The sequence below is a fragment of the Tyto alba genome, unplaced genomic scaffold (assembly GCF_018691265.1).
Source record: "Tyto alba isolate M040663 unplaced genomic scaffold, T.alba_DEE_v4.0 Super-Scaffold_27, whole genome shotgun sequence".
In the NCBI taxonomy this organism is placed as follows: domain Eukaryota; kingdom Metazoa; phylum Chordata; class Aves; order Strigiformes; family Tytonidae; genus Tyto; species Tyto alba.
Window position 1 is genome coordinate 21,596,645 of NW_024881301.1, and position 550,682 is coordinate 22,147,326.

The window sequence follows — 550,682 nt, forward strand, 5'->3', positions numbered from 1 at the left end:
AGGTGCAAGTTATATGTGGTAGAATCTGCTGAGCAATCATTAAGTAGAGTGATAGCTTTCAGATTTTGGAGAAGGTCATTAACATATTTTTCCACTTTAGGAAGCTTTTCACTGAATTCTATCTTGCTCATGTTGACAGATTCTTATCAAGACATATATTGAGTAAGAATGAAGTTACTTCAAATTACTTTTTCTGAAACTTTGCTTTCCTCTTTCCTGTAAAAATTATTAAACCACTTAGAAAAAAATATTAATCAGACATTTTACATATAAGATAAATTTATAAGAGTTAACTTTCCGATATTAATTACTTGCATAAACAGATAATTAGAAAATACACTCTTTGCTGACCAGTGTGCTCTTTCAAACAATATTAATCTTTGGGCAGTATAGATGAACAAAACACAGCGAAATTTATAACAGTAGAAATAATACATACTTAGGAATCCAATGAATTCTTGGTATTACGCAAACTAATCAACTAAAATATATCCATAAATCTTCTTAGTGCTCTAAGCCATTATATTTTTCAACAGGAAATCCAGAAGTGGCCCTAGAAGGCAAAAAAATCTCACAGCGCCCATTTTATATAATTGGGAACTACAATATTTGACCACCTGGGTTTACAGAAGGAAATACAGGTATTTTTGGACATAATCCAGATGACTCATTATCACTACATGCCCAATTCTGAATGACTGTTTCCCTACATACATATATACATATATATATACAAGGATGCTACTAATACACTATATACTACATTGACAGTACTTGTATATGGTCAAGGATAGGTAAAATCCCACAGCCAATATGGTCTGACTCATATATTTTTTCTGGTGAAGAACAAATTGGATAAAACTATGTCCTTGACACATATAATGGATTTATTTTTCATTCTGGAAGGTACTGTAGAGAGGCAGGAACCATACCAGTTTACATTGGTTTTTGTTTGCTGGTGTCTATAACGGTTGTTTCCAGTCCAGGTCTTAAATGCTGCCTGGATTCCATAGTCAAAGAAAGGTATATTGTGTATTATAGTTTATGATACAGCATTACCTTGCGTGCTAAGATCTTTTTCTTTATTTTTGTATGGAGCTTCTCTACATACTAATAGGAGTTAAGGGTATGGGACTGATCTGTAAGACTTCATAAATCTCAGAAGGAATTCCAGGATTTATAGACTTCATACATCATGCTATTAGATTCAACGCTAACTTTAACAAATATTAAGCTAGTAAACCTAATGTTAGTAGAGAAGGAAAAGGACTGTTGATAACACATCAGTCTGGTTTAGGACTGACAGTTTTGTCATTAAGCTAAAATAAGCAGACGCTTATCATGGACGTTGCAGTGACCCAGTCCAGGCCTTTTGCCCAGATTCATCTCACTAATTTTAGCTGTCTAAAAATTAGGTGTCTGATCTCAGCTAGCTGTCTAAGCTTCCTTAGTATTCAGCAGAGAAAAAGGCACTTCTTGAGGGTAATTCATCTGGCTTATTTTACAGAAGTGTTTATTACATGCATATGTTGATTTAACTTAATAACCAAGCTTCTAGGGTTTAAGTAAGCAAACTCCTAGTAAACATGGCAGGGGGTCATACAAATTCTCAGTGCTTTTCATGACCAATTCACAATGTTGAAAGCAATTACGATCAAATCAAGTAGGAGAAGTAATTTTTGAACAAACTATGTAGTTTTCAGGCATGACTGGAGGAAATAAGGAAGCTGAGTTTCCCACAGATCTATGTCTGATGATGCACAAATGTTGGCTGCAGTGCTGCACACAGCTGTGGCAAGGGTAATGCCACATAGATCTTCTGGGGCAGGAGATTATGATGGCAGTTACCCCTGCAGTTAGCTTTTCTGCTGTACCTTGGATATTGATTTTTCATTAATTTTTGCCAATTTGAGAGTATTTAACCACTGGAAAACTGAGGAGAAGCCAAACTATAGGTTCAAATATTAATGAAAATATGGAGGAAGGTAAGCTAGATGCACACACATACAAAAATAAAGACTTGTCATGTTAACGTAAACCTCTTTTTCATAAGAGCCCATGCTAAAAGATCAAACAATACTTCCGCAAGAAAAATGAGATGCACCAAAACCACAGTCTAGTATTTAAACTTTTTCCCCCACCATGCTAATTAAAAATGTTTTGGCTGGTCTTTCTGCTTCAAGTAAGGTTGGTGTTAATTAGCAACTATCACAATCTCATCCGGAAGACCACCAACATTATTCAAATAGAAAAATTTGTACACTGATACCAAAAGCTGTGAGTTATGTGCAGAGAATGATAGAAAATTGATAAATGAAGCAAAAAAAAATATAGATCAGAAGCATTGACAGTACAAAGAACCTTTCCATGATTAAGATAAAAAATAATGGACTAGTAGCATTGGCCTGCCATTAGTTAGGTCTTGTGGAGATCTGAATGGTAATTCAGAGAGGCTCAGGCTTTTCAGTGAAGTTTATGTTCAGCATTTGGGAAAAAAACAAACAAACAATTCCTGTTGAAGAAGACTGATGAATAAATATGTGCTAACTAAACTATCACTCAGACCAGGTTGATCAATAAAGATAGAGGTTTCTAAACCAGCAGCTCCAGGGGGTTTCATCCAGCAGCTGGCCAAGAAGCTCCCTGAGCTGGCAGAAGAGTAGCTTGAACTGCAAGTCAACAAAATTGAATAAGGTAATATGAAAGGTGATTAGTCTGTCAGCCATGTCATTGATCCTGATCAAAGTGAAATAATAGCTACTGCAGGAGTCAGGAAAGATGGGTCTGAGAGGACTGAGAAACAGAAATTTCACAAGCTGACTTTGCTGGCAAAGAAAATTATAAAAGAACAGCCTCTATACGCTTTCAAAGACATTTAAAGACATTTTTTTCTCTACTGTTGGTGGAGTCACTTATTGAGATTGCAAGTTTGATTGGTTGATAAAGATAGTATTTTTGATGTAGCAAACTTGTTCCTGTAAGGCATTGGACTTAGAATTGCATGACATCTTGATCAATTATGCAGCGTTGTACAGTATCAACATGGCACTAATGAATTTAGGACAGATTAAATGACAAGTCCCAACAGTAATTATAAATAAGGAATCATTACTAAGTGGTTGTGTTTCTTGTGATACCCTTCAGAGGTCAGTTCTTTGGCCTCTGTCACTTAATAATTTTATCCATGTTCTGAAAGAAAGTTGAGTATCAGTGATGAAGTTTGCAGTTAAGCTGGAAAATTAAGTGTTGGATGAGAGGGGTTTTGATTATGAAGGGAACATGTATTCACAACTCTGTTTTTGCAAGTGCTTTGAAATGCAATCTATCAACAGCCAAAATCACATAGAGTAGGGGGTCGTCCTCTGCGGTTCTATAAAGGAGAGTTTAAAATTAGATTTCTGGTACAGTTGAGACGAAACTGTGGGTGTTATGCTTGAAGTCCTAAAGCTCATTTCAATTCTTTTTCCATCTCTAAGCACTGTAAATCTAGCTACAAAGAATAATGAACTGTTTTCTGCTTGGTTAATGATCTGAAATGGCTCACTGCAGGCTGATGAGTGCTGGAGCCAGCATCAAGAGGGCAGAGTGAAAGCATGGCAGAGGAAAGGGGTACTGGGGGAGGGCAGGACCATGGTGACCAAAAACTACAGTAGCTCCCGTGAAACTGTCTCATCCCAGAAGGTTCTTCAAAACCATAACCACAATATAAACCATGTGATCTCATAATTCTATTTTATTTATTCATGAAAATAAATGCATGCAATCAATGCATGCAGAACTAACCTAGCTCTCACTTGACAGCAAAGTGAAGAGCATGGATTCATTCTGCATTGCAAATGCAAAGATGGCACAGTGCCCTCTGACACAGTCTATTAGAAGATGTTAGCAAAGTTGCAAGAGGTGTCTTCAGTGCCTAGAAATTTCTTCAGCATCACTGCTTTTGCTCCCCCATTTGCAGCTGTGTAGCTCTGTTGGCTGGCGTTGGTGGAGAGCAGAGACCTGTCACGATGAATCACAGGCATGCAAGGTCACAACCTGCTTACATGACAGTCCTCAGTGGGCCTGTTTTTTCCCTTGTACATGGCTACAACTGAGCATATGGCCTGAGATAATTAAGTTAAAGGAGATTGATTATGATCCCATTTAGACGATAAACTCACTTGATTTTTTTAAATTGTTCCATTTTCACACCAATTCAACTCTGTTGGCTTCATTGGAGCTATTCTCTGAGAAAAGAGACTCCATGAAAGGTCATTCTGTTCCTCACTGTTAAGGTAATATGACCTATTAGAGCTACATGCCATGATTTGAAGAGAAGCCACTTTTAGGGATTCCTAATTTTCCTGTTGTACCTTCTCCTATACTGTTTTTTGTTGTCCTCATTTGCACCAATTCAACTGGTTTTTGTACTAAAGAATGGTGGAAAGACCAGGTGAAATAGCAATTTTCCTTTGAGGACTGATTATTTTAATGGAGATCATCGCAAAGATAAAGTGTTCCACAAAAAGTTGCACCAGCCCATCTGATAGGGAAATGGCTTCTGCAGGAGTTGGGAAAGATGGGCCTGAGAGAACTGAAGAGCAGAAACTTCACAAAATGACTTTACTGGAAAACAAAACATGATAAAAGACACTATGTTCTTTCACAGTTTTAAAGATATTTTGTCCATTGCTTTCCTGACATCTCTCCTTAGTAATAGTATAATGGCTTTCATGTGTTAAAATTAATATTTTATCTATTATAAATTACCTGCATCCTTATATCCTTCTGCTTTAAAGTGGAAACCTTACCCACTTCAAAGCAGTAACTTTATCCTACTCTTTCCTACATAAATCACTTGCAAGGTACTTTCCATACAGAATTAATTTCAGACTAGATCAGTACAGAATAAATCCTTCTGTGTGACTTTCAGTCTGAGAATACACAATCAATTTAGCTAACAAAGGCATTTTAAATTAAGCCCATTTACTGTATTATTTTAATTGTATCAATTAGTGAAGTAAAACATTAATGTATCAGGATGCCAACATTTCTAGGTGATAAATAAGATTGCTGTGACCTAACTGGCAAATATTTCTCTGTGTTGAAAAGTGTGTTTGAAAACGTATCTAATGTTACATGGTTTCACAAAGAGGTATGGAAATTTTCATAACTGCTTATAAAATGGTAAAATATTCACACCTTCTGGATGAGAAAGACTGAGGATGTGATATGTATCTTCTTCAAAGATAAATAACTTCTATTAAAAATTTTGAACCTATCTCAGAAACTAATAGAAGATTACAATTTCCTTTTTTTATTCTTGCCACTTGTCCTTTGGCCTTGCCTTAATAACTCTGTAGTGACTGGGGAGATAAGGAAGAATTATTAGAATCAGTATTTAGTATGTACAAAAAGTTTCATATTGAAGCAAAGATTTGCCACAGAGCAATTTTCAATATCACAGTACCTAAGTTTTCTCTGCTTCCTTATATATATTGTTTTTCTTTTATTCGCAAAGAACAGCATGTTTATTCCATCATCTATATTTTAAAACAATATTAGAAAAGGGTATAGGACAGTCATTTTAAAGGTAGGAAATATTAACCAGAAGGCTCATAAGCTAAAGTCCTGCATTCTGCAAGCACATCTTAACCATGAGAGGGGCTGATCCAAGTTTCCAACTTGCTCCTCTCCCCTCCACAGGTGTGTTTATTTTCTGGCTTTCTTGAATTAAGCACAAAACCTCTTGCTTACATTTTATGTTTGAGATGTAGACAGAGCAAGATGGTAAGTGTTCATCTGTACTTTACAATGGTTTTTTATCTTGTGTGAATAATCCTCTGATGCTTAACGAGTTTATTTGAAAGTAATAAGACAATGGAGAAATACTTATTCTCAGAGGAACATTTGCAGAAATTTGTGACTGTAAATCTGTACCAAATAAAGTCTATAATTTCTGATATTAAAAATGAAAGCAAAGAACTGAAAGCAAGAACATGACAGTTATACAAGCAATAAACATGCCCCACTGGGATTACAAACGCCTAGTACAGCCAACTTGCTCTTTTGCAATGACAAAAAGTGAACTAAAGCTTTAGAACTTGGTTTCAAATAACAACACTTTGTGATGACTAATACGTCACTATAATAGAAGTAATGAAACAGTATTTCCAAGCCCAAGCATGCATAAATTACTTCATTATTAATGTAAAAATTGAGTAAGAAATTTTGTTAATTTGTACAGAAAACATTAATCAACATTATATTAGAAAAAATAATGTGTATGAATTTATGTTATTTCTTTTGTCACTGGAACAGTAGAAGTTCTCAGTGATAACCTGCTATTTGTTTATTCTATACTAACTTAACTCCTAGTGTAACTTGTTACATTCATGTCTCCTTCTCCTACCATTATGTTTAAGCAAACAGAGATAAAACTAATAGAAAGCTGGTTTAATTCAAGAACTAGCTACATGTTAGCCCTGAAAGAGAAAGTACTGAGCCTGATCTTGCATTGCTTGCCTCTTTTATCTGTGTTTGTCCTTGCACAGTTTATAGCTAGATGTCCTCAGAACTATTAAAATGGTTACACACAAGGCAGGACTCTCCTGGATCAGTACCCTGTGGCTTGAGAGACATATATTAAGGGGTAATATTCTTTTATGCTATTTACCATCTTTGTTTCTTGTCTGGCACAAAATTGCAAGAATGGTTGATTTCCAAATTTTCCACAAATAGCTACTGGAATGATACTCTAATTCTTCACAGGTAATTGTACAGTTGCCTACTGTTCCTATAAATTATCTATACCAATGCTTATGGATGTTGTTGTCAGAGATGTCTTTTTTTTTCTTCCCCAACATAATTTCTGACATTCATAAATGCTGCAAATAAAAAATATCAGCAGGTATACACTTACCAAAATTGACATAAAATAAACATACTGCTGTTTATCTCACACATCAGTAGTCACATACCTACTGTCCCACTAGTTCCCATTTCTGGCAATAACAGACAATGCTGGAGAAATCAACATGTATAAAACATAACTGAAATATGCCATAGCTCTGTGATAGCTGCATATTTACAATGTGTTTGTATGAATCAAGTGGCCTTTCAGACTTGGCTCCCAAAGCTGCCTGTACCTGAGTGATAACAGGGTATCTGGTTATTTGAACTGCATACAAAGACAAACAGAGTTTCTCTCGAGTTGTCAGCTACAAAAGGACCCTTTGATGCCATTGTCCTCAGCTGAGTGGTGGGTTTGTTTTTTTTTTGGTGGCAGGGAAGAGGGCTATAGGGGTGGCCCCCTGTGAGAAGCTTCTCGAAGCTCCCCCAGCTCCAAGTCAGCTCCACTTCTGCTCAAAAACTGAGCCTATCAGCTGCGCCTCTGCGATAACGTATTTAAGAAGAGACGTGGTGACGTGCAGTGGGACTTGTGAGGAGGAGTTGCTGCATCTGCGTGAACACCAAGGTCAGTGGAGGAATGGAGGAAGAAAGGAGGGGGGAGGTGTGCCGGAGCAGAGACCCCCCTGTATCCTGTGGGGAGACGGCAGGGCGGTCCCCCCTGCCACCCATGGAGATCTACAGTGGAGCAGACACTGATTTATGGCCTGTGGCTTCTGCTTGGTTGATCAAGGTGCTGTGCCTGAAGAAGCCTGGGGTCCTGTGGGAAAAGGTAGCCCCGCTGCTTTAATTCAGCGCTGGGAGAATTTCAGCATGCAGGGGTGTCCCATGTGGGAGCAGCTCGGGAAGGGCTGCAGCTGTGGGAGGGAATCCAGTCAGAAAAAGTTAGTGACCCATGACGGAGCAGTGTGGGGAACGCTGCGGCCCGTGGGAGGAACTCACTTCAGAGAAAGTTTGTGGAGGAATGTCTGCTGTGAGAGAGGGACCACAATGGAGCAGGGGGAAGAAGTTCCAGCAGCTCCCCCCACTGAAGATGGAGAAAGCGGCAGCACTGCCTGCACCCCCCATTCCCTGCCCCTGCGCCACTGGGGAAGGAGGTAGAGATATCAGGAGCAGAACTGAGCCTGGGAAGAAGGGAGGGGTGGGGGGAAGGTGTTCTCAAGATGTGGAAATGTTTCTCACTGTCCTACTCTGTTAAGTGTTGTTGGTGTCTGTAACAAATGTATGTTCTTTTTTCCTTCCCCTAATGAGTCTACCTTTTGCTCGTGCCCATAAAGGGGGATTTTTTCCCCATCCCAGTCCTATTTTGAACCCCAAGCCTGGCTCTCTGTTCCTTCTCACTGCTGGAAGAGACAGGAGAGAGAGTGGCTGCGTGGAGGTTGGCTGCCGACCAGGCTTAAACCACTACAGCCATTGAATCAATAACTGGCCATGGCTCAAAAAAGGTGGTTTCTGTGAAAGGGGTGAATGGCAAATTTGAAACTCAGTCCTGGACTTTGCTGCTAACAACTTACTCAGATTGCATGCAGGATAGTAACACATTGTTCCATTGCAGCTCTCCTGATGCTTTCACATTTCACATTGTGAACGTTGTTATCTTAAGAGTTTGACACCTGAAGAAAAAGCCCATAGCAGGAATCAAAATAAAGAGGTTAGAGAGAAAATTAAATTGTCCTAGTCTCTAAACATCTTAAAACAAAATTATAGAGAACTACAGCATGTGGCCAAGAGAAAAGCAAGGGCTGTTTACCACATCCCAGGGAGTAGCTGGAGGGGAAGCAGAAAGAAAGGGCTGCACTCAGGCTGCTTCATTAATGACAGCTGGGGCAATACAAGAGAACAATACCAGCTGCTGATTTTGTTCACATCTATTGACAGAGATAGGCAAAATGATGTGGATGGAGCCAGCTCGGTCCTTAACATTAATCATACACTCCCCCAGTAATCAGAAGAAATTCTGGTGGAGTCACCCAAGAGTCCTGCTGCAATACCCACAGCTCACACAACTTGTCTTTGTCAGCTGCCTGAACTGAAATCTTCTCTCTTGCCCTCAAATCCTTTCCACAATAACACTGTTCATGTCTTGTAAGTGTTCATCCAGAAACAGCCACCTGCCATGTCCACAAGTGACTTTGTCATGGACAGCCTGTTCCTAATTCGTTATGATCTCCTTTAAGACAGCATCCAGAAGAGCTCCTTTCCCAATTCTTTTTGATCTCTTTGAAGACAACATCCAGAGGGGTTCAATGGGTTAAGGACAGACATTCACAGATTTTTTAGCTGTTGGTCCTCTGGTTCACAGAAAGTACATGGTGACCCTCTCCAGAAGGCTATTTCTTTCTCGGCTGGAGTGGGTGGGAATGAACAACACACTTGTCAGGAGCAGTCTGGGGGAGAATTTACTGGCGTGACAGCAGAAGCTACACAGCTTGCCCTCCAAAGATCTGTCATATTATGTTTTTATGAAAGACATTTGTCCTGATGTGTGGTGCAGGCACTGCAACTGAATGAACGACCCATGGGACCAATTTGTTCTTTATTTGCAGTTTGGCTGTATGTTTTCTCTGTATATTATTGCGATATTCATGAGCACAGATTCCTCTAACAACTGCCTTCTGTTTCCAGTTTCTGCAGTCTTCTGCCACATTTTCCAACATAATTTGCACTGCCAAACCAGAACCACATGAGACCTGAATTTCAATTCACAGTCTGTTAAATACTCCTAAGTTATTTTAGGGTGAACCTAAGGTGATTTCACTAATGAAATCTGGGGTGGAAGGAATTTGAGGGATGAAAGAAATGAAAAGGCAGTTTTGCATGGCAAAAAGAAAAGGAATGAAATTTGAGGCAGCAAACTCCTGGAAGGAAAAGCAACTCTGTAAAAGTGAAGCATCTGAACTGAACACCAAACTTTTAGTCTCATTTTACATAGTTTAAATGCTAGCTGCAGTTGAAAACCATCAAATAGTGACCCATTTACTAAACAAACCAGGACTGGAGGTAGCAGTCTAGTTCTACTATCCTTTCCAGCCAATCTAAGGGCATGGTACCACAAAAAGGAGGGAAGGAGATGCTGGTGTCCCCACCCACACTTCAGTGTTCTCTCATTCACTCTTCTATACATTAAAGAACTCAACACAGCTCTGTAATAACTGGAAGTAAACTTTATATACAAAAAAAAAGGATTTGTGTTGTCAGATTAATAAACTGATCAAACTCATGAGACTATGACATTATATGGCATATATACAGTCATGGTCAGGGGAAGTGTGAGATCATTGGCAACAACGTGGTTTTAAACCAGCGTAGATTAGATGAAAAGCATGTCTCTCATGCTCATACCCAAAATGTGATACACAGAGGACATAGAAAGAAACTTAAATTTCACAGTGAGGGTGATTTTCATCTGAAAAGGAGTATTACAATATTGTTTTCCAAGGCACATATGTAATCTGCAGCAGAGCAATGTCTCCACTGGGTCACTGACCATTGGTGCATTCTTCTTCTGAACTTCAGCCTGGGAGACCTTTCATCACCAAGCCTGGGAAGAAGAGCCTCCCAGTCCAGCACCTCACCGAGTACACCAGAACAAGTGTAACTGGTTGGGAGTGAAAACTGGGGAAAGGAAACTGGGGCAGGCAACCAGCAAATCTTTATTGCCATGGGATAATAGGAATAGATAACAGTGTAAGACCCAAGGCTCCAGCATATACATCCACTAAATCTATTTATTTATTCAAAACGTTGTGCAAATAGCTGTTCCTTGTTTGTCTCTGTGACTGTCTTCAAAGTGAATAAATCTGGGTCCCTGGGATAACAGATGAATGAGGGCAAATTTCTTATCTCCTCTGTATATTTTAAAAACTAGTAGTATGAATATTAAATTCAGCAATTGCAAATATGGAATCTTATTGTCTTTTTTATATTCACCATAAAATTTGAATAGCAAAAGCAACTTTAATACTGTGACAACTTCTGCCTCCATCGCTGTCAGCTTGTTTCTGCTGAAGCACCCAAAGATGTGAAATTATAAACAGAGTTCAAGGAAGTGAGATAGAAATGGCTGAAGACTGTGCAACTGCTTATAAATACCATACCTAACACCTGTGGCATTTACATGAGATCCGAATTTGTTGGCTCAGGCAGATATCTACCAGCCACAGCTTTGTAAAATGGACTCATGTATTTTGATCTAACCCTGGATTATCTGTCATTTTAGGAGAGATACTGGAACTGGAATTTTATGGCTCACCTTCATCATTTGCTGGCTGAGAAAAATCCAAGTTTGATGTCTGTGACATTTCAGAGTCACCCCTTTCCTTCATTTGCTTCAAAAATCATGAACACCAAGCAACTGGGGCTAATGTTGCTTAATCTTGTTGGCATCATCTATAAAAAGAGGTCCAGGAAAGGCAAACAGCTGCTGTTTGTAACCGCTGTGTTTCTTAGCATACTCAGCAAGAAGAGTCTGGGAGAATCAGCAGTGGCAGCCTCCACGAGAACTAGGTCAAGTTTTGCTGGAGTGTCGCAGTGTGTTGAAAACAGCAGTGAACCATGAAGGCATTTTGAGATTTCAGTCCCATGTCAGCTGTATCTAGATAGCAGAAGTGCTCTTACCATAATCATCGTGAGGCACCAGGCAACCAGCTACATGTGAAATTGTTATGTGAAAGAAACCTTATTTGCTCAAGAGTGGCAAGCATCGAAGGCGAGGTTAGCCCGCCGAGGGTATTTCCCTGTGATGCTGCTGCAGCTGACAATGCAAAGACACAAAGGGGGCAGCAGCAGCAGCCCCGTTGCCCTGCCAGCCCTGTACAACACTCTTTCTGGGGAATACTCGACACTAACAGAATCACAAATAATCTGAAGCGTTCAGCTGGATGAACGGTAGGTAACCTGCTGCTGCTCATGTGGAGCCTGCTACTACCACCATGACAAGCAACCCTGTGCTTTTGTATATAGAGCTATAGTTCCTTTTTTTTTTTTTTTTTTTTTTTTCCTCTTACAACAGCACATTCATTTGCACTTAGTAAAACACAAGACTATGTTTGAAAATCACATTCCCACACTGACTGCTGCCACACTGATGGCATGGCCCCAGAGTAATCAGATTAGTGATCTGCACATTACTATTTCCCAGGAATTGCTCAACACGCTGCACGCTGAGTGGAAAAATGATGGTCTTTCTTTTCTTAACAGATTATATTGACTTTAGACTGCTTAGGGGCTGTAAATTCCTGCTGAGGGCAACATCTATTTGGGAGTTCTCAAAGCTCTCAGGCGTTGCCATATGTCACACATGCCTGTCTCTCTTGGGTAGCCAACAGGACTTGCTTCTGCCCTTACAGTGTTTCCTTCTACCCTGATTACCTTTATTGTCATACTTAATCATTAGTCCTAACTAAGGGTGGTCCTTTGTCCCTATATTCACCTGCGGCTTGACTAAAATATTTGTTATCAAGCATGTCTTAATAAAGGGAATTATCTACGCAATGGGGAATATAAAAATTTATGATGTGGTGCTTTGCTTATGTCTGAAGTCTTAATATTATCAGTAATATCCAGAACAAGAATACTAATCTGTAGTATAGTGGTCACACTAAATAGGTTCAGTTCTTTTCATGTTTTACATTTTGGTATTTTTTTCTTTCAGTAATTACAACTAATTAATTGAATCTCACTGCTTGTTTTAGTAATGAAAATTATGAAAAAAAGATTATTTGGCTTATCCTTTGTGTTCCTGGACATTTTTACTCCTGGGTGACAGCAACTAACCACTGACAGTTCCAGTTACATGGGCATTTCGTAGCAGCACCTGCTACAGAAAATGAGCATAAACTTAAATGCGACATTTTGTTGCCGCACAGCTGATCAGGCAAATGTAGGCTGTTTATCAGATAGCTGGAGAACGACAGAGGCAAAGCTAATCAACTACCAGTAAGGATCTTGAATATAGCTTATCATGCTGCACAAGGGCTATAGAATACTTGTAAATTCTCCCCTTTTATCAATTATAGGTGTATCTGCATTATAATTTATAAACTATCTCCTTCAGTGCCTATAAAAGAACCCCAAAGTTAATATCCTGGAACTGAATGAGATCCTGACTTATCTTGGATCTTTGGTGTTTGGCTCTATAAAGCTGAACTGCTTCAAAGTGCTCTCTGATTTTGCAGTCTCGCCCATGGTGCTATCCAGACCCACAAGTCAGCATTTAGACTCCTCAGAAGTTACTTTCTCTGCTAGCAAAGACCCAGTTATGTGTTAACAGGAGAGAGCTACTGCTAAAATATTTTGTTTCCACTCCCCTCATGGCTTACAAACTCAAAGAAAGCAATGAGAAGCACCCAAAATTCAGGATCACTTTGAAGAACACTTTTCATGTGTTGCTGTTACACTGTTTCTGCTGTGGCTTGTTGTATCTGTGATGTTATGTCACGTCCTGACATGCTGCATCATATCTGTGCAACATGGCTGATCTCACAGCACACCAGCAAAACAACAAGAAGACATTAAGGGCTTTCACTAGGGTTGTTTTTACATAGTGGTTGCGTTTATTTGAATTTGTTGTTATCGTGATTGTTTCCCCACCTCCCGAAATGATGCTCAATTTGCCTTCATTTCTGTCAAGGCAGATATTCCATTTCCCTTCCTTATACAACTCCAACATTTAAACCAATGCCCATAGGGATACCTGGCACTCTTAGGTGGCAGCATTCTTGTCTCACCTTTCCAACGTTGAAATCTTTCCATTCCATGTTTCCTTAACAATATTACACCTGCAATGATTTATTCAACTAGCCTTACTTACCAATGACATTTGAACAGCAATAGTACAGGCCTGGTATGCTTGTGATTTGAAATACTAAATACTAACATTCTTTAATACATATATATGAATTTCTCTATTTTCTCCATAGCAGTTCTGCAGTTACACAGAAGATTTAAAGTTATCCGTTTTGTGTTTCAAAATGAACTAATGTCTACATGGAATTGCACATTGTGAAGGTCTGTTTCAGAACGTTGCTGATGGCTCATTACTAAATTGACTTTCTAATATATATTTATTTTTCCAAAATCTTCTACATTTTAATGCCACCCTGATGTTTGCTGGTATCATAAACACTCACTTAAAAAAACTGGAACTCCACTGTCCAGAAAATAGCCTGGTAGCTAAAATACAGATTGAAATGGCCTAGGGCCTCTTTGTTTGGCATCTTTGGATAGATCACTTACACCTCAGAAAAATTTGGCTAAAACATACTGAAAATCATTACTTCATAACAGGTAAGTGAGGCATGTAAGATGCTTAGGAATGATAGATATCTGCACTTTTGGAGTGCTCCCTCTTGTTTAAGGAAAACAACAGGAGGAAGGGGAAAAGGGGAAGACTTCCAGAAGAGTGAAAGGAGATTAACAGAAATAATTGCTTATGCTTTTAATCATTTATTTTTCACTGAAAAGCCATCCACTAACCACTGAACTAAAGCAAGCTGCCCATTTTCCCAACACAGATTTTCTGCTTTAAGCCTGCAATAAGAAGGTTGCAACTATTTGCAGGTTTGTTATAAAACAAGGAGCAGAGGCATGACTGGATACAACTTGGCACTGCTTAGGCTTTTTCCTCTACTTAATGGATGATAATGGCCTGTGAAGTGCTGTAAGAGCACTCTAAAAGGCCTGTCTCATACAGGTGATACTGAAGTGTGCTCTGGGCTCAGAAATCATGCTGTAAAAATAGGAGCTACGTACAGGCTGTTCAGAGGTGTGAGCTATTTGATCAACCCAGATACAGCTAATATTTTTTTCATATGCTTTGCCTATTTCTTATTTACATATTTTATTTATTGATCTGTAATCCTATCTGCAAAAAGAACAGTATTTTTTTAATCTCCAAGGAGTCTGTAGACTTTCGAGCATTCCTGAAAGCCTCCAAGTTTCTCTTGCCGATACAGTTACAGACAGTGAATAGAATCGCAGTAAAATGTTCAATATCTGACTGCACTCCCAATGACAAAAGGTATATCTCATTGCAATGGTAATAGCGAGGCATCCAGCAATGCCACAGGGGAAATGATTTACAGGCTTCGCTCTGTTATCTCGCAGAGTAGGTTTTGGAGCAGAACAATGCACATGGTTGTTGTTTGATATGAACACAGCATCTGTTTTCCTTCTAGCGGTGGAGAAGTTGGACTCCCACCCAGCTCTGTCTCTGACCACAGCGCCCCAACTGCCCTCAGAGGGAAGAGCCCCTCCACCCCTGATCCTGCTTCACTAATGCTTCTTATCAATGTGTTACACATGCCATTAGCTCCATAGCTACAGATTAATTTATTGACAAAATTTCTTTAAAATACTGCCTCCTTTTTGATGCAAACCCTAGTCCGTGCATCAGAGCCTTTTACACCTTCACTTGTAGCTGGATTACTGCAGTGGCAGTGACAATACCTCTCAGAGAATAAGATCCTGAACAGCTTCATATGTTATGCCCTCCAGATAAGTCTTGCCTGAAGAGGTATCACCCTGGTGCTCCCACAGCCCCAGTGGTCTCATCCTGGTCAGGGCAGGTGAGCACCAGAGAGGGATTTCACAGAGAAGGTGCTGGGAAATTTCTGAAGTATGAAATTGTGCTGGGTTTGCATGGCAGGGTTTTGTTACTGGTGGGGGGCCACAGGGGTGGCTTCTGTGAGAAACTGACAGAAGTTTTCCCTATGTCTGACAGAGCCAGTGACAGTCAGCTCCAAAACAGACCCACAGCTGGACAAGGCTGAGCCCATCAGTGACTGTGGCAGTGCCTCCAGGATAATATACTTACGAAGGGGGAAAAAGCCACTATACAACAGCAGCAGCAGAGAGAGGAGTGAGAATATGTGAGAGAAACAACTCTGCAGACACCAAGGTCAGTGGAGAAGAAGGGGAGGAGGTGCTCCAGGCACCGGAGCGGAGATTCCCCTGCAGCCCGTGGTGAAGACCACGGCGAGGCAGGCTGTGCCCCTGCAGGTCCATGGTGGAGCAGATATCCACCCACAGCCCGTGGAGGTCCATGGTGGAGCAGATACCCACCCACAGCCCGTGGAGGTCCATGGTGGAGCAGATACCCACCCACAGCTCGTGGAGGTCCATGGTGGAGCAGATACCCACCCACAGCCCGTGGAGGTCCATGGTGGAGCAGATATCCACCCACAGCCCGTGGAGGTCCATGGTGGAGCAGATATCCACCCACAGCCCGTGGAGGTCCATGGTGGAACAGATATCCACCCACAGCTCATGGAGGTCCATGGTGGAGCAGATATCCACCCACAGCCCGTGGAGGTCCATGGTGGAGCAGATATCCACCCACAGCCCGTGGGGGACCCCACGCCAGAGCAGATGGATGCCCGAAGGAGGCTGTGACCCCATGGGAGGCCTGTGCTGGAGCAGGTTCCTGGCAGGACCTGTGGCCCCATGGAGAGAGGAGCCCACGCTGGAGCAGGTTTGCTGGCAGGACTTGTGACCCCGTGGGGGACCCACCCTGGAGCAGTCTGTTCCTGAGGGACTGCACCCCGTGGAAGGGACCCACGCTGGAGCAGTTTGTGAAGAGCTGCAGCCACTGGGAAGGGCCCCACGAGTGTGAGGAGTCCTCCCCCTGAGGAGGAAAGAGCGGCAGAGACAACAGGTGATGAACAGACCACAACCCCCATTTCCCATCTCCCCGTGCCACTGAGGAGGGAGGTAGAGAAAATTAGGAATGAAGTGGAGGCCAGGGAGAAGGAGGGGGTGGGTGGTAAGGTGTTTTTTAAGATTTGGTTTTATTTTTCATTATCCTACTCTGATTTGATTAGTAATAAATTAAATTAATTTTTCCCCAGTTTGAGTCTGTTTTTTCTGAGTGATCTCTCCCTGTCCTCATCTTGACCCACGAGCTTTTTGTATTTTCTCCCCTCTGTCCAGTTGAGGAGGGGAGTGATAGAGCAGCTTTGGTAGGCACCTGGAATCCAGGCAGGGTCAACCCACCACAGAGCTGATTGCCATGGAAGCTGCAGAGCGATGCTCCTTCTGACCACAAGTTACACCAGCTGTTCAATCAGCCAGTCCTTAATTAGGTTCATCTTTCAAAGTAGTCACATGAAACTGCGCAAAATCATTTCAGGAATTACTGTACAGTAAAAATAGCAAGATACATTTTAACATTGCTTCTTACAACATCTCAGCTATCAGTTGGTTGGAACATTATGGATAACATTATTCCAAGTTTGTTACCATGCTTAGAGTCTATCTGGCTTTGTGGAAGATGGACCTAATAAAAAACAGCTACCTGTTCTTAGCAAATGAGCCATTCCCGCGTCAGAATCAAAAACTCAAAGTTTCAGTTTTCAATCCATAACCCATCCAATTTGCTTATCTACATACTAACTATTGGGGTTTACCTAATGAAACACAAAACATACCTTCTCCTACTGAAAAATGTTGCACTTAAATCTTCCTTACAATGTCATCAGGATCACAGTGTCATCAAATATTAACTTTGAAGGCACCTTAAATGTTTATAAGCACCCTTGGTGTTAAAACAGATTCATTACCTGGCTTGCATGTATTTCAAACCTGATATGAATGCTCAGGAGTGTAATGCTGTTGTTATGATATTAACATGAACCATATAGCCTTTCTTTTTATAGATATAATCTATATACATAATATTGATAAAGGCTTCCCTCGTTCTTATATCTAAGATTCCAAATACTCTTCCATCTCTTATTAGAAACCAACAAGTTAATTCTCTCAAATTGTAAAATATATTTCCATATCCATTGTGACAAAAGGCTTGGAAAATTACAACAAATATCATAATACTGTTATCTGCATTATTTTAACTTTCATGGTGTCTGCACATAACTGATATATGACAACTTTAGAAAGCAGAAAACCCAGAGCTTCTTTACCAGTAATATGTTGATAAAGTTTCTCGCTGCTGTTTAAATCCATTCCCATGCCTATCTTCATGCACCAATGTAATCAGTCTCTACACAGCATGAAGACTGGAGCAGTGTTAGTTGACATGCTGCTGGCTGTTGTTGTTATGGCATGATTAAACATATTATTCAGGATGAAGGACAAATTGTTATACCAGCAGGCAGTTAGCATCCACTTCCATCTGTGGAGACGTTTTAGAAAATAAATTATAAGTAAAACTCCATATTAACCCTCATCTACTTTAAACAGTGAACTTTTCTATTAAAATAAATGCTAGGAGGAATATATATGTGTGTGTGTATATATATGTATATATGTGTATATATATATATATATACACACACACACACCCCCCATGAACTAGAAACAGAAAGATGGGGGAGGGTCATAAATTTTAGGCAAATATTATCACAAACTAAAGACATCCCACTTTGTGCTGCAAGTGAAGCAGAGAAGACTGGAGACTTTCCTCATGATGGGAAGACCCATCTTTCTTGGTGCAGTTTATGTTTTTTAAACAGTGTCTGCTTTCTGTTTTTCGAATAGATGGCGTAAACTAAAATTTAAATTTCTTGGTGAAAAACTTAAAAATGGAGCAGATATGGCAGCTGCAAGTAGTTGTTGTGAAGTGTTCTCAGAAGAAAAGGTGGATTCCCATCAGTTTCTTGTAATCTTCTGAATCCTCAGAATGAGCGTCAGAGCTTCTTCAGATGGACTACAGTGTGTATACACACACCATCCCCTGCAGAAACCTTTAATTTTACTGAAATGGAAGATCAAATTCACATACATATGGCACTGAAAAAATGTACAGCTACATATTCTATCAATATTATCCAGAGAATACCTAGTCTACACACAGGGTCAGGAAGTAACAAAAGGGAGAGGTCAAGATCAAATTAAACTGAATAAACAGTACTAGAAGACCAGAAGGGAAGGTTTGTTGCATGAGCTCATCAAACTACAGCAGGAGTCTGGAAGGACTCCTGGAAAAGTAGTGGTCTACTGAGCAAGACCGAGAAATATAGCAGGTGCCTGTTTGAATAGGGTGTGCATTATTGCTCCTTTTCTGCACTGGAAGTTTGTTGTGGAGCTCCTACAAAATTTTGAGACCCATAAAACCAGACACTTGCGAATAGGTAAATATTATTAATGAATTCTGGGGTGGACATTAGAAAATGACAAAAAATCTGGATCTTATTTTGTATACAAGGGGGAAACATATTTTAGCTCTTTCTCTTGGAGAGTACACTTACAGGTCTACAGATCCATGACCAAGGATTCACATTTGCCCTATTCCCTAAAAAATTGTCTTATAATCACAGGAATTATAAAGAAAACAATAACTTCACTACTACTACAAATAGGATATCCATGTAAATAAACATCTAATTAAAGGGAATTAGTCCCCAGCTGTAGTAAGTATTGTTAACTTGAAATGCACCAGGGAGAAACAAGAATAGTGTCAAATTTGTATTCCTGCCAATATTTCTTCTGTGATTTTGTTCATATTGTAAAATACTATTAGCTGTTGATGAATGACACTGTATAGTGGCATTTCATAATAAAGTATAAACAAAATAGGTACAGAAAACACATCTTATTCCATCTATTTGGAATCTGAAAAATTTAATGCAATATAGATACGTACTTTTTGAACAAATCACGTATCACAAAATCCTTCCATATTTGCTCTTGGCAGTACGTGCTGCACTTGCTTATGAAGGCCCTGTGTTATTTACATATAAAATATAGTTTTGGATTTTCAAGAGACATTGATATTCCCTGGCACTGTTGTGTTTAAATGATGCGTTAATACTGCCCTCTGCAGTTATTTTGGATTCAAAATCTTATTCCATTGCTCTTACAGCATTGGTATCAATGCTGCGGTTACTACAATGGTCTAAGGATATAGGGAAAAGCAATTTTTAGATTAAGTTCTTGTAGCTTGGGAAAAAAACCCCACAGATGAGGTCTGGGCGGGGGGGGGCGGGGAGGCACAGGTTGTTCTTCTAGTCTAAAACAGAAGCAGGAAATCTGTTTTGCAGGCTGGGAGAAAGGCTAATATGCTGAAAGCTCCTCTGTTTCTTCCAACCTGTATCACTAAAATGAATTAAAGAAATCACCACTCCCTGCAAACCTTTCCTACCTGAGTAACTGAAAGCATACACAGATTGGGTAAATGTGCATGGAAGTGCGGCTCTGCTGTGTGGCTTTCTGAGAGAGCTCTGAGACCGTCTGGATAGCTTGCCAAAAATCTCTCAATGTGAAAACTGGAAGTGGTGGAGAATATGCCCTATCCCCATGGCCATTTACCCTCACTGCACAAACATACATCTTCTTACCTACAGTTGGGCACAGGAAAAATGTTTCTAGGTTTTCTCTTACTTCTTGGCCTCCCCTGACTTCAGGGCCACAGACTGCACCCACACCATGAGAAAGCCAGATGTAGGACAGTGGTTGAAACCCTGCTCAGCTCTAGCAGAAAACCTTTGACATACTTATTGTCCAGGCTGCGTTGTATGCTTTAAACGTTTTGTAAAGAGAAGTCCTTATCCCTCGCTTTCTTACCTTTCCTCAGCACTTAATTTTAAGATTTGGCCTAGACTATTACAAGCTCATATTTCCTGCTGAGTTTAAAGATCTGATGAAAGGTTATTACCTTGTAAAATGCATGTGATAACTTGAAGCAGTTGGTTGTTTCCACCTGTTGGGTAGGAGGCATTGCAAGGTTAAGGAATGACTCAGACATGGAAGGCTGAACTCTCTCCTCCAAGGAAAAAAAGAATTAGGGGGAAAAAGTAAGCTTTAAGATCATTTTACAAGGAAGATGTATATTTTACAAAGTGGAGGAAGAAAAAGAAAACGGCAGGCATGTTGATGTTAATGTGACTGCAAAAGGAGCTACTGCTCCTCATCCCTGTCACTTAGATCTGCAGCCTTCTACAAATATAGATTTATACCCATACGTTTATCTATTGAAATTAAATCTTACACAATATTTGAAGCACGAATCATGTTTTCAGCTGGACTACTAAGAGGCATTGCTACAAAGAGATTTCTGGAGACGACGTTGCTTTTGTTTGATGTGACCTCTTTTTGAGACTCTTTTATTTTCCAGGACAGTTTTTCTGCACTTCATAGATGGTGCCAAACTGTATCTCCTCTTTGCTACTTACTGTGGCCATTCTCATTCTGTTTTGTTTTTCCTTAATCATTACCATGACTGGGCACAACAAATCCAAATACACATTTCATAACATTTCTGCTAACATCCTGTTAACAATTTTCATTCTACTACTCCGAAGGCACTGCTGGAGCTGTATAGGAGGATCTAAAAATAAGATATTAAAAGCAGTAAATGCAGTCATTTTCTGACAAAGCATGAAGCTATTAAGCCAAATTATACTCTGATCAACACTGATAAATCCCTAGTAATTCTACTGAAATACCGCTTTCTCTTGTCCTGGTTAATGAAAGTAGAATTAAGTCTGTTGGTTTCAAAACACAATGGAAATATTTCCATTGTCTCAAATAAGGTCAGCATTTTGCCCAGTTTCAGTTTTGTTTCCATCATAATAGGTCAACTATATTTCTGATATCAAATTCACTTGATTTATTCCTTAATGAATCCAGCCATTCATTTTAATATTCATTTCATTCTTTACCTTTCTTTGAAACAAATACAAACAACATTATGATGAAACACCTAATGAAAGATTTCATGAAACCAACAATGAATCACAAAATATTTAAGACAAGAGCAATCTAGACTATATTACATCATTCCAATGCAATGAAGCAATGATACTGTACATCTTTCCATTAAGGTATTTGCATCCTTCATTGTTAAGATGTGGCTTTACTGATACAGCTAGTTGGAGCTCCTTCTATCTGATACGGTATTCATCCTATCATAATGCCTAAAGTCTATTACATTAACGTCAATATTCCTAACTAAGTTAAATAGAAGCATGAAAGTTTCTAAAATCAATATAATAAAAATTTTAAAAGATAACTGTATGATCTAATAACTTTTGAATTATCTGCAATGTACAATACTAAAAAGTACTCTGTAAACTTCATCTAAATTAAATATATTCACTCTTCCAACAAGACTAAAAATGAATGCTTCTCTTGTGCACTATCTTATTAACATGCACAGAACACTAAATCATACTTTGCCTCTTCCAAAAACTGATTATCTGATTTCTGTTCAGTTTATGGCTTCAGGACTGATCTAGAGAGCATTCCTGTGATAATTTTTTTATTACTCTGTTTTTGTTTCTAAACTGTGAGAAGGAGGTCCTGGCATACCCGTAGCACATCCCATTCTTGAAGAAAAGACTAGGGCCACTGTTTGCTTTCCACAACACTGAATGCAGGCCCATGCAGGAACATTTAAGAACATGTCTGTTCTGTGTGAGGCCCCTTGAAATTAAATATTTTTTCTACATAGTAGAGATAGTGCAAAACAGTCATTAAAAGGATTTGTCATTTTTTGAGATCATTAATCATGAAATATTCAATCCAAATTTGCTGTCTTTCAAGCTTATTTTTTCTAGTGTGTTTCGTTCTAGTATCTTAGTGAGTTAGCTAGAACTTCCTTTTATATCTTGTAAACATTTTCTTAAGTAGCCACATTCACATTTATAGTGCTACACTGGCTAATAGGTTTTAATAGTGAATATCTGATATAGAAATATTGTTTTGACCTGGTTTGCAAAGTCGATCATATGGAGAGAACTACCTATTATGAAGCAGATGTATTTTACAGTTATATAACATATTATGTCACTGGTATTTTTTGGAAACAGTGGTAATGTTAATGGTGCAAGTTATAAAAAATGAATTAAAGTGTGTAAACGAAAACCTGTTCTTATTTGGATGTTCAGTGACTCCCAAGTTCTTGTGAGGAAATATCCATCTTAATAAAATGCAGAATGATCAAGAGAAGTGTTATTAGACATAATCTAAGACTATAGATATGGTGATACGGATGTTATCCAATTTTTTCTGAGCAACTGTTACTTAGAAAAATCAAACAAAAAACGGGCCAGACATTAGTGCACACACAAAAATGCTTGAAGTATAAAAATTACACAGATGATTTTCCAACATAATGAAAGCCAGTAGAGCTCTGAATTCAAGTCTAGGCTGAAACCTTACCTTTGAGAAAAAGTAATCCTTGAGAAAATAACTTCCAAATTTAAAGCAAATCATAAAATATTGCCAAGGTATCTCTTGCCTCTCCTTGGTCTCTTAATTATCAGGAAAACTTCTTTCTTTGTCAAGAAAGTTCTTCTCACAAGCAGAAATAACTGTGCAGTGAATATCATCTGACTAGTGTCGTGCCCCTACAAACCCATTGATTCACTTTTAAATGAGGCTTTCAACTTTGTTTTATATCCTGAATCAAAATGAATATAATTTCTCTTCTCTTGCACAAACTGCCCTCTAAGACTGACAATCTTTTCCAGATGCTAAAATCTACAGAGCTACAATGTCAAACTTTAAGTAAGTCTGAAGATGCAAGAGCTTTTTGTAAGTAATAATAAATAATCGCTCACTACAGGCAGAGTTTAAGCCTGGACTCTTGCTTTTGAGGGGACCCCAAGCCTCTGAACTGAGGCTGGGGCTGGGAGGCTTTCCAAGTCCTTCAGGACTGAAGAAACCTTGGATTGAGGCTGGGATCTGCCCAGGGTCCCAGTCATCACCTGGTTTTGCAGGTACATGCCACCAAACTTCAAACTCCCTGAAGACTGTGGCATCAGCCTTTGTGGGCATTGGCCACAGAAAGATTTAAGGGGGGCAGAGGGGATGGTCCCCTGCTTTAACTGGGGTTTGCTACGTTTGGGATGCATTTGATGTGAACCACGTGGAGGAAGGACTGGACCTGAAGCGCACACCTAGCTCAGCCTCGGCTTACTCAGGAGCTGGTGTGCAGACCCTGGCAGTTCCCGGTGCCAGGACACAGCTGAGACAGATGAGGGATCCTTCCAGAGTGAGGCAAGTTAGAAAAATCCAGCCTCATAAACTTTAACTGAGCAGCATTCAGTTTTGTACCCTTACCCTCTCCCCGTTGCCAAATTCTACCATTTAGTGTATTAGATATAAATTGTCAGGTGTGCACAAAATTACTCAAGTTTTGCAACCATGTCATAAACTTTCATCACCACCTCGTAGAGCTGACTTATTTTGCTATAGTTACTCTTTAGAACTAAAAATGCAAGCACCTGTTGGATTATAATGTAATAGAATTGTGCTTTTCATATTTTGTCCTTTTAACATTCCAGAGTAATTATTATAATGGACTATAATATTAACTTAAGTTAAATATCTTTTATTTTTACCATTTCATAATAATCTTCAGGTATCATTTTGCTTTTACCTAGTCTCAAGCCAGGCAACACAGGTATTTGGGCCACTTTCTAGACACCAACCTTTGCTACTTGCAATCTGGTTTCACTGTCTCATTCTATGTCACTCATGGTTATGTCAAAAGTACAGACGTTCCTTAGATCTGACAGTATGTCAGAAATGAGCCAGTAAATGTGTACTGTACACCATGCAAACATCATATTTATGTTTAGTCTACCCATATATGTATCTCTAGGAGATATCTGTTTCTCTGTTTTCTATGAGGAATAATGCAATTTTAAACAAGGAAGTCATTGATGCTGGGGTAAAAATTCACGCTGGAGCCTAGAAAAAACTGCGTGTTTTTAGCCACTTCAAATTACACCTCAGTAGTGACAAAAAACTTACAGTTGCCTTTCTGCCAATCCACCATGCTGTCACGATACCCAGCCAGGTGGGAATCAGGATGATGGTGGAGCAGTCATGGGACTAAAAGTGCCAAGATTTTTAAGGGAGAGACCTCAATCTGTGGGGTGCAGGCTCTCTTCCTTCAGAAAAACATCCCACATCTGTACTCTTCCTTTCAGGTAGAAGGCAGAGGATTATTGAAATTATGCCTGATGATTATTCATTTCTATTTGTTCTGCAAAATTACTATTTCATCAAGTATTTCTCTGTGGTTGCACTCTCCAGTATATTTGCCCTAGTGTTTCAGCGAGTGCTGCATGTGTATTTAGGAATGGCAATCGGTTGTGAATTTCCATTCAGTGAAGGAATTGCAATAACCAAACATAAAAAATTATTTTTTGAAATACAGAACTCATCAGAAATCCTGACAGGAGTAACCTGGTCTGGCATGTGGTTACAGCAATAGTCTTCAATTTCTCTGAAATGAAAAGTGGATGTGACCAGGGGCAGGGGATTCAGGGAGGGTTTAACCAGCACAAGGTTCTGTTGTTCTGAAGTTGGCTATCCTGCTAGAGAGGAATAATATAGCCCCAAATGCTATGGCACATAACAAAGCACACAGGAGACAAACTCTTTATTTGTGATGGTTGTGTCTAAGGTTAGTAAGTAATGAGTGAGCAAGACGTGTAATCTTAGGTACCGCTCTAGAAATTCTTAGTCTTCGAAGTCCATGAGCACTAAAAGTAGAATTTAACAAGTTCTTTTTGAAGTTTAGGAATATTGCTGGAGTTGTACCTAGCATACCAACAGCTGCTTGGTTGTCATGACAATTACACAAACTTGATGACTTTCTCTTTTTAACTTCTTTGAAATAAAGCCCATTCATTTATGAGTAAAAGCTATTTTAAATAAAGTAGTGCAATATATATATATATACATGTACACATCTGCATCTGCCATGCAACTGGATGAGCTTGTAGTCACTGTTTCTAGAATAACCAGCACTGTTAGTACCAAGGAGTCAAGAAGATAGCCCCAGAGGCAGATACCTTAAGGACCTACATCCTAAATGTCTCAGAAGCCACTGATTAGTCTTACTTGCTAGAAGTTAGATTAATTTCAGGATACTTAATAAAGTATTACCACCCTACTGCTGTTGCAACATATAAAAGTATGACATAGAAACATAGAATCATCACTGATTTAGTGTTAATTGCTCATACTTTAGCAATTTAGTAATTTGAGGGTTGTGCAGACAGTGACATCAATAATATTTTTTACATATAACACTAGAGTTTCACGTTTACATTTTGCTTATCTTTAACTATGGGTAGTTCTTCATAACTGTGTTGGTTGTGTTGAATTTTATTTCAGTCCCAGCTAGTCAGGCTTGTTTTCAATTCCAGGTTTTTTTTTCCAGGTTGATATTGCTTGCTAACTGAGTAACAGTGACCTCTTTTTTAGCCAAATTGCCAGTGAAAATACTGAAGAATACCACACCCAAGACAGTAATCTGGTATCCCCTCCTTTACATATCCTTGTGTTCCCTTGGAGTGCACCTGTACCCCTTAATGCATCCATCATATTCCACAGTACTCAGATCTTACTAGGAAGAAGTTATTAAGGAACCTATGTTCTTATTGGTACATGCATTTAAACAACAAAACTGTTCATTTGTTGGGCTCTTTTGGAATCTGTTGTACCAGGAGCTTGCCATATTTTATACAGTTTTAAAGCATTTGCTCTAAAGACTTAACTTGGTTCAGTTCATGGAACAATATTAGCATTGCATTGTTGAAACACACAAATATAGAGACATTTCTGAAAGATTTGTTCCCGTATTTGTAAATGAAGGTGAAATGAGAGACTTTGTTGGTTAATAGAAAACAATTAGGATAAAAGAATGAAAAGAAAAGATAACAAAAATGAATGTGCCTGAGGATTCTGGTTACAAGTCCAGGATCCACATTTGTATAACTTGCAAGCTAGAAGATGATCAGGAGCAGAGCTGATCTTAAGCAGAAAGGGCTGCTGTTAGCCTTGATGGATACCAGGCTCCTACAGCACCCAGCTCCCATAATTTTTCTGTATTTTGATCAACACTGCTCAGTAACTGATTCAACCTGAAACTGAAGTGTCATTCCCACAATTGGCACAAATGCACATTGAAATAGAAGCTTATAAACAGTCTCAAATCAAAGGCATGATGTCAAATATAAAGTGCTTGTGGTCCATTTCAGGTCTCCTCTTTGCTCTGTTCTCACTTCACCCTCTCTGTTGTTTGTCACCATAAAATAGTTAATCCCCACCAGTGCTGACAGCTTCATCAGCTACTTGTCTTTCTATAAAAATTTACAGAAAAAGTACCTCTTCCTTCTAATAAACTCATTCACTTAAAAGAAAATTTACAACCTCTGTAGGTAATGTAGACAAAACGGGAGAAATGGAGGTGAAATGATTTATGAAGAGTCATGCAGTCAGGTCAGGATTAGAAGGAGATGACAATTCAGGTTTGAGGTCCCGTGCCCTGGTGTGTTTGCATTGCTTTCACAACAGCACTGTACTGCTGCAGCCTTGCATGGCCCTTTATGATGTATTCCTCAGGGGATGTTTTGTTTTCTAGTCTGACAAATTCCAAGTATCAGTTGACTATTAATACTTATGGTTTTGCTCTGAGCATATATTATATAATTAATATAACCTCATGAGCTTCTGAAATCATCAGTTTACTTTAATGTCACTTGACAGAAAAAAATATTGCAAGGTTTATTGGGCCAGATCCAATCCTACACTGTGCTTTCCTTGAACCATAGATGCAGTGCTAAGAAAACTGAAAACCACAGGTGGCATTAAGTTAGCAAAAAAGAAAAGGCTGCCTCAAAGTTATTAAATATCCTTTTCCCATGTCCCAGCTGCTACTTGATGACTTGCCTTGTCTGAAGTCCCAGATAATCCCCCCTTTTTCCTCACCTCTAAACCTCATTTTCTGCTATAATTAGGTAGGCAAATGTGAAGAACAAATTCTTTGCTTGGGAGTGTATAGATTATATGAGTCAGCCTTACTTCATTTTCTTGAGCAGAGTAAAAGCAAAGATAAAAATTAAGTGGCTCAAGAGAAATATTTATCTGCAACAATTTAGCATACACTCTAAAAATTATTTTCAGGAAAGGAAAATGGAAATTGTTTTGAAGGATATATGTCAATGAGTTTCAGACCCATTTGACTGTACTTTCCTTAATAAAATCTTCTCCCAGTACAAGTACCCATGCACCAGTGTGCAAATGGCTGGTTTGGAGTAGCTGTTAAGGAGAAACCTTCAATCCCTTTAGCTTTGTGGCTGACCTATCTCTGATTTCTACACCTGACATGGCTTCCCACATAATTTTTGTTTCACTGCTATAAATATGTATTGTATCTGGGAGTGTGAGGGGAAGGATGACAAAGAATTATTCCCTTCATAGGTTCTTGTTTATGAAAAATAAAATACTGCAATTGCTAACCCTAGTATGTATTAAATGTAAAAAAGCTACATGTGTTTATTACCAGAAAATAAATGTAAATTCAAGTCTTATCACCTCATTATCTTAGTTCACTGCTTTATGAAGGCTACTCTATGAGGTCAAAGAAAGCATCTGAGGCAAGATAGGAAAGCATGGGGTTTTAAATTAGGTTTTTTCACCTCTAAATTAACTACAGATTGCTAAAAATGAAAGGGGAAAAAGAGTTTTCTTAACTTTTTCTAGCATTATTGTGAATGTGTTTTAAGAGGAATGTGTTTTGTCACTTATCACTGTTGTCAGATAATTTAAGGGAAAGAATAGCGTGCTAGGAAGGAAATAATACCGACATTTAGTGTTCCTCACATATAGTAAGGATTTCAGAAACCAGGGTCTCAGAAAAGCCCTAGAGAATATTATAGGAAGTTATGAAATTAAGGGAGAAACTGAAAGCATGTGCTAAAACCTGTTAGATTTTGAGCAGTTGTTTCTTATTCACTCCAAGTTCTCTAAATGAAGGTGAATTGAAGAAAAATGAGATAGGGCACCATAAGATTAAAATTCATAGTTCTGGTTTCAGTCACAAACATGAATTCAGACTCCTTCATTCAGTGCTGTCAAGTTCAAGCTTTCAAAATCACTAGTCAAACCCACAATACTACAAGTCGCCTAAAAATGCTGAGATGCCAGAACATAGCAGAGGTTGACTTTTGGCTTTACTTAAACCTTTCTTTGGGACACCTTTTTCAAACCCTTGTCTGCACTTCCTTAGGCCAGAACCTTCCTTAAATAATCAAAAATGTTGCTTTAAAATATTTGGTCTATACAAAGAAAGCATTGTGAGAATCCATTTTTACACACACTACAACCAGTAACCATTGCTATCTGACCTCTTCCTAACTGGCTGTGAGTAAGGACTGAGTTTTCAGGTATGTAAACTGTCTGTTTCCACCTTTCTCTTCACTTCTTTAGTTTCATTCAGTTCTTAGTTCAGATCTTCAGAGCATGCTAGGAGGCTCTTTCAGTCTTGAGTTTGTGTCCAGAGCCTTCCAGGGTTGGTTCAAGGCTCCTTATGACACCAAGGAACATAATTTTAGAAGAGATCCTTGATGTGGCCCTGGAATTCATGTACAAATACGAAATTAGGAGTTGTGACACTAAATCCATATACAGCTCTGGGTTCCATCAGTTTCTGTTGTCAGTCTGGACTCAGCTAGGGATTTAAGGACATCAGACTGTCATGAGACTAGACTGCTCTTTTATAGCATTCATTGTGTCTCATTTAGCACTGACAAAATATAAGTAGTGTTAAAACCACCATAATTACTTACAGGGTATACATGGTACGAACATTTTATTCCCATTGTCATCATATGAAAAGTGTAATTGTTTTAATATATGTTGATTGTTATTCTAAACTATTTCTCCTTAAAGTTAAAAAAAAAATAGTTTTGTTTAAACAAAGTACATGATCATTCACTGCAAATCTGAGAAAATGGTTTCTTTATTAGGAAAATGTTTATTTCTATTTCTTCATAGTTCTCTTAGAATTCTGATAAACCTTGATGAAATAGCTGGGGAAACAGCATGTAAATTGCTTAAGATGAGCAAATAGCACTAAGATACCCGCATGTGCAAGCAAGATTAGTTTGCCCATGAGAGTTTCACAAAGACTGTATCTCCTCTGCCTCAGCTTCATGATCCAAGACAGTACAAGTGGAACCATTTAACTAAACTGCCACATTTACAAAATGCAAAGCTGGATTCTTGTAGGCATGCTTGAGGAGTTTGATTTGATGTGTACTAAAGCATTTAATAACAGCCATCACCATAAATATCTGGGATTTCTTCCCAAGTGTGTACTGTAACCAATAAAAAAAAAAAAAATGCTTTTAGTTATGACTGTGCCATAGCGATTCTCTTCAGGCAGTGACACAATGTTTGACCCTACCTAATAGGCATGGCATCATGGCATGTCCTCTGGCTTGCTTTTGCTGAAAGCATCTTGCTTCCATGATGTGCCTCTCTTTCCCCCAGTCCTTGTGCTGTGCTCATATTACTGTGTCTTTTTGAAGGGTCTTCACCTTCAAAGCCTAACCTCCTGCTCTGGAGAATGAACTAAGAAGAGTCCCCATATTTCCTTACTGACTGAGCTGGTGTATTCTTGTCTGTACTTGAATTTTCAATGAAAATAACAAGACCTAGGTGTTTGACAGAGAATGCTAGAATTTCTACATGTTACAGGATGGTTAAAACCAGCTGAGAATTATTCCCTTATTATAGAACTTGATTCCAAGGTAGGTGTTAGCTGTTAATTCCCACCGGGCTTCAAAGTGACCTCTGCTTTAATTCCACATAATCCATTTATTTCAGATAAAAATGAAATTGCATAAGAGTCATATCAAATACACCTACCTACTGAACTTTCTTCTTGGTCTGGGGACCCTAAACTGAAGACAGTGCTTCAGAGGTGGCCTCAAATGCCTAATAGAGGGCAAGAACCACTTCCCCTCTTGGGAACAGATAGCAAAGGCTAGCAGCAAGCTAGCAAGCAACAAGGGCTATGCTCTTGCTGACACAGCCCAGGATACAGCAGGCTTTCATTGCTGCAAAGGCATACTTGGCTCATGTTCAATCTGCTGTCAGCCAGGACCTCTTCTGTGAAATTGCTTTACAGCCAGCTGTCCCCAGCCAGTTTGCTGCATGGGATTAGCTTATCCCAGATGCAGGATCTTGCATTCGCTTTTGAGATTCTCATGAGATTTGTCTCTTTACACATCAGCCTTTCTCTCCTACCTATCAGCTGCTGCTTGCAGTTTGTGAACCTGTGAATCTGCTGAGGTGGTGTTACATCCTGTTGTCCAGGTTCTTAATAAAGATGTTTAAAGTACTGGTGCCAGTTAACCCCTGAGGGATGCCACTAAGGACTGGGTGCCAGTGAGACTTCATACCTCTGGCTGCAACCCTTGGAGCCTCACAGTCCAACCAATTTTCCATCCACCTATCAAAACCAAATTTTAGCAATTTTGCTGTAAGGTTATTGTGTGAAACTGTAAAAAGCCTTGGTACAGCCAAGGTGACACAACAGCCACTCCTGCCCTCAAGTCAACATAACCAGTCACTTCTTCATCAAAGATCATTGGGTTGGTCAGATCCAACTTGCCATTAGTGAATCAACCTGGATGTTCCCAGTCACTTTCTTTTTCTTCTTGTACTTGTACATGACTTCCATGAGGGTTTCCTCCACAATTTTCCTGGGGATCAAAATTGGTCTGTAGCTCCCTCCACCCTCACAAAAAAATAGTTTCCTTTCTCTGCTCATAAGGAAGTAAACGAAACTTCAGCTATTGCTCACCTATTACACTAGCAGCAAACACACAAAAACCATATTGGTTTAGGACTTGCTCCACCCCCTCTGCACTGAGGCACAGTGCGGTATGTAATGGGTGTGTACGTTCACCCCTGGGAGCAAGAGCTTAACGCTCCGGCTCCATACTTGCCAAGACTTCAGCCTGACCCCATTCGTCCTTTCCCACTGCCAAGTCTGTTGGAGCTGAACTTCGCTCTGCCTGAAAACAGCCTGAAGGGTGTGAATCTGGATTTCAGCGGTCTCTTCTGTTTAGAGCAGCGCTACATGAAAATGATTAGACCAAAAGTCTTGTGCTGCTATAGAGCCTTCATTAGTTCATCTAAATATATGGGTGAATACTTCATTTATTTCCCCTTGCTGCAATTTTGTTGTAGTCATTTCTTTCTTAAGCAGCTTTGTAATAGGAGGCAATATCCTTACTGTTGTCTAAACTGCCACCTTACACACAGAGCAGCTCTCTTCATGCCAGAGCCACGGGGCCACATTCAGTTGCATTGCAGGTAGTTTCAAGTCACAGTTAAGCCATTCATCATCATCTTCTGACCCTGAATCATTTAAATTTGGGCTTACTTTAAAAATGGTGATTAAGGAAGTTAATCATAGATTGTCATAGGCACCGGGTGCAAACTCATCTTCTACCAGACCATCCTCATCCATTGGTAATAGTTTAGGGACTTGAAGATTTTAGACTTTTGGAACTGGGCTCTCAAAGGGCTCCTCATGATTTTGCACAAGTCTCTAATGCCTTGTATCATCCTCATTGTAGTTCAGTACTGTGGTAGACATTCAAGACGATTTGGAGAGGGAAATTGGAACCTTCTGTCATTTTTCCAAAGATAATTAAGATATATTCAGCTCCTGGGAACTGAAGTACAGGGGAAGGATTTGGAATTATTCTGAATACATTTTTCTTTTTCCCTCAGAAACAAGATCAAGAGAGATTATTGTTTCATTAGATTGTTCTTTACTCATCCTTGAAGTAGTCTCAAGTCATCATGATGTAAACTCCACTGAGTTCAGAGAACAAAGAAAGAGGAGGAGAAGCAGTCAAGGAAGAACTTGCTAGGATTTCACCATGGTAATTTCACAAATGTTGCTTCACAATTCATCTATTGTCTTCAAAATAGCTCTAATGTACTCTACAGTTCACACAGCGAGCAGGGAAAAAATATATTAATCACAATGCAATGAATTACTAGCTCCTAGATTTAAAAAAAATAGGAACTAGAGACTCTGAAAGGTTCTAAGGGAGAAACTGTCCTTCAGAAATACTGAAGATGGCATTAAAATATTGGATTACTTTTAATCAAGTAAGATCCAAAAGTCCCAATCAAACTCAAGTGTTTCTTGTGTGAAGTACTGAGAATATGCACACAGAGATGGGGTATAGTCTCAGTGAAACACACAGAGGCAGGTGTCATTGAGATTTTGACACCCCAGCTACAGTATTTTGAACTTAGTAATACAGATGCAACTCAGGAGCTTCTACAGTAAGCAGGAGACCATAAATGCAGCAGGCAGTGTCTGTTGGAAAGAATCCATTCACGTTCTTGTTCTCTCGCATATGGGATTTGTAGTCATGCTGAACCTCAAGCCGCACCAGCGATACGAAAATATAATGCTGTTGCCTACATAGATACATAGATATCATCTCTGCAGTTGCCATCTGGTGTCAAGTTCTGAAGCTTCATATCTTCAGTTTCCTCTGCAACCATGTTATGATTGACTTTTTTCAAAAGGAGAAGCTAATGTTTTTACTGTGTTACAATTCCACTTTATGGGATCTAAGAGAATGCCAAATACAAGATTTCTAATGAAATGGAGAATTAGCAACACAAACATGAAAATAGAAGAGCTTTCTTCTGTACCTCAGTGTGTACAACAGCAGACACAGATAACATTTACTCAAATGGTTAAGTTTCCTCATTGCTCTGGGCTGCAATTAAATTAGCTTTAACTATCCCTGGTTTAAAAATGCCTTAGCTCAAGCTTGAACTGACAGCACAAATTTCTGTTCTCCAATATGAGACAGAACAGATTTTAATATCTCCCTAGAATCAAGTAGTAAATACATGGTATTTTATGTCTTTTTAGATGACCTTTAATATGACATTTTAATACAAATATTTTTCTTTTCATTTCAGTTTTACTTAGAATTAAAAAAAAAAAAAAAAAAACAAACAAACAAAAAAAAAAAAAACAACCAGCCAACCAAGCAAACAAACAAAAAAAAACAAATCAAAACAAAACAAAAACCAAAAAACCCAGCCCTGTGAATAGGTGCTAAAAAACTTCTGTATGTCAGCACCAAAGTAATGCTAATGAATATTTACTCCTTAAGTGGTAAAATAGAGAAAGTTAGCAGTACAAAAACTGCAGCTAGCCTGGAGAGGAAACAGCTGCTCTATATCCATCAAATACTGTGGGACTACTGCCATCTTCTGGGACATGAAACAAAGGCACGTCAATGCTAAACGAAATACTTTCACTTGAAAGAACAGACGAGGTTTAAGGTTTGATCTAAAGAATAAGCAGAAATTCTTGAGGGCTGACTCATTTGCCCATGATTTCTTGGATACATCACATTCCAGTTCTTCACCAGCTACATACATGACTCCTAAAAACTAGGTTAAGATCATTTTATAAGCACAGAAAGATTATACTCCTTTAATTTTAGTTGTGGGGAAGATAGTTGTAAACACTTGTTGGATTCTACTTCTGAATAGTGTCTCAGATTGATTGCATGGGAATAGTGCAATTTTTTTCACTTATATCATACTGAATGGAATAGCTTGTCAAGGTTCATGATTAGGGCTTACTGAAGTACTACTATATATTATACAAACATATCATTCAGAAGATGTATGTCTGTGTGATGCATTCTGTGTAACTTTATTGCATATTTCAGGCTTTTTCTGCTTTGGGAAGGACTCCAAGCAGTGAGAGAATTGGATTCATTTATTCTTTAAAAAAAAAAATAAAAATACAGAGTGTTCCATGGGCTTGTTTATTCCATAGATTGACTGTGAACAGAAATGTTTGGCATAGGAGTTCAACACTCAGTATATAAGTGATGAGTGATTTTGTCAGGGCTGACAACAAAGAACTGTTTGGTGTTTCATCATATGAGCATAGTTCATGATCAGGAGGCAAGTAAAAAGAAATCGCATAGCACCAGCCTTTTCAGGGACAGGTTAGAAATAAACAGTTAATACTTACTAATGATAAATAAATAATAAAAATAAATAAACAAATAAATAAATAGGACCCTCAATTCTCCCTGAGTATTACATCACTCCTTTTCAAAACAAGCATCAGCTCCCACCCAACCTTAAGGTCTTGAACATCCACCCACTAGATTAGGAAGCTGTTTAATGCAAACACCCGATATTGAAGGAATATATCACTTCTCCCTACCCTCTTAAATATTAGCCTGTGGCATAACTGAACTTGGCATGTTTTTATTTGTTTTACCAGTTTCTCCCCTATCTCTCTCCACTTCATGTTGGATGTCTCTCAGCCCAGAATTACAAGTGACTCCTGGGCTGTTTTTTGCAGGACAGCACAAACAAGCAAAGACAAAATGTTACCTGTTCAGAAACTCTGCCCACTGGGGATGTGTGGCAGGAGAAAGACTGCAGCTGCCTGCCCATAGCTCAGCAAGATATATGAGATCTCAGGTGGCCTTGGCACCCTGCCTTGGGTTTATCTTTGCTATTAATACTAGCCATCAATCTTGTTTCTCCTGAGGCTGACTGCACCTATAAGAAACTGCCTTACTTCTGGCCACTCATTGCCTCTCACTCGTAAAAGAGAGTTTTATACTCTCGGCGCAGCTAAGAGTGTCAGGCTGTTGGCTCAGCAGAAATAACCCCATGTCTTGAAGAAATCCTCCATGATGAGATGAGACATCAGAGGAAAGATGCTACAGAGTCTTCAGGTAATCTAGAGTTGGGTCTATGATAACCGGCAAGTGAAATACACCACTCTCTAATAACAATTAAAAAAACCCCCAAATCTGGGACAAGATCTGTGCAACATTTAACTGTTACTAAGATCATATTCTGTTAAAAATCCCAGTACTTTCTTTGCTTTATCATGCCAATTGAAATGAAATACAACCTGGCAGTTCTGAGCAAAGTAGTTTATTATTTACTTGATGCAGTTTCTATAATATGAAACTTATTTTTGTGATATTCCAGGGTTACATCATACTTGATGAGGAGACTTTAAATGTTTCTTGCTATTACAGTCCAGAGAAAACAAAATCTGTTTTCTATGCTTGTCCTTTTGGCACATTATTGTGTAGAAATTTTGATTAATATTTATAGTACTGCATTAATATTATTGGCTCCATTTTTAACTATGTTGAATTAGGATAGTTTAACAGGAGAATCTTGACAAAAAGAGAAGAGAAAAGAAAATTTCCATCGGTTTCCATGCTAAACACTGATTCTGCTGGTAGTGAAGTGTATTTTGCAGAGCACAGGGTCCATAAAACTCTGGAGGCAATCTGTCATCTGTCAGTAAGTGTTATCCAAGTTATATTGTGTCCCTAGGTCCCTAGAAAACATGAAATGCAATTTAAGTAAGGGTGGCAGTGTAAATTATTTATTGGCTTGTTACCTTTGAATCTTATGCAAAACTGTTCTCTACATTCTAGTATCAATATTTTGAACAGCTACTACTATGTTGGCACTATTGCTGTTTACAGGGAGGAGGGAGGGTTTATTGCCTCAGGCTGTCCCAACACCTTCTCTTGTCTTTGCAAAGCAAAGTTATTTCTCACTGTGCTTCTGTTTCCAAGTGGAAAACATACTGTCTATAAGATCATTTAGTTACGATGTTTGAGCTGTTTGTAGGAGTATAGTGCATAGCACAAGTATGCATAAGAATATGCCTGCTCCTAGAAAGTTTTCTGTGTTCTAAAAATGTTGAGATGCACATTTAGTGCGGTAGCAGAGAATGTGTGTTTATTCAGTTTTGTATAACCGGAAAAGGATACTGGAACTGGCAAGCCGATTAATTAAAATTTACTGAAAAGCTAGGAGCAGCCCAGAAGCAGCAAATCCTCAGGGCTGCCACCCTCTGGTTGTCAAAGAAAGAAATCAAGGAAAATGGAGGGGAATGGGAATGGATGTAATGGGGGGTTTTTCAGACTTACATATCTTCTAAGTTTCCAACCAAGGTATTTGTTTTGAATAAGGTATTTTGAAATAAGCAAAATAGTCCATTTAGGAAATGTGGAATACTTTAACTAAAGTTCTTTTTTATTTTTAACAAATTCAAAATAAACTTCTACTTCTTGTAGATTTTTTTTTTTTAAAGTGAGGGAAATTTTGACAACATCTATTTTGATACTTCTGAATAAAAACATTAGTGAGACATCATATTCATAAGCCATTCTAAATATAATCAAAATATAAATGTATTGTCTGTTAGATAAAGCGGTGAAAGCTCCTGTGCACACCCACAAAGGAGCATGGAGAGTCAGTGACAGCTGGAGGAGCCTGAATAGTGCCTTGAGGGGGCTGCTCCCAGGCCCCTCACAGGAGCCATCTCCCACCTCCACAAGCCCGGAGGAGCCCAGGGGCACAAGGCCTGCAGGAATCCAAACCAGGAGCTGGGAGGACTCGTAGGCTGGTCCCAGGACAGCCTCAGCCCCAGGGTCCACCTGTGACACCCGTTCTCTCCATTCTATTTTGCCACATAGCAAACCTGGAGAGCTTTCTGGGCTGAGGGGGGCTGCTGCCCGGGGGTGAGGGACACTTGGTGGGATGCAAGGGAAGAGCATTTTGGAGGAGCATAAGCATTGGACTTATTGCGGGATGTTAGGGGGAGAAAGGAGGGATTTAGGTCATCTGGGGAGGAACAAGTGTGGGGAAAATAGAGGCATGAGGGGATTAAAAGGGCCAGTTGCCTGTCAATATGTGACTGCTCGGAAACTTGTCTGGCCATGCCTGTGCCTGAGCAGCGCAGATTGCCCCACCTTCTCCTTCTTTGCTCTCTTGAACATATTACGTGTGTTCTGGTTAGAGGACAGCTCGATTACCAGATCTGTAAAAAAAATAAAATTTAGTTTCGTGGTTTCTGAAGAAATTTAAGCCCTTCTTTTCTTTCTCCACTAGAGGACTCTGCAGGGAGCACCGAGAAACCTCACTCCAAGAACACATCCTTATCCTTAGCAGATCCTGACTGCACTACTTTTTAATTCTGTTAATTTTAGCGAAGTTACTTGTGACTTGAATAGTGTTTATTGGAGACCTCTCTTTCTCAGACCTGTGCAACTGCATTTGTTTGAAAGAAGTCTCCAATGTGGCTAGCCATGTGTAACTAATACCTGACATACTGGCTCTGACTTCGTGCACATGTATTTAGATAACTAAGCCTTAAGATCTGCTTAAGAGAGTGTCATTATGAGGTCAAATATGGTCATGAACAGCAATGGGCTCCTGCAGACTCCAGGAAGATGGAATTACCTTTCTCCTCAGAACAGAAATTTAGATTTTCTGTTTATTACTGTATGGAAATATTTTGTTTCTGGTTTATCTTCCAGAACTTAAAATTTTAGCAAATTCTCTAGTCTGCCTCTCAAATTCAGGCTTGATAAGTAAGCAGCAAAGACAAGCATGTTCTAAATAAGTGGGACAGAGCAATACTCTAAGCGTAAGCAGAGGAAAAATTACTAGAGCAAATTTTCTGATGGATAAGTCATCTGTAAAATCTCTTTGGCTTCTTAAACAAGACGACTGCTGTGCTGACTTTGCACATGTCTAAAACCTGTGTGTATGTGAACTACCCCCTGCCTGGAGGGACAAGACTTGGTGCTGAAGAGTGTCTGAGAACATACTGTAAATGATCTATGCTGTTCTACCCCAGGGAAGAATGAAGATAAATGCTTCCAGGTGGCCAGAATTCCCTGCTACCTGTTTTAGAGCTTGCAGTTTCAGGTTTCAAGTCAGTAGGATATTTTGAATTATCATGAAGCACTTATTCCACCTTGACAGTAGGTGTGTTCAAGTTGCTTGATGACATCCATCATCCCTTCAGTTTTGTAGAGAAGAAATCCATCATGTTTCACTTGCCAACAAGGACCATAAAAGTGCATGACATATGCTTCATATCTGTAGTCACGGAATTCTTACCTTTACTAAGTGTCTAAATACTATTTATACATTCTGGAAAGTTTAGGTATAATTTGTTCTCACTAGAGTTGGGAAATGTAAATTGGGTCTTCTGCCAGCAAGGCTTTTAGAATGCAGTGAGATCCACCCTGTGCATAAACGTATAACATCTGCTGGGTTAAAAGAGCTCTACTGAATATGCAGGTTTAGGATCCTGGATAATCCCAGTAATCTCTACTGTATCCCCAGATCAGTCTGACTAGCAAAAGCCTGGGCTAAAGGCTGGGGATAAATCAGAAGTTGCCTCGGGTGGATTCCTCCAGTTTTATTAGTCATAACTCCAACTGAAATGGTATTTCTGAGTATTTTACAGTAATTATCAAGAGAAATCTGAGCATTTCCTACTGGCAGTACATTTACTTATATATTGCATAAATCAATAATTGATAGCCATTGCTGTCCTCAAGCTCATACTGAGCCACAAAGAATTTAATACAATTGCAAAGACAATCAAAAGTGTAACTCATGTTACTATTAAATGATGAGGTTATTAATCCTCTGACTCAGCAAGGTATTTAAACCTAATTTTAACTAAAAGTGATTGCCTTGTTCTATTACATACCCAAGATTAAAATAAATGTGTCTTAAATATTACCCTGAAATGAAGACACTGAGCTGGTATGTATTCGTTTGAACATGTTGCCATTTTTTGCCAATAATAGCAAATTGCTCTGAAGATATAAAAGTTGTCTTATATCACTATATCTGACAATTTTGAAATAGCTTACTTAGAAAGAATTACACAATATCTTATACAGAGAAAAAAAATATCCTGTGACAATATGCAGCATTTCTTCATTCTAAGTATGTATGCTCATATTACCCTTTATATGTGCATGCACCACACCTTTCTTCTCATTAATGAAGTCTGATAATTTGTGACAGGACAGAAAGGGAATTCATTATATTTAGTAACAGGAAACACATTTCTCATTTTTCTAGGGCCAAGCAGCTGCAATGAAATTGCCTAAATCACTATATCACAATTCCTTACCACTGTGGTTCTTCAGGTCACTATTCTGAGATAGAGTTTTCTTTATTTGAGAAGAAATAAATCTGTCAGGTTGAAAATACTTAAAATCAGAAGCTTTGCTGTAATAATCACAGCGATGTCAATGCTAATTTTGTTTAGCAAGCTTTGGAATGAAAATTTTCTGCTTGATAAAGAAAATTCCCTTCTCCCTGAAAGAGACTGTCCATGTGCAGGAGGAATTGAATTTTTACTTCAATAATCAGTGGAATTTAGGAATAAGTTATGGAAATAAGGCTGAAAGGTACCTAGTATTATTTTTCTGTAAAAAGTCACTCAGTATTCTTGCTGCTACCAACTTCAGTGGGTTATGCTGGCTAAAATGAAAGAAGATTAAGCAATTTTGTCTCTATATAAAATGGTCATATGCTTTGTATACAAGCATTAATGATTGAGGAAATGTAACAATAGGCAATAGTACAGAATTGAATTGAATTCCTTTAGAATTACTTCAGATACTTGTTCTGGGCTCTGCAATGAAATAAAAGAAGGGTTTCCTTTTTATCTAACTTTATTTCCACTGAACACATATTTCCTAATTCTTTATCAGTGTATAACCTGTAATAAAGTACAATGCATTTTCCCGTTCCAGTTAAAATTTTGCTATTAGTGGAAATAGAAAGTTTCTGAATATGAAGACAGTAATTAAAAGCAGTGAAAACACTAGAAAACTACATGTTAAAAATCAAACTACTTTGTATTTATTCACTTTGCTGCCCAAACCCTCTGAAGTTCACCATTTCCATGTGTTCTCATTGAATAACCGATTATTTTTATCATAGTAAATGTAGACAATGCAAACTGATTCACAGATTTAGTCATTAATACTGCCATGACGCCATAAGAGCATCAGTTTTGTGTTCTTCTGTGTCCCTCCCTGCACAGCCTAACCAGCTCAGCCCTGCTGGGATTTGCCTTCTCCCAAATTCTCTGTCCCTGACTCTGGGTCAGCACCTTCAGAGCCTCAAAGCTCTTGCAGGGGAGGTCAAGAGATGATCTCTGCTGCTCCTTCCACCCTTCAATGACACGTTTCAGCAGAGAAAGCAATGGTTTTACAGGGGAGGTTACACTAGTTAGGATTACTTCAGTAATGGGGAAGACAGTGAGCTGAAAAGGAAAACTGCCTTGAACAGTGCTTTGAGCTATTATCTGCTGTCATCTGCTGTTACCTTCGCAGAAAAATCAGGCCTTCTGAGGAACATCTGTATTTGCAGGGAATGTGAGAGGGTGCCACCTGAAAGGATCACGTGGCAAAACAAGTCTAAAAGTATGTAGGGCATTGCTGATCCCTCTCAAAGTCAAAGCAGATTTACAATTTCCATACTACATTGGATTTACCAATATAAGCTATTCTTTAAAAAGTCCATTCCGAGTTTGGGTCTTGCTCTAGTATGAATGGCGGGGGGGGGGGGGGGGGGGTTCCAGTCCAGAATCAGGGATGTGATTTCTTAATATGGTTTAAAGAGACTTTTTTAACCCCTCTGACTGTCCCCTGTGGCTTTGAGAATCGCTTATAGTGGTGTTTGTAACATATACACAGAGCTTCAACACAGCCAGTTGCCAGCTCAGTGCGAACACAGACTCTAAAAGCTGCATGTTAGTAGCTGTTTTTTCCTAAGTTGAAGTTGTGCGGCAGAAATTTAATCTATCAGAGGCTAACAATACGAACTACAGAGATATTCTCCCATGAACACACATACAAAAGCGTAAATCAGAAGCTACATTCGCTGCAGGTGTTTGTTATATGTCTCATTGAAGGGAGCAACCTCATGGATCAGCTCCTATTTCCTCCACAGTGCAAGTGCATTGTTGACACTATCCTCCTGAGCTAATCCTTCTGGATCGATTGTGGATTGAAATTTTATGGGAAACATTAATCATAATGCTAGTACAGTAGGAAAAAAATATGTTCACACTGTTCACAGTGTACCCACAGATTTATCAGTGCAGTTGGTTTTAGCCCCTGTTTTACAAAATAGACAAGTATATATTAGCAAATGTATGTCTGTTTAGACTTTCTCTATGGCTATGAGAATATACACATCCTTTTTAAACCAACATTTTTTATAATATATTTTTTGTTGTCAGTGTTAACAGGTTGACTGTTTTGCTTAACTATTTTCATATTTTAAGATCTATTTTATATAACTTCATTTTATTTTTAAAAATATGAATGTGATATTTTTATATCTCTGAAAATGGTATAAATGGAGATGTCTGGTTTCATATGTCTTTGTTAGTGATATCTATTTTATATTAGTGAAATCTGGTAATTTGTCTCCAAGTGATATGCAATTTAGCAACAATGACAATTGTATGTTATGGTTTGTTACTGTATTTATCTGAGGCTTTTATAGTCACAAATTTTCAGTGTTTCTCTGATAAAACCTAGTTGAGGGGAGTTACAATGCTGAATAACTACTCCAAGTTTCATCAGTCTTGAGGTATAATAAACCATACTCTCAGGAGAAATTTTTAAAAATAAGTATTTTGAAAATAATTTTAAAAGAACTATCACTTTTCAGAGATGTTGCTACACTGAGCAGTTGTGTAGTTTGATGGGAAGCTTTTGCGATTAAATGTATCGAGATTTGAATGGCTGCTCTGTGAGAATTGTGTAAGTGGTCATTCATGTCAGTAAAACACAGATTGGGAGCTGGCATAGCTGTAGCTGAGGAGTGTAGCAATAATCACTGAATCTTTGCAACATTTAAATTCAAAGAGCCTGATTTGAGAATTAAGTGCTTAAATTGTCACTGTTGTTTTGGATGTTGTTTTAGCAAAACCCCAAGATTACTACTTTATAGCAAAGTAAACTGCATACCTGTCCCCCCTAGTTGTTACTCTTCAAAAAATCCTGTAACTTGCAAGCCGGCTGTTTCATCTGTACAAGGAAACAGCTGATCATGTAAACACCTAGCAGATCACTAGATGTCCTCCTTCCACAAAACTTCCTCTCATTCTCAGTGAGCAAACTGATAATATTCAATTTAAAAAGATCTACAACCCTGTAGAGCACTAAAAGATTGCCAGTGCAAATTTGTGTAGTCATAAATGATCTGTGCCCATACAGCAGCCTCAAGGTAGGTCAGAGCTCTTCACTTATGAAATATTTTTTATTATGCACAGATTAGGCCCTGAAGGGATACAGATGAATTTTCTGTCACAACATGTCTGGCAGAAGCAGCGTTCCTGGGACGCCATTCCCTTGTTGGTGGCATATCAAAATCTTAGATATCTAAGACTGACTGCAAGTAATATTTTATATCAGCTCTATGCACTAGTTATATTCTGGTTTGTGTGCACAGATGTATAAATTCTCAAGATAATTCCTTACTTTTGTGTTATGTGGCCACATCCTCTTCTGTTTTTTCTTGCTGAGGAAATACAGGCTTTTGGTTTATTAAAATTTTCACCAAATGTGCTGTCTGAATAGAGCCTAGAAGATGAATCCTTGCCCCTAGAAATGGATAAATATTCGTAGTCAGCTAATGATAGAGATCTGTAGGGCCTGCTACAGGCACAGTAGCTGGGACAACGATCCTGCTGCAATCCAGCAAGCCCACTTGGCACTGGTGGCTGGAGGCACCTCTGGTAACTGAAAGGGAAAAGGCGTAGGATGGGGAAGGGAGTGATGCCAGAGGAAAGCCAGGGGGAGGAAGGGAGGAGGAATATTCATTTTGGCTTTCCCAGGACCTGCAACAACCTCCTGATTCTCTTGTCGTGAGTCACTGAAATTATACATGCTTCTTGCACACTGTGTTACTCAAAAATGGTTTGAAATGACGATGGTGTTAATGAGCACCAAATTAATAATCTTGGTATGTGCTTGTAGATGAAAAGTATAGCTTGAGAAATTGAAGTGTGCCATAGAGTCAGAGGAAGAATGATGTTTTCATGGGTTTTTGTTATTTTTGCAACACTGTGATTTCTGGTACTAAGGGCTTGGACTCTATGCTGAGACACTGTGTTAACAGGGTGTCCCAAGAGTTTACAGAGTAGGCTGAGGAACAAGTAAAGTCAAGATGGAAGAAGCATAGCTACAGTTCAAAATAGCTACAGTTTAAAATAGGACACAGGCTTTTTGAGTGTTACTTGTAGAAAGACACAGTGGGGAGATTTTTTTAAGGCAATGAAGACCCATATAGTGATCCAGCTGTAGTGACTTTTTACAATTTCAGCGAACTGTTGCTGTCGTTGGGTTCCTACTAAACCCATGAGATTTTACAGGAATTTGCTAGGATGTGATTTTCAGATCACTCTGTATAGTTTCATGAAATGTCCTAAAGTACATCTTCATGTAGATGTAGTAGAAATGAGCCGTGAGAAGGTCTATTCAAAAGCACGTTGTAATAAATTTGTGTACTATCACAGATTTTATTTTTGAATAAAATTTTTAAATTTTATTATATTTTTATTATTTCAATCAATTCAGTAACTTGTATCGTGCCATGTCCTTCTTTGACAGATTTAGGGATTCACATGCTGATACTTTGTCAACACTGAACTTCAGTCATTACTTTGCAACATTAAATACTCTATTATTCCTTATAATTAGAGTGACAAATAAAATCTACCATAAAAGAGTAGTTTAGCTTTTTCATCCGTTGTAGTCTTCATCTGCTTGTGTCTTTTCAGCCTTTATGAGTAATTAATCACACAGCAGCTATGGTCTTAGCATGGTCCCTCATTCCCTTGCTTTTTCTCATAGCTTCCAGTTTCTTAGATATTTCTGGGGTGCTCTTAATTCTCCCTAACAGGTAAATCAAGGCTTGGTTTCCATCTGCCTGCCCTTTACATTTTACAACAAAGTTTGTTATCAGAATGAAATAGTTTCTTGCACAAAAGTCTTTCAACTACGTCATCTCAGCCACCAGTTCTGAACCAGTCAGGTAATTTTCTTGGCTTCTACTTGCTTCTGTTTAGCAGTATTATGGAGCAGTGTCACAAAATGTTGAGTCCGTAGTGCAATGGTTCTCAACAGCCAACTTACTGAAAATAAGCAACACAGCGTCACTGAGAAACACATGACAAAAATCATGTATGTGGTTGTGTGATTTGTTTCACTGTTTTTATCCTGTTGAGATATGACAGCATATTTAGAAAGCTGAGGCACATTCATATGTAGGAACCATAGATATGAACTCATGTAACAAAGGAGAGACCCAGAGGATAGTGACCTACAAGTGGAAAAGATAATAAATCAAAAAGGTATAGATGCAGTAGGAATTCGGAATGTAGTTTACATTTAATGCAAATGTTTAGGTAGAAAGAACAACATTCTGATGGGTAAGTAAAGCCTTGTCTTAAATAATGACAAGATTCTGATTTATAGGATTCATTTCAAAGTTAGATTTTATTGCTGAATTTGAGCCTCGAGGGTACACATGCAGCAGTACCATACTGGATGAGAACAGGCAGATGGTGTTCACCAGCACTTCCAGGCAGACTCATGTTTTATCATGCCAGTTTTGTCATCAATTATTTCAGTGTATTAAAATAGTGATGAATCTCACTCAAATGATAAAGGCCTAAGAAAGGAATCATCTGTATGCTAGCCATGTATGTGATGAGAATTTTTTGATTGGGAAATGATGAGCATATCAAAAACTTCAATGTAGAAAGTAAAGTTACTAGAGTCATGCACCAAAAGTTTAACAAAAGTATCAAGCTGAACCAGCATATCAACAATTAAAGCTTGCATGGTCAAAATAATGTGTAGCAGAGTCTTATGACTTTTCCTACCTGGGAAATTATGTGAGGCATTATGCAGAGTGAAGGGTTTACTTTGACCATAATTGACTACATACTTTGTTATAATTGATTGCTAGAAGAAAAGCGTTTTTACGGACAGGTCAAAGTCTGCCCTTCATTTTTCCTTCTATCATTCTATCTACTTCAGTGGATGATTGTACCTATGGCAAAATTTGACACCTTGCTTTGCATAAAGGGTTTCTTTTAGTAAAATTATGTTGGGAAAAAGAAAAATATTATTTTTTTTTCCTAGAAAGTATGTTTTCCATATTTACACAACTGAGACATTAATGGATATTAGATATGTGGACAAAAATATTGGAATAAATCTTTGCTGTAATTTCACAAAGGCATGCTTTGCAGAATCAAAGAAACTTGGCAAGATCACAGATACTTCTAGTGCAAATTTTTCTTATTATTGCAAGCCAGCAGAAATGCAATATCTCAGATTTTTTCATCCATCACTATCATCACCATTCCGTTCTAACCATTAGCTAACACGTAACGCTGTAGCTCAAGGCCACTGGCAAGATCCTGTTTTGCAGTTTCTGCTACCACAAGTCACATTATCATTAAATGCCAAAGCCTATCTACAGCTCAAGGTCAGACAAGGGAAGTGACTGGGAAAGAAGGTAACTGTCATGGGGCAGTCAAAGTACTCATTTGCATGCCATCATCAGAGAAATCAAGTTGAAGGAACTAAAAAAAAGTATGTCCTTATGTACTAAAATTAAAGTTCTACATCTAATCACGTGGACTTTCTATTAATGCTTAATAATTGGTAAAAATGCAATCCTGTCTTCTCTCCATTCACTGAGAGGTACATTACACAGCAGGACCAGTTTGATCAAATAGCTCCTGTTGCACCTGACCTTGCGTAAGCAGGAGTCATTTCACAAATTGGACTGAATATGGTGTTTTATAGATGGCATAAAACCTGCTCCGTTTTCACTTCAGAAGACAGCAGGTCAAGATTAATTGTCACTTGGCATAGTATTCACCCATAAAAATGGACCATTTGAGGTAACAGAAAAGGGATCAAGGAACAAAATAACACCAAGATGATGCTTGTCTTGTTAATGTATTTTTTCCAGATATTGGTGTCTTAGTGTTAACTCTGACCTTGTTCAATAAGAACAACGATTGGCAGAGGAAGACAAACAGAAATGCTTCCCTGTCACATCTTTTCAAAACAAAGCCCCAACCTATAAATATCTGTGGAACCACAAGAAACTTAAATTGGGGGAGTAACACTCACAGAGGGGCTATCAGTAAATGACTTGTTGAAAATTTAATTCTCTGAATGCATCATGGGGTTTAGGAGGACAACATGTTTTAGAGAAATCTCCCTTCTTTACTCCACTTCTTCTGGAAGACAGCACTTCAAGCTCTGAGGCTGTCTTTATTCTGAATGCCTGGGGTTATACAGATGGCCTTATGAGGACAAGAACCTTTGACAGGACTAAGATGTACAAAAACTGTAGAATGAATTTCAGGTATTGTAAGGTATTAAGGATAAGAAGCAGCAAAACCGCCTTATACCTAAAAGCACAAGTAACATGAAACTTTACTTCACATATATAAAGTAGGTAGGAGTTTCAATATTACTTCAGAAATCATAATTACTGTTTCTACAAAAAAGTCACACAAAGAACAGATGTGGGCCTATGTTAATAAACATGACAAAGAAGAAAAAGAAAAAAAAAAAAAAACAACAACCACAAAAAAACAAACTCTCTTACATAAGTTATGCACTTCTGCATGCAACCAAATTAACACTTGTGAAAAGTAAGGAGTCAGAGCAGAAAAACCAGAAGTATAAACTTTGTAGCATGGAGTAGTAGCTCAGGTTTAACTTGGTCAAAAGACTTGTGGTTTGAGAAGTAGCTGGGATTTATATCCAGTGGGCACTTCTTGTGTTTAAAATCATCAGTACTGTTCACCGGTGGAACTTGAAATTATGAGTTTAGTGATATTTCACTTCCCTGATAGATAAGTGGTTGGTGCAACCAGATGTAAATATTTTTTTAATCATTATCAACAACAAGAGGGTTTCTCTATATATTTTCCTTTTATGTCTTCCTTAATCTTGTTGTGTCTCCTCTTTAACAGAGTTGCTTGTGACAGACACCAGGATTTATGACCAGTGGACACTAATGCAGTTTAAGACTTGTAAGTTGTAGATGGGGTGGGTTTATAAACTCAGTATAATAAACAACTCAGTTTCTTAATGTTAGTAATTATTTCTGAATGAGTAGTGAGAGGTATTTAGAGAGTGATCAGCTGTATACCAAAACTGAGCAGTTTGAAGCAAGAGTTGCAAGGGACAGTTTACAAATTTTACAGATTAGAGAACTGATGCAGTCTACCTAGTATTGTCAGACTGGAAATCTTGTGCTTCTTTTTAAATGTGTTTTCTCTGCAGGTGCAAGTTTTTGTAGGAATTTTTGAAATTAAACTTACCATTTCTGTTTGAAGTCTACAAATTTAAACCTAAATGGATCTGAAGGAGCATCAGTAGTTAATCCATCATAAAATCCGGGAAAAAATAAGATTTGCTGGTCTCGGGCCATCTGGGATTGGGGCAATGATGCGCTGAATCATGACAAACTCACTCCAGTTTGTTGATGGGGGAGCACTGCCAAGAGCAAATGCTGCTATGCTGTACGCAAGTTCCCGATTTATTACCAAGTGCTTACATACTTTAATTTCTGCTTTTACATCCTACTGACCTTCAGATTTTGTCTATTCACTGACCGCTTGCTCATCACACATTTGGCAGCTGGTGTTCTGACCTGCGGCTTCTCACACTCGCAACAAGGCATTTCACAATGTTGCTTCATTTACCCACAATCATCCTTCTAATCTGAAGGTCAGTTTACATTTTTGCTAACCACGGATTCTTCATTCCCACATATCCCCCTTCTTTATTTTGTAACTTTGTTTCCATGGAGATCATTGCAACTGTCCATTTTAGAGCCACGTCAGGGCTGCCTTTCCAGTTTTTCCACTACCATCTGTAAAAAACGTTGGCCCATTTACTGGAGTGGTACTACACTTAGACTTCTGTTCCAAACACTGTTTGTCCATAAAAGTAATTAGTCGATGACTTGGATGATGCACCTTTATCTCTCCACTAAAAGCTGCTAAAGCAACCTGTAAAAACTGGCTATTCTGTAAACACCATTGCAAATATTGCTCTGTCATAGGAATGATAATAGTTTTGGGTTCTTTTCCACTTAATTCCACGATTCGGTTCCTACCCTTCATGATTAACCATGCAAACATTTCTGGTCTGGTCATAATTGGTTTTTGAGGCTGGTGAGATAAAAACTGCCATTCCAAAATTTTTAATTTTTCTATTTCTGGCTCTTTATCTAGCCATTGCATTATCACTCCTATGGGTTGAAAATCATTATTAATGATTAATAATTCTATATAAAATCCATACATGATACGATGTGCTTGTCTTTGGCTTAAAATTTGTTCTGCCTTTTGCAAGGCCTGTTCTGCTTCTTTTGTTAATGATCTGGGCGCTGTTAATTCTATATCTCCTTTTAAGAATTCAAACAACAGTTCTAAGGTCTGATTATCAATACCCAATAAATTCCTTACCCAGTTAATGTTTCCTAACAAGATTTGCACATCATTAAGTGTTTGATTATTCACCCCTATTGACAACTTTTGAGGTACAATGGTGTGGTCTAATGTTTTCCAACCCAAATATTTCCATGGCGCAATGCTTTGCACTTTAACAGGTGCAATTTGCAATTGATAATCTTTCAATGTTACACAATTCCTGTTTAATTTGTTCAGTGTTACCTTTCCCTGCTTTTAGTATATCATCCATATAATGATACACCAATAGCTGCGATATTTTTCTCTAAATGGCCACAATGCTGTATCCACATAAATTTGACACACTGTTGGTGAATTTTTCATTCCTTGAGGCAAGACCACCCATTGATACCGTTGCACTGGTACTTGACTATTTGCTGTAGGCACTGAGAGAACGCAAACTTAACACTATCATCAGGATGGATTGGTATGGTAAAGAAGAAGTCCTTTAGATCAGTGACTAAAATGCTCCACCCCTCAGGTATCACAGTTGGTGATGGTAATCCTGGTTGCAAAGGTCCCATATCTTCCATGACTTCATTGATTCGTCATAAATCATGTAACAATCTCCATTTTCCTGACTTTTTCAGTATCACAAAAACAGTTTTTTTCCAAAGACTAGTCGATGGCTGAATATGTCCTGCTTGAAGTTGTTCTTGTACTAACTATTGTAAAATGGCAACCTTTTCTGCTGTCAAAGGCCATTGATCTACCCAAACCGGTTTGTCAGTCTTCCATTTCAGTTTGCGTATAGGTCGCTGATCAGTAGCCATTACTAAAAAGGCTTTGCTGATTTTGTTGATAACACACATTTCAGCTGACCCAACAAGTCTCTTCCCATAAGGTTCATTGGAATTTGTGCCACATAAGGTTTTGTCCAACATGCTAATCTGTTAGGAATGATAAATTCCACTGTAAATTTACTCATTTTGTTGTTGTGTTACCTCCAACTCCTGCCAAGGTTCCTTGAGGGAGGGTAACAGGCCAATCCTTTGGCCAATCTGCTTCTGATATTACAGTGACATCAGCTTCTGTATCTATCAACATATCAAGTTGAAGTGATGCATTGTTTAAGGTCACCATGACAGTCATTTTTGGTTTTTTATTCTGAATTTCAAGGGCCCACATTATTTGTTTTTCTTGTCCTGTTGATCCAAATCCTCCGCTCCTTCTTTCTTTGTTTTCAACACAAGGCACATTATTATAAAATGGTACAAGTTGTGCCAAATGCATCGCTGCCACAACAGCAACAGGGTGGCTAGGCATCCACACCATTGCGTGTATGGGTCCCGTGCAGTCCGCATTGATGACTACAGGTAAAACAAAAATTCCTTGTACGGTTATGCTAGAGCGTCCCAATAATAAGGCACTAAGGCCATGTCTCAGGGGGCCATGGGCATTAATTGGTATTCTATGTACTCTATTATCCACTAAAGCAACATCCTTAGTGCTTACAACATCCACTCTGGCACTTCCACTAGTTTTGGCTGTGACTTGGACCAGACACACTGGCTGTTTTTTTCCAAAGATTGAGGTTGGTTTAAAATGTTCAGGGGCATTTGTGTCTTGGCGCGGCCCTGTCCCGCACTGCGTTTCCCGTTTCCCTGCTGCTGATTAATGGGGTTGCCATCCTTATCAAACCACAACCGACACTGATTGGCATAATGACGTCCTTTGTGGCAACGTGGACACATTCCTGGCATGTGACCCCCTTGAGGTCTGTTCTGCCCTTTCCCTTGACCGCATTGAAAGCTCAAGTGCCCTTGCTGTCCACAGGTATAACACCTTGATATTAAGGGCTTCATCGCAGCCGCAAAAGCTCCTGCTAACATTGAGGCTTGTTGTTCCATAGTTACTACCCGGTTGGCTGCTTCTACCATTTCTACTAAGGTGGCATTTTGAGTTAGGGCGATCAATACCTTTTTACCTTTTTACAATCAGCATCCACATTTTCTAAGGCCAACTTTATCAATAACAAATCTCTGGTTTCTGGGTGTTCAATTTGTTTTTCTATCACATTGCATAGCCTATCTATAAAAGTCATATAACGTTCTGTTGCCCCTTGTTTGATAGAGGTAAATGAAATTGTTTGCTTGCCGGTTTCAGGTAAAGTTAAAAACACATGTAAAGCCATCTGACCCATTTCTCTCAAAATATCAGTAACATTCTCGATTACACTTGAGGGTCTGTAAAGGGACCTGTACTGGCATAATGATCCATGCCAACTCCTAACAAGGGATCTCCTTGTTGGCGTCCCAAATTCTCCACTGCTTTTACTTCACAAAGTTCCATAAGTTTGTCCCTCCACAATAGCTTCTGTGTTGGCATTAAAATCAGTGATGCTAGTTGCTGACAATCATATGGAGTGACTAATTCTCCGCACAACACATCTTCCAATAACATTTGTGAGAATGGAGACTGTAATCCATTCTGCATGACAACCTTCCTTACTTCCTTTACTAATTGCCAGTCAAAAGCTTGATATTGAGGTGGATGGTTTGGCCATAAAATAATCAGAAATTCCAAATCTATCTTCTCACCATCCTTTAACCCATCTATTCTTATTTTTCTCCACCTTTCCCTAATAGACTCTCCCCTCTGTCTTTTCATCCTTCTAGCCCCTTGAATGGATTCCTCTTCACTGCTGCTGTCACCATTTGTTTTTTGTAAAAAAACCCTGATATCCGTCTTTTTCAATCTTAGTGACTTGCTACTTTGTCCTGAAACCAGTCTCACATTCAGATTCTTTATCAGATTGCGACTCCTTGTGGCCATCATCACTATGATCTGTCTGAGTGCCTGTTGATACAAGGCTTTCTGCAGTCGGCTCTGCAGGCGGATCATCATAGGCAATCCCTGACAAGCATTCTTCAGGTGGCACACTCGCGTCAAAAAGAATTTTCTGAGTGGCGCTGGCTACTTGTTTCTCTGCATGCAAATCTTCTAAAGTCTCTTAAACCAAACGCCAAGTTGTTAATACACAAGTTGCATTCAAATCACCCTTTGAAGCATGCTCAAAAAGTAATTCTCTTGCCTCTTTCCAAGTTAAAATATCAAAAGCACACGGTGTTTCTGCGGGCACTCCATTACTTTTGAGCCAGGCTAACAACAGCTCTAAAGTGTGTTCTTCATATTTAATCCCTCTCTTCCTTAAAATATGCTTTAACATTTTAACAGCCGCTTTCTCATCAGCTGACATATTAGCTCCCATCGCATTTCTTGGTTGCTCACCTGCTCCTGATCACAGCGCTAATGGAAAAGGTGATTGTATTGCGCCGGGGTCTTTGTCTGCTTGGTCCAGCCGGCAAGACAACTGTTCAGCCAAGACGTCTCCCCCAGATGCTGCTACTCTGGAGCATGCTTTGTCGATCCCTAAATCTGTCCTGGGTCCTGGATAGAGTCCTGGACTTGTTCTGGACCACGTCGGGGTCACCATTTGAGGAGATTGACGACATGGACTCTGATATCCAAATCAAAGACCCTTTATTAATCAGAAAGCTGCATTTTCATCCCCCTAAAAATCTGTCCACACGCCCCAACCATAAATGCTTATTGGTTAACATATATTACTTACCCGCCTATTCTAAACATTCGATTGGCTAGCTTAACTACACATGATTTTCCCCTTGTTGTTGCTTTTTTCACTTCTTCTTTTGATCCAGGTGTTCTGACAAGGTCCTCTGTTGTAACTGATAACTTCCTTATTTTTTCTTATTATTTAAAAACCTTCAAGGGCATCATGACCTTCGTTGATTTAAAATGTCTCCACACAGGTCTACTGGCCCTTTCCAGGTTGGGTCTCCTTCAGGTTCCTTATACAAAACCCTCGGTTTAGCTATGGAGTCCATTGTGGTGCAAAAATGACATTCTGCCGCCGTCAGTGCAAAACAATTTCTGTTTAAAAAGTTAAAAGTGTACAAAGCCATTGCTAGCTGATTATGTAGTGTGTCCGGAGAATCCTCCCCTTTGTTTTAAAATCAGGGGGTTTAGTGTAGCATGTGCATGTTCAACTATTGCCTGTCCTGTGGGGTTATATGGAATACCTGTCTTATGCCAAATTCCCCATTGCTGTAAAAATAGTTGTGTATTTCAGGCTGTGGATCCAGGCCCATTATTGGTTTTAATTTCTTCCAGCACCCCCATGTTCACAAAACAGCTCAGCCAATGACTCCATATGTGCATGGCCTTTTCCCCAGAGGCCACAGTGGCATGTATCATCCCAGAAAATGTATCAGTCATTACATGAACCCACTGAAAGCAACCAAACGATGGTATATGCCTTACGTCTGTTTGCCAAATTTCATTGGCTTCCAGGCCTCTGAGATTTGCTGCATTGACAGGGCAGGTACCCAACATGGCAAGATCACAAGCTGAGCTGTTTTTGTTCCTGGGGAAAGTACATGAAACCCTGATGTCTGCAACATTACTTTTATCTCCCCCTGATAGTCTGCATTAATTCCCCCAGGAATTACTTGCAGTCCTTGCATGAACATGCTGGTTGGACACAAAACTAAACCTACCATTCCCGAGGATAATGGCTCATAGACTCCAGCTGAAGCCAGGTATGTTACATCTGGCTCTTTAAGGATCAGTTCTGTGGTAATAACAAGGTCCAAACCTGCGCTGCCAGTTGTTGCTGCGCGGAGCTCACGAATCTTTCGGCCTGGCTGTGGAGTACCTGGGAATTGTTCCAAAAAGTCCAGGCATTTGTTGGGGCGCTGGGCCTCATGCCCCTCCTCCCGTTTCCTGAGAGAGGCATACCATTCTAATCAAATTTTGACTAGCATTGTTTAGCCCAGTGAAATCCTTTCCCACACCTGGTACAAGGTTTAGAAGGTGATGGATTTTGCCCCTTTCCTTGTTTGCAATATTTTTTAAAATGCCCAGGCTTCCCACATGAAAAGCAAGTTCCCCTGAGTGCTGATTTATTTCTTCCTTACACTACTGATAAGGCTGTAGCAAGGAGCTGCGCCTTGTGGTCCTCAGTACCTACATTTTGGAAAGCTTTCAGATATTCACCAAGGTCCTGGGTTTTTCCCTGGATTGGTGCAAGCACTGCTTGACAGTCAGTATTAGCACTGTCATATGCCAGCTGTAACATTAGGGCTTTGGCTGTCTCAGGGTTATCTACCTGTCGAGAGATTGCCACCTGTAAACAATCTATAAATTGCCAGTATGACTCCTGGGGCCCTTGTCGGATGGTTGCAAAGGAACCCATTCTGCGTTCCCCATCAGGTACCTTTTTCCACGCTATTACAGCAGCTCGGGAGGCCTGGGTACACAGGTGCTGGTCTTGCCGGGCTTGAACGTGGGGGTCCATATGCTGCCCTTTGCCAACCAGTATATCATAGCCTACTGGCATACCGTCAGTCAAATTTTCCATGGCTTGCTGAGTACAGAGATCTACATTCTAGGTTTTCCAGATGGAATACTATGCCGGTGTTAATACCGTTTTTACAAGTGCTTGCCAATCCCACGGAACCAGTGGATACCCATTAGCAATTCCCTCCAATATATCTCTTATAAATGGGTTTTGAAGTCCATTCTCATTAATGCTTTTCCTTAGTTCTTTAAAAAACACATATGGCAGGGACTCATGCTGTGGCTGCTGGTTAGGTCTTAAAATTATTGGAAACACCACAGGGTGCCCATTATTTAGTGCCTCCTTAAAACACGTTTCTAGCCTAGACCCTTTTCCCTGGGGGATGCCTGATGTGGGGGGGCTGGGGGTTGGCGGTAGGCTGAGGGGGAGAGGGGCAGGCAGCCAGCTACGTGTGGCTGGGGGGAGGAGAGGAGGAGGAGGGAGGGAAGGAGTAGGAAGGGGGTGAGGAAGAGAAGAGGGGGGGAAGGAGGAGGAAGAGGAGGAGGAGGGGGTCGGCGGAGTGGTGGCTGAACACCCGGGACCCATGGAACCGGGGGTTCAGATTCCAGTTCCTCATCTTTACCCTTTCGATCCCAGCTTGTTTCTCCCGGGGGAGCACTGAGGGTTACCTCTTTCTCTTGTTGGGACAGAGTACCCACAAGGTCTACTATTTCTCCCGCCAATGGTTGTAAAGCCATGTAAATCAATTGCCATGTAAACAGGATAGAGGTAGGAACTGAAAAGCCCCAGTTCTTTTTTAGTTCTAAATTCCTGTCCGACCTTCCACCATAATGCTAAATCAAAACTTCTACCTGCTGGAAACCACGTACAATACCTAAGGATAACTCACACGGTTCATCATATGTTACCGAACACTGGGCAGTCTTCAACAGCTGCTTTAAATCTTGCATACACAGCTTTTGTCCCTTAGAAAGCCCTGATCCCACGACTTAGAAAAGGAGAAAGATTCCTTAGAAAGCCCCAATCCCACAATTTAAAAGAGAAAGAGAAAGATTCCTGCCTTGATCCCACAATTTAAAAGAGAGAGAGAGAAAAAGAGAAAGAAACCCTCTTCTGTTCTTTGGTATGCCGGCAGCTTTCCCAAAGCCAGGCGCTGCTGTCTGGTACTTACCAGATGTATCAATACTGTAGCTTGGACATCACATTTGTCCTTGGCATACAAGCACACCACTGACTTTCGTTCCTCACACGGGGCACCGCTGCCAGTCTCGGGCCAGCTGGGATTGGGGCAATGATGCGCTGAATCATGACAAACTCACTCCAGTTTGTTGATGGGGGAGCACTGCCAAGAGCAAATGCTGCCACACGGTATGCAAGCCGTCAATTTATTACCAAGTGCTTACATACTTTAATTTCTGCTTTTACATCCTACTGACCTTCAGATTTTGTCTGTTTAGTGACCACAAGCTCATCACACACTTGGCAGCTGGTGTTCTGACCTGCGGCTTCTCACGCTTGCAGCAGGGCATTCCGCAATGTTGCCTCATTTATCCACAATCATCCTTCTAATCTGAAAGTCGGTTTACATTTTTGCTAACCATCAATTCTTCATTCCCACAGTTTGGAGCAAGAGTTGCAAGGGACAGTGCCTTTTACAAATTAGAGAAGTGATGCAGTCTACTGAGTATTGCCAGACTAGATATCTTGTGCTCCTTTTAAAACGTGTTTTCTCTGCAGGTGCAAGTTCTTGTAGGAAATTCTGAAATTAAACTTCTCATCTCTGTTTGAAGTGTACAAATTTAAACCAAAATGGATCTGAAAGAGCATCAGTAGTTAACCCATCATAAAACCAGGGCCAACTCAAAATTTAAACTCAAAACTACATCCAATTTTGGAAACTCTTTTACTATACCACATCCAAGGTCCTGATTGTATGGAACAAACTAAAGGATTTAACCTGTGAGAGGCAAACTACTCTTGAGTCCATCATGTACACAAATAGAAATTGATTTTTGTTGTCATATCACATCTTTTGTACTAAACAAATTTAAATGGAAGCATTGTTCTTACTTCTTCCTACTTTGGCACTTTTTTCTTTTTTTTTTTTTCCCCCCCGGTTAGTAGCTTCCCCTTCTTTGCATTCATGTGCAAATCACAATTCAGCAATATAGTGTTTTTAAGTAGCTAACCTGAGGACAGTAGTGCTTCAGATATAAGCAATCGGCTCATGAAACATGTTTTTTTCTTATCCTAGCCACTACAGGGCAAAACATATTAAAATAACTCAGTTGTTGTATTCTTCCATATGGTTTTATGTTACATGTATTGCAGGCTATAGGAATAAGGCAGAGCTGAAGTTGTATCTACAGAGATTTTTTTCCTAAATGGGCTTCAGATGTCTTGTACAGGACACAAGTTTGCTATCTTCTTACAAACTGAAAAGAGAAGGAAGTAATACATTTTGGGGACACTGAACTACATTTCTAGATGAATATGAGTTCAGTGTTGTGGGTGAAAATGAAGTTGTCACTAACACAAGGATAATCCCATTCAGGGACATGAGCAGGTTTTTCAGACTCTTCTTTGCTAATTGCCTTGTGAGGCATGTGGCACCAACCAGCTCCATGCAGCTGCCCTGCTGCCGTGAGAAACCTGAGAAGCAGCTCCAACACCAACTAATTTTAAGCAATTGATTAGCAAACAGGTTTCGAGTTCAGCTTATTTGGTGATAACACATAAAGACTCTGCAGCTCATCAAATACAGCACTGGAGAATATGGCTTTGAACACTCCAAGCACTTTAGAGGAATCTTTCATCTGCTAATATAACCAACTTCATGATGAAAAGTTTTCTTCCTATGCAGGCCATTATTTCTTCTCTTGCAAGCTTGCAAACTTCAGGTGACAGCTTTCCACTCAAGCTTTAAAGGACTCCCCTTTGGTTTTCTCTAATTACAGTGGAGCCTGTGGAAGAGAGAAATTTTAAGATTATGCAGAAAATCTGCATTACAATAATCTGCTCCCTAAAATAAGGCGAGGAGACTCTAGACTTTTTTGTTTGCTTTGAAGAACTGTGCTTTTTTACTAATTGCTACTGTGTCTCAGCATCACCTCTCAAATTTTATTTTGCTCTCTTTTCAACCTGCTAAATGTAGCTGTAAAATCAACGAACCACAACTACTCAAAGAGAGAAGCCCTGTGTACCTTGTATTCAGTTTTAAAAGACCACTGTAAGATACAATTCTTACAATGGTATTTCTAATGAATGAGTCTTATTTCTCTTCTCTGCCCAGAAGAGAAGACCTCACTTTGTGAACAAAATATTTTTTCTATTTACTATCTAATATATTATTTAAAAGATTCAGTAATAAAGCTTCATATTTACATCTCTGATTAGTGGTGAAAGCCTTTGAAAGATTCTGTAAATCTGTGAAAACCAGATTGTAGCTACACAACCCTGAGGCAGTGCTGTGAGACCCAAGAAAACCTCATATATTTTGGGAAATGGAGAAGACCATAGTGCTCATTCACCGTGTATCTCTATTCACTTTGTCCATTAAGTGAATGAGATGTGAAAAATAATTTCCTGCATCTCCAAGGCCCTAAGACCTGGAAAAGAGTAGTAGTGATGTTGCCCAGTGTGGCTTGTCCTGGGCCATTGCACTGTAAACATGCTGAGAAGATAGAGTAGTTGAACATCAGTAAAAGTATGTATATGTCTATCTTACTGGCAGACTTTAACAAGCCCTTGTTGTATATTACATTTTTAAAATCTGTATTCTACTCTTCAAAATTATAATGACTTAGTGGGGGTATGTGAACAGTGTCATTATCTTCTGGTGATATATTCATAGTTACATGGATTTCGTGTTCTGTGACATGGTCCTTATAAAAACAGTACTTGTTGATATGTCCTTAAAGCATATCAGCAATTAATCTTCAAAATGATTAATGAAGACAATGTCTTTTTCCCTCTGTCTCTAGTTTATTTATGTGTTCCCATTAATTATGCCTAATTTTCTGTTGGCAGTTTTCTTCTTAATGCAATTCAGTTTTAGCATTTTTTTCCAAAGACTTATTAGTAGGAAGGATCATTTATATTGTGTGGCACAAATATTTTATAATCCACTAACCTGGACAAAAAGGCAATGTCTTACCAATTAAAAAAGAAATGCATAGGAGTAATGATTCTCTGCTATTAATATTAGATCAGATCACCCAGTTTTAAGTGTCTATCACATTTTAATGTTATCCTTTATTTTTTCCTTTGGAAGCTGCTACTCTTTATCTTTTACTGAGATTATTTTTAGACCAACAACTCCATCCCTTGCCAAAACCTGCTGCGCAATGACAGGACAAACAACAGACAGGAGTTGTAGCAAGGGAAATTCCACCTGGATTAAGCTAGAATTTCTCCATGTTAAGAGTGGTTACACAGTGGATCAATTTGCCCAGGGAGGCTTAGAAGCTCAGTCCTATTCTAAACAGCTGGAGAAGGCTCTGATCCGGCTCTGGAGAGAGCCCTGCTCATGTGCCTGATGGTGACCCAAATTTGCTCAGAAAAAGAGATGAGGCAGAGCAGCTGTGAGGAGACAAGGATATGGTCAGAATATGAAAGTACTTTAACCAAAAAGCTCTAATCCTCCTGCCTTTTACACTGGTGTCATACCAGTTCGCCCCTGCACATTCCAGTGCATTTACACATAACATAGCCAAGAGAAGCTCCAGCTTAGACTGTAGGGTTTCATATAATTTGTATATATGTAATTTTCAAATTTCCAGAGCTTGTGCTAGAAAACTGGTGAAGTGGCTGTACCTTACACAAGCAGTGTTTAATCAAATTTAAGAACAAAACAAGCAGTGATTATAATAGGATGGCAGAAAAAGAAAAGATAGAGTTAAACTTACTTCTACTCACCTTCTTTTCTTGTCTGGTTAATCATTGATCTTGAGATAAGTTTGGGTCAAAATTGTAGCAACAGGTAAATTGGTGATTTCTAGACAGTGTTGTGATAAAAATTCTTAGGTTTTGCTTTCTGGTTGATGCAGGTCAGATAAAAACTGATGTGGGCAGACACTCCTGCTGCACTGCCGGTGAAGTAGAAGTCTTTTTCTGGTGTTTGAAGCATCAGCAGCTTCAGGCTGAGATATTTCTTTTTCTGGAGAAGCTGTGGTATAAAAATAGACACTGGTATTTATTGGAAGCTTAAGCCTATTGAAGTTTTACAAATTTAGAAAGTTTGCTAATCACTATCGATTAAAAAGGCTGCCTCATTCTTGCATAAATTAATCAGAATGATGAAATCCACCACAGGGCCTGCTCAAAATATTTATTTTGAAAAAGCATTACCAGATTTAGTTCAAGAGTAGTACTTATAGTAAGAGCCAAGGCTTTTAAACTGCTACAATTACAAGCATTTTTCTAAATGTCTTATAAACTCGGCAAAACTGTGCTACTAGCAGTCGTAGCATCTGGTAACTATCGAGCAGTTTCTGAAAGGCAAGAACAGAAAAGCAATACTTAAAACTTTCTTTGAATGCCTGGAAGACTGGAAGCATATGATGTTCCCATGAGACTTTCTCACATTAAATATTATGACTGAAAACAAAAGTATTAATTCCACATTACTGTGAGAGAGAGTAACACAGCTCTTGCCCAGTATCCTGTTCCTGCAAATGTTTGGATGTAAGGAAGACCACCTGGGTTGAATTCCTGTCTAGATTTACACCAATGGCAAGGCTTCTGTTAAGTTACGTATTACCAGGTTTTCATATATTGTGCTCCTAACATCCAGATTATTTTCAGGAAGAGAAGCTGCATGCTTTAGTTCTGTACAGGTGACAGTGGTTTCATACAGAGTGCTATAGAGATGTGTATAACTTCCTCTTCAAATCTGTAATGTCTGACCTTGTGGGTTCCCATAAGTCATTATTGCGAAGACTTCTTAAAAATGGTTGAAGGCAAGGGGTCTATGTGCTAGTTGTAGTGCCCCGTGTTAAAGTACAGGCAGTGTAAGCTTAGCTTTTGTAAATGTGGGGAATGGGATCCATTTGATCAAATATTCATTTATGATATCAGAGCTCATTCCTTAGATTTTCTTTAGATCTCTTTTTTCTTGTTTCTGGAGATGTGCTCTACTGCATACTTTCTCTTATCTTAATGTAGTTGCCTGCAGTCTTTTCAATGATTTCAGAGGGATTTGGCGATCTTTGCCTTGAATAGACACACCCTTAGTTTTCCTAAACTGAAAATATTCTCATGAATTCAGGATTAATAACATTTATGAAATTTAATGTTGTTTTACAAAGATTTGTTTAGTTTGATTCAATCTCACCATTATTTGTGTAACAAATAAAGAAAATATGACATGCTACTTAAAGTAAGGCATGGGTGGTGATGCTGAGACAGATTACATTAAGAAAAGGTGATCTGCTAAAGTAGGAATGATGATGTTGGATAAGGTTCATGTTACATATGATCTTATAGGTGCTTGATATTGAGGGGTGGGCCTGTTAGTATGTCTATAACCCTCTGACTCTATTAACCCTACCTTAATGTCAGCATGAAGTTACTGAGTACAAGTTGGATTATACCATGTCATAGATTTATCTTCAAAATAAGACAACGCTGGAAAAAGAAAAAAAAAAAAAAAAAAAAGAAAAAAAAAAAGACTCCAAGACCTTATTTTTTGTATCTGTGTTCTGATTTCTGCAGCTGTGAACTCATGTGAACTCATCTCAGCAATCGTGAGAGACAGAAATTATTCTAAATTTCCATGTTCTGAAATACAAGGTTCCCATGTACCAGGACAAGACCACAAGGAAACATTAAAACTTACTAGATTTATGATAGGCGTCATTAGTACCTAGCTGTTAGGTGTTTATGCCTGTAGTCAGGCTCTGTGCATCTGAGTATTCGTTTGGAGTGCCACTGTGTGGGATCGGGACCCTCCTCTTCCTCACACGCTGCCCCGGCCGCGGTCCGTGCGGTGGCCGCATCGGCCCGGCCGAGGGGAGCAGAGCTTTGCAGCCTGCTGACAGGATTGTCACCGTTTCTCTTAAAAAAACCCAACAAGCAGTCGAGAATGAACTCCTAGCATCTGGAAATACGGCACAAACAGATGTAACACAGAGTTGGTTTATTCAGTGCAAAATAATGCAAAGAAATTCAAATATCTGAGATACCGTGAGTGTGGACTTTCTATTAAGATAAAGTTGATGTTTTGATTTAATGAAAAATATCCTTCCTAATGATTGTGATAATAAAGCACATGTGATATATGTGAATAACTAGCTCAGAATACTAGTGTTAAAACACGCCTTTCACTAACAGGCATTTATTAAGTTATAAGTTGTTTTAACTGTTGAAGTAACCAGTAATCAGTCAGTATTTGGCTAGACTTTCAAGTGGAAGCATCTCAAATCTCTAAGAGCTCTAGCTTTTCTGATATCTCCAAGGTGTTTCAGGGAGAAGACTCGTAACTTCTGGCACATGGTAGTAACCAAACAATAGCCTCTTAAAAAAAAAACAAAATTTCAGTGGTGCTTTCTTGTAAGTAGTAAAATAAAAAAATGTATTGAATAGCTCCAGTTTACATCTTTACGTTATGCTTAACATAAATATTCTGGTAAGTGATGTAAAAATTCCTCTCTTTCTCTCAAACTAGCTTTTCTCTCAATTCTCTGAAGAGATTGTAAAAGTGCTATCAAATCAAGCAGGCAATGTTTACAGCCATGCCGCCCTCCTTTGTAGGGAGGGCAATGGAAAATCAACCCCTGGAGCTTGCTAGACAAAAAGAATTGAAACTCTCATTATGCCTCAATTTTAGCAAAATGCACATGCATGGCAAACCTCCTGCTTGCTTACTGTGTGTCAGGAGCTGAGAACCTGCATTTTTTATCAGGATGAGGATTCCTTGATACCAAGTCCCCAGCCTGGGCAGTCACTTGCTTATGGTTTTAAGCACATGGAAAGTCTTGTAGGGCACACTTAATAGGGCTCCATAAGAAATGATCTAAATGTATATAATACCTAAAGTGAATTCTCCACGTATTTTTAATTATCCCATGGGTGTATGTCCAAATTAAAATCTATTGGAATTACAGAAAAATATACTTACTATGAAATTGTATGGCATTTGTCCATGAAGGAGCAAGAGGCAGGTCCTACTAATCTTGCATTAGAAGCATTTCTTTGTTTTTAAAATTTAAATTAAGGTTTGTCTTGAAGACACACATATCATGTTTACTGTCAAATGCTTTTTATATTCTGGTAGGCTCATGGGTTGCTGATTTATGTATTAAAAATAACTTTTTTTCAGTGAGGCTCAAAGAAAGCATGTTATTCTTCCATATTTTTAAAATGTCTTCCTTGAAATCAGTACACCATAAGCCAAGTGTTAACCTTAGTAGAGAAGAGAAATATTTTATAATTTTTACCCGAACAGTGTAATATTTAAGTACTTGCATGGGACTTGAAAGTATTGTTCCATACACAAATGAAATTGTGGTCTGCCCTACTGCACTGTACATTGTGTTTTATCAAGAGAAACAGAACAAGTCAAGACAGGAGATGATAAGACCATGGCAATTCATTCTTGAGTTACATCAACTTATATCTCTCTGAGACAGAAATACAGGTTACTGATTGCATGGTGTTCCATATCTGCAATTAGATTAATAGTTACTGAGAGCTGTACTCAGCTAGAATTTTGTTCAAAGCTACTGGATTCTTTCACTTGAAATATTCTAGCTGAGGTGTTGTGTCCTCCAGTGGAGTGTAAATTAGAGCATCTCTGTGTGACCGGAGGCTCCTTCTCAATCATCCTACCAAAGAATTGCTTTTCATTTTCAAATGGCTGGTGTGAGCTGAAGAGCAGCAGGTTTGTTAACGTATTGGGTCTGGCTGAGATGGAGTGAGTTGTCCCCCCAGCAGCCCTCACGGTGCTGTGCTTTGCATTGGTGGCCAGAAAGCTGTTGATAGCACATCGGTGCGTGGCTGCTGCTGAGCAGCACCCGCTCAGCACCCGGGCTGTCCCCCTCCAACACTCCTCCCCTCACCCCCCGGCCCGGGGGTGGGTGAGATTTTGGGAAGGGACAGAGCCAGGACAGCTGACCCAAACTGAACAAAGGGATATTCACTACCATATGACATCTGCTCAGCAATAAAAGCTAAGAGGAAAGGGGAAGAGGGGACATTTGTTATCAGAGCGTTTGTGTTCCAAAGCAACCGCTGCACCTACTGCAGGCCTGCTTCCCAGGAGGTGGCTGGGCAGCGCCTGCTGGTGGGAAGCAGAGAATAATCTTTTTTTTCCTTTGCTTTCACATGTGGCCTTTGCTTTTGCTTTATTAAACTGCCTTTATCTTGACCTATGAGGTTTTTTCCCATCTTATTTTCTCCCTCCTTGTCCTACTGGGGAGCGGAGTGACAGAGAGGCTTGGTGGGCACCTGGTGTCCAGACAAGGTCAACCCACCACAGTTAAGAATTATATTCCTTGAATTGTCTCTGGTAACGATCTGAAAAGCCTATCGAGCATGATTTACTCTGTAGAAATCATCCTTCAGTGTACTCCCGTGTCTTAATCTCCCCTTACTCTCACAATTCAATTGCAAAGACTTCATCTTTAAATTGAACTAGCTTGGCACATTGTGGATGCACAGTATCACTAATAACTATCTTTCACCATTATACGCATATGAGAGGTAGTTCTGAAGTTTTCAAAGAAACATTAAAAACACATCATTACTGTAATCTTGTACAGGCAAATAGAATGAATTAAATCCAATGACAACTGTGAGTTGATTAATCAAAACTACATCGATTTATAGGTTTTATGACACTTTAGAAATTCACTAAAAACATTGTATGATCCCTTGTATAACTGATTTACGAAGTCTTTCATTCAATACAACATATTAGGTACAGACTATTGACAGCTCCTAACATAAAACAGTGCATACTGGTGCTTTCATTCAGTATAACAAACTACATACCACTAAGTGCTAAAAGGGATGGTTTCTTCCTAGCAAAAGAAGCCAGAAACTAATTTATAGAGACAATAAAGGGTTATAAATATTTATATTTCAATATTATTACTTAGAATGTTTATTTATAAAATCAGTGATAGAAAAGACACTAATCCTACACTGTATCTGAAGTATCATGGCCTCATACAGATAATGAATGTAATGAATATAATTATCAAAGTGGGTGCTATATTGTTTGTTTACTGCAGAAAAAGTATTTTAGCACAAAGATTTAGCGGAATACTACTAAATTCTCCAACCACCTGGAAAATATTTACAAAAGCTGTACCACTTTAACTGTGCCTTAAAACGATTCTCATCTGTGTCTTAGCTATGCACGGAGTATGTCCATCGTAGTGGTTTAGTATTCTCCAAGCTCACCATCCAGTTCTTCTTTTACCATCCCCTTTTTTCAAAAGTTACTTAAAGTATCAGCCGTTTCTAGAAAAGAAGAAAGACATGCCTTTATTTCTGTAGTCTAATGATAAATTAGTAACTTAGCATTAATTATAAACCATATAGCAAATTATGAATAATAACAATGCACTGAAGTATTTATCACAGAATAACATCCCACAGAGGAATAAAACATTATCTAATTGCATCTAGCGGAGCCTCCACCCTCACCCCAAACATGTTGCAACCTCTCTGTTCCTTGGATCCTCTGTCCTACTTCTTTGCTTTTTTTCAGTGACCCTTTTTCAAGTTCTGACTTTTCAGGTTTTTTAGTACTATTAAAAAAACCTATCTGGTGGCTCTGTTTGGAACTTATACCTAGTGAAAAACAATGAACACAAAAAATTCTGTGTCATCTTTTCTCATGAATGCATTTTGTTTGCCTAAGCAGGTAATTCTCATTCACTAAAAGCAAAATATTTTAAAATTTTAAAAGGCCATTGATGCCTGCTGATTCTCAGCTTTTTTTTTTTTTCTCATTTTACACATAGTTTTTGACTGACATATGTTTTCAGTTTGCAGTAATATAAAACCTTGCTCCTCCTTGCGGCAGAATGAAATTTGGCTTTAACAGTTGTCTTGCTGTGATAGGTGCTGCCCAGATTTTTATTTCCAAAAGCCACACCCTGCTGGTGCTTTTTTATTTGGCCTATGCTTCGACTAATAAAACAAAAATCAACTGAAAGGATCAGACTAAAATTATTCTATATTTTTTTCAAGTTGAATTGCAAATTCTTGAAAGTGACTCATTTGCTGGCAAAGCACAATAGTGCTAAAGAGCCAGGAACAATTTTACTGTATGATCAGGTTGCTTAGAAGTCTTTACAGTACTGTCAACATTAAAGTCAGAGAAATTAAAAACATTCCTTTTTAAAATGTCTGAGTATTTGTGGAAAAATATCCTGATAGCTAGAAAATGTAGACTCTGTGTCTCCTCTTGCTGATGTATTTCTTAACTGATACAATGAGCAAACAGGCCCCAGCAGTAGCCTGAATGAAAAGAGCTGGCTAAGCAAGACAGCCTCATCTGATATTTTCACAACCATCTCATATGGGCTGCCAAGAGTAGTATCTGTCCCGTTGTTGCCATAAAGCTGATTGATCGAATCCTTAGGGATTAATCTTAAAGGACTTTTTCTTTCTTTTTTTTTTTTTTTTTTTCCCCAGAAAACTGTGGTTGTGCGGTAAAGAACATAATATAAAATACAACCTTTTGTTCTATTTTTCCTCCCCTGAGAAGGATGAATAAGAAAAATTCTCCAAATGTCACTTTCAGACTTTTCATGATGTATGCGTGCATTTCAGGGATAGGCACTAAACCAGGTATGCACACATTTTCTTGTTTATTCAGAGAAACCACCATTGTTTTCTGACTTCCATCATTTTTCATTAATACATATTCCCATTTCTGTTCTGGAGTCCACTGCTAAGATTTGGACAGAAAGTAAAATACTATCTTTTAAAAGTTCATTTTGTAGAAGCCTTCATCTACAGTCAAATATGTTAATATATCTATGAACATTTTTCAAGTCTGGAAGTTTTTTCAAAATATTATCTATTTATCAGTCTAAGTGCACACAAAAGCAGTCCTTTTGTTATACATTAGACTACATAATCCTCTGTGGTAGTGTTATCACAGGTAACTTCACCTGGGTAGACATTCTTCAACCAAATCTCCACATTCTGTTACAGAAAACTGAGACTTCACCAGGTTGAAATGTACTGCAATAATAAAAATATATGGGAAGATTTAAATAATTTAAAACTTCTGTGGCTATAATGATATTAAAATATTGATAATATTTTAGTAATATGCAAATATTTATTTTCTGCTATTTTAAAATTGTAAACAGTTCATAGACATCTTTTCCATCTTCCAATGTGTGACTCCTTCAGTATCCATAAAATGTACAAATGTACCTTTGTTTAATCTGAAGGCATCATCATTGTAATTTCTAGATATACATTCTGCAAAAGCAGTTTTGTGGCAGCTCACTGATAGAGTTCCAAATAAATGTAAAAAATAATGTGGTAACTTTTAAGACTAAGATAGAGGATTGGATAATGTAATTTATGTTATCACTGCATGAAGAAGTGATTTTTTTTCTCCTACTTTAGATGTGTAGGTATTAACATTTTTTAAATCTGTGCTGTGCTCTGAAAATCTATTCTTCAAAGAACCACACACCAACAAAGCCAAAATTACTGTCTTGTGTACACAGATGCTCACCTTGCATACGCTAGGGTGAAGCTATATGAATTACAGAACACTGAAAAGAAGTAAAATGTCTCTGCTCTGCAGTTCTAGGGTGGGGCAAAATACAAGATCACTGTGCTGTATGCATCATTTGCCGTACGTATAAGCTGCCGCCTGGAAAGCTAACAGCTTGTATGGAGTGTTTGTTTTCCCTTCACAGCCAGCAGTTGTCTTTGATCAAATAAGCTCAGAAATGTTTGTAATAAAGTAGGAATACCCTCCAATAACTTACTGAAGGATATGCAGTAAATCTTTCCGTCAAGCTTCAACAACAACAGTCAAAAGCTGCTAGCAGATTCTTCTTCAGCAGGAATAAAGATAAGTTTTGATAGGCCCTTTTTTAAGAAATTCTGAGTGAGTAAAGTAGTCTTAAGAGAAAGTTTCTGGTTATGGTTTACCTATAAAAATAATAACAGAGGTTAACACTGAAGGTGTTTCATGGCTATAAACAAATAATTTGTGAGCACATTGTGCTCAGAGCACAAACAGAACCAGAAATTTGAAGCACCCCCAGCTGACCAGTATATACATTTACCATTGGTCTGGTGTAATGAAGATAACCTGGTAACGACAGTTTTTCTTTTTCATTGGCTGCTGAATGGACAGGAGCTGTTTCCTGCAGCCAGCCAACTATTGATCCAACTCCCTTCTACCAATGATGCAGTCAATACGAATTCCACAAGCAAACCAAAGCTACGTTTTGTCTTCATTTTCATCTGAAATATGAGTTGTTTTTTTGTCAGTCATTTACTACTCATTTTCCTTTATTGGTGTTCATGAGCTGAAGCATAAAATGATTCTGAAGTGTAGTTTAACTGAAGGAACAGTTGACATTTTGACCATGACTACTGCTGCACCATCATCTGCATTAAGCCTGTGAATCAAGGTTTGCTTTTCATTCATCTTTGAGGCAGCATACAGTACAGAATATCCTTTAAATGCAACTGTCCTGCAGTTGAAGAAATGTATCAATTTATCTGCATAGGGACTGAGGGGGGAAAAAGTGCCCAAAGTCCTTAGCAAACAGCAATAGAGCAATAAAGTGTTTCTTATTACTTTATATTCAAAGACTTTTCTCCACACCATGTCTTAGAAATAATTTGCAAAATGGTCTTTCTTATATGCTTTTTAATGTTTTTTATCACTGAATTATTAGTGACAAAATGAATAGAAGGAAGAGCTACTATACGCAGTAAGAGGTAAAGCCAAGGCACGTGATTCATTTGCAAAATGGCAAAGGACAATCGATACTGTGGGCAAGTATTTTTTTATATGCAGTTATTAACTCATAATACAGTATATCTCATCTCATTTCAGCAACAGCTGATGTCTCCATTTTCCCCTGGAAGCCCCTGCAGGTCCCATTATAAGAATCATAAATAATATGTGCTAATGAGATATGGATTGATTATGCTGGAAAAACTGACACTTTCATCCATCATTCTAAATTATATTTAAAGGTGGATTACCAGCTAGTAATTCCTCTGATATGAGATTAAATAAAATAGCAGGCTGTTTCAGCAGACTAGTCCAAGGAGCTGGCAATAAATCTGATCAATTATTGTATTACCAATCCAGTTTTCACTGCTAAGGATATTATTATTTCATTCAGACTTGTTCATGCATCATAGATTATTTTATTTCAGTCAGTCAATGGGAGAAACTGCAGTATTTTATTCTTAGAGACATAAAGAACTGAGCATTGATAGAGTATGGTACAGGCAGCTCAGTAGGCCTCAAGCAGACAGAAAAAATCTACCAAGCTCCCATCAGACCAAAAATACATCGCAAAAACAACGTTTTAGAAAGTAGCATTTTGTTTTCAACTGAGTTGAGTTTACTTATCTGGAAAGTCTCAACCGAAGGACACTGCCTGAGAATCTGATCCATTGAAACAGAATTACAGGATCCTCTACAATTTGTACTTCACCTTGGTTCTGTAGAATATTGAGAATTAGGTCATTCAGACTACCTTTTGGCCTGGAAAATTAGATTGCAAAAAGGTCCCTTTTTTGCCTGCCCCATTTTCTGGAGGGGAGAAAACATGCAAAGTTTATTAACAGAAGCCTATCACAGAAAGTTATTTTCTTTGCCAGCCTGACCTTACAGTCCTGATAAACTACCCTTCCTTGCAATGAAATAAAAAACATTTCACTTCACTCAGTGCCCATGTTCTCCCCAGAACGTTCTGTAACAGCAGGTAATACTACAATACGGAGCATGTGTAGTGCCCAGCTAAGCCACCCAGATGTGGGGGGAACTTTTAGATAGATGGGTAACTTTTAACCATCTATCCCAGACAGCAAATCAGTGGAGCAGGTGGTCTATGGAAAACACATTGCACATATAATGTGAATGACCCCTATTACTTTAACAGTTACTTTTCTGTAAAAGCAGGAAAGATGAGAATAATGGTTCCTCTACTCTCCAAACACCAGAAAGGCAACAGTCTTGCAGCGTCAAGTTGTAATCCATTGCTTGTAGAAGGGAATTTCTCCAACCCCAATCCAAAACCTGCTTCAAGTTTTCACTGACCTGGCACTTTCCCTGTGCTTATGGGCATTCCTCAAAGAAAGACATCAATAAAGTAGCATTTTCCTCAAAAGCAAAAGCACACGGCAAAAGCTGCTGAAGTGCAATGGAAAATTTGCTCCAGTAAAGTTTCCTGCCTGACTTGTTACTGTTTTGCAGCCCATCAAATAAGCTTTTATCTGACAGACCAAAACAAGGACATGTTGCAGAATAGTGTCCCTGTGGATATATAGCTGTAAGCATTTATGCAGTGCTGGACTAATTTATCACTAGGGAGTCAGTGTGGCTAGGTCTTTGAAAGAAAAATCAGCTTGATTCTCATCATTAGGCAAAAAAGCAAAGAGAATTGTTAAGAGTTTTTGGGACAGTGGTGGAAGAGGAATGAAGATGTCATTATGTCACTACATTGGGTAACATCACCCAAGCCAGGCCAAAATTATCGCATAAATATTAGAAAAATTTTATGGCCAGCACAAACAGATTCCAGCTATTGATAAGACCTGAAAAACCTCATCCTGTTAACAGATCAGCGGGTAACTGCTAATTTTAAGAAGACAATAAATGCATCATAGATGTTGCACTTCAAGGATGCACAGCACTGCAGATTTTCATTTTGGGCACCTTGGAAGTGGTTATTCTGTACAGATTTCTAAACGTATTAATGTTATTAATCTCATGGGGGTTGACAGCACTCTGAACTCTGAAGACAAACCCAAAAACCAGATACCTCAGTGAAGGGACAATTTCCACACACCATCTCCAAAGCCACGCACAGAACCCCCCCACACACCCGAGCACATTGAGGACGAGGATGCTGCCGGGGCACAGACTCCCGAGGCTGCGCTTGGCCGGTCTCACAGTTTAAAGTCTCTGCGCAGGCCCTGGCACAAGGAGCACAGCACCCGAGGACGATGCATCCTGCTGCCTACCGTGAGGGGAGGGAACAGGGTTTTTGACACCATGCTCTGTCTTGATTGTCAAAACAGCTTTGTCTGGAAGCTGCATAGTGGAGGACATCAGCACAGACCTAGGAGCAGAGCCATGTAACTGCTGTGGCAGAACGAGCAGAGGGTATAAAAGTATTGCAATACATGCACTAAACAGTAGGTATTTCATTAAATTATTAGCAAAAACGGTTCAAGGATGTTCATATTTTCCTAACCTATACAACAAATATATACCTATATATATTCAAGGTGTTATCAGTACAGCACTCACCAAATGAATCCCAGAATCAGGTTCAATTGCAGTCTCTCTCAGCAGGAGGTCCAGAGAGGGGCCAATAAAATAAAAGAGTTCACTTCAACAATGATCCTGTCAGAGTCTGGAGTCAGCCAGGTGTTCTAAGCAAGGGTCCAGTCTGTCTAGAAAATCTCATAGAAGAGGGTTCATGCACGGGAAGTTCTCAGAAAGACAAGCTCCGTTTTGGGTAAAAACTAAGTAGTTTTTATACTGTAGAGACAGAAGGGAGCATAGGACATCTCCACGCAGAGCAAGCAATAAGTGCTGTTAATTACCATTTTTCACCTGGGACAGCCAATAGATAATGATGGTCTCTATTTTTTCAGACCAATTTTTATTTTATCCAGATTGCTTTCCTTTTCTTCTAGGTAGAACAGGCAACAGCAGTTGTCAATTCCTTCCTTCTCAGGATGTTTCTCTCCTTTTCCAGACTATTTTTCACCTTTCCAGATGATAAATTGCTATTACACTTCCTTAGTTCTGTGCTTATCAATGGTATCTCAGGATGTCTCCAGTTTCTTGGTACTTAGCCACACTTCAAAGATTGCCAGATGTGCTTTTCAAGGATGCTCCTGGTTTCCAGGCTGGCATGCATTTTCCCTGTCAGTATTTCAGCAGGCATCTTCTTCTGTTCTGTGGTTTTCCCTTTATAACTAGGTCACCTTTATGGCTGATCCCATCAGTTGCTGAGTTCTGCTTAGTCTTTAATAAATTGACAATGCTTGACTCAGAAAAATGGTATTTTGCAGGTGCTACAGGACGACTGAAAAAAAAAATGTGTTCTAAAGATGTAAAAATGTCATTTCTTCAGCACACAGCTGTTTTTACCTCCTCTTTTTACTTTCCTTCTGATTCCCACCTTACCAATTTTTAACGACAGACTGTATGACATTTCCTGAAGCTACTCAAATCTCCCTTGGTACAAGGAGCCAGTAACTCATGTACTTGAACTGTAATATTGGATTGCTTGTGGATATATATGAAGGAGCCTCAAGGAATTGTCTGATTGCATTTTTTAAAATATTTTTTCACACCATGTTATGTCAGTTTTGATTCCTCATATTCTGTGATTTCCATGTTTAGTCCAGACGTACAGAAGCTCAAGCTTGCTTATTTGAGGTAAAAACAATTATTCTAATAACAACACAAAAGGATCAGTGAGAATGTTATATTTTTTCTGATGTTGACCAAGACTGCTTGTCTTTGAAGAGGAAGTGTGCGTGGACAGAGGAAGTCTGTCTATCTTTCCTTTGTGAGGTAACCCAATTTTTCATGTCTTGCAGCCCCTCCTGTCAGCACCAAGGGTTGATTTACAGACCCACTGGGGGAAGATGATTGTCCTCCAATGATTTGCATGGTTCTGAGTTCCTAATTTTACTAACTGTAAAAGCACCAGATATAGCTGTACAGATTTTTTTAATTTCTTCTGAAGGAAAGAATATTCACTTGTAAACTCAGTGCTAGCGCTTTTTGAACCATCTGTGCAAGTATGCAAAAGGCTCCTTGGTGCAGCACAGGCTACGGGAGATAAGCCCTCTCCTCATCCTGTCAGGAGGTACCTCCCACCATCTTAGTGAAAGCAGGGGGAAAAGATGAAAGCAGAAATTGTCCCTGTTTGCTTTCTTTCCACAGCAGTAGCTGGTCCAGTGCCTTGGACTTCCTCGCACACAGACTTCCTTCTCCGTTGAACTAACAGGATGCAGGTAGTCCCATGCAAACACAAAGGTGTCGGAGCAAACAGTTCCAACTCGAGAAACCTAGCAGCAGCACCTATTGCCTACTCACTGTCTGCGAACTCCAGAAATGCTATGAAATGGAGGAGCCGACCAAGAAAGCAGGATTACCACAGACAGCTGAGACTAAGATGGTATTTCCTTGCTGAGCCAGTTCTTGCCTTTTATAACACTGATGAGCTAATAGGTTTAACACAGGTGAATTAATAGGCTGAGTGTGCTGTAGTGCTACCTAAAGACCACTAAAGCTTCAAAACGTAGCCTACTAGGTAAGTGTTGATCTGGCTAGCTCCAGCTCCTTTCTGCAGTAGGTGCAGTCAGTGGGTCAGACGAAAGCCCTGTGGAGCTGTCATCAGCCAGGATTAGGGTTAGGACTAGGTTTAGGGTTAGCCCTAACCCTAACCATAAACCTAACCCTCACCCTAACCCACACCAGCCCCACTTGGTGCTGGTGGCAGGGAAGCCCTGACTCAAGGCATGACGTTACTGCAGCGTGCAGGGAGGTTCTTCCCGTTGCATGGGGGTGGCACAGCCCTGCGGGCACCCTGCTCTCCCTCCCCTTCTCACCAGCTTGTTCCCAACTCACCCAGCTGCTTTGAATTTTTTCACGTGACATCTATTCCAAATAGGTCTGGGAGATGCACTAGTTTGCTTACCAAACCTTTGTTAGATTGTTGTGCTTTTCCTGAAATACTCTTTTTCCCCACCTCCCCATCTTAAGTGGGTAAAAATCTTGACCCGTTCCAGTTCAAGGAAGTGTCTGCCAACACTAAAAAAGAGGGTTGTATGCACCTCCAGGGCATCTGAGACAGATCTTTTCCTGATTCTTCAATAATTGGGAGAATTTTTGAAAGCCACGAGGTGAGTTCCCTTTCTTGACCATATTTGTCCAGCACTGTCAGTTGTACTTGCATGTAATACCTGCTACCACGTCTAGCTAAAGCTTCTGCCTCAACAAAAGTTTCCTGAGTAGGTTTTCCTTAGCTTCTCTGCCCCACCAGTAACAGCATCAGGAAATCTAATAGAACACAATGTTGGAATGACATGGTGTAATCCTTCCTTTCTCTCTTCCATCATTGTGCTATCCTTCATCAGGGCAGACAAATACTCTTATCCTTTTCCTTGGTCAAAACTGTAGTTCTATATCTCCTTGGTAGGAGGAGTAGGCCAATTTCTTGTCATATGTGCATAAATACACAAATAAAGATAACACTAGTGATTTGATTGAGGGTTGTTGCAGATACAGTATTACTTACATTTCAGTTATTGTAATTTAGCAACACTGCTGCCTACTGCACCTCCCATTTAAGTCTCCTATTTTCTCAGCCAGTACTGAAGTGACAGTATTTCACTGATGGATTCTCAGTTGCTGGGAGTCTGTTTTCTCTGAGCTGATGTTACACAATAAGCCTCGTCTCCAAGAATAAAAATACATTGTTTAATAATCTTCATTAATGAGTCTTTATTATACTCTTAGTGAACAAAAACCTGGGAAATTCACCCTAATGAAGTTAAGTGATGTCACTCTGTAACCCCTGTGTGGGGTTAACACGTGGCGGGTATTTCCAGACAGCACCCACAGGCACTGCGCCTTCAGCGGGATTTTGTACAGGATTGCCTGCCATAGGGTAAAACCACATTTAGATATGCAGAAGTGATAACGCAACCTTTGTGGAGTTTTTCAACCATGCTGAGCTGATACAACTGCAAATCATGCCATTCGCTCATCAAAACATTTCCCATCCTGTTTCTGTGTAATTATTCTTTTATTTTGTATAGCAACCATAACAATAGGCTCTGCAGGTGTTGCCATAATACAGGTTATCATGTTTGTATTTTGATCTAGTAATTCTTGATATGTCTTGTCTGCTCATGTATCAAACTGACTTGAAAACCTGTATATGATGTATGATGTTTATAGCTTTAACCTTTCATTCACCACTTCTTTGTAAAACAAATTTTTGTAAGTTATAGTTTCAGATTACTCCCTACAGTCAAGGGCATACATATTCTTTAGATGTATATTTTCAATCATGATAATGTAGTTTTCTGCTGTTACTGTGGGTTTACCTACTACTATTTTTCCCATTTTTTAAAATCCCTCTATTTATTATTTACCTCCTCAGATATTTAACATTTCTTTACTTTCTTTTATGTATATCTCTTTTCTTTTAGTAAGTTCAGGTTCTTCTGATGTACAAATGTTTAAGAATGGCTTGATTCTCAGAAGAAATTGCTTCTCTTGATAGCCAAGTCAAAGTATTAATAGCATGATGCCTCCAATAGTATATGATTTCCACACAGTCTGTTGTTGCTGTTGATTATTTTTAGGAGAGAATTAGTGTATTTTCTCACATTCACATTGTCATGTAAGTCCTTCAGGATGTATTGATGCACTTATATTATGTTACCGAATCAGGAAAACAAATTACACGTTGTGGGCCAAGAAATCTTTTGCTTAGTTTAACTTTGTTGTTTCTATCCCTTTAAGTTTTAGTTGCTGCACTCAGCAGGTATTTTACCTTTTACATCACTGATTAAATTAAGAGGCAAATTAATTTAAGGGCTCTGACTGCTCTTGATTGTCAGCAATTTGGATGCTTGTTAGTGGTTTCAAGTATATTTAATTAAAGATGCATTGCTTCACATCCAGTAGTCAGTAAAACATTTAGCATTTATGTCTTCTTAAATGTATTTAAGTATTATCACTCTTTCTGTAGTACAAGAAGAGTTTTAAAGGCTGTATGCATAATTTCCTCACTCTGAAAGAATGACTAACTACTAATTGCGCTGAATTCTTCTTGCCTATCTCTTATAATTAGAAAAAATAATTTGCCCTTACAGGGTGTTACGTCTTTGCTTGTTCCTAATAGAAATATTATGTCCCCACTCACGATCTATTTCAGAAGTTAAGAAAGACTGCTGATCAGAGGAGGGAACAGTTAGTCAATGCTTGAGTTGCGACTGGAGTTTAGACATTGAGCTAAGTCAAAGACTGCTCAAAATCCCTTTTTTTCCCTGTTCTTTCTTCCTCAAATTACAAACAGAACACAATCAGTTTTTTACATATCTTCCAAAATAGTTCAGAAGGCGCAGCCACATACACAGAAGCAGCCATAATACAGAAAGCCACATAAACTGGTGTTTCTTATGATGAAGCATGAGTTTGTTACCGGAAAGTGGTAATTAATTCACTCTCTAAGACTCAATTTTGGAGTTTTAGAAAGCAGGCATTGTTTATTACAGTGCCAGACACACAGGGGGATAGCTCCTCCTAATGTATGTGTGTGAGATGAAATCAAAAAGCATTTATACTACCTTAATCATACATATTCATTGCATTTTTATCATATTCATAACTTTTCCGGGAACTCATTTAGCATGTTAATGTCTCTTGCGCATGTCTGTTGGAGTCTTCAGGTGGTTGTTGGGGGTCTTCAGATGAAGGCTCGTAGTCTTCTTCACTGTATCCACCAGTTGACCCTTACTTTTGCGCAAACTCAGTCCTGTGGTCATGTATATCTTGTTCTTTGAGGCTGGCTTGGTCTGGTTTTATTGCTAATTTGCAGCTTCTCTATGGTTCTTTGCACCTGCCACTACAAGGCCAAACCATCTCCAGTAAGATTATTTATGAGTTGCCTATCCTACAGTTATTCCAACTATTCCTCAAAAGATCAGAATTTGTTCTGCAGCACAATTGTTAAATGGTTAAAACATCTTAAATTGATCTTAATAATTCTATTCCACAAATATCTACTTTCTAATAATCTTAGTTCACAGGTATCACATTGCTCTTTCAGCTTCTCCAACACCTTTAGGAAAGTTAAGCCGTTATCCCCTGCCTTCATCTCCGCCACAAATCCTCTGGCTGTAACTGCTGGGGAGGGGGAGGAGGTCTAAGTGGTGAAAACAAACACCCTGACATCTCTTCGAAGGCTCTTGGTGAGGAAGAAGAGAGCATGAGGCAAGCCAGAAAGTGTAATTGCGCCAGCCCCATTTTAAACCTGGAAGGAAAGTCCTGGCAGTTGTAGATATTGTTCACTTTTTTACACAACTATTTGTTTGGGAATAGAAAGAAGAGATCACGGGTCCAACACGAGTTAAAAAAAAAGTATCAGTGACTTCTCCCTCTTGTTTTTGAAGCTGAGTAACTACAAAATAACAGAATATGCTGAGTGTGAACAGGACACAAAGATTTGGACATCCTTCCCAAAACAGGCTGGCCTCTTCTACCTTTAGTAAAAAGGAATTTGAGGCTTGATGTTTAAAGGAGTAACAGCAGAACCGGAGATTTCTGCAGCTGATTTCTGTGGAGATGAATTAACCTCCTGGGGCTTATTAGCTTGTTTGGTAAGGTCACCTAGGCCTCCTGTTGCACCAAGGGAAAACTGCATCTACCTCAGGAGACTTCCCTGCTCCTGGGAGAAGGAGGAGCTGGTTGAGGATTCTGACTGTTCCAGAATAGTGATCCACAAATTTGTCTTTTGCTGCCTGGTATCATGCCAAGCCCCACTCACTGTGTTTTCAGGGTGCAAGACAGAGGCGGGAAGGGCAATGTTTGGGCATACTTCCTTCCCTGCACATTGCTGGTCAGAGCATGCAGGCAGCCATGTTATGCTAAGCAGTAATGGAGCCAGTGGAGTTCACCTTGCTGGGAAGGGCTGCAGGGGGGATGCCATTAGTGTTTGCCAGTGTGAAAAGATACTTTTTTTTTAAAAAGTTGCAGTGGGTGCCGGTGCCCAGGCCCTGGCAGCAGGGGCTGCAGGGCGGCCGCTGTGAGGAGAGGCCGGGGCTGCCCTGTGCCAGACACGGCCGGCGCCAGCCGACCCACCGCAGGGCACGGCTGAGCCCCACAGCCAGGGCGGTGCTGGTGCCTCATGAAAAGTGTGTGTAAGAAAGGGCAGAAAATGCTGGGCAGGCAGAGGAGGAGGGAAAAAAGAGTTGAGGAACAGCAGAAGAAACACCAAGGTCAGAGGAGGAGGAGGAGGAGGTGCTCTATGGCAGAGCACATACTGACTGAGCCCACGGAGAGGACACACAAAAGTGGGAGAGGGCGAGCACGGCCCCGGGGCACGTCTGTGTGCCCACCGACCATATCCCCCTCCTGTGCCGCTCCTTGCCGTGCTGAAGGGACAGAGTGCCACCTGCAGTGACAACAAGGGGGAGGAGAGGAGCCTGGAGTGACACTGAGCCAGGGAAAGGAGCGAGAAAAAGAGTATTTTAATGTTCATCATCTCGCTTCCCAATACCTGCATTGGTAATTAAATATCTGTATTAATTTGCCATAAATTAATTTCTCCAAATCAAGTTGGGTTGGCCCATAAGGGTAATCAGTAAGCAATCTCCCTGGGCATTGAACTTCATGTCAGAAGGAGACTTTCCGTTTTAAATCAGCTTAGTGCTCTGCACATCTATAAAACAAAGCTTCTGTGAGACTGATTACAGACTTCTTTGAGTAAGAAAGTCTGTTTGGTCTTTTACAAAGTCAGTGAGACCCTGAGCAGCTCAGGCTTTGCACAGCAGTCTAAAAGCATTGTTTCTAGAAGCTTGCTGGTAAGATAACATGTTTTAATCTGCAACTCATATAAAGGTTAATAAATACAAAGTAAGGTATACACCATTCCAAGCGAACAACTTCCATGCATCTGCCTCTATCCTTTTCTTGTCAAATAGAAGGTATATCATTCTTAAATCTGTTCAATATTAGTTCAGTTCTTAAGAAACCCTTATTCTCTGAGAATCTCGTCATTCTTTCCTGAGCTCCTCTACTGTCTTGCCTGAAGGCATACATATGTACAACACAAACTTCAGAAGCCAGTAAAAAAACCCCTACAAAAGACAGAGTTGTAAATGACGATGAAAATGTTTACAAAAGAAACAAAGCAGCCATAATAAAAGTATTCTTAAAATAGAAATAGCAGCATTTATTATGATATTATAATACATGCCAAAATAAGTGTCTTTTAAACCACTGAGTATGCTTTTGAATTGTACTTACAGGTTTTTCCTTGCATTTTAAAAACAGAATTTTTGTATTTGCATACATTGTTAAAAAATAAATATTTAAAAACATGATTCAAGAACATGTGCATACAATGAGGAAAAGGGAACCCTGGCCTGAAAAAAAGCCATTCCAGTCTGTCAAGAGCAGAGAATGTGCAAAGGTTGAAAATTTAAATACATCCTACTTAAACTGAGAGAGTAAAATTTTGTAAAAACAAGAACAGATCACCTAAAAACTAACAATGCAAGCTCTTTTTCTTTTTTTTATAATATAATATCAAAGTTACACAGAAGACCCCAGTGATCACTAGGGAATCTGCCACAGTCTAGTTTTTCCAATCCAATTAGGTCCATACTTCGTGGAATAATCTGTCCCCCGTCTGCTGCAGGCCGAAAGTAAATGCGGTCAAACCTCATCTTGCACTTGTACCCTGCATCCAGGTTGGTATTGGAGTGGGTGTCCCAAGTATAGCGGCAGTGTTGAGGTTTACCCAAAAACTCCCAGATATCCGTAATGTTGTTAGGTAAGTTACCTAGTTTAGTAACCTGAAAGTAGAAGTGGAGGGGGAGAAAATCCACAAGACACTGAATTCACAAATTTTACTTTCAAAACCAGAACTGAGTTGTCACAGTATCACTTTTTTTCTGCAAAACATGAGTTATTAAAAACAAAGATACTGGAGACATTTTTAAACTGTGGCATTTCTCGGGATACTCTAAAGCATGACCAACTCCTGTAGCACTTTCTAAATCCAAAACATGTTACAAAAATAAATGTTCAGCTCTCAAATTTTGAGGTATGGGGCTCAAGATCATGTTCTCTGAAACAATCTCGTTCCAGTTCACTGCAATGAAATTTCACAATAGGGAAAGACGAAACACTGACCTTTTAGTAATGATGCACAAATTTCACTTTTAGGATCAGCAGCCAAAAATTACTTCTAATTTTTAATGTCTTGATGATGTGGTTTTAATTTTAAACTCCCAAGATCTATTTCTCCAGAGCATCCTCTTCTTTCATTGATTCTACAAGCATTAACTCTCTGAGAATCAGAGAGCTGAGCAAGTAAAGATCAGGTTCTCAAAATGAGAAGATGTGTTCGAAGTCAAAACTTCATCAACTATCCCCGCATCTTTTCAGACATTAATATTGCCAATAAAGCATTTTGTTATTGTGGGTGGGTGGAGCTCTTCATAAACATCACCTCAGCTATAACAACGCCTCAGCATGGCAATGCTGAAGCTTCTACTTAGTCACGCTTCCACTTTTTAAGAATAAATGTTGCATATCTCTGTTCTGTGTAAGCAAGTCATTTCTCATAAAGACAACAGAAAAGCCTGAGAAGATTTTGTTGGAATACCTTCACAAAATAATGAGGTTGCTTATTTCTGTTTACCTCACTGTCCCTGAGGTTTGTGTCGCCTCCGAATATAACGGTGGTAGACTCAGATTCCTTCTGCATTTTGTTTAACACGATTTGCAGTTGCTTTATACGCTCCTTAGAGTGATTTTTAGTGCTCTCCAGATGAGAGGTCATAAGGCAAAGTTCATTACCAGATATGCTCACCTGTGCGTGAAACAAAGAGGTAATGTTACTAACTACATCATGATCAGAAGTTTGAAGACAAAATCTAATCACAAAGTAAATTATTGAATGACAGAGCTCTGGTTAATATTAGTTTTGCAATGAAGAAAAGTGGCTTACAGGAAGATAACAGGCTTTTAGTTTTGTTTTCAGATATTATGAGACTTGAATACAAAGCATGGCCAGTAACTTAGATAAAAGATTTAAGTTTGTTAGTATCAAATGCGACTGGGTTTGTATGTTTGGAGAAGTTTTTCTGCTGTTTGAGCTGCCTCTGCTGTTTCTGTCGTCCAGCTTTTTCTGGGGTTTTTTGTTTAGTACACACTGACTCACTCACATGCACAACCAAAAGGTTCCTCATCATGGAGGTTGTTGGAAAAGGTATTATCTCGTGTTTCAGTAGCTTCACTCTTGATTTCTTCAACATTATGACAGTGAAATAGCCATCTATGTTACCTAAAGAGGAACAAAGAAAGAAATGGTTGAGGATATCTTCTGCCGTGCCATAAAGAGGTTCTGAAAGAGACCTTTTTACCATGATCTGGGAGAATCACAGTAATTTGTAAGATGTACAAAGTCATTAGTAAAAAATTTCGCAATAGTGGTGTGATTTTTTCAGATTTTTAAAAATGCAAATATTTAAGAAATTACTTATCTTTGGCACTTTTTTGGCTACCCTTCATATCAGTCTTTTAAAAAGTACAAAGGAAACCACCAGGCACGCAAGTTTTTCACATGCATGATTTGCATCCAACTATACCCTTGTATCAAAACACAGAAAGTAATTTAAGTGCTTCCTTCTCGACTTTACTCTTTTCATTCCTACGAACGGTCACAGATTTTGGCAAGGCAGACAGAATAAAAGCAAACTTACTTTTTCCAGTTTCTGTCTTTAGAAACTGAGGGTTATTTCTTACCTGGAATAATAGTGTAACTGCCTGCTCTCATCTGTAGAAGACAGAGATGTGGTGGGACAACCTCTTGTAAAAACACGACATCTGGACTGTATCTGAAATTGGCAAGAGAAGTTTTTGAATTAACAACTGAAAGGCAGTATGGTTACACTCTGAGACCAAACAGAACAGTGTCAGGTATTTCAGGTACACCTTGTGCTCATCTTCATAGATATTGTAGGAATCTGTTTTTTAAAAAAAGAAAAAACTCTTTCCATTACATTTAGGAGCATGTAGACATATCGCCATTGTTAAAAGGGAGGAAACAATAATTATTATGGACATGGAACTGACATGTAGTAAAATGCATGACTTCCTTATACCTTGATCTTGCAAATATTTGCACAAGTTTCATATACTACATGCACAAGGAATTCAACTTAAACAGCTGCAAAGCAGCTTTGGAACATGTTCTGCAACATCCAAGTTCTCCAGGAAATTCCAACCGTCACCTCATTCCCTTACAACAGATCTCTTCAGCTAACCTGTCATTCTTTTTCTCCAGTCTCACTGATGACAAGCTCTTTTATTTCTTAAAGGTGTGCAATCAGTAACAGTTCATGTGGGGCAGCAGTCCTGAAAATGCTGATTTAGGCATGACTTTACAGCTGTCCTTATTCTTCCTACACTGCTGGATAGATCTGCTCTAAACATGTAAGACCTTATCTACAGAAGAAAAATACTGTCATTCCAGATTAACAAAATCAAGTGAAATTTGATTTAGTTAAGGGGTTTCTGCTGCTTTAAGAGCAATTTAAATTATCACTTATATCATTTAATTTACACTGATAAATTACTGTATTAAATCAATTTAGGTAATTATTAAATTGCTTATAAATATATTCATGGGAGGCTTCCACTGGTAGAACCATAAAAGGAATATCACAGATTCTATTGCTTTTATCTTACCCTGCACATTTTCTTTTTTGACAGGCACGTAACAGTAGTGGCAAGAGAGCCACTATTCACATTTCTTTAAAAAATACTTTTTGTCATTTCAAACAACTTGCTCTAGTCATTCATACTACTGGACTGAGTCAAGTTTCTTTCAGTTTCACCCTCCTCTCATGTACAGGATGGAAGTATGAAGTATGCTCTTGATGTATGACTGCAACTTGAACAATATCATTAATTATAAAAAAGCTTTTTAAAGTAGCCATTGCAACATATTTAACCTTCAGGATGCTACATAGGTTCACACCTCTTCCAACCAGTATATCGACTTTTATTCAGCTCTTTAGTATTTGTATTGTTGCATCTGCCATTAAGATAATCTAGGCATGAAGATTTGTAAATATATAAAACACAAAGTTTGCTTTCTCCTTTAAAGCTGGGTACATGATAATACAAAGATGAAGCTACACTTACAATGCCAGGTAAGAACAGATTCCTCTAGCTCGTTCTTTTAGATTTCCTAGATCCAGCCCATCAATATTCCAGGTTATCAGTGAGAAGCTGCTGTCATCTTCTTGTGGCCTCGAGTCTGTACTACTGACACCAGCATTACTAGTAGTTGCATCTGCTGTGAGGTCAATACTAAAGAGAGAGTTTACTTGTTTGTCAACATGCACAATACTATTTTTCCTGCAATTACCTCCCTTATCTAGTAAAGAAAGATGTTTTAGACCCATCACAACTTACAGATGGACATATAAAACTTCCTCAATAAATAAATTAACATTTATTGATCTCAACATAATTTAAAAGCGCAGTAACTAAAACATACAGGCTTCAGTCATACAGAGCCTTGCAGTGAGGTGAAGTAAGTAGTTTTTCCTCCTCCTTATAGACACAAGGTAACACTTACCATTCTGATTCAAGTTAATCAGACAGCAACCAATGTAATCCAAAGCACTTGAGTAATTCAACTCTTTCCCCAGGCTAGAGGCAGGCTGTATGTATTAGTTTTTCAAACACCTCCAAGAATATATAAAGAACTGCAGCCAGGACTTGCTTTTATGTGCCCATCTTTGTAGTACAGGTGAAATTCTTCCAATTGCCAAACCCTCTGGAGAGGTACATGTGCAAACTCACTCTGCGACAAACCAATAGTCCTTTTTTGAGGGGGAATATTCACTTCAAAGCCCACCTCAAAAACACAGGCTTCGTCTACACTGTTGATCTGAGAAAGGCTAAACAGCACTGTCAAAGTTTGAGTGCCCACTCCAGTAACCATTTGAGGACTGTGTTGCTAACGAGAACTACTTTACCTGCTAACACATGGTTGTGCTGGTTAATTTTCTTCATAGCACCTCATATGGCGCTGCGTTTTGGACTTGTGACTAAAACAGCATTGATATCACAGGGGTGTGTCAGCTGTTGTGAGCAGGGCTTACACAGTGTCTGGGCCTTCTCTGCTTCTCCTGGTGCCCTGCCAGCGAGTGGGCTGGGGGTGGGCAGGAGGCTGGGAGGGGACACCGGGGCAGCTGACTCCAACTGACCAAAGGGACATCCCATAGCCTGTGACACTGTGCTCAGCAACAAAAGCCGGGGGAAAGGGGGAGGAAGGGGGGACATTCAGGGTTATGGCGTTTGTCTCCAGTCCCCATTACGTGTGATGGAGCCTGGCTCTCCTGGAAACGGCTGAGCACCCGCCTGCCCACGGAAAGTGGTGCATGAATTCCATGTTTTGCTTTGGTTGCACACACAGCTTTTGCTTTGGCTATTAAAAGGTCTCTATCGCAACCCCTTAGTTTTCACACTTTTACCCTTCCAATTCTTTCCCCCATCCCACTGGGGAGAAGTGAGTAAGTGGCTGTGTGGGGCTGAGCTGCCCACTGGGGTTAAACCACAACACTGACCGAATGTAAATTCCTTGAGTCTGTAACAAAACACATTAAGGAGTATAGCTAAGACTAGACAAACTATTTTTACACAGTTGGGATGCTAGAGATTTGTTTTAAACACAGAATGCGTATGCACCCATGAAAATAAGGCCATGAACTAAACCAAATCTATTCCCTAGAACTTAGTACTGGTTTTATACTTAGCACTGCCCAAACAATGCAAGATTCTGCTACCGTGAACATGAATGTAATCTAAACTGAACAGAAAAGCAGACAAATGAGAGGAAGCTAAAGGACATTTAAGTAGGTAAATAACATGGTATATGCCTCCAATATTTCCATGATTATTTTTTATATTTATACTGTAACCTGAAGGACTATGAGATTAAATATGAAAGTCTGTGTGGTCAGCAGTGATTGTCCCCTGACTGGGAGGTCTTCGAACAGTCCTCCCTCCCAACACATCCTGAATACAGCTGTTCAAGACAGAACCCACACTGCAAAGACAGATAGATGATGCAAAAGAAAACGGTGTTGCCAGTTTGACACAGATAAGAATATGGACTACCTAGAGACCAGTGTTGAGCAGGCTTGCATTTGTTCATACATATCAAGCAAAAACAGGTGTGCTGTTACAAATACAGCTTATTCATAACTGCAAAGATCATAAGGGCTCTTCTATATAACATGCAAGCCTGTAATAAATAAGTCTATAGGAAAAAATGCTTCCCTCAGGACTATGAATGGAAGGGATCTGTAAAAGCTCAATTCTACATGCAGTTCAACACCCTTAGCATGCCCTACAGGTATGCTGTGAAATGGTCTGTGTATGTATAACACAGATCTTAGATCCTAACTGCCACAGGTACATTTAACAAGGTGCGCATGTACATGCCAATTTTATTTATAGAAATATAAACAGACATACATCTAGCATGGGACATACATGCACAGTTTACGCATACACAAACATGTGTGGGTACTGTAAAATCTGCGTGTGTATTGCCGCACAAGACAAGCCAATGAAGAGAAAACGACTTTGCCCCTTCTCGGAAAGGCTCACAAACTGCTCAGCCAGAGGAAGGTGGGGGAAGCATCCGCTGAGGGAAAGCACAGCCGGCAGCCCTGACAGCCTCTCAAGAGGAGCTGCCTATTCCCCTCCACGGGGGCAGCCTCGGGAAACAGCGGGAACCACGGCGGGAACGTGTATGGGAGGACCGGGATCCCCCCGCCTCGCCACCGGGCAGCCGAGGCGCGGAGCCAGGCGGAGGGGAGCGCAGCCACCCGGGAGATGGCTCCCCCCGGGGCCGGAGACCCCCGCCCCTTCCCGCCGAGGGGACCCTGCCCGTGTGCGGGGAGGATCGGAACCCCCCTCCCCTCGCCCCATCGCACCCCGGGGGGGGTCACCTACCAGCCGCCGGGCCCCGCGCAGGACGCCGCCGCCTCCCCCTTCTCCAGCGGCGGCTCGAAATAGGCGTTCAGCGCCCTCTGAAACACAGAGGCGGATGGCAGGGAGTGGGGGGGGGGGGGGGGGAGCGGCACCCCGCAACCCCGCCGCCGCCCCCCAGGCGTACCTGCATGTGCCAGTCGCTGCCGGCCAAGAAGCTGCGCGCCACCGCCTCGTCGCTGCTGGTGATGGCGGCGAACTGGGAGCACAGCACCCTCCTCCGCTTGGCGAGGTGTAACGCCTCTTCGTCTTCTTCTTCCTTCTCCTCCTCCTTCTCCACCGCCGGCGCCGGCGGCAAAAGCTCTCCCGCTTGCGGCCGCCGGGCCGCCTCGCCCCTCTCTTCCCCCTCTTGCCCCCGCCGCCCCTCCGTCCCCTCCATGGCCGCCCCGCGGCGCGGCGGAAGCCCCGGCGGCAGCCCCGCCCGCCGGCCTTGCCGTTCCGGGGCGCGCGGCGCGGGCGGGCGGGCGGGCGGGCAGGATGGGGCTCACGGTGGAGAGCCTGAAGGAGGCCATGAGGTACATGGTGGAGTCGCAGGGCTTCGACCGGGTGCTCCGCAAGGTACGGGCGGGCCGCAGGGAGAGGGGAGGGCGTCCCGGCGGCAGCTGGCCCTCAGGGCGGCCGGGCTGCTCGCTCAACAGCCGCTTTTTTCACCTCCCGGAGTAAAAGGCCGAGCCTGGCAAACGGTGGCGCCGGGGCCGGAGCAGGCCGGGGCCTGCGGTGGGTCAGCCGTGGCGTGGCGTGGCGTGGCGTGGCTGCCGCCGTGTTCCCCGGATCGGGGATCTCCGAGCGGGGTGAGTGGCCATGGCGGTAACGCGCCAGGACGCGCGGTCGTTGTTCGGTCACTCTTCAAATGCCAGAGCTGCTTTCCACCTGCCTCTCTGAAGGCGGGGACTGTGCTGAATAACCTTCCATGAGTTGTTTAGTAACTGGTGTTCTTCCCCTTCATAGTACTAAGCTAACTTTAAGGACTGCAAAAAATGATGAAATAAATTATTACCCTTCTCGGTTTAAAAAATTAAAAAAAAAGTCTCTTATTACAGCATCTCACACCTCACCTTGAAGTCAGACGGAATGCACGAGCACCCCAGTGCTTTCTGAGTTTCTACACAAGGCCTAGTATAAAGAAACGTATTTGGCTGGTGTGGCTATAATGCAGTTCTACATTATGATCAAAAAAAGTTGGAACAATGTCGCTGTGTTGTCTTATATTTCATAGTGTGCAGTGGTGTAGCTGCTGTGTAGGTTGGTCCTATGAAGCAGTTTCAGTGTTCTTATTAAACTTCGCAATGCTACAATTTTCCATTTAGTTTATATTTATTTATGTAATTGTGACATCCAGTGATGCAGTACATATATATCTAAGAAACCAACCATGTTAAAATTTATGTTTTGCATTGCAGCGGAGGAAATGTAATATTGGAAGCAGTGCTTCCATTGGCAGCTCTGTGATCCGATACATTTAATAGAAATGAACAATTTGCAAAGCAACTCTTACTGTCTTGTTTCCCCAAGATATTTTGGTCTTATATATAAAAAGTATAAAGCTTTAATTTTAAAAAGCTCATTTATTTATAAAAAGTCCAAAAGTCCTTAGTCATCCCTTCACTGATAACTTTCCTCTCCTTTACCTTAAAATCAGCTAAGTGGAGAGCAAGTGAAGTATTTAAGCTCATAAAGGTAACTGTCTGGAAGTGAGCCTTGGGAGATAGGCTTCCTACCTTGTTCTGGACTACTTTTAGACTTTTTCTGCAGTCTCCTTCTGGAATTACGATGCTATGAACATAATCATCATAACAATAAAAGTGCAGTTTTGTTTGAATTTAAAGTATTTTCTGTTTTTCTGGGAGATAACGGAAGCCTTTCCTACCGTAACTAAAGATGACTCAAGATTTTTCCTGTTCTGGAGAAGACAGGTTTTAGTCTGAAACTTTTCAGCTCCAGCATCAGACATAGTTTCTGGTTTAATTCCAGCGTGGTATCTACACGGGGCTTAATGACTGTGGGTTTTAAAGCCCTTTCTCCAAAGTAGTGTATCGCAGTGGTGGCTGGAAGCCGAAGCAGCAATACTGTTCCCTGAGACAGACGCGTGGGAGGACAAGCAGAGAAGGGCTCCGAGAAGTACAAACCAGCAGCTCTAGCTGTGTTAAGTCCTGGAAGCGTTCAAGTACCGAGCTATTTTCGTCAAGGAGAGCAAGCAGCTAGTGCCAGATAAGAGCAATGACAAGTGAAACCAGATGCTTTCCTTGCCTTGCTGATGGGTTGGAGCACTCCCTGACGGTAGTGGAAGCCATCTGCTCCCAGCGTCAAGCGTCAGTAAAGTCCTCATTAGAAATTCTGACAGAAACTTAGGCCTCCAGTCAGCACAGCGCTGCATGCCTGGTTTAGGACTTGGCATTTTCATTGATCAAGGTGCTATTTCTGTATTAGGACACTGCCTCGGTATTTTCCCCTCTGCTTAATTCCAGATTTTTCCATTCGTAGATCAACTGTGTACTACATCATCATTCATATCATTTCTCTGTAAAATTTGGATAAGCTTTGGCCTATCAAAAAGGGACATTGGCGGAAACTGAGATCAAACACTGCATTATAAATAAGGAATAGTGAAACTGGGGACATTTCAGTCTTGATTCCTTTTAAAATTAAAAAGATTTAAGTCAACTCGGCTGTTGTGGTATGGAAATACGTAAATTTTTAAAAACCCACATTCGTAGGAATTCTAATAAATATTATTCCCAGATTTCACTTTTACTTCAAAGTCTTAGTTGTATGTGTAAATATATATGCAGAATTTAGCCCAGTTTTGCACCTGCTTTCATATTTTGAATATATTTCAGATTTTTAATATAGTGCTACGAACTGAAGAAACTTGAAAAAAGGTTTTAAAAACACTGAATTGCATTAACTTTTTGGTCTCAAAAATCCAGCTTCTCATGTTACAGGGGGAAGCACGGTGCCATAGGTGTACTGTAATTTTCTATTTAACCCCTATGGGCTGGAATAAAAGTGTATAAGCAAGTCATGATGCTGTACGACAGTGTGATACAGCCTTGGATAGTTCTACTCAGGAATATGAATTTCAGTTCAGGGAGGCCAATCTGATTAGTGTTTCCAGTGCCCATTTCAAAATACTGATTTTTACTGAGGTTGCTCTAGTATAACGATTTGTGAATTACAGTCAGTCTCATTTTCATTTTGTGAGCTGACAAATACACCTTCACAACTATGGTACACACAGGTAGTCAGCGCAGTTTTGTGTTCCCTCCAATCTGTTTTTTTAGCTGCAGATTAAAGCAAAAGTGAAGAAGAATGTTGTCTCCTAAGCAACTTGTGGGAGCATAGCAACTACTGAAGTTTTGTTGTCAGTTTAAACATTTATCTGCACTAGATATACAACTTTTTCTAATGCAACAGTCTTCTGCTCAAAATTTATGGAAATACTGAATGTGACAGTTGAATTACTATATTTTCCATCTTTTGTCTCATGACTCCAGAATTAAACAAGATGAACTTTCAGTTTGATTCAGGGCAGTATCAGCTGTTGGTACTATTGTCAGTAAGCTTTTTATTCCTTTTTTCTTTTTACAGATGAAACTTCTTTCTGCAACTCCTGGAAAAATTGTTTGTGAAATGAAAGTAGAGGAGGAGCACACAAACCGAGGTGGCACATTACATGGGGGTTTGACAGCCACACTTGTGGATGTGGTGTCAACAGCAGCATTGTTGTACACAGAACGAGCAGCACCTGGGGTCAGTGTGGACATGAACATCACGTAGGTATCCTCTCCCATGTTTACCAGAAGACACTAACTTTCCTTCCCCTAACACAGTATTGTACTTCATTTCTGTGCTCTGGTAGTCACTTAAAAAAGGTGTTTTCTTTGGTTTTAGAAGTCTTGTTTTGATAAATTAAGGGAGGGCTTGTATTTAGGGATATTGCCATTTGGTTGCAAAATTCAAGTTGGGCTTTCTTAAGCTTTTATTTATTACATGCGTTTAAGAGACTGTTCGCTTTCATTCATAGACTGTAAAGGGATGTAGGTATGTGTTAAATTTTAGTCTTATGAAATTGGCTCAACTTATGTTAGAGTGTGTCCCCAAACACCAAGATCTAAGGTAAGCAGCTTTCTGTAAACCCTTTTTTACTATTAGCGTATAAAATGTTAAAACAGGAAAAATGCTAAAACAGGAAACAGTTTAGCTCTGTTTTATGCTCACATAGAGGGCTAATTACAGATTAAATCAGAATTTCTCAGTGGAGGAACATTCCTTTGCCCTAGGTTATTTAAAGGTAGTTTTATACTGAGAATAGTTCTTCCTGTAATGCAAACTTAAAGCCCAGTGTCTGTGAAAAAAAAAAAGTTGTTCTGAAACCTTCTTTGATCATGCTATTATAGCTTGTCAGCTTTGATTCATTACTTTTAGTGAAAAGATTATGACTCATTGGAACTAAAGTAATCCTACTTGGAATAACTAACACAGAGCATTAAAATTCTTGGAAAATAAACCCTTCCTCAAAACTGTCTTTAAAAAAACAAACAACAAAAAAATAACCCACCCAACAAACAAACAAAAACTTTAAAAGTGTGTGGGAAGTAAGCTGTGTCTTTCTCAGTTTCCCTCCTTTCCCCCCCACCACATTCTGATCTCTCCACTGGGCAGGTGGGACTGGAGCATCTATTTAAGCTTTATACTACCATTATGATGACTAGGAAATCACTGGTAATGAAAACCTGAAATTGTCCTGTCATTGTTTTTTTTCCCTATGGTAATATTGTAAGAGGTCAAAATCTGAATTATTTACATTATCAAGTATGCCTACCCAATTACATAAGGGCTGAAGTCTTACGAAAGTGCTCTCTCTGGAGTCTGGAGGTGATCCAAAATGATTTGAGTAGCACAACCTTTAGGAAATACTATATGAAGCAGTAATAGCTTTGTTTAACTTGGACTATTACTTTCATTGAATAAATGATACTGGTTGTCAAATATTGCTATAATACAGCTTTTTCCTTTTTGGGGAAGGAGCTTTTTAAAAAGTTGGCACGAGGAAGCTATTTCAGTAATGGAAAGAACAGAAAGAAACAGAGAAACTTTTTTTTTTTTTTTTTTTAAATCACAAGAGAATGAGCAGTAGCTGCTAAGAATGAAGCAAGACTGAAACCCTGCCCCCTGTCACTAATGGGGCTTGTGCTACACCGGCATTAGGCGTGACTGACATACTTTTGATATGGTGTCATGTATAAAAATGGACTGATTGATGTTTATCTCAGTAAGATTTCTATCCAGCATTATACATTCTCCTCTAATTTTAACATTTGAATATTGTTCCCTTACCTCAGATCATGGTTGAATCATGTTCCTCCTAATTCTTTCCAGGCTTTTTGTGGGGGAATTTCTTCCTATTCCCTGCAGAGTGTATTTTAAAAGCACACCCTCCCACTCATGTAAATAAAAACATAGTTATCTAATGAATGGAAACAGCAGTAAACCTGGGAAGTTTGAAGGCCTCCCAGATTTCCACGACTTTTCTCTGATCAGGGTATGGGAAGCAGTTAACATACGCTTGGGTTCCATATAGAAATGACCTTCTAGAGTCTTTGTAACTGAGACATTTTGCAGCTGAACCAGCCAGACTAGTTTAGAAAGGCTGTAGGGAGCCAGCAGTGGCTGGAATACGACTTGGAGCTGAACCTTTAGCTGAAGTCTTTGATACCTAATTGTTTCTGTTCCAAAATGGACTTTTCCTCAGACCCAAGCCAACGGGTTTCTTTCTATTCTCCATTTTCTCAGAGAACTCTTACAGTGAATTACCACTGCAGTACTTCAAGGAACTCAAGGACTTTAAGAGGTGGGCATTTGCAAGCAGACAGAGAGATGTGTCTATTACTCGCTTTTGCTAATTCCCTCCATGATAGTCTAGAACGCAGGAATATTCTTAGATTTGTGTTCTGTACAGCCTCTTATATGTTCATTTTGTTCTTCATTGAAGATACACTTCTGCTGCTAAGATTGGAGAAGAGATACTGATTACAGCTCAGATTTTGAAGCAAGGAAGAAATATTGCATTTGCCAGCGTGGATTTAACAAATAAGGCAACAGGAAAGTTAATTGCACAAGGTAGACATACAAAGTATCTAGGAAATAATAAGAAAGCAATTTAAAAAATAATAATGTTGGGCTTAAAAATCCCATATAGATTGATTTTCTCATTTATGCAAAAAGACATCTGCATGGAGTTGTGGTAGTCTATATAGAGTAAATTTGTCTCACTCCAATAATAAATGAACAGATTTCTTAATTACCACCAGTATTGCTACAAGCCTAAAATTAGTGCCTATTTTGGGATGAACAACAGGATGTAATAGCATGAGGATGCATCTGACTGGTTTTGGTTAAGATAGCAAAAGGGGAGAGCCTTTGTACCAAACATACAGTTTACCAAAATGACAGTGTTTTAAGAGTTCTCTTTTTTCTTTCCCTGTGGTGTCATCATGTTAGAAAGCAACCCTGTCTTCAGGCACCTGACACTCACATTCAAACACCACTATATATGCTTACAAACTGAACTGGTTCTGTAAGATGGTAGTACAGAGTTCCCATAACATAACGTGAAACTGGTTTGAAAGTGTAAAGTAGGCTAATACAAAATGTAATTTACTGATGATGTAAAAAATTCACAAGTATTCAATAAAGCTTTCTGAAACTACCTTTTTAAAGATTATTTAATAGTTTTGTAATCTCTTTGCATTGAGTAAAAGCTTGCCAGCATGGAGTGGTTGAGAGAGGGTGTGGTGGAACCCTTGTACACAAATTCACCTGAGATCTGGTTATATCCCTGTGATTCCTGAATGTAAAAATGCAGTTACATCATAGGGTCTTTTCACCTCTACCTACCTGAAGTTCTGGCTAGGTTTGTTTAAAAATCATCAGCTGAGAGTTAGAGATGTATCAGAATAAATTTGGTGAGCCTTTCACCAGGATAAGACTGTAGATTGTCCGACTTGTGTTGAACATGGTACGAGTTAAGCTGCTGTTCATCTGCTGAAGACTTGTCTCATCATGTACTGTTGTGAACACATTTAACTGCTTGCTTCAAACTGATGACAAACAATCCTTGGCAAAGCTATCACACTAATTAAAACAGTGATGCTACATGTGCAGTGCAAGTTTACATCAAGCATGACCTTAGTTTTTCTTCTCTAGGGGGAGATTTGAAAAAGTTTATCTGCACTAGTAAAGGGCACGCATAATTCTTTTTGTCATGAAAGTTGACTCATTGTCTTCAGTGATTTGAATTTCATGATTAAATGTGCAGCTAGGGTTCTTTTTGTACATTCTTAAACCTAAAGAAATAATTTCCAATGAGTTAAGTCACCTGTTCATGCAGACTGATTTTCAAGTTGAACAAGTTTACTAATATATCAGCAATCCTTCCAGAATTACTTTCAAACAAGCCCTAGAGCTGACACCTTACCCTTCAACGGAAGTTCTCAAAAAAACCCCACCTACACTGGGCTCAGGCTATCAGCATGTATTTTTGCTGCAAGTTTAGAACACTTATTCATGGTATATAAATTCTCAACAAAAGCTTTTCCTCTGAGGCTGTCTCAGAAGTGTATGTGGCTCGAACTTTTAATAGTAGCATCCTCTCTTCAGCAGTACCTTCGTAATTATTTTTCCCTCCATACTTGCACTCATGTTCAGAATCATCCCTGAATCCCATTTATAGAGACACAACGCTTTGCTAAAGCAGTTCTTTGAAGATACTTAGTACAGGAGCAACCTTTTTTGTTTTAAATCTTTGTTCAGCAGACCTGTATGCTTCACTGTATTAAATTTTCTCACTTTACAGCTTCCTCTGCCTGGAGCTCTATTGTTAGTCTTAAATATCTCCAGCTCCTCTACAATTGCTAGGATGAGCCTGCAGAGAGGATCCATCAGCATGTGGACCCACCTAGTGGGTTTAGCAATTGCTGTTCCAGTTGTCTTCCCTAACATGTTCTGGTATCTCCAATAATCTTTTTCTCATTCTTGAATTTACTGTTTTGTTTTTTTTTTTTTCCCCATAGGTTACCCACTTAGTGGAGTACAAGGAAATAAAAGTGAGGATTAAAACTGCTCCCCCCAACTACTATAAATCTACCCCCACTCACTGGAACACAGGAGTAATTTGACTATTATCTGAAAGAAAAAGCAGAGGCAGAGAACAAAGGAGGTGCCGAATTCAATACATGCCAAAAGGCTCAGAACACTCTCAGCTCTGTGTGCTGGGGCAATTCTGTCCTTGTGTAACTGTCTCACTGCAATTTAACGTGACTTCCCTCAATCAAAGCTGGCTGCTGCCTCAGGAGCCTACTCTAGTTAAGTGTTCTCATTCTATCACTTAGTATTCATCATATCTACATAATTACAATTGAAAAGCGTCCAGGCAAATTAAGAGTGGCAAGCCTCAACGTGGAAACAACAGTATCCTCCTGTTTCCCATTCCAACCTGGCAGGACTGTTGCAGGCTGAGTGGGAAACAGGAAAAAAAAAAAACTTCCTGAAATTGAATTCTCTTCTCCCTTGTAAGACTATTCACTCACCACAGTATTTTGGTGCTGCCTAATTAATCGGAAAGAGGGGCATCATTAATATGCAGGCCAATTATTTTAGAAGCAGTTCATTAAACTGATTATTTTAAGACAAAAATATCTTACCCCTCCACCACCAGCAGCATGTTGACCTCACTTTATTTCACAACTTAACTTAGGCTTGGAGATGATCTTAGAATGAATTGTCACCATTGAGCTTGCTTAGCTTTGGGAATAAATAGTCAAACATCAGACTTAATATATGGAAGTGTTCTTTACTGATTTCACCCTGACCTACATATTGAAAAATGTGTATCTTACCATAGCTGAGTCTTAAAGGAAGTAATAGGAAAAAAATTACCATAAGGACAAATGGTACATAGTTCTTACCTGGCATCAAACAGATCTCCTGTAGGGTTGACCTGCTTCCATCAGTGCAGATTTAGGCATAATTCCCTTACAAGCAAGCAAATACAGTGGCTTGATGAAATCGTGTTGCATGTCTTTTTAGCATACCAAATTACATATCCAATAACTGACAGACATCTGTAAATCACATATCTTACAGCTGCAAATGAGACTGTCCCTCCCAGATTGTGCCATTTGGGATTTTTGTTGGCTTTTTTGTTTGTTTGTTTGGGAGTTGGTGGGGGTTTTTTGGTTGTGGTTTTTTTTGTTGTTTGTTTGCGGTTTTTTGTTTTCCTCAGGTTTTTTGGTTTTGCTGTTTGTGGAGTTTTTTTTTTTTTTAAATATACCAAACACATACACCATACTCCTTGATGTCTAGACGTCTGTCCTTATGAAGGGCCACACTTTTCACACAGCAGCGTGTGACACATTGTAGAACAATTTGTCTCTATCAGTGAAAATGACTGCAGCTTCCCTCTTCATGCAATATTTTGGTCAGCCAAGTGTTTGATGCTGTTTTTGCCTCACTACTGCTGCACAAATGTGTTCAGACTCAGGTCGTCACACCGTGGCAGAACAGAACTGTGCATTGCAGATCCTTTGAGAAAATGGTGAATTGGAACAGCATCGTTCCCACTGGCATTTAAAACCAAGAGTCCAGATACTAATCAAGGCAAACACTGATCACAGATTAAGGTGCTCTGAGGAAGAATTTAGTCATTAAGGATTCCAGCTTTGGGAAGAAGCAACTTGTCAGTGATAAACTGGGGAGAGGAGAGGGTAAGGAAGGACGTCACTGCTGAGACAAGCATTAAACTATCAGAAGTCCTTGTTAGTCTTTCAGGTTGAGCCACCTGTCACAGGGGTCTCACAACTGAGCTGCTTCACCTAGGTTACTCCATCAATGTAATTACCAGCTAGTAGTTTTACAGTTCTCAAATTGGCGAGCATTACCACATAAAGGGGATGGGAGGGGCGGAGAGAATTAGGCTGTTAGGTAACTGTTCTGAACAGCAGTTCAATTCTGTTCAGCTTCACTGACTGGCTCTGAGCCACTGCCAGGGCATATGGAAGAATTTCCAACTGCATTTTATCGCTAACCATTTTTGAATTCTGTATCTATGGAAGCCATTTAGCCAGGAGAAGGATACCCCAAAACCTCGCCTTTACCTCACTGTCCTTAGGAACGAAGAAAAAAACATTTGGATTCCTATTTTGCTACCTAAGAGTTCAGGGACAACACACTGACAGCTATTGCCTTTGTGATTCTGTAACGCATTCACTGAACGACTGCTGTTAGCCCATCCCCTGATCCCAAGCTGCCATGGTTGTGGGACACTCCAACACATACAATTCTTGCCTAAACCAGAGTAAATTGCCTGCAAGCTCTAATCAATCAAGACACATTGACTGTCCTCCAGAAAAAAAAAAAAAAAGGCAAAGCAAAACAAACAAAACTACCCAGAAGCATAAAAAAAAAAAAAAAAAAAAAAAAAACAAAACCAAAAAAACCTACTTTTGTTCACCAAAACAGTACCTGGGGCTGTACCACTGCAGTAAGATTCTGGATCTTTGATTTCTTTTGCTTAAAAGCAGTAGCTGCTCAAATAGATTTCAAGAACCTAGAAAATCAGCTTGTAGAGTGGATGCTCCAGTATACAGCAACTGTGCACAGTTAAATGACCTTTCCATATGTAAATCCTTTCCAAGCAGAACTAGGTCATACATATCTTCAGCCCTAAAAAGCATTTCAGTCAGCCACACAGAAGAGAAACGATGCTCATCACTTCGCTTGCTTCAGCTAACCCGTAAAGCTAACCCACCCCTCCGCAGCATCAGCGCTGTACCACCCGCCTCCTGAGCTCCCAGCTGCCGTGCACAGGTCAGAAAGCAGCACCTGCGGGATCCTCCCGAGTATTCCTGACACCAGAGCTCGTCTGTACTCCAAGAACACGGCCACGAGGAAGACTTAAACACCAAACTGATAGAAAGCAGCCAGCCCCCGCGCCCTGCAGCAGGGAAAGAGCGAAGGGAACTTCCAGTTCCAGTGCAGAGGCTCGCTCTGTCTGAACCTTGTAACTCACAGTCACGCTGAACTCCCACCGCAGAGGGAAGTAGCCGAGCAGGTACGGGACACACCTGCAAGCTGAGGTCTTGCTCTCACACCACCAGCGTGGAATCAAGCAGTACAGGTGCAACCGAAGGCCAAACCCATACACAGCAACGTCCTTCTTGTGCACTGACGATACTAAGTGACAAGTAGTGACATTGGCCTTATGGTTTGAGAAGTGGCTTGTATGTAAGGATTACTAAAATGAAAAATTCCACAGACGAAATTCTAGAGTAAACTGCATACCATGCCTCAAACATCCACGCTGAATCTTTTCCCCTTTTGTAAAACACTATTAAAACCTTTTATCTCATTACTTTATTCCAGAAAGCTGTTCCAGAATCTATAGGCTTATATAGCTGCAATAAATGCAAAACTAAAAATGGGAGAAGCTTTTCCCAGCTAATGAAATAGCAAATAAGTAAACTCAGACCATATGTGTCTCTGCTTAGTGGATGTAAATGTAGTCTAGTAATTCTTGACTTGGACAACTATCATGGTAGTGGCAAGAACCTTTATGTAATCTTAATTGAAGCCTGTAACAGTCCATTAAAACAATCTCACACTGAAGAAACAAAAAAAAAAAAACACCCTTAAGTGACCTTTCTCACTCTTCAGCCCCCACAGAACCAGCTTTAACATGAGATGGCACTCATTAACTGCAAGTAACCTAATGACTTGGCACATGACAAGGGCAACTTCTCCCAGCAGCAAAACAGAAATGAGCAGACACCTGTGGAGCTCACAAGCTGTGAGTATGTAACAAGGAGCAGGGGTTTATGGCACTTGATACAAGTTTTAAAGTAATTTTAAAAGTAATACATTATGCCTTAATGTGCCAACAAAAAGATGTGGTCATTTGCAAGGACCAGAGCACCCACCTCTAGTGCAGACTGATCCTCTGCTTGTTTTGTACTTTGTAAACACAGATCACGTAGGTCTTTCAGAGATTTAATTTTTTTTAGAAGAGACCAGAAAATTGTAACTGGAAAAATTACCATCTTTCCACCAGCTTTGTTTCTAATAGGCTTAACATTTTGCTACACTTAAAAAAAAAAAAAAAAAAAAAAAATCAACTTGTAGCAAGAGATCAGTACCTTGATCTAAAGCTTTTCATGATCCAAGTTAAGTCCAAGTAGCTAATTTTTTCATTTTTTAAGAGAAACACAGAATAACCCAAATGGGTTTCTAGTACCTGATGTACCACTTCCAGCAAATTTAGTGTAGCAAAACAGCTTTTTCAATTTATGCTTTGAGACAGATGTGAAAGGGCATCAACTGCAAACTAGCTACAGGCCTATTACATTTTCGGCAATGCTTGTACAAGCAGTTCTGCCCATCTTACCATTATTTCAGGTAACACTTGTGCAGCTGAAAAGCAAAGGGAAACTATACAGGCATGTACAGGCTGTGACATTTAAGAAGTTTCTCCTTTTCATCTGGGAAGCACCTGCCAAGCTTCCCTTCACCAGACACTTCATTTAGATGCAAGAGATTTAATGGGCCTCTGTCTACTCCATTTTGCTGCCTCGCTATTTATCCCTACCCCATTTGCACTCGCCAAGTTCACATGACAAATCCTCAAGCAACAGCCTGGTGAAACTCCTATATTCAGGTAAGATATTGAGCGTATTTCAATTCTTGGTATTAGCATATCCAAAGGAGCCACACAAGCAGCTGACAGCAGATAGTAACCAAAACTGTCATATAAGAGAGCCCTTTTTGTATTTGCAAACAGCTCCACTGAACAATCTGATTAGGTTTGAGTCACAAACTGTGCTTTGCAAACACTAGTTTTGCGAGATAAAACCTACCCTTTGAAGTTAAGAAAGCCTACCAAAAAGCCATTAAGCCGATATAAAGAGGGCCTGAAACCAAAAGCTAGATATTGTGAACTGCCTCCACACACTTCTGAAGGTCATTTTGCTGAAATAACTTAACAGAAAAATACTCCAAGATTGAACTAGAAGCACCACTGACAAAGACTGGGACAATTTCAAGTTTATTCTTTTCCCTCGAAAGTCATCCTGTTTAAGTGGAGAAAGAGACACCTTTCAAAGATACCAAATGATTTACAAACAAACTCTCATGCACTCCCTGAGATTCTTGTGCTCTGAATCCTGTTCCCCTTTGTATTTTTTTCACAACTTACACAATGCAGAAGGCTATCAACTCAATCTGATAGCACAGCAGAAGCATGTTTGTTAGCTGGGTAGAACACACCACATGTAACAAAATTAGTATTACACAACTACGTTCTCCCCAAAAAGAGCACAGTGTTATTTAACTCTGGGATCACTGTCATGAAGAACAAATGTGTACACTGTGCATATTCTGTATCCCATATAAAACTGAAAAAGTGAGTAAACTGAACAGGTTGTTCCCTGTAATACAGAAAATTAAAATTAAGGATTATACCATTGGTGGCACTTAAAAGGCATTGTATACAGCCACTCAGGCCAACATCTTGAGGCTTCTTCTGAGAGAAACCAGAATAAAAAGAGAAGCAAACCACAAAACAAAATTCCTGATTCAAGAACTACCAAGTCATTTGCTTTACTAATCAAGATAACTATAGCCATATTCTCACCACTGTGAGATGAAAGTCCAAAATAACAAATTAAGAAGAAACAAAGGGATTGCACTTAGGAAGCAAACTCCAAACTTGTAGAACTTGGAACATTCAAGACCCTACAAAACTTATCTCAAGCTCCATGTGGACACAGGCCACTTAAAGCTGGGAAAGTTTAACTACTATTAGCAGTTATGGTGGTTACTAAATATTCTAGAAAGTCTTAGCTCTTAGCATTCTGTAGACCAGCATTTTCAAGGTATTTCTTTGTAACTTAATGTGAAGATGCTGCTTTCAGGTGGTGTCTTTCTAGGGTGCTCCAGTTTAACCTGTAGGACCTTATGACCAAAGAACTAAAAATTTCTATATACCAGTATAACAGTATGCTTGTAATTTGATTATTTATGACAGCTACTTTTCAAAACATATTGCCCACATATGTAAGAACACCTCTGCCACTAATTTTTGTTAATATCATTTCAGTCTGTACATTTTCAGTGTTTGTAATGGGTGACATTGTCAAGACAGAAGACACTACTAAAACTCAATTCATAGGATTTCCATAAATAAAACCAGTCATCTTTCACCTAATTTATTTAAGTTCCAATTTTTTCCAATTCCAAACAAAAGCTAAATACAAGTTTTAAACAGGTAAGCACTAGTTTTATCCAAAGGGAGCAGGCTTATGCAGTTTTACTCCAGTAAAGTACTCAACCCTTAAGCAGAGCCATCTTTGTCATCAAAACTATACAGTAGTCTTCCTTTTATCATTGCACAATCTTAAAATGTTCTGTCAGAACCAACTTTTGACACTCCAAACACTATTTTACATTGTTTTATAATGTCTATTCCAAAAGAAAAAAACCTCAATGGGTTTTCCATAAGAAATGTTTTAGAAACCAGTATTTCCTGCACAGTTCACCTGCAAGTTTACAAGTCTCAACTCTCAAGAAAAAATAATCCTCTACCAACATTGTTTCTGCAGCTATTATTTTACTTAATTTTTAGCTGCTTTAGCAACTTCAGACTCCAGGTCTGCCTCATCTGTATAAATGCATCCAACTCAAAAGAATAACTTTCATACAGTTATACAGCAACTTGGGGAAAGAGATCCTAAACATAAGTGCCAGTAAACTTAGACATGGCCTAGCAAAATAAAAGGAGGCAAAAAATGCCTACACATTAAATGAGATGCTTTTTTTTTAAAGAAAGATTTCTTTCCCGCATTTACTTCCTATTGTAATAGCCACTTTTCTGTTCATTAAAATGAATGATAGTGCTCTTTGATACAATCATTAACAGCAAAGCTATAAGGCTTTTATACCCGTTACATTCACTTCTCACCCTCCAAATACTGATGGTTAACATTATAGATGTTAGGGGGCATGACCAGCACAAATGGGAACACCACCACAAATGATCACCTTGTGCTTTCGGGTACATTTGTTTCAGTGTACAGTTCCTTCATTTCACATTTTAGTAAGATGCTGATGCAGTGCAGGAGCGTGCAGAGCATCCTCTCTTTCACAAGGTCCATGCAGAAAACATCTAAAAAAAATTGTAAAGTTCTGAGATACAAATGATAAAAAAAATCCAGGATGATCAAGTTTCACAATGTATAGTGTTCTGAACATGAGTCCATTTTCTTCTAAATTCTGAAAGAATAAAGTGGTGAGGAAAGTGAAAATCCACTGCTGCGTTCTGTGATCTTCCCCATTTTGCTGGCCAGTACCTTACTCTGGCATGTAAGGACGGAGGTGATCCTCTATGGTACCAACCGTCCAGTGAGTGAGCTGCTCCTGTGGCAGGTACAGGCAGATGCTGCATAACTTGAAGATTGTGGCTTTGTTTTTTGGAGTCTAGAGGCAAAGAAAACCCAAAAAAAAAAAAAAAAAAAAATCACTATTAAACATGCAAGTTAACTTAAGACTAATAGGCAGACCCCCAGCAGATCCAGCCCAATTGGTAGCTTGCTGCTGGTTGTGAAAGAACACAGACATTTAAAAGCCGCTATTTCATCCATATAAACAGCCTGAACTCAAAATTAGTCTGTGACCTCTGATGTCTAAAATATCTTCCCTGTTCTGTTCATCCTTCACTTTAATAATTTCTGTAGTACCACCCAAATTAAGCCAATGTTTTCATTTTTCTGAAACACTGTTAACTATTTTAGAACTTATTTAATTTTTAATACAAATAAAAGAATATTAATTTTATGCGAACACATTTGTAGACCGCAGGTAGTTTTTACATGTATGAATACTATTTATAGCATGTTTCCTCTGAAACCGCTGATATGCAAGCATGAATCCATGATCAATTTTTCTACTGGAGTATTTGGCAGTAAAATCACTGATGCTCCAAAGAAGAAAAAGCATTTTATGATTAACACACACTTGTTAAAGAGAGGGGCAAAATAAGCTTACCTGCAAGTGCTGTCTGTCAATGAAGAGAAACACTGACTGGTTAGGGTTGTTGACAACAATTCCAGTCTTGTCCTTTCGGCTCAGAACATGCAGAAACTGTTTTTCATAGTCACCATGATGAAATTCAAACTTGGCCTGGATTGTGCGAGGGAAGGGAGTAAAGTATTTATTAAGATAAATCTCACATTTAACCAATTAATTCCCTTTGCAGCCACTTTTGTTGCTTTCCTTTTCTCATCTATGAAAAGCAGAAACTGGGGACCACAGCCATGAACAACATACTCGAGTCTTGGCACAATTTAAAGAATTCCTTAGTTTCATTCTGCCAACACTTCCAATTACTCATTTCAATGATGTATTAACAATTCAAAAGTACACATTTAACAGTATATATAAAACCAGATTTAGCTGCTTGTGGCAGAACATGACTGTGTATCAACTATACAGCATATTTCTTTCAATAACTTACTATTCTTGCAGAACCAGCACAGAAAATACAGATAACATCATTCAAAAATCTGAACGCAAACAGCTAAAGCTGGCTACTAAAAAATAGTCTAAAATGCTTGAAATTTATTTCAAGGTAAAATTACAATGCGAAAATTCCATCCATCTCAGACCATCTTTCCTCTAACAAAATACAGCAACTTGGGATACTCACAGAACCTTAATGACAATATTTAGACAAAGATTCATTCGTACTAACAGCCACACCTAATCCACTTCTGCAAATACTAACATGGTAATAGTTATTTATACATTCGTGTAATTTGCAAAGGTCCTACAGACACTTAAATTTTGGAAGTGCTAATATAATGGTGCATAAAGACAGGAAGCAGAATTTGGCATTCAAAACACTAACTAATTTATAAATAAAAACTGACAGCATACTCTCTAACATCCACAGAAGCCACATACCAATTACTGGCTAAGAAGAGAGCTTACTTATCCTCTCCTCCAGGTGTAAGTAACTTGAAGTTAAAAAACAGATACCTGAACAGGCCTAAAGGGTTCATCAGATCCCTTCCACCGAGAAAACAGGAGACAGACTATCTTCTCAATATCATTACGAGGCCAAAGAATGAAGTCCATCTCCTGGGTACAGCCAATCACATCCTGTAAACAATAAAGTTCTGTACTTACATTCCCTCCATTAGTCAAAGATACAGATTAGCAATCTGTCTATACAGACACATAATTTAAAGGAGGCACTTACTACCACGTATGTGTGATTTTCCATTTGTATTACAGCACAACTAAAGTCCTCCTTGCCTTCCACTGAGTTTTAATATCAGCATCCAGTTAATATAAACTCCAACTTTAAGAAAACATTAGCAAAAACTGTATTTCGATATTTATAAAGGAAAGCCACTTAGTTGTACAGCCAGAGTTGTTGCAAGAATTAAACACACACCTACTGAAGGAAGGGTGGCAAAAAGATACAATTCCCAAGGCATAATCAAATGAGATCAGTGAAAGGTAAAGCTTGAGCACTACATATTTAAACAGAATTTCAGAATACATATGCTGCTACCCTTCAAACTAGACCCCACAAAATACATGCCCTCAGAGCCCTCAGGCAGCAGAAGAGTTGAGAAAATAAAAACAGCAAGGTTAGCCCTTTAGCCTTGACATTCACAAAGAAAAGCATGAATGCTGAAAAACTAGAATTCATTAAGTGTAAGGAGGAACTTTACCCTGCGCATAGACTGGTAGCGGGGTGCATGAAGCTGTACTACATCCTTCTGCAGAAGCTCTAAGGAACTTTCCAAAGAATAGCTGGAATCCCGCACACCTTTCAGGATATTTTCTTCATAATTATTGGTCATGACTGGTATCACTTCAGACACTTCAAAAAGCGCTGACTTTTTCTTCTAAAAAAAGCACAGGTTACATTAAGATTACAATCCTTTCTAGGCAATTTTAGAGAAGTTTATTTCAGAATTTGTGATTTGCTGTTCACATTCATGTATAAAGCACACATCATGTAAATTAGGACTCTGACACAAACCATGCTAAAATTACATGCAAAATTTTAAAAATTAAACAGAATCAGCCCAACAACTTATTTTATAAAATACGTTGAACATGTTTTTGTAGACTCCAAAGATGCAGATTTACATGCCAATCTTGCAAAAATTGAAGCTGTATCTAAACATTAACAGAACTGTCCTTTTATCATGTAGAATACATGACTTTGGGCTAAAAGCCCCCCACAAGATTCTCTTTGCAAATCAAGTAACACCTTTTTTCCCTTTGCAATACCTTAAAGTTGGCCTTTTAAGAAAAGTGAAATCTTTCAACACCACATTTGGTAACAGTGGGTGACCAAGAGCCAATCTGAAGTTAGCTACAAGCCATAACCTCCTCAAAGAAGGACTACCCAAGAAGTCTTGACCTATTTAAGAACTACATGACAGAAAAAGTATATTTTATCAAATAACCCTCCACACCCCAGCCAGAACATACATAACAGGCAACTATTTGCTGACCAAGCTAGGCAGAGCTAAATGCCTACTTTATGCAAACTGGTACTGGATGAACATCTTCAGTTCACTGTGCTACGCAAATTTTATTGGATTTAAAATAGGCATTTGCAACAAATTTCTACAAAGCAACCAGAAAGCAGTATGACTGCTCTAACTAAAAGCACTAGAAATTATATCACCTAAGAAGTTTTAATTGTTACTACTGCTTAAACATTCATATTTCTCTTTATTACTATGAGGCAGTACTAAGAAATTACATCCCTCTATATCCATCTCTGCACTGGAACTGATGAACAAAAGTAAATTGAACTTAGGAATTTTAAGGAAATTTTCAATTAAAAAAAAAAATCAAAGAATAGGAGCCTTCATCAGAAAACACGTAACTGTTACAGCAAAAACAAGAACTATACATTTTAGGGGATTAAGCAGTTTCAGTGTTCATCTACATGTATTTCCTGCATTATGTACTACGTTGCCATTTGCCTTTATCTTCACTTCCTCATAATTTGTTCAGCACATTCACTTACTATAAGCACCTACTCTTCTTCACCTTCTGCAGACAGAAGCTCTCCTACAATTCTGGGTTTACAGTTAGCTTTAGAAATATCACCAGGCTCCCCACCCTGGCCCAGACATGCAGCATCCAGCATTAGATGAGGCAGACAAGCTAATGAAGACTTTCTCTTTTCCCTCCCCACTCCATTTCAAAATGGTAGCGGCAGTTTCACATATGCCTGCGCACTTGGGCAATTTCTGCGTTGCATTTCGCAACTCTTCAACTACCAGGTCTTCCCTCCTGCTTTAACCAGATAAACATTTTGACTTCAGCAATCTCTCCAGCCAGGTCTCTTTTTTCAACTCAACTGTTCGCAGCGAATGGTTATGTAATTCAGACCTCAATCAGGCTTAACGAATTACAGTATTAACTTCGAAAAACATTTACCCAATACAGAAGTTACCAAGTAATCATTTAATGAGGCACTGGTACCCTCTGCATTACAAAACTACAAACACACAAAAAAAAAAAAAAAAAAACAAAAAACAAAATGACAAACATGAACTAAGTAAATATTATAACAATTTAAAAAAATGTTAAAAAGTCAAAGGAATCTATCAAGGATAAACCACAGGATGCAATCAGGTAGCAACATGCACTGCAACAGACAAAACAGTAAGAGAGAAACATTAAAACCAAGTTACCTTGTCTTTGAACACAAAGGCAATGTACATCTTGAAGTCGAACTGGTCAGCTAAAGATTCTTTTTTCTTTCTAAGCTGAGCACGAAGTCTGTTCAGAGCTTGTTTCTTCCGGGAGTTTGGGTCCCCCATTTTGTAATACAGGTGGTACTAAAGCCTTTGGAAACTGTCGCTAAACTATGGGCACCTTTTCGTAAGACTCAAGTACAACAGAAACAAGTCGTTTTATTCCTGCTAATACGACTGAATAGATAAAACGCTAATGTAACCCAAAACCGCACCTCAGGCAATATTTTACGAGAATGTCGTATCAGAGGGGTCAAGAAACAAAGCAAGTAGTTGTCCAGCCATGGCTGGACAAGAAATTTTACAATAAACCAAGAAAAAAACCCTAAGAATTTTGAAGACAAAAATTTGAACAGTTTAGCTGCAGGAATAAGTGGGTAAGAATGAAAAAAAAAAAAAAAAAAAAAAAATCAAAAACCCAAAACAAAACCAAAAACAAATCTTATCACAATTTATGTGTACAATAAAAAGCAACTGGCACAAGCCCAATCCATGGGGGGGTACTTTTGCTCTGCTTACAAAAAAAAAAAAAAACGAAGCTGAAATTACAAATTGCGTTTTACCCCAGCCAGATTCATGACTCTACTGATTATTATTCTCAGTTTTCCACTATTGCTATGTTGCCCGTCTTTTTTTTTTTTTCTTTAGAATTATTACACTTGGTGGAGAGCAGAGAAAAGGGTGCAAAGGAGGAGTGCACATCCTGGGAGGTATGACATTTCTCTGCCAACAACAACAAAATCAACTACAGACAACACAGTGCTGGTTTGCAGGGGAGCAAAGAGAAAAAACAGCGGAGTCATTTCTAACTTCATCCTGCTCATCATCAGGCACATCATTGCCCTGAGGCTACAGCTGCCAAAGAGAAGAGGGATCATGATGGCCATAGACGAAGGGCTGGCAGGGGTTTAAGGGACAGTATTATCTCACCTAGAGACTAAAACCTGAATCAGTGCCCCAAACCCGGGCTCCTTTCCAGTGGGAGAGCCCTACATCCCCCAACACCTCACACACTCCCTGGGCTGCTGATCCCCCGGGGATCCTTCTCTCTCTGCTGCTGCTGCGCTCCACAGTGAGCGCGGTTAGCCGAGGCTGTGCATGGCCAACGCTTTTCGCTTCTCCTTAGGCCTCTCTCTACACAAGACGGCAGAGGCTGCGGCGGGCGGCCTGTGCCCAGGGCAGCGGGACACCCACAGTAGCACAGCGTCTCCCCTCTCACTTCATGGTCACGACTTGGAAAACATGGAGAGTTTCGCTCCTGCTTTTCTCGCAAGACAGCTTTCCGGTGTCAAAATTTTGAGAGGTTTGTTTAAATTGCAAGTCTGGGTTGCAATTTTAAACCTCTAAAACACCCTCCCCCGCCCCCCAAAAGCAAATCCCCAATTATCAGGTTATTTTCTTCCACTCTCCAGACATTTTCCCCCCCTAAGGTGTTTGATTAGTCGGGGTTAAAAGTTTTTAGGTTAGCAAATTCGTCGGACCAGGTTAAGAAGAGGGGAAAGAGTATTACCCCCCCCTCCTCTCTTGACAAAAAGAAAAAAAGAAAGGAAAACAAAAAAGGAACCCCTCCCAAAACTTCCCCCCCCCACTTAAGCAAGAGACTGAGAGACTCAGACAAGAGACCGAGACCGTGGCCCGCTCGCTACCCGCAGCCGGCGGGCGCAGGAGGAGCAGTGGAGGCGGCGGCGCTGCTAGCAGCACGGAGAGGAGCCATGTCAAGATAAAGCCACGAAGCCGCGGAGCCCCCCCATCCCTGCTGCAGTGGACACGGTGACCGGGCCGCCCGCTCTGCCGCTGCTCAGCCCCAACCTGGTCCCCATAGTCTAGCTCAGCGCCCCGGTGCCGGGGAGTGGGGAAATGGTGGCGGAGAGAGGAAGAGGAGAAGGAGGAAGAGGCGACGGCGGTGGCAGCAGCGGAAGGAGGAGGAGCAGGCGGCGGCGGGTCCCTGCGCTAGTGGCTCCTACGGAAGGCGGCGGGCATAGAGATCCCGGAGCAGCGGCGGCGAGCGGGGACGGCCGGGAGAGGGATGAAAGGACTGAAGAGAGCCTCTCTTCGCCCAGGCGGCCCCGGGACGTCCTCGAAGGCGATGGCAGGAGCGAGCGGGAGCGCCTGGGTGTGCGCCTGTGCCTCGGCACGGGAGCGAGCGCGGAGCCGAGCGGAGCTGCGCGGCCAGCACCGACCCCTCAAAATGGCAGCGCCTGAGTCACACAGGCACCGCCCTGCCCGCACTGCGCAAGCGCGCTCTGCCGGCGCGGACCAAGCGCTCGGGGCCCGGGGGGTGGGGTGGGAGCACAGCGAATCCCGTGCGCCAGGCAGCAAGGCTCAGCGCTAGCCGCAGACACTCCTTTTCGAGCGGCGACAGAGAAGAAATACAAGAGGGGCGGGGCGTCTCCGAGCCGTTACCACACCAAGAATCCGGGTCGCACTTCCCTGTCCCTTCTTCTTCCCCCCCCCCCCCCCCCCCGCCGCCGTCACGCCTCGTGTCACCGTCCTCATGACCCACGTGATGCGGAGCGGGGCACAGCCCGCGGGACAAGGACCCGGATGGGGTTGCTCAACGCCCTTTTGAGAAGGGGGGCTGGGGGGGTGCAGGGAGGCAAAGGGGGAGCGCCACCCACCCCCACCCCCCCGCGCCTGGAGTGGTATGTGCCCAGGGCAGCCACCGCCGCGCGAAATGCCGCTTCCCCAAATGCAGCCCTTCTCTCCCCGGCCGGGGTCCGGCGGGCGCGGAGGGAACGCTTAAAACTTGTTTCAACTTCAAGCGTCGTGATGTCATTGATAAATACAGCTTTCAAGTCTGGTAGTGGCGCATTTTGTTTAGTTTCTTTCGTTGGGGGTTGGATTTAGCCCGCGCTACGTATGTGAAGTAAACTGTAAATAAATAAATAAAAATCCAGCGTTTACTAAAAGATGACTGGGTGATGGTCTGCCGCCAGCACTGATCTCGCAACAGAAACCAGTGCACAGCCCGTGTATAACAACCTGTGTTCCTCCGCAGCGGTCATCGTGCTACCTGCGGGGAGGCTGGCTAATTTTTATAAATACGTGATTGCTATTCCAGGGATGCAAACCTAATCATTGGAGAAAAGTAAGCATTTTATTTCTATACTATGAGGAAAGGCTTACGCCTCCCTCCTTTCACCTTCCTTGCGATGGAAGGGGAGCGAGGACGCAGCTTACTTCTTCGTGGGTTCTCTGTACCAGCAGGCCTGAGGCGAGCAGGAAGAATCTCCATCTTCAGGGCCAGGCCCAGGCGTTTGACTGCCCGTCCCTCCTGCCTCTCCTCTGGCGGGCGGGGGAAAGCCTCGCCTGCCAAGATTGCCCAGGCTGGAGGCACTTAGGTTCGTGCTGTGCTGCGCCAGAGCTGAGGGGATGGCGGCTCCCCGGCGAGGCGCAGGCTGCCGGGGTGGGTGAAGGCAGCTTCTCCCGCTTTCCCTCTGGAAGCTGGCGCCTGTGACTCACCACAACAGCAACGATATTAAAAAGATTACGAGTGGAAGACAAGCGCAGGCACCGTCTATCTCATTTGACTGTGTTTCACAGCCCACGCAGCGTGGCCGTGGCACTCTCTGATAAACTCCAGTAGATTTCAGTCTTTTTTTTTCCCCCTGGTCTCTGCTCTTACTTGTCTCTGCTGGTTTCCTTTGTTCTCTCCTGACCTTCATATTAGTTATGTCCCTTTAGCTCACCTCTCCTGTAGACACTTTCCCCTGGATATCTTGTCAACTTTTCTCCTGCCTGACTTGTAGAGAGCTGCTGTGCCGCAGCCCTTAGACCTTATTGTCTTCACCCAGTGTTAGTCAGGGCCTCTGATGAAAAAAGCTCCATCTTGCCTTCCCTCTCACATGCATTACACAGAATGCTCCCCTGTTGTTTGAACAGGAACAGAGCAGAAACAGATAATTTTGACCTGCTTACTGCTGTTCCCTCCTAATGTCAATGCCTATTGAAAATAACCCTTTATTTGGAGGTAAAAAACAAAGCATCTAAACAGGAGTATTACATTAGCTCAGCACTGCTGGGGCTATTTCAAAATGCCAGCATTTTTTAACTGTAATATCAATCTGGCCTTACTAAGAGCTGTGTTTAGATACCCACTTTTTTAGTCAAAGTGGTTATGTTTGCCGTGCTGCCCTGTATGGCATTTTGTGCTGCAGCCTGAAATTCTGTCTTGTGCCCACTGCTATTTTAAGCTGTGACTCACACTTGGCCTGTGACCCTCTTTGTGCTGGCACAGCCGATGCGAGGAAGGCTGAGCACAGCAGCACCGCTTGATGCGGGGGATTGCCCCGGCGCAGAAGGCCCTCCGAGGGAACTGGTGCCTTGCCTGCCTGCGGAGGAGAAAGGAGTTTTTTTCCAGCCCAGTAACTCCAGCTGCCCTCTCGAGTGCAGGGACGCGGCCACAGCTACCGTGCTTTGTCACAAGGGATCGGCCAGCTGCCCTGCCCCAGGTTGAGGAAAGCATCCGGAAAATTTTGTCAGATGTAGTGCTGGCACAGGAACGGTTTTTATTCTGGAGGACTTTCTAGAAGAGCTATGAGAAGAGGAATATATATACTTAGAGGAAAAAAAAATGTATAATGTAGTTAGAGGAAACAAGAGATTGAGTACAGAGTATTATGTGTTAAGCAGCCACCAGCTGTCCTCTGAAAACTCAGGCTGCTCAGATCATTTCACAGCATTTCAGAAGGGGATGGCAAACTGAAATCACTCCAGGTTCCTTGTGTTTAGATTGCTGTTCCTCCTTACACAGGCCACTACCTGCCTTACCAAACTCAGAGAAGACTTTTTTTCTTTTCACTCATCGGCTAGTAAAGATACCCTGACAATGTTTACACAAATTAGTACATCAACCAATCAAAGTATGTTTACTGTACATATATGTGGAGAAATATCTGCACTATTAAAGCCATGAGTCATAGCTGACTCTTGTCCTACTTTTATAGAGTTGTGCTTCTTTGCCTCTATCGTGCACAACGATGAAGCTCATATAGTAGAAAACTATCAGCACCTTAGGTAAAATATATATTATTAAGTAACACCTCTTACTGAATTAAAGGAGAGTTAAGATTTAGCAAAATAGATATTTGTATGCTATTGATCCATAATTCTTTTGACCAGATAATTGTATATTATTGTTATGCTTGTTACTGGTTATGCAATGTTGTATCATTTATAAGAGAGGTTTGTGTGCCTGAAAGCTAGTGTGTGTTTTGCGATTATAGTGCTTGCTCTAATGACAGACTGCCTCTCTTCAAGTCTAGTTTAAAAGGATACAAGCATTATCACTAAGAAGAGAGAAATGTGCGTGGTATAGAAAACAAACTTGACAAGTAGCTTGTGGCAGTTCATGCAACATACATAATGGTTCTTTTTTTAGGCTTCAATCCCATTAGCACAGCAAAAATAGTGTTTCTTGTGCATGTTAAATCCAGGCTGAGCAAAACAGTCAGTGGAGCGGGTCAGCTTCTGCTTGGTTAACGTAGCACAGACAAATAAGCTGTTGTCCTTGAGTCTTTCTCCCACTCGAAGTGAGGAGGACTTTGTACATTACCATGTAGCTGCAGTTGTGTGGTCTTTGAGGAATCAAATGCACACACATCCCTAGGGGCTTTGGCCTCTGCCGTGGGGGGTAACACTGTCCAGCTGTCGTCCTGGAGAAATACAGCATCAGGCAGCATGGGCAACAGCCCATGTGAAGGTAGGAAAGACCTTGTCACAAAAATATATTCCTTGGGAGAGAAAGCGTTTTGAGTAATGTAGTTTTGAGAAGCACAGCAAGTTTGGAATGTCTGGTTGCTTGTATATTTTTTTCCTTTTCTGCTCTGAAAAATTTGTATTTTCTGTTCACCATTTTATGGTTTACTTGCTGTTTTCAGTGAAACTAAGCACAGTAGTTTTTTCACATTTCAGTTGCATAATAAGTTGTGGGGTTTTTCTGTAAATTAAAAAGGATTGAGAGCTTTATAGAAACACCTCATTGGTGGTTCCCCCCCCCCCCCCCAAATTTATGTGATTTCAGTCTCTAACTCCTGTTGTCAGAGTTAAATGTTTACTTATAAGCATGCAGGCAAGACTGAAATGCCTCTGCTCTTAATTTCCAGCTTAATGATTAGTTACTTAAAACTTAATAATTTTTAGTTAATAATTAGTTTTTAACAGATTATAGCAAATTGATCTGGGAAAGGTTCAGCAATGGATCTGGGAAAACTTGAACACCTTGGAAAGGATCTGGTGGTGTTTTGTAAAATGGCTTAATTTACCAGCCCTCAGTCCTTAAGCACACAGTTAAGAAGAGACAGACTTTGTTATCTGCTGATGCATTCTAAATTCAAAAAAGACAAATTAGGTGGCAATTAAAACTCTTCCATATACTTCAGAATATACTGTGATTCACTCTTTTGTGCCTTTAGAGAAAACATTCGTTTCTAAGACATAACAGCAATGCTTCTGTGTAGAGAAATGGCAATGTTTATTGTGTAAAACATTCTTTACATCATGCTGTGGACAACTATATATCCACTGCACAGCTATTGCTACAATATTAAGCTTCATCCATCACTTCCCCATGTCCTGCCTTCTAGTTGTAGGGCTGTGGTCATAAAATGGGCCATACATCCTTGGGCACAGGAGGTACTAATCCTGAACTTCAGCTGAACTATACCTACTGTCTTGCTGGGTTTGTTCCATCTTAATAAGTGTCTGTGTGTGTGTGTGCCTGTGTGTGTATATATATACTTAAAAACACTTGATTATGTGTGTTCTCATTTTCTGCTTGTCCAGTTTGTGCTTTCCTGACTCTTCTTGGGGTGCTGAGTATGTGCAGTTATGCAACTCAAATTCCATTGGACAAAGTGTTTTGATATCTGGAAGACTGACTCTGTCATCATGCTGTGTCACTTTTAACTTATGTTCTCAGTGATGTGCAAATTCATTTGTCTTTATCAGACTGATTTGATCTATCAAAATCAAAGATAGTTATGTTCCAGTGTAGGTTTTGTGTTTGTTCAGAAGGTGCTTGCGAGAATAAAATTTGAAAAAAATTATTTGTTCAGTCTGTAAATAATACTCTAAATAATTGTAGTCAACAGGATTGGAAGTAGATTTAGATTAATAATCCCTAGGCTTTAGAGAACGTTTCATTTTTTTCAATCTTAAAACACTACATAAATCATGGGTTTTTTTCAAGGTAAAACAATAGCTGAGAAGGTTAGGATTTAACAGTGTTTTAAGGGATGTCTTAGTGACTCAGACAGTACTTAAGAAAAATTCAGAAGGTGAGATATAGATTTTTCTTTTAATCTTTCACCTCTGAAGCACAAAGAATCGCTATCCACAGGGCAGTCTTTTATTCCAATACATGAAAACTGCAGACTCTCTGGAGAGATGTAATTAATAGCAACGGCCATTACTGAAAACCAGCTTGCATTATGACTGTGCTGAGTATATGATCCTTTCTTTGGACGGAGACTCATTAGCACGCAGCCTTCCGTGCTGATTAACCTGGGGAAAAGTAGACAAATCATTAACTTCTTGTCGCTAATACACGAAACCCTCTCCTACGTGACGTGCCACCCCGAAACACGACGCTGCGGGCGGGGAAGCGTTAGGCAACGTGATGCCACGCTGCCACCTAGTGTCATGCGGCGGGTCGCGGGGAGCCGCTTTACCCCTTAAATAAATGGGTTTTTCGTTGGGCAGGAGGGTCGGGAGAACAGCAGCAAGGGGGCCCGGGAGCCGAAGGTCCTGTTTTGGGATTCCGAGATACCAAAAGCAGGGCTGCCTTCTCTGGAGCCCTCTGCAGGGCAGGCACCCAGATGATGCAGAGGCTCAGCACTGCGCTCACTCCCTTCCCCGCCTCCACAGTATCTCTCTGCATCTAAAACAGTTACAGTAGTTGCTTATATTGAATGCCAATAAATAGGAAAGCATTTACGATATTTACATAGCAATGTAATTCACAAAATACAAAATGACAATGTAATTTACCCGCACCTAATGTAGCAGGTTGAAATAGAGTCCCTAAGCACCCCAGAGCTAGACAGTTATCTGTGGATTACAGTAAACGCCTTGACAAAAGGCACAATGTGACTGTCAAATAGAAATACTGTTTCTCCAGTACTTGATTCAGATAGCCAAGTCCAAACTCTCTCCGTATGATGCTTTGGAAGCTGCCGCACACAGGTGGCTAAGCAAGACAGGACCCCAGAGTGACCGGTGGTGCCTTCCCGCCTAGTCCCGTGTTCCCAGGCGCATGAAGCCCTCCAAGAAACTTTTTTTTTTTTCCTTCCAGTTTTCATCTGCTATAAAACCTGATAACATTTATCAATAGCAAGGGAGAATAAAAGCTCTAAAAAGTACACATTCTCTCCTGCCATGAGTAATCTAGCAAATTGGCTGAGCTCTGTGGGAAACCTCGGCGTGTTTGCTTAGGCTCACTTGAAGTGCAAATAATCATAAGTGTTCATGACAGAGAGGTTTTTTTTTTTATGAAACAAACAAGTTGAAATGCATTATATTCCACTCAATCTGAAGAAATATATATTCTGCTAGCATTGGGCTGACAGATTTTTCATGTAAAAATGCCAAAACCCCTATTTAAATTTAACCTTCAGCCACAAAAATGGGAATTACTACAATAAAGTAACCTGAAACTTTTTAATTATACCGGTTTCCCACAGTTAAGACTATGAATAAGCTTCTAATCATCAGCTCTCAGTGTTCCTTCTGATATGGTGAAGGGATTCTTTACAAACCTTTCAAACTGAAGCAGCAGAACTGAAGGAAAGCTCTGAGACATGGTGGTTCATAATAGGAAATGTTCTTCAGCTGGATTAATTGAAGGAGTGGCAGCTTTGTAATAAACCTCCAGATCGTATGCCTCCAGCAAGGAACAAATTAAAAGGAAAAACAAACAGAACTGTCACATCAGAACCATCTCCCATTACCTCGGTTCCTTCCAATTATAAACATTTCCAAAAGCAGTTATTCCACTTTTGAGCTGTGAACCGACCTGAAAACTTTTTATGAATTAAAACTGAATTTTGTAAAGGTAATCTTTGAAAAAGTTTCACATGAAAACATTAGTATTATGAAAATTGTATCACAGCCATGAAATACATACATATGCATGCATATAATTTAAATGTTTTGTACAGTGTCCTTTATATTGCATATTTATATTGATATATAACAATACATACAACATAAAAATAGGAAAGTTTTTATATTGTGTTTATGTACACATTAGCTGTAACCAGATCTTTCTGAAAGGAGATTTAAAGCTGTTAAGATTTATGTGTATATTTGACCAGAGTTTAGCATATCTGCTAGGATTTTGGAATATGGAAATTTCAAAATTGCTTCTAGAATCAACAAGAATTAAATTAACTTAAAGGTATGAATTATATTTTTTTTTTAGTGCTGTAAGAGAACAATGGTAATTTAGATAGACAATTCTGCACGTGTTATTTAAATTTTCTTGATGGAAGACAGAGCTTACTGAGGCAATAGCTTGCTGATGACACTATATTATTCAGGATAATAGTAAGAGCTGACTGAAAAGCTGCAGGAGGGCATTATGAAATTGAGTAACTGGCGAATACAGGAGTCAATGAAATTCAATGTAGATAAACGTAAAAGAACATACATAGGAAAAAAAAATCTTAATTTCACATATCAAATGACATAATTTGAACTGACCATCATTCAAGAATCAGATCTCAGAGTTGTGACAGACATTTCCATGAGAATGTCAGCCTGACGTTCAGCAGTGGTTAAAAAGGCAAATCAAACAGCATACAGTTTGCAAAGGAGCAGCAAGATGGAACAGCTTTCATGTAAGGGATGACTAAGTAGACCTGGGAGAGAGAACTGGAGGGGAATCTGTGTAACAGGGGCCTAGATGAGGACCAACTGTTTGTTGTCTCTTCCAGTACAAGGACTGGGGACATCAAATGAAGCTATAGGAATTGGGTTCAAAAGAAAAGAAAAAATAAGGAGGGGGTTCATCAGACAGTAGCTATTTGAGCTCTAGAAGTACTTGCCAAAGGATATTGTGGACAATGAAAGTTTAAATGGGTCAATGGGAGACTGAAGACGTTTATGCAAGAGATATCAGCTTTATTTCCTTATCCTTGTTTAAAGATTTCCTAATTCATCATTTTTTATGTTCTACCTTTCCTTCATTGGGCCATGATATTCCCCTTAAGATATTCTCATGAGTGCCACACAGTTTATTTCCAAACAAAAGACTGACAGAGTGGCATGCTAAATAAATACTTTGATCTTGATAAATGGTTTGAAATCATAAAATCATAGATCATAGAATGGTTTAGGTTGAAAGGGACCTTAAAGATCATCTAGTTCCAACCCCCCTGACACAGGCAGGGACACCTTCCACTAGACTAGGTTTCTCAAAGCCCCGTCCAACCTGGCCTTGAATCCTTCCAGGGAGGGGGCAGCCACAGCTTCTCTGGGCAACCTGTGCCAGTGCTTCACCACCCACACAGTGAAGAATTTATTTATTATATCTAATCTAAATCTACCTTGTTTCGGTTTAAAACTCTTACCCCTCATCTTCTCACAATACCCCTGATAAAGAGTCCCTCCCCATCCTTTCCTGTAGCCCCCTTTAAGTACTGGAAGGCTGCTAAAAGGTCTCCCTGGAGCCTTCTCTTCTCCAGGCTGAACAACCCCCATTCTCTCAGCTTGTCTTCATCCCTCTGATCATCTTTGTGGCTTCCTCTGGACTCACTCCAACAGGTTCATGTCCTTCTTATGTTGGGACCCCAGAGCTGAACACAGTACTCCAGGTGGGGTCTCACAAAAGCGGAGCAGAGGGACAGAGTCACCTTCCTCAACCTGCTGGCCACACTGCTCTGGATGCAGCTCAGGACACAGTTGGCTTTCTGGGCTGTGGGCGCACACTGCTGGCTCACAGTCAGTTTTCCATCCACTAATACCCCCAAGTCCTTCTCCGCAGGGCTGCTCTCAGTCTGCTCCTTGCTCAGTCTGTATCTGTGCTTGGGATTGCCCTGACCCATGTGCAGGACCTTGCACTTGGCCTTGGTGAACTCCATGATGTGTGCCTGGGCCCACCTCTCCAGCCTGTCCAGGTCCCTCTGGATGCCATCCCTGCCCTCCAGCGTGTCGACCACACCACACAGCTTGGTGTCATCGGCAAACTTGCTGAGGGTGCACTCAGTCCCACAGTCCATGTCACCAACAAAGATGTTAAACAGCTCCAGTCTCAGCACCAACCCCTGAGGAACATCACTTGTCACTGCCCTCCACTTGGACATCGAGCTGTTGACTGCAACTCTTTGAGTGTGACCATCCAGCCAATTCCTTATCCACCAAGTGGTCCATCCATCAAATCCATGTCTCTCCAATTTAGAGACAAGGATGTTGTGCAAGAGTGTCAAATGCTTTGCACAAGTCCAGATAAATGACATCAGTTGCTCTTCCTTAGGCATAATTGAGAGTTGTAGTCTATATAGCATATGTAAAATTACTGTTGTATATCAGTTGCTGTGGCTTAACCAAATTGCTTCGCTTCCCTGGTTTTGAAGATTGTATTGTATTTAGATAGGAGTGATGACAATAAAGTGGACAGGTAGACTGTATTTGGTCTGGTACAGTGTCTTGTATGAAATACAACAAATAATAGGAGTGAGAAAGCAGAGAGACTTTGTATCTAATTCCAAGCCAGGGGGAGATTTCGAATATGGAGCCAGTGGGCTACCTACGCAATGTTGTAATAGCCAAGATGAGTGCCTGGCAATGCTGGTGTTTCATTTCCTACAGCTTCAGTTCAGGCGACTCCAGCCGAGGGGCAGGTTGCACCACGCAGGTCTGTGCCTCCCCCCCGCCAGAGGCACTGGCAGGGCCAGGGTGCGCAGTTCATAGCTGAGGCGCCTCATTTCCCACTGCTGTGCTCCGAGCTTTCCTCCCACCTTCCTCAAGACGAAAAGCTGTCCCCGGGCCACCTGCAGAAGCAGTTGCTCTGCCCTACCTCCTGCGGCTCCAGGCCCCCCCGGCCCGAACCCCCCCCTGGCCCCCTCAGGCCGCTCCCCCCCTCCCCTTCCCGCCAGCGGCCCGCGGGGCGTGGCTCCGCCTGCGGGAGCGCAGCTAGCGGTTGGCTGGGAGAGCGGCCGGCGGGTCACGTGGCCCCCGCCCCGCCCCCCTGCGCTTCTTAGAGCCGCGCGGTGGGCGGGAGAAGGCGGCTGCTGGGGTGCGCGAGCTGGCGGGGAGCGCGCGAGGTGCCTGGCGGTGAGCGGGTGGTGAGGTGGGGGGGGGAGGTGCCCGCTGCATCCCATTTGAGCCGTTGGGGGCGGGGGGGGGCTCAGGCTTTCATGGCCGCGTTCGGGTCTCGGCGGGCTCCCGCCTCGCCTCCCCATTGGCCGCGCCGGCGAGCGAGGAGGGGCGCTGCGGCCGGGGCTGGCGGGAGCGGAAGGGTGCCGCCGCCCCCCCCCGCCATGTTGGGTGTGGGCCTGTGGCGCTTCCCGCTGTCCCTGTGGGGAGGGTTGACCGCGTGGGCTAGCACGGCGTGTCTCCTCGGGGCTTGGCGTTCCTGGCCGCCGGCTGCGCCTGCCTCTGGGGGGGCTCCCAGGGCTCTGGGGGAGCCTGCTGGCCGCGCGGTTCGTGACTGAGTCTTTAGTGCTGCCATCAAAGTCAATAAACTGAAATTGCAATACTCTTAACTAGCGTCCTTGAACGTCGCTTGCAGCCGGATGTTACTAATTATTTTTTTTTTCCCCCTACAGTGGTCCTATGAATTCCAAAATGAAACAGAAACTGAACGTGGAAAAATCATCAAGTTCCTTGCAGGTAGAGGTTTTAAAGTCTTGAAGCTAGACTATGGGAGCAGATAAGGAATAGAAAATAAAAACCCCAATTTCATCAGGAATATCTCACGCACAGAATTTGCTTTGTTCTGAAGTTTGCACTCAGTTCTCTGGGAAATGGTCCCTCTGTGTAACACAAGCTTTATATCCACCGAAAGAGTATAAAGGAATCTGTTGCAATATGCATCCACCTGGCTTATGTCCTGTTGGCTTGAGTAACCTTCTGGCAGGCCGTGTGGCTTGGGAACATGCTGGCCTGTTTGGGACTATTTTTTTCTTACTGCTCAGTGACTCTTTTTTTACTTTGACACTGAGCTTATTGTCTTTCCATGGGATATTTTTGGTCTTTTAGGTGCTGGCTACCTGCCTTAGTTCAGTTACTGAGTCAGTCTGGCTGCTGAGGAGCTGTAGAGTAGGCTCGGTAGTCTGCCCTTTATAGGGATGAACTTAAAATCTGTTTTGACTTGAGCATGGTTTAACTGAAGCATTCATGCAGGCAGTTCTGTTTCTAAAGTCACTCTCATGAACTGTAGTTGCCTTGGAATTGGTGAAAATGGGTAAAGGATTTAGGCTTTTTAAGAGGTGACTTGTAAGTTACTGAAGTTTATACCTATTCCAGTCTTGTTACAGGACTCTTATTAAACCTTTTAATGTAGTCTCTAATCTGAATTGTACAGATGCCATATAAAATAGAGGCTAGTAGCCCTCTATCATGAGGGATAGAATGATTGTAATAAACTTACGGTATTAATGACAATTGCCGATTGATAAGTCTGACCTATACACATGGTCATCTTGCATTACAGTGACTGTAGGGTATAAATTCCTCAGTGTGGCTTTTGCATTTTCAATGGGTTAACTCAAGTATTAGTCAATAATTTCTTGGCAGGGCATACTTAACTCTAACCTTCAATAGCAGCGAGCGGTGTCTGATACACTGTATGATTCTTGTTCCCACAGCAGTTAGCATTTGTCCAGTAGTTCAACAGTAGGATAATTGGTGGCAGAAACTACCGTGGGAAAGGCGAACTCTTGTTGAACGAAGTACAGTGTGAATTGGTAACTTTCTCACGCTGGTGTGGCATTGTATTCTGACTATTCTTGCTTGGTTGTCTGCCACTGTTTGCTATCCCATGGTGGCAGTGTAACCAGCCCAGTCAGAAAGCTTTAATGCAGGAAATGGCTATTTATGCATGACAAGAAAGATGATAAACCTACTGTTTATATAAAACAATAGCCTGTCTAGGTTGAAGCAAGGAAGCTTTAGATCCATTTTAATGGATAATAGAAGCAACACATCTGTTTGAATGAACACCACTTGAGGGTTTGGCCACAGGTACTAAAACATACTGCCTGAAGTGACCTGTGTGACTTTACCACATAAACTTGTGATTGCAAGTCTTTTGTCTCTGTCCCCCCCGCCCCCCAAAGTGAAATAAAACTGATAGCTTCATCTGAAGTTTGTGTGTCACTGCACTGTAACTGGCTTTCAAATCTAGCCATATTTCTGCTATAAAACCTGTTCAAGTTCCTTTATGAGGCAGGGACTGAGCATAGCTTCGTATGACTAAGATCCATCTCTGCTACAAATGACTAGATCCCCCTTCTTTACAGAAGCCTTAACATAGACTAAAGTATCATCTTTCTGTCCTTAAAAGATGAACGATGGGTTACACTAATGGAAGCATGACATATTCCTAAGTTTCAGATCATGTAGAGAAGTGGCAACTGTCTGAAGCTGTATTTGTCTTTTTAGGAGTACCTGACAGACACCACATGCAGTGCTGCCCCAAGACAGACTCTTAAAATGATTCAGCCTTCAGCATCAGGTTGCCTGGTTGGCAGACGTAATGAGGTATGAGTTAAAAGATAACCTGTAGATGTGTAATTATTTCTTAGTGAAATACTTTTGAGCTTTTAACTCAAAACTAGTATAGTTGAAAAAATACATAATCTGCTAACTAGTATGATACAGCTTAACCTTACTATTATTTTAGTAATAAACTATATTAATAGCTAGCAATTTCTGAGTACTTCTGGAAAATGTTTTGAGGATTTCTTTTGTTAAACCTTTGGGTATCAAGGAAGATGTCTGTAAACTATAATGTGAAGAAAGTGGGGCTTATAAAGACTTATTGGCAGCCATGAGTAAGCAGGCTTACAAGTTTGTATTTTTAAAAAAGCTGAAATGTTGCTCTGCCTGCTTGTTTCTTGCAGAAGAAATCTTTAGTCAAAAGGAAACTCTGGAATAATAAGTCTGCCTTAAAGGCTTGTAAAGCTGAGGTGTCTGTGGACAAGGAGCAAGAAAATGAGAATATGAATGATGTCATTCAAGCAGTAGATCTCATGATAAAAGGTATGTGGTGATTCCTGAAATGTGTTCTTGCACTTATATTCCAATGGGAGCATGGCATTTTAACATGAAATGTGGTTCCTTTGTCAGCTAGATAATGGATTTATGTTTTTTAGTAATTCCTGGCAGGAATTAATGATACTTAGCCTCTATATTATAGTAAATACAGTGTAGATGTCTAATGTTTAAGAATTAGTTTATGGTAAGCAGTAGCTGAGAAGCATTGTGTGCAGCAGCATTAGGAAGTGTTGTAGTTTGTTACTTTGGCTTGGCTACAAGCTTTCAAGTGACTAAAAACTGAAACAAAGGTCAGTTTTGGCATAGTGTGCTGTGTGCAGTTTCTCAGAACCATTAAGCCCAACATGGACAGTGATTTGGAAATAAGACTTACGCCTTCCACAAAGTATACCTTAAGACTGACATTTGCAAATGTGACCATCTTGCAAAGCCTGCTGTTATGCTTGAGGCAGCTTCTTGAAGACCAAACACTACACAGAGTGAGTTCTTATTATCACAGTTTATAGAACACTTGCATACAAGTTAAATATCTTAAAGTGATCTCAAGAATTCAGTCTTAGCACAGACTTACTGTAGCTTCTTACTTCAGGAAGTCCTTCGTCTCAGTATTGGAAAGAAGTGGCTGAAGAAAGGAGGAAGGCTCTGTATGAAGTGCTTCAAGAAAATGAAAAGGTAGCTGGTGAAGGATAAGTAACTTCTTCACCACTGGCTATTGTCTTCCTGTTTTAACATTTGTTATTTCAACTTAGTTGCACAAAGAAATCGAACAGAAAGATGGTGAAATCGCCCGCCTAAAAGAAGAAAACGAAGAGCTAATGTCCCTCGCTGAACATGTACATTATATGACCAGCATGATTGAGGTACTTAAAGGAATTTTCAGTTAATGTTGTAGAATGAAAATGCGAGAAACCAGCAGAGATATTCTTAATGATTCATGACTTTTATGTGCTCACACAACTCTTCATTTTAAATTAATGACTTGTTTCCTGTGGGGTTGCTCTAATCCAGAGGCTTAAAGCCACTTTTAGGGGACGAGTTTTTCTACCTTAGAACCCACAGGAGTAATGAGAAGGTATTAAGTGATGTTTTCTGAAGGGGAGATTCAACCTGTTGTCTTAACAGAACAGGCTTTGCATGTTAGAGATTGTGACAAGGGAAGGAAGGGTTCATTTTTTACTTTCCTGTGATGACTTAAATTCAAATGTTTAATAGGTTGTGTGAGGCTACTGGCTAAACTAAGTGTTTGTACTGTCTGTGTCCTTTGAGGAACTGAACTTGAAGCAGGGGCACACAAAGTAGAACAGTGAGGGAGAAAGAAGCAACTATGATCTTGAAACTCAAGGTTTCTCTGAGGAATTGCCAGTTTTGTGACTCAAAAATGGCTAATGCACAAAGTCTGTAGGGTTCATGAACTTGTAAATTTCAGAACAGTTTCCTCTGAGAATTGTTGGGGGACAGGTAGTTGTCACTGATTCCATGACTCCTCTACCAGGAGTATGTTGTCTGTAACAGCCTCTCAAGCTGTGATAAATACATAGCCGTGGAACCTTGATACTGAAATCATCAGCTAGGTGGTTGTTGTAGGGATTGAGCTCTTAACTGGGATAAGAATCTGGGTGCCTGGCAAATACTTTGGTACTCTGTATAGACTGGGGAGGTGGAAACAAAATGGAAGATTATTGTAAGCAACTTGATCAACTTAATTTTCAGTTTGTTCAATTATTTAGATCAGACTTGAAAGATTTCACTAGTTGGCTACACTTGAAATTGTTTTGATATTCAGGGAATGCTGCTCGTTAGTGATAACAAATCCACAGACAAATTAAATGACTTAAGGACTTAACTAATGTAGTTGGAAACTTCTCTGTAGTTCCTCAAGAGTTAAGTTCGCTCATTAGTTGTAAGCTGCTCACTTCTGAGGCTTCAATGAGCCTTAAGACATCTAACAAGCAGAAGCTTCAAAAGCAGCCTTTTACAGTCCTGTGTTTCTTCCTTGGATCAGAATAGATGAACTTTTAGTTTGGTCATCAAGTGCTAGAAACTGCTCCGTCTTAGTTCATCTTGACTTAATGTAGCTTCATTATCTCTGATAAAAAAATTAACTTAATTTGTATAGTAATTTTTCTAAAATGAAACCTACATAGTACTGTAGTAATATTTAACTTGGGAAGCAGTTTCCCATATGTTAGACTGCCTAAGGTAAAACCTGTCCTGTGGAAGAACCTAAGGAAGACTTGACAGTCAACAAAGCAGATGTGGTCTGAGTTAGAGGTAGCAATTTGAGTTTTGTGACTGAGGAATGTTATAATTATATCAACAGTCTCCAAATAAAAGTAATTACTTTGCTTAATTTGATATGCACAGTCTTATTTCACTGACCATTAAGTAGAAAAAGTATTAAGTTCACTGTCTTCTGTTTCTTTCTAGAGGCTAACTGGGCAAGCACCTGACAATTTTGAGACACCAAAAAGTCTGTGTCTAGAGGAATCCAAACAAGAAAATGAAGAGCTTAACTGTGGAGATGATGCAGACAGCACTTCTGAAGAAAGACCATCAGGAGTATCATGTGGCTTAAGGGAGAGTATATCAGATCTTGCTTCAAAGGAAGCAAATCACTTGCAACTGGAATGACAACCTTTAAACAGGCTTGTGTGTGGCTTTTAATTGCAGACTTCCTTTTGAAAGGATATACTAAAGCTTCTCAGGTATAGAAACTCTTGCAGAAGCATAACAGATGTTGGTTTTTAGCAGTGGGACTATCTGGGTACTGCATAGAAAGCTTAATGCAGGCTGCACTTAATTGCTTGTATAAAATGCAAATACCGTGTATTTCAAACCGTGTAAATATCAGTTGGTCTGACATGATACATGGAAATTGATAAATAAATCTTTGCCTTATCAAAACAACCTCTTATTTAAGTGGGGAGTGGCTAGTTCTAGGCTTGTAACTCAATTGTCTACTGTAGATGGAAGCTTTCAAGTTTTTTAGGGAATGCCGGGGCAGTTTTTAACTCCTTAGATTCACAGAATTGTGGAGAACAGTGGTCTTGGTGGATAAGGAAAGCAAAATAAAACTTGTGTGTTGTTGGTGAGGCTTCAGAAAGTCAAGAATAGGTAATAATAGTAAAGATTTAAAGTTTAGATTTGTGCTTTTCAGGGTTTTAAAATAATTGCCTCAGTCTTTTAAGGGAGACTTGTCCAGGGTGTGTAGATGAGAGCTTAAGTAAGTACAAAGTACTAGTCTCTTAAATACATTTATTGGCTTAGAGGTGGGGTGTTAGTGCTCCTGATAGCAGCTGTACTAAAAATCAGATGGAGACAAAGCAGCCAACACTTCAGAGCTATTATGAAAGGAAACTCAGTGTTTGTTTTCAGAGTACTGCTCTGGTATGTGTCCAGAGATGAGGCACATTTTTACCAAGATAGTAGCATTCTGAAGGATTTACAGGAATAAAAACCACTAAAACTTTAAGGACTTTATCTGGCTTCCATATGGGGAGCTGGGGGAAATGCTTGCAGTTGAAAACACTGAGGTAGGAGGAGAGTAAGTTGAATACAGGTTTTCCAGTCCTGAGTAAACTCGGCGGTTGTTCTGTAAGTAACACCGTCTTCCAAGGTTAGGCTTTAGAAGATGGTGGCCACTGCAATATCTTGTGGAGATCTTCAAGTTGAGTGGCTTTCAGAAGGCAGAGGTATTCAGAGGGGTTCTGGTTTATGGATCTGTCAGGCTTTCCCAAAATGGGTGCTTCAGGTTATGCATGAACACACCTGTGGAGGCATCAGATTGGCACCTTTAGATTTCTTCCATGTCTCATTCTCTCCCTGTGGGTGTCAGTAAGTTAATAGATGTTTTGCAACTGATATCAGTTGTGACATTCAGGGAATGTTAGAACCATTGTAGAAGTAATATTCCTTCTGGCTTCTATTTCACCTTGAATCTGGTAACCACAGTGAGGCATATTTTCCTGGGAACAGTAAATGAAAGATTAAATCTTCCCATTTGTGCTCTAGAGGGTGCAAAATCTCTTTCATTAGTGCGGAAATGGTGACAAAGGTGTGTGCTTTTAACTTGCACTGATGCCGTGTTTAAGAAAAAATGAACAACTGGATGCTGTATAACTGCTTTATACAGTAACCTTGTTGTTCTGTTCAAAAGAAAGGATACTGTCAAGTGACTTAAACCTCTCCTATCTCATTGTAAGCAATTTTCATGTCAAAGTAGTTATTCAAGAATAATGAATAAGGAAACACATACATTTTAACTTGTTGTAATAAACTAAATTCCACTGCATAAAGACTAAGTTATTCATAGTTAACTGTCGTTTTTCAGAGGTGGTTTTATTTTTAAACATCAGAAGTGGTTTGCATTTGTAGAGACTGTAGAAGGGAAGAGAGCACTGTTGCATAATTAGTTGGCCAGGCAGACTAATCAAACTGAGACAGCAAGTGCCACTCTCACAGAGCAGGAGGTGAGTGGGAATTGTTGCAGTACAGGTGCTGTTAGAACAAAGAACTACCAGAAAGTAACAAATACAGAATGAGCATACATCATCTGCCTCTGGCTCTTCCTTATTTTCATGAAGATGGTCAAGAATGCCTGCTAGGTTTAAATATTGTACTTTTCCTGAAGTGATTTTTATTTAAATGACAAGACACAGTCCTTTGAGTAGCTGGATCCTTACTTGTGTTGAAATAGATTATGTAAAAAATAATGTGAGTTCTTCATGTAGGCTGATGGTTGTATTGCAGCATTTGGCCCACCTGTAATTGTAGAACTTTTTACAACAAAAAGCATGTGCCACTTAACGATATATATACTTGTACCTAAAGTCTTCAGGGCTACTGTGGTTTTATTAACTTTAATGCATTAGCAGAGAGACTAGTTTGCTGCTATAAATTCTTGAAAAAACATGCTGTGGGAGAAGACCTGATGTGACAGCTGAATTGTGGCATAGGAATTAAACCCATATCTGTGCTCTCTCTGTTATGGATGTATTTGAGCTCAATCAAACAATCTCCCTATGCCTACTGTATTAGAAGTACTAATGTAAGAAAGTGTTGTCAGTTTTGTGCTGCTGCATTAATTGCTGTTCAAAAGTGTTCTAAAAGGGCCAAGTTTCATTTATTGTCCAGAAAATTCCTGAGTTTTTTAAAACATGCATGCAGTAGAACTATGTTATATAGTAAGTCTGAGAACTTCGTGTTGTGGTTTGAGCCAGAGGGCAACTGAGCACCAGGCAGCTGTTCACCCTCCCTTTGCCTCTCGGGGGAAGGAGAGAATGAAGCAAAAAGGCTCAGGAATCAAGATAAGGGCAGGGAGGGGTGGCTCACCCATTATGGTCAGGGGCAAAAGATAGACTTGTTAGGGGAAGGAAAAAAAAAAAAAATCACTTTAATTCAAACACTAACAAAGATAACACTTAACAGACAATGTGGGACAGTGAGAAGTGCCACCACATCCAAATTTCCCCCCACCCCTCCCTTCCTCCCTGGCTCAGCTCTGCTCCTGATCTCTCTACCTCTTCCCCTATGGCACAGGGGGCGGGGGATGGGGGTTACAGTCAGCTCACTGCTCCTTCCTTCTCAGGAGGTGAGGTGAATGCCACACACTCCTTGTTTGTTCTACGTGGCTCCCTCCTCACTGGAATCAGTCTTGTATGAACCTGTGGTGTGAGTCCTCCTCACAGGCTGCAGCCATTCCCCTGCTCATCTGGTGAGGGTCACCCCCAGGTGTTGCAGTCTTCCCAGCGCTGAACCACAACAACAGGAGCCTCTTCTCCCCCCTGAGCCTTGGCTTCCTTTAAGCACAGGTGCCTGTCCTGGTGTGGGCTCCTCCACAGGCTTCAGGTTGGTCTCTGCTTCACCATGGACCCCCATGGGTGGCGGGGGGGGCAGCCCTGCCATCTCACACAAGACATAGGGGTCTCTGATCCCTTCTTCCTTCCACCTGGGTGTCTGTCCTTCTCATAATTCCTCCTTACAAGTCCCCCAACCCCCTCTCCGGTTCCCCTTAAATAAATTGTGAGAGGCACAACTGCTGTTGCTAATTGACTTGGCCCTGGCCAGAGGTGGGTCTGACTTGGACTGGGGAAGGTTTCTCACAGGGACCCCTGCTGTTAGCCTCCTTCCCCCACTACTCAAAATGCCATCACAGAAACCCAGCACAGTATGCATGTGTGAAAGGATTGTCAAATGTATAGAAATTATACAGAGATGTGTGTAGTTAGTTCTCTTAAAACCATCTGACCTTTTATTTTTAAATATATAGGGAAACTCTCATTTACAACTGAAATGTAACAGCTGAAAATCGACATCACTAAAGACAAAGGTATTTCATATCCAGCTAAATCACAAAGAATGTTCTGTCTAGCAGAATAAAATTATCAGGTCTGGAACATAACTGCAGAGTGGGATTTTTTCCAAGAAGTCATAAATACTTTTGTACACCAACTTGACCAGCATGCTGACTCCTTTTTCATTGTTTCACTGAAGTATCCTAAGGCTGTTCAGGAGTGGGATGCATCTACTGCACCCTAACACTTCTCGCATAAAATGTACATGTCCTAACAGGACAGAATTTCAGATACGTAAGTCTAAAGTGGGGGGAGATAGGCCATTTGCAGGTGTCAGATGTTTCAAGAAGGAACAGCTGTGCAGGGACTAGCAGAGGCAAGCAAACTGTGGGGCAGGCAGATGGTTTGTGAGAGGAAGAGCTTTTAATTAGTTTAGCAAAAATAACAATTTCAGTGTAAACACCCATTGTATTTCAGACAATGCATGGAGAAGTGAATTAGACCATAATAACTACTTGGCTGGGCAACTAAAACTCACTTGGTGTTTGGCATTGTGCTGTTTACTTGAGAGCCTACAGCATTGTCCATGTGTTGCAGCTTATGTGGCAGTCTGTGCATAAGGAACAAAGTTGGTCATGGATTTTTGCAAGGAAGCATGATGCATATTCATTTACTTTTCCGTAAGGGCCATCTGAGGTTGTTTTCAGAACTGGATTTGAGATTTTGAGCAGGTTTGCAAATCTGCCAAGGCTGTGTGTTTCCAGTGCTCTGTTGTTCTTAAGACTGAATTGCATTGTTATGGTCAACATTTTCTTCAGCAGAAAATGCTTATTGTGTATTGTTAATGTCTCTTTCCATGCTTGTAATAACACAAAGTAGTTCAGCAGATGATAATGGTGTTCTGAGAAACTCTAATTTGCTGCTGCCTTGTCAATCTGCCAACAACTGCCTGTAATGAAATGTGATCGGCAGTGTTCAAGGTCAAACCCTTGGGTATGACATTACCTGTGTTGTACCCCTGGGGGCACCACAGGCATTTAAAGGGGGGTACTGTGGATCCTATCATCAAGATAATTCCATTGCAAATCATCGAAGCAGGGACCTATACTTAAGATACACCGTCTGGCAGTCATATTGACTCCTAATTTTGAACGCTTAAACTTGGCAATAATCTGTATATAACAGACTGCAGTGTAGGGTAAAGCTATAACAGATACCTTTGCTGAAGGGATAGCAGGTGGAGAGGTCTTACCAATAGGCTGCCCAGAGCTTCAGGCTGCTGACATGCTGCTGCTGTAGCTAGAGTAGTATAGAGACACTAAAGGTTTATATCTACTGGGCAGAGCACAGAGACACAACAACAGCATGGCAGGGGTAGTAAAAAAACCACCATATTTCCTGGAAAGCATGAGGTAAGAATAAGCCACCAACAAAACCACCAGACAAACCCCTTCCCCGAGTGCAGTTTTCCTGGCGAGCTCCCTGTCTCTTCAGTCTGCACTGCTGCCAAGTTGCTTTGGCACAGGAACTTTTTCTAACACAGTTTTCTGGGGTGGCCCAGAACTTTAAATTTGCTCAAGTCAACTTGCTGCAGCCCTAAGAAAGAGGTTTTACAATTACGGCCTGCTGGTTCCTCTTTTGCTAAATGGTAAGCATCTCCCTCGTTACATTCACCTCCATGTGTCTGGTTTCGCCTACTCCACAAAGGAGAGCTCTTGCATTAGCGTGATAGGAAATGGCAGCATTGTCAGCTCTGCGAGCATAAAACTGTGTTAAGTTACAAGTATAGGATTTGTTCCTTTTTATTTGCCTTCTGGTTTTGGAAGCTTTAGAGTTTGTTCACTTTTTCAAGGCTTTGTTACCCAGAATGCAGAAACTTACAGGATTTTGTTTGGTTTTGCTCTTAAGAGTATGGTTCTTTCTTATGTGTTGTCCTGAATCATGTTAGAATGTGATTCTTTATTTAATTTTCTAAGCCAGTAATAATGCTCAAAGTGAAATTTAGCCACTGTACATCCATATCCCAGGTTCAAGCTTGCCAGTCTGGGTTACCACAACAGAAGCTAAATTTGGTCTACCTGTTCCCACTAAAATTCCCATGAATTTCCTCAGTCACTTTATTGAGGGCAGGATTTGCTCCTATCATCTGGTGTGTATGAGCTGTATGTATGGTTTTTAATGGTTCTAATGGTGTAGCAGATCACCTAAGCTTTAGGTTAATAAACTTCTCAAAGGGTGGATTTAAACTACAGTGAGTATGATTAGATGTTAGCTCCATCTGACGCGGTACCTCCGTATGTGAGCAGCCCTATGTGCCCTGCAGCTTCGGCTCTCGGCTTGGCCAGCGGCCCTGTGTTTGCCAGGTCTGTGCCGTAAGCCTGAGTGTAAGAGGAAAAGGAGTGTCTTCTGTCTGAGGTCAGTCTGTCTTCACACAAGGGAAGAAGTAATCAGCGAAAGTTTGGTCACAGTCCTGGAGCCTCTTCAGCATATATTCTGCTAGTCCTTGTGGAACCTTTCTTGCTAAGTATCTTGAATGATACACAAAGATGGTTTGCTCTGAACTTAAACTAGAAGTCGCTAGAAGTGTAAGGTACGAGTGCTTGTGCAAAAGTAAACTCATCTCACTCGTTCCTAAGAGACAGTTCAGAATGTAGCACCTACAACCCGATGACATCATGGCTTTTACTTTAACAAAATCGTGGTGTGTGTTGTGATACGCAAACAACAATCAAGCTTATGACAGATGGTATGTATTACAGGTAGGAGCTTTTGACAGATACGGGTCTCACCTTCTTTTTAAACAGTGTATGCCTCTTGCTAATGCTCCAGGATGGGAGCAAGGGCTTGCACACACACACACTCTGAAGCAACCAGAGAAGGAACACTGTGGGGCCACAGTCTTCCCCTTGCTTCCAAAATAGCATTTTAGCGTAAAACTGGCTTTTTTAAAATGTGCTTTGGTTCACGTCACAGACGTGCAGCTAAGAACAGTCATTTTCACTATAGTTTCATTCTTCTCTAACTTTCTGACTTTTGTGGTTTGCGTGTTTATTTCAATTACTAAAATAGTCTGCCACTTACCCCCCCTCAGAGCAGGAGAAAGGTGAAAATGCAAGAGTCGTGCATATTAAAGTTGCAGTTCTCTGTCCTCCCTCAGGCGGTAGTACTTGCTACATGTATTGTTCACTTGCTCTAAATTAGATGTTTTTGTAAGATCTTAAAGTAGTGATCTTCTAAGTCTTAACAAAGTTGATACGGTATGAAACACAAACTATTTCTACGCTGTAAGAAATCTAGCAGATATTACTTCATATAATTTAGCTAAACTGTTTGAAATGGTCGTAAAGTCAAGTCCTGGTGACCAGGCCTGAAAACATAAATATTCCCTACAAGTCTTTTCCCTTAATATGATTGAACAACTCCCTAATGGTTTGCCCCAAATCCAGCTGCAAGTAATGGATGTAAGAGCCACCTATGATACTGGGAGCTGACTTGCATGATGTTTGAAGGTTGTATAAGCCTCACAGTGGAGAGGCTGCTGATAGAAATAGTGACTATACATATGGACTGATGTGCTTAGTAATTAAAAATAATCTTTATTATAACTTAAATGTGATAGGAAATATGGTGAGTACAAATGCCATGAAACTAAAAGCAAAAAAAAAAAAACTAAAAAAAAAAAAAGTCAGTACAAAAGGACGCCTTGGAAGAATTCAGCTGATGGGATAGGTGTGGTATAAAAACCATAACATGGTTATTTCACCTGCTGCAAAAAGAGTCTATATCCCTCAGTAAACAAGTAAGCATTTTGAACTGTACAAAATGTACTTTTTTAATTAAAGGAAGAATATATATATTTATAAATATACAAATATGTACATTGTTGTAACATTCACAGTAAAAAACCCAAAACAAAACGACCCCTGCCTGCCAGTGTGTTTGGCGCACAAGGCCTCCTTTTGATGTGAATTGTTTGCAATCTTTTCTATGTAGTCAATGCAAATTTGGATACTTTAATTGACATCTAAATAGCATTTCATGCATAATGAACACAGTACAGGAACACTCTTCTGTTAAATTCTATTCACCTCCTCTGTTAACTTAAGGCTGGTAATCAACAGTTTGAAGCACTTGCTGTCTTTCATCCTTGCAGTGAGCGGGTGGAGGGGAATGCATTCACTTCACCCTCTGTTTATTACTGCCTCCGAGGTCCACTTTAGTTTGTTCTAGTTCTTTATACTGAAATCATTCTATAGAAACTATGATCCACTAATTAGAGTGTATGAAATCCAGTCCTGCCTGCACCTTACAGGACCAAATGGCTTTGGGGACCTGTGCCATTAGCTGTATTCAGTCCTTCACCTTGGAATAAATAAATGCACTTTACCTTTTCATTTAGTTTTCAGAAATCAAGGTGATTGTTTGATCCCCCCCTCACAAATCTCTGGATTAGTGCTGGCTCGTTGCTGGAGGGCAAGAGAAAGGAAATAAAAGACCAGCAGAGGCATTGAGAATGAGTCACCAATGTGACACCTCCCAGGGTTTACATCATGCTGTTTCTGGAGGCAAAACTTGAAGAAACTTGCTCTCTTATTTCATTACTGAGACAACACTGAGAAAGCTGAGTGGTGTCCCTGCTGCCGGAGCGTTGCTGGGGACACTGCATGGTGGCAGCCGCTTCGCTCGGGGTTGAAGAGAAAGCTTCTTTGCTGTCCTGCTCGGGTGGCCTCCTACTCGTCCTTGTTAGATACAGTATCGCACGTCTCAAGCTTTCAACACAACTTCAAGGAAGTAAGTATAATGGTAAAATATATGAAGGTGCCAAATTCTAAAAACTCACAGAAGTTTGTTGAGGCTGAATAACTGCAATTACATTATTTGTTACGCATCAGTCAAAGCATTGTTCCTCAGCGTCCAACTGTTCCATCATGAGCTGCAAAGAGGAGCCAATAGGGACTCATCAACTGGATATTGGATTTTGCTTTTCCTTATGAACTCCGTAAATTGCTACATTTTGCGACATTCTCACAGAAATCTTCTAAGTCTTCCTTCTGCTCCCCACGCTGATGTGCAGCTCCATCCTACTTTAATTTTTGTTAAATGTAGGCAGGTTCTTTTCCACCTAAAAAGCCGTGGCAGCTTCAGTTCCACGGCGGCCTCCAACTTTAATAAATTCCCTGGGAAATTTGTCCAGCTGTTCGTATGCCAGTCTTCCATCTTCACCTGAATGCAAAATGTTAAAGCATAATAATATATTATATCATTGCCCTACAACATTGAAAATACTGGATTCTCTGCTGTTAAAAAGTACTGATCTGCCAATAACTCCTTCCCTCCCTTAACATTTATCTTGTTGAAGGCAATGTCAGAAATTACTTGGAAAAATTAAGCACCTTCTGAATGTTCACTTTTTTTTTTTTTTTTAATTTTCTCATGTAATTTGCTGGGTTTCTCTAGAGCAAAACAGAAGCAGACTTGGCTTGTATGATTAGATGACAGTATCTGTTCACTTGTCTTACTAAAGGACCTGTGGTGCTTGTCAAGGTCTCAGCTGCAGTTGTGATGTACTTGAGGCAGATGATGTTTATCCACTTCTACTTTGGACAATATAAAGTTTACCCACATCTCACTTCCTGGCACTTCAAAGAAGTGAGTCTAGCCACATCCTTACTTATATACTGCTGAAAAAGAGGAAGCAGTATATTTGCTAAATTTAACTCTTTGCATGTCTCAAACCCTTTTCTCTTAGGTACTGTCATCTATATGCACCTGAAGATAGCACTAAGCTTAGTGTGTTGAATTGGCCATTAGGAACCAAAATGGTCTCTGTATGTTGTCTAGCAGAATGGCAGTACAATCTCTCAGTGTTTTCAGAAGTGTCCCCAGGGTAGTTTTACAACCTGAGCAATAACATGTCCAACAACAGAGTGAATTACTACTGAACTGGTGAATGAGAGTATATTTTAAGAGTTTGCATAACTAAAATCATAGATGGACACACACCCATGGAGTAGAAATTCATGCCTTGCCTAAAGGACAGAAAAATACAATTTTTCTGTGCCACCGAAGTACTGGTGTCTTGAAACTGTGCGGCCACACTTGCAGTCACTGCTTTGCTGCTAGATTACAGGTTAATGAACAGGGTATCTGTTGTCTCGAGGACAAATGAGGGTCAACGCAAGGTGCCTGACGTGTGTGAAAGAGCATTTACAGGCTAGGGTCCGTCCAAATAAGCATATAAAGATAATTTAGATTAAATGAACACTTGGCAGTGCTAATGGCACTCGAGAGTGTGACTGTGGCACTACAGGGGTGACAGGAGGGGATCCCTGAGAGGAGGGTGTATGAGACACAGCAGGCAATGTGCCTGTCCTGCCTCCTCAAGGCTGCTTGGTTTTCAAACTTACTATGAATTATTTATGTCTGTCAATTTTTCCTTTTCTATTTTTCCTTTTCTACTTCCCCCTCCAGACTCTCACAATCTTCTTTTACACAATTTCTCTCCTTTTGGCTCATTTTCATGATTTTCAAAATGAATTATTTTTGAGAATACACGGTCTCTAACCTGTTCAAGTCTCTATGTAAAGTTTTGTTTCAATGTAAAGTCGCATGTATAACTCATGCTGCTCTGTTAAAAAAGAAGATTAAATATTGCTCTAAAACAACCAACTCACCAAGGGAGAGCAGGGTTTCGGATGCCACTTTTCTAATCTCTTCGTTGTCAGACTGGCAGAGTGTGACCAGCATTTTAATACTCTCAGTAGCCTGGGAAGTGCAAAAAGAACCGCATTAGCACCAAGTAGCACAGTGTGGTTTTATTCCACAGCCTTGCATGGAAATAGTGACCATCCTTTGCATTGCCTTCCTACTCCAACAGAAGGGCCTTGGTGGAGACACAAGGAATGGGGTTTCCCTGAGGGGGAGCATCTAGAAGAAGGCATATTTTCTGCTGTCATTCCTACCCTATGTGCTACATCCATACATCTGGCTGACCAGCTATGTCTGCCACTTCTGACTGTAGCCTGGGTGATGGGACCATGGGACAAGGCCATAAAAGTGCCAGGGGAAGGGTACGACAGGGAGATGAATGGGAGACAGGCATCAAGGGAATGAGTTTCACACTGAGCAGATCAAACCTGGTGGGTCTGAGGTCATTCTCGCCAGCCTAACTGTGTCCACAGGGGCACACTGGCTGGCAGCCCAGTCCCTTCACCGCAGGCTCCTCACCAACACCTGCATTCACCAATGTTTCTGCATTTTTGCCTCGCTTCTGCTATTTTTGGAAGAAAGCAAGGAATAATCTTATTCTCTGCTACAAAAACGTCAGGCCATTGGGGAGAACAGCTGTCATAGTGTATCCAGCAGGCTATTTAATATGACAAGAAGAAAGACGAGTGAAAGGAAGGGCAGGTACTACCCTGGCGAGATGCACGGAAGAGGTACTGAGCCACAGTTAGTATTTGTACAAGCCCTGTTGAGCCAAGGGGCACAGGTCTGGTCTATGATCTTAGCTACCAGAGCCATTAGATTTCACCACCCCACTGTCCACGTGGTCGCTTGTGCCTGACTCAGGGCAAGTTTGCGCTGGGTGCATACTGGTGACTACAGCTCGAATGCTTATCAGTGATGGGGCCACAGCAACACAGGGCTTGCTGTGATCTGCAAAACCTCTCAGAGATTCACAGTGGGACCTTGTGCTGCCGAGATGGTTTGATGTGGATGAGACTGCCATTGGGTTAGTTCATGCACAGTCACCTATCCACTGTAGCATTCCTATCTCTGAAATAGTATATTCCAGAAAGCCTTCAGCCTTTTCTTTGAAGATCCCAAATGACAATACCTCTCCTCAGTAGTTTTTTTTTTTTTTTCCCCAGGAATTGCCATTCTCACTATTCAAGTTGCATCAGAACCACACTGCTCAAGTTAAACGCGTCTAGCTTCAGTTCCCACCACTGGTTCCTAGCCTGACTTTTCCTGAGAGATCAAAAACCCCACTGCACCCTGCAGGCAGCAGAGATGTAATGCCCCTCACAGTTGCCTCTCAGGGATACCCGCTAGCATCTTGTTTAAGGGAAAATGGTTTTTTTTTTTTTTATATTTAAACAATATTGGATTATATATTGGATGGTATAATTTTGGCTGTGATGAAGTTATATTTTACAGCTGTCTTCTCCAGGGGACAGTTCTGAGGGATAAATAGTCAGTCTGCAGTGGGTCTGTCTCACGGAACATGTTTTTTGCCCCAGTGTCCTCTATGAGACGGGCTTGAGCAACTGCTGTTCCCCATGGCTCTATACAGCCAAAACAAAACTGTATTTTTCCTTCCCTTCATGGGAGGGAGTGCAGAAATGGTATCAGATGCTAGCTGAAGCTGTAGTACCCAGATGTACTAGTTATTTGTACCAAAACAAGCTGTAACCTGTCTCTTCCTTTCTCTTCTACTGCTGCAACCCACATGCATTACAGCTAATTTTATCCTGGGAAAGGACTTTTACAGTCAGTGCTCTATGGATGGATATTTGTTTTTATCCATGATGTGGAAGTAAGTCTCCCAAAGTCAATATGAGAGGGAGGAAAAGATGATATGCAAAAGATAAACTTTGCCCAGCTGTTTTTGCAATGAAGCTTCTAAACCATTCCCAAACAGCCATGGTATATGTAAAAGAATGCAGTGCAGCAATGCAAAAAAACCCACTCCTGCTGCTGCTATTGCAATTTCTGTTTTGTTGGTTTAACCTATCAGATGTCCTTTCTTTAAAGTAAAGCCAAGTGCCACAGCGAATTCCTTGTCTCTTACCTTGAGGTATCTTAGAGCCAAGCAAGCTGCTTTCTGCAGCTGGAGGTTGGGCTGCGTTAGTGCTTCACAGTAATAAATCAAGGCCTGAAAACAGATAAAGAAGAGTAGCAATGAAAATGTCTGTGCCTTTGTGAGGCAGAAGGGTGATGCATGGAGGCACTGCTAACCTTCTAAAGGGAGGGAGATTGCAGCCCGCCTCCCTGACAGAGAGCGCGTGGGATGAAGAGGCACAGCCCCTGCTACAGGTAATGTGGTGGGATAATTCCCTACAGCAGACCCAGGCCAGGCCACTGGTTACAGCTTAGTAGTCGTAGGCCATCTTTAGCTGGGGAAAAATTCACGTTAAAATGAGCAGCACAATCTGTCACCCTTGAGGGCCTTTCCGCATAAATCGCCAAAGAGTTTTAAATGGGCCTTGGCACCTAAACAGCTCAAGAGCTGAACCTTGAGACGTTCTCACTAATGTAGGGATAGTAATGAAGAGGCTAAAACGGACCCCAGGGGGACTGCAAATAACCGTTACAAGGTTAGCATGAGCTGATAGACCAGTCTAGTGCCTGGCCCCAGAAATTAGTAGCTACTGCTGAGCAAACACAAGCAGTGCGAGCAGCAAATCTCAGTGGCAGTCGGCTGTGTGATGAACTCATCTGCCGCGCAAGGCTACATAATGTACTCATACGAGGTGCCTTGCACCTTCCTGCAGGCAGTGAACCAGGTACCAGCTACGCATGCCTGTTCTAGAAAGCTGTATTTTTCCTGAGATGCTGCCTCCATGAAGCTGGGGATGGAGAAGGATGCTATGAAATACCAAGGGGCTGCAGAAATGGAAGATGAAGTGGGAAGGCAAGCAAATAGGGGACTGGATCGACAAAGAGCAGCAAAGAGTGAGCTCCTTTTTCTCCTCCTTCTGCCTTCCTTCCACCACTCTTCCTCTTCCAACTGCCTTTTCTTTCGTTCTCTCCTGACAGGTAATGAGAAGGATAGTAGGAAAGAGTCTGCCATGCAAGGGTAGAAGCCAATCCCTAATTTCTTCTTATTCCTCTTCTGCCTTCTCTTTAATTTCTGTGTTTAATCTGGCCCTGCTTGTTGCCTTTGGTATTTGTGATAGACTTGAATCTTAGATCTCACAGCTAAGCTGTGTTTGCCCAAGGCAGTCCATCCCGTCCAGAAAGGTAAGGAAGTCCCATAGATGCCAGTCTCCCTTGGGAAAAAAATAAAAATTTTAGATCTACGTATTTGAGTGTTGGTGATGCTGGGACTGTTGCCCTGAAGACTTGGACTTGAAGCCAAGTCTGACAGGTGATCGGAAATGCTGAAGTGTGGAAGATAGCTGGAGAGCACAGCACTCAGTATTTGCAGGGTTTTGGTTAGTACCTGCTTAGTGTAATAACAGGTAGAAGCAGACTGGCATAATGACAGAAACAGACCTGTGTATTTGCAGAAAAATTAGATAGAAAATCCCTCTGGATCCATTTAAATCAAGCTTGGAGAAATTATTTTATACGCGTAGACATTCAAGACACACAGGCAGAAAAAATGTCATGATGATACAGGTCTCATGCAATAGGTGATTTTCTGCCACTTACCTTCTCCCTGAAGTGCCTGTTTTCTGTGGTAGCTGTCAGAAGTGATGCCACAGTCTCACTGACTTCATTTTTATTTTCATTGAGAAGTAAAGCCAAAGCTCTCAAAACTTCTTGCTGTGGTGGAAGGTTATTGGAGTTTATTTTGGCCACGTTTTGCTGCAGTTTTCCGTCTTTCACTGACTGCAGCACCTGAACCACAGAGGCTAGAAGTGCAAGAGAAAGGCCCTTGTTACTTATTTTATCCTCTCAGTATTTCAGATTGCTCATTTCCTCAGTAGCAATCCTCAATTTATACTGTACACGCAAAGGACATGAAAAATCCCCATCTGAGCAATTGCAGCATTGCAGTGTGTCTGCATGGGGAAATGTCTGGGCTTTAAGCTGGGGCAATTTCTCAGACATTCTCCCAAAGGAGGAGATGAGTAGATGGGCTGTGTGGGACACTGCAGCATTTACGCCCACCCAGAGCTAAGGGCCTGCCTGTTAAATCTTCACTTTCTGTTGGGAGATGTAAATCCTCCTCATAACAAGTGAAACCAAATAAATATCCTTGTCAATGTATTGACTTTCAGAGCACCTTTGTGAGAGCTTTTCCTAGGCAGACTGATCTCTGCCATCAAGAGCCAGGGCTGAAATACTTTTTTCCTTCCAAGTTTTTGAGCAAAAGCTCCTCAATATATGATAATATATAATATTATATATAATATATAATATGATAGTAAATAAAAATTAAAACTAGGGAAGGTTCCTCAAATTGCCTCTCAAATAGAGAAGAAAACTTGGCTTGCCAGGGACGGTAGTCCAGGATGCTCTGTGGAGCACCTGCTTCTCTCTTTAGCTCTCAGTGGCAGAGCCTGCCAAACACTGAGGTGCTGTGATCCCTTCCTCCTGAGAATTGCTCAGCACTTCAGAAGGTCTCTCCATAAAGGATAGTGAAAGAGCAGAACATCATCCAAGCTGCGGGCACAGAAGACTTCCCAGACCTTGGACGCAGCCCACCACCATCAGCCATTTCCTAAAAATTAACTCTTTCATCAGGTTTTTCCCATTCAAATATGGAAATAGAAATGACTGAGGGTGTATCCGCATCAGCTCCTTTCCCTTGATATATACAACTGTTCAGGTGCATTCAGACTTATAGTATCCAAGGCACTTCTTTGTCTTCTTTCACCCCTTCTTTTGTAAAATCAGCCTCAGGGATGAACTGTTTTGTGCTGAGATTAGAAGGACACTGACGTACTCCCCCATTATCCACCAGAATTTATATACCCTACCTTCTTTTGCAAGCTGCAGCAAATAGCTTCCAAGGTCATTAACACTGTGGCTGGCAAAGTAGTTGTAATACTGAAAGACAGTAATGATCTCGGAGGACATGCTGGAGTAGAGGACAGGCTCTGTCCGGTCCAGGATTTGAGACACCAGGATCCTGAAGACTGCAGGCAGCCACGGACAAAGGGACAAGTTAGTGAGAGTAAAAGCAGCTGGTAAAATGCCGCCATCCACTTCAAAGCCAGAAAGAAAGAGCTGTATTTGCAAAGCCAGGTATTTCCCAACATTTCTACTCTCAGCTGTAGTTATGTCAGAAGCTAGACAGACCTTCTACCTGCCTCGCTCTCATCACCAGAGGGTATCTTTGTAAGGCTGAATCTCTGCCAGTTTAGGAATGGCTAGTGCAGCTTACTATGCAATCACCACAGCATCCTTTCTACCCAAACGATGTCCCGAATCACTACCCACATGCACTGCCAGTTACATCTCCGCGATGCCACTGAAGCAGGGGAGATGTACACAGAAGCAAGATTTGGCTTTGCTTGTTTTTATGTTCCCGCATGAGCGTGCGGCATGCAGAAAGCTAGTCTGAGGCACTGCCGGTGAGAGCTGTGGCATGGAGCAGGAAGGGAAACACTGCCCTGGGTAGGCGTCTGCAGTGCAGGTACCCACACCTGAGCAAGTCACCCTACATCCCCCTTCTAGCCTAGGCAGAGCTAGTCAACGTGGTACATCTCACTCCAAATAGGAACCTATATATTTAGATAGACTCACTTGGATGCATATTAATTCCATACCAGTGAACTGTAACAGGGCACAGACATTATACAGACACAAGTACGAGGATTCCTACTTCACTGAATCACTTACAAACCTGTATTTGGGAATAGACTTACTTTCTGATTAACTCATAAACCTTAAAAGAGTATTTTCTTGTCTGCTGACCTCACCTTTTTCTCCTATTCTGATCTGATTATTTTGGGCCAAAACTATTTCAAGAATTGTCGCATTAGTTTCAACATGAGATCTTGGAGCCATGGCCAAACAGACCTCCAAGGGGTTGGAAAACAAAGCAATAAAGGTTGAATAAAGCCCAGTACATAACTGTTCTCCATTCTGATGACCGACACAATTTTTTTGCAGTGGTTGGTACCTGTTTCTGCAAATCCTGGACACTCCTCATTCACAGTGCTAGCAAAATTGATATCCAGCTGCTTCATCATCTTGTCTGCAGATGTGTGATACACTCCTGAAGGGCCAGTACATTTCATCCAGAAAGCCAGCAGTGACAGCTTCTTGTGGAACTCTGGAATTGCTGGAGGAGAAGACAAAAATAACGATGATACAAAGCTGTGCTGGAAGCATTGACTTCCAGAAGAGAAAGATGATAAGAGTGGAGGAAATCTCACCCCAGACCACTGCCAGACAATTACTGTTTGGTGGGTCGCCTTGTGCCGTTACCTTCCCAGAGCATGCTCATATGCTTACCCCAAGTTTGTAACATGTTTTTTCCATTTCCCATGGCAGGATGTGAGAAAATTTCTCCTGATACAGTTTTGGGCACTGATGTCTCATCCTTTGAAGTACCATGAAATACAACGGGAATATTACAAATGGTCTGCACAAGACTGGTCCCTGTCCTGTCACTGCTCCATGGCCTTGGGTAAGTCAGTCACTCAATTTTGCCTCAATTTTCTGATAAACAAAGTAAATACACCATGTTGTATTTACCTATCCTGCTGGAGTGCTCACAAGGGTGTGTAACTACGTGTTTGTCAAACTCTTGCAAGGTATTAAAATAGATGCAACAACAAGAAAAATAACTAAATAATTCTCCATAAAGATGACTAAAAATAAAACAGACAAAATGTTCGAGGAGTTGTCTTATGCCTCTGATAGTATAAGGCAGATTCCTACCTTTCCTCAGGAAAGACAGGTGGAGGAAGAATTTGGCTCTTCAGAGGTGGCAGCATCCCCACCCCACAGCAGCAGCAACCTCTGTGCATCTTCTGCACATCAAGGATAAGTCCTTTCTCTTCTCACTTGCTTATTTCTGGATACCAGCACTGAAGATAGATTTAAGGCCCCTGACTAATTCTGGTGACTGCTACGTCTGCTGGGAACTGCAAGTTGACCTTACTACATCAGCATCTCCTGCAGTGACGGTGAGCTCTGCACAGTGATTATTACAGCAGGCATGTGTGCCCAAACAAACCCTTCGCAGAGGGAAACCCCCTAACTTGTCTCTTACCATCAGTAAGGGAGGTGATGTTTCCCAAGTTCTCACTGGTGATCTCTGCAATATTCTCCATCACGAGGATCTGCCTGGACAGCTTATCCAGGAGGTCTCTTGCTACAAATGGTGTTTTACTGGAGAACACAATTTGCTGTTGAAGACAATATGGGAAGGGAAGAAAAGGAGTCATTGAACCCCCCCCAAAAAATACAACCTCAGATGAAGACAAAAACTTCCAAAACATCTGGCACTTGAAGAAGTGCAATGGCAAATTCATTGCTTGGTACCGTGGGATCTTCCTTAACTTCAAAAGCCTTTTGTCCCTGGGATATTTTATGGTCCTGGTTGATAGGCATTGTTGCTTATATCTTTAACATTTACATCCAGATATAAGCACATAAGTGTCCAAGCAGCTATTTGCGTAACTAATTGATACACTCTGCAAAGCTAAAGGAATCCATCATCATAAACCTTAAAGCCAGAAAAGGATATTAGTCTGACTTTCACACAAATAGGCTGTGGACTTTCAGGACATACCTGCCTGGAGGCAGACCACAGGTCACTCTTTCTCCACTCTGTTTCAGCTCTGATCAACTACCCAGGTGCCTTTATTAATTTGGTGCTTTTGCCTTGCTAATACTCCCTGATGCTGACATCTGTATTTTCTTCAGCAGTCCACGTAAATATTGTTCAAATCAAAAGTCCTCACTGTGTGGAAGTAGTAGTTCAATCTTGCCTCCCCCAATTGCATATTTACTGTGTACTTTTGTATTTAAACCAAACCCCTCCCTTTTTCTCATACTTGTGAGTCAACAGAGTGTTCAGCTCAGCACTAAGGGTGCTGGAATCAGGATTGTTCTGCATTGCTTCAGTGGGCCTTTGGGAAAATAAAGCTAATTATATGTAAGATGGAAGAGTCAAATAATTGCAAAGGGGAAGCTGCAGTATGTTTTGATTTGTGAGGAAAATCCTGATGCCCTCACTTGCTAGAGGTTTAAAATCACATTTGCTGTGCTTGGGGTCTGAAAAAAAAACCCTCTAAAAGGTTGTGCCAGTTAGTTGTGAGCACAAACAGACAATTTTGATGTCCCAGGGGGGCTGTGACACGCTGCCTCCACTGTGTGTGGCAAACAATCTCTCCACCTCACATGCAGAAATTTGTTTCTGCCCTTGAACATGGCAGCCTTGCCCGGGGCTCGGTTAAACAGTGAGGCCGCAGGCTCCTGTTTTACCTCGGAAGACATGGGCTGCCTCAACTGGGGCTGGATCTCGCTGAGGACGTCCCGGCAAAGCCGGTGGGTGTTTGTAACCCAGAGCAGGGGCTGCCCGTCAGTCCTACCGGGCGGCACCTGCAAAGTGCCCCGTGGTTCGCACCACAGGCCCTGCTCCGAGATACAGGCCGGGAAGAAACGATGGAGGGGAGGCTTTTCCAGCGTCACCTTCACTCCAGCACGGCGGCCGTCCCAGCCCTGCGTTCCCACTGCCTCCCATGAGCAGCGCTGCCTTTGCCAGCCCACTCGTGCCCCACGTTGCCGGCAGGGAAAAATTCACAATATATGCCCTAAATGAGCTGGGCCCGGTACCTGAATGAGCTGCGTGCAATACTGCAAGTGCTTAACTATGGTTATATCAAGGCTGTCGTTCCCTGTGGTCAGGGGCAGAGGGCTGCCGGCTACGCTGGTGCCCACGCCCGTGTCCTCGGTGAGAGCTTCGCTCAGGTGGCCTCTGGCTTCTGGGTGCTCCGTCCTGTAACTGGGGAGGGAGGAGGAAGGTCAGGGCAGGGCTGACCGCTGCCGCGGCACGCACACGCACACGCACGCTCACTCAGGGCGACGAGCAACGAGCATGGCAGAAGAGCTGAAAGCAGCCAGAAGGCCTCGTGATGAACACATCATATCACAAAGGAGCAGTGCTGCCCTGGCCGGGCGCGGAAGGGCTGTGCCCACCGAGGGGACAGGCCTCTGTCCCCGGACTGGTTTTGCCTTGAGCGATGCAATGGCCGCAACAGCAAGCCTTTTTAACCCGCTGTTACTGGTGCTCGGCGGTGACAGTTTTCTCCCATCTGTTGGTGAATCATCTCCCCAGTCGCTCTGGATTAAGGACCATTACAATTTCTGCCATCCCAAGCACCGAGCTGCTAAGAACAGCTCTGTGCTTTCCATGTCCTCCTGCTGCCAAATTTAATGCTCATTGCAGAAGGAAAAGAAAACCACTGCTTGAGTAAGAGACATGATGTTTTCATATGCTGTTTTAGGCACAACGGGTACAGTTTACTTTGCCAATCATTCTCTACAGGAGCATAAAGCTAGTCTTACTGTGTTTTAAATCATTATTTCCAACATTGTCTTCTTGTCCAAATGATCCTCCCTATCTTTAAATGCAAAGCCTGAGGTCAGTCCCCAGACTGCAAGCGTATTTGGCTGCAAGTTCAGAAGTTTCAACACTTGCAATCTTTACACTGAGTCACACACTTACACATCTAAAAATGGAAGCTGGAATCTACACTGTCCGGGGATGAGCCAGAGGGGAAAAAATGAAATTTTAACTTCTACTGTCACTTAAAATATATTGGTCGACTTCGAAGTTAGCTTATTACTAACTTAAATTTTTGCTGTTTAAATTAAGTTTATGCTAAAGTGCCCGGTTAAAGCCACACTTTTAAATCAGTGCAGACTGAACTGAACTCAGAATGCCAATTTAGCAAGCAACACATTTTCCCAAGTTTTTCTTCCCACCAAGTCTTACTCTGGAAAGAGGATATGCGGTGAGATTGTAAGAACTGCATGGTGGTTGCTTGTTTGTACTGAAAATTGTTTTAAACAGACCACGATAAGCTGCGAGAGCATAGCTCCCTGGTTGGAAAGCGTGGGGTGGTGAGGGAGCCATGTTCTTTCCTTTTTTCCCCAGCTCTCGTGCCACTTATGTGCCTGCTGGGCATCGTGTCAACCCCAGGACACAAACATGCTTTTAGGATCAAATGATTGAAACACAGCATTTTAAGATCACAAGACAATGGCAGACCACAGCACGAACACCACAGCATTTTTTTTTTTTTTTTCCTCAGAAAGACCAAAAGTGATGAAAGAAGGGCAGAAAACACGCAGGGCCATGAACAGAGTACCAGTCATCACTCTTACATTCCAAAGGAAACCTACACCATGCTGCTTAAATCTGGCCCTGTGTTACTGTTACTGACAAGCTTAATCCACTGCAAAGACTCATTCGGCTAGAGAGAAAAGACAAAGGGAGGGGGGAAAAACCACAGAGGAATTAGTAATTACATCCAAGGAAAGCCAGGTCCAAACCTATGTCAAGGAAGAGGCTCTGCCAGTATTGATGTCAGCTTAATTTAATTTACCCTTCTCCTTTGGAGGACAGATTGCGTATATTTGAACAGGAAAAAAATGATCCTGGAAGCTAAAGATTTTGCATGTAGCATCCACAGGGAACCCTCTGACCCTATAAACTCATCAAGGATTAGTCAGTCTTCCTTGAATAATGTGTGCACCGGGATCCCCTGTTAGCGACAAAGAGCTAGGGTATCAGTTTGGCGTAAGCACAGCTGGCAGTTACTACAAACTTACCTATTCTTCTCAACCTCAGTATCTGAAAATACTGAGTCTGCACCTCCTCCACCATTACAAACCTCCACACCACCACCATCCTCATCATCAAAGTCAGAGGTGTTCAGGAAATCAAAGCTTTCTAAAGCACTTTCAACTGTTAGACTTAAACTGGAGGACCTGCTTCGGCTTACTGCTGGCTTGCACTGCAAAGGCAGAACGAACCAATGAAAACCCCAGATATTAGCTACTACCGAAAGAAAAGAAAAAAAAGGATATATCTTAAAACTTTTAAATTATTCATTTTATTTTTAAAACTTCATTTTATTGGGTGTTTCATTTCAAACCTTCATATTCATAGCATGTACAATCAAAACCTGAGAACTGAAAAAACCCTTCCATTCCCTCCTCCCCATCCTAACCCCTCTCTCCCCCAGGGGAAAACTCTCAAAGGCAAAATTTGATGTGTTTTATAGAAAAAAGAAGTACATCTTGAATCCAAATGACGCAGATTTCAGCATCGTCCAAAAAGAGAGATGGCAATTAATGCACTGGAAGTTGAAAAGGGGAAGGCATGTTCTGCAATTGCTGTTTCAGCTATGGAAGCTGGTTTATACATATCCAATGGCACTGCCGAATTTATTCCAGATGTAACTCCAATTGACTTTAGCCAGGAATGAACTTGGTCCCATATCTGCAGATTTGTTCATGGGATGAGAGGACTTTATGGCATTTGAAGCTATACGGCTTATCAAGGAAAAGCCAATCAGGCGTCAGATTTCTAGGTGACAGAGAAAGGCAGTATTGTAACTCAGAAATCAACAGTGCTAGAGCGGGGGGAAGCCATCCCATCTCACTGCTGGGAAGAAATGTGAAGGAAACATTGCTGTTGCTGTAGGAAGTATCAAAGTCCCTGGTCCCGTGCGGTGATTCATCCAGACATGCCCACAGAGTTGCTTCCAGGGTCACCTTGCAGATTCAGATGTAGCCTGAGGGATCACCTCTGTTGGTTTGTGCAATGACTCCAACACCTTTAGCAAGATGTGATTATTTGGTCAGAGACAGCTGGGAGCCACCGGTGCCGTTACACAACCTGCACCTTCCAGTCCCAGGCAGGAGCTAGAACTTTGTCTCAGCTTGTGGACAGAAATGCATTGGCCTCTGAGTTCAGGTTCAGCACCAGCTCCAATAGAGCTGAGGGGGCTTGGAGTTCTGCTTCCAACTCATTTGCACACAATATTAATGCTATAATGGTCATATGCTAGCACTTACGATGCTTGACTCCTTAAACTGACCGTCATTAGCAGATCAAACACGCTTCCCAACACATCTGTGACACAGGTGGGTGCTGTATCCTCCTTCCTCTGCAGCACTGATGGTTTTAGCTACCATTTCTTTCAGGGCTGGTAGCGCAGCCTCTTCAGGCGAAAGCAAATAGCTAGCAACATGTGAGCTTCTTTTCTCTGCCCATCTAATATGGCCAGGAGAGATTTCTTCAGCCAGCGCTGGCTTCCAGCTCAAACTTTTTGCATGGAGAGCCCAGCAGGGCTGCTGGCGATGCTGAGTGTCTGTCTGCAAGCTGATCAAGAGGCAACATGCGAACACAAGCAGATCTGGAAGAGGTGTCCATCTCAAGTTTGCAGGAATCCTTTCTGCACACATCCGTCCTCTTTCCCCCACCAGTCCCATGTTTGTCCCTTTGTGCCTTCTGATAAAATGAGTGTAAATAAGCAGTCTCCGTTGTTCCTCTGCTATTCGGAGAGCTGACCTCTTTGTACAAGCTGCAGCGCAGCCACAAAGTTAAAAAATAATAGTAATGGTCAATTTGCCTGCTTGAAACTTCTTAGGAAATAGTGCAAGAAACAGGGGCTGCAGGCTGTCAAAAAAAAACATTTAACTTGGGAAAGTACCATGCAGCTGCGAACACCAATGGAAACAAAGATGTTAACAAAGTTTCTCCATAAAAACATAATGCTGAAGCATAAATGCTTCCCTCTTTCCTCCTCAGTCATATTTTTGAATGATGAGGCTTAAATGACTAGCAGACCAACTTGCATATGAATATGAAGCATTTGAAATGATTATTTCCCACATAATACTCTTTGCACAGTAATGTGTCACGAGTTATTATTCATGGGGGAGATACAAGTCACAGTGATCAGCAGTAAACATATTAAAAACACACATGCAAACCCCTTTTCTTCTTTCTAATTTTCAACATTTTCTGTCCACCCTGGTGTAATGACAGGATGCCTCTCATTTTAAAAATGGATGGGGGAAAAAGGAAAAGGCTCAGAAGAAGCCTAGGCGATGTGGGGATGGCAACCTTCAGTGACAATTGTGCTTCTAAATCCCTTTGGCAATTCAGAAAATTCAGCTTCTATGGCTACAAGGTCTGATCCTCAGCTGGTGTAGTTTTGCACAGCTCCACAGAGTTCAGGGGTAGTATACTAAAGTACACCCACTGAGAATGTGACCCATGGATTTCAAAGGCAGAAGGTTGGCTATAATCTGATCTCTGGGGCGGCACAAGCAACGGGTTCACAAGTGGTTTCTTCAGAGAAGGGTATAATTTAATTACCCCCCTGCCACTGTGCCTTTTTATCTTTCCCCCAGGTTTCGAGCGGATTAAAAGATTCATTGCTTGAGGATACAAGGCTATGGTAAGCACATGACCAACAAAAGTCTAAAAATGCAACACTGAAAGGATGCTCCAAGTAGGAGCAAATCTGCTGCCACTGAAGAATTTTACTGATCTCCAAAAACCCTACTTTGATGTTTGCGAGAAGGGGAGGAGATTCTACCCACTCACTTTTTCTCTAGGGTAGTATTTTCCGAAAATGTACTCACTTTTAGGATGTCATCTAGATGCATCAATTCTTGGTCCAGGTCCTGAAACTCTTTATACTGCTCTTTATGTGGCTCAAGAGCTAAAAGAAGCCCTTGCAAGGCTTCTTCAATGCTTCCATCGAGGTAAGACTTATATCCTTCTGATTCCCCACTAATCGATCCCTCACACGGCAGCCTCTCTGGGGTCAGGGGTGCCTCTGCTGACGTAAGCCTTTTCACCAGCTGCTTCGTGATATTGCCCTCATAGGTATCCAGCTCCACAGGCTTGAGCTCCGAACTGTCATCTGTCTCCTGCAGGAGAGACACTGGGACGCTTGTTTCTATAAAGACATGGTTGCTCCCAGCATCAGAGGTTTTTTGGCAAACTTCAAGAGCTGCCCTTGGGGTGGTCTTGTTCTCAGCCAGTGCTGCTCCCTCCCCCTGGGACAGCATCGGCTCAGTGACAGAGTCTCTGCGGGAGTCACTGCTGCTACCGTCCAGGCTTGAGCTCTTGGAGGACTTGAGAGCTTGGTGCTGGGTGGGGGTCGCAGTGATGTCAGGGCTGGAGCTGATGAGAGCAGAAGAGGACTCTGCTGAGTTGGCAGGGGGCACGCGGTCTTCGTAAGGCAGGTCGCCAAAAGTGAAAGAAAGAGGCCGCTTCTCGGTCGTCGCCGTTCCATTTTCAAAGACGTCATCTGGCAAATTCGACTAAAAAGATAATAGAGAAAGAGAAAATATTTTTCATGCAGCACTGGAAAGAGAAGAAAATGCCGTATGTGCCGAGGAAAGAAAAATTCAAGGAAAAATATTAAAGACGCATTCAAGATTTGAGAGATTGGAAAAATATTTCAGATCCAACTTCTGCTTTCATCTGGCATAGCTCCTGATTTTAGCAGGAAACTGCTGGAAGACGTGGGCTCAGCATCTCTCTGGAAGCAGAGAGCTCTGGGAAGTGAGTCCCAGAACACAGACCCAAATTCTGCTCATCCTACCAGATTCCCTCAGACAGCATTTCCAGTGCACTGCCTTAGTTCCTGCGGCATGCCTCTTTAATGGGGTTGTAATTGAGCCACCCTGTCTGCAGTTTCCTACCCGCTATAGATTTCTCTTGTATTTATTTTCTGACTTCTAATGTAGCAATCCCTAAAGCTTAACACAGTTTGCTCCAAAAGTTTCTCTAGTCATGGCATTTTAATGGTGATATTACTGTGCTCTTTCTTCTCTGTTGAAAGTAAGTTCTGCATGTGGCATGGATATTTCTAATAGTTGTTGAACATGAGCTACATAGCAGTCCTGTTCAGCATTTTCTGCCAAAACGAAACAGAAGAATTGTGTGGTGGTGTTGACCAGGACATTGACCATTTAGGAAGCAAAAACAGCATATAGAAACCCAAAAATGATCACAGCATATACATATGTTCATCTCTCTGACTGACCTATGGGAAAAAATCACTATGGGAGCCACCACCCGCCTCTCTGACCTATAAATCTCGCTTTGTTATGTGGCCAACTCAAGGAAATGCACAGCACAGATGAAAGGCAACTACTGTTCTGCTGACAATTTGGTGGAAAGAACTGTAGGCATTCACATGTTGGTAAGGTACACAGGGTTAAAGTGTCCAAAACTTGCATCTTTTTTTCTCAGCACTATTAGCAACTTTTTTCCCTAAACATAATTAAACATGAAGGTTCATTTCTCAACATGAGTATGCTTTTAGCATCTGAAAGTCATGTTACTACATAAGTATATAACATCAATCAGTGTAGCAGGTGATTTTTAAGAATAACATCTTGGCTTGTATTCCTGCCCTGCTCTCTGCCTATAGGTAACTGGCTTCTGATCATTATCCCTGTAGAAACCAAGAGGAATTTTGATTTAATGTGAGCAGCATGGGCTCATAGTCATGTTCTTCCCACCAATCAGTCAGCAAAATGAGTGAGTTGCAACAGAGAGCAACACATGAAGCATGCGTGGGAACGGAGATGCCACATGGGGACTGAAAAAATCCTTCACCAAGTGAAAATTGGGACTCACATATAGCTCTAGCCCCACTTTTGGGCTTAGCCTGAGCGATGGCAGGTCACTAAAAGAGCGACTGCGACGAAGCTTGTCAAAGAAAGTGTCTTGCAGAGCATCTAAGATTGTCAACTTTGGCCTGTCTTGCAGGGGATGCAGCCATTTCTTCAACAGTTAAAGCAAAGAGGGTGTGAGGAAGGGCAAGTTAAATGACTGCTTTATAGCAAAGTACTAATTACAGGCATGGGATGCAGCACTTGTAAAATTCATAACTGTACAGATGGCATATTCAGTTTATACACAATCCTGATTAAGCATTCAGAATTTGATTCATGCAAATTGTACGAGCGCCCTGTGAGTATCTTCAGTACAGGGACAAATTTTATCATGGGATACATTAAAAATACTAGTGCTACAATGGTTGTTTAACTACCGTTACAAAATGAAGACACATTTTATAAAGATTATTCAAATATTATAGCAGTCAGGCAAGAAGAATAGGTATGCAATAATTGGCCACACAGTTTCAAGGATGCCAGGATCAGTCACCTTCTTTTAGGATTAGCAGCTAGGGACGCACTTGCTTTGTAAGTATTTGTAAGGGTAACCTGCTGCAACCAGGAAAAAAAAGCTTGGACATGTAAAGCAATGAAGCGTTTGCAGTGTATGAACCACTCTAGGGCTTCTCATTACACAAACATGAAGCTGAACAGAGCTTACAAAGAATGAGTGGTCCTTGAAAGTTGGTGTTTCGGGAGTGCCTTGGCTGTACATGGACATTCTCCTCTGGAGAGCAGATGCCTTGCTCACATTTCCTGTGGACGGGGTCAAGTCTTCCACATCAAAGGGGCTGTGGACACACAAGCAGAGAGAGAAAAAAAAACAGGTTGTTAGGCTGAGTGAGATGGAATTTCAGGTCCGTGGAAAGGATTTTTGAAAAGGTGGTTTATCAGCACACCAAAACTCAGAGGTAGCAAGTTTTTTTAACAGAATTCTTTAAAATACAATATTGTTAATTAGACAGCAGGCTCAAAAGTGTTGCTCTCAGTCCTGATAAAAGTGTTCTACTCTCAGAAATCATTTATGTAGCGTAATCTGATGTTATTCTTCTCACATGAAAAGTATTCTTGGATTTGAGCTGCCAAGTGTCACACATACTAATGAGAAAGGTGCTCAACTATTAATAGAGCTGTTGCATTATAAAGGAAACCAGTAGCTGTTATTGCTGGCTTCATGCTTATTGCATTGCAAGGAACAGCATACGTAACTGTAAAAGTTAAATGCATCAATGCTTCTTTAGAAATTAAATTTACCTATTTCACTGAAATGCAGTGAGAACTGGGTTTGAATCCTAACACCAGCAGCTTACCTATGCTGACCAATGCAGCCAGACTGTGCTAGGAGATTTCCCACTACCCCCATGGTGTACGAAGCCCTTAAAAGCCAGCCTTTAAAGATGAACTAACTTCTGAACTTGGCTATGCTAGTGTAAATCCAGGGCAACTCCACTGAACTTTATACTAACATTAAAATTTTTTAATGAGTATATGAGCACTCAGTTATGTCCCTTTCGTGAACTTGGGGAAGAAGTATCTGCTTTAGGCAATTCTATGATCTCTCATCCCGATCTGTTTCACGTGTCTTGTAATGTCAGTACTTACCAAACTTAATTTAACAGGTGAAACTAGGCACAACCCCATTTGCCACAGGCAACTCGGGGAACCTGTGGCTGACGATGAACTATTCCTTAATGCCCAAATTTGGGCCACAATTTCTTCCCCATGTGCCTCAGCAGGGAGTAAAACGGAAAGAAGAGACCCCATAGATAGACCTTTCCTCTTTGGTTGAATTTTTACAGCTGTTTGACCAGCTCTACTTACTACCAGGTGATTTCAAGGTTCAGCTTTATTGTGCCAAGGTCGTTAATGTCTACTGCAACCACCTGAGGCCGAGCTGCAAACAGGTCTTTTGTTTCACAGGTAACACTTCCCACGAGGATGTGAGTAGCAAGTCCTTTCACTTCTGTGACCTGTAAGAAACAAGAACAGAATCTCTAGGACCACACAAGGCATTGCAAACCTTAATAACAAGACAATGGTTTTGATTTTCTGGCCTGGACACCTTCCTGAAAGGCTTCTAAAATATGACTATGTTTGTTGCATCTTCATAACGTAGGGAAAATTCAGTTGGTTTTTTTTTTTTTTAAATAAATACGTAGTTGCATAAGATCACTCTTCATGCTTTCTTTATGTTTTTATGGGTGTCAGAAGAGAACAACCATACTGGCTCAGACCAAGGGGCTATCTGACTTTGCATGTGGTCTTTTGCAGTGACCATAAGCAGAGCCCAAGGCAAGAGTATGAACAGGGAGAGCATATTGCATGTTTTCCCATCTAATATTCTCTCAGCAATTGACCATTTTCACATCATGCAATCTCCTGATGTAGCTGGCCTACTTAGTAATTCCCAAGGGAGCCCTATTCTACGTATTTGTCTCCTGTAACTCTGGGGCAATGAACGGATGCAGCAGTGGTGGAAAGACTCTGGTTTAGGAGGAAACGTCGCTGCTGATTGCTAGGAGTTGCAAAAGTTCTTCTTTCCCTGGGGGGACTCCCACAGCATGGAGCCAGAAGGAGTTTCATTAAGAAATTTTGGGAACTGCTGTGCTATAGGAAGCTGCCAAAAAGTTGGAGTGTTTTTTCTATGCACGCCCATCTCACTGTGAGCAGAAACCTCACAACGCCGCTACCTCACAGTGTAGCACTGCTGTTCTGCACAGGGTGATGGGACTGCACCTCAGGGCTGTTCCAGTTTATGCCCAGCTGGCCCTGTGTGTGTGTGTGTGTGTGTGTTCAGAGAAGAGCCCTCTCTACTCCTCCAGATTGGCAGATGCCACTCTCTTATCTAAGCAGTATTAAAAAACTCATCAGTAGTGGAATTTTTTGGTTTGGGGTTTTTCACTGCTGTTGTTTTCCTGAACACCATTAGCAAACAGGTGTCTAGTGTTCCCTTGCTTTGGTGCAAATAATTTTGAGTTGCTGGAGGGTGATGCGAGGCAAGGGTTGTGTTAGTACGGCTATGACACCAGTCTGGGGAGAGTTAGGACAACCTCTCCCACAGGACTCCCAAACTGATTACTGTCTTGTAGCATTTGGATTGGACAATACTATAGCACTTCATTTTAGTAGGTGTGTTGGAAATACTAATGATAGCTTGCTTCCAAAGAGTTTAATGGGCTGCTACTGCATTTTTCTGATGGTGTGTGAGAAGGCTTCTTGACACCTGTCTTGCTTGTTGCCAAAGGCGTTAGCTTGCGTACCTTAATGGAGATCAGTCCAACAATGAGAGGGAGGAAAACCATTTCTTCTCCATCCCAGCTTTGCTTGCCATTCACTTCTATTTTGCCTTTCAATTTCCACCGCTGGCGACCGTAACGCATGAAAATCTGGGAAAGAAAAATCCTCTTAATTTCTTGAGAAATCTGCCCTCATGATGTACAAATATCAGAAACAGAACTGGGGAAAAGGTCTGAAGTAGGAAGAGTGAGTGGTGTAGGTGCTGCCCTTCTGCTTCCCATCAAGCCACAAGGAAAATGTCTATCCCCCAGGATCTCTACCTCTCAGCTCTCCTAATTGCTCCTTTCGGTAATGTACCCGTCACCCCAGCTTTAACCTTCATGTAACTAGATGACTCATAACAAAGAAGCTGCAGGAGTTTTAACTCTATTCACAGGGAGAGCAGCAGTGGCAGGGAGGAGATTTGGGAGGACAGGATAAAAGCCCCCGCAGCCTTTCCTAAAATCTACAGCCTGCTGGATCTCCAGTTTTCCCAGGCAGGGGGGAGGGTAGGTGAGCTTTTGGCCACCCCTATGAGAGGCCTCCCCAGCTGTGAGACTTTGGCTGGTGATGGAAATGAATGAGACCCACAGGGCAGTAACACAACTTGAAGGGTTAAAAGCAGCAAGCCCATTTTGGGCTTCAGAGCTGGCTGGGAGAGATCTGCACCAACTAATCAGCCCTGCAAAGAAAGCCCACGCTGCCTGCAGGCTTGAGAGCAGCAGGAGAGATTTGTCACCGGGAGCGAAAGTGGGAACAAATAAATTGATGATCAAGACAGCTGGAAAGGGATCCGTTCTCAAGCTGCTGTGAATTTCTTGCAGGGCTAGCTCTGTTCTGAATAGAGCTGGAGGCTTTTATTTTAATCCATCTCTAATTAACCTGCTCTTGATGTTCTCCACTGGAACGCTGCAGTGACTGGAGGTCCTGACACGGCCTCACAGCAGGTAACATCTGGGTCTCAATAAATGGTTATTCTGTGTCTTTTTGCTGCTCTGTTTTATGATGAAGTAAAGCCTAGGATGTGCAAGGATGTGTTCAATTTGCTCTGTGTGCATGGGATGGGACATATGCTTTTTTCCAGGGGAATTAGAAATCTTTATCACAAGATTTTTAAAAGGTTTTGTTTTTTTTTAAAAAAAAAGCTTGTAGTTCTTAGAATAGCCATCATCCAGTGCCCTGAAGATAATTTTCAGGTCTTCTGACAGAGGCCCTGACAAAGGCAGACATAAAGAGAACTGCAAGGTTTTTCAGAGCATATACAGGAAAAATAATAGCCGTTTCTTGGGGTGCTGATGTGGAAAGGCTTTACTCATCATGATGCAACAAGCAACAGAAATCTGTCTTCCTTCCGATTCTTTTGCTATTAAATAAACCGTAAACCGACGCAGGCATACCTCATACTGATCTCCCGGGCAGAGCCGAGCGAAGCCAGCCAGACCTGGGAAGGAAAGACACGGAGGGGCTGTGGGAGGGCCTGCGCTGCTGGGCGCAGGGGTGCAGTGGGGTGCCCCAGGGCCGACCCCGCCGCGCTCGGGCCGGAGTGGGCGGCAGCCCCCCCGCAGCCAGCACGGCCGCCCCACCCGTGCCCGTTCTTAACCCCCCCTCTGACTGCTGCCTCCGCGCCCTCCAAACCAAGACTAACCCCAGCCCCTCAATCTTGATTTTCTTTCTTTTTCTTGTATAGATTTCATTGGGTTGTGCTTTCTTGCATATGAAAGGTTTGCACTTTCCAGCTTTTTTTTCCTACAAGAGCTCAAAGTTTCCTTTTAGATAATAATTATAGAAAAAGAAGAAACAGCTTCCTGATGTCATCTGGCTTCAGAAACTCAGCTTAACGCCCTTACTATCACGAGGTGTAGGCGAGCTGCTGATTACCATGTAGTGCTTGCTGCTTAACACTAATCAGACCGAGCTATACATTTTAACACAGATTCCTTTTTAGTACATCTTAATAGAGACACAGGGAGTGAGAGGGGCTCCTTCTGCTTGCCGTTTCCATAGCATTATCATTCCCATACCATCTGAGTATCTTTCAATAGTAAGTACATCACAAAACATGGCTGACATCTGTAATATAAGATTTATCCTATCTTTCCCCAGAGGGGGAGTAGTAGTTCAGCAAAGCTCTTGTGATATATGTTTGCCCGACTTTTTTTTTTTTTTTTTTTTTTTTAAATATAAGACATGATAATGCTATTTCTACATTGGCACTGTGCATATGAAATGAAAGTTTCCTGAGGGACCATGCTGAAATCCTAGGAGAATTACCATCCCTCTCCTGGCCTTGCAACCTGCTCTTCTAAAGTATTCTACTGGTTGTTTTTCATTAACATAACTGTTTCTCTCCACAGAGCAAACCTCTTCTCCTTTCTCACAGATCTCCTCAGTAGGTAGCTATTGCACTTATTTTTGTATATAAATGTACCCAGCTTTGCCTGGGTAAGCCTAAAACTATGTCTCTAGTGTTGTAACACCCAAAGAAACCACCTTGAGGACACACACAAAGCCTGTGGCAGAGAAAGGAATGAAAAACTTGCCAGGGTCTTTGGGCTGCATTTGTCCTAAAATGCCATGACTGAACATATATGAGTGTGTTAAAATCAAGGCACATATGACGAACCCTAGTGCTGGCTTCCTTTACCAGGCTGAATTAGTCCTGCTAGCTGGACTGTAGGATCAACTAGATCCCTGCATGCTGTCATGGCCAGTCTCTGTGATCTGCCAATCCTCCTCTTCCATTTCTTTGACCAAAAAAGAGTTTTCTTTGTTCATCTTACTGTTTAGCAGAAAAGAGAGGCCCTTGCAACAGAGCTCATGTTACCAATTCCTTTCTAATTTATTTACTGTTTATAAATAATTTAAGCTTCCTAGCACTCCACTGCTGCTTCTCTCTCCCCAGGCATGCTTTTATAAGTGAATTTGATCTCTGCTGGGACACACCATTGAAAGTATATGAGGAAAATACAAGGTCCTTTCTTTGCTCAGTGTATTGGGTGGGAGGGTGGGGAAACACAGCTTAAAACTCCCCATGGACATTGCCCAGAGTCGAGGTCTGTGCGCAGCGACTGGCCCAACCAGGCTGGTCAAGTCTAGCAGCTATTATAGATCTCCTAGCTCCATCCCACAGCACCAAACCTCGGGTTTTAAAGCCTCCACTGTTAGGTACTGGAAAGAAAGTCAGAGACATAGCTGTAAAGTTACAGCATGGGCAGACAGAGCCTGAGCCAGATATTTCTATACAGAAACCCACAGCAGAACCACAGCATGGACATGCTGGAGGAAACACGAGGTTATGCAGCGTAGAAAGGGGATTGAATCAGGCCAGGTCCAACGGAGCGCTTCCTTACTTGCTGTAAGTGCAGTGCCATGCACAGCTCTGACAGCTGGACACGTTGCAGAAGGTGTCATGGTGTCACAAATGGCTGGGCTGAGAAGGTCTGGCCCCTTCTCTTTTGTATGCCCAAATCCTCCAGCAAAGCTCAAGGGCTCTCAAGTAGGCAGATGCTGCGCTCACATGCAGGAGCAGAAAACAAGCAACAAACAACAGCTACTTCTGAACAGAGTTCTCGTAACATGAAGAAGCCCAAAATAGAAAACAGCAAAGATAAATGCTGTATCATTAAGTATTCTCTAATTAGGACATCTAAATTTTCTATCTAGATACTTTTCCCTAGGAATAGGAATCCAATGGGACGATCCAGCCATTGCTATTGCTGAAACTCACAACAGCTCTAGCACAAAAGCCTACAGGTCACACAGCAAGCTTCCCCCTTACGTTATACTGTAGCATATCCAGCTAACTTTAGGATCTAATTTAAAATCAAAGCATTCCTCTCCCCAAAGCCTATCTGTTCTAGCCATTCCAGTGAAAGTTATTTTTATTTTGTGCCCTCTGTCACTTACACGGAAAGCAAGCCAACCTACACAGTGCTGTCAGGAAGCAGGGGACTCACACTGTGTTTTTGTGACTGGTATGTTAAAAAAGCGCCTAATCGTTTTTCGAAATAAAGATAATAAACTTGCCAGCAGGCTTAGGTTACTGCTCAGGATTAATCAGCTGTTGAAACTGGACAGAGAAACCCAGCATGGAAATTTAAAAGTTCCTGTATGGAATCTGCATGTCCTGTTATGATGCATAGGGAAGTGCCCCTGTCCCTTCTGGAAGTGCCAGGACAGCCGGAGGAGGAATGCCCAGCCGTTTCACACAGGGAGAGCAATGCTCTGGCCTGACGCACCACGGGTGCTGCGGCGTGGAGCCCAGCACCAGCAACCACAGTCCACACGTCCAGCATCCTGCACACGAGTGGAGCTGTACGTGCTGCGTGAACTTCAGGTGGCCCTGCCACCTTACCGCAGCCACCTGATGACCCTGTCCCCTCATTAATTATGCCGACACCCCAGGAGCGAGCGCCCATCCCGACTGCATTACAAGCCCAGTGCTTTTACAAGGGTGTGACATCTGAAATGGTATGATAGAGCCATTGGCTCCTGCCATGCGTTCAGTCCCCAGAAGCCATTCAGTTACCAAAAAGCTGTTTCCTATGAAAGTGCTTAACCCCTGTAATTAAGTCAGAGCACTTAGGCCCCTCTTCGTCAGGCTGAAGAGATTTGACCAGCCTGGTTGGGCCAGTCGCTGCACACAGACCTCGACTCTGGACAATGGGCATGAACAATACCTGGTGATTCACTGAGGCTTCAGGTAAAACTGATTACATTGTATTCAAACCCATAAAGTCCCCTGTCGTAAAGACAAGGAATAAAACGGAAGGATGAATGATGAATGCCATCACTGAATTATCTAGGTATTTAAATGGTAAACTACCCCCAGATCTTTCCTTTTTTACATTTGTTCAAATATAGTAGTAGTCAGAATCAGCAAAAGTAAGGGACTTAGAAACAGCTGATGTTAAATTTAATAAAGTATTTAGAACTTCAGCTCCACAGACATTCACATAATCTCCAAGTCATCTTCTTAAAGGATTATGGAAATAAAGGCAAAAGGTACAGCAGCCTTCAAAACTGATTTGCTTTGGCTGTTGGGAGGAGTGTTTGTGGGAGGTAATTAGCCTTGAAATCAAGAAGCATCATCTCAGAAAATCTCTCTGTGAGCTTTGAAGTTCCTGGGTCTGTGATCCTTTCCACTGGGCAGAGGTCTAAGTTGGGTGTTTGAAGGCTCAGCAACGGGTGTGGTGGGGGAAAACCACACCTATGATAAATACACATCACAGTAGCATGTCTCAATGCCCTCACTGATGTGCACAGAAACCGCTACTGTTCAGAGGGAAAGAAGGGAAAGGTGAAAAGGCAATTACCTTTCATCCTGATGCAAAACTCCCCCAATAGGTTTTCCAGCTCTGCTTCTATGGTACACATGTTCTGTGTTGGAAAGAGAATAGTGAAGTCAGACAAACCCTCTTTCTGCCTTATTTTTAAAGGTTTATTTGGAAAGAGAAGCTTCTGCTAGACAGCTGAAAGATATTTTGCAATAAAGTCAATCTGCCAGAGCCATCCTTGCTGTTTAGCTAAGTCTGGCCCTAAAAATGGCAGCTATGCCTGCTCATGCCAAAGCTGAATGTAACCCTGTGCTCTTCTTCTGTCGCGCTCTAATCCTCCCGTTGGCAGAGGGCAGTGGTGGCCCTTGGAGCGTAACCTGGTCCCTGTCTCAGTCCTCTCCAGCCAGGACATGTGCCAGCAGCAGCAGCTCTGTGCCAGAGTGGCTCCCAGAATGTTTTTAATCTCTCAAGAAACTGGGACTACATTAAGGAAAAAAACAGACTGTGGGAGATGGGTACCAGACCCTCTCCAGTTCTTCCTTCAGATTTTGGAAGGATGTCACAGTTTGTGTGCTGGGATGTTTGCGACACTATTAGACCCTTCTTCATCTACAGCCTGTTTAATAAAATAGATGCTGATCACAGCAAGTAAAACAGGATAGGATGCAGCAGGTATCTGTATACGCATGGCTTCCAGCCAACCTGCCATCCCAAAATCTGCGGGGTGGGAAGGACAAAGGTAGCATATATGTAGTTTTAGGGCATATTTATGCATTTTTTCTTGTGCAGCAGTTCCTGGGTATAACCCTGCTCTCACAGGGCATAAACATTATTATTCAAGGAACTCTTCTGGCCCATGTCACCCATCTCTATAAGTCATCAGGTCTTCATCTGAAGATGAACACAGAAATAATCATTCCTCTTTGCTGATTTTGCTTTTAAGTCTTTTATGTGGATGAAATTCTCTCTGAAATCAGCGGTGAAGTTCCCAGGGCCCTCAGAAAGTGTAAGAGTGAAAAGAGTAAACTGATGAGGAGGTACCTCTGTGTACTCCTTGTAACTCCTGTTGATTTCGGTTAAACTCTCTCGAGCTGCTTTGCTGGCAGGAGACATTGCAAAGGCTTGCTTCATTTTGCTGGCACCATCACAGAGACGTCTTTGGATACAATAGGCTTCATACAGCTCATCCACCTAGTGGGAACAATGAGGGTGTATAGAAAAAAAAATGAGAAAACCCAGCAAAATAAAACCAACAAACAATGAAGTCATTTGCATTACAAGGAAACTCAGCCAAACTGTTAGATCCAGTGGAGGGGCTGAGCAAACAAACCTGTGATACTGTTACAGTCCATGAAAAAGAAACACAAGATAAAAATAACTTCCACTGTTAAAATCTCATTACAGCAACACTAGATGCTGCCAGCAATTCACCTGCTTGCCTTCCATGCCTTTAACCATTGCTACTCCCTTTCCCCCATCTGGGTTATATACAGTCGTAACGGTAGGGCAGGCATGCAGCAAGCCTCTCAAGTGTCCCGGTGTGGAAGGGCTCTTTCAAAAGCAACTGCAATGTCCATGCTGCCAAATGGGACTGGACGTGTTAAATGGCACATTTAACGGGGCCAGCCATGTCTTCTGTATTGCTAACATCAGCCATAAATCAAGGCTGTTGCAATATTTGACTAACAGGTAGTATTGGAAGCAGAAAGTGCTTTTTTTTTGAATTCTCACTGCCCATCCTCTCATCTAGAACAGGGAACTCACCCAGAAACTGGGAGTCATAGTCAGAATCAGCACAAGTAAAGGGCTTAGAAACAGCTGATGTCAAATCAAGAAAGTATTTTGAACTTCAGCCCCCCAGGCGTTCACATAATTTCCTAGTCATCATCTTAAACTCTTTTGGCATGACTTAGGCACCCAACATTTCATAAGCTCTGGCATAAACTCTGGAAGTTTTGCAAAACCTAGTCACACAGTGTTTAAAATCTCACTTGGATCTAGCTTCAGAGTACAATGGATTTACACGTGTCTCATGCTTTGGTTTCCCTTTTCCCTCTAATCCCTGCACTGAATGTATACATTTACTCCATCTGAGCTGTTCAGTAGGAGTCTACAGTGGTATAGCTGGTGTGTATATATATATACACACACCAACTATATGTAGTGTGTGTATATATATACACACACACACCAGCTATACGTAGTGATATATATTTATATAAACTTAATCTGCCAGACACAGGAGATGTAGGTTTTCTAGCCGGACTTTATCAGGGTGAGGAGAAGGAAAGGAATAGAAGAAGCTGTCTCTTCTTTCTGCTTCTAATGTCCCTGCTAAGATAGGATGAGACATGGTTTTTACCTACAATAACTTTTTTCCTTTGCTATCGCTGACATCAAGTGATTGCCCTGTGCCTCATGGTGCTTGTTGCTCAGTAGTGGATCTTCACAGCAGAATTTCTCTCTATGACTTTGCGTTGCTGCATTAGAGATGAGCCTGATGTGACAATCCAGGTGTGTTCCAAATCCCATTTTCCAATCCTGCTTAACCTCTAACAAAAAGTGCCGTTGCTTATTTGTTTGGAGCAGGACTGATCTTCCTGACAGCTTCAAAGCCTTAGGTTGACTTTCACAAGGCCAACTTGGATTCCCAATGGCCAAAGCCCCTGACTTGAGAGACCTCAAACCAAAACAGGAACTGATTGGTGAAGTGAAAGAGTTCAGCAAAGAGAAACGGCGGCACAGGTAGCATTTTGCCATTTCAAAGTTACAAAAATGGCTTCTTAGAGTCATACCCACTCCTATTTCTCTTGCGAGTCAGCAAGCTAAAGGCAGCTACTATAAATAGCTGTCACTTGGTATTTACTCCTGCCACCAGGGTGGGTGCTAACCCGGGGCTGATGCTCTGCCCCTGCTCATGAGAGTGCAGCTAGGGCACGCTCAGCTGCCCCTCTAAATACGCGGGGTCTGCGGCTGCGCATCCCGTTTTCCTCGCTCTGCTTCCTGTACGGTGGCGGTGGGTAGATGGCAGAAGACATCGCTGCTGCCCTGATTTGGCACAGCTGGAAAAGACATTCTTTATCATTTGAAGCAAAGATGTTTCTTTACCTGCCCAAGCCCGTAAGCTTTAACGCAGCACAACTCTGTTCCTTTTGTTTCTGTTGCTGTGGGTTACGGAAAGTGAACTAATGTACTCGGCAAGCTTGAGTAATACTGACCAGCGTTACCTCTTGTGTTTGGTGCTTTTCAGTCCTATTATAATCCCAGAAACCATTAGTTCTGAGCAGGCTGGAGTGGGAAGGACTTGAATGGAAATGTTCTTTAAGCACTAATTTTGCCATTCAAGTTGCCAGCAAGAGAGAAGGTGGTTTGGGGAACAAAATTTCAGTCTATCACCTTATGATTAATATTTTTTTTTTCAGCTTCAAGAATAAGAGAAGACTGAAATTAAAAGGTTTGGATGGGTTGTCATAATTGGAGCACTTCAAGCTGTGTGAACACTTTTCAAATGACTCTCAAAAGACATTTCATCCATCAAAAATAATTAATTCTTTTGTCAGGCTCAGAAAAGCAACTAATCGCTAGCAGATATGTTTATAACTAAGAAAACACATGCCATGGATTTTGTCCAGCTCTAAAATGCATTAGTATAAATCACAAGTACCTCTACTGAATATTCTCACCAATGTAGTGAAGTGGATGTGGGCCCCAAACCACGCAGCAAAAGCATTAGCAGTGAAATCCAGGAAATAAATCCAATCTAGCTGCTGCATACGGTAGAGACAACTGCTGAATTAAATTACTTTCAGATGCAACTCTCTTTCTACCTATAGTTTAACAATAAGCATGCAATGAGAGATTTTTCCCAGCAAGTGCCTGACCCTATGTTCTCTGTATCTAAAAGCAGGCGGGAGTGTCTTGGGGCATGGCTGGTCCTTGGGGGCTACAAACCACGTGGAAACCCTTTATTTGGCTCCAGTCACTAGTCCGTCGCAATAAAAATACTGAATCTGGGAGAGGCTTTGTCAAGGCGGCCTCCCTGAAGTGGAGGGGTAGCAGGAGGCCAAGGGTTTGTTTTCCCAATAACATAGGAGCAGATGCAGAAGAAAGACGATAGGAGTGCTCATTACCTTGCTAATGTGGAACTCCAGCCTTCTCATGTATCTTTCGACCGCCTTGATTTGCTGAAGGAAAGGAAGAGGCAAAGGGTGAGGCACATTTAAATAAATCAGTAAGACACGGCCACGCTAGCTCTGCTTGAGTCTTCAGGTCCCTGTGAGGCTGAGAAACGCCTCCTCAGAACATGCAGGGTTTCACTGCCCGTGAATCTGGAATTAGCTGTCTCACCTAACCACAATTAATCTGCTGCTGAAAATGAAGCTCACTGACTCCTGTACCTAATATATTTTTAAATAAAAAAAGAGTTTTGCTTTGATGGGATTTCCCTAATTTTTTGAGTTAATCAAAAAAAAAAAAGAATCAGAGCTTTTTCAGCCCAAAATACAGTATTTTCAGTACTTTGAAAGCCTGTATTAAAATTGATCAGGTTTTGCATTTAAAAGTCTATTCTCTTCCTCAGCAAATTGTTTTTGACAGCAAAACTAAGCTTGGCATTTTGAATGAAAAAAAGCTACTTGTTCAGGGAACGTTTTCAGAAAGTTTCCTTTTGTTTCACCCAAATTTTCCCACAGGAAAAATATTTTCAATTTTTCAAAAACTGGCAGGAGCAGGGATGAGCTGGGGCTTGACCTGGCTCCAACAGCCACCCCTGGCATGCCCCTGCTAACCTCCCAGCCGCCTGGAGCTGACGGGACAAAGTTGCACAAGACAATGGATTTAACGGTTGGCAGCTGACAGAAATAGGAGGTTTCACTCCTCTGCCTCCCTCCCACCCTGGCAGGGGTCTGCCTCCTTCCCTGTGCCCGTCCTGGAGCCAGTTTCTCTCGACAGACCCCGGGAAAGGGCTGATGGGGTAAGTTTGATGCCGGGTTAGTGAGCGCAGCTGGCTGGTGGGGGTGCCTGGCAAGTACCAGAGCCCCTGGGAAGAGGAGGGGAGCGGGATTTCTTCCTTCACAAATTAAAATTGTCAGGTAACTTCTCCCTCAACGGTGTTGTCCTGGGTAGTAGGTCTGGCTGAGAGAGGCCTTCCCTGCCAGCTACGTACACTGTACGGACACCAACACTTCCTTGCAAAGCCAGCATCAAAGGGAGTAACATACCTTATCTAAATCATACAGGACTCCCTGCAACAGAAAACATGAAACGGTGATTAATTTTGCAACATAACAGCACCATGAGAAAGTTATGTTTGTCAGTCAATAGAAATCACAAACAAGAGCAGGGCTGGAAGGGAAGAAGAGCATCGGTGCAAATTCCCTGTATCCTGCTCCCACCCCCCGGCTGCTCCAGCACCTCGAGGAGGTTACTGTGCATCCGCATGATGGAAAACTGTGACACCTACCAGGCGTGAGTTTCTTTTCATGTCTTTTAACTGAGTAGTCAACTTATCCAGCTCTGTCTGGTGAACTTCCAGATACTCGCTGTAAACACAAACCAGAGGAGGGATGCATGAGCTCAGCAGCACATACCAAGCCAGCTGCTGACCATCCTAACAGAAAAATCTGTGCCAAAAATGGCTTTCCTCATTGGATGTATTTTCAGACAAAAATTAATTTACATTGATCTGTCCTAAAAGCAGCTCCCTACTGCCTTTTGGGGAATAAATAGGAGCCACTTATTCCACTGTGTATAAGAGAGAGCTCAGTGTTCTCCTTATGCTGAACAACCAGTTTCAAGTAAACTAATCTGCTGCTTAATTTATTGGCTGGTGCCTTCCAGTCTCTGCCCTTGTATCTGGCTGGTAAAAGCCCTATTATCATTTGGGATGTTATCTTAAAGGTGATACAAGTCTCTGATATGCCTCTAGGAAATTCGGAGGGGAAAAAAAATCTGATGTTGAATTCCCTGCTTTTCGGAGCTTTCCTAGCAAGTGGAAATGGGATTCTAGCCCCTGTATTCCTGTTTCCTGTACAAATACTTCAGATCCTAAGTTACAATCCAGGCTCCAAGAAGTTTATGTTCCTCTCCTATGATAAAGGATTCCCGTTCCTGTGATGCTTCTCTAGGCTCTAAAATGTCACAGAAAGCTTCAGTCAACAAGCAGGATAAATGCTCTTACTCCAGGCCACTCTTCAGGGCTCGGTAGACCTCTTCCATCCTTTTAGGCTGGGGTTCTTTGGGCGTGGTGCTGTTCTTATGGCCCAGATTATGCATTTTCTTCACCTTTGCTTGGGGCTTCTTGAGTGCAGAGGAATTTTCAATAAAGGAGTTACACCTGCAAAATGAGCAGTAAAGAGGAGGAAACCACTATAAATCATAACGATCTCAAAGGAGCGTAGCTTGAAGAAATCTGATGTTATCTTTGCTAGCAGAAATGAATCTGCTTCTGCGCCTGCCAGTTAAAGGACTGCATTTGTTTACAGGTTAAGAGGTCTGAGCAGCCTGGGACATGTGCTGTCAGCTTTTGATGTGCCAGCTGCCTTGCCGAGGTACGAATGCTGGTCTGGAAACTCCAGGCTGAGTCCGAGGCTCATCAGGCGATTCTCTGTCTTATACCATGCCTATCCTGTCACACGTTGCCCAGCCACAGCCATGAAAGGGCTGAGCTACATCCACGTGCTAAAAACAAAGGGGAGCCCAGATAATCTCGGGTGTTAAGGCTGGGGCTCACTTAAGAGCATGTCTGGAGGACAGCATCACACTGCTGGCCTTGAGCATGGACCACAGGTAGCTCTATATGGCAAAGGGAGGATAGTTGTGCCGCATATAGGAGCTTCTTTGGTGACTCAGCTGGGGGTAGGTCAGCATCTAACAACCATCACTGACTTGAGCTGACAATGGGAGGTGACTCTGCCTGTCGTCCCTCCTCAATTGCTAACTGGTGGTCTGGCACTGGGAGACTTTACACAAGTTAAAATTAATTGTAAAGTAGCCTCTGGGGGCATCAGGGACTGGATGACTTGGTAAGTGCCTGACTCAAAGCCCCAAGGTAAGTGCCCTAACTCAAAGGTCCTGCCTAGCTAAAGGGAGGTGCAAGGAAAGGCTCTGCAGGCAAGCTCTGCCCTGGTTCCAGCAGGACATGAAGGCAGCCCTGCAAGGGAAGCAGCTGGTTTGAATTCATAGCAGCATGGCAATGAGAAGACTGGTTTTTAGGTAGCAACAGTCTTAAACTGGAGAGGGTGGGAAGTGTATCATGTTCCTGCACATTTCACATGTTGAAAAGATCACTGCGTAAGTTAGTAAATTAAAATGATCCTCCAAAATTCTCTCACAGCTCTGAGACATGTGAGGAAGCCCTGCATTAATGGGGAGAGGCAAACAGGCACTTGGTAGCTAAGACAGAGGGTAACAGCTTAATTATACAAACAATAGAGAGAGAGATTTTAGCCTAGAAGACTTTCTTCTGCAATCAGAGAGAAGGCAGTCTGCTCTCCCCTCGTTTCCACCTTCACCCTCCCCTAGGGCCTGATTAGGAAATTCCCCTTAGAGAGCATGGTACTTGCCTGGAGCGTCTCTCCTGAAGCCCGCTGAAGCCAGCGAAGGACTGGCTTCTAATAATCCCATTAGGACCTCCTGGAGAGAATGAATGTGATCCTATTGACATGATTTCAGGGATCCTGGAAGATATTCCTGAAAAACAACAGAAAGCAAGTCAGTGACGATGGAGGGTAAGAGACAGGCAGTGAGGCTGGGACTGCCTGGTACCCATCAGACATGGTAAGGGGTAACTAAACCCCACAAGGTGGCCAAGAGCCAGGGCATGAATCTGTTTGCATTGCTAAATCATTCCACCTCAAAAATAAAATGATCCTGTTTTCACTTCCGACTTACGGCCCAGGGTCTGCTGAGAATTTGCTGAAGACACAAAGAGGGTCTGGATGTGCGACTAGAAATCAGGTACTTCAGCGTGCTAATCCCAGTGCCATCCCTGATTTCCACCATGCCCACATGCTTCTCCCCCAGCCCTTAGTGGGCATCCCCATCTGCTACATCTGGGCATCCCGGAGATTATTTCAGCAACGTGCAGAGCTCTTCGGGGGCTCCCACCATCACTGTGAAGTGTTATTACACGTATTAAAATTTTTAAAAAGAGGGTTCATTCAGCATGAATCAAGTCCTGCAGCTCCCCTTTGATCCCTGCTCATTTTCCCCGTGGCTGTTCCTGCCTGGCCGCTGAGAAGGAGGATGCGGTGGGTGTACGCGCAGCCACGGCATGCTGTGATGAGAGAGGGATGCTCTCTGCCACGATGAGACATGAGTAAACAAGCTCCAGGCACTGTATGCTCTGCATTTCATGTGTTCAGCGGGGCTCAGCACCCCAGGAGGAAGCACTTGCTCTGTCTGTGCTCATTTCCAATGCCCAGCGCAGCATCTGCACCAGGCTAAAGTGGTTTCAATCCACTCATAAAGAAATAGCAAACAAGTGCTGTCGTTCACAACAGCTCCGTCGGCTTGCTGCTGCCACGAGGGGAGAGGGGGATGTCTCCCTCTTCCCTTCCTCCTTGCTCCGCTGTTTTCTGTGTCCTGACCCTGGTGCCTGCTGCCCTCAGCGAACAACGAAGCAGACTTTTATGCTGCCTTGGTTTTGTGCTGCTCTGGTGAGATGAATGGCCTCATCAAGCTGTCTGAGGAGTGCCACGGCCAGCTGAGGCCAGGCAGCAGATCAGGGAGCGGGAGGGGGATGCTGGAAAAGAGGGCACCAGTCCTCAGGTGCTGCCAGGGACTGGCTCCCCTGTCCCACAGGACCCATCCTCTCACCGCCTCCTCCCTTCCCGGTGTGCCAGCACGGCTGCTAATGCTGTTGCACTGTGAAATGGATTGAGGAACTAGGCCAGCTTAAAAATAACCTGACAAAAAATGAAAAAGAGATTTTTAATTTTTTTTTTTTTCATGTATTTTAAAAGCCAGACCCAGCCTGCCCCATGACCCCAGCTCATTTCACTCCAAGAGCTGGGCTGAGCAGTGAGTTTGGTGCTGAGGCAGGATGGCAAGGCAGAGCTTGCCGGCAGGGAACGGAGCTGGTGCTCTGTGAAACCATGACCTATGGGGCCATGGGGGTGACAGCAAGCTTAAACCACCCTCTCATCCCCACAGATGAGGAGTAATCATGAGTGCCCGAAAAGGCAGCCACTTGTGAAGACCAGAGATTTGCAACATAAGCCTTTGCAACCAAACATACTTATTAAAGATAAGTAACAGAGCTATGAGGTTCCTGCACAGCAAACACTTACTGGAGAAAGCAAATACATGGGGAAACATTGTGTGCTGTCCAGTTATGTTTAATTTGTAGTGCTAAGCTGGGCAAATACTCTTTGAGGTGGCAGTAGGTGCCATGGCAAGTTACTGCTTCTCTGTGGAGAGGATTGCACTGCCCCAGGAGCTGCTTTGTCAGGAATATTTCTGCAAGAGCTCTGCCAGAAATACTTCTTCCAGTCCCAGCACTGCCAGCACTACTGGTAGTGTATAGTTTTCTCAGTTGGACAACCAAAACAGCATAAACCTGTATGTTTTGGAAGCAAGAGCTGTCCCCTGTGACTGGACAGCCCTCAGAGATACCACCTGGGCTGAAATTAAGGCAAGTTTTCTCCTCCACTGTGGCCAGCAGATAACGGTGCTTCCACATTCGTGTCCCCGGCTGAGCCTGGATGCAGTGCTCGGCCAGCTTAACCACAGAAAGGATAAACCCTTGGGATAGAGAACTTGCTCTCAGGCAGACCAGGGCTGTGAGCACCAGTCCTGGGCAGAAACCCACAGCCGGGAGAGACAGAGGAAAGGGAGAGGGTGGGAGCAGGAGGGGCTCAGGAGGAACCGCAGCGAGCACCAGCGTGGGCTAACTGGCACAGGGATAAACATGCTCCAGCCACGCTGGAGATACTTGAGTCTTTGGTCAGTGAGAGCCCAAATTTGGCCTGACGCTCACCCCTGGCTCCTTAAGGCTCTCAGCACACGGATACCCAGCACTCGGCAGAAACCACTCTGCAGCTTCCAGGGTCAAACCTCACACCCCTGCGGACCATCCAGCACCTACCCACGCCAGCTGACGTCTAACACTACAAACCCCACCAGCAGACAAAGCAGAAACCACTCGATCACAGTGCTCTGGGGGTCTACGCAGCAAGTTCCCTCTGGTTTTGGAAATAACCTTAAGACGGTTAGGTTGTGTGCTGTATGCCCCTATTTGCATACAAGGATTTGCATTAAAAGTTGGGTCCCGAGTGACAAGGAGCAGAAAATCCCTTGCAAGTGTTCGGCATTTGCATCATTTGACAGGATGATTAACACACGTCCCGACAGCGTCTGCAGACCTATGGGGATAGAAGCTAAACAACACTGACAGTCAGAAGAGATTTAACTGCATAAATATCAGCCCTTCATCAAAAAATAAGAGAATAAAACCAAACTTGAAGTTGGGTGCTAATCATGACCACATTGGCTACAAAAATCTAACTACTTTAAGATTCAAAACTCTTGTCAAAATGCTGACATCTTCCACATGATGAATATCTTCTGTATCAATGTGAATGAAAGATGAATGGGTTTCACTCTGAACAAAACCTTTGTGTTCATGTGTGTCTGTGTGCAGACACACTGGAAGTGTTTCGGTTTTCTTCTCCTTTGGGGAAAATTTAAAAATTAGTAATTTTAGAAAAGAAATTTACTGATTTGTTTAAATTTTTTTGCTCAAGTACTCAGATGGCTTTGCAATGCTTTAGTACCCAAGACTTTCCTCGAGATACCAGAGGAAGCGTGGAAGAAATTCAATTGAAATGCAAATTGAAGACCTGCCTGGAGCTGCTTTTGCTTTGATTTTGCATTAAATGGTCAGAACTCAGAACCCAGAGAGGCTTCTGTTCTCTCTCTATATATTATATATAATCTTGGCGATTAATATATGTTTAATTCCTGTAGAGAAGAAAACTGTGATAAAAGGAGGTAACAGAGTCAGATCTGAAGAAATCTCCCAGTTCTGTTCAGTTACTTTTCAGTTTCTCAGGTTAGAGGTTGACTCTATTGTACAAACACAATCTGTTCTTAAGATTTAAACTTATATTGCTGACATCTCAGATGCTTCCAACTGACCTCACAACATCACACTGACTCTGCCTAGCAGCAGGGGTCCTTAGCCCAGATTCACATAGACAGTGGCTGGATACTGGCACCATGTCGATGCATCATTTATGATACTTACATCTAGCAAATACACTTGGAGTGATAAGTATCTGTCACGTTGTAATATACTTTGTGGAGGGGGATTTATTTTCCTGCTTCTTAAAACACTCATAGAACCTACTTCTGAATTTAATAATACAGTTGTATTCTGGTTATATGCATAGATGTAGTAGCTAGTATAATTTCAATGAGGCTCAGTCCACAAGGACTTACCCAGATCTCTTGCTGACTTGACTGATATCCCAACAGATGAACACTACTAAGGGGATTTTGGTGCTACTCCAATGTAGTGATCAAGTTTCTAATTTTGCCTTCAGTAGTTATGTGGTATAACATTACTGCCTTCTAGATACAGTATACATTTTGCTCTCAATATAAAGCATATTGCACATCTAAAATGGTATTAAATGCTTCTGAGATTCAAGAGATCCACCTCAGCAGTGGATGCAATGAGTACACTCACATTTTAAAATCTAAATAGCTAATGAACCACTGATGTTTCATTTTTAAAAAGTCAACAGTCTACTTACTGCTCACATAAGCATGCGCTGTGTAGAAGCGTAATTAATATAATTAGTACTGTCCCTGCTAAGTGCACGACAGTTGAATGATGAGCCCATCAGTGAGTCAAGGGATAAGGTGAAATCCTATCAGTACTCTTTCTCTGCCCTGTTCACTGACAGCTTGCAGCAGGGAATGGCAGATAATTGACGATGTCTCTGTCCCCAGGGAAATAAAAGTCCCCTCTCCCAGCTCTCCTTTCAGTCTGGAAACGGGGAAACAGCTGAGCCTGAGCTAATGAGAGGGGAAGGGACCACTGAGTCCATCACTTCTACATGGCTGACCTCTCTTCAGCACGGACCTCCACCTCCCATAATGCCAAAATACTTGATAAACAGTGTGGACTTCAATCCAGGCTAAGAGAAGGGAAATTCAGTCACAAATGAATTTCCTAAATCTATACTGACTTTCACACTGTTGCTTTTTGTTTGCTTTTTCCCCATGAACGATCTGGAGAACAAAAAATTGTTTGCGACATGACGAGGGGAAGCTGGTTTTGCTACACATGTGCTAGCAACCCTGTAAAGCTGCAATAAATACACTGGGGTGATGGTGCCCTTGATTCCTCCTGTTCTCTCCTTGTAGCAACTATAGTTATGGCTCTGGGTCTAGGGTTTACTGTAGGGTGTCAGGGAGCTGTCTGCAGCTGAGGATTCGTGGAATAGAGGCTTTGAGGACACCTCAAGATTACGTATAGTCCTTAATTAAATGGGAATGTGGGGTAGGACTCAATGACTGAAAGGGTCCTTTGGACATAATAATTTCTTTCTATATTATTTTTCTGTGTGACACATGTTTCAAGGTGAGATGGTTTGTATATTGTTCATTCTGCTGATCCGTGGTCTGCAGGCTGTCCATTAAAAATCCGTGATAATTATTTAGGTTAAGGTAAACTGAGAGGGTGCACTAAAGTGATGTGAATGGATGGCCACAGAAATGAACTGATTCTGTTTTGCATGCTAGGAACATTTCTCACCTGCAAACCTGGTCTATGTCTAACTGGTGTCTTCTTGAATAATGAAAGAAAAGAATATGTTCTCTCTCAACTATGTCAAGGTCTAATGTTCTGCTTATCTGACTAGCTGGACAGCTTACAAAGCTAAAAAAATTTAATTGCATCAAGATCACATTTAGGAGCATGCCTGTCCAAAAGAATAAATCCAATAAGGGAAGAAATTGATTATACCCTAGAAGTCATGTCCTTCTCTCAGACAGTCAATTCTTTCTGCTTTGGAATCATAAACCCAGAAAGCACAATTAAATTCTAAACATACTCAGGCTCAGTTCAATGTTAAGCTCATTCAGTATACCTTCAGCTGGCGTCACTTGCTTTTGTAGCCTAAAGTCTAGTCATATTTAGTATTTATTTTCCAACTTCTTCCTTCTGACTTAATTGAATCACCCTGGCAATATGAGGCCAGCATGGCCAGTAGCCCAAATAACCACCTGGAATTTATGGTTTCCATGTTCCCTAGACTCCTAGAAGGTACCGAGGTATGCATCTTGGATAAGAACATAGACATTCTTGTGGATATTTTTTTAACATAAAAATTTGACAATAATATATGGGTGAGAGCGCTCAGGAGCATTATAAAAACTCTCACAAGAAATTTAATTCTTGCACAAGAGTTTTTACACTTTTAGGACAAAAACTCGTAGGCCTTAGTGCACAGGCTCATAATTTCTGGATGTGTCAGGAACACTGGTGTGGGATGGGAGCTCCTGGAAGCAACTGTAGAAGGGTGTTTTCTGTTGGTCATTGTATTACATGAATTACAACTTTCATGGCACATTTTATGCTCCCGGCGATTGGGCTGCTCCTTCCTTGTGCAGGGTAGCGTTTGCCAGAGTTGTACAGTCATGTGAGCTCCATCTGAAGAACTATTCTTGGTTGCCAGAACAAAATCATGTGCATTTATTCCATCAAAGTCCAAGACTATGAGATGTTCCTAAATAGCAGCATATGGCTATACTGACAAGCACACTTCCCAAGCCTACATCAGCCGGTGAAAGGCCAGCAGATCTGTGAGCTTCAAATGTTAATTTTAGCGTGCAGAAAAGCCACGTGGGCTTGCCAGCATGGCTGCAGAGAGCAGTATCGCACAGAGAAGGAGCTGTAGCCAAGACAGCTCACTCTCCTTCAAATGGGAGATGTGGGATCACCCAGGTCACGCTCGGGTGGGCATCAAAGCCATTGCTAGTCATGTATTCCTTCCCCAGCACAAGGAGGCAAACTTCTGCCCCATGTCCTGCAGCAACAAAAATCCTAGTTTAACCCACCGCAGCTCGTCCTGCCCTCGCTGGCAACCTGAGGGGGGTCTCTTTCCCCACACGGACACCCAAGCCTCGCCCCCGACTATCCAGTGGGATCTCTGAAGGCTTGTGCTCACTTTCCATTGACGGAGTTATCTGCATCAGTGATGCCTGCAGTGATTCTTTCTCTTATTAGTCGTATTTCAGTATCTTCAGTTTGGGTGGATTCAGTTTTTACAATGCACAGAGAAGTGTTTATGCAACTCATGCATCTTTTATAGCTCTACTTAAGCCCATAGCTGGGAGCTTTACTTTGTCATGCAGAAATGCCTGCGAGTGAGCACAAGGTGCCGTTACCTGATTCTAATAAACGAAAATGTTAGCTTTGGTATTTCAGTACCAAATTTTAGTTTGTTTTTTTTTTCAAATAATATTTTTCCCAAGACTTGATACTAATAGCAAGACTTGTCCTCTATGGTCTCATTTCCATATGAACGTTTTTTTATGTTGTATGTAAGGACATTTTCAACTCAAATGCTACAGTATTTGCTAGTTCATCACTAGACGCCCTGAGCAGAAACACAAATTGTCTACCATCTGGAATAGCTCATGCTGTTTTTTCTGCTCCTCCTACCCAAACTGGATGAAGTACATAAACCCAAAAGCAATAGTAACAGTAAGAAAAAAGCTAACAGTCCAGGTCAATAGCAAAATGGTAAAGAATATGTGGCTGTAAATGTATGGGACATGATACCTGATGCTCCCACTGCTATAGCTCCATAAATTCAGTTAGTATTGGTCGTCTTTCACACCAGCCTAGGTGCCAAAGTCAGCGTGGGGACTTCTAACTTCATATTTTAGTTTCACTGTAAAACATGCCTTTGGCTCTAACTCTCAACACCTCACTAGCACAGAAATAACGACTCGTGGTGGCTAAGGTAAAAGCAGCATCCCTTCTGTCTTGTACCACGATTAGCTTTCCTCCTGCCTTTTTTGTAGCTACTCTTTCACCAGAGCCCTCGGTACACGCCTCGTTTCCCCCGCTGGGGAGCCACAAACTGCCCTTTCCTCTGCTTCACCTCCCCTCAGAGAAACACCTACAGCACTGCTCCTTACCCTTGGTATAGCACACGCTGAAAACATAAGGAGAGGGAAATGCAAATGAGTCATTTCACTGTAATAAACCCAAGGAAAATAAATTTGATCCTAAATGGCTCCCGCACACGACAGATGGGTTCGTGGTAGCTGACCTCCTTTTTTTCAGTTCCAGCAGTTGTTTCGCGCTGGCAGCTGGCGCGAGTGTGCGCACGAGGCCAGGCGGTGCCCTCCCTAATGCCTGTCCCTCACAGCACTACAAACACAGAGCAACCGTATTCAGCTGGCTTTAGTGTGGATAAGCAAAATTTGGTCTGTAACGGTATGTACGAGTGTGGCAGAGGGATCAGAGTCCGACCGTCTAATTAGATTTGACGTTCGTTCGTTTCAAACCCATCCCGGTCTGCAGGATTATCTTTGATTAGAAGTCAACTCCAATATTACTCATCATTGATTACTCTTTATGCCAATTAAAGATTTAATTGAAAACAAACCCCCCTGCCATTTAAGTGCCGGCAAATAATCTAAAGAAAAAGCATTTCTGAAAATCAACCAAGAATGGTCTCCTTGTGCTTTAAACCCACCTTGCACCAAATCTGTACCAGCAGTCCAGTGCAAGCGACCTGCACGCGTAATGACTCACACTCATTTCAGCAGTGCCATGCAGTAGTAAAGGTGGAAGGCTTTGTGCTGCTCTGTTATCTACCACTATATTAGTTGATAAACTACAAGGAGCAACCTTGTGAGAAGTAGTAAGACTAGCAGGATACAAAACAGGTTGTGGGAATTACTCTGTCTAGCAGCAGCCTGGCCACTTCTCTACCTCTTTTGGCATCTGCCACTGAACACTGCCCAGCTGATCACACATGTTGGGTAGAATTTCAATTTCTCAGGCCAGATCACAAAAAATGCTCAATCTATTCTGCATTTTTGCAAGCACGAGCAGTAGGGGAGGCCTATGAAACCATGAGTGGTGCTGGCCATTTCCCTGACCCCTTACTGACCAACAGTAATATTTGGATGAGCCTGTGAGTAAGATCTGAGAACAAATGGGTAAGTCAGACCTGATTTCAATAGATGCAACTTTGGTGGGAATCTTTCGGCAAAATCCATGATGACTCTGAGCAGTGACCTAAATGTGTGTGGCAAGTGTAAGCAGTGGATTGGCTTCACTTTCTCAGACTGTGTAAGCAATGAACATAACAACCTTCTCACTGGCAGGAGAGAAAAGCAATGACCCAGCAGTGTTTAATATAAAATCATCCTTAAGAGTGCTGCTTTCTTTTATTACCTTGCACCAGTATTTCTGCTGTTTACAATCCATATTTAATGTAGACAGCAGCAGCACAGGCAAGGACAGCAAGCCGAGGCTACTACCTCTTTGCATCTGCAAGAAAGTAAATGCATCAAGTGAACACATGTAGGATGGTTTTGGTAACCAGTGGGTTGCTCTAGAGATTAGTTGTTTTGCTTCGGCCAAGACAGACCAGCTGTAGCTGTACTCAGTATCCACTCCAGGTACGCTCTAATATAAGCATGAGTGAGTCAAATTAAACAAATAAGACAGGCATTCCATCCCTGAAAGGAAAGTAGAACTTCACTGTTGTCAAGTCCTTTCAGTCACTAATGAGATACAAACGCTTTGCTGCTCCTCTTTAAATATGTGGGATTAAGGTGACTTAAAATGCCTTGGATGTTTATATGACCGTTCTATTTCAAGGGGTGTCTTAATGGCACAGCACTCACTAAAATACTGTTGAAGATGCATCGCTACATGTTTTAGGACTGAAGATCTTTAAGGCTGGACATTCTTGTCCCAAATGTGAGTATTGCAGCAATGGATTTATTTAATCTTTTTGACACCTGACAAGCGTGGCCGTTTCAAGAGCATTGCCATAAAAGTCCTGTGTTACTTCATTTATATTTGGCTATAGCATGTGTCTGAAGCTTTCTTCTAGTACATCAAGTGGTTGAATACTGCCCAACCAAGAGAGGCTGTGTGCTCTGATGTAACTCTCCTGTCTCTTGGCTTCAGTTCATTTAAATTCAAAACTTGAATCTTGTGCTAAAGGAGATCTTGCATATATGACTTCTAAAAATTTAATTTAAAGTTATGGCGGAGGTTATTGTTCTTCTGGCTAAAATATTTTAAATTTTAAAAATTCTTGAAGGCATAGGAGACAACAATGCACATCTAATACCACCAGCAACCTAAACTTCCCTTAAACCACCATCACCTTCTCTAGCCAGGATCATTAAAGGAGCTGTAAAAAGCAGCTGAAAGAGATTTGATGCAGGATAAAGGGGTAAGGGGGTGTGAGGGTTGTCTGTGCTAGGCAGACTCCCTGTTGGAAAATCTTGTGTTAAAGATGCTGGTACTGGAGAAGAGATCTGATGTCCGACAGGGCGGCTGAGCAAAACCAGGAAGGTTATTGCTACATGTGAAGGGCTCAGTATTCCAGCACCCTGTCCCCACGCTGCAGCTTTACATGGAGCAGTCACAGCCCACCCAGTGCAAAAAGCAGGACAGCTTTATAAACACACAAATTAAAAAAAAAAAAAAGACGCTTGAAAAAATATCTAGAACTTTATTGAGAACTGCTGTTCTTGCTGCCACTTTTTGAAACCACATTTCATTTCAATAGCTATCAGGTTTCTCAGTATAGAAAAGCTGTTCCCTCTTGAATCTGCAAGGGATTTCTGCTCCTTGGGGCAAATGAGGTTACACTGCTTGAGCAATGGCTGGCACAGATTTGGCTTGGGCCAGTTAGTGCTCTCCCACACAATTACCAGGCATAGTTTGGGAAGGACCATTCCCAAAGCAGTTTTCACGCGCTTCCCTCTTTAGGAGGGGCATTTAATGCCACAGATACAGGCTGGTCTGGGCCTGCTGCCATTACTGCCTGAGAACAATCCCAAATGCCTGTAGTTTACCGTCACAGACACAGCCGATGCAACGATGCAAACCTGAGGAAAACCTTAAACATACAGTAGGCAGATCTAGTCAGGTTAAATCAGTAAATTTAATCTGTAGTGAACATTTAAAAAAAAAAAATTGAGTTTAAAACGTCATATGCTCCAGCCATGCTGTAGGATTAGTTACCATTCAAGTCTTTTAGACACAGAGACATTACGGATAAACCAAGCATGGGTTGAACAGATCTGACAGTATTGTCACTGAACTACAAGTTAATTACCTTGCGTAACTTTTCATTGCACAAATTAAGGCAGCACACATCTCAGCACAGCTCTGCTTTTCCACAGTCTGACATTTAAAGGAAGAACCCACCAGGGCCATCATAAGCTAATGACAGGCTTGTCCTCCACTGCCCTCCCACTCTTTTCTCCTTTCCTTCTCTGCTGAGATTTTGGCATTTTCCAGTTCACATCATAGTAATGGCCTGTCATTCTGGGTATAGGAAAAGGAGGGTGTAGTGGTTTTATATGATGATGGAAAGCTATCTTGCGCTTTTGCTAATGGAAGCAATTGTCTTCCTCACCTGGTGGCAGCATGACATGCCCACAAGAAATACAGTGGCTGGAGAAATCATGCATACAGCGTTCAGCTTATGCTCACATAGGAGCTGTTACGCTGGATCCATCAGTGCCACCTTCTCTACCAGGAGGAAGGAGGCTTATTTTCTTTTTAAAGGGTAGATCCAGGAGAGAATGGGGAAAAAGCAACCCCTTGCTGGATAACTGCAGAAGAAGAGCCATCTAACCTTCAGGGAGCTTCTGCTTTCAGTGTAGGGCATGGAAATCAAATATATTGCAAGCACTTCCAGTCCAGCACCTGTGTGCATGGAAACAAGGCTTTACGGTCCAGCTGCCATCTGGAGAGATGACGGCATCTCCCTCTGATTTCAAAGAAAGCAAAACCTTAGTGTATTTTAAGCTGATTATTCTCCAGCCTCAGCTGACGTCTTAGCATTTTTAATATGGCTTCCGTTTGGTTTTGTGTAGCACAGATGATGCAGTGAGCGTTTGCAGCTCTTGGTTTTATTAATCTGAGCATCTAATAAACTAAATATTCACCTCTGTTTACTTCAGCAGACACCTACTCTTATTCACAAGCTTTGGTGTATATCTAAGTAGATGTGGGCTGTGTTACACTGAATTCAGGAAAAAGCCTCATGGTTCAAAGAGCACCTCACAGCCAATTGCTTCCTATCCCACAGTCATCTCTGTGCAAAAACCCTAGTCCTTCTTTGAACTAACCAAACAGTATTTTGGGGGTGTACTGAACAAGACAGGGAAAGGGCAGTCAGTCATGCAGGACTTGACACATTATACACTTAGTTGAGCAATGGCTATTTTTTTCCCAACAGCATCATCACCCACAGATGTGCCTGTGTGGTTGGGAAGATGCACAGGGATAGGTCTCACTACTATGATCAAGTAATGCTTGCAGGGGTGAGCGGAAAAAAAGGTGTCTCCATAGCCAGGGAGACTCCTTGGCCAAAGACTATAAAGCTGTAACATATGCCCCTAGTTCTGTATCACAATTGAAGTTTTAAAACCGATTTTTTTTTTTTTTTAATTAAATACCAACAGAGCATGTCAAGTTGCTTAATTACGGAAAAGGTCATTTCTCTCACACTATATGATTAGAAAACACCCGTTAGACTTTGAATACAGAGCTACATCCACCACCCTGCCCGCAGCAGTACCACAGAGCAGTGCCTCCCTCTCAGCCCCAAGCACAAGCCCTGTTCCCCAAGGCTTCTGAGGCATCAAGGGGTACGTCCACTACAAACCCTATTTTTTTCCACTCTATTTTGCCTCAGTCTTTTAGCAGATGTAAGATAAACTCGACAAAGAATAAAATTGCGTCATTAAGGGACCAATCAAGCTGTTTTGGCTGCTCAGACAGCAAGATGGTAATTTGGGGAAAGAGAAAGGAAGCTGTGGTGCTCAACCTTGCCCCGTCTGTTGAGACATGAACCTCCTGCAGCTATTTGCAGGTGCTTATTTGCCTGTCTCCAACAGATTTCACTGTAAATGAGTTCCTTCCTTTGGTCGGCTGGAATAGAAAAGTTGAAAGAGTAACAGATAGGGTCAGTGGAGCCTGGTCTTTCGTAAAGGTGAAGAAGGCACAAGCTAAAACCAGAACCTCAGTGATGACTAGACAGATCTTCTCTGTTGCAACTGCTTTTTGGAGCTGACGAATGGCTTTACGCTTTCCTGTTGATGATGTTTTCAGGACAAAACCAAGCCTGACAAATCTCTGGGTGTTGCACCTAATGGGTTTTTTGAATAAAAAAAAAAAAAAAAAAAAAAAAAAGGTTTCTTGTAGAAGGGATTATCTGCAGTTGATCTGGTGTCACTGAGGGGTTACCAGCAGGTGCCTGACCTGGGGAGCTCTAGCTGCTGCAGCTAATCGGGCTGTTTGAGGGCCGGGAGGGAGGGCAGGCTGTGAGCAGTGGGACAGCAGTAATGAGGTGGTTGGCTCTGCCAGCCAAGGTCAGCTTACTGGAGGCATCAGAGACCAGAGAGCTTCTGATGCTTTAAAAGGGCCAGAAGATAAAATGTATTATTGTGACAACTTCATTGCGCTGGTTCCACAGAAATGTCAACTTCAATTTGTTCCTCCCATCGAAAGCAAGAAAGATGCCTGCATACTTCTCTGCTAATCCCTCATTTCTTTTGTGCTGGTTGGAGGATAAGAATTACAAGATACCCTCGTAACATAAAAACGCAGCAGAAAAAGACAACTTTAGAAACAAACAAACAAACCAACCAACCCACAGTTAGTTCTTACATCACGCTTCAAAGACTCACTTCTCATTGAGGCCACTGGTTGCAGAGCTTGGATGCAAAGACCAAGGTCTGTGCTTGTGGCTGCCAAAAAGTAATTCAAGAGCACCAGAGAACCTGCTCACCTCTACACCCTCCAGGGAGCTGGGCAGCACGTACCAGGACCTGCTTTTTGATCACAGCTGAGACAAAACCGGTTCCTGGAGCCTCTTTGCAGCTCCCTAATTAGCCTGGACATGGGCAGGGGGATCCTCCTTCTTCCCAACAGCACCAGACCCAGCAGCAAAGCTGGAGAGCCAAAACTCAGGGGACCGAATCCAAATCCTCTGGATGCAGACTTGTAGCGATAAGAGAAGTGGTAACGGTTTTAAACTATAAGAGGGCAGATTCAGACTAGATAGAAGGGAGAAATTTTTTACAGTGATGGTGGTGAAACACTGGAACAGGTTGCCCAGAGAGGCTGCAGGCACCCCATCACTGGAGACATTCAAGGTCAAGTTGAACAGGGCTCTGAGCAACCCGATCCAGTGGAAGATGTCCCTGCTCACTGCAAGGGGTTGGGCTGGATAACCTTTAAAGGTCCCTTCCAACTCAAACCGTTCTGTGACGCCATGAAAGTTGAGGTAAAACTGCTGCACACTTGCAGTAAAAAGAGAGTTCAAGGATGGGACAAGACCCTAGCCCAGCCACACAGCCCACCCGGGTGCAGGTAAGCGAGGGCCAGAGCAGCGTTTGTACCGAGGAGCAGAAATAAAGCTGCTGAGCAGCTGTGGCCAGGAAAATATGCAGTTTCTGCTTTGATTTGGGGTATGCAGGAAAGGCCAGTCTTGGGGCTCAAAGTGAGCTGGCTGCCCAGCTTTAGCTAAACCATTCCTGACATTAAGCAGAGAGATATAATATGATCCAGTTTATTGCATCCAGGGTTGGCTCCTGCTGCAGCTCTCCTTCCAGCCCTCTCACAGGGAGTTGGCAAAACCTCTCCTGCTGTTCCTCCTCCAGCCACCCCGCTCCACTGCGCACAGTCTGCCCTCCTGTCTTGCTCTGGTAAAACTAAATTGCCTGAAAGACAGCCAGGGAAACTAAGATTTTGGCGACTTTGCTACAGGGAGGAAATTAAATTCTCGTTTACACTGTAGCACATCCAAAGTGGAGCCACCATGGTTTGTTAAGTCCCTTGGAGCAAAATTGTTTCTGCTGTCAAAAGACTTTAAATTTGATTTTAAATTCACAATGGGCCCGATTCTTTCTCTCTGCCTTCTAAAAGGACAAGCATATCTTGGAGTTAGGGACACAATCTATGCAAAACTAGTGTGGAAAAAATAAAATAGTCAGTGCCTGCTCTTGCTGATTAATTTTTACAATCTCTTGCTGACAAACTTCTTTAGCAACCTCCCAGCCAGAAGAGCAGTGAGCACTGGAAACTGAGTGAACAAAACAGTGACCTCCAAGCTCCTGCTAAGTAGGAAAATAACAACGTGGGAAGAGAGCTGGTTAACAGCATCATCCAGGAACGACATAGCTTGGAAGTGATGCGACAGGCCCCTACCCGACACTGATCCATGTCTCGGTCCTCTCTAACGGGCCCATGCCAGGAGCGTGGCTCAGGCATCACTCTCCTCGCTTCCTTCCCTGCCTGCTTGCAGCGGATGCTCTGTGCTGGTTGAACAGCCACAGACACAAGCTGCCTATCTCCCCGCTGCTCGCAGCTTAGCTCGGCTGATGAAAACTACCCCAGAGAGGGGGTTGTCTGTGAGCAGCTTGTCACTGCCACATGTACAGCACGAGGGGAAAAAAAAGAAAAAAGAAAGTCAGACCAGCCATCCCTTTTTTGGAAAAAGCCAATGCTGCCTCTAGTTCTCACTCCCACTTCTTCCCAGCGGGGAAGCAAGGCGGCATCCCCCAGAGCTGGACCTTTCTCAGCAGCGTGCTTGGTCTGGAAGTTGCTTTCCTGCTCGCTCAGGTTTAAAAATACCAAAGAGCAAAAGGTAACCCTACATGGTATGCAAATGCACTCCTGTGAGTTTTGAGGCTGTGCTTTGTACCGCTCTTACCCCGAGTGTTTGATCTGTGATACAGGTGAATAAAATGGTCATGTGCCTCGAGACCACAAGGAGGTAAAGCAGCCTTCTCACTTAGGGATGCTCTTTCACAAACCACAGACTTCTCCCCTTACATGTTCCCAAGCATTTAAGAAATACTAATTCTGCTACAGAAATACTTCTAAGATGTAATGGTACTGTCATTCTAGAGGAGAGACACGGGAAAGCTAATTTCTTCATTCCTTAGGCAGGATCCTGGAAAGAAATTCAACCTGTTGCTTCTTAAAAAGAAAAACAAACAAACAAAAACCCAAAGCCCACACCTTGCCAAGGAAATGCTGCCTGGATGTCAAAAGTCAAACCAGCATCAGGTTATGGATGCTGGGATTTGAAAAGTCCATATTGCCCAAGTGCTTATCTGCATTTGCAGTCAGCACAGACACCATCTTAAGCGATTGCCCTAGTGATTTAACTAACAGCTGAGAAACTCCTGAATTTACGGAAGAAAAGATAGATTTTGTTGCCTTTAGACTCCCACTGTGTAATATATACCCACCCACATTTACTGAAGTGTGGAGCAATCTGTCATGTTTGCCTGTTACGGTTATAAAGCAGGGCTCCTAATCCATCCCAGTGGATACTTTCCCTGAGTCTGGCCACAATAAACCAGATCCCATTATATCTCTTCCCAGTGTGTGAAGATCTCGGAGACGGCTGGGCAGCAAGCACAGAAATCTGCTGGGAAAGACACCGTCCTCTTGCCTCCCTCCTCAAGCCCCCTGTTTGGGCATGCTCCCACTTTTTGTTTATTCAGAAGGAGAGGGATGCTTGTGAAACCTAATTAGCCACTGGAGAAGATGAAGATAATGTTTCTGTTTGGAAGTGTGTTCCCTGCCCCGGGCTCCAGCTGCATGACAGCAACTCAAACACGGTAATTAAAATGAGCGTGGCTGAATGCACGGCCAGATTAATGAATGCAGAGATTACGCTGAAAATACATTCAGCTCTTCCCAGGGAGATGTATGAAAGGGTGCAAAGGCAGAATGACCACACACACACAAACGCGCCCACAGCGTTTCCAGAAAGCTTTTTGAAACTTTGAATGAGAGACAGCAAAATGCTCAGTTAACACAGCAATAGAAAGATCGGTCATAGGATTGGGATGACCTTTTGTAACCAGGGCATTCAAAGGTAAACTGAAGTGCAATGCCAGTGTGTAACATGTTTGCATCAGTTCTTGGGAATGAGCCAGAGGCTGAAAGGAGAACGTAAGAGGGTCTAAGCTGTCTTCCAACCAGGAATACCATAAAAGCTCACTGGAAATAGACAAGACCTAAGGAAACGCCGAGACATTTTTTTCTTCTTTTTTTTTTTTTTTTTTTCTGATGGAAACCAAGCAAAGCACTTCCACGCGCTTTAAGAAAACATTAAACCAGTTCCCCCGCACAGCTTTTCATATCCCTCAGCGAACACCCACAACCAAAATTTCCTTCACCTGCCCTGCCTAAAAACCATCCGCAAGAAACCCCACAGAAGCCCCTTTTCCCTCCTCAAAAACCTGTCGCCGCGTAGGGCCCCGCTGCCCCGGGGCTCAGCCCGGCCGCCTCCCGCCCGCGGGACCAGCACGCCCCCCCCCCGCCGCCCCCCCACGCGGGTTTCTGTCCCCGCCCGGGTACCTGTCGCTGCCGGGGGGGCTGCCGGCCCCCGCCGCGGCTCACAGCCCGCCCCGGGACGCCGCCGGCCGCCCGCCGCCCCGCGCTCCTCGGGCACCGCGGCGCCCCATCCCCGGCGGCCGGGAGACTAGCAGCGCCCAGCAAGAGCTGGGGAAATAAAGAAATAATAATAAAAAAAATAAAAAAAAAAAAAAAAAAAAAAAAGACTTAAAAACTGGGAAACTAAAAAAAAAAAAAAAAAGGAAGGGAGGAGGCGGGGCAGCCCGGCTCGCGGCGCGGCGCGGCTCTGGCAGCGAGCGCGGCCGCCGGCGGCTTTTCCTTGCGGGGCTGCGGGCGGGAGGAGGCGGAGGAGGAGGCGGCGCTGCTGCGCGGGGCTGCGCGGCCGCGGCCCGCCCCCACGGGCGGCGCGGAGTGGAGCGGCGCGGCGCGGAGGGGCGCGGGGAGGTGCGCGGCCCCCCCCCCGCGGCTCGCCCCGGCGGGATGCCGGCGCTGGCGGTGGCCCTGCATCTTTTTTTTTTTTTTTTTTTTTTTTTTTTTTTTTTTTTTTTAGGGTGGGGTGGGGGGGAGCGGCTCTCCCATTTTTCCCGTGGAGGCTTGTCGCCCGTGGGACGCCTCTGGTCCTTCCGCCGGGGAAGGGCGCTGGGCAGGGGCCGGCGGGCGAGCGGCTGCAGCCGCCCGTGCCCGCGGTAGCGTGTGCGAAAGCAGGCTCTGAATTTGGGTATTGGGCGGGCTGAAGGCAGCAGTGAAAGGTGAATATCAATGAAGGAACACTGCAATGAATGGACCTTACAGTTCCTCCTTTGAGCATCATTCCTGTGTTGCCCCGAGAAAGAAAAAAATGCTGTATTTTCCCAGGGATTGTGGGGTATTTTCTTCAGATTCAGTCCTTCCGAAATACATAACCCTATTCACTATAAATACATCCCTCTGTAGAGGTAAGGATTCTGCATATGACTACCCTTAGGACTTCTCCATTTCTCTTCTGCACCTTATTTTCACAGTGGACATTATTACATCAGCCATCACCCAACAGAAGTACCAAACACCCATGTCATGTCTTCTACAGGATTTGCTGTTCCAACATTTAAAGCTACTGCAGAGCCCTTCAACAAGCTCTCCCTTGTGCCCTTAAACAACTGGAAGTACTTCTTTTTGGGAGGGCGGGTGGGGGTAGAAAGAGTCCTCAGCAAGTCGGGGGGGTTGGTAAAGCGACACAATTTGGAAGGTGGCTTGTGGAGGCAATACTGATACCCTCCCTATATGCCTGTATCTTTCCCCATTTGGGTCAGGATCGGTAAACTTGCCCTTTTAAATGCAAATGTTTTTTATGGAGCACACAGACCTGTCACAAAGAGGACGATACTGTATGGAGAAGTTTAGGAAATGACGAAACAAAACAAAAACAAACAAACAAACAAACAAAAAGTTGGGGTTTCACAGAGCATTGTACATGGAAAAAAAACCTCACCGAATAAAAAAATCCAAGCTGCCAATTCCAGCTGACCTATCATCTCAAGTAATTTTCAGCAGTAATAAGAACATGTGTTATTTATATTGTACGCTGAAAATAAACAGCACCCTGTAGCCTTAAGAAGTAGAAACGAGATAAAACGACTCTGGATTCAGTAAAAGCGGAAGAGGATGGTCTTCGCACTGGGGTGCAGACCTCTGGGGTCTACGGGCCATCTCCAAGGTTTCTGAGTTCAGACGGGCTCTACAGCCATCATGGAGGTGGCATTTCCAGAGGCACCCAGTTCTCCACTGGAAAAAGTGTGGGGGCCACTGCCAACACAGTGCTACGGCTGTAGCTCCAGGGCAAAATTTTTAGGGTGACCTTCCTGTGTCTCTGACTGAATCAGCTATGCCCCCGTTTCATGTGTTTCATATAGGACGTGAACTCTGAGGCCAAGGCGGAGAAGTTGCTTTCTGGAAAAAAGCAGCTGTGCGCTTCAGGCTGTGGAATGCCAGAGGAAGAGGAGAGGGAATATTTGTGGCAATGCTGAAAGCTATAAATGTCTCATCATGCATACTTAATATGCTTTTGAGTCCATTTCAGCCTTTTAGGGGGTGGCAGCGCTCACTGTGGAAGCCTGGTTAATTTGTTAAAGGTTTTCAGTGCCATATACTAATTGCGTGCAGCATCTTACTTCCAACCTTGAGCCTCTTACAGTAGTTCTTGGCAATTACTCTATGTGTAACCTGTGTTACAAATTCCCTCTGGCCCTTTTGGTCTTGTCTTGCAGGAGATTTTTTGAACTTAAGGTTGCAGATGCAAATACCTCATTCATTTGCAGCCTCCTCTTTCACGGAAATATTCTCTATCCTATGCAAATACATGTGCCAGGGATGCATGAGCTGTTTCTCTTGGTTTCTCAATATAGTTTTGCATAGCAAACGCAGGAAGCTTATTTCCTCCTCTCCTTCCATCACCCCCAACCCTACACATGTTCCCACTCCCCTGCTCCCAGTGCTTGCTGAAACTGCTGGGAGACTGAGTAGGTTTATGGATGCTCTAGATAAAATCTTTGCCCCACTTAGTCCTTCCGGACATGTATTCATCCTGACACACATGATTTTGAAAGGCTGGGGTCAGTCATTCCACGTGTGTCTTGTTTTGCTAATTCAGTGGAAAATGCCAGAGAGCTCTGCCTCCCTCCATAATTAGTCAGGAACCGAAGCTGCCATTGTATTGTGGCTGTGATCATGCTACTACTCCTATAAATTATTCACTGTATTGCAGTGTAATCTGCTATTATGTTAAAAATAGGTCAGCGTGAATGTCCCCAGTGAAATTTCTAAGTGACAACAGCTGATTCTAGCTTTGTCTCCAGAAAAGAGTGACCTTTCCAAATCAGTAATTGCCAATTATGCTTCACTTCCATCTCCCCTCCAGCTCCAGTCCACCTCCACAAACACTAATTCCCAGCAATGGTAACCTCACCTTATACTTGAGACCACTAAGCCAGAGTTCCTAAATTATCTGCTGGGCTTTGCCAGAGCACTTTGCTTTCTATTAGCCTTTGCTTCCAGGCCAAAGAGTAAATCAGGATTATCAGAGAAGAGATAATAGTCTGAGAATACCTAAGTGCTCTGCTCCTCCCAGGCACCCGGAAGGCTTCTCAAAGGGCTGAGCAGGATTTTCTGCCTGATATGCATCAGTTACACATCGCTCTGAGGGGTGGATATAATGAGAAGTACTTCACTTTTCCCACTGCCCCACAGGCTCCATCCCACTGAATCCCCTGAATCAGCAGAGCAGGAGGACCCACTGGCTTTCAGGTCCATTGCAGATGTGTCTAGAGAAACCTGGAAAAGGGATGCAGGACCTGGTAGTCTGAACAGAGGTCTGGGGAAAACCCTCTTTCCCCCAGAAGATACTCTGTGGGAGGGAACTCCATGAGGACCCCCATGGAAATGTGGGATATTGCTGCAATTTCCCTGCTTACTGCGGGGATGCCTGTCTGTTACACAGATGCAAAGACTTACCCCAGTCCTGGCTGGCTTCGTTCACCTGAAAGCAAGGGCTGATGGTGAGTGGCAATGCTCAGCACACCATGCAGACAGCAGTTCGCATGGAGGTCTCTTGGTTGGCATGTTCAGCTCGGCAAGAGGCCAAAAGAGGCTGGGGCACAGGTGGGCAGACTGTGGCTTTGAGCTTCGGATGTCTGAGGTGGATCAGGCCTGCCCAAGCCTTTAAGGAAGACAATTTGTATATGGGCTTTTTCTGTTCTAACTCCCTTGATCAGAAGAGGGTGCCTGGAAGCACAGGATATCTTCATATTGCTGACGGACACCCCACAGGACATCTCCAGCAGGTATCACGCCCAGGCAAGCCTTCTTTGGGAACACAGGTAGCAAACCTGAGTGCTTTTACCTGGAGACCTTGGTTCAGAAAGAGAGGTGAATGATCATATTCAATAGAGGGGAGCACAACAGGTGCCAGAACCTTCGCTTAGAAAGGCTTTTAGGGGAGAGGGGAAAGGCTAGAGCCTGACCCCTGTCATGAGCAATCTGGGAAAGACACAAACTTTAACTTGCTGACTGTATGCAAGTTCACCATTACTCTTTCCAGCTAAACGTATTAAAGTGTTGCCACAACTCTCCTACTCTCTATACTACACCCTGCCCATGCTGCTCTTTGGGTTGACTCCAGTCCCATATTTATACCTGTCAGCTGAGCCTGCCCAGTACATCTGGCTTGAGCTCATTGTCATCCTGTAACACTTCTTGCTCTCCTCCTGAAAGAGCTTGACACCCACTTGTTTTTCACTGCTGACATCCACTAACCACTGTGCAACCATTTCCTCCCCTTTTACTTCCCATCACTGTGTTGCTGCTCCACCCTTGAGTTCCTCATTTCTCTTGATGTTGCTTTTGCAAAGCTTTTCACCTGCAGTTCTCAGGACACTTTCTGGGAAAAAGTTACTTGAGCTGATGTTCTGCAGTGATTCAGGATCTGATTCAATCTACTGGGACTTCTGGCCAGGTGCTCAGCACAGCTGGATCCTTGGGAATGGTTGCAGTATAATGCAGCGGTTGTGTCCTGTGTCATGGTGGTCAGGACACACTAGGTATACCAAGGAACAGCTATGGGTGTGGAGGAAGAGGGCTTGGGACAGAAATGGGAGTTGCCTTTAGCTTTTAGTGTACCACAAGAGGTAACGCTTTCCATAAGTAATCCTTTTACCTCTTCTTCGTCTCACCTTGCTGTATTTGTGGTGGTCTGAGATAGCTGCCTTCAGAACAAGAACACTTCTCACTGACGACCTGTGCCTCTGCCAGCATTTGAAGATAGCAACTTAACTTCAGGAGGTGTATGCACAAGCATACACCTTACCTGCCCTCACGTGTATAACCTAGGGGAGAAGGAAGAAGGAGCCACCGATTGCTTTTTTTCCCCCCAGAACTGTTCCCATTTGAAAATCAGCCCTGATGCCTCTCCTGGGCAGGTTTTGGGTGGCAATGTTCATGGAGGGTTGGAGGGAGCAGCACATTCCAGTTTCTCAGACTGCTTAGCAACCAGGGCCGGCTGAGCAGCTCTTAAGTGCATGCCAAGTGTGTGGATGGCATGTCTAGTACTGCAGCTCTAGCCTTATTTTTTTCACCCACTTGTTTTTGAAAAGCATTCCTTGTTTTCTAATTAAAGCACATGAAAAACTGCTGGAAACTTATTTTTGCTTTCCTGGACAGCTGGAAGTCAGCTACACAATGTGATGATCAAAGCTACGGTAGTGATCAGAGATCTGAAGTGACAGATATGGCACTGTCAACCTGCTTTTTAGGAGCGTAGCTGTCAGACAACCTCTTCCATAATGTTGGCGATGGGCTATCTGGAAGTCCTGCTGTTGGACAGCCTCGAAACCTTCTCTCCCACCTTGCCCGGAGGAGTGTGGGGAGTGGGATGCAGTGCTCCCCACGGATCTGCAGCACATGAGATGCCCGCTCAGGGCTGCCTTTTCCAGCACAACCAACATGTATAAGATCAAGAAGGCCCTGTTAGACCATCTTCAGGAAAGAATTTGGCTTTGTAGACAGAAAGTCAATCTGATCCCAGCTTCCTTGCTGAGATCCTCTTGAGTCTTTAAGTAATCCCTTGGCTCTTTTCTGTTTCTTGGCTCTCAAGTGCCTGGAGCTGGTTCCCTGACACAATCTTCATCTTCCATCATGGCAGTGAGCTGAGCTCTCCACTGTGTTTGGGGGACTCTTTGGGTTTGCTGCCATCTCTACCCCCATTACCAGGCAGTAATGCCTGCAGCTGAAACTTTCTGGCTACATCAGGACTGCAGTTAAAATGTGGACCCACCCCATGTCCATCTCCAGACTCCCCTTGCAGCCTCACCTACACTTGAGAGGCAGATTTGGGGCATGCTCTGAAGCACAGAGGAGGAGAAAGTCTTTCTTTGTACATGGCCAAGCACACTCTGGTTAGCAGTCCCAGGCATGGCTGGGCCAGCCCCATCCTCGTCCATGCCATGCTGTGGAGCAGGCGATTGGCCTGGAAGGACTAGGGATCACACAGGATGGTTACTGTATGGGGTGAGACACTGTGGGATGTGTTAGCAACTGCCAAAGGTACCCTAGTGCCATGATTGGAAGAGTGAGCTGGGAGCACCCAGGGCTTTGCCCTGCCTTGCTGTGGCCTCCAGCAGCAGCGTAGAGACAGCCTCTGCCTTCCTCCTGCTCAGCATCTCCCACAGGTCATGGCAAGAGGGGGAGGAGCTGCAGGGATGAAGAGCACAGTCTGTGGAAAATGATGGTCAGGTAGGAGAAGGATGCAAAGGCTGGAATGTAGAGAAAGGAGCAAATAATGCCAGACAAGTCTGAAAATCAAGTGCCGTGTATCAACCCCCGCAGTGCTGCACTGTTGTCTTCCTGCATGTTCCTAACGTGGCAGTTTCATTATAGAAACCCAGGAAGAGTTCTCTGGAGCAAAGACTCCAAGCAATTTCCATCCTCAGTTATACTAGTATAAAAGCAGAGTTGCCCTGAAGTCATTTCCAGATGGATAGCAGTATGGGTGACCCCGCCGGGTCCTCGGTGTGGCCAGCGACCCGAGCTGACCGTGCTCCTCTTTCCTTCCCCTGGGCCACAGTTCTGCACAGAGGAGTGCAGCTTTGAGAAATGATTTTCATTCCCTTCCTGCCTCCAGGATACCACCACGGCCCTCTTTTCCTCATCACCACATATTTCTGTGACTTAAATATAGCAAATATAAAACAAGTGCAGCGCACACGAAATGCCATTCGGGGGAGCACAATGAATATGCTGCCTCTGTAATGTAATGAGCCCCAAGTGCATCTGCCAAATATTTGGACTGAGATTCCAAAGGAGAGGGGGCCCCACAGCATGGAGAAGCTTGTGACCAAACCCTCAAACCAGTACCCCTATACATCTTCTGGGGGGATACAGGTTGCTTGTTGGTTCAGCCTGCCTTCACCTGGAGGTGTTTAACCACTCACAGCAGTTGTTTCCTCTAGGAAAGGGGAAGAGCAGCTTTTCGTGCCATGTCATTGGGGCTGTGCATGGATTTGAATTTAAAAATCACAAATAATAGGTAAAGTAAAGCAAATAAATTGTGCTTCTTTAGGGGTGTGGCCTGGCTTTTGGATGCAGTTAAATGACACCAGTTAAACCACACCAGTTTTTGAACATCTGACCCTAGGTACTATTTCCAGCACAGTGATTTCTGAAGTGATTAATGACAACAACTTGGCACTAATCAGTGGCTGGTGTTGCTGATTAAGCTAACTCTTCCTTGGCTCACAACAGGCATCAGGAATAGAAAGGGCAGGAAGCTCCCCAGAGCAACAGAAGAGGCAGAGTAGATCAGGACCTCCCGAGCTGCCTGCTTTTACATGGGAAAATTAAAAAAAAAAAAAAAAAGCTATAGCCATCCAACTCCACAGATGAGCTCAGCAGTGCTGGAGGGCTCTGCTCCTCCTGTGGCTTTGGTTTGCTTCGAGAATGTTTTTATATGGACCTTTTTCAACATTCCCACCCCTCACAATAAAAAAAGTTCCTCACTTGTTAAATGTATGCTAGTACTGCTAGCGTGGCACTCCTTGCATGTGTTTGTAGGAGGATCTCAGAGATTCTGTCTAGATTCAAATCTACCTACATCTATAAAATCTCTCTTTTCTCCAAGACACTCAAGAGAAGGAAATCTGTTAGCTCAGTCTGAAGGCTGCACGTTATGACCCAATTCTTCAGTCCAGATGTAACCCAAACTCCCCAGATCATTCCATTTATAAATCAGACAGATTCTCCAGATGCCACCCCAGAACTCAGGAGGGCCCTAGAGGAAGCAGGCTGTGCTCGCCCTGCTCTTTACATCACTGCCATTAAGAAACTGCAGTGACCTCTGGTCTGCTGGCATTGTTTGAGACAGAAAAAGATCTCATTCGCCCAGTGCTACCTCTGTTAGCTCGGGGACTTTACCAGGGCCCTGTCCTATCTTTTTCTTCTTTCTTCCTGAGTGAGAAAACGCAGGGACTGGGACTCCAAAACTTACAGGGAGCTCTCAGTCGGCAAGCTGCACTTCTACACAGTCCCAACCACCCTGCTAAAACGAACACGGTGCCTTGTAGATTGCATCCGTGTTCACAGCAGAGCTCTTCCATTGCCCTAAGCTACAACTAAGTGAGAATGATGTGAACGAAGCTCCATACGTGCCATGGAGCCTAAATGCTGGCCAGCCTCGTTAGCCACCCGCATCTTAATCACAAACTTCGGAGAGCCATAGGGCAAAAATGTAAGATTTTGTAAGCTCATCTCCAAGAGGGTCCTGCAGGAGTCCTTGAAAATTTAATATCTATGGTAATGACAATATATTCACAGAGCTTTTAGCCATCCTGCTGAGCCTTTCAGAGAGGCTGTCACTCTCTCCTGCCACAGACAGCTGTGACACCCTTCCAAGTGAGCTCCTGGATCACCGCTCAGCTGCTGCTGCTCCCAAACCATACCTGCACTCCTCAGGGGAGCCCAAGGGGCTTTCCACTCTGGTATTGCACAGAATGAAGAGAGGGTTACTTGCACAAAAGTTCATCACCGTGGGTGACTTCCCCCCAGCCGGGCACTGGCTGGGCAGGAAGGCAGGGCTGGCCCGGGCAGCAGCCTGACATGACGAAAGGGGAGGTGTTGCAAGCCCTTGTGTGCGATGCTACACGCACCTCAGACAGTTCTGTCTGAGTTTTTAGGGCAGTTTTGGGTTTTGCTTCCCAGAGCAGTCATTCAGTGCTGTGATGTGGGCAGTAAAAGCCAGGCATTGTCCAGGCACAGGCCTGGTGAGTGATGCTGCAGGAGCCACCTGGGCGCTGAGCTCCCCCACTGCGGTGAAACGGGGCAGCACCAAGTGTAGGCAGTTCTCCCAGTGGGACATAACTAAAAGCACCACTGTGCCCTGGGGGAACCCAACTGTGCCTTAGCTACTAAGTCCCATTTAGAGGCAAAGTACAAACAGAGTACCACTTTAATGGTAAGTGGTTTCTGCAGAACTTTCTAGCTGGGACCCACTATCACAAAGGTGAGTCTACCCGGCTCCTGCAGTCGGTCTGCCTCCCGTCATCCTGCCTGGGGACCAGCCACCCCTAAGGCCACACGTGTGCCCACTGCTGCCAGGCTAGCACCCTGGGACTGCCACAGGCAAGGAAAGAGCCAGGGTCTTCCAGCAGTGAAGGACCCCCATTTCCCCATTTCCATGCTCTGAATTGGCACCTGGAAGGGCTTCCATCCCTGCCCTCCCTGCTTCTCACACACACAACACCCACATTCACTATTGACTGTAAGGGGAACTTAAGGTAAACAGCTTGAGGAGTTAGGACCCTAAATATCTGAGAAGGTTTGGATAGAGGTGATTTGAACCTCCCCAATTTAGGTGCAGCCAGATGCATTTATCCTCTGCCATTTGTCAGGCAGGGGCTGGGTTGCAGTGCAACTTTCTCCAAAATCCCACTTCATTTTCTCCCTCTCTCTGTGGCTTCCTTTCTTTCCACCTCACTTACTGTCTTTCCATCTTTTTACCAACTGTTTGAACTCTAGGCATCATTTCCAAGCTTTGCGTCTCTGAACTTTCCAATTCCCAGACTATCTTCAATTAAATCAGAGAAAGCCAATGCCAGCCCCCATAAGTTACGCAGCGTTAAGCCTATTGTACTCAGGATTTCCGTAGCAGTTTTGCTTCACCTGTTATCCAGTTGCCAAAGACACAGAGACTGTGGCTTTTCACAACATAAATGTTTTCCTGCACCCTCCCCACCCGATCTTTTTTGGGGTGTGCAAATGCACACACACACACACCCACACACACACACCCCTTGGCAGAAGGTCTGTAGGTTGAGCTGTGAATTTCAGCAGCGAGGAAGGATTGTTTAGGTGGCAGCCACAGTGGGACCCCTTTTCAAACCATTTCCCTGCTCTCAGATGCCAGTTCAAGGCAATATGGCTTAAAAGTCTGTGGGGCCTGCCAGCACCCCTCACCCCCCAAGCAATGCTGAGGTAGAGGAGAAATCCTACTATCAGGAAATCATCCAGCCATCAAATTTAGTGCCTTTGTGACACTGTCAAGTGCTTGACTGCTCTCCTCTCTCTCTCTAATTCATGTTCACAGACTGTTTTCACCCCTTGCCTTTTAACTCTGCACTTCCTGACCGGGTTGTTTTGTGACTGTCACACCCTTCGTACACCAACCACAAGGCTTTGGTTTTAGCATCCAGGCAGGCGGAAGCTCATTTCAGAGGCTGCTGAGCTGTGCCTCGAATTGTTAAAGGGGTGAAGTTGTTTACGCCACCAGCTCAGGCTAGCCAAGCCACATTTATTTTGTGACTTTAATGATGGGACTGGATGACAAAAAGCTTGCGCTTTACGGAGCTTTGTAAAGACATTGTCTAAAAACAGGAGTGGAATAAAGGGTGCAAAGGAAGGCAGTCTTGCTTCAGCCTTTGGTGAGACACTTGTTTTGAAAGCCTAGAAGGTGGCCTGAGCACACCTAATCAGTGGTTTCTCTCTGGCTTGAACATACCTTCCTCTTTTCTCTGAGGGCTGATTAAATGCCAGTTGTTTATTTGACCTGGTTTTTCCCCTCACTGTTGTTATTATTAGTGATCTAGAAATATTGTCAACAAATATAAACCAAACATGCTGCCTTCAAGACACGGAGAAGGAAAAACCAAAAAGATCAAAGACCTTTAATTAAAAAATACAGAGACAACAAAACAGAAAGTGCCTCTCGTGTCAATCTTTTTTCAAATTCAGGCCTCACGGACTCAATCGTTTCTGCTACAACTACAGAGCATGATGCCCTGTTAAAAATAGCCCTCCAGCTGCCCAAGACAGCTGGAGGTGCCGGGGGGCCGGAGCACTGTGGGTGGGTCGGTGTGGGGGTGCATGGGGTGGGGATGGGTGCCTCGCACTGACTCCTCTGACCACAAAAAGCTCCCTTCACCCATCTGCATAACTCTGTATCTGCCCATGGACCACAACCAAACCCAAGCAGCTGCAAGAAACAGGTGAACAAAGCATTCAGAGTAAAAAGGAATAAGGAAAAATGCTCCATAAGACAGCACCCTCTTTTCCACACCATCCTTGTCCTTCATGTTAAGTAGGTCTGCCCATGTTCTTGAAGAAAGGTGCTTCAATCTGGGTTTATAGGCCAAATGCCTCTTACTACAACCTATCTGGTTGAAGCAGACACTGTTGCCTTGGTGATAAAATGACGGGACTTCTCTTCCTCTGGTCCACAGTAAGTACAGCACACACATTCTCCATCTCTGGGGACGTGAGCCAAAAGGACAGGTAGGGCTGGTAGGACCTGTAAATGTGTTCATGACAGTGATCTAGATTCTCCCAGAAGTCAGGGAGGAGAACCTCCAATGCTTAAAACATTGCAAGGCTGCTCATTTTTACTACAGCCTCCTCTGATACTAGGCACTCATATGCTGGAAAAAGTAGATGTGTCAAACTCTGTTTGTGGTGAGAACATAGGAAAAATGGTATCTCTGTATATCTCTGAGGTATACATCAGCTGGAATATCGTACTGATACGTACGCATGAATACCCTTAGGAGACATAATTTGCTTGAAGTTGCATCAGTTTGACATGCTCTGTGGGGAGGGGACATACCTGTGCCAAAGCGTGGCTGGCGCTGGCAGGTGAACAGCTGGCTAGCTACGGCATGGACAGAAGCCTGGTCCAGTGGGTCACAGACAATCTGTGACACTGATGTCCCCGTGACTCTTAGACAAGTCAATGCAACTGTTTGTCTGAGGAAAGCATAGTGTCTTGTATTGCTTTAGAGGAAGAAAAAGGTTGCTTAACCTGAATTGTTGCTGAATAAAGAGCATGTCTCGACTTTAAGTTAACATCCAAGACCTTATCCTCATTTTTCTCTAACATCAGCAGCAAAGTTACAATACACCAGGTGGTGCACATAACCATGAACAGCAGCTACCTTTCGTTTCAGCTAAGCTTCAAAGCTGATCCCAAACCTCAGAGATAAAACTCTTTTCTCTCTTAAAGATGGCAGGCAGGCTTTACAAGGATGTAAACACATCTGGTATATTTTTGAAGCATACCTTAAAAGTTTGATGCAGCTACTGTTCTGCTGGCAGCCTTGATGGGCAGCAGTGCTGGAGCATGTCTGTGTGCCATAGCAGCACATCAGTCCTGGGCAAGGAGAGGGCCCTGGGACCCTGACATTGTGCAGTGAACCATCTAAAGTGGGGCTCTGGTCTACTGAGCTGAAGCATTCACTTACTGAACATTATGAAAAACACAGCTTTGCTTTTTTCCTCCATACTTTGGAAATACGGCTGAGATTTTGAGATTTTGTGTCGGCTTTGGCCTGAGAGGTAGGTCCTGGTTAATGCAGGCACAACCAGAGGGCACATACAGGTGGTGGGAAGTGGAGACGTGAGGAGAAGTTGGTGTGGAGCAACTGTATGAAATGATCTGCAATAAACCATAACCTAACTTCTATTTGTCCCATACATTCTCAGTTTGGATATGTTGATCCCTGCTAACAAAATGCCTGGACACATGCACTTGCCATGTTTGCTGAGTACTTGCAAACTCTATGCATGGATGTGCCTGGGTTGATCTGGGAACTCCTGCCGTGCCAAGCCCCTGGCCCCGCTCAGAGGCTTTGCTGGGGTGGTGGCATCGTGCCTCGGTGTGAGTGGTCAGCTCTCCTCCCGGGGGAAACCAGGGTCTGCCAAGAGAGCTGACTCGTGCCCAAATCTCCCTCCCTGGGGCTGGGCCTGGGAGCTGCAGGAGCCTTCTCGGGTCCTCAGCTTAGACAGACCCAAGGAAAACCCATGCCTGTTTGACTGCGGTGATGAGGGGAAGTGATTTCTTTTTGATGAAATATAACTTCAGAATCTGAGGCACTTAGAGTCACTAATAATTGAAAAGCATTTTCCCCAAAGTAGGTGTTCTGATGTAACAGAAGTGTGAGACTAAGTCACTTGCCTTGAAAAAACATAGTGAGTAAAGCCATAAAAGAAATGAAACATATCACTGCCTGTACTTTCAAGTGGCTAAAATAGTTCCTTCTCAAAACTTTTGCATACTACAGCTGTGTCCTGGTAAACGATGGCCACGTTGCAGAGGAGAGGGAGTTGTGCTTCGCTGAACCTAAGCAGTCATTCGCAACGTGTCTGCAGGTCCTTTGAAGGAGATAGCACAATGTAAGTGCAAGGTTGTTAGCAGAAAACAAGAAAATTAGTTAACAGATTTTCTTTGGGGATGAATATTTTCAAGCTTTGAATACCTATTGAAAGAGTCAGCCTGATTTTTTGTGAAGATATATGTAGTACGCTTTGTCACACCCAGCTTTGTGACTTGGGATTTCAGTGTACAGTAAGGAAAAATGATGCTATTGGAGCATAAGTAGATGAAAGTGGTGGTATTTTCAATGATGCTGCAGAAAATACAGAAGTTTTCAACAAAAGGGTTTGTCTGCATGTGGGAAAATATCCCTGCCAGCTTATAGTTGATATCAATGGGAAAATATTTCCTCCTTTATCTTTCCCAAAGGAGAATTTTAAACTATAGCTTTGAAAAGAGCTGTCCAAGGATCTCTCTGTTGATTTTTCAAAAAAAATAACTTGAAACACCAGAGGATTTCCAGAGAACTATGAGTTAATGCTGTGTCACTACCAATGAGATAGCCTGACAGTGGTCTTGGCCTGGTTACAGAATAGCTGATGTAGGAGTCATATAAGCAAAATCAAAGGAAATGGGATACACTCAGTGGCACTTATTAGGATTCTGTAGAAAATAATTGTATTGATAGTGTACTGGGACTTTTGTAAGAAATAAGACTTGGTACTGCATAAGACCCTGACCAAGAAGCTTGAAGTGAAGTAGATCAGTTTGGGACATACTGAATGGATCTGATACAAGTCCGAATAGAGATGTAACCCAGCTGAGGAATCATCAAGGATGCCAGTTGCTAGAGAGGACCTGCACAGATTGGTTCTGTCCCTATGGGATTTAACTCTTTTTATGCCAGTGAACTGAAATGGAACTTTAAACAGTGACTGACTGGATATGCAGATGACACAATGTCTGGGGAAGCGGTAAATCACTCTGAGAGCAGGCTACTTGAGAAAGTGAGCTGATTCACCTCATTTTAGTATGGGCATAGCTGGGAGCAAAGGACATGAGCTGTGATAGCGTTGACCCTGTCATGAGAAATTCTGACACTGAAAGACTTGAAAGTTATAGAGGAAAATCTGATGGAGAGGAGACCCTCATGTGATGCTGGGACCCAAAATGACTCAAGCAGTCCTTGTACATATTAACCGATCCTTGAACCGATCCCGATATATATATATATATGTGTGTGTGTGTGTGTTTGTGTATATTTATAAAGTATGAGTGAATAGATCATGTAACTTCTGGATGTGTCCCTAGTGTAACAGTTTTGGAGTGGTGGACTCCATAGTTGTGTCCACATCTCCAAGGGACTGGTCCCAGGAAAAACAATGAAAATGATTAAAAGATGTAGACTTGCACTTTAAAAACAAACAGTCACTGATAACAGTCTTCTTGGGAAAGGGTAAGAGCCATCTGAATACAGTCTGTGGATACTTATACGAGACATTTATATGTACAACCAATAGTGAGTTCTTTGCTCTCCTGGACAAGAGGGCAACAAACTCCAGAAAACTAGACAAATCAACAGTAGAAGAAATAAGATGTAGCTATCTTTAACTGTGACAGTAGCTAAGCATTTGGACAAGTTAAAAAGGTGAACAGGAGATCTGTCATCACTGTTTTCCAAATCAAGCTGGATGTGGAAAGTGAAAAAAAATAATATCCCACGCCCTAAGGGCTGTGGTCTGTGCTGAGCTGGGAGCTCAGCACCTGACACACGCCTCCGTCCGGCCTGAAAATCTGTGACTAAGGTTTGGCGGGCGCCTGGGTCTCTGCGGCGTGCGCAGGGAGGGGGCTGCCCTCAGACCGCAGCAGGCACCGCTCCTCCCCGCTCCCACCCAGCCCGGCCGAGCCCGCTGGGTTGGCCAGGGTCAACAGCGCTCCAGAAATAGCAGCCAAAACGTTAATGTTTCCCCGATAACCCATTCAAGAGAGAGGAGAGGGGGCTGAAGGGGGAGGCTAGCACTGTGCCTGTGTTGTTTGGGCTTTCCAGCTGGCAGGTTTGGGAGCCAACAGACCTTCTGGCCGAGAGCAGCTGCGGTAGATTTGTTCCCAGTTACACACAGATGACTTGAAGAGGCTGTCACCAACTCGTAGGCTCGTAGGATAACTCAGGTGGGAAGGGAGCTCAGGAGGTGATCTAGTCCAACCTCCTGCTCCAGGCAGGGTCATGGAGAGGTTTTTAAAACGTTCCTCCCTTTGAAAAGCCAGCCTCCTCTAGCTGTTGCTGGATCAGCCCTGCCAGAAACAACTTAGCTGAGAGGCTGGAAAGGATTTCTTAAGCACTCTATCTTTCCCTTCAGATAACACAATGTAAATGTCGAATAACCTGCACGCATTCCTCTCCTTCTCTGCTACGTTTCTGATTGAGAACATAGGCTAGAGGTTTTAGAAACAGCAATGAAGCCTAAATCCCACTGGCTCTTCAGAGCACTTGAAAATGTCCACAGCGAGTTGGAGCATGCAGCTAGCTGTCCTGGGAAGCAGCATCCACCTGTGTGGAGGCTGGATGCAGGGAATGCAACAGGGTACTTTCAATGCCAGTTGATTTACTCAGTGGCATCAGGTCTTCCCTGGACTATCAGGATTTTTTCCTGAACGCAAATGCTCTGACCTTTCCTTTCTGAAAATCCATTGCTCTTCTGAGCCTGGACTGGGACACAGGGTGAGTAGTGGGGGATATATATGTGAGAAATGTGTTTGAGTACAGACAGTACATCACTGAAACCTCTTTCTTTTCTGTGTTGATGCCTTTCACTGGGGTTCAGATAACTTGATTTGGCACTATTCACTGCTAAGTTTTCCATACCAACCGCAGCTGAGCTTTGTTTAAATGAGGTTTGCTGAGGCTGTGCTGAAAGTGAGTTTAAAGGTTCACAGTCTTTGGAGCAGATCCAGGCAGCTCTTTGTGCCTTCAACTCCCTTGGAAACTGTGGAGGGCTGGGGCTGGGAGAAAATTTGCATGAGCAAGTTCTCCCCCCGGCCCCCCACTCGAGTGCAAAGGGGACCAGCGAGCAGAAGCAGAAATTAGACACTGTGGGCCAGATTATTCCTCCTCCTCTGAGTTCTCTTATCTGCGTCTCTGCTATTTTGACCTGGTAGCACTCGGTACACATATAAACGGTGGCACAGGATGCAAGCGGTGAGGAATCGAGCTCCAGCAAAAGGATTTTTAGGGATAAGAAACTATGGCACCGGCTTTGTACCCTGGATTGAGGCAGTAGGAGAGGAGGACGCTAATTTTGCGCAGATAATTTAAGTAGCAAGTCGTTTTAAGCCCCTGGAAAGAGCCCCTACTTCTTTAACAACAGCTGCACCCGTGGTGTCAAATGCCCGACGCACTACTTTGCATAGTGCAGCCACTGTAGAAAACACACTTGGTGTCCCCCCAGCTTTCTTGTTCTGCAGTAACCTCCTTGCTGAGGAAGCAAGCTGCTGAACCAGCGTGAAAGTTATTTTTATTGTATCTGGGAGGCTTTTGTTCTCCATTCTCTTAGGAGAAAAAGAAAGTCTGGTCACCCTGTGACCTTGGATCCCATAGACAACTTCAGATTTACCCAAGAAATACCACCCAAGCTAGAAACCGGTCTCTAGTCTGAGTAGGAGAAGGATTAGTTTAATAAAAGATGACTTTACCTTCCCCAAAGGCATCATCTTCTTCTCCGAGTGCAGTCAGATCTTCTTGGGTGTGCTGCATCGTGGCGAGGATGCAGCTCAGGGAGCAGCCAGAGCCGAGTGCTTGAACTGGTTCCTATGCTACAACTCGACTATTTCCTTTCACCCGTTTCCTAAACATTTTGGTGGTAACAGCTTCCGCATCTGCACTTACGAAAATAGTCTCATTCATATGAATAATGCTTCTTGTTTTTACAGACAGCCTTTGAGATGGGTTTTGAGGTGAGGTGTCCTTACTGCTGAGAGAGAAGTTGATTTTGAGAGCAGAGGCAGGCAGGACGGGCTCAAAACTCACCCCTGCCCTGTCTGTGAATGTCGCTGTGCAGCGGCAGCCCTGCCAGCCCGGGGTGTAGGGGTTTTGCATATGAATGTGAATCATTTCTGGTGGCAGAGGTAGAGCCGGGGAACACTCTCCCTGCTCAGTCTGCAGAGCAGCTCTCTTTCACCCCAGAGACAGTGTGACCAGAGTAACCCCACCTTTAGCATGGCAGCAGTGACAGCACATTCTCACCCACCCTGGGGTCACCCACGGCAGTGGACATGTGGACAAGCTGGAAAGCCATAGGTGATGCCAGCTGTCCTGTGGGCAGATGCGCTAGCAGGGACGTGATTCTGGAAGTTAGGCTTTCCTGAGTCACTGTCCTTGGTGCATCACCAAACCTAAGGACCTTCCTGATGGTCAGGTGGACAACAGAAGAACATCAAAGTAAAACTTCCTGTCTGTCAATAATAGGCATATAATTTATCTGTCGCTACTAATTCTGCACCACACTGGTCCATTCCATTGCCGTGTTTTCTGAACTTTATGAAGCAAGTTGATTCCTTCCTGGGAGGTCTCTCAATTGATGAGAGGACCTTGCCTAGAAACCAACTTAGTCTAAACTTGCACAAAAATATATTTGGGCTTCAGGTAGTGTCTGAGCCTTGCATAGTCCTGCTGACTTCATCCAGGCCACTCGGGGATATTCATGTGCGTGTGTGTGCACATGCAGGTGTGGGGTCTAACACCGGCAGTCCCTCACATCTCTGCTATCAGAAGTTTGTGTGTAATGACAGTAAACCTGTGCCGAGTTTTGATTACTCAGTCTAGTAATTGCATGTGTCACCACACCCTTGAAAGCGAGACTCCCAGCACAACAGTGGTGTTTGCTACAGCTTCCGGTAGATGGGTCACAAGCAGAAAGAATGAACTCATCTCTAATTATTACGTTGGGGTTTTTTAAAGATCTAGCAGTGGGCTTCTGCAGGGCTGAAAATGGAGACAGCTGGTCTTCTAGGCAATGCATCATTTGAACTAGTCCAGATGGAGAAGACAAGACAGAAGATGGGACAGGTCCATTTGGAGTGCCTGACCTAACCCCAGCCCAGGCCTTAGAGCCATGTTCAATAGCTCCTGTAGCAAATCCTGTGGCAGCACTTTGGTCATCATAAGAAGGTGAAAACCCCCTTCCCAGCTCAAGCACAGCCTTCCCCTGGACTTCAGGGTAAGGTGCCTCCCAGCCCCCGGGAAGTGGCACTGCATCCCGCGGAGCTCCTGCCTCTCCCTGCTGTCACACTGGGCATCTTGGCTGTACAGCCTGGGAGCTGCTGCCTGGCTGGGTCTGGGAAGCTGTGTTTTCCTAGGTGGATGTGGCCAAAGCCAAGAGCCTCCTAGGACTGTTTTTTGGTGGGGTGGGGTGGCTTGACTGCCTGGTTGTTCCTCTGCCACAGCAGCAAGACTCCTTGAAGAACTCTGTTCCTAGGAGGCCCCTCTCATGCTTTGCTTTGCTTTAAAATTACACTTGTTTAAGTCCTTGCAGAATAAAGATGAGAGTTTGGCCCAATGGGTAAGAGAGAGGACTTGTTTCTGGCCCCACTAGGTGGGCTTGGGGAAGTCACTTCTCCTTTCTGGACTCCCCCCCTCACCCTTTTTCCTGCCCTGCTTATTTGAAGTGATTTCTTCAGGCAAGGACTTTAATTAGGTGGTAGTTGCACCGTAATACACTCAACGGGATCATCCCTTTGCCTCAGTAAGGCCCTCCTGCCACAGTGGTGAGTGGATGAAGACAGTGGTAAATAAAGAGAAACACCATTATGGGGATGAGGGGTAACAGAGCAGAAGAGGGGATCGGTAGGAGAAAGGAGGAAGGTGTGAGAAGAGGAATAACAAGACAGAGACGTGAAAGCTGCAGAGGAAAAACCTTGATCTGGAGGGAGGAGACACGGATTCAGTGGGACAGCACCTCTCTGGGCGCTGCCTCTCAGGGTCAGAGCTGGAAACTGCTGAGCTTGCAGAGCCTGGCAGGGCGAACACTTGCGAAGATTGCCGGCAGTGAGGGAAAGGAGAAGTGCTGAAAGGAAGGCAGTCACAGGGTGTACCTTGCCTTAAAACTTCCCGGCAAGAGCTGCTGTCAGCAATGGGCAGCCACTGCTGTGCTGTTCCCTTGAAACAGCAGGAGGTGGATGGGAGAAATCTTGAACCCCTGCAAAGTCAATGACTAAAACGTCCCAAGGTGCTGTGAAACACATCAGTCTCTGAGGACTGGCATGGGCCAGAAGAGGCTTTGCTCTTCCTGCTGAGGATGGGTTTTGGGCTTGATTCAAATAAGTTGCAAGGTGAGCAATGCTACAGATACATATGTGAATGACTCAAAACAGACAGACATCCTAGCCTGAAGAAATCGGGAGAAAATACCCTGTAACAGCAATGCTAACTTTCCTGTGTTGTCTTTTGATTTGACCTAATTTGTAAATCGAGCATGGGAAGTATTAGCCATTTACTGCTTCCTTCAGAAACATGAAGGAGCAAGCCATGCTGTCCTGGTTATTGTGGCAGCTCCCTTCTGTGCTGCATTTCCCTGGGACTTAAAGTTATTTCCCTACCCACTGTTTTCAGCCAGCCTCTCCGGATGCCTGTTACCTTGACAGCCCTTTTTTCTTTTATTTTCGGGAATTAAAAGGCATCAAAAGCTGTCCTCTCTCCCCAAAACAACTGTCACCAGAATGAACACACCAGCCGGGCTGGTGATGAATGGTAATGACTCAGCCCCCATTGCAGATGCACAAAGAGGAGTCGCTTTGATTCGTTCCCGTTTGCCACATTGTCCCCTGACAGCAGCCTCACCTACATTGCTCTCAGCATGAGAACGTTCCTCCAAAAGTCCGTCACCCAGGGGAGCGTGGTGACAGGATAAGTTGACACGGACAAAACCAGCCCACCTCTCGTGGATGCTCAGGCCCCCCTTCTCCCTGCTCCTTCTTTGCATTTGGGGCAGCATTATTTTGCCCTGCCAGTTTGCATGCCCTTGTCTTTGCTGTTTCCTGATCTCAACCATCCAGCCTAACAAAGTGGCTTCCTCCCTGCTTTATTTTGTAGCATCTCAGTTTTTTTTTTTGCCCTCCATACCCACAAGAAGTACTTTTATCTTGTTCTTGTTGAGCTGTTCCAAAACACGTTAACTTTTCTTTCCACCTGTTGGCTAATGAAACCCCACTCCACACCAAAAAAACCCTTGAATCAATTTTGCAGTCACTGCAAAGCTCTCACATGCATGTTTTTCATGTAACCACATCTGATGCTGCTCTCAGAAAAAGCCACCACCCATCCTCTAAGAACCTGTCAACAAAAAGTGGGGGAGACTGGGGAAATGTCAAAAACAAGGGCAGATCAAGCAAAAGGAGGCAGCTTTTAGAACAGCTTTAAATCACCCTAACCTTACTCTTCTTCCCCTGCAACTTAATTAGACTTTCTGACCCAGGAGAAAAATCAAGTGTTCTGATGTTTTACCTTCAGATATAGGACAAAAAGCCAAGATATTCTTAATGAAAAAGAAGTATATAAAAAATGTGCCATTTAGCAGTGTTGGATGGAGTTGTTTTAATTCATCCCTACCTTAAATTATCAACACTTCCACAAGCAGCAGGAGAGATGAGTTGGCCATTTTCTGCCCTGCTATGCTGGTGCAGAAGGAAGGTGTCTTAAACAGCTTTGCCCTATTCACATCTCCTCCTGATCCAGCGCAAGGAAGATTCCCAAGATACAGACAGTTGTGTGTCAGAGGGTTCATTAGTTCCCTTCTTTGTTCTGGGGCTATTCAGGTGGGTGAAGATTGCATTTATGGGGATAACCTACAAGGAAAAGAAGGAGGGAAAAAAAGAGATAAAGGAAGGGCAGATGACTCTAAGGTGGAGACAGTATGAAGGAGAATGTTGGAAAAAGTGGTTGACACCAGTTACTGGTCAGTTTGGGAAAGGAAGTGTGGACATGGATTTAGAGTATTTGTAAAAGTTTTGCTCTGGATATTGCTGCAGTTTCAGTTCTCCCAGTAAACATCCTCCTCAGAAACCTGAAGGACTGAGTTACAATAACTTGTCTAGTTCTTAACTCATTTGCAAGTTACAGGGTCTCCAGGGACTTAGATTATGTTTAGATAGTCTGTGTCAGTGACTGACTGAGCTTATTATAATTTTTTCTTTGCAAGCTTTTGAAACTTTTTGCACTGTTTTCCCCCAAAATGACTTTTTTTTTTTTTTTTTTTTTCTTAATAGGGATAGCCTGGACCGTAGAAGACATGACTCACTCCACACAACTTCACAGGCCTTAGGACCCCTGTGCACAAACCTTCATGAGGATATAAAATATACATTGTGTATTTCAGAGAGCTGAAAAAAGGGCAGGCTGCAGAAACAATTTGCCCAGCAGAGAGGACTGTGGTTGCCAAGGTCCCCCATGCTGTATTAGACAGTGGAGAGGAGCTGGGTGCGTGAGCTGGCCTCTGGGAAAACTGCACTCTTGTGCCAGGGAGGTTATGGTGCCAGTTTGGGATGTAGCTCAACGCACTTGAGCTATGCAAAAGCCATGGTGGCTGAAGAACCACCGGCTGGCTCCCCTAGCCCAGATGGACACCTCAGTCTGGGGGCATGGGAGGAGGCCTGCCTAAGCCTTGTGCTCAGTGCCCCAGAGGACGTGCACGTTGCAGTGAGCAGGAACCACGACACACGTGTTGTTGGTCTCCCTCCATGTTTCCTGCCAAGCTGTGGGCAATGAACCCATCACATGCCCCAGAGGTGCGTTGTATGTGTGTGCAGCCAGGTGTGTCACTGTAATCCACAGCACCTAGCACATCCCGCCAGGCCCAACAAAGGTGATTTTGGCTTTCTTCCGCTGCCAAGAGAGCCATTTTTCATCCCAGTATCACTTGGCCTATGGAATTAAATCATTACCTTCTCATAGCAAAATACTCTTTCAGTTCAAAGGGAGGAAGTAAACCATCCTGGATGAAACCCCTACAGAATGAATATAATCTTGAAAATTGTACTCAGTAAGTAGTTCCTAGTGATTCATTATCAAAAGAGAAGAAAATGGTCAAGTGTGATTTTGCAGGGTTTAGCACTGGATCTGGTATTATTCAATATATCCTTTAATATCCTAGATGATAGAATGGGTATGATCACACTCATTACAATTGCAGATACCAGGCTGCCCGGAAGAGTACATATGCCGGAGGACAGAATCAAAATTCGAGATACTATTGACAAACTGGAGAAGTGGTCTGGAAAAAATTAAATGCAGGAGAGGGAGCTGTGAAGTATTATGCTCAAGCAAGAATAATCAACCCTATAAATGCAGGCTGAGGGATGGCTGCTTAAGTAGCAGGTTTTCAGAAAAGAGTCTGGAGACAGCCAAACAGGATTCAGCAATAACACCTGAAAACAGCAGGCAACTTGCTATCAGGTATGATCAAAAGCAGAGACACAAAGTTATTCGGTCACTGTGGTTGGGGTTAGCCTCTGCCAGGGAAGGACACGGCTTCCAGGCATCTCAGTTCAAGGAGGATAGAGATGGCTTGGTGACAGTCTTGAGGGAAGCAACCACACTGCTCAGAGGGCTAGAAAACAGGATATTAAGGAAGAGATAGGAGGAACCGGAACCGCTTCTTTTGAGGCAGAGAAGATGAATACAGGAGATAAGAGCAGTCCCCACGCCTTCTTCTCCACCTCTGCAGTGCACAAGGAGTCATGGACTTAGACTGCAGAATGGAGGAAGTAAATTAGGAAGCAAATTAGGTAGCAAACTAGCAGACACTAGGAAGAAGCAAGTTAGCAGGAAAAACTTTCCAACAGTCAGGACAGTGAAGCAGCAAAAGCGAGTGCTTGGATGAGTCAGTGCCGAGTGAATCAGAGTGCTGCTTTAACTTGCAAAGCATCCTTAAAGCTTTTGAAGAACAGAGTAGACAAGTAGCTATTTGGCATAATATAAGAATAGCTGATTCTGCCTTAGGGAAGGGCAGTGGGAGTAGGGGATCTCTTGAGGTTAAGCTCAATGCTATTTTGCTGGAGCAGCTATGAGTAATGCTGGATTTCTACTTGTTAGATTTATTTCTGGGTGACACTTAGCTGAATGCTAAGTTGTCCCACTGCTTGAGGGCTCCAGCACATTCCAGTGGCTTTTGGCTCCGATGGGAACATCTTTGCTCTTTCAACCAGTTTAAGTATCCCTACTACATTTCTCCTTATGTAGGAAATCTTCATCTCTGCTTGCTTTTGCCTTCATTCTTTATTCCTAGTTATTTTCACACCTATCCCTCTGTGGTCCAGTGAGGTCATTGTCATCAGCGAAGAATAAATGATGGATTTTTCATCCTTTGATGATTAAATCCCACAGGTTTCTCTCAGAAGTATTTCAGATTGTTTCCATACATTTTTAAAGAGAAGCAGTCTGCATACCTCATAATAACATGCACATATACTCAATCCCTCTAAGCATCAAAACCTTATGCCTTATTAAGGGTTACATGTCAATTATATAATCTTTTTACCAACTTGAACAAATTCTAAAATTGACCAGAGAGGTCTATACAATATTCTAATGCCAAAGCCACAAGACCTTCCCAATGTTCTCTACCATAACATTTATTAATCAAACATTTTTCCCCCAATAATAGTTTTCTTGGGTGTTAGAAGAAATACAGGGAAGAAACTCATCTCATTGTTCAGCTGTATGTCTTCCATCCCAGGCAAAGTATGTTTCAAAATGATTCACAGCAATATTTCAGTAATATTTCCATAAAGATATGAGTTCCCTTTCTTTCCCCTTAAGTAGGCTGCTAGCAATGGAGTGAAAGCCCTTGGTCATTTATTTTAGACTCCCAGGTCACCCTGTCAAATAAATAGTGCTTGTAGATCAACCTCTGTCCTTCACTTTAAATTAATTCTGTTTGTAGACTATTCAGTTTTAGGGCCTTTACTGCTCTTCATTGTGTACACCATGCTTCCAGTTTCACCGGCTGCTGGAAGGAGTTCAGGAGTTGGCTTTCTCCCCTAGGCTTCTCTGCTTCTTCTAGCTCCAAGCAGCTCAGTGTTCGTTCTGCTGCTGTGAGATGGTTCTCGACAGGACTGACCCCAGGCATTTTGCAATGTCGGGGGCTTTCTCTGCCAAAGGAATTTTTGAAGACATATTCCCACAAACTGTGGGTAAGATGGACAGCTGCATTTGTGAGATGGCTGAGATGCTGCCTGGGGCAGCTGCAAAAGGAGCATGCGTGCATTTCTCTAAGGCAGTCTGACTTAGTCACTTCCATCACCAGAACACTGTCAAGTCTCACCATTTACCCCTTGCCCACAGTGTATTCTTTTAATCAGTCCCTAAAATGCTATAAATTACTGTTTAATGCAATACTGTGGCTCTCTTGCAGAGCACCACTTAGCAGGGGCTGGTGGATGTAAGGAATTGCTGCTGCAAATAACATTCCAGGCAGAAGCATGAAATTCAGTCCATGCCTTTGCTTCCAAACTGTGTTACAGAGAGGGTTCAAACACCACGAGTCCTCTCTGGCAGGGTTTTCTCTGCCAGACTCTATGTTTGCAAGACTGGAACAGCCCTAAACCTTGAACGTGCTCTGTTTTGTAGGAAGGTATCACTTCAGTCTAGCTCGCACAGGTAACTGCAAAGCTGGTGTGACAGAAGCTTCGCCACAGGCTGGAGATGCCAGTGAGGTAGTTTCATTCTAGCCTGGTCTGGTTTCTGTGAAACCTTTGCTGAGACTGCTCCTGACTTAGGTGCTCTCTCCCAGGGCATGTGCCACTCACACCTGGTACCAAGGTCCCAGGGAATCTGATCACTTAAGCCCAAATTTAGTGGCAATGACACTACTCAAGCTTTTGATCCTTTCCCAGTTGCTTGCTCCACCCCATGCACTTCAGGTGACCATGGCACAGTTAGTAATGGGGTTCTATTAAAACTGGAGCATCTTGGTTTTAGAAAAACAGTCAGCTCTAAAGGATGGAGAAACTCTCTTATATTGCCTGTTTTGCATGTGACAGCAGAGGAGAACCTTTTTGTTAAGGACAAAAAGGTTGTTAAGTTGAGATGAGCTTATTCTGTTCTGGCTTTCAGATAGCTTTTTGAGAACTTTTTCTTAAAAATGTCCCCGCTTTGTATTTGCAATCTCTTGGTACACTGGTGTCATTCTGGGATCGAGTTCTCCGAATAATTGCAACAGTAGGATTTACTTCTCCTTTTTCTGAAGCCCTAGAATAAAAACATAGCTGAGAACGGAACCTGTGGTAAAGGAAATTTCACTGCAAGGGATCCCCGCCCTGCTTGCCTTCCTCCTTGAGCAAGCAGTACAGGGCATGCGCGGGGCTGGATGTGCACAGCGCTGGTAATAGCTCTCCTGGAGAGATTGCTTCATTTTTACTCCTACAAAGTAGGGCAGCAAAGAGGATTTTTAAAGTGGTTGGGGTTTTATATATATATATATATATTTTTTTTAGCACAGCGTCTCACTTTTCGCAATATGCTCAAGTGATTAGCAGCTCAGAAACAGTGTAATGACCACAGAAGACTGATTTGGCATTTGTGTTTTTGGTTGCTTTTAGCTGAAGAGTAACACTTCTCCCTCCCCTGCAAAGCACAGAGGGTTGAAAGAAGGAAAGTGTATTTGGGACCCGTCAAAAGAAAGAAGTGAAGAGCCATATCCATATCTTCCAGGAAGAAATTCTGGCAGCTGGGTGGACAAACATTGATAATATTTATGGAGTACCTTAGAATGAGGAAATCCCTGCAAACCTTTACATGCATCTGCAGTTCCCTACCCCACAAAGTTGTTTATAGAAGTTTAAGATGGGAAATAAAAAACAGCTTTTCCATCTTGAAATGGTGGATGTACGTAAACTTGCTCCCATTGACCATGGTATCCGGAACAAATTTCACTCCTAAAATGTACCTAAAGCCTTCTACTGTCTGTATATGATTCCCTCCTGCTGCATGGCTGCACTAGTACTTAGCTGTCTCAGGAAAAGATCACCACCCACTGCATCAGTGTTTCTTCAGCAGCCTTGATTTTGTTAATCAGCCTGTCTTTCTTCCTGGCCTTGTTTGCTGAGAGCTACTGCAGAGAGAGCTGTACAACACAGAAAAGTAAAAATAGCAACAAGAGTTTCAGCAAAATGTGGCACTCCATGCAATTACTTTTTTTTCCTGCTTGCATCTCCTGAATTTTATTCTTCTACAAAGTTTAACTCTTGTGTAGAGGCCACCCCCCCACACACACATATTGAGGCTAGTGAGAGGCTCTCCTAAACAGCAGTGCACCATGGAGTTAGCTTTTCAAAGTAAACAAAAAATGGCTCAGTCTGAAGCACAAGTGTTAATGAGTTTTAGCATTTTACACAACAGGCAGTTCAGAAATAATATTCATGACTGATAGAAAGTAACATAATCTAGCCAAAAGGAAAACCAGAAAAAAAACTACTGTATCCCTGCGGGAAGACTCTTTGTTCTAGTACAGAATGGTGCTGTGGTTGATCCAACGTCCTCAGTACAGGCTTCGCTACTGCAGAAGAGACGAGAAGTTGGTGATAGTGAAGTGGCTCACCTACAGTGAGCAACAAAGCAGCTATTGTGGGAGACACACCGGCATGCCCTACTTCATGCTCTCTGCACAGAGAGTGTTACAGCCTGTGAAAAAGCTTTAAGGGGAGGTGGATAAAAGAGTACATTTTATCTCAATTTGACTTCATGCTGCCCACCCAGTTCTGGAGATAGGCAGAGAGATGCCACCACGGAGGGAGGACAGCTAGGATGGAGGAGCCTGGGGGTGGGCTGGCTTGGTGGGCAGCAGCGGGCACTGCCCAGCATGCAGCAGCCGCCCACCTTTGCCATCGCTGCGGTGCGAGGCAGAGCCCTGGGGAGAGACTCTCCCCACCTGTGCTGGGTCTGTGTGTGTGGCGGGGTTTTTGGTAGCGGGGAAGGGGGGCTACAGCGGTGGACCCCTGTGAGAAGCTTCTTGAAGCTCCCCCGGTTCCAAATCAGACCCAGCTCTTCACTAAGGCCGAGCCAGCTAGCGACAGTGGCTGTGCCTCAGTGGTAACGTATTTAAGGAGGGGAGCCTGGGAGGAGGAGTTGGCGTTGCGAGGAGGACACCTAGGCAAACACCGAGGTCAGTGGAAGGAAGGAGGAGGAAGCGGGGGAGAGGGGTGGGTCAGTACAAAGCCCCCCCTGTATCCTGTGGTGAAACAGCAGGGCTGCCCACCCTGCCACCCATGGAGATCTGTGGTGGAGCAGAGGCCAACCTACAGCCTATGGAGTAGCCCACACCAGAGCCGGTGACTGCACTTAATGGAGGCCAGGACTCTGTGGGAAAAAGCCCCCACTGCTGTAGTTTGGCACTGGGAGGACTAGAACAAGTCGGGGGGACCCACGATGTAGCATCTCAGGAAGAATGCATCCCGTGGGAAGGACTCACATGGGAGAAAGTTCGTGGAGGACTGTCTCCCATGAGAACACCATGCTGGAGCAGGGAAGAATGTGAGGAGTCGTCCCCCCATGAAAGAAGGAGCAGCAGACTGGTCGTAACCCCATTCCCTTCCCCCTGCAACACTGAGGGGGAGGAGGTAGAGAAATTAGGAGCAAAACTGAGCCCAGCAAGAAAGGAGGGGGGAGGGAAGGTGTTTTCAAGATGTGGTTGTCTTTCTCATTGTCCTACTCTGTCTGTTAAGTGCTGTTTTTGTTAATGTCTGAATTAAATTGACGTTCTTTTTCTTCCCCTAACAAGTCTGTCTTTTGCCTATGACTGTAATGGGTGAGGTACTCCTCCCTGTCCTACCTCGATTCCTGAGCCTTTTGTTGTATTTTCTCCTTCCCATTCCTGAGGGGGGAAGGGGTCAGTGAGTGGCTGCATGGTGTTCAGTCACCCTCTGGGATCTAACCATGACACCACCTCTCACTGGGTGGCTGCCCCCCAACACAGCACCTTGACCTCCCAGCAGACCTGCTGGTGAGAAATGGGAATGGTACCCCTTCTCCCTGCTCCTCTTCAGAGGCTGGCCAGGATGGGGATAATATACCGAGTCAAAAGAAAAAAGGTTAATTTTTTTTTCATCATGCATCTTAGCAACAGCACCTACACAAAGATCTAAGTATAAGATCTTTTACCCCGTACCTTTCCAAGCAATTAGCATGCTGAAATACAGTCAAGAAACAGGATGGCGATGTCAAAACTGACACGTAGGAAGACCGTTTCCTTTTCACAAGGGTTTCACCATGTGGACCAAGCTGACTGAGAACAATTTCTAAACCTTTCTCCTCCCTGTGGAGAATTGCCTCCGCAGCAGCTTTGGTAACTGTCCAAAACTGCCTGCTTTTGGTGACTGGCGCTCTCCTGGTAGTTGATACCCAGAAGGTCTTACGTTTTCAAAGTAAGAGAACCCCAACCCCCAATGGAGTGCTCTCCAGTGAAACTAGGTTGCTCAAAAACATCTGAGAAAGGTAGAAAATGAAGGCTGCCTGTTTGAAGTAGATAGACTGTCTTTTGGAGCAGAGCAGAGAAGAAAGGCATCTGGTGACATATTCAGTGCAGCGCTGGCTCCGTCTGAGCCTTCTCTTGTCAGCCAGATTTTAAATTAATCTCAATCTGGTCTCGGAATTTTTCTGGCAAGTTTTCCAGTAAATTTAAGATTTAGAAGAGTCTAATGAAAGATGCTAGGCAGACAAATTTATGTTAGGGTCTCTGGGTGTGGCCAGTGGTGCCTGGGAAGCTGTTTGCAAAAGCGGAGGCTGCTGTGGGAAACATGGGGTGATCTCCTCTAGCACTGCACACCTCCTGTGTGCAGGCTGAGCAGGCAAAGCCCCCCGACTGAAACACAGCCAGGCCTGGGTAGCTGGCCATGAACCAGACTTGGTTACGCTCATGAGCTGATATTCAGGGCTTGTATCTTGAATAAAGAATAGAGTGAATCCAAGCCCTTTGCTTTTGCTGCATTTTTCTTCATAAGAGCAAACCAAACAGTGATTTTTTTTTTTTTTTCTCTCAGCATCCAAGCAATGTTATTCCCACCCAAAAAGTTGGCTGTTCCAACCCACAGCTGATGAACAGAGCAGACAAGGTGAGGCACTGCTGTGCGGGGAGGATGTTATTGGGGGTGGCAGGGAAGCTGGAGGTGGGATGGCAACACCTATGAGCCTTCTCACACAAGGTCTTAGGAAACTTTAATCTCCATAGAGTTTTTCTATTAATTTCTTCACGTTTATTGAGATGTGTCCTCCAAGTGCCTTATCTGACTGACAGCCTGACTCTTTCTTCTCTCCTTGCTCTACAAGGCTGGGACACTGCCTAACACCATCTCTTCCTGGAGTGCCCACTTGTCCCTGTGCCGAGTCTCAGGACTTGTGATCGATTAAAGCAAGGCAGATGGTCTTGCTTTGAAGGTTTTAATTAAATTCCCACTAGTCCCCACTTACTTTAGGAGTTAGGTCAGCAATCCATCATTGTCGTTCTTGCAGGCCTAGCTCTGTAAGTGTCCCTGAATAAGGCTATTTCCATTTTCAAGGCAAAAACTAAACTTCTGAGGCAGGAAATGAGCCTGCAATTAAGCCTTTAGAGTAGAAAGCATTTCAGAAGATGCAGTAACTTGTGGAATTAATCACAAAATTTGAAGTTGCCAGATTTTTTTTTTTTCCTTAGTGGTCAAGGTTAAGTATAAGAAGAAAGTAACTCAGTGTAGGAGGATCACAAAATATGTTAACAGCATAACAGCAACAGAAGGACTGACCCAGCCCTGTGAATTTGTGGGGTTTACTTTCTTAATTGCTTTTCTCTCTCTTGGGAACTACCAAAACATCAATTCACTGTCCATGCTCTCCTGTTCCTTCATCTCAGTCTCACCCTCAGCCACAGACAAGTGATTCTGCCTGGCCCAAGTGAGCTTGAGCAAGCAAGAGTGAGCAACCCTTGCTTGCTCAAACCCTCTGTTCTGAGAACAGAGAAGGCAGAGCAAAGCTGTGCTGCACAGGACAGCCTCCACCTTTCAGACCTGACTGCAGGTGAGCTCTCACCTGTCTGTCGCTTGCTCCACAGCCCAATGAGTGGAGAAAAGCCATCTGAGACAGAGACACATGTTCCTCAGTGGATGGCCCACACTGGTAGAGAGGACTGCTGCAAGAGATGGTGAGCTTCCTTGACCCAGCCACCAGCCCAAACTGCTCTTCTCTAGCTGGCCTTTCCTAACACACACACAGCAGTATAATTACATTCATTAGAAAAACCCTCACAAGCCAGAAGCAAACAGGTCACCAAAACAAAACATTCTACTGCACACACTTGTCCCTTTGGGGACAGAAAAAGAGACTAAGGGAGCTTTGGCAGATGTCAGTCACGCTGCCTGGCACGCCCCTGGAAGGGTGCACTTGCCATGGGCACGAGCCTAGTTGTGAACCTTGGCAGAAAAAGGAGTACAGGTCCTCTCAGGCTTGCACAGTGCTCACTTAATCTGGATTTGAGGAAAGCCCTTTGAGAAAAGCGTTTTGCATGCAAGTAGCAGCCCATCCTGAACATCAGGGTTATCTTTCGTTTCATAGCCAATGCTCAGAAGGTCTGGTAACAGGCATACTAGCACTGTCTGTGGATAGCATTACCTCTTGAACTGCTTGCAGCAAAGACATCACAAAGCAGAGCTGGGCACTTCTATTGCCTGAGCTGTGTTTAAGATGATGCTTCTGTGCTCTAAAAGAAAGAGGTTCCTAAGAGCATATAAATATATTATAAAGCAGCAGAACGCTCAATAATTAATCTTCAGCAAGAAGAAAATTTTATTTCAAGCAAAACAACATAAAAAGCCTTTTGGTTTCTTAGTCTGTAGGTGAAAAGCTGAGACAATTCAATCCAAAGGCTGTTGTGAAAGAGACTCAGCCAACACGATCTAATCCCACGCGGTGACATTGTGACTCCATTTGGGAGCAAATGCAATTTTCTGTGCCATTTCTCAGTAATAGAAGTACAGACTCCACCAAGCAGCAGATCATCTTTCAGTCCTTTCCTCTTCTTTTGCAATTAGAAATGGTCCTCCAAAGTGCCAGAATTGTAGCATCCCAGAGGATCACCCCACTCATTCCTACCAGCAGTCAGATCTTTGCTCATTTGTGGTGTTGCTCCCTTCTCATAGACAGCCAGCTGGTAGTTGGGAAATTCAGTATTTAAAGTGCATTAAGGTAGGAAGGGCTGATATATTATATCATTGCTACTTTGCAAGTATTGTGAAAAGCTAAATCATTCCTTTGATGTATTACCAAAATGCAAACAGAAGCTCATGAAGGACTAAGTCTTGGGACAAATAACTCTAATAACTCTAGCTGGGGACAAATAACTCTTTTCACGAGCACTTTGGGCGGCAGATGGCAGTGAGACAGCTATGCTTGTGTCAGGAAGATGCCTATATGGCATAGCTAGTTTAAAAGAAATGACAAAAGAGGAGAGAATTGCTGAAGACACACAAAGCCTTCATGGACAAGGAAAGTGCTACAAAGCTAGTTACTATAAGTACTTTTCTGCATACAAAGTTGTATAAGATTCTGACTGAAAGACTTACGAACCACTTTACTCTTCATTTATTGTCTTTATTAATTTCACTGCTCAGAACCCAACAGCAGATAAATGAATAACCCTATGCAGTGCACTAATGTAGTTTTCTTTTGCAACTGGGTTTTATAATACTTTCATTCTGTTACTTTGTTATCGCTAGCAAACCAAGGCAGTAGCTCAGCAGTGGGTTGATGGGGGCAGCCCACACGGCAGCCCTTCCTTGCACTGGCAGCATCTCCTTGCACCACCCTTCCTCAGCTCTGCCCCACCAGACCAGCCATCAGCAGTATGTTCAAGGGGCAGACCCACTTTTCATCATCTAAGAGGCTGAGAGAGGCAAAAGAAAGCTGCATAGCCCCCAGTCTACAACTTAAAAATACCAATAAAAGCCACGCGCACTGTCCCCTGGTGCCACTGTTGAGGTTAAAGCCAGAAAGATTTCACGTGAGTTTGGCATCCTCTCATCAGTTTATCCAGAGGGTATGGAAATAGAGATGGGGAGGTTCTCCTTTGCTGAGAATGCTGTAATTAAAATGTTAGTAATAAAGGCCTAACTGTTGCGTGACTGATGGCCAGCAGCCGGGTTGCTGTCTCGCAGCAAGGACTGAAGTGGCAGCAGGAACAGGGTGAACTCGTTCGTACCCATCTCCCAGCAAACCCACCGGCAGCTGGGAGCGAAGCGGCGGCCGAGGTGCTCTCGCAGTACCGGCTGGCTCTTGCTCCTGCTGTTTCTGTCATAGTTATACCAGCTTTCTTCCACGCTGCTGATAGCCCAGTGATGTCTCTGATGGGAAAAAGCCATCTCTATGTCATACCAGCCTTCTGCGAATTTTTATGGCAGCTATTTTAGAACAAATTTCAGTGGGTTTCCTCAGATTTCCCCAGTCTGAAATGCTATGTGTTCCTGTAATAAGAATGCCACTTATAGCTAGGAAGCATTTTTCATACATTATTTATTCATTATTCTATGTGATGAATGTGGGAGGTGTCATGAATCCATGGTAGGAGATATGGAGGTAGACTCATTTGCTTTTAGTACTATGTGATTAAAAAAAACCTCCCTGCTTGCGTAGGCAATGAAGGTATTGAATTTCTCTTATCACTGAGATGGTGAAAAACTTGATTTCTTTCATTTCCTCCATCAAGGAAGCAATGACTGCCAGCACAAGCATATAGTGTGATCTGTTCAGAAGATACACAGTTGCTAGACTAGATCTGTTCTCGTCACTTGGAAAATGAAGAGCCAGGAAGTAGGCATTTAAGGGATAACATCAAATATTTAAGAGATAAAATCTGCACAGAATGTAAAATGAAAGATTTAATCTGAGCCTTACCTTAAAGACCTGGGTTTGTTTTTCTGTCTTCTATCTACTGACCAAATCCAAATGAAATGTTAGAAGATATTACGTCTGGGTGCAGTCAATGTAGAGTTCAAAATCACTTGGTTCAGGAATGTTGTTACTCAGGGTTTTGTCTTTGTGACAGAAATACAGACCTTAATGACCTGGTGAGTTTGTTAGAGGTTTCATGCAGGTTTAAAAGGGGATAAATGAAGACACATCTCTTTGGTTTCTTTATAACCCTACAGTTGCACCTTTCCCTTAGTTCAGAAGACCCTAAACCAAAAACCCACAGACCCCAGCCACTTGAAAAAACAACCAGCCCTTACTGAAGGTGAGTATAGGGGTGGCATTCAAGTACTAAAGGGGGACAGACACAATAAGACTGGTATTCCTCAGCAAGGACGATGTAGGTATCTGCAGCCAGTAATGAGAGTTTTGTCTGGATGTGGAATTGAGAATTAAAAAGATGGCAATGCTCAGAACACCACCAGGGCCTGCACAGTAGCTCAAAGCTGCAGAGAGGGGAAGAACAGTCGGATGGACCAGACCCAAAGAGCCAAGAGATGGTAACTCTTAGGCGGAAGGCAGTCCTTCTCCAGATGGCCAATGCATTCATAGTGATTCAGTAGTCAGTCACAGTGGCCCTCAGAGGCACGGGAGGTGTTACACACCAGTGTCCTGGGGCACAAGATTGTGTGGATGTACTGTTGGAAGCATAGCTAGAAAATGCTCAGAGTGCCTCCACCACTTGCTCACCCCTGGGCGTCTCTGCCCAGATCCCACAGCCCTGCCACCACCTGCCCCATGCAGAAATGCACTCCCAGGGCCAAGGACCCAGCGGTACTTGATTCTGCCTTGAGCTTTCCTCTGCTTCGCTTGCATGGTTTCACTTCTGCTCATGTTCATAATGTTCCCTTTAATGAATTGTAGCACTTTGTTTCTTAAAGTATTGCTTGCACAGCTATTCTGCTGAGGATCATAGTGTTGAGGAAAGGGCCAGTATGGGAAGATCCAGGAGTATATGTCCTTTATGCAGTTGTACACTGGAGACTAAGGAGCCTCCAAGCTGGACAACCCAAGCTGCACAGGAAGACCTGCTCCTTATGGCCTGATGCACCAAAAATCAATGCTGACTGCTGAGGTTAGGGGCTCTCCTCCGCTCCCAAGCCATGGACAGGCCAAGCAACCATCAGACATAAAAACTGAGGCTTGAGCAAACACTAGTCTCGCCAACAGTAATGCACCATACACACAGTTTTCAGCATTTTGGTTTTGAGCTAGCCTTCTGGGTTTTTCTGAGGGTGAGGAAGTCCTCAGTTCTGGTCTCCCACCCTCAGCTTTTGCCCTGAGCCCATCCTGGCACTTGCAGATACTGTGCAGAATGGAGCCAGAAAACAAATCCCTTGGCCAGAGGCTTTCAGTGAGGTCCCAGTAACATTCATTGGGACAGTCCAGCAGTGGCGACAGCTGAGACAGCCACCCCTCACAACCCATGGCAGTGAGGAGCAGGTGATGCTGCTGAAGGTCAAGGAACAACCCATCCCAGCTTCTTCCAGAGTAGCTTGTGGAAAGCCACAGCATCACCCCCTTGACTGTAGCATCCACAGCCCCTGGGTATGAAACAGCCTCATGGTCAACAGCAGGCTGAAGTTGGGCAGAAAAACAGCTTTTCCCTTTATGGCTTTCAATATGGTGGGAAGGGAGGAGGGAGAGCAAAAACAATTGGGATATGTGTATCTTTAATCACCCCAGAGTAATTGGGAAATGAAGCCTGGGGATCAGCCCTACTAAAAGGAGTGACATTTCAGATTATGTGAGAAATAAAAATATATTGCTATAGCTTTCTGAGCACATCTTTATTGGTACAAATTCCCTCCCCTGCTATCAAATAGTAGGAGTTGTTTTTGACTTTGGTGGCAGGAATTGAGCTCAAAAGACAAATTTTCTATTGCTATGTTTTAAAATGATGCCAAAAAAAAAGGCCCAACAAACAACAACAACAGAAAAAAGCCCAGAATGCCCATGGTGGCAGTACAGAGATGTACATCTTTTTGGAATACAGTTAATATTTATATCTAGACACAGAAGACATGATTTTTCTTTAAAATCAGGTAATCTGTACAAATCCACTACACTGGATAGCAAATGCAAATCCTGTGGAATCACCATGCCCTGCTCTCACCGTTGGGAGTGTGGCAGAGCTTTGCTCATGCTGTGGTTATGGTGCCCTGTGAGCAACAGCGCCTTGGAGGGGGGCTGTGAGCACTGCCGGCAGCTCTGGCAGGCTCCTGGGCAAGGGGAGGGTCCCAGCAGAGGAAAATCCTGAGTGCAGCTTCTCATGTTAGTGTATTCTTGTTAGCCAAACACCATCTTGTCCTGGCTATGCAATCACTTAGTCTGGTTATGGGCTGGAAACACGGCTGTCAAGAAGACAATTTATAATTTGTAGATAAGTGATGGGGTTACAGAACAACAGAAGCAGACTGGGAAGGACCCATGGATACCCCAGCTAAATGGTGGGTACATCGGTGCCAGATTTTTCCCTTGAAGGAAAGGAGGAAGAGAAGAGGGACAAGGAAGGAAGGAATTTGGAGAACTAGTCACATATCATCAGCTAAATATAAAGCCCCTGGCCCAGCTGAGACTCAGCAGCTGGATAGGAGACCTCAGAGAGCCACTTCCTGACAGAAAGAGATGCTGAAATCCTAATTTTAACCCTAAATTTAAACCCTTAAAGTTAACCTGAATTTGAAAATCTCTTTCTTGAAGAAGATCCCCAGTAGATTTCTGACAGGACATTTTATATCTTGCAAAATTATCTCAGTGAAGTTAAGAAACATCTGTTAGAAACAGAAATGACCTTCAGTTATAATTTCCACTTGATCTGAAAATTGCAGTCATGTGTGGAGTTGGAAGGGCCCGTTTCACCAGCAAACACTCAACAGCTACATCACTCTCTCATTAACATTTGAGAGTTGAGAAAACTCAGGCACAGACTGGGAAAATGTTTATCAGCAGGCATAACACAAATCCGTGGCAGCAAATGGAAGAGAATGATTTCTTGCTGAAGCTACTTGGCAAAATGTCCTTTCAGGGCAGAACCTGACAGTGATAGCACAATTGCTGGGAGGTCACTGCCTGACAACAAGTCCTCTGCCTCATGGAAAACACTTTACCCCTCCTGGCAGTAAGTCGGTCTTTAAAGAGCAGGAAAAATGTTGAAAGATGACACAATAAAATAATTACAAATTACTGCAGCTTGTGCTCAGTTGCCTTATGCAAATCCCAGGGTGTGTTCTACATCATGTGCCCTCTCGTCACAAAATAAACCCTCAGCTCTTTTCCTTGTCAGCGGATTTTTGGCAGCCAAGGAAAATAAAGTGTCACTAAAAGCTGACTATCTTATTCATGGAATAACTTAAAAGGAGAACAGTTTGGTATTTGTGCTCACTTTTTAGCACAACAAATGCCTGATTATAAAAGCAGCCCAGGCAGGCGGTTGAAGACACCGCTCGGTGCTGGCGGGGAAGGGCTCCCAGCCCGCGATGTGTGGGGCAGAGCAGCCGTGTCTCCCAGGGGGAGGTGATGTTTCTGTGCCCATCGCCACCCCTGCAGCTCAGGAAGGAGGCGAGGGCCTGGGGGCTCCCCTCCTGGCTCCCCCCCTGCCCCGCAGGGCACCCACCTCCCTCCCGGCACCAGGCCTGGGACCTGCTGGTGGCTGCTGCCCAAGGCTGACCAGGGACACTGGTTAAGGACAGAGGTACAGAGGAAAATCCAGAAGTGTAGAAAATTAAGCTAGGGCTGGAGGAGACCTGCAGAAGCTAATTCTCCTGCCCCAAGGCAGGACCGCTCTGGGTGGATATTGGCTAAATTGCTCCCTAAGAACTTGGGTGATGGGGATCTGAGCCTCTCCAGGCAGCCTGTCCCACTCCTCCATGGTCTCTGCCCTTAAAAAAGGATGCCTAAAATCTAACCCGGCTCTGTCTTGCTGCAGTTCAAGGCCAAATATCAATACAATATTTCCCTTTCAGCAAATATGTTGAATTTATGTGCATTTTAAAAGAAACATATTGATTAGGGATTTTTTCCCTTACTTTTCTTGAGCAACATATTTAGGAAGCCTTTATTCACAATAATCTCGAGCTTTTCCCCTGAATTCCTTGTTGACAGTCACTTTTCAAAGGGATGACACAAAAGCAAAGATTGATTCAGGAAACAAAAATACACACATGTCAAAAAGACTTACGGTTTTGAGTCTAACATCCCCTTTCTGAAGTGAAATGAATGCTGCGGTTTCATATCATACCCTCAACTTTACAATAGTAATGGGCTGCGGAGCAGCAAAATCTGGGCTTGTGCCAAGAGGTGGATGCGATGGGTTGGCCGGCCAGGCTCGCTGCGGGCTGGCTGGCTCCGGGACCCCAGCCGGGCGGGCAGCAGGACGACTGCCACGGATGGATGGGCCTCTTGCCGAAACCAAGACACAGCTGCCCTTAGTCCCCCAGCCCAGGGCTACCTGGCACCTCTGCACATCCCCATCGCCCCTCCGTGCCCCGCCAGGGGCTCCTCCTGCACTGTCCTGCCCTGACCCCATAGCTGGGTTTGCATGAGAAACCCAAACCACACCTGATACTTGTTGCCACCAGGTGGGGAGGTTTGGGATGCTTAAGTGTTGCCGCAGCCCTTGTGCTTGGCACCGGTTCAGCTCTGCTTGTTGCCGGCTGCTGGTGCTACGAGCATCTGATATCACACTGTCCATGAGGTGTAACAGGGATACAAGCTGCTGGGAGGTACAGGGCGAGGTGGGGAGCAGCTGTGCCCAGGTGAAGCAGTTTTGAGTTGATCTTGGTGAGAAAACTCCTTTCGTACATGACAAAGAGGAGCAAAACATGTTACTTGGGGTGGGGAATGAATGGGTTGATTCAGCTGAATAGCATCGTGCAGCATCTGTTGCTGGTAGTTTTCTAAATAGCATCACATCATCTGTCACTGGTAGTTTTCATAAGCAAAGCAAATACTTAAGTAAAGGCTTATTAAAACCAGTAATAAAGAAAATGGAAGGCAGAGAGGTTCATATCGAAGTCAGCTCACATTCAGGAATGTGCAGTGCCTAGCTGCAAGTGCTAGAGCACTCCAACTAACAGTGCAAAGCGACGATGCTATGTGGTATTGCTTTCATTAGTTGCTGCTTAGAAATGTCTCACTGAGAAAAACAAGGAAAGTAATAAAATAGCAGCGAGTTGTTTATTTGCATGACTGTCCCAGCAGGAGAATGTTGTTTTGCACGACGTTTGAAATCCCAGGGAGGACAGGATGTAAACAAGGGAACTCTCACCCAAGATTGCAAAGTATGGTCCAGCAACCCCAGCAAGCCCCAGGGGAGGAAAACTCTCCTAAACGAAAGTTTTGCTTGCCTCCTCAGTATCACAGGAGGTTTTGACACAAATAGAGTCTTTCTACGCATTATCAAGATTGTGGCTGATGTAAAACATTTGTTAAAACTTTTTAAAAGCCCTTCCTGTATTGCAGTAAGAGGCAGGATTCAGAATGACTATGTGGTTGTTTCTGCCACTACTTGCTTCACGAGCGTGTGATGCCCAGTTTTTGTGGGAGATGTGAGTAGTTATTCCTCACTAGCATGTGGTATGGTGGAGCTACTGATGTCCGACTGTGTGTAAGTATTTTCTTTAGCCTCTCGTTCAGTGACTGGCTGAACATGGGAGTGCACGCCTTGCCATGGCCAAGTATCATAAGCCCTCTGGAACAGCAAGCTCAAATGCTTCCAAGGTAGATAAATTAAGCCCTCTGATTTTACTGTGTGCTTTTGTCTGGGACCTTAGCACTTCACATGCCTATCTGCTCCATGGGATGGTTAGAGGTGCCAAAGATCTTCTCCTAGAGCCAGTTTTCCATAGATTTCTTGGTTATAGTCTCTGCCTCCATCTACCTCAACACATCTATGTAAGTGTGCTTTCTGCATAATATGTCATTTTGGTGTATGCAGTTTTTCATTGACCCAAGACACGCCATGGATGTTTTTAAACAGCTACACTAGAAGGTATGTTTCCTATTAAGTCCCTGAATTCAACACAGGCTGCGAGAATAAGTCTCCAAGTGCGAGTGCAAATGAACACCACCTGAGGCTCACCAGGAGGAACGAGCCTCCCAGTGACATGCAGCGCTCTGTGCTGCAGCCTGGTGCGGCAAGAGCCCGCATGTCCAAGAAAGAGGCCAGAACAGCAGGTGGTTCAGGAAAGGTGTTTTAAAAAAACCAAATCATCAAATATGAAATAATCCGAAAGTACGCAAAGTTCTTTCCCATTAAGGAAGAACAGCCCCAGGATCAGGATAAAGATTTGTGGGGTGTTACATGCTGTTCTCCGGCTGTGGATTAAGCTGTGTGCGAGGAGCAAGGGCAGGGCAGCCGTGCCAGAGGTGCTGCTGGCGATTCCCAGCCACGCGGCGGGGAGGCACCCACCCGGGCAGCGGCGCGGCTGACAGCTCACCGGCAAGTTCGCGTGAAGGGAGCTCAAACCGTCGGCGCCCTTGCCACGCACGGCACGCATTTCAACAACTGCCAAAAAGCAGCTGCCAGGGGAATTCCCTCAGGACACGCGACCTCTGCAGAAAGATTTAGGAATCGGGAAGAGACATTTATTACCTATTTATGTTATGGAATCATTTAGGGACACCAGTCGCAACTCGAAACCTCTTAATTTTTATACCCATGTCAGCGTGGCTCTATCTTTAGTGAGATTTATACTCTAAACTAGCTGAAGTTAGAGGGGTCACCTAGATGTGCAACATGTGGTCTGTTAAAGTTAGTAAGCCAAATTCCAGCTGTTCAAACTGAAGCTACAAAGTCTGTGCCTCTCCTCAAACCGAGTTACTGGAGCAGCCCAGGTAAATTTTTGTTCTTTCCTCATTAAACGTGGGGGCTCCAGACTGCGTGGCCTGTGTTCACAGAGCCTAATTGTATGTAATTTCTGACTGTGATAAAGATTCTTTAATGCTAAAATACACTAAAGAAACACAATGGAGATAAGATCAAAATAACTTGAAATTGGAACACTTGAAAACTTGGCAGAGAATTTGCTTAGGAAGTTTACATGGCAGGGAGGAGTGTGATACCCCAAATGCTGGGAATTACATTTCCAAAATTACAGCAGTGATATGCAATAACAACTCCATAATATTTTGATTAGGAAGGAAGCAAATAACATGCTGCAGGATGCTGCTGCCATAGCACACCCCTTGGCAACACCTTCTGTAAAGACAAAGAAAAAAAATATTTTAAATAGGGAGGAAAAAATGAAATCTTCCCATTGCTTAAAGTTACATAGGGGTAGAAGACAATGCTTGGAGAAGGCATTTGCAGGCACTCCTTCCCTTACCACCATTTTCCTCCTTGAACCCACCAAGCAACAATCTGTGTTTACAGAAACCCAGTTGTAGTGAAGAAGAAAAATTTCTCTTCAAGACTGTTGTAGCCAGTGACATTTTGGGGGGGTTCTAACTAGTCTAACAGGCTTTCCTCCTTTGCTTTTATGTAAATTCTCAATATCCTTTATTCCTGGTCAATCCCACTAATTTAGCATACACTTTTTACTGACCGCTAGGTCAGGAAAACCTAACCTACAAAATAATCTCTCAGTAACATGCAGAGGCCTCTTCATTGGACAGGACAACTTGATTTTAATGATCCACTTCTGACAGTTTTGGGGTTGAGGACACTTGTGGCTGAGCTTTAAGATGCAGCCATAGCAGGAACTGTTCTTGCTTTGCGGGCTGGCTTGTTCTTGAAACCAGGTTGCTGGGTGTTTAGCACTATCAGTTCCTCTCTTGGCAGTGTCCAACGCAACACCTAAAATAGAGAAGTGGCCCAAAGGCCATGTATCTGCCCAGGGCACAGAAGGAAGGTGGTGTGTTATTCTTTCCAACACTGCAATATGAGCACTCTCCGCATCTGAGTTCTGCTTTCATCCTGCAAGGACTTTCTTGCTGCATGTCATAACACACTCTGAACCTAAAAAACTAAGGGAAGCCCACAAACTATTTCTAAAGACTGGACTTGGAAGTAAAATTCATAAATCTACTAATATTATAAAGTAATAAATGCAACAGAGAAATTTGATTTCATGGCACACAATAATTCTCCCATGTTTTATCCCAGCTAATGCCTTAATGCGATAGCCACATCTCTCTTGTTGTCTGTATGACGGGTCTAATGCCTTCATCATCCCTCTTCTGTCTAGCATTCCCCACCACTCCATAGTTACAAGCCACACTCTTCTCTTGAGATATCTAAATGATTAGCATGGTTAGGATAAACTCTGCAGTTTTCTGAAGCTATTACTTAACTCCCAGTAGACATGACTTGATGTTGACATTTGTTGCTTCCAACGTGAACAAGAGCTTCTGTGCCCAAAAGCGTGTCTTTACATTTTCAGTTATATCTGCAGGTTGAACAAGAGAAAGTCCCCTTCAGTCTTGTCTCACTGCAACTATTAATTTGTTACTTTCTCTCCCTAACATCAGAGGTTTTTAAACTTGTTGACTAGCACTGTTGCTATCTCTGAACAGTTTTGATGTGGAAACCAGTGAGTGTGTATCCTTATTTCCTGTGAGGAGTCTTATTACAAACAGAGCAAATACCTCGCAGTGAGAGAACAACACTTGGAAGATGCTGAAGTTCAGAACTGGGTTATATTCCTGACCCCTCCATTATACAGTTTATATAATTAGACATAATGACAAAGTTAGTACTTTGTATCTGGCATCCAGTCCACCCAGAGACTCCAGTAACGTACTACAGCTTCATGGCTTTTCCAGGTTCTTCTCCCTGATTATTCCTATTGCTAAATATTTAATGTCAGCAGTTAGCAACTAAAACTACTCACATATAAATGATATTCCAGCAGGATGCCTTCCAATTCACAACAAGCCTTTGGTCTTATTCTTGGTACCTTAAAACTGTCTTTTAGCAATAACTAATCTACTTGTCACTAGAAAATACACAGGTTACCAGTTATACTGTCTTTATATCATTCTCCAAAGAGAAAGAGACTCCAAAGTTAATTTTACCAGTCCCGAATCCCTCATGACTATTGCAATGCTAATGAAGTTGCAGAGGGAATGAAGAGGAAGGACAATATTTTCCTGAATTATAAGAGTTGATACAAACATAAGTTTAGACACATAAAAAGACAGTGAGTGAAGCGCAGTGGAAACCTATCACAAAGATCTCAGAAAGTGTTGTGAAACTAGAAATTCACCTGCTTTCTTGTGTGGTCCTGTGTGTTTGTGCATAATGGACAAGCTGAAAAAACCAAACCCCAAACCCAAACAAAAAAGAACAAAGCATGTTTTCACCCACAGCCCAACTTTGGTGGAACCTGGCCTCCTCAGTCCATTGGCAACACTGAGGCTCAGACGAGCCAAAGCCCCTCAGAGGTCATAGGCATCAGAATTTTCACCAGTAAGGACACACACCCAAAGTTTCACTGCTGACTCCCAGAGAAGCTACTAAATGTCTCAGTGCCTCTCAGGCCTGAGACCATTTTCAGAGCAGCAGCCTGGTGCCCCCAGGCAGCAGGAGGAGGATTCTTCACAGGATAAATCCATTTATGTGGGCCTTGTGGTGGTCCCATCCACCTTGCTGTTGACACCATCTACTCCCACCATGAGCCCTTTAATGGAGCTCAGTCAGGAAAACCTAACCTACAAAAAATTCCCCTGAGCAGCTGGGTCTCCTGGGTGTGCTCGTGGTACTCCTAACATACGCACCAGTGTGTGGTTTGGCACAGCACAGGCAGCTGTGTCGCTTTATTATTCAACATTTACAATTGTCAGGGATGCTGGCCACACCTAAATCCTCTTGTAGCTCTGGGCTTTAATTAGCAACATGTTCAAAATACTTTCAGTGCTTCTAGACGATAGCTATAGCTGCCTGCAGACAATGTCGGATGGTGCCAGCAGCCCCATCTGTAAAGGGAAATGTAGCTGGGTGTTAATGAGTGTCACCAGTACTCAGCATCACTCAAGCAAACTACAGAATTAATTTCTATCAACATCTCTATTTATAGCATCTCTGGATATTTAACAAAGGAGCAACAGTGGTAAGTTAATAACAGGAAAAAAAAGACATGAAAAGGAGGTGTTTAGATCATTTAAAACTTGCATGAAACTATTGTGGCTAATTAGCATGAAAGCAGGAACTGAAAGTAATGAGACCAAAGCCAGCTTCCTGCAGATCATGCCAAATCTTGACCACAGTAATAAGGAGGTACAAATCAAACAAAAGCAGAGGAGCACTAGTGTGAATAACCCTCCAGCTGCATACCTCAGTGCACTTACTTTCCACCTTTGCAGAAAGCTCTTCCTGTGCAGGGTCAGGCTAACAGACTAGTACCCAGTGCTCTTCTGGTTTGCTTTCCTCATGCTTTTTCTCCTTTTCTGCCTTCTGAAAATGGGTATTGCTGGGATGTGAGCAGTCCCTGGGTGGTGAGTTGTTGCCTGGCTGCCTGCATGGGTACGAGGCCAGCACAGAGCATCCACAGTGCAGCCACCAGCAGTAGCCATTCTTCTGCTCTGGTGGGGAGCTCGTATAAAAATCATAGCTCTAGGAAAAACATCTCACACTCAATGAGAAATGCCTTCCTTAGGGGCTGTCCCATTATCTGAATAAAAATATATTAATTCATCTTATCTTTCATTTTAATATTATGAGCTGCAGCATCTCAGCATGGCTTTTTCGGCTTCAGTTGGTAATTGTACTAATTTTTCCACCTAAATTAAGTCACATCATGCTTAGGAGCAAAAAACAGTCACTTCATAATGTGTATTAGAGAAGCTATGAGGAAATCCTTTTGTGATGCTGGTCAGCTGCCTGTCTTGTATCAAGAAAATATGAAGGCATTGGGAATATGGCAGGATTTTTTTCACTGCAGAATCAGGAAACTTGGGTGGAGGGACCTGGAGTTGGTTTCCCCGGGCGGAGTAGCTTGGAGGCTCATTGTTGGTTAGGCTGCTGGTGGATTGCCCTCTTGTTTTCCCCAAACCTGTTTCTCTAGACCTAACAGTAGCAGCTTGGAAAGAGCATCACAGAGACAAATCCGTCCCTTTGAATTAGTGGGTGGGAGGACGCACTATCTGTGAGGGGGTGGGCACATGTTTTGAGCAAAACAAGAGGTGAGCTTGTAATGAAAGTGCTCTCCGTAGGAGCCAAACTTTGGTGACCTCTCTTAGAGACCTATGGCTGAAAGGAGAGTCTATGTAAGTTTTGAAAGAAGGGATGTTTCCTTTTAATTTCTTATTTCATGTGGCTGCATAGGAAATACACCCAATGGAGTGCAGAGACCCTGGCAATGACAGACTGCAGACAGGGCTAGCAGGGCCCGACTCTCTCTAAGTGAAGATCTGGTTCTCCTGTCGGTGGGCTCAATACACAGGTTCCCTCAAAGGGTGTGTCTGTGATCACTACTAAGGTCACAGCAAGCTTATCCTTCAGCAGACAGAGCAGGACATTTTAGTCCTTAGTCCTTTTGTGGTCTCACCTAAACCAAGGATGGGAGCATTACACTGCTCTTCCTCAACTTTACAGGGTGGTTTGTTTGTTTTAGGTTGTTTCACTTTCAAGAACATAAATGCCTGACAAATTGTACCTAATTCTGCATAATTTGGGGGCAGCTGAGCATCAGATGTATCACACTGAAAGCCCCAGCCTCCAGAGTACCTTCTTCTCTTCAGGAGATCTAGAGGGAAACTTTCTCTTGGGAGATTTCAGGATTTCATGCTGCACCTTTGACGAGCTAATTGCAAGTCAATCAGCACCTGGGAGAGGAGGGTTGGTCCCTATATGGGGGGGTTGCACTGCTGGGTGGGCAGGACAGGCTGCAGACTTTTGCTCTGCACCCCTTCCTGGGTAAAATAAGCAGTCATAGTCGCTGGTGGGACCCATGGGGTTTGGAAGGAAAAGAAAGCTGGTTTATATCACAGTTCAGAGAGCATGGACCACTCAACTCCCTGATTAAGTGTCTGCTGTATCAAAAAAAGTGCCACCAAAGAGCTGTGACCATTGGACTTGCTCTATATTGTGTTAGTAATGCAAGTGGATTTAGCAGCACATATAGATTTATCAGGCATGCAATTTATTTGCATTTATTGAGCCTTACCCTGCCTCCAATTGGATATTTGCAATATCAACCTGAATATTTCTGTTCAGACATACTTTTTTTCTATGTGACTGAACAATCCTCATGAAGTAATGGAGGAAAAAAAAAATGCCCCTTATTTTTGGCACTTTCTTTCTATTGAGAACTTGCTTAGAGGAGGCTGGCATAATCAACTCAGCATCTCTGCTCCAGACACATTGTAAGTTTGTCATACAAATGAAATAATAAGTTGGACACACATTTTTGCCTTTAAGGTATAAATGCCCCCCAAATGCCATCTGCCACCACAGCAAGAGGGTTTTAAGTTTCTGTTTTTCAACAACAGCGAAAGAAAAACCCACAAAAGAAGGAAAATCAGAGCGAAAGCCTTCCATGGGTTCGTACGCTGCAGGATGGTCTATTTTACAGGGTTGAGAGCAGTTTCAGGAGAGGGGCTCTTTGGGGCTGTGCAGAAGGGCAGATCTTCCATTCCTCTCCTGCGAGGGGTACAGCACCCTCCCAAAAGCACCCCCTCCCCAGGGTGCTCCCGCCGGAGCACCCTGCCAGCCTCCCAGCACACGCTGTGCCTGCAGCCAGCACGTCCACCTCCTTCCCTTACTGCTGTACGGACACTCCAAGCCCACACTGGGAGAAAACTTAAGCTTAGAAGATAGGTGAAATCTGTTGTTGCTACTGTTTGGTTTTTTTCTTTTATAGTAAATTACATTTAATGAAAATACCTGAGACACAAAGTACCTTGTCTTCGTTTTAATTAGCAGGTATGGTTGCTAATTAAAGCAATACCGAAAGAATTGTGTCATAGTACAGAAGTACTGCACATATTCCTCTGTGCCAGAAAAATAAGACAATGACCTGCAGTCATAGTTCCAGAAGAGGTAATGCTTTACTAATACTTTTACAGGGCTTAAGTTAACGTGCATATGAGAGTGAAGAACTGTGTAGCTTTTGATGTATGGTGCAGGACGCTGTGTCACATAAAGATGCAGAGAGACGTCACAACAGCCCCTTTTCTTAGAGTTGCAACGCAATTAGCAGAAGAATCAGCTTCAAATGATCTCACATTCCTCACATTCTTTTGTTTTTCAGACATCCTTTGTATGTTAAAATATAATCTATAATTCTGTTGGTATGGATTTTCTTTGCCTAGTCCTTCATATAGACACATCTTTGACCATTTACTCAGGGAAGCATTCATCGGACAAGACTGATTTCCTGCAACCAATGAAACAGTCTTTTTTTAAGAATAAAAGAAGGGCACATCCTCCACAAAAGGTAATTCACGCAGCATGACTCTTTGAATATATAGACTAGCAATACACAAGTGTTGGAAGTGGCACAAAAGATCCTTGAAAACACTTCTAATTGATTAATTCAGCAGGGTAGCACCATGGAAATGATTGATTTTAGTCTACCAGACCTCCCTCTGACCTTTTCAGAGACTCTGCTGATCGGTACTTGAATAGGCAAATTTGAATACAAATAGCAATATGACAAAAGCACCCAAAATCTTTAAATCGAAGTTTTCCCATCATTTTCGTGTATCAAACTGACTGTAACAGGTTAAAGATGCCCCAAAGACCAAAGCATTTTTAAAAAAATATATCTTTTAAATAGTGATAACATTAATGTCAGTAGTAATGACTGATCTCAAACAACTGATGTGATTGACAAATAATAGGTGACTGTGTTCTCCTTAGGTAATGATGAGTCGTAACAAACACGGCGATAAGGACTATTAGAAAGGGTAGGCAAACCCACAGTAATAGATTTCTTTTTTTTTAGGCCATCATGTTAGTTTCCTGGTTTAGCTGGATTTGATACATGCTTTGGAAACTAAACCAAGGGTATGTACATTACCAATGCTTACTTAAATTTAAGCTGCCTTTACTTTGCCAATCAGCGTAAAAAATGTTAGTGACATGGGCTGAGATTTCCGCTGCTCAGATGGAGTTTGGGGGGCAGGTGATAGCTGCACTGAAGACATACAATTATGAAACGTCAACATGAGAAATGAGAAGGGCTGTTTCTAGGTGCTTGATCATCCAGGCTTGTCTAGGGCAAGCTCCTCCTGCAGCTCCAACCCACCTTCAGAAGCCATGCAGACCTGCTGCAAAGAGAGGTGGTTTTACTGCGCTTCCTTGAGCAGAATAATGCTTGAACAGGGCTTGTGATTTCAGAAATAACTATTTCATTGTGCTTCCAGAGTATTCATATGAAATGCTGACATGCTGACGGCAGAGAAGGCAGGCACTGGCTGTGAAGCAGCCCCTCGTTCCATGGGAGGAGGACCACCGCTGTCTCCTGCCCTGAAGGAAACTTCTTGATGAACTTATGGCTTTTTAGAAGTTTATTGGCTTCCCTGGGCCACTGTCCTGAGCCAGGGCTGTGGGGGTGACATAGATTTCACACATGGACATCTGTGGGGACAGTTGAGCATTTGAGAGCTCAGCAGGGTAAGCAAGACACAACCCAGGCCTGGTTTGAGAGGGAAGGCAGCCTTTCTCCTTCCCAACATCCCCAATATAACGTTAAATATTCAAAAACTCTTACTCTTGTGATTGTAATGTAAACTGAAAATTATTCACAGACTGTAACCAAGCAACATCTGTCCAGCCTATGAGCTGATTGAGGAGGTGTCAGTACAGACATTCTCAGTGAGCACCAAGGGGTCCTCTCTTCCTTGTCCCACAGCCTGCAGAAATTCATAGTGAAGAAGGGGAGAGGATCACCTCATACGCACTTGAAAACGTTTCCTAATAAATGACATAAGCAGACAGCATTTCACTTTGGAGTGAGGAGTGGCACCTCTTGGAGAAGTCCACCCTTGCCCTCCACCAGCTGGGCCATCAGCCAGGAGGGAAGGGTGGAATGGCAGGCTTGCGTACGACCACTCCACACTGGGGACCAAGCATGTCCCGTGGGGACTCCTCCCTGCACATCTGCTGCCTTTCCCTGTGGCTGGTCACTGTGCAGGGGGTCCACATAGCTGGTAAAGTGCCGAGATGCTTTTCTCCTTATCCTCTACACCCTGACGGTTTACAGCTTTTTGGTTGAGTCAGAGGGACCCCAGGCTTACTGGGATGGACTGATTAGCTCTGCACAGAAATGGCATTTCTTTGTGATCCCCCTTTAGGTCCCACCTGCTAGGGCCATAGCAGCACAGCTCTCATTATTCAACATCTCCACCTTCTTGGGGTTGAAATAATTTCTGTTTTTTTTCCCATTGCAGGTACATAGGAAGCACCACTAAAGTATGTTCCTGAGTCAAGATCCCAGGTTAGTCCCTGTTAGCAGTCAGACACGTTCATGAAATCGTAAACAAGGCAATCAGAAATGACTTAACCAAGCTTATTACCTCAAGCACAGTGTTAGTGTGCAATAATTAGTTCACTCAAGGGCTGTGGGCTTACCTTGTGTGCTTAAAAAAGAGTGGATTTCTAGTATAATGCCAATTTTCATTACAGAGATACCATCAGCTAACACTCATATCAGCATCAAGATGTTGCAGTTTCTCAATTCCTGCTAAAAAGCATGCTGAAATATTTCACTGTTTCTAAATAGCATCTGGATATATTAAAAAGATCCCATATGCATGTGGAGGTAAAATATTAATTACTTAATTTTAAACCATACTGGATTTATCCAGCACTCTTGCACTAAGAAAGCAAAGGAAATACAAGCAATTACAGGCAAACTGAATTGTTCTGTCTATGTTCTTTTCAGAAGTTTTTTTTCCACTTCAAGGTGATTTGACATTTTTGGGTTAGACTTTAGGAATTCAGTGCAGGAGCCTGGCTTTGTACTGCTGCTCCAAACAAGAAACGATTCAGTTATGCATCAGCCCGCCCCTTCCTCAAAACTAATCCCTTTCAGATTCTGAACTCCCTTCAGCACAGGTTTTAAATAGAAAGGATAAGTAGGGTAAAGCTGTTTGTGGGAGCTACTTTATCTTCCCTATTTCCCATCAGACAGTTCCTCTCACCTGACCAGGCTCTCAGGTCCCTGGCTGTGTTTTCTCCTGCTGGGACATGCCAATCTCCTCATGCTCTGTGGGTGATCAGGAGTGGGAAATGGAGACACTTGTGCATTGCAGAGCTCTCCTCCATATTTGTGGGTCTATCCACTACTGTGCCAAGATTTGGTGAATGTAACAGACATTGTTCTAATATAAGGGTTCAAGTTTTATCTCAAATTTTATATTAAACCCATGCCTAATTTTGCTGGAGTGCGGTTGTGTGAAAGCATTATAGGGCTGTTCATCTTATGCAAAAGCATATGATGGATAGTCCTGCTAAGAAGTGTTGCAGAGTTGGTGACAAGCTTATTGATATTATTTTACTGCGCGCTGTTTCCTTAATATGTGGATTATGTTCATCTTTTTACAATTTTGTCTTAGTGGTCTAAAATCTAGATGTTAAAAACAAAATAGGAAATTTGAGCTCAATTTCTTTGCTGTTTTCAAGTATGCTAGTTTGCATCCAGAGAATTTACCCCAGAAATTTGACTTCTGCATCAGAGCAAGTGGTGTAACTTTTTTGAAAGTGGAGAGTTTTGCTTGTCACAAACATGAAAGCAGCTTTTGGTGGGTATGTTGGAGAATAACTGATATGAAAATTAGAAGCGAAGAGCTCACTTCAAAAAATTTGGCAACTCTAAGTAAAAGGAAAAGAATTTTTCAATTTTAATAGCGCAATAGAAATATTTCACTGGAGGTCTGTATTCCTCATAGAATTTGTGTGATGTATACTGATATTCTCTATAGCTGTCCATCACTTAGAAAGTAGCTGCTTTCCATTATTTAATACAGATGCTTTACAAATACTTCTGTAATTCAGTTTCTCCTCAGAGAAACACCCAGCTCTTGCAGAGCTACCAGGGCTCAGCCGTGGGCGACTACAGCCCACACTGGTTTTTGAAGGTGACTTGCAAAGAGGACTTCAGGATCTGGTGGCTTTGATGGAAAGCTTCCACCAGCACCTGGAAGCTTTCACAAATGCAACTGCTGCCTATGGCACAGGATTGTAATCCGCAAGGGATTAAAAACCATTTCATCATAAACACCATGCCATAGCATCTACCCTTATGACATATTTATCCTGCTTGGGTTTATGTCTTCATCTGACAAGACCTGAATTTGGTTCTTTCTCGTCTTTTAAAATATAAATTACATGCTTTTATCTGGACTTCTCAAGCCAGATGCTAAGGGTAGTGGCGACACCATGCCTCATGACTGTAATAGTGCTTTTTTGGCTCTTATGTGTCTTTTGCCCTGCTGTCCTCCACTCTGTACAGGCGTAATCTGTTGTTCCTTTTCATTGCTTTCTCTTTGCTTTCCAGCTTAGTTCTTCAACAAGTCACTCCTTATTCAGATCGAAAGGATTAACAGAGCTAAAAAGCTTAAGTAAAGCAGTTATTATAGTTGGCACAGGTTCACTAGTGCCAGTGCTGTGGACACTGTAACCACTCTGTTTAAATGACCAGCTTTGAACCAGCTCATTATATTCTTCAGCTGATTGCTAGATCCTTACCTATTTTGAAAAAAGTTAAGGTTGAAATCCTCTTTAGAAGATCACTATGAGTGGGATTTATCTTGACTAATTTTATCTATCTAAAAGTTTTCGGACTAGCTTAAGCCCATACTGTTCTCAGAGAGAAGAGGGGAGGAACTGAGGATCATCAGCAGAATAATTCAGCTGGAAGCAGTGATATAGCAATACAAAATGTCTAGACTGCTCCATTCCCTTTGTCTTCAGAGCAGGAGCTGAATATGTTACACTCAGACCCAGGGGACATGCTGTACCCTCTGCTTGGGGGAAGATGCTGTGGGGCAGTTCCCATCTCCCCTGTGTAGCACAAGTCTCACATTCCTCCTCAAAGTAAGGTCTAAGTGGGATTTAAGTGAGATTGGCGCTAAACCCACTTGGGGATTTTATTCCTTTGAGTTTTATGTAAGCAGTTACCAAAGCTATTTAGCACAAGGAATTAGGTAACGTAGCCTGCTCTGAAGATATGGGGCTTGTGGGTCTTCCAAAGGTTCAGCAGAATGGTGAAGTTCTCATTTTATGAACATAACAGTTTTAATGCAAAGATAAAAAAGGGGAACATTTGGCTGTTGGACAGTTTTTTACACTGCCCCTAGTGTTTGGAAAGTACTGTTTTATGCCCAGATGAAACTCATCATAAATCCCGCAAGTGTTGTGAGAAGTTTAGTGGCTAAACACATTCCTCTCATTCAGCAGTTGTCTCCTAAGGTCCGGAATTCTTTGTCAAGTCTTCACAAGACATCTACAAGCTTGTGTTGTATGAGAGTGAGGAGCAGGAGTGTCATTCCTAACAAGGGCTATTGCATCAGCACGTACTTTTAACTGATGCTGAGCATGAGACTGCTATCCCTCTGTGTGAGTGTTATCAGATTTGCTGATAGTTCAGCTACGAATTGCTGAATTTTTGTTGTATCCAAATGGAGGAGGGTTTCATATGCTAAGTCTATAATTATAAAGCAGAGTATAGCCCTTGAAAGGAAGGGGGAAGCACAACAAAATAACTATTGCTACTGGTTTAACTTAAAAAAGTTTTTTGTCTGTCTTGCTCAGGCAATTGCAATTCTCACCCATTTCCTAGGAATTCTTAATAATGGCAGCTGTGAATTATTGCATGTTATACAAACATATCTACTACATTTCCATCACCATCTGCCTTGCCAGGGGTCTGCTGCAGCCTCACCATTAAGCTGTCATGTTTCCTGGTTGTAATGAGTAATGACAAAGCAGTTCCAGCTTCTCTGAAATGCGCCTAAAATTGAGTGGTTGGGGGGTGTGTGTGTGATATTAAGAAAAACAAAACAAACCATGCAAATGTCCTTGTGGTTGTTTTCAAAGACTTATTGATGTGAAATTCTCAGTATTTGAGTTGGTATGCAAAACGTACCTAGAAACCCATTATGATTTTCCAGTCACTGAATGATTGAGTCTAAGCATCCCACGGGTACAGCGCTAACAAAGGCTCGGTGGTAAGAGGTTTTTCACAGCAATGGGTGAACATTAGTCATACTTGCATATCCTTCTTTCCACACGTCAAAGGTCTGAGAAGACAAAGAGCCTTGCCTTGGATGGCTTTGAAATCCATCAATCTCCATTGGTCCTGAATGGACCCCTCCGAGTGGAAGGGCTTTTTGCCCATGCAAGTATCACAGCACTGCACGGGGCGTCATGCCTCTGGGTATGTTACAGTATGTTTTCCAAAGAACATTTCCCTGAGGCAAGAGGCAAAATATAACTCTTGTATCCACTATTGCATAAAGTCTACTCCTCTGCAGGAAAGCAATCTCCCCCTAGCTTCCCAAAACAAAAACACCATTTAAAACTACATTATTACCAAGAATGAGTAGGACAAACAGCGCACTCTTTTTTTATTGCCATTTAAGGGTAGTTTAAAGCCAGGCTCACCTATTATCTTATAGAATATTACTTCCATTTATGAATATGAACAATATTTCTGTACTGTTTTCCCTAACACTCGTAACTTGTATAATCTTTTTTTTCCCTATGAACCAATTATACGTATCATGAAACAAGGTAGATTTTGATATCACGTGAGGCTATGCAGTTCATGTACAAATTGTGCTTTTGCCATTTTTTTTCCCCAAATGACATTTTTGCTTCTGGTTTCTTGCTTTTTCTGATTTTTGATGGCAATTGGTTTTGTTTTGTTTTGTTTTGTTTTTTTATCACTTGGAAAGAAATCGAAATACACAGCAGATATTTTCCTGACTAAATCGCACAGCCAGTTTGGAGCAGAAATAAGAAAGGGCTGTTTACAACATTACTCTAGTAGGCCTGGCTGGTGAGGAGAAAAAGTGCCTAATGATGAATATTTAATGAGATGTGATCAAAGCTCGACATCGATTCTTTGCCCTAAGGGTTACAGGTTGCGAAAGCTAAATTAGCACCAGAAGGATGTAGTTTTTTGGGCCCACCCTTGCTGGGCAAATGCTATGGCCATACCCCTCATACCTGGCAATGCTCCAGGATGGGTTTGTGGTGGTAGCACAGTGCTGCCAAGGACCTGGACCCAGACCCAGACCCGCACACGGACCCAGACCCAGCACAGTGCCATGGGTGGCCAGTGCCCACGGGTTGAACGTGTGGATGGGCACCCCGTATCTTGCCTTCCAATACCAGCTGGGATTATGGCTCTAAACAAGTCACTTAACATTTCTGCTGCAGCTTCCCCACTTCTTCCCTTTCACTAAATGCTTACAGTGATACATGAAGTGGTATGGACAGGTCCAGCCCAGCAGAATATCTGCAGAGACCACCCAGGACCTCGCAACCTCTGAGCACCAGGCTGGCATGGCAAGCTGGCAAAAGTCATTCAAAATGCACTTCAGCCACACAGACAGCAGAATTTCCCAATTTTCCATCCTGCATCAGGGACATACAATCCCTTTCTCTGTGTGAAGTCATGGGTTTTGTGCAAACCCTATGTATTAAATTTCAGGAAAAGCCAGAGAAACCTTCTCCCCAGAGATCCCCAGGGCTTTAACATGTGTTGGTGGCCAGAAGCCAAGTATATTTTGGGGAGTAGCAGCAAACAGCTGCTTTTCAGACTCTTCCCAATAGTTTTAAGACTTGTTCTGTGCAGTTATTACTAGCATGATTCAAACTCAGCTTCCAACACTGGCATGAGCAGGAACTTTTAACCTGTTTTCCTAAGGAAACACCGTACCTGTGATGACACGCTGGTCATTAATATTTTTTAAACTACTGGCCAGCTTCAATAAAACCTAGCAGCCAGGCAGCAGTCTTGGAGACCCCAGGTTCCTACAGGGTTCATGAACCATGTCTGTCTGGGCCAAGGGAAATGAAAGAAAAAGCAGGTCAACCAGTATGAGATCCCAGAGACCCCAGGGAGAGGGAGATGCTCTGGATGCCCAACACCAGGAAAACTTCTCAAAGTTTTTCATCTGTGTGGACACAGGAGCATCCAGCAGGAACGTAGATTTCACTAGTTCCAGCATCATTTTTTGCAGCATGAAACTTACACTATCCGTCCAATGTCTCCTGCAGTATCATAACCAGCACTCTCTGCGAGGTGAAAACGGAGGGTCAATTTTGTAAATGCCAAAAGCGTCTCAGAGGGCTTCACTGGCGTGAGCTGCAGTTGCTTTCCCTCGCCCAGAGGGACAGCCACATCCAGCCAGGCATGGAGAAGAGCATTGCTCTCCATTTGAAAACGTGCCTTTGTTCAAAGCAGTGTTTTTGCCATGAGCACACATCCCTGCTGGGAGCTTCCTTCGAGCACTCGGCTGTAAAATGGGGCCACAAGGGCAGGCACAGAAGGACTGCAAAGTACCCTGGCTGTTCCTTTGAATGACTGCTTAACAAGAAGGTACAGTGACAGCCTGTGCTCACAGGGACTTCAGAAACCAGCCAGCAGTAGTTTCCTTACCAGATTTTTTGGTTTTTAATTCTAAACTGCACATTTCTAAATGGAAGAGTAGCACATCTCCTGTAATAGCAGTAGTTTTGCTGCAGCGCCTCAGCAGAAGACAGCTAGGGAGGACAAGCTGAGTCTGGGCACAAGGAACTTGCCAGGAGCAGGCCCTCATGACTGGCCTCAGCACAGGCCATGGAAGGCTGTGGTGCTTCACTGATGCAGGCTAAAGCAAGCTAAAATAAAGTTATTTCTAGTAACAAAGCCAACAAACACTCTTCTAAGTGATTAGCATTTTTCAGACTCATTAAGAAATAAAATAAAAGTCTTTATCCCTCTTTTTCTTTCTATTCAGTGTTGCAATGTTTCCCTGAGCCAGAGGCCAAGTAAAAAAAGGGGCTCTGAGATATGTGCAAAGATAGCACCATTGTCAACCAAAGAAACCTCCTTCAATTATTCAGAGTATCTGTTGTTCTCGAATTTCCCATTCTTACAGCTTGAGCTAAGTGGTGCTGCATGCATTTGGCAGTAGTTCTTATTAACTCAGAGAACAGCCCAAGCAAGGAACATATGTTTTCATAGGATAATTAAAGTTTAAAGTGAATGTTGTGATAAGAAGTTTCCACATGCATTCACAAAATACCTGCCAAATACATATTTGTGAAGAGTAGAGAACTTCAAATGTAAAAGGTAAATGTAACCCTAAATCGAGAGGAAACAAAACTGCTTCTTTTTTTTCTACTTCATTAACAACCAGAAAATTGATCATAAAGCTCTGGCACACCAAAATACTCACAAAGCTGCAAGCATTGAAAACCAGTGAGTAATTGAGCACAGTCAACTGACAACTGGGAAAATCAGTCTTTCTGACAGTAATATTTTGAATCTGAAAGGCAAACTGGAGTTGAATTCAGGGCAAAACAATATTTAAGGAGGTAACTGTAAGACCTCCATGTCTATGCTGCAACAGTATGAGTTAGAAAATTTCAAACAGACCCTGGTATCTCCATGGATAAGCAAGGATAGTGAAATGACATGAGCTTGGGGCAAAGGTGTTGACAGACAGCATGCTTATTTTATCATATTCATCCTTTTGCAGTGTGCTCTGAATGGCATTCTCATTCCAAGATCCCTTTTACAATATATCACCTGCCTGATAGGGAAGAGGATGCTTCAGTTTGCCAGCCAACCCAGCCCAGCCTCCTGAGCCAGTGCTGAATCTCCTTGGGAGTGCTCAGACACTACAGTAGCCTGAACCAAAGAAATCCCCTCTGGCTCCCCAGTTTGTCACAGATGCATTACTCTTGCCGAGTCTTTGCAGAACCACTGGCAGTGTTTCTCTCCAAGGTGCCGGCTGACAGGCAGCCTGAATAAATCAGCTAGAGGTGGCTGGATCTCCATACAGCAGCACCCGCTGCAGTGTGTAAGGTCTATCACCGAAGATGAGCAAAATACCTCCAGTAAAACCATGGTGAAATGGTGAATAAAGCACCCCAGCATCTTACAGCAAGGCTATATATACATTAATTCAGTGATGTGCATGGCTTCTACCAGCCAAAGAAGCGGGAAGGCTCAGGACATTGTCTGCACTGTGACCTTTCACAAGACACCGATCTAGTTATCTTCCTCTCAATCAAATTTTTTTGATTCGTGCAGCTGATCAAAAAAAGAAGGGCTGATATTTTTCTGCATTTTTCCATATTCCCCTTCCAACACGCAAACAATCCCCCTCTTGAAACTCTCTTAGAAATTAAAAAGTGCCTAGCCGTGTTAGGAAGGGACCCTTTTAAACCAGCCTCTCCTGAAGGTGGTCCACCAGCCGCAGGGGTCTACTCAGCAGGGGCTCCCCCATCTTGAGGCCGTAGGGGACAGCCAGCCATGGCCGTGCCCTTGGCAGCCAAAGACCCCTGGACCTGGGGACACACGTGGGCTCCGGGGGGTGCGTGGCAGGATGGGTGCGAGCTGGCGAGGGCAAGGGCACAGGGGTGGCAAGGGGGAAGGGGCGCGGGGGGGATCAGACGCGACACTTACTGCAGAACCGCCGCCGCCCGGACCTGCGTCGCCAGAGCCGCGTCCGCACCCAGTGAAGGCACGGGGACAGGTCCATGGCTCGGGGGGCTGCCCGTCCCCGGGGCCGCCCGGGACGGCCTGCTCCCCGCTGGGCAAACCCACGGCAGCCCCGGGCCGAGCCCCAGGAGGCCGGGAGGATGCGGCGGGTGGCTGCTGAGGCCCTGCCGTCCCTCCGTCGCCATGCCATGTTTTATGCATGAAGGTGACGGCGCGTAATTTCATCCTGAGTCTCCGCGCTCTGTGTGTACGTGAGCTCCTGTGACGTGGAGGAGCCACGGCGTCGGTCCCTGGGGAGAGCGAGCTCGGGGGGAGGCAAGGAGCCTGCAGGGCTCCCAGGGTAGGGGAAGGTGTCCGTTGGAGAAACGGGGCCTTTTTCAGCCTCTGTGGTACTGGCTGAAACTGATCCGTCTGCAGGTCTGCGGGTGCTGAGCTCTACGTGGACCTCAGAGCAGGAAGAGATTTAAGCGTACTAAGATGCCCTAGAGAAACCCATGCGCACTCCGGTCACAAAGCCATGGCCTGTGCTTGAAACCTCAACCCCGCCGCTGCAGTGTGAGGAAGCAGGGTTGCTGAGAGTGTTTGAGAGCAATGAAACTTTAACATGCCCATGTCAGTACTGCACTGGTAGGGGTGGTCAGTATTTCTTACTTATATTCTAATTTCACTTTTGATATTACAGTAATTCCCATAGTGCCACTCATGACCCTGTCACTGCTGTTCAAGGCTCTTGTTTTGTAACGTGACCACCAATGAGTTGGAAATTTAGGCCCCTGATCTCAGACCTATAAGCTTTGCCTCATCAAATATATTTGTGTTTTTTACTTTAAATGTTCCCTAGATCACAAGAAAGAGGTTACAGTACACCTCCCCCCCTCCAGCCCCCCCCCCCCCCCCGGCACATCTTTTACAAGGCAAGAGCAAAGATAAGAAGTGGGTCGGGAGCACACGAGCTATGTTGGGAACACATAGGCAGTGTCCTCCTTGGCAGGACCCCTGAAGCCCTTCCCTAGGGCAGGTCCTGCTGTCGGACCAGCAGAGGCCGGGCGGGAGGGCGGCAAGCCCAGCCACCTGCACCAGCGTAACTGGAGAGCGGTGGCTGGAAGGGTCTCAGGTTTCCTTGTCATTTGAATCTCATAGTAGGGTCATCCAAAGGGCCGTCGTCCTCAATTTTTTGTGTCTGATGTAGGCAGGTAAATCTTGCGCTCTCATTGTAATGATAGATAAAACCCAGAAGATGCATTTGAGCTTCATTTAAAAGTTCACTGGATTCATCCCAGTCTGGACTAAAAGTAGTATTTTGAATCCCTGTCGGGAATATGAAAAACTGGGCGATATTTGCCCCTGAAGTTTGTGTTAAAGCCCACACTGGGAATTCACACAGGATTCAGTATGACAATCCCTAGCAGTCTGGAAATTTAAAACCAAAACCACTGTCAAGGAAAGATATGAAATTCAACAGACCCCCGTTACATTTTCCCAGACAAGAGTCATGTCAGGTTATTCATTTGGAGCTGATCAGAAATGAAAGTAATGGGTGGTGCATAAACACTGAATAACATGAAGAGTTTGCTTTGCATCTTCAGTCATTGTGCAATAACTTAATTTTCAGACCAGTCAGCGTGAATTAGCCACATACTCCGGTGGAAAACACTGCTGGCATAACAGGCAGCAGCTGACCCAGGTTATTTTTTCCGCTGGCATACTTCTGGTATTTCAATGGGCACCATCACCTATTTCTGTTTCTGTCAAGAAAGACTCATCATATGATGCTTTGGGTCTGCTGAAACCATTGCTGTACCAGGCTGGAAGGGATTCCTGGGTCACCATGTCCAGTCTCCAGCTGCCTTGGCAATCCCAGCATATTCCCAGTCTTTAATAAATTGTATCTCAGAATTAGGCTTGCCTCCTTTTACTTGAGGAATAAGGAAATATGAGTTGAGGGGACTTTAAGTGGTGAAGAGTCACTTTTTGATTAGAATTCAGCACAGCTGTGATCTCTGTGTCACCAGTTACTTGCAGCGACTCTGATGCACGTAATTTACAGCAATAAATGAGATACAACAGCAGGTATGTGTGGGCTGGGAATAGAAATTAGATCTGAAATGAGAAAGGTATGATGGCTTTGGTCTATTTTATGCTTAAATAGTGCTTATAATTGTCTTTTTAAAATCATACAGACAAGAATAATGTAAGAGACTGGCTATGTAGCATTCAATTTTGCTTGTTTAAGGAAAATACTTTACAATGACAAGTATATTTGTGCTGATGACAGCTTGTTGTCTTCGGTATTTGATGTTTGTCCTCCTCCTTTTTTGTTCTTTTTTAAACATATACATACCTCAGCTTAGAATAAGGTATTTGTAGATATATTTTTACTTTAGAGCAGGCAGAAGTCATCATTTTTACATTTGATTGGTTCCAATTCATTATTATTATTTTCTTCATAATATTCCAGATGATTTGCATGCAGTCATCTGGCACCAAAGTGCAAAGCAGACATTTAGAAAACCTTAATTGTGCACGTCATTTTTGACACCACCCTCCCTTCAATTTTCCTCCAACTCATTTCCTGTAAATGAGTGATGACATCTCGGAGTCATAAGGCAGGGCACCCTGTACATGTGTCTGTCTTCATATTAATTTAAAATCTTAGTGGAGAGGAAGAGACATGCAGTTGCACAGTAGAAATAGGAACCGCTGAGCCAGTTTGCACCCAGTCATATTACTCCTGTAAATCCAATCAGCAAGAAAAACCTTGGCAACAGCCAACAAAAGCAACAGCCTTCAGTCGTCACAGAGTTTCCAAGGTTAAATATAATCGCTCAATCCAATGCTCATCATTGGCATCCCAGCACAACATGCTTTCCTAGTGGCTGCTGCTATTCCTCTAGAAAGACAAAGAACTCCTGCAAATAGTGATGGCCACAAATTGGTGCCTGAAGCCCTGACATGTGGCTCTACTAGTTTTTTCCCTAACACGGTGCTGATAAACAAATCCAGTTAATGAACCTTTTCCATCAGCAAAGGGGGTCTGTTGTGGGGCTACATTTCCCCACTTAAGGGCTTTGAGATGCTCTGATTGCAATATAAGCACTAATTTTTCAAGTTAGAAAACCACAAGCCTGATAAATTCAGAGCATCGTACTTTGGCATGTCAGATGCCTATTTTGATGTACAGTGAAATTCAATCTTATTTAATGCTCGAAAGCAGTTGATAAGGTATAGTGATGCTAGTGGATGTCAAGAGAACACAGTGCACTCAGTGATGGAGTAACTAGCTTTTCAAGGAGAACTTTAAGCCACTCGTTCCATGTGCTTCAGTGCAATGATTCAGTTAGCTAAATCAGTGGGTAACAGGGTTTATAAATACCGTAGGGGGAAAAAAGTCAGCGTCGGTGGCTCAGGATACAACCCAAGTCACTCAGCTTTCATACTGCAGTGCAGTCCTGTGCTGTTCTTGTGCCACCTACTGACCAGTTCCTCCTAAATTTCAATTCACTGTTTCCCTAAATAAAACATTTTCAGTTTATTTTTAAATGCAAATATTTGATGTTGGATTTTGGCCAAGCGATTAATAGCTAGTGAATACGGTCAGTCTTCATGCCTTAATAATAAGCTGTAATTTAGAGCTGAATCACCCTATCCTGCATGAGTTGGCTCAGTATAAGAAGAAATGGGATGGGATGGGATGGGATGGGATGGGATGGGATGGGATGGGATGGGATGGGATGGGATGGGATGGGATGGGATGGGATGGGATGGTCAGCATTATTCAGCATGTCAGATCCAATGGGGCTTCCTGTCCTTAAGTGTGTAATTACCTGCTGAAATCATTATGATTGCACAGATTTTCAAAAGCAGAACCTACCTGGAGAGTTTGCTTTCTGTCCTTTGGTGCTTTTCCTGACATGGCTGAGCTATGGTGAGGGGTTGACCTCATTCCTATATCAGAGAGAGGTACTATGTGGGAATACAATGGAAGATCGGTGCGGAGGATTGTAAACATGCTCAAGTGACTTGCAGCTGGGGTGTTGAAAAACACATATATCATACTAATTGTTGATTAGCTTTGTGTGCTTGATGGGTAGAACATCTGCATTTAGATAATATAGGCCTGTGATAGAGGCACCTTATCGAACATCCTTGAGATTCCTGTCCTGCTGTGGGAAAGATCACAGCACAGTGGAAAAACAACACCTGCAAAACGCCCTGATACATACAGGTGAAAGCAGCAGGTTCAAAATATTTTCTTTTTTCTCTTCTTTCTGGCTAGCCAGGACCAAGCTCTTCAGTACTGCTGTCCCCACTTGCATGCCTCTGCCTGGGTGCTGCTGCACAGATCCTTTGGGTTGTGAGATAATGAGAATAAATTTACTCTTTGCATTTCATCCGTGGTTTTGAGGTTGTTCCTGTGTCCTGCCAGTGTCAGCTAACACATACTGAAATGTAGGCTGCAGGTCCTCACTCCCTGGGTGTGCTGATGGAGAAGAGCTTTTCTTTCGGCTTTCCAAGCCCCTGAAACCAGAAACTAGCCCTCACAACTAAGAAAATACTTTAAACTTTGTTATCAAAAGTCAAGGCAATCGCTTGCATATGTGTCCCCTATCCGGGACATTCCTGAATTGCTTACAAGGTGAACAACACATACCCCATTTCAGCTGTAAATCTATGTATTTGCACCCATCTTGGGTAGACTAACCACAGATTGGCCTAACACTGTGAGTTGCTCTGCCAGCTGGTGAAATGGTGGCTTTAACAATTGTCCATAGGCTGGATATTGCTATTGCTCTGCAAATGTTTCTGACAGCTGCTGTGGCAGTTAATCTTCCGAAGGGTTCAGGTTAAAAAGAGTTACTCCAGTCCCCATCTGAGAACCAACTGAAAGCTGTAAAGAGTGGTATATAGCTGTGACACGCCTGGGATTGAGGGTCCTAGATGACTGTGGCATCAATAAATAATTTCTGCAGAATAACAGATTAGTGGACTATCAAGGCTGCCATTAGAACAGGTAGTTCCAGAGCTTCTCAAAAGGAAAAGGGTGATCAGAAGGGCACCCTTTTCTAAACACGGTCTTAAATGATAGCTTTGCTCTGGGGCCAACTCAACCTTGACCAGGCCATGGTGTGACACTGGAGAAGTTGCTCCCAGCTGCAGCTTCTACCTCCCACTCGTGCTCTCTGCCAGCTGCACATTTCAGTGGGACCACAACCTCGCTGTGTATTTTTAAAAATGTGTGGAAAATAAGCTTTCAGTTTTTGTCACTTCTCAATGGGCTGGCCTCTTGCAACTCTTTATTCAGTAGAAAGGTAAAAATTGGCAGATGGGATGACAGGCTTCTTTACCCTAGTTTAAAGCATGGTGGAAATTTTATGTACTCTTCAAAAAGAATGACAAAAGGATCATGCATAATTTTTCTGTTTGGGGACACAATATTTTCTTTCTAATTATTTAAAGTTCACTATGTGATCTTATTTTTTTTCCTTGCATTTTACTTGTTGGCCTGTGAGCAATTTCTTCTAAAATTAATTGGATTAATCATTCTCAATTGGATCATCATATATTTACTAAATAGTTTTAGGAACCAATTCAGAGATTGGCAAGCATTTGGATTATGCTAGCAATAAATGTGGCACACCATTGTACAGGAAGAAGGTTTTTTAGGTAACTATGATAGCTTTCTTGTTCTATGCTCAACTATCCTACAGGACCTGCCACAAAGCATCAAGCATTTAGGATTTAGAAATAACCCAGTGTTTCCCACTTGCATATGTAGATTTGAGTCAGAAACACTGCAGGAAGATCACCTCTGACAAAAAAGCTTTCAGAATAGATTGCTGGCCTGGAAAAACAGCAGGAGATATAGCAGTCATACCTCTTGAAATATTTATCTTAGCATTTTCCTATCAAACCCTGAAAATACAGCTGCACCCCTTATGGGTCAATAAATAAATATTGTACTCAAGGCACAGTTCTGTTGTTTCCTTAATCTTTTCCTAAACTTTCTTGTTTTCACTTGCAGACAGCTTGCAAGACCTGGTGCAGTAAAGCCTGCTCATTAAGCCAGGCTTTCAGGGTATCCAGCCTTTCAGAGGTGTGGGAGCTAAACCAGCTGCTAAACCTTTTCAGATTGATAAACTCGGGGTGGATAGGACTGTGTTTCTGAAAAGGAGGATGCCTAAAATCGGAGCTAGTATGAGAGTGGAGCTCATATGGAAGTAGTCTTCCTCCTCGAAAAGACGCACCCAAGCAAAACATGAAAAACTATGCAGCAGATTTGTGACTGTTAAGAACCTTTGGATATCATTTATTTCAATGATATTGTACCTATGCTTTAATTATATAAATAGGTTTCACTGTGAAAGCTTCTTATTCAAGAATAAGTATGCTTTTAAAGTGATATCCATTCCCAAATTTACTGAGCTGCTTTCTGTCCTTTCCTTTGAGACTGGTTCCCTTACTTACTCATTTAAAGTGTCATTTCTGATAGCCCTTTTAATCATCTCTTCTATTATTTTCACCTCATATTTCCCAGTTTTAGCTCTATTCAGTTTTCTCCTAAAGATTTTTTTTCTTATTTTAAATTATGTGTTGATTGTTAACACATTGCCATTTTCCATAGCCCTGACTATATTTTTATTATTCTTCATCTTTCTCTTTGAAGTTACTTTTTGGCAGTTGTGATTCCAGCACCAAACACAGCACTCCAGGAACTTCACAATGACTATACAGGCCAGAACTTTATGTCCTTCTTTTGTATATTTATGCTTTTGCAAGCACCATGGTATATAGTCCCGTATCAGAAAGGAAGCTCACATCCTGTTAGTTTTTCAGACTTCACAACTGACTTTCTCTAAGTAAATTTATTTCTTAGGATTCTGACTTCATATTTACGTACAAGTGACTATTACTAGTCTTCAACCATTTTTAATAATATCCTATAGAATAAGGAATGGTTAGATATCTCATATAACTGTAACATATCTGGTTACCTTAAATCAGAAAAAGAGATAGCACTTAGACTACTAATAAGATTTTTAAAGGTGAGTTGTTATTTGCCTTCCACCGCCCCTTAAGATAAATTATCTCATTTAATAATCCTGTCAGAAGGTGTGTCTCACCTTTTGGAATGATGTAAACAAAGAATCTAGCTATTGTGGCTAGCATTATATGGAGTCCCAGTGCAGTCATTTGCCTTTGTGATTTCTGACTTTGTAAAGCTGATGGAGACCCTAATGCCATGACTCAAAGCCAAAGAAAAGTGTAAACCTGTAGTCTAACCTACTGTGTTCTCAAACTGAGGTTGCACAAGAGATCTGGTAGGAGACAGAGGTACAAATTACTCTAGTTGACACAAAGTTTCCCTTCCACTTCTGATGACTCAGATGCTTTTTCTCACTGACTGCCTTAGGAAAGCATGCCTGATTAAATATTTTTGGGCATTGTTTCTCTCCCTCCTCCAAAACAAATGACTGTATAAAAAGAACATTTTAGGCTTATTGCAGGGACTATTGCAGAGAATCAAAGACTTTAACTCCGGGTACCACTGTGAAAGCACATCAGTGTTCATCCAGAAAATACAAAAAATCATTAAATCTGCAAAGTCATGTTTCAAAAATAGTTTGCCTCAGTCCCATAGGCACATTCCTTTTCTCCTGAAATTCTGAAACTTCCAGGCTTCAAAAGCTGAAACTTGAAAATTACATCCCAAATATTTGTAATAAAACTACGAAAGGAGGTATCCCGTGTCTCCAGTGGAGTGGTAACGTTTACATCATGATGCAAATAAACTGCGAATTAGTCCTGAGCTTCTCTTCAAAGTGAAGACCCTGATCATGGCTTTATTGAAAGCTTTCTGGTCTGAGGCTTGGTTTAACATGTCACACAGCTTGCTGGGATAACCAAAACTCAGAGAATGATAAAAAAACTGATGTTGGAAGAGGCTTCTGGAGGTCACCTGGCCCAACTCCATGCTCGAATCAGGATCAACTTCAGAATCAAATGAGGTTTCTCACAGCCCTCTCCAGCTGAGCTTTCAAAGGTTTCCAAGGTTTAATCTAGGAAAGCAGTGTCAAGAACCTAAGAACCAAGTACCTACATTAAATAAAGACCAGCCCCCAGATTTTCAGTCCTGAAAACTAACAGTTCCTGGTTCTTTTCCTAAATCCATTTTTTGAAATGCTAGGGCTCCTCCCCCTTCAGGTTTGACCATAACCAAAATTGTACCTAAACACCACATCAGTCCATTTTCCCCGGGCTGATCATTAAGAGGTGTCTCACCCTTGGTCCTCCTTTAGGAGCATAACCACATGTGACACCTCTCCTGTGGGGGACAGTGGCACAGCCTCGAGTGCCTCCTGCTGCTGCCAGCTAGTTCAGTGCTGAATCAATCCATCAGGCACACTCTGGACAGACAGACAGAAATATGGTGGCGCGCACAAGCCCCACAGCTTTACACTGACATGGGATTCAGCGCATGTGAAAGCATGACCCCTCTTGCGCAGCGTTGGAAATACCCAGTTCATCACAGCTGAATAGCCTAGCACTGGGATCAGCCTTTATCAGAGGCTCCAAAACGTCGAACGGCTCCTGAGCAGAGGTAGTGCCAGCCAGGACTGACTTGGTTGTTGAGACAGGTGAGTGGAGAAAGAGCTGCCATTACCTAACAGAGACAAAATAAAGAGAATGACGTGCAAGGTAATGCACAGAAGATCTGCAAACAGTTATTACTGTATATCTTGGGAGGACATGTGGTGTCCAGGAGGGCTCCTGCACAGGCTAAATGTTCATGCAAAGCAGATTCTCCCAAACCAGGAAGTTCAGAACAGGCATTGCTCTTCACTTAGAAAAGAGGTTTGGATGAGTCTTTCAGTTCTTAAGTTCATAAAGGTTCACACACAAGTGATCTTAAAGCCCATATAGCAACAGACCTGGGAAATCTGTATCACTCTGACTTCATTTGTTTTACAGGTTAAAATGTCTTCGACATTGTCACCGTGGGCAAATGGTCATTTGCATCATTGTAATGGTTACCCATTAAAAAGACACTGTTTTTTTTCCTAAGCATCTTCAAGAGATTACTGTTGTACTTTAGAGAAGTTGTGTGTTCTGCACAAGCAGAACAGACTGACCTTGGGTCATGCAACACTTTCACTGACAGTCTCTGAACTAGCCTAGTGAACTTTTCAAGAGCAGGAAGATGCTTTGCATTTCATTCCTCACTATCCTTTTTTCTTGGGAAAAGCTTCCAGTCAAAATCCAAAGAAGTTAGACATACACCTTCTGGCATCTCTGCTCAAAATTCACCTTTCCTATGTTGATGTATAAATCATTGTCATCTGATCACCTAAACTCTGGATGAGCAGGAATGTCTGGGTTTTCCCCCTTTCATTCTATTGTCTAGCCTTCCCAGCTCATATCCCTGGCTTCAATCTGTTTTACCTAGCTGACACTTTTTGTTGACTACATAGATAACAAGGAAATGAGGCAATGTCTAACTACCCTTGCAGTATTTTGTTAATATAAACCACAGCACACTTAATTCCTAGGAGTTAGTGCAATTTAAACTACAAATATAAATCTCCACATAGCAGGAAATACTGGGTGGGAGCGAGGGGTGTTTCAGGCCCCTTACAATTCCACTTCCTTGAGCCAAAAAGATTTTCAGAGTACTGTGTTTTGCTAAGACAACATTTAAGAAACCGGAGATTTTAAGAGAATCTCAAAGTTTATATGAAAGTTTTATGGCAGAAGCAGAAACATCCTGAAGTAGCCAAAACTCATCTTGTCCCCAGATTATAGTGGTCCTATCACACATTTCTTCTGCTCCCTAGGCTGAGGTCTGTCCTGAAATGGGCTGATAAGGGGCTGGGGTGGGGACCCATGGCTAACAATCTCAGCAATTTCCACTGTGTGATCATGCTACTCATGCTCACCCAGGTCTTGCAAATGTTTCCAGTGAAGAAAATTATTCCTCAAATTCTGACAAAGAACTGGGAATGAAGTATGCCAGTGAGATGATCCTCGAGGTATCTTCTCCCTAAGGGATGATCTGGCTGGAGCAGAAAACCCTTATCTGGCCCCTAGAAGAGCAAAGACTCCAAAGGTATTTTCTCTCTCTGGCAGATGGGAAGTTTAATCATTCTTAACTATATAAAAACATAAGCAGAAGAGCACAAACCCATACTTAGGCTATTTCTGTGACTCTTTAAAGAGCTAAATAAATGATGGTTAAAGAAAACTTTGCCCTACGGGGAATGGCCAGATGATTCAACAGGATTATTTTTCCTTTAGCGCACTCTGGCCACAAGGTGTCAATCCTTACATACAAGAAGTAATGGCTGGTATATTATTCTCAAGCACGGCTGTAGCAAAGTTTACGGCTCTTACAGGAGCAACGGCACTTAGGGCAATAGAAAATGAAAAACCAGTAAATACAAAGGACAAGCAAAAACCTCAACTGCAGAGTCTTCTCCTTTCATCGTGTAAGGAGATCACACACACGCTTTATAGTACGAGTTACGCAGCTGCACCTGCATAGCTAATGGATTAAATCAAAACTCTATTCCATTACTGTTTTTCTACAATATTTCAGTTTTGATGAGATGTGTTAAAAAGTTGTGTTCTCCTCAACATGTTTCTATTTAACAAAGATGTGAAAAGGATCAGCAAAAAAGTGAAATCTCTAGAGACACATCCAGAAACACTTAACACTTCTGAATAACAAGTGACAGAAGAAAAAAAAAAAAAGTGAGAAAAAAAGGGAAAGCCAGGCTTTCAAAAAGCTCAGCACCATTTCAATATCTGATAGATAGCCAGATTTTCAACAGTGCTTTAATAATGAAACAACTTCTTGCCAAATGATGCTGTATAAATGGCATTTTTGTCTTCAGAAATCATAACAGAGCACTAATAGTCCAGCTAAGATACAGCAAAGACATTTTTCCCTTTACCATAGCTAATGGACACTGAATTCCCTCTGAGTTCCCGTGGTGAACTTTGTTTACTCCAAGTGGCAGTTGTGCATTCAAGAATTCAAGAGTGCTAGTAGGAGAGAATAGTGATGATTTGCTGAAGAGGAAAAATACAAATTACACTGCACATGTAATTTAGTGGTATTCTGAACTGTCTCTTTCAGTGCTGCTATATTTTTTCTCCCTGTGAACAAGATCATGTGTGAATATGCATGAATTTATGCTCCATGGTTTCAAAGGGGGAGGGAGGCATTTCAGTCTCCCTTTAGGGATTTTTTTCCAGGTTTGGAAGAAACTGTAAAGCAGAGAAAACTATTTCTGTCCAGCCCACAGCAAAATAGTCTCTTAGTGCATCCACACTCTAAAAATTGGCTAAAGATGGCGTGTTTTTACCCAGGTAGGTATCTCCTGACCTTAGTCAGTTAGTCCTTAATGCTTGTTATGCCTCTTAGCAGCCTCCTGCAGCACGCACAGCCACCAGCTCTGCTAGATTCATTGCAGTGGGTTCCCCCACGTGATGGTACCAGATCCACCAGATCCAGCAAACTGTCACTGATAGCATCAACTGATGGCCACGCAGTCACACAGGCACAGCCGCGGTCTGGAGCTTGATTACTAGCAATGATGCCTAAGATGGAAGAAAGCCAGCTCAACTGCTGGAGACTTGACTGAGTTGGCAGCTCAAGAAAACATTTTCTTTCAAACCAAGCCTATTTCATGTGGAAATCATCATTAGGCAGTAAACATTGTAAGCTCTGTGAAGGGTCTCTGGGGAGAGCAGAGCTGCACTTCAGCAAAGGAATTAGTAAAAACTAGGTGAGTCTTCCAGGGAATGAGAAGCAAATGATAATTTAATGCCCTTAGAAAAAAGCAAGGAGGATCCTGTATCTAGTGAAGCAGGGAGTTGCTTCAGAATGCATTGTTTTGTGTAAATGTTCTAGGGAACTGAAAAGACCTCAATGGGCAGCTCCCACACCCTGCCATTTCCCTCTGCCCCTATCTGGCTGCAGCATCCGTGCTCTGGGGGTGAGCATCTCCTGCTGCCTCGCAGCTCAGCAGCTTTGGCACATACTGCGTTCAGTGCTCTGGTGCATGTTGCATTAAATAGATTGGCATGCATTGTGTTTCCCTGAGCTTACTGGTATGCATTGTGTGCTGGTGTCTGGGCTGGCCACCCTTCTGCATGCAGCAAGGATGTCTGTCACATTTTCCCCGATGCAGAGGCAAAGGTTTTGTGGCTGAATGTCCTTGTTTTGGAAATACGGCATCATGGGGGCCTAATTCCTTTGCTGAGAAAGGAAATGAGTCGATCGGGTGTGTGCAACTGGGAAGAGTGAGGAGGAGTGAAGTCTTTGTGTTTGCTGCAGTTTTTCCCCTCCTTCTGTTGAATCATGGCTAAATAAATAAATCAAACAATCCAGAACAGGCATGGGACAAAATCTGAAGAGCACTCTTAGGTGCAGGCAAAACATAAATAAGCTCTACCAAAGGTCTAAATGTATCTGTGTTCACCCTGAGATGCTGACAACACACATTTTGCTGCTTATTAAAGAACATTAATTTCAGATGCCATCTGATGTAAAACTGGAAATAGATAAGGCTACTCCCAGATCAGCACCAATAAACTAAAGGTTCACAGAGCTCCCAGCTTGCTGGGAAATGTGTCTACAACACTGCCCTTGGACAGGCACGGCCAGCCTGGTTTGTGTGAGACTGTTCCTGCTCAGCCAAGGGGAGGAGGTGCCAAACCCCACTCTTGAGAGCCTCCCCAGTGCTCCCTGGTGTGGGATGAAGCCATGATAGCAATTGTGGCTGCTCTGTTTGCAGCTGGCATAGAAGCAAGATGTCCTCAACATTTTCAAAATATTGGGTTTTTTTCTGGTGTCCATCTCTTCCCCCAAACAAACAGGTTTCTCTTCTCCAAACACTGTCCGGCGGGTGTCCTGCTATCGCTGTTGCAGAGCCCAGGAGTCCTGCTGGTTTCTCCACCAGGGCGCTGACTGCACCGAGGTGGATGCTGAATCAGCTCTTCAACTTCCATTTTTACCCAAAACCACAGTTTGCCACCTCTGCTTCCTCCTAGTCCTATCTGCAAATACTGCAGTATGTATACCGTACTGTATACTTACTGTTCGGGATATTTTTAACTAGGTTGTTTCTGGCTCTTATTCTCCATATTTTGGGTTTGAGTTATTGCAAGTTTTACCCTTCTTATTTGAATGTACTGCAGCTGAAAGAAAGTAGGAAAAACCCAGGACCATCTGTCTGCTTGCAGCACGAGGAGCGGCACTGCCAGCTTCATGCTGCCTTGAACCGAGCAGGTCAGCCCAGCTCTGCTCCAGCGCCGGGGCACCTCGGTGGGGCCAGCGCAGCCCCTCGCGCTCTACAGACCCCTCCATCTGCCACCAGGCATATTTAAGGTCATATTTGTAATCTGCCTGTGCACCCATCGGAAACACAACTGTATTCACCAAACAATTTAATGCAAGATGTCTGGCAAAGATTTTAGGCTTCTGTTATGCTGAATGCAAGTGAACACGTGTAACACTGACCAAGGTTTCCTGTTATGAAGCTACTTGGCAGTAAGGGAACTTACTGGTCTCCCCAGATAAGCTCACCTGTACAGAAAACTGAATAAAACCATGTCATGCGTGCAGAAACAGTGCAAGTACAGATTTTTTCCTATTGAAGTACCTATTTCATTATAATTTTTTACTGGTCACATGACTGTGTATAAAGTCAATATGAACACCCTGTGGAAGTTACAGAGGTGACCTTTACCATTTGCATCAAGCTAGGTAGGTCTTGTCCCTGCAATGATTTTATGTAGATTTGGCTGGTAATGTGTAAAACCAGATCCTTCTGCGCTTCAAAAAATCCTACAGCAACATTTAGTTATCACTTTTTTAAAGCCAGTAAAACAATGCCAGGAGCCCCTGTGTGCCCACTGAAACAAAGAAGCTTTTTTAAGAGTAGGCAAAAAAAAAAAAAAAAAAAAGGTAAATAATCAACCAGGCAAAGTTGATGGTAAACCATGGTCCTCTCTAGTAAAGACCCTTGTCTGCCCATGTTACTTGGTATCTCCCATCAAACCCTCTCTTCCCCTGTGTGCCAACTGAGTCAACGGTCTAGGTATTTGACATTGGAGAGTGATGGAATTTTCCAAAGCACAAAATTTAATGGATTGTTACAAAACAAAAATAATTCTTGACCTCTTGCTGAAGAATGGGGAGCTGATGCTTTCTATCAGCAGAGAGCTGTTAACACACTGAAAAGATGACGCTGATTCCTTGATGGCGGCACAAATGAATTAGAATGAGGGAAGGAAAATTGTCATCTTGTACTGAGCACCTCATAATTTTGCTGTCAGTTGAAGAGGTAAGATTACTGCCAGCAGCAGATAATACACAGTGAAAAGAACCAAAAGCATCAAGTTGCAGGGAAAAAAAAAAAAAAAAGACGAGGATGTGTGCAGTGAGGCAGGGAAGGAAGAAAGGGTAATAAAAACCTGTTCTGAACAGTAAATTAACCACTTAGGGGCAGACTGAAGACTGCTAAATGCTACTGGATCCTTTCTGTTGAAATGAAGATGAAAAAAATTAAATACGAACTCATCCCTGACACTGCTTTGTTTTGCTGCACATAATCATAATAAACTTATATATTTGTGCTTTGAGAAATTGTGTTACAGAAAATGACAGCTAAGGTTGACGACTGGGGGAAATACTTTCCAAAATCTCTAATCAAATTCATGAGAATATTCTGAGTCCAACAGGGGAGTTACCATTTCATAATTGTTTTTAGAGATCATCTGAGCACTTGAACTTGATGAGAACTAGTGCCCGTATGCTAAAAGCAAACTTCAGGCTGATTGTGAAATAGGCTGTTCTTGTTGTGCTAGTTTATTATGTAAATCATCCAGTGGGGGAATAGAAATATTACCGTTTGACCTATATCACTGACTGAAAAGTGCAGCTTGCAAATTGTGAATGTTGCAACCAGCCATACAGTTCCCTATTTGCCATCTTTATGTTCTGGCCTAAATAATTCGGTCTTGTGTCTGTTCCCCTAGCTGGGAGGCATCTATCACTGAGATCAAAATGTGAGCTGGAGATTAGAAACTGCAAATAGTTATACATAAACTTGTGATTTCCAGATCACTGACTATTTTCTGAAGAAGTACGTGGGTAATTTTTTTCTAATAACATTCAGTAAGTGTATGGTCTTTTCAATGGTGATTTGAGATTAGAGAAATGGAAGAGTAGTCTAAAGCATTCACAGCAAGTTAAAAGATCAGCTGTGATTTTTCTGGAGCATATGCTCTTTATGAGTATGATCTCAATATCATGATATACTGACTTGTGTTTTTTTCATGGATCTTCCCACCTGTTTTTCAGTACAGCCCTGCAAAGGGTTGTAATGTCCAGGTGTTGTGGGTTAACCCTGCCAAGCAGCTTGGCCCCACACAGCTCTTTGCTCATGGTCCCCATGGGATGGTGGAGAGAATAGGAGGGGCAAAAGTGAGAAAACTTGTAAATACAGTTTAATAAGTAAAAAAAAAAAAAAAAAAAAAAAAGAAAGAAACAACAAAAAAAAAAGGCACCCAAATCCAAGAAAAACAAGTAATGCAAAACCTCACAATTGCTCTCCACCAGCTGACTGATGCCTGGCCAGCCCCCAAGCAACAGCATCCCTGGCAAACTCCCTCCACCTCCCCCCTTTTATTGCTGAACATGATGTTTTATGGTATGGGATGTCCCTTTTGTCATTGGGGTCAGCTGCCCCAGCTCTGTCCCCTCTAAACTCTTGCCCACCCCAAGCCCACTCACTGGTGGGGCAGTGTGAGAAGCAGAGAAGGCCCTGATGCTGTGTAAGACCTGCTCAGCAATAGCTAACACACTCCCATGTTATTATCAACATGGTTTTCATCAAACACCTAAAACATAGCACAATACAGGCTGCCTGGAAGAAAATTAACTCTGTCCTAGGCAAAACCAGTACAGCTGGTCAAGTGGCTGAAATGTGGCAATGAAATGTGAGCAGAAACATCTTAGGCTGTTTTTGCTGATGGTATGCCATGGAATTGCAAGACAGGCTTTCCTTCTGCAACCTCCTCATATTTGTGGCTTATCTCAGGAATTTTAGAAGTGTTTTCCCTTCTACTGTTCTCAAAGTTCTCCTTTGGCACTGCTGGCTCGAGGTCACTGCCTCTTCAGCAAAACATCCAGTGGTTTTATTGTATCGGAGAAGTTGTCTGAGCACCCTTCACTGTACAGGGGAGGAGAGACAGAGCATGCTTAGGCTAAGTCTATACTCCATAAATAAACTGTGCCAGGAAACGTACTCAACCCCTGGAAAGCAAACATCTGCACAAAACAGCCATTCCCTCACTTGAGCCTGACAAGTGCCACCTAGCAAACAAACCTCCATTGCTGCATAGTGACTGAGGTGCCCCACGTACCCCTTTGAATGCTAAGGGAGCTCATTAGCACAGACACAAGCCACCCCATGCTCATCATCCTCAGCACCCAGCAACATCACTGGGCCATTCAATTTACTAATGGAAGTACAGCCCTTCTCTTCACATATGTTGTGTAGCTGATCTGGATTTTATGCCTCCTTTGCTAGGGAGCAGGATACCTAACTGGAGTGAGAAGTGAGGCTGGTCAGTCATTTGTGGGCTTCCCTTCAGTACCCCGAGGGCCACGATGAATGGCAAGAACTGTTTCTTGCCCCTTCAGCAGACCAGAACCTCTCACCACATTTGGTTCAGTGGTGGCATTTGCCCCCAGATATTAGCCAGTTTAGGAATTAGAAATAGGTCTTGGAATTAGTAGCTTAAAGATCTTATTTTTCAGTAAGACTGAGTAAATGGCTATACACGGAGGCAAATCCACTCAGAGGAAAATAAGCCTGTATGAAAGGAGGTTGTGTGTTGGAGATAATCCTATCACACAGGATTTGTTTTTCAGATCTTAAAAGTGATGATTTGAACCTGAAAAGTAGCACTTCTAAAAATAATTTGCTCTGAAGCATTGGTGAAATATATGTATCCAGAAAAACTGGTGTGACCTCAACTTTGCTGGGTTAGTCAACCCTTATGTTAACATCCTGTTATGGCCAGATCCGGGAATGGCAGTCTCACGTTGCCAGTAAATTCCTATTACATTGCAATATCACATCTGATGTTGGTTTATATTAGGGACAGGCAGTTAGGATGTTCTTGCTGTTTGCTCACATTACTTTCCCCACTTGCTAATTCCTTTATATTCTATTTGTAAAACTTCCATAAGTTGTCCATGGATGATTGATGCTCCCCACTTTATTTTACATAGCATCTAGGACAACTCTGAACACTATGCAAATGGAAAGGAGAACCTCTAGAAGGACCTCATCCTCGCATGAAGCTCTCCTGAAGCCAGAGACAACCACGGATTTTGCAAGGTGGGTGCAAGCCTGAGTGCAAAAAAGTGAGTCCCCCAAAATAGTACTGAACCAAGACTAACAGTACTCTTATCTGTGAAAAAAAGACTAACATGTTGTTGATCTTGAACACCATTCAGCCAAATCTCTGTAAATGTTTTATCAACTTAAATGGGTGCAGGTTCTCTGACTGTATTATGCAGGAAAAAGCTTGTGCAGAGGGAACAGAAGTGCCACACAAAATACTACTGCCACAGATCATATCAGAGTTCACATCCTCTGTGCGAAAGGAGGAGAATCCTGCAGTTTTATGTTCCAGCCATATCCCAGTCATTTCCTAAAGATGGCTGAAAGTCAAAAGGCTAGCTCAATGTGGATGGAAAGCTATTTAGTATTTAAAATTCACCTGTAATTGCTGCCAGTCTTCTCTTTATTCACCATATATTCATATTTTTCTGCTCCCAAGACAGTAAAGTCTGAGATAACTTTTCCCCTACACTGCTCATCCTATCTCCCCTGGCTCTGGCGCTATCACGTTATAAGCTGGAGGATTATGTGTCTCCCCATTTAGGCTTAACACACTCTCTTAAGGGTTCTTGTTGACACACCACATGGTTATTGACCTTTTCAGAATGTGTTGCTTCTGAGAAACCTTTTTGAGATGTAAAGAACATATTTTTTGCAGCAGAGGTTGCTAGGTTGAATGAAAGGTATTGGTATTGATGGAAAGGCTGTTAGTAGTTTCTGGTGGGGAAGGAGCAAGGATAGTAAAGGCTGAGAGACAAGCTCAAACTTAAAAAGGAGAAAGAGAATCACGTTCAGTTTGAGATTTAAGTCAGAACTACTCCAGATTTATTTTTGTGTGGGTCCATTTCATCAGCTTCACTGGCCATGAAGAAAATCTGTCTTCTTTTTTGGTTATTTCAGACAGTACAAATAATGTCTATGGATCATGTTTCACTACTCAATTCCAGGGGATAGTCAATCTCACAGGGCTGGTGGAAACCCAATCAAGGCATGTTGCTTGATTACATTGGAGTCAATAATAAGAAAAAGAGGCTTGCTGAGACATTGGACATAGTGAAAGCCTCTAGTGGAGGAGAAAAGGGATTTCACAGGCCCTAAACGTTGTGCAGCTTGACTTAGTGACGGGTAAGCTGAGAGGCTGCAACACTTGCATGCCACTTTTAAATGCTTTAAAATGTTACATTTCCACAGAGTATCTTGGTAAGCATATTCTATATGTCACTAGTAATGCCTGGTACAAAACAGAGAAAACTAGGATGCCAGTTTAGGCTGTGTGTTTAGGAATTGTCCGCTTTTGGTGTCTAGTTCCACATCTGGAGTCATAAAAATTATAACAGTGTCTAACTAAATGTGATGGGATATGCAGAGGATTATGCTTTCACGTGAGAGCTAAGAAGCAGAAGCAGATGAGCTCTTAAGAAATAATGATCCTGGTTTTATGCAAACATGCCTGCTAAAAACGAATGAGGGAAGAGGAACATGGAAATAGATGATATAATAATACAGTAGAGTAACCAGAATTATTCTGAATAGATTTCTCTTATTAAGATTTTCATGAGGCGTCAGCTGCTCTTTACAATTCTCTTCTTAACACTACCATCAAAGTATGCCTTATCAAAATATACATCTTTCCTGCTGCATTTTTATTCACCCTATTTAAAACCGAGACAAAATAAGTTTTTTTTGTGTGCACGGTACTGAAATAATCATAAGAGCATAAAGCAACCCAGAGGAAAGGGTTAGAAAAGACTCAGTCACAGATAACAACAGACTACTTAAAAGTACTTACATTTCCTTTGCCAAACTAGTGACTGATGGAGGACACGCATTTTTCCCTATCATTTTTTTCTCAACTGGTGGAATCCGAATCAGGCATCCAGTCATTCAGCAATATAAGGCATATTTATTATTGTGCAATTATCTAGTTACGTGTTTTCTGCTCTTTTTCTGATTAATGTTTTGTGTTGAAACATCCCTAAGTGCTGGAACATCTACAGGTTTCTGAACTGATGTGATCAATGTGAGGGGCTCAAATATCACATTTAATGGGATCACCACACATAGACAATGAACAGAAAGATTTTTATTGGATAAAAATTATACAAGCAAACAAAAAAACAGAGACAGCCCAAAATTTGAAGTGCTACAAATTATTTTTAGGCTGAGTGGAAATAAAGCTGGCATGGATGGATAGACTTCATGAACTTCTGAGCTCAGACATAATTGGAAGTGTGTGTTTTAATTGTGCTTCACGTACTTCCATAGAGTGGCAGGTTAGCAGCCTCTTGGTCTTTAAAACACCATTAATAATTGCAGTGGTTGAAAAGTAATGCTTCCCTAAACCATACTGCTCTTGGAGATGACTGACTGACTGGTATTGTAGCATATGAGATGGTATGGCCCCGTTCTGCTTGCATTCAACAAGGGCAGTAAATGGTATCTATGGGGTTGCAAAGGCATAGCTGGGGAAGAAGTCACCCCTTTGAATGTGTTCTTAAAAAATGCAGCTAGCAAGACTGGGTCATTTATATGTAGAGCTGGTTTCTGTCCTGTATTTCATGAGATATTCTGAGCTTTTGCTGTACCCTGGCAAGGCAGCCTTGGAAATCAGGTTGGATCATCTGGTTCCTGTCATCATGATGCTGCTCTGCAGCTGGATGACTCGAGGGTGTGACCTGAATGTTGGTCTGACACATGCTGTTGGCAACCGAAATCTCTCCACTGGCTAGAGCAAGAATAGGGTCATGATATTGATCACACCATAATATTGATGACATCATACTATTGCTTCTCAGGAAAAACGACTGAGATTCTTCAGTGCTAAAGCCATAATTCAAGTAGAAGAGAAGCTGTCAGGGAGGACACGCAGAAGTTAGGACTACAAATACCCTACCTTATGACAGTGTGTATGGTTTGGCACCAACTCATATTGACACCTGTCTTATCTGCAGGAAAAGGGAGGATTTAGGCTGAGATGGAGGATAAAGGCAACAGACAAGCTGGAAAACATGAATACGTTATACTGTACATCAATATAGGGTGTGAGGTGCCATGATAATATAGACCTGCAAGAGTTGGAGTCAGAAGTTCCTCAAAAGTTACTTCATGCAATTAATGGTTAATCTGATGCATGAAAGCTGCAGTTTTGAGGACATTTCCCCTCCAACATCTCTTTCTGTGTCAAATGTCTTCCTGATCAATGTCTTCCGAAGCTCCTAGTTCCCTCCTGCTCTGTTACTGTTGGTTAAATATAAGCTGTGGATGCTGCAATGTTCCCTGCAGCCATCTAACTCACACACAATCCAGCCCACTACTCTCATCAGCATTTGTGTCACACCAGAAGCTACAATTTGAGCCACCTTTAGAGAAAAAATATCTCCAACGAAACCAAGCAGATCGGCTTCTTGTGGCAGGCAAATCGGTTACCCTTTGCATGATTTTTAAAATTACTTCATAGATCTTCTGCTCTGGCAGAAGACAATGTAGCCTCTTCCCACTCTCCACGTGCCTGCCGCACATGTGATATGCCATGCTGCACCACGACTGGGGTGTGATTCTAGCTGGGGCACCCAAGTTGTGGTCATTTGCACCAGTGCAGGTAATGTGAGATTGGGAGGCCCTGCTGACAGACATAGCAAGGACTGGTGCTCAGCAGCAGCTCAGGATGTGAGCTGCACCTGAGAGTTATGGGAATGCCGTGAAAATCAGGCAGAAAACCCAGATGAGTCTGCCCCAGTTTACCCCAGTTTGACTTGGGCACCTCTCTTCTCCTCAGCTGCGTGGATGTGCCTCTGTTGATGGGCAAGGAGGGATAAAAGACGAATAAAATTCAGTTACTGAAATGAGAAAAATCCCCTTTCTAACCCCCTTCACTGGTTCAGGTTACAGCTGAGTATCACCATTTCTCACACTGGCACAACATGGAAAATGGTAAACAGACACAAGCGGGTATGGATGACTTGCTGTAGGGGCTGAACTTCTTCAAGTGTCCTTGCTGCCGCGGAAGGTGTCTGTGATAACTGCATCCCTGCTGAATTGAGTAGTGGAGAGTACGGCTCAACAGGGAAGGATGAAAAATCACACTTTCTTACAAAGCCAGCGAAGTCTCCATGGTGCAGCTTTGCCTATAAACTGTGGAGAAGAGTCTCTGGTTGGGAGGCATTGGGAGTTGATTGTCTGGGATCCCTGGGAAGGTGGTCTAGAGCTCTCTGCAGCGGGAAGTGGGCCCTTGGGGTTGGAAACACCTTTCCTTTCACAGGCCAGACTGACGTGATAGCACCAATATCTAGGCATTACTGTAGTTGGAGGAGCAGGAGGCAGCAGCCTGCCTGGGCAATGGTGTTCTGCCTCCTGTCCAGGGAATAAGGAATGAGAAATGATGCACTTTTCTGATTGAACCTGGCCTTGGGAGCACTAATCCACCTGAGTTTAGACTGTACCTCCCTTGCCTTGAATCAGATCTGGTCTTCTAGGCACAAAAGCAGGAATTATACAGTAGACTTGGCAGTGCTACTTCATTAGTCTGTAGTGCTGGTGATTAAAAAAAACAAAATCAAACAAAAAAAGCCCTGCCTGTTACCATCATTCCTTTTTTTTTTTTTTTTTTTTTTTTCTTCTTCCCCTTTTACACATCCTGGGCTCACTGTCCAGTTTGTGTGGTAGGAAGCTGGGAGGGAAGAAGTGCTATCATATCCCAGCAGAATGCTGCAGGCAGGCGGGCAGGCCTGGAAGGAACACATCATTTCTACAGCTGATGCATGCTGAGAGGCCTGCGGTTGTCTGGCAGCAGCCAAGGAAGCAAGGTTCATGCTTCAACTACTGTTTCAGACAGAAATGGGGCAGTGGTTTAGTGCATCTTGAGAAACTGTCATGCTCTGCATATCTGCGGTCATAGATCCAATAATGTACATTTTTTGCAGGGCAGGTGAATAGCAGTGGAAGAGAAGATATCTTTCCAGAAGTTTTAGCTGAACATAGGGCATTAGACTCAATGCAGAAGTAACTGCATATGAAATTACATGGCCTTTCTTATTCAGACGTAATGATCTGATTTTTCCCTCCTGGGTATTATAAAAGATGTGAACTTCTCAATTCTTTTTTTGTTTCCTGCCAAGAGATGCCCGTGTTCCTTGGTGGAAATAAGCTTGTGTGTATGAAACAAGCAAGAAACGCAGTTTTCTGCTGAGCTGTGAGGAAAGACAGTCAGGTAGGAAAGGAAGAGGTCAGCAGGTATTCTGCATACATCAGAAAAGGATGCAGATACAGTGAGGAAAAGGGAGAAGACGACGGAAAAGGAATACGGTGCACTCTATAAATATACCTACATATGCAGATGAGATTTGATTGACATTGCTATATATTAAAAACACACAGCTTCTTTACTATATTCTTTTATTAATACGTTCACTTTATATTTTCTTTAAAGGATGTCCTTATTCATTACATGTAAACAGTAAACTGGAAAGAGAGCATATTGTAGCCATTTATGTAGTAATCCCATCTGTATTGGTAAAATAATCTCTGACATTATTTAGAGAGCTGGTTGGTGCCACAGGGAATCATAAGCAAATTGACGAGTCCCACCAATTTCAAACTGCTAGTCATGTTTCTGCCGAAGCCCAGGATGTGCAGTAGTCACTGAGACCCAGAGTGCAGCAGCATGGTATTGTACCAGCGAAATAACTCCTGTTGCTCTCACTGAATGCATTTCAGGTTTCTTAGTTACACAGAAATGACTTTGATCTCCCAGATCCACTGCTCACTTGTAGAGTGCTTGAGATACGAGGTTTATGCAGTAATCCACCCCTTGAGGATGGAGGGCGACCAATCACAGTGCTGCTGCAGTGAAAAGGATCCTTTTCACTGAAACTAGGCATCGCTACCAGGGGCAAGCTGAAGGATTGCCAGAGCTGCCGAGCCTCTTCCTTCGCTCCCACCCAACAGACACCTTCCTGTCCCTATTTTCACAGGCGCAATCGGGCCGCTCGCGTGCCCCGTTTCTATAATGTGGCCGTTACGCACGACAAAAATTCTCAGCAGTAAAGCGCAACAAGCAGAACGCTGCAATTTGTGGATTTTTCTCGGGTCCTGGGAAAGGAGGCATGTTCGGTGCCCTTGCCCCTAGCACGGGCCGAGAGGCCGGCCTCTCCCTGCACAGCGAGTTTGCTAGGCAGCCTCTAGCGAGGGCGTTATCTCAGAACAGGAGCTGAAGCGGCTGCCGTCCCTGTGGCGATAAGGTGGGAGCGAGGGAGAGTGAGAAGAGCTCTGGATCAAAGGTTACCCTCTTCCAGGGTGAAGCCGGGAACTTTCCCTCTTCCCGGGCTTGAAAGCGATCCAGCCTGGGCGATCCCCCAGGCGGCGAGGACCGACTTGACGATGACACCCACCCCCCTTTCATACCGCGCGCCTCTCCGCGTGACACGCACCCCGAGCAGAACCTCCCGCGGCCCAAAGGCGCAGGGCAGAGGGCCCGCCGAGGAGGGACGGCCGCTGCTGCCAGACACCCCGGCGGCGGCCGGGGCCTGCGGCGGGGCCGGGCCGGGCCGGGCCGGGCCGGGGGAGCCGCGCCACCCGCGGCCGCCGGCAGATGGCCCCCGCCGCCGCCCTCCCGGGCCCGCCGCAGCGCCGGGGGCTGCTCGGCCGGAGGAGGGGCCGGCCCCGCCGCGCCGAATCTCCCCCCCCGCCCCCCTCTCCGCGGTGGGGCGGGCGCGGTGGCTTCCTGAGGGGGATGCTCCGGGCCGCCGCCGCCACATCCTCCTCCTCCTTCTCCTCCGCCGCCGCCGCCGGGTGCGGGGTGGGCGCGGGCGGGCGGCTCCCGGCGGCTCTCGCGAGGTGAGGCGGCCGGGCCGGGCTGAGGGCGCCCAGCGCTCCCGGGACCGGGGCAGCCGCCGCCGCCGCCTCCTCCCGCCCGCGCCTGAGCCGCCGGTGCCGGGCGGGAGCGGGGCGGCGCGGCGCGGCCGGGCCGGCCGTGTGAGGGGAGCCGCCGAGAAGCCCGGCCCTGCCGCTCCCGCCGGTCTCCCGCGGGGCCGTTCCTCCCCTGGAAATGCCCCTCCTGGCCGCGCCGGCAGCCGGGGGCGGCATGTAGCGCGGGGGGGGGAGCGGGCTCCGCGGGGCGGGAGAAGCCCCCTCGCCTCCCTCCGCGCTCGCCGCAGGCGCCGCAGAGAGGCGCGCGGCCGGCCCTCCTCCCCCGCCCCGCCGGTTGCATGCCCGCCTCGGCTGGCGGAGGGGCGGCGCGCCGCTGAAGCAGCCCCGCCACCGGGCAAACCCCCCCCCCCCCCCCTCGCCCCGCCGCCCCCGGGCGCCGGGCAGCGCCACCATGGCGGAGGAGAGCTCCGACGTCCCCAAAGAGTTGATCGGTAAGGGACGGGGCACGGCGGGGGGGGGGGGCGGTGCTGCGGGGGCGGGCAAGTTTGGAGGCCGCCGTGTGCGACCCCGGGCTGCGGCGCTGGGGTGGGGGGGGGGTGTGTGGATGTGGAGGGTCGCGGGGAGGGGGAATGGATGTTCGTGCGTGTGTGTGGAGCCGGGGGCAGCTCCGCGGAGGCTGGCCGGGGGAACCGGGGGGGCTCCGCGGGGGGGACACTCAGGAGCCGGCGTGGGGGGGGGGGGGGCGGGCGGCGAGGCCGCGCCGCTGCTTGCGGGGAACGGAGGGGGGGGGGGGGGGGGGGGCTGCGGGCCTGAGGCGGGGAGCGGGGAGGCGGCGGCGGGCGGGGGCTGCCACCCGTGTAGCCGTCCCCGGGCAGCGTGGGGCTCCACGCCGCCCGCGGTGCCCGCCCCACGGAGGGGTCTGCCGGCGGGGAGGGGCGGCGGGGGCTGCGGGGTGAAGCTGCCCCGGGCCGCCCGTCCCTCCCGCGCCGGGACCGCCGCCCGGCCGAGGCTCCGGGCTGTGGCTCCCTCTGGTCGTTATGCATGTGTGTATATATATGTGTGTATATATATATATATATATTGTGCGTGTTTGTTTTTTTTTGTTTTTTTTTTTTTTTTTTTCCTGGGCTTTGCGTAGTTTAAGCCTCATTTTCCCATGTAGGTATGAGGGAGCGGTGGGTGTTTGTAATTAAAGTTTTATGGCCACACGGACACAGACCCCCATGTTGCATGATACATGCTTCCCATCACACAGGTGATGGTAAGGACCCTGAAAATGCCGTCATCGCTCTCTGGGAGCTTTCAACAAATGGAGCATTAACGCAGTACGTTGGTAACCAGTATCATTTTGGGGTAGCAGGTCTGATGCTTTAGGCCCAGCCTTGCTCAGGCCAAGCTTCCTTTGCTTTTAATTGCACTTTTGCCCTTTGAAGAGAGATCTGAGACTCTCACCAGAATTAAAATCATTTAAAGTACTGCCTTAATGACAGATGGAAACAGAAATCTGTCAGGCAACAAGGTACATGCTGTGTTGAATACAGTCCCTCAAACCTTACCTGGTTCCTTGACACTAGCATTTCCTTCAGTTTCATCAGTGGCAACTGACTTTAGTATTTATAAAATATTAGTAAAAATCTGGATGGTTGGCTGCAACTATCACATAATTTTTTTCTGTATAGATAAAACAGATCTATTTTACCATCCATCTAGTGTGCAAACCATGTGGTTTGTTGTAGTCTGTAGCTTACTACTAAGAAGTGATGAGCTGGGAATTGTGCTAGGAGTAGCTAGGGGTCAAAACCAGGAACTTTTTTGAAAATGGCCAGGCATGTTTGAGGTGCTGATACTCGGTCCCTTTTACTCACTGTGGATCTGCACTGTACTCTAGAGTCGCAGGTGAGGTGTGGTGCATGTTGTGATGAAGAGCAAACAGAGCATCTTCACACATCCCCTCCTCTGGTGGCTGTGGACAATTTTAAGACTTGCCCACCAGTCCTGGTGCCCTGCACCCACCCATCTTGCTTTGTCAACAGCTCTTCTGGGGTGTGTGATCTGTTCATGTAAATTGGTTTGAGTTGTAGCAGTCTTTTGGTGTCTGCATGTTAAAATTTAACCTTTTAAATGGACTTTTTGTAGTAACCCTGTGTTTTGTGAACAGGATGAAAGGATGTGCCTTAATGCAGTGAGTGATTGGAGCATGGAGATTAAATTGGGGCTAGGAGTGTTTGAGCTGCAGTTTTTGTTCTGTTACTCACTTCCCGTGTGACCTTTGTCATGCCTCGTAGGTCACAGTCTTCAAAAAAACCCTTCTCTTACTGTTGACTTATGTGGAGCTGCTCCTCTGAGGTGTGGGTGTCTGAAGTCTCCAGCATTATAAATGGATGAGCACTTTAAAATATGAGCCTTAACCTTATGTTTCCAACTCTCAGTCTGAAAATCTACTTCGCAAGTCCACTTGCCACCCACTGTGTAAGGACGGGTCCCTAGTCACGTGAGGAATATTGATGAAATTTATATCTTAACTCTTTGAAGAAGCGTTTCTAGCCCTTTCTGGCAGATAGAGCCTTGGAGGGAGCTGGCATTCCGGCGCTTTGCCAAGTCTCAGGTCCCAGTTGAAGTAAGAGCCCTGGAGTTGAGGGCTTGCAGTCTCGCTCCCACTGCTGCTGTGTGGGGCAGCGAAGGGAAGTGGGTCTCCCCACGCCAGCACCTCAGGAGGAAATCCCTTGCTAGATGCAGGCCCTTGGAGTAGTTTATGGAAGAGGAGAAACCAAAAGGCAGAGGCTGGAGGTAAAGTAGCAGAGGCAGCAGCGCAGTACCTTTCCTTCTGCAAGGAGGTAGGACTTTGTGAGAAAGACTTGCTTCTGGGTTCCCAGGCCAGAACAAAAAGACCAGAATTAGACATTACCCGTGGGAGAGGAAGCCTCGGGAGAGCAGTTCGCATCGGGCTGGACTTTCCCCTGGGCTTGCTTACCTGGCTGCTCGGGGAACTTGCCGCCTGGCTCCTGACCAAGCGGTTGCCCGGGGAGCCGGCCGCGCTGGCCGGCTGCCACGGGGCTGCCGCCGCTTGGGACAGGCTGCTCGGCGGGCAAGCCGCTCGTACCGAGGAGCTTTTGTTTCCTGATAGGAAAATTAAAATTCCTGGGGAAAACATGCCGTTTCTGCAGAAAGAGCTCTTTCTGGTGGAGAGTGGCTCGGACCAGGCGCGTTTCTGACTTGCACACCCTCCTGCCCTGCAGGCAGAACGCTGTGGCCTGGGCTAAACGTCCGGGCTTAATAAATGGCACATTGTTTGCACTAACGCATTCTGACTGCTGGATAAAAATTGTGCAGAAAAGTGCTATACAGAGCACTATAATTAAAAGCCTTAGGAAGAGCCCATTATCTTCAATTTTAGCCTTTAAACTTCAGCGTGCTCGAGGGCAAAGTGTGTGTGTGTGCCTGGGGAGGGTGGTGACTTGCCTTTTACAGATGCCAGTTGTAGTGCTGGAAATAGGTTAATGTGTTTAAAAGCTTTCTTTCTCATTCCTTTTCTGTGGGGGCTGGGGAGTGAAACTTACGGAAGGTGCCAAATTGGCTCTTCTAGATGAACTCCTCTGTTTATCTCCCAATTACAACAGTGTCAGAAGTTGCATGAGCTTTCTTATAGGGTTCCCCTTGTATATGTTCCCTTCAGGGCACAGTTTAGGGGAAAGGCTGGTTCCTTTGGTACTTGGTAGAGACTGTGTATACATGTGTATGCATATACATATTAAAGCATTATGGTAATTAATGTAACTTTGGTGTTGGCACCATGAGGTGGCTACATTGTCGTTGGGACTCGGACCAAGACCAGCATTGCTTTCTGTAGCATCTGCTGTGTAGCTGCCAGGTGATAGTATCTGGAAGTCTGCTTGGTTTGCTTTGCAGCTTAAATGTGCAGAGTACAAAATGTGCAAACATACACTTTTCCGTTATCTGACCCATTTAGCCTCCCTGATATTAACAACATCAGGCTAAAATTTTTGCAATGCAAGAAGCTGATTTGCTTTAGCAAGCTTTTCAGGTACAGTTGATAGCAAGTGATGTATTTGTTGAATTTTCCCAGAGTAGAACTAAGCAGTGATAGGGTTTTTCTTGGGAATGCTTTTGATGTGTAAGTAGTGCTGGAAAGAAATACCAAATTATGTTTAGAATCCTGGCATATGAAATCGATAATCCTATCACAGTAGATATAAATTATTGTGTAGATGACATACTTAGAAAAGTTGTACTTTTGTTAGGTTGTGTTTAGTACTGGTTGCGTGTGCGTGAGACTTCCATGAGTGCAAGCGGTTGAACAACATAGCTCTGACTCTCCCTGAAAACTCAACAGTGGTGTCTGTTTCCTTCTCATGTTGACACTGAAGGTATTTAATTAAGGTATTTTCTTTTATTTCAGAAAGTGTCAGGGATGTTATTGGGAGGAAAATCAAAATTTCGGTCAAGAAGAAAGTAAAACTGGAAACCAAGGGAGATAAAGTGGATAACAAAATATTGGTAAGTATGATAGAATGACTTTGACATATGTGAAGGACAAGCCAGTATCTTTTCAGAAGACATTAATCCTCCTCTGGAAGGGTTCTCTGAACTTTGTGTTTGCTGTAAGACACAGATATCACTTATTTTCATAGTTTCTTGCTAGCCCGCACAGCAAGTTGATGTGCCCACACACACACGTACACGCATGTTTATCACGCATGTTCAGTTATTCATCAGAGTTTAGGGTATTGTGTTGTGGACTGATGTTAAAGCAAGCTATTATTAGAACCTGTTCGAAAATAATTTGCTGCCTTTGCTGGTTAGGTTTCCCGTTTACATTCGTAGGAGTTTTGAGTGGAAATGCAAAATGAAGCATGTAGAATTACTTACCTTCTGAGAATTTTCTGAAGCTGTTACGCAGTGCAGAGTAACAGTAAAACTGTTGTGCTTTTTGTACTCAATGTCTGTACTTTTTAGTATTCTCTGTTAAGTCATACATCTGCATTTTAAAAGAAATACTTTCTGTGTGGGATCCTCCATTGTCATTCCTAAAACTGTAGTGGAGGAGAGTGTCAATTTAATCTTACTTAAGTATGCTTTCCTGTTTTCTCAAGAATAGTTTTGCTGGCCTCTCTTGATAAGAAGAAAGCTGTGGTAATGAGCTGGTGTGCTTGCATACTATCTCGAATACTTGGATATGTAAAAAGAGATGGAACTTTATTTCTTCATTCCTTTGATACCTTTCTATCAGAACTAGAGTAACAAATACAAATAACTCAGTGCTGCTATAATATTTTGCAAGACGTTTGAAATTCAGTGCTGTCAGTAAGAATGCTGTTGCATATTTGAAAGTTTCATTGTTGAGACTGCTGTTAGAGATTTTAGGTATGCTATTGCATATTTGAAAGATTCATTGCTAGAACTGTTGTTACAGATTTTAAGTACATTCCCCATGCTGATATTCTATTTTGTCTCTAAATCCAGCAAGTTATTAATCAGTTCTGAATTATCTTCATAAAGTACATGTTGATTATTCCTGGGCAATAAGACTGCTGATAATGGTCTGTTTTTCAGCAGCTGCTTAAGGAATTTGAAATATTTTCTGCATAATATCTACTCATGTTATATGTAGCTTCTAGGTTTACAGTTCCTGTTTCCTTACTGGAAATAGGTTGAGTATGTGAATGTTGATTGATTGTCTCTATTTATTTGAAAGCCTTGTTCATAGGAAAGGCTGACAGTTTCACTGAAGCAGTAACACTTGATTGACTTTTTGACTTATACAGAATCATTACTGTTATCAATAGTGAAACGGACTGTGGAAATACTGAAATACTGTTCTGATCTGATGGGACCAAAAGAATGTCAAGCTTTGAATTGTCGGTGAGGTTTCTGAGGGATGTACTACTCAGCAGTAAAATAGCAAAATGTGATGACTCAGATGTTTTTTCTCTCCTAAGCTCTCAGGTGGGAGACTACCTTTTATGACTGAAGAGGTGCTCAGAGGGAGGGAACCTACTTAAGGGGTTCACAAGTTAGGGAGTGGTTCTTGTGTGCACGTGTATTGTCTTCAGTGCACTGGATAAATCTTTCAAAGGGATGAATTGCTGAAGGGGTACTGTCTGGTAGAACCATTTGTTCTTTGATGCAGAAATGCAGAAGATTTATATTGCAAAAAGAGGAGAATGCTTTCATGGTTAGAGAAATTGACTGTTGACTCCTGGGGTTGGATTTTGTGTTTTCTTCTGCCACAGAAGAAAACTGACCTATGTGAAGCTGTGCAAAACACTAATGCCATTTTCCCCCAGTGTTTCTCTAATTGCATATATGTATCTTTATTTTTATGCGGGTTGTTTTACAGAAGTGCTGAGTGTTGCCTGCTGTGTCAGAGGCCAGTGGAGACTCTGGTTCCTTCTGAGGTTGCAGAGTGCTCTGAAAAACATGACACCAGCCACACCTTGAGTTGGGTACCTTAAATTAGTGGAGAATTTTTTGGCCTTACTGTGGCTACATACTCTCATTTCTTACTTGTGAGGTAGAGGAGATATGCCCTCCTCTCCTCAAAAGAGTGATGCTGAAGATAAATAACTTTGCTTCAGAAAGATGCCGGTGCTTAATGCTAAACACCACAGGAAAGCTGCTAATGAAATTAAGAACTTTTGTACTCCAAGCTGGGACTTAACAGCGTGCTGTAAATAATGGATATGACTGCATTTGGACCAGGACATGTAAAACTGAATGCTGAGTTACTGTGCCTTGAGTGAGCATGTCAAACTGAATACTGAATGAAGTGTTGGCAGCAAAAGCAATTTAGTATTTAAAGGCTGTATCCTTAAGTGCATGCACCAGAGGACTCAAATGTGATTGCATGGGCAGTGTTCATGCCAGCGCTCCTCCACTCCTGAGAGCTTAGTTTTGAAATGTTTATGTTCTTCTGAGCAGTCTCTTGAGTGCACATGTAGCAGTGAATTGTTTTGAGATTTTGTTTTTATTAGTAGTTGGATGTTTACAAGCGAATGAGGTAGCATGCATTGGGTCCAGCACTTAATAAGGAGAAAATACCAGTTGTTCTCAGTCTAGCTAACTCTAGAGCTGTGGTGGAATGTGCTCAAGGTTTTAGAGGAGGTTGATCACAGAGGTTGGCACTGAGCCCTGGCACCCAAATCTGTGTTTGAATTAAATGATCTCTCGTCCTTCCTTCCTAGGAAAATCCAGCAAAATCAGTACCACTTTGAGAAAGGGAGATTATTTAAAAATGACTGCACTTGGCAGATAACTATAAAAGCACTTGACCCCTGGCCCAGTTGTTCACAGTGTATTCAAGGTACAGAGTACTAGAATGTGGATATAACCATCTACTTAAGTCACTTTAGGAAATTCCTGTGATAATTTAGGTGGAAATTGGAATCTGAGACTAAAAACACAGTGCAAAACTTGTGGTGTTACTTGAAATAAGGTCCCAGTGTTAAACTGGTGAAATTGATGGATAAAGTCCATGCTTGCCTTAAGGTGCTTTAGGATCTCAGCTTTGGGTGCCAGAGTTTGGAAATTATGACTAGGAGTTTTGATGTAAACCAGATTTTTTTTTTCAGTTTGCACAATGAGTTTCCTGCCTCGGTAATCTCAATCTGCAGTTACTTAGTTTTTCAGTTAGTCATAATGATGCAAACCTGTTAACATGGCAAGCTGCTCAACTGCCTCTGCTCTGCTGGTACCAGGTCTCGGGTGTGCAGGCAGAAAGCTGACAGCCAGCCCTGAAAAGGCAGTGACCAGTTCGAAGGGGCAAAAGATCAATCCTCAGGGGATTAGGGCCAAACCCCAGCCCTACCCAAGTCATCCTGATGCTCTGCCAGAGCAAAGCTGCCGTCAGGGAGCCCTGGTCAAGGCTTCTCCCAGCTCTTCGGGTCACAGGCCTGCACCATGTCGGGTGCAGGCAGCTGGCCCCCGGCAGGGCACTCGGGCAGGCCACCCCCACCGGCTCCCTGTGGCCCTCAGCCAGAGGCAGAGTACTGCTGCAGGAGCCGGTCCCCCTGTGTTTGGCTTCAGTACGGCTCTCACAACCCTAATCTTGCAGGTAAAGTCACCACTGTTTTGTAATCTGTGGAGGATTGCTTTGGTTTTGTGGGATTGTTTTGTTTAAGTCTGGTTTCTTATGAGGGACAAGGCTTAAGGCATCATGCTGAGTGGCTGTTGTGTTCCTCCTCACACCGACAACTTCTGACCTTCTCTCTGGTTTCAGTTTAAACTGATGGGTGTGTAGAGGTCTTGGTAATAGGGTAGGTTTAAAGGGGTCAGGAAAAGCAATCAGAAAAAGAAGAGAAACTTTACACCTACTCCCTCCCCTGAGGGCCCCACCTTGTGGCACCATAAGGGATGAGGCAGAATGCCTGGTCCATGAGAGATTTCAGTGTTTTATCTTGGTGTGGTTTTTTTTTGTTTTTTTTTTTTTTTTTTTTTAATCATAGGCCTCAGTGTTTATCAGATTCCCCTGTAGGAAACCGGGCTTCTTAATTTGGATGTTTGTGGTGCTGCTCTTTTCCCCTCAAAATAGCCTAGGTATCTGTCCAGCATTTTGCTACATATTTCCCTTTGCAGTTTCTTCTTATCAGATTGGATTTAATTAGTAGCAATCATTGAGAAGTTGAAATTGTAAGATAAAGGCAGTATGTTCAATACATCTGACCAACTCCTTATGAAATATTGATGTTTTCAGGAATGGTTCATGACAGGCCAGAATTCAGGATACCTCTCACTTTTTGCTTCTTTGCTATTAATAAAAGAGAATACTCCTAGTCTAGTTCCCTCTGAGATTAGTTTTCCTTTCCAAAATAATATTATTTTAGACATTAAAGATGAGGCTGGTCTGAGCTTTTTTGCTTTGGAGGTGGTGTTTTTTTTTTTTTTTTAATGTTTTAAGGTAATAGAATAATGTGATATAGTGACCAACAGAACTTTATTAGGAAATCCCGTTGAGGAATCTCTGTTAGGCTGCTGCTCCAAATCATTTACGTTCTCTTTGTTAAAATATCACAGTGCTACTTCCGGAACCAGGACAGTTGCTTTGGCAGGTGACTCTTCTTAAAATGTACTGTATGCCCAACATCGATTCACTGGGAGTAATTTGTATGTCCTTGTCACTTTCTTTGGCACATATATTCCCATACACTTTATAAATTTTCAACTAAAAGTTTTGTTTTATGTCAGATACCTTTGTATTTGTTCTGTGTGCATGGTCTGAGATTTTATGTTCTGTTTTTAAAGACTCTCTGATGGAGACTGAAGTTCTATTAAAAAAACAATATCTATCTATATTTACTTTTAAAGGAGCAATTATGACCATCTTGTGCGCTGTCCATGTGGCTTCTGAATTCTGCTTGAACAGCCTGGTTGACTGTACTGAAGCAGCTGAGAAGAGCTTGTATGAGCTGCTGTATCTGCTTGGCTATAAGGGTGGCAGTCTCCAGGTGGAGGCAGTAATATTTTGCATTGCCAAAACTATTTTGGGATTAGAAGTTCTGGCACTTGTTTTCCATTGCTCATCTTTTGTCTTGATCCATCCATGCTATTCTATTCAAATAGAGATGAATTTCTCTATCTAGGTGCAAATGTCTTGCCTTAAAAAATATGCACTTGTATTAAATCACTAAGAGCGTGAAGCTCACAGGGTTGTCTAAGGTTAGTTTTACATAAAATGTGTGCAATCTCACACATTATATCATGACAGCTGGCGTGTGATAATGATGTTAAATATGGACATTCTTTTAAAATAATAGTGTTTTCCCTGCCCAGAATATTGACTGTTATGACATGTATCTTAAGTGTGTGTTCATGAAGATGAAAGGAAGTAGGTGTTGGTACATCCCGCATGTTAGGAAATCTAAATGAAGTGAGGTAGAGTAATCAAAAAATACTTATGTGAAAATGTATTTTAATACATTTAAAAGGCTCCTCTTAGAAAACAATTGAACTGTGGCCAATAAGATTGCTAAAGAAAACTGAAATAATAAGAGTACTGCTGGAAAGAGAATTTATTAATCCAGTTATGCAGTTGTATATAGTCCCAAAATAGGAACTGTTTTTAAAAAAAACTTCATTTACATACAAGTTTTACTGAAAACTACATTTATGTTATACAGTGATCTATCAGGTCACTTTTAACTAGTGGGAATATATACAAATTTAACATTCTGATGCTGTGATAATGCTTGCAAATGTTGAAATCTTCTTTGTTGAGATGTTTCCACTTCTAGGAGGGGAAACTGGCCATCAGTGGAATTAACCAGGCTGACAGGAATACTTCCCTACTTCTTTGGGTTGGAATTACTTTTTTTTCCCCCTCAATTTCCACTTCTAATTTTTTCTTCCAATTTTTCTATTTGTCTTCCCTCTCCTTATTTCCCACACTCAAATCATCTGTTGCAGACAGAACTTTGTCTTGTGTTTAAATCTGTGTTGACACACTTTTTACAAATAAACTGAGGCGCCTTTTTCTCAGCTTTGTCTGCATTAAGGGTAAGATCTAATCTACTCCCTTAATTAAACTGGCCTTTGACCAAACAGATACAGTCCTCTTTCTCTGGCTACCCAAGCAAAATGTAGATTTTCTACAGTCCTGACACTTTTGTATCCTTCTGAGTGCAGCTCTACCCAGAGTTGTGTGTTTTCTTTGACACTTGATTGAAGCGTAGGAGATTGCTTGCACGTTGACAGTACAGTGTATTCTTTGCACACTTTGGGAGGATAGTGTAACCATTACCTCAGAAGAGCAGCTGCCCCTTTCTTTAGTTTTGGGCAACTGGTGCACATAGGGAAAGGTAAGAAAAGGTAACTGGTTTTCAGTGTCCTGAAACTATGTGCCTTTGTTCTGCCTTTGCATGCACTTTGCCTGTGCACATGCACCTGCGGGTGTGTATATTCTTATCTGAGTTCTGGAAGGAGAAAACGTAAACATTATCTCACTTTTAGTGGCTTCTGGCTTTCTGTTCACAGCTTTAACAGCTATCGTGTAAAAAGGAGTGGTGGGAGGTAGGAATCCACTATGCCTCTGAACTGATCATGGGGTCTTTCCTTCTGTCAATTTTTCATAACCCAATTAAAAACCATTAAAAAAAACCCCAACCTGTCACACACTTTATACTTCTTTTGCTGAATATATAATGTACCAAAGTGGTTTGCTAATGTACTTTTGTTTCTAGAGGGCTTGACTCCTTGCCACCATTATTTGTGAACTGAGCCTTCCTAAGCAAAGATTTTTTTTTTTTTCTTTTTCCCCCTCTCCTCTCATGGCTTGTTTTGTCTGCCTGAAGATACGTATTCTAAGAAAAGACTTCTCACACGGGGAATGTAGTTCACTTCACTGTAAGTGGTGTGGAGGAGGACGCAGTAAGCTTGAGAAAGGCACAAGGGCTGCTAATTGAAAAGTTAGTGCAGCGTACTGTGAAAAATGCTTCTTGTTGCTCAGAGCCCCTCTCTTCAACTATTGTCATGGTGGAAAAGTTGGTGAATGTCATTGATTTGTCTGATTATTAAAATGCTTACTTTGGATCACCTACAATTCTGCTTCATTTTTTTTCTTATGGTGATGGTAATTTAACTCTGTGTAAAGTATTTAAAGGCCCAGGATATAAAATTATTCTTTAAGTACAACTGCTGCTAACTGTGCTTTGTACTGCTACCAGAGTCCCCAAGCTGATTTCTGCCCTTGTTCCTGTCTAATATCTCCTTGTTTCTGGAACACTCACTCTATGGCAACTCGAGTGATATCTTTTTGTTAATGATAGCTTCCCTAATTTGATCATTTAAGATGACAAACTATTATGATGAAAATTTAATTATAAGAGCCAGAGTCAACACTCCTGAAACAGACTTAACCAAATTAATTGGCCTGCTGGGTGAAGGAAAAGCTACCCTGGCTTGGGGAGTTGGGATAGCAGAATAAGGTTCAAATAGCTGCAGGATGCAATTTTACTGTTAGCAAGCTGAAACAAATTTCTGCTGGTTGGTGGAAAGTTTGTAGAAGAAGTTGCATCGCTGGTGATGAGTGTGGGAGAGGTGGTTGCCTGGCCTCGTGGGCACCAGGGCAGCAGCTTCTGGGAGAGCAATGGATAGGTGGGGTTTTAGCAAAGGAGAAGGCTTCCCCTCTCAGCCAAACAGTATTTGTTCATTGTTATATTACTGTCACCCTTCAGAGGGCTTTGCAAATGAATCACAACATCTCTCTCCCCTCTGAAAATACAAATTAAAAGAGTCCATGTGTCCTGTGAGGCTAACGCAAAGGTGCCTGCAGGATAGAAACTGTGAGCGAGTGAGGAGCAGCTCTTAGTTGGACAGGTTATGTTTCTGGATCTTCTTTGCAAAGTGACCGTTATTAAAAATAAAAAATAAAATAATAATAAAAAAAAACAACCAACCAACCAAAAAACCAAACCCCAAGAGCTTGTGGGTTGGGCTCATAGGTGCTGGACGTTGTGCAGCTTATTCCCCTGGCTGACAGGTGGTGTTTGTATCCTTGCGTACAGTAGAAGGCCTGTGTGACAGCAGGATGGGCTTCAGAAATTATGTATGTGGGGATGGAAAGCAGAAGGGGAGAGGCTGGGTCTATTTTCGCCTTAGGATTTCTGTGCTGCATTGCTTTTTCAAGTGATGCTCGATTCTGTGCTTTTTAGATAGGCCAATAACTAGATTTAATTGTTTCCCCCTTTCTGCAGTTAAAGCAAAGGTGAGGAGCATGCTGTCTGTCAGGTGGGCAGCGGTGTGGTTGGGATGTCTGGAAGCACTCTAATAGGCAGGGTTTATGAGGCTGAGGTCACTCAGAGCAAGCCATTTCCATTTCATGCTCCTGAGTGCTTGCAGGATGCTTGCCGGAGGCATGTCTTTATGCAGTAAGCACCTCAGGTACATGCCTCTTTCTCTGAACACGTCCTTAGTTCTCTGACTGAACAGCAGTCCTCCCCTCATACTTAAAACTTTGAGAAACCACTGCTTTTGTAGAGCTTCGTGAAATTTTGAGGATTTGAGCTTAGTTACCTGCTTATTCTTGGGACCTGGGAGGAAAGCAAGAAGGTGATAGAGCTGCTGCTGCTCTGTTTCTACTCAGATCTGATTAGGGGAAGTGAATGGCTGTTGACCCTGATCTGAATTGGGAGCCAGGGCACTGCAGTGTTTGTTCAGAGTTGACCTATGAATGAAAGGGCTTCTCTCTCTCTGCCTTCAAGGCCATCAGCAAGACCGAAACTATTCCCACAAATCTACTGATAAAGGAGAAGCCTTTCAGAGGCTCACCTCTTCACAGACACTTGAGCCTGGTGCTTAAGAATGATACTGTCTTACAGCCATGCACATGAGCTTCTACTCCGATGCAGAGCTTGAGGAGCTTTAGGTGAGGAGCAGTGAAGGTAGGTCAATACAGTTGTTTGGATTTTTAGTGCAGCCAGCTTTAGCTGCTGATTTTCTCTTCTGGTGTTTACAGTGTTGAAGAAATGCTAGCTTTGTTATGTACAAATGCACTGATGAGTAATAATTTCTGCTCTCTTGGTAAGTTTATTCATAGCCCCAAAAGAAATTATATTATTATTATTTTTAAAAATGTAACATGAAAAATTTATTTTAAATATAACAAGCAGTTTTCTTTACAGTGTCACTGTTCACATGTGTATCTCGCAAGTGTCAGAAAAGCAGAGTGTTTGAGCTTTGGGCTTTCTGTTCTCGCATCTCAAGAAGGTGCTGAAATGCATGTGTTTTTTTGTGATGCATATCGGTGTCTGCTGTATACAATTGTTGCACACACTATGGGTATCTTTATGTTCCCTTTCCTACCTTTCCATCTCCCTCTCTGCTGCTCTTCCATCTCTGCTTCAGCAAGTCCCTGGAAACTTTTCTGTGTGTAACTACTGTCAGGACTTGGGTTTGCTTTATAGTCTGCCCCTTCTCACACTAGCATCCCCATTTTCCTAACAGTGTATTCTCCCACTTCTGTTTCCTTTCCTTACAGAGATAATACAAACATCTCCAAAGACCTTAGTGTCCCTGCAAATATGGGGATGATGCTGCTGTGCTAAAAAATATTGATGGCTGCCATAAATTTATCCTGTATACAATTTTACCTGATCCTGCTAGCCAAGTTCTCTGCTTCCCTGTTCTCCAATTGCATAAAAATCTATGCTACATCTATGTTGTTTGTGTCATGGAAGCAGGTTGGTTCATGCTGGGCATTATGGAGCTGTAAGTATAATCTGTCTTTAAGTTCTTTCCACCTTTCCCAAAGCAGCTTTGTTTGGTTAAAAAAACCTCAACAATACCCCATACCAACAACAAAGCCCCCAACAACTGCTAGCATCTCAACAAAGTGGTGTGCAAATATACTTGTCGTGAGGGGAAGCAGGATAGTATGATGGACACAACTCTCTTCCATATCTCTAAATAGCTGAGCTGTTGGGGAAGAAGTAAAAACAAACCAAGAACTGTAGTGTAACCTGGCAATTTAAATGCAGTTAGCTGACGTGGATAGTGCCAGAGCAGTCTAAAAGATTGTAAAATAGCTTTAAAAGGGTTTTGTTTGTGAATACAATGCTGTGTTACTCAATTTTTATGGTTTTCACTCTGCTTTGGGAAGATATCTAAGAGATTTCACTCTGCAGATGAATTTAACTGTATTTTAGGTAATCTGTACTATTTTTGTCTCAAATGATTTCGAAGCCACTTTTCTACCATTTACTTGCTTAGCTATACCATGTAGGCAAACTGTGGGAGAAGCTGAATGCTGACTCTCTTAGGCTTCTATGTAGGTATGTCAACTAAAGTTCGGAAACGCTGGTTATCTGGAGAAGAGTATGTGTTCAATCTTCAGCCAAATGCCAAGGAAAGTCTTCAGGAGTGGCCTAATGCAGCAGGGATGTATGTTTTGTTTTGGTTGTAAACGGTTCCTGTTTTTTCGCCTGCGCTGAATACTACTAGAAATGGTAAGATGTGCAGATCTCAACTCTTAAAAGTTTCATATTCTAATTAGAAGGATTTTAGGTGGTTGCAGGATTAATGCTGACACTGAAAACACACAGCCTTTTTGCCCACTTACTGTTAAACTACGATCTTTGTCAGCTGGCAAAGATTTTTTAAGTTTAGTAAATGCTTATTGTAAGCCTTGAAAATATATTTTCCCCTGTTTTGACTATTTTGAAAACATTTAGTAAAAATTACAAGATCTAAAGGTGAGTTAGTTTCATGTAATATTTCCAGTGTAATGCTATACTTTTAAAGTATTTCCTATAATACTATTAGATGGATCTGCTGTGGTTTGTATGTGCATGAAATTGTGTGAAATTAAGATCCTGCAGGTTTTTGTATGGTATTAATTTATCACAATGTAGCCTTAATGCAATTTTAGTAGGTCTTTGTTCAGCCTGAGTGGTTAAGTCCGCCCAAAATACATGATTCTTATATTTTATTTTCTCAATTTTTTGCCTGTTTTATTTTTCTATTTTTATCTTCTGTGGGTTTTTTTGTTTGTTTGTTTGTTTTGTTTGTTTGTTTGTTTGTTTTTAGAATATTCTTTATGTTGCTTTTCCTTTTTGGAGGCTCTATTTACTCTCACCATAAAGAAAATATTGCAGACAATTGTTTGAAATCAAGGCTGGCTTTAAGGATGTATGCATAACGGAAGGAAACATTGGCTAGTCAGCTTCTCAGCCTTCCCTTCCACCTCTGTAACTGCTCCAGTCTTCCACTGCTCTCTGGGACGGGATTCACACGGTGCTGTTGGTGCCTCTCCCTTCAGCCAGGAGCATTATTAAGCTTGTGTGGAAGGAGTTAGCGAGTTGTGCTTGACACAGAGCACTAGGGACCTCCTTTCCTCTGCTTTCCCAGGTGCTGCGTGCTTGGGAGCCGGAGCTGGCTGGTGCTAATGCTCTCTGCCTCTTGAGTAAATGCAGTGGAATGTCAGAGTAGCTTAGATCCTAGCGAAAGGAGGAACACTATCATGCTTTTACCTTGAGATGTGCTGTAAAGGAAGCTTTGCTGCGGAGTAGCCTGTGCGTTGCAAGTTCATAGTGTGGCTGTTCCTTGTGTAACCTTGTTCATGTGCCAGAGCCCCAGGGAGCTGGAAGAGGCTGGGCTGAGCTGGAGGAGGTGTCTCTGCTTGCACAATTCCTCCTGTAATGCTAGACCTCTCTTTTGCCAGATGTACGAATCTTCTCAGTGTGCTGCTTGACTTCAGAACATGGTGAGAGGAAGGGATTCACTAGCTGTACTGCTGCTTTCAGTGCACTGAAGAGTGAGAGTAAGGGAGTTGTATCAGAGGGACTGCTAGCCATCACCAGCCATTTCACTGTGCACATTCTGTAAGGGGCCAGCCTCAGAAATGTTTTCCCAAGTCATCTTCACCTCCTAATTTTTTAGTTTTATTGATAATACATCTAAAAAACCTCAGATTGTGCAGAAGGGGGTATATAGTCTGACAGAACTGGTAAAAAGGAGTAACTTTCTCCATCTCCCTGTGTCACTGTTTCTGTAGTGGTAATAGCAGCTTTTCCTGGAACATGGGGAGGAAGAGCTGGCAGAGACATGAGACTCTCAGTCAGAAGCCTGGCAGGAATTAAGCAAGCTGCCTTAGTTGTTTTGTATTTTTGTGTTCTCTTGAAGTGTATTTTCCATGGAGCAGGCAAAGGGAATGGTTATAAATTCTGCAGCAATTTCACTAGGCTTTAGTTCTTGGTAAAGTAATTTGAGATCCTTTGGTAAAAGGTGTTATTTTCATAAATTAATTTATTTATGCCATTGCAGTTACCTTTGAAAGGAAAGTTGTACTATCACAAATTGCATGGGTTTTCTTTCTGTAGTTTCTTGGGACAAATGTAGTTAATTGACAGAGAATTGCAAAAGTGTTTTAAAATACGTGAGAGATTTGCTACAGTGCATGGATGTTGCTCCCCTCTCCCCCAAAACTGTTTCAAGCTGTGCATTAGCCTTGAGGTCCAGTTCTCTGCAATAAGATTAATATAATAAAATACACTGAGAAAATCCTTGAAACATGTAGGGTCCAGATGCATCTTTGGGAAGCAGAGTTGTTTGGTACAGACTGGCTCTTACCACCTAGTATCCTGAAGGACACAGAGTAAGTCAGGTAATTGACTTTACGTTCATGGATATCGGATGACCCTCCCTTGGGGAGCAGAGTGGTTTTCATAATTGACCTTTGGATAATCTGATGGCATTGTCTAAGAGAACAGCAATAAAAAAAACCCGTGGTCAGGTGGAATTTGTCTTGTCATGTCATTTAAACTTGGATGGTGGAAATCCATTAAACAGCGTTCTGTTACATTTTTAGGTTTTCTGAATAACCCATCTGTTCGGTTATGTTGAACTGTATCTACTGAAGATGTCACCAAAATCTGATTTTGATTTTTTTTAGCTGTAATCTCTCATGGTCTAAGTATAGAACACTCCCAGGTGGCTTCTGGACCCCGCACTAGCAGGGTGAAGAGTGGATTGGATTGCCCTGATCAGAGTTTCTTGCACAGCCTGAGGATTAGTGGATCTGTTGGTGCATGGTGGAGCCAGGTCAGTTGGACTAGGCATTAGGCTGATGCTTAGGGCATTGTGGATGCATTGACATGAGGAAATTGAGTATCTGGGTTACAGTAGCCTCTGGCAGTAGTGTTGAGATGCTACTGTAAGAAAAATACTCCTTTTTTAATTTTTTTTTTTTTTTTTGATTCCCCTGTAATGGAAAATCTGTCCTGAGCTGATTTTAGCATTACAAGGAGGTAAAAATTCATAGCAGTTTGCAGTTATCACTATACCACTGTGTGGTAAGGTTGCTTTCAAGCATTTGTAATGGGGATATTGATGTTTTTCCATTCCTGTAGGCTGAGCTCATGTGTAAAATTAATGTTAAGCTTTTAACTGTGTTTAATCACCCCTCCCATGAACATATACCAACACATAGACTGCTGCACAAAGTGATGCTTTAGATAGGTCTGTGACTTAAAGAGCCAGTTTGTTATATAGTGCCTAATATATTACACATAGATTATATACATTTCAAAGATTATGTTATACTCTTATTTTAAGGTCAGTAGAGTAACTGAAAGAAGAGGCAATAAAATCCAAATCTTCTGAGCCCAGCATGCTGCCTCTTGCATCAAGATGATGTTCAGTTGCTAAATGTGATTTTTCCCCTGACAACAAGTGCATCTGTGGATTCTGCAATGCCCATTTGTTTCAGCCTGAGCACACTCCTCTGTCGACACTGGCTGTGAAATACCATAGCCTGGTTCACCTTCTGTGCTGCTGAGTTCTTGTGGCTTTATCTGCTTCGTTTATTTATTATTAAATACATGCTTTCTCCTTGACAAGTGCTATAAAATCCCTTTAACTGTGGCTGAACCTGAGAACCTCCACTGAGAGTCTGGAAGGGTTATTATTTTTTTTTTTGTTTAATGCAAATACTATGCATTTCTACTTCCCACTGAAGTGCTCTTCAGACCAGACTAACAGGCTGGTAGATTCTCTCCATCCTGTTCTTTAAGCTGTGTAGTCATGTAAAAATGAAGTGCTAGATTATTCCAGATTTCTACTGAAAACAGGAACAAGAACATCTCGTGTTTGAAAATGTTTCTAGAGGTCTGATAATATCTTAGGTCTACTTAAAAATGAATGCTCGTACTATGTAGTATGTGTGTTATTATATATACTTCTGTATGAATATATGGAGTCCCCCTAAAACTGAAAGGTATCCGTTTCTGACATGAAGTTCAAGCTTTCTGAAATTTTAAATTTGAAGTAACTCAGTTTAGACATCCAGTGTTGAAGTTTTTTGACTTAAGTTTTATGATCATTTGAGAACAACAAACAAATCAAGACTGGGTTTCCTTCCTAAGCTCTATCTTGTGTAAGCACTGGCTTGTCTTTCAGTTCTTATTATGCATGTTCTGACTCGTTTTTATTACATTATATTTTATCTATCCTTTCTTAGACGAGCATTCCAGTATTTGGGAGCTATAAACATACCTGATACTGATCCAGGACACCAGCTTTTCCTCTAAAAGCAGAACAACAGAGTTAACCACTAGATCTTGATTTGATAAGAAGGTATTTTTCCAAATAAAGGCTTTTTTGTTCTGTTTCTTCTTAGAAGATAACAGCCATGGTAGATTTTAGTTCTACCTTCACCTGTATGTATTTGTTTGCTCTGAAAATAACCTACATGGGACTGTGAGGTTCTTTTTCTGTAAGATTCACCTTTTGGGTCAAGAGAGGTAAACTCGGGACTTCTCAGCAGTGGCCTGGGACAGCAGTTTTGCTGTCAAGATAGTTAACAGTGGAAGAGCTGACTCTTCCCCTAGAAAAGAACAAAGAAGCAGATGGGAGGCTGTCTGAAGAATATTTCAAAAAAAGGCCAGGGAGAATGAGATCAAGGCCAGGGGAGTGACTCAAACTGTTGAGTGAGCCTCCCTCTTATTTTCTGTACTTGACAAGCCTTCTGCTATGAACCTTATCCTCCTCCACACAGCAGAAGGCCTGGAAGGAATGGCATAATTTTCTCTCAGTGTAGGGGTCAACTAGTGTTTCTCTAACTGGGTGAACATAAGCTGAAAAGAAAGTGATGGAGCTCAAGTGGTGCTGGGGAACTTGATCAGTCTACATGCTAAATATTTTTATGGCCATTGTTAATAAAGTCGTCCAAGGATTTGAGCCTTCCCATGCCCCAAACTCGGGGGTTTTATCTGGTCTCAGCTGTGGTCATTTTAGCTGTTCCATAGCTTCACTCTCACCTGGACAAGGGGCAGTTGTACATCTGTCCAAAGTCCTGCAGCTGGTGAAATAGCTGTAGGGTAGGCCATGAGCATGGCACGTGGTGTGCAGGTCTCCTCAAAATGCTGTAAACCACGCTGGGCGCCAGAAACCAGTTTCTTTTGACTGGTAGGCTCTTGGGCCCTCACCCAGTGTTGAAATGGTGGCATAATTCCTTCTGGGTCATAGTATGTCCTTGGAGGAGAGGTGCTGTATCCCAGAATAATTGTGTAGCTGAGGACCCAGATCCTTGGTAGATGCGTAGTCAGTACTGGTTTAGCACCAAATATACCACTACCTCTTTCTGCTAAGGAATGCTGTTTCAGTGCCATAGGTGCGATTATCAGGTGCAAGCTCTTCCTTTTCAGTAACACTGGATCTGCTTAAATGCTTCATTTCCAGGGCATGGGATCAAACTTCCCGCAAAATGTATGGAAGTTGTGGGAGTGCTAATTGGAACCAATGTGTAATCTGATCTGAAATTAATAAATAACTGGATGAATTTGTATCCTTACCTCCTCCATCTTGTTATGTTTACAAAAATGCCATGGTGCTTGTTTTCTAGGTTGTTTTAACACTATTACTTGGAAATCTCAGGCAGATCTGCAGAGCTCACTGTTCAGAGGCTTGAGTCTGGCTTACTGGGTAGTTATTTTAAAGTTTTTTTCCACACCCAAACTTGCAGATGCTGGAATCATTTCTGGTCTGAATATTAATGTTTGTCTCCTATGAAGACTCATAGGGTGAAGCCCTGCTATCATTTTTGTGAGTGCTTTTTCAGTAAACTTTCTTGAACATTGTGGAAAGAGTAGGTGCTTGAGTGAGAGCATTAGCCTGTGGCTGTTGGTGCTTCCTGAGAACGGCATGTGGTTGTTGGCTTAGTCTTGCTCTCTAAAAACAGTGTTTTACTGAGGTTTCATCTGCTTTTCTTCTGTTCTTTCTGCCTTTTGTTGGTTTTTGGGAATGACCGAACAAATCTAAACTTGAAAATAAACCCCTTTTTTGGTGTGGGGTTTTTGTTTTGTTTGTTTGTTTCTTTTGTTGTTGTTTTTAATGCTTCTGATGTCTGATTACATAACGTTATCTGAATTACAGTGCATTTTAGCTGTTTTGTTTATGAGTAAAGAGTTAGAAAATTGGAAGCTGTCACACGAGCATTTATAACAGCAGTTTCTAGTGATAGAAAGCCAGAAGGAAAATCTATTACCTCAGGTCATGTTGACAGTGGTGTCTGCTGTCACACTCATTTCTTTGGATTTAATGATAATAAAAATGCCTGAACATAAGCTTTAAGCAGTATATTGATAACTGAGTGAAGGATAAGTATGATTATTTAATAGCATTAAATACTTAGGTGCAGATGTATAAAAACCTCTAGCCAGCGGCATCCAATAATCAAGTGGGGATGTCAGTTTACCGTAGCAGTCACATAAATCATCTTGCACCCTACACCCATTCGTGCTGAACTTGTACCTTGGGTCTTCTCCCACATTCCCAAACCAAGACAAATCAAATCAATGTTTGTCTTTTTTTTTTCTCCCCCTCCAGATTCAAAAGGCAGTTATTTGTGTGGAGTGAAGAGGATAATTTAATGACAGGAGGATAAGATCTTGAATCCTGGAGTCACAAATGATGTTGGGAGCTTTCAGCAGCTGTCTGTTTTCATAAGAAGGCAGACTCTTTTGGAAAGGTTCCACTTTGCAGCTGGGAAAACACGTATCAAGCAAAAATGCAGTTTGAGTTTGGCTTGACAAACCAACTCTGCTTTAAAAAATACTTTTCTTCCAACATCGTCTCTGTGCTCTGATTGTGTAAGTGATTGCAGTGTAGTTTTGGTGCTTTCCTGGTGGATTCCATGCAATAAGCTCTCCTGGACAAGTGTTGTCTTTGCCGGTGCAACTTGATGTCCTTGAACTGTATGATGAGCTGTGATATCCTGGGAAGTTCGAGGCAGATGTAGCCACTGACTTGGAGAAATAAATAAAAACCTGTAGGTAAAAATAATGTATCTTCTACACCAATGTAGGCTTTTCCTCTGTTTTCAAAATGCTATTTTTTTTTTTTGAGATCTATATAATTTGCTTGCACATTAGAGCAAACTAAGTATATTGCAATATATTTGTTATTAAAGGGAAAACCAACCAGAAGGTAATTGTCTCAGAGTCTCTGACTCTAGGGAGTATCACCTGTAACTAAGATGTAAAGCTCTTCCCTGAAGTGAAACTCCATCCAGGCAGATTTATTGTTATAAAGTAGGGAAGAAACATATTGTGAAGCAATGCAAGCATTTAACAGATTTTAATAAATGCACAGTATGCAAGGAGAAGAAAAAATATTTATGGTATTACAGGTCTGCTAATTTTTCAGATGACCTTGAAAATATGCAAGTGCAGCTGTTCTTGTTAAATTAACGTGAAAGGAAGCTTCTCTGGAAAAATGTGAATCTGGTGGGGGCTGGGTCAGATCTTTACAAGTAAAAGCCTTGAAGATAGTGACTGGTGACATTAGCATCTGGTCTGACTGAACTGGAAAGGTCTGTGTATTCAAGTCAAGCTTTACGAAGGTGTGTTAAGATTTGGGAACCATCCCTGAGTATTTATCTAGTTTTGACTGGTCAGTCTGAGAAAGGGGTATCTTTGCTAAGAAACTAGCTTGAAAGCAATGCTGCAGCTTTTAAAGAAGAGCTATTGCTCTTTTGTAGTTAAGCAGTGGGTATGAGCTACTTAAATTGCTGGAGAAACTGGAGGTTTTTTTAACTTCTTAGGCCCAGCTTGGTTTTGGGATTGATTCCAGAAATGAAAGAGGTCTAGGATAGAGATTACCAACTTGACTTGCATAATTCAGCAGAAAGATGTTATTTATAACAGTAGGATTTTGCTTTTGCTAAAAGTAATTAAACAATTACTTTTATTGAGTTAGGCTAAAGGTGTTATTAAAATAGTGTTGTTGAAATTATAAAAGTTAAGTAAGGCTTTTTTGATCACAAATTAGGCATATGGTTGGGCATTGTGGGGAGATGGGCAAGCAAGAGGATGGGGGGGTGGTCTGTGGTTGGGTGTCGTGTAAAGGCTAACCTGGATGGGAGGGGCTGGGGAAGAATGGAAGCCAGCAGAAAAGGAAGGGAAGAACTCCTGATGAAGAGGAACCTGGACTTCGATGCCCCCTCCCCATCCCCCCGAAGTACTGAGAGAGAGAGAGACAGCCTCGGAGAAACAAAGAAAAAGGAGCTGTGCAGGGGTAAAGAGGAGAAAACCCGCCATTTTCGCTTAACCAGTGAAATCTCCTCGTTGGTCTATAAAAAGAAGCCCCAGCTGGGGTGGGGTGCGTGCCATTGCGCCCAGCGCTGTATTCTTTCCTCCACTGACTTTGTCCCCAAATAAACCATTTTTTTTTTGACTACAAGAGCTTGTTTCTCACAAAAGAAAAGACAGTATTTACCTGGCCAGGATGGCCTTTAGCATGGGATGAGAATGGAGAAGGGCCATGTTGAATGGTCTTCAAGTGTTTAATTTCTTTGCAGCTCTCCATTGTCTCTGAGTGTATTGAATAAACTGACTGACCTTGAATCTTCATGATCATGTAAGAAAAGATTATCTAGTTAGGACTTGTCGAATACTGGACAGGATTAAAGTTTGACTCAGTCTGGAAGCTCCTTCCCTATACAGAGGTATATGTAGTATAATCCTTTCTCTAGAAGTTAACTAGCTTCCATTTAAAGGGTCATTAGTGTTTAAAAATGTATTTGAGAAGTTGTTTGCTGCTACCTTTGAGAAGTCAAATGCTGGTAGAATTTTTCTGCTGATCTCTCTGAGTGATTAAACCAAATTACGTGGACGCTGTGACAGATTCATCATTTGGTGAGGTTGCTTCACTTGGTTTGTTTTCATGTGTAGAGAAGTCCACTGATCCCTTGAAAACTTGATGCAACAGTTTTGTTTCTTTCTGTGAAGAACTATTCCCTTTCTGCTTTTAATTTCCTGAATTCTCCATCCCTTCAAGCGAGATATTGCAGGTTTATAAAACTCAAGTTTATAATTCACAGGACACTTTAAGGGAAAGATGCTTATGGAATTGGTGGTGATGTGGATCGTTGTATGGCTGCAAAGGAGTGACCTAATGTGAAAGCCACGCTTGGCTTTGCAGCTTTTCTCTTACCTGTGTTTAAAAAAGTGCTGATTTCTTTGTAATCCCCCTGCCCCTTAATGAGAGAGGGAGCAGCAACAACTTGTGGTGTTTTGAAAGAATAAACCCATAGCAATAACTTTGAACCCTCTCTCTGTCCTGGAATTTCCTTTGTTATTTGTAATACTAGCCACAGGTGAGACAGCAGGCTCTTTGTGGTGGGTTTTCATGTTTCACTGGAGACTGGAGAAGAGCAGGGGGAAAAGTTTTCCAGCTAGAGAGCAACTGCCCATTAGTGTGGTCCACTGTATTTTCCTGAGTGAGCTGCAGTGATGAGCAGAGTGACAGACAGCGAGTAAGCTGAGCAGACTCAGGCTGCTGCAGGGCAGCTTTATCTGTTAGTGTAGACAGAAGCCAGATATCAAAAATGCAGTGGAATAGCACTTGCAAGCTGTAGCTAGTGGGCTTCACGGCGCTGAGAAGGAAAAAGCAGATGGAAATGTTCAAATGCATTTCCTCCCTCCCCTTCCCATTCTCTTGGATCTTTTATTTCAGTCAGTAATGGAAATCTGTGCTCCGAGTTTTGAATGAACAGCTTACACTGTGCTAGTACTTAATGAGCCTCATTTCTCAAAGATCTTGCAGTCTGCCTCAGTTAACCCAGCTGCTTTTTTTAGGACTACTTGTTTTGGCAGAGGCTTTTCTATGTGTATGAAGAATGCACAAATAAAACGTTGTGCAATTTGCAATTAAAAATTAGGTTGTAGGGAATGGGAGGTTTTTAATCTAGGAGATCAGAGGCTGCAGAGCCAAGTAAAGCAATTGCTCAGTGTCACTTTGTAGACCCCGTCTCAACAAGACCTGTGTGTCTGCATTGCCTGTTGAAGAGAATGGAAATGTGAGTTCATGCTGGCGGGAGTTCTGCAGCACTTGTCAAGATCAGGTCCTGGTAAAGAGATGTGGAAGTAATCTGGGAGGGCCAGGAACTGATTTTTTTTTCCTTTTTTTTTTTTTTTTTTTTTTTTTTTCACCCCCTCTCCAAGGGGTAATTGGCGTGTGGCAAAATTCTGCAGAACATGTGGAATTATAGTGATCAGGATTATTGTGGTTAAAAACAAGTAAAACCAGAAGCTCAGGAAGTATGCACTTTCAAGGAGTGTTTGAAAGGATACACATACATAAATCAAGAGCTCATCCACAACTGTGGAGTTGTTTCAAATAACAGATATCAGTGGTTAGCCATAAGAGTAGTTGTGCTAAGGTTTATCCTTATGCTAAACTCTGATTTCCGCACTGATTATGTTAGCTTTAAGCAGGAGTAGTTTGGTCTGATAGAAATTTTATTTGGGATGGAAAGGGAGGACGGCTGTTGCCTTGGTAATAGCATCGCATCAACAGTTCCAGTGACAGCTTGATATTGTCTAAAATTCCAATTATACGTGAGGTTTTAAAGATGGACCTGTGTTTTTCTTTTTCCTTTTTTATAGGGGTCTTGAACAGCTGTCTCCTGGTTGTGCTGCTTTAAAAATCTTTTACCTTCTAGAAGTATCCGGACTATTGCAGCAGGCATAGTTACACAGGTTAAAAATGTCAGCTGTGGGTCACACAAACAGATGCCTAAGTTTCTGGAGTTTGGATATCTGGCGTATTTGCTTCAGCTGGTGTTTGCCTGCGTGCCTGCTCTTACTCCATGAGAAGTCCCGGGTAACCCACCCGCTCCCGAGCGGCGGCCAGCTTGCCACACGTACTGCTGTGCCACCGAGTGGTGTATCCTGCTGGCAATGCAGCGTGTTTCTATTGTGATGAGTTTCCACGAACACACGGTACTTGGTCGTGCTGTCGATGTTATAATTGCTATATTTGTGGCTATAATTGTGGCTTCTGGTCTTCTGCTGAAGCTTGTAATGGTGTATGGGGCTGTCTGCTGTGGGCTGTGGCAATGCAGTTGGTAGATGCTTTGTGGAGTCTGCCAGACACCCTTTCTACCTCCTCGTGATCTTTAAAGCATGTCCAGTGCTGCTTGCCCCTCTACATTGCTTCGAGGCAAACAGGACTGGAGTGTGTTGGTCACGCAGAAATTAAACATGTTCAGGAATGGTATAGTACTAGAGTACTATCATACAAACTGTGTCCCAGATAAAACTAATGATATGTCACATACTGCTTGTAAGGAACAGAAGCTGTTGGGAAGTATATTCAGAGATGTTGTAGAGCAGCCCTGAACAACTGTGGATTTGATCAGGAACAGTTTGCTTGGGTTGAAGCTGAGAAGGCTCTCCTTCACCATCTCGATGGAGACCTTTGATACTGTCCTGCCCTGGTATATGTAGGAAATACAGCAAGTGCTTTGGCAAGTCCCCTTCCTGTGGCCAGGGTGCACGGCTCTTCCGTGGTCCAGGCATGGCTCGTGTCCCACCAGGTGCAGGAGGAGGGAGGTGTGCCCTTCCCTTCGAGACACGCGCCTCTGATCGGGTGTTTCCTAATGTCTTTGCTCTAACCATGATCCTAGAAGTTTTCCCTTTGCTTCTGAGAACACATTTTTCCCAGTGAGCCAAAGATCAGAATTACTTTAAATAAAACCAAATAATTTAGAAGAGCTGAAGCAAATGCTCTTAAATCAAAGATGAACAGAACAACGTGTTGTCTAATCCATCACCAAAACCCGACTGAACTAGATAGCAATAGTCTTGAGGGGACAGTCTCACAGGAGCAGTGAACTCAGTCTGGGGAATAACATAACCTTGTCATCTTCTCCTCATGCAGGAGTTTCTTGTTACAGTGCTGGTAACAGGCCTCTTAAAATGCAGCCTCTGAACTGGTGACTTTCATCATTCTGATTTAATATTATCTTGGCAGTTTTTGAAAGTCCAGCTGTGAGTCTACTTTATTATATTAACCATAGGATCCTAATCTGTATTCACAGAATGTTTGCTTAGACGCAATATCCTGGGAAGGGTAATAATCCACTGTAAATATGATATAGCCACTGAATGCCTTATTTCATGGAGCTCTGACTCTTTCTCCCTTCCCGCAAGAACTCTTAATTATTTTTCTAGGCTCTTCATGCAGTTACTCTCTCTAAACATGTGGATTTATTTCTGTCTTCCCTCCCTTCTTTCCTCCTGCTGTTTGTTGCACTGTAATGTCCGGTCTTAAATGTTGAAAGCTTGGGGAGGGCAATGTCTGTATTCAGGCAGGACAGTGGACTCTCAGTTCTAAAAGGGTTTGTAGGTGCTGCTTGAGTGGAGATGATAATGAAAGGTGAAGTGTTTGTGGTGATATGTTTAGCTTGGGATATAAAAAAGTTTAACGACTAGCTATAAAAAGTCCCAACCTACTCTTGCAAAAACTCAAAATGTCTGGAATCCAAAGCATTTTTTTTTTTATTGTATGCAACATTTATGGCTTGTGGTTCATCAAGACCAAAAAATGGGCCTTGAACTTTGCTGTTATCTGAAGTCGTTGGCAGATGTGACTCTGACAACCAGAATGTCACAGTCCTCTGGTGAACAGGGCAGCCGTGGGGGTTCGTTGGGTGATCAGTGGGTCTGGGTGACTGGGGTGGCTGGATGCCTCTGCTAAGTGAAGTGAGCCAGGCTGTTATGAATATGTATGGTGCCAGGATACTTAGGGTGATAGGGAAAGAACATGGTGTCTAGGGTTCTGCGTCCAGGGTGGGAGGCACCTGAACAACGATGCTGCTTTCTGTAAATGAATGTGATCTGCAAGGGTGCGAGATACACAGGCCATTATGTGGCTACTGGTCATCTCTTCCAAGTGCTTCAAATAGGTGTTTGTTCCTATGGAAGTACTAATAAACATCTTGCAAAACTTTTCTTGTATATATGCCCTGGTCACAGAAAAAAATACCACTGTATTAATAGACTGCTAAGACTTTTTTTGTTTGCTTTTTCTTTACACCCAAGTGGCAGATGTCTCTTTCTTTCTTAGAAATGTTATTTATGTCTCAACTATGACATATCAACAAATGATGTTCCAATACTCCATCTCGCTTTCCAGAGGATTTGGGTTAGAATCAGCAAGCATCAAAAAACTCCAAGTCCTACAAAACCCCCTGAAGCCCTCTAAGCCTTTCAGAAAAAAGAGTGTGCAGCAGTTTGCATGAAGGATTCTTGTCTGCTTCTGCCTGGCCTCTGCCCTAATAGGAGTGCAGTCCTGTGGAGAAGCTGTTGCTTGTTTGCCTTCCTTTCTTTTTGAGAATGACTTCCCAAGGGTAGGTTTGTAATGGCTTGTATACTCCCTCTCTTGAAGCTGCCTAGGGTGATTTGATCTTTAGTTGCCATTCTCACTGTGAGAAGAAATAATTTTTCTTCTTTCTCAGTATTTCTTGTCTGTCTTGTGTTGTTTTGAACAGATAAAAGCTGCAAGTGGTGCTTGATACATTTTAGTAGAATTTGTAGCCATTTCCAAACTGAAATAATGACAAACTTTTTTCATACTCCAAGTATGAATTGTAAACACACACACCTGAGATAATTAACTCCGTAGGAATGAGCCCTGAGGTATGTCCTTTCAGTGTGACTGCTTCTTTGTGCCTATGTCAGGTATGATGATTTTTAATCCTGTATTTGAGCTCATGTTACATGTTAACATAGTCCCAACAGGACAGGTGTCAAATAAGTCCTTCGGCACGGTGGTGTGAGAGACAGTGGCTTTTATTTTAACTTTCTTGATTCCGTGAATGACATGGAAGGTAAAAGTGAAGTCGGTAAACTTGCTGTCGTGGTTTAGGCCTGGTTGGCAGCCAACCACAATGCAGCACCTCTCTCTCCCTTCCCCTCCGGCAATGAGAAGGGACAGAGAGCCAGGCTTGGGGTTCAAGATAGGACTGGGATGGGGGAAAATCCTCCTTTTATGATCATGAGCAAAAGGCAGACTCGTTAGGGGAAGAAAAAAAAGAACATACATTTATTACAGACACTAACAACACATAACAGAGTAGGACAGTGAGAAGCATTGCCACATCTTGAGAACACCTTCCCCCCACCCCTCCCTTCTTCCCGGGCTCAGCTCTGCTCCCGATATCTCTACCTCCTCCCCCAGTGGCGCAGGGGCAGGGAATGGGGGGTGCAGGCAGTGCTGCCGCTTCCTTCATCTTCGGTGAGGGGAGTGTCCAAAACTTGTTACCCCCTGCTCCATCGTGGTCCCCCTCTCACAGGAGACAGTCCTCCACAAACTTTCTCTGACTTGAATTCCTCCCACGGGCCGCAGCGTTCCCCACACTGCTCCGTCATGGGTCACTAACTTCCTCCGACTGGATTCCCTCCCACGGCTGCAGCCCTTCCCGAGCTGCTCCGGCGTGGGACTCCCCCCGCATGCTGCAATCCTCCCAGCACTGAATTACAGCAGCGGGGCTGCCTTTTCCCACGAGACCCCGGCCTTCTTCGGGCACAGAACCTTGATCAGCTGAGCAGGAACAACAGGCTGTTAATCAATGTCTGCTCCACCATAGATCTCCATGGGTGGCAGGGGGGGCCGCCCTGCCGTCTCACCACAGGATACAGGGGGGTCTCTGCTCCGGCACACCTCCCCCCTCCTTTCTTCCTCCGTTCCTCCACTGACCTTGGTGTTCACGCAGCTGCAGCAACTCCTCCTCACCAGTCCCACTGCCCATCACCACGACCCTTCTTAAATACGTTATCGCAGAGGTGCAGCCAATTGGCTCAATTTCCCAAACAGAGGTGGAGCTGACTTGGAGCTGGGGGAGCTTCGAGAAGCTTCTCACAGGGGGCTGCCCCGATAGCCCCCTCCCCTGCCACCAAAAAACTCCACCACTCACTCAACCCAGGACACTTGCTCATTCTGTCTATGAGTCCTCCTGCCTGTCTTCTGCCCCTGCTCTGCGGTGACGCTCTCCGAAGGGGCACGCTGGAGCTGCGGGGAGCGCGCTGCAGCCCAGGGCAGGCTCCCCCGGGGAAGAGCTACCTGGTGAGTCACGACACAGGAGCGGAACTGGAGCGAGCTTAGCTAAGCCTGCCTTGTGCTGTTGCATACCAGGACTGCAAATTAACATGGGGGCAAGAGGCCAACTTGGCAGGCGTGTGGGAAACAGAAGTATTGCTCACTGCAGCAAACTGGGATGATAACAGGGGGTTGCTAAAAAACGTCACCAGAAACGTTGAATGTCCAGTGGCTCTGTTACAGCCAGGCCGAACATGACCTAAGCAAGCTGGGATTTATTGTCGCAGGAATGGAGCTGAGAACAAGGATTGAGGCTGTTACACAATGCTAAGTTTTAAAATTAAAAAAAAAAAAAAGAAAGAGCACGTAGCAGTGTTAGTAGGCCTCGTGTCTGTTCTACTGTGTGGAGCTATATAGTGGCTACCTCCTATTGGTTTCTGTAATGGAAAATTTAATCTTTCGAAGTTGTATACAAAGGTGCTGTTTTTAAGCCTGAGTTAGAAACGTAGCACACATCTCCCATTTTGTTTTAAATCTGTAATATCTCAGAGGAAGAAAACTGTCAGGAAGAGAATGCATCTGTCTCCTCAAAAAGACATAGTTAGGAATGGATAATATTCACTCATTAGGAATGAATAATTTAATGCCCCATATTCCATTAATTTGTCAATATTCACCCCATGGGAAGATTTTCAAGTATTTTCTTGTTTGTCACCTTACCTGTCTGAGTGCTGGTTAAGTCCTGCTTTTCTAATTTATTGACATACTATTTTAAAGAGATAGATACATTAGGTTTACTATATACCTTAGTGGAGCAAAGGAAGATTACTTTCTTTTTTTTTGTAGAAGTGTTTCCTGTAGAAAACAAAGTGCTACTAAGTAAGCAGTGATATTAACTGGGTGTGGCAACATGTGTGGGTAGGACTTTGATATCAATTCCACATGTTTCTTGCGGATTTAATTATTTTTCGGTATAACGGTAGAATTTTCAGGCTTTTAAAATCAAGGGCAATTCTGGACCTAACTTGTCTTAGACCTTTGGAAAATCCATCTTGTTTCATGGCTGCATTTATAAGCCTCTGAATATCTTTGAAAACCTGCTCGATAGATGGTAACTACTGGAAGATTAGAGAAGAGATTCCATTAATTTGTATTCTTTGTGAGGGTCAACAATTGAAAGATTTTTTTTTTTTTTTTGAGAAACAGCATTTTCTGAATTATTTTTTCCATGGAGTATTGTAGGAAAGTATCATGAAAGGATGTTTGTGGTGATGGTTTTGTAGCCAATACAGTGGAATCAAATCTTGCAAACCAACACTTTTTATTACCAGTTACTTGTTTATTGTTTCTTTGACTCCTGAGATATTTTAGAAATCTTGTACATATTTCTGAAAATATTCATATGATTGTGATGATCAAAAACCAGGAAAGAAAATGAATGGGTTTATGATAGAAAGCTGGATCAGGAGGGGGAAATGAAGCCACTCAGCCTTGGTCTGGTGAGGTTCCCGCTGTTATCAGTGTATGTAGGGGCTTCTCCAGACAGCGAATGGGAGAACGCAGATTAAAGTCTTGTTCTGAACGCCTTTGTGGAGACTGCTGTATCTTTCTGTTGGTTACAATTTACCTCTGAATTCAGATACTTAGTTACTTATCTGCACCCAAGCAATACGAGTGTCCTCTGCTGCCATGAAGAATGTGATTTGGAAGGGGTGAAGTTATTTGTGAGGGAATGAAAAAGGGAAAACCACTCTACCACTATGCAAGTTCAGAATTTCAGTATATACTGTAAGTGTGAGGAATAGGTGTAATAAAATTTTTCTTATGGTGTCAAGTGCAGGGGCTTTAAACTTTCCTTGGAATGTTTTGCCTTGACAGTTCGTTAGTTTTATTGCTCCAGTTTTGGCAGAAACCCAGACACAGCAGTATTATATCTGCATGGTTAATGAAGACTTCATTTATAACTGTTAGAATAAAAAGCTATGGGTGTAAATTAAATGGGCTGTATTGGTAAATGTGGTTCTCCATCTCTGAAACTGCTTGGTGGATCTATGTTAACCTGCCCATCAAGTCCTTCTAGAAGTGTGTCTTTTCCATATCATTCAGTGTTGTTTCCAGAAGGTATCTATTCTTCTAATTTGTGCTACAGTCTAGCCCCTCTATAGAAAATGTTGGGAGGGGCCATACATGTTTGGTTTTGGCACTCATTCCATGCACAGCTGACAAAACGGTCGCTTGTCAGTATATTGCTGGATGACCACATGGGAGAGGAATGCCACCGCAGGGGTGGGGGAAGGATGTGCACTGACCAGCAGTGGTAGAAGTGTGGGAATTTCAGAACTGAAATTAGGCTAGTCCAATGTCCCCATTTCATGTTTATCATATTCAGAATTGAAGTACTAGTCCCCAAACACTGTAGAGTATATGAAATATCTTCCCAGCATATTATTTCTTAACAATTAAACAAACAAACAAACAAAAAAGTGAATTGCATTGTCTGGCTCAGTGGATTTATAATGAAAAAAATTAATAGCTAGATAGGCCCCTGTTTAGTATTCATAGTATGGTGTTTTCTAGGAAATGAGATTAAGCTGTTAAAGCATCCAAAGAGGGACTATTTTTTTTTTTTTTTTTCTGGGACTTGCTCTTACATTTAATTATGTATTTTTATCCTTACTGCTAAGCATGTCATGCATCTCCAGCCTCAAACTGTATCACATGAAACATTAGTTACTATTTAATGGCTGATGAAATCAGCAAAGGCAGATTGTCTCTGGCTGTAGAAAACCAATGATGCTCCCTGCCCTATGTAAGCCAAGAAGGCTGACCTAATGATGACCCATCAAACAGTATAATGATAAGGTGTTGTGTATCCCAACATCTGAAGTTTGCAGCTGGACTGGGTGTCTCATGGAAGGTGCTGTGGGGTTCCTCTTCTTTCCCAGCCTTTGCCCAGGAAAGCATCATGCCAAGTTGCTACAGTGGATGTGGTGGATAAATGTTATCTTGTTTTGCAGCCGAGATGCTTGTTTTTCTTCAGGTGTGGTAGCTGTCATTTACATCTGATAAAGGCTGTCTGGAATTGAAGAGTTTGCAGCTTGTTGAGAGTGATGCTTTTAGTTACTTTTTCTTTCCACATTTATTTAGTTATAGGTAGGTCTTGAAACAGTGCATACTTCTAGAGTAGAAAACTTAATAAAGATGGGGAAAAATGTAATAAAAGGGAAGAACAAAAAAAAATTACTTTTAGAAGGTGGATCAGGTTCTCTGTGATATCTGGGAGATAACAGTGGGTTACTGCCCTGTAGGTATGGTTGAAAATAGGAGGGATGATTGCAGTTACCCAAAAAGATGGGGTGTTTGCAGACGCTCAGGAATCCTCTCATTGGGTTCCAGGGGAGGACAGCAGGGTGATAGGAAGGGGATCAGGTGTGCCACGTGTAGGAACAGGCAAACCAGACTTTTTCGGGAGAGCACCTTGTGTGGTCTCTGCCCACAGCTGTTTTGTCTGCAGAGGGAGAAGAAGCATGGTGCTTTAAAAAATATTTATTTATTTATTACTGTTGAGATATATATTTCTCTGACTGGAGGAAAGTTAGAGGATGCTCTCTGAAAGGAATATAATGAAGTTGTTACTGTTTCCTAAGACTTTGCCTTTCCTAATTCATACAAATATGTTTAACCAGCCAGCTTTCTGGCAGACCTTCAGTTCTGTATCTCATACTTTTAATATCACATTTGTCAGTTTACTGCAGTGAAATAATAAAGATTTTAAGGCTTTGTTTACCACAGATTTGAAAAAAAAAGTGTCATGCTACAAGGGCAGTTTCTTATCCTGATGTTTATTTATAAGGCTAAGCTGCACTATCCAGGAATTGTGTGGGTTTTCACTTGATTTCAAGGCCAGTGCTGATGCTGAATGCCAGAGGCTTGCACATGACTGCCATCCCACGAAATGGGAGTGTTTCATGTGACTCTTCTCTTATAGGACTGTGCCTTGCATTTTGTAGGGTTACTGCCTTGTATTTGGTGTGCGTGTGTGTGTGGGGGGTGTTTTTGCACTCTGTCGATGCTGTAAAACTTCTCGATAAAGATGTTTGTTCAAAAGCTTGCGTGGGCTGTGTTAATACGTGTGAGCTTGGGTCCCGGAGACCAGCCAGTGTCAGGTACCTTACGATTACATGTATGCAAATATGTAAAAGTAAGGGGGGGGGCATGGAAGAAAATCCCCTGAATCGTACCTGCTCTTGTTTTGTTCCACCTCTCCGGGCAGCCAGGTGCAGAAGCGCTGCCCGTGCTGCGGCAGCGGGTGGCCGGCCAGGAAGCGAGGCGTGCCGGTGATTAACACCGGGCGCCCAGAACAGGACGTTCGGATCACGAAGGAACACGAACTTTCCTACTTTTTTGTTGTTGTTTTATCTGCTATTGTTTAAAACTGACCTGTTGCTTTCTTAGCTGGTGTAATTTTTCTAGAGGAATGTGAATTCTGTGATTGTAACTTAGCAGCCAAGAAATGAGTAATTGCAACAATTACATAATGATGAGGAATCAAAACATATTTGTTAAGATGAGGAATTTTGCCCCGACAAGGGGGAAAAATGTGTCAGTAAGGTGGACAGTAACAATATATTCACTGTCAGGTAACTGAGCTGAAAGCAAGTCTGTGTATGCTTTGTTTTCATATGGCTGAATTGGCTCCCCATTTTCTACCTTTCACTCATTAGCATCTTAAGCCAAGTGAGTATACTCTTTGGCAGTTAACTCCCTGTTTCCCATCACTTTGAAATACGGATGTTCATACTGCTCTTACAAGAAGCCCATTTCAAGGAAGGATTTCCCCATTATTAAATAACTTTGTAGTGAAAATCACTACTTATTCACAACTCCTGTTCACCTTAGTAGGCACTACTTTCCTCTTAGAAAACAATGTGTATATGTATGGCTTTTCACTTTGTATCTTTTCAGGTGCCTCACTGTTAAATGTTTCTGTTGCAATGCCTGTAAAAACCAAAGAGTGAAAAGAAACTTGTATTTGTTTTATAATAATCTCCCAAGATTGTGCCTTGGGAGTAGAAGGTGGGACTGGATCGGTTGTGCCTTGGGACAGAACAGACAACTGTGAGGTGAGGAAGGGTGCATGTTTTTGTCCCAGAGGTGAGACTTGTGGCACAGACTAAGTGACTTGTCTGGAGTTACAAAGGAGAAAGTCTGAGGCAATTCCATACTTTGAACTAATGCCTTAAGGCTTGGTATCTGGGACTCCTGACCTGGATCCAACAGTATTTGAACCGTTTGTTTTGTTAGGTAGGATACTTCTCTGTTTTCCTCTGGCAGAATATTGACAAGTATCGCAGGCACAGAAACCAGTATGATAACTGTTTGTCAGCACTGGCTGTTGTTGCAGGAGGAGAGTTGTACTGGTAGTTGTTGGAGGAAAGAGAGTATAGTAGCAGTCAGTGTCTGAAATAGGCTGACTGAAGGCTCTCCTGGTTCCTTGGATGTGACAAGGGTGGCAAGGTGCTCTCGGGTGTTGAGAGCCGGTGGTACCTCTGTCAGCTTTGCCAGCTGGGTGTAAATGAAGAGAGTCCACTCCACAGGCTGTGTTGTGCTGAGGAGGGGGCTCTGCCAGCCGCTGCCACGGGGGTCTGGGTTGGACTCGAGTGGCAGCACTGGCCTCGCTGTGCCCGGGCCGGGCTGCTCCCTGCGGCCGGCTGCAGCCGCCTTCCTATGGACCCCCGGCCTCCTCCAGCGCTCTCTGCTCTCCCAGAGCTCGCCTCGTAACCCTGCGGGAACTCTTCAGGGAAAGCTTCCCGAGGAGGACAGCACTTTCTCATTATTAACATAGTCAACTCGTATTTTATTCAGCTGAGAGACTGGATGGTAATAAATGCGTAGAAGACTTCAGCAGAAATGCTGTCGAATGAAAAGCAAGAGGAAGAGCTGATTGCTTATGGGCAATAACTCTATGGCATAAATTATTTACAGTGTGCTTAAACTGTCAGAGCTCTTGAAAGAGTGGGAAGTTAGTTGTGTCCTATGGCAGGGCTGGCCTATTCAGCCTTGCAAGGAGAGGAGTGAAGGTGAACACAGCAAACATGACTTGTCTGAACAAAATGAGTGGTACTCCCTCTTAATACATACAGAGTTTCTGCTGTCGCACCCTGGCAGTTCACTGGCATCCCGACTCCTCAGGTTGGTCGGTAGTTTTTGCTGGAGCAGCAGTGCTCACTTCCCATCCTTAACTCTGGTGAGGAGCTGCTGTGAAGAGTGCTGTGTTTCCAGAGGAGACTGCATGTCCATGAAAAAGCAGAATTCTACATATTTGGGTCCCAAATGTGTGCACGTGTGACTGCCTGGACTAATAATGTATTGAGCTCAGTGGAACTATATGTGCATGTCGTGTTTATGTGTATGTGCTCTTAAATGTCTTCTAGGAGTTGGTCCATAAGTAGTTAATCAGTTTGTAAAGCACTTGGTAAATGTACAAGGCATTGTGGTTTTGCAGAACACTGCGGTAACTGTAGGGTGAGACAGGGTAAGGAGGAGGTCATTTTTTGAAAATCAAGGTGCTCAGCATCCTGCCTGTGTGCTTTGTAACTGATTGGGGTGTAGAGCTTAGAAAACTGATCATAGGTCTGTGAGATGGTTTGAGAAGCTACAACACTGGAAAGTTTCAAATCTGTACAGAAGAGAAACTACTTTTATGAACATGGTTCAAATGGTGGTGAGGTATTTGGGGAAAATTGTGATTTTTATTTCCCTTCCCCCCCTGCCCCCCATTCAACAAGGTATAGCTATATAACAATGTTATACACAAATATTTTCAAGTTATTTTTTTAAGATGCTAGTATACTGTATGATAGTGTCTGGAAATCATAACTAAACAGTTACATCATGTTTTCTGACATGACCAGTACTGTACTGGTAATTGCAACATCCCATTAAATGTCTAGCTAACCTAGAATATTTCCTGGGGAGGAAAGAGATACATGCATAAATATTTTCCTTAACAGTGCAAAACAGAGGCATCTATAAAGAAAACAAATGCTACCAACCAGGAATTGAACATGCATGCAAGTTACTTTAAGGTTAAGGCAGCCAGGTGCTGCCCAGGAATTGGGCTCCCATGGGAATTTTACAAAGCACCTCCTGCTTGAAGCGCTTCAGCCTTCATAGGGTGCTGCTGCGTCTCTCCGGAGGGTCTGGAAATCTGTCACCATTCCCCTCTTGTTTGAGAACATAACCTCTTCTGGATGAAATAATGAAGCACACTCTCTGATGGCCCATTTAGTAAAGGGTTTGAAGATTTGATCCAGAAAACAGAAGGCTGTATACTATAGGAGCAGTGTCGAGGGATCCAGGGCTTTGGTGGATTATGTGACTGGTAGTATTGCTTGCTGAAACTTTAATCTCCTGTTTTGAAGCTGGACTAAAGCAATGGAACAAAAAGCTTATGCTAATGACTTATTTTTAATTCTCTTTTTTTTTTGACATTGAGATGGTGCTGTGCAAAATTGTATGCAGCACTACAGTTTGGATGTTTTAGAACAGGGGAATATATATATATATATACACCAAGGTTAAATAAAGCTTACTGTTGAAACAAGACGATTGTAATATTACAACTTTGGGGAAGAATTTGTGCTGTGATGAGCTACAGAAATGGGTTTTGTTCCTTACATGAATCTTTGACTTGCGTGATGAAACAGAACGTACTTCTTAAAATAATAAAGTCGCTTTTGCGGCAGTAATGCCTCAGAACGGAGGTGAAGTATTACTACAGAAGGCAAGGATGTGAGAGGTAGCATCCCCAAAATCAGGAAGAATAGTTATAGGACATAATAGCCGCAGGTGCTTAATACAAGCTAAAACCGAGGTTGGGGTAGTCTTCCCAGTTCCATTCTTACAGTAACGAGCCTGATGCTTCCTCTCTATCCGCTGAGTCTAAAGACTGGCTGGAAGAAATGAGCGCAGCCTAGGAGACTAGTTCCAGGAGCCTGGGCTAAGAAGGACAAAAGAGAGTAAAAAATCGGGCCCACGTGCTCAAGCTGACATGGAGAAATTGGCTCTGGAGCTTCTACCAAGCTTACTGCTTGAGCCCGCGTCTTGTGTACACGGCGGCGCCGATTGCGCAGGCCTGGGGGGCTGCCGCGGGGCCGGCTGTGGGGAGCCGGGCACAGGCACCGATGCTGCTGTCCCTCGGGATCGGGGGCAACTGGGCAGCCGGGACCGTGCCTCCCAGGCGGCACGTGCAGGCCTGCCAGACTCGCTGCCACTTTCTTCCTTGCCCCTTCCCGGCTGCCTGGGAGCTGGAGATCTCCTTTAATCCGATTTAAATGCATTCCCCTTTCTGTTCAGCCGAGCTCTTGGGCATCATCCGGGCAAACCCCTTCATGCAGCTCGGTGGGGAAAGTCTGGCCTCTGGGGTGGCTATTAGGCGTTTTACTGGCTTCAGCAAAGTCTTAGAATACCTCTCTGAACAAACCCAAGGTAAGCATTCCTGTAATAAAGTGAGCTGAAATTCACTTCGGTACTTCCTCTGCTCATGTTTTCTAAAAGTGTAAAATAAACCTTGTAACGATGTGCAGTGCAGTAAATCCCAAACCCTTATTGCTTCTTATCTCTCCACCAAATTCTCTGGTGTCTGTAATATTTGATGACACATGCTGAAGGCTGGGAAGAGCAGAGAAATGAACTTTTGGTAGTTTGCTGTGCATGTTCCTCGTTATGAGGTTTAATAGTCACAATTACTGCCATTCATCATCAACTTCTTGTTTTCTTTAACAGTCCATTCACAAATCTGACATCAAGTTGTTAGTTTTGAGAACCAGTTTCTTCTGGTTTGTACACAATGCATCCAGTGATACTTAGCATTGCTTGAAAAGCCAAACTTAAGTATTTCAGTGCGGTGTTTCTAAGCTATATGGAAGAGACAGCTATGTAACTCAGCATTTAGATACTATTTTAAATAATCTTCTGCTTGGAGTTATCTGGCCTTTTCACAGTTATTGCTACATTATTAGTTATTACTAGAAAGTCTTTTAAATATCACATTAGTATTTTTTTCATAGTAGAAGGCTTTTCTCTAGTAGTTTCAATGAATTTACGCCTTACAGTTGACACTAAATGAGATTAGCAAACTTTGTAGAGCATTAGGGTAGCATAAAGGATTTAAAGTTTTAATTGGAGTAAAGAGTTAGTTTCTATAAACCATAATTAACAAATTTCTTAGAATTCAAATTAGGATTCACTTTAATTTGATAAAATTAAAATAAAATAGACGTGTCAGCAATAAAAAAGCCAAGCCCATGATCAAATGATTTGTCAGATACAAAAGAAGACATTATTCCGAGTTCAGCGACTACTCAGTGGCTTTGCAAATTGTCCTATAAAATACTGATTGATATATCAAGGGGTCAATAAGTAATGCTGTATTAAGTACTGGGATTTTTTGTTGTGGGTTTGATTGTTTTTTTCTTTGTTTTGGTGGCTTTTTGGTTTCGTGGTTATTTTTTTTTTTTCCCTGAAATTAACTGAATATGTGCCATTTGCTGAGAAAACAAAGTGATTTTGTTGCTTAAGTTATTCTGAGTCTATCCAAGGCTGTTCTTGACAGGGAGGTTTTCTAGGAAGTGTCAGGCTTGTACAGTGATTGATTGAGGTCCATCTGTGTTAGAGAATTCCTATCCATTGGCTGCAAAACAGTGTTCATTCCTGCTCTGTGGCAGCTCTGGAGTCCTTTCTTCCTTTTGTACCTGACTATAGGGGTATTTTTTTTTTTCTCCTGCCCTCTAGGACTGAGGTATAAACTTTTCTATTGATTTCCAATATATGGGAAGTTCCTCATAAACATTATTTGATCCTTTTGACTTCACTACAAAGAAAGTGTATTTTGCAAATGGGCAAGTCCCTTTTTTCTTCTACAGCAAAGAACAAGGCTCCTCTTAAACCCAGTCAGTTGGTCACAGAACCGTCCAGCCTTCCTTGGCAAACAGTCTCTGTTGTGGCCAGCAGGACTAGGGGAGCGATCGTCCCCCAGTACTCGGCACTGGTGAGGCCGCACCTCGAACACTGGATTGAGTTTTGGGGCCCTCACTACAAGAAAGACATCAAGGTGCCAGAGCATGTCTGAAGAAGGGCAACAAAGCTAGGGAAGGCTCTGGAGAACAAGTCTTACGAGGAACAGCTGAGGGAACTGGGGCTGTTCAGCCTGGAGAAAAGGAGGCTGAGGGGAGACCTTATCGCTCTCTACAACTACCCGAAAGGAGGCTGGAGCGAGGTGAGGGTCAGTCTCTTCTCCCAGGTAACAAGCAACAGGATGGGAGGAAATGGGCTCAAGTTGCACCAGGGGAGGTTTAGATTGGATAGTAGGAAAAATTTCTTCACCGCAAGGGTTGTCAAGCATTGGAACTGGCTGCCCAGGGAAGTGGTTGAGTCGCCATCCCTGGGGGTATTTAAAAGTCGTGCAGGTGTGGTGCTTAGGGACGTGGTTTAGTGTGGACTTGGCAGTGTTAGGTTAACGGTTGGACCTGATGATCTTAAAGGTCTTTTCCAACCTAAATGATTCTATGATTATAACGCTTAGTAATTAAATTAATTTAAATTAAATTAATTACCATCAGTAATTAAAAAAAAAAGAGTAAGGAATCCACAACAATTCATTTGCTCTTCTTTTTAAATATAGCCTTTATGACGTAGCTATGCTGAACGTGTTTAATCTGCAGTAGAGGTTTCTGTGCAAAGACTTCTGAGCCACACAGCTTTATAGGTGTCAATCTGCAGCAGATCCCAGACTTGTGCTGCCCTCCAGCAGTCTCACCTTCCGCCTAAAGCTGATGTGTCAGCAGTGGTATGCTTGATTTTTTTAAATTAATTAGGTGTTCTCCTACTGGGCTTGTAGGCTTAGTTGAATTCATGAATTAATAATTCTATGATTTCTCTGGAGGAAGGAAGGTGATATGTTGGCTGTCCAGCAGGTTTGTTTAATTTTTATTTATTGCAAATTGGTGGCTATAATTATACAATACTTACCCAACAACAGTGCTTTTATTATTATTTTCTGAATTAAAATGTTCTTTCCATTTCTTTTCCCTTTCTATAGTAGTATTTATTTTAGTGAGAGGTTTTTAGTGGCTGTTTTAGTGGAGATTTAATTTACATGTTTTAATTCAGTTGGAAAAACTTCAATACTAAGAAAAAGACTTTTTTTTTTTTTTCTTCTGTCCCTTTTCCTGTTATTGTTTGTTTAATAATCTTTACAGTAATACCCAGTGTCTGTTTTTTTGAAAGCTGGAAGAATAGGGTGAAACAAGTAGGGCTTAGGGCATTTTTCTGCCTGGCAGGCTTTGGGGTGCCAGGGGAGAGGTGGAGGGTGACAGGGAAGGACTGGCTGTTGGGACAAGCAGGTTTATTCTGGCTGCGGCTTGTGAACGTTGCACTGGGGAAGCTGGACATGGGCATGGGCCTTCTATTCTAGGACCCAGTTTTCATGTTCTCAGAAGGGAGAAATGGGTGCATACATAAGATAACAAAGACTAAATCCTACTGCACACCTGAAGACCTATTTGGTATATGTATGTGCCTATACAGAATACATAGTACAAAGCTAAGGAAAAGAGGGAGCAGCTGTGAAGTGCTATGATGTGCAATTGTTACAGTTTATTTTGGAAAGTGTGCATCTTTTGCATGTTCCAGTACAGCCATCCCAGGCTCTCAAAGTAAGTGTTTTTTTTGTTTTTTTTGTTTTTTTTAACTGTTACACATGCCAGATTGTTTAGATCTTTCAATTTCACAACCAAGTGGCAAGAGTGCTGCAAGACACATAGCAAATAAGCGTTCTTTTAAGTTCATCTCACTGCAAATTTCTTCCATACTTCCAGTTCCTAGCAGATTGCCCACTGTAAGAATAAGAGCAAATAACCTGCATTTGAATCCCTCAAAGTAAAATCATCCCTTTTAAGTACATCCACATGGCAGCAGCATTTGCTGGGGATGGCCATACCTCCCATAAGGCTGCATGTCGATTCCCAAAGAGTAAATGATGATTGATCTTTACTTGTTCAGGTTTGGATAATGTATCTTTTTTTCATGCCACTCAGCTGACCAGGGTTGAACTGCCTGATTTTTGTGTGGACCTGTTTTGTGGAGAGACCGTAGTCTTCTAGACTGGGCCTTCCTTACAGAGGTCTTACAGGGGGAAGCAAAACCATGAGGAAAATCTTGGGGATGCAGTGAAAGAGAGGATGATCAAGAAGGAAGCTTCTTCTGAAAGAAGGTGGTGAGTAGCAATTAGTGCATAATCTCTCTGGCTGGACAGGACTTGGGTGGAAATCACCTTGCCTGTCTTCCCTTCTTACATTTTTGTACACCGGGTGGCAAGCTGTTAAAACTTATGAAGTAGCCACACTGGCAGGTTTAAAATAATCAGGAAATATGTTACTAAATGCACCGGGAGTTTATTGAAATGGTAGTTTATTTAAATAGAAATATTTCATTAAATCAACAATTCTTAAACTTGCTTTGCTGCTCTTCAGGTGCCTTTCTGAGGCAGGAGTCCTGCTTTTTCAGGCTCAGCACTCAAAGCGGAAGTCTAAAACACTGCATTTCTGTCAAGGGTTGTGCCCTTTTCTTAGGAATGGTGGCACTGGATCGCAGCATTTTTTCACTGACTGACGGTATGTTTTCCCATATGGCCTAGGTTATCTTTTCATTTCTGTTTTTTAAGCAAGCAGTAGTGTTGAGGAATGATTTAGGGAAGCTTGAAAACCAGGTGAACTGGTTGAATAGAAAATTGGAGTGGACCTTTGAAGTATTTCTTTGGGTTTCATGCCTTGTGCCTGTTATTGCCAGCAATGGTTAAATGACCTTTAGTTGACCTCCTCCATTTCTTTGAAAATTGTTTTTTTTACTGTTTTCTGTACTGATACAAGAGGAAGTTCTTGAACAAATTTACATGATTTACATGGTGCTACATATCCCTCATTGTTTATTTTCCTTATACCTCTGTGACCTCACGGGGTGCAAATAACTTTGCAGACCTTGTAAATCAGTGGCAGGTTAAATATATGCTATTTCTTAAATAGATACAGATATCTCTTTCAGGTCTAAACATAGGAAGCCTAGGTGTCTAATGAAGTATGTGACTTTTATGACAGACAGTTGTTTATATAATACAGTATAAAAGTTTTAAAAGTTAGCTGGGCATTATTTCATCAAAGTAGATCCAGCTCTTCAGGTAGTACGTATGGTTCAGCATAGGGGTATGTGTTCAAGTGACTTCTTGGTCATGATAATTATTAAACAATTTTGATTTTTTTTTTTTTTTTTTAATTGAAAAGAATCTGTGTGACTGGACACTTAGTTGTGCTGTCTGAATTGGTTTAGCCTTATTCTTGATGACTTTAAGTAGTGTTTGTTTGGGATTGTGTTCTTTTTTTTCTGTGCAGTTCTCTGAACATTACCAGTCTTAAGTCTTAGTTAATAATTGATATGAGCAAACTTTTTCCTGGGCAAAAAAGAAGTTTGGAAAGAAACCTTTTGTTCTCTGAAGGGATAGAAGGCATTTAGACTTGTCTGTTTAATTTCTTCTGCATGGACAGGAAAGGTGTGTTGGGTTATACTGCAGTGGGACTCTTCCTTGCTTGAGCTTGACAGTAGGAAACATCACATACTGCCTAAAGTCTGCTGAAGCGTGCTTCCCTCTTCTACTCTGGGCTTTTGTTAGTGATAAAAACCGGTATTTAACCAGAGGTTTTCTTTCCAGCTCTGTATCAGAGGATATTGGTGGTTTTCATAGCTGTGAATTTGCACAAAGCTGCTTTGTCTCAGCAAAACTGTTTCTGAGGGACAGTGTAAACCCATAGAAAACTGGGCACCCTGGGGTTTTCCCAGGTGACTACTAAGGAGACGAACTCCAGAGGACTTTGCCTGTTAGTGTTACAGTCTGCCAGGGGTCAGACAGCTTTGGGTGACTTTTGGGCAAGCCTGGAAAAGAAACTCTCAGGAAGGGAAGAACTGCCCCAGCCTGGGATATACTGATGGATGTTTTGTGGTCAAATGATTTCTTTTGCACCTGGAGTAGTTTCACAGGGGCACTGAAACTATTCACAGACTTAGAGCATCTGTGGTGTTCGTCTTTCTCCTATTTGCTGGATGTCTGCAACATTAGGCCTGATAGAGCTCTGTTGAATCATGAATGCCCGTGTGTTACGTAGTCGCCTTGATAACATGAAGATTTTCTTGTTTGCTGCACGTGTGTAGCCGTTGGCTTTGCACTATTTTTTCCTGATGTGTTCATATCTCATTGTGTAAACAAGCTCTACAAAGAAGGAAAGCTGTGCTCTGCTGTCAGAAACCTTGATGGGAGCTACTGTCTTATGGAGACCTGTGCACCAGGACTGACAGCTTGCTGGAGAAGTGCTGCAGGGCAGGAAAGGTAACAGTAGCTCCTAATGGCTTTACCCTGGCCACATGTGCTGTGCAGCACTGGATCTTGCATCCTTCAGTAGAGCAACCGTTCATGAGATAGGTGGCCATGTTCACCTAAATCTTAGTCGGCAGAGGATGAAGGCTGTTAACAGCTGTTTTGTTAACCTCTTCACATTCAAACCCAGTTGCCTTTAACTCTTAGTGAATTGGCTAAGATCTCTTGCACAGATGTGTGTCCTGTGTGTGTCTTTTCTGCCTTTTGAAGTGTTAGGTGAATTCTGACAAGAAAAGTCCTAGGTCTTTCTCTTTGCAACTATGTAAGGTACTGGGTATGATTTCAGTATTGCCCAGTTGCTTAATGGAGGAATTCTTTTCTGTACTGCTAGTTTTTGAGCAAACAGACCACCTGCAGGATTTATTAAATCATCCTTAAGAAAGATTAATGTCTGCAATTGTATTTTGAGTATTACAGATTGAATTATGATCTCTGTACATGGAAGTACTTTTCCTACACAATAGGAGAGAATCTTTTCTTACAAGCTGCTTGTTCAAAATCTCTCATTGAAACAATTAGTGTGATAAAATATAAAGTAAATGACTGTTATAAGAAGAATGAAAAACAGTATCTACACAAGATCTGTATCAAAAACTTTCCAAGATAAAATTTTGGATGTTAACTTTGTCTTTTGCAAAAGTTTCTCTTAAAGACATTAGGAAAAAAACCACTTCTTTGTAAGAAATGTAAATGTTAAATGCTTTTAGGAAGCCACACTGTCACACCACAAACATACTGCAAAGTGATCTAATAACAGGTGAAGATCTTTTAAGTTCTCTCTCTGTCTTAGCAGTGCTGAAGTTTACAGGAGTATTGAGAAAAAGTCGTAAGAGGATAAAATGAATAATATCTGCCATGAGTAATAATTTTAATTTTGCTTCATCAAACAAAGCACTAATTAGATACGGTCTAAAAAAGTCATGATTCTCTTATTCTCACGGTAGCTTTTTGTTTCTTGTAATGCCAACTATGTACTTGAGTTGATTACAGTAGAGCAAGAACAACTACGGTAATGCTAATGGTATCTTAACTACTTTTAAACTCAGTAGTACTCACGTGACAGAAATCCTGCAGTCTGTTTCCTGAAGATTTAAGTCACATAACAATTTGTAATTTGTTTACTCAGTGAAGTATGACAACTTGAAATATACAGTTCCAAAATAAAATTATCACACCACTCCCCCACACACCCACACCCATCTCTTTTTGGTTATTTGGGCATGTTTACTGATTCACTATTACAAAATTCAGTAAGAAAGAAATTGTTTCCTATGGCCATCTTACAAAATCTCAGTGAATGAAGGAGAGAAGTAGGCTCACTATAGGTTGTGTAAAACTAATCACATCTGTAGTCTGTGGATTTAGAAGGTTGTAGGCTCAAGATATTCTGATAATTGAGATGGAAAAAATAATATATGAAACAAAGAATGAAAAAGCAATTGTTCTGTAATAAAAAAAATGAATAGAGAATACTCTTAACTTTATTCCTAGTTTTTACTGAAGGAAAACTTGGCTGATGTGTCCAGAGGAAATTAGTGACGGCATTGTCCTAAAGAGAATAAATTTTTCTCTACCACCTTGTCTTTCCAGAAAGTGAGCAATGTTCTTAAAGTTGGAAAGGCATTGCTTTAGTGAAGGAAAGGGAAGATTCAGAGAGACATACAGTTTTAAAATGCAATAAAAGATGGAGATTTTGAAAAGGGTAGGTTGACAGTTTTGAACTTCATTGAATCCTTTGAATGGGAGTGACTTTGATGTTTGAAGTTAGCAATAGCGTCTCCAGGATGAGCAGGCTGGTTTTAAAGGGATTTAACCTATGTGACAAGTGCTGATATTCAAGAATAATTCTGTGCTCGATTTATGCGTTTGTTGATGTATTAATTCAGACAAATCTTAAACAAAACTGCTAACCAACTAAAAGGCTTTTTATCCTTATTTAAACTCACAAAGACTGTGGCTTTTTCAGTGAGTGGCTAGACAACATGGAAAGGGAAAAGCAGTGTGCTAAGAAAGGAGGAGGTATCTTTAATGCTAACAGAAGAGTCAAAAAACCAACCAACCAAACTCCCAACAAACGCAAACTACACAGCATTATTAAAATGTCCAAACATAGTTCTGGCTGTTCATATCAGAGTTTTAAATTCCTTAAGTTAAAACATGTGTATGATGAGAGTGCTGATGTACAACAAACTCAACAGCTCTTCTCTAGTGAGTAATAGATAGTAAAGCCAGCACTATAGGGCTTTCTTTGAGATAGAGATGAATTAGGCAAGAATATTCCCTCCCTCTTCTGCCGGATAGGACTGCACAGATCCTGCCCTCTTACGTTTTTCAAACTGTGCTATTTTTATTTCAGCACGCATGCTGATATTCAGCTGGTTACAAGTGTCTAATTATTGTGATTATATGCATGCAGACTTCATCACTTTTTTGTGAAATGGAGCTGGCAGTGCAAGAGAAGCTTGGCATTTTATCTACTGTATAATTTTCTTGTTTTTATGCTTAGTGTAACAGCTTGCTGAATGAGTGCTGGAGTGAGACATAGATAAACAACAAGGGGAGGGTGGTCATTGCACATATCTGGAAGGACCTATCCAACAGGCCTTGGGAAGGCCAAAAAAGGGAGAGAAAATTCCGAAGTAACTTCTGCTGCTTGCTCACGTACACCTGCTGACACCTGGGTCTTCAGTTTTTGCCCCTGGGAGGTAATTTCTCAGTGGGTGAATGGCATCTGTTGCTTGAAGAGGGCCCTGCAGTGGCTGGGTGTGCGCTCAGCTGCCAGTGTTTCCTCGTGGGTACGGTGGTTCCTGGCAGTCTCTCCTCGGGGTGCGCGGGGGTGCGTGGGGAGGACACCCATTACCCGAGCTCAGGTGCCCCATCGTTTCTAGGGTGGAGGCAGGGACGGTGGCGTTACTCCGTGAGCAGGACCCGGCTGCGAGCCTGTCACCAGGGCTGCTGCCGGCTGGTTTGCTGAGAGGAGGTTATCACCGGTTCTCTGAAAATCAGAAAGATGGCTTCAATCAAAAAGAAATACGGAAATGAAGTCCTGTGCGCCCCACTGGAGCAGAGTGGGAATCAGAAGCGCCCCAGGGGTAATCTGCTGTCAGGACATGGTTGTGGCTCTTTGTTCGTCCTGTGGTTGCCCTGGAGAAGGGGCTGCCTGGGTGCCTGGCCTGGCCCAAGCGGAGAGAAGGGCAGGAGCCTCAGCAGCCCCCACACCTCTACAGCAGCCTTGCCATCTGTCACGGCGTGTGTGCTTGGCCTGAGTTTTGCATTTACATCCTTGGATAGCTGCATGTGATTTACTGTTTACATGGAGCAATTTATTGGAGGTGACTGCCATGTTATTTTAACAGCTTCCTTCTCCCGCAGATCTCAGTCGGCAGGTAAGCAGCGGATGCCAAAGGCTCTGGTTTCGGTTCCTAGCCCCACAGAGAGCTTGTCAGCATTGACAGACAGGGCCGTGCTAGAAGCAGCTTGGGTCAGAGCAGGTGTTAATCCCAGCCAGTGCCTCAAATAGGCGCGAAGGTTCACCACCGCCACGCTTGCTGCTGCTGCCCTTGCTCTCGCTTCAGGGAGCCTCCCCGCTGCTTCTCTGCTGATCGGACCCCTCGTCCACCTTCCCCCTGCTTTGCGTACACCAAGGCTGCGGGATGACGCCGTGAGATTTGGGTTATCTCAAGCCTTGGCCAAGTTGTTTCCAGCCTGAATCGTGACAGGGAGGAATTCTGTGTGGATCAACTTACTCCTTGAGGAGCTGGCTTAGTTGCCTGGCATGGGGTCTGCAGCAAGCCAGGAGGCAACTTCCATGAGCTGCACTAAATGCTTTTGCGTGCTGCTTGGGTGGTTCAGTACTGCTTAGGTGTTTCTGTATTAGACCACGCTCTAAAACAGCGTGCCAAAGGCTGTTACAGTCAAGTGACAGTAGAGGACATTATGAAAACGGTTCATTTTGCCCACTCATTTGGGCATGTCCTGTGGCAGAGTACATGGAGCTGTGCTAGGAGCCTCCTTTCTCTCACAAAAAGAAAGTAAAGATTTCAAACCTGTGCAGCAGGATCTCTTGAATTCTCTTTTCTCCACTTAACCTTTTTCTGGGTTTTGAGTTGAAAAGTTCATGAAGTTTCTGGTGATTCTTGAAGGAGTGGCTTGGCTTTATTTGTGTTCTGATTCTGTAACTGTAGACTACAGTGAACTTTGGTAGCATATCCAAGTTTTTCTTTGCAAGCCTGAGGTCCTTGCTCAGGTGGTTTTGGAGAATAAAATGGGCTCTGATATTACTCTGATATTGACATCAGGTTATGGAATTTACAAAAAACACTGGATATTATGAGACTTGGCAGTGAAATGGTGAAAGCTAGATTAACATCCCTTCACAATAATGCTTGAAGTGAGCTCATAGAAATTCTCAGTTACCTCTAAAAGGTCAGTAGGTTGCAGTAGGAACCATTGGCTTGCAATAATATTACAGTTTATTCATACTTTGTTCTTTTCGAAATTATAGCATTGCAACAGGAAATTAATGTTTTCTTATCTGAAATTGAAAAAAAATCCCCAATATTTTGGGAAGTATTCTTAAAATGAAAATTCTGAAATACTACTAGGGAGGGCATTCAAATGTTGAATTTCAATAATGGTGTGAATTTTTTTTTTTTAAGTAATAGTGTAAGGTACTAAGTAAAACTAAAGCATGTGTCTAGTGAATAAACAGATAGTGGGCAAAACAATTGACATAAAAATGTCAATGTTATTTTGGTTTAAAACACCTCTCTGTGTTTCCATGAAATACTGAGCTTTTGTCAAAGTGCTTTGGTGTTGTTTTTTGGTTTTGTTGTTTTTGGTTTTGTTTTTTTGTTTTTTTTTAATTTATTTTATTTTTATTTATTTTTTTATTTTTTGGTGAAGTATGCATTTGAAGCATTTTTAACAGGCAGGCTCTTTCTCTCTCCTACCTCCTCCCACTTTTTTGTTTTTTTTTCATCTGCCATATGCTGCATGTCTTCTTGCAAGATCACTGGGGATAGATGGTATCTAAATATACCTCTCGGTTTTAGCACAATGTGGCTCTGATCCTGACTAGGACTTGAATGTTCTTCAGGATAAAGATGTTGAGGAATACTATGCCATTTGTGAAATGGACCCTTTATGAATATGGGTAGTGTTTTGAGCCTTCTTCAGACTCTACGTTTCTATAAAATGTCCCAATATTTCAGTCGAATAAGGTATCGGCCAAAACCATGAGATACTAAGTGATACGGATATAAAACAAATGTTACTGCTTTTTAATTAGATTTTGTATATATATTGTATTCTCATGTACTGCTTATGAGTTGTATGTCCCCTTAATAAGAATTTCAAGACAGAAATATGTTTGGACTGCATTTAAAAAATCTAAAGTTGAAATAAGGAAAAGGAAACTTAAAGAAATATAATAAACATCCAAACTGCCTTTTAAACTTTCTTTCATACCAGTAAAAGCAGTTCTTCCCATGATGTATGGTCTCTAAGTATCTCTGCCATGGTTTAGGGCTGGCACGTTGGAGTGGTGTCTGTGAGAAGTGTCTGGTTTAATGGAGACTGACCCATGTGTTTGCACTGTGCTGTTTTTTGGTCTTGAGCAGGACCTGTGAGTGCTGTGAGTCCCTGAACACGGGTGAGCAGGAGTCATAAACTGAGGCAGCAGTCAGAATTGCTGGGTGGAATCAGAAGAGCCCACGTACACTGCCTGGGTATTTCCTGGGTAGATAAGAGTAAGCAGGATGTTTAAGTGAGCTCTGTTCTGTCCCGGTCTGAAAAGCCCAAGCTTTTTCAATGCGTTGTTCTTCTGTTATTTTTAATTATAATGGGGGCTAGAAATCAAAAAACAATTATCCACGTTATTCAATGTAATGGGTAGGGATTCTGAGGCAAGCCTAGGCCATGGTAGCTTGGGTACTAGAAGCTGTATAGTACAGAAAAGAGGAGGTGACAGCAGCAAATAGTGGCTTCATAGTGCCATAGCTGGGCTGCTTCCTGAGCTAGTTCAGGTTTTTCTGTATGCTGTGGTTCATGCCATCTAGACATAACTACATATTCCCCAGGGCACTGTTTCCTTTCAAAAGCTTTAAAATAACAAAACAAGGAAAGGTTATGGGAAGCAGGTACTCTGAAGTAAGGGGACTTGCTTGGACTTACTGGCAAGGTCCTGAACAGACAGGTCTCATATGTCTCCAACAGGCTCTGATCTGTTAGACAATACAGCCCCTTTGTATCTTGTTCCCTAATCCTTCAGTAGATAAAGGACATGGTGTTGAATAACATAATGCAGAAAACTATAAGTCTCTTAACAGAGTGGTGTAGATAGTAGTTTGGGGAATGGCAAGCAAGTTTCTTTTGTCCTCTTTTTTGGGGGGGTATGCTGCAAAGCCTAGACCATGGAAAGGAGAGCTTTCTCTGTGAGATCCCAAATGCAGACAAAAGTGGTTTAAAGTCTAGACTGCAATTACTGCAGCAGGAAGGAGGGAAGTGCAGTATGTACCTAGCCTTATGGCTAATTTTGTACTATGTCTGTGTATGCAGAAGCACTTGTATCTGGCATTTGTGTGCTCTTTGAGAATGCACAGTAACCTTTCTTTAGCAGGACTAGTTAGAGATGGACTAATAAGAAATAGAATCTACTTACACTGACTTAGATGAGCATGATTTTCCCCTTCTTCACCATCTTACGTTTTAACTTCCTCTGTTAGTGAATGTGAACTATTTTGGATTTGTAGGTATTAATTTCATTATGTTACAGTTTCCTGGCAGCAGTTTCTTCAGCAGAGGAATCTAGAAGTGTAGCAGGTTTTTGTTTTCAATACTAGTAATGAATAAATAAATAAAAACTATTAATTTCTTTTAAAGTACCCATTATTTCACTGTAGAGTTCTGGGCTTAGTATTTATATAAAGCAAATAATAACTTCCAGTTTGGGAATGTTATTGTTACGCTACTGAAACTTACTGGAAGAAATAAGATCAGATTTACTGAGTCGTTTTAAGCATATTTTGATTATTTTTTCTAATTTGAGCAACTATTGTGGGTTTTTTGTTGCTGTTGATTATCTTCTATTACTGCTCACATCATATTTGGCAGCTAATTCTGTGTCCCTCACATACCATGCTGTTCTGGATCCTTTGCTTGTGGGTGGGTGTTTTTTACTAGCCATTTTTTTTCATGGCTCATATTAAATCTTCTTCCCATCGTTACATCTACCTTTCTCCATCTTCCCAATGAGGTGTGTTAGTGGAGCCGCTCTTGTATAACTGGAGTACAGAAGTTTGTTTTTAATATGTATCTGACACTAATTCTGTAGATTCAGGAGGTAGACTGTGAGAAATGAATGCACTGCTGGACCTGACTGCATCCAGCTGGGACTAGCTACACCTACAGACCTGCAGGGTGCCAGGTGTCTGGTAGGATTGCACAAGAATTTAACAACCTAAGTTCCCCTGGACTTCCTCTGGCTAGCTGTAAGAAAGGCAGCCAGATAGCAATGGGAAAGGCCGGCCACTGGGGAGTCAGAACTCTGGGCAGGTAAGTAGAATTTAGGTGTCTGGGTTTTGTCTTGCAAGAAAATCCAGATCTTACGGTGTCATTATTAAAGTTCACTTTTACTAGTTCTTATGAAACCTCACTTATTCTCACTGAGATCTGTGGTTGTTGCATTTCAGCTGTATAACATACTAACTGGGCTACTGCTACATACCCTTTTTGCTCCACTACTTTGAGGAGAAGGTGTGCTGGATGTTGCTGCCCTGAACCCAGTCCCAGAACTTGTTCCTGCAGAGATTCTTGGTGCCTCTGAGACTTGCTCAGAGCCATGGAGGCAAAATATAGTTTAAAACAAACAAAGCAATTCCCCCTTCCCAAAAGCTGAGCTCTTCTGCTATTGTCACAGTGTAGCAATATTTAAATGAAAAGTTAGTGCAACTACAATCTTAAAGTCTTCTGGTGAGCTTTACTGTATGACTACCTATTTGAATAAGCTCTTGTGGAAGAGAAGAGAGGCACTTGTATCAAAATCTGTTAAAATATTGATGAATGAAAGAAACCCTTGCAAGAGAAGACTGGTTCACTGAGTCCAGTTCTTGCTGTTACGGGCATCCTACGTCATATAATAGTGCTCATGTATTAACCAAGTGCTCATACATTAACCATGTTTAGGGTTCTTGCCTCTGCTGCATCCATCTGCTGTCTTGCTTTCCTGGCAGTCAGGAGCCTTCCAATTTCTGACGGAGATATTGTCACAAGTTTAGCCATACTTGGTTCTTGGGCCAGTTAAAGTAATTTTGTAAATTTAAGTAGTTTTTGTCTTTTTTCAAGATTTACTGAACCAATAAGCTGGTCACTTATAGTCCCATCAGACTGCAAATACATCAAGCTCCTTCTGGTGTCCTGTCACATGAGTAGTTGTTTCTCCCCCTGACCATTTACTGGTGAGGCCTTTAGACTTAATGCTGAGGATTTTTGTCTCAGCATCCCCAGGTGAAATGTAGGCTTCTGCTGTAGTCTGCCCTTTGTATAATCCTTGTTTTTCCCCCCATAGCAAGTTTCCTACCCACCTTGATGTTCTTAATTCCCACTTCCAGTGTCTTAAGCAACACTGGTGCATGCTGTATGAGCTACTCTGTTGAGAAAGAATGCCCTGTTGGTCTGATGTGATATCTCTTTTTGGTGCTGGCAAACTGATGTTGTGTTTTATTCTGTTTTCCTTTAGCCTCTTTCTTTAATTATGCCTCTCTTTACAATGTGTTCCAATGCCATATGTTTTCACTGAGGTGATTTTTATGAGTAGTAGTTGCTTGGATGACTTGTTTTTGTTTGCCATTTCCTCTGCCTTTTTTTTAAATCAAGTTATTGTGTGCATTTGAATGTTTTCAGATCATACACCACCGTATACTCGATAGTTTTATTAAAGTTCTTGCACCTAGCTGTGCAAATTCATTTGCCAGTTCTTTAAGAGTCCACAGATGGTGATTACTGAGGTTTTTCTAGTTTCAAGTGGATTAAGCTCTTTGAGTTTTGCTGCCGTTTTCATGTTCTATGCCTCATAGGCATCTTGAATTTCCCAGGCTGTAAAATAAGAAAGTTAATTCAATTTCAAGACTGTTGAAAGTCACCTGTACCTGTAGGGCATGTTGATGTCGGATGCACTGCACAAGTGTTGTGGGATGCCTAAGTGAAAATTTTCATGTCATTATTTAAAAGTAAGGATAGCGATTCCATGGAAGAATCTGAAAATGTATCTTGATTTCTTTTTTCACCCCAATGGAGTATTTCTCACACTCTTCCTCTACACCTCTCTGCACTTATGCTGAGTGGGAGCAGCAGTAATTCCTCTTCCCAGTGCTCACCCTGTCGTTCAGTGATGTGCCATCTGACAGGCAGTGCTTCCAGGAATCTCATCCTTTTGCCCAGGAGGAGGTTTGTGCTTGTGCTGCTGTTGTGCTGAACTCTGTCAATGAAACAAGAACCAATTTCTCCGCTACCTCTCAGAATTGTGGAAGGAGAAAAGAGGCAAAAACATATGAATTGGTAATGAAATGTGATATTTGCCAACAGATGATAGACCCCAAAAGATGCTCTCTGAATGTGTGTTGTAAAGCTAGGAGTGGGTTAGGTGTGAATGATGGAAAGAGCCAGATTGACTCACTTTGGTAAGTTTAAATGGTTTGTGCAGTTTTCCTTTCACAGTGTGTTAAAGTCCATTCAGATTCATAAACAGCATTTCCCCAGCTACCGAGGTGAGTGAACCTAGCTCGTCTCTGGTTTCACTGGGGAACTACAGAGTGATCAAGAACAGGTAAGAAGATAAAGCCACCACAAAGTAAGTGTATTTGAAGAAGGGTTGGGACTTTGCATGGTGGTTCTTTCACTGACGACTTCTCTTAAAATCAAAACGTTAAAAAAATTGAAGCGCAGCAGATGGCCACATAATCTGTTGTTGAGACTGTAAAGATGGAGGCTGAGGGGACTTCTGAAAGAACTTGACTCACCCTGACAGAGGAGCAATACAGCTTGTTTCTTCTTTCCTCCTATCCCTCCTTGCCTTCTGTCTGCTCTCCCCAAACCCTAGAGAGCAGATACAAACCCCATTAAATTCAGCCTGCTGTTTACAGAGGGAGGCTGGAGGGCTTGAGCAAGTACAATTTTTGAAGCTCATGAAACATTAACTCTCTAGCAATGGTGTTTTCCTCTTCTTTTTTCCTCGTGAATTCCTCTGGAGGCTAGGACTGAATCTTAAAAACATTTCAATTTTAGAATTTAAGATTTTAAAATGCAGAGTTTTAGAATCAGCAGAAGTGAGGAGGCAAGTGCTGTCCTTCTGGAGAATTTATGCAGTGGAGATGATGCTATTGTTTTAAACAACTTCCTGCCCCTAGACCCTTCTGTTTGGATTGCTCTTGGAGAGGCTTGTTCGACTCTAATGTTTTTTGTCATTGCCAAGCCAACTTCTTTTAGCCTTTCACAGAGCAGAAAAGGAAAGCCTTGCTCACATTTTGAGGAGTATTTGCAACCTACCGTTGCCTCAAGCTTCCTGTGCTGTGCAGTAGAGTGTCTGATAATGAAAGATGAAAGCTTTCTATTTTTGTCTTGTGAATGTAGCTCATGTTTCATGGGCCAGATTGGTTGATTTTTGTGTGTTCCTTTTCAGTGCTGCCTTTATCTTGAGGAAGGGGGAAGGAGGGAATAGCAACTTCACTGAGATGCTAAATTTAGAGCGGTTAGGAAAAGTAAGGATGTGTACCCAGGGTCTTTCCAGCTTTTCAGGCTCAAGGCACCTGAAGACGCTGATATGTGACCAAGGAAGTCAAGTTGAAAGGATGATGCCTGGGCACCAGAAACCCCCTTGCCCTTCACCCTGGTGAATATCACAAGTGGCAAATCTGTGCACCCCATGACACTTAAAGACAATCCTTCTCTCTTTGTCATTTGAAGCATACACTGCAGAGGTAGCTGTCAGTGGTGTGTTCTGATCTAGACAAGCTTAAAATATACTTTTTAAAAAGATACTATTGATTCTGGGTGTGTTTTAATTCTGTGAGCCTAGTACACTAAAGAGCTTGATAGAATAATTTTTATTTACATAAAAGCATTCTCAGAGATGAGGAAGAGCAGATTTCTTTTTCTTTTTTTTTTTTTTTTTTCCCTATCTGTGCAAAGTGCAGAGAAGGTGTTAAATGGAAAGGGGAGCATGCAAAAAGAGGATGTAGAGGAGAAGGCCATAATGTTCCATGGCTTGGGTGTCACAAATTTTCTGCCTTAGATTTACTGAGGAAACTTGCTTATCTGAACTGTAGTTGTCCAAGTGTTTTTCCTGTGTGAGTATAAAAGCAAAATATGATTTGTATTTTCTTTCTGAAGACCCATAGCCTAGGTGTAGAATGAATATTTTTTCATAATAGTTGTGTGTATTGAATTGTTTTCCTTCCTCACTTTGCTCTCAGGTGTTGGTAATTCCAAATTCTTTTTTTGGGATGATGGATACCTTCATTAAAAACATGCCTGCACAAGTACTGCAGAATAAAATACTGTGTCTATTCATGGTATGCTCCTGCTGTAGCAATTTTTCTGCAGAGACAGAAGCCTGCATACTTGTGTGTCCAGTCTGAAGTGTTCTGGAGCAGATGCCACCCCTATTTTGCAGGAGGCTGTAGTCCAGGATGCAGTTCTGTCTGCTAACCCCAGCCAAGAAGTTCTATGGCTCAGCCTTCTCTCTCCCTCAACTGTTCACTGCAATGTGATCCCTTCCCAACCCGCCTGTCTAACTCCTCAGCAAGTGTGATCCACAGGGGTAAACAACTGCCTAGGCTGTTCTGGCAGAACTCAGGTGAGGCGAATGCTACTGGATTTCAGCTCTTTCTGAACACTGGCACACCTGGGCAGCATTCCACACCAAGGATGGCTAAGATCACCTGCAGAATAGTGCTGTTTTTGTTAGAAAATACTTAGGGTTGTTAACATTTATAGTAAGTGCTACTTTTTGTGATGGTATGCCCAAACTACAGCTTCGGAGTTAGAATGGCTAAGATGTTCTGTATCACACTGCCCTGTTCATTATGAACTGGCTAGAATCACTAGCATATTTTACAGGAGATCTTACTTTTGTTGATGGCATTATCCAAATTACTGTCTTGTGGACCCAAGTGTCAAGTTTTCTTTTTTTTTTTTTTTAAAAATGGCCTTGGCGCTGATGACAGAAGGCAGCAGTTACCAGGTAAAGCTGCTGGGCTGCAGGCGTGTGTGAGAAGCGTTCAGCCTGCGTATGCTTTCGTACAGCATCAGCACCTCCTTGTCAGGCCCTGCATGTGTCCTACAGAAAGAAGCTGCTTGGGCAGCCTTCCCTGCTGAGGGAGGTGGTGCTCTGTGGAAAAAGCTGTGTCTCACATGAAAGCATCTGGGAAGGCTTTATTCAGCTTCCAAGGTGTACCTCGTTTTCTAGAAAGCAAGAGCAGTGCTAGGGCACATGCAGTTGTCGAAGGTTTCCTTTCTTTGAGTAAATGGGAAGATCCACAGTGATTTTTTTTTTTTTATTTTATTTTTTTTTTTACTTTTTCTATGACAAACTCCCAGACTAGGAAGATAAGAATAGAATACAAATGATGAACAGTGAGGCTTTCTACGAGAGCTAACTTTATGTTTGTTCTGCAGTATGAGCTCAGTTCTTGTTTTTACCTGGTTATGAAAAGATGAAGATTCTTAACGTTTTGCTATTTCATACTTATAAAACAGCATAAAGGGCATTTTACAGGGTATCCTTTTGATCTTCCTTGTTAAAATTTGAAGTATTGTATTCAGAAGACACGTAACAGTACATTTTACTCCAAATCAAAATGACAAAAAGGAGTGCATGTTTGAGAGCTGCACTTGGGGTATACTTGAAGTGAGTTGCTGCTTTGTTCTCTAAGCACTCTGAGACAGAACAGGCTGTTACTGTTCTATGAGACCTTTGTACACTGATTCCCTGCCTCTCCCCAGCAGTTTTGGAACCTCATGTACCCTGGTATGATATACCCTTGAACAGGCATCTTGGTAAGCAAAACAGGTTCCATTGAAGTCACTGACAGGAGCCAGAGAGGGAGCATCCAGCGCGCACTGTGGCTTGTGTGGAGGACACAAACCAGGAGGCCCTGTGCACTGCTCTGCAGAGACTGTGTTTGTGAGTAACTGTGTGTGCACGAGTGTGCACATGTGCATGCATGTTCGCGAGTAATCGTCTCCATTAAAGGAATTGCAGAAAGCTGTGACTAGATGTCTAGCTAAACATTTACTGAATCTGGTTAACCTATTGCAGGTAGATGAGTCACAAAAATAATCGGTTGTTTTCACAGGCTTGGTTATGTCTGCCCTGCTTGTTTAGCATGAGATAGGGGGTTGTTTCGCAGAGCATTGCAGGCTGATTTTGTTCAGCTGCATACCTGCAGCTGTTACTTTTCCACATGTGCAAATTTTTTTCAACATTGCTGGAACTAAATGTTTTTCCTCTTAAATTAAATACGTCCACAATTAAAAAAACAGTTCCTCAGTGAGCCAGGTTCCTGGAGTTTACGAGATTTCTGGAGGATGGCCAGTGGGGCTTGCTGACTGATGGTAAGAATTGGAAAGCGGCAGTGTGTAAGTCTAGAAATGGGAAATGCTGGTACTTGGCTCCACGCGGCTAGAACTGCTTTGTGAGCAGAGTCTGAGCACCATAAAACAGCTGGTGACATGTCTCTATTTGAAAGATGATTTTGGCTTACAGTCTGCAGTCACACTTCATGAGTTACAGAGCAAACTTCAATTAATGTTTGTATTTTATTTAGTAGGTGTCTCTTTTTTAATGTCACTCAGGACAATTTGTGCTCTTTGTTTTTTCCTGTCTTCCTTCCCTTTTACAGTATGTGATGCAGTTATTCCTCTGCAATCTCACTGTTTTCTGTCAGCTTTCTTCTTCTTGCTGCTTAGGGCCACAGAGAGGGGGGGATTCAGCTCCTCCACCCGTGTGCTGTGTCAGTAACTGACACGGCCTCTTCAGAGCAGAGCAAGGAAGGGAAACAGTGGCATCTGTAATGGTATCTACAAACTCAGAAGTCAGCAAGGTCCAACACTGCATCAATGTGACATTTCCACTGTTAAAAGGGGTTTCCCAGAGTGGGGAAGAGCCCTGTCAAAGTCAGGTTCAGGAGCAAAAAGGGCTGTATAACATCACAGGCGAATTCTTAGTAGTCAGTACCTCTTTGTTAATGATTCCACCTTTATGACAACTTAGATTTGTGGAGAGAGAAATGGCTGTAGGAATCAACTGGGAATTACTTTAATTGGAAACAACCACAATCATAAATGAATTTTCAGTGTAACATGTCTTTATTAAAAAGCATTCTCCTTTCCTTCTCCCCCCAGCCCCCCACCCAAGAGGCAGTAATAATGAGTAGCAGTACTTCTAATCTAATATCGGATGAGTAGTCTAAACAAAGGCAAAAATCTTGTCTAACAGTAAGTTACTGCTTTGTTTTTTTGTTTTGGTTTGGGTTTTTTTGTTGTTGTTGGTTGATTGGTTGGTTGTTTTAGTGATACCCCTGGTGCTGTTTGGTACTGCAAATCTTCATTGCTGTTTAAAAGTACCATGGTTTGAGCTCAGAGGGCAACTGAGCACCACACAACTGCTCATTTCCCCCTTCCCCCCTCAGTGCTGAGAAGGAGAAAATAAGCCAGACTTGAGATTTGGGATAGGACAGGGAAGAATGAATCACCCATTATGGTCACAGGCAAAAGGCAGACTAGTTAGGGGAATTAAAAAAAGAGCATAAATTTATTACAGACACTAATAATAACAACACTTAACAGATAGAGTAGGACAGTGAGAAGCATTACCATATCTTTAAAACAACTTCCCCCCACCCTTCCCTTCTTCCTAGGCTCAGCTTTGCTCCTGATTTCTCTACCTCCTCCCATGGGGGGTGCAGTTAGTGCTGCCACTTCTTCTATCTTTGGTGGAGGGGGGAACTTCTGGAACTTCTTCCTCCTGCTCCAGCGTGGTCCCACTCTACAGGAGACAGTCCTCCACAACTTTTCTCCAGCTGGACTCCCTCCCACGGGCTGCAGCCCTTCCTGAACTGCTCCAGTGTGGGACACCCCCGCATGCTGCAATCCTGGGGCTGCTTCTTCCCAGAGTCCCGGCCACCTTTGGGCATAGACACCTTATCTGGTATGTAGGGCCCCCCACAGGCCATAAATCAGTGTCTGCTCCACTGTAGATCTCCATGGGTGGCAGTGGGGGGCCGCCCTGCCATCTCACCACAGGATACAGGGGGGTCTCTGCTCCGGCACACCTCCCCCCTCCTTTCTTCCTCCGTTCCTCCACTGACCTTGGTGCTCACGCAGCTGCAGCAACTCCTCCTCACAAGTCCAACTCCTCCTCACCACGTCCCTTCTTAAATACATTATCACAGAGGTGCAGCTGATTGGCTTAGGTTTGGTGCAGAGGTGGAGCTGACTTGGAGCTGGGGGAGCTTTGAGAAGCTTCTCACAGGGGGCCATTGCTGTAGCCCCCTGCCCTGCTACCTCAAAGCCCCACCATTCATTCAAACCCAGAACAAAAAGTTTTCTCATAGAACTAAGAGAGAAATCATGACAGTTCAGCAAAAATGAATGCATTAAAGCGCATCCAGACAGAGAGATGGTGCTGCCTGGAATACTGGTGCTGTCTTTGTAAGAAGGAGATTTTATTGCTATCCTATTGAGGAGTGAGTATTTTTAAATTTGTCAAGTTTTTGAGGTAAGTTTTTCATTCTGTAATTCACAGTGGCAAAAAGGAAAGAATCAAAACACTGCGATTATAACATTTTATAGTTCATAGAGGCACTTTATTTAGTATCCTTGCATAGCAAATGTAATTGTTGCTGATGAAAATTGGGAAGTTAATACTTACATGACCCAAGGCAAACAACTTTGAAACAAGCCTGTTCCTGAAGTTTTCAGTTTTAGCAGATGCCTCATTTCAGACAAAACTTCAAATACCCATGACTCATGGCAACCAAATAGAAGTGTTTTTTTTGTTCCTCAGGGTACAAAGCAATTTCTTTTATGTTTTGGGCAGTGAGTCATGGCTGAAAAACATGTCAGTAGTGCTTCTAAAGGTAAATTGGATACAGTGATTCTGTGGACAACATCTGGGGTTCGTGTACCGTTAGTTATTTGTGGGGACGAACTCTGGTTTGCTGTTGTGGATTTACTCATAAAAGACGACCAAGTGGTCCATAACATTTATTCTGCTGGTGTGTCTGACCTCCTCTGGAGTCACTGGTGACAAAGAACCGTGAGCTTCCACAGTTTGATACTGGTTACAGACAGATAAGACTGTTGATGGTTATGATTTCATTAGAGATGAGGCGTGGGATTGTGCAATGAGCTGATAAGGCCTGATTCAGCATGCTCTCCTGCTGCACACATCCCAGGAGGTACAAAACGTGCAGACCACTGTTGCTTCCACTCGACTCCTCAGCCAGATCAACAGCACTGTCGTACAGTCTTGTGGGATGTCCAGCCCCGCCATCAGACTAGCTCAGCATCTGTGCCATCACTTAGTAGCCACGTGGCTTCTGAGTTCTCGTGTTTAAAGTAAAATGAAAGCGCCTTGCCTTCGCTGCGAGCTAACCTGAGAACAGTTCAGCCTCATGAAATTACAGATGTTTTAAAAATAAAAATACCGATTTCCCTGGCTGTAAGGAACGGGGTGTCAGCACTTACTCTAGTGCAGTAGCTGTGGATGTGGGAGGGAACTCAGCTGCTCTTCCAGGTGAAACACTTCTGTCTGCACGTAGTTGGCTGTCGCAGTCATTGATTTGAGCTGCCTTGCCCTCCTGCAGGTCTGAAGTTGTTTCTTTCCGTGTTGGAGGGAGTTTTATGTTGGAGGGAGTATTCTGGCTGCACATGTGCAACTGCCTCTCTGTGCTACCCTCGAGACCAGCGGTGAGTGGGGCATTTCAGCTTCCCAAGCTGCCGCGCATGGGGCTTCTCTGGTTTCGGTAGCATCTAGATTCAGAAGTGTGGGGATTCACACAGCTGATTCCAAGTCAGAGTACTGGCATGTCTGTCTAACTTCTCCCTTGGGGAGCAGCTCTTTTTTGCTCAGGGCAGCAGGAATCAAACAAGCAAAAAGGTGGAAGTTACCTGGCCTCTGGAGTGCAAATATTTCATGGTTCGTGGGGCAGCTAGGCAAATGACTAAGGTCCCTGGTGTCCTCTTCCTCAAAGGCATGTATTTGATACTGTGAAGGGTGTGGACTGCAGCTGAGTTCCCCAGTGACTCCGCTTGTCTGCTGACAGTGTTGTAGACGGAAGATAAATTGCTCATCATTGCAGTCTGACAGCTGCCTAGGGAGCAGAGTAGGATTAATTCCTGAAGTTCTTCCTTAACTATTTCATTTACCTGGGTGAATGTTTGCTACTGAATTTCTAGCTCCTTTGCAGGAAAGAAAACTAATCTAATTATCTGTCTTGTTTGTTTCAGGTACACTTAGCATCCTGGATAGCACAGCTGTATATTGTTATTTATCTTTCCTAGGAAAAAATACAGATTGTTAAAATAAGCTGGTAATGCACTCTTACTCTGTTTGGTAGAGGCTGTTTCTTTGGGCTATGGCTTATCTCATTAACCAGCCATGAATACTGTGCCATTTTCCATCTCTGCCCTTCATCAGGTATATTACCATTCATGTCATGTATCTACAGTTTGTTCAGGGCAATAGTGAATAAGGTATTTGTGTATTTCTGGTGTATATAGACAAGGCTGCTCTCTGATGATTGCAGACTCTGGAGTTCAGTCTTTTAATGCATGTGTTGATGGACAGCTGCTCTGTAATTAAGTAAGAAAATGCCCTATTCATTCGGCTGGGAGGTTTGCTTACCTTTCATTGTGCCATTCAGTTACCTATTAAGGTGTTACCCTGTGACTGTGCTGTAATAAGGACAGTCTGTTGGAAAAGCGGCTAGCAAAACAATAGCCTGAAATAAAATACTTTATGGAGGCATCTCAAGGGTGGTTAATAGACAATTCCCGAGCTTTAAGCTGTTAAAAGTCTGCTCTGAGCTCCAGCCAGGTTACAAAACATGTTTTGTCTGGCAGTAGTATGGATCAGTGAGCCAAAGGGTTATGAACAGTTAGAAAAATCCTGTATGACAGAGTTTTGGAAAAGCTGTTGAGAGCATATGAAGGAGTAGGGTTTCTCCTGGGTTTCCAGATTAGGTAAGTGGGGTTTGTGGTATTTATTTGTTGTTTAAAACCCATATTTCTCTTGTTTGTTCTACTGATAAGATTCAATAGTGGTTGGACAAGGCTGCTTAGCCACTTGGTTTAGTGTGGCCACAGCCTTCTAGGAGGGAGAAGACTTGGGGTACAGGGTGGGGGGGGAGCTGTGGGCGCCAAGGGCTGGGACCGGGCCTGGGCGGGAGCCGGCAAGGACCCAGCGATACGCTTGGGAGCTCAGAGGGGTGCACTGGCAAGGGCTGGAGCACAACCCAAACGTGCAGACTTCAGACAGTGACAAAGTGGCCACCTTTGCTGTTTTTATTAAAGTCGTAAGTGGTGCTTTGTGAACATATAAAGATCCCGGAGTATGGTGTGTATTAAAATGTCTAGTTTTAGGGTGTAATTTATTAGAGTATTTTTTTGAAGATGAGAGTCAGTTGTTTTTTTGGATGTCTTTGATTTATTTATAACCTTGAAAGGGAAAATTCTTTTATGAAATTAAACTTTATGACTGGATACAGTTCTAGGACAGATGCTGTATGTTGTCATGTTGCTCTCGTTGAAAAGCAAACATAAATATAGCTACAGCAGTGTTAAATGCTGTGATTAACCTAAGATACTCTATTACATACTGTTTAAGATTTTATGCAGCCAAGCATGTTATCTTCCACTGAAGGAACATTTGTTACATTTTTATTTTAGTAAACTGCAAGGGGTTGCTAAGTGTACATGAAAAATAGATTGCTACCTACAGTATTGTGAAAAATATTGTAATAAAATCTTGATAATGTGTTCTGCTCCTTTAGTACCAAAGGAGTCCTGTGGAAAAATGTCCATGTACCCTTTTTGCCTATTTTCTCCCTTCACTGTATACCTGTATGCATGTATCTTTATGAGGGAAAAAAGAAAAACCTGAACAATATCTTTATTTAGTTTTCCTCTATTTAATTGCTGGTTACTTTAGAAATAAGGAGACTATCAGGTTCATGTTTTTCCCATTCTATTTCACCAGCTGAGTAGCTAATCCGTACTTCTCTTTGTATTAGATAGAGGGTTTTTTAATCTTTAAGTAGACACAATCTTTTACTTTAAGTAGACACAATGTTTTATTCCATGGTGCTGTGGATGTTACCACGTAGGTGACCTCTGCTATTTAATATGCAAGCAAAACAAAGTTTTTGTGAACACAGTTAAGCATAAGTTTCTCTTAATGACTGTGGTTTATGGTTTGTGTTTTTTTTTAAAAAAACAATATGAACCTCTTAGGAAACTGCCTTAAGTGTGAATGTACTTACCTTGGCTGATGTGATAGCTAAATGAAAGCTGAAAGGGCTCTTTGGAAACCACTTGTGTATCTGGATGACAGGATTTGCCAGAATTACAGCAAATTTGACCAAAACAACATGCTTTATATGTGTTAGGGCATATGAATGAAGAATGCTACCAGGTTAATTTGCCCAAACTGGGCGCTGATTTTACTGTCAATTTATTTCTTTGCTTCAATCTTCTTGAGTTTGCTTTTTAATTCTGTGAATTAGCATCAGTACACATGGGAGGACATTTTCTTTGGATCCCACATTAAATTATTCTGAACTGTGTAGAAGCCTTGACAGTGAGAGGAGTTGAATATCACGTCTCCTTGTCTGTCCCGTTAATGGGCTTTTCACTGTGTATTTTTGCACCTATCTGAAGCAGTGATATTAGTCTTCCAATTACTGCTCAAGCTCTTTGACTGTGCCAGTGAGCCGTTATGCAACATGTCTGAGTTGCTTCCTTTTTCCCAAGAGTGAGCAAGGACCGACAGGACAAGTATTCGCTTCTACATGCAAGTGAACTCTTGAACTGAAATTCAGAGCTCAGGCTACGGATCCTCTGAACAGGTCACTGATAAATGAGGACGAGCAGCTGCTAGCTAATGAAGTATGGATGCTCATGCTAGCACAGGTTCGGGAGAGCTGGATTTCGGTCTGGTGCTTCTGAAATGTTGAGAGCAAATTCTTGTAGCATTTTCATCTTTCATCCATTGTAGGAAGCAATTACTTTATTTATTTAAGGTTAATCAGTCCAAGTGGCACTGATTGTTCTAGTGTAACGGTTAAACAAATACATGAACCCTCATGTGTGGGCTTGTTACTGTGCTGCTTGGTGCCCCAGTGATCAGTCCTACCAGCTTCCAGTGTCTGTTTCTCCTTCAGGGACCCCACACCGTGCCTCTGCTGCTGCCCTTTGAATGTGGAGCAGCTTTGCCAGGTTTATTAGCAGAAGCATCTCCAAATGAGATGTCTGTGTCTGGTAGGATGCTTGGGGGTGAACTGCCAGGGTGTAATTATCAGAGCCGAGGGTTGCCAGGGCTCGGTCCATATACCTAAATCACAGAATGATGAGAAGTCATCCAGCTGTGGTACATCACTGAAATGTTTAGATGCTTAATTACATTGCCTTCTCCCTCTTCTGCTCTTTCCTACAGTTATAATACCCACCTTATGTCTGGTTCTTTCTAAAGAAAAGTTAGGCTAGGGTTCTTTTCTCTCTTTGGGGGTTTGCCTTGTTGACAAAAAGGAGGAGGGTGGCAATTAAAATCATGGAACTTGTCCAGCTCTGAGGGAGGGCCCTCCTTCAGATATGAGACGGCCGTCAAGCTCTGCTGGCGTCAGCTATGCCAATTTTAGGAAGTTTCAATTTCTGTTCGCCACCTGCCCCTTTGGCAGAGGTTGCCGCTCCCCCGGCTGGGTTAGTGGTGTGGACATGGCCATGCACGCCTACGCGGGGTGCTGGAGAACTGATTTCGGTGTGCGTGCACGTGTGAGCTTCCCCGCGTGGATGAGCGGCCTCAGCAGCTGTGTGGCATCGCAAGTGCTGTGCCGGGTGCCGGAATCGGGGGGAGAGCGGGCTCAGCCTCCCTGGGATAGCCCCGTGGGGAGGCTGGATTAGCTGTAGTACACAGCTGCATCCTAAGGCTGCGTTCTGGCACGTGCATGGAGGCTTTGCACTTCTAATTGATTTCCCTCACTTTCCTGCTTCATGTAAGTGTGATCTAGAACATGGAGTGCTGAGGCTGATGCAGTGCTCCTTGCGCTACAAGCAGCTTTATGTATTATTACAGGGTATGAATTTAGTTCCCCTTTTTTTTTAAATTAGGAGATTTTTCGTCTTGGGTCGAGTGATTTAGTTTTCCTGCTGCTTGTCAGTGGTTTAGTGGGTGTAATCGATCTTGAAAGAGAGCAGTTCATACGCATAAACAAAGAAGAAAGAGGAGGTGGATCCTGCTTCTAGTGCTGGTGGATCACTTTCAAATATTTCTGCATGACTATATGGTTAGAAAAAAAGACACCATGTATTTGTGTGACTGTTGTAAAGCTTGCTTTTTCTTAGTATCCAAAATTGTGTGTAGCTATTGCACACCACCCCCTTCACTCCCCCACCCCAATCTGCTTAACTTAACTAGGGTAAGACTTTTTTTTTTTTTTTTTGGATGTTATATAGATTTGCTGACTATTTTGATAACAAAATTGACTTCTGAAGCTATACCAGAAATTTACCAGTTCTGTGGACTGGTGAGATAGCATTAACTGTCATTTTTATTTTTAAATTTTTCCTTGTTTTTTAAAAGTAGCTTTTAAGTTTTATCCTTTCCTTCATAGTTTTCAGAGCGTCTCATTTATTCGTAGTTCCAAAAGATTTCTCTCTTCTCCAATAATTAGCAAATTAAACACAAAGGAAAACATTATGGTTTTGTTGTTTCCTTAAAATTGTTGATTACCTTGTATTTGTAGTCTCTCTACATTTATGTATTACGATGAAACAGAAAAATAATCCTTGAATTAATGCTCCATTACAAAAGCAGTACTAAGTTAAGCATATAAATCAGAGCATTGCAAGGGATGTTATTTTGCACCAATAATCTGGAATAGAACAGCACCATCTTGTTTAAAGGAATTGTGGTTCTGCAGCCGTCTATACATTTGCTGCTGAAAAGGGGTGTGTTTAGGACATCAACAGAGTGGATTTAGAGAATCAAAACATGTTCCATGGTAAAAGTCACCTGGGAAGAAACATTATCATACAGTTTTATGTTGTCACTGTTTTTTATTCATTACACACACACATATCCCTGGCTGAGATGTTCTTTTGCATTGTTTGTTGGTTTCAGAAGCTTCCTGGCTTTTCTGTAAGAATTATTTAGTGTCCCAGATCTGCCAGTTATGAGCTTCTCAAGCTGTGGGCACAGGATCAGAGGCAGCGGGAACCTCCAGGCAGAAACCTGGTGCAAATAGCGCTAAGGCAGCTGCAGACAAAAGGGCAGGCTGTGCATTTGATAACGTAAGCATTGAGTGCACTGGGATTGAAATGTAGGCATATGAAAGGTGACAAATTTAGCCCAGGGTGAACTTGCCTTTGGGAGAGAGCTCAGTCCCTAGTAAGTGTCAGGTGTTCACGGCTTTAAAATCAGGACAGCCTGACTTGGCACAGATTAACCCTTTTGTGAACCCTTATCCTCAGTCTCTGCAAACCCTATACATTTGGGTTTCTCTGGTCACGTTGCCCATTTCTGCTTGGGGAAAAAAAACCAACTGGGTGAAATGTTGAAGGTATGGTGCAGTCGTCCCAGATTTCTAGGCGTATGGTGGTTGAGATGAAAGCATCGCTCTGAAGAGGATGTTGGACATCTGGAGATCGTGGCCACAGCTACTCTAGGTATATGTGAACTCGGTAGCCAGAGTGAAACAGGGCTTGCATGAGTTGCATGTCAGGAAGCGTAGCATGTTGGCGTACCAAGCATGAGCAGAGCAGCTATCATTGATAGGCAGTAGAGCAGCCCAGGCTTTCCAGAAGCATTCGACTTGCTGGGTATAAGTGCAACCTTTCTTGTTTCTACATAGAGCAAATCTTCCACAGCCACAATTGAAGAGGCTGGTCAGCCTAATTTTTCTTCTTCAGTATCTGCATGTAGCCAACGAGTAACAACTTCAGACAGTATAAATAAAAATCCCTACTGATGAAAGCTTGTGTAGGATGTTGTAGTCTTTGGCCTGGTAATGCAGCCTTCCGGAAGCAAAAACATGGCAAAGACTGGAAACTGAGTGAGGAAGAAAAATTAATGTATTAGTTCTTGAAACTGGATTACCTTGACATTTGTCACTTCTGTAGTGGTTTTTCTTTGCATTAAAACCTCTTTCCAGTTTGATTGCAGGGGAGTATCCATTTGATGTTCCCCTCCCTAGGAATGATGACCAGATTATGAGAGCCGAGGCTTGGTCCTGTCTGGTTGTGTCTTACATCACATCTTCATTTGGTGACCTCACTTTTTCAAGGTTGCTAAAGCTGTTTGTTTATGGTGGCCTTGCCAGGCTGTTGCAGCACTGACCCTGTGAGGGGCTCCTGGAAGTCTGTGGTCCTCAGGCTTTGACCCCTTTGGAGGGAGTGTTATTGAGCTACAAGTGTTTCCAGACAGCTGTAATTCATTCAGCATGTGTTTATACTAACGTGATAGTTATAACCAGGGTCAGATCATAAATTGTGAACCTTGAGGAGGAGGAGAAGGTTGTGTTTTCCTAGCTAATTTACTGGGATTTAGAAACTTCATAGAATTAATTGATTTGTGCCACAAGTGGGTCGGTGATGTACTTTGAAAGCTCTTAAGGATTTTCACATGGCTCCAGGAAAAGTGAAACTGTCCATCCTGCCCCATTGCATATTTTAAAGCAAAATTCTTAAGACTTTTTATTAGTAACCACAACAGACGCTCAGCTTCTGAAACTGCTCTGAGGTGTCAGACTGAGGAGCTGAAGTTACAGGCCCTGTGCAGATGTCGTTGGATGAAGCACTGTGGTCTTTGTCATGCAAAGAGTGGGCGTAAATCTATATTAATATTAATTTAAACCCCTGATATTTGTCATCTTTTCTTGAGAAGGTTATACCTACTTGCTTCTGTTATCTGTATTTTTAAATTAGGGCCTTAATCACATGTCTGTGTATGGTAACAGCTTCTAGGGTGGGAGTGGCCTCATTAAAAATGTACTTTATGATCATGATAATGTCATTATTTGAGGTGAAAAGCCAGTTTTTATTTTTCATTTTAAATGCATTGGGTGGTGAGTGCTCTCGCTTTTTTAGCTTGAGCAAAGTGTAGTGTCTTCTGGAGCTTCTTTACTCAGCCTGAAGTAGATTTAAATAGTATTCCATTGTTTCAGTCTACTCTGAATGCTACTTTAACAAAAATTTATAGCTGATCACAGAAGATCTCTTAATTTCTCATCTAGTTTATGACCAAGGTAGAAGTAGTGGCCCTTTCAGAATTGGTGGGAGCTCTGCAATGCAACTGAATTTGAAAAGTCAAAATTCCACCACAGACAGGTTAACGTGGATGCTTTCTCACCTTCATTTTCTTGGTGCACTTGCTGTGTGATAAATGCTGGGGTTCAGGGAAGGGAAGGAGGAGACATCTGTGTCCAGTCTGCAAGAAAGTAAAAAAAGGTACGGTAGACAAATTGAGTGATCACAGGACCATGACATAGAAGAACTGGGAGATAAAACAAGGCTGAAGGGGTTGTTTCAGTGTTGCAGTTGTGTTGGAAGGTTTTCAGTTTTGGTGGCTGTGTGTTACTGACATCATTAATACTCTTGTGTGAATAATTAAGTTAATAGTCCAATAATACAAGTGTTTGTGTGTGGGCAGCATTCTAATCTTCGATGTATCTGATGTTCTGTTGGGTATGTTTTTCTGCAAACCTGCTAGCAAGACCGTGATCATTTATGGTGTGTTTGGGAGCTTATCCATGTAATTCAAAGACGCTACAGTGATATTTTTAACGTTATAATTTTACTTGTACAAAACTTATGTGTTGATATAAATATCAAAGCTCAACAAACAGAAAAGAAAACATATTTAGAATTTTAATCAACAAAAGATCTTGAGAAGAGATAATGAACAAGAAGTGGGTTGAAAAGTGGTTCCGTACATTGATCAGCCATTTAGTCAGCACAGTTGAATATTTTCCTTTTTGACTTGTGTGGGAAGACTAGCAAAACTGACTGAATTCAGGTGAGTTTATTGAAGCAGTTGGTGGATGGTGTATAACTCCAAGAATAGTTAATCAGTGTTATTGTGAACTTAATTAGGCTCAGGATGATAGTAAGAAGCAACTAGAAGCAAATTTAGCTAAGCTGGTATGTGTATATTAATATCATACTTCATAACTGGCATAATCTTAAAATTACACTTGCAATCCTTATTCTTACAAACTGAATTTAGATGGACTGTTCTTTAACCACACTGAAACTTCACTTGCGAGTTTTACCAAAACTTGCTATTGAAACTATGTATTAAAATCCCACCTGAAGTTAATAAGTAACAAGAAAAGGCAACAGTAGCAACTGTATGGGCTCCACCCCAGAAATTGAACATCTGTACTAGTTTTTTGAAGGATAAGCACTTGTACATTATTGTGAACTACAGTTACCAACATTTGGTTTTGGTTTTGCAGTAAAAAAAACCTCATTCACCAACATTAAGAATCAAAGAAACCACGACTTTAACAAAAAAAATATAGCAGCAATACTTCTTTGAGATGGTTCAAGACAATTTTAGCATGGGTTTTGTCTCACGTTGGCTTTGAAGCTGTGATGATAACGTGTTGGGGTTGAAGTTGTGTTTAAGGGTGACTCTCTAGTAGGCTTGAAGGCCTTTGGGGTTTCGCTTGCTTGGTTTTTTTTTTTTTTAGGAACTGCCTATCTTAAGAACATAATAAAGATACAAATTCTGTGTGTAAACACCCTGTGTCAGAGTTGAAAAGGTAAAGCATTGAAAAGATACAACGTGAAAAATTTTGTCTATGATGTGTTGAATTTCAGCTGAAGGCTTCGCAGCTTTATTAAAATCAGTACATCTCCAGCGGAAGGAAAGTGAGTGGGTTTTCAGCCATGCTGTTGAGTAGGTAGAGAGAATAGGCCCGGGGGTCCTGTGCTTAAAGACATTCTGGCTTCTTAAAGGCTTGTCTGTATTAATTTTTCTTTCTTTTTTTTCATCGCTAGTGGAGCTGTGCTGATGACAAGAGCATGATGATGCTTAGGAAAAGGGAAGCCCGGTAAGGGCATGCTATAAACTGCATCCACACTGCAGTCAGGATACCTTCTGACTTGTCTTATTCAAGGAAGCCTTAAATTTCCTAAAACTAGGATAACTTACAGCACTGTGGAGCTCAGTCTAGCCTGAAAGACCTGCCTGTGGGATGGGGAAGTTGTTAGGCAGTTAGTTCACCTGGACCACCATGTTCCTGTGCCTTTGCTGCTGTTGGTAGCTGGGCCATGCTGGTGCTAAGCTGACCTGGGTTTGTTGCTGTTGTGCATAGGCCTGCAGAAGAGGCTCCTCACTGCTCCATGAGCCCCTGTGCCTCACGTACCCCAGCAAAAAATTCTGGAGGGTGGGTTGGCTTGTCAGCAGAAGAGCTTAAGCAGTTCCTGAGTGGACAGGAGAAAGGCTTGGCTAAGAGGAACCAAAGGCTTGGCTGGCTGGAGCACAAGGCAGAGAGTTGCCTGCAAACCAACATCTAAATAGAGCACAGGCTGGTTTTTGTCAGACTGTACCTCTATAGCAAATACTAAGAGAGTCTGCAAATTGAAGAACATGTAAATCATGGTTCTAGATAAAACGGTAAAGACCAGAAGGATCTAGTTAGCTTTATACTTTTGTAGCTTGCACTGACAACCTGAATCAGTTGTCCAGGTTCACAGTAGTGAGGTAAACTTTTAAAAGCTCTCTTCCTCGCTGAGACTCTTGTGTTCTGAAATGAACAGTGATTAAGCAGCATCAAGCATGTTGCTCAGTGCTTACAAAACCAAAATTCACCCACGAAATTGTTCAAATTGACCTTTGCATCAGAATCTTGTGAAGCCTCTTAGGGGGAAGCAAGCTGAATTTTTTCCAGTTTTTCAGAGGCAAAGGTAGTTTACAAACCACTGGAATCTTCTGTATAGCTGGGAGCTGACTTTACTGAGTGTTGCCTAACAAGTGTAACAGTTCTTGTACTTAACTCCTAAGTTTGAAGAGCAGAATTATTTGTTGGTTTTGCATTCAGTGGGTTGTAATTTCCATTATTTTAGCATATTTTGTGCCATTTTTTTTGATGTTTATTTTCCATTCAGCTGTTAGAAATTGATGTTCTTCTCAGATAAATAGGGATATTTTGTTATTACATGTATTTTGTGAAGTTAATATACAAGAATATTAAGAAATACTACTACTACTAATAAGCTGTACAAATAAAACATAAGCAATTAGTGTAATACATTTAAATAAGAATCCTCACAAAACCAGAAAGTATTAAAATAGCTCTTAGATTGGACAGAAGCATATTAATTTTTAACAGTGAACAGCATTAGATAATTGACATTATATATTTTTTTTTTAAATCAACACAAAGAATAATAACCCTCCATCAATGGTTACTTAGTGGTTTTTGTCCAGGGTATGCAGCTTGTACTTCTTAGGCAGACAAGACAGCATGCGTGTTGGGAGTGGGATGAAACTGCAAGTATTTTTTTTTTTTGCAGTATGTGGAGGCAAAATTGCTTTTCTGGAATGTGGCAATTCCTGAATTTCTATCTAAGGGGAAGCCAGATGCAATCAGCTGTGTCACTGCCTAAGCTGGCCTCGCCTCCAGGTTTGCTGCCTGCAGCTCTCTCTCCTTGTGCTATATACAGAGTGGGAGCAAGGGAGGGGATGGTGAGCTGGGATTTATCATCTGGTGCAGACTTTCTTAAGAAAGTAATCCATCCTGTGTCATACACGCACATGATGGGGGAGGAGGAACATCCTTCACACCTCGGTTATTTGCCTGCCCTGGCTGTAAGAGGAGAGTGCCTGATAGAGAAGATTTTGTGCGTTTTCCTGAGGAGATGCTAGCTGCTAATCAGCTAGCCTGGTGGGTGGGTGGTTGGTACTGGTTAAGCCAACAGGGGATGATGCCTCAGCCATCTTCTGCTCCCACCACTTAAACACTAAAGTATGGGAGCTATGGGAACGCTCCATACCAGAAGGGACCTCCCTTTCACTGCCCATTGCATGCGGGGATGGCAGTGGGCAGAGAAAGGGAGATCCCTTCTAGCCCTACCTTCTTCTGCAGGGATAGGGCAGTAGTTTGTTCTCTTCTTCCCATTTCTGGAAGGTGTTTTAAAGCTCAGAGAGAAAAGATTTCTTTAGCAGAGGGGAAATGTGAAACACTGGAAATAAAATATCTGTAGAAGAGATCATCTTATAAAAAGTAAAACAGTATAACAAAAAAAAATCTGAATTTGGAGTCTGGGAGTATAGTGGTGGCTTTTGAGGATTTCAAATGACCAAGTGGCTGGTTCCAGCACTTAGGCACCATTCCTCTCTTGAAAGATTGATGGTCTTAAGATACCAAAATATAAAAAGATGAAGACTTGCAGCATACCTCAAGTGATTAAAGGTGGAGTGGCTGTCACAGTTGTGTTAGTTCCAGCAGGTACTTTGTATTTTACAGATGATAGAGGTGGAAAAAGGGTTCTGTAGGGAGGAAAAGGAAATCAGAGTGCACCTGAGGACTGCAGTGAGGCTCCTGAAGTGATGGAGAGGGATCAGATCTTGAGTAATGCTCTCTGGACCTAATGGGGAAGAGGGTTTTGTCTTGTACCTGTACCAGTAGTTTCTTTAGGAAAGACCTGCCTGGGAGGTTTTCATAACTCTTCAACCATCAATTTGGTTTTGTATTTCAATTTTTATATGCCATGGAGAGGACAAAAAAGACTTAATTATACAGATTTATTAAGCTGACATCTCTCTCTGGCCCTTAGCATTTAGGGCTGTCCAAGGTCAATGTTACTGAAATTGTCGTTTATGGCAGTGGGTATTGAGGAAAAGTGTTTTACCACACTTGCTTATTTTATTTTAATAATAAGTGGAGCTAAGTGCATTTCACTTTACTAATTCAGTCTTCATTTAATTGGTTGTAACTAAAAGCAAATATGAATGGTTGTAGAAGAATAAAATGCTTGTGTTCTGGATCAAATTTTGTTTCCCCTGGCCCTGAAGTTTTTGTTTTGTTTCCTGGTCTTTAAAATTCTGCATTATGGTTGCATGTGACATAGTAACAAAGAGAGCAGCCCTGTCACCAAGGAACACTGTGAAATTTTTAATCTGGCATTTCTAAGTGATGAAGTTAAAGAAGATAAGAATAAAAGTACTGCAATAGCAAAATCTATTTCCGGCTGCTTCTGCATAGAAACAGTGTCATATACAGTACACCAAAATGCTTCTACTATTATCTGCTGTCTGTAAACTCGGAAAGAGGTTCTGTGTAGGAAGAGGGAAAGTATATGGATATTTCCTACTATTAACACCAAGGATAGGCAGTGGGGGCGGGGATGTTTTTAAAGGGTGCCTGTACCTTCTTTTTGCGATGGGGAGAAGTACTGCGAGAGCGTGAAAAACTGTTGCATGGAAAATGCTGGAGCTCAGGGCCGTTTGAGTTAAAAGTCAACAGAATGTTTTCAACCTATTCCTTAACCGAGTATCAGGGGCTAGAACACTGTAAAAGTCTTGTATGTGGGGAAGGTATCCTGCTGTGGCACTCTGTGACTTGAATCAAGGCAGTGAATCTGAGTAATGGCTGTATATGGGGGAGAGCGAAAGTGAGAAACAGAGGGGTATTAGCACTAATGTGCTAGTGACCTGTTTATGTGTAATGTAGATACAGAGAAAGAAAAATGCCTTTGGGATTATGCACCTCATCGATAAGTTACAAATGCATGTATGTGGTTGAGCCTACACCCCTCCTGCTCCTCTTCTCTGCCCTGGCTGGAGTCAGCCCAGGCTGGGTCCAGTGCAGACTTTGTATGCGTGAAATGCTGCTGCTCTCCATTTCCTATTTTTATGGCTCAGGGCAGGCTTAAATAACACAGTAGCTAGGTCTTCTGGTATTTAGTGCTTTACAGCGCTAGAGGTTTTTGTTGGGAATAGTGCAATGGTGAGAGGAATGGTAAGTAAGTTTTGCAGTCTGCAGGAGGTTGCCTTAGCGCTCTGTGTTGGACATTTCTCACAACTCTATGAAAACCTGTTCAACGACTGACTGGTTGGAAGAACAGGGGAGACCTGTGTGCGTATACAGTGGGTGGCTGCCCCTTTGCAAGCAGCTCTGCGGTTAATGGAAACGATAGGTTATGAGACAAAATTGTTGAGAGCACGAGTGCGGTCTCTGAATAAGGGGAGCCCCAGTCTGCACCACGGGTGACCATATCACAAGCTGCTTCAAGTGACAGGGGCTGGCAGCTGGCTTGCATGTGGTCCTGTTGCTGCCGTCGGTGGTGTCCAGCCAAAGGTGAGCCTGTCTCTGCAACTTCTGAAATCCCACCTGTACTGGAATAGCTGGGTCATTTGCACATTGTAGACAGGGTTGTAGCAAGCGTTTCTGTCTGTCTGTGCTCCAGGTGTGAAGCACAGTTGGATTGGGGAGCCCTTTACAAGCAGTGCACAGGGCTAGGACGCTGCCTAAAGGTGAGAGTGTAGTGTTGTTATAGCTGTTGGAGGAGCTAACAAACAAATTTGGTTTAGGCAGCAGATTTTGTTTTAACTTGCTGATAAACCTCCAAGCTATGTTGTTTCCTCTTATACTCCAGAATTAGGAGCCATTTACTCCAAGCTTCTCATTCAGGCTTTGCCACTTGGTTTTGTCCTTTTGTTTTAGGCAAATCTCTTGGCATGTCCATGCCTCAGTTTTTATAAATTCTAAAATGAGGGTAGTTTTTTTTTTTTTTATTTAGCTGCCTTCCAGGGAGGACTTATTCATTGTTGCCTCTGAAGTAGAAACTGCTCTGCGTATTGGAACAGATATCCAATAGCTAAATAAGCATTTCTGTTAAAAGGGTCTCCTCCAACTTGGACTGAAAGGGAAATTTGAATGAAGCACTCCATTGTGCCATCGTGTGGTGTCCTCTGTCTTGTTCTGTAAATTAATTTGAAAGGTGCTCTGCTTCTCTTTAAACAGAGCAGATTTATTGCCAGCAGCTCTGATATCTGACCCCACTTCTCTGTAAAAACCCTTTTCAGCTAAAAACTGTTCACCATACCATGCTTTGCCATCCAGAAAATGCCCCATCACAGATCAGGCTTGAGTTTTCAATGCAGTAAAAGCCAGTAAGGTGGCAGTAAGGACGAGAGAAAGCCAGTGCTCCACACAGCATGCGGGTGGCGGGGCAGAGGGCAGGCGGGCTCTGTGCCTGGCTCCAGGCAGGGGCCCCTCTTGAGGAACCTGTGGTTGGCTTCAGGGGTGTTGGTAGAGAAACATGCAGCAGAGCAGTCCTTTGTGGGGATGGTCGAGGTCATTACTTGAGCTGCAGGACTTGCCCCCGTCTTGGGCAGGAGAGAATCGTACTGATGCGTATAACAGCTTCCCTTACTGCTGAGGATCTGCTCTGGAGGGTGCTTTGCGTAGGGCTTTGGCTGGCTGCACAGGCACTGGTAACTTAGGCAAGCTTGGGAATGTGTTCAACTTGGCTGAGGTCAGCGCAGGGAGAGAGAAATTCTGTTTTTTGTGTGTGAATGCCAAGAACTGAATGGTACTCACCCTTTCCTGAAGGATCTTCTTCAGTTACAGAAGACTGCTTTAGTGTTGGTGGATAAATGAGTTGGCATTTGGAACAGAAGTGAATAAGGTTTGTCAGTGGTTTTATCATAGATGACATTTTAAAAGTAGCTGACACCAAATGATCAAAGTCAAATTCAACCCTGGACAACTGAGAGGGCTGTGGGTGAGGGTGGTGGTGCTGTGAGCCCTTACATGAACTGGGCTGCTTTGCTGGCATCAGCACCCTGCAGAGCAACCCACCGTATGCCAAGTGATGCCACCATTTCAGAGGCAGCATGCGTGTTCATGTTGTGCCTGAGCTAATTAGCCCTCCAAAAAGACCTCCAGGATGTCAGCTAGCCTCTTTGTGTAGGGAGGCTCAGTGCTTTTAACAGTGCCCGCCTCGCTAGAAACCAGCTTTAATAACTCTAACATCGTGCTGAAAGGGGCCTTTTATCTAATCGAAGTCAAGTTGCTTCAGGATGGAGCATTTACAACATCAGGAATGCAACCCAGGAGATGAACGGTCGATCCTATAGGGACTGAGTGAGACTGGATGCTCTAACATATATTGATTCATCTGTACTTTAACAAAACAAAAACTGTATTAGTGCTGCTGCTTTACCTCGTGTTACTATGTGTACGTTAGATATTGAGTTGGTAATAATAATGGAAAGTTTATGATAGAAATCATAAAGCAACTAGTAAGTGTGGAAACTTAAAATATAAAGATGATCTTTAGGATAATAATGGTAAAGAATAATGACAAAATAGAGATGGTATAACTAAGAGGTATATAAAAAAAGCAACTGTCTTCTGGACTCCAAGGAATGCTCAAAATGATGGATAACTAAATAAGAAAACCTGTCACAGATGCTTTTTTCCTCGAGTAAATTATAATGGAAGAGACTGAAGCAGTTTTGAGGCTGACAAAATGGCAAATGGTGGGGAGGAAAAGAAACTAATGGTGGAAGGAAATGATTAGAGAGTGTATTTTAAGAAATAAAACTGTAACAGTTAATCAAAAAAGTACTAAGATTTTTTTTTTTTTTAAATATCTGTGTAAGCCAGTTTCCAGCAAGAGAAAAACATTTGGTTAATCCATCATTGTTTTGAGATTTCAGCAGAGGGAAGTTTCAAAGCGTCTGTGCTAGTGAGTGGAGCAAGCATCATGCAACTTCCCAGGACCCATGAAGTGCTGAGGTGGTTTCATTTTGGTTTATATTTAATCATGAAGCTGTGTATGCTCACTATGTTTTCCAGAACTCTTTATTCCTGTGCATTTAAAAAAGGGTAGTAGTGATTTTTGAAAAGATTTCTTTCTTTTACTTGTGAATTTGAAATCACTTTAAATATAGATAACATGACTTGTGTTGCTGTGGTCTGTCTGGCAAAATCGATGGAATTAGCACAGAGCTGTGTTGCTCTAATGATCTTCCCAAGACTGACTGCCAGGTAGGGTGGCTGGGTTAACCCAGTGCAGTCCTGTTAATTTAACTTACATTGCTAAAATGGGTAATAAGACTAGGATTTGACAGTAAATCACGAAATGCATCTGAATGTTTATATTTTCCTGATATACTCGCTGAGGATCTGTGTTCAAATTAATTTTATTTACTGAAACGTTATTTATTCTGGTAAACAGAAGATGACCTTGTATGCCATGAGTCTCTGGAGAAATAATTTGCAGGGTATGTTTTTGGTGAATGTTTCCGAATTGATTTCCAAATTTTAACTTGTTTCAGGTACTTTGTGAGCAGTGTAGGGACCGATACGGAATTGATAGTGATAAAAATGTTAAGAAATTGTCAACTTGGGTATCTGTGTGTGAGCAGGAGTCAAGATTCAAATGATAATCCTATTTTGTGCTTGATAAAAGGCAGAGTAGGAAGACAGACTGAATCTACTGTAAATTAATTCTCTTTTATTGTTCCTTCCATGGAGCAGCAGCCAGGTTATGTACCCTGTATAAAATTCACCTGGATGTGCTTGCTGCCTTTACATCAGTCACTTGCAAACCTTCTGGCTTACAGGTGTGTTGAAGTGTGAATCCACTCCTGAGTCTCTTCCTTTACCCTGCATGTGTTTATCTTTTGATGGGATCTTTTAACTTTATTAATGATTGAATACTGTTTGTGACCAAACCAAATTGTTATGGAGAAATGAGGCTGTGACTTGTTGAGCTGAACAAGTGATCATCTTCTTACTGGAAGATGAGGTAGGTTATATCCTGTTCCCAGCTGACATTCCTGATGGGCTGTGGGCAAGGGAGTGCTTTGTTCCGAGTTGTGCCTGGAGTAGGGGTCTGCTTCCACGAGTCTCTTGTTTTCCAAGTGGCTTTGACCATGACACTCTTTCTCCTGTACTCAAGGTTCCCTGGGTGCAAGATATAATGGTGGCAGAATGTTCTCTGTAGGATGCTTAAGAACTGGCAGAGAGTAATTTGTGGCTACTTTTCCTTTTTAGTTTCTCTATAAGAACAAATTAAAAACTCCAGGAAATCTAGAATCTACCTATTCATAAAACCCACCACTTCTGGATACTTCTGAAAGCCCTAGGCAAGTGTGCAATTAAGCACATACTTGTTATTCATGTCAGAGGAATGCACAGAGACCTGGGACTTCCTTCACAAGAATAGCTCTGTGCTTAAAAGGGGACTTTAAAACACCTCCAGTGCTTCTGCTGTTGGCGCCAGCATGGTATTTCGCAAGGGGAGGAATAAAATGGTATGTTGTTTAAGTTGTCCGTAATGTATGTTCTGCTGCCCTTGCAAGTACTAACAACCATGCAGAATCCTATTGACAGAGACGTCGGTGAGCAGGTCTCTTAATAGCTGTTATTTGTTTATACACTGCAGCCTTATCGAGGAGGAGGAGGTCACTAAACAATGTTTGTGTTTCAGTTTATCCAACCAGTCTTAAGTTGATTTGGGCTAGAAGCTACTGTGTGACTAAAAGTGAACAAAAATGATGATATTAAAATGCAGATGTTGTATAAAATTTTTAAAAGATTGAAAAAAAAAAAAAACAACCCAAAACCAAAAAACCAACAAATCGACAATAAACTAAAGATGATCCTGTTAGAGGTCATGATGCATACTCATGGATTTTAGCAGCTAGAATTATGGTAAATGCCAAGCCTCCTCTTGGCCAATTCTGCCACTGTCAAAAAAAAAAAAAAATCTAATCCTACTGTTGTCAAGATGGGACATTTATTTTACAGTAATAGTTGTCCTTGTCTTCAGTTGACTTTATGTAAAAATTAAACTCTTGTTTGTGACAGTCTCAGCTGTGAAAACTGTAGACACCTCAGGCTTTTTTGTATAGACTTATTGTTCAAGAGTAGTTTCTTTACCTGCTGAGGGGCGAGTATCATCTTACAGCAGCCCCCTCCTTTGTATGTAAATGAAGCTTCTTAAGGTAAGTGGGTACTTAAGCTTTGTTGGTTTTAACAAGATCACTTTGGGAGCATTGGTACAACTACCATGCGAATATACACTGACACGTGCTTGGTTGCAACATCCTTTTCTAACACAATTGAGTTACAGCCTTCTGGTTACCTGGCTTGCATTTAGCTTTGTTATTTGGACGGCTCATCTGTGCTGTAGTCATGTTAAAGGGACCCTGTCAATGCTCACAAAGTAGCTTGGACCCATCTATGCAGGCAAAGGTTTCATAACAGGACTGTGACATGATTGTCCCACTGTGGTGGCATATACACAAACACTGATCTCTCTAAAGTTGTAGGCCACTACCTAGGAGGTAAATATGGAAAACAGCTCTTCAAAAGCTGTCTTTTCCCCCAACTGTCTCATTTCTGTACCTGAGATATGGTGACCAGAAACAGATCAGGAGAAGCTGTTGCAGCTGCTTTACCTACTGCTCTGGAGGCATTTTGCTGGTGGTGCTGGTGCAGGGAGGGTGTCTGGTCACCTCTCTCTCTTCAGAGCTGGGCAGCCTGTTTGTGGGTGCAATGATATATGAGAGAGACACTTTTCTTATTGACAGTGAAGCTTTTCTTGTGAGCGCACAGGGCTGTGATCGAGGGGTGTGATCCTCCTCAGAGGTTCCCAAGAGAGTGCTGCACACACCTACTGTGGGTGGCTGCCCTGAGAAGGTGTGGGTGAGGGAGAGGAAAAATCAAAATTTGATTACTGTGAGAGAGCTGCTGTCAGGCTGGGCAAACTGTGGTTGTCCTGTAGCAAAACCCCTTGAGTTGACCCTTCCCATGTTTTTTACGTGCTGGATTGCAGAAGGTGTACTTGTGATAGGCACAGCAGGGTGGAGAGCAGGAGAGACTATTCCTCCCCCATGTGTGAGTGCAAGGGGACAAGGTGGGTCTGTCTGACAGGGCCTGGACATGAAATTGCGGTTGTCCAGTAGCAAAACCCCTTGGGTTGACCCTTCCCATCTTTTTTGTGTGCTGGATTGCAGGAGGTGTACTGGTGATAGGCACAGCTGGGAGGAGAGCAGGAGAGACTATTTCTCCCCCATGTGTGAGTGCAAGGGGACAAGCCGAGCAGCAGCAGTGGTGTGCCAGCCGGAGTAACGGTCCTGAAGCGAAGGGGTGAGCCTTACAGGAGGCAATGGTTGCCATTCCACAACAGTTTGGCTCTACATCCATGATAACCAGAGCACTAGGTCTGATCGCATCCACCCTGAACCAGTCTGCTAATATATGACAGTAGTACAGCATTCCTGCTCTGCGGTTTTAGCGAGGTGTGGTTCAGCTGAGGTACCGAAGCTGAAATCCAGTCTCCAAAGCATTTGAACAGTGTTTGGAGCTGGGTGCTGGGTTGCCTTCTCAGGCTGGTTCTCCCTGTCTGAGCAAAGAACGCGTCTGGTGTCAACCCCCTCACTTGGAGATGGATATGTACCAGGCAGGACTGGGTTCAGGAGGTTCCAACTGCGTGAAAAGCTCTGCACGTGCAGTGGGATTTTGATCCAGATGTTCAAATTAAGTTTATTTCAGTATTTTGTCTGGAAAAAGGTGGAACCAGCAGTAGGTAATTCCACAGGCAGGTAAATCAAAAAGCAATACTCTAGTTTTGCAAAATGAGTCATCCCTTTTGCAAAGCGTATCGCCTGTGAGTGGGATGTGCTACTGGAGTTTGTTTGGAGTGGTACTTTCATATGTCGTTATGTTTTGATTGTCAATAACTTCTGAAATACTTGTTGTTTTGTGTTTTATCCCCAGACTCACTGGTCTCACTTACCTAATTGTTTTTTTCCATTTGCCTTGCTGGAGAAGAAATGCAGGTGCTGTCAATGAGAAATCTTTGCCTTGTTACTCTAGAAATTCACTGAGTGCATCCAAAAGAAAGTGTTTGCTTATGGCATCTCATATTACTAATAATATGTTTATCTTGCATATTTTTGTTATATTTAAGTACATTATATGCTCCTGGTAGGACTTCTTATCCTTGCTTCTTTTTAAAATGTCACTAAGATCGCTATTAGATATTCTTGAAAGATTGATTGAATACATTTCTTCAGTTCGATGCTGTACTATCTAGCATATAGCTCATCAGATTGCTGGAGTCTCTTTACCGTGCTGTTCTGGATCTGAGCCTAGTTTTGTTTCCTTCAGTGTATGACAGCAACGGGAACTGACGGTCACTCTACTAGAGGCTTTCTCCCTCTGGTTTCAGGATTTTCCTGGAAAAGAATCTTTAATAATATTCCTGATAAATATTTCTTACAAATTCTGTTCCTTTTTTTTTTTTCTTTCAACAGGTGTTGGCGTCATGTCGGGCATTTCTTTTAACATCTCGGATTCCCACCAAGGTAAGGCCACTGTGTTTCTATAAATATTCTGTTTTTTTAGATACAAATGTAAGTTTCACAAATTTAGCGTATTGAGGAATGGTATGTTGCATGATGTTGAATTAGAGTGGTGCTTCTGTTAGTGTCTGTCTTATATGAATTGACAAATCCATATATACTGTTTATCTGTCCTGTTTATAGAGATGCAGGTGGGTGAAGAATTATGTTGAAAACACCAACTTGAAGAACTGTGAGATGAGCCTGATGACCTTTGTGGTGGGACAGTTTATGTCCAAACAAGCTGATGGTGTTATTCCCTCTAGCGTTTGTAGTGTCAAATAGGAATACATTTGATTTGGAGACAGAAATTATATTGAGATTTATTAAATTCTGCTGTCTTCTGATGATTTCTGTGATTCATTTTGAAAAACATCTTGCCAACATGCCTTGCCAATGCCAATGAATTATTTTTTCTCTTCCTGTAGCAATTTGTAATGATTGTTGTAGCAGAGAAAGATAATTTCCATGTGAATGAAAATGACTGATGTGGAAGAACATCTCTTGTCCAGCTTGGAAGCAGTGAATGGGAATTTGGCATGTGTTCTATTTTGTTGTGTTTTACACATGCATATGTGTGTGTATAAGTATGTGAGTATGTGTGTGTGTGTATATTTATGCTGTATAGAAAAACCAGGATCAATAAATGGAATGATTGATAACAGGTTTTCAGTTATAGTCACTGATAAATATTGACTGTCCCTTACCTATAATTTGAAGATGCTGACTGACAGGTAGGATGGCTAGTTTGAATTTCTGCTGATACTTATTTCCCTCAGTTGATCACCCTGTCCCTGCAGCACATGTATCTTTGGTTAGTTGTCTGGCTTTTGGATCACTGCAGTTTGCAGCCTGTTTTTAAGACAGGGTTTGATGCCTGGTTGCATGGAAGTGTAGGGCCAGTTGATGAACAGCCATCGGTGCAGTGGCAGTATGATGGACAGGTAGTGGTGGTGATCTTGTTAAATAATAGCAAAGCCATTATAATTCATCAAAAAGCTCTTGAAGGCTAGGGCTTGGTGCACTAAGGAACAGCTGTATGTCTAATTTAGCATTACAGACACTTTTCAAAACTCCTCTTATTAAATGGATTTACTTAATTGAAAAACTTGCTTCTGTTTTCATGGAAATCTAGAATACGTATGCTGTACTAACTAAATTGTTGCTTTAGTGATAACAAATGGAAGAAAGGTGATAAGAAGAAACTCCATCTGCTCATGGTTATTCATGTCAGAATTAAACTTCGTATGTCTGAACAACTATTAGGATGGCTGAAAATGCATTTCTTTTCTCGCAGGATTAGTGAAACTTACTGAATTTTCTAAAGTCTGTACTATTTTCAAAAGCTGATCGGAAGCATTCTGAGCCCAAGAACTTCCATATAACTGGCACACAGTTATTGCTAGCAAGAGACAGCTGAGAACATGCAGCAAAGACAGTTATTTCCTCCAGGGACCTCTCACAAACTTGAGTATGCTGAGAGGTGGCCAGTTCTGAGTGATTGTTATTACTACAGCTGATTCCAAGCTTCATTTTTCCTTAAACAATACTGTTGAGGTGTATCTACTAAACAAGAATCAAAAGGAATAAAGATTGATTAACTATAATAACTCACACAATTATCCTTAGAGCAAGGATATAACAGTGGCCACCTCCTAACTTTACACTCAGGTCCAATTAATTCATTTCCATTAATCTAGATGGATTGATAGAAGAGGAAGTACAGTACTTGAAGCCTATTAATTCTTGCTACAGTCTATATAAAATGTAGTTGCAACATTAGTAAATGTTGCATGTGTCATCAAACCCACAGATAAGTGTATGAAATACTTGTGGGAGTGTAATTCAGGTTTGTGAACGTATTTCTGGTGCCAGCTTTCATTACGTTTTGATTGAAAAAAATTAGAAACTGAAATTAGCTGTCTTGGTAACTGAAAGGTCCCTAAATGAGAGGCATTCATAGCCTTTTAAAAGGATTCTTAAAAAATATGATTTTAGGTAATAAATGAGATTATGCTTTTTAAAACCTTGTAAAAATTATTTCATAGTTTGAGGTAGTTGATGTTTCAAATGTGTTCTATATTTTTGCTGCTAAGCAAAGACTGTAAATCCATGGTTTTAAGTATACAAATGAACCAAAGATGAGCTACAGAGATGTTGCCACATTTTCTGGTATTTGTTAATTCTAGACAAGAGTAGTTTTGCAGATTGAATTCTTGCATCTAGATCAGTGTAAACTTTTAGAAGTAGGAAAGTATTTTTGATCGTGTATAATATATATATAAGCACACACACACATATATATGCATACATATGTGTGTGTGCATGTATATATATGTTTGCATATGGGTAGACAAATGTTAGGTAGTCTCATATGTTTAATTTGACTAGCACTGGAGAAAAAGAGCCTTTCACCTGTATACATGTAGTCTAGCTTACTCCAGTGGCCCACACCAAGAGCTGCTCTAGAATTTTAAATTTTTTTTCTGGCCTGAATGAACTCCATGGGCCCATGTCCTGCCATCACAGGAGACTGCCAGTCTTAGCTTACAGATGAGGCACTGAAGAGGCCTGAAGAAAGTGAATGGGATGATGCCTGTGCTGGCTCTGCCCCTGCTGCCTCCATTCCCAGTACCCACTGGCTTTGTAAGCCCTGTGGCCCGAAACCTCTTGTTTGCCGTGGACGCTGCCCCTGCAGCAGAATCAGGGAAGGGAAGCATGTGAACGCTCCTCAGGAACTTCAGAGTAGTTTGGTCACTAAGTTGGGACTTTGGTGGTAGGTCAGCTTTGCACAGAAATGGCTGAGAGGTGCTTGTATCGTCTGATGCTGTCAAATCATGAGGGCAACTGAAGGGAAAAGGATTCAGAAAACAGGCAACAAAGAACAAATACTAATAACATCTTCAATCTTTGCAGCTGTGAGTGGATAATGTAGTTAAGTGCTTAGAAAAGGTCTTCTATTTCATTAAACCACCCTAAATTTCAGTGCATTCTAAATCATAACTATTTTAATTGGAATTTTTTGGGCACCTTCATCCTGCTGTAATACTGTTCATGGCTACTTATCGATTTGCCAGTGAGACCTTGGTGTTCAGGACAGATGCTCTCCCTAGTATCTTGCTGCTTTCTGGAAAACTTTTATCTGGTTCTTATGGTTGGAAACTGGTACCTCCAGACTTCCCAGTGTACTTCCCAGTTGCAGCCTTTGCAGAGAGGAAATCTTGAGAGCTGCATCTGTGTTCTGAGCACCCCAGGAGTCATTCAGGGTCATCTTTCTAAAAGATTGCCACAAATATGGAAATAGAATAATATGGTGTTTGCCAGTTAGCCTGGGAGCACCCTGACTGTGAACCTAGGATAAGATAAAGCTCAGGAAACTTTGTGCAGTTCAGGCTTCTCAGTTACAATGGTTTTAATGATAAAAGGAAAAGACCATAGTAACATCTTGTCTTGTAGCTCGGATTCAGACCAAGAGGTTTGTTTCTTTCTGCATATCTGAGCTGTCAGGATGTTTGTCTGAGCAGTTGTGAATTCAGATCTTAGCACACTCCCTGTAGCTCTAGATTTGTCCTTGGAGAAGAGGACTTTCCTGCCATATTCTAAGCTTCCATTTGGATTCACTATATTCGCCCTTCTTCCCTGCCTATCCTGACTGTTGTCCAGATAACCCCCTCAAGCAAAGCTAATGTGTTATTTCATCTCATACTTTTAGATGTGCTAAAGCAGTCTTGAGCACTTCTATATCTCTATCTATGTATAGTATATTTATTTATATATGTATATATAAAAAAGTGCGTGTGCATGTCCCTTCAGCTTCTATGCAATAAAGTTTTTTACATTTATGATCAGTGTAACTAATGAAAGAGTAATATATGATGCTATAAGTATTTTAATTCATGATTTTTCAGTCACAAGGGTATACATCAGTAGGGTATTGTATAAATGATAGTTTTTATAGTAAAATTTTGTCAGAAATTTTATTATAAGTTTATGTGCTTATAGCTTGCAGCAAAAGGTCCAATGTGGTATTCCTATAACCTGTAATGAGCAAATATAAGTGGGTTTTTTGTGTAAAATGTGATTAAATATTAACAAATACTTAGTGTCATTTACAGAAATTGATGTAAAATAACAGTAGCCTCCATCAAAGTTTTCTTAACCTCATTGAAAAGTGTAAGTGCTCTTTAAAATAAGATAATATTTGTACTAATGTCCTATTTTCTTTTTTTAATACAGTTAGAACTAACTTTCAGCTACTTGGAAATCCAAGGAGTAACTTCCAGTAAACCGGGTCAGGTGAGTATATCATAGATAAAAGATACTTGTTTACTCATTGCTTAAACTGTTCCAGCCAAGGAGGTAATGCTCTAAAATGCAGGTGTCCCCATCTGGTGAGCACGCTGTACATTTGCATTCTTATATTCATGATGCTTGAAAGTCTTAGCAATAATGATATAAGAATTTAAAGAGTCAATTTTAGGAATGTGTTGTGTAGATGGGATGATGATAAGAAGTATATTTTTTTTCCTAGTTCAATAAAGTACAAGTTTTCATTTGTCTCGTAAGTGAATATTTTTCTCAGGGACGATAAAACAATGGCAACTAGTATATAATCACCACCATGCAAGCTTGAGCGGCTTCTGTGCTGTATACCTTTATGGTGAAACAAAAAGCTACTGCTTACATTGCAGGCAGAAATGGTTTGCTTCCAACTATTGGTGCCATTGCTGTATACAACACAAAATATATTTGACAGCAAGTTATGTGCCTAAAAAAGTGAATGTCAAAGAGAAAGTGCTGAAAAGAAGAATGCCTTTACTACATTTTTCATTTGCAAGATGAACGTGTTGACAAGATTTGACAGCTCAATTGTATCAAAATCTTCATGTGTTTCATGTGTGTTTGACTGTTAAAGAGCTTTTTAAAAATGGGAGTGTCTGACACTTAATTTAAACTCTGAAAAGCTCTCATTGTGTTTAGCATGTCATCTTTTTAACCTGGCTTTTGAAGTTTTCCTTAAAGGAGAAAAAAACCAAAAGGTCCAGATGTTTCTTATTTTAACGGGGAGACGTTTAGTAAATTCTGTGTATGTTTTTGTGACTTTAAGGTACTAAAATGCCATGGTACCTAATACTAATTATTCCTGGAGGCATAGACAATCACTGTTGTATCAGGGTTTACAAGAGATTTTTAGCAGCCTCGCTTAGCATAACATTTTCCTAAAACATTCAGGTTTTGCATGTTTACGTCATTTGTGTTTTAAATGTGTAAGGCTTATAGATGAAGGCAGACAGAATCCTAGATTATTGCTTGTGGGGCAAATGGCATGGTTGCAATTTTCCTGCAAATAGTGTGTTATATCCATGGTACCTGAAGGACATAGTCTTGTGTTAGGCATCTCACAGAAAGCCATGAAGATCTTCCCACTGCAAGATAAGTGAACGAATGGACAGAATAATGTAGGGAGTTGTTGTGTTAATATTGGTGATAATAAAAAACATTAGTAGCTTGTCCATGTGCTTATTTGTCTTCAGGGAGTGACAGCAACAGGTTCAGAAAAGAGCTGAACTGGTAGGAAAACGTGTGAAGATTCTTGGTGTGCTTTTGCAATAATACAGCCTCTTTGAGGGTTATGAAGACCCTGGACGTGAACTGGGAACTAAACAAGCCCTGGGAACTAGTTTCAATAAAAAACAATCTTCTGTAGTATACTATGCAGTGTCCCATCTCATACCCTCTATCTACACTTCTTATTTATTGCTCATGTTAGCTTCTGACTGTGTATGCACAGCTCCCCATCTAAAAGAATTTGACTTGGGCTGTGCTAAATATTTGCATTGGAGAAGACAGAAACATTATATTGTTTCCTGTGTTGCAGCTAAAAGCAGCAGCAGACCCGATGTGTCAGTCATACAGTAATCTGACTTGATTCTGAACACTCAATGTATAAAAGAAATGGATTGCAAAAGGCTTTATTTTTCCCCCCCTTGCTGCAGCACTTATCCCCCAGACAGTGGGACAGAGATGTTGGCTGAGTTATTGCTTCATCTGAGCTGAGACAATGTATTACCATAACATTTTTTTAAACGGCAGAGATCAAAGCATTAGAGCTTTTCCAGAGGATCACAGCCATTAAAGACTTTTATTTTTTTTTCTGGAGGAAGCAGGCCTTGCTCATTCAATAGTTCCCTGTCAGGCTGCGCTCGCTTCTCCTGATGTTCTGGGATGTGTTTCAAAAGAGGACAATGCTGTGAAAAGTTCTTGGTTTTCAGAGTGTCAGTTGAGGTCAAGATCCTTGGAAACTTTTATTCCCATGGGAAGCAGGGCACTGTTGGGAAAAGCAATCTGAGTACAGGGGTCTTGCACACTCAAGAACAATTTTCAGAAACTTTACCTGGAGCGTTGTCGTGTCATGTCTTAAAGAATAACAGATTCCTACCGGCATGCAAAGCATTCAGCTGGCATTCAAAATGCTCTCCTTTTTAAATGGACATGAATTATATGATACCCAGTTCCTGCCCTCATGCCCTCTTATTTACAGTTGATTATGGAAACCGAGAAATGCAGCATCTCTATGAAGATGGCATCCTCGGAGGATGTGAACGAGGTGCTGGCGCACATTGGGACCTGCCTCAGGAAGATATTCCCTGGACTCTCACCAGTGTAAGTGTCTTCTAGGGCACCTCTAGCAGCAACAGATTGTGTGGAAAGCGTGACAAGCCACCACTTTTTGTCTGCAGGTCTCCCCACTCTGACCTCAGAAATGCAGTGAGGGGATGCGAAACACCTTGAGGCAAGCACTAAGCTTTTACGCAGATATATCAGATATATCAGAACCAGGAGTCAGTGCAGAGCATAGGTAGGCTGTGCATTCTCTTAGGGTCAAAAGAACCCTTTTTTTTTTTGAAGGGGCAATGCAGGTGTCTTAAATCTTCATTTTGCCTTATTGCATCTCCAGCCTCAGGTATAGCTTAGGTTCTGGCTTTTTGTTGTCATTTACTCTTTTCCCCATAAACAGCTGTGATATTCAGTGTGCATTTTTGTTTTGTTTTCCCTAGTAGTAAAATCTGAGTTGGAAGAGGAGGGAAAAGTTCTGTTTACTTCCAGTGCTTGTGAAAGGATGCACATGATTAGGAGCCTTGTTCTTTAAAACTGAGTCCTGAGTCTTGTCATATACTTTCCGTGGTGTAAATGGCTCCTCCTCTAGCTTTTTGATCTGCTTCTTTGTGTTCTTGCCTTTGTGTGTGTGTGTTTGTTTTTTTCTTGTATCTGTGCTTCTTAATTTTATCATCTTGCAGCAATTCTCAGTAGTTTATCTTTATTTTTTTTTATTTCTTCTCTCTGTCCTTGCCTCATCATCATTTTCTACCACATCATGCAGCTCTACTATTACTCTCTTCAGCTCCTGGTTTTCAGCAATATTGGAGAAAGTAGCCTGTGCAGAAGAATTTTCCAGGATACACTGATCTTTCTAAGTGAGCTTTTGTAACAGACATTAGACATGGTCAGGATAAATTTACATATTTTATTTTGAGTGCATGTCTTTATTATTCACCTTTCCTGTAGGTGAAATAGGAAATCAAGTTTAGAAACTCAGGCTGGCAGTTTCTTTTTTTTTTTTTTTTTTTTTTTTTTAATTTCCAGTATATCTCTCTGGTATTATTAACTGCCTTAATGGAGGTCAAGCTCTTCTTTCAGAAACCATACATACAAGTGATTATTTATGAGCAGGTTTGCCATAAAACCTCAGAAACTGTGTGAGAAATGTAGGCAAAATTAATAGAACGAAGAGGGCTGCAAGGCTGTGTGTGTTTGTCTTGAGTGTCTGTGAAGTCCTTGAGACCTGTCTCTGGGCTTTCCTGAGAACATTGCTGGAGCATTTGGTATAGCTGTATGGAAAACTTGGTTCCTGGGAAAGAAATCAAATTCCTTTCTCTCTTCTCGGATGGCATTACTTTGCAAAACAAAGGCATTGGAGTTGTGCAGATCATATAAGATCAGAACAAGCAAAAAGGGGGAAAGAGGTTCCTCCCATTAATATCTTTTATTTGTTCCTTCCCTCTGTTTTATTGAACTCTGCAGTTTATGAGGCAGTCCTGTCATTCAGTAAAACAGATAGTTGCATTTCTTAAAAGGTAGGAAGGGATTGTGGTTTTGTTTAGGGAAGAAGGAACACTACCAAATTAGAAAGATTAGAGCTGGGTATCCAGCGTGCAGCCTAGAGGCCACATGTGGCTACTCAGCAGTGGTTTTGGGGTAACCAGTAATACTGTGTATCTCCCCTATTTTGGGCATCATTGTGTTAGTCAAGGGCCATAAGTCTCCATAGCTTGAGTGATCCTGTCACAGAAAAGGGCTCAGTTGCTCCAGTAGTCACAGGGTGAATCATTAGAAAGGAAGAAGAGACAAATAAATGTTACTCCTGCTGGGTGGCATCACGATATGTGTGAATTTTAGGCAGAGAAGTATATTAAAAGATGGTAATTCTTCCTATACACTCATTTAAAAATGCACTTGAAATAAAGAAGGCTTATGAACTTAAAAATGCTTTAAAAGTCATGATTTTTTTTTTTTTTTTATCCCTTTTGCATCTAGGAGGATTCTGAAAAAAGTAACTATGGAGCCTTCAGAAAGACTGGCTAATCTCCAGGCCCTGTGGGACAGTCAGACAGTGGCAGAACTTGGACCTTGCGGTGAGAATGAATTTAAAGGCTCAAATATAAAAAGGCTGGAATTGCAGTGTCAGGAAGTTTAATTCTATTTCTGGCAGAAGCTTGTAAAGGTGTAATTAGTTTTAAGGTGTAATTAGTATGGAGCAGACTTCTGATTGGTAGGTGAAAGCACTATTCTGAGCTTTCTTGCAACCTGCTGGGCAAAGATAGGATAGTCTCAGTTTCTTCAGCAGCACAATGTACAGCCTTCTGATGGAAAAAGAGAGTCAGTTTTGAAAGACTAGATCTTTAAGTATTAAGGTATCCTTTTAGATGTTGGTTTTCTTGTTTTACTATTATGTGTTAAATGTTCTCTTGGGTTGTTTTTAGGAGGCTTTTCACAGATGTATGCCTGCGTGTGTGATTGGCTTGGATTTCCCTATAGAGAAGAAGTACAGTGGGTAAGTACGTGTCTTGTTCTGGAGCTCTTCTCAGCTAACTGTACAAATGATGAAAGAGCAGGTAAATCATAGTACTTGGGGAAACAACAACAACTCTGTAAAGATGTATTTGGTTATGTATTTTTAACAGGATGTTGATACGATTTATCTGACACAAGATACCAGAGAGTTGAATTTGCAAGACTTCAGCCACCTTGACCACAGGTAAACAATATGCAGTAATCATGCTAATATTTTGCAAGCTTTCCTTATTGCCCCTCTCCATAGGGTTCACCGGCCCTTGCTGAAGTGGGATCATCCTGTAGCTGTTACCTGAATATGTAGACCTTTGTAATGACCATCTGTAGCATTTTTAGTTTTCAGCACAAAGCTGCTGTTTTTTCATGAAAGCCCCAAGGAGAGCATGTTTCATTGAAGAGCCTGAGAAGATAAATGTATTTTGCTATCGGAAGTACTCCAGAGGTTAGCAGATAGATACTTTTCCTGGGCTGGCAGATATAAGAACTCGAGCTCAGCAGAGAAAACATGCAACTACATCTGGTGGGCAAAGCAAAAAAGGAAATTATGCAGTCTTTACTTACGCAGAATCTTTTTCTCATGGTGTACACAGTAAAGGAAATTATTTTTGTCAGCAAGTCAGTGGAAGGTTTAAGTTGTTCAACTGAATCCCAGCCAGTAGTTTCTTCACTTAAAATAGTTGTTATCAAAAATGTGTACTTCCAGAAAGGAACTAATTGAGGGTAATTTTACTGTGAGATGCTGAAACTTAGCTAAGTGTTGTATTTGGTTTACTGAATTTAGCTGGCTGAGAAAATTGGATTCTAAGGAAGTTGAATCTGAAGATATTTCAGTAGGAGGAAATGGGAGGAAGTCTTAACTGAAATCCATCATTATACAAGGAAAATGGTAAATTTAGGAAACTGTAAATAAGATAGAGAAAGCAGAAAGCATTTGTTCCTTTGGGAAAGCCCAGTAAAAGAATTAAGAATCTGTCAGAGGTTCAGGGTTAAAATATTATAACAGAAAGACTGAACTTGGAGGTGGGCAAATAAGAGCATTTTGTCACAGCATTCTTTGCAGCTTTAAACTATCTAGTATGTAAACTCGCAAAAAAACCCACTCAAATACTTTCTCAGCTTCTGTGATGGGTTTTGCAAAGTAACTAAGCTGTTACCTGTGTTGGCTAATTCAGAAGTAATTCAGACAAGACTACAGGTTTGCAACTAGTGCATCACAGATGCAGCCAAAGACTGGTTGGTTAGGCCTTCCTGAGAGAAGATAAGGAAAGGAATACTGTTCAGCACAAACAAATATGGGGCAAGAATGTAAGAATGCTTTAAACATACTGCAAGGTGGAAGTGCTGAGAAGACCGTGGGGAATTCTTGAGAAAGTGACTTACAGATACCTAACTTCGAGAGGAATTAAATGTTTGAACAATTTATTGGAAATAAAAACCATTACTTATTAGCAAAGAGTAGATAGAAGCAGTGTATTAAGTATTTAGAACGTCAGCTGGTTCAAATGAGTTGGCCTTTGGAAAACAAAATAATGAGTTTCTTGCTTCACAGAAGCTTTTCATTGAAGTATACCTGACAAAATTGACATCACTGAGGAAATATATTTGTGTTGTTAGTAAAAGTATTTATTAAATATCTCATGATTGTATAAATCCAAAGATTCAAAACAATTTTGGAGCCATTTACATGACGTGGAATCCATCTTGTGATGAGAGTTTCTGTGTGTTGAGGACTGAACAGAGAAAAAGGTTTTGGATTGAATCTTCAAGAAAAAAGTTTTTGGCTTCCTAAAAAATTTAATTAAAATACAAATTAGGGTCTGAGATCCCAGTCAATTCAAGAATGTGTGTGAGTGTTTCGTGATATATTTAGCACAGTGAGAATGCTATAGATTAATAATATGCCATCATGCTTTGGGTTTTAAGAGACTGTTGTATATCTTGTGCATCTAATTTTGGGGATTGCTGAAATTATATACTTCATGTTGTGGAGTAGCTCTGAAGCAAGATAGGGTAGGTACACCAGTTCTCTATATACAGGGGCTATGCATTGCAAAAATAAACAATTTGTGGTTTTCCTAGTAAAGTATTTCTGTTAGAGGGCAACAGAAGATGGCATGAATTATAGATGAATTTAAGTTCCCATAGTGTCTGACATTTAGAGTGCATAGCATGGCTTGGCACATGGGAACATGACTTCTGAGGTTCTATCTAAAGTTATGTTGCACTGTGAACCATATAATTATTTAACAACAACAAAAAGACTCAATGTAAACAGGGCTTATTTAAGTCAACAGCACAATTTTCATCTGCGTAGTGTATGTTTTAGCATGTTTGGACATTCAAAAAATTGTCAGAAAAGTGTGATTGGCTAGATTCTTTTTCCTTGCACTGTTTAGATTTCTTGCCGTCAAATACAGTGGGAGACAGAGATGTTGAAAAAAATGTGATTGCATTAGTGAAGCTTGAATGTTGTTGAAGATTTGAGAGATGTTCTGCATTCCAGAACAGGATCTTTTCATTTTAAGATGGCACAGATTTACATTTTGTAAATCTTACTTTATTCTGGATGGTAGCTTAGTAAACAAAATAATAAATATAAGTAACTCTGTGAAGGAAGGTTATGAGAAGGTCCTGGTTTTGGAAATGGACATTAGTGTTCTTTCATAAAGTATTGGAGAAGAATTCAGGTAATTTTTAGTACCACATCTAGAATTTAATATAATAAAGTCAGTAAAGTAGTGTATAATTTTGAAAAGTAAAACTCGGTAACAGGTACAATGAGGTTAGGCAAGCTCAAAGCAAGAGAAAGGAGTACAGGTAAATTCCTAAAGAACCCTCATTAATCAGAAGCATCTTCAAAAATTTGAACAAAATGAAATAAAGACTAAAACTGTAGTTTCTCTTTAAAGTCAGACAGTAGAATCTGATAGAGCAGAGTTTCTAGGCTGTAAGGCTACTGCAGAATGGGCAGAGGTTTGGGTCTTCAGGCACATGGAGAGGAAAGGTGGTGGTGGGGGCTGGGGGGTGTCACTGAAGTGTGCCCGTTATCTGTGCTTGTCTAGGATTTGAACAAACAGGCCTTGAATACTGCGGAAGACTAAACTATTTAAAGATGAGAATTCGCTAATCAGCTGGGTTGATTTGTTTTAAAACATTCCTGTCCTGCTGCGGCAATGTTTCTTTAACTGCTTGATAGTGGTGGTTTTCCCACTAACACAGAGCACCCCCTGTACTTCAGCCGTTTTTCCCCAGGGCCTGGGGAGCAGAGGGGAGACAGGGGTGGCCTCGGTCAGGTTCTGCCTGCAGCCACTCTCCTGCCCAGAACGTACTGAGCTCTTGCCAGCCCTCCAAGCCAGTTTACCAGCTCCCTGGTAGTGTAAACACTTTTAGCTAGGGACCCCTGACCGTTGTCCCTCTGTGCCATTTGGAAGAGCTGGCGCTGCTGCTGACGGCTGAAATACATCTGCTGGTGGTGCCTTCTACCTGTTTTTGGGGTGGTGATCCCCAGCGTGGAAAACTGCGCTCCACCGATGTGATGGTTGTACCATCAGCCTCTCCAGTGTTTGCCCTGCAGCATTCACCACTAGCTGTGGCTGGCTGGTTACCACTGGGTGGATAAACCAAAATTACACCTGAAAAACTACTCTTGTGTTCATTCCACTTCCAAGACAAAAGCTCTGGCAAGGGGGACATCAGAGCTGCTAATTCATTACCTTCTTACCAAGCACGCCAAGGGAAAGCAAAGGAGGAACAAACCTCTGTGTGGACATTAGTTACCCCATAGCAAGGTTCCTGCATGCCCAACCTAGGGGGAAAATACTTCTGCGTTGGTTTTCCCCCCCATCTCACGTTTCACTAGTCAGTTGCTGCTTTCCGTGGAGATAAAGTGTGCGTGTGTGTTTGTCTGTAGGAACAAAAACAACGTGGTGGATGGAAATAAATCTATACACTTCAGGAAGCTGATAAGACTCTACTGTGCCAGGGGAATTGAATTCACCATGAGACTTGATGTGTGCTGTGAGCAAGATGGAAAACAGGCTCACTCCTTGAAGGGCACCACACACTAGTTCCTCTGCAGGAGTGTGAAAATGGTCTATTTGCATGAGCTTCGCAGTTGGTGGGCTACAATCTTTTGCTGAAAAACGCAGCACCTTCTTACTGTTACCTTAGTGATGGGCTTGTACTTCCAAATCTAGCAAGTGCAGTTCCCAATATAACCTGCTGAAGTCTTGTCCATATGATGTTGCCTTGTCTCCTGGCTTTCCTATATCTTTGACAACCACCCTGAAGCATCTAAATGTTCGTGAAGGAACAGTGAAGGAGAGGAAGAAGGAAAAGAAAATGTGAGAAGGGTGCTGCTTGTTTAGTGTAGATCTGTGCCTACCTGCATATGTCCTGAATGAAAAGCTGGAGGGGGGTGGGACTAGATTATAAAAACAAATACTTTTAAATTTCTCCCTGTAAAAACTGGAGCTCGGATGGTGATATTTTGCTGGTTGGGTAAGTTAATGTATGTTACAGCTCTTCTATAATGATGAGAGGTTTCTAAGTAAAGTCCAAATATAGGTGTATATATGTATTTAATATGTTGTGTCAAAATGATCCAAGTACTGCACTGCTAAATAGTATGCTAGTACTTGATGGATGATTTTGCTGGGGGGTAGTATGTGCACATGACATTTATCAATGGCTGTTATTGGAGAGACTTAACAGAGGGAGAGCAGATCACATTAAGAGGCTTGGAATGAAGAAAATGGGAATAATTCACAATTTCATTTGTTAAATCCCTTTTACAGTTAAGGAGGGTTTGTGCTGAAAGTGGTATTATCCTTTTGCAGGTCTCCTGCTTCCTGGGGGAATTTAACTATAGAGATGAGACAAGGAGGTGTTCTCTAGAAGCATTCAGTCATGGAATTATATTAAATCATCAGACTGCCAAAAAGCTTTTTAGTGTCACGCTCAATTATAATTAGAGGTGATTAAGAAGCTTAAATATGTCACAGGCTGAAGAAGAAGTAATGCTAAAAGTAGGAATGGCAGCCCAGACAAATTCCTGGTTCAAAAATTCATGCTAGAATGGATGTCAGTTGGCCAATCAAAAATTTATATTAAAATATGAGAAAGACACACAGCTGCTGGTGATACTTATTTTTTAGAATGCAGAGCTTTCTGTAGTGAGAATGTTAGACAATTAGCATTGCAAAAGAATGGGAAATTAGATATGAAAGAACACTTAAGAGATTGTTTCAAATTACCAAAGCTGACAGTTACATGAAATGTGTGTAAAAGTGTTTTTCTTTTTCTAGAGACTTAATACCTATAGTTGCTGCCCTGGAGTATAATCAGTGGTTTACAAAGCTGTCCTCCAAGGATCTGAAATTAGTAAGTAATAAATTAAAACATATCTGTTTCTACCAATCTGTGCTGTGTTTTAGAGGATGCTATTACATTTTTCAAGGTAAACTCTTTTAGGACAGTACAACTGGGCAATCTATTGAAATTTTTTTTCCCTTAATCATATCAGGAAAATATAAACTGTTGGATAGGTAATTTATGCCATAGAAACATTGTGGATAGTCAGGTCTTTTCAAAATTTCAAGTGAATGAAGTTTGAAAACTTTGTTGGGTAATACCAGTAACCTGTAAAACTACTTAATTAGGTGTTGCTAGCTGCCTCAAACAATATTGGATGTCTAAATAGGAAAGTAACTCTAAAGCTGACAGAAATCTCAGTTGATTTTTTGGAGATGGAAAGAAAGTATCAGGATTTGGGTTTTTCTCACATTTAAAGCAGGTTTTTCCTCTTAATTTTCATTGCAACTTAATAAATTTTTCTCCCAGTTGTCTGAAGCTAACCCTGTGTAGTAATAAGTAGGTAGTGATGTGTGACACCGATATTCTTCCACATCAGTTTTCTTTCTGAAAAGCAAAAAGAGGGCACATCTAAACAAGTTGGACTACTGAAGAAAGAGGAAACAAAATCAGTAATTAGGCGACTTTTAAAATATATCAAAATACACTTTTTTTTCTAAACTTGAAAATTTTTAGTCGCAGGTTGAGTTAGTGGTTTGAGAAATTGCTTTCACACTTACATCCAGAAGCTTTGGTCCTTAAAAATGAAGGTTGAGTTTCATCTTGTTTAAATTGATGCAGTTTTATTGATCTGAAAATGGTTTTACTGCATTCCTATTCTGTCACTTTCCATGAAATATCAGTAGAAACTAGCTTATCTGATTCTTGGCAGAAGAGTAGGCAAAAAGTTTTTCTTTCTTGATGGGACATCTTATTCAAAATTATGCATGGAATGAAACTGGGAGTATTTTTAATGCTGTTGTAGTTTGCTGTTAAAATCTCTGTTGTTAAAAGCTACAATGCAATTAGTCAGTTTCTGCTTCAATTAAATGAGATAGTTTGCTTAGTTAGAAGACTGGCTGGTGTTTGCTTAGAACAAGAACTGGCCATATTATCTGTCTGAGATATTTTTATGTGAAAGTTTTTTGGAATTCTTAGCAGCTTTTCTGTAGAAAACAAACTTTGTCAACCTTCAAAATGCACCGATTCCTTAAAAACAAACAAACTTCAGCTTCCACACATTCCATTTTCAGTCAGAACCACCAGGAAAATGTAAATTGTTGGACAGTAAATCAGTGCCACAGGAACACTGCTGAGGGTCAGTATGAGGTCAGACATATCCGGAGGCCATTGAATGCTTTGTGCTTCATGAGTCCTGCTCTGACATATTGTGTTTGATAGATGGTATCCACAGTGTTTTTATAGTACATGCATAAAACTTTCCACTTGCAATCACACTGCTGTAGAAGCATTCCGAATGATTGAAATATGGAAGACAAAGATAGAATTGGGAAGATGGCTGAGTTGACAGTCTTTAGAAAAAATTGTCACCTTTACTGTGTAAAGGATTAGTAAGATTTTGTGTGTGGTAGATGAGTTTTTTTCTTTTTAGGACATTCAATTAGTTTAAAATCTAAAAAATCCTAGAAAATGTCAGACCGTCATGAGAGACACAGATGTCCCAGGTGTGAGTGTCACATTGTTTTTAAAGGCAGATAACAATGGTTTCATCACTTTGTGAGCATAACTGAAATTTAGCTTTGGGCTTCACATGAATGTTGGTTAGTGTGGGCTGTGAGGAAAAAAAAAAAAAAAGTTGGGGGGTGGGGGGGGGGGGCAAATCCAGAAGCGAAATAAAAGATTATAATAAAAGGTGGTGAGGTACAGATTTCACTGTATGGCTTTTGAATCATTAAGGTTTTATCTCTCTATTTGAATGAGCACAGCAAGCAAACTGTTTTGTAATCATGTTTTGTTCATGGTACTTTCACATGTCTGTGCAAGTGCTAGAAACCAACAACAGTAAGACTGGGAGATGGATCTATTTCTCTGTAGATTGAGAGAATTCATACTGAAATACACTGACCCTTAAGCACTAGCCCTTGGCAGTCTTTGGAGGATGTGTAGTTAGAGTGCTTTTGCTCTTGAGTTTTTGGGGGAATTTTTGGCTGCCTTAATATCTTTCTTTGTGTTTAGTTGTCTTTCCTGGTTAGGATTAAATCTCTTTTGCACTAGTTGCTACTTTCGTCTGAAGGATTAGCATGCACATGAACAAGATTTCTATAAAAATTAAGTGAACATTTTTTCTGAATTGCAGGGTTTCGGGTTTTTTACTATCATTATAAAAATTCTGTCTACTATGATCAGGTGGCCTGCTTCATAAATGACTCACTTTTAGTCTGCCTCTATCTTCCCTGAGTCTTTTCCAGAAGTCCTTTGTTGCCATCTGACTCCCTCTGGGATGTTCCTGGTATTCTTATTTACTATTTATATATGACAAAAAGTTCATCACGGCCTGGATCCCATTATGATGTACAGCTTATAACTCGGTAACTGTCTGTTCCATGTTTGTGTTCTTTAACACTGTTCTGTCTTTTCTGTGGTAGTCCACTGATGTCTGTGAGCAGATACTGCGAGTGGTGAGTAGGTCCAATCGATTGGAAGAACTGGTATTAGAGAACGCCGGGCTTAGAACGTAAGTAATTCCTTTGAAACGTTGCATTAGTTACTGCTTACTCCTAGCAAATAGGATGTGTGATGTGTTAGTCAGAATAGGCATTAAAAAAACCTCATGTTCAATGTCTGCCTTGTTCTGAGGAGACTGTAGTCACAGAGTTTGTCATCAGGTTTTTTGGAGGTTCTTTATGTCCAAGAAATCCCTTTAAACTGATGGTTTTTAAGATTCTGCCTGGACAGTTGGGCTAAATGGAGCAAAATGGATCGGCTAAGGGCATAAGCCCTAAATCATCTCAAACTGTTCCTCTCTGAATATAGTTGCCAATAGAAGTATGAATACCTTTTTGTCATTTAAAAAACAGTGTTTGAGGTTTTGTTTAAAAAAGCATATTATTCCATCTCATGTAACAGATTATAGTTTTGTTCCCAAGAGAACTGGTTTTATCTTATTGTGGATTTCAATTAGCAACTTTTTTAAAGCGAGAAAGTAGATAATTATGTTTAATGCCTTGCCATAGCCTTGAAAGAAAGGGGCATAGAGGTAAGCCATGCAATTTAATCCTTGTATAAGTTTTAAATACAGTAAGTTGTAGTTATTTGCTTTTTTTCCCTTCACAGGGTATAGAAGCAAAGTCCAAGGTACAAACTAGCCCAGTTGGAATTTTCTGTAGCCTGCTTTAGTTCTAGTAGACAAGATGAAGTCTAGTGCTAATGAATTTTTATGTTAATTAAAAAAAAAAGTAGAGAGTTGGGAGAAGCAGAACACTAAACTAAATAAAAATAAAGAGAAACAAGCAGTGGGAAAGTATTTGGTGTACTTTACATTGTCTCCTCTTCCATTCTTTGGGTCTTTTTCCCCTTTTTAAAATGGGTTTTGTATTGAAATACCCTTAAAAAAAAATGCTTAAATGACATAGGAAACTTGAGGTGGAATTTGGAATTGCACCCAAACTTTCTGATTGCTAGTGCATTGTTGTTAATAGCTGTCATTTCAAATGTAAGCACCTGATTTTAATCTTGTTTTCTTGTGGTATGTGCCATGAAATCCAGTGATAATCATGAATATTAAAAGATATATTGAGTACTTTTGCACCTAGCTTAATTTATCACAGTTGGATTAACTGCTTTCAGTTTTAACAGGATCAATCTGTGACTTTGGTTTTCATGTCTCCATCTACATGCCTTGGTGTGTATCTGCTCCAATCAGCACTGTTTGTCTGTTTTTGTCCTGGATGCATTTGTCACTTTTGCCAGTTACCATATCTGCTTGCTAGGAGGAAATCCTGTTTTTGCTGGGTATCTTCACATAGCTTACAGACCAGTCATTTTTAATGATCTGTGACAGACTGCCAGACCAGGGTTAAGAAAGAGCTACCAAGAGCAATGCTTTGAGAAATAACCTGGGCAGCTGCAAGAGCATATTTCCTCCTGCAGCAGTCAGTTTAAGACTATGTAATTCGTTTCTGTCAGCCACTCATTTCTGTGATTTAGTTTGGGACATGGCACCATAAACACTTGTCATCCTCCCAGCTGATGAGATAGCAAGCTACTGTGCGGTAGTTGTAAGGATCCAGGACTACAGAAGTTTGGATTTGCTGTTTGGGAAAGCAGGTTGTCTGCTGAAATTTCCTGTCTGACAATTGTGCCAGTTTAGATGCACTTCAAAATTTTTGTTCCCATTGCCATTTCTTTAACAGATGTAAAGGGTGCAGTCTAAATTATTTTGGATGGCTTTAATGCATAAAGCAAGCACTAATGTTTTGGCAAATGCTAGGATGCTGACTAGGGTAGGTGATATCTAGATTTCAGGGAAAGGAAAGTAGTTCAGGATGACTCAAACAAATGAGCTTGAATACAGTCAAATGGCTGAGGTGTTTTAGAGGAATGGGGCAATAAGTGATAACCAGAACATTCATTTTTATGAAACTACAAGATGGATTCTTAAGTCTGCAAGGGCCTGTTTGCAGGAGCTGATGAAAATGATCTATTTGTTGCACTTACGTACTCCAAAAGCCAGCAGACAGAATGTGCCTACTGCCTTCCACACTGTCCTTTGCAGCCCTGCTCTGAAGGGAACGACCAGCTACAAGAGGGGGAAGAACAGAAGTGCCTGCTGCTGGTACCTGAAGGGCCTTTGGCAGTGACATTACATCTCATCTTCCCCTGCTGCATGGGCTCTGAATGCCCTTAGACCTAACAGTATTAGTTCCTCCCACGCACGTCCTCTTTTTCTCTGTTACAGGGATGTTGTCTAGACAGACTTTGAGAAATTGTATTGTTTGTCTGAAATTTCCAGTTCTGTGGTATTCTTACCCTTGGTGAAATATCCTTACTCTGCCATATGTGTAGTTAAATTGAGTCAGTTTTTGGGCTTTACCTCCAAGCCTGAATGTCTGCTGTTCAGGCATGCATGGCTGCACAATGCATACAGAGTGAGTTTGATGCTTTGTAGAAAGTGTCAGGCTTACATGGCATGCTCAGTTCATGAAGTGTGCATCCAAAAGAAGTAATAGATTTTAGGACTTGAGACAAGGAGGGGAAGGGGTGTTGCCTAGTGAGCAGAGCCCAGGTGCCTCTGTTTATGGTGGAGGCTGTACGGAGAGCGAGAAAGTTGTATTAGGTTTTTCCAAAATGAGCTTTGGAGCCCCATGGGCCCTATGTAGGTAATCCAGTGCTTTCTGATGGAAGTTGATACTGTGTCTTTGCTAAGTAGTTCACACATATCCTGGTTGTCTGAAAAGTTCTGGTAATCCTGCCTTTGTTGGTAGCAAAAGCTGAAGCAGAGTTCATAAGCAAGCCTGGAGGTGTAGTCAGAATACTTTAATGACAAGAATCTGTTAGGGATAAAGGCAGAGGAGGAAACTCCCCATGAAGAAAGGATTTTTTGTTTCTTAACTCAAAACCTCATTTTTCTTGCCTGGACATACGGAGCTTGATTCACTTGCATAAGCACAGGCATCTAGTGCTATTTGAAATGCTGGAGGGTATCCACAGAGTGTTGGCAAATGTAACTGAAGACCTACAGGAGATATGTCATCTTCTGCAGCAGCAGCTGGTAACAAAGCAGGATACCCTGAGGCCTGTCAGGTGGTAGAGATTCAAGCCCAGAATTTATTTTTGTTGAGTGTTTGTATTCACATGTTGCTTGTATTTTAGGAAAAGAATACACTTTTCCTAAAGGCAGCCCATCATTATGCATTTGCAGCTCTGGAACCTGTTCTAGCCCCAGGCATCTGTTTAACGACTTGTGGTTTCAAAGGGAAGCTAAACTTCCCTGCATCATCTCTGTACTCCAGTACCCGTTGCAACAACAGATAACCAAAAACTATTGAGACTATTGCTGTCCAGTCTCCACTCTGTTCCAGATACTGGAAGAGGATGCTACCTCCACTGCAGTTCTCAGCACACGGACTGATCTACTGGTTTTGTGGTAGGCAGGATCTGTTGCATGGAAAGAGGGCAGTGTTAATTATCACTCTTCTAGCAATGTAGCTGGTAGTTCTCCACCACTGGCCTACAGGAGGTAAGATAATGTACTTCAGGGCAGAGAGAGAAGGAAACTCAAGGCATATTTTTGATTTCTACCTCAGTGTCTAATTTAGGTGAAGTAAGAACATTGAAATTATAGTCTTAGTTTAACAAAAGCACACAGCAGGGCTAGTCCTGTAATACATGAAAGCTTCCCAGTAGGTACAAGGACAGGTTTAAGGATTTGTCTTAGAGCTGATAACAGCCAACAGCCTTCTCAATGCAAGGAATATATTTCCACCAGAGTCTGACTGTGCGGTTGTGTAGGAGAACCCAAGCTAGCTTTGAACTTGGTGCTGTAGGTGGTGGTAGTCCAGCTGCAGCAAAACTGTCTCGTATGGAGTAGTGTTCCCTTGCCTCTTAAGTGGGTTTGGAACAGATGTAGGTCCTGCTACTACAGCTGCTTACCATAGCTGGTTAAAGTTAGTTCAAAGCTATCTGTGCTACCTGGCCTGGCTGTTGTGAGCATTATAGAACCGTGTATCCTGGGACGTGTTGCTAGGACTGTGGTTAACCACTCATGTACTTTGATGCTTCTCACTGTAAAAAGAAGCAAGCAAAGACCAGTTCATCAGTTTGCTGCTGTTCTTTGAGAGCACTATTCCTGCTGCTTTACAAGGTCAGAAATACTCTTGGTTTGTTGCCTTCCTGGATATGCTGCAAAGCCTATCTGTTTGAGTGAGTGTGGTAGAGAGATGCTGCAAGTAAAGGGGGTTGGCTTGTGTGTGAAAGAGGTAGAGGTACAGAAGTTCATGTATGTATCCCACTCATACATGACATAGAGATGTGCTTGAGTTTTCAGTTATTCTGTGTAACTCCCATTTTATATCTTCAGATCTGTATCAAAAGCAGTTTGACCTTTGATTGAGTGCCCTTCAGTCTCTTAGCTCACAGAATAAACAAATAATAAAATAATCCACTTTGAAAGATAGCAAATTAGCCAGATAAACATTGTTTAGAACTGTGAAGAATCTGTTACTGCTCTGCAGTAGGGTAGGCCACTTCTGGCTGGTAATACCTTGGCACTTTTAAGCCTCTGAATATGCTGTTGATAGAGAGGATAACAGGTTTCTTTCTCCCTCTTCTTTTCTTGCAGAGATTTTGCACAGAAACTAGCCAGTGCCCTAGCCCATAATCCCAGCTCAGGACTCCATACGATCAACCTTGCTAGCAATCCACTTGAAGATAGAGGTATTGTAACATTTGTATTTTTCTCTTTGTACAAATGTGATAGGAGGATTACTGCTGCTCCATTCAGCTTTGGCTGAATAATAGGTTATTGCTCTGTATGTAATGCTTTTGTAAGTATGTGTTGTTCACAGATGACTGAGAATCACTATTCTTTTTTGATTTATACATATCCATTAGGTTGTTGAGAAATACTTGAAAGTCTTAAACCAACCATGGATTTCATTACTTTTCATTACATTTTCACAGAGGTTTCTTTTAAAGGAAGATAGAAGACAGTGACTGTTTAGGACTAAAGAGTAAATAAAGTGGTGTGCATGTTTAAAGGCAACGTAATAAGTTGAAAGATAAGGATTATATTTTCCTGATGGTTTTGTGTTTCTATTTCAGCCATAATTCCATATTTATTTTCAGTACTGAAACTATCTTTTTTCAGTTTTGTGTTAGTCCACTGAGTTGCCAGTACTTGGTGATGGTCAGTAATACGGGCATAGCTAGCATCCTTATGGAGCAAAGTGCTGTTGGCTCCACAAGATGGAAAATCAAGCTGAACAGCTCATCTTCTCTCAGACTAGGCACTGCTAGGCATGATTTCAGTACATATCGAGTTATTCCCCTCCCTTGTCTACTCTCCTTTCACCCTAGAGGCATTTATTTTTTAAAAAAAAATGTTACATTCTCTCAGTCTGGAGCTCACCCTTCAATGCTGCCCATGTGAGATTTCCATTTGCCTCAGTTAATGCATTCCAGGCACACAGTGTTCTGAGATCAGACTATCTTGTGCTCCTGATGGGCCAGAAGAAAACTAAGAATTTTATACAGTGGACCTTTTCTTGTTTTATTTGGTTTGTTTTGGGGAAATTTTCTAGTCTCTTTGCTGTCATGATTCAAAATGGAAAAACTGTTCATTTTGGTTACAGCCTGACTGACTCAGAATTTTGTTAACACAGTTTTGTAGGTATCTCTCTTTTCTTGCTGGTTCAGTGAGGGAAGAAAAGATGGGAAGGGTTTTTATGCTTTCCTCTTTTGTATCTCTTCCTTTTGACTAGAAACAAGTATGAAAAATATTTTTGGTTTTAGCCTATTCAGAATAGTTTTTTATTTAAAATTGTTCACATGAATTGCTTTAATTCTCTGATTACTTCCTGCCTGCTGATTACCGCTTGCCCTCCTTAAGAATCCTTATCACGTGAAAGCTAATGTTTTGCTGAAGAGCATTATTATTACAGTGTGCCGTAGGCCAGACTGCATTGTACAAAAATTTCTGTTGTAAATTGGAAAAAAGACTGTTACATTCTTGATTCTGCTTCTGAAGAAGTGTATTTAGATTGTGTTATATGAAAGGTTTTTTTAAAAGGAACTAATTTTTATGTCGAAAGCAAAACAAATGACCAAACATTTGGTAGATATTCTGCAGGGTAGAGTTTTTTTGTTGTTTGGTTTGATTTAAAAAAAACAAACAAACAAACAAACCACAACATATCAGTGTGGGTACTTTCTTTGCAACAGACATATAGATTAAAATCATTCTGCATTATCCATGTACAAGATAAATGAAATGCAGAAACTACAAATTCAAAAAATGAGTAGGTTTTTTTCATTATCTCAGTCTCTCTTGTCACATATACCATTGGATTTGACATTTTAATTAAAGAATTAGATATTATATGAGTACGTACAGTGAAATTAACTGTAATTTCAGTGTGCAGATATTGCAGCTTTTCAGTTTAAGAAAGATTTGTGTGTCCTATGATCTGATGTTCACTGAGTGCAAGGTATATTTGACTTTACTAAACTGAAGGGGCAGCAAGCGTTTCACAAGTAAGAGAGATATGGAGATTCATGTAAACATACAGATTTCAGAAAATATCTCTTGAAAAATTGCCTGCAGGAACTGGATGTTCAACCAGATTATTTTACAGTTATAAGGGAAATAACAGAGTTGTGTGAATTGTGGGGAAGAACATACCGTTGTGCCTTGTTTGAACAAAAAACCACCCTGAGCTACAGGATAGTATTGAGTACCAGTAAGTAGGCACATACGATTACATTAACGCAACTGTCAGTATTCCAATAACATGGGAAGTGTGTTTAGTTTAATTGAGGCATAGAACCTGGCTTCATTTCAAATACAAAGCAGTGTTTATATGAAGTGATTTACACTGAGACCAGTCTCTTTTAATTTGTGATTGGCTTCCCTTTATGGTACTGTCAATATTTGTGAGACTAACACCTGGAAAGTTTATTATCAGTCTTGGCTTTAAAATCTAGCCATGCTAAAGCAATGGGAGTTTTGCTTTTGGCTCTACTAGGATCAGAATTTAATCTCTTATTTTGTTAAAAATAATGCAGAACAAACATACTGAAGCCTACAAATACTCAAATTTAACTGTGTGCCTGGCTGCAGTTTAACTCTACTTCTGCCATCAGAGCTCTCAGCTCTGTTATGAGGTTAGCAAAAATGGTGGCTTAAAGAGGGTTCAAGGGCCTGAGTGACCAGAAGCACTTTTTCATTCTGCACCTGATTCCTGTATTTATAACTGGGTGGGTTCTTAATTCCCAGTGCGGGTAAGATCTTAAAATTGTTAAACTTGGCCAGAGTGATAAGTGGTCTGCAGATTGTTAGCTAAATACCAAGATGGAGATTTAAAATTATTTGCTGTGATTCTTATTCAAAATACGTCACAACAAAAATTACATTTATGATATCTTTAATGATTCTCAGTGTATTCCTTTTTCTTGTCTTTTCCCAGCATAACTCTACCTTGATTTTGAAACTATATATTGCAACTAAACCATCTTAACAAATGTGGACAGTCAGGTACAGAATACAAATTCTGAGGCCAGTTTAAGACAGATTGAGCCTTGTACTTCAGAGGAGCTAAAAAGACTATTTTTTTTAAATAGTAGACCTATGAAAGAAAATATATTAATATGACTTGATTCATTCTTGCTTAAAGTTGATAAAGACATCCAGTTATCATTGTGCTGTACAATAAATGATGCCAAGGCATCATGGGTCTACTATTTTGGCAGTATAAATAAAATACAGTATGTTGTTTTGGGCTTTGTGGACATTACACCTATCACCAGCATACAGAACATGCTTTTACAGAGGGCATTAAAAAAACCCCCTACAACAATATCTGCAAGGTAGGTGTTCTTTCATTATCAGTGATAGGTAAAACTTGATAAAAGCAGAGTAAATATATGTATGTGACATAGTAGCAGACTGTTTCATGTCTGCATACGTGGAGAAGAGTATCAGCTCTTTCATTTACTGTGTTTTGAATCAAGTAAAATGCTTTACCCCTTTTTTTTTTTGCCCTTTTCTCTCCGAGTGAGTTGCTGTAGAGGACTATATTTCACACCTCAGGTTAAGCCTGGAGTTTCTGTGTTGATTTATACCTCTAATAAATATTTCATGGATTGGTTCCATTGTTATTTAGGATGTGCCCTCTTAATCAAATTCCAATCTTTTGCTTAAATGGGGGGATTAAATTTATGGAGTGTGGAGGTTGGATACCCTGAGAAAGGTCTTTAATGAAAAGTGCTGCTTTTTTTTATTTTTTTTTTCCTTTTGTTGGATTTATGCTGAGGTAGTTCAGTCTGTGTCAGCATCTTAATAGGTATTTACTGTTTGGGATCGCAAGTGGTTGTAGCATTTCTAAGCCTGTGTCCTGTCTGGTAACCTGCAGGCTACTGTAAGGGAATTAAGTGGCCATTATGACTTGTTGGAGGTTTCAGGCTCTTAGGGTTTACCTCAGAAAAAGAGGGCAGTGTTAGCTAACGTGGGTAACTCTCTTGCCTTGACAGCCCTTTCTTTTAAAAGAAAACAAAAAAAGTTTGAACTTTCATGTGAGGTACTTTGTTGGGTTTTATTTTGTGGTTCATTTTTTTTATTTGTTTGGTTTTTGGCTGAACCATAAAGATTCCAGATTTCCCAAGTGCTGACTGTTTGACATATGTCATTATCTTCCCTTTGACTCCTTCTCAAATGTATGTATGCATTATATAGTTTTTAAACTAATTAAGGTGGCTCACTGATCATTAGCAACAAGATCCCATATCTGTTCAGTGGTTGGCAAGTTAGGGGATCTTGACTACTACAGTCATTTCAAAGATTTATTGTTATAAAAAGACAGGGTCATTTTGGGCCCACCCCCACAGTGAGTGCAGTTTGCCCCTGGTGTGATTGCTGGGAAAACCTGAGATCACATAGTTAACCTGAAAACATCCATTTTTGCTTTGCTCCCCCAACAGGTGTGTCATCTTTGAGCATCCAGTTCGCCAAACTTCCAAAGGGACTGAAACATTTAAATTTATCTAAAACCTCCTTGTCACCTAAAGGTACGTTTTACAAGTATGTCTCCTTTTCTGTTCTAAAAGTTTCAGGCTTCCTGCTAATAATACCTTTTGTTACCAGATTATAAATTAATTCTGTAAATTATTTGCATGTCTATTCTCAACAGCATGGCTTCTTTTTTGCAGTCCTGAGTTGCTGAACCGTGGATTGGGTTCTGTGTCCCCTTTTAGCCCTTTGAAAAACTCTTACTCACTTCTGTAAGCTTTGGTCTTGAACCTGTATTGTAAAGAAGGATTGAATTTAGAATTGATATAAATGATATGTTTCATATATGGTTCAAAAAGATGTCTGAAGCAAAAATGTGTAGGGAACTTTCCAAATGTTTTGTAGGTAATTATTTTATGAAACCAACTGTTGTGTCAACGGCTGTTAAGTGGCTTGCTCTGAGTAAAGACCTCTTTGTTTTATAATTTACAAATTTCCTATGTCATAATTGAAATGTATGTATATTTTAAAAGCAATAACAGTACGGAAACACAAGGCAGAAACTTTCAGGATTTTTTGCATTGCTGTTTTACAAATAATAGATGCAGTGACCTCTTAAACAGACTTGCACAAACCCAGGGTCTCCTGTATAGAACATGAGTGTTAAAAATAGAAAAAAATGCACTGACATTATTGCAGCTTTTTTGTAGATGTTGATGACCTGGAAAAGATGAGTTACAGTCCATGAAGGACATTAGTTAATAGGAGCTATACTCTTTTATCCTTTTAATTATTGCTCTGTGAAGTGCAGATTCTTTGTTCTTCTAAGCTTTCAGGGTTTACCAGGGGAAGTATGAGTGGGGAGAAGGGGTTTTTGTTGTTTTTTATGAGTGTCTGTAGATCTTGTTATGCTTAAGTAAATAGTAAACCCTAAACTGAATTTATTCAATCATGATTTTATTAGAAAAGAATTCATTAGACTCTGGGGTTATTTTTTTCCACTGCTAACTCCATTTTTGGTGACAAGCCAAATGTCAAGATCAAGAACCTTGACTAACCTTACATGTGCTCTTGAAATTAGATGTTCATGTATTTGACAAACGCATGCAGTTCTGGTATTGTTCATTTCTTCATATTGTTCATTTCTTCATGTGATTTGGACGATTTCAGCAAATGGTTGTGATCACTGAGTCAAGAGAACACTCCAGCTACACTTCCATCGTCTTAAAAGATAAATGCCAGCTTGGTAGAGTTCATCCACAAAACCCTTGTCAGTAAAAATGAATTCTGAAGTTACAAAAAGAATTCAGAAGGTTTTTAACACACTTTTTAAAAGAAAATCTTTAAACAAAAGCTGAAAATATTTTCCAGTATGTCTAATACTGGCCTCATGTGAATCCTAGTCCAGACTGCATTCTAATAACTATCTGTTCTCCAGAGAGTAACATGTGACTATGAATACTGTCCCATGGCAGCTCCTCAGAATTCCTTAAAAAAGTATATGCGATGTCTTAAAATTAGAATTCTTATAACCCTCTGGACCTGAAGAAACTCGGCTTCACCTCTGTGGTTGTCTGCAAAGCTGTCTGTCTTAGCCAGTTTTCCTTTAATTTAAGAAGACAATACTGAATTGGTTTTAACTTGGGCAGCTATTTTTGAACTTGTAATATTTTCTGTGTGGAAAGTCTAAAGGACACCTTGGATCTTGGATTCAGTAGACTCCAAGGTGCATGGATTTTTTTCCCCAGACTTTCTTTTTCTTCTTTTTTATTTTTTTATTTTGAGCTTTTCAGTTTCAGGAATTCTGTACAATCCCTCACTGCTTTTGACCTTATTTAAAAAGCACTTTCTGTTTGAGCTAAGTTTCTGAGATTGAGCAGTGAAGGTGGTAACTTCCGAGCTGATCTTTCTTCGAATGTTGTATCTCAAAGTTCCTGAGAGCTATTAACACTTTGAGCCTCCTGAGAGCAGTAAAAGAGCATAAAAGATTGTCTGCAAATGGAAGTGAGATTACTGTTAGAGTATAGCATGAGGTAGGTGAAGTTCAAACAGAAGCTTATTGATTTGAAGATTCTGGTTAAATGGAAAATTCTAGTATACTCATTCAAAGATAGGGCTTGCTTTTCTGAGCCCAAGCCAAGGGCTAATTAAAAAGTCCCTCATTCACATTGTTTGTCTTCACTGATGTGGCTGATTTTGAGCAATTGGCCAGTTTTAAACATGAAACAAGCAGAAACGTTATGGATTGTTTGATAGCTCTTCTCTCTTAAACTCTTGACACTTCTCTTGAATTCCCACAAATGTTTTTTTGGTAGTATACTCTGAATTGTTGACTGTACATTACATTCATTTCTACTTCTCATTGTGGCTTATAAATGCTGTTGAGAAGACTTGCTGAAGTGAATCCGAAGCTATAAACTTTAGCGGTTAAATAGAGCTTCTAGATCTTTCAGAGTTTCAGAATGTATTTGTTTGCAGTTTACCTTTATAGATAGGGCATGGATTCAACAATGCAATGTCAAGATAAAAGAAAAATTGCACAAAGGGAAAAGTTTTGAGACTTGGCAAAGATGTCACTCTTCTTCGATTCTTTTCAGTATCAAATGCCTCCTGGAACCAAGAGCCATACTACTAACATAGGAGACTTTCTTAATATTTGGAAGCTTGGAAAACTAAAGCACTGACATGGGGTATTTTGGTCTCCAGTGGCTTTCTAGCCGCTTCCTCTACATTCTACCTGGTAAATCCATTTAGTAATAGTTTTTAAGTGGAGAATGGATGTGTTCTGTCCATTGAATGTCAGTCCATTTTCACTGACCAGTAGCTTTCAGAAATTGCCCATTATTGTGTGTAGTAGATCAAAACACCTGCCTGCTTCACAGCTTTGGCGAGACACTTACAAAAAAGCCAACTGCATCTATTAAAGGACACAGTGATTCTTGTGTCTGTAAGAAACACATGCATGTAGTGCCTGAAAGGCAGCAATAACTATCTACAATAAATTAAAAACTTGGTGATAGATAAGATGGAGTTAGAAGTAGCCTTGTCCTAATTTGTTTCTGGAAAAGCTGAAGAATTTTGGAGAAAGAAAGCTCTTGACTGGTTTGTTCCCTGTGTGAGCTTTTTAATTTTAATGTGAGAAATACGTATTTGTTCTGATCAGGAACTGAAAGTCTTTATGCGTCTCTTGATACTTTAATTAACTATTTTTCTGAAATCACAGGCAAATACATTAATTGAGATATTTTTAATTTCTAGGTCTTGTCGAATGGCTTTTGAAGTTTTGGGAATTATAATTGTTAATGTACTTGGTCTTCCACAGATACTTTTATCTAAATATTATTGTTTGCAGGAAGACACTGACTTAACACTATGGAGTAAACCCTCTTTTCAGAATCTGTTTCAAAATGGGATTTCACTGTTAAAACCAGCATAGGCTTGGCAAAAGACTTCTTCCCTGGATGTGGGACCTCTAACACACTGTGTCTCCATCAGGGCAGCTGGTGGAGCGTGGTCCAGGCAAAGCCAGGCATGCTGTGGCAGAGCAGGGAAGGGTCTCCTCTGCCTGGGAGGTCATTAAGCATCTGTGTATGTCTGTGTTCACCGAAATTGTGCACTTGCAGGGTCTGGGTCAGTTTTGTCTAGAGTTGACTGTGTTGAGTACTGAGGGTTGTTTTTTGGCAGGAGTGAACAGCCTTTCCCAGTCACTGAGTGCCAACTCGCTGATCGCGAACACGCTCGTCTATCTTGACCTCTCAGGGAACGCGCTCCGTGGTGATGATCTCTCAGTAAGCACTTTCCTCTCATTTGGGATTTAATGAATGGATGTTTTAATTGTTAAGAGAAAGACAGAGTAATTTTGCTTAGATCCTTCTTTGCTTTTATTTCAGTACAGTTCTAGTAGGGATAGAAAATAACATTTTGATCTTTACTCTTCAGTATATAGTCAGAGAATTAAATTGCCCCGCGCTACTAAATAAATCCACATAATTTTATCTCATCCTTTTAGTCCTTGGTTTCTATTGATAAATGAGAAAGCTGCAAGTGTGCTACTTGTTTCATTGGACTTACCATGCTCCCTGAGTTTTGTTTGAAAGTGACCAAAGCACAATTTAAAATACTCCTTTTTAGTGCTAAGTGTATTACGAATTTTTCATTGGAAGGTTGGAAGCAAATGATTTCTTTTGACTTAGAAAGACATCATTTCTGGTTTTCAATATTTTTGTTTGCATACATAAATCTGTGCACCTCCTTGACACATGTTGTTGATGCTCATGATTCTTTGAAGAATGTAATTATTTTTTAAATTCCTTTGTTCAGTTTATCAATTGACGTAGAAGTGCAACTCTATTTTCTCTATAACAAAATCCTCTTAGTTCTCAATTTGTACGTATTCACTTTTTGACTGTTATATCCGTATTTCTCTCTCACATCAAAAGTTGTGTGCATGTGAGTGTCAGGTCTTGAATTCTTTAAGTATTGAGCATCTAAAATATGCAACACAAGGGTCACCCGATCCTATCACTTACAGTGCAGTCAAACATGACTCTGACTTTTTCACAAATCTTACGAATTTGTTTCCTGAGCACATTCAAATAAATAGTCTTTTCAGAGATGAGGTGAAAGTTTCAGTGGGAGAAGAGGATTTAAAATGTAGCAAATGAATAGTTAGATATAAATAAAGAGTGAGTTACTCTTTAAGGGAGAATAACATAGCAAATAATGTAAAAACAAAAAGTAAAATAAAATGTACAACTTTGATAGGCAATGCTTAAAGAAATCTGATGTCTACCTACAATTTTTAAGGGACGCAAATACAAAAAGAGAGGCTTTTCTTAGCCCACCAGAAAGAAAGACGGTGCAAACTAAAAAGGGCATTAATACTGAGATCTTTTAATCTGTGGAACAGTTTTCCAACAGGAGTAAGGAAATCCTGTTATTTAGCAATTAAAATAAACCCTAGCAAAGCACAGGGATTTTTAAAGCAGTGACCTTTCTTGCACTGTAGGTATAGGGGCTAAATGACCTAATTTTTAGAAAGATGGATCTATTTTAGAAATGTTGAATGTGCTGTTTGGCTGGATGTCATATGGAGTTGAGCATTCCACATTTCTGTGAATTAGGTCATCCATTTATCTTTCTGTGTTGTTGTCAGAGACTAAAAAAAGACCAAAATAAGACAGTATATAGTAAGAAGTTTTACATATGCTAACATTTTATATGACATATCCTATGTAGTACTGAAGCCATCAATATTAAAATCTTGTTACCTGTTCTGTATTCTCTCTTAAACCTTTAATGCACTGCTGATATTAAGAAATAACCATGGGCTTCAGAGACAAATTAGTTGCTTCCCTCATGCTTAAAGGGGCTGGCTTGAACTTACAAACCAATTAGCCTTTCTGAAATGTTACAGCAATATGAGTGACATTCCAAGGTATTTCTAACTAAATTAATTATCATTTGCTGTGAAAGTGAATTGCAAGATAACTCAAGACTTATGCATTAAGAATAATGTTTGGTAGATGTACTCCAAGCACAGTTTTTTCCCATTATTTTAAAAAATTATAGCCTTCAAAAGTAAAACAGGTCGTATTGATTAGATGAAGTTTCAGCCACAACTCTTAATGCAATTTTATAATAAAAGCCTAACATGTAATGAGAAGTAGCGATATGGTAATTGGTGTCATAATATCAAAATTAACATAGATAATTCTTTTTTTTTTGTCTCCATTAATTGTAGAGCCTGTACAATTTTTTGGCCCAGCCAAATGCCCTTGTTCATCTGGATCTATCCAACACGGAGTGTGCGCTAGATATGGTAAAGATGTTTTTTGTGGAGATTCAGATACCACGGAAACATTTCCCACCTTCTATCCCTAGGTACTTTTCTGGGTTAATATAAAGTAAGATCAATCTTCTTTGTTTTAAACCAGGTGTGTGGAGCCCTCCTTCGTGGATGTCTTCAGCATCTAGCTGTCCTTAGCCTCTCTAGGACTCTTTTTTCTCACAGGTACAGTTTAAATGTCATTACTCTCAACGCCTGCAATATTTTGTTTTAGAATTTTTTGCTCTCATGTTGCACTATTCTTTTTAAGAATAAATATAAGACTTTGTAAAAGTCTTAGGAGTAGTAGTGTTCTATGAAGTAGGTATTACTTATTCCAAGCAAAATATATTCTTTCCCTTTCCACTCTTCGCTAGATGGCTGTAAAATAAGCTACCTTGTCTAATACATTTTTTTTGTGATAGTGATGCAGTAGAAAGTCTTATATGTGTCTTTTGCCTCTAAGAGGCATAACATCAGGCTTTGAAGTCTGACTGACTTGACTCCTCTTTTAATTTGGTTTTTAAATTTGTATTTTTCATTATTTGATGATGGTTACACATGCTTTTTTTCCTTTTTTGCCCTTTTCCAGGAGGAAGTCCCTTTGAAAGTCTTAGAGACTGAACATTGACTTTGTAAAATACTTTCATTGTAGAAAATATTAATATTAGCTTCTATTTTCTTCAAATCAGTGTCTTGGGTTCATATCAGAGATGATACCTAAATGGGGGTAGGCTACTCCAGCAATGAGTAGTTATTTCTAGTGCTGAAAAGGCAACTTCAGGGGGTTTTTTAATGTCCTGTTTGATCTTCTGCTCATAAGATGTAAGTATATTCACTGTTAACCAGACCTCAATGATCGTTCTTTGTAGTTCACCAAACAGAAGCTAGGTAGTAATGTCTTCAGTGCAGCAGTGCAATGCTGAGGATTGTTTGTTGAATCAACGTTTTGATGACGCTGTATTTCTAAGCTAATTGAGAGCCAGTGATTACAGAGCTGTTGAAAGTAGAGCAAATTAAACATGTAAAAGATCATTAAAATTCTGATGGCTTGCATTTACTATTTATTGGAATGAGGAGTGTCTAGATACTACTTCTTAATGAATTTGTTTACTTACAGAAAAGGAAAAGAAGTCCCTCCCTCCTTCAAACAGTTTTTTAGCAGCTCACTTGCTTTGATGCAGATTAATCTTTCGGGAACTAAACTCCCTCCTGAGCCTCTAAAGTAAGAATTTAATTTCATTTTCTCCTGTTGCCTAAAACCTAGTTTTCATTGTTATATTATGTGAGTGCCTCATATTAAAAATGAAGGGGAAAGGATTTTGCTTCTTTTTTTTCTATTGTACATTATTGGTATTGCAAGAGTGAGTTTCATAACGATCACACATTCAAGAAATGTTGTTTCCATCTCACAGTTGAGACTATCAATCATATTTTCTTCTGTGGGAATGTCACAGCTGTTTAGCTCTCATCAGCATTGTTTTGTGATATATTTCTTACTTTGTGGCTTCTGAACAAAACTGGTTGCTTTACAGTAAAATGGGGTTATGTATTTGGGTAAGTGTTATTCCTTTGAGGCTGCAGTATTGCAACAGCCATTACAAAACTGAACCTGTTGCAGTGCTTGGGAGGAGAGACCTATGGCACAGAGATGTGCCCTCCTTTTGGGGGGAAAGACAATGGCAGCAACTTCTAGGAATGCTGAGTGTAATGCATCTCCTTGCTGTACGTCACCCATCCTGTGGCTAACAGGTTCTGGTGATATGGATTGGGTACTGGAGAGAAACTTTTTTACAGCCTAATGCAGGCTGAGGGAGATTTTGGAGCACTGTGTCACCCTTCCTGTGATGTGTGCAGTTTTGAACTGTGTTGAATGTTCCATACATAAAATTTAAGGTGTGTTTTAAAGTCAAGATAGGTCTAGATATAAATAGGTCTAATTTAGATAGGTCATTGTGTGATTCTGGCAGAATCCTGGGGTTTACTTGGCTAAATTAAAGAAAGGGCTCTTTCCAGAGTGTCAGCTTGCTAGCTAATATGCATTAAAACATACATAACTCTATCTGTAGTAGACACCTAGACATGTTCACTAACCATTTCAGGGAAGTCACCTCCAAAATCCTAATCTGGATGGATGGATGGATGTATGGATGGATAGGCAGACAGACTTGTGTGGTTGGGAGCCTGCCTCCTCAGGGAGAACAGGCAAGGGAAGTAGGCTGTAGCTCCGCAAGGGAGTAGCTAATGAATGGGAATTGATGGCAAAATCAGAGATGTGGGATATGAAGAGTAGTTAATGAATACTGGATGGAAAGCTTTTGATACAGGCTGGGGGGGAAGTTAATGGAGAGAAAAGTGGCAAGTGCCTCATGGGAAAGGGTAGTGTACATTGGTTTTGGGATATTTTTTCTTAATGCAATTTGACATTGGAGAAGATAGTACAACATGATGCTTAAGTAAGATGCACTGGCTTGAAAATAACATTCAACTGCAGGAACCTCTCATTCTAGTTCTGAGCTTTCACTCTGTTCTGCGTGATGGTGTGGTGCTCTTGGTTGCTGTCTTGCTTGCTTAGACTTTGTAGGATTAGGAAGGTCTGGTACTGATGTGTTTTCAAACAGAAGGTAATTATTGAGAAACACATTGGTTGATTCTGATTAATTTAGGTCTATTGGTTCTGTGATGGAGGGCAGTAGGGAGCTATGTTTAATGAAGCAAGAAGAATGGAGGATGTATGTGACTAATACACAAGTCAATCTTATCAGTGCTACAGGAAATAATGTTGTGAGACACTGCATATACCTACACAGGTTAGGAAAGGTGAGAAGCCCCAAACACTAAGTTTCATATTTAGCTCCTCTTGACGTGTTGAGTATCTCCTGGGGTGTGAGGAGTCTTGGCAGGTGAGTGCTCTACAATTGTCTGTGCTCATGGAAGATGTTACTGTATTAATTTCTCACAAATACTTGTGACCCCTTGATCTGCCAGCTGTGCAGCAAATGAGATCTTCCTCATCCCTTTCAGCCAAAAATGATCTTCTGTATTAAGAAAAACATACTCTGTTGATAATGTTTAAGCTAATCTGGCTCAATCTGACTGAATTGGGTTGGAGAGGGTTACTGGTATGACTGGTGTTGGTGGAAGCAGGGGCAGTGAAGGGTAGCATAGGATGAGCGGAGAGCAGAAACCTCTTCCATCAGCACAGACAGATCCAGAAAGGAACATCTGTACAAAGTCCAACTGGACACAGATGATCTCAGCGTGTCTATGCCACTCTCAGCTGGCTGGCATCTTGGTATGGGATTCTTTTGTTTTGTTCTGATGACAGTGTTCACCTCTGCCTAGGAGGTAGGACACAGCTCTTAATATTTTTTGGTAGTTTCCTTGATGTGCTTTTTCTCTGACCTGAGGTTTTTTTCTTCAGTCTGAGCTTACTTTTTCTTAGTACACCTTGCTTTCCCTCTCAAACACTTTATGGCTTGACTAATGCACTTCAAAAGCATCCTGTGAAAGTTAATCTGGTGTTAAAAGGGTGGAGGATGTGCTATATCCTGGGGCAGCTGCTTAGCCTTTTGGTCTTAACCATAAGAAATTATGAAACTTCTACAGAACAATCAAGATCATAGGATTTGTTAAAGACAAGGAGATGGAAACACCTTTTTTCAGACAGACTTATTTGTCATTGCCAAGACTGCAATAGCACACGAGGGATGATTTCTAGAAGGAAAAATAAAAAAGACATAGTACTTCTCTGACATCTTTCATCAGTGTATGTCAAAAAGCTTTTGACAACATGGGCCTTGGAACTCTTTTGTGACAAATGAGAATTTCCTGATTTCTGACAATGAACCAGAGGTCAATGAGTTGGATGTGTGAGTCAAGATCAAGCCCGCGTACAAAAAAAAAAAAAATAAAAAAAAAAAAAATGCAGATACCTGACACTGAGTCCCAGTTCACCATATTAATTGTTATTTGATTTCTTTCTTATTGACTTCCTTTAGATCAACAGTTGTGATATGTTTAATCATATATGGTAATTCAGTGAGTTTAAAAATATTGGTTAATCAGTGCAGTGAGCAAAGGAGACGAACTTTCTTGTATGGTGATGGACCTGTTAATGTATGTCAAACCTTTCAAGGAAGAGGTTTGCTAACAAAGTTGTGCTGTGAGGATGCTGCGTAATGGGTGGGGAAAGGGTGCCTTTGTACACAGCTGGTATAGTTAATGTTCCATTGCAGCTCACTTCTTTTTTTTTTTTTTTTCTTTTAACTAAGTGAAGCAGTTTATACTCTGTCTTCCTTGTTTAAGTGTATGTTGGTGTTTTTGTTCATTTACAGACATTGCCAAAAGTTATATTTTGATCTGTCAGTGCTATAACAAGACAAGTTTTTGATATGCTTCTCATGCAAATGCTAATTACAAGGCCAATTCTTACATTCTGCTTCTGGCACAGTTGACAAGACCTTTCCATGTATTGCCATGTGTGCGATTTAAACATAGTGGCTAAGTATAATTATAATATGTCTGCCTTCAGTGCCTTTGAATGCTGGTGAGGTTTTCATGATGAAGAGCTGAGAAATGACGAGATTTTTTTTAGGATGAGTTTATATGAAAGAGGTTAGGAAAAAAAACAACCCTTTTTTCTTCCCGTGAAGAGAGTACATTTGATGCAGCACTTTCTCTTTTTCAATCAGCATTTTTTTAAGGTTGCACTGTGTTTTTTATGTTACCTCAAAATGTTCAGGAAGTTCTTCGCAAAGTGTTTTGAAAAGCTTTGAATAAAAGCATGTTTGGGAAGGAAATATAGACAAGGGTCATCTGGAAATTTTTTAAGAACTGGTGAAGAGCTTTCACTTTTTCTTTTTTCCCCAAAGTTTGTATATTAATAGCTTAAGAAGTAAATAAGCAAAATATATTTGCCTTTGTTAACAGCGAAGGTCTGATTAACATTTATACCTGCAGGGCAGATATAAATAGCTTTAAATGAAAAACCTTCCCAGGGTGCACACATTTTAAATATGGCTTTTACGCACTACTTGCATAGCAAGTGTGTAGGCAAATGGCTCAGCAAAATGGATTGTTTTTTATCTCTATGCATCAGTAGTTTGGATTCTGTTAGCTTGCTTTTGGCTGAAATGAAGTTTGGGAAGGAAATCCTTCTGTTTTTCTGTTCAATTACTAATTCAAAGCAGCATCTATTCTAGATACAAGAAGGCATATGCAGATTTATTCCTTCTCTAAGACACATATTGTTGTGCTTTCTGGTTTGACAGTATTAATACAAATGTGAGATTAACACTAACTTTCACATGTGGAAACAAACTTCTGTAAGGCTTTAAAGGTAGATTTATGAAAATCATAATCAGTCATTATTACGCTTGTCTGCCATTGTCTGGGAATATAATTTTGAAATCTAAATATTTATTGGTTTGCAGAAGTGGAGAATTGTGTGATACTTGAACACAATCCAGCATTTGAGTGTTACAGGTACTGTGCCTAGCTAAAATGGCTGGTTGCACTGCATCTTGCATATATTAAAACTCCAATTTTTTTCCTGAATTCTTGGAAAATCAGAGAGTTAGTGTGGTCATACAACAGAATGCTCTTTTTGTAATCATTTGATGTTCTCTGAAAGCAAATATTGAAGAAAATTCATCCCTGATAAATGTTATTAAATGTTAATGTAGCAGTAGCTTTATGGTTTGTTTATTAACCTTACATCCCTGCAGTTTTTGAAGCTGCTGGAGTGTTCTAAGTGTGGCAGGTTTGTGCTGCCATTGTCACTTAAACAACTGTTCAGCTGGTGTGGTTTTGTTTTGAAATGGTTCTTTGCTTTATAGGTATATTAACCTGTGATCACTTAGATGATGATGTAAAGCTGCCTTTTTTTTTTTTTTTTTTCTTAAATGGTTCTAAAATTGATCTTTTTCAGAGCGCTTTTATTAGGCCTGGCTTGCAATCACAATCTGAAGGAGGTGTCTTTAGATCTCAGTAGCTGTGAGGTAAGGCATATTTATCAGGATGTGTTCAAAAGATGCAATGATGTGGAATTAGAGTTCCCGTGAAATCCACTGGGTGAGGTATTCTTCCTCTGTAGTCAAAAGTTGTGGGAAAGGTAGAACTCAGAGAAGCAGTTACAGTAAAAATCAGCTGCTGTGTGTGAGAGCATCCTAAATAATGAGCACAGAGGTTCAGAGCACCTGCAGAACCTGATTGGCAAAACTCCCCTGCAGCGTAGCTGTTCTGGATACGGAGCCAGTGCGCCGTTTGCTGCTTGGCAGCTTCTGCTCTCTGGTGCTGTGGTTACACAGGGCCCTGCAGCAGGACTTTCCAAGGTGCCCAGATTTGAGTGGGTCACAGGAAACTGCATACCCCCAAAGAGATGTCTGTGGTTGGGTTATCTCCCTTCCAAACTGGAGATGTGTTTCCACTTCTGCAGATTTACTTTTTAACCCTGGGAGAAATTCTGCTTTCCTAATCAATTAAGGCCAATAGGGAAATTTGGTAAAAGTTGATTGAAGCATGCTACTAACATAAGCGGCAATATCTCAAGAATAAATAAAAGCAATTGTGACAGTTTGATTTGCTTTACCTTGTTTCCTCTTGCTTCTCTGTGCTGTGCTGTGCACTTTCTCAGGATTGTCCGTACTCTTGCAGGATGATACCTGCATGGCTGCAGCTTATGACAAAAGATCAGCCACGACCCTGGGGAGCCAGTGAGGCAAAGTTACAGAGAGAACCGTGTAGACTCTTGCCAAAACCAACATGACCCAGCTTAGGCTCAGGCCTTCTTTAGCTGGGTGGCCACCTTTTCCTTTTTAAGCTGCAAAGAAAGCCTCTCACCTGTTAGGCAGATCTTTCCAAGTCCATCACCTGAGTATGAAGTGTTCTAGAAGTGCCTTTCAAATGCAGTGGGTTCCCTTTAAGTAGAAAACCTGCAATGTGATGAACATGTTGAGGTTCAATAATCCTTGCCGTAGGTTTGTGGTTGATTGCTTTTGGAATGTGCACAGATTTCCTTATGAAATAAAGAACAAATCATTGTGAATGCATTTCACAGTTTGTTTTGATATTTTAGGCTTTTTTAAAAATAGTATTACTTTGAAGAGCACTACATGTAAATTCCAAATAGAAAAACTCTTAAGTCAAGTACACATGCTTCTGACTTCTGAGTAGAGAGATCAGATGGATGATAATTTTTCTTTCTGAGGGAGGAAGGAAAAAGGAGGAGTAGAGTAACAAAAATAAGTCCTGTAATCATAACCTTAAAAGAATAAATCAGTAAAACACAAACATAAGTAATGAGAGTATAAATTAGCATGTAAATCAGCGAGGGCTGACAGGAGTGAAAACATCATCCTTTCATTAAATAACCACCAGGACAGTATATGAAGGAGCCCTCCAAGGGGCAGTTGGCTTTCCTGACCGCCAAAGCACATGTGGTCACAGCCAACTCCCGTGATAGAAAGGCAGGAATAGTGCCCAACTTACCGTGCTGCCTTCCCATAGCTGGTCCCTCCAAACTGACAGCACTTCCTTAGATCCTTCCCTTAACATTTTTTCACATCACTGAGCTTTATCCATTCTCACGTGCTTTGGAAAAAAGAAGTTATGCTTCCACCAGGAGGGAAGTTGATGTGCCGAGAGCTGGGTGTGCTCTCCGTGGGCCCAGCACCGCAGGGTCCTGCTCCAGCCCTCCCTGGCCCCCTGTGCTGGACAGGGTAATCTGTACCCAGAAACAGAGCTGTGGCAAGTTTGGAGCCACTGACCTGCACTGCTCCCAGTTCCTGCAAGCACACGCTGTTAGGAGGATAGAAAGCTGATACTTCAGCTTTGCCGTCCTCTTTCCTACATCAGGCAAGCTGTACTCAACTATGGAAGGATAAATCTCTATGTTCTTTCCCTCTCCCACCACTTTTCATTTGCTCCCATGATTTTCTGGTATATTAACTCCAAGCTTAATCATTTTATATTGCTTGCTTGGTTGTTTTTTTTTTTTTTATTATTTTTATTATGAAAATTACATTTTTATTTCTACCTGCTCAGCACTGATGTATTTCACTCTTTTCCCTTCTGCTTCCCTTAGCTTGGTCACTGTGTAAGTACCCTCCATGCTTTACCTTAATTGTTAAATCAGTAAGCAGCTTTGTTTGCCCTTCCCATATTGGTACCTCATTGCTTTGAACATGCTTAGCATTTTTAATTCTTGAAGGGTTGTTCTTCATTTTTTGAATAAGAACTTGTGTTTGTAATTTCAGAAATATGTCATACAGGAGATGTTGCAGAGGGTTTTTTCTTCAGTACCATAGTCCACGTTGATGAATAGCCCTTCAATCAATCTCTGTTTTTGTGTATATATATATATATAATTTTAATACATTTGCAATAAATTTTGATCCTAAAAGTCAAGTTGTTATCACCACCCTCAGATCAAATAGATATTTGTACGCGTGAAATGTTTGTATATTTAAGATTTTGAATATAGCATTATCTGTACAAGATTGAAAGCTGCTCCTGAAAAATTGTCCATTTCATCCATCAAAAGTATATATAGGATAAGCATTTGGAATCTATTCTGACTATAATTTTAATGTGTAGAACTTTTACCATACCAACATCCAATCCAAGACTGCATATAATCTGCCGGTTTCATAGATTCTGCAATAATAGATAAAATAATAGACACTGTGAAATGCTTGTCTTGTGGGCCACGCTGAGAGAGCAGCACAGAGCAAAACTCAATGATTTTGGCATTCATATAGCAAATACTACAAATATTCTTACAGAAATAAAGTTGAGTTAAAATTGCACCACTCCCGACCCAAATAGAGACTTTAATCAGACCACTTCTTGAGAGGGTAGGGTGAAGGGATGGATAGGCTTTGTTTTATGCAGAAGAGGACAGGTGCCTTATGTTCTCTATCTCTTACAATTCCAGATGTGACTTATGGTTTAGATGTTGTCTTTGACCACCGCTGTTCTTCATATGCTCAGGCCAAGTTGTTGAGCTGCTTGATAAGCAATCACATATCTGAAACTTTCTAAAAAAGTGCCAAATCAAGTCTTTATTAAAAAATACTCCTGAAGGCATTAGTTGTTCCTTAATTATAGAATGGATAAAAGAGACTATTCACAGAAATATCAGCAGGTTGGTTCAGGATATTTAGCCAAGTAAGTTGACTAAGTAAAATATTTGTCATTTTTATGCACAGGAGGTAAAAAGGCCTTTTCATGTTTGAAAAAGCTTTCTGTTTTTTTTTTTTTTTTTTGAAGCAAGGAAAGTGAATATAGAAAGTGCAAAAATAGAATTTTTGTAGAACTTTTCCCCTCTTTTGCATAAGTCTCTTTCTGGGGGATGTTCATAAAGTGAAATGCACTTTATATAGTTTGCATAGCTGCAAGAAATCAGAAAATGCTTTTGCTTCCTTGGAAAAAGAAGTTGCATTGTTTAATTCAGTAGCATTAGTAAATAAGTGTGTATGTTTTAATAACTTTGATTCTTAATGCTGATGTTTTCCCCTAGTCCATTTAATTGTTTTTTCATTAAATCCTGACATTTCTTTTATATTCATTTAATATTTCAGATTAATAATGTCAGAATTGATACTTTCCAGCTAGGCATTTTTATTAGTGTTGCTGTTTTTTTCTTTTATGCTTTTAAATTAAGAATAAGGTAAATTACTGATTTCTCTTGTTTACAGTCTTTTGTGGCCATTTTACAGTTGTATTATTTAAATTCTCTTTTCAAGTGACAAGGAAACATAATTTAATTGAATTTTTTTTATTATTAATTTTTTTTTTAATTTGCTACTCATCTTTGATCTGGGCACCCTAGAATTGTGCTAAGAGCTGAAAGATGATGCTTACGATAAGCCTTTACTGTAGTGGAATTCAGGGGTGCCACTGTTGCATGGTTATAGGCTGGGCTAAGTTTATTTTCTTTCTCACTGAATGTTGGAAAAGTTCTGGCCCTTTCCTGTAGAGAACCCACACCAAAGTCCTGCAGTCAGTGCCTGGCACAAGTGCTAAAGGATTTGTTGTGTCTGCACCATTTAAATCTTTACCTGATTCAACTGCTGAGCAGTAGTTTTGAGAGAAAGGAGAGAGAGTCCCTTTTCTCATTTATATGCAAATAGTGAGAGGGAAGGATGAGAATTGTAGAAATGTGTGCACAGGCTGTCATATTGTCTGTAACTTCTTCCATTGTTGTTTTTGCCACTGTATGTGCCTTCTGTATTCACAAAGCTCATACCACTGTTTTCTGTGTGATCTTCAAACCGTAACTAGTTTACAAAAATGGATCATGTTTTGTCTCTAGTTAAGATCGGGAGGTGCACAAGTCTTGGAAGGATGCATAGCAGAAATACACAATATCACCAGCCTAGATATTTCAGACAATGGTAAGTACAGAGAGCAGGAACGGAGGGTCATGCAAGTCCAAAATATGAGAAACACTTATACTTTCATGTCAGTGTAATCAAGGATGGTCACTCTTGCTTTATGATTATTGGCCATATTGGTTATGGAAATGTCTCAGACCAAGAACTTTTATTGCTATGAAGTATATAAGAAATGTTTATAGACTAACTGTAGCCTCAAAATTTTGTGTTGAGGTAAATGTAACACAGCAGAATGAACTGATGGCAGCAGGCATCATATTAGATCTAGAGGAAAGTGGGTTTAAGTACAAGGTGATGAGAAACTAAATGAGAAATGAAAGAGTAGTGAAAAAAGAAAGGGAAAAAACAGATACAGAATGAAGCTGAGGTCGTGATAATGAAGAATCAAGACAGGGGAAATTTGGGGCAAACTGTCAACCACCTTCAGGTCAGAGAAGGCCTTCCTGAGTCTTTGGAAAAGTCTTGAACTGTTTCTGCTTTGGAGGCTCTGTGCATCCTAGCTGGGAATACTAGCTGGCTTCTCATCTTGCAAACTCAAATTGTAGATGTATGGAATGGAAGAATTCACCTTTTGTGTTTACCTCTCTGGCAACCAAATGAGGAACTATTTCAGAAAGATATTCCCAGTACAGTTGAATGCCCAAGAAAGATGGGATGGATTAGCAAGTGGAAAGCTTTGGGAGCTACTGACTCAGCCCAATTATGAAAACAGATTGATTGTTACAAATACAGATATTTAACATCTAAATTATCCTGTGGATCTGGATGCTAAGTCATTGTAATCTAACTAGCGGACTCTTCAAATACCCCCCTAGTTTGGGAATACAATACTACAGCAAGTTATTTTTCTTACTCAAGAGTAGAATAAATTGACTTATTTTTCAGGTCATTTTATTCCTAGCCTGTTATGTTAGCCTTTTTGCACTTGAAGGCTTTGAGTCCTTGTTGGTACACAGCTCTACAAAACTAAATAGCAATTAGCATGGGCTCAAAATTCTCGAAGGAACTTTAAACTCTGCCTGACAATGCTAGGAACTACCCTTGGGTGGTTGGACTATGGATAAGGGACTACATTTCTTGTCTGTGTTTTTAAAAGATACCTTCAATGGCTGATTAGGATGGAGATTTAAAGGGCTTGTTTTAGAGAGCATTTATTCTCATAGAAAAACAGAGGCAAAAAAGAGAAAAAGATTTAAAAATAGAAGAATGGAAATTTTTCTACAACTCTTGGAAATTAGTACACTGATATAGTTACTTGAATGAATATAACATTAATAATTGGACCCTGTCTGGGTCTTTTGTAAAAACGTGTTTTAATTCTTAATCTAATCTGATTCTTTACAGGCCTAGAATCTGACCTCTCAACCCTTGTAGTCTGGCTTAGTAAAAACCGATCGATAAGACACTTGGCATTAGGCAAAAACTTTAACAACATGAAATCCAAGTAAGGCTTTTCATTCTTTTAAAAAACAAGAGAATGGATGAGGAGAAGCTGCTGATTTCATCATCTTCCTAACTTTTCTTCCCTCAGAAATCTCACTCCAGTACTTGATAATTTAGTTCAGATGATTCAAGACGAGGATTCAGTGAGTATCTTTCTGCCTACTATCATCATGTGTATTTGTACATTCACAGCTATTTCTGATAATTTTCTTCACTGTGTTAATTTGCTGCATAAGATTTGATCATGGTCCTGCACAGACACATCCAGTATTCTGGGTTTTTTCAAATAGTAATTTGGAGTTTGTGTAGCATGTAGGTAAATGTTTCTTAGGATAGTTTCAAGATCCGTGCTTATTGAAAAATATTCATTCTAGATAGTTGTATATGCTTAACCTAGTTCTTCAGGTCTAATTTATACAGCGTTGTAGGTGAAAGTTTTCAAAAATTTTGTGTCCTGATAGGAAATTACAATGGTAGTGTTCTCTGGGTGGTGATACTCCTTCAGTAACAGAATTTTTATTTTTCATTTTTTGTAATAGAATGCACTATTTCCTGATAGCTATTCTTGGGTATTTGCATTTTTCTTGCTTGACAGAATGCAAAGTTGCTGAAGTGATTTCCCAGAGCTCCTTTCTCCTTCAAAAGGTGCAAATTAACTGTTCACTGTACTGTTCTTTACTTCTCCTAGTACATTAATCACAAGAGCAATTTCATAAAACCCTTTCAGAATGCCTTGCTGGGATCCTTGTGTGCTTTCTTCATTTCCACCCTCTCTTCTGATTCTGAAGGACTTTTGTGGTTGGGTTTGTGGTTTTGCCTTAATTGGCATCCTAGTTTTGTCTATAAGGGAATCTTAAGATGCTCCATTACTCTCATGCTTGTCGATCTTTATTCATCTATTCTTAGTCCTTTCTTTCTCCTTCATTGCCCATACAAGTAACAGGCAAGCTCTGCTTTCCTCATTCTCCAGAAATAGCTGACTCTAGACTTCTGTTGTCTAAACACCTGCTGTTCCTGTTGTCATTATTGTCTCACCTCCAAGTTCATGGTTTCCACACTATCTGCTTTCTTATTTTCTCCTCTCATCTGTGTCTGCACCCTGCAACTCAGTGGAGCAGTTTTTAACAGGGTTTCTGATGTCTCCTTCCATACAAGGTCATTAGACCCATATCCTATGTTCATCTTTTCTTACTGCTTAGTTGTATTTGAAGTGATTTGTTAAACTAGTCCTTTCTTCTCTGTGTCCTATTAATTGGGGTTAGGGGTACTGTTTTTTAATTGATTCTTTGCCTACCTCTTCAGCTTGTTCTTTAAAACATGGGATGTTAGTGTGACACAGTGAAGTGCTGCATATGGGTACCAGAGCTGATTCTGATTGAGTTAGCACGTGTAATGAAAGCAGTAAGTCCTTGTTTGCACAAGTCAGATGGAGCATTGTGCTAAGTGTACTGGTAGATCTCTCTAATACTACTTGTACCAAACTAGCCTTTTCATTTTTCAGTGTGTGACCACTTCCTCCTACTCTGTTTCTAAAGGGAATGGTGCAGGGCTGTCTTCCCCTCTCTCCTTTTTCTTTTGATACTGGTGGTATGATTTCATCAGACAGCACCTACTTCTTCTCTTTGGGTATTTGTCTCTGTCCTTCTCTGTATCTCATGTTTAATCTTTCACAGCAGTCCTGAACACTTATGTCAAACCAGATTAATCACAGGCAAATGTACTTGAGTATGCCTTTTCTCAATTTCCTTCATCTCTTTGCTCTATTGCAGGTGAACATTTCTTCCCACTCAGGCCATATCCTAAAACACCTCTTCAACACACTCTATGTGTTCTTTCAGTACCCAAATCATCTTCTCAAACATGCTCATTTGTGGGTGATTTTTTTTCTTATTTATATGACTGTCCTGTTCATATTATCTGTTCGCAAGGATAAAAATTCCAACTTTCACCTTATTGTCTCTATTAAGTGTTAGATCCTTCTTTCCAGGCTTCAGGTTTTGAAGCTTCCAGGACAGAAAATGTAGCTGCTAAATTTTGGATGTATTGTTCTCACAGCTCTCCCTCCCCTGCATCATCAGCTTCAACTTCTTGTGCTCCTTTTCAGCCCATAAGCAATGTCAGCCATCATTCCACTTTCTGCCTTTGCCATAAGCCAGTGGTCAGATGTGCTCCTCTAATTCTTCCTCACCATGTATTTCCTGAGCTAACCTACAGAACACACTCTGTAGACTCTGCCTCTTTTCAAACAGTGTTACAATGAAATAATCCACCAATAATTCATTTTTGGATATTTGAAATAACTGTCTCTCCCTCGTGTCATGCATTAGCCTTTGGGATATAACATGTGATCCTTCTGGTGTTAACCTGTCTCTTCTCTCCCTATATTCTTTTCTCTTGTTAATCCTTTTCAGTGAAGGAATCTTGTTTATTTCTGTTTCATCAGGTGCTAAATTCAATCTGAAGCATCTCCTAGCAGCTAAGGAGTTCAAGATGAAGATTCTATAGCACAGTGGGAAAGCATGGGTTGCAGATAGCTGGATGGTCTTCGCTCTACCTTGAGATAGTACAATGCTTAGAAAATTATTTTAAGTTTCTAGTTATTTTGGTTGGGTTTTGAATCCTAAATGGGGTGGTCCTTGTTCTGCCATTACTATGCATTTACTGCTACAGGACATTAAAAAGTAAGGATGGAATTGGAGAGACCAAGTTATGATGATGCCTACATCATACTGCTTGATCAGTACTGCCTGCAGGCTGGTACAGTTTGAGGACTGTGCATTATGTGCATGGTAAACTGAAGAAAGAGGCTTTAATCTAAAATAGTCATCTGCTGCTTCATTTATTTATGAACACTTTAAATAGAGCCGTTGCTATGTTAATATGATTCATGAGTAAAATTCTTTAAACAATCAATAGCTTGGGTTTATGACTGTAAAAATACAGCTAGGCACAAACATAATTCCACACAATTTAGAAGCAGCAATAGTATCCTAAACAGAAAAATTTCCCAGGTGTTTATTATAGATAGGAATGTAATGTTTAGATTTGTGTTTGGCTTAGGTTTTGTTTTGTTCTTTTTTTAAGTAGATGCTGTACTGTACAGGCTATAATAATGTATTCTTATTAGTATTGCAGGAACTGTCTGAAGCTGTATGCTGTGTCATTTATTTTCTTCTTGCAAAAATAGATGTTGCACGGCAGGTACAGCGTACCATTACTGAGTGGTAGTCAGTCCTGCACAGGTTCAGAGGATTGCTACGGCACTGAATATCTTCAGTTCTTAGTTCAACACTTGTTGCAGAATTGGCCTTTTGAGGGTTTTTTCAACGTTTTTGTTTGTAGGAGAGCAAATCTGGTTTTATTTTTAGTTCTCAAATGCTTTCCAGCAGGAGTATGACAAAATCAATTAATACAACCATACAATTTCTAATTATATTCTTTAAGAATTCCTCTTCCTTAATAAGGTTGTCTTAAGACGTCTTCACTGTATTGACAAAATATATGTTTTCTGCAGCAGGGACACTGAAGTGCATGTCAAACTCCTGTTTTCTCAATATCCAACTAAAACTATTAAATTGTTAAAAGAAGTAAATGTTTGTAGGTTATGTAGAGTATTGACCCTGTTTGGGGGGGATTTGGTTTTGGTGGGGTTTTGTTTGTTTTTAATGAAACAGCCAGATAATTTAATGAGTATTTAGCATGCTGTACATTTAATCCCACAGAGTTACATTCTGATTGTAGTTTTCATTCAAGGCACCAAGTGAGTCCAGAGGTTTTTGCTTCTTGCTCATGGAGTAGATGATGAGGGTAGCTGTGCAAGAAAACTAGCAGTTCATCCACTTCAAAGGCACTACTAATATAGCAGGTGCTTTACTATGCTATATGCATATTTCATATATAGTAGTAATGATGTATTGGAATGCAAGAGGTGAGAAATCCTTGCCTAGGAGGGTACCTGAGGCTTAGAAAAAATGGTAAGCAAGAGGGAGTACTTCCAGCTAAGTTACTTGAGTTACCCTTTCTAAAGTGACACGTAAGAAACAGAAGAAGCTTCACTTTCACAAACTTAGTGGTGATTTCTGCCCAAGTGCTGCATGGTGCTGCTTTTCTGGGATTCTGTCACAGGAGGTCTTCTCAAACTTGTGCCAAGAGCTCTAAATGCAATTCTAATGCGATGATAATATTCTTTAGGGACATAATGTAATAAAATGGGGAAACATAGATGAAGGGCATTAACACAGTAATTTAGTAACTTCCATTTAAAATAAAACTGGCATGTGGCTTGTGTTACTATTAGGCTTTTTAATTATAAACCTGCTGTGCCTCCAAGTTTTTATGCATTTCCTCATTTATAAGAGCATTTCTTATTGTTGCAAGCTTTTTTGTTATCACTGTAATCCAGTGGTATCTGGAGGCTAGAGTTCCATTGTATAGCAGGTAACATGCAAGCATCTTAGACCCTGGAAGGTGTGCGCAGTTCAGTTGTTTTGTTTATATTAATCTAAGCTTTAGGCATCTAATGTAGGTGTCATGGTTCATCCTTACAAGATGTTGGTTTTCCCATACTGGCAATTTGGAGGTTTTTAGGCTCCTAAAATTCATCCTCCAATACATGCCTAAATGGGTGTATAATGAGAATGCACTCCTCTGCATGAACTCACACTTGAGCAAGGGAAATGTTTTGTGGAGCTCTCGTACATCAGCAAAGACAAATTAAAATTTTAGCAGCTGTAATGCCTCGGCAAGGCATGGTGTTGGCTAGACTGTAGTTTTTGAGCTCCTGCCAGTGACTGTTGGGACACTGAGAAGGGAGGGAATTACAGGCATTTTTAAAAGATATTTTCTTAAGAGTTAGAGTGTGACTTGCTGGAGCCCAGTGAAGTAGTTTCAGCTTAACATAGTATGTAGAGAAGAAGGTACACAAAGATATTGCAACCACAGGTGTCAGAACATCACTGAGAAAAATATTCATTGACTTATTTTAATAGATACTTTTTTTTTTAATGGTTTTTAATTTCAGACCTGCTACAGTTTTCTATCTCTTTCCTCCTAAATGTCGGTGCCCATAGTTGAAGGAACAAACAACTTAAATGAATTATTTTTGTTTTAACAATGTCTCAGACCCTAATTTGCCCTTGAATAAAGCTCTCGGACTGAGGGAGAAGAGGGGAATGCTAGATATTTTTACTTCTCACAAACTGGGAAGCATGCTGGTTAAGCAGAACCCACTGGACACTAGAGGTTGTCTTGTGAAGCTGGTTGTTGCAAACTTGCCTATTCTCAGGTTACTGCTATATTCCATACTTAATAGGACACAGAAAATTGGAGGCACTGTCACTTAAAAATGGCTTTTTTTTTCCAGGGTGTTACAACTTAATCTGTGTATGTGTTTGACACCTGTGCTGTAAATTGTTGATTCCTAATTTATCATGTGTTGTAGAATCTGCAGCAAACACGGAAATAATTCTTTGATGCTTACTGCTGTCTCCAAAAGTTTGGGGAACTTGTAAGTTCTGTTGGTTGATGTTTGAGGAATGAATGCATTATCAGTTAATGTTATCGGTGCCTTTTCTATGCTCCACAGCCTCTGCAGTCATTGTCCCTCGCAGATTCCAAGCTGAAGACTGAGGTCACCATCATTATTAATGCCTTAGGCAGCAATACTTCTCTTACAAAAGTGGATATTAGTGGAAATGCCATGGGAGATATGGGAGCAAAGATGCTGGCGAAAGCCCTACAGATAAACACCAAACTCAGGTAGGGGAAAAATATTTGCAGTAAAAGACTGAATGGCTTAATAATACTGAAGCTGTTGGCTTATTCTCAAGCAGTTTCTCTTCAGAACCCTTCTAGGTACAGCCACTTCATAGTGTCTCCATTTGGAAATATTCTCATCCTTTTTTCTCAAAAACAAACAAAAAATAACAACAAACAAGAGAAGCAAATTGTCCCTGCAAAAGCATTTCCATAATTGATACTGGAGAAAACTGCATTTTCTGAATTTAAGCAGAAAGACCACTTGTTGAAACAAGAGTTCTACATTTTCTAGAATCATAGAAAAAAAATTACCTTGTTATTAGAACTCTGGATGTCATCTGATCCAATGTCCCTCTCAAAGTAGGGCCAACTTTAAAGCTATATGAGGTTGCTTAGGTCCTTGTCCAGGCAGGTTTTTAAAATCTCCAAGTACAGGGATTCCACAGTGGCTCTGGGAACTGTGTTGCAGTGCTTAGCTATTCTCTTCTGTTCTGCTCTTGCTTTTCTACTGAAGGCCTTTCAGCAGAGAAAATTCTGATTCTTGGGTGGGAAACTAAAGTAAATTATTCTTTGTCTTTTGGAGTATCAGCTTGCAGGAGAAGTAAGAGCATGTGGAATTCAGGATGGGTAGCAGCATGGACTATCCCTCCTTTCCCTCTCCTCTGCCACCAGTGCTGATGGACCTTGGCATCTCTTCTTTGCAACTTCATCTGCCCGACAACTTCACTGCTTTTTAGCACATGTCTGGCAGTGATGGCTTGAGAGTATCACTTTTTTCTATCCAGCATGTGATTGGCAAACAGTAAAACCTTCAGCTGGCATGAATCTGGGTGGGGACCTCTAAATATGTCACCGGCATCAGGAAAGCTAATCATCACTCCTCCTCTTGTCAGACTGTGGAGATGAACCTTTCTCAGAGTATTATCTGTGTGAAGAGAGCATTTTGTGCTTAGTCTCCAAGCATTTGTTCCCTGGATCATAAGAAATACCCCAGAACAGTCCTGGCTATTTTGTTCAGAAATAGGGATCCTGGTCTTTGCATTGCTATGCCCAAACTGAATATTGAAAATGTCAGGAAATCACTGGAGAGGTGGCTTAGGTTCATTGAATGTATTAACCTGAAATGACTATAGTACCTGAAGGAATAAAGCCTTGATAGCTTTCAGGATGGCAGACTGAAATGTTTCAAAGTACACTGAATGTCACAGTTGACATAATGTCACCACAGTCTGTGGTGTGATTGCAAACTGAATAATGCAATGGTAACTGGCTCCCCTTAAAATGTTATAAAATCACATCCGGGTAGAAATATAAACACACTTTCCAATGACAGAAATATCCGAGATTTGACCCTAAGCATATCTGATCTTTGCAGACTGGGTGTAGAATCTCTATTCCTTACCTCCACCTTTCCATCTAAAAACCAAAAGGATAATTCTGCAACAGCAGAAGGGTGTCAATACCTGAATACCTGTGAAGCCCTGCCATCTATTTTTTTTTTTATAACACCAGAAATATTTTCTTTTGTGCCTTTTTTTTTTTTTTTTAAGAACAGCTACAACTAGTGCTCTTGCACAAGCAAGATTTATCCACTTGACTGTCTCTTCTGACTACTAATGAGATCTTTGAACATGTGTTTGCAAATTGCCAGGCAGTCTGCTTGAGTGGTCGAAAATGAGGGAGGAGGGGGAAGGCTGGATCACTCATCACTATTGTGTATTCAAAAGAGCTACAATTTATGCACCTAACCTAATGGCTTGTATTGGCAGCTAGTTATGTTGCATGTGGAATCATAGAAACTGTATGATGAGCTAGTACAGGTTTGAATGTACAGTAGTCTGCAAATTTTGTAGAACAGAGATTTATTGCTTATTGCAATTTTCTTGTTTTTCAGTGTGGGCTTACAAAGCAGACATCTGAGCTTTATTTTTGATGGTATTCCTGGGGAAAGCTGGAATTTTATCTCCAAATCTTTCTATTAACTGTATTTTAGAAAAGTTATGTTTTTATGTTAATGATGGAAAATACAGTACAGAGTCCCCTTGAAAGAAAGAGAAACTGAATTTTATAGTATCCTTGTCCTTAACTTCAGTCATTTCAAGTTTTTAACATATAACTAAAACCAGGTTTTTAAAATGTTGCCTTCCACTATACAGTTCTGAACATACAGTGCTGTGTTATTTCAATACGCAAAGTTTCAACATAGATTTATTCGGTGGTTCTTGTCTAACTTTCTTTTTTCTTTTCTCTCGACCCCCCCACCCTCCCAGAACCGTAATATGGGACAAGAATAACATCACTGCACAGGGCTTCCAGGACATAGCTGTGGCACTGGAAAAGTAAGTTCTCAAGCAGCTGAATGACTGATGAAGAGGCCAAAGACTTAGATCCTGAATTATCTGAGCCGCTGCAGTTCTCACCACAGTCAGTATGATCTGAAGATGCTGAGTGCTCTCAATTTTAAGCATCAGGGTGCTTAATCTAAAGGAAAATTTATGACTTTGCTTCCTTCAAGAGGATGGGAAAAGGCTCTGTGGCTTTTCACCCATGCTCTTCTATTGGCATTAAGGCCATTGAGTTCTGCTGTTAGCATTAAAATTCTGAATTTGAGAATATTTTCCCTTTTCTTCACTCTCTTGTGTTGACGGCATGCAGAAATTCTCTTCTAGTCAGTGAATAAAGCTGTATATAATAACTGAAAATTACTGAAGCATACCTTTGTGGTCTGACTTTTTTTTTTTTTCTTTCCCTCAGCAAGTTGAAACTAATAGTGATGATCTCAGGAACTGCAGTTGTTCATGGTAATTGCTGTGGTCTGGGTCATTTTGCTTCCCTGAGCTTACTCACAGTTACAGCCATTACCAGTGATAGATGCTAAATGACTTTCATCTCTCTCCATCTCCATCATATTTCTTTATATGTTATTATTACTTTTCTTAAGAGGGAAAAATTACAGATTTAAATTAAGCAGCAGTTGCAGTTGTTTCACATCATTAAATCTCTCAGACAGGAACAAAGGCTTTCTTCAGAAGGTGAAGGTAACATACAATTTCTTGTTTCTAGACAAGCTGTCTTGCAAACTGTATAACTACTTAGGGGAGCATCTTAAACCTTGGAGGGGTCATGTGTCTATAGCTTATAAAGTTACTTGTTTTATGAAACTGCTGTAGTTTATATACTTGGTTGCAAAATGAATTCAATTGTACTGATGAGGAAAATTATATAAATGATGTATAATTAAGCAAATTATCTTGGAGTGATTCCATGGATAGTAGTGAATAATAATATGCAAAGGTTATTTGTCAGCTTGCAGACATTTCTCTTTTAGAGAGCAATAGCATATACATTTATAAGACAGTGTGGTAAAAAAGAAAATACGCTTATTTTCTGGTTAGTATTAATTTACTTTTCTGTTTGGAAGTGCTTGCATAAGTAAATAGAAAGGAAGGGGAAATCCTGAGACAAAAGCATATCATCTAAACAGAAAAAAAAGAAATGCAACAGATATTTGTGTGACACTGCACTTTGTTGAGGTGACATCTCATTTATTTAACTTGGAAGTTGAGGTCATTTTATGTCTTCTCTAACGCTTTAAAATTGTTAAAACCATTGGTAATATCACAAACTAAGCCACAAGCAACAAAGGTTTAAACTCACAGGAGAGGGACTGTCAATACTGGCTGAAAACAATTAGACTTTAAACAATCCATCTCGAAGACATATTGAGAAGGTTCTCCACTGTACGTTTCTTAAAAACAATGAAACGGTTAATATTCTGTAGGAAAGAATTGTTGCTCAATATGGAATGAAATATACTGAAGATGCTTGGGGGGTATGTGCATGTTGTGTGTTGTTTTGATTTTGTTCTTAATAATTAAATACTAAACCACAAAAAAGAAGAAAGCTAGGCTTTAGTAGTTTGATGAGGAGGCTGAGGAGAATTGAGAGGGATTGTAACAGACTTTAAAACAAGCTGAGGTATGTTTTTTTCCACTCCTCCCAGCTTTTTTTCATCTGTTTACAGTTGTGTGAAAGTGTTGTTCCTGCAAGGGAATTCCAGGAGCATGGCTGTTGGCAGAGTTGCCCCAAGGGTGTCCCAGCCAGCTGATGTGAGGGGCTGAGAGGGTCTTCTGTAGAGTCGGGTACAGGTGTCAGCTCAGGAGAGCATTTGCGTACAATTGGCATTGTGTTCAGCCTGGCTATTAAACAGGGACTTGTATTGCAGTAATTTTAACATGAAAATAATCACATGCTTTGCAGCCTCGAGCCCACTCTGTCATAGAACGGTATAGTATTGCCCCATATTCATTTCTAAAAATTATTTTTCACATGTGGACTGAGTGAAGAAATAGCTCAAGTTCTAAAATATTATGAGAAATGTTGGGATTTGTTACAGGGCTACAAATTCTTCCCTTAGCAGTAACATGAAATTTACATGCCCATGCCTGCAAAACTTATGATCTTATTCCTGTTTTTAAAAAAGTAGGCAGTAAACCCATCACTCTGCATTAGAAACTGTATGTCACGAATCGAGCAGAAGTTACTAGAAGGGAAATAACGTGATGAAATGTAGGACTGTTGTCACACCTGCTGTATGTAGAGGTAGAGACAGGAGCTTTTTGGGACATCTTTTCCAGTCTCTGAGCACCTCTCTGAAACTTAACACCCTTTAAATATAGGTATTTTGCAGAGAGTATTAATGTGTTATGAAATTACTGCATTATTGAGTTGGTAGAGAAATGTACTCTGTTACAAGAGACAAGTGGAATGTTAATAAAAAGAAGAATGGAGGAATATTTTAGACTTCAAAGGAAACAGAAAAATGAAGTGTGAACGTAAATATTGCTCTGATGATCAAAGTTGAAAGTGAGCTTTACATTCTTGATTTTTTTTGCCCCTAAGAGCTGGTTAATTCTTAGATGAAAATAAAGTAGCATTCTGATACAATGCTGTTCTGGAAGGAAACTAAGCACAGAGCCTTCCTTAGAGTACTGGTCCTCTAAGGTTCTGCCTCTGTGACTGTGTGTCCATCAAATTTTCTTGCTTTTCATTTTTCCCGACTTGCCATGTGTGTGAGGAAGGGGGCACTAAGCCTTTAACTAAATATAATTTAACATCTAATTACTAGCATGAGCGCTGACTGTTATAGATTTCAATGAATAGTATGTATTCAATGTCAAACAGCTGCAGAGATCCTTGGAAATCTACCTTTGTTTCTTTTTACCTAAATAAATATCCCACCTGCCAGGTAGTAGTCAGGCAATCAGCAGGTTCTGTAATTATTCTCTCTGTCTTTGAGCTCGATATTTTAGACATTTAAAAATTTTCCCCATGCTGGTGGACAGCCAGTTATTTGCTGTTTAAGTATTATGAGGACACATAACAGGGTCTGTATAGTTTATGCAGTTCTTTTGAAGGACAAGACAACTAGAAAGGTTAATTTTCTGGCTGTGATGCAATAGGCAGTTGGACACTGTGGAAGGACAGGGACAAGGTGACTCCACATGAGTAACTGCCTGCCACCAACAGCTCTACTTAGCCATGTTTACATTGGGGAAGAAACACAGAAGTTTTCCATTATCATTTAAGGTAAAATGTTGAGTAGTATTGATGAAGAATCAGTGTGTTTCGGCAGCTCAGAAGAGCACTGTTCTTCAAGGAGTGGTGTTTGATGTGGCTAAGAAACTGGTGGGAGAGGGAGTGAAAGAATCTTGGAGTTTCACATTAGTTAAGGTGTCTGCTGTTGGAGTTAGGACATGTAGTTGAGGGATGGATCCGTTGAAGTCAGTGGAGTTGACTTTATTGAAATTGTCAACTTTGAAGTGCTCAAATATAGAGGGTTCCAACCATATTTATGTAGCTCTGGTTGGAATAGGAACAGACGGTTAGTGGGACGTTTGCAGACAGCCAAGGGAGGAGGAAGATACGTTTGCAGGAAATTAAGAGTAATTGAAAATGAAAATAGGAGGAATAATTTCCTTTTCAGGTTTGAAGAACTTGCTGCTCTTTTTGTTTTCATTTATTCAAATCTGGAGGTGTGTGGATTTACCACTGCATGTAGCATTTTAGGTTTAACTGTGTCATGCTAGCCAATTTATGTTCTTGAAATTTAAATACAGTTTTGACTCAAGACCAAAACCCTATCTTTACTATCATCACAGCAGATGGACAAAGCTATGGAAATATTTTGCAAACAAATAAGTAAAATGCAGGGAGCAATTCTTTGCATAAAGCAATGTTGAGGTGCTACACTTGTTTTGTCAGCTTTTATTAAAAATTCAGAAAGCGTCTTCAAATTCTTGTAAACACAAGAAGTTATTAAATAGTAAATTTTCAAACCTCAGTATCTTAGTTGCTATCTATCTGTTACTGAATATTTCCATTTAGACTTAGATCTGATAGAATTGCCAGCAGGAACTTACACTCCCTGTTCTGTTTTGATGTAAGAAAAAGTAATCCAGCCTTGTGTGCAGAGGTACAGAGGATAGCTAGGCTTTTAATTGACAGCCATTGGGCATTGGCCAGTTAAACGCATTTTATTTTTTTTTCAAAATCTCCACCCACCTCTAGTGGCAAAGAGGAATTAGCAGCAAAAAGGAGCATGCTTGCCACCACTTAGTCCGCTTACAAATGTGAAAAATACATTCTTAGTACCTTCCATGGACAAGCTAGATGCATCTTATTTCTCCCTTCTGGTTTCTTCTTCTTAAAGAGATACAGTATTTAGGTTAACTTTTACTGTTAAAAAATATTTTTCTTTAATTTTTCTTTAGGAATTATACTTTGAGATTCATGCCTATACCGATGAATGATGCTTCCCAAGCACTCAAAACAAACCCTGAGAAAACAGAAGAGGCACTGCAAAAGGTATTGCATATACCACCAGCGTACAGAAATAAAACCACTAAAAATAAAGTAATAATTTTAAGTGGCTGTGATTTCATGCTTGCCTGAGTAAGAATTCTAGGCTAGATTCAGTGATTGTTTGATTTGCATTGACATATACATGGTAATCAAGTGCTACAGGAGCACATAAGGCATTTTATTTGAGAGAATGGTTGGAGTGAAGGCTGATGAAATGCAATGGTGTAGTATTAAAAAGTCATAACTAAATAAGTGCAAGCTAGACCTTGCATTGCTGTATACCTAACTATGAAAGGGAGCATTAGAAACCGGCACGTTTGTTACATATGTGCTTGTAGATATTTCCCTGTGCATATGATTATTGGTACGCCTTTTTTATTATGGCATAAAAAGTGCAGTCAGTGCTGTACAAGATGAAGGGTGCTCTTTAATTTGGAGGATGAAAACATTTACTGCCTGTGTTTTATATTGTACATATAAATTCACATACTGTGCCCTAAATAAACAACTGCATCAACATGTTCTTTTGGATGGAAAGGTGTTGACAGTATCTGTAGCTGTTCCACTTGCATAAGTTATAAAACTCCCAGTGGAGTTTTAATATAGTAAATCTTGCAAGCTCCACATTAGCCTGCTGCTCAATCAGAAAGCATACAGTTCCCGTCTCTGTAATGAGTAATTTTCCTTCAGCTAGGGTGAAGTCACAGGAACCTTATAAATAGTTCTTACAGATAACTGACTATAAAGAAAATGTCTATGATCCTTATTAGTAAAGAAATTTTCAGTAAAGTGATTCTCACAGGAAAAAGTAGGGTAGTGCCTTTTTCTTTGATGTATGAAAATGACTTAATTCTGCTTTAAAAAAAATCTGAGTCATGGGAGATGGACATTTTTCTTACCTCTTGCTTAATGTAATTGTAGATAGGTTCATATCTAGAATGATAGATGAATATCTGAAAAAAATAACATGAAGCTCCTGGCCATGGGGATTTATATTCTACATGTTAATTAGGCATTATATACAAAGAACATTTTTTTTGTATTCATTTCAAAGTTGCTAAAATTAATTGTTTGGCCCTGAGTTTGTTTTAACATGTGTGGTTCAGGCTTTCTTTGCACAACACGAGGAAGTTCTCTCCGAAAAAAGGTGTAACGGTCTCGGGCGGGGTGCTGTGGCCGCAGCTAACCCCGTGCTCGTAGGGACGCCTGCCCGCACGGCCTGAGCTGCGGTGCCCAGCGCGGGGACACCTGAGCTGACTGGCTGATGTCTCGGGAGGGTCCGTAAGCTCCAGCACACCACAGCTTGAGCACCGTGAGAGCGCTCAAGCTCCTGGCCCTGGTCCAGCACCAGGTGGGCACAGTAGTTAAGCTCCCAGGGTGCGGTATCTTTGCAGGGTTCTGTACTTACCGTGTGGGCAAACTGGATAAACCCTGCGTTACTGTGGGGCACGGCCAGACTGTTCTAGTTCTGGCTGCTGATGCAGGTTTAGAGGTGACCATCAGTCCCTGTTAGTTGGTCTCTGCCTCAACCTCCTGGCCACTCCACACATACTTTTTCCCCTCTCTTCCTTGCACAGCAGATCCATCGCCTTTGATGGACCTTAAACAGTTTATTAGTAGGGTTTTTTGACTTAACTAAGCTTGATAGAGCCTGGTTAGGGGATTAGTCTATGTGCCATTAAGCTGACTGATGGTGGGTATAGTTGTGGTGGGCTGTGACCAGCAGCTGTGGGTAGGACTGCTTGTCTTTGAAGAGCACTTATGTCCTGCTTAGCCTTAAGTAACTTTTGAACTGAGGCTCCTGTATCAGATAGGTACTTTTTGATATTTTATCTAAATACCACACTGCTATTTAAATCAGTGTCTTTGCAGGAGGCCAGATGCATCTAAAAGAAATGAATCTACTATCTTGTGTCATCATGGTCTCTACAGCAACAATTTATTGATAGAGTCCCTTCAAATATTTCTCAAACCTGGATCTACTCCTTTGTCAGCGTAACTTACTAAATTGTTCAAAATAGAAGACTAATTCAGAAATCACTGGCAGAAGCACAGTGTTTAATGATGTTTCACTAGTCTGTGAGTGAAGGAATATTTGCCAATGTGATTATTAAGCACTGAGAAACACAGAAGAAGGTTTGGAAATAACAAACAAATACTTAGGCAGTTTTTCCTGTCAGTCCCTAGTTTTGATACAGCAGCAAAATTGAAAGCAAATTACAACATGGAGAGTCAAGACAGTTTCCTAATCTGTCCTTGTTTTTTTAGATAGAAAACTACTTGCTTCGTAATCACGAGACCAGAAAGTACCTCCAGGAGCAGGCGTACCGCCTGCAGCAAGGCATTGTCACTAGTACCACTCAGCAGGTGAGAATGTGTTCCTTACTGGTATTTTGCAATGTCTGGAATCTGCCTGGGGACAGAGGTCCCTCTCATTCTGCCGGAGTAGCTTAAAGCAAGATGTGCCTTGTGGGTGATGCTGTTTCCCAAGAAATAATAATTATTCATGGTAATATTTTTGGAAGGAAAAAAAGCTTTTGTGAGATGGAGGTCTTATGTATAGTAGTACTGTGTAGAGAAAGACCTGAGCTATTTCTGAGTGAACTGCTGTTGGAACCAGGAACAGTTTAGTTCATTCATGCTCAAGAGTTTGACTTTTCATCAGGCTCTGATCAGTGTGACAAGCATCATCATAAGGCTGTGCCAGTTCTGGTGTCTGAGTCAGTTCCAGTCTCTCTGCCTAGCAATGAGCAACCATGTAGTCGGGCCCTTAGGTACCACCAGAGCAAATAGCCTTAGAGAGTAAGTCATCATCTACCTTACGCCGTCAGAAGTGTGGGTATCATGTGAAGCTTTACTTGAAGGGAGGGAGCAAAGGAAAGTAGAAGTCTTCCATGCTCTTTATTGTCTGGACAGCTGAAAAGGCTTCCCGTCTAACACAGCCCAAAATACTGTTTCAAGATGGGAAGCTTTTGTGTTTTGTCAACCACTACCAGGTTTCCTAAATTCCACGTGTTCTGTTTTTTTTTGTTTTTTTTTTTTTTTTTTTTCCTTTCTCTTGAGGACTACAAGCATTTTCTGTAGTGGCTTACCATTCTCTCTGTTCTAGTGCATTTCTTGCCAGTATCCTTCAGGGCTTCTTTTCAGCTCCAGTACACCACGTAGGCAAGGTGATGTAAGCAGAATAAAACTTGTCACAGCCTTTGTTTTAAGTTTACTTCAATGTTTCTTTGTGCCAGTGGTGTTCCCATGCAAATGGGAGACTTCGGCAAACAGGGAGAACTATACCCGTTTTACTCTTCAGCTAAGTAAATGAAATTTCTTTCTGTTCTCTGGTGGGTTTTTTTTTTTGGTGCATCTTAATTCAAAGTGACTTTTTTCTACCTCTGTTATTAAAATTTAATGGGACAGAGTTTCATTACTAGAACATGAAATCACACTCTAACCTCTCGACAGAGAAGATGGCAGATGGACATGTACTGACATTAAAAACTGCAAAAGCAACATAATTTTATTTTATTTTATTTTAGTAATTTATTTGTTCCAATTACACCTTTTTTTTCCCCTCCAAAGTTAATAATCTCCATATGAATTAAGTTTAGGTCTTTTTGTAGTTTGGTGGTTTCAGTTGTGCTTTTCTCTTACAACCACACACACATCAGGCTTCAATATGTGTAATTTATTGTTATTTTGAAAGTAGAGTAAAATTACTTGTTTCTATATTAAATTGTGTACAATAAAGATGGATTTAAAAAACAGTATTAAAAGAAAGCTGGAAAAGATTATTTAGCTAGTATGGTGGAATTGCATTATTATTCCCAGAGTTTGGGGTTTTTTCAGTCCAGATGTCCCTATGAGACTTACCACTGTCTAATAATTAATGAGCTTTTTGTACTTATACCAAAAAAAACCCACCCCAAACCCTCTGAAGAAGAAGAGTCATGTGGAGCAGAAAAGGAGCATGCTGTGGAATTATTTCAGATCTCATTGCTAATGATACAAGAAGCTAGAACTCTAAACTTTATATTATGATGACACATGCACTCAGATGTTGCTTCAAAATGTCAAATAGCCAGTTCTAATAAATGCTATGCGGGCTGATAAAGATTTTTAACTATTATATCTCCCTGCCTCATGTATCTTAATCAAAACTGACTATATGTCAGGCATTCTTATTGGTTTGTCAGGTAAGGATACAGCTGTACCACCTGCCTTGTATTTGCAGCACGTTGAATGAATTGTGTTGTGGATACAGATTAAGTTCAGTTTATCCCACTGTGAAAGGTCTGATGGAAACGTCTGCTTTGGTAGTTATATTTTCATTTTGAAAGAATACCCCAGAAGCCTGAGCAATTGCATTTTTCTTAGACAGGAGAAGTCTCTGTTGGTGTTTGTTGAATGGATAGTGACAGAGATTTCTTTTACTGTCTGAACTTTTTAACAATTCAGGGACCTTTGGAGCTAAGTGCTAGATAAAATGACAATATGTTCAGCATTAAACTTGCTCCAGAAAACAGAACAACACTTGAACTGTATAACTTGTTGGTTATTTGCAGTTATCCTGGAGGTAACTGTGGGGGAAGTAATCCAAAGCGCTTTTTTTTTTTTTTTTTCATGGTTAAAATTTTATTTTTCCAATGTTTAGGTGTGTCTTTATGAGATAGACTGCTTTCCTTCAGCAGCACTGATATACCTCCAAGCTCTGATCATGCATTTCCAGATTGTTATATTGTCAGTACAAATCTCATCATGCTACTATTGATTTGCTACCTGGACTGAATTCAGTTTACATTTGACCAGCATTCTGATGCTTTCTTTTCTATTTGTTTTGTTTGAGTAGATGATTGATAGAATATGTGTAAAAGTGCAAGATCATCTCAACTCTTTAAGAAACTGTGGTGTGGATGCTGTACAGGAAGATGTCAAATCTGCAGAGCGGCTTATGAGGGATGCTAAGAACTCCAAAACTGTAAGCCTTTCCCAGCGTACTGGTAATTCTGAGAGCAGTTCAGTGTGTGCTTGCAGCTCTTCTCTTTATGGGGAGTTAAAACAACAGTGTGTCACAAAAGAGTACTTTCTTCAGATGATCAGTATTTAAAGTGATAAAATAATTCTGATTTACACTTTGATTTAGCAGAAAGCTTTCCTTCTGTTTGTCCGGATTTGAAGACAAGTAGTGATGAACCTACTTTCTGAAGATATTCTTTCTGTCTTACAGCTCTTACCAAATCTGTATCACCTTGGTGGAGCTTCTTGGGCAGGAGCGAATGGTTCACTCTCCAGTCCAATCCAAGAGACACTTGAATCCATGGCTGGAGAAGTCACAAGGGTTGTGGATGAGCAACTTAAGGTCTGTGGATCGATTGGATAGATGTATTACCATCTCTCAGAAATAACTAAATCTGAGATATTCTGTTGCTAAATGCAAGTGCACCACACTTTTTTTCCTTTTTCTTTTCTTTTCTTTTTTTTTTTTTTTTTTTAACACTTCTCAGTATGTTTGTACGTAAGCTATCTTTTCATTGTTAGTTTTTTGTGCTCTATTATCTGGGTACTTGCCTGGCTGGAATGAAGAAAATCGCTTTAGTGTTTGCAGTGGGCAGAAGGAGCATATACTGTTTATTTTCATCTTATTTTATCTTCTAGAAGGGCAAGACTTACCAGTTGCTCCTTAGGCCATTAATAAAGGCATCTCTCAAGCACCCTAAAAAGTCTCATGCCCTGGAGAAAAGTACTTACTAGTTAAGGTATCTCACTGGAGTGAAAGCTGCTTTTCTATAGACTTCATTGCAGATTTTTTTTTCCCAGTGACCACTTTTGAACCTGGTGCAAAATTTCCGCTATAACTGTTTGGTTTGGATGACTTGTATGTGTTGAGAGCGCCCCAAGATTTAGTGCAGGCAGCTTTACAGGAAATCTTTTCACAAGTTGCCCATCAGACCTCAGTTCTTGAAATAGATGTTATTGGTCTGTAAACACTCCCAGCTCTGTGTTCAGCCAGCTCTTGCTCAGAAACTTCTACCTTCAATTATGTTAGCTCTTACTGTATAATAAGCAAGGAAGAGTCATCCATAAAGCATGTGCAGTGGTATCAGTCTGGGAAGAAGACAAGGTGGGGAAACTTTAGCCACTGTTGGGGTCTGTATGGAAGCTGATGAATTTAAGAATATGGTTCTGAGGCAGTTCAGATCAGCTTAAGTTTATGGCTAAGCTACCATGCCTGTGTTTTGTTATATTTAAACTTATCAAGGTGTATCTGAAAGTGAAGGTTGAACTTTCAGTTGAAACAACATGAAAATGCTTCAGTCAGTGGGGATATAATGAAGAACAATAATAATATTGCATTACTAATTACTTTCATGAAATTAAAAAGTTAATGAGGAGGAAAATGGTGCTGAATTTTTCCTCCCTTTACCCATTATGCGGAATAAGGTGAAGATTCTTTATCACTTTTTTAATTTCTGCAGACATGAAAGTGGTTTATCCACAGGATTCTTCCCAGTGGAACTTCTAGGCTATTATAGGGATGGGAATAGTAAGGTCAGCCCCTTATGCAGGGCTCATGCACTTAAATAAGTCCCATGCATTTTGGAGAGTCTCACAGAAGGAGAGGAAAAAAAAACAACAGCCCTCTGCTGCCTTTAGAATGCTATTTATAGTTCCTGGCATAAGATTGAGTTAATGTGTCTTCCATTTATGTTTTTACACATTTACAGCAAAAGGCACTTTAGCTCAACCATTCTAACTTTTACATTTACTTTTGATTTGTGTGGCGTTAAAGTTTAAGTGCCTTACACGAAACTATAAAGTCATAATGCTCTTTGTATATTGTAACACTCATTTTTATTAATTTTATACTCAAGGCTGAAAGGTTTTCCTTTAAGTTTTACGGTGGTCTACTTTGCATGGAGCAGAAAATGTTGAACATTAAGGTTTTCTTTTTTTCCAGTTGTTTAGGTCAATTCAAAACATCATGTGGAGTTTATTATTTGTGAAGATAGATAAGGTAGTTGATATAAGTACAGTTCTTTTCTTGCAGGAAAAGCATCCTATGTGCTGTAAGTAGGGTTTTGATTTTTAGCTTCCATAGCAACCAGAGCTTGATTCTAGAAGTGTTTGGAAATTGGGTAAAGTCAATGAATGCTCTTCAAGCAAATAAGAGTTTTTTGGGGGGAGGTTGTTTTGTTTTTGTTTTTGTTTTTTTTTAAACCTCAAAGAAGCAAAGCAAGTGGGAAGAAAGAAGGTAGAATAAGAAAAAGCAACATCTTGGAGTGAGCTGAGTTGGCCAAAGGAGAAATTGTAGCAAGGCCCTTGCATTTCTCTTCTGCTGGTGTCACTGTGGACACATAAAACCCAGAGATGCTTCATTAGGTTGGCAAAGGCCCAAGAGAAAATTGTAGGCAAGACAAATGGTGCTTAGGCAAGAGAAGATTGTTTTGCAAGGACAGGAGTGCTCGAACTACTCCTCCTAAATTCCATCATAGTGCAAAAAGCTTGTTGGCTCTGTCACCTGTTCCATTTTTTTCTTTAGATATTTTCATCCTCTAGTCCTTTTACTCTCACTGTATCTTTCTCCTGAATATTAAAAGTCATTAAATGTGGGCAGTGCTTAATTCTCTTCTTTCTGCACTCCTGCTGACTGGCACTTGTGTGACTGAAATATTTGCTCCTCCACAGTCAATATTGGTAGCTGTGTTTCCCTCACTGAAAGGTTTTGGCTGGAAGTAGGAGATGTGGAAAGGTTTCTGTAGAAACAATAATAGTCATGAAAAATCAACAGTTGAAATCCACCACTGAAGAAGTTATGTTCAGTTGAGTACTTAAAGAAGAGATCCAAACTCTATTTAACTTTTTAAGGTGCACATTGTCTGAATATTTTGAGTAAAAATTAATTCTGAAACTTTTAGGTAAGGTCTTTAGTCTTTCCTCCTACTTCACACAGCATCTCTTCACATGATCCATTTTGAAAGACCATGCTTAGACTGCAATTGTATTTCAACATGGCAAGTCTTCGTAACTTTTATGATTGCGATCCATCGGTAACTCTTGGGAGGCAGCGTGTGATTTTTAAAGGTAGCCTACACAGCTGCACCAGTGAATAAATGTCATGGTGAAAAAAAGATGTGTCAGAAATTCTCATTAGTACTTTGCCTGTCTCAGTTGTCTCTACCATTGAAGTTCTTCATCTTCCATGTGAATATGGCTGCAGGGTTTGAAAGACTCTTCATTAGTATTATGGCCTCAGAATCTACTTGGGGTTTGAAGGGAGGGAGTGCGGGAGGAGTCCTTAAAGTGCAGAGAGCTTGGGAACCCAGAAACAAGCTCCATATTAGCTATAATGGCAGTTGTCCCTTATACCTGTAATTCAAATGTTGTAAAGGTCAGACTTCCCTGTACACTGTGGCTGCTTCATGCTGCTGTGTTGTCCCCATGAATCTACACTTAAAAAGCAGTCAATTAAGAGCTACAGACTGAGAGAAGCTGCTTTGAATCATTAAAATTACTATGCAGTAATGGTGGTTTTGTTTCTTAGTCAGAATCTACATATGAAAATTGCCAGTTATGGTGGGGATGTGCAGAGATAAAAAAGATAAGATGGAGTTCAGCCTGAGGTCACTTATCTGTGAAGTGAGACTGAAAAGAGAAAGGAAATCCAGTAGAGTTCTCAAGGGGTGCAGTTCATTATTTTTGTATGACTTAGAAGCACCTATTTTAGAGCTAGGCTTGGCTAGTAAACCATTCCAATTAAACTACTATTTTGTTTCTTTTTTTTATTTGTAAGTATGTTTTTCTGTTTCGTTGTCAATCTTCAGTCCCACCAGAGATGACTTGGCCCAGTTCAATAAACTGGGCTCTGTTCTGTTCCACTCTTCTTTCTGCCTTTCTTTGGATTTTAAAAAACTTCTCAAAAGCTTCACGCAACATAGCATATGTTGAAAAATCTGACCAAAATCTTTCAGTAGTTACTGCTTGTCCTACTTGTTTAAAGGATTCAGAATTGGAGGAAATGGGTCTTGCACGTACACTGAAGCACGAGCCAAAGACAGTGTCTTTATTCTCCGTGCTGCTTTGGAAGCACTGTAGCCTGAAGAGACCCCATGGTCACTGGAGTGCAGCAGCATGACAGCTTCAGCGTGCAGAGGGACCAGCTGCCAGAGAGAACCATCTCCTTACTGATCTTTTCTAAGTATCACTTCAAGCTGAGAATGGACATAGGGAGTTTGTTTTCAAATCCCATGCTGATGAGCCTTGACCTTTTGCAATCTCTGAAACAAGTCATTGGATGGGAAATTAATTGATGGTTGAACAGCCTCCTGATGATACCTAAAATAGATTTCCTGAGTTGCTGGGACTGAAGATGGAGTCAGGTGGATATAGGAGAGAATTTGAACAAAGAACAATTTCCAATCTTGTCAGAAAATACTGCTTTGTGTTTATAAATAAATCTGTTTTACTGTACACAGGGTACATATCAGCACGTAGATAAACCAGCACAAATTTAAAATCTAGTATTCCAGATGACCAGCTGATTGTTTTATACCTTCTGTGGTCCTACCTGACCTTTTTGGATATAAAAATTGAAAGCAGTTAGAAAAAAGATGTTTTGGTGATACAGGACACTAGTAGTGTTTCATCCTGATTCCTATCTGTGTACATGAGAGCTTTTCTGCAGTTTTCGTGACACAAGTTCATACATGGAGGTTTATGTGAATGACTGTGAGCCCTCACCTGCTCCTGTAGTGAGGGCTCTTTATTTTCTAGTCGGAACTAGTGCTTGGAAAAGAAACCAGTGGGTGATAAAACAGGATTTAAACCAGAATTACCTTTTTCAGAGGCACAGATAAGAGATAAATCTAATGCCGTTTAAAGGGGCTTCATAACATAACTTCGTAGCATTGAGGTATATATGAAAGATTATTCTAAGAGAAAGTCTAAGAGGGAAGAATTTTACTTTATACCATCAGCAAGGGAGACCTTATTTTAAGAAAAAGAAAGTTGAGGGGGCTGAGGGGGGTTACATGGTCCTGTTTCTGGAGTGTGTATGGTTTTCCTCTGTCCTGGTTTGGGATTTTGATCAGTCGTTAAAAAAAGAATAAAAATTGTTGACTGCACCTAAGGTTCACTGGGGATTTCCACATATGTAAATGAGATCCTTATATTAAAGGTTTGTATGCTCACTGCAAATCAAACTTGTATCTACTTCTTAATATTTGGCTGGTATATTCCAGCCCTGTACAGCATGCCAAGTTCTCATGAGTCTCCTTTCTTCATACACTGATGCCTCTTACAAATTGGCAGGTGTGGAGCATTGATGAAAACTGCTGATTCAGGGCGCAGCTTAGAGTGAAGGCAGCTGCAGCAGAGCATCCACTGCTTTGCAGCATGCAGAGGCAGCAGTGGTGGGTGCACAAGGAAAGTTAATTTATTGTTCTGACTGTTAAACACACAGAGATGTAGATGCTTCATATTTGAAAAGGCAAACAAGTACAGTTGTGGGTCATTTTCAAAACAAGTACGTTGTTCCTCCTTAGCTTTATTTTGTAAGATGCCTTTTATATTGTAGCTGGACTGCAAAATGGATTGAAATTTAGGGGGGGGGGGAAGTAAAAATTACAAGTCTAAAAGCATCATAGTGCTATGCACCAGAATAATGCTGTGATCTTCCAGCTAATGCAAATCTCAATACCTGATGTTCGCTTTTGCTTATTGTGCTGCAGACGCTCCTTGAGTCTATGGTGGATGCAGCGGAAAACCTTTGCCCAAATGTCATGAAGAAAGCTCACATCCGTGAAGACCTGATTGAGGCTAGCACTGAGAAGATTTCCTTCCCACGCACTTTTGTGAAAAATGTCCTCTTGGAGCAATCTGGAATTGATATCCTCAATAAAATTAGGTACTTAAAAAACCTAACAAAATTGGCTATATAATTTGGATTTTGGGTTGCATGTATGTGTATTTCTGTTGTGGATTGTTGGAATGCTTTTGTGACTCACAAGAAAGTATATGAAGGCATTTAAAAATCAGGAAATTGTCCCACAGGTCTGCTGAACTTAATTCAGGAGATTCAAATATTTGGAATCTCCAGGGACGTTAACTTGATCATTAATGCATATGCTTCTGTTTTATTTAGTAAGAGTTTTGGTTTATGGTACACAAATAACATTTTCATGACTGACACGTTTTTTTAAACCTATTTATGTTCTCAAATAACACTGAATTACTGTAATAGAAGGAAATTGCACTTACTTGCTCTGAGTGTTAACAGTGCTTCGTCTGTTGCTGCATTTGGTCTTGTCCTGTAGCAGTCGCTTTAAAACTTTTTGTTTGTGTGGGAGTTGTACACAGCAGGCAAACATACTTAAAAAATGGAAATTTGAATATTCAAACCACAAACCTGGAGGAGAAACAGTTATCCTAAAAAGCTCTCAGTTCACCCTTTAAAAAAAAAGGGAAAAAGGGGCTTTTACCTGACATTTACTGCATCCTTTTTTTCTTATTAAGTATATACCAGAGAATATATTTCTGCAGTATAACGTGGTTGACCTGTACTTAAACCTTTGCAGTTGCCATCTTTTGGCTAAAGAATGCTTTCTGCTTGATGGAAAAGCATGTCATTTCACATTATGATTCTAGTATCTTTGCAGAAGAAGAAAACAATAAGACTTAGAAATTAGTTTTGCAGAGTGCAGCAAAATTGGTAGGAGAAGGCGTTAAAGACTTCAGCTGTGTCTTCAGAGTGTTTAAAATGGTTCAGGGGACTGAGTTTTCTTCACTTCAGTCCTATCGAACAAATCTTGACCCTGTGATAATGGTAGTGCCCCTTCCATCTGTAGAAGCTGCAACTGTCAGTGGGGTGAGGGTGCCACACTGTCACCCTTCCTGCCTTATATTATTTGAAATAAATATGTAGGTAACTGAGGGAAATCCCTTTAGTGTCACTCTCCTCCCGCCATTCTACCTCCCTATGAATTGCATTGCCTTTCCAAGGATTTTCGTACCTCTTCCCCCAGGCTTTTTGCAGCTGTTGTGCTACCCCTGGATAGAAATAGCTTTTTTAATCCAGTTCAACTTCGTCCACACACAGAAACCTTAGAACAAAATCACGTTACTTGCTGGCAAGTGCCAGTTGAAGCAGTTGGCCTTGAAACCGTAGAGGCAGGAGAGATGGAGCTTCAGGCTGCAGCTCAGGCATACGTGCCCTCCACAGCCTGAGCCTTTTGGACTGTGGCCAAAGATGGGACCCCAGCGGGGAAATTCAAGGTACACACTTCCTTGATAGGAAGTTAGCAGCAAAACCTCAGCTCAGTGTACGGTGTGTATTGGTATTCCATGTACGTCTGTGCATTGGGAGTGGCTGACATGAAGTTCTTGAGACAAAAAGTGGTTACCTAGAGCAAAAAGAGGAAGCAAAGTTGTGATGGCCAAGACTGGAGACCCAGCATTATACAGTTGTCATTCAACTCGCAGACAAACACAAAACAAGGAGTTGAGGAAATGTGTGGACAGTAGTCGTTCAGTGTAGTAGTGTTACACAGGCAGCACTGCCCTAATCCCATTCATCTGAGATTTGTGTTTCTCTGACCTCAGTGGTAGACTGTTCCTTACTGAGTTTCACATGTGGTTGATATTCAGGTCTCCTACCCAGATGTTTTCATTTCAGCTCTTAGAAAAATGTTAGAAGCAGGTTAAATATGGTACAGAGGCTCTTGTGTTTGTGTGATTCATGAGTTTATTTCTGAAACCTGCAGTCATGTATTCTGACACCCTCTAATGTCTTACTTCAAATAAAGTGACAGGAAGCACTGTGGATAATCATCACACTGTTGAACATGTAATAAAGACAAAACTCTCTTGTGTGAATTAAAAGTGTCTCTGTTTCATTTTTAATCCTCACACAGTGAAGTAAAGCTGACAGTGGCTTCTTTCCTGTCTGACCGAGTTGTAGATGAAATCCTGGATGCACTTTCCCATTGCCATCACAAACTGGTGAGTGTTTGCATGGTTAATATTTGAATATGCTGGGTATCTTAACAATGCCATTTACGTTCATAACTTGTTCGGTTTCTCCTTAGCACAGCTTTATTTTGAAATTGGTCTTATTTTCATTGGCATCACTGTCATCATTATAAATAAGGTCATGAGACTCCTGCCTCTTTGCTTTAAGGAAGATACAGCCTCGGAAGAGGCTGTATTATCTATTTGTCCTGTTATCTTTTGCACTGTTAGCAGATCTAAAACTAAAAATGCCATCAGGATGCAACGTTGAGTCATTAGTTAAGAACAGTGCCAGTACCAGTACTTGTCCTTGTGAGATGGTAAGGGTTGGTTGCTCATGAAATAAGAGGTAAAATTTCATTCTTAGGAGGTACTGCTGTCACCTTGTTCCCTAAATTAGTACATCTTGAGACTACCTCAGAAATGTAGGCATCAACTTTGAAAAGAAAGGAGTAGAAATGTAGGAAAGAAAACACTGCTTGTTATTTGGAGGTGCTGAGCTGTGAGGAGTCAGTTACTTATTATAAAGGTATTTTCTGCATCAGGAGTAGAAGAAGTAAACAACTGTGTGTCCACAGAAAAATGTTTTTATTTCTAAAGCAATAGGCCTCTAAGAAAAATGCAATACTGTTTTTTTTGAAGAAGAAGCCAGTGGGTCGTCATTCTCCTGATCGAAATTGCTCTTAATTCCTAATTGAAATTTCTCGATCTTCAGCCTGCAGTCATGAATTTTTTTCAGATGCTTTTCCCCATAAGATAAGGGAACTATATACTTCTCTTTATTTTCTCTCAATGAAGATCCTCATACACAGAAAACAAATCACTCTTCCCCTCTCCTCTGCTTTTTTTTTTTTTTTTTTTTTTTTTAATTACGAGACTGGGTTGTGTGAGGGTGTGTCTTCATGATACAGAGCAGCATTGTGTAAAGATACAACCTCTGGTCTCAGGAGCATCAGCCTGCTATGTGAGTGGCCACACCAATTAGCTCCAGTTGGTCCTGGAGCAGGCTCAGCTGGCAGGAGCAGTGGGCTGTCTCTGTCCAGTGGTATTGCACAATTTGGGCATGCCTCGACCCTTGCACAGTAAGTCATTTTCTCCAGCCTTTGAGTCACTTCAGTAACAATTCCCTGCACTTTCTCCAGCTATTTTAAAAACCTCTTTTAAAATTATGGTCCCTAGAACCAGACAGGCTAATCCAATGGTTTAACCAGCACTGTATATAGGAGTGAAATTGGTTTTCTCCTGATATTCTCTACTCCTTGTATTTACATAGCCAAGGAGATAATTCCTTCCTTTTGTCAGCATTTCAGTGGTAGCTCATTTTCAGGACTGGGTTTGCTACATCTCCCTCCCGGTAATGACATCTGGAGGCTTAACACTTGTTGCTGTCCAGGACTGTGTTCATAATTAATTGCTGGTGCTCTCAGTTCCTAAGGAATGATTGTCTGTATGTTTGATTTGGGTTTATTTACTTTGTGATCCATTTTGGCCTGCATTAGTAACATATCCCTTTCACTGTTCAACTCTCCTATGTTTCTGTTAGCCGCAGATTATTTCAGATAGTGTAGCATTGATGAAAACACTGAAGAGTACGGATCTCAAAAATGCCAGTAGAGGAACTCCTGTCTAGTTTGTCAATCTTCAACTGACAGCTGCAATCTGAGACCTGGCAGCTAGTTCTTAATACAGCAAAGATTAAATGCACTGATACAGTTCTGTGCCAGATTCTTAAACTGGAGTGTCACGTACTGCTAATTCAACCACCTACAAATATCTGTGTATGTTGCATTGACATAGTAGGGTTTGAGGCAAATTTGAAAAATAAACCTTGTTCGACAAGACTGAGTTTGACTAATGTGATGATGATTAGCATTAATTATTATTCTAGCCATTTTAGTGTGATTAAAGATAAATCCGTAACAGCTCTCCAGTTGTTTTTCCTGAGTAGATGCTAGACTAAGTGAGCTAAAATTGACTCAGGTCATCTGTTTACACTTTTTGATGGTTAACAAAACTACAGTCCACTGGGTGTCCAGAGTTGTGTTGATGTTAGGCAGTGGACTAGCTCTCCCTAGATGCTTCTTTGATTGAATCTATGACTAACTGGTTTGGGCCAGCTGATCTTCAAACACTTGCTTTTAACAGATGTTATTTAATATTTTCTTTAGTTACCGACGGAACTAGAAAATATTTCACCATTTTCCTGACAACATGAACCCACTCCGTTTCAAACACAATCCAGGACGGTTTATATAACATTCTCTGTGTTCTTAGTAGTAGTTTTTGCTATACAGGCCTAAAAATGGATTTTGTTATTGTTAGAGGTTTTCCTCTCTGATACTATAAAAAAAATATATCTTATCCCATTAATCTATCAGTGATTAAATTTTTTTCTTCTTATGGTAAACCCTACCTATTTCTTAAGTGAAAAAGAACTGAGGTATCTAACAAAGTTGTTCTGTTTTTTGAATAAAGGGTGATAACATTTTGGCCATCTAATAATTATGAAAATTATGTTAGCTGAAAAGGTATGTGTCTTTGTGCTTTTTAATTAAAAAAAAAAAAAAAAAAAAGTCCAGAACAAAGCTTCTCTTCCACCCTTTTATTTTCTTTATAATAAAGACAGGACAAATGCTGAGGAAGACCCATAATATTATTGTAAGTCAAAAGTAAGATGGCTTTTTATCTGACTGTTTTCCTTTTTCTTTTTTGCTGTTAGACTTTCTCCCTTCCTTCTTAGAATGTATGATGGAAGGGGAAGGGCTTTTCCATGAAAAAAAAAAAAAGAGGAAAAAGCCACAAAACAAACCCTGCGTGAAGATTAACACACAGACCTGAGCTTTGCTTTTGTAATTGGTCTTCTAGGATCTGTGATCACTTAAGTTCTGTAAACATTCTGGCTGGGTTTTGTTGGCTTTTTTTAAGTTTGATTGATGTATCCCTGTCTTTATCCTTGACTCCAGGCTGACCATTTGACTAGACGTGGCAAACCACTTCCGCAGCAGGAATCACTGGAAATTGAGTTAGCTGAAGAAAAACCAACTAAACGCTCTATCATCACGGTTGAGGAGTTGACAGAGATAGAACGCTTGGAGGATCTGGACACCTGTATGGTAAGACAATTCCTCAGCCTATTTGGTTAAGCATGTAAATAACTGGAAGAAAAATGTTTTTCGAAATGTGATTTGGCATTCGTGGTATCAGGAAACTGAAGTTAGGAATTTGCTTCTAGAAAAATAAATGTTAGCCTGTGAACATTTCGTCTGTGCTGCATATTGCTGTTCAGCAAAGGAAAACCTTTTCCCTTTTATTTACTCCTCCTTTCCTGGTACCTATTCGAGGGCCTTTCCTTTGCATACATTGCTACAATGAAGCTAATACAATCAACGTTTCTTCCACTGGCCACAGTTTCACAGAGGTTCAGTTGCAGTAATAAATTTGACCATGCTATCCTTTGACAACATACTGCCTTCTGCCTCTGTCTTCATTTTCCTTGGCATGGATTCTTCTGAGGTATGACAAAAAATGCTTCTGCCTAGAAGTTATATTATTGACCATGAACAGAAGTGGATTTTTTTTTTTTTTAATTAGCTTTTGAATGTATGGAAGAAGTCTTAAAATCTTGAGCCTGGGCTGCAAGTGAACCTAGAGGGCAAGCTTTTCAAAAGTAATTGAGTTAGGAGTATGAGATTCAGTATAAATGATGAATATAAATCACTGAAGTGCCTTATAAAATCCCGTGTGTGACTCATTATAAAGATGGCTTTGTGTCATATTGTGATTCTTTACAAGATGTAAATCCACAGAATTACAAATAAGTGGGCTGCTAACTGTTTTCAACCTGAAATCCCCTTCCACCCAGCTCAGTCAGAGGAACTCTGCTGTGAACAGGAACTTCAGGGAGCACTTCTCTATTACAACTTAGGCTAAAAGGTGGTCACTACTGCAAGGGATGGGCTTTCTCCTGTGCCCTCCTTCCTGGCTCCATGGTCACGTGCTTTCACAGGAAGGTAAACTGGCAGAAAAATTGGTTGCATCTTTTTGTAGAAATACTGTTGATTCAGTCCCCTGAATAGATTTGCTCCAGAGTCAGACAAGTACAGCGCAAGAGAAGGAGCAGCAGGATTGCTCCCTTCTGCAGCAACTATCTGTTGGTCTCGGTTAGCTGTAAAATAAAAGCACACCTTCATTGGAAATATCAGCTTAAAATAGTTCTCTCTCCCTTCCAAATCTCCTTCACCAAGATTTGATTTGATGCAATATTTGTCTGAACACCACACAGATCCCTGTGAGGCATGTGGTGTTGATGTCATCATCTGGCTTATCACGAGTACTATCAAGTTCCAGTTGCCTTCTGTAGCCAACATTCAGTAACTGTTTTGAGCCCTAAATTGTATGGGAGAGAGACAGCCCAGTGAAATATGTGGCATCTGAAGCCTGTACCTGTAAGTTAGTTTTTGCATAGTGGCTTCATATATAGAAAAAGAAGCTAAGTGCTCATGTTGACACCCCACCCTCCCCCTTTAAATTTATTCTTTCAAGCCTGTTAAGAATAATAATACTGGAAATTTTAAAAATAGCTCTTGCCTTTATCTCACATCACTGTGGTTATATGAAAAGATCATATCGCTGTGCTGTGGCCATATTAAAATAATGGAAATGTGATGATGCTTACACTCTTTAAAAGATGCATTGGATACTAACTGCACTTATCTTCAGAAGTGTTTATATCTCTCTTCATTCTCTTCATTCACCCCCATCTTACACAGAGATGCAAATACCTTTTGTGACCCAGATTCTTGTCTAATTTCTGAAGAGAATGAAGCATCAAATAAACATGAGGCGGTAATCTCAGTGCTAAAGAACCCATTTATTAAAACCTGTAATCCATTTTTAAGAGCTGCTTTTTGCATCCTTGGGTGCAAGTGATATTGGTTGCTGTTGTAAAAATATATAGATAAATAGATAGCCCCAAGAGGCTGAGAAATACAGGAATTTTTACTGAGCTAGTGTTCTTACTGATTTTTTTGCAACTAAAAGCATCTTAAGGCTGGATTTCTTGCATCTTCTGGGTGGAGTTAGTAACTTCAAAGATAGCACTTTCAAAGTGATGTATTTTAGCTATGGGAAAATCCTACTGATTTCAGATATTGTCTTGGAAAAATGAACCTGATTTGTGGTAGCTTTTAAGTGTTGTACAGCTATTTGCATGGAAATGAGGAACCTTCTGAAAGAGGGGCATCAGTGAATGCTTTGTGAGCTGCTGCTGGTCAGTGCAGATGTGTTGCTGATAGATTTTTTTTTTTACCAGGAAGAGAAGCTTAGGCTTTTATCAACTATAATTATGAACCTAATCTCCTTTTTTTTTATTTGTAAACTTAAAAGAGAAATATCTGTTTAGATCCCACTTCCAAAATGGCATTAGTCCAGAACACTGCCTTGTTTGGCCATTGGAAATCCCTAAGCATTAAAAAGTGTGATGATAAAACAGATCTTAGCCTTGGGAGTAGATAATGCACCTGGCGGTGGTTCTGCAAACCCCAAACCTGAAACTTTGAATTGCAGCTTGGTATTGTGCATGTTTGGGAGCCTAATCTTCTATTGCTAAAAGAATATGGAACCCGGATGAGCTGATCATGTTGCTGGGATGCCAGGAAAAACTCACCTATTCTCAAGCAGGGTGCAGAGTGGCTGTGGCTGGGAGGATTTCCCTGCCAGGGTAGAGACTTGCCGTCCACCCACTTCGAAATTTGATATGTAGCAACAACACAGACAAGGCAGAATGAAATATCACAAATGGGCCTATGAAATGCACCACTGAAAAATAGACTTTTAAATGTTTCTAGTATTTTTTGTTGTGGAAATTACGAGTTATTAAATACCAAACTGTGCAGTTAAAGCTTATTAGCTTCAATTTAGCATATGATTGTCATCCAGCCTTTAATGGTGGCCTGAGAGCCCCTAATATGAAAGATCTGTCAGTCATACCAGAATTTGTTAGTCTGTTAAATGACTTATGAAGAACGCTGGGAGTGATTGAGTGGTCCAGCGTAGGATGCAATAGCTGGAACATTATGGACCTGAGAGTTTCAGGTCTCCCTGAGCTGCAGTGCAGTAAATTGATGCTTCCCTAATCTACAGCTGTCTTAGTTGTCTGTGTTTAATTAGATCTGCGTTGATGGTAATAAGTCATTAGATAAAAGCTGTGTGCAAGTAAGATGGAAAGAAAAATCTTTTGGCAGAAAATTACTTACTGTTCTTAGAGTAAAGGAAAAACCATGACCTGCTTTTCAGAGCTTAGGCTCAATCATGAATTCACTTCATAAAATAGTACAGTCCCTCTAAATTTTTCTCTGCATATGTGACGAGAGTGCCACATTTTAAACTAATGCATGCGTTTTAAAACTAGTTTTAAATAAAGCATCCTTTTTTACTGAGATTGAATATTGTGTGTCTTGGTATGTGTAATTGTGTAGGTAGATACTAACTAATTTAATTTCACATAGTGCTTCTAGTTGTACTTTATTCTTTCATAGATATTAGCTCTTTGCAGATGTAAGAGATATTCCCCAATATGCTCAATTCCCTACTAGAAGGGAATGGAGCATCTTTGTTAGATTGTGTTCAACAGTCATGTTCTAAAGCTTTTTTTTTTTTTTTTTAAGCTACTGTAGCTACTGGAATGTTAGACTTCCAGAATACTAAAAGGAGATCACCAGAGTTGAGCCACTATTTAAAGGAAAGTTTTGAAAGAAATAGCTTTTCTACTAGAAATCCATGTACTCATCATCTTTAAAATACCCATTTCAGCAATATAATTTTATTGCTATAGCCAGTAACAAGCATACAGCCAGGATAAGTATTGTTTTTAGAGCAAAGCAGAGATTATTTGCATTATAAAGCAGTATGGTAGGAAATTGAAACATGTAAAGGAATTGTAGGTTGTAATACACAAGTCTGCTTATAAATCTTCCTTAAGGCATTTCATTGTAAGATTGAAATACTTGGATGGTAAATGATGTGTTTGCAAAAATGCTTCTAGCTAATAGAAAAGGCCCGCCTGTGATGAATATTGAATCTTAGCCATTTCTCATCTATTTCTAATTTTAAGCATATAGATGGTTCTGTGAATTTAAGGAGGAAAGTTTAAAAAAAAAAAAAAAAACAAACACAAACATGAGCAATGTATGAATATTTTGGTCTTTATTGAACAATAGATTTCACCTGTACAGTAGAGAAGATGATTTGCAAAAGTAGCAGGACACTTTTGATGGGTGGTATATGTTTTTCTCCTGGAAAGGTACTAACTAGCCATTGTCAAAGATACAGCAAATTGGTCTAGTATTCAGGTGAAGATTTACGAACCTCTGGGTTCTGAAAGACAAGGAGTGTATGGACCTTAGTGTTTTCAGAGAAAAGGGAGAAATTGCACTCACCACACCAGAATTAAAATGATTTTTAAAAAAAGAAAACTCATAAAACACCACTTGAAAGCTTTTTGCTCCCCTCCCCCTCACCCAAAACAAATAAGAATTTAAACAATAGAAATCCCTTAAGTTGCTTTCACTGGAAGGAGGAGAAAATCATGGTACAGATTCATGTATGTGTGCACTGATACTATAGGAAGAAAAATTAAAGTAGACGTTCTGTGGTATGCTCTGACATGCTACCACATCTGATTTGTGTTGCTGCCTATTTACCTGCAGCAGAATTGTGTCAAGCATAGACAGTCAGCTTTTTGGATGAAAGACTGAACACCTACTGCAATGAAACCCCAGTTCCTGTTAGTGTCCTTATGTTCTCCTGTGCTATAAATAAAGCTCAAGCTCTGCAACTGCCTTAATCCGGCAAAAATCATTGTTCTTGCTGAAAAGAGCATTTCTCCTCTCCCGTGTACACAGCTTGCTTTTTCCTGCCCACACCCTCACACTTGTACCAGTGTTCACACAGCCTCACTACAAACTTGGTGTGGGAATTGATTCAGATGAAAATCAAGCTTTTTATGGAGGATTTCATTCCCAGGTTAGTTTACAGACTGACTAGTCCTCTGAGTTCACAAAACAAATCCTGAGCGGCAGGGATGAGGGCAAAGGCAGCAGCTTGGATAAATGCTGTATTAAATTGATTGTGACACTTAGTTTCTCTCTTATATGCATTAGCAGAATTGGGCCTTTGATGTGTAGTAAATACAGCACTCTGTGGGAAGCTAGGGATTGGCATTATGGAATGTGAGAGTATTCTTGGCTTCTGAAAAGGCTCCATCACAGGCAACCGAGCAAATTTACTTCAGTGGGAGTCCAGTAATATTTCTGACTCACCCCGAACTAGGACAGTTTATGAAAACATCACCGGGAGGGGCACAGCACCATGCCAGCATGTTCCCTAACCCCTTCCTTACACATGCAGTGCTATGGCTGAGAAAGTAAGGAGCTGGTGTGATAACTTTGCAGAACCTGTGAATATCTTGTTTATTTTGAAGTTATGTGTTTATATGTTAGCCTCCCCATTAGTATTATGGTTACATTAATTATAGTTGTGAATATTTGTTACCTATCTTTTCCTGGGTTCCTTGATATATAGAGTTTTGCAGCTTCCTCACTGCCTTTAGAGTTTCTTCTCTGTGTTTATTTAATGCCGATCTCATGTGTAGACTACAGTCTTTCAGGCTCATGAGGGGTTACATGTTCGCAGCTGAAACACTTTAAAAGAAACCTGTCTTTCAATGTCTCTTTCTTGGTCTCTGAGTGGAAGGAGGTGATGGATAATTGATACATAGTATGTTTTTCTTAAACCAACTAAGAGTTCTTAGTCAGAGTTCAAAGCTGTTTCTCATCATCTAGGGTACATTATTGGCACAATATGAAGTAAATGAACAATGTGATAAACTGCTTCTTGTAACAGCACTGCATGCTTGGTTAAGAAAAAAAAAAAGAAAAAAACAGTTTAAAATTGGAGACTGTTTTCTGCTTAGGTTAGAACAAGATTTATGAAGTGCAGCTGCTGGGTATTCTGTTTGCATGGTGGCACTTCGGCACCAGGAGCTTGTCTTCCCATAATGCTGATGCATTGTTTTGCCTTAGTAGACCCAGATTTGTATGGGGGGATGGAGGGGAGGGTGTGTAGTTACATCATTTGTGACAGTAGTCGTCTTACTGATACTGAGTTTCCGTCATTTTATTTCAGGTATGGTGAAAAAGTCACCGAGTTCAGTAACAAAGCGCTCACTGAAGCACTGGTCTTGAGAGTTTAACTTCCCTGCAGTGGGTTTAAGAGGGAGTTTACCGCTAAGAAGTTAGTCTGCGGCAGACAGAAAGGTCTTGCACGTGCAGCTATGCAATCTCTAGGTAGCGCCGGCCCTGGCTGCTCGGTCCCACCGTTTGCTGCTCTGCCAGCAAGCACCTGAATGCCTAGGCTGCTGGCGGAGCCGTGGCAGCAGGCACCGGGGAGCAGTTGCAGGCTGTAGCTGCCCGTGGGCACCCACCCACCACCTGCTGAGAGGGGCGACTCTCCCTGCCCGGGCTCCCTTGCCCCGCCAGCCAGCGCTCGCCCGTACAGCCAGCAGTGGGGAGCACCCAGGCGCTCGCCTGCCTTCTTCAGGTAAAGGTGACAGGTTACGAGGACAAAGCCCCTTCGCGTGGCCTGGATCAGGGGGCACTCAGGTGCCGGCAGAGCTATGGAGGCAGCTGATGCTTGGCACAAAGAGATACAGAATTCATCTCTCCACAGCCTCTGTTTAGAAGAACCTGCTCGTTATTTCCCATGGCAGATTAGCGTGAGTTCCTCTGGAGGAGTTCTTGCCGAAATCTAGGCCCTGTGACCTTTGGCCAAAGGAGAACAGCAAACAGCATGAGAGTAGCCTCTGATAGTGCTGTTTGTCACACACATCTGTCTGCAGCCATAATGCTTCTTGATTCAGTTAATATCTGGCAAACTGACCATCTCAAGTGGTTGAGAAGTTTTCTGTGTAGGTTGCATGGTTTTTTCTTCTGCTTTTTGATTCTTCCAGATTCTCAAATAAATAACTTGGCATGAGTTACTTATCTGTGTTATGGGGGAGTCTTGTTTACTCTGAAATGTGGAGGGCCTACTGAAAATAGCACATGCACAAGTCTGCCTCACTAAGAGTCCTTCATGGCTCTCGCTTCACCCAGAACAACAGGAGGCTTGCAATTTTTTTGCTCTGCAAAATTTATACCTGATATTGCAGGGGTAAATATTAGTTAATCACTGGAAGAAGGGAGAGGAAGTCTGTGGTAGAGCAGACAATTGTAGAGTACCATTCGATTTTGCTATGTTTTGTCAAGGAAAAGGTTAGGGTGAGCTAGGTTACTGGAATAGGAACTTTAAAATAAATAAATAAAATCAAGTACATAGTGCCAAAAGGCTAGAAGACAGCTTCCAAGTCATCAGATCTCATCCCTGCTATCACTGACAACTGCATCACACAATCCTATTCATAAACTTATCAGGCTTCCTCTCAAAGCATATCTCTCTCAGATTAGAGGAGAATTTAGAGGTAAATAGATTCTTTCTTCTGACGCTATTCAGGTCAGCTAAATCCTCATTGCAAAGTGGTGGGTGTATCTCTGCAGTAAGTTCTTAATTCATGTGAGTAAAGATCAAATTACTGGAATTTTTGAGATCAGTATTTGACAGGATTTAGAATACTGATTTGAAACCAAAAGCACTTAAACTGGTGAAAAAAAAAATCTCCAAGTGAGCAGATGTTAAAGAAAACTAAAAGGAATGAGCAGGATAGAAAACAACGCAATTGAAAAGTCGAGGTAGTTCCACTCAGAGCTGATCAGAACCTCTTTTTATCTTGTGCATTTTAGCTGTGAGTCATTTCCAATACCATGGTATTTAGATACTCCAGGGGAAGTTTGTCCATGCTCTCTGAGAAATTGCAGAATCCAGTGCCTTGTTGCCAGCCAGCACTTAATTCCCCACTTGCGAGTGAGCAGTCCTGCTTTGAAGGGTAGGCATCTTCCTCTTTTTTCATGGTGTTTCTGTCCTTCCTAGGCTCATGTGTTGCCCCATGACTGTCCGACCAAGCAGCATTATTTAAATCTTGTATCACACTTGGGTGCTGGCACTCCATAGACCAGCCTTTGAGTTTTGATATCCTCTCTTGAGTAATTACAATCGAACCTTTCTATCAGTTTGTTTTAGAGAAGAAACTCAAATACTCTGCTCAAGTATTTCTGTTTCCTGTACAGGGTCTTAGAATATTTGTTAGCTATCTATTAAGGTATCTCTGGTTTTAATAGGGAGATATCTTGATATAGTAGTTCCTGACAGGACTTAAAGTTCAGAAGGTTGGGTTTGAGTTTCTTTAATATTTAAGTTCACAAAGTATATCTCAAAGTGTCTGAGGGGTATAAAGATTTACTGTGCATGGTAGAAAGATGTCTGAAACAAACTTCAATGAGGAAATAGCAGCAGCTCAAGTATGCCTAGGTTTTCAAGGGTAAACCTTCCCATCGTAATTCTGAGCAGGGAGGCTACTAGTCCACTTCCCCATCCAGGATAAACTGTATCTGATTCACAGTGATGAGTCTCCCTGCAGCATTTCTCCTTTGAAATGTCACTGCTTCTGTGCAAGCAGTGCATCATCTGCCCCCAAAGGGTCTAATGATGGTGGGAAGATGACTGCTGTTTTTTGCCTGGATGACTACTTATCCTTTTGGTAGCTGTTCACTTCAGGTTGTCAGAAAGAAGGAGAGATGCAAGAAGTTGTGTTGGTTTTCAGTTCTGGGAAGCTGTAGGGCAGGCAGTAGTCAGAACAGTTCCCGTTCATAAAATCATAGAAGGGTTTGGGTTAGAAGGGACCTTTAAAGATCATCTAGTCCAACGCCCCTGCCACAGGCAGGGACATCTTTCGCTACATCAGGTTGCTCAAAGCCCCGTCCAACCTGGCCTTGAACACTTCCATTTAGGAGTACCTTGCCTCAAACTTGCTTTCATGATGTTACTGCCCAGGGCACCTGAAACATGTAGTGTCTGTCTTTTAAAGAATTGCCTAAGAATATCTTAAATGGCTGTCTACCCCTCCATATTTGCTTAGTTTAAGAGCTTTTTCTTCACTATATGGAAGTTTGGGTGATGAGCAAAGTAATTTTTGCATCAGTGTTTGCCAGCTGAAGGTAATGAACAACCACAAGCAAGCAGGTTGTGGTGGCTTAAAGAGATAGTCTCTGTCATCTGACCTGCAGCAGCTCTCCATTCTATGCTTAGGTTTTTAACTAAAATAAATGAGTTGGAACCATCCTCTTTGTTCATCTTAAAGCCCAGCTGCTGTAGAAGATGCTGCTAGCCTCTTCGTGAGCAAGTAGAAAGCAAAACTGATGATATGGAGAAATTGCTTTTTTCTCTTGCAGGTGGTAGTTGCAGGCAGAGTTCCTTGCAAGATACTTATTCAGAACATGAAATAAAAGACTCAGCTTAATAGTTTTAGGAACCACTCAGTTTAATTCATGCATCTGGTTTTTAACTCTTCATAATAAAAGCTTTGGATATTTTTATGCAGGAATATTTATTAGCAAGAATTTTACATGACTTGAAAGATGCAAGTGCGTAATTATTAATTAAAAGAATATATTGAAATATTTGGTGAAATAGCACAGAGTACATGAGCCACTTCTCAGCAAGTAGGAGAGCAAAGGTTTCTTGGCTAGTAAAATGAAACAAGCTCAAGGGCAGATCTATTAAGCTTATCTTACTGCAGTGCTATTCCTTTTCTTTCAGAAAATGTTGCTGTACAAATTCTAAAGGTCGGGCTGGTTTAGATGAGACTAATTGAATTAATTCTGAACCACAGCTCATTCTCTAGAAATTCAACTCTTGAGCAAGGGAAGGAAATAAACAAACATACTCTTTAAATTCATGCATAGATTATTTGTATCCCATATTAATAATATCTATATTTTTATGTAGTACTTCAATGTAGAGGTCAGAACTCTGAAATACAAAGTCAGGACTAGATCCTCTGCTGGTATAAAAATGCATAGCTGCTACATTCTGGACAGCTGTAACAACACAGCAGCCTATGGCAGCTCGGCCTTGGTTCCTAAATGGTGTGTTAGTGGCTTTGCTCTCCTGTCTCCTGTAAAATACTCCATTAGCTGTCATGGATTTTAGCATTGCATTTAACTTTCCAAGGACAGTGACACTCAAGGGAGAGATTCTAAGGACAGTGATTCAGGTTACCATCGCTGCTAGTGGGAAGTACATAGCTAAATTTCTTCAAGCCATGCTGAGGGTTTTACCCTGGACATCATATTATAAAGTCTTCAGCAGCTGAAGTAAGCAATAGCAACTTTCTAGTTTCTAAGGCCTTATACACAGATGATGATCTGTGTGTCCAGCGATTCATATGCAAAAAAGCAAAGTTGGTCAGTTCACTGCTCTGCTTGATAAAGAATACCTGAAGATTTTTAATTTTTTTTTTTTTTTTTTTTTTATGAGACAACAGATGAGTGACATCTCTGTCAAAGGTAGTTAGGAGACTAGAAATGTGGGAAATGTTGATTGACTGAAACGGTGTCATGGCAGCTTTACAGGTCAGGATTCCTTACAGCAAAAGAAAACAGCGGGACTTGTGATAAAATGCCTTGTTCTCTTATGCCTCTTTCCTAAAAAGACATACGCCACAAAATACATTATAGCTGAAACAATTTAGCACTGGTTTAAAATGTTTGGGAAGAATCCTTGAAAATATTTTTTTGACAGCTCATTCCCAGTTGGCATGTTGTTATGATTCCCTGATCCAATTTCTAGTTTTGTTTGGGTTGAATTTGGTTGGGATTTTTGGTTGTGGGTTGGCTTTTTGTCTTTAGCAGTGACCCATGTACTCTGGGAGGCAGACCCCTTTATTTTGCAATTATGCAAATGAAGGGAAGAGTTGGGTGGCCTTGTGGTCTGTAGTACTTCAGGGGTCTGAAGACTGGCATTAGGTTCCCTGCAGAGCAGCCAGATTCTTTGGTGACTTCAAGCAAGTCCTTTAGTCTTTGCTTAATGGTGCTTCCTTGTCTAACCTGTTGCCTGCTGTGTGCCTCCCTTTCCTTCTTCTCCCTCCTTACTCCCCACCCACAAGCTGTTTATCACCTTTTAAGTGGCTCAGTAGTCACATTCACTTAGGTGAGATCACTGAAGTGTGGAAGATAGGAGTTTCCATAAGCCCTTGCTGGATCAGGACCACAAACCATAAACTCCCCCAAATCACGGGATGGCTTTCTCTTACATATGTATTGCTTTGCACTTTGGTCCTAATCACGTTTCCAGCTGCTTGTATAATATAAACAACTTTCCTGCCTACGCATTAAAGACACAGAACACACTGGAGTACCACCACCAATGCTGTGCTGTCTGAAAGAAAAACCATGTTGCAGATTGATTTTTGAAGTGTGCTGGAGATTTATTTTTAAGATGTTTTCAGTTTGCAAGATGTTTCTCAATGGATTCTGCAGTCTCTCCAGCAATCTCAGGGCAGCCCTAGTGAATGGTAGTATAGACGATGGGCCAGAAAAGAGACAGCATGGATTCTGGCAGGAAAATGGAGTAAGAGTGTATGTGTGTATGTTTAGCATACAAAAATGCGAGTAATGAGGAGGTTTGCCTGAATCACTGTTAGCTGAGAACTCCTACATAAAGCCAAAGTTTATGAAGGTAAAAGAAAACAAAAATTTAAAACAAACAAGCAAAAAACCCAACCACAAACAGAACCCCTGAGGACGGCAAGGAAATAAAGGAGTGGAGCTGTGTGCAAGAATGCTGTTCTTGCTACTCAAAGATAGCCCATCATATCTTTAAATCTTTTAGCTACAGTTAAACTTAGAAGTATGAAATGTGACAAGTGGATCATTATTGTTGAAAATGTTGAAGCATTGAAAAACTGACCTTAATATCCCTTCAACGGTTAAATGATGAACTTCATATTACATGCAGACTGTTTTCACTGCTAATTAAATGCCAGTGCAATAACCATTTAAAATGCAGCACTTTCTTGGCAAGATTAATACAGACCATGACTATCGACTTCTGCCACAAACACTCTGCTGATACCTGCAGTGTTGTTATAGCAGCAGTTTCCATTCAACTTGAAGACAAAACTACATTTCCAATAATTGGTTTTTCTTACTCTACATTAAGGAGGAGTGTGATTGGTCATGTGCCACACGAGAGATGGGGTATATGGCATTGTTTCATTTCATATGATGGCTGTGCTGCTTCCTCTTCTCTTTTTAATTTTTTGAAGGGGAGAGGAATGGTTGTACTTTATTAATAGAATAGCATTCTTCTAATGTGACAAAAGTGCTTGAAAACCTGTGTCTCTAAACCTCCCTATGGGAAGGAAAAATATTGTTTATTTAAACCTCAAGAGAGCAGACTTGCATCCCTTTTCATTCTTTAAGAGAAGCTTTGTTTTGTTTTCCTTGCTCTCCTGCTTTCTACAACAAACTGCTGATTTTTAATTCAGAAGCTTCCTTCACACTAGAAAATAACAGAATTACAGTTTTTTATCCCTAGTGGTGCCAGAAAAATGAAAAAACGCGGTACATTGGGACAGCAGGTGGCAGGTTGGTACCACTGGCGAGTGCCATATATTGGAAACAAACATCTGAAAACCTGAATTTGTCCCAATATAGATAAAACAAGAGAGGTCACATCCTTCTCTGGTTATCCTCTCAAAATACAAAGTGTATAGCACCTCCAAATGCAAGGGATTTTTACCTCATCCTTGCATGTCACCTTTCCTGCTAAGACTTCTAAGTGTTTTGGCTTTGGTTTTCTTTATTTTGGTGACTTCTGGTTTTGCCTCCTTTCCTGAGAACTGCTATTGCTTTGTCTTCCCCATTCATATTCTTTTTTCTTTCTTTTTTGCTGCATGGAGACTCTCTGCTGTACAAGTGTAAGTATTTTTTTAGCTCTGCTGTTTCTGGCTTACCTGTTTACGTTCTTGTGCTCCGTTTGCCTCTGTACTGCCTTGTGAGTCTTCTGGGAGACTGTAGTGTCATCCATCTGCACCTACAAATGAAATAGGCAGCGGTTCAGGGATGAGATTGGATTTTACAAAAAGGTTTAGCTAGCATAGCATCTGAATTTAAAGCACCCCTTGGCTTCAAGACCAAACCAAAGCAGAGTGCCGATGTTGGAGGTATAAGTACAAATGCTACTGCTCAGAAAGAAAAATTACTGATTTGGTTTTATATTCAAGCGTCATCCAGCTTAATGAAAGAATGGCTTAAAAATGGGCATAAACTAGGACTTTCTTGCCACTAGGGTGGAAGGGATGTCAGGGGTTATCTCAGTATGATCAGCTGTGCTTTCTTTGTCTAGCTGAAACACCTTGAACTTTTGACTGCTGGTCTCACCATTTTGTGCTGTTGCCCCTAATGTGTTCTCGAAGCTGAAAACCCATACGTTGTTTTGCTGGAAGAAGAGTTGGAGGGAGACTGGTTGGGGAGCAGAATTTCAAGAGGGAGGGGGAAGTTGTTCATTAGTTTGTTTGAAATCTGTTGAAAGGGAAGTGACAGGAGGGTCACAGAACATCCCTTTATCTAATATGATTGAATATAAATTACTTTGGAGGAGGAGACAAACATGGAAATTAACATATCCCTCAGCACCAAGAGTAATTTCAACTATCTGTGTAATGAAGGAATGTAGAGTATAAAGACCCTGTTGCCAAAAGCACACTGTTTTCTAGCACTCAAAGTGATTTTAGTTGTTTTTAGTTCCCAAGATAATACTGTTCTTCCACAGTTGGTAATATAATTTAAGAAAACTCAAGAGAGCGCAGATAGTTTTGTGAGGAAGGGAGTCAGAAAGGAGGAATCTGGAAGAGTGATCATGGGAAGAGATCCTGGGAGTTTAAAGTTAGCTTGGACACATGAGAGTGTCTAACTCTCAATAAGCCCTTATTTGGGAGCATGGTGGAAATTTGCTGGCAGAGGAGTACCTTTGTGGAGCCATCTCCAGAGAGCTCAGTGGCAAAGGTGCATGCAGACTTCCAGAGGGTCTCCCAAGACCCAGAGATGCAGTTAATCTTTTTACCTGTTCTGCCAGGCTGCCTACAGTGTGTTCACGGAAAAGTAGGCAAAACAAGGAAGAAGTTCAGGTGGTAGCCTGCTAGAATGGCAAGTCCCTGGAAGACGTGGAAGAAGTGGAGGAGGGGAGGTTCATACTAACAGCTATTCCCCTGTAAATGCCACAAGTGAAACGTAAGGCAGAAGAGCTGCGCTGTGTCTGTGTGGCCAGAAGTGGTGGAAAGGCAGAAGGTGCGTGTCTGCCAAACCCAAACTGCTTCCATGAACTATGGGAAGTAGTGCTCAGGCTGGGGAGAGGCAGAGATCTTTCCCTAGGAATTCAGATATCTCCTCTGGTAATGACATATGCTCTGCTGCTGTAGCATAATTCATGGTGGCTGAAATATTAAGCTGAGATTAAGTCTAATATTTTGTAAAAAGAGCACACTGGCCTATTTAAAATTAATGCTTTGACCCATTTTGTTCTGTGTGTGATCTAGAAAGTTCACTCGGCAAGAATCCTTTCATCTGTGCACTTCCTAAACAGTCTAGAAAACAGAAGGTTTCCAAATAGAACTGTATGTATAGCTGTTACTCATGCTGTTAAAGCAAATGGGAGGCATCTTTATCCCCAGCAACCAAGCTGACAGTAAGTTATAGCAGTTATTCGGAGACTGGCTTATGGTTATCAGCACAAGCTCTGCAGGGTCATCTGGGGGCATTTTCTTGTCTGTGAAGGAAGATTAAATCCTTCTGTTCCTGGCTGTTCAGGATGTCTTGGCATGTTTAAATCCCTGCACAGGAACCTTAAAACGTGCCCTGTGCTGTTTTGCATTGGTGCCCTGGTCCGATGCAGCTCTCTGCTCATCTGTGTTCATCCAGAAGCACTCTGAACACTGGTTGTGACTGTGAAGTTACTGAGCGATCGGAGGTTTCCCATCAGCCTTGTTTTCTGTCCTCCATTCTGATCTTCTTTAGTGCATGAGTTGCTGGATTATCCTGCTAGATGTAATTTCCAGTCGCACCACCAAAAAAAGTGCCAAGCAGAACAAGAGAAATGGGCTATGGCTGGAAATCGGGACTACTGATAGTGACTCCTAATTCCTGTCCCCCAAATGCTGAGCTGCTTCAACTCTTCCTTATGTGAGATGCAGATCCCTTTGGTTACTTCAGGTTTGGGTGATGGATTGGCAGCTGTCAGGGTGTGCAGTTCAGAGGCTGCCCAGCTACCTACCCCTTGCACAATCCACTGCAATTTTGTCTGAAAAAGTTCAGCACTTCACCAGCCACTTGCCATCAAATCCATTGCACTAAATCTATTGATAACTTGGAAAGTAATGTCTGACCTTTTGATGTAGTAACACTTTCCCTGCTCATTAGTTTCAGGGTAATTCTGCTCAGGTGGCAAGCTATTTCCTGGCTGGTCTTGAAACTATTGTATAATTTACTGATGCTTGTCAAATGTGGAAGTGGAAACCTGCAACAGCTGAAGGTATCTTTTTTCCCAGCAATGTGCATGGCAATAAAAACAGAGCTTTGTTGCCCAGACAGTGCTATCACTGCTCACTGTGTAGTCTGCAAGTCCTCTTCTGGTCTTGAGAAGATGGGTAATAACTTTACTGTTATGAAAATCTATCACAACCCTGAGCATGTGAATAGTGGCATAATAATTCTCCTGACTACTTTGGATGGGAATATGAATTCAGTACATGTAAGTTTGTGCACTGAACTTCCCATACATTAAAGCTAGCAAATGTTTACCTTAACTCATGATTTGTCTGAAATGTCAATGCCAACTATGTCTTTTCTGGCTCATATAAAATTGATATTGCTAAACTTGATTAACAATTCTGTTAATGAGTTGTGAGCCATAACAGCTTCTTGACTGACACTCCAGATTTGAAGCCACTAGGCTTCAAGACTAGCAAGTAAATGGAAGTATAAGAATGTCACTAAAGCCAGCATGTACAACTCTACTGAAAAAAGGAGCCCATCTTTGCAGAAGTGGAGTAATTTTAAATTAACTCTTTAGAAAACCTGCAGGTCAAGTTTTTGTTTAAAAGCCTTACAAAGCTGAGCTATATTAAGAGGTTTGGAATTGGTGATGTACGCATTTCCTGTAGCAAAACTGTCTTTCTTGCCATGCAAACTTTCAGAAGAGTTCAGGCAAGAAAATAAGGGCAACTTTCTTCCAAAAATAACAAATTTGTGTCTTAAGTCTGGGTATTTGTGTTCTTACGGCAACATATTCCTTTTTTTCTGGGAATGCGAAGATGGGAATAGTAGCACATTACTTTCTATAACTACGATGAATGTATGCCAAGGTAACTTTCCACCTATTCTAAGTGTATCTAATATCCAGGGAAGTCATGTGTTTGCTGAAGATATTGCTAACACTAACACAGTATTTTGGCTTTTTGAAGAAGAGCTGTGTGCTCCAAGACTCTATTTTCCTAGGGAAGTTTGGTGAGCTGTGTGGTGATGTCCAGAGACATAGATACCTGAATTTTACTCATTCCCAGAAGCATATCACTAACAAATGAACTGAGGAAATGTATTTTGTATCAAAAATAAAAGCCAGAACAAGAGAGAGACTATTCCTGGTATTGTTGTTAACTGTGCAGTACGGGATGCAGTAATTAAATTTTCTGTGCCTCATGATCTCAGATGCAGAGGTGAGGTTTTAATAGTTCCCTTATTTTACAGCTGGGGATCAATGAGTTAATGGTTGCCAGTTCAAATTATCATCCTGTGTACAGCCTATGGTTTTAATGGGAAGAATAAGCTACCTCTCTGTTCAAAGTCAATTGAACAAAATGTCAATTTAGAAAAAGATCTGAATGTTTGCGAAGGGGAGGAAAAAAGCCCATTCCCTCCTGGTGTTAAACCCAAACAGATTTTGAAATGACACGTAGGCTTGAAGAACTGGTTTGATGGATGGAAAGGAAAAGGCGTTCTTTATCATTTCTTCTGTCTGATAAAGTAATTTTTGTTTTGTTTTATATTGATAGATGACTCCTAAATCAAAAAGGAAAAGCATCCACAGTAGAATGCTCCGGCCAGTGTCCAGAGCTTTTGGTAAGTGAGAATTTCTTAAAACCTTTTTGCTTCTTTGCTTGCCTGAAATTCAGCTAGGTGGTTCTTGATTGAAAAGCACAGGTAACTCCATACCACACGATTGCATTTGAGGCCCACAGTGGGTGCTTTGTTTTTTGTGACTCAGCTGATGTGTTTGGTAGTAAGTATTTGCTTACAAACCTGTTGTGGCTAAATTCTCCAAATGTGTTTATAATTATTTACCACAAAAGAGGGGAATGGCATTGTCTTTTGTTTTAAATAGCATGTTAAGTCTAATTAGAAAGTTTTGATTTCTCTTAGAAATGGAATTTGATCTAGATAAAGCACTGGAAGAAGTACCTATCCATATAGAAGACCCACCATTTCCTTCCAGCAGGCTGGACAAACGAACTTCTGGATTCATTTCAGAGCTACCATCAGAAGAAGGGAGAAAACTGGAACACTTTACAAAATTAAGGCCCAAAAGGAATAAAAAGCAGCAGCCCAGCCAAGCAGCAGTGAGTCTACATTAAAATATTGCTGGCAATGTCACCTGTTGATTGCTTTTTGCCATGAGTCATGTCTTGCAATGTAATGAGGACAACTGTTAAAGTTTTAAAATCCATAAGCAACTATTTCTTTTTTTTTTTTTTTCTGGTATTCGTGTCTTTCAGTGTGCAATCCCTATAACAAGCTTTTTGTCTTGTTTTACACGGCCTAAAACCAGGATATGTTTCATGCTTTAATTTGCTTTTGTTTTTTCATGGAAGCAGTTTCTGGAGGTAGTTTGAGCTTTCACAGGAAATGCACAAAATATTATGAGACTATTCAATTATATTGCAAGGGTTTGTTAAGTCTTAATCCTTTTTTCTGCCTGCATTAAGATGTGGTAACTTGGCATGAATTCTTATTTCTATCAGCTCTCAGAGGAGCTACTCTGTGACACCCAGATTCCCACAGCTCCTTGACTAAAGATAGTGTTTGGGCCAGCAAATCTGCATAGTCACAGATCTGCTTTTCATGCTGGAGCCTGCCTTAGAAAAGCAAAACAGAAGAGCACTGTCTGTCTACGAAAGGCATTGGTGTGAACCCAAGTATATGTGTGTGGAGTTCCCACAGTTCCGTTTCCTTGTCATACCACATCAGTAAAGATTTATTTCTGTGATGGTATGTCCTCGGGGTATGTAAGGACAGATTTGGAGGAGTTACAGAGCTATCTCATGGCAACAGAGCACAGCTGATATGGTAAGTAACCCTTATCAAGGGGCAGCCATTGCTTCTCTGCGTTATGCTGCCTAGTTATGAATGCCGGTGGCCTCTTCTGCTCCCTAAGAATTGTCAGCGGAGAGGACCCTTGAAAATTTCTCTAATGCTGGAAAAGATTGTATCAGGCAATAGAGTGTTTTTTGCACCACTTGGAAATGGAGAAACCTTTGAGCAGAAGGGATATTCAAGCCAACTTTCTATTCCCTCGTTGCACTTGACAGGGAAGGGTAGAGGTAGCAGAAGGACGGACTGGTCTCATCATTGTAGAGAAAACACATCTGTGTTTACTTCTTCTGAGTCCAATTCTGCAGAACGCACATGTTTTCCCAGTTGCTAAACTTGCTTCTCTTCCAAACTTACTCAGCACATCCTGTGCCATCTGCACAGGGGTGTGGAAGGAGTGGGGGATATGGGGGAGGGCAAGTGCTTCACTACCAGGCATGGAACTGGGACATACAATATCTTGCTCAACAGAAACAAAAAGCTTACGTCTTGTAGAAGAGAAATGTTACTTCCCATGATTAGTGCAATGTTGTGGGAATGCTCATCCATATTGAATTAATTAGGAAATTAGGGTGTTATTTAATTGCAGAAACCGAAAGGAACTTTTTTACTTAAACTCATTTGTCCCTGTCTTGTTTTTATGGACCATTTCATTCCTTACTAATTCTGACCTCATAACAAATCTAAATGAATTTTTGAAAGACTTAAGATGTTTGCTTTGGTGCTTCTAAACATGAAACAGCCAAATTTTGAAGGCCAGAGTCATGAGTGGACTGTGGCATTTTTTTGCAGAATTGATGTGTTGCTTGTTTTGACACTTCTGAGAATATAGAAAACAGTGGTTAGGAAGAGCACTTGAAATACAAGAGGCAAAATTTTGACCTTTTCTACCACTTAAAGCAGGTCTGTTGGCTTGGTTTGTTGTTCCCATTATTTCCATTTAGTAATTTAAGGGATCTCAGACGGTCATAGCTGTATTTCTCTGTTTTTGCTGGAAAACTGATTTGTTCTTTGTAAGCTGAAAAATGGAAGAAAAAGGAAAAATGAAGAAAAAAGGGAGAAGTGTAAACTTAACTTGGGGCAGGTAGGTGGGGCAAAAGAAAGATTTATAGTTTTGTCAGAGTTTTTAATGGAATTAGTGTTTAGAGGCAGGGTTGGAAAAGAGGGACAAAAAGAAAACCTCAGCATCACCCACCCCCAAGTAGCTCTGAAGCATTACAATGAAACATTTGTTTATCACTTAGATTTTTGTGAGATCTTAACCTCATGAGTTCTTCCATCATATATGAGGAATTAGTACCTCAAAGAGGTGAATTTCTAATATATGAAAGATACTGTGATTCATCTTACTTCTTTCTGCTTCCAAGACATAAGGAAACAGTGAAGGGTCACTTCTAAACTTAGCAAATGAAAATTTAACAATTTTTTTTTTTTTAACATCAGGAGTGTAAACCAGAAAATAAACCAGAGCTCAGTCTTTTACATTAACGTTGATCACTAAAAGGCATTACAATAAAATCCATAAGAAGATAATGTGCCTGGAGGACCTTATTAGACTCTCAACATTTGTTTGTCTTTAGTACATTTTTAAGAACTTGCTGCTTTTTCAAGTGCAAACTGTTTTCTTTTTTGAGTTAGATCTTCTCATTTGCTTTAGATCATTGGATTCTTGCATTACTTCCAGTTCAGGAGCTGCACTTGCCTTTGATACTTACGTGTTTGTTCCTACTATCTGGAGGGCTCCAGTATCAATATTGAATGGTTTCTCATTTCTGTTGAAATGCGTCAGACACTTTTGGTTGACGCGTTTCGATTGCAATGTCAGTGCCAACTGGTTTTCGACTGTGAAGGTAATATTTACATTGAGACAACCAGCAGTAGCGTGACCAACCCAAATGTTAGGATATGCACTGCTGCCTAGTGTCACATGTTCAAGCTAAACAAGTTCTCTACAGAAGACCCCAAAGGTGGCAGAATTGGAAGTTTGGCAACAAAGCAGTTGTTACCAGGTAGGCTCTTTTCAGATCACTATTACATTGCTACATCAGGTATCAGTAAAATATTAACTATTGTCTTTGATAACAAAGTAACTATTAGGCTTCTAACAAGGTTCAGCTATGGAAAGTAGAAAGATTTATGGATGTGTCAAAGCATTAATTCATATGCAGTCTGTTGTCCTGGCTTAATGAGGCTGGGTTTGATGTTAGCAGCAGCTTCAAAATGTATTTATTTTTATTTTTAGAGGCATGGAGAAGAGTGTATCTTCCAGCTGAAAAGGGAAGCTAGGATTACTCTGAGTTATCATCACAACTAGGAGATTCCTTGATTTAAATTGTTTCAAATTACAAGTGCTGCGATTTTGTGGCAGACTGAGTCCCGGTCATTAGCACTATTAAGAATACAACTGGGTTGGGACTTGTGAAGTCCTCTGTAGTCACCTAAAAGGTTTCCGTACAGCATTTAAATTGAAGGAAGTCTCTCTACTGGTAATAGAGCTTTTCCACATCAAAGCCATGTACAGGAGCTAGACCACATGAGAAATCCTCCCAGGAGATGGCATGTTTCATCTTCAAGAGCCTGCAGAGTCACCAGCTAATCTTCACAGGTTCTTTTGGGTTGGCAGGCATTTCTAAGTCAGCCTGGTTTAGATGCCTTTGGTCATCCACATTCAAAATGTGGGCATTGAAACCAAAGAAAGGGAGCAGGTTTTCCATTTTCAGACACTCAGCGAAAATCTGTGTTCAGCTCCTAAAGTGAAACACCTGATTCTGTACCTGGAGTCTCTACTTTTGGAAGTTCTGGATTGAATGAATTATAAAAGGCTGTGTTAAACTGCTGGAGCTCTGTTTCTAGATCTCTAAATCCAAAATGCAGAGCATGTGTTTTTCTCTGAATAGGGAAACAACTAGCTGTTTCATACACTTTCTCTACAGGTCACCACCCGATCAGGATTTAACTTTTTATTAACTGCTGGGTTTTTTCTTTTCTAACTGAACTAATATTCTATTCTCACAAGCCCAAGATACTTGATTCCTGGCCTCATGCATTGCAGTATCCAATTTGTCACTGGTGCTTTGGGTTACTTTGTGTCAACTGGCCTGACTAAAGAGGGGAATTCCAGTGGTGATTCCATTGTCTGCATTGAGGTTTGGTTGGCACATGCAATTTTTGTGATGTCTTAACTCTTAATTGTCATCAGTGAAACAAATATGCTTAGATTTTCATATACCAGAGAGAGTTTTTCCTCTGTCAGGTGTCAGCTGGAGTGCCTCCAGAAGGGGATCAGAATGGCCTCATGGGGAGAGTGGATGAAGGAGTGGATGAATTTTTCACTAAAAAAGTGACAAAAATGGATTCAAAGTAAGTTCAAATTCTTTTTTTTTTTTTAATTTAAAATTAAAAAAAAAAAAATATCCATCCTGACAACTGGGCAAATAGCACTTCTAAGTTGTATTTGACTTATGTTCTCAATATCCAGGACTGCTCTTGTCAAAGTCAGAAAATACCTTAGTAGTCAAGACATTGTGAATTAAACTACCCTCCCTTAAAAATTACTACTTTGAAATAAATTGCTTTAATATATCATGGAGGGGGGATTATTGACTCGTGTGTATCTTTATAATTCAGTTGACTTCACTTTACCTTTCAATGGAGCTCATTAGAGCTGAAGCAGAGCTGTGTATTGGTTGAGGATCTGCTTTCCAGTGCTCATAGTACACATGGGTGTCTCTGTCTAGTAAGGACTGCTGTTGGGCACAGTGTTTTGATAGATGACAGTAGATTTATGTTGTTGTAGAAGTATGTGTAGGTGTGTTTGACCAATTTGTAGTATTACAGATTTAGGCAATGCATTCATCTGAAAGATATGTCTCCTTCAGCTTTGTGTAAGGTTTATACAGCTTATACAGTTTCTTTGTAGCTGGTTGTATATTTACAGAACCATGCATCTAGATGTTCTTGCATTCTTGCACGTTCATACACGTACACAAAAACTTACATAAATGAGAAAGATAGGGTGATTTACAGACAATTTGAAATGACCCCTTCTGTGCTGTATGTGGCATCCATTAAGGAAAACAGTAGGTGCTAACTGGTAGGTAGCTATAGCAGGAAAATCAAATGTTTTAAAGTCACTCTGAGTTATAAATAGCTATAGTGACATGTGAAGCCACGTGTGATATACTGTGTGTAGTGGTAAAATTATGGTAGCTTTGATAAATGGATTAGCCAGTGTAAGTTCAGGGTGCTCACAGACTCCTGTATCCTCCTGTGCTTCCCTTGGGCGCCTGCCAGCTGATTGTTTCCAATGTCTCAGTGAACTTGCACTATCCCTCTGTGCCTGCCCCTGGCCATGCCCATTCCTAAGGATCCTTGCTCTATTTGCTGTACCTCTGGGTCTCTCTCCAGTTGAAGTGCTCTTATGCAGATGTGTTATGTGCCCATCTTTCCCCTCAGGTGTGCTTATAAGTTGCCTGTAGAAAATCCTACTGGCAACTGGGTTGTTTTGGAGTTGGGTTTTGGGGTTTGGGTTTTTTTTGAGGATGAACATCTGTGCTATAAAGGTGTTCCTTACTGAGAGGTGTCTGGGACAGCTAGTTCCTATTTCAAGCAGGGCCCTTAAGGGACAAGCTCCCCCAAAAGCTGTGTGAATCATGTGCCTGGGTCAGTTGTTCTCCTTTTACTAATGGGCAGATAAAACCCGGTGGGTCCCTTCCACGGGGTGCAGTCCCTCAGGAACAGACTGCTCCAGGGTGGGTCCCCCACGGGGTCACAAGTCCTGCCAGCAAACCTGCTCCAGTGTGGGCTCCTCTCTCCATGGGGCCACAGGCCCTGCCAGGAACCTGCTCCAGTGTGGGCTTCCCATGGGGTCACAGCCTCCTTTGGGCATCCACCTGCTCTGGCGTGGGGTCCTCCACGGGCTGTGGGTGGATATCTGCTCCACCATGGACCTCCACAGGCTGTGGGTGGGTATCTGCTCCACCATGGACCTCCACGGGCTGTGGGTGGATATCTGCTCCACCATGGACCTCCACAGGCTGTGGGTGGATATCTGCTCCACCATGGACCTCCACGGGCTGTGGGTGGATATCTGCTCCACCATGGACCTCCACGGGCTGTGGGTGGATATCTGCTCCACCATGGACCTCCACGGGCTGTGGGTGGATATCTGCTCCACCATGGACCTGCAGGGCACAGCCTGCCTCGCCGTGGTCTTCACCACGGGCTGCAGGGGAATCTCTGCTCCGGTGCCTGGAGCACCTCCTCCCACTCCTTCCCCCTGACCTTGGTGTCTGCAGAGGTGTTTGTCTCACGTATTTTCACTCCTCTCTGCTGCTGTTGTTGCACAGCAGTTTTTCCCCCTTCTCAAGTATGTTATCCCAGAGGCACTGCCCCTGTCGCTGATGGGCTCGGCCTTGGACAGGGGAGGGTCCATCTTGGAGCCGGCTGGCGCTGGCTCCATTGGACATAGGGGAAGCTTCTAGCAGCTTCTCAGAGAAGCCACCTCTGTAGCCCTCCTGCTGCCAAAACCTTGCCACACAAACCCAGTACATATATGCATAGACAGCTTGGGCAGAGCCATGCACAAGGCCAGCACGAGAATGCTCAAGACAGTATGATCAATGTTAATTGTCCAGTTTTTAATTTAGAGACACCGGCTAATGCCTGGGCCTAGGGCAACATATGGATCATACAAAAGATTGGCTTTGTCCAGGAGGAGTAATTTGGTAATATTTAAAAGAGAGGGAGGGGGGGAGAAGATGGGAATTTAAAATGTCTGTGTCTTTTAGGAGACCATCAACTAAAAGTTCAGACAGCAGTGAACCCAGTGAAGCAGGTGATGAGAAAAAGAAAAGAGACTCGAGGAAGAGTGGCTTCCTTAACTTAATAAAATCAAGAGGCTCAAAATCTGAACGTCCCCAGACTGTGTCAGTAGCGGAGGAACCCTCCTCGCCCAAGGTTGTTGCAAAAAGCCCAGCTGTGGACACAAGCAAGAAGGAGGTAAAGCCTGCAGAACAGAATGGTGGTACAGAACGATCTGAGGAATTAAAGACGCCAGACTCGCTGGAGGAGGTGCAGCCAGACGATGCAGCAAAAGCTGAGAGGGGTGACAGCAAAGGAAGCCCACAAGGAGGCCGAAGATACGGCGTGCAGGTGATGGGCAGCGGGCTTCTCGCAGAAATGAAAGCCAAGCAGGAGAAGAGAGCAGCCTCTGCTCAGAAGGTGAAGGCAATTTGATTTCTCTTGAGTTGCTGAAAAAATAAACAAGAGCTAGGCATCCTCAGGGGAGGTGGCTTGGGTCTACAAGGGTTGGTGTCTGGGGCTTAACACATCAGTCCTGCTTTCCACCAGGGATTATGGTATTCCTGCAAGAGGATTGCTCTCTGCTGTGGTGGTTGAACATGAATCCCCTGACCACAGACTAGGCTGTGCATGTGCAGCAGGAGATGCACCCCTAAGCCTGCACTTTCTCTCCTCTTGTGGAGAAGGTGACACCAGCTCTTGCGCTTGATGTCAGACCATCATAAGTACAGAAGAGGACACGTAATTGTTTGCATGTATTACAAAGTAATTTTGGGGTGATTAGTAAGGACAACTTGGATGTCTCCACTCTGTATGATGATATATGGTTTGTTCACATGTAATGGAAGTGTGCTTTAAAAAAGGTAAAGCTAGGACAGACAACTTGCTGCATGCCCTCTGCACACCAATACCTCAGGTGTTTGACAGTTAACTACAGTGGTAGCTATCTGTACTCTTATCTTTTGGAAGGTGATGTAGAAAGATGGAGAGATGTACTGTATTTTAAGTTATATATTCCATGCAGAGAGGTAAATCTGGCTTCCAGACACAGTTTACAACTATTTAGCTTTTACTTTTCTTGTTGCACTTGTTTATTTTTATGTCCTTCTGTACCACACCTAATTATTTTCATGCCTTTGATTTCTGTTTCAAATACTAACACTCAAAGAAAATAAGCATATGTTTAAAAAAAAAAAAAACAAAAAACAAACAAACAAAAATAAAATAAAATAAAAAAAAAAACTACTCCCAGTTATCTGTCCATATTCCCTTCATGCTCTCTAATTTTCTCCTCTGTGAAGTGCTGATGCTGGGCAGGAACCCTGCTTCACTTCACACATGTGCGGAGTAGAATATCCTTGTGTTGTTCCAAAGCATTTTGTGCCAACCTATTTTGCCTGATGCCCATTTCCCATTGAACTTCCCCATTATCTTCTCCTGCTTCCTCCCAGCTGCAGTTGGCATGTTCTAAAATTATTAGCCTTTTTTCACTCCTCTCTTCCTCTTCAACATGCAGGGCACTCAGATGCTATCCATCCCCACCATTATCCCCTGTAATTTGGAAGGTGTTGCCTTACGGCAAAGCTCATACACAAGCTTTGATGTGTTTTCCTTCCTTTAACACATTGCAGAGTTGTCTTGCTGTGACTGAGCAAGGCACTAAAAGTTCATTTTTACCTTTCTTCATAGTCTTGTTGTGCTTGCCATCATGTCTGAACCATTCCTGCAGACACTGGAGTCTTGTAATAAGCAGATTCAAATTAACATCGTAGTCTATGGCTCATTAAAGGGATCCTCAGCATAAAAACAATTTTTCTGAAGAAATGACCGGTTCATATCTTTCTTATTGGTGCTGAGTAGTGCTCATGAATAGTCTCATTGATTTCTAAACCACCAAGTTTTCAGGTAAAATGCCATATGATTTTTAATGTCTTATGCTCTGACTGTAACTTAAAATGTACTGAGATATACTCTGGATTATATAAATTTTTACAACTGCATTAATTGTGTATGCTTGGTGCTCTTCAAGTTCTTAACACTTGTCATTTAAAGCTAGTCAGATGTGAAATTATGTGTCTGAGGTGGAATATTAGCATGTATAATCTTTTTCTTAAGTGGGGAGAGTAAAAGTCCTCTTTAATGAGCTTTCATAGTATTAGTTGAAAACTTTAATTTCATCTGTCAAAAACAAAAATTGATGCCTTTTCCCGGTATTTTTTTTTCCCACACTTTGCTTTTTTACTGGTTGGAAAGGTTATTCCTCTTCTTTCAGGCTTAATTTTCAAGAAAATAATGAAAAGTATTTTTTCGTTAGATTTTGTAAAAAATTAGTATTTATGGAATGCAAAAGCAGAGGAGGTTTTCGGTTTTCTTTCTTTTAAAGAGTGACAGGAAAACTGTATTGAAATAGGAATCTGTCCACAGCAGGGTACTGAGCTATCCATTCTTAATGTTACCCAGACCACACAAAATAGAACTGCTGTTCAATAGAATTTTTCACATACTTCATCCTACACCACAGTATCAAATAATTTATGTTTGCACTTTTATTCATGATATTCATGAAGGTGAAAATCATACAGTATCCTGATGATTGAGCTACGGAAGACAGCATCCCAGTGCTCTTACATTGTTTAGGGATGGGTATGACATAAACTACCCTAACATCTTCAAATTTATCAGAATTCCAGTATGATAGAAAATTGCTTTTTCCTTTAAGGTACAGATGGCTGCTTATATTCTGAGCTATTTTACGTGAAAACAAAACCAGAAGGAATTTACTATTTCATTCATACCCTACCGCAGTCTGGGTACAGATACAAGTGATGAGCAGGTGCACAGTAGATGGAAAGATGGTAAATGCTTTTTTGTTTTCTTTTGCTTAGAATACAATGTGCAAATTGGAATTAATGGTAGAGAGGAGTATTTGCAGATTAGTGTTGCCTCTACGTCTACATAAAAAGATCTTTTAGCTCCATCTAGTGTTTACAGTCTGAATTTTTAAATACCTCAAGCAAGATCTATGCATAGACTATCTGTTTATTTATTCTCAATGGCACCCAACTCTGCGGTATTTCCCAACCTTGCGTGAATTCCTATTAAAAGTAGAATCTGATCATTTTTTATCTACATGATAAATTCACCTGCATTTATCTGACATGATTGACAGCTTCTGAGAGTAAATTTTTGCAGCAAGTGTTCAGTGTTGTCTCATGACCATAAGCAGTTTGTAATGTGTGTACAGTAGGTAGTCAAATATGCTAACACCCTAATTGCATTTTTAAGTATTACACTAATAGATGCCAGCACTGGCTTTTGTACTTGTCTCTGTACATGGTCATATTTCCCCAGCAATCCCATAATTAGAGAGGGAGGAAGGAGTTATAGTGAAATTAGTTTTCATATTGTCATACAGCTCTCAAGTAATTTACTGTAGCTAAGTGTTATGCATATATCTTCATTATTTACATAGGAAAATGAGTATTTTGGTGAAAGTTCATGAGAATTCACATTCCTTGAAGAAATGGTTAATAAATTCAGGTCTCAAAAGTGTTTTTTTTCCAAGGTATGGAATAAAAATCCAGTAAGTGAAGAGTGGTATTCCCTTTGAAACTATATAGCCAAAACAGTCTTACAAGGAAACGTGTGACTTGAGAAGGTGGAAAGGTGAGAATTTAGCCAAAATATCAGTGACTGTCAAGAAATGGAAATAAAAACTGAGTTTTCACCCAGTGGTGCAAAGCATAATGTTCCTGCTAGCTTTGGAGGGGACTTTTCATCCATACGGCCACCATAGCTTACCATTCTGGCCCTACCAAGTCATGGCATTTCTAGGGTGCTTCTGACCAGAAGACTTCTTTGTTTGGCTTACATGTGATTTTTAACATACAGATGATTTCTGTTTAAAACCTGTAGAAATATAATTACTTAAGTGGATAGTTTTATCTCTATCGGGGTAGTTTTACAGTACAGCAAGCTTAATGGCAATTCTAATAGCATCCTCCATAACGCAGTGCTTGGTGGAGAGGTTGGGAGGTAGCATTAACCCGCCAGGTCTCACAGGAATGGCAGACACTCAGCATCTCCGTCCTTTTCTTTGTTGTATTGAAGAGAGGCTTTGTTTTAGGGCCTGTGAGATTACATGAGCAAAATGGAGGTATCAGTAAATCTGTAAGGCCAGCCACACTGTTTACCACATCGCTCCCCAAAATCTGCTTCTCTTGAAATGCCTGTGTTGAATTACCACCACAGGGGAAAGACACGTGGCCAGGGTGGACATTTAGAGATTATTCATTTATGTTTATATTTAAAATACTATTTTCACTCTAAATCTGTCAATTTTTCTATAGTTAGTATGTGCTCTTGCTACCTGTAACCATTCTCTTCCTTCCTACATTTCCTCTTGTCCAATTTATATCCACCTGCTATACCCAGCAGTCTTTCAGATTGTAAACTCCAAAGGACAGTGATCATGTTTGACGTACGCTGCATGGCATGTGGTGGAGGTTTCTGAACGCTGTGGAACAGTCAGATCCCAGCACGAGTCATGCAGAGTCGGTGTTGGAGCAGTAGTAGCAGTGTCCTGAACATGCCAGGTTGATGTATGCATAGGTATATAACCAAATGCAATGGTCACCAACACAAATCATTTGCTTTAATTGCCACACTGTCTTGAAAGAGCAAATCAAGATCAAGATTGAAGCTGCCTGAAAAAGTCTATCTCCACTTCTTTAGCTTCAAAAAAATCTCACTTTTTTTGTCTAGTCTTATTTTCATAAGGTTTTCTGTCATAGTATACCCTGCACTTATTTTTGTGCACTTTTTGTATCCTTCTCTGCTTAGGCTTTGGTAGCAGGTAAGACAGTAAAAGGAGGCTGGTTCTTTTACAAGCACATCAGCTGCATACCTAAGCTTTTCCTAGTGAATACACAGGTTTCAAGCTTACTTCAGCTAGAGCTATGATATGACAGAAGTCTTTGTACCTTTTGTTTTGAGGCAAGGATATTAGGAAAGCTATTTTTGAGAATAGAAGACTTAGCCACAGTATCAGCACATAAACAAGAAGCTCCCTTTCTTTAGACGTGCTGAGCATCCAGCAGTGCTTGTGATGCATAGCTTTGAGCACCTTTCAGTAAGTAAGGTCTGTTTGTCTTCAGAGAAATCCTGTAAATATGTGAGGGCTTCCACTTCTGTAGTTGCAGGTTTATTTAAAATAAGAAGTTATTCTTGTATGTGGAAGAGCATAAGAGCCATTCAGCAGTCATATTCAAAATCTAGATCTTCGGGAAAAGACTTTCTTTTAAACCTAAGCAAGGAATTTTTAAATATAGGGCTATCTTTAGGGAAAAGACTTTGGTTTCTAGTCCTGTATGTTAGGAGGCCTGTTGCTTAGGAGGCAGGGTGTCATTGCAGTTTTGCTAGACATGTGGCAGCATTAGTTACAAATCAACATAGTTTTCTTCCCTCTTAAATCTCCACAGCCTGAAAGGAACAAGGAAAGAGAATCTGCCATTTATTGCTATCACTCCTTTCTTTGCCTTATGGCTTCCAAATTAGAGCTTTTTTCCTAATGGAAGTACTGAGTTGTATTAATTACAGATATGTTATTAATATGAGAGCTTTTCTTACTCTTTCAGAAACTTGGGAATGACGCAACTCCCAGAGAGTCTTTTGACACAGCAATGAACTCGGAACGACTGGATGGAAGTGGTACAGGTACAGTTTGAATTTCCTGGTATAAACTCTTTCTAGAAAATGCAAAATGCCTAACCTCCAAAATCTCACTTCCCTCTCCAGTTTGTGTGTCTACAATTGCTTAAGCAAAATATGAGCCTACACTATGTGAAAAGGATTAGAAACAAGCTCACTTTTTTTTACTGTGTTGGATAGTACTTCTCATGAAGTCAGCTCTAGGGCTGAGTTGGCGGCTCAGCTTTTATTCGTGTTCCACATTGCACAGGAAGGAAAGCACTCGGTGCATGTGCCTGGGGTGCCTTTGGGAGGATGCTGGCTTGTGATGAGATCAGCAAAGCTGAAGCTGAACCCAGGAGCCAGGAGAAATGTCTGCGCATGAAGAAGTGAAACTCCTGAATATATCTGATGACCTAAATATGGCCGGTTTGCAGTAGCCTGTTCACACATCAGCTTGAGTAGTCCTGGTTTTCAGCGGTTAGACTAGACCTCTCGCAGGCAATGGCAGCTGGCTTTTCTCAGGGTTCACCCACTTTGACCAAAGCCAGGGCTGTCTGCCAAGCTGTGGAGGCTCCTGGACACTGCACACACACACAAAACAACTCACCATCGTCTACAAAGTGGAGTCCAGCCTTGTGGTGCTTGCAGCACTGATTCCCTCTGCACCTAGTCCTGCTGTGCCCTTGGCAAGCTGTAGTCCTGGGCCCTGACACGGCACTGCCTACAGTGCAGCCATCTCAGGACGAGATGAAATTCTGGTCTCTGTGCATACTTTTGGGACAGGCCAGTGAAGTGTTCTATGGGGATTCAGCTCTGGTGGTTTGTGTGTACCACATTCACGGGGGTGACAGGCGTGGGCTGAACTAGGAAATCGTGGTCTGATTTCTCAACAGCAGTGGTAGTATCCTGCAAGCACGGCACACAGGGTTGCCAAAACATACAGACACAAAGCTGAAATAAAAATCCAAATGTGGCCATCTTGGTTGAGCACTACAGAAATTGATTGTGAAGCTTCATACTTTTCTAAAGCTAGTTTTAAAAGACAGCATATTAAGAGCATGCTGAACTCTATAAACCAGAGCTTTTAAAGTCTGCTTGTCTTTTGAGGAGGGCCTTGTGTACTGTATGTGTTTCCTGATATTATCAAACTGAAGTCAGAGGAGCAAGAATAGTCTGTTCTTGCATTAGAGTAGCTGGGGTTGTCTGATCCTGACTTTCCTCCGACCCTTGTCTCTGTATATGACACATTTCACCCTCACCTCACTGCACTGTGCATGCCCCTTCCTTTTAGCCTCCAGATATCAGTTCTTTCTTTACCACTCTTGCTTAAGATCTCCCCAAGGCCGCTCTTCACTGTTGTGACTACAGTTTGTCTTTGTTGTGGCTTAATTTATTTTAACTTACGTGATTCTAATCATATTAGCAGGCCTGAGGTTAGGAAGTCGAGAAAGAGAGTTAATGGAAAATTGCAGGATGTTGCTACAAGAAAACTGTAGATAGTAATTCAGGAAGAGAATAAGGTTTTGGGTTTTTTTTTTTTTTTTATTCCTTGCTTCATGTCTGTATGCTGTCTGCTTTTTCGTATGCACACACGCACAGGTTGAGAGGGTGTCCTGCTGTTTCACTTGCAGCCTGAAAGTCTATTGCATGCATGCAAACACCAACTCTCCCTGTCACGCACTCACACAAATATATGTGCACCACACAACTCTACAGTTTGCCAGAGTTTAACTCCAGCTGGGCTGAAAAACAACTACCTAAGCTGGTGAAATGGAGTGTAGATTGGCTTGCACGTACTTGGCTTTGCCAAGTACCGAGGCTGCAAGTCTGCATTTCAGTTAGTCTGTAATTCTCTTCTGAGAATAAAGATGTGACAATTGTTGAAAGTCCCAAGCTAATATACAAGTCCCAAGATTATCATTATACCTGCTTACATACAAGCCTTCAGCCTGCTGAAAGCTGCAGAGTTAGGAAAGTAGGGCAGGCATTTTGCTTGTTTGCGACCTGGAGTCCAGCAGGCTTTCTACCAGCTTGCACAGCTAGATAGAACTGATTTATTGCTTGTAAGTCAGTGTAGCTTTAGCTGTAAATACCTTGGTCTTTGTTTGGGCTAAATAATATGTTGATAAACTTGCTAATGTGTGGAAACCATAATCCATAAACAGTGTTATTAGGTAAATCAAAATATATCCAGAATTCTTTGATCTCGGCTAAATTTCAAAATCTCCTCTAGAGCTTGCTAAAAGCAACAAATAAAAAGATGTAGCCTGCTGATCACACATTTGGGATTTATTTTCTGGGCCAGGATTTCTCTGTTGATCTTGGATACCCAACCTTTCGTCTGTAGGGGCACAAAACAGCCAAAGGCTGCCTTTTCCACTGATCCATTGCTGCTTTCTCAGCAGGTAGGCTGTACCATCTGCTCCCAGAAATATGAAGAAAGAATAAGGTCCAGCCAGCCATCACCCCAAAAGGGGGAGATGCCATCACCTCTGAGGCAATTGAATTATGAAGCTTAGCACGTGTAAGAAGTAGCGGGTTTAGATGCTTTTTTTTGCAGTGATTTTGAATGAAATGTTAGGGGTCCTCTTACACGCTCACACAGCAGTGCAGCGGTGATTTGTGAGCTGATGATGGTATTTTCCACACAAGCGTATCTGTGCACAGAGCCTTCTGTGTTGCAGGAGACTTTATTTTATGTGTCTATTTATTTTAGTGCCTAAACTCCAGCAGACCCTTCCAGAGAGTCGGTTTGCCTCGAATAAAGGTGACTCCATCTCAGCATCATCAGAAAAAAATTCAAAAGCTGAACTAAAGGCAGAAGCTGGTGCAAAGGCAAGAAGTTCTTCCAATACACCGACCAGCCCCAAACCCCCACTGCAGTCAACAAAGCCCAGCCTGGCAGGACGACCCACGGTGCCACAGAAGCCACGCTCTGCCTCTCGTACTGGTGAGGAGCAATTCTGGGCATTTGTTATCCCCAGCTGGGTGCTTCTGAGTGGTGTTTGTGTGGGCTATGCAGGAGACACCCATGGCCACATCCTGAACAAAAGTTAAATGTAGAGAGACAGGTTCTTCAGTCACTTGCCCTTGACTTGCATCCTTCTTTTCCACCTCCCTCTGCCCTAATTCAAATAAACTTATTAAAATGGTTCAATCTGTGATCCGCAATAGTAAGGCCTGAGGAGAAGCAATAGCAGCAGCAGCAGAGCTGGTTTGAGTCAGCCTGCTTTCTCAGAAGAGGTGAGCATAGAAAGCTACTTCAGCATCAAAGCCCTGTTGTAGTAGCACTGACAAAAATAACTGTGTTTTCTCTAAACACCTGGCTCTAAATGCTAAAGTCCTTAGGGTTTTCTGGCAGGCTGCTCTTAGCCCCTCAAGCAAATGCCTGTTATTCTTAATAACTTGCATAAACCGACTGTCTCTCTTTTTCCTTGTTTTGCCTTTGTTTCTTTCCTTACTGCTTTTGACTGGAAGTAATTGTAACTGTGCTTTTATAACCCTGCAAGACTGCCAGGTGAATGACTATTAACTTCTGCTCTGTCCTAACCTCCTGCCCAGATATTATCTCAAGGTTTCCGATAGTGGGAGATATTTCAGCAGATCTCCCATACATTTATCTGTCCTCTATTTAACAGGCCAATGTCACAACCCCCTCTTCACAAAGTACTGTCACTGCAGTTGAGGAGAATTAAATGCTAGTAGCCTAGTAACTATGGCAAATACAGCTTATTAATTGCTAATGACTGAAAAATGTGATCATAGCCATCTGTAAGAGCTCACAGACCTCTAGGCTTTTCCCATACTCACTGTTGACCTTAGAAAGAAGTCATTTCTAGTGAGGACAAGGGGGCAGAGGAATATCACAGCCTCCTCCCTGCCCTTGATGTGTCACATGAGCATTACTTAGTCTCTGCACTTCCATGGGTAGAAAATTGTTCAAATACAGGATCACCTTCAAGTTTTAGATGGCTTTAAATTCATTTTATTGTCCATTTTAGAAATGGCGATAAAAGTGAGAGGTGTCGGGTAAGATGTTCATGAAGATGAATAAAATAGGAAAGCATGACTTACTTGGTGACGCTTAATCTGTAAAATAGCCAGTGTGTTACCTCAGTCTTGGGTATCAGAAAGACCTGAGCTATCTGTTTCTGCCAGGTCCTGTTTCCTGCAGAGAGAGCATACTGTGGGTTTAACACAGAGAGGAATTAATATTTACTCATAATAGGCCAGCTCCTCAGCTGGCAGCAAAAGCAGCACCATCTCTGTTGCCATCAAACTTCTATCCTAGTACTTGCAGCAACCTGCTGGTTAAGCACACTCAGGCAACATGGTGAAGAAGCCAAGCAATAATCCTATTTACACTCTTGCTCCTGCTGTTGTTTCCAGAGGTGCGGCCAAACTAGTGGTAGCAAATTTTTGCTAAGTAGTCTGAGGGCAAAGGAGCACACCTTGGATGTCCACAAACTGTCAAAGACTGAAAGTGGTTCCTCAATAAAGCATGGAACAGCTTTAGTTCAGAAAGATAGAGCTGTGTTTGCCAAGCACTGTGCTCATCCAGACTCTGATATCGAGCTTCCCAAAGCAGCTGGCCTCATAGGCACATCAGAAGCATGGAGAAGGTCCAAGAATAGGTGTATCTGTTCAGATCAAGTTGAATTTGGAAGGTTGTCACTTTCCCGTGTTGAAAGTAAAAAGATTGACTCCTTTGTGGTGGCTCCTCAACAGTGAGATAAATTCCTGGTAATTTCCAGTATGCAACTGAATCAACGCATTGTACAAATATGCAATACAGGTGATACTCTGAGTTCCTTTTTCCTTTTATCAAGAGTAATGTATCTTCCTAGTTCCTCTGTTGCATACACATGCCACTGTTTACTCCTTGGGAAGCAAATATACAAGCAGTTTAAGTAATCCATTGTAGCTGTACTTACCTACTGTCCAAATGAAAGCTGTCTAGTGTAAGACTAAAAAGGTCTTCCTGTAAGGACTGTAAAGATGGTAGTCAACTTGCCATGCATACCACATATCCAGCCTTTTAGAGAAACAAGATATCCAGATGGTTTAAACTATGGATTTGAACCTAAGTTCCAGATTTACTCACAGTCTAAAAGAAGTATTTCTTCTATTTAGAAAATCTTTGCAGATGCTATCATGTTATATACTGGCAATTTATTCCTGGAAGTATAGAGTTCTGTAGGCTATTTATGAAATTTGTTTCCCCGGTTCACTTTTATACTTTATAACTGTGAAACAAGACATCTAAATTGATCGGTTCATTATGTTTCAGGACAATGGAAATATAAATAGAACAAATAATTCCAAAAATCCATCCAAAATAATTTTCAACTATTCTTTACAAATTACATGCTTATGTCTTGCAGGAAATTCAGTTGGTCCCATCAGGTTTCTATTTGTGCTACAATAGCAGTACCCATTAAAAATGCTGAAATTGAGATCTTTGCTTTGGCTATTAGAATTTTTTTCACCTGAAGAGGGCCATCATGCGTTCTCTTGATGTAATGTAAATTCCTGATTCCTTTTTTCTGACACAGATTCTAGCTGTTTCTTGTTTGTGTATTGTGTTGAGGTTTTACCCATCATAACAGTACTATTTCTGTGAGCTACAGCACAAATATAACTTCTCACCCTTTTGTTCGTGGTATTCCACAGAGGATGCTCCGGAGTCTCCCTCCGGCCCCAGTTCCCCAAAAGTTGCCCTGCTTCCACCTGTGCTGAAGAAGGTTCCTTCTGACAAGGAAAAGGATGGTCAGAGCAGCCCCTCAGTCAGATCGTTTTCTCAAGAAGGTAGGAGTGTTGGTATAACTGTTGTTCCAGTGTGCTTGTCTTCCATTAGAATTTGATATGTCATTGTCCCCTGATTTGGTTTCACTTGGAAGGGAGGAGAGTTATTCATTTGGAGGAAAAAAGAGCAGGGAAAGTGTATCTGGTCACCTATTCCTCATACTCTCTCCACTCATGGGTTCATGCTCTATGTTTTCTTCCTTTGATCAAAACAAGTGAAAGACAAATCCCTTGGTATTAATAACGTAGCTGAACAATTAAGGGACTCTTGTGTATATTACGGTTTAGTTTGGCCTGAATAGAGATGCTGATTGGTATTGGTCACTTGAAATAATGTGAAATGCAGCTCTGTGGTTCAGCACATTTCCAGGGGACCAGCCACGACTTTGTTCCCTGCAGGCAGCCTGTTGCTCTGTTTGTACTCATCCTTTCCGTGGGCTCACTGCATGTGACTGGGTTCACCTCCTCGGGCAGTGAGTCCCTGTGTGCCAGGGCAGGGCTTGGTACCTTTTACACACAACAGTGGGCTGCTGCCTTGTCTTTGCTGCTTTTCATGTGTGTACTGGATTTCCACTTCTGCTGACACATTTCCTTGCCCCCAGTTGGCTCTTAGAAGAGCTAAAGCTTCCTCTGATAGCATAGGATATGTGGAGAAGTAGTCACGGCAGTATTGCTCAGTGTGGTGTCAGCTGGCACAAATAACAGCATTTGAAATCTGGGGATGAGACCTCTTCCTTCCTGGGACTCTCCTTAAGACAGACATCCAGGGCATTTCCCATCACTTAAGCTGTGAGACACAGGGGTGCCCTTTCACACTCTGCCAGCAGGTTTTTATAGTGTAGGATGGGGTCAGACGAGTCAAGGCAGAAACGTAACACCAGGCTGTGAAGCCTGAACAGTTGTGCTACCCTCAGAGCCCACTGTTACTCTCTCGATGAGAGGAGTGGCAAAGCCATCCCCAAAGCGGGATGGTGCAGGGGTATATTTTGAGAAGCTTCTCCCTTTCTCTCCTAAAACTGCCGTTTACTTTATAAAACAATTTACCTCACAATCTGGGTGTTCCTCTGCTTGGAAGATGGTTGCTGTGGCGGTTACTATTTGGTGACTGCATGTCAGCACATGTTGGGTGTTTGTCTGCAGGTTTTGACTCACGTCAGCCACCTGTATGATGCAGCTGGACTGCTCTTGTGCTGTAAAGGTAGCCCAGTGGAACCACCACAAGCTGGCTGAATTATGCAGAGCTAGGAGGACACGACACACCCAAGGACCTCTCCTGTCTCTGGAAAGAGCTGAGGGTTCAGACGGTCCATGTTGTGCCATCATGTTGTGAATGGTTGCAGTCAAAGGCTGTTGCCACAACAGGCTCTCTCAGCTGCTGTCTGATAACTGCATATGCTAGAGTCCTTGTTTTCTCACCAGACTGGGAGAGAGAAATTGTTACCACGTAACTGGAGAAGTACAATGGCATGGGACTTGCTGCAGGTACATTTTAGTGTGAGGTTAACCTCACTGTCTCTGTGCTTAATGCCTTCTCCATCACCCTGTCATGAGAAGGGACATATTGGAGAAGCAGGGATTATGAGATCCAATGCAATCTTTTTCTGTTACAGCAGTCTCTAACAGAGCAGAGATTTGACAGAGTTTTGCAGTTTGTGGCTGTCACGTGAGGACAATCACTTTATTTTTAAAACGTGTTTGCTGTTTGCAAATCCTTACACAAAAGGGGTCAGACACTGTGCTTTCCTCACTGCTTGCTCCCTTAGACAGACCTCCACAAATGATTTGGCCAAGCACAGGGCTTTCTAGTTGCCACTACATTGCACTGTACAAATTTTATCAATAATAGTTTAGAATGGCTAAAATTGGGTTTTCAGGACCTTATGGAGCTGCTATGTTTTGCATACAGTTGTTCAGGAAAGAGTAAGTTCTGTTTCTTTTACTTTTTGTTCTTTTTCAGGTTTTCCTTTTTCTTTATTTCTTTATTTCTGCTTTTTCACTCAGTCGTTCCTCTGTCCTTGCTTTCTGCTGCCTTTCAGGCTAGCATGCTCAATTTGTTTCTGCAACTGGTAAATCACTGCAAATCTGCCTAAGTTAGTAAATAAAATTCCATCTCCTGCAAAAGAAAGCTGCAAATTAGATGGTACTTGATTATGAATTTGCTTTATGTTAATGAGTTTAACTGTACTTTGTGGCACAATCTCAAAATACACCTCTTTACACAGCATACCTGTAAGATCAGACTGTGGTTACCAACATATGCAAATATCTGCACTAAATTTAAGCAAGCATCTGGCATATTCATTACTACTTTTTGACCAATTGATTAAATGAGATGAATAAGTGAAATTTTTATGTTACTTTCCGTACTTGGGCCTACAGAACAGCTCAGGGGTATAAATGAATCCTTTTCCCTGCTAGAGCAAACAGGAGATGATTGTCAAAAAAGAGATGCAGCTCATGACTGTGCCAAGGCATCTGGCAGCGTGAAAACCACTTCGGGGCAGTATTCTACCAGTGCAGAAGAGGAGGCTAATGTGCTTGGGCAGAGGAAGGCACAGCCAACTCCTGGTTAGAAGTTTTCATTTTTCATTGAGACAGTGCTTGATAACTGGCACTAACAATCGTTATGAAACGGTAGTAGCAAAGAAGCCACAAAAGGGTGTGGGTTTGTCATTGGATTATGAGAAAAGTAAAAATCTCACGGGATGCTAATCATCTTTCTGTCCCCATGGGAACTATGTGGCCTGAAAAAATTCCTGGGTAAGCAATGTGTGTGCATTTTTGCTTCGAGGCAGCACGAGTGAGCAGTACCTTCTAGCACCTGCAGCCCCTCTGCAGAAGAGGGCTCATTACAAACCATGATTGCTCATTGTGGTGACACTGGCACCCCACCGTATAAGTACACTGCAGGTGGACTATCCACTGCTTTTTGTGTTTACATACCTTTCCTTTTTAAGATGCGTGCACTGAAGTATTTCAGAATGTGCTTCAGCCTGAATATTGTTAGTGCCAGTTTCAGTACATCACTCACAAATCCATTTGAGAACAGGGTAAATCAGATTATTTTGACATAGTACTTTGATTTTCAGCTGCATAAACAACCAAAAAAATCACCAAAAGAACCCAAACCCAGCACTGTGTTGTGTGCTTAAGCCACGCTTCGTGAAAAACAGCTTTGACTTACAGTGAATTCATTCAGTAGGCTATAAAAATGTTTGGTTGATCTATGTGATTTTAAAATATAAAAGCTTCTGTTCTCAAATGGTACGTGTTTACATGCTTCTCTTTACCTCTTAACTGGTTTATTTAAACAATGATTCAAAATTACATTTGTCTGAAGTTTTTTAATGAAGTATTTGAACACCCTATACAATTACATTTACCCACAGTTTTTGTATGTGTAAGACATCATGTATCCCTTTTGTAACATCCTCAGCCCAAAAATGTATAAACCGATTTCCTTTTCATATTGTAGAATCAAGCTTATCCCACCCAAACTTGTAATCTCTCCTCTCTGTCATAATCAGATTATTATATGTTAGTTTGTTCTAAGGTATCTCTCTGATAAAGTAAGTTTCAAAATCTGAGATGCTGCGGCAGATCTACACAGGTCACCTGTGTATGGTTTCATCGGGGCAAGGGTAAGCTCTTGAGGCAGAAGCCTGCCCACAGCACGGGGACTTCAAGTGCCTGATATATTTCTCAGGCATTCTGGGGACAAACTACCTGTCTTGATTTATGAGGCTATAAACTAAAATGGCTGCTGCAGGATGTGTTCTGGGTTTTGAAGAGTGAATGGAGGCCAAACAAAGGCCATGGAGTTACTAGGAAGTACAAGGATCAAGAATGACTCAAAAATTTCCAGGCATATATGTCATTGAAAAGCAGTGGTGTTTGAGAAGGTGGAAATGCCTAAATGTTTTATACAGAATTTAGGTATCTTAATCCTCTCCAATTCCATTAAATAGCTTTAAAAACCTTTCTCAAAATCCTTTCCTCTTCTTTCCCAACTTGCAAAGCCAGGATAAGGATGCAGCAAGCGTGTAGCTGCTGGCTCTCTTCCTCCCATATTTTGGCTAGCACAAATAAGAAAACAGGTATTTTGGACTCAGGAGAACCTATTTGGGTAGCAAATGTGCCGTGTGTGCAGAGGTGGGTCTCTGCAAGGTGAGCGCTGGACCTACCCGTTCTGCTTTCGTCCCGGCTGCGAGTGTGAGCAGGCACGAGGATCGGTGCGAACCACGGCCGGGCGTCCTTGTCCGAGATGGTGGAGCAAAGAAGGTCTCGTAACTGCAACATTTAATTTTGTGGGGGTGAAGCAAGATGAGTTGCAATGAACTCACGTTTTAAGGGCCACTGTATGCTTAAAGGTTCATTTTAATTGGAAGTATGAGATTTTTAAAGCGATGAATCCTAGCGAAACGTCGTCCCCACTGATCTGGGTAATAACTCTCTTGTTACCATAGCAATTGTAGACCACTGATTAGATCAGAAATCTTAACAAGGTTTTACAACCTTCTTCCCAATTTATTTCAAAGCTTAGAGGTTTGGGGAAATCCCTGGCCTTACTGAGATCTTGGAGCTCTGGGCGAACAAAACGGGTACTGTTTGCAGGTGGATCGTGGCAGGTGGGCATGTCCTCCTGCTTCCTCCGCTGCCCAGCACAGCCGGGCGCAGCGCCCGTGCTCGCAGCTGGAGGAGGTGCAGGCTGGTGGGTGGGTGTTCCTCCCCCTCAGAGAACAGGGAGGGCGTGGGGCAGTGCTGGGGGAGCAGGCAGCAGCAGTTCGGGTAACTTGGATGCCGAGGTGAATGTCTGTCCTGGTTAAGGCTGCCGAGTCAAACGGGGGAAGACAGAAGTGACCTGCTAGGGAGACAGGCCTGCCTGGGACGCGTGCCGCTGGCCTGAGGGGTGCCCAGCAAGGATACCCGCCCGAGCAGTCGGGAGCTGTCCTGGGTTGAGTGAGTGGTGGAGTTTTTTGGTGGCAGGGGAGGGGGCTATCGGGGCGGCCCCCTGTGAGAAGCTTCTCGAAGCTCCCCCAGCTCCATGTCAGCTCCACTTCTGTTTGGGAAATTGAGCCCATCAGCTGCACCTCTGCGATAACGTATTTAAGAAGGGACGTGGTGAGGAGCAGTGGGACTTGTGAGGAGGAGTTGCTGCAGCTGCATGAACACCAAGGTCAGTGGAGGAACGGAGGAAGAAAGGAGGGGGGAGGTGTGCCGGAGCAGAGACCCCCCTGTATCCTGTGGGGAGACGGCAGGGCGGCCCCCCCCTGCCACCCATGGAGATCTACGGTGTAACAGACATTGATTGGTGGCCTGTTGTTCCTGCTTGGATGATCAAGGTGCTGTGCCCGAAGAAGGCCGGGGTCTCATGGGAAAAGGCAGCCCCGCTGCTGTAATTCAGCGCTGGGAGGATTGCAGCATGCGGGGGAGTCCCACGCCGGAGCAGCTCGGGAAGGGCTGCAGCTGTGGGAGAGAATCCAGTCGGAAGAAGTTAGTGACCCATGACGGAGCAGTGTGGGGAACGCTGCGGCCCATGGGAGGAATTCAAGTCAGAGAAAGTTTGTGGAGGACTGTCTCCTGTGAGAGGGGGACCACGATGGAGTAGGGGGTAACAAGTTTTGGACACTCCCCTCACCGAACATGAAGGAAGTGGCAGCACTGACTGCACCCCCCATTCCCTGCCCCTGCGCCACTGGGGGAGGAGGTAGAGATATCGGGAGCAGAGCTGAGCCCGGGAAGAAGGGAGGGGTGGGGGGAAGCTGTTCTCAAGATGTGGCAATGCTTCTCACTGTCCTACTCTGTTATGTGTTGTTAGTGTCTGTAATAAATGTATGTTCTTTTTTTCTTCCCCTAACGAGTCTGCCTTTTGCTCGTGATCATAAAAGGGGGATTTTCCCCCATCCCAGTCCTATCTTGAACCCCAAGCCTGGCTCTCTGTCCCTTCTCATTGCCGGAGGGGAAGGGAGAGAGAGCTGCTGCATTGTGGTTGGCTGCCAACCAGGCCTAAACCACAACAGGAGCGCGCCGTCTGAGATCCAGCCCCGCTGGAAAATGAATGCCGTTCTGGTTTCGAAGTGGCGTGTTGAGGAGAAAGTCTCCGGGCTGTTTCTAACTGTAATGCTTATCCCTGTCACAGTGAAGTACTGAGTTTCGTATCTCAAGTCTGCCTGCTTGCCAACCCACAGTGCAATAAAGTTGGCTCAAGCCGCTTTCTCTTCTCTCTCACCTTTTTCTAGATTGAAGAATTAACGGACCTATGCTACTCCCACTAGTGCAAATTAATTCAGTGGGAGCAGGAGTAGGCCCTGTGTGCACGAATGACTTTTTCTAAATTATTTTTCTTCTTCTCTCTTCTACAATGATTAGTAAGACCTATTTTTGTTTTATACAGCTGCGAAAAGAAGCCCTGGGCAGCAGTCTCATGAGCTGCAGGAACTGAAGCAGAGGTCCTTAAGTAAAGATGGCCATCAGGGAAGCAAGTCCAGTGACTCTGGCGAAGAAGCAGATAAAGATTTTATTTTTGTTTAGCAATCAGTACAAGTGCTTTGTAGCGCAAGAGCTTTTTATAACAATCAGGGTACAGCAATCAACAGCCCTTCTAGCCAGCTGCTCTTTCACCACACGTACATTTCCATGCAGAAAACCTGATCTTCCAATCACGATTTACAGTACACTCACTCGGCATTGATTTGGTCCTTAATTTCTGTTCTGTACAATGCAGACATTCCTCTCCATGCCTTTGCTAAAGCCAGCGATTCTTTCATGTATTCTACTTGAATTTTTCTGAAGCAGCTACAAAGAGTGCCCTGCGTTGGGGCATTTAGAAAGCAAAGCAAATTAACTGGACACTGTCTTACACTAATACACTGTACAGCAGGTAATGCATTGTACTGCTGAATGTAAATGTGTCAAATCTGCACGTGACTTACCTATAAATATATTCTTGCGGTATGCAATTGCACATTGTAATTATATTAAAAGAGCACACTAATAAAATAATTTGTATAGATTATATATATTAAATGCTTGGGTATGGTTTTTACATTCTCCCCTAGGGAGCTTCTTTCTTCCTGTTCTCGTACTGTACATAAAGCTCCGATGCTTACATTTGTGTACTGTCAAAAAGCACAACAGAGAAGGATTTGGATGACGTATAATCATGGTATGCTTCCACATTCATATATTAATGTATATAGTTGATTGGAATGAGGGCAATTGAAATTTTATTAATATTGGTGTTTTCTAGAGGCCTTCCTCAGTTCTGTCTGCATATTAGCTTCCTTTCAATGTGTAATTCTGCGAGAAAAATAGTTCAACATCTGTAAAAACATTTCAGCTTTTGAGGGAGGGGGTGCAAATTTCACAGCTACCCACTTACATTACAGGTTGAAGGGATTTTATTCATATGTATATTTGTAACAATAAAAAATGATTTTACAACTGAAATACTAGTCTTTCTTTTTATGGCACTAGTTGTGGTCTGACAGTCTCTGCTTTTTGAATGATGGCATTGTGTCAGGTAGACAAAGCACGCAGTTAAGACAAAACCCATATAATCTTTTTCTGCTTCTAGTAAAATGTCTGTTCCTGCCGAAAGGGACACATGCACATCATCTTCGTAAAACTGCTGAAAGAAGATCTCTTTGCTAATCTCCTCCCAAGGTCTTCAGCAAAGCAGCCTTCACATGAGCCGGAAACACTTGCTATCTAAATTCTCTATTTTGGTTCCATAGAACAGAACAAAATCGTTTTGGTAACTCTCTCCCAAGGGCAATTTCCCTGGCCCTGCTCTGGCTTCTCACCTGGGTAGAAATGCTCAGATACCTGTCTGTCAGACGGCCTTCTGTCTGATCCCTGTGCACATACCTGCTATTGCCGCTTGTCCTCTTGCAGTATAAAGGGCTGCTGAGTCAAAACTGTAGGCTTTTATATCAGAACATCTTACAAGCACTTTGTAGAGATGTACATCTCAAAAGTAGGCTACAACGCTGTGGAAAAGAGGTACTGAAGGCTGGAGGTTCATACCCGGAGTTTGCACTGCCTTGAAATCCTGCACTCGGCTAAAATCATAAAGAAAAAGTTTTTCACTTACATATCTTCTTGATTTATTGGGCATCAGTGAGGACAAAAGACAGATGGCAAAGGAAAGCTTGAGATGCTCGTATTAGGAAAAATAATCCAGTCATAAATAAACTGCAATATTTATTCCCATAGGACATAGAAAATACAGCTGACTGAGAAGTGTAAGTATACAAGTACTAGTTATGGAAATTCTTTCCAGTCTTTATTCCAGCCATCAGTGTGTTGTGGGCAGGCTGAGGGGTGGAGAACTGGCTTTAGGGGAGTTCTAGTGTGAGCTCTTAGAGACGGGGTTTTCAGGTGCGTGTGTGGGTTTGGGTGTGGGGAGGAGCGATAATTTTCATTTCCTTAGTATCTTTCTGCCTGGCAAGCCTGGCACTGTCAGCGCGATTGCAAAGAATTCACGTTGCAGCCAGAGCACCACCGTTGTACCTCTTCTACATTTGAGAAATAGTGACTTTTATTTTCAGTATCTTGAGCCTGTAGAGGCCTTGGGTAAGTGCCAGTGTGTTTCAGGGAAGTGACCCTGGTGCCAAGCCAAGCTGGCTGGGGGGTCACGGCTCCGGGAGGCAGAGGAGGTGCTGCCTTCCCACAAGCTGTGGGACCTCTGAAGCAGACGTGCGGCTGGGAGAACCCTTCTCCTTTCTTTTGCTGCCTCGTTGCTGCCCGAGCCACCCTGCGGATGCCCTGCGGTGGGTCCCCCGGGCCCCTTGCGCTGCCCTGGAAGGGCGAGGGGCAGAGCCCAGGAGCCACATTCAGCTGCTTTGGTAGGATGCCAAGGGCAGAGATGCCTGGAGCTGCTGGGAGGCTGAACAGAGAGATCAGCTGGAGGTACCACTGCAGAAAAGCACTGTTACTTGTTCTTACAGGACATCCATAGCATCTTTGAGTACCATCGATGCTCTGCGTTCCTCCTGGTCACCTGGTTTGAGATGCTGCCCTGGAACAGGTCCTAGCACCAGCATCTCTGGTCAGAGCTGCACCTACCTGATCCAGCCTTGAGAAAAAGGGGTGAGAAGCTCTCCTGGAGGGAGCTGCCCTGCCCTTTTCTGCTCCTAAATCTGGTTTTCTGGTTTTGCCGTTGAATTTCACACATGTAGGTAGCAGGAGCACCTTCCCGTCTGAGACGTGCTGGAGAAGCTGTGGCTCCCTGCCAGGCTCCAGCATGAGCTCAGACAGCTCTACACCACATCTGCAGGGCCTACTTCCCACTCCCTGCTAAAGGAGGTTTAAAATCTGGCTGATAGATTTTGAGCGTTTTAAAGAATTCCCTGATATGCAGTAACAGTAGTAAATAGCTGCTTCCTAAGATGGGAACAGCAAATGTCTTAAATCCTCCCCCTTCACCATAGCCATCCAGCCAGGCTGAGACAATTTAGGAATTAATGTGGCCCATTAGTCACAAATCTGTGACCCACTGCACTTAACTGAAAGCTGCCATCAGCACGAGCTCTTGCTGCCACTGCTTATTAACTGATAAACGTGGAGATGATTTCTCTCTCCTGTTGCACAGAAAAAAAATCACTGAGAAATACTTTATAGGAAAATACCAGAAAGCTCTGCTCCCCTTTGAAATGCTGCTTTCCCCATATCCAGGGATGCTAATGATGGGTGGGCTGTGCCTGAATCCCACCTCTGGAGACCAGCCTCAGTTTGTGCTGAAGCTGGGGGGAGGTTCCAGGTAGTGACACTGTCCTTCGCTTCTCCTGGAGCTGTGGCCCAGAGGATCTCTAACAAATAGTCAGGTGAGTGCCGGAGATTATCATATAATGCCAGAGTCTGGCTGGCCAGGGCTGGAAAGTAGAGCTGTCTTTCCCCATCCTAACAAAGAGTCTGTAAATGGGGAGGATGAGACTTGGTGATGCCCTTCTCTTTCCTTCAAACGCAGGAGATGACAAAACCCAGCTAACCAAACCATTCCCTCCCAGCGCCGTCAGCCCTCGCCCCCTCCCCGTGAGCCCCTCCCGCAGCTCCGGGCAGGCAGATGGTGATCTGGTGCCCAGGGCCCCGCTGCCCTCCCGCACCCAGCCGAAACCTCCGAATTCCCTTGGATGCCCCAACGGTATTGTTAGTGAGTCTCTCAAAGGTTACAGACTGCTCACTGGATAATTAAAATGCCTTCAGTCTGTCACATAATCATTAACTTGTGTACAACTAAAGAGAGAAAAGTGCTGCTTTGGGTTGGCCTCCACCTCCCCACACTGGATGTAAGAGCTCAGAGGAAGATCTGCCAGGCACCTTCCCGGCTTTCCTCCACATCCCCGTGCCCATCCTCCTGCAGTCCCTCGTGCTTCTTCCCAGCGTGAGCGTCTCACCAGCACCACAGCAAGTGACTCTCCACCTGAGCTTCCACCAGTGTCCAACATTTCCAACACCATCATGACCACAGGTAGGGTGGGACCCTGCAGCAGCCAGGGTGACTTCCCTGGGGGGCAGAGAGGGGTCCGTTCATTTTTGGTTGCAAGCAAGCAGCTTCACCAAACGGCCAGGGCTCCCTGGCCCTCCCGCCACATCTGCACTGCACTTCAGCAGGCACTGCTGATGGCTGGCAGCTTAAAACACTGCTCTGATCATTGCACATGGGAATCCTCTTTTCACTTTGTGCAACAGAGACTTCCCCACCTCTGAAGGGCTGTTTTCCAGCCTTGAGGATTTGCTGGCAGTGTTGAGGCTTTGGTGGATTTGGCCATGGGACTCCCGCCATCTCATGCTCCCCTCCCATGCTCCATCCTGATCCCTCGAGACACAGAAATGGGTGGAAAACTGTCCGGAGCACCTCAGCCAAAAGCACTGGGGCTGCAGACTTGTCCTCATGGGGCTGCTGCTCATCCTGGCACGTGGCCGGGCTGTAACAAGGGTGAAAGGGCCTGGGGATGTCAAAAGCCATACCTCATCTTGGAGGCAGTGGTTTGTTTTAGTCATTTACTTTGGCTACTTACTTATTTGGGGTTATTTTGAGAATTGCTGGGAGGCTAATAATTCCTGTGTTGTCCTTCTGAGGCTCTGAGAGGGAGAGCTAAGCAGTGCCAGCGTCAGCGGGGGCTCCTGCATTGGAACCCACTGGTACCTGAGAAAGGACGTGGAGCCACATGTGATGTGCCTTTGGGAGCTCCCCGGGGGGGTTGTGTGTTCAGGGGCCTGGGAACAGTCATCTGAACAGGGTGAAGAAACGCACAGAAGGGAGGTCTCACGGTGAGCGGCAGGGCAGTGAAACAAGTCAAGGGGTGAAAAAGCTGATGGCAAGACCCTAGAAAGCAGCTGGGGGGGGATGAGACATCCCAAAGGCTCCGGGGTCACACAGGGTGAGGGGAGGGGAAATCCCAGCTGGTGGAAAGGGTACAGTGCAGGGGAAGGGCAGAGCTCCAGCCTCTTGTGTGAGGCTTGGAGGCAGAGAAAAGAAGGAGGGGATCCGCTTCTCCATCTCTTCCAGCTTAAATGAAGCCTCTTAAAAGCAAATGACTCTGGTTTCATCTGTGTTCGGGACAGAGCCGTTGGCTTGGCATCAGCACGCGGCCAGGGACAAGCTGGTCCTTGGGAGGAGCCGGGCCCCCCGTCCTTGCTGTGCCCTGGGCAGCCTGTGGCACGTCCTTCGCCTCGCCATGGGTGGGCTGCCAGCTCACCCCCTCCCCGGGACAGCCCACCCGTGGCTGCTGCGGCTGCATCAGAGAGACCCCTGCGGGGGCAGCGGCTGCTGCAATTCCCCTGGTGACAAGTTCAGCAGAGAAATTGCTGTAAGAGCAGCGATGCTCATCAGCACCAAGAAGATGAACAGTGAGAGAAAACAAATTGTGAGTGTCTGCGCATCAGATGAAGGGGAAAATGCACTTTTTAGAGGTGTCTTTGCAAGGGCTGTGCAAAACTTTATTTCTTATGCTGTATCCTGCAGCAAACTGAAGAGGCAGCTCCTGCCAACATGAGAAGAGTCTCTTCCTGACATGAAAGCCACTCTGCCTTTGACAGCCCTACATCAGCTGTCCTGGGCATCTATTAGATGCAGATTTGAAGCACCCACGTTTGAGAAGCCTGTGTGGGAAAGCCGAGATGCTGCCACAATCCCTCCCGACCCCAGGGCAGGTCCACCCTCCGATGCCACTGTGCTGATGCTGCTTTGGCAATTTGCGATGAGCTCTGCCAGCTTGACTCCAGCCCTGACCCTTCAGAGACTGTTTTTTCTGCTTTTCCAGTAAGCTGAATTGAGGAGAAGAAAAGCTGCGTGGGAGAATGAGCATTTTAATTAGATTGATACCGGCCAGAGAAGGCAGGAGAGGGGCTGCTAGCTTGGCAAATCCAATTTGGTTTCTCTGAATGGAAGAGTAAAGTTAACTCTGTAATCTCTGCTCAGCATCACTCTGGGGTGGCTCCTTCCCCTCCCATTTGCTGAGGAAGCCCCCACGGTGGGTAGAGGAGAGCCCCATAGAGGCTGTACAGCCCCCACTTTATTCAGACAACATCAAATTCTAGCAGAAGACTGAAATAATTAAAGTCATTAACTAACTGAGACTGCAGTCCCTGGCTGGGTAGCATCGAGCAGCATGTGGCTGGGGGAAATGTCAGCTTTTCCTTTGGGAAATCTCTTCTTAGATCCCATCTGACGGCCTGAGTTCTGACCCCTCCTTTCCAGAAGCATCCTGGTGGGAATGGGTTGGCTGCTCCCCTGTAACACACATGGGCTCCCCATCGCAGGTCCAAAATGGACAAGAGGACAGAGAACTGATGCCTCTCAGTTTGAGGGGGCTTCACGGGGAAGGCTGGAAAAACCTGGCCTTGGTGGGAATCTGTGGATGGGATCATCCGTGGGTTGGTTGTCCCCATGTCACATCCCATGGGTCAATACCGAGACCCGAACTGTCTGTGCACCCCCGCACCCGCACACCCTGCACCAGCTGAGCCAGAAAGGATGGAGCCAGCATCCAGCCCGGCACAGGGATGCGGGATTTGCTGGGCGGAGGGAGTGGGGGGAAGGAGACAGGGAGGGAGAAAGCCGGAGGGAGGGAGGAGGGAAGAGTCTATTTCCTTTCTGCAGCAGACAGCTTTATCTCTGACTTGATTTCCAGGCAAATGGTAGGGGGACTCACTGACTCTATTATTTCCACTTTGTTTCCCTTTCAGTGTGTCTTTCATCTGGTTCTCCAGCACCTTCCCTTGCCGGGATGCTCGCAGACCCCTTGCCGGGCGGCAGCGTTTGGTGCCCACCCCCCAGCCCAGCCCCAGCTGCTCACAGCAGCACATCGCCACACCAGGTCCTGGGGAAAATGGGGCGCACAGAGGGTCCGGGTTTGGGCTTCCTGCTGGCCCCGTGCAGGACCCAAACTACTTTCAAAACGTGTGCTCGGTGCAAGAGGAAACGCTGGTGGGTGCCGCAGTGGCTTCTTCGGGGTCTTCGATCAACGCAAAGCTGAGGGCGGCTGAAGCCATTTGGTGAGGAAAATTATTTCCATTTATAAACCGTGTCTGTGTCTACTGGAATCATTTTCTAAAAAGGTGAGAGACCAAGTCATGCCAAAGATCCAGAGGCTGATTTTTTTTTTTTTGGTTCCCTATTCTGGTCATGGAAACCCAAATGTGTGACATCAACACTTCAAGTCTGGCCCAAAGAATGAGGCATTTGTCAGCTGTCCCTCTTTCTGTTTCCAGATCAGCTATCTGTACTCTTATGTGTGTTTTCCCATTTATGGCTGCTTGATTAAGCCTTTCTGCAAAGCTAGCCCAGACTGGCGTTTGGCCACACGCTCCTTACTCTGCTTCTTACTTGGGAAAAATTACCGTTTTTTAATTTATTGTCAGCATCAGCTAAATAACACGGCGCTGCTGGTGTCCCCCAGCTGGAGGGCTCCCAGCCCTGCAACCGCTTCCAGCGTCAAAGCACCTGCTGAAGTGCATTTGTTTAAGAGCCAAATGCCATCGAAGTCAGGATGTATCTGGGGTATTTGCAGATGACAACATCTGTGTGGGACTCCTCAAGGCAGGATTTTGGGAAGGGTGAGGGGTGCTGTGGAAGAGAAGCACCTGTCAGGGAGCCTGGGGAGGTGCAGGAGCTGGGTCAGGGGCTCCCTGAATGGGAGGGTGAGGGCTGGCACCCACCAACATGAGACTGTCTGAGCTGTGAGGAGGGAAGAGTTACTGGGAGTAAGTTTCTTTCCATTTCCTAGTGAGTCTTACTTACCTATATTGCAAAATTTTGGTTGCATTTTTCAGGAGCCTTGCAGATCACAGAGAAAACAAGTTTTCTAGAAAATTAGCTATTTTTACATTTTTTCGAAGCTATTTTACACACCCAGAATCACATTTAAAAAAAAAAAAAAAAAAAGACATTTTTTTATTCTTTGATGTCTAATTGCCATAATCTGAAAATAAACCAATAAAAGAAACATCCAAACTAATGATCTGCCATCACAAAGCCTTAATGGAAAAAATCATCCTGTCAAGTATTATTACATTAAAGCCATTTCTGAACTGAAGAAAAAAATAATGGGACAGTGGTGGTGTTTTCAAAACATGTATCTTTAAAATTCTATAATGCTCTGAAGCAAAATAATTCAATTGCTTTTTTTTTTATTATTTTCAGTTTTTCAAAACATGAATTTGATATCTTCTACCTCGAGCATTACTGCACAGCGCAAAGCTGGAGCCAAAGGAAAACTCCTTAATCAAAAGCATTCCCTCGTTTTTAAAATACTGCCTACCTCTAATTCTTATTTATTCCTTCAAGGAAATAAGCCAAGGCAGAGCAGTTGCTGAGTTTGGTACGTGAGCTGCACACACAGCAGCTATCTTCAGCTTGTTGCTTTAATGCTAATGAAAGTAGATCCACAGTTCAATATGCTCCTCAAACTTATTTATGGTGCCCTGCAGAATGCCCTGCCATACCTGTAAAATTTGCTTCGAGCTAGCTGGTTTTAGTTTTTTTCATTCATGCTTTACTGAGTCACCTAAAGCAACCGAAGAAACTGAACCCCATTTTAGCCATGCAGCGGGGTGGCCGGGTCCTCACCGTGGGCTGGGGTTTCTCTCAGCTTCCCTGGCTCCAGTCACTTTGAGCTAAATTCCTGCAATTCCTCTCCTAAGACCCTCAAATTCATCCTGTATGATACATGGTGTGGCAGAGCCGTTCAGCTGTGCGTCTGTGGGGTGGCCTCTGTATCTATAGGGCACATTGGTGGAGGGTTTTGGGGGGGCAGCAAATGCATAGCTGGTGCAAACAGAAGAGGAGGCCATCATCTCTGCTCCTTTTTTCCCCCTTTGCAAGCACTCTCTGCTGCTGTGTGAAAGCAAAACCTCTCTCTGCCGGCACTGGGGGTTCGTGGGAGGACGGGCATGCTCAGACAGACGGACACGTATCATCCACACCCTCACGCACAAGTAACGATGAGATTCTGTGAGAGTCCATTAAGCTTTAAGGTCCTTTTTGTAACCTCCAACCTGGACCTGGTTTCACTGAGGTTGTGTGAGGTCCTGAATACTGGCAGTTTAAATAAGGTGATGCCCCTTGCCTGCTCCTCCTCCTGTGAGGGCATGGGGGGCACCCAGCTGTGACAAGGTTTTCTCAATGCCCCGAGTTTTGCATCCATTCCCACTCAACCTCGTTGTCTCTGTCCCTGTCGAATGGCAGGGTGCTTCCCCTTGTAAGTATTTCAAAACATGGGTAGTGTTTCTGCTCAAGTTAGGTTCGTTAAGAATATTTTTAGTAAGAATCTAGTTGCCATGATCATACTACCAAGGTACCTTGTTGGTACCAGCCATGGTGATGCTTCCCAAACCCGGGTTACAAACCTCCCTAGAAAATGACGGGCAACTCTTTGCTAAAAGCCTGGATCCGGATGCTCCCTGTCTGAGGCAGCTGGGCTCTGCGTCCTGGGAAGAGAGATGAGGCCAAAAAATTGACCTGCATGCCCCACCGTGCCATGGAGCAGCTCCTGGTAACGTCACCCCACGCAGGAGCTCAGGCAGCACCCACAGGGCACGCGAGGCCACCGCTGCCGGGGAGCTGAGGTGGGGAGCACTGGGGAGAAGAGCCTGAAGGAGAGGTTCCACGGGGGATCCATCACCCCGGGGCCAGAAATGTCCTCTGGCAGTGGGGCAAGGATGGCTCAGAGGGAAACGCGTGGAGCGGCTCGTCGTGCCAGCAAGGGACTTGTGCAGGAAATTTAGACTTCCCGGTCTGTTGCTACCTGTTGAGGATACACCCCTCTCCCGTGCTGGGTTCCCCCGCCTGAGCACGCTCAGGAAAGCCGGGGGGGGTTGCTTTTAGCCTTTCCATTGCACCAGCATCTTGACGACGTGTTTATTTCTGGGGTTGGAAGGAGAGCCCAGGCTGCGCCCCGGGGAAGCCCCGTCCCGCGCCGCTCGCTCCCACGCTGCCGCCGGACGGCACCAGCTCCGCAGCGGCCCCTTTTCGCTGGCACACTGGGGAAGCTGGACACCACGGGTGCCATCTCCCCCAGAGAATGTAATTTGCAGAGCTGATACTTCTGGCGTAACATTTAGTTCTTTGGGGGTTTTGTTTGCTTGTTCTTAGATCGGATAGGAGCCTGCTCAGGGCAAACATTAAATACTTTTAAAAAGCCTTTTCTGCTCTGCTCCTGAGAGCGTCTTTAAAGCAATCAGTATTTGCATAAAATGGAAATATATATAGATGTTAAATCACAAGCAGCCTGGAAAAAAACTATCTGTAAGGGATCTCAAAGGAGATAATAAAGCTGCTAGAAATGGTTCTGGGAGCGCAGAGAAAGGCAGAGAGCCCAGCCCCGGGTACTTGAAATCACTGCAGAGGAATGTCCAGGTGACACTCAAGCCAGATGCAGTCCCAGGCAGGACCGTCATGAATATAAATACCGGCCTTTCTCTGTCAGCACACTAGAACCCCAGGGTTTCCTCTTTTGACTATTATTAGAGGAGGAAGACAGTGCAGATTTCCATCCATCTTCATTCCGTGGCTCCTCATTCCCGCCAGGGAAACGCTCCTGCCGGCTGGCGGGGGTGAGAAGGTGAGGGACCGCTGCCTGCTGCTGCTTCGCTTCCATAAACCGAGGCAGGAGGGCTACAAGTTTCAGCAAACTTTATTCTTTTTTTTTTTTTTTTTTTTTTTCCCTAAACCCCACTTCTTCTCCGAAGTCTCACGTTTCCCTCCAGCCCTTTTGCCTTCGTTCGGGGAGTTCTGAAACGTTAACTGTTGCCTGTAAGCGGTGCACCGCTCTTCCCACGCGGTGGCTGTGGGCTCCTCGGGTGTTTCTCCAACCTACGTGGGAAGGCTGAGCCCCGTCCTGCCAACACCCGTGTCCACGCACACCCTAATTTAGGCACGGGCCTTGCTCCGTGGCCACCCGAGGCACCCGCAACGGGTGGGAGCCGGCAGCCAGGCGGCGGGGCGGGCCCCTCGGGGCCGCGCCCCACGCGTGGGGGCCTTTCCCCCCCACCCTCCTCCCCGCGTCGCCCCGCGGGGCCGCCCCCGGGGCGTGGCCGCCGCCCTCAAAGCCGGGGCCGCCGGCGGGCCGCGGGCAGAGCCTGCGCGGGGCTGCGTGGGGGCTGCGTGGGAGCTGCGTGGGGCGGGCGGCAGCACCATGGAGAGCGGCGCCGCGGGGCGCCTCGACGCCGCCGCCTTCCTGGGCGCCTGGCGGCGCTTCGACGCCGACGGCAAGTGGGGCCGGCGGGGGGACACGCGTGGGGTGGGGGGAGACCACACGGGGGAGTGCCCGCCTAAGTGGGTGCTCCAGAGAGGGTGCCCGCGCGGGTGGGTGCTGCGGTGGACGGGTGCCCCTCTGGGTGGGTGCCACGTCAGGGTTGCCCACGCGGGTGGGTGCCACGTGAGGGGGAGGGCGACGGTCTGGGTGGGTGCCCGTCTGGGCACGCATGCAGGTGGGGGCAGTGTGGGGCACCCGGGCTGCTGCACGTGGGGATGGGTGCCTGCACGAGTGGGTGCCTGCTAGCATGTCCGAGCTTCACCCATGGGGTCCTGCAGGCATTTCAGAGCCCCCCTCTTCCTCCGCCTCATGCCCTAATATCAAATCTGAAATTCTCCCTTGCCACTCCAAAGTTTTTGCCTTTTCAGCACCTCCCCGTTCCTTCCCCTGTTCCCTCTTGCGGTGCCAATTTGTGGTGGGTTTTCCCAAAAAGTTTGCTGTAAAGAAAACTCCTACGGGGGCTCCGCGACGCTGTGCGTGGCCCCCTCATAGACGTGAACTGACCAAATTGATCAGGCAACCCCCCGAGTGGGCAGGCAGGGCCGCCAGCTGAGCTGAGCCCACCCACCACGCAGCCTTGGGCTCCCCCCACGCATCCCAGGACACGGTTCCCAGAGCACAGGCGGTGCCACCTGACCATTAATATATTTGACCTTCATTCAGACAACGGTTACATAGAAGGGAAGGAGCTGGACAATTTTTTTCATCACCTCCTGGAGAAACTGGGACCAGAAGTAAGTACCGCACCGCGTTAGTTGTGCCTCGAGTCCAGGCAGAAAGGTCATTTTGCTGAGAGCTGGTTTGTAGTTGTCGTCGTCCGATCGCCAGCTTCCCCAGCCTTCCCCCCTGGAAAAGAGCTTTTCTCCTGTTTAAGCAGGCGTGGCGACGAGTGCAATCACCTGAGAAGTCTGATCAGTTGATTTGTGTCCGGCGGCTGCAGCCGTGGCGCGACTGCGCTTGGCACCGGCTGAAGGGGCCGGCTGGGAGCGTGGAGGGAAAGTCATTTAGTGCGGTTGAACAGCAACAAATGGAAAAGGACCGGCACGTGGTCTGGCAGGGCGAGGGGGAGGACAACGGTGGCGATTTATTCAGATGAGTGCTGATTAGTCTTGTTAATATGATAGGTTTCTTTCCAGGGTCAATTTTTAACAAATATACTGTCGTTAATTTTAAAAGTTTTTTAGGAAGGAGATGTATGTCTGTACTGCTGAAAATGGCTAGAAGCCAAACAGGAGTCAGTTCTGTTGCTCTTAAGGCCAAGACCTGGCTCCTAAGTATTTCTGGGTTTATCCTCTGGTTTCTTTTCCTGTTTTTGGCAGTATTTCCCCTCTCTCACCCTCTGCATCTCAGTTCTACCAGAAGTTGCACAACAATTTACAAGGGCTGGTTTCCTCAGCTCGAGGTCATACGTTGCCTTTGACTGTCACCATCAGTGAAGGAGAAATCCTGCCACTCAGGTCAGCTGCTTGGAAGTATGTGAAGAATATATTCTGTTAACAGGCTTAATATTTTTGCTACCCAGAATGTGCCCAGCTAGCAAGAGAACAGGAGTAAGCATCTTCCAAATGGAAGGAGAGGGTATGCCAAAAACCAGAGATGAAACAATTCCTTTAAGCAAAAAGTAATTAACGAAGAGAGAAAAGGTAGATGATAAAAGGCATAAATTCATGAGTATCAAATGTAAAATAAGGATTATATTTGCAAGCCAGTTAGGATTCTTGGATATTTGGGGCTATGATAAAAAAAAAAAAAAAAAAAAAAACAACAAAAAAAAAAACCAGAAGCTGTGAGTATTTTTTCAAGCATGTTTTTGTTTAATTTGCAAGTAAATTTGTACTGAAATATTGGCAGTTTCTGCAGAAATGTCTTTCTAGAGCATGGACAGTTAGATGAGCAGATAGGCATGTAAAATGACTTTAAAGCGAATCAAAAAAGATTCAGCAATAAGTGCTAAGAATCATCAGGGCCACAGAAAAACTGATCTGAAGAGCAATTGAAAAGGTCACGTTCGTTTACTGAGGAACAAAAGATGAAATTGGGAGATGCTAGTCTTGGGGTATTGAAACACCAGTGCAAAGCACGCTCAAGTGAACCGGTGACAGCAAACATGAAATGTGGAAGGAGAGGCTTAAAATGAGGCTGCAGAGCTCGACTCTGCAGCGGATTGCTGAAGCAAGGGACCTCCAAGTGGGGCCTTAGTGTTGCTCGCGAGGTTTAGCCCGGGTTTTCTCACGCTGTAGGCAGCTTCTTAATGATGAGAGGTCAAGAGGAAACTTCCAGCCCCACTCTGGCCCATAGCTGCCCTTGCACGTTCCTCACGTGAGATTCTGAAGACAGCGTCACACCGGCTGGGTTGCAAGCCCGGTGTGTTGCAGCAGTTTTTGTGGTCCTGCTGATACTGATGTGAACTGTATTCTGCTGTGGTAGGTATCAGCACACAGGACGTGCACAATGAGGGTGTTCTGGCAATGAACCCTTCTGCTTTGAGAAAGCAAGAACAGTTCGCTGATTACCAGAAATCACTGCGCAGGTGGCTCCAGCTTAAACCAGCACCCTCATCTAGCTTGCATCTCCTTTGCTTCTGCTGTCTAGGTTTTGCCATTTAAAGAAAAGCTTAACAGAAATTGAATGAAGGAACAACTCCCTCTCTCCCTAATAAACAGAAGAAATAAACTGATTCTGGAAGACAGTGCTCACTAACTGTCAGGCACCCAAACAGGCTCTCAAGCGTTTTGGGGTTTCTCCCCTGGTTTCCTTGCCTACTTTTGGCAGTCTTTCTGCCCAAGTAGTATTACCCTGAGTGATAAGATGACGTGGTGCCTTGTTCCCCTTTGCCAGCAGCCCGATCTCGGTTCCTATGGTTGTTTTGGGACAAAATGGTCTCCTGTCCAGCGGGCAGCAGGCAGCACAGCCTGCCTCTGTGGCACAAAACCCAAGGGGAGCTTTGTCCTGGGAGGCTGAGAGCGGCCCCCCCACCCCTCTCCCCAAGCTATGGGAATCACCTGTAGTGCTGGAGTAAACAAAGGTCTCTGCGATGAGTTTGTCTAATAACGTTGAGCCGTTTTTCTCTTTTTCACGTGATTCATGTTGCACAGGCTTGTGTTTATAGTGGGAGGAGTAAAGGATCCCCCTTGCACTGGTTTTAACTATCTTACAGAAAGAAAGTGTCTGTCTTGGTCCAAGCGGTGAGCTGGGACTGAACATTTCTCTGCTTTAGTGTTTGTTTTGACCTTTACTTCTTCTTTGAGCTCTTAACGTCTCTGTTTCCTTGCACAGTAAAAGGGTGGAGACAGTAATACACTAACATAACTTCCAGATGTGTCACAAGGATTAATTAGTGACTGTGTCTGAAGTGCTTTACAAGTGATAAATAATGTTATCAACACTGGAAGTTGTCTCTGCTTGAATAGTGAACAGCTTCATAATTATATTTTTTCAGCCTGCACTCTCTAAGCTGTTATTTTTCTTAATGACCACTGTAGTCCTTCAGCTCTGTTTTCCTTCCCAGCTACTCTGCAGCATCCCCAGCTGACACTAAATGCCAGGGGATGGGAGCAGCTGGGAAAACAATGCAAAAGGGAGCCCATCGGGAAGCTGAGAGGCACAGCTCTTCCTGATGGCTCTGAGCAATGAAGGAACCTTGAAATACCACCCAGCGAGGGATGCTAATTCATCATCTTTTGTGGAGCCATCAAGAATTTTGGGGGGGTTGAAGGGAAAGCTTTGCAACTGAGGTAGACCTACAATAAACCAACACAAATCCCAGATGCTGCTTTCTGTCTCTCTTCCTCCAGCAATTGCCCATTGCAATTTGACAATGCCCTTAATAACGTGCTTTAACTTTTAGTGATCCCTAAAGTGGTCTTTTGGACTAGATGATTGTTGTAGGTCCTTTTCAACTGAACTATTCTGTTCTGTTCTGTTCTCTTCTCTTCTCTTCTATTCTATGCTATGCTATTCTATGCTATGCTATGCTATGCTATGCTATTCTAATTCTTTCTAAGAAAATGACTTTGATTTCCAGCTGTGTGCTACATATACATAAAGCTTCGGTGATTTACGACACTAAAGTTTATATAAATTCTCCATCAGCTGGATGTACTTCTGTGGTTTGCTTCGTTTGGGGGATATGAGGCAAGACTGAGGATAATTCAGCCACATACCTGCACAGGTTTGGGAACTGCTGGCATTATTCTTCTGCTGCCGTTATTACTCCTGTGACTTCTCTCTAACTGTTTGAGCCTCCAGCTTCCAACCTGCTGCTGCATGGCTGCTGTGAGCTGCCTGTGCTCTCTTCTGCTCATTCATAAACCTCTTTCTTCTACATTATGGACACCTTTCCATGCATCTTCTAAAAGATTTTATACTGAGGTAGAAACTTTGTGAAAAAGTTACTTCTTACTGAGGAAGTAATTTTATTGGAGCAGGAGCTATAGCCCCTGCCTTTCTCTCTTACATTGCTGTACATCTTTCTTTCTGTATAGAGATCATTTAGGATCTTCCTTGCTTGCTCTTTGCTATAGTTTTAATGAAGCTCTATGTATATTCTCATAATAATTAGACAAGAAGAGGTTTATAGATGAATAGGTATAAAATGTGGGTTTGAATTACTGAAAGTTTCCATAGAACCAATGCTGTCTGGGCAGATACAGAGGGAAATGCATGTTGCCATTATGCTTGCAGGGCTTTCACAGAAAGGTATTTCACTTTGCTTAAATTACACAAAAATTAGACAGAACACTTTCAGATAAAAGTCAGTTGCCCTCACCTAACTGTAAGTGTGTAAGAGTCTGCATGTGAAAATTTCTAAAGTGTAAATTTAATCAGGCAAGACAGGTATTAGCCTTGTTATAATCCCCCTGCCTCTAAACTACTTGTATAGTTATGACTGGAAGGGACTGAAGTTGATCTTCAGGAGATCACCCTGATCAGCCATAAAAGATTTGTCTTTGCTTTTTACTTCCAAAGAAAATGAGCAGCCTCCAGCTACTCTTGCACTCCATCTTTGCCTTGCACAATGTATTGTCTATTTAAATATCTAAATTATGTGCTTAACTTAGTACGGTCAGGAGTGCAGCAGATAGATGGTCATTCAAATAAAGTTTAAGGCCAGGTTGGTCAGGGCTTTGAGCAACCTGGTCTAGTGCAAGGTGTCCCTACCCATGGTGGGGGGGTTGGAACTAGGTGATCTTTAAGGTCCCTTCCAATCCAAACCATTCTATGATTCTGATTATTGCCAAATACACTTATTTCTTTAGGTGTAGCTTTTGTCAGCCTTGATTAGTCTGACCAGTTCCTATTTCTGTTCCTGCACATTAAGGCAGGGCACTGCAAGTGCCTGGAAGTATTTCTAAATGCAAACTCAACATGCCTATGGGTAAAAACAGACACGATGTGTTTTCATTGCCCAAAGGCATGTCAAAAAACTTTCAGCCTAGCGGAAAGGGCAGAACAAAGAACCTGTCCAAAGCCTAACCACAAAACTGTGATGGCACAGGGAAGGCTGTAATAGCCTTTGTTGGATGCTGGTGTCTCCTACATGAAAAAATATTTCCCACATATTTGCTGATGAAAGCTAAAAAAAAGAAGCAAAACACAATACGGAATGGCAGGTTAAGCACTCATCTATTGTAGCATGCAGGGTTACAGTAAATCCTAACCAAAACACAGGGCCAAATTCTTAAGTGATAGCACAGCAGTTAAGTAAGCAAGATTGTCCCAGATGAGAAGCTGGCCCAGGAGTTGCAGGATGAAATCCCATGCTAATACAGGCAATCCAATGTACAACTGCATGGGTGAAATGAAGTCATTCGTGTCATTCATTTTTTTAAAGCTATGGGATTTAAAGAAGAAATATTTGGCCAAAAGAAGGTCAAAGGTCTTCTAAGGTCAAAGTGTACATTACTGATGTCTCATCTGGTCTTTGCTGACCTCCAGTCTGTACTCTGGGGTTTTTGGCATGGTAATAATTGTTGAGTTTGTTTTCCAACTAGCCTTCTTGGCAAACATAATTTATTTTCATAGATCTTGTAGGAACTTGATATCTCTGGGACCCTTTGACCTTCTATCAAATTTGGCTGAAACATTGTTAGGAGAAACATGTGCTCAAGCCAGCATTTTCAGATAAGCCTCATTTTTTTTTTTCAAGAAACAGGCTATAATAGTCACTTACATTTCTTCTTGCTTTTTATACCCTATCAATATAGCGGCTTGCTTCCAAAAATCATGTCAAGAAGGGGAAAAAAAATCAATTTATGACAAGACTGTCCTGATCAGCAGGAATTAAATGATATGTCCCCTTTCATCAAGTAGGAAAGGCTCCACAGTGCTCCTCCGTACATTCACTTTTTACCCCCCAAAATAAATGACTCATAGTTGAGTTTTCATCAAGGCAAGCTGCTGCCATGCACACGGATCCCTTAAGGAACAAAAATGTAATTAGACAGCACGAGGCAAAGAGAGTGACAATATAAAATAAATGGGTTAACAAGGAAGATAGATTACAGCCAGGTTTCCAAAAAGTCATAACCAACCACGACAAAGAAATTAAATGCTGTGAAGATTGAAAAAAAATGTGAACATGCCCTTTCCACTATTACAAACAGTATTAAAAAACAGATTACCTTTGTGATGCTAAATACTTCTAAAAGGTTTTTGCAAAAGGGAACATGAAGACTGGACATGGAAGGAGAAAGCATAAAATTAATTTGTTACGGCAACTTGAAGCAGAGACAATTTTCTTTGCAAAACTGTGGAAGAGCATCCATAGTAATAAATTTATTCCTTAACCCTGAGAAATGTATGAACAAAGCCACAGCAATATTTTAAACAAAAATGACATGGCCTTCTCTTCATGGTATGTAGTAAGGATTTCCTCATTGACTGGACAGTCAGAACATGCAGTGGCTCTTGGAAACCACGCAGCATCCAACCTATGAGGGGCCAGGGCAGCTGAAGCTTTACAAGTCATATGAAGCAACTTGAAAAGGGGTTAAAGCATCTCTCCATTCCAGGCTAGCTCCCATTGTCATTATGGTCCAATGAAGATCATATTTCATGGAAATTAGCAGAGGGTTGGGGGTTATTTCCCTTAAATAAGCATCAGGAAGTCACTGCTGGGGTTTTGCTTCTGCTGCAGGACACTTTCTTGCCAGCACTTGCTCTCCCAGCAACAGCGTTCTTCCTCAGCCCAACCTTGAGTGAAATTGGAGGCAAGTCCTAGTTCAGGCATGTTTTCCAGACTGTGGCAGGGAATCCTTTTCATTATAGTGTTGACTGATGCTAAACGTGACTGTCTCTGTAGATGTTTCTGACTTAAGTAGGCAGTAATTCAGGGGAAATTGTGCTCCTCTGTCAATTAGGGCTATTACCTCTTGATTAAATTCTCCTCCAGGAGCTCAGGCAGGTGCATGCAGCAGGGAAAACAAGGCCTGACAAGATGACAAGAAAGGCCTCCTGGTACAGACAGCTACCAGAAAGGATGCATAAGTGTTTATTTAAATGTTCACAAAAGGGAAATTTTATCTAGCTGCTAACAAGTTTGCAAAATTTTGGCCCACGCAGTGAACACTTGAGAAAGCTTTGCAAACCTTTGAAACTGGGGAGTGATCTGCTGCTCGAGACAGGCAGCATAGTCAAGACAGCATGAAAAAAGCTGTGTTCAGCTACAGCCATTTACTTGCTGCCATTTCCCCTTGTCCCAGCTTGTAGAGACAAGAGGCATGAATTTGTATCGTGCTATTTGTACAATTGCTTTCCAGAGAAGAAAGGTGGTGTTTTATTCTTTTTTTTTTTTTTATTACTTCCCCTGTAATTCATAGCACTTGAATAAATTGAGTGTGAGGCATCTGAAAGCAGAGCGTGCTTGGCTTTTAGACTTCCCTGCTTGTTGCAGTCTGTAGTTGGACATCAAGTTAATGATTAAAGGGAAAGAAGGAAAAACAAACTTCCTGGGGAAGCTGGTGGCCACAGCACTCAGCACAGCATGTGCGTTTCCATGTAAATGCCGTACGTCCCTGTGTGTGCCTGCCTACAGGTCTCCCCTTCTTGCTCTCCTGCTCCTTCTCCATCATAAGACTTGCCCAGTCTGGAAGGCAAGGAAATATCTGTCATAGCCCAAAGGCAGAGAATTAAAAAAGGCTTCTTGACCAGCGTGCTGCTAAGCTTTTACCTTTGGCATCTCCTCAGCGACCTCATCATAGGGTGGCTGAGGCAGCGAGGGGGCCCCTGTACCCCCAGTGCAGCCCCTCACTGTCCTGGCATCCCAGCTCAGCCCCAGCCCAGCACTGGCTGGTTGCTGGGTCCCTGCCCAGGCCGTGCCTGCAGAAACTATCTCAACTCTAATTTCTTACCTGTGAATAGTTAGCTTGTCCCTTTTAGGGATACCTGAATTTTATCTGTACAAACCACCAATACTACTGAAAACAAAATCTGCTTAACATACTTACATGACAGTAATTGGTTGCTGTATCTACAAGGCTTTAAAAAATTTTAATAGTCCCCATATTATTACTCTTTATTTCCCTGCTGACTGGCTTTGCTTGCTATTCGTCTCTGTCCATCTCCTTTCTCCTGAGCAGGGCTTGGAGTCTGAGCTGGGGTGACCCCTCCTGAAGCCTTCCTAGGGCTCCCAGGACATTGCACCAGCACAAATAATACTGGGGACAACATGTTTGGCTAGCAAAGTCCTGCCTCAGCTCCATAAATCCTGGAATATGGCATATACAGTACTTTTGCCCAAATACTTTTCTCCCTCTGTTTCTGGAGCATGCTCTTGTCTGGGTGTGAAGCTCCTGCTGAAGCACTCACAAGCTTCCCAATGTCTCTTCCCCTCTGTAGCAATGCCACAGCCCTAATTTGGAGGCAAAGACATACATGAACAAAAATCTAAACAAGCCAGAGTACTGAATTTGCTCCCTGAGCCTTCAGGGAGGGTTCAGCAACTCCAGCCATCCGCCCCACTGTCCTGGCTTTGCCCTGGAGCCTGCCCAGGCTGCCCCACCACAGGCTGCAGACCTCCAAAATCAGATTACAGAGGCAGCAAATGTGTCAGGAGTCTGCAGTTCATGTCCTTTCTTGGACAAGGGGAAAAAATCATGCAGATGACATGCAAAGGTTTTTCCAACCTTTTAAATTTTTTTGGAATGGTAAAGCAATCAGAGGATGCTACTGGTCTGCACCACCAGTAGGTTAATCTTGGAGACCAGGTCTCCCAACCTTGGTTTCTGCTTGGAAGTGGCATGGCTTATTTGATCTTTTTTTTTTGATCTTCTGTGATTGGGGTTTTTTTGGTAAACACAAAGGTCACCTTTGAAACCTAATGGTCATCATCCAAGGCGTATCATTCTCAGTGTAAAAATCTGTGACATACAAATAATTTTTCCTTGAGTGGGAAAGCCAGTTTGTGCAGTATCTTTTACTTCACTTTCATGCTGTGGGAGTAAGGGTTGGGGTTTAGTAGATCCATTACCACTTGTGTTTCATAAGTAGAATATTTATGAACAGAGATTGTTCAATTTGAAAAATCCACTGTTGTGTAACCCCTTGGACTAACAGCTGTGGGAGCTATGTAAATGTTGTATTTCAGGTATTTAGCTGATGTATCCTATAGTTTAAATCAGTTAAAAATAAAATTAAAGAAAGGGAGGCTGTCTTATTCTTATGCAGATAGCAATGTTCCTGCCACACAAAGCTCAATGAATTGGTGGTTAGTAGCTGACACAAAGTTGAGCAATAAGCTTTCTGAACAAATGACTAGTCTGAACTCCACAGCGCACTTTTCAAATATCAGCTATGATTATAGTTTCAGAAATAACTTATCCTACTGGGCACGGAGGAGGATAATTTCAGAGTACTTTTGCAAGCCTATTGAAGTCGGCAACTGATAGGCTTGCCTAAGCCCTGGGAGGTGTCTCAAAGCGCCAAGGTGCCATCAGAAGGCAATTTAAGTAGCACAAGGGCGAGTTATGATGCCAAGGAGAAAGAAAACTCTGTGTGTGTGTGTGTGTGTGTGTGTGTGTGTGTGTGTGTTCAGTGGTGTGCTGTGCCCCCGTGCCTGCACCCAGGGAGCCGGCAGAGAGCACCAGCCCGGGCAGTGGTGCGGGCTTGCTCGCCACCACCGCGGGGATGGAGTATCCTGTGGCCATGCCCTGGGACCTGCTCAGGGCCAGCAGCAGGCCCCAGGAGGGGGACTGCCACCTCAGGCACATCCCTGTGGGTGTTTCATCCACTAACCAGGAGCTGCCATCCCTCGGCGTTGTACCCCAGGGGTGCGCCCTGCAAAGATCCATGTGGGTGCCCCTACCCTCCCATTCCCACTCCCTGATTCCTGAACTTCCCATCATCTGGCACGTCCTAGTCCTGTGTTACCCTAGATGATGTTACCCTTGAAGGGCTTTTCTTCAGGGTTTGAGAAGAATTTAATTTATTATCTTGTAAAAAATGCTCCAAAGATATGCCAAGGGTCAGTCGGGTTCTCCCCGCTCCCTCCTTCCCTCCCTCCCAGAGAGGTCCACTTCCCACGAGACTGGAAGAGTATCCAGGACCTGCTCAGGGCAGGTGCAGAGGGTAATGTTGGACTTAATTAATTGCTTGAGCAAGATTAACTAGGTGACCTTCCCAGCCCAGCCACAAAGCTCATCTGACCAGAAGCCTTTCCCCAGGGTGGGAGAACTGTACTTTGTGTAGCCCAGTCAGACTAGGTATCCTAACGGTTACTGCTAAGAGAAAGAAATCATGACTGATGAACCTAAGCATTGTATTTCACCTGTCACAGCAATGCCTGTCAAAACATGTAACTTGACAAGTCCTGAAAACTCACTATGTATAAACTGATTATGGGTTGAGCAGATGCAAAGGGAATGGGAATTGTTTAAAATTCCATGCTATTAACCCAGAAACACTGACAGGGCTTGGTGCCAGGTCTCGAACTAGTTGGCAGGCAATAATAAGCAACAACCTAGTTCCACTGACACCTTTCAAGGCTGATGATCTAATGAACTACAGGGATGTAGTTCAAGGATAAGCATGCCTTCCTGAAAAAACATGAGTTGAAAATGAGCAGCATGAAAACCGCTGTAACACACATTTAAGCAAAAACAAACGCCAGTGATATAGTGGGAACAGTCGGCAAAAGAAGCAGGTGTCACTGAAATATTATGGGGTCTCCAAACACTGGTCTTCCAGCTGAAAGCTTAGTTGCTACAAAGCTATGCATAGGACTTATTTCCAAAGATTCATCTGCAGTGGTGTGTTTGTGGGCTTTTAGAAGCATTATCCCCAACTGTAAGGATGCAATGATCCTGGTGGTTATCTGTGAGTGAGGAGAGATTTCCTCCAGGAGACTCTTCTAGTGACCTCAGTAATTTTTGTGCACATGTTATTTTCCCCATGGCAGAACACCATCACAGAAGAAGAAGTTCAGAGGATGAAGAAGCAATTCATGTCTGCCTACAATGTCACCACAGATGGACGCTTGCAAATCCAAGAGGTATCTGTCCCCAACCCCAGACCAGGATTTATTTTATAGAAGGATGGAGAATTAGGACAGACTTTTAGTAGGGCCTATAGTGATAGGACAAGGAATAACAGTTTGAAAGTAAAAGAAGGTAGATTCAGACTAGATATAAGGAAGATATTTTTTACAATGAGGGTGGTGAAACACTGAAACATGTTTCCCAGAGAGGTGGTAGATGCATTGAAGGTCAGGCTGGAGGGGGCTTTGAGCAACCTGATCTAGTTGAAGATGTCCCTGCTCATTGCAGGGGGTTTAGACTAGATGAACTATAAAGGTCCCTTAGAACCCAAACCATTCTATGACTCTATGATAAGGGCCTATAACAGTTTTGGGACAAATGGAAGATAGAGCCTGGGTGGCGACAAGGTGAGTCATTGAGTCCTGCATTAGCCAGATCTCTTGGCCTGGCGTTTATTTCCAAGGCAACAATGTGCCCAGCTTATGTATCCCATACTGGGGCAGGAGCCATCCAAGATTTTTATTTTTTTTTACTTTCATGGTTTGAGTTTGTTTTGAGGTTTTTAAATGTGGGGTTTTTTTTTTGTTGTTTTTTGTTTTTTTTTTTTTTTCCAGCTTGCAAATATGATCTTGCCAGATGATGAGAACTTTCTGCTGCTTTTCCGACGGGAAACTCCCTTGGACAACAGTGTGGAATTCATGCGGGTCTGTATCTCTACTTCCACCTTCTGTAGAACCTAGCATGGGAAATACATGGGTATTGTGGAAGCAAAACACATTCTGACCTCTTCAGGTGGAGAAGGCTGTACATTATTTACACCAGCAAAGCAGAGACGTGGTATCTAGGACTGGACCAAGGGCACCTGAAGAGTGCATCAAAGTTCACAAACACTCTGAGCCACCTATCAGTCATGCCACCAGAGACAAAACCTTACAGTAGTACCTACCCACTGATAAATTCAGCCCTACAACCAAAGCTGCATCTCCTCACCTGCAGCACAGCATAGACCAAGAGGGCAGACCAGGCACATTTTAAACACCATTTTATCCTGAAGCATTAGTCTGGCAGGGCATGGAGTGGAAATCTCCATAAGTTGAGCCAGCTGAGGAGCACAAGCCCATAAGGTTTCCTTAACCTTGCCCAGTCTCACTCCAATCTCTGCCCCTAAGTATACCAGCACAGACTTTCAGTTTTTCCAAGACTACTTGCAGTTACTTTTATTTCGCATCCAAACTGGAGGCTTTTGAAGATCAATGGCCAATTGTGTATGGCCTTGACTTTTACTCAGGGCAGTAAAAGAAGTTGCATGTACAAATTAGGTAAGAAATGCGGGTTGGTTTCTTAGTCTTTTCTTCCTCTTATAGGCAGTATGTCTGCAGTAAGTATGCAATAGCAGTGTGTCACATGTACAGCATCCAAGTGAGAGTAAAAGCTATTGTGTGGAAAGTTTATCTTATTTCATCTACAATTAATTAAATCTTGGATAATGCAACAGCTTGCTCATTATGGAAGTCCTGATTTGAATCTTTACAGTCTATCACCCGAGCAGATGATTAACTGCAGTATTTATGTGGTCGTATCAATCTATCCCCATTCAGATCTGGCGCAGTTACGATGCTGATAGCAGTGGATTTATTTCAGCTGGCGAGCTCAAAGTAAGTTGTTCTAACAAGTCTCTTTGGGCTTGATCTACAGCTCACTGATGTCAGCGGGAGCCTTTCCATCGCCTTTACCAATTTGCTGCCTTTTTGTGAGGTTGGCAAATGGCATTTCTAGGTCATTCGTGGGGAGTTTAAGGACTGGGAACCCTCTAGCCCTCTTGCACGGCTGCAGGGACACTGCTGGGAGGGAGGATGATCTGCTGTTGCCTTTGCTGTCCTGCTTCCCCCTTGCCTTGTCCCATGACCCCACTTGTCTTGGTCACCCCCAAGCACCCAAGGAGCCCCCTGAGCACTGCCTCACCTTTGTGCATGTGCCTCTGCCAGCTAAACAGAGCCAGAGCCATTGTGTTTTATTAATGAGATTTCTTCACAACCTCTTCCTTAGCCTGTGGAGTTTCTGAACACTGATTTGTTTTTAAATCTCAGGCTATTGAAGCAGAAACCTGTTCAGAAACCATAGCTCAAAGACTTTGATCCAGCCCGTGCTGACCTCTCAGTGTGTGGCTCCAGCCTGTGTCCCAACAAAGACATAAGAGGCTGCTTAAGTGTTTTGCTTGAGTGGCAAATACTTTGATTTGAGATCAATTAGCAAATATTGCAGGACTTATGTTATCTTCTGAGTTAATTATGACTCGTTCCAGTATGCCTGCTCTGGAGAAAAGTGGTTATTTTCTAATTTATTTGAAAATGTATGTTTCAACTAAAAAAAGTGAACTTTATGTGAAATTGAAGACACTAGCACTGATTAGGAATATGAAATTAGATTCATGTAACTCTGCTGAATTTGGATTGAATTTCTTAGTGTCATTTATTTAATTTGCTCTAAAGAATAAAAATTGTCTCTTTCCTTACTACAGGATTTCCTGCGAGATCTCTTTTTGCAGCATAACAAGATGGTTGCTGAAATCAAGCTGGAAGAATATACTGATACCATGGTAAGAAAAGACAGCGTAAATATTGTTTAGGTTATAATACGGCCTAAAAATCTTCTTCAGGGTTGTCCTGGTAGGGGCTGGCCTAGAGCTCCCATTGGTCTGGCAGCGGGAGGAGCTGCAGCCCCCTGAGACCCCAGGGGCTCCCCAGGGCCCAGTGCCCTCACCTGTGTGCGGGGGCGGGGGGAGCACAGCTGGAGGGCTGGGCCCCGATTGGCCGATAGTCCATGTCATGTGACATTGTGCTCACCATATAAAGGCAGGAGTGGGCTGGGAGGGGGTCTTACTTCTGGGGGTGTAGCTGTGGGGCCTTTGTGTTTGGGATGGCCGGCTGGGAGGTGAGCAGCTGTATTGTACGTTACCCGTTGATCCTGCTGTCAGCGTGTTGTTCTGTCACTGTTATTAAACTGTTTGTATCTCAACCCGCGAGTCTCCCTTTGCCCCTCCGATTCCCTCCCTGTTCCCAAGTGGGGGGAGGGTGGGTGAGCGGCTGCGGGGTGTTTAGCTGCTGACCAAGCTCAAACCACAACAAGGGTCAATGTCTATCAGGCCATAAATGCCCTCATAAAAAGTATATCTTCTCCAAGAGATCCCTGTGGAAAGTTAGCAGCACATGCTGCTGCTGTTTTTTTGTAGCGCGTTGGACATCTGCTGTGAACAACATTTCAAATATTTTTGCTTTGAGCTGAACTGTTTCCTATGAGGAAACAGCTCAACTGCACGTGATAGCAAAGTCAGCTCTAAACCCCTTTAAAAAATAGGTGAGGTGCATCTTTCTTCAGGGTATATTCATCCCTAGCCAGATCTCCAGCTCCTTCCTTCCCTCCCTCCCTCCTAGCGAATCCTTTTGCTCCCGAGACACGCAGGTATCCAGCTCTTCTGCTCTGCAGAGCCCAGCAAGCCTTGCTGGCTCCCTGCTGCTTCCCTGAAAGACTGGGCGGCTGAAAGCTTCAACTCTTCACCTGCCTTACCACAATATAGCTTTTATACTGCAATCAGCAACATAATATTTGGTGTAAGTTTAGCATCATTCACCTGGATTTCAGAGTAACTTATTATATCTAACCATCTAAAAACAAGAAAAAAAAAAAAAGCAACTTATTTTTGATGTCGTTCTCAAGGGTATTATTTGAGTTTCACTAGCAGACATCTACCATTGCAATTTTCTAAATGATTTTCAGATGGAACTACCTTGATTATTGACACAAAAATCTGTGTTTGTACCTAAAAAACAGCTTGGTATGCAAGCAAACAAAGAGCTGCCAACATATTTTGCAATAGCACGTTATGTATGCATAATGCATCTGTTCCTAGAAATGTGACCCTTTTGAGCAAAGTGAAAAACTGTACCATTATAGAAGAGCGTAGATTTTTTTTCATATTTATAGGACAGTGAAGGGAGAGTAATACGAGATATAGAAATTATTTTCCAACTGGCAGAGCCTGAAAACAGTAAAACCTCAGAAGCTACAGCTAGAACAAAAATCTTTCTGGTAGTATTTGCAGTTAGCAAATAGCTTTTATGCTGCTCCATTAAGATTTCCAGTCCCAGTGGCTAATCTCTGATTAGGTGCTGGGGAACAGGCAATCTGCAGCTTGTAGACATTGGGTGATTCATTTCCTCCAACTCCTTTCCCTTTCCCATAATTTCACAAGAAAGGTCTGCGTTTTCAGCTGCCCTAATGCAGTTAGATATCAATGCAGCCTGGGACTGACACCCAGGATGTCTGGATTCTATTCCCATGATTTTTTATAGATTGGCTTTGTATCCTTGGAGAGGCAGTTTAGTCTCTAGTTACAGGATAAGATTTGATCTGGGAAAAGAGATAGTTTGTATATCTGCGGAAATCTATGATCTGAAATGCAGATCTGACTCACGAGGACAAAAGTTTGCAAAGCCGCAATGCCAAAAGAATCAGGGTTGTTAATGATTATTATAAAATGAGGACATGACAGATGAGTTTTTCTTCCTTGTAATTCTTTGCTATAAACTGAAGATCAAGAATGTTTACAAACACACCTGATCCCAAGAGCTAAGGCAGGGTGTGAAATTACAACACACGTAATCTTACCCCCTGATATTCTGTAGTAAAACAGAGGATATGGATGCTATATATCACAGCAAATTATCCGCATGGACAGCATCTCTATAGTAGCGGGTACACTGCACAATGTGATTGCATGGGAATTTATCTGAAGTAGGAGGCCAAAATTACAAAGAAGGAAGAAAGACTCACTCTTACATTTGCAGTGCTGGATTAAAAAGGGAGAAGTGACTTGAGGAGCCAGTAGCAAAGGTATGATGTCAAGGCCCAGGCCAAGGAGAGCCCTTTGCTTTCTCTCTCTGTGTTCCACATGGAGTGGGGAGCTGCTGAAGTGCCCATCACCACTGTCTGGGAAAACAGGGGGACAGTGGACCTTACATTTCATTCCTGAGGCTTTCACAGACTTTCTGTTGTATTTTTACCAAACAGCAGCACCAATTCCTTTACTGCAGAATGGAATATTCCTCTCCCCTATTTCTTTGCTCCCACCCTTTTATCTGTATAGAGCACAAGGTCTTCAGGACAAGGACCTGTTTCTGCTGGACACAGGTACAAGGTCTCTCAGGGTGGCCCATCTATCCAACTCAGGGCTTTCAATTGCCACCATAATAACATTCAGTTAAAATAAGCTGTGTCCCAAGAACCTGTAAACCCATCTGTCTCCACAGGAATTTACAGATGTCTGCTCACTTTTCTGTACATCCAGAGCCAGTTGCACACATCTTAAGCAGCTACTGATATACTGAGTGGACCCCAGAGCCTTCTGGAGATAGGGATTGGGGATAGGAAGGGGAAAAGACAGAAACTATCATTTTAAAGAAGGCAGCCCAGGCATGACCAAAAAAAAAACCATGAGAAAAGGTAATTTATGATTCTTTGCTGGGTATTTGCAGCTTTATCTCGTGAGAGCTGTGAGCAGGTATCATATCAACCAGGGCATGCTAAATACTTGCCACTTACTTATGCTGCTATGAATGATCTTACACCACATTAAAAAAACAGTTGTGAACAGGGAGAAAGTATTTATTTTGGAAGAAGTTGGCTGTCTCCAGGAAGGAACATCACTTTATCAGGTTGCTTAGAAGCTGTTTCTCAAGAGGCTATTCTGTTTCCTTGTGACCTTCACATCTTCCCTTCAGAGAACAATGACATAGATCAGGGATTTGATAAACAAGTGATGAACCCCTGGAAATAAAATAGGTAGCAAATGTGTTGGCATTGCACAACCCCATGAGTCTGCTAAATCAAATGTTAAAGAGCACTAAATCCACTGGGGAGAGTCATGAAAGAAGAACATTTGAATTCTCAAGACTCTTCATGGGGGAGTTAAAGTAGCAACCCTGTGCTGAGGAAGCCCCTTTGAAGGCACAGTTCTTGTTAGTTTTAATGCCTATGTATATATATGTGTGTATTAATAGTCATCAGGTGTGTATTAATATTTATTTACATGCACCCACTTGCATGAGAAGATACAGAGCCATGTGCAGTTCTGAGTCCTTGAAAACAGTCTGCAGTTCTGTTGCCTTCCCGTGGGCATAGGCTGAGAGCTGCTGGCAGGGAGCAGGCACTCAGAGGCCGAAGCCAAGCCTTGTATTCCTCTGAGCCTCTCTGAGCCATGAGAAGATGCCCCAGGGGTTCTGGCATGTATTCTCCAGGAGACAGGGTGGGCATAGCTGAAAACGGAGGGTTTTAAGAGCATGGTGAGAATATTCTGCCTTCCTGAATTAACGCAAGCTGGAAAAATGAAAATTTGCCCCCTTGCTGCTTCATGATGAGAAGGCAGCTGTGGAAGACAAGAGTAGTGCTAACAACCTTTCCCAATCCCTCCTCACCTCCCTTCAGCCCCCAAAGTCAAGCTGTTATTAGGCTTCTGGGTCCTGGTGAAGTTTCAGCCCATATATACCCAGCTCACACACGCATTTGACAACATTTTGTCACAGCTTCTACACCTGTGCATGCACACAGATGTGTGCTTAAGCAGAATATTGTTAATTCCGGAATATGAACTAGATTTAAGACATAGTTTCAGGTAAAATTAAGTATTCATCCTTTTCTCTTCTGTAAAAACAAAATTTTCACTCAGCTTTTGCATCTTGGCATGTGTTATTACCTTGTTCATAGAAACACTGGGAATTCATAGCTTCCCAGATAGCAGCCTGCTGCTTTTAGTCTGTAATCCCAATGTCTACAAGCCACGTGCATGGCAAGCTCACTGCTGAGGCAAATGTCTGCAAATTAAGTTATATACACTACTGAAACAGTTGCATGTGCAACGCTGACATTCACTTTTTGCATTGTCTTATGTTGATAATGTCAGACTGAGAATAAAAAAGCTCTTTAATTTTTGCATTATTATATTTTAGCAAAATGTAAGGGATAACACCCCCCCCCCCAAGCCAGCATACCATCTTTGCCCACCACAAGCTGAAATTCTAGAGAGGCAACAACATAAGTGCAGTGAGTAATAACTCAACCAACATCAGTCTTGAACTACAACATTTGAAAGTTTGCAGATGGAGATGGCTGAGGATGAAATCTTAGCCCCAGAGAAGTCAACATAGGAATCCTCCCAGCTGTAATGATGCCAGAGCTTTGCTGTGCTTATTTGCAAAACTTCTCCAGGGGACTGAGCCATGTAGCCTGAGCACCCGAGCCTGCAGCTGGCTAACTGAGGGCTCCTCACCTTCTCAGTGCAAAGGGGAACAGGTTGACTTCTCCCTGAATATGGTCTGTGTCCATGAGTAGGCATTGTGGACTACCTTTGTTGTATATGGTGGGGATTTCTGGTGCTTTTGTGGATGCTGCCTGTCCCCTCTGTGAGGATGCTAGATGCTCAGTGTGGTCACTTCTTTGGCTGTGAAAGCCTGTCTGTCTGTCTGTCTGTACTCACTGCCAATGCCAGAGTACTTTTGCAGGGAAATAAAAGTCAGAGCACAGAAAATCCAGGTAATATAGCCCCTTAACACCTTACTGGTCAAGCTAGTTTATCTGTGTTAATGAAGTCTCTTATGACCAGAGAAATGGAAAGACAGATATTCATTGTATTGACAAAAGCCTAAATAGGGTTTATTATGTTTGTTAACACACTGAGCAAACTTCCCAAAGCTTTAGAAATATAATAGGACTGGAGTATAGCCTAAAAGACTGGTTGCCTAAAGGAGCAGTCTGTACATCCCTTCTCCTGGTGGTGGTCCATGCTGGCCTCTCACCCGGGCAGCTTCGTAAGGGTGCCGTCACCCCCAGGAGCCTGCAGCTCCAGTCATGCACTGGCATTGCACCCATCACATCTCCCAACCCCAGCCACCACTGCGGGAGCCCCCCGGTTCCCAGAGAGCTTCCTCCTGGCTTTGGAGGGGTGCAATTTCTCTTGTTGCTTCGCTGTGTGAAAAAGAGAGGGCCCACACAGCTGATGATCGCAATGGAGGAAAATCTGCCTCCTGTGTCCCTTCTAGACTTAATCCCGGCAGTGCTGTCACCTCCACTTTTGCTCCATGCTTGCTGTGACATAAACCAGGGGAAGGAGAAAATCCCATTTAAGCTCAAACTTCATTTCTGAAGATCAAAACCAACAGAACTCAGGACCCTGCAGGCTTTTGAAAACCTCAGCAGATAAGTCTTCGTCTTTTAGGAAACAAAACACTCTTAGAAACCCTGCACTAAACAACTTATCTATATCGCAGAGGCAATTTGTTCTGTCAGAGCACTGAGCTTCTGTCCTGAGGGTAACTTGCTGGCCACAGGGCCCTCCTATTGCTCTGCAAAAGCCTTTGTGCCCCTGTCCTTCCCTAAGGAAAGAAACCATAGGCAGTCCTGCAGCTCGGGCACGTGCCTGTCTTAATACATCCTCAATAACTTTTGTACTCACTGGCCTATTTCTTTTAGATACAGCTGACAGGTATAGATGCCCTCAATGTATATATTTGTGAGAGGAGGAGGTCAGGCAAGAGCTGACTCCTTCTGTGTTCCACCTGAGGGATAAAACACTTTTTATTACACACAGAGAACCAGAGCCAGAGAATGTCTAAAAGCAGGCTTTAGTGAGTCCGCTGATCACAGAACTATTTATTTTGGTTGTTTACTTCTTTCCTTATCTCAGTCACGGAAAATACTTCAGATTTATAATCTTATATTGCTCTTCAAAGCATGTGTGTGTTTGTCATATCATGACATTTCAGTGGCCTTCTTTACAACACCTGACTGGAAAAGCAGAGTTATTTCCTTTGCTGAATTCAAAGCCAATGGCAGTTTTCATTTTGCACTTAAAAACAAGATGTAACAACTCTTATTTTGTAAACCCAGCTCTTACTTATGCTCTGTCTGCCTCAGAGTGCATGGACTACATTCAAACAAACAGAAATAAGACTTCCTTGGTGCACTGCCATTAAAATGTCAGTGAATTAATTTGTGCAAACACTTTAAAACACAGGGTAGCTTGACAGTAAAATAAATGCACCATTTTATAAAGCATACTGCTAGATGCGACAAAGCTTTTAGTAAAATGGAGTGCTACTTAAACATGCCAGACCTTATCCTTAACCACATTGAGATGTTTCATATCAGCCTGGCAGCATAAATATACCTTTGAAGAGTGTAAACTAAAAATCCATCAAGTTTAACATATCAAGATGGTGCATAAAGGCAAAAGTTTAAATTAGAAACAATCTCGTAATGATTTCAAATATCTGCTTCTCCCATGATGTACACTTTGTCACATGGGGTGGATACTCTCTGTCATTCTTTCTGTACTTATGTACACAATTAGCAGATCAGATCAAACACTTGCATGCTTGAAATTTGAAAGTTTAATTAATAAACATTTCCCCAGGCTTTTCCTAAGTAATGCAGCCTGAGATTGCCATGTAGTGGGTATGCATGAGCCCCAGTTGTCTAGATAATAGGATTAGGTCTATCTTATTAGCTGTGGTACCTGAACTAATTCAGTGAACATTAGTCCATCTTCCTTGCATGTTTTCCATCTTGCATGTGGAAATCACTGGACAAGAATTAGCTCAGACTAGCTCTTCCTGCCACTTTTATTTTCTCTCTGTTGACTGGTATAGACAATCAAAATATTGCATATGTTTGAAGATTTTATTCAGGATTCTTATTGCAGGAAAAGGCCAAACAATTTGAAAAGACAAAGATTCTCTCTTGGTATTGCAAAAGCAGAGCTGAGTGAAGGAGGTCAGAGAGGGGAGCTGGTTAGGACACGGTCAACCACTGAAAGTTTAATGTTAAGCTCAAAGATAGGGTGCAAATGAAGCAAACTGACTGGGGATGTTGCTTTTCATTAAGTGTTCCACTAAGGAAAGTATTATCTCTGCCGTTAAATGTGTTTTAATGGAGTCTGCACTACTGCTGGAATATTGTAAAAGCTTCAGAAATGGATAGAGCTGAAAACCACCAGCTCAGAAAATTGATAATGAAGCAGAAAGGCTTTCACATCTAAACCATCACCCGTAATCTAGCCTGTTTCATTAAGGGTGCACTTCAGCCTCCCTTGGCTATTTGCAACTTCTGAAACCATGAAAAGATGCTGCACCCACAACGTAGAGCAGATGCAGGCCAGGTGGGACACCCAAAGTCCCAGACCAAGAATAGCAACACTAAGATGTTTGTTTATTTATTCTGTGGAATAGGAGATGAGACTTGAGATGTTTCACTGAAAAAGAAACTCATGGCTTAACTCAGACAGGCCTATGTGAAATGAAAAATGGGCCTAAGTCTCCCCCTTGCATTGGGTACCACCAGGTCTGTCCTGGTCCCAGAAGCTGCAACCACAGTCATCGTTTACAGGTGTTTATCAGTGAGCTTGTATGGACGTCAGGACCTTGTGGTCACAGAGCTGAACTTCTCCCAGAGGCTCTGTATGTTTGCTTTCCTGAGGCACCACAGAAGGAAAAATATATCTGGGGCTCTATTTGAATCTGAATTCTGGACTGAAGCATTGGCTTTTACCCTCAAGAGAGTACTTCTGAGACATACAGAGAGTGGGAGAAAATAAAAACCACTTCCAGGAACTCAGAAATGTGTAGGAGAATACAGGTGAAGTTCAAAGAGTGTTAAAGGCAGTAAGTTTTACTGTGTTTTGGTAAGGACATTGTACCTTTGTGTGGAGAAAAGACTCGTGTCCTCAGCCAGAGCTGCCCTGGCCGGGGCAGCAGAGTCCCAGAGAGCTTTGCCCCATGCTTCCCAACAAATGCTGTCCTCTCCCACCACACCAGGCACACTGCTTTATGGTGACTTCCTACAGGTCGTGTGGGTAAGTAATGCTCCTCAGTGGCCTAAGCAAAGAGATTTAGAGTGATATTTTCAAAAGCGCTTAAGTTACTGTAGAGCCTAGGGACTATGGTATTCCCACCACCCAAATGTTGGTACTTTCTCTATCTGACTAAGTAGGGTTTGTCTTCATAAACTTCCTTTACGGAGTATTTTTCAGAGTAGTAGCATAAGCTGCGTGTTGCAAAGCCACCTGTGGTGGAGAGTGTCTGAAAATGAAGCATAGGGATATCTCCCTCTCTCCTCACATAACAAACAAAACCAGGTTAGGCACTGATGTCCTGTATGGAGAGAAGCTTTTAAAATATTACCTGGGGTGATATATTTCTGGAAGGAACATTAACTATTTTCTATTGCCTGAAGAATAACTCCTTTATCAGCCAGGGTCTGAAAGCTCAGGTTTGTGTCTCTGATGGCATCAGGAGGCTGTCATTGCAAGGTCATTTCTCCTCTCGGTGCCACCAGCGAAGGCAGCTCCTGCTCCCAACCATTCCTCCAGTCTTGCCCCGTTGTGGCCCCATCAGAGACCAGGGAAAAATCTCCCATATTGCAGTGGGATAACTGATGGGGAAGGATGGAAGAAGTTAGATAATCTGGAAAGGGACAACTTGGACCAATGCAGCCTGAGAGAAGGCCCCTGGATGGCTTGGAAGCTTTATTCATCTCTCCAGCAATAGAGTGTAGGAAGATTCAGAAGTCTTTCTTCTGTCATTTAGTGACTCCGCACAGATCATGTGTTTGGCAGAGGCCAGTGAGACAGTAAACTGACTTTCCATGTGCCACTGAACACCTGCATGGCTCTCAGGATGTAATTTTTGCAGAGTCCTCAGTATGGGCCTTCAGTTGTTCATAGGAGTCCTATGCTGTCTTTCAGTGGGACAGAAAGTCAGCCCTTACCGAGTGCTCTTCAAAAATCCCACCCAAACTTCAGTAATGTAAAACACTCAAAATAATTAATGGAATAAAATTCTGTTGCAGACTCTTAATCTAAATGCAGTACAATAAAAGGTTACCATAGATTTGCCATCCTCAGCATAGCTGCCTGCCCTTAAGCAATGGGCAGGGAGGAGGCAGAACTTGCAAAATAGGCAAGATCTCCCTGAGAAGTAGCAACTGTCCAGACACTACCTCTCCTCATGCATGTGTCAGACTCTGCCCCAGTTTTGCTGCTGGGAAGTGCTCAGGACCTGCTACTGGCTCCCACCCGTTCAGGCTGTGTCATAGCAGATGGTCCTCTCCCTCTAAGCCTCCTGAGATGGGGACTAGTATGAGTCTTCTCAACCAAGGGTGCAATTACACCAAAGATTTGTAGTGACCCAATTACTTATAACCACTAAATAAGTAAATGAGATTTATCAAGGTAAGATTAATGCATATTCCATACTGAGTACCTGACAAAAACCGGCAACCCGTTTTAGTAAAATATTAATCTTTCCCCCCTGCAATGTGGAATATGTTTTCTTCTGTAACTTTGAGCCATGACTTATTCGGGTTTGCAACCCATTAAACATCTCCCTCTCTTTCCCTGTAACAGACTCTTTTTTGTGCCTTGCAGAGAAACACAGTAACAAATACAATAAATAAATAAATAATTTGTGGTCGTGACTCATTGAAAAGATCATATTAAGGAAAAGGCAATAGTAAGGAAAGGATAAATTTCGTATTCACACAGATTAACCTCTTGATGTTGGCAGTGTGAACTTCCTTCCAAGTCTTAGCACTTTCTGACAGCAGGCTTTGATCCAAGGAAAGCCCACTGACTTTAGAGGCGTAAAACCTGACCTAAGCATCTATCAGAAGGTGACAGTTGCCTCTCAGCCACTTGGTAGCCACAGCAACAGTCAGAGATAAGGATGGAGTTGGACTGGAAGTGTTTGGAAATTCCCCCCTTGTTTCAGCATCTTTTTTCAGGGACCATGCCAAGGCCAGTATTTAGTTTCTTAAGGTGTTTGCTGGAGACATGTCTTTATCCCCGTGTAAGGTGGAAAGGGAGTGGTGCTGGTACTTGAATGCTTGGGTTGTCACTGTCAGAAAGCAGGAGGGTTTTGCTATGCTCTTGTGCCACCCTGGCACTTGGTTCTAGCAGAGGATGCCATGCCACCTGTGGCTTGGGCAAGCACCCTGAGCAAGCAGAGATGAGGGTGCAGGGCAGCACAAAATATATATTGGCTTTTTTGTATGTGTGTTCTCCTCATGGCCTATTTATTTTATCTCTGTTTTATTGATTTTTAGATGAAAATCTTTGACAAAAACAAAGATGGACGGCTGGACCTGAATGACCTGGCAAGGTAGGCTTTAATAATATTGATGAGTTTTTTCAGCTTGCAATAGCAGATCCAGGCAAGGTGATGATCTCCCTCTGGGGTTGTGCATTTGAATCCTACCTCCTTTCAAATTAAATCAGGTACTCTGATGTAGGTATCCCAGGTCTCTAACACATAGACCCCGTTGCAATAGTCCAAGAACCTAGAACTGGTGACAGTGCCAGGACCTCTTTGTGCATCACCAGTGTGCTCTGGCATGATCCATGCTACCTCTGCGATGCTCCTCAGGAGGTGACGAAGCAGCCAGTGGCACTGTCTCTCCAAAAGAAGGGTGGCAATCCCCTTCTGCAGGGTCACATTTATTTCACATAATTGTGTGCAGCGGGGATTGCAAAGAATTTTTGCTGCTTGTTCGAGGAATAAAAGTGCCACTGCAAAGGAGTTTGCCAATGGCAGTAAGAAAGGATTTGGAGAGACATGGTGAAGAGGCTTGTGAATGAAGCTGGGGACTCAGCCATGGGCCTCTGTCTCTTCTGTGTCCTGATACTTCAGAGGCTTTTATATGATTTTCTCTGCATACAGATAGCGACTATGCCTCTGTCTGTAAATGTATGTGCAGTGACTGGACGGGACTTTAAATGTGCATGTACAGTCTTAAAACACCAGTTTGAGGGATGAGAAGAAGAGAGAGGTGCTGATTTGCCACTGCTACTTTCTGGTTGGGATCATGACAAATGCCAGCACAAATGTCTGCAGTGCATGTGGCAGTTCCCTTTGAGCACTGAATAGATGAGGAGAAACAGAGGCAGAACAGAGAATATCTAAGGGGGGGTTGCTGTTGCATTTTCCTCTTAAATTCAGTTCTGTACTACCCCCTTGTCCCAGGTCATCTGAGGCTCTCCTCTGGTCTGAGCACATTTCTCACACCCCAGACCCTTCTATGTGCAGACACAGCTCAGCATGCCCAGTGTCACTTGTTCTAAAAACCTTAGGGTTAGCAGAGCAACTGGAGAGAGAAAAGCTTTTATCAGTGCTGTGAGGGGCTTTGAGAGGGGAAAGGAGAGGAATCTGGCCAGTCTTGGTGTGCAGGCCAGATTTACTTTGTTCTTTACTTTTACAACCACCAATTCTCCCTCCAACAGAGTGAAAAATTACTCTTTCCTTTAATGCAGCACAGCAATCCAGTTATGAGGAATGATTGTCTGGTAGGTCTTTCTTCGGAGGGTGTCAACCTCCATTGCGCTGGACCACCAGAAATGCTCTGGGAGAAGCAACGGTGCTAAGAATCACATCTGCAGTGAGCCAAGGGGCCCCCACCATTCCCCATCAGACAGGGAGGGGAGCTTGTGTTCCCGTAGCAGCCCTCCATAAATAACACTGGAGGTGATTTTCTTTTTTAAAGGCCTAAATCTAAAATCTCTCTGCTTTACGAACCAGCAGAGTTCAGAATAGCTTGTGTGCAGATGATAAAGCAGAAAGGTCATAATTTAAATCTCTCCATTCAGGATTCTGGCGCTCCAGGAAAATTTCCTTCTTCAATTTAAAATGGATGTAAGTAGTGCTACTTTTTTGATACATTGACCCCATCTCTCTCTGCTAAGATAACTTGGGCCCAGACTTGAAGCTTTTTCCTTCTTCTTTTTCATTTGCTTGTCCTCTCTGCATACAGGCTTGCAGCACAGAAGAAAGGAGAAGAGATTTTGAGAAGATCTTTGCACACTACGATGTTGTGAGTCCTAGAGGCCATTCCCTTGCATTCTTTAATTGACACAGATTTAGCATACGCTGCTCAGACTTCTTCTTCCTGGTGTGTGCTGGGGGGGTCACTCAGGAGCTGCAGCTGTGCCCAAGCCCATGGGCCAGAGGGGCCCAAGCACCAGGCTGGGGGGTAAGGTGGGGACAGAGGGGTGTGATGCTCAGAGACCTTGTGACAAAGGACCCATTTTGACTTGCTCCCTTGCCACGGCCAGCACAGCTGCATTAGCAGCATCTCCCTGCAGGAGACCCAAGGGATGTAGAGGAAGTGGTGGTTTTAGCTCTCGCAGTCTCTGGCAGTTTGGGACCTGTATCACCACCACCACCTTGCAAAATAAAACCCCTTCTAGTACTGAACCAAGGGTTATTTTGGGAGTCTGGCCCAGGGCAGACATGACCACCTAACTGCCTGTTAGAAAGCAGCAATTCAGTGACACTTCTGACAGTCATTCAAAACCCTCAGGGTGATAACCAGCAAGCCTCACAAAATGGTGGGTGATGTTGATTCCATTTGAGGGGGAGAGATGGTTTGGGAAAAAGGAAGGGGTCTTAGACATTAGATATTAGGAATAAATTCTTCTCTGTGTGGAACAGGTTGCCCAGAGCAGCTGTGGCTGCCCCCTCCCTGGAAGGGTTCAAGGCCAGGCTGGACGGGGCTGGGAGCACCCTGGTCTATTGGAAGTTGTCCCTGCCCATGGAACTAGATGATCTTTAAGGTCCCTTCAAACCCAAACCATTCTATGATTCTATGATCTTTATTCTATAAAGCTTAGTGATCAGGTGGACCTACTGACCAGTAAATACTGTAGTGTTTTTGACTCACTGGAGCATTTTGATGTTTATTCCATCTTTCAGAGTAAAACAGGAGCACTTGAAGGCCCGGAAGTGGATGGGTTTGTCAAAGACATGATGGAACTGGTCAAGGTAGCTTCATGGCTCTTTCTATTTGTGAAATATTTCCCTATATTTCTGAGAGGAAAATGCTTGTTTTGGAAAGGTTATGTAACTAGAGAGGCTAGTAAGAACAGAGTCAAATTTCACTTTGATAGCAGCAGAAATGAATGTCGCAGTCTCAGCATATACACTGTAGAGCATTTCACCATATCACAGAAATTCTGCCTGAAAAATTAATACAGCTTCACTTAGCAACTGTATTTAAGAAAGGTCCATTCTAGCTCATACTCCGAATCTGGCAGATGTTACAGCATCACAAACTGTGTTGATGTGAATCAGTCATCAGAAGTTCTTTCTTCTGTTTTCACTGTTTCATCAGTTCAGCACAGGGATACACTTGAAAATTACTTGAGATCTATCTCTAATCAAGAATATCCATACTCAGTGTGTCACTTCTTACGGATGAGAGTCCATCTGCATTGGATTACCTTGAGTTTCCAGATGCAGTCCAAGATAGAGCTTTTGATCCAAATATATCTGGTGTTCGGCTCCCTCTGAACCTGAGCTGTGGCATTTCCACACGATGTGACCCAGCAGAGGGATGTGGGCGCTCCCATATCCGTTTAGCAGAGAACAGAGACTGCAGCTGTGTGCCAACGGCTGTGTGTGTTTGTTCTGGCAATGTGGAGTGCAGGGAAGGTGTGAGGGCAGGCAGGAGGTTGGATTTGTGCTCCGTGCATGTGTGTGCAGAGGAGGAAAGGTTGTGCTTTCCCTAAGGGCCTTCATCAGCATTGTCCTTGGACACCACAAGCTGTGCATGTGAATTTGATCTCCTCCTGAGAAGGTGGGAAGCAGAGGAAGTGACACAGCACTAGGAGCATACAGAGACAGCGTAGCCTGTAAAATGTGTCTTTAGCATTCATTTGATCCACTGAAGGTATTTTGAAGTTGCTGACTAGCCTGTAAAATAGTAGTCTGCTGACAGAAATTCCACATCTCTTCTCATGTAGCAGATCTGAGAGAGGAAACTGGATGAAAGCACAGGTCCAGTAGCGCAGTGATCTGCATCGCACACCTTTCTGCAGACTTTTGTTTGATATGGATCAGATACTGATGTCCTTGACTAAGCAAAAAAATCAAATTGCATTTCCATAGTTACTCACAGTCCCATACCCCTTCTGTTTTTGCAGGGTGCCCTTTCCCCTTCTCTGTTTGCTTCCTCACCACGTGTGAGCTGATGTGGGGTCAGGCCGTTTGGTCACCCCTCCTTGGGTGGATTTCCCAGCCGCTGCACAGCCTGCTGCTTTACAGGGCTGGGGAAATCCAGGTCTGTTTTCTCTCTCAGCACTGTTTTTCTCTTTTGCCTACAGCCCAGCATTAGCGGGGTGGACCTGGACAAGTTCCGCCAGATCCTGCTCAACCACTGCGATGTGAACAAGGATGGGAAAATTCAGAAATCCGAACTGGCTTTGTGTCTCGGGCTTAAGATGAACCCGTAGCCAGGAGAGCGCTCGCGGTTGTGTTTCCCTTGTGAGATTTGCCTGCTGCTCCTCGTAGAAGCATGTCCCCCGTGATGGCGGGGGGGAGCCGGGGCACCGTGCCGCCGGGCCGGAGAGCGGCTGCACGAGGACGCGGCAGAGCGGGATCAGCGTGGAGGGCCACCCCGCTCCGCCAACCCCCGTGTGGTGTTCGCTCGCTGCCGCCGCTCGTGGGTCCCCTTAGCAGTGTCTCTGCCCACCAGCACACCAGCTGCTCAGCAGAAGCGTTGCTGCTGTTCTCCTGCCCCCCGCAACGAAACGGTGCCCTGCCCGTCCCCTAGGATAGGGACAAGCATCTCCTTAAAAATGCCGTGTCAGTGCTCTTGGAGTGCAGCTACTAGGTGTTTCCGGTGGTCGCCTTACATGTGAAATCATTACTTTGGTGAGAGTCGCGCTTTGTTTGTGCATTTAAAATATTGGATGGATGACAGTGTATTTGTGCAGAAATAAAAAATGGCAATTACAGAAATTCAGTAAGATTGGAGTTTATGTGTTATATACAGAAAGCCATCTGCTACAGACTGGCAGACAGTACGTTGTAGCCATTTTATGCAAAACACGTTAAATAGCAAGAGGTTTTGTGATGCCTATTGGTCTTTTTTCCAACCCAAACTGAAATAGTATACAAGGCTTCCATAAACTGAAAAACTGGAAGGACAGAAGTGTAATTAGAGCAAAGCTCTTAAACACATGCTTATTTTTTTTTTTAATCTGTAAGAGTTAGTAAATACTTTTAACCTTTATATTGAATTTAAAACTTCCCATCACTCCCAGCCCATGGGGTGTGATCCTGGAGCCCAATGGCAGCAGCAGCATTTCTGCCACATATTTCTCTATTCCGGAGGTTTTGAATGGATATTCAGAAAGTACCACACCTACACTATTATGCCCAAATAATCCTTTATTCATTTCTGAAGAGAAAACTGAGGGGGAGGGTTTGTTGGCAAAACTCCTGCACATTTCAGTGTTTATGTCTCCTACAGATGAGAGACCCAGATTTGACACTACAAGTGTCTTTCCGGTTATGTTCTTTCAACAAGGCAGTACAATGAAACACTCCCTTTATACTTGGTTTTGCAAAAATTAATCAGAAATTACCTTCAGTCAACATGCATAGAGATGGAGATGCGAGTCAATAAAGCGCTTAAGAACACACAGAATTTTAGGGATATGCTTATTTTCTATTTACATTGATGATAAGATTACAGACAGAACAAGTGCTGAGTGTATCACCGACCATCTTTCCATCGTACCTCCAATAGGATGTGATTTATCAGCCGAAATAATTATGCCTTGAAGTATATTCTCTTTCTCACTCTTCTTTGAGCCTTTATATCATTCTCATGGTTATTATTCTTTCCTTAAATTACAATTTATATTACTTTGGACATAGGAGCAGTTTCTGTACCATCCCCTACAATATGTTTCCACTCGTAGATGTATGACCTCTATGCTATTTGTATTTTTCAATTATAACAGGTCCATTCTGTTTTACCCCTCTTTAATCCTATTGATATCAGTAGAACTTCTTCTCATTTACTGAAGTAAAAATTCAAGAATATCCTGCTTTGTCTCACCAAAAATACAGCAAGTTTTAACCTAAAATAAAAATCTTTTAAAGACTATATGCAACCACAACTCTCATTTCAAGAATTATACATCACTTCATCTTTATTGAAACCTTATGCTTTTCACATCATCTATAGCCAATAGTTTTTATTCAGCAGACACTGAACAGTAGTGAATTTGATATGTCAGTTTCACAATGTATTTTGCTTCTTTTATACAAATCTGGGATTTTTTTTTAATACCGAGTTTGCTGAAGCCTTCCTCTCTGCAAGTTCACACAAATAGTTTTATTAGCTTTCAAAATGCGAGTGCGTAGCCTTCAGTGAGTTTACAGGAGCATTTTACAAAACAGTAGCAAAAAGTAATTGAGGATCATGGATTCAAAGTCTATACGCATATTTCAGAAGAGGTTTTTTTTTACGATTTTAAAAAACTTACTTAGTTTTGCTTTCCCATGAGGATAATTTTTATGTCCAGAGCAGAGACTGGAGAGCAGGAAAACAGGCATGCATGCTGCCTGGCTTGCAGGGACCGTAAGGGAGAGCCATATTCCAGTGGGACACCAACCCAAGTGAGCTGCAGGTCCCCTATAAGCAACACAAAATGTCAGGAGATGTCGTGGGATTTGAGCCCACGTTATAAAGCTCAGCAGGGGAATTAACTAATGAATCATAGTCATATAACACTCTAGCCTCTAAAAGTCAGTGTTAGCACAGGAGGCAGGCATTTTGAGACTTCCTGTGGAGAAGACGTGTGCCTTGCTTGCATGGATTTATTTATTTTTTAATTATTATTTCCACCTCAATAATGAATGATCTGTAAGGCCCTTTGGTCTCAGGCTTTGGTGATTTCATCCCTTTAAGTCGCTACAGAGATACAAATAGGCAATACATTTTGATAAAACACAGCTATTTGCCATTTCACAAATTTGAAGGGTACTTTTATGTGCAATATGAATTATCTTAGGTACCAAAATATGAGATGCTATTTCACATTTGAATGTTACATGAAAATACATGCTTTTCATATGAAAACATTATGTCTTCAAAAACAAAAGCATTTACATACCATGATGCCTTCTGCACATTGAAGATATGCAAGGAAGGCTTAGGACTGTTTGATCAGTGCATCCTCTGCCAACAAAATTCTGTGGGTATCACAACATTTAGGAGCCTGCATCTTGGTAACTAGAATTTGTATGTAGAAAGTGAATTAAATTGTTTGCCAAGATATTTCCCCTTGCTATTTTCATGTTTTTCTCTAGAAAACTGGGAATAAGGGATTCACAGGTTCCGATTTCTTCACAGTACACAAATTTACTGAAATCAATTTTAACTGACATATTATCATATTTAACAGGTGTATTTCCAAAAGACAGTCAGTTATCACAATCGTAGTGGTCAATATGGATAATGTTCCCAAATGTGTTATTTTAAGGTTGGGGGTTTTGTTTTGGTTTTTTTTTTTTTCCTTTCCTTGTTCAATTGGCAAACTGCTGGATCTGGAAATCAATGTGTGAATTTAATCAAAGCAAAGCTGTTCCTTTGCCTTCCTTTTCACTGTGAGTTATTGGAGATCATGCCCGGCACTCCCATCATGCTCCCTGCTCATCTCGGCCCTTTTCATTCTGGCACTTGACATAGTATTTTTCTGGATGACTTGTCATGACAACTTTGTTCAAGAGATGCTGACTCCAACAGCTTCAGTCGACTGTGTAGAATTGATACCCGTAAAAAATTAACATTTGTGGGGCTTTTTAACTCAAATCCATCCCCCATTTAACTTCATTGGTTTCACTGGAAATTATATTACAGACACACAATCTTTTCTCTCATCATTTTGAACCTCAACAAGCTGCTTTCTTATCCTGAGCCATCACCATGGAGATCTGCCACTGGAGACCCCCAATTTCCTGAGCCAGTCTCACAATGCCAAATTGCTCATGTGCCATCTTGTCCCTTGGTCTGTGCAATTTTTTCCCCAGAATAATGGACCCAAATGCACACGCTCTCGCTTCATTCCCCAGTCTGAACACACTCCAGCAATCTCACATCACTGACACCCAAACTGGAACCAGAGAAGATGTTTAGAAATTGTAACATTTAAGTTTTGTCAGTGCTTTATTTTCATATTTTCAGTAAAATAATTCTCTCCATTTGTTCTTACAATATTGTTTTAAATAACATGGGTGAAGCTGCCTGCACGTCTTATAAAACTTCTTTTTATTCCTATTGAAAGCTAAGAACTGAGCATCATCCCAAAAGAAGTGCTCAGAGCATAGGAAACAAGCACAATATTTTGATTAATCTCCTTTTCTGTTTGTGTGGCAAGAGAATAGTGTCAATATTAATGAAAACAATTGTGACTAATGCAACCAACAAGAGTATCAGAGGATCATCTGCCACTTTATAATAGGAACCCGTCATGAGAAACACCTTAATTACAGCTATTATCTCTTAAAATGGCTGGGTAACTCTTACATTAATCTGATTTGGAATAGAAAGTTGTCGTTATGTAGTGAGATGTTAAATGGGGCTTTGCTGTGTAATTACACAGGGTAAAGTAACTATGAAAGTCATTTTTGTATGAGGGCTACACTGACTGCTAATGAAAAGCTCTCATTTTCTGGCACCTGTATTTTCAATAATTGCATGGAGAATTGCGTCTTACTTTAAGGAACATTTGCACATGGGAATAGGGGGAGAAAAGAGTGCCAATTACGACCATTATGAGAGAAAGTAAGGGAACCATTTTCCTAACACCAAGAGACATCTACAGGGAGCTCCTACTGGGTCCCAGAGGTAAAACCATTTCCCTGCCCTCTCTTTCTTGGCTGGGAACCACCAATTTTCACAAGCTTATCCCACAGCAACGTCTCCTGTTGCCCACCTGCCAGAGGCTCAGCCCTCATGCTGGCTTCAGGCACTGACCTTCCTCTTGGGTTTGTTCCTTTGCATTTGCTGTTGTCCATAAAAAAAGCCCTGCTGCTGTGCTGGAAACTTTGCACGGGCGATGGGAGAACTAGAAAGGATGTCTCTTCCCAGGAAAAATGGTTGGCACAATGTCATGCCCAATGCAGAAAAATGCTCAGGCTGCATCTCTGCCATCATCTGGCATCTCTTTCAGGAAAAACTGAATTCTGTTGGATTTGATGGAGACACTACAGCCCACGAGAGTTGCCATTATTATTAGGCAATGTGGCTGGGGAATGGGTGTCTGCCCCAGGCTCGGAAAGACCTGGCTTGGGGTCCCTGCTCTCCCTGATATCGCAGCTGTGAAGCTCAAATTATTTCAGCCTGCTCAGTCTTACCAGGGGTAGGTTTTTGTTCTGGATGATGAGAGTACATAACCACATGTTAAAAATTAGACATCTTGGTTTGGAAGTGTACTTTCAAGGGATATATTAGCAATAATGGCCACCACATTCCCAAATAAAAGAGAGTTAAAGGTGCCAGTGACCACATGCAGTGTGAGGGACCGCATGAGCTGCACTTTATGGTGAACTTGGTTGCCCCTTTGAGGTCCTCCTGCACCAGACCCTGGTAACCAAGCCCAGGGAAGGATCTCCAGGCGTTATGGGGGAATAGAGGGAATTTAAGCCCTGAATTAATATTAAACCCAGCTGCAGCCCGCATCCCTGTACAGGGATGTTTGTACCAACTCTCCATGGTTCTGCTTTGTAAAGTAATCAACACAAGAGCGTAAAGAGAGGAACGGGTCACCCTTCCTGCATTTCTCTGTGAGTTGGGAGATGTGCTGTAATGCTGCTGCACAGGCAGAAGCTGCATGAGGGAGCTACGAGGCCGAGTCCCCTGCCCCCAGGCTGCTGCCAGCCAGCGGGGCCCCCTTGGCTCCGACGGAGCCCAGCCAGCTCAGCATGGCAGGAGATGTGGCCATGGCACCATTACCAGACATCTTTCAAAGCTTTTAAAGCTGCGGGTTTCTAAATTAAGTAGTGCCAGTGTTAGAAAGCAGCAGCATCAAGGCTTGCTCAGGTTGACACCACAGTCGAATACCTCAAGCTCCGAGGGAGGCTGTTATTAGGACTGTGTCTGCTTTATATGAATAAAAGGCTGTAATGAAGTTGTCAAGAGGTTTCCTGCAGCTGGTAGAGCTAAGGAGAGCATCTTCTAATCTTTTTGATTCCCTGCAAAGTCTCATGTAAGATGTCACTCCCAATGCCTTATAGAGACGAAGATGGGGAAGAGAGATGCACTGAGAAATCCCTTTTGGATGGTTGTTTGAACAGATTGTTGTCATCTGTCACTTTGGCTAACATGTTTCTAACTTTGATGGGGTAGCCAAACACAGTTTTTGTTTACTGTTCTTCATCCTTAGGAAACGGGTTAATTTCCCTGATTCATAAGAACTAGGAGCCAGCAGACTGCCAGGATTTTCTGTGCCAGCAGGGGCAAGGATGTGCCTGGAGAAATCTTGCTTTTAGACGAGGATCCAGGCAGGAACCAGGCGGCAGAACCTGGAGAAAAGTAGTGTCTGTGGTTTAGGTGAACTCCTCTTCAGCTGGCAGGTGGAGTGAGGGCAGCTGGTTGCTGTGGGTTAGGGGAAGAGCAGTGACTTCACACACACTAACCAGATCATTGGGAAACCCAGGGACGCACATGAAGTTCAGGACAATCCATTTTTTCAGTTCTTCCTGCAAGCAGAGAGCATGCACGCAATGGCTCAGACAACATGCGGTGCTTGCCAAGGCACCACAATAACTTGATTCCTTGCCTACGGCCTAATTAATGAGATCACCAAAGGCAACTGTTTCATCCTTCCTGATGAGTAAATGTGCACAGGGGCATGGGTATGAGTCTGGGACATTTCCCAGTCATTAAGCTGAGAGTGAACTACTTGGGTTTGGACTATGTAGAAGATCATAAATAAATCAATAAATTCTTCCATTTTTATCATAAGGCATATATAAGCTAATAAGCATGGCATATTACAAGGACCTTACATGATTGATTCAATGACAGGATGGCGTTTAGAGACTCATTCTAGAATTTCTTCAGCAATACTTTTTCAGCAAGGATTTCTTTTTACATCTAAAGAATGGAAGATCTTATGGGCTTGCCATTAACGACATTTAAATAGCTGTGTTTTAATTTTTAGGAGCTAGAAATTGCCTAATTTTAACAGTGTTTTGTAGGTGTTATTTTTAGGTTCCAATAAAGTATAATGCATGTTCTGCCTCCTCTCTGCTTGCTAACTATGAAATTTAGCATATGCTTTCCCTGGCCACCATTTCCACTCTCCTGCTGGTGGGAACCAGAAGTGCTACTGCCAACACATGGCACACAACAATTATGAATCAGGCCACACAAGATCAATCAGCTGACTTTAAAACTTACGAAATCTCTGGTTTTCCCTTCTCTCCTTTCCTCCCTTCATCTTTGCTTGGCTTTTCCATTTTAAAGGAACCTGTGGGATTCTTTCTATCATGCCTTCTGGGTCTGAAGCCTCTTGACCACCACACCTGCAAGCTTTGCTCTTCTTTGATTCACTGTTTTGGGAGAAACAGAAATCCAGATTGGTAAGTGGAAAGAAGAAAGGACAGGTAACAGCATGCCAGTCCAAGGTAAGCAGCATATGCCATGCCATCACCAAACGCACATCCTTGCCCAAATTCACACCTTTGGGCACCTCTGTTGACTCTGCCAGCAGCGCAGCTCTCCTTCCCCTGCATTTGGGAGATGTCTCTTCTTAGATCTGCTGGGGTGCTGGTTAAAATCTCACCAGGCTCCCATCAGAGCTTGAGCTTAATGAAGCGGTGAGGCGTATGGCTTTTCGGTCCATGTGGAGAGGGGTGTGAGTGATGGCATCAAGCACAGCCCTGGGGGATGCCTGAGGATTTCCCCCCAACTTCTTCTTTCCACTGCCTCTGAGGTTGCTGCTTCTGGGGGCGTCCTCTGATGCAAACTTAAATATAGATTTTGTTGGCTGTACTCATAGTTTTTAAGAGTCCTCATGATCCTGCTGGGTGTTTGCAAGCAGGGGCAGACACTGCTTGGGTCAAGCAGGGCGAACCACATTGCTGAGGCTGTTCCTGACCACACAAGAGCTCCAAAAGCTGTGTGCGAGGGGCTGCAGCAGAGGAGCTGAGGAAATTCCTTGCACCTCTGGCATTTCAAAGCAAGCCAGGAAAAGTGCCCCAAGAGTGGCAAGGACATTGCCTCTCAGCTGGAGGGAATTTGGAAGGGAAGCTGCAAAATGCCCCTTCCCCAAGCACAGAGCACCGCAGGGCTGCCTGGAGAGCTGCTGTGAACACAGCGGGAGCGGGGAGCTGAGGAGCCAAAAGTCCCTGGCACCTGTCACATGCCTATTCCCTAATAAATTTTCTGTCAAGTGCCTTACAGAGGAGCACTAGCACTGCCCGACTGATGGTTCAGCACAACACCCCTCCCAAGGGAAGGGGTGACTCACACCAGTGGGGTGATTTTTATGCTCTCTTGAACTTCAAGACTTTTGCTGCAATTCATTTTTTTCCATAAAAAAAAAAAGCAACAAAAATTCATTCACAGTGAATGAATATTTGTTGATGCTGATTTTTGCCACTTCATCATAGAATGATTTAGGTTGGAAAGACCTTTAAGATCTCCAAGTCCAACTATAGATTTTCATCAAAAAAAAAAAATAAATAAAATTCAGTTCTAATGCCACAATAAACACACAGAAGTGTGTATCACTTCATCTTAGGACACCTATTGAATAGATAAGAGCAATCTTCCTAAAGTGATAAATTTGAAAAGAAAGCAGCAACTGAGACAAAGTCCCATAACCTTGCAGAGAAGCTCTAACTACCACAGGCAGCAGCAAGGCAGTGCTGTGGTACATAGTCCCTCTCCCCAGATCGTCCCACTGTATTGGTGGGACATCCCCTGCTCAGGGGCACCTGGCAGAGCTGACACCTTTGTGTCCAAGCAGTCACAAGCCCTGAGCGTTTGCAGGTTCAGAGCTCCTCTGTCCTTGAGACTTTTTATCACTTTACTAGTCCTGTGTCTGTGTCTGGCAATGCCTTCAGCCGCCTCTCAGCTCTAGTTCTTCCTACCCCAGCTATACAACGCTTTTCTTTATCTTTGTAAACAGACTTTCCTCCACTTTTCTGTTCTCTTGCTGCTCTGCTTAAGGAGTCTTAAATCACTCTGTGGTGACTACCATCTCCAGGGGATTTGGGGTTCAGCCATGGGTTACATGTGCTAACTGCTGCTCGTGCCAACCACAGCCAGCCGACAGCAGCATCGCAGAAAGCACAGGTGGGTTCAGGAAACAGCTTGGGAAGAGGACATCTTGCTGTTTCTAGAGATGCCAGGTCTGTGCAGGCTGTTTCACAAGGTAGGATATGCTGTAGGTATCTGCTCCATATGAAACGCTGCGGGATGATCCCTGCCAGGCACAGCGGCCATCAAGCAGGGGCCGTTCCCAGATGTCACAGAAATATCTTAGGTTCATCTATGGCCAATGGTGTGAGCAAGATGGCTGATTTATCAACACCCACATTCACCCTTTCAGGAGGCACCGTCGGGCATTTCCCAGGTCAAATTCTGTCCTCATGTCAACCCACACAAGCCCATTATTGTTAACTGAGAAGAAATTGAACCTCAAATCTGTAAGGGGCACCACAGATGCAATAACCTGGGATATAAACTCCCCTACTGAGCTCTTTAAAGCCAGCCAGCAGCACAGGTGCTACACCAGGCTTTGAGGAGCCCAAAGTCTGTGCAAGGCGAGACAGATGAGGGTCCCCACAGGGTGGAGAAGCACTGAGGAAGGACGAGCTCCCTTCCTCTTAACCAGGTGGGCTCTGCTCTTCCTCAGCAGTGATGAATGGTTTGTCAAAAACACAGAAAAGCAGAAGTCCCCACAACCATGTTGTGTGTGGGTAGACTTGGATGTGAAAAGAACGATGGATTAGCTGGTGACAAAGATGTGTCATGCCATACTGGAAGAATAACAAGAAGAAATGGCTTGTGTTAGCATCCTCTCCGTGTGCTATCTTCTGCTGGATAATAACATATCAGTATATTAAAATATAGTACATGGTTGTCTTCAGGAGATTGTCTGGTTTTCCTTTCTGTTTTTAATGGCCAGCTCAGTAAGGAGCAGTTTTCTACCACACTGTTAATTTCTTTTGAGTTTTAATAAGGAAGAAGCCACACAGTAGCTGTCAGCTCCAAACTTCAGCATGTTCCTCTGTCTCTGTATTTGAACCATCACCACAGCTAATTTGGTGTCCACAGAAACATAATAGGGAAAAGCTTATTTTAGCATACATAGATAGGCCTCTCAATCTCCCAGACATAAAAGACTTCTCATAAATAATTGATAGTGAATAATTGATGCAATTAAAATATCCACTTTTCCTATCAATGGGAGCAGATCATTCATTCTGATTGCTTCATCACTTTCTGGGAGGATCTTTGATCAGCTTTATAAAGCACACTCTACATTTCCATTTTCTGCTTCAGATAAATTTTATCGCTGAGCAAAGGGTTTAAGGAATTAATTTAGCCTATGAGTCTGTCAGGCTTATATTTCAATCTAGGAAGAAATGGAAATTTTTTTAAATGTCAAAGCTTTCCCTTTAATGACCATGTAAACTTGCCACAGGTACCTCCCTTCGAAAAACGAGTGCACTATACAATGCAGTACTTGGGTACAGAGATAACGAAGCCCATCATGGGTGCAACTGCATCACATATTTGTTCTTGTCTAGTTTAATGGTCCTGTTTGAGACATTTAGGCCCATCTACTAAATAAGCAGGCATGTGTACATGTGTTTTTATGAAGTCTTACTACAGTAAAAGTAGTTATTTGAAAGAGAGGGAAAGTAATGATTGGTTAGCTTGAATCACTGCAGATTTCATTTAGGAGTTGTGCTAAGGGTACTCAGAGCATCCAGATCTCAATTCTGCTAACATTCCCATAAACTGCAGTACAACATTCATAGAAAATCATCACGATGCATAACATCAGCTTTGAAAAATCTAATATGGCTTCAGAAAATCATCTTTGTCTGGCTCATTCAAGTCCCCAGTGCAGTCTTTCAGTGTGGACTATTTCACAGTCTTAAAATTCACTTACCACAAGCGAGTGTGAAAAGTATACTTCAGCCAGTTGTAAGCATACAAGAAAAGAAAGAACTAAGACCAGTGGTCAAAGCTCTTTTAAATTTCAGCCAGTACTCATAGAAGTCATTTCACATCTTCATTTCTACAGAAAATTGTGCATGGGCCAATATTAAGATGAGTTACAGCTCTGGGTAGGCTCTGTCTCATGTACATCAGAGCTGTTTCCATCTTGTCAACACAGAATCTATAGGTCTTGTAGCTGTACGTTACACAATGCAACCAGTGTCTGTCCTGCATAGCTCATCTTCTCCCTGCTCCTTTCCCAAGGGAGCAATTTGATGTGTAGCATTATGGTGTGGTGGGATTTTGTAATTGATATAAGGGACTGCCAGGGAAAGCAGCCAAAGTTCACAGGTTAAATTGGTCCTGTGGATCTCTGCAACAGATGTGAGCTAATTAAAATTAACATTAAATGAAATTAACTTTAAATGAACTACATCATATTTGAGAATTGACTTAAATTAAATGACTCCCCATTTCCTTCCCTTTATGTTTTCTACTGGTAATGTTGCCTCTTAAAGGTCATGTTATTTTTCTGAAGCCTTTTCGTGAGGTTTGTGCTGGCGCTTTTTAAATCCCGCAGTCCAGATACGTAGCAGTTGCTGCTTGCATGGTTGAGTCCCCTTGCCCACAGGCATGACTCCTCATGCAAACAAGCATTTGAAACTACGAATTAGAAAATTAGATGTGATTGCCTCATGGCACTCAAGGAAATGGCCATTTCATGCACAAATTAGAGGTTTTGCAAAGGTGAACACACAGAGCAACATGGAGGGAGATGTGCTGAAAATGACACCTGCATAACATACGCCTGTAGTGCCCAGTCTGGTGAGGACAGATTTGGGGACATTTGTTCCTGGCTGAAATATATTGCTGTGCCTGCAGTGGGCTGCACAGCCACCCCTTTATGATCTGAAATTGCAGTTAAACACAGTATATTTAAATCACCATGTGACATAGTCAGGCTTCTACTCTGGCCTGTGGGACTCATATAGTTTGTAGCTTTCTTTGCAAGGACTTTTTCTGGGTTTCTCTTTGAATATAGAAAAGCAGCATTATTGTGCTGCATTGGGTTGGCTAGAGGTATATCAACAGAGTGTAGCTTTTTCCAAGGAGGATATGGCTGATAACACTTTTTAAGTATCAGCTTAAGCTTGTCATAGCTTTTATTTCATAAGCTATACACTTGTTTGCTAAGAGCAGCCTAGGAAGATTTCTATCCAACACATCAGAGCCAGAGGTGATGTTTGTATGATTTTGACTACAGTACAAGATGCCACTTGCACCTGCACCCCATGGCACAGGGCTGAACAGCTCCCAGCCAGACCTGGCAGTGGCATAAGGGTGGCATCTCGCAGGGCCTAGCCTGTGCCAAGCCAGGCTCTTCCCTCACATCAGTCTAACATGAAAATCTCCCACTAGTGTGGGAATCCCCCCACACCATCCTCAGCTTAATTTCCCAGGATACAACCAGTCCCTTTGCATCCCTCCCCTTTTTATTCTGTGCCTCTCTCCTTTAAGAATAGGCAATTTGCTTCCTTTGTTTCCTATTTGTAAATGATGCTAATGGAAAATAAAGCTGCATGTATGGCAGCTATGCTGAGCAGCCATAATGAGGGGCTGCTTTTTTCATAATCGCAGACAAAGGAGCAGTGAAAGCCCAGGGGACTAGTTCAGGTAATTATAATGGGCAAGGAATAGGCTCTTAATCATGAGGCTTTCGTTGCTCTCATCCCAGCTTGTATGAACTCTGGGAGCCGGTGTTAAGCTGACAGAAGATCTTGTGAAGATTTAGCAAGGCTTACTATTTTCACCTGCTTTCCCTGCTCTCCACAAAGCTCTTCTCCAGCGTGTTCCCAAGCAGCCCTCGCTCAGCGGGGAAGGGAGATGCACGGGGGCTCGCTGGGGTTGCGGGTGGCAGGGAAGCCACTGGCACAGTGGCAGAGTTAGTGCTGCATCCCCAGCTCAGAGGCTGCTCAGCTGTTCTTTGGCACAACGGAAGTAAAACCTTTTTATCTTGCTGGCCAGAGATTGCAGCTCAGGGGCACGAGCTCCAAGTTCTTTTCCGGACTGGGGCTAGAGTGTTCAATTAATGTTACAAACGCCATTTTAGTACCTCCTAGTTGCTCACAACTGATCAAACCTGGAGTAAATATTTTACAGAAGATACTTGAGTATCACTGTAAGCAAGCTCCTAATTTGTAGTCTAGGAGTGTATATGGAAAAGTAGGGACAGAGGTTCTTAAAAGTTGATGGTTAGCAGTAATGAGATATGCTTTACTACCACTCTGACATCAAAATAAATCACGCGGTCCTGAATTTTTCCTGGTTTCTTATCTGTGTTATTTAGCCTGTTTTGATAAAATGGATTAATACTTCTGCTTAAGTCTGTATGAGGACAGAGCCACAACCTGCAGGTTTGCCAGATTTTCCTGGCTCAGGAATGCTTTCCAGTGGGTACAGTTTGGGCTGAGAGCATCTGCCTCTGACTTTTGAAGCTCCGTGTACCAAGGAGGCATTAGTGTTGGCAACATCTGGGGTGTGCAACAGGCCTTCAAGGGTAGGAATCCAAAATTCAGATATAATTTGAATTAGACAATCCCAAATTTCTGGGAGTGACTTATAACAGTCACATATTGCCACATATAGTGGCTGTGTATATGCAAATATATTAACACACGTGCACAGATTTAATGCGAGAATTTTTGTATAGTATCTAAGTATGTGCATAGTTGTTTTATTTTGAGGTTGCATGCACTCTTCAATCAAACAGAAACTAACAGCCGTGTCTGATTGGGAGAACCATGATGGGAAGGCGCACAGAATGCCGGAGACACAGCAAAATTACGCTCTAAGCAACTTAAGTCTTCTGGAGGTTTGCTTTACACTGTAATTTGGCATTTCTGGTGTAAGCAGCTCAGTCAGACTGACATTTAATTTTGATGGTCTGGAACTGTGTAGCCACTGAAGAGCTGGGAATAGCTGGCTGCCACCAAGTCTGGTCCAGCCCACTCCAGCAGCCAATTTCTGCTGTTGGCAGAGGATGAAGGCTCTGACATCCCTTCTCCCCAGCTGCAGGACTAGGCAGCATACATCCACCAGCCACGTGGCCAGGCATCCCCGCAGCACTGACAGGTATAGTCCCGGAATAAACAGCGTGCTTGGCATTAACAACACCTTTCAGACCAACTGATTGTTAAAGCTACCCTATATAATTATTTGTGCACAGGTGGTAATTATTAGTACCAAGTAATTATTAAATTAGGCTTGAAAACCTTGTTGTGCCAGCTCTTGAATCAATACACCTGAGGAAAGACGTCCTCGCCCCAAGTTCTTACAGCCTGGTTCAGTGACAGCTTCCAAGGTGTGGCCAGGAAAACACAAAATATGTTTCAAGCTTTATAGTTTAGGGGAAATTCTGTAATAAGCACTTGCAAATCCCACGTGCCCCTCAGCCACTGGGTACCGTGACTCACAAAGGTGAGCCGGTGAACAGGAAATCTGCAAAAAGCCTTGCAAACAAATTTTGGGAGAGCATCCTACCTGATAACAGATTTCTAACAACCCAGGGGTTCCAAAAGCAACATGACATGAACAATTTCATCTCAGCTCTAGGCTCCTGCTTGCTCCCTGAAACCAGCAGATTGCCAAGCTGGCCTCCATTACTATCCAGGGAGAGGGAGAAGCACATCCAACATTTAGGAAAAAAAAGTGTGTAAAGCATTAAATAACTGCAAATATAGCGGGACTAGGTGATGACATATAGATGAAAAGCATCCTTTCACTGCCTTTGGCCTGATTGGAATTGTTTCTGTGCAGTCATGGGGTGGATTAAGGACAGCGTTCGTATTGCATGTCATCATGGTCCATGGGGACTACTTGTTCAAAGTAATCTTCATATAATCATTGCAGTGTACAGTGTAAAACAAGAAAAAGATTTCAAGCCATTTCTGTCTCGATACATGTTCTTATCACAGAAATCACCACTAAAATTTTAAACTAAGAACATATCCCACCACCACTGGGATAGACAGTGGCTTTTTCTCAGGCTATCGTTAAAGACTATTGACAAGCTAAGAGGGGGTAAACCATCTTGCATGTTGGCTTAATGTGGCACATGTAAGGGCTTGGAAAGTCAGCCTAGGTGGGGGGCATAACCCCAGTTAGGATTAATTTTGGGGGGTTGGAGTGGTCTGCGCTCTGCTTAGGCTCCTGCACTGCAGGCCCTTTACAGAGCGGGTGGCCCTTTCCTTTTGGGGTCAGGATCTCCTTCTCTTCTGCGTCCTGCATTTCAAGTGAAGATCATAAAAAGGCAAATCCTCTTGAGGTGTGTGTTTGTTGGCCGGTTGTGAAAAGCTGCCTGAGCAGAGGCAAACCAGACACAGGGGGTCCCAGCATGAATCCTGGAATGATGTTGCTGTGAGGTCATTTTGCAGGCCTGTTCAGTCAGAAAATCCATTTACCCTCTGCTCTGAAGAAACACTCGTGTCCAGCTTGTTCCTTTAAAGCTTTGCCTTAGTTTATGTAATCTGCTGTGTTATTTTGCCTGGGATCATTTGTCCATTAAACATCAACATCATTATTTTTGAAGAAATGTCATTTAAAAGGTATTGACCCAGGGATACCAAATTAGATCAGGGTCGCTGGCTGTGCCAGGTACTATATGTGCACAGAGATAGCTGCCTGGCTGGGAGGATTTCAGACATTTTTTCTCTTAACCTCTTCCTACCAGACCTTCAGATGCTTGCTGAAGACTGATGATAACTGTGGTAGGTACTGTCAGCATCTGGCTGACCACGGTGGGAGGGATGGGGGGAAATCATGTGCAGCTGTGAGGAGGTAGAAACTCCCTTGCAGCCATTCATGGCTCATCACACATTGTTTTAAATATTGAACCCCAGCTGAACCAGAGCTACGGCCAGGAAGGTCAAGTAGACGTATTTCAAAGGCACAACTAAAGCATCACAGAGAGCCCTGTCTGCTGAGGTGAGGAGGTGGTCCCAGTGTGAAGTGTTTAAGCTGTGACAGCACCGTGCGACAGCGTCAGCCACAGTGACTGAAATTCAATCTCTTATGATGAAACTGCTCTTCATAAAATACAAAGGCAAAATTCACTTGCCCAATGGAAGTATCATCTGTCCCACTAATCACAGAGCACTTTTCTCCGCTGAGCAAACACCTCACTTTACTCTTTTCTTATGCTGCTCTCCTTCACACTAGCAAACACGTTAATGAACCGAGGTCTTTTTTCATAGTACTCTGGAAGACTGTTATTTCTGAATTGGCAAGGGGAGGCACTGGGGACATAGGCAGGCATAATTTCTACTGCATCCACAAACGAGTCTATTATCTATTACTGGAGACACTGCTGGTGGAAACAAGTTAGCCATCTTCCTTCACCTTGCACTGTGACAACCTTTCTCTGAGATAATGGCATACCCACTGCAGCATACAAAGGCCAAAATATGAAATCTCTCTCGCTTTATCTGATCCCTCTCTGTGCCAAGAGGTTTCTAAAGGCCACAGATTCACCACTGACTCTGAACACCCTTTGACTGCTATTATTCCTTATAGGGTAGTGGTGGTGGGGAATTCCTCACTGATTGCACACATCTGTGAAGTTAAATACCTGAGGAGGGGTGCCTACAGAAGCAGCCACAATACTCCACCTCCTTCAGAGACCATTTAGGGGAAGGAGAGAGCTAGGAAGACAAAATTGTTCTGCTTCGGAATATCCCCCCTGGAAGTCCTCTGTTAAGGCACTCCATGGCAGGTGAGTCAGCGGCCCTGAAGGGCCAAAGTTCAGTAGACAAAACTTGTTTAATCTCTTAAAAATAAAATGCATTAAGCAGAAAGCTTAGAGGAGGTCCCTATTCTGGCCACTAAAGCCAACGCAGTGCTAAGCTGTTCAGACCACCCACTCTCAAACTGCCAGGCCAAGGCTACCTGTGGTGTTTCCAGCAAAAAGTTGGTATCCCAGTAAGATGAAAACCTGTACTAGAAGGACTCCATACTTGTCTGTAGTTTTGCTGCTGGAGTGCATAGTTGCATGTGGACTTTTGGAGAGCAGGGCACCAATTACCTGGGCCCTGTGTGTCTACGTAGCTATGAATTCACAGAAAAGGCTGATGAAGCCAGTGCTGCTTTTCTGACTATAAACCCCAGCTATTTAGGGCAACCATCGCTTAGCTGCAGTATGACAGACTTAATGTGCTAGTCCAATTAGCTGAGTGCTCTCAAGGCAGAGCAACAAGAATGGCATTTAAAGGACACGGTTTGCCTTCAGAGCTATTTAGATGCTTCTCTGGCAGGTAGCTGTCAAGAACAGCACACACATGGCAAAACTCACTAAGCAAACCAGGAAAGCTTATTGCAGCAACTGAGGCAGATGCATGTGAGGCTTTTTCTTTCCCAGGGCCATTTGTCCTGGCACCTGAGCAGAAGCAAATGTGTCCTTACTGATAAGTGTAGGCTTGCTGCGTGACTTAATTACAGAGGCTGTGTCGCTTCCAGACAGCTCCTGACTCTGGCCCATGTGAGCTCTCTCTGGTAGTATTAACAAATCATGTATGTAAATTATTGTAATACACTCTTGGAAATAATTATTTGCTGACTTTTAATGAGGCATACTGATAAACAAGCAGTTGTCATTGTTGTTAACATAATGCGGATATGATTGTTTAACAAACTCACTTAAGTATAATTAACTGGTGACAGCTGAGTGAAGAAACTTACAGTATCCTTTTTAAAGACAAAGATTTTAAACCTGACCACGAGCAGTAAAGGCAGCAACAGTTGAGACTTGCTCCCCTGACTACGCACACGCAGGGCCAGGACAGCTGCTTGGAAAGGCAGCCTGGTCTCAAGGTGCTCCCGGGAAGCAGGGCAGCCTGGAGCATGCTGTGGCAAATGCATAGCAGATACATAATCAGGCTTCCAGTGGCACATGGACCATGCAGTTTTGCTTAGTATATAAGATTGAGGTTGACCAAACTCAGCTTTTGCCAACCTAGTATCTTAGCCCTTAATCATGCCTTGGATGCTGTACACTGACTGCTGACAACATTATATTTGTGCTATTTGATTCTTACGTTGTGTACACTGAAAACAAGACATTTCAAACCACACCTTATGTAAATAAGAAAGTATAGTTGCTACCAGGAAACAGATGAACAGTATGCACTGCAGCAGGAGCATATGGAGAGCAAAATAAACCCAGACTATAATAAAGGGCTAAAAGGAGCCATACATGGGGTCCTCTGTACCTGAGGGACAGGGAGAAGATCTATAACAGGAAAGAATGGTTATAGATAAGAGGTTTTTTTCTACAAAAGCAAGGCTTCTACTGGCCTATAAGGGATGATGTTCAAAATAGGTTAACTGAACAAGGACCTTCCGAGGATTTTGGAGATTAGCCATCAGAACAGGTCTCGATCCAGCTGCTGATGGTTACAGGCTGATGACATCAAAGAAGCAGGAGGCCATCAGGTGTCCCCAGCTGCATCACGTGAAAAATTTGGGCAGTGATCACAGCTATGTTTGCTTGAGGGTTTGATTAGATGGAAAAGCTTGCAGGAATCTCCCTTCTGATCATCATTTTCTACTCAATTTACTGTTGTAAATTTACTTGATGTACTGCTGAGAGCAACAACTCTCCTAGGTTAAAGCAGAAGTGACCCTGTTCTGTTGCCCTGTGTAAAAACTTTTCTGTCTTTACAGCTATCTCAAGGTTTAGTGAAGGCACTGAACAGCTGGAAGTCATGTTGTCTGTCTGGAGTTTTTTTGCAGTTACTCTTTACTATCTGGTTTCACCTCCTTCATGTTATACATATTCATTGCAGGGCTGAGAAGAATAATTTTGTTGCAGACTCCTTCCCTTTCCTTGGCTGTGTATCTCCTTTGCTAACTCATCTCTCTTCCAGAAAACTAATTGGGATCATCTAATTGAGTAAATAGTAGGTATTTGAAAGAAAGGAGGCTTTATATTTCACGTTATATGCTTCTACGATCTTTTGTACTTCCTCTACACTGTGAAATAAGGTATTTTATGGAAGTATTAGGCCACAGTTCTAGAGTAGGAAACTGCCTTGAAAAATTCAATTCGCGAATACTTGTGGTAGCTTATACAGACTGTGTTGGCACCAAAGTCTGTGCCAGTCTTCAAACTCCAAATGGTGGAAGTATTCCTAGGGGAAGGGAATCTATTTGCTTATTATTTGTTTATGTGTATATACATATATAAAAGTTTCCCCATGGTCCTTCTTTCAGGTTGTTTATATTGGAAAAGTATTTTGATCAGCCAGTGCTGGTGGGAATTCTTTCTATCCTTATATACTGTACTCTTTGCAGAGACTGGGAGAGAAGCAGGCAGTGAAAGAAGAGAATGTGAAGGGCAAAATAAACCTAGATCACAATAAAGAGACTGACAGGACTAACACACAGGGGCCTCTTCATCTGAGAGACAGGAAAATGATCCAAAAAGAAAAGAATGAATTCCATGTCTTGGATGGAGAATGTCTTTATTTTATCAATATTCTTTTGTTTGTGTAGACATCTTCACACTAATTGACCTGTCAAAAGGCTTGCTGTGCAGGATGAGTAGAAATGTAGTCAATCCTAGGTCTAGAAAATCACCGTGATCTTTATCACTTTCCCAGATAATTCTGTTCTCATAATGGCATATGTCTCGCTGCACAAAACCCTTATCTTGTATTGAACCATTGCTCAATACTGCCTGCCTTCCCTGAAAGACCAACACAAATAATTTCTTCTAAGTGGAACAATCCATTGCTTGTTTAAGGTTTAAGGCCTGCAAACATGTAAGTTTTTATATCTGGTTTCCCATCCCATTGACGACAGGAGAGCTGCTCAGATGGAAAATGAAGTATTTATGTGCACTGTGCAATACAAAGTTTCGTCCTTGCGTTTGCTATCAGTCCTGGCTCTCCAGAGTGCCTGTGAAGGCAGGAGACTCTCCAAGTGTAGATCAGCCATGAAATAAGCTCTGAACAATTAAGGGAAAGTCTAACCATGCATCCATGGCCTCTGCTTTCAAATGATGCTTTTAATAGTGTAGCTAGAGCTGTTTAAAAAAGCAAAAGTTCTCTTTGCAATGGGGAGGATTTGTGTCAGAAAGATTAAATCAGTCATCAAAGAGGCAGCAGCAGGCTTGGTTACAGGAGGTTTTCATTCCTCCTTTCCTCCTGGTGCACAACTGCTGAAAAGAGCCAAACGCTTTAATGCCAGCTGCTGATGGGAGAAGGTCAGAGCCTTTGGCTCTGGAGGCAAGGCTCCCAGGCACACTGCCCACAGCATAACATGGAGGCAAAGGCTGAAGAAGTGGTGGTTTCTGGCATGATTTGTTTGATATAACAGAAACTTAGTTGGAAAACACATGACACAGTCACAGGCCATGTTAATACAAGTAGGGGGAAATAGAAAGACATGGAGGCTGTCAACAATCAGTGTATCCCTGTGCATGTCTGAAAGCAGATCATGATGGAGGTGACTTTGCTTTGATTAGTCTCAGGCATATCAACAGACTGCTGGAGTGTGAGGTCTAAGGAATCAGCCTTAATTACTCTAGAGAGGCTGATGTCCCTTAATATTTGGAGGCCTTTTGTTTTTTTCTTACGTCAGCTGCTCTTCTAAATCAGGTATATGTGCAGGGATGGGGAGCGGGTGGAAGGGGCTTGGTGAGGAGCTGGGAGCCTGAAACCTGCACCCTCCTGGTGAGGGCCCAGGGAAGCTGCAGGGAGGCATCTGCTGACAGGAAGGCATGGGCAGTAAAAGCTGGGGAGGGAGAACTGACATCTGGCTTTGCTCCTCTTGATCAGCAGGGAGATGTAATGCCAGCTTGATCAGACTGCCAAAAAGAGGGGCCGCTCTCCAGGTGGTGATCAGGCTAGGGCTACCCAAAACAAAACCACCTTGTCATGGGCACACAGGGTCATAGAACAAGTTCCTCCCAGGCTGCATCTTTTGTCCATGCAGTCAGAGGACCTTCTAGGCATCAGGAATCTCTTTCCCTGGAGGATTTGGCTTTTGTAGAGCCCCAGAAGCATCATTAGTCAACCATGGCTCCTGCTGAGCTTGGTCATCTGTCAGCCATCTCAGAAATTACTATACTCAGGACTGGGCAGGTGCTGAAAGTGTGACTGTGAATGCAGTGTGATGGACATGTCCTGAATGTACCTTCACATTTCAGATGTAAGGATTCATTACCTAGTGATACAGACAGCACGAACAAATTTAGACCCTGACACAACCTATCTTAATAAGTTTGTAGCCATTAAAAAATAAGCTGGTCCATAGTCTTAGTTTTTCTTAAAAATAAGTTATGGTAGCTTTGTCATAAAGACATTTACAAAAAAATTATTTTGCTTAAAATATTCTACAGAAATGCAAGTTACTTAAACACACTTCTGGGCCACAAACAGCTTATAAAGCTCTTTCGCCCCCTTCCCCCAGAGCAAAGACTGAATTGGCAGGTGGAGCAACAAGTTACTTTCTGAGCATTTGGGACAATATTGCTTGACAGAACCAGGCTCTATATTTTTAACTTCATTGTTTGCAATAGCTGGTCATTCATGTCATTGTAAGAGAAGCACCGTGCTACAAAACCAGACCTACAATATCTTGTACTTAACCTGCATTGGTGGAAATGACTGTGAAGTGGGCAAAACGGTATAGTGCTGGACCTGTGAGTGCAAGAAATAAGTCCTTGGCACAGCCCCTCTACTTCGTCTGTCCCCTATCCTCAGTTCTGATGTGCCGTATCTGCCAGAGCCGTGGCTGCACCACACCAACATGCACGTGCGGTGCCAGGAACCAGCCTCACGCCAACTCTGGCATGACGCCAAAGGGGAAGAGGTCAGTGAAGGTGAAGAGCATGGGCTTGGAGACACTGTGTGTCACCCGTGCTCCCCCTTCCCCTCACTGGTGCACACGTGCTCGGGGGGCTCCCCACCGCTGGGGAGGGACCGGCTGCTGAGCTCCGACGTGGGCGAGTGCATGGTCCATCCTCAGAAACAATTACTCTGGCAGTTCAGCTTGGTTTAATCTCTTTAATCCTTCCCTCAGCTGTCTGTTAGAACACAGAAGACAAAGCACCTTTTATTTTTGCTAGAGGCTGATGAGGAATGGTGTCTTAATTACAGACGTCTACCCCAGAGGGAGACAGATTACCTCTCTAGCTACACTTTGGCGTGGGAGAACTAGCTGTGGTCCAAGCACATTGATCCCTGTATAGGAACCACATTCAGCTGTATTGCCTTTTAAACTGAAGAATACATAGATACAGATGTTAATTTTTTAAAAAAGAAAAAAAAAAAAACAAACCAAAACAAAAAAAAAAAAAAAAAAAAACAAACACCACATCACAACAAAACTGTTTGTGTAAATGTTACTGAAAATCTATATTTGATATTTTTCCTGTGGCCATATCTTTACACTCATTTCCTTCAGTACTCCATTCAATTATTTACATATTGCATGTAAGTCTATCAATCAGACTGGTACCTGCTGTTATGTATATGGATTATGTTTTAAACTGCTCATTCACAGTCAGTGCAACTTTCTTGAAAAACAGTCCTGTTAAATTGCTTTTGGACAGTGGATGTTAAGACAGCACTCTCCAGTACTCAGTTCAGGCTCAAGTATGCCACTGTCTCTCAAAAATCGTATTTAGGAAGTTGAAGGCTTTCTAGGGCTTTTTTTATACATGTCAGGCAATTCAGTTCTTTACACTGGCTGTGTGACTCAAGACACAGTGGAGCACTGTGCTACCTGTGCCTGGGATCTGCTCTGAAGGGCAGGAGGTGAAAGGCTTGCAGGCATCAGACCCAGGTGTCTGCAGTGACCTATCTGTAACAGTTTAAAGGGCAATGCAGATGTCATTTTTCTTAGAGTTAAAAAAAAAAAAAATGCAGATTATTGACCTAATAAGAAAATCCTAATTTTGAAATAAATTTAAGAGAGCCCAAATATTCCATGTACTAAATCAGTTGAAAGGCTCTAAGTTTACTTTTCTGTTTATTATAAGACCACATGCAAAGATGAGTGACAGGCAGTGGCCTCATGCTGTCAGTTCAATAAACCAAGGCTTTGTGTGTCTTATCACGTTTAATTAAGGCCTGAAAACTTGTGGCCAACAACACTTGTCATGGCTGTGTTCATTTGTAATTAGCATGTCAATCCTTTCTGCTTAACCGGTTGACAGTCTGAAAATCTATAGCAAGCCACCATCCAAGACACAGATTTTTGGATGCTGTTGGCTGTTAAGTCTTTTATGTCCCTACTGAAAGAAGAGGTGCCCTCTCTGGCATTCTTCATAAATATTCCTGACTCTTCTTGCCTCTGCTATTGTGTCTTGCTCATGCAGAATTTGATTATTCATTTCTGAAGGCAATTTTAAAACATCTGGAAGCAATTACCTTGCTTTCAGGGCTTTTTTATACCTGACTTTTTTTTTGCACTTCAATCAATTTCATTCAGGCACTGGGGACTCCAAAGAACCCCTTGCTGTGTATACCCTAGCACGTGTGAAATAAAATATCGGACTTTGCTTGCTGCCATAGGGCAGGTTTTATTTCAGCTTAAACTTTAATTGGTGTTCTCTGGCCTAATCCTGCCTCCCCCGCAGGCTCCTGTACGGGGACTATTAGCCAGGTCAGGCTGTGAAAGCCCTGTGGGTCTCTGTGCATTCGTGCAATAAGATCCATGGGTCCCGAACCAGAAAGGTTTGTATTAATTCACTGTTTTCTTCAGACCTCCCGCTGAGTAGATGGCTCCGGGGCTTCTGTGGGGACTTCTCTCACAGGTCTGTCAGGGCCATCTCCATTACAGCCCCAGTGTGACATCTTCCACTGAATCAATAAGGGGGTCTTTTCAGCCACATCTGCGCAGATTCACCCAAAGCTTCTCTCTTGGTTTCCATGAGCTGGTGCCAATAACGGCCAAGGGGAAAAAATGTCACCAGCCACTTGCACCCATGTAGAACCAGTTATTCTGAGCTGGTTGTCTGGTGCTCCTGGGTACCACCACAGCGTAACCAGTACAAGGTCCCATGTTTCTTTTCCTGGCTGTAGCCACCATCAGGAGTTTTAGAGGGAAGTGGAGGACATGCCCCCACTCCCTATGAGAGGAGGTTTCTGAAGGTGCTGAGCACTTTCTGTTGTATCCTAACGCAGGAGTGCTTGTAGCCCTTCTCACACAACTCCTCATCCTTGGCTGCTTCATTCATCAGATGTCGTATTGTGTGAGCCCAGCCTGACCAACATGGCCTGAGTGACTGCTTGTGCACCAGGGCTGCTGTGGAAAGGTAACAGCACATTGTGCTGGAGCCCCAGATCCCATAGGGAGCATCTTTGACACCTGTATGTGTCCTCAATAACTATTCTCATTCTTATTGTTCTCTTATGTTTTACACCTGTATGTGTCCTCAATAACTATTCTCATTCTTATTGTTCTCTTATGTTTTACACCTGTATGTGTCCTCAATAACTATTCTCATTCTTATTGTTCTCTTATGTTTTAATTTTTACTTTAACTGTTACTTAGTACATCTAATAGAAGTGGTTAAATCATGAAGAAAATTTGCATAAAATTGCTGTATTGCTGGAACATGTAATTTCTTCCTATTGAACAGTCCAGGCCAAAGAAAAGGAAGACTGTTTTCATCTAAAAGATTGCAAACATTTTAACTTTCAACCATATAAATGGCAGAACAGGGCTAATGTACAATAAACAGCTCATTCTCTGAAAAAGTCACTTCTGTTAGGAAAAATATCTGATGCTGCATGGTTGGGGATTCTTAGTTTTTCTATTCATCTAATTCAATGGAGCTCTTTTCCTCTTATTAAAAATTTTTGAAAGTTTTAAAACTTTTAAAGTCTGACTCATGGAAAAAAGGCATCTCAAAGCATCATATCTTTGCACATATGTTTATATGTACACATACTCATATACCAAATAAGTCTATATGTTATAACACACATATATATGTATACATTTCAATATACTTCTAGATGCAAAACCACAAGGAAAATCCTCTCATCTCCATGTAAGCTTTTTGTGTCTTTGACAGATGTTTCTAATAAAGTAGAACCATATAAAGGGTTAAACACCAATTCTGCTGGAGTCAGTGTAGCTTCTGCCATTAATTTCTTGTAAGGCCAGAGCTGTACTCCAATCTCTGCCCAGACCAAACTAACAGAAATATTAACATTACAGGCTTTCCACGTGGGTTTGGATTCATTGCTGATATCAAACTATCTGTGGACAGTCCCTCCCCCCATCCCTTTCTGAATACTGCTAACAACTTGAAAGGATCATTTCTAATGTTATTAGAAAAAGAGAAAATATTTGAACTAATAATGTAATTTGCCATTGCTTATGCCTTTGTACTGTATTTTCTGATATTGCAATATACAAAAAAATAGATACATTTCCTTATTTGTACATTATGTCAACTGAACACTTTTATACAACACATTAAATATGACCCTCTAGCTTTATCTCTAGGAGACAGAGCAAATATCCCCAGATAGAGGGTAACATAGGGCACTTTGCAAAGTGTCTGAATCCAGAAGTAATTAGGAAAAGTGCTGCTGTGTACCTGAGAATGTAATTCTCTCTCTGCCTGCTTTTTCCTCCCCTCCTTCAATGGGATAAGTTTGGGGGTTTTATTAGAAATATTTCTGTTACGCATCCTAGTTTCTGAAACAGTTCTGTGTTAAAGCTAAGGGGGAAGACAGGACATGTTTCCTTCCTCGTTTTCAGAGCTGCCTCGGCATCGGTTTTGCCTGTGGAATGCAGGGGTACATCTGCTCCACATCAAAGCTCATTCTACATTTCTCTGCCCTCTGTCATCCCATATTTGCAGTACATTCCCCTCTCTTTCCTTAATTTTCCCTTTCTTTTCCCCATTCTTGGCAGGCTTCAAGGACACTGGAAAATTCACCATTGCATGTGTTACAAAAACAAAGATGAATAAGCCTTTGTTATTTGAGGATCATCAGAACAATTTCTGATGAATTCTCAGCACCCTTGCATGTGGCCTGCTTTGCTAATGCTGTTATTGGTATAATTTCCAATATAAACTCTCTCCATCCACTGTTTATTTTATCAGGTTTTGGTGAGCTTTGCTGAAGATCTCCAGACGGATTGCAGTTTAGATTACAAAGGTACGTTTAACCCTGCAACAGCAAACTTTGCTCTGCAAAACACAAGTTTTTCTTTTGTTTACAGTGCAGAAGGTGCCAAAATCCACAAAAAAGTGTAACAAACCTCAATAAAGGTAGACTTATCAGCATAACACACATTTACTAAAATGACATGTTGCTCAGCCCTCTGCTAGCATAGTATGTTCCTCACAGAAGAGGCACATGGGCAGATCTCTGCGGTATTTTCCTCACAAGAATGAACCCAAAGGGTTATCTGACTTTGGCCTAACTAACCCATGAGCCAGCCAGTGGCCATAGTACATTTAATATGCCAGATAAATTTGTTGCCTGGTCTGGTGCTGGGTTGTAGTCCTTTAGCCATCCACACTGCACTGGGGATACTGAGCTCCAAGGGTCCCATTTCCAACAAGCTCTCTGATTTCCCCTAGAACAATGTCTGGACCTCATCTTCTAAAGGCCTAAGGGATTCATGTTCTAAAGAACAACACTGGGACTGCACTAGGTTTCAGTGCCACTCGCCGCCACAGCATTTTGTACTCTCAGGCTGCTTGCTTCTCATGCCATGTGTTAGAATACGCAACGCATTAACTTCAGCATCTGGCTATTAAAACCCCCTCTGTAATACATCCATTTCATAAAGGTATTTTCTGGGGTGCCACACTGGGTACCATAGAGCCAAGCCACATACTTTGCAGGGCAGGTGTCACCAGGCTGCACTGGGGGTGGCTACCATGAGTGGCATGGGTGAGCCCTTCTCTGTGCCACTTGGCCTCGTCACTGGGGATCATATCCTGACACAGATGCCGTTGTGGCTGCAGAGATGTATCTGAAGACATTGCAAACTGCCCACCAGTGATACCAGTCAGCATTATTCCTTCCTGTTGTGCAGTGAAATATCTAACAGTCCTGAGCATCAATTTTGCTGAGCTGGGAGTGAACTTGGCTTCTGTGGTAGGCACACAGGTAATCAGAAAAGCTTTGAACATCCTCTCTAACAGGTTACCCCTCCTGAAGGCTGTGGTGTGCTGGGTTGGTTTGTTCCCTGTGTTTCCATGTGAGCCTTTCAGGACCAGAATGCAGCACTGATGGTCACAGCAGGCTAATAATTAGGTCTGCTTATAAAATGCTCTGAGAACATAAGATCTTTTTCTTCTCTTCACAGAAATGAGCTTGCTTATCCATAACAAATTCCCAAATGGCTTCACTGTTCGTGCCCATCTCCCTTACCCTTTATACAGATTCTGCATGCATAATTTGCATGAATTTGAGACAGGAGAAGAAGACACAGTTTTAGTTTTGTGCAAGTTCTTGGATTAGACTTTGGTATAGGGAACTCAAGACCAAGGGCCCAGGAGGGTCAGCTGGATCCTACTTCATCTTGCCCATCTTCTATCCTCTTCAGGCTTTTTAACAGCTAGCTCTCTCAGAAAACAGACATGAGCCCAGGTCCTTTTTCTTTCCCTTCTGTTGCCTTTCTTGTCCAGGAAGGCCACTCATCAGTGTAACACTTCATCAGCCTTCAACAGATTAGCCAGTGTGACTAGGACCACTGCAACGCTGAGGCCACTGTAAAGCTAACATGGAAGAGAGCCTGTGGTTCTTCCAGGATTCATTGCTGGTGTGCTTTTTTGTAATTCCTGTCTGCATTACATTTTATGCCTTATTTTCCAGTCTGCTTTTGTTTTCAAGAAAGCATAAACACTTTGTGCCATCTCATTGTTTTTCTTGTGTATCGTTAGACAAGGGGTAACTGGTGAGGCTCCATTGTGGGCATCTACAGAGTCTCCTCTGAGCTCATCACATCTCTGTCTTTGAATTTCAGGAAAAAAACCCCTCCCATTCCCTTGTGTCTGTGAAGAAACATTTCTGTTTTAATCTTCCCTTTTGGGTTGTTCTGCTCTCCATCCCACTGCTGCTTTCACAGAACACAAATAGTTAGAATATGCCATCTATGGGCCTGAGGAAGGCTTGCAAGCTTTAGTAATTGGTTATACAGGGCTGTTCTGCTATTTAAAGAGGGATGCAAGCTGTATATTCCATTAAAGAAGTAATGGCAATGTTTGGAGGCAACTCCCAGCCCTCATTTTAAACCACTCCCATTCTAAATATAAACCTGCCCAGCCATGTAAATGCTTCCTCTTAAGAAGCAAATATTGATTGTGTCCTATTCAATAGCACTTTACAGTGGGGATAGGAAGGAGAAACAGAGGAAACAAAACTTTCCTGATGTTCGGGGTTTTTTGTGAAAGTATCAATGTGTTATTCATACGTATTAAGTGCTGACTTCACACAGCTCCTGACGAAGTCCTGACTGCTGAGCCAGCCTAAGCTTGCTGAAGACCAGAGTTGGACTATTTTTACTCTTCTCAAAGTCATGTTCACGGATAAATAAGGCTCATTTGGCTGGCAGCAACTTTTTAAGTGAAACAGCATTTTGTCCCATGAAAGGCTGCAAGATGAAGACCTCAGATACACCTAACAGGAGTCTGCAGAAAGAAAGCTTTCCTGAAAGTGCACTGCACAACAAGTAGTGAGGAACTTTGGTAACTGTATGTAATCAAACCTCAGCAGCAGTGAGAGGTATTTAGGAGGGGAGAGACTAATATTCATGAGGCTGGGTTTACTGTCTTTCCTTCTGGAGCTGCCCAAGGATCAGCAGACCCAGAATCCAGCCTTGATCCATGGCGTGTGCTTCAGTGACAGACCGAAGGAGAAGAGAGGGTTTCAGGCACGCAAAGTAGTCAGTGCTCCACGTGATTCGTGGTAGTTACCCAAGTGCATGCTTTTAGCCCAAGGTAATTTGAGTTAACCCTCAAGGAGAGATGGTTAGCTGATCAACTCAAATCACTTTAAACTTCTCTTGAGCTTAGAGCATGCACACACTCATTATGTGCAAGCATGATCTGTGATCAGCCCTTAACACTTCTGGGTCCACACTTCCCCACACCATCCAGTGACCCAAACTGCTCTCAGTTACATGTGCCTATAAAAATAGACACATCATGGACTGAGATCAGTGGAAAATGGTTCATGTCCCAGTTTATGTCATGGACAGCAGGAACTGAACTGGTGAGACAGGAAGAATATGAGCCAGTTCTTTCAAATTTGGAGTCCTCGGTGCAGGCCCTGAGGTCTACATTTAGAACCTTTTGACAAATGAAGGGACATTGTCTGTCCAGCACCTCTCAAGAGAAAGCAACTTACTTAGGGTTTTAAATATTCTAGGCATTCAGGTCAAAGAAGACAGCTGTTACTGCCTCCTCAGAGGTTGCTTATCAACAGTATGTCAAGCAAAGTCTTGCCTGGAATGAGCCTGTTGCTTTGCATTAGAGTTTGCCTTAAGCCTGTGCTGTTTGTTCACTGATGCCAGAAACGTTGTTCCCAGAACAAAAACAAACATAAAAGTCTCCGGATCCTCATAGGGAATAATAATGCTCAGAATCTATTTCCTAAAAAAATATTACAAAGACATGCAGTAGAAAATGCAACTTAGTCAAGACATAGCCACTAGCAGACACTTTACAGTGGACACAAGAGACCAATAAGCAAAGGAAGGGGCCTCAGGCCAGAGACACTCAACCTGCTCATGTCACAGGCATAAGCAATCTCTGAATGAAATCTGCTGCCACCTTCTTGACTAAGGCTCACTTTCACTCATGTGCTGGTGTGGCTCTCTGGATGTTCCCTCAGGGCAGAGGTGATGCAAAGGCCAGATGTCCTCCACATCCAGCCTCCAGGTGGTTCTCAGTTATCCCTCCCAGTGATGCTATCTTGGGGTTAGTGGCCTTGAAAAATACTGATCAAATCAATTATACTCACTAAAGAGAAAGACAAGGCTAAAATGAGATGGTTTTAAAGGTGTGTGAGAGGACTCTATAAATAGCGAGCTAATCTACAGGATACAGCTGCTCTGCACTCTCATTTAATTGTTTCTGAATAAATATGTTCCTCAGCAAAGTGTGATATTGATTCTCCTGAAGTCACCCTTGGTACCTGCTCCCTTGCTTGCCACAGATACCACTGTCATTAGGCTCCTCCCATACACCTACAGCTTATCCATCATCTTTGACCTCCTACTCTCTCCCTTCACATCCCCAGATGCTGGCAGTGTCTAAATCTTGCCGACTTTCTGCACAGCTTCTTACTCAGCTCATACGCATATCCAAATATTCAGCATTCTCTAATACTCTAGACAGCTGAAGGCTCTCCTCCAGGTTCATATTACTTTCTTTGCATCCCTACCATGGCTCCCACTTCTCAACAGCATCAAATAAACTCATTTTCAAAGCCCTTTCATGTGTGAGTTAAAGATCTGGTCTCCCTTTCTGGATACAGATAGGACTCTTGAAGATCTTCAGTGATGGGCAGTGACTGAGAGGACTGTGGGTGTCCACTGCACGTAAATTAAAAGCCTAAAAGAATAAAATGATAGTTACTAGCCATACTAAAATGAGTGCCAGCGCTCTTCCGCATCACTTATCTCCACAAGGAGCTTCAGGGATAACCACAGGGACACCTCCTCTGAGCAGCACAAGCTGCATGTCTTCCCTCCCTCTTGTCTTTCTCCAATGACTGTAACTCATAAAAGAAGGAAAGCAAGTGCAAGGAGGATGTCAAGATCTCTCTCGGTTGCTAGTGCCTGTATGTTTGGTGGATCTCAGAGCTGTGCCTCAAGAGCCATGCATTTGGCTTGAAACAACATGGACACACCACCACCAGCACAGTTGTGAGGGACAAATGTTATGCCATTGCAGCATGATGAGATTTGTGCTCCACTGAAACACCAGCCTATGTTCCTTCAGAAGCCAAAAGTTAAGTGGTGAAAAGGGTTCCCCATGTGTCAGCTCCAGCTTCCCCTTTGTTATTCACAATTTGTTAGATGGAGCAGGTAGTTTACTGTGGAGCTCTGCTTTTCAAATCCATACAGTTTCTGGAAGTGATGGTTACATTATGCCAGGTGCAGAGTGGTAAAAAGGAGTACTTGATTTATTATCCACAACTAAATATTTTTCTAACACGTGTGTTTGAAGTAGCTGTCCCAGCATTTAGGTTTTTTATGCTTAATTCCAATATTTTTCTTGTTTACGAACACTGAGGAAAGAAGGTTTGTAATTTAGTAATTATTGTAACCTTTCCAGGGACAGAAACAAGGTATTGCTGAATAGGTGTGCTTTCAGGTGGAACACAGGAAGGCAAAAAAATAGCATAATATAGCATGGAATGGAATGGAATGGAATGGAATGGAATGGACTAGACTAGACTAGACTAGACTAGACTAGACTAGACTAGACGAATAGAATAGAATAGAATAGAATAGAATAGAAAGAATAGAATAGAATAGAATAGAATAGAATAGAATAGAATAGAATAGAATAGAATAGAATAGAATAGAATAGAATAGAATAGAATAGAATAGAATAGAATAGAATAGAATAGAATAGAAGCGAAGCGAAGCGAAGCGAAACAAAGCAAAACAAAGCAAAACAAAGCGAAATGAAGTTCAGGTTTGAGACACTGAAGATTTTTCCACAACAGCCCACCTTTATCCACTATAAATGAATTCTTCCAGATGCATGCCCAAGTCTGATATGTGTAAAACATAAATCTAAACCGTATGCTGTGAACTTCTGGGCCTGACAGTCTAAAATATCCAAGACACCACAGGATAGAAATCTCATTACGGCCTGATGGCTGTTGTGCAAATGTTTTAAATTCATATTTTATTCTTACCCTAACGATTGAGGACGTTGGATGGAGAGCAGAACGCTAATGTTTCATTCACTTGGCAGGAGATGGCTGTATACCCCAGACCATTCAGCACTGACATGTTTTGCTGCTTGATTTGTGGCTGGCTCTCTTCCCCTGCTGCATTGGCGCAAACACCAGCGAAACCCAGCGTTTCCAGCCATCTGAGTGGCTGAAGCCACGGGTTATTAAAAGCTCAGCCCTTGGAAGCGTGAAGCAATTAACGCCTTCGTGGGGGCGATGAAAGGAATAATGGTGGTGGGGACGTGGAGGCTTCCCACGGTCACGGCAGGGCGGCGGAGCCCACGGCTCTCCCCTCTGGGGTTTGGCTCCCAGCACCTCTGCCCTGGCCCAGCGTTGTGCCACTGGCCAGAGCACGGGTCAGGTGCTGCTCTTGGGTGACACGGCCCATCCCGGTTCAGAAACAAGCAATTTGGGGGTTAATTCTGCTTTCTTTGACTGGTTTGGTACCAACCCGCCAGTACTGTAAACAAAAGGGAGATGTGAAATTGTGGGGGGTTTAGAGTGCTACCACAAATGCTTATTTATTTTCCTTTATTTTGTGGTCTCACTGGCATGCTGCCTGTCTCATTTTACAGATAAGAAATGTGAACCTCCACCACATGGTGCTTGTCACCTAACTCTAGACAAGCTCTGACATCTCCTTTTGTTATTTCTACATGAATAAAACAGAAGAAACAGCTGGTGCATATAGAGGAATTACACACATCTTGTGATTTCAGATTAACTACATCTTCATCTGGTCTTTATGGAGGAGAAGCTTTGCTGCTTTGGGAGTCCTTGGACTTCTTCCATTTGAGGCTCAGTGGACCCAGACAATACCCAGTGCCTTCCTGCACATCTGTGCTGGGCTTTCTGTCTGCTCAGTAAGTTTTAGAAGTGCCAGAAACTCCGAATTGTAATTTAGGCTTACTCATGAGAACAAGTGGCCCCTGCAACAAGAGCGGCTCCTCCTGAGTAAGAAACCTTCCACTTTGCAAAGTGACCAGTCCTGCCCATCCTTCCTTCCTGCATCATGGTACCTGATGTGGAGTTGACCCAGAAAGCTTCATTTAAATGCTTGCACTGCACTTGGTTGTGGACCACTCCAAGCCCTTCAGCGCATCAGTACAAACCCAGCTGCAGGGAAAGGATCAAGGCTTGTGCATCAGGTGTGTAATAATGCTCTTACTCAGCAGAGGCTGTAAGTCTCAACAAAGTCAAGGAGAGATGTGCTAAAAGTTAGTTAGGTGCTTCTATATGTTACAAGGTGACACACCAGTCTTCACTGTCAGGTAACAAAGTGCAGCACGTGCTTCATGGACATAACTTGGGCATCAGTGAGAATATGGATAGAAAGTACTGGAGTAGGCAAAACAGGGTAACATCATTCTCGGAGAACAAATCCTAAGGAAAAGGGAGTAGAATAACACTAGGCTGTTTTTCAAATTGTTATTTACCAGATAGGCCATGTGTCTATTTGAAATTAACAGCAACGTTGGTGAAAAATTCTCCTTAAATCCACTGGATTCAACAGAAAAGAGAGTCTGGCATTGAAATGTCTGCCAGATCAGATTTTATATCTGAATTGGAAGGTTGATTTGGGATTTAAAAGGATAGTCCATACCAAAACAAGGTAGCCTAAATGCCACGTTAAAATATAGAATTATCTTTTTCATCCCTGTTCCCACTCTTGCAAAAAAATTGATACGTGGCGTAAATGGTGTATGGCTCTTTCCTCCCCTGGATGCCTCCACTGCTGGCTGGAGACAGTGCAGTGCTCCTCAGAGCTGGCAAAGGCAGCAGGAATTCTTTTCATAACATCTGTCTACGTGAGGGTCTTGGAATTTGCATCTTCCCCAAGCCTGCTTTAGCTCACCTCCCTGCCTTCTTGGCATTCCCCTCTTGTCCAGCAGATAAGAGCACATTTCCAGAACCAGTTTTGCAATTACCCATCTTCTCAGTTTTCTTTCCTGACCTTTAAAGGGGATGCACCAAATAAATGCCTTTGTACAAGAGCCAGACTTTCTGCTGGGTGGCTGTTTCAAAGGAGCAAATATGATCTTTTCATAAATACCATGTCAGGCCCATGTAACTTGCAACTTATTTATAACAGTCCTAATGCACACCGTGGAAGCCGGGGCTAGTGTTGCACAAGAACATTCATCTAAAGCATTTCAGAATCACAAAGCAAGGTAGACAGCTAAATTTTTGAGCAAGATGCTTAGCGGTTGTTGAATTTAGCTTTTATTTGAGTTTCATGAAGCATTTAAAACTATTCAGAGTTTAAAAGAAAATTGTAAAAATATTGTAGCCTATGAATTATCTGTTAAGCATCCGGTCATGGCATTCAAAACCCAAACTGGTCACCTAGGTACATGGACAGAAAACTCTTCCATGAAGCTGAGTGTATCAGTTTGTCCTTATTGACCAAATATTTCAAGCCACCTTCAAAGCCTTTTGGGGTTCACGCATCAGCACAAGGTTCACCTGAACTGGAAAGAAAACAGATTTAATGAAAAGCTTACCCAGTTTTCCCATACTTTGCTGGCTGCCATGATATCCTCAGGAGGAAAAAATGGCCCCTTTCCTTTCTCTGATGTGTATCAGCTCCACACTTGTGTCACCAAACCCGAGCAGTGAGAGACAAAAAGAAGCACCTTGTTTTACTGAGCAGCTCGGCGTGGACCTGGAGTGCCCTTACCTAGGTGACAGTCAGAAAGTAGTTTATGGGAAGCATGCAGGGTCGCAAGCATCACTGCTTCAGTTAACTCCTTCATTTCCCAAATACAGCAGTGTATGGGAGGATTTTGCCCCGTATGGCAGAGCCATGAATTCGGAGCATCATGTCCCATAGCTGGCTTCCCTGCTACACATGTGTAGCACAAATAGCTAAATCTTCCTCTGCTCGTCTATCTCACCTCTGGCATGTGCATGTGTGGTAGATTGTGAACCTTCAGGAGGTGGTGGGTCCCTCTGCTTCAGTGTGGTTGTGTTCAATGCTTTTGCTCACAGTTTCTGCGATGAAAACTTAGCATGTAGCTATAGGGTCAAATTAGGGCCAAATATTTTATACTTAGTAGAAGAAAGAAACCAGCTCAGCTTTTTTTTTTCAGTTCCATTGAGTGTCCCTTGGCATTTTTACAGGGCTGACGCTTCTTAAAAATGTGGCCCTAAGACCTTTGGTGGAGGCAATAGAGATTCCTGCTATCTGTCCTTAAGATGAGAAAATGATCAAGGTCTTTTCTGTCTGCTGTCATCCCATGAAAAATTGATAGCATTTGCTACACCTTGAGACAAAGGCTGGCATACTAATATCTAACGCATGAGGAAAAAATAATTAATGAGCAAACTGCATAGCACTTGCTTTGCTCTGTGCTTTATGGGTAAACGTGCATAGACAGATCTTAGTCTAAAAAGCTCTGATGTAACATACACTGCCACTGAAAACAGTTGTGTACTCCTCATCTCACACGGTCCGATTTTGTTTATCGAGATACAGTATGTGCTGGCATTTGATGCTTAGTTTTAATCTTTAAATCGGACTTTCATAACTAGTGGCCAGACTCCCTCATTATTTTGGTTTGATTTAAACATAAATTCTCTTTTTGTGGTGGAAGTGTTTTAAAAGCAGCAACTTCTCCAAGAGGTTTCGGGGGACTAGAGAGCCAGCTTGCTCGAGAGCAAGTATAATAAAATTGTGAATAACCACTTTTTTCCTGCAATTTTAAGAAGGGCAGAATAAATCACAACCACAAAAGGGATGTTACAGAGTCAGCAGAGCCAAAGTAATTTAGACTTTAGCCTTCATTGAGCTGTTCCTTCTTTTCTCTGGCAAGACAAAGTACTTTGTGGTTCTATATTGACCCTCCCATGAATAATCCAGAAAGTTGTACTATCTGCTGAGCCCAGGGGTAACTTCATCAGTACTCACCACATCTTATTTGAATTACACATACAGTTGGGTGTTTAAATTACAGGAAGACTTTGTGTTTAAGAGTTTCCGCATCATGCTGAGGCTTGGGAAAAAAAAGTCAGGTTTGACACATAATAGGGATTGATGTGCTACTTCAAATGCTGGTGTTACTGGAAAGGAAGGAACTTCCACAGGAAGAACAAGGGAAATTATACAGGAATCAATAAAGGATGCTAAAAATAGTGTTTGACTTATCTTCCATGTGAGTCAAAATACCCTACTGAAGGGATGCACATGCTATGTCTTAGCTGGTATATTCAGACTGCTCTTACTGGTACACAGGCTGTCAGGATTTCCTCCTAAGTCAATGGAGAGAGGCAAGTGTCTCTAGAAGACAGTTCATCCCACCTACATAAGGAGTTGGCAGCAAAAAAAGAGAGTGCTGTAGAGCCTCCCATCTTCCTACTTGCCATTAGCTTCACATGCTTAAAGTTAAGCATGTGCTTAATTACTTTCCCAGAGAGAGTTTGAAGAGCTGAGTGCCTGGCAGGACTGAACTGCTAGTTTGGAGGAAAACAAAAAAATTAGCAAATATTCTGGATGAACCTGATGAACAAAACTGGGAAATGAGGAGAGCTCGCCTGCAAGGATGATTAATTTGCAGGCTCAGAAGCATAATAGGTCCCAGGAGAGATAATATGATTAGTCAGGTAATTTACAGGTAATATGCTTTCATCATTTTCTACTTAGTATTAATTTTCTAAAACGTCAGGTGGGCGCTTGCTCAGAGGGGAGGAGGGAGGCAGCGGCGGGGGACGGGGCTGGGGTGGCACGGCACGGCCCTGGGGGCTGCCGTGCTGTGTGGGGCAGGGAGCAGAGCTGTGGTCCCTGAGCCCCACCACCCCCAGCTTCGTGCTGGCTGTGCTCTTGCTTAGAAAGAAGGTCTCTGAACTGCCTCCCTCTTTCCAACCATGAAACCCCTCTGTCCGCACCAGCACAGGGCAGTTGCACTCGTGACATTTGTGATTAGGGAAAGGAGAAGCACCACAGCCGCAGCCGTTTGCCCACACGTGGGAAAAGATTTGAGCCTTTGGGTTTGAAGCAGGAGCTTCAGCTCAGAAGTTCATGGGGATTTTGGCTAAGCAAAGCAGAAGTAAACCTGAGCAACGTCAGTTCGGAGGTGCTGCTGTTAACCAAGGCACTGACAAACAGTGGAGTGTCTGTCAGGGAAAATGAAAGGTATATGGCTAATCTTGGGGAGAAGGAAGGGTGTCATTCAGCTTTCTTCATATTTGGGATATTCGTAACATTTCTACACTGTAGTTGCTGTTATATCTGACTAGTAAACTGATCAGATCTGTTTTAAGCCCATATTTACATGAGCACTCTTAAAGAACAACACATTATAAGATTGCAAAATACATTAGTACCCAAAGTCCTTCTGCAAAATGTGAGAAAAGACGGTTTGGGCACAATTAAGAAGGAGATTTTTGTTTCTTAGACACTATTAAAGCCTGTTACATAAACTCCTCAGGGCTTTCTGCGCTCCTTAATGGGGATTGTGTGACTAGACTGAGAGCAGTACAAGGCCCTAAATTTGAAGATTATAGCCTGTAACAAGTCACAGAAAGTTTTTAACATTGCCCCTGTTAATCAGCACCAGGCAAACATGTGGAGAAATAATACCCTCCCCCCATGCCCCCCACCTCCAGCTTCCCCATCTTGCAAACAAAAAACTGCAAGAGCCAACAGATCTGTTCTGGCTTGTTTTATTTCACTTTGTGTTTATTAAAATGCTGTGTTTGCAGTTTATATTTCTTGGCACACTGTTATTTCAACGACATTTAAACAAGAACAGTATAAGCAACAGGCAGACTAAGAGAGTAGCTTGTTTCATTCCATGTTTTGGAAGGATCCTATTTAGTCTTATAATAATCAGTTACGTTATCTGTACTATTGATTTGCTTTTGATTTACTTACTTCAGAGGGTGAACACAAGCTCAGCTGTTTCCCTTTGTTTTCTACTTGTTTCCGCTTTCAGTTTCTCAAGTACCAGCACGACAAATAGGGCAACAACCAAGTTAATCTACCAGAAGCAAATGTTTACAGCCCAAAAGAATTGTCTGACTGGATGTTTTAACTTAATACCAAAAAAACCTTTATTAAAAACAGGGTTTGCAATGTGTGATTTCACTTCCCTTTCCTCCGCAAAGCCAGCACTTGGTATCCAAACTGTCTGGCACAGAGTGAGTACCTCTATCATGGTTGTCCATCCCCTGGGTGATAGTTGCTCACTTATTCATGTGAGTTTTTGACAGGGGAGCAGCAAAGAGGGCCTGCAGCCCTTCAAGGGTTGGTGTCATCCAGAGCATCACTGCAGGAATTTGTTTTGGCTTGGTAAAACCCCTTTTTAAAATCAATGTCGGTTGCCAAATAGGTTATTCAGGAGCAATCAAATCAAGCTCTGTTAAACTCCTCCTCTGTACAAGTTGTAGCTATGTCTGTATGTATAAATTCATTATGCCTAGCCCCACTCCCTGGCACTAAGTGCCCCATGACCATATATTTAACCTCTCCTACCCACCAAAGAGTGTGCCTATACCCAAGCTGCCTTCTGAGGAATGGTCCCTGGGCCAGGATCTCTTTGGCAGGACCTATGCTAACAATTTAATAATACATTTCAATTGTTCAACAATTTAAACAAAGACGTTTAACAAGCGAACAAGCAAGTTTCTGTCTCCTGGGAAGGGTCTCTGGCATTGTCCGTGGTGGTGTGCCTAGGCCAGTAAACCAACTTCTGCATGTGGCTCCTCTTCCTGCTGCTTGCTGAAGCCTGGCTTGTGAGTCCCACCCTGAGTCCCAGCCTTCTGCTCTTTATCCCCAGAGCTGCTGCTGTAGCCAGGCAGCACAAACTCGGGTGTCATCCACAAACTGCATAAACTTCACCCCCTTGCTCTGTCTTTCAATCAATCAGCCCATCATGGGACTCTACTTTGAGATTCCTTAATAAATGAGCCCTTTTTATGAAGTACCGAGCATACACAATTCCCGGACAATCCATAAAACTTCTTCCTGAACTCAGGAACCAAAGTTCAATTGACTTGAGTGATACACAGCTAGCATCACAGCTCTGCAGATGTTCTGCTTGCTGGGATATATGGGTGCCTTCATATGGTAGGGATTCAGGCTCCAGTTGGGAAACATCAATTTTAAGATAAGCAAGTTCATCTTCTGTGAGCTGTGCAAGGCAGATTTAGCTCTGCCTATCTGCTGAAACTAAGCTGAGATGAGAAGGAAAAATGCTTCCTTTCCCATAGCCCATCAATGATAACATTTTTCATATCAGGCTCCTTTAGGAAAAATATACCATGCCTGTGTATTTTATTTGGATGAGAAACAAGTTTTTCTGACTACTTCATCTCCATAATTTCTTCCCTCCCTTGTCAGCTTCTTTTTTTCCGTAAACTCTGAGAAATGAGGAATTCTTCCCTCTTTGTCACTGGAAATAAACAGCTATTCCACATGACCTTGTGCTTCAGGAAGCAAAGCTGACTTGCTACACACGGAATATTGAATGTTTGGTCTCTTAAGTGTGGTCTCTTCTCTGCCCTGTCAAACGTGGAACCAATGGTGAAATGCCTGACAAAGATCCGTGAAAATTTTAATCCTGTGTATATATAAAATGCAGCATAATTCCAGGGCAGGTTTTACTATATATGTAGAGCTCCCTCACCCTCACTGGGATCCCTGAATGTCTTTCCTGTTCTCTACTAGGAAATACAGGCTAGCCATCTTCTAAAATTTAGGGAAGCTGGAGTGGCAGTTAATCACTCCACAGTGGACCTAATGTAGTTTAGTGTAAAAGTGCTAAAATAAGGCAACACAGTAACTGCAGGAGAGCTTTACCCTCCTCTTAAAAACAGAATTTGGACTGATTTCTACCAGATTGCCCAAACAGGTAGAAAAATGGGGAAAGCAGTCAGAAATTATTAGGACTTGGTGAAATGAACAGAAGGCATTTAGACAGTAAGTGGTCTGTGGCCTGAAGGAAAGAAAATCTTGTATCAGGCAATACCAAGATGACATGTAAATGCAGATGGAGAAGGGATGGTGAACTTTGGGGCAGTATGTTCCTAAAGGCCAGAGGAAAATCTTAACATGGTGTGGGGCCTGGTATCAAAGGCTCAGTCTGAAATCTGAGGAGGTCAATACAGTCCAGTCTGATGTCCTACCATTGATGCTGAGGAAGATGCGGAAGAGTTAACAAAAAGTTGCAGTCAGTCACAAACAAAATACCAACACAGACGTGCTACTAATAACAGAAAATCTCAGTCCTAAACTGGCAGTCAGATGCTGTTAATCTGAAAGTTGTGAACACACTTTGTCAGTGAAAAGGGGAAAAAAATATCCATATGGCTTTATTTTCTAGGAGGAAGCATACTCGTATGACAAAGTCACCGGGTTTTCCCCAGCTAGGGAAACTAGAAGATGAATCAAAATTGTCCAGGCTGCCATACAGAGGAGAACAACGGTTGGGAATGCCAAGGTAAAAGTGAGGAACTGTGCAATGCTGTGTCAGACCATGCCCAGCTGTGGTGGTCGTTTCAGTGCCACCAGCAACCTCACAAGGAAATGATGGTGTGCAGCAGAGGAGGCAGAACGTGGAAGATCTGAAAGGTGCAGTTGTCTAAAACTACCCATTTCCATCAGCAACAGATTTGAGGTCTTTCATTCAAAGGTGGGATGATACTGGATGAAACTGAAGGCATCAGACAGCAGTGTACTAAGCAGCTTCAGACAAATTCCTACAGGAAGAAATAAACAAATGAGAAGGACTCCTGGCCTGGATTTGATGTTCTTGTATTCATACAGATTCATTAGCAACCAAAATTGTCCTGCAGGCAGCACAGGCTCTTCTTCCTCACACTGCTTTTCCAGGTTCTCTGACAGGAGATAATGACTTGCCAATTGTCTTAGGCTCATTAGAAGCATAATTTCACATGTTTTAATTTTCCTGTTGCTATGTCTGAGGCCCAAATCCTGGCTTTCCAGTTTCTGTGAACTAATTCTTCCTGTTGTAAGAAAACCCTTGGCAGTGTATTAAAGGGGAAAAGAAACCTTTGGAGACTTTTTCCTCTTCTTTTTTTTTTTTTTTTTTTTTTCCAGGAACTTTCTTCACTCATCCACCTTGAAGCTGATTTAAGCTGGGAGACCTGTGCTTGCAATCTGGCAGCTGGTTTAAAAACAGGTTGTAAGGTACTGCTTATCTTCTGAAAAGTATTCAAATCATACATGACAAACTCAGTGACACAGCGTTCACTATTCTTGTTCTATATTTATGTCTGTCACCTACTCATTCACTTAATCTATTTCCAAAACACAACTGGTAGCACATTTTCCAAAAATAATTTAAAATAGCAAAAGTAGACATTTCCCATGAGAATCCCCAGGAAGAAAAACGTAGGCTTTATCACTATTAATTCTTAGCTGGCACTTCTTCCCAGGAATTATGGTTCCCCTAAGAAGTGGTTTTAAGGTAACTTTACACCATAACTTAAAACATGGTTCATATTATTCCAATCTCATACTTTTTATTAAAAGAGAAGACTAGCATCCAGCCAAAGCATACTTTGTACTTGTCCTGCTTATGGCTATTTTATAGCCTGTAACCTTTCTAAGGAAGCACAATCCACCAAACCTAGCTGGAAAGAACTTGTGTTCCATGCAGTTATTTGTAGTTGAAAACAAACAGTAAAAATTGATCCCTGATATAGCCCTGCTGGTGCCGTGTTAGTGAACTTCCATCCCAGAAAACCTCATCTCAGCCACATTGCTTTCCCAGTTGCCTCAAATGGTAGATGGTGCATTTCCACAGCTGTTGCACTGTAAGTAGAAGAACAACCACACACGTAATGCCACTTAGCCTGGAGCCTCTGAAAAAGGTTAGGAATGAATACAAAAGGAACAAAACAAATAATCAAGGGCTAGGACCAGCATACAGTACTGCTCTTCCTGGTGTACTCTTCTGGCTTCTAGCAGCTGGTAGCGCAGAGGTTTCCAGAGTCAAAGGATGTATTTGTAGCTTTGTGTTTATTAGCCCTGATAGCCTTTCTTCCATGAGTTTAAGTGCTTTTGAACTAATTTAATCTTTTAGCCTTCACAGCATGCTATGGCATCCCACTGTCTAATGATGTGCCACGGGAGAAAAATGCTTTCTCTTATTTGCTTTAAACCTGCTATGTGATAACTCCATCTGAAGTTTCCTAATTCCTGTGTTATGATAAATTGTTAATAATTATTCCTTATTCACCTTCTTAATTCACTTAATGGCTTTATAACCTCTCCAGTTTCTCCTTTCAGTTCTCTTTCTTTCCAGACTGTGAATCTTTAGTTCATCTTCTGTAACAGAGAAGCTGTATCATACCTCTGGGTAGCTTTGTTGGCCCTTTTTGCACCTTTCCAAATTTTGCTATGCCAGCTTTGAGAGATGGGACTAGATCCACACACCAGATATTCAAGGGAGATGCTCACAGCGAGTTTATACAGTGGCACTGCTGAAGCTTTGTCCTTCCCCTCCTAATAAACCCAAGAGTCGATTTGTCTTTTCAGCTACCACTGAATCAATGTCCCAGGACACTGTTGTTTTAGAAACCGGGTACTAAGTCTCTGCACAGTGATTACCCAAACAGCCTCAGGTAGTCCTTACTGCTTCACATACTTCATACTGCTTTGCGTTAAAAGTTGCTGGAGCTGCTTTTCAGGCACAAGCTTGCCAGCAGGAACTCACAATAGACACTACCTGCCATACACATCCAACGCACCCGAAATGGGGGTGCCCGGTGTCCAGGCTGGCTGCAGAGGGCCAGACAGGCAGCCCGCCCCGGGTTCGGGTTGCCTGGTGTTTCCTGGCATGAGATCCTGCCTTCACTTTCTAACAGCACTGCCAAATGTGAGCAAGCTGAAATCTTCCCCCGATGCCTACCTCAGGCTAGTTTAGTCTTGTTAGGAGCTGATTTCAGTTTGGGATTTTTGTGGTTTGGAGGGGGTTGTTTGGGATTATTTTGTATTCTTTGTCTCAGGCAAAACAGCTCCACTACTGCCAATGAAGAGGCTAGGGAATGTACCTCTTACCCATATTTAAAAGAAATAAATTGTGTGATCTTTCATTTGGAAATTACTAATGTTAGCAGGATTTGAGAAAAAGTTTGTATTCACGCAGATACTTGCACAGTGCTTTGTTGAGTAGGAGACTTCCGGCATCACCACCAACATGCATCTAACTTTCCAAACCCTTAGGCTGTAAGGAGTCCTCATTTGTATGGCCTCCAGAGATTTGAATGGTTAAATTTGCAGAAAACCCTCCCCAGGTTAGGCATGCTTAGCTCCTGCAGGAGGTCATGCTGGGCCCAGACACACAAATGAGGTAGGAGGCCCATCACTCCTGTGAACAGCAGGAACCCCAGGCTTGGTAGGAAACAGCTCCAGGTTGCACTAGAAGAAATGAGTGTCATACTGAGGAAGAATGAAGTGAAGCAAAGGAAGCAAAAGAACTTAAGGGAATCAGCAGGGGAAGAGCAGAAGAGCCAAGATTCACCTTGATGCAAGGGACTGACCTGCTTTGGAGAGGAAGGAGAGTATGAGGGACATTATTATTTGTAGGATCTTGTTCTATTTCTGCCTTACAGTATGTCTGAAGCTCATCAGTGCCTGACTCCAGTCCAGTGAGCTTCCAGCCCTTACCGAGAGCACCCAACTTTGACTCTCTCCTGTCTGTGTGTATCACCACCTCCAGCACCTCCAATACCAACAAGCTGGATCCCTGCTCTGCAGGCAGGCATTTTCCTAACAAGTTACAAGTTTGAAATATGGAGCAGACCAAAACAAAATAACATGACTCCCCCCGACAGACAAAAAAACAACCAGGGCCTGTCAGCATTTTGCTGACTCCTCCCAATCACCCACTCTCCAGAGACTGCTTTCTCCTGGCACCCAGCATCACAAATAACATCAGATCCCATCCAGTTGTGTGGCGCCAGTGCAAAGGGAACAAAAGCCAAGACAGTTGTGGGAAAAAGGCCATTGTTCCAAAAAATTCAAATGATGTCACTCTACTCCTTAATGGCATCAATAAAACATCTTTTCCAATGGCAAGTGCCTCTCTCCGCAGTTGCCTGTGGTGAGGGTAGAAGGCATGGAACGGATTAGTCTGCTTTTTAGAGGCTAGATGTTTGTCATAAAACACCATGTTTCAGCATAGATTCCCTTCCCCCCTGGACACAGCTGAGCGTCACTGTGGTGGAGGGCCGGGTCCCTCGAAGGGACCTCACCCAACATGAGGGCGTGCGGACAGCAGTGACGATTTGAGCGTGCCTGCTCTCAGAGGGAGGAGAGCCAGTCATGCTCCTCATTACTGTACTCCCGCTTACTAGTCGTCACCATTTGTGTTGTGACATCTGCTAGAAATCTTAATCATGGGTTGTGGCCCCTATGGAGTAGACCTGAACAGATGTAACAGTTATGTTTCTAATTATCTCAACACCTTTCTGGCAGGGTGTCATAAACACAAGTTAATTAAGCCTCGTGCTAACCCTGTGATACAGAGATACAGCTATTTATTTTCATTCTAATTTACAGATAAAGAAGCTGAGGGACCACCTTATACCTGCTACTTGGTCTTGAAGCCCACGCCTTCCCCTGGCCTCTCCATCATAGCCACTAGGCACCCTCCCACCTGCCAGATCAACACGTTTTGACCCATTGCTGGTAAAATTAACAGGCCACGTCCTGTACCCCTGTAAAATCCTAAGAAAATTTTCTTATAAAGATGAAAATCATGAGGAGTTTCAACGTTCATTACTTCTCCCTATCTCGGTGCCCTGGAAGCGCCTCCAGCCCTGGATGCCCCCTTTCAAAAACCCAAGGGCTAGCCATGGCCTCACCATGGATGCACTCCTGAAGGTACCCATACTTATATGAGTCATTAGTCAGGTGAGAGATGACTCTTAATTGTCCATGAGTTGTATCTCTCTGTCATTGCCCAGCACATGGTCTTTGTGACACCTGCAGCTACGGATGAACCCAAGGAGTGAAAGTCAGACCTGTCTCCCTTGCATGCTTACAGGCCACCCATGCTGAACTGCCTGCGTCATGGTAGATCCAAGCCAGTATGAAAATCTAGGCAATGGATGACAGCTTTGTGAGAAACATCCTGGGAGATCAGGATGCTGATGCCCTCCAGTGATGTATCCCAGAGCTATGTGTAGAAGAAGACTACAAGCTGCAGAGCCATGCTGGTGCACCAGAGGTGCTCAGATGGACTTTGGGCGGGAATAAGTGGAATAAGGCTCACTAGATATCCTGCCCTCCCTCTGAACCTTCACAGGAAAAGAGAAAACAATTTCAGCCCCTGTCGTGGAAGACATCTCCCTTCCAGCCCTCCTGCCACTACCCATGAGCTGGGTCCTTTCAGAGACACACGGATATTCCCTGGCTCCTCCAGTGACGGGAAAGGGGCTGGAAACAACAGGCCTAGGGCAAACTGGGCTTGGTGGGCATCACTCCCTGCCTGCAGGCAAAGCATGTGCACTGGCAAGGCTGACTTCCCAGATGAACAATGATCTCTTTCCACGGGCAAGCATCCCCTGAAATTGCATTTTATTTTTCAGATCAGTTTCTGAAAGGAAAAGCACAAGCAGAGCTGTCAGGGGAATCTCGAACAGTAAGGTGACCCAAAGCAGACACTTGGAAATTGAGACAGGCAGAATCAAGCAACTATAAAACCCTTACCTAGAATTTCCAGAAGTCCTTCATTGTACTTGCTAAGTAAAACTTGATGATGTTGATGGTGATAAAAATCCCAGGCACCAGCCCTCAGTTAGAGGAATCTCATAAATTAAATTCTCTCTCTTTTATTTCGTAATCTTCTTATTGCAGAATCACTCTGGTAAACTGGCCTAAACCTAGAGTGCTGCATCCAAGCAAGCACCCTTTGTTCAGAACTCTTTAAGCTGTCAGGGGAAAAAATAAAGAAGTCTATTTCAGCCCAATTTTAATTCATCAGTTTTGAGGTTAATGTTTTTATTATTTATTCAATTATTGTGGATTTAAAGGAATTGGCAAAACTGATCTCAGAGAAGGCTTAATGTAGGAGTGATTGCTGAAGCACTATACTTCTCTGCACTAGCCTTACCAGTCAAAACAGTATTTAAGAAAATACACCTTGACAAATGTGCAAACTATTATGAAGCCCTTTTTACTGCTGTTTTGTATTTTGAAGAAAACTTTATAATTCAAAACTGAGGCTCCTTTGTTGAACTGCTTATGCTGGTGAGCTACAGGCAGAACTGTATTTAGAGGGAATGCTGTCGAACAGATGGGATCCCTGTTTTGCACATGATTCTGGAATGCAATAAAATTATTTGGTTCTGGGAAACAGTTTTTCCTCCCATGACACTACCAGAATGGCCAAAAGGCCTGATTCTGAAATCCATACTCCCATGAGTAATCCTCATTCATGCTTCAGGAAGACACAATTTATGAAGGAAAAAAAAAAAAAAAAAAACCAACCGTACAGGAACATCACCCTTGCTTAGAAATACTCTCATTTCCTGATCTTAAGAGGGTGCAAAGGAGAACTTGCTTTGGGAGGAAACAGATATAAAGAACCTACTTACATTGCTAGCAGCAGAAACACAGGAAGGAAAATATGTAAATGCACCATAACCAAAAAACAGTGATGACTTCAGCAAACTGGCCTGAAGAAGGGATGTCAGGAATCTTCTGAGATATTTCTCTTTTCAGCACCTTGAGCCACCGATCCTGAACACCCTTCACACCTCATGGAGAACGTTGGTGTGGGATGGAGGTTAGACCAGAGTTTAGACCAGAGATTACAAAACCAGGCCCTTCAGCAGCAGAGGTCTGGGAAGTCACTTGGCTGAAACAATTAGGGCCAGATTCTTGGCTAGTATAAATCATCATGGCCCTCAAAAAAAGTCACACTGAGGATCTGCCACTTTACACCCACTGAACATCTGGCCCTCAGCCTGTGGGAAAAGGATATAATGTGCCTCATGCTTCATGCATTTCTAAACAGCTGCTTTGAAGGACTCCTTCAAGCCTCACATGAGACTGTTTGCCCTCACTGAAAGCTCTGGAAAGGATTGATTGTGCACCAGTGATTTAAAATTTCAGTGTTTGCAGGGCACAAAGGCATGCTGAAAGACATCTCTAATGTAGTAAGACTTTTCTTGGCAACTCTCTCTGCAAATCAGGTGGGTGAGGAAGAGATTATGTCCAGTCCCAGACAATTAAGAGCTCCACAGTGCCTTTCCATACAGGAGTTTGCTTCAGTAGTTCTGACAGGATCAGGTGATTTCAGCCTGGTACAGCTATGTGCAACGGTTTGGCAAACGTCAGATGGATTTTGGTATGTGAATATATGTGATGTTTTCCTCTAACCTTTTTTTTTATTATCATTCTTAATCAGGAACTACATCCTTGAATCTATCGTTACCTTAACACTGCCACTTGTCTAGCAGATCTGCCAAAAAAGTCTTGCAAAGAGCAGATTTAAAAAGTCATCTGACATTTTTTTTTTAACTAAGAACTTTCAGCTGCAGTGTGTTACATTTTTTAGGGATTCAAGTCAGTAAGTGAACAGTCACGATTTGTATATTGTACAACTTGCATGGCTAGGACAGTTTCTTACTATTTTACCTTCTTAGCAGGTGAGACCACTAACCACCACTTCTGAGAGGGCTTGACTTAATAGCTAGATATAGTACCTTACAAATTGATGAAAGCTGAAATTCAGGAATATTGGGGTCATTTATTTAAAGTGACCTTTAGTCACTTCCCAAATGGAAGTTCTCAATAAATTTTATTTTCATTAAAGTTCTGGTTGCTCCTTTCAGTTAATTGCATCCCATGCCAGGCTATGAAACCCCTGTGTGTTTTTGGTGAGGGCCCAAGTTAGGCTGGGCAAAAATCGTACTCTCCTACCTTGTTACCAAAACCCACACTTCAGCTGCTAGGGCAAACAAAGATGGTAGATGGCATTCGTATGAGTTAAATGGTTACCTGAAATAGTTTAAACCCAGTTTGTGACTGAGAAGAATTGCAGAGGGATGCTACAGGCAGGTTTCTCCGTTCATTAAGAAAGCTGAATGAGCACTTGGACCATAAGCAGAAGGAAGGCATGATTGTACCCTCATGATAGCAGCTTCCTTGTATAGACATTAACTTTGAAAATGAACAGTACTGCTTTTCTTTCCATTTTCTTAATTTAAGGAAGACCTGGTCAGCTTCACTCCATTAGAAAATTTGGTAACTACTGCAGAAAAATTACTTCAGTATCATAGTGTGTGTTTCAGTAGACGATTCACAGTTTCACACAGAAAAGGTGCTTGGGAAGATAAAGATGACATCAACTGCATAAATTATTTTATAGCAGTGGACTAATTAGAAGATGTATCCTGCACTTGCCAACTTACAATTATGCTTCTAGGACCAACTATAAATGGACAAAGTGAAGCACAGTTTTCTCTTGGGGGAAGAGAACCAGGTAGATGCTCCCATACCCTCGGCCTGTGCTCAGCAGTGCTGCCTTTAAATCCATTATATTTTAAAAGCATTTGCAGTTGTCATTCTAACATCATAAGTATCTGCTATCCGCACAGCAGCTTTCATCTAGAGACTTACACAGCTTTCTAAAAATCAACTTAGTGCTTCTTGAACAGCCACTGAATATCCCAAATCCATACTAGCAACCAGTAAAACCATCTTCTTTGCTAGAATCTCTGCTTTCTCGCTTTTTCTCCTCCCTACTATTTTTTTTTTTTTTTAATTAATCTCTTTTACACTTACTATCAAGCCATAAAAGCATGCAGCAGACATGGAAATCTTGCTGTGCTATGCGAGGTGTATGAGCTACTGCACATGAAGTATGTGTTGATTCCAGTGCTCCATGGCAAGAAATCACATTGTAAACAACATTTTTACCCCATGTGGAAGTAGAAAGACCTACTTCTGAACAACTGGTGGAGGATAAGATCTATTTTCTACTGAAATGAATGACATATGGGAAACGTTACTGCTTTTTCATGTTTTTCTCCTTAGTTAAGAACGGAAAACCAAGAATCAAAACAACTGAAAGAGAGAAAAAAATAATGAAATTCAGCAACTACATGTGCAGAACAAATATAGCTTGAATATTTCTATATTTTGTGAGCAGTATCTTATCCTGGCAATTTAAACAGCCAGAACATACTTTGGGGGCAGAATAAGAACTACAATCCTGTCTCCTCCCTTCTCCCACCCCCAAAATCACCTCTGCAAATCAAAATCGCTTTTGCCATCTTTGTATATCACTGTTGCTTTTAACCCCAATTTAGGTGTGATCTGGAAAGCGGGCAATCGGTCTGATAACCCACCCTACTCCCTACCTGATGATGCTCAGTGTTTGTGTGCTGGGATTGTCATATCCCAGCAGCTTTGGTTCCCAAGTTATTTGCACACTGATACATGTCTACACATAACGGGTTATATAATATCCGCCAGCCAAGCCAAAGGGGCAAATTTTCATCTGACACAAGCGCACAGTGACCTGATCTGCTGAAGCCAGGGTACCTGCGTGCAGATGGCCTGGGGACCTCCGCCTGTTCCTCCCGCCGTGTCGGCAGCACTCTTGCTGCTCCCTTCCCGGTGTTCTTTCAAAACAGAAGAAAATTGAGCTCTAAAATGCAGTGCTTCTGGCATCTTCTTGTGGCCAAGTTCTCCCCCCCAGTGCTTCGTTCGGCCTTTTTGAGTGCGTATGCCTGTTTGGAGGGGGAAAGTGAGTGTGGCTTTCCCTCTTGCTTTTGGGCAGAGCTGCCACACACGCCATCCTGAGACCTCTCGGGGCCCGGCCAGCCGCCAAGTGGTAATGGCAAAGCCCAGCGGTGGGGTGGGGACTAAAATTCTGGAGAAACAAAAAAAGGAAAGGATGTTGGTAGCGTGGAACGGTTCTCTGGAGAAATCCTGGGAGCTGCAATAGCAAATGCCCATCTCTGTGCTTGCTTGTGAGCTCTGCCGTGCAGCTCAGCAGGTGCGGTTCCCTCAGCTACAGCTCTGGCCTCTCCTCTTGGAGTATTTTGTAGTAAAGTCATGCAAGAGGTTTCCTGGATCCTTCATCTTCCTGGTAGAAAAGAAGCATCAGGTTTCCCCACCCCTTGAGAACAAACACCCGTCTCTCTTTGCTCTTTTTCCTATTAAATGCACATACATCTCTTGAAGGCCTGAAGGCAAAAGCTCTTAAAAGGAAAGAAAAAGAAGACATTTCACAGCCACAAGGGATGGGACAATGGAAAGCCACTGAAGCAGTTGGTCTCCTCTCCTGGAGCATCCATTACTGCTGTGTCTGGTGGCATTATTCTTGCCGCTCCGCTCTAGCTAGGCTTGTGCACTGGGGCAACTGATGTTCCCTGGCATTGTCCTCTGCGCTTGATGAAGTAGAAACCATCCTCACTGTGGCAGGAACACTGCTCGCTGCAAGCAAAACAATAGTTGTCATCCCCCCTCTTCTCTCCCTTGTGCTATGCTTCATTTTGGTTTACATTTAAAGAAACAAAAACCAGACTGTCATTGCATCAGCTCCCCCAAGCCCTTAGGACTTGCTATTTGTATCTCTTGCAAATTCAGTGAAGGGAGACGAGGGAGAGAAATAAATCCTTGGATGTGAGTCTGGGGTACTTTTTCACCTCTCAGAGTCATGAGGCATGCACCTAGTTGGAAGGAAGCCCCTTGGATGCTGAAAAACAGCATTGCAGGAGTACAAGTCAGGCACATGTTGCAGTACCTTTCACTGGTCTGGGAAATAAAAAGCTTTGAAAACAGGAATATCTGAATATTTTTTAAATGGCCTCTTAGAATGGATCCCTGGACTGTGGTATCCCTGCACATTTTATGGCAAGAAATGAGGGTATTTGGTGCAGTGCTGCACTCGGGAAGGGGCTATGTGGCTGGGTGAGAGAAAACATGCCCCCGTGCTCCGGATGCATCTGGGGACAGGGCTGCAAGGGCTGAGAGACAGGCACCTGAGACGAAATGGTGATTTAAAAGCTCTGCAGGTCAGAAACAGGGTAAACTAACCAAGGATTACTAAAACAGATGAAGATTTATAGAAATTGTCAAAGGAATGAGATGCCCTTGGCAAGCGATGAGAAAAAAGACACCCCGAAAGGTG

At 42.3% G+C, this 550,682-nt stretch overlaps 7 protein-coding genes across 21 annotated transcripts; 4 read left to right on the top strand and 3 right to left on the bottom strand.

The window, feature by feature from the left end:
- Positions 1 to 78,176: 78,176 nt before the first annotated feature.
- Positions 78,177 to 85,783, bottom strand: TDP2 (tyrosyl-DNA phosphodiesterase 2). Its single transcript, XM_042797869.1, has 7 exons — positions 85,532 to 85,783; positions 85,369 to 85,445; positions 82,540 to 82,707; positions 81,136 to 81,227; positions 80,556 to 80,674; positions 80,030 to 80,200; positions 78,177 to 79,178 (listed from the first exon to the last, which is right to left on the bottom strand). Exons 1-7 carry the CDS (start codon positions 85,781 to 85,783, stop codon positions 78,897 to 78,899), a joined length of 1,161 nt encoding a protein of 386 aa, XP_042653803.1. The 3' UTR covers positions 78,177 to 78,896.
- A 38-nt stretch (positions 85,784 to 85,821) lies between these two features.
- ACOT13 (acyl-CoA thioesterase 13) lies at positions 85,822 to 93,870 on the top strand. 4 transcript variants are annotated; one of them, XM_042798211.1, is made up of 4 exons: positions 85,822 to 85,962; positions 88,993 to 89,177; positions 91,198 to 91,255; positions 93,477 to 93,870. In XM_042798211.1, the coding sequence occupies exons 1-3, from the start codon at positions 85,882 to 85,884 to the stop codon at positions 91,211 to 91,213; spliced, it is 282 nt and encodes a 93-aa protein (XP_042654145.1). In that variant the 5' UTR covers positions 85,822 to 85,881; the 3' UTR covers positions 91,214 to 91,255; positions 93,477 to 93,870. The 4 variants fall into 4 exon arrangements, with proteins under 4 accessions (XP_042654145.1, XP_042654144.1, XP_042654147.1 ...); XM_042798210.1 differs by lacking the exon at positions 93,477 to 93,870 and adding an exon at positions 91,397 to 91,514; XM_042798213.1 differs by lacking the exon at positions 91,198 to 91,255.
- Positions 93,871 to 99,646: 5,776 nt separating this feature from the next.
- CUNH6orf62 (chromosome unknown C6orf62 homolog) lies at positions 99,647 to 107,480 on the bottom strand. Of its 2 annotated transcripts, none has more exons than XM_042798015.1 (5): positions 105,186 to 107,480; positions 103,194 to 103,370; positions 102,490 to 102,612; positions 101,497 to 101,631; positions 99,647 to 100,618 (listed from the first exon to the last, which is right to left on the bottom strand). In XM_042798015.1, exons 1-5 carry the CDS (start codon positions 105,312 to 105,314, stop codon positions 100,595 to 100,597), a joined length of 588 nt encoding a protein of 195 aa, XP_042653949.1. In that variant the 5' UTR covers positions 105,315 to 107,480; the 3' UTR covers positions 99,647 to 100,594. The 2 variants fall into 2 exon arrangements, with proteins under 2 accessions (XP_042653949.1, XP_009973037.1); XM_009974735.3 differs by having other exon boundaries at positions 99,647 to 100,929; positions 105,186 to 107,475.
- Positions 107,481 to 117,430: 9,950 nt separating this feature from the next.
- On the top strand, positions 117,431 to 123,371 carry GMNN (geminin DNA replication inhibitor). Of its 4 annotated transcripts, none has more exons than XM_042797919.1 (7): positions 117,431 to 117,511; positions 118,016 to 118,079; positions 119,853 to 119,951; positions 120,314 to 120,452; positions 121,057 to 121,139; positions 121,217 to 121,327; positions 122,895 to 123,371. In XM_042797919.1, the coding sequence occupies exons 2-7, from the start codon at positions 118,023 to 118,025 to the stop codon at positions 123,096 to 123,098; spliced, it is 693 nt and encodes a 230-aa protein (XP_042653853.1). In that variant the 5' UTR covers positions 117,431 to 117,511; positions 118,016 to 118,022; the 3' UTR covers positions 123,099 to 123,371. The 4 variants fall into 4 exon arrangements, with proteins under 4 accessions (XP_042653853.1, XP_042653852.1, XP_042653854.1 ...); XM_042797918.1 differs by having other exon boundaries at positions 117,446 to 117,521; XM_042797920.1 differs by having other exon boundaries at positions 117,463 to 117,483.
- Positions 123,372 to 130,333: 6,962 nt separating this feature from the next.
- Positions 130,334 to 239,006, bottom strand: RIPOR2 (RHO family interacting cell polarization regulator 2). 2 transcript variants are annotated; one of them, XM_032986672.2, is made up of 22 exons: positions 238,926 to 239,006; positions 165,231 to 165,357; positions 163,847 to 164,002; positions 163,130 to 163,208; positions 162,888 to 162,911; positions 161,799 to 161,852; positions 158,710 to 158,859; positions 157,708 to 157,771; positions 153,790 to 153,833; positions 152,377 to 152,502; positions 150,938 to 151,086; positions 149,778 to 149,907; positions 147,062 to 147,748; positions 143,804 to 143,874; positions 142,232 to 142,400; positions 140,664 to 140,799; positions 139,566 to 139,727; positions 138,418 to 138,576; positions 137,144 to 137,346; positions 135,558 to 135,641; positions 133,435 to 133,525; positions 130,334 to 131,983 (listed from the first exon to the last, which is right to left on the bottom strand). In XM_032986672.2, exons 1-22 carry the CDS (start codon positions 238,999 to 239,001, stop codon positions 131,883 to 131,885), a joined length of 3,042 nt encoding a protein of 1,013 aa, XP_032842563.1. In that variant the 5' UTR covers positions 239,002 to 239,006; the 3' UTR covers positions 130,334 to 131,882. The 2 variants fall into 2 exon arrangements, with proteins under 2 accessions (XP_032842563.1, XP_032842555.1); XM_032986664.2 differs by lacking the exon at positions 143,804 to 143,874 and adding an exon at positions 144,233 to 144,417.
- Positions 239,007 to 263,046: 24,040 nt separating this feature from the next.
- On the top strand, positions 263,047 to 460,758 carry CARMIL1 (capping protein regulator and myosin 1 linker 1). 7 transcript variants are annotated; one of them, XM_042798028.1, is made up of 40 exons: positions 263,048 to 263,739; positions 267,666 to 267,763; positions 345,118 to 345,168; positions 349,441 to 349,500; positions 351,746 to 351,867; positions 353,800 to 353,897; positions 354,246 to 354,316; positions 354,447 to 354,520; positions 359,643 to 359,718; positions 362,295 to 362,383; positions 366,989 to 367,083; positions 371,344 to 371,430; positions 375,056 to 375,159; positions 377,115 to 377,192; positions 377,308 to 377,384; positions 378,319 to 378,423; positions 383,131 to 383,200; positions 385,285 to 385,296; positions 387,517 to 387,598; positions 388,943 to 389,042; positions 389,130 to 389,184; positions 394,626 to 394,798; positions 397,069 to 397,137; positions 401,572 to 401,665; positions 403,931 to 404,029; positions 406,503 to 406,631; positions 406,881 to 407,012; positions 412,381 to 412,556; positions 414,562 to 414,649; positions 417,622 to 417,771; positions 430,551 to 430,568; positions 434,697 to 434,763; positions 435,064 to 435,260; positions 439,265 to 439,371; positions 441,801 to 442,233; positions 447,450 to 447,528; positions 450,221 to 450,454; positions 453,178 to 453,312; positions 455,728 to 455,877; positions 459,704 to 460,758. In XM_042798028.1, the coding sequence occupies exons 1-40, from the start codon at positions 263,700 to 263,702 to the stop codon at positions 459,838 to 459,840; spliced, it is 4,311 nt and encodes a 1,436-aa protein (XP_042653962.1). In that variant the 5' UTR covers positions 263,048 to 263,699; the 3' UTR covers positions 459,841 to 460,758. The 7 variants fall into 7 exon arrangements, with proteins under 7 accessions (XP_042653969.1, XP_042653962.1, XP_042653965.1 ...); XM_042798035.1 differs by lacking the exon at positions 450,221 to 450,454 and having other exon boundaries at positions 263,047 to 263,739; XM_042798031.1 differs by lacking the exon at positions 430,551 to 430,568 and having other exon boundaries at positions 263,049 to 263,739.
- Positions 460,759 to 470,906: 10,148 nt separating this feature from the next.
- SCGN (secretagogin, EF-hand calcium binding protein) lies at positions 470,907 to 500,383 on the top strand. The gene is made up of 11 exons (XM_042798107.1): positions 470,907 to 471,021; positions 471,732 to 471,802; positions 482,464 to 482,556; positions 483,157 to 483,246; positions 484,141 to 484,197; positions 485,061 to 485,138; positions 495,692 to 495,747; positions 497,229 to 497,274; positions 497,393 to 497,452; positions 498,334 to 498,402; positions 499,743 to 500,383. The coding sequence occupies exons 1-11, from the start codon at positions 470,949 to 470,951 to the stop codon at positions 499,869 to 499,871; spliced, it is 822 nt and encodes a 273-aa protein (XP_042654041.1). The 5' UTR covers positions 470,907 to 470,948; the 3' UTR covers positions 499,872 to 500,383.
- Positions 500,384 to 550,682: the final 50,299 nt, after the last annotated feature.

Excerpts from the sequence above, each read along its gene's own strand:
- SCGN (XM_042798107.1), top strand. The coding sequence starts at position 470,949 with ATGGAGAGCGGCGCCGCGGGGCGCCTCGACGCCGCCGCCTTCCTGGGC. Across the intron at positions 497,275-497,392 it reads TTCTTCAATTTAAAATGGAT|GCTTGCAGCACAGAAGAAAG; the intron begins GTAAGTAGTGCT and ends CTCTGCATACAG. Across the intron at positions 497,453-498,333 it reads TCTTTGCACACTACGATGTT|AGTAAAACAGGAGCACTTGA; the intron begins GTGAGTCCTAGA and ends TCCATCTTTCAG.
- ACOT13 (XM_042798209.1), top strand. The coding sequence starts at position 85,882 with ATGGGGCTCACGGTGGAGAGCCTGAAGGAGGCCATGAGGTACATGGTG. Across the intron at positions 85,963-88,992 it reads TCGACCGGGTGCTCCGCAAG|ATGAAACTTCTTTCTGCAAC; the intron begins GTACGGGCGGGC and ends TTCTTTTTACAG. Across the intron at positions 89,178-91,396 it reads AGTGTGGACATGAACATCAC|ATACACTTCTGCTGCTAAGA; the intron begins GTAGGTATCCTC and ends TCTTCATTGAAG.
- TDP2 (XM_042797869.1), bottom strand. The coding sequence starts at position 85,783 with ATGGAGGGGACGGAGGGGCGGCGGGGGCAAGAGGGGGAAGAGAGGGGC. Across the intron at positions 82,708-85,368 it reads TGCGCGGGGCCCGGCGGCTG|TATTGACCTCACAGCAGATG; the intron begins GTAGGTGACCCC and ends CTCTCTCTTTAG. Across the intron at positions 79,179-80,029 it reads CAAACCTCAGGGACAGTGAG|GTTACTAAACTAGGTAACTT; the intron begins GTAAACAGAAAT and ends TTCTACTTTCAG.
- RIPOR2 (XM_032986664.2), bottom strand. The coding sequence starts at position 239,001 with ATGGACCTGTCCCCGTGCCTTCACTGGGTGCGGACGCGGCTCTGGCGA. Across the intron at positions 164,003-165,230 it reads CTTCAGGAGAGACGCTCCAG|GTGTAACTCCTTTATTGAAA; the intron begins GCAAGTACCATG and ends CTCATTTTGCAG. Across the intron at positions 163,209-163,846 it reads GCCCTGAAGAGTGGCCTGGA|CGAGTATCTGGAAGTTCACC; the intron begins GTAAGAGCATTT and ends TTGTGTTTACAG.
- GMNN (XM_042797919.1), top strand. The coding sequence starts at position 118,023 with ATGAATTCCAAAATGAAACAGAAACTGAACGTGGAAAAATCATCAAGT. Across the intron at positions 119,952-120,313 it reads TGGTTGGCAGACGTAATGAG|AAGAAATCTTTAGTCAAAAG; the intron begins GTATGAGTTAAA and ends TGTTTCTTGCAG. Across the intron at positions 121,140-121,216 it reads TGCTTCAAGAAAATGAAAAG|TTGCACAAAGAAATCGAACA; the intron begins GTAGCTGGTGAA and ends ATTTCAACTTAG.
- CARMIL1 (XM_042798028.1), top strand. The coding sequence starts at position 263,700 with ATGGCGGAGGAGAGCTCCGACGTCCCCAAAGAGTTGATCG. Across the intron at positions 377,385-378,318 it reads AGGACTCTTTTTTCTCACAG|AAAAGGAAAAGAAGTCCCTC; the intron begins GTACAGTTTAAA and ends GTTTACTTACAG. Across the intron at positions 387,599-388,942 it reads CCTAGATATTTCAGACAATG|GCCTAGAATCTGACCTCTCA; the intron begins GTAAGTACAGAG and ends GATTCTTTACAG.
- CUNH6orf62 (XM_009974735.3), bottom strand. The coding sequence starts at position 105,314 with ATGGGGGACCCAAACTCCCGGAAGAAACAAGCTCTGAACAGACTTCGT. Across the intron at positions 103,371-105,185 it reads CCTTTGTGTTCAAAGACAAG|AAGAAAAAGTCAGCGCTTTT; the intron begins GTAACTTGGTTT and ends TGCTTTTTTTAG. Across the intron at positions 100,930-101,496 it reads TTGACAGACAGCACTTGCAG|ACTCCAAAAAACAAAGCCAC; the intron begins GTAAGCTTATTT and ends CTTTGCCTCTAG.